This window comes from Oncorhynchus keta, chromosome 17 (genome assembly GCF_023373465.1).
Source record: "Oncorhynchus keta strain PuntledgeMale-10-30-2019 chromosome 17, Oket_V2, whole genome shotgun sequence".
NCBI classification, from domain to species: Eukaryota; Metazoa; Chordata; class Actinopteri; order Salmoniformes; family Salmonidae; genus Oncorhynchus; species Oncorhynchus keta.
Genome location: NC_068437.1, coordinates 37,630,381 through 38,207,096, shown reverse-complemented (window position 1 = coordinate 38,207,096; position 576,716 = coordinate 37,630,381). Strand labels below are relative to the sequence as shown.

Sequence of the window (576,716 nt, the reverse complement as noted above, 5' to 3'; positions counted from 1 at the left end):
GGCAGGCCAATGTCATCCAGCCACCCTATGGGAGGAGATGAGAGAGAGGGGGGATCTGTCAACCTGCCAGTCAATTTCCACATTAGAAATCAAATAATCAAAACGTACATCTCGAGAGCACTTGAATCAAATTCAGGACTTGTTAATTGGATTACAATTCATTTGAAACTCCCACCATATAATTGACAACATGAGATGTTAAGCATAGTAAAACCCCAGTATTAACCACGACTCCCATATACTGGCATTCATTTACTCACTAGTCACCCAGTTGTAGTCCAGTTTGCCCTTGTTGTCATCCTCCTCAGAGCCCAGGGCCTGCAGGGCCAGTTGGAGTTTCTTCCTGTGCAGCGGGTGTTTAATGCCCAGCTCCTAAACACACACACACACACACACACACACACACACACACACACACACACACACACAAACCACCCAGAGCCACACCCCCAGGACAGAACAGAGGATTAGTTCCATCCACTTTCTCCGGTCATAGAGTACAGTATTTTTGGCCAGATTATAAAGAGAGGCAGTGCCTAGGTTAACCATAAATGAAAATATTATTCATTCAGCACTTTATGTGTAAAGTTACCCTTAGTGACCCATCCCTTACAGGATTATTTGAACCCATCCCTTACAGGATTATTTGAACCCATCCCTTACAGGATTATTTGAACCCATCCCTTACAGGATTATTTGAACCCATCCCTTACAGGATTATTTGAACCCATCCCTTACAGGATTATTTGAACCCATCCCTTACAGGATTATTTGAACCCATCCCTTACAGGATTATTTGAACCCATCCCTTACAGGATTATTTGAACCCATCCCTTACAGGATTATTTGAACCCATCCCTTACAGGATTATTTGAACCCATCCCTTACAGTATTATTTGACACATATTTAAGGTCCTTAACATACAGTAGAGTGAATTCATCAACAAATGTTTTACACCTCGGTAGCGTCAACCACAACCCTAATGGGGCGAATTGCCTCATAGGGGATCAATACAAATGACATCTGGCTGTACTGCGGAGTCCAAGTGTTTTTATTCATACAGGTTAGTCTCATTGAGATACAATCTCTCCTGCTCAGTGCTCACCCTCTCTAGGTCCTGCTGTGAGCCCTGCAGCAGAGTCTGTCCAGAAGAGATCCACATGCGGGCCATGTTCAGGTAGAGCCCCAGTCCCTGCTCCTGCAGCCAGTCACACACCTGCTCCTTGGACCAGCGGGCAAACGGGGTGTCCAGGTCACTACGAGCGAAAGAATGAGGACATGCTGGCTTAACGTGGGCCACCCGTTCATAAAGGAAGACAGTATTGCCTTCTAACAATGACTTGACCGTGGTAGGACGCAAAACCGGACTAGTTTAGATTCAACTTCCTTTTTATCACATAGCCTGGTCCCAGATCTGGCTAGGCTCTCTGCCTGTAGGAGTTGGCAAGAAATCACCAACAAATCTGGGACCAGGCTACATGATTGGATAAGAGTAGTGTAAGAGAAAGTCATTTCTAGCATTGTTTTTCCTCTGTGTATTTCAGCACACAGAAAGCTAAAGGAAAGCCAAGTGACGCACATTATGTTTCTCAGTGCTCAACGGGAGTGCACTGAGCACAAAAACTTGTTTCTCATTAATTCAAGGTGAAATCACAGTGCACACTAACTTCTTGGGTAATCGCTGTAGGTCACGGGACCAGCCCAGTCTGGGACCTGCTGTGGCTCGGACTCCGCCTCTCTTGAACTCGACCGCCTCTGATAGGTTGTCATCCAGGTTGAATGTGGTGGACTGACTTCTCCTCAGCCTTAAATTTGTTTTTACAAAAAATTCAAATACATGATTTAAATTCAAGTCTGGTCATGGTTGAAAGTTAAGCACTTATGACTCCAAACGAATGTACCATGGTTGCGGTGGGGTTAGCATAGCTGAAAGCATTTTTAAAATGTTATTATAAAATAATACACAAAACATGTTTCTCTTCCTTATATTGCCAGCTTAGTTTTTTGATTAGTCAAGACTTAATTCAGAGTTTTAAATCAGATCAATATTAACCAGGGTTGTATTCATTAGGGCACACCGTAGCTAAATGTTTTGCAACAGAAAAAAAAAAAGTATTTTGTATTGAACAAGTTCAAGTACTCCCTCCCCGTTTCAGTCAGTTTCCTTCTGTTTTGGTGCCTAATGAAAATGACCCAGGCATCCAAAACTCAATTGATGTCTTTCAGGACAGTGTCATCAAGAGCTCTGTACCAAACAACTTTAACACTTACTTTCCAAAGAGCCCCTTGATTCCCTTGGACTTCTTCTTGCACTCAGGGGATGTAGTGGAGGTCACACTGGTCAGTGTGTTGGTGCTGTCGCTGTTGGCTGACCTCTGGGGTAGACCGGCCAGGTCCAGATGGTCAGTGCCCTCCTCTCGCTCTGTCTCAGCTGTAGAAACAGGACATCAGCAATGACAACAGGACATCAGCACCGCCATGTCACCATGGTAACAGTCATGGGGTGCATCCAAAATAGCATCCTTTTGGCTCTGGTCAAAAGTTGTGCAATATAAAATCAGGTGTAGGATCTTAAATTGATCTTCCTGTTGTAGGAAATGTTCTGCACAGCAGGAAATGCAAACTTGTAGGTTTAAAAAGGATTCTAAATGTGTAATTTTCACTTTAAAATGTAAGACTTGATTTGCCCCAAATAAAAATGTAATCGACCCCTACAAAAATATCCATTCATTATAATCCACATTTACTGTTGCTGCAGGATTACTTTCTTGCTGTGAAAAACCGGTCAAAGATTCCTCACCTGTAGGGAATAGGATGTCATTTCAGATGCAGCCATGAACAGATATCTGCATCTCAGGGCCAGAGGCTGTGGCCCAGAAACACCCTATAGCCAGCCACAACTCCCAGACAGAGAAATCATAGGGATGGTATAACACGAATACCCAGGCAATGCTACTCACTTTTTATTATCTATGCATAGTCACTTCACCCCCACCTACATGTACAAATGACCTCAACTAACCTGCACCCCCACACACTGACTCAGTACCGGTGTCCCCTGTATATAGCCTCATTATTGTTATTTTATTGTGTTACTTTAGTTTATTTGGTAAATATTTTCTTAACTATATCTTGAACTGCACTGGTGGTAAAGGTCTTGTAAGTAAGCATTTCACAGTAAGGTACTTGTTGTATTCAGCACGTGGCAAATAAAGTTGGATTTGAATCTGTTAATATCTGCATGCAATGGTGTGGAGACTCATGAAGCACTAAAGAGTTATTTTATTTTAGTTGCAGTCAAAGACTAGTTGTGCACTGGTGTATAGGCAAAACATGCATACAATTCAAATGTCAATATTATACTTGAAGAGATATTGGAGGCATCCTAAATCTTGAACAGTGTTTATTTATTGAACCTTTATTTAACTAGGCAAGTCAGTTAAGAACAAATTCTTATTTACAATGACGGCCACTCCCAGGTCAAACCCTCCCCTAACCCGGACGACGCTGGGTCAATTGTGCATCACAACCGATCAGGGCCGGTTGTGTATCACAACCGATCACGGCCAGTTGTGATACAGCCCAGAATCAAACCAGGGTCTGTACTGACGTCTCTATCACGGAGATGGAGTGCCTTAGACAGCTGCGCCACTCGGGAGCTAAAGAGTGTAATTCATGCACACACACATATTCCTAAATGAGACTCACTAGGCCTCTGGTTACAGCATGCATGACCGCTTCACTGAACTCAACTTGTACATGGGAGAGTGAGGTGGTCTAAGTTTGGAAACCACAACATAATCAGTATCTAACTGTGTTTAGTGGGTTTAAGAAAAAGGTTATTTGAATATTTGGAGTTGAATTTAGCTTTCAGGAATAGTGAACAGCATATCAACTGATAAGAGCCAAAACATCAGGAAGAACATAACATTCAAATAAAGAAATGTACTTCATGAAGACTATCAGGGAACATCACTGCAGATGACATCTGGTTATAAAACCGGGATATGGTTTGTTGCGAGGGGAGTTTGAACAGAAATAGAAATGAGCATATACAAGCAGTTTGCCGACACACAGAACAAAACATACAAAAAAGGCTCAGATCTTTGATGTTATCCAGCCATGTTGCAAAGCTGTTTGCCTCTGAACAATTGCTGGTAACATGGGTGTGGTTGCATGTGAGGATGTCTACTGTAGCTACTGTAGAATTATATACCAAAATAGCAGCAACGATAATGCCTTGTCATGGGCTAATGGTTGCCGGAGTGTAAGTAACCTCTTTTCAAATGTTTAGAGTGGAAATTCAAACCTATGTGAAAACTCCCAAGTTATATCTACATGAGCATGCTTCATTAAGTCTTGAAATAACAAGGTCACCACCAACACCTAGCATAAGACTTGGGTTAATCATGAATTATATATATATATATATATATATTCCTACCCTTACATCTCTATCAACACCAGCATGCTTAAAGAATATGTAGAAGTCACCTTCAACTTATATTCCATATAGAGCGATCACCCAACAAAGAAAGAAACTGTACATTTTTTTAACTAAGTCTGGGGAGAATCATGATTTATGAAATTAAATTACAAAAGACAGTTCAGCTCACATAACGTTTGTGAGTTAAGTGAAAGTAGATATTCAACAGTTGGTTGAGGAGTTGGTTGAGAAGGTTTGGGAAGGAAGGGGACGGAGGGAATGTTATGAGGTCAAGAGTCATATCCAGTAGTGGTAATTCCCCCAGCGAGGCCATACTGCTGCCCTGCCTTGCCCTGAGGACATGATGGCTCCATTATACTGTACCTAGCATAGGCGCACTCGCACTCCGGCTACGATCTTCACAATGTGTTACAGAAAGCAGACATGACATGAGAGGAACAAGACAGAGGTCAAAGGTTACCGAAGGGAAAAAACAACAGGGGATAGTCACAGTATAACGGTAGGAGGAGGAGACAGATAATATACATATATAACACAACTACAAAGCGCACACACTACCCCTCTAAGTTCCTTACTGTCTGAATTAAGTGGCAGAAACACCAAAAATATATATACACAAAAGTATGTGGACATCCCTTCAAAATAGTGGATTTGGCTTCACCCATTGATGACAGGTGTATCAAATCGAGCAAAGCCATAAAATCTCCAGAGACAACCATTGGCAGTAGAATGGCCTTACTGAGGAGCTCAATGACTTTCAATGTGGCACCGTCATAAGATGTCACTTTTCCAACAAGTCAGTTCGTCAAATGTCTGCCCTGCTACAGCTGCCCTGGTCAACTGGAAGTGCTGTTATTGTGAAGTGAAAATGTCTAGGAGCAACAACGGCTCAGCCGCTAAGTGGTAGGCCACACAAGCTTACAGAACAGGACCCCTGAAGCGCGTAAAAAACGTCTGTCCTTGGTTGCAACAATCACTACCGAGTTCCAAACTGCCTCTGGAAGCAACGTCAGCACAAGAACTGTTAGTCGGGAGATTCATGAAATGGGTTTCCATGGCCGAGCAGCCGCACACAAGCCTAAGATCACATGCGCAATGCCAAGCTTCGGCTGGAGTGGTGTAAAGCTCGCCGCCATTGGACTCAAGAGCAGTGGATAGATTTTCTCTGGAGTGATGACTCACGCTTCACCATCTGTCAGTCCAACAGACGAATCTGGACTTTGAGGATGCCAGGAGAACGCTACCTGCCCTAATGGATAGTGCCAACTGTAAAGTTTGGTGGAGGAGGAATAATGGTCTGGGGCTGTTTTTAATGGTTTTGGCTCCTTCGTTCCAGTGAAGGGTAATCTTAATGCTATAGCATACAATGACATTCTAAAGAAATCTGTGCTTCCAACTTTGTGGTAACAGTTTGGGGAAGTTTTCCTGTTTCAACATGGCAATGCCCCCGTGCACAAAATGGTCCATACAGAAATTGTTTGTCGAGATCGGTATGGAAGAACTTGACTGGCCTGCACAGAGCCCTGACCTCCACTCCATCGAACGCCGACTGAATTGGAACAAAGACTGAGCCAGGCCTACACGCCTAACATCAGTGCCCAACTTCACTAATGCTCTTGTGGCTGAATGGAAGCAAGTCCCCACAGCAATGTTCCAACATCTAGTGGAAAGCCCTATCAGAAGAGTGGAGGTTGTTATAGCAGCAAAGGGGGATCAACTCCATATTAATGCCCATGATTTTGGAATGAGATGTTCGAAGAGCAAGAACTTTTGAAAAAAAAGAAGACTACCATCTCACAAATCTAATCATACCCAACATGAAATGGTCAAAATTCACAAGATACCACATCATATAAGTGAAAAGAGCACAAAAGAAGCAGAGTTAGCAGGCAGAAACCAGTGAGTAGCAGTGTTATACAGTATCTGGGCCTAATTCATAAAGTATCTCAGAGTAGGAGTGCTAAACTAGGATCAGTTTGGCCTTTTAGATCTTAATGAATAAGATTATACGGGTGGGGAGGACCGGATCCTAGATCAGCACTCGTGGTCTGATACGCTTTGTGAATATGGGATCTGTTACCACAAAGCTTCCACCGGAGACCCAGAGCTCATCCACCCACACCAGGCCATCCATCTCTTACCCAGGTTAGGGGTGCTGGCTGTCCTCTTGCCTCCCTTGACCTTGAAGAAGCCCCGGCCAAAGGAGGAGCGAGCCTTCTTGTTACCGAAGCGGTCATCCTCCGTGGTCACTGGGTGAGACGAAGAGGGAGACTTGGGCGGGCGCTCGCTGATCTTACTGATCTCCTCCACAGCCTTATTCTGAACAGTAGCAGAAAAGAGCTGACAGATCAAATTTACATTTCAGTCATTTAGCAGACATTCTTATCCAGAGCAACTTACAATCAGTGCATTCAACTAAGGAAACAAACACATGACAATCATTGCAAGTCAAATTATTCTTCAAAATAGCCGCTATCTGCCAAATCAGTGCACACAACGCCAGAACCATGTCACATCAAACACGCAGTAACATATAAAACAATCTATGGGAAATTGGATTTGAAAATACCATACAGTGCAGAGTTGGCTTAAAGTGTAAAGTCATACATTTCAATTGAATGTGATAAAAGGCAATCAAACGCATGCAACGAAACCAAGGTGACACGCACACGGATGGGAATAAAACATTTTTTGCTGTTCGAGAGTACTCAGATTTGATTTCAAGTACTCAAATTAATAAATAAATATTTATTTATTTTATTTGTAACACGCAATGGAATTTCTCTTTGCGCATTTATGTATTTTTATTTAACTAGGCAAGTCTGTAAAGAACAAATTCTTATTTTCAATGACAGCCTAGGAACAGTGGGTTATCTGCCTTATTCAAGGGCAAAAAAAACCCAACAGATTTTTACCTTGTCAGCTCGGGGATTTGATCCTGCAACCTTTTGGTAACTGGTCCAACGCTCTAACCACTAGGCTACCTGCCGCCCCAACAGATCGGAACAGTGCCTAATTTATCATAACCATTACAGATAACACATCCTAATTGCCCCATATACTGTATGTTCAGTCAATAAAAAAGAAAGTGCCATTTAAGATGAATTTATTGAAAGCGTAATATCAACTGGTTATATAACATTGTGGAACACAATCTTCCAAAAGGCAGTAGCCTCAGTAGTGGAGATGAGCAGAGATGGGTGGGATGGGCTGAGGGAAGCTGAGGGTTGGGCTGAGGGAAGCTGAGGGTTGGGCTGAGGGAAGCTGAGGGTTGGGCTGAGGGAAGCTGAGGGTTGGGAGAGGAGTTGCTGGGCGGGGGATTGAATGATGGTCAAAGATAAAAGTATAAAAAAAAAAAAATCCAAATAAAACATAGTAAAAAAGTTTGAATGATACTGAAAGGCAGTGTTTTTACAGCTAATGCCAATTTGCCTGAGGCTGATGCCGTGCAGGTGTTTGTACACATGCATATACACACACACACACACACACACACATGTAAATAGTGCCAGACATGCACTCAAACATATACAGTTGACCTTGCTGTTATGATTTTAGTTGTCCTTTGTTTATTTGCATTGTTTTCTGTCTTGTCTTTTTCTCTCTTTAGTTCATTTTCTTGGTTGTTGGTGGATTGGGGGTGGGGAATGGAATTATTTGTATTTTTTTTCTTGGGGGGTGCCGACGACTGTGGGAGGGGTCTCAGATGGTTGAGGAGTGACTCTTGGGGAACTGTGGGGGAGGGGAAATATTGGCGGATTCGGGTCCCCGGTTTTGGCCTTGTGGGAGATCTGTCGACGTGCCCTTGAGCAGGGCATTGCTTCTGTGTGTCACTCTGAATGGGAGTCTGTTGGATGACTGGTATGATGTAGTCGTTGAGCAGCCTCACTACAAGTATATTGTATGTTTTGGATATTCAATAAAATAAAATGAAATAAATGAGGTAGTGGCGATAGCTTGTAGAAGCCTATGGCTGTACAATGGCATAGCCTTGTTTTGTTCATTTAGCAGACAAGACGCTCTTATTTCCAGTCAAGACACCCATTGTCTGTTTGGGGAGTATGCATATGCTTAATGATTCTGATGAAAATACGCTCTGCTTGAACAACCTACCGGTAATGTATTATTATTTTCTGTGTGGATCCTGTCCATGTTTAGGTGGGTTATAACCTAGGCCAGGGGTATTTAACATTATCCTACAAGGTCCAGAGCCTGCTGGTTTTCTGTTCTACCTGATAATTAATTGCAAGCACCTGGTGTCCCAGGTCTAAATCAGTCCCTGATTAGAGGGGAACAATAAAACAATGCAGTGAAACTGGCTTCGAGGTCCAGAATTGAGTTTGAGGGGCCTAGGCTAGCCAAATCTAAATATCACTAGCAGTTCGCAAAGTAGCTTAAGCAGAAAATAGACGGGAGAAAATTATTCCATAACTGCAGTTCGTTTTGGAACACATATTTCCTACTTCAATCAACCAGTCCATTTTGAATGTGTGATAAAACTGTCGTCATTTGGCAAGGAATGTAGCGTGTGTATCCCATCACTTAGATATATGTTTTTATAGGCATTTACACAGTATCCAAAACATTAGCAACACCTGCTCTTTCCATGACACACTGACCAGGTGAAAGCTATGATCCCTTATTGAGGTCAAATGTTAAATCCACTTCAATCAGTGTAGATGAAGGGGAGAAGACCGGTTAAAGAAGGATTTTTAAGCCTTGAGACATGGATTGTGTACGTGTGCCATTCAGAGGGTGAATGGGCAAGACAAGATTGAAGTGACTTTGAATGGGGTATGGCAGTTGGTGCCAGGTGCACCGGTTTGATTGTGTCAAGAACTGCAACGCTGCTGGGTTTTTCATGCTCAACATTTTCCTATGTGTATCAAGAAGGACATCCAGCCAACTTGACCCAACTGTGGGAAGCATTGGCTAGGGTCAAAGAAAATTTCACTTGCCACAAAGCACATTCCACCAAATAGTTTTACAGTATTTGAAAAAAATGTGAGCTCTCGTTAAAGATCAAGCTTTGTCGTCCATTCCAGTACCCATGTCCATCCCTACACACACACACACACACACACTCATAAACATTAGCCTTACTGAGGATGCTAACCTTCAGGGGGCTGTGCTTTGGCAAAGTGGGTGGGGTTATATCCTTCCTGTTTGGCCCTGTCCGGGGGTGTCCTCGGATGGGGCCACAGTGTCTCCTGACCCCTCCTGTCTCAGCCTCCAGTATTTATGCTGCAGTAGTTTATGTGTCGGGGGGCTAGGGTCAGTTTGTTATATCTGGAGTACTTCTCCTGTCCTATTCGGTGTCCTGTGTGAATCTAAGTGTGCGTTCTCTAATTCTCTCCTTCTCTCTTTCTTTCTCTCTCTCGGAGGACCTGAGCCCTAGGACCATGCCCCAGGACTACCTGACATGATGACTCCTTGCTGTCCCCAGTCCACCTGGCCATGCTGCTGCTCCAGTTTCAACTGGCCTGGGCCCTAGGACCATGCCCCAGGACTACCTGACATGATGACTCCTTGCTGTCCCCAGTCCAGGCCATGCTGCTGCTCCAGCCTGGCCTGGGCCCTAGGACCATGCCCCAGGACTACCTGACATGATGACTCCTTGCTGTCCCCAGTCCACCTGGCCATGCTGCTGCTCCAGTTTCAACTGTTCTGCCTTACTATTATTCAACCATGCTGGTCATTTATGAACATTTGAACATCTTGGCCACGTTCTGTTATAATCTCCACCCGGCACAGCCAGAAGAGGACTGGCCACCCCACATATGCTCTCTCTAATTCTCTCTTTCTTTCTCTCTCTCGGAGGACCTGAGCCCTAGGACCGTGCCCCAGGACTACCTGACATGATGGCTCCTTGCTGTCCCCAGTCCACCTGACTGTGCTGCTGCTCCAGTTTCAACTGTTCTGCCTTATTATTATTCGACCATGCTGGTCATTCATGAACATTTGAACATCTTGGTCATGTTCTGTTATAATCTCTACCCGGCACAGCCAGAAGAGGACTGGCCACCCCACATAGCCCGGTTCCTCTCTAGGTTTCTTCCTAGGTTTTGGCCTTTCTAGGGAGTTTTTCCTAGCCACCGTGCTTTTACACCTGCATTGTTTGCTGTTTGGGGTTTTAGGCTGGGTTTCTGTACAGCACTTTGAGATATCAGCTGATGTACGAAGGGCTATATAAATAAATTTGATTAGATTTGATTTGATTTCTAACAAGACGGAAGAGACAAAAATGAAGAGAATATAAAGAATGATAAAGAGAGGATGAGCAAAAAAGTGTGACTGAAATTTGGATAGAAGACCAGAGAAAAGACTCTGTTGGCTTTTCGTCCATCACCAATGTAATCTGCCACAGATGATGAGATGGAGTGTTAGTGGTGAAATTCACTGAGGACTTTAGAATTCATCAGAAATCTCTGGGCCTCCCGGGTGGCGCAGTGCCACCAGAGACTCTGGGTTTGCACCCAGGCTCTGTCGTAACCAGCTGCGACCGGGAGGTCAGTGGGGCGAGCGCCGTCCGGGTTAGGGAGGGATTGGCCGGTAGGGATATCCTTGTCTCATCGCCCACCAGCGACTCCTGTGGCGGGCCGGGCGCAATGCATGCTAACCAAGGTTGCCAGGTGCACAGTGTTTCCTCCGACACATTGGTGCGGCTGGCTTCCGGGTTGGATGCGCTCTGTGTTAAGAAGCAGTGCGGCTTGGTTGGGTTGTGTATCGGAGGATGCATGACTTTCAACCTTCGTCTCTCCCGAGCCCATATGGGAGTTGTAGCGATGAGACAAGATAGTAGCTACTAACAATTGGATAACACGAAATTGTGGAGAAAAAAGGGGGGTAAAATGTAAAAATCTATATATTAAAAATAATATAGAAATCTCTTTACCTTTTCGCTGTTGCTGACATACAAGTTGTCCTGACTCCCTGAATTGGGGCTATCTAGGGTCCTGAAATGACAAAGCTCATCACAGTGAACATTAACAACATCTGGCCAACATATGTACTGAACTGCTGACCTTTGGGAGGAAGGAATTCTGACAGAAGCTTGAAGCGTACATGACATGCAGCTTCACACCATAGACATACTCACTGTGGAGTATCACATGAAAGGGGGGCCTCCTGTGACTCTTCCTGGCCCCCTGCCTTGCTGCAGGGGATAAACAGACAAGTGTTGGGATGCTAACCCGATGCTAACATGGACAAGCTGCGAGCAGTCTGCTGCACGCTATACCATTTACTGGCTGTGGTCAAACCTGGGTGTGGAGGCTATAAATAGTTGTCCAAGGAAGCCTTATTACTCATTCAAGCGGATTTATACACCCTTATGAGACACATTGGACCTTGTGGTGTCGACACGTCATCAGTTATGCCGCATTTATCATGCTACGGGCGAGATGAAGCATGAAAGCTCTCCAAGATATGGACCTTTTCCAATGCCTGCCTCATTTCAGGAAGTAGGTCTACACCATAGCAAAAACAAAAGTTCACTAAAGTAAGAATTGGGTTAATTCAGGTAGTTCCGTTCCTGTTTGGTTCCTTGCGAAAACACCCCAGCGAAAACACCATGTTGTTCTGGAAGAAATTTGGAAATTGTCCCACAGGTTTAAACAAAGCCTGTTGTTTCAAGGATTATAGAACATTATTATCTCTAGTTCAGCTCACCTCTCTGGTTCAGGTTGGTCCAGCTCTGGCCCCCTTTTTGGATCGCATGCTGACTGGACTGAAGGGCTGGGTGTGGGCGAAGACACTTCAGTAGCTCCATAGTGCATCTCCAGCTTCACAATGAAGCAGAGGACCAAACGCGAAAGAACATTTAGTAAAGTACAACCGCCAAAAATGCCAGAGTTTACCTTTTTGTGTCAGTGTTGTCACAATTTAGTAGATTAAGGGTAACGAGCAGTAAAGATAGTGCTTGTCATAATTCAAAACAGACAACCATCAAAAGTGTCACTGCAAAGTGATGTTGAATGATAAACCTAATTTGACGAAGTGACAGTGACTCAACACCTCGTTCAAAAATGTGTAACTAGCTGTTTTATTGGTTGGAGGACATCTGAAGGCTTTGAGGTTTTCTGAGGACATTCATAGAAATATAATCCAATTTGTAAGTCGCTCTGGATAAGAGCGTCTGCTAAATGACTTAAATGTAATGTAAATGTAATCTGTTCTGTGATCAGAGGGCCTCGACCCGTTCTAGTCAATATATTTCTATGAATGAAGTTTCGTAGTTATGACAAGTCATCTTGTACCTCGTCTGGGCTTTTCCCTGCTACTTCCTCGTCTCCGGCTAGAGCGTGCCTCTCCGACTCCATGGCAACCAGGGTGGTTGTCATTGACATCACGGAGAGGGAGCTGTCGCTGTTACTCTCGTCACTCTCGCAGTCTTGGGTTTTCTCTGGAATGGAATATGAAAGTTATTTTTATCAGGCAGATAATTATGTAGCCCAGAGAGAGAGTTCAGAGTTGGCCATTCTATTATTGGAGCCCACTGCCAGATATGAGGCTTTGACGTTCAAATTTTTTAAATATTTACCTCAAGAAGATTTCTATCTGCTCTTACAAATCACTACTAACATTCACAAGGTCACTCAGCATTGTTTGTAGTGTTACTTCTTTGATCTTGAACAAACAAACTACAGTATGATAAGAGTGTTTCTCGCCTAAAAAAAGAACATGGTAATAGCACATTGTTTTAGAGAGAGAACATGGTTTCTCAAACCTTTCTTCCCTTGCATTGAACTCCTGTCCTGGACCTTCTTGTAGCGCAGCAGCGACTGCCTCAACTCCTCAATTTTACGATCCTACAGGGGCAGAGGGGTCACAAAGATCAAACTTGACAAAACTAACCATCTAAGAATCATGATGGAGGGCGGTGGGGTCAACTGTAGTTTACTGTACCTTCTCCTCATTGGCTGCCATCAGTGATTCCACTGCTTTTTTCATTCTCTGCACTTCCACATCTGAAGGGTAAAGAAATAGATTTTTGCTAGAGAATATACAGCTGGGTCAACTCCGGGTAAAGGTATGTCTGGGGTCCTCTGACTAACTCATCCATAGTGATCTATGGTACAACAGTACATTATTTAGAGAGCTGTCAATATACATTAGTATCCAACAGCACTACCTAAACAGTCAGGGAGACCTCCTGGGGGACATTTTGACTCCCTATCCATGTAGTCTAACTACTTCCTAGCCTCACAGTGAAATAAGTACCACATCTAACAGTTGAGGGAACCTTGAGGTGAAGGATTTGGACTTGGTGGGTAAAACTATGTCAATGCGCTTTTCTATAGCTGTCACATTAAAGACACAAAGATGACAAGGATGATGGACTGACGATGAGGGTTAGCAGACAGCACGCTGGGTGTTGATGGAGAGAGCAAGTTGTGAGAGGAGAGAAGAGTAAGGAAAGGGTGAGAAGGAGAGGTCTGTGGTTGAAGGAGGTGTTGGTTGAAGGAGAAAGCAGGAAGATGGGAGAACAGACTGAACAGTGAGCGAGCGGGCGGGCATCTATACCATAACAGATGAGAGGAAGGGATATTTTGACATGTAGACGGTCCATCATCGTATATATTTATAAATCTCTCGGGCAGTCTTAAAGGCACAATCAATAAATTTGATTGACATTGTAATCAATATGTTGTGTAGAGAGCTTTTGGGACCGTTGCAGTCACAATACCAAAGAAGAGCAGGTGAATAAATTTGAACAACATATTTCTTGTTGTGTATAGGTTGTGTTTTACAAGTTTACGTTTCAACTTCATCTAATTGCCATGGAGGACAGTGAACAGAATGCACCTTTAAGATATTTAAGTCAACTAACTTTACCATTCTTACAGTACATAAAGGCAAAAAACCTTTCTGCAATACAAACCACTGATATCTTTTCATTCACTTATTTGAGTTCTAAAATATCGGTGGCTGAACTGATAAGATGATTTCGCAGAGTATATACACAGTATTAAGTAGCTTTCCAATGGGTTATGGACAAGCAAAGTTCAGATGGGCCATTCATGCCCATACATGCAAACAGGGGACAGATGAGCAAGAGCAAATAATAATAAATACAAGAATTGACAAAACGCATAACCTTACGTTTCTCTTTCAGCCTCAATTTAAGAGTTTCATCTGGGTGAGAGACTAAACAGGACACAGAATTACTGGCTTCAGTTTCTGACGACTTCAGTTTCATCAAGACTGTATTCTTTTAAATCATGTTGATTGGTTACAAAGTATGACAAACTGCAATATCAGAGACATAATATATTATAAGCATAATAAGACAAATGCTCATACATGCTTATAACACGTTATAACGCATTATACCCGTCTGCTTTCAGTAAAGTGTAACCAAAATGTTATCTTTGCTTAATGGAACATGTGTCACAGATCTCCATTGGACAGACCTTTTAGTGTAGAGCTAGGCCTAATCTGTGTCCGGGAAACCAGCCCATTGAGTAAAGACACAGATAGAAAGTCAACTGCGGCCCATGATGTCACCTCTGTCTCCACTGTCCATTCCAACCGGTGTAATGCCTCTGAACCCAGTCTCGTCGTGTAACCTCCTCAGCTCTCCGTCCCTTCCCTCCAGATGCCTCCTCAGCATTGCCAGCTCATCCTGCTCAACACACAACAGTTAGTCAGCGACATCCTCACAAAAAACACTGGTTGCATTCCAGGCCAACTACATTGCAGACGTACTGCAGCATCGCATCAACAAATGGTTGTATGCCACGTCATCGACTGCGCAGTTGAGCAAGAGAATGGTCGTGTTCCCCTGCTTTGACGTTGCATTGCATCAACCAATGGTTGTGTGCCATGTCATCGACTGTGCCGTCAGTCACCAGATTGCTAGAGCATAGGTATTTTATATCAGCTAACCATATATCCAGGGCTTGTCAATTCTTGCATGCATCAGCAACACCTGGGCAGAGGAACGCACCCAATAACTATGGTGTGGTTAACCGATATGTTAACAACTTATCCAGGTGTTGTGAGATCTGGCAGGCTTCTGCAATGTAGTCAGCCAGGAACATGGCCACTGACTTAACGCCCCCTTTCCCACCTCCGTCCTTACCAAACACCCACCTTCACAAACAAACCACAACACAAAAATTCAGATGCTGACTTGACAGGCAGAGACAATGATACACACACACCCAGAACAGGTGTGACTAAGGGAGGAGGTGGGGATGTGGGGTTCAGTGCGGGGGTCTGGGGTGGTTGATGTTTCATCAAGTGTTGGAGGAGCCATTTTACATGGCAGCGTCATAATAGCCTGGTCGCAGGCCTGTTTGTGCTGTCTTGATAATCCATTGACCACAGGTGTTGGCAAAACAACATAAACAGATCTTGGACCAGCTTAGTGTCAAAATGTCATGGGACAGAACATCAAGCATGAATGATTTCAAAACAAAAACAGAGAAAGTACATTTCATCCATAAGCAAGAGGGAAAAAAATGAAAGAAATTGCAAAACAGACTTCCAAAAGAGGTCACAAAACACCAAAATGAAGACATACCTGTGGTTTACATTAAATATGCTATATGCTTAAATTAGGGTCTTGTGGATGTTGCCACATCCACAAGGATGTTTACATTTGTATGTATAAGTGCTTAGCTTTTTGCACATGCACCAGAAAAACACATCAATTTTACCATTTGGATCATTCAATTGTTTTTTATGATAAGTCAGTTGAGTTGGTCTTTTTCTGCTAACACACCTTTAATCTTGGCTAGAAATATGTAAAAACAAAAAAAAACTGAACACACATAACCCCATATCAGATGGCAACAAGCAGAAACCCTGGGAGAAGCCAACCTTCAGGGCCTGCAGTTTGTTTTCCTTCCTCTGTTTCTCATACTGCATCTGGCCCACTTTGATTTTCAGGCTAGAAAGCTTGGCCATTAATGACTAGTAGCGGTAGAGAAAGAGGTAAGCCAAGGAAAGAGAGAGAAAAGAGAGATGTTATAAAAGAAAGACAGAAAAAGGGGGAGGAGATTTGAAAAATATTCAAAGAAAGAAGAGAGGATATACAGTGCCTTGCGAAAGTATTCGGCCCCCTTGAACTTTGCGACCTTTTGCCACATTTCAGGCTTCAAACATAAAGATATAAAACTGTATTTTTTTGTGAAGAATCAACAACAAGTGGGACACAATCATGAAGTGGAACGACATTTATTGGATATTTCAAACTTTTTTAACAAATCAAAATCTGAAAAATTGGGCGTGCAAAATTATTCAGCCCCTTTACTTTCAGTGCAGCAAACTTTCTCCAGAAGTTCAGTGAGGATCTCTGAATGATCCAATGTTGACCTAAATGACTAATGATGATAAATACAATCCACCTGTGTGTAATCAAGTCTCTGTATAAATGCACCTGCACTGTGATAGTCTCAGAGGTCCGTTAAAAGTGCAGAGAGCATCATGAAGAACAAGGAACACACCAGGCAGGTCCGAGATACTGTTGTGAAGAAGTTTAAAGCCTGATTTGGATACAAAAAGATTTCCCAAGCTTTAAACATCCCAACGTGCACTGTGCAAGCGATAATATTGAAATGGAAGGAGTATCAGACCACTGCAAATCTACCAATGCCTGGCCGTCCCTCTAAACTTTCAGCACATACAAGGAGAAGACTGATCAGAGATGCAGCCAAGAGGCCCATGATCACTCTGGATGAACTGCAGAGATCTACAGCTGAGGTGGGAGACTCTGTCCATAGGACAACAATCAGTCGTATATTGCACAAATCTGGCCTTTATGGAAGAGTGGCAAGAAGAAAGCAATTTCTTAAAGATATCCATAAAAAGTGTCGTTTAAAGTTTGCCACAAGCCACCTGGGAGACACAAACATGTGGAAGAAGGTGCTCTGGTCAGATGAAACCAAAATGTAACCTTTTGGCAACAATGCAAAACGTTATGTTTGGCATAAAAGCAACACAGCTCATCACCCTGAACACACATCCCCACTGTCAAACATGGTGGTGTCAGCATCATGGTTTGGGCCTGATTTTCTTCAGCAGGGACAGGGAAGATGGTTAAAATTGATGGGAAGATGGATGGAGCCAAATACAGGACCATTCTAGAAGAAAACCTGATGGAGTCTGCAAAAGACCTGAGACTGGGACGGAGATTTGTCTTCCAACAAGACAATGATCCAAAACATAAAGCAAAATCTACAATGGAATGGTTCAAAAATAAACATATCCAGGTGTTAGAATGGCCAAGTCCAGACCTGAATCCAATCGAGAATCTGTGGAAAGAACTGAAAACTGCTGTTCACAAATGCTCTCCATCCAACCTCACTGAGCTCGAGCTGTTTTGCGAGGAGGAATGGGAAAAAAATGCAGTCTCTTGATGTGCAAAACTGATAGAGACATACCCCAAGCGACTTACAGCTGTAATCGCAGCAAAAGGTGGCGCTACAAAGTATTAACTTAAGGGGGCTGAATAATTTTGCACGGCCAATTTTTCAGTTTTTGATTTGTTAAAAGAGTTTGAAATATCCAATAAATGTCATTCCACTTCATGATTGTGTCCCACTTGTTGTTGATTCTTCACAAAAAAATACAGTTTTATATCTTTATGTTTGAAGCCTGAAATGTGGCAAAAGGTCGCAAAGTTCAAGGGGGCCGAATAATTTCGCAAGGCACTAAGTGTAAAGAAGAAATGGGCTATAGGGAAAAGTTTTCCTTCTGGAAGTAGATTTCTTTTAGCAGAATGAATCATTCATATCTTACATATTGCAGTGCAGGTAGGCCTACTCCACAGGACCACATGATAACTCACCTTAGTGGATTTCAGTTTCTTCTCATACTGTACTCTTTCACTCTCCATCTCAGTCACTCTGTACCTCAGTTCATTCATCTCCAGAACCATGTCCTGATAGGGGAGAGAAAGGGGAGAGAAAGACCGCATGGCCCACAGTGTACTGGGGAAGGAGGGAAGCTGCATACAACATGCTTGTTCAATCAGAGAATTTCTCAGAAGTAAAAGGAGTCCTAGAACAGTCACCCCGATGGCTTGATAAACCATATGGTAAGATTGCTTGTTCCTCATGCGCTACTTAAGATACGTCAAAACATGGCCATGGTTTTCATTTTATCAAAATAAATATTTTGAACCCTGAAGAAGGCAGCTTAGCTGTCGGGCTTATTAGACTTATCACATCGGAGCGATTCGAGTGAACAGCTTTGCTTTTTCTTATCAAAAGAAGCCTATACAGAGAATTTTCTCCCACATACTCCAAGGCCAACTACTGATCCCCACGGAGACCATATCATGTGATGAGGGACTAGTTTCCAGGCACAGTAGAAATCCCAGAGCTGTTCTGCTTTGCTCTGAACTGCCGTGTAAACAAGATATGAACAACCTTTTAGGTCTTTGTTGGCAACCATACAACCAGAGTTAAGCCAAATCTTCACATTTCCCCATTATCAAAACCCTAATGCCAGACATTTGAGTGAGAGCAACTCATGCATATCTTCAAACAAGGCACAGTGCCCCTGGCCATGGTAACTGGCATTCTCTTGGCAGTGAACAGTGTCTTTACTTGCCCCAACACACTGCGGCTTTGAACACATGATGATATAAGCCTCCCCTCCCCACACAGTTTTCAGGCAGCAAGAAAGTGTGTGTGTGTGTGTGTGTGTGAGAGGAAAAAGACTGCAAAAAGGATGAATCCTAAAGCAGAGGCCTCCCATTCCATACCTCATTGTCGCTAAAGTCAAAGTGCAGTCTGTCCTTCTCAAATGAGTTCAGCTTCAGGTTGGACACCTCGGCCATCAGGTCCTGTTTCTGAGTCTCTAGAGCCGTTCTGCACAGGAGTTCCTGCGAAACCACAAAACACAGACTAAATATAGACAACACACACACACACACTCACAGAGTTAGCCTTGCTTGGTTTTGCTGTTCAGCAGTGGTGACAATAATATAACTTCAGAGCCCCGTGTTCAGGGGCCGTCCTCCTCCAAACTGACCTGTTGCAGCATATCCTCAGTGGCGTTCAGTTTCTGCCGGTGCTCATCCAGACACATGTCCAAGTCCCTTATCTTCTCCCCCTGCGCCTCTACCTGGTCTGTCAACACACTCACCTGCACAGGAACACATGGGTAAGACTAAGTTGCTCTTATACCTGTGTAGTAAGACAGTAATTACAATATTAACAAACATTATTATGGTGCATAGTAATGGAATTGAGTTACTACACCAAGTGCATTAAAGCCTGGTCCCAGATGTGTATGTGCTTTATAGCCAATTCCTCAAATCAAATTTTATTGGTCACATAAACATGGTTAGCAGATGTTAATGTGAGTGTAGCGAAATGCTTGTGCATCTAGTTCCAACCATGCAGTAATATCTAACAAGTAATCTAACAATTTCAAAACAACTACCTTAAAACACACAAGTATAAAGGAATTAATAATTTTTTTTACATATAAATATATGGATGAGCGATGGCTGAACGGCATAGGCCAGATGCAGTAGATGGTATAGAATACAGTATATACATATGAGATGAGCAGTGTAGGGTATGTAAACATTATATAAAGTGGCTTTGTTTAATGTGACTAGTGATACATTTATTAAATCCAATTTCTAATTATTAAAGTGGCTAGAGATTTGAGTCAGTATGTTGGCAGCAGCCGCTCAATGTTAGTGATGACTGCTTAACAGTCTCTCGGTGCCAGCTTTGATGCACCTGTACTGACCACACCTTCTGGATGATAGCGGGGTGAACAGGCAGTAGCTCGGGTGGTTGTTATCCTTGATGATCTTTTTGGCCTTCCTGTGACATTGGATGCTGTAGGTGTCCTAGAGGGCAGGTAGTTTGCCCCCGGTGATGCGTTGTGCAGACCTCACTACCCTCTAGAGAGCGTTATGGTTGAGGGCGGTGCAGTTGCCGTACCAGGCTGTGATACAGCCCGACAGGATGCTCTCGATTGTGCATCTGTAAAAGTTTGTGAGTGTTTTTGGTGACAAGCAGAATTTCTTCAGCCTCATGCGGTTGAAGAGGCGCTGTTGCGCCTTCTTTACCACGCTGTCTGTGTTGGTGGACCAATTCAGTTTGTCTGTGATGTGTACGCCGAAGGAACTTAAAACTTACTACCCTCTCCACTACTGTCCCATCGATGTGGATAGGGGGGTGCTCCCTCTGCTGTTTCCTGAAGTACAAAATCATCTCCTTTGTTTTGTTGACGTTGAGTGTGAGGTTATTTTTCTGACACCACACTCCGAGGGCCCTCACCTTCTCCCTGTAGGCCGTCTCGTCGTTGTTGGTAATCAAGCCTACCACTGTAGTGTCGTCCGCAAACTTGATGATTGAGTTGGAGGCGTGCATGGCCACGCAGTCATGGGTGAACAGGGAGTACAGGAGAGGGCTCAGAACACACCCTTGTGGGGCCCCAGTGTTGAGGATCAGCGGGGTGGAGATGTTTCCTACCATCACCACCTGGGAGCATCCCGTCAGAAAGTCCATGTCTCAAGCTTAATGAAGAGTTTGGAGAGTGCTATGGTGTTAAATGCTGAGCTGTAATCGATGAACAGCATTCTTACATAGGTATTCCTCTAGTCCAGATGGGTTAGGGCAGTGTGATTGCGATTGCGTTGTATGTGGACCTATTCGGGCAGTAAGGAAATTGAAGTGGGTCTAGGGTGTCAGGTAGGGTGGAGGGGATATGATCCTTGACTAGTCTCTCAAAGCACTTCATGATGACGGAAGTGAGTGCTACAGGGCAATAGTCGTTGAGCTCAGTTACCTTAGATTTCTTGGGTACAGGAAAAATGGTGGCCCTCTTGAAGCATGTCGGAACAGCAGATTGGGATAGGGAGAGATTGAATGTGTCCGTAAACTCACCAGCCAGCTGGTCTGCGCATGCTCTGAGGACGCAACTAGGGATGCTGTCTGGGCTGGCAGCCTTGCGAGGGTTAACACGTTTAAATGTTTTACTCACATTGGTTGCGGTGAAGGAGAGCCCGCAGGTTTTGGTAGCAGGTTAGGAGGTTATGGTCATGCCAAACATTTTTGTAAGTTGGCTATTGTACGCGTAATCAGTTCTGGGACAAAGCTAAGTTCATTACAATAAAAAGGTAACTTGCTGTCAATTATATTTGTTGTAAAGCCCTTTAAATGAGCCATTTAGGCTACCGTGGTAAGATGGCAACTAGCTATGACATGTTGTTGTGTACTGGACACTACCTGAAGCACCAGGGATTCCTTGTCACCCTCCAGCCGAGACAGTCTCTCCTGGTAGAGGTCCCCACCCATGGAGATGTGGTGACCATTGGACTGCAGGCAGGCACAGAAGACAACATGAACAGTCAGTGAAAGAGTGGCACTTGGGATTGGTCTGTGAGTGTTAACATACATCCTCCAATAGTATTTTGTGATAAACCGTTAAACATAAATGTTCATCAAGTTATGAGTAGCTGGACAGCGTGGACACAAGAGGTGGTTTTGGGGTTCTGAGATGAAGCCTCTATTACACTGGTAAAGCTTTACGACATGCTCAGTGCTTAATGTGTCAAGATCAAGTCAGATCAAGCTAAAGATGGATGCTGTGGCACCTCTGGTACACTGGAATATGTCCTAGGGTGAACACGGCATATTGGAAGTGCCTTAAACATGGACAATTATCAGACAACAAATTGCACAAGAGTCTTTAGAGTGACAGCTTTGTGTGATTGATGTTGCATTTGCCCTTTCCTTTGCCTGCAAAACCTTAAATGGTCGAAGAGACTAGTGTACACACAGAGTGGGTTTCAGCAGAGAGTTACTAGTGTACACACAGAATGGGTTTCAGCAGAGAGTTACTAGTGTACACACAGAGTGGGTTTCAGCAGAGAGTTACTAGTGTACACACAGAATGGGTTTCAGCAGAGTTACTAGTGTACACACAGAATGGGTTTCAGCAGAGAGTTACTAGTGTACACACAGAGTGGGTTTCAGCAGAGAGTTACTAGTGTACACACAGAATGGGTTTCAGCAGAGTTACTAGTGTACACACAGAATGGGTTTCAGCAGAGAGTTACTAGTGTACACACAGAGTGGGTTTCAGCAGAGAGTTACTAGTGTACACACAGAGTGGGTTTCAGCAGAGAGTTACTAGTGTACACACAGAGTGGGTTTCAGCAGAGAGTTACTAGTGTACACACAGAATGGGTTTCAGCAGAGAGTTACTAGTGTACACACAGAGTGGGTTTCAGCAGAGAGTTACTAGTGTACACAGAGAGTGGGTTTCAGCAGAGAGTTACTAGTGTATACACAGAGTGGGTTTCAGCAGAGAGTTACTAGTGTACACACAGAGTGGGTTTCAGCAGAGAGTTACTAGTGTACACACAGAGTGGGTTTCAGCAGAGAGTTACTAGTGTACACACAGAGTGGGTTTCAGCAGAGAGTTACTAGTGTACACAGAGAGTGGGTTTCAGCAGAGTTACTAGTGTACACAGAGAGTGGGTTTCAGCAGAGAGTTACTAGTGTACACAGAGAGTGGGTTTCAGCAGAGTTACTAGTGTACACACAGAGTGGGTTTCAGCAGAGAGTTACTAGTGTACACACAGAGTGGGTTTCAGCAGAGAGTTACTAGTGTATACACAGAGTGGGTTTCAGCAGAGAGTTACTAGTGTACACAGAGAGTGGGTTTCAGCAGAGAGTTACTAGTGTACACAGAGAGTGGGTTTCAGCAGAGAGTTACTAGTGTACACAGAGAGTGGGTTTCAGCAGAGAGTTACTAGTGTACACACAGAGTGGGTTTCAGCAGAGAGTTACTAGTGTATACACAGAGTGGGTTTCAGCAGAGAGTTACTAGTGTACACAGAGAGTGGGTTTCAGCAGAGAGTTACTAGTGTACACACAGAGTGGGTTTCAGCAGAGAGTTACTAGTGTATACACAGAGTGGGTTTCAGAAGAGAGTTACTAGTGTATACACAATGGGTTTCAGCAGAGAGTTACTAGTGTATACATAGTGTAATGGGTTTCAGCAGAGAGTTACTAGTGTACACAGAGTGGGTTTCAGAGAGAGTTACTAGGTATACACAGAATTTCAGCAGAGAGTTACTAGTGTATACACAGAATGGGTTTCAGCAGAGAGTTACTAGTGTACACAGAGTTACTAGTTTCAGCAGAGAGTTACTAGTGTACACACAGAATGGGTTTCAGCAGAGAGTTACTAGTGTACACACAGAATGGGTTTCAGCAGAGTTACTAGTGTACACACAGAGTGGGTTTCAGCAGAGAGTTACTAGTGTACACACAGAATGGGTTTCAGCAGAGAGTTACTAGTGTACACAGAGTGGGTTTCAGCAGAGAGTTACTAGTGTACACACAGAGTGGGTTTCAGCAGAGAGTTACTAGTGTACACACAGAATGGGTTTCAGCAGAGTTACTAGTGTACACACAGAGTGGGTTTCAGCAGAGAGTTACTAGTGTACACACAGAATGGGTTTCAGCAGAGAGTTACTAGTGTACACAGAGTGGGTTTCAGCAGAGAGTTACTAGTGTACACACAGAGTGGGTTTCAGCAGAGAGTTACTAGTGTACACACAGAGTGGGTTTCAGCAGAGAGTTACTAGTGTACACAGAGAGTGGGTTTCAGCAGAGAGTTACTGGTGTACACACAGAATGGGTTTCAGCAGAGAGTTACTAGTGTACACACAGAATGGGTTTCAGCAGAGTTACTAGTGTACACACAGAGTGGGTTTCAGCAGAGTTACTGGTGTACACACAGAGTGGGTTTCAGCAGAGAGTTACTAGTGTACACACAGCCTCTGGCATTTCCCGTGGCCCAGATCCTAGATCCCAGTGGTCTCTGCAGCAAGCAGTTGGTTCAAACCACATCAGTGGGTTGTTTCTCACAGCGGTCTGTCACAAACCCTGGCTTTTATCTCATTGACTACAGCATACTCTAAGAGTTCAGGGAGATGTTTGCTTTGTCAACTCCGAGGACCTGTTCGTGGACATTGGAGAATCAAATTAGAGGTGTTCTTGTAACATTCAAAGCGAGGACAGGCTGAAGAACTGCGAACAAGATGACCAGATGGGCTTCACATAGTTAGTTTGAACTCAGTGTTCCAGAAACATTCCTGCTGTAAAACAGCTACAAAACAGAATGGAACGGAGCGCACACGCAGAGAGCAAAATATATAGGCTTAATCATTCATATACTATTAGTCGGCACAAAGAATCAACGTTAAAACCAGCTGACTTTGATATGGGTGTGCTGGCTGGTTGCTCTACAGCAAGATCCTCCAGCTGCCCAATGGAGCTTCAACCCCAACCAACATTTCCCCCCGTCAATATTTAGAGGGTTTATATATTACTACTCTGCTGCTAAAACTGACCAGGAAATGTCTGTGATAATGTATCCCCTCATACCATACTTCTCCTTTAACCCTCATACTGTCACGTTCGTTATAAAAATGAAACCAAGGCGCAGCATGAGTAGAGTTCCACATGTTTTAAATAAAACCGAAACTCAGCAAAACAAAATAAACAAGCACAAACGAAACGTGAAGCTTTACGAATAGTGCAGACAAGCAACTAAACATAGAACAAGATCCCACAAACACCAAAGGGAAATAGCTACCTAAATATGATCCCCAATCAGAGACAACAATAAACAGCTGTCTCTGGTTGCCAACATATATCAGGCCAACATAGAATTACAAAAACCCTAGACAATACAAAAACCCTAGACAATACAAAACTAGTGTACACACCCTAGTCACACCCTGACTTAACCAAAATATAAAAGAAAACATATCTCAGGTCAGGGCGTGACATATACCATACTTCTCCTTTAAACAGCAGTAGAGCTCTTCAACATACCATCCCAGATTCCCCACCAGATGAGTCTCAGACATGTTGTTTTTGTAGTGACACACGAGGGAATAACACGAGGGACACAACAACAGATGTCCCCTTTGTGGATCTAATCTTATCACACCGTAATTCACAACAACAACAGATGTCCCCTTTGTGGATCTAATCTTATCACACCGTAATTCACCACAACAACAGATGTCCCCTTTGTGGATCTAATCTTATCACACCGTAATTCACCACAACAACAGATGTCCCTTTTGTGGATCTAATCTTATCACACCGTAATTCACCACAACAACAGATGTCCCTTTTGTGGATCTAATCTTATCACACCGTAATTCACCACAACAACAGATGTCCCCTTTGTGGATCTAATCTTATCACACCGTAATTCACCACAACAACAGATGTCCCCTTTGTGGATCTAATCTTATCACACCGTAATTCACAACAACAACAGATGTCCCCTTTGTGGATCTAATCTTATCACACCGTAATTCACCACAACAACAGATGTCCCTTTTGTGGATCTAATCTTATCACACCGTAATTCACCACAACAACAGATGTCCCTTTTGTGGATCTAATCTTATCACACCGTAATTCACCACAACAACAGATGTCCCCTTTGTGGATCTAATCTTATCACACCGTAATTCACCACAACAACAGATGTCCCCTTTGTGGATCTAATCTTATCACACCGTAATTCACCACAACAACAGATGTCCCGTCCCCTTTGTGGATCTAATCTTATCACACCGTAATTCACCACAACAACAGATGTCCCTTTTGTGGATCTAATCTTATCACACCGTAATTCACCACAACAACAGATGTCCCTTTTGTGGATCTAATCTTATCACACCGTAATTCACAACAACAACAGATGTCCCCTTTGTGGATCTAATCTTATCACACCGTAATTCACCACAACAACAGATGTCCCCTTTGTGGATCTAATCTTATCACACCGTAATTCACCACAACAACAGATGTCCCCTTTGTGGATCTAATCTTATCACACCGTAATTCACAACAACAGATGTCCCCTTTGTGGATCTAATCTTATCACACCGTAATTCACCACAACAACAGATGTCCCCTAATCTTATCACACCGTAATTCACAACAACAACAGATCTCCCCTTTGTGGATCTAATCTTATCACACCGTAATTCACCACAACAGATGTCCCCTTTGTGGATCTAATCTTATCACACCGTAATTCACCACAACAACAGATGTCCCCTTTGTGGATCTAATCTTATCACACCGTAATTCACCACAACAACAGATGTCCCCTTTGTGGATCTAACCTTATCACACCGTCATTCACCACAACAACAGATGTCCCTTTTGTGGATCTAACCTTATCACACCGTTAATCACCACAGCAGGCCTATATTTACACATTCCGTGACATGTCTGGACAAACACCAGCCGTAACACGACACCGCTGTGGAGACTAATGTGATGAGGGATGTCATTGGAGCTGAACATGAACTTTAAATGAATGCAACAATTGTCTCCCATGTCGGTTTACAGTACGTCTGACATTCTCTTAGTCCTCTCATCACAGATTTGTGTCTCTCCCAAGTCACTAGATGTGACAAAGGATTTCATACACATGGCTTTGAGAAGGTTCGAGATAAAGTTAGTTTTAGCACCAGCGAAACCAGGAAGACTTTGCAGTCCCTACACTGTGATACAGCACATTCAACCACAGAGATGTATCATCAACATCATGGGTGGATGCATCTGAAACAGCACCCTATTCCTTATATAGTGCACTACTTTTGACTGGTCTCACCATCAGGTGTCCCTGCTGCAGCCAGTCCACCAGGCTGTCTGCGGTGGCGTCAGGGATCTGGCAGCGCAGGCCCTCCCTCTCCTCTGTGTCCATTAGCTCCAGCACGCCCTGGAGGTCCTCCAGCAGGTTCAGCGCCCGCAGGCTGCCCATGAAGGGAGAGGTGGGCGACTGGCAGTCAAACAGCCCGTTAGAGTAGTCCATAGCCTTGGAGCCTGGGGGGGGGGCACTCAATTAAACAGTTTCCATACTTTAAAGATGGAGAAAGATTCTCTATTTGCAGTTAGCCTCCCCATGAAAGAAGTTCAGTCATTTATAAGGTCTATTAAATGGTACAATTTCATCAAATGACTATGTTGTATTTTAGCCCAAGAAAGAGGACATTCTGTTTAATGTATAACAGGTTCACAAAAGCCCTGCATTTCTAGAGTAGAGTGAAAATAACTCTCGGTTATACCATTACGTCACTGCTCCTCATTACAGGAACTAGCCGACACGACAAGTGAGGAAATCTAGCTAATTTACACACGAGACTCTACAGGGAAACACAGCTACAGGCAGAGAAAGAGTGGGATAGCAAAAGAGAGACAGAAAGAGAGAACAAGAGAGAGCGAGAGAGAAAGAGCTTGAATGAGGACAGAAAGGCTAGAGTTACTTGGGAAACGTAGACATGTGATGGGACAGTTAACTGAAATGTCAGGCCTATAATTAACCCAATGCATAAAATAAGATTAGCCTTAAAGCTTGTCTATGCTGACTCTGTGCATTAACATTACTGTACTAATACAGCTATACTGAAGTACTGAGATGGGCTTCACATTTATCCCCATCAGCTACAGTACTACATTTAACTGCCACATGTTGAATTCCTCTATCAAACCACAATGGGAAATGTCCACTTCTTGAATATTTTTTTTTAAGTTCCTGCCTGAAAACATGATCATCAAAAACAGTTAACATTAGCGATAGCGACATGAGGGGATAGTACTTGCTCAAACTAGCCTGAGTGTGATCTGGTATTCACAGTTAATTAGCCAGTCTAAAAATGTTCTTCTGCCTCTTGAAATGTGTGTTGCAGAGCTACACTGGTTGGGCCAGGTATGACCATTAATCCTTCAGTGAGTATTGAGAAAGGCATATTGTCCTGGAAATTAATTTCTGTATGCATCAAGTGTCTCAGAGGCAGAGTGCTGCTCTAGGATCAGCTCTCCGTCCCCGTCCGTATAATCTTACTCATTATGATCCAAAAGGCAAAACTGATCCCGAATCAGCACTCCTACTCAGACTCTTTGTTAACACAGTCCCAGGTCTCACTATCCAACTCCGATAGTGTTGCGCCAGTGAATGTGATGCTGAGAGATCAGTCGTTGTTCTTCAGCATGCCAACGCAGCAGTGACAAAGATTCTTACCTGCTATTATCCCATCCATCTGCTCCAAGGCTGCTGCCAACATGTCACTGGCATCAGACATCATCTTCAACACTCAGTGGGCACCCTGGGAGAAAGAAACGGGACAATGAACCATTAAGCTATATGTAATTAAGGACTAGGTGTTTTTCCTGACCCACTAGAGGGTTAGGCAATACATGCCACTTATTATTGACTTCACAGGAGGTTGGTGGCACCTTAATTGGGGAGGAAGGGCTCATGGTAATGACTGGAGCGGAATCAGTGGAATGGAATCAAATACAACACATGTTTCCAGGTGTTTGAAGTAATTCCATTTGAGCCATTTCTTCCCTCAGCAGCCTCCACTGACTGACTTACTTTGCAGTGAGTGCATACATTCTTTGTATGTGATCCCTGTGGGATGGAACCCATGACCGTGGCATTGCTAGTGCCATGCTCTTGCCCACTGAGCCGTGGTCGGGAAAAACTGCTGGCCATAGGTATAGGCTTGTAGTTACTTAGGTGTAATCTCCACATCACTAAAGCAAGAGCTTTTATGAGATTTTGAAGTCCCCCCCAAAAAATACATATACATTTTAAAAACTAACTCTATGGAGTCTGAAAAGGTAGGAAGTGAGGGGAGGACATTTCTGCTAAGACATATGCAACACTTTATCGTCAGTCGGCTCAGTGTTTCACAGGAAAATATAATTACTGGGTTGCTGACACAAAAGCCACTCTAAGAGATTGCTAAGAACCAGAATGCGCAAAGGACATAAAAAAAACATGGCTAGGTTTTGACTATTTTTTATTGAACTAGGCAAGTCAGTTAAGAACAAATTCTTATTGACAATGATGGCCTACCAAAAGGACTCCTACAGGGATGGGGGCTGGGATAATTTTATATACACACACAATATATATATACACATATATATACACATATATATACACACACACATACATAGCTCAAAAAAATAAAGGGAACACTTAAAACAACACAATGTAACTCCAAGTCAATCACACTTCTGTGAAATCAAACTGTTCACTTAGGAAGCAACACTGATTCACAATAAATGTCACATGCTGTTGTGCAAATGGAATAGACAACAGGTGGAAATTATAGGCAATTAGCAAGACACCCCCAATAAAGGAGTGGTTCTGCAGGTGGTGACCACAGACCACTTCTCAGTTCCTATGCTTCCTGGCTGATGTTTTGGTCACTTTTGAATGCTGGCGGTGCTTTCACTCTAGTGGTAGCATGAGACGGAGTCTACAACCCACACAAGTGGCTCAGGTAGTGCAGCTCATCCAGGATGGAACATCAATGCGAGCTGTGGCAAGCAGGTTTGCTGTGTCTGTCAGCGTAGTGTCCAGAGCATGGAGGCGCTACCAGGAGACAGGCCAGTACATCAGCATACTTGGAGGAGGCAGTTGGAGGGCAACAACCCAGCAGCAGAACCGCTACCTCCGCCTTTGTGCAAGGAGGAGCACTGCAAAATGACCTCCAGCAGGCCACAAATGTGCATGTCTGCTCAAACGGTCAGAAACAGACTCTGTGAGGGTGGTATAAGGGCCCGACGTCCACAGGTGGGGGTTGTGCTTACAGCCCAACACCGTGCAGAACGTTTGGCATTTGCCAGAGAACACCAAGATTGGCAAATTCGCCACTGGCGCCCTGTGCTCTTCACAGATGAAAGCAGGTTCACACTAAGCACGTGACAGAGTCTGGAGATGCCGTGGAGAATGTTCTGCTGCCTGCAACATCCTCCAGCATGATCAGTTTGGCGGTGGGTCAGTCATGGTGTGGGGTGGCATTTCTTTGGGGGGCCGCACAGACCTCCATGTGCTCGCCAGAGGTAGCCTAACTGCCATTAGGAACAGAGATGAGATCCTCAGACCCCTTATGCTGGTGCGGTTGGCCCTGGGTTCCTCCTAATGCAAAACAATGCTAGACCTCATGTGGCTGGAGTGTGTCAGCAGTTCCTGCAAGAGGAAGGCATTGATGTTATGGACTGGCCCGCCCGTTCCCCAGACCTGAATCCAATTGAGCACATCCTTTGACATCACGTCTCGCTCCATCCACCAACGCCACGTTGCACCACAGACTGTCCAGGAGTTGGCGGATGCCAAGGCGTTGTAGAGAGGTCATACAGGCACGTGGAGGCCACACACACTACTGAGCCTAATTTTGACTTGTTTTAAGGACAATACATCAAAGTTGGATCAGCCTGTAGTGTGGTTTTCCAGTTTCATTTTGAGTGTGACTCCAAATCCAGACCTCCATGGGTTGATAGATTTGATTTCCATTGATAATTTGTGTGATTTTGTTGTCAGCACATTCAACTATGTAAAGAAAAAAGTATTTAATAAGAATATTTCATTCATTCAGATCTAGGATGTGTTATTTTAGTGTTCCCTTTGTTTTTTTGAGCAGTATATATATATTTTATATGTTCCCTTTGTTTTTTTATATAGTATATATATATATATATATATGTATAAAAAAAAAAAACAAAGGGAACACTAAAATATATATATATAGATCACAACAAGCGAGACACCACAACACTACATACAGAGCCTTAAGACAACATAGCATGGTAGCAACACCAAATGACAACATGGTAGCAACAAGAAGAATACCATTAGAACTTAAGATTCCTCTGACAACATAGCCGGTCATGAAAACACATGGTTGGGTAGAATAGTTTACACTAAGTAGACAATAACTGTTGAGACAAATATGCGAGTGTACACTTACAGTTAATAACGTCATGGAGGAGACGTGACAAATGGAGCATAATCATCTTAATGTAATTCATAGATCTGTATTTCACATGGACTCGTCTCCACAACACCGTAAATATCAGTCATCATAAATAAGCTACAGTACTAGTGGCACTGTGTGTATACAAGGGCGGCAAGACAAGGAACTGTAAATAATACAAGTATAAAGAAAATAAGTGCAGGGCATTCTGGAAAAGAACCATGTTGTAAAAATGATGTTGTGCATAGTTAATGTTTCTCTTTTGGAAAATACAAATAGCCAGACATCTTTTGGATTCAGTAGTATCAAACATTGGAACAACTTTTGAGCAGCCATGTCGTAAATCCAGAGCAGTCGTAAAACAAAGCCACAGCAGCAGCTCCCGACTGTACACCTCAATAAGGAGCTGTGTTGATAAGCTTGTCATTTCATAATCTATCCCCCAGAAATTATGCCCGGCCTGCTCAAAGGCAAGGGGAATGGAATCTCTGGTGCATGAAATGAGAAAACAGCCTCTCAAATAACACATTTTATTTTATTATACATTTAGTTGTTAAATCAGTTTGGCCAGAAAGAAAAGTGTAAGAAGTACTCTGGATTCAAATTGACTGCACATAATAACCATTAGTACTAGAGTGTTTGACAGGTGCGTAAGTTTAAGAATCATAACGCATCAAAAAAATAAAACATTAGCTAAACATGAAAGTGTCCTGAGGCAACATCAAAATGAACAACTTTACTCCCTACTCTGGCACCGTTTCTTTTTAAACATGCAAACATTTGAACCTGAACGTGTTTTTAATACATGTCAGCCGGTGGGGTTCAAATGACCATCCAAACGAGAAATATGATCTCCTTGTGCTTGATGTGAAATGTTGGCCAATCTTAAGCCCTTCCTGTGTTCCCTAGGTTACCCTGTCAGGCGTGGGTCATTGGACACACATTTAGAATAATAATTAAGCCATTTACCCCATTTATTGGCACAGTGAGTGAGCCACCGCTATGGACACTGGACACTTTGTTTTGGAGACCAGCGAGGAAACATCTTCTGGGCCCTAGTTTGGAGAAAAGGCCCAAAAAGCACAGCAAGGCCATTCTCTCAGTCTAGCTTCCTGATCAAAAGGATGCGCACACACACACACACACACACACACACACACACACACACACACACAGAGAGAGAGAGACTCTTCATCACTAACAATACAGGCCTTTTCTATGCCAAAACTACATTCTCTGTGAATTTATGTTTTGAGCTACAATGGTCTTGCATGAGTACGACACTGCTTTACAATTTGAGTCCATACGGTTTTGCCTGCTTCTCAGACAATCACGGTCGATTGAGGCAGCCCCCCACACCGCTCTGATTCAGAAGGGTGGGGTTAAATGCGGAAGACACATTTCAGTTGAATGCATTCAGTTGTAAAACTGACAAGGTATCTCCCTTTCCCTTCCCACTGACCCCCTCACACAGTGCAGTATGCTCCATGGTATGGGCCAAGGTAAACTCCACTCCAGAGAGCTTTCCTTCACTGGCTGCTGACTCACTTCCTGGGGGGAGGACCCCAATGTGTTAGGGTGTAACACTGTTCTACTTTTTATGGAAACCACCCAGCCACCTACCACTGTCATTTCAGCATTCCTGTGGTCAACATCTTCCTTCTGGAAAATACATGCAATGAATGCATCAGGATTTTCCCTGCTTACAGTGTTGAAAATGCTGTTGAAAATACCAACATCATACGTTGTTTTATCGTTAACAGATGATTGAGTCATTCATATCTTCTGCAAATTGTGGTGTGTAAATTGGAGATTTTGTTGAGATGATTTAGGCTACAGTAGCTAACAACCAAAAATCTCTGCCTTGGTTTTTGAGAGAAGGCCTGAAATTAACTTCACACTAACTTAGCGAGCTGTGTTAAGTAAATTAGTATTTAGCTGCTATTTTCAAAAGAGCACAAACATGTGTGCTCTGCTAACGCTGCCCCCCAAAAGGTCTCCATACATACTTTGGGGCTAATCAGCCATTTTAAAGTCATTAACAGGATTTCTGTTAAACACTTTCAAGAGTTGCCATTCTAACACCCTTTTATCTTTTCTCTCTCCCAGAGATGTAATTCCAGAGTTCCTGGCAAATCTTTATTTAGTAACTTTCAGAAGCAGTTGTTTTTCTAAATAGTTTGGATTTGTATCAGGCCATTGGTTGAAGTCATTTCAAAAGGTAAAAATATTCCCAAACTCATGACCAAAAATAGAACTAGCCTAATCATGTCACCAAGACAATGAACATCAGTGACACAAAACTTTCATAAAGCACGACAAAAGTAATTTGCTTTTCTTTCTAAAAGTGGCATCTTCACTGATGAAAGCTGAAAAACGTTCAAAGCTTTGAAGGTTACAGAGAGATTGGAGGTTACAGAGAGATTGGAGATTGAAACAGACGTGTCTCACGGCAAAAAACATCAGCTAAAAAAAAGTATTTGATTTAATCTTTTCACTCGTTAGACAGCCACAGTAGACTGCACTTGACTCAGCACAATACAAAAAACGACCATGAACTCTTCAAGGTCAAGGGAAATATGCTATTAGGCCCCATTCCCACTCGGAGATATGAAGGAGAGTGAGGAGCGGGGTGGTGAAAGAGAGATCTACTTTTCAGTTAACATTACATCCTTACGTTGTCTGGCAATGCGACATTCTTGGTCCGCATCTCAAATTTACCGTAAATATCAAAGTAACCAGTAAGCACAAACTATTCAAATATGACAACCCTTTCCTCTTAAACATATTACACGTAAGAAATAAGGCACATCGAAGGGCTGTTCTTAAGCACGTGCAATGCGGAGTGCCTGGACACAGCTCTTAGCCGAGGTATATTGGCAGCATACAGTACCAAAAACCCAAAGTGCCTTATTGCTATTACAAACTGGTTACCAACGTAACTAGAATAGTAAAAATAAAATGTTGTCATACCCATGGTATACGGTCTGATATACCACGGCATTCAGCCAATCAGCATTCAGGGCTCGAACCACCCAGTTTATAATTAAGCAATAAGGCACGGAGGGGTGTGGTATATGGCCAATATTTTATTTATTTTTTATTTCGCCTTTATTTAACCAGATAGGCAAGTTGAGAACAAGTTCTCATTTACAATTGCGACCTGGCCAAGATAAAGCAAAGCAGTTCGACAGATACAACGACACAGAGTTACACATGGAGTAAAACAAACAGTCAATAATACAGTATAAACAAGTCTATATACAATGTGAGCAAATGAGGTGAGAAGGGAGGTAAAGGCAAAAAAGGCCATGGTGGCAAAGTAAATACAATATAGCAAGTAAAACACTGGAATGGTAGTTTTGCAATGGAAGAATGTGCAAAGTAGAAAAAAAATAATGGGGTGCAAAGGAGCAAAAATAAATAAATGAATTAAATACAGTTGGGAAAGAGGTAGTTGTTTGGGCTAAATTATAGGTGGGCTATGTACAGGTGCAGTAATCTGTGAGCTGCTCTGACAGTTGGTGCTTAAAGCTAGTGAGGGAGATATGTGTTTCCAGTTTCAGAGATTTTTGTAGTTCGTTCCAGTCATTGGCAGCAGAGAACTGGAAGGAGAGGCGACCAAAGAAATAATTGGTTTTGGGGGTGACTAGAGAGATATACCTGCTGGAGCGTGTGCTACAGGTGGGAGATGCTATGGTGACCAGCGAGCTAAGATAAGGGGGGACTTTACCTAGCAGGGTCTTGTAGATGACATGGAGCCAGTGGGTTTGGCGACAAGTATGAAGCGAGGGCCAGCCAACGAGAGCATACAGGTCGCAATGGTGGGTAGTATATGGGGCTTTGGTGACAAAACGGATGGCACGGTGATAGACTGCATCCAAGAATTGAACCCTGTGGCACCCCCATAGAGACTGCCAGAGGTCCGGACAGCAGACCCTCCGATTTGACACACTGAACTCTATCAGAGAAGTAGTTGGTGAACCAGGCGAGGCAATCATTTGAGAAACCAAGGCTGTCGAGTCTGCCGATGAGGATGTGGTGATTGACAGAGTCGAAAAGCCTTGGCCAGATGAATGAATAAGGCTGCACAGTAATGTTTCTTATCGTTGGCGATTAAGATATCGTTTAGGACCTTGAGTGTGGCTGAGGTACACCCATGACCAGCTCTGAAACCAGATTGCATAGCAGAGAAGGTATGGTGAGATTCGAAATGGTCGGTAATCTGTTTGTTGACTTGGCTTTCGAAGACCTTAGAAAGGCAGGGTAGGATAGATATAGGTCTGTAGCAGTTTGGGTCAAGAGTGTCCCTCCCTTTGAAGAGGGGGGATGACCGCAGCTGCTTTCCAATCTTTGGGAATCTCAGACGACACGAGAGGTTGAACAGGCTAGTAATAGGGGTGGCAACAATTTCGGCAGATCATTTTAGAAAGAAAGGGTCCAGATTGTCTAGCCCGGCTGATTTGTAGGGGTCCAGATTTTTCAGCTCTTTCAGAACATCAGCTGAATGGATTTGGGAGAAGGAGAAATGGGGAAGGCTTGGGCGAGTTGCTGTTGGGGGTGCAGTGCTGTTGACCAGGGTAGGAGTAGCCAGGTGGAAAGCATGGTCAGCCGTAGAAAAATGCTTATTGAAATTCTCAATTATGGTGGATTTATCAGTGGTGACAGTGTTTCCTATATTCAGTGCAGTGGGCAGCTGGGAGGAGGTGTTCTTATTCTCCATGGACTTTAGTGTCCCAGAACTTTTTTGAGTTAGTGGAAGCAAATTTCTGCTTGAAAAAGCTAGCCTTGGCTTTTCTAACTGCCTGTGTATAACGGTTTCTAGCTTCCCTGAACAGCTGCATATCACGGGGGCTGTTCGATGCTAATGCAGAACGCCATAGGATATTTTTGTGTTGGTTAAGGGCAGTCAGGTCTGGGGAGAACCAAGGGCTATATCTATTCCTGGTTCTAAATTTCTTGAATGGGGCATGTTTATTTAAGATGGTTAGGAAGGCATTTAAAAAAAAATATCCAGGCATCCTCTGACGGGATGAGATCAATATCCTTCCAGGATACCCCGGCCAGGTCGATTAGAAAGGCCTGCTCGCTGAAGTGTTTCAGGGAGCGTTTTACAGTGATGAGTGGAGGTCGTTTGACCGCTGACCCATTACGGATGCAGGCAATGAGGCAGTGATCGCTGAGATCTTGGTTGAAGACAGCAGAGGTGTATTTAGAGGGGAAGTTGGTTAGGATGATATCTATGAGGGTGCCCATGTTTAAGGCTTTGGGGAGGTACCTGGTAGGTTCATTGATAATTTGTGTGAGATTGAGGGCATCAAGTTTAGATTGTAGGATGGCTGGGGTGTTAAGCATGTTCCAGTTTAGGTCGCCTAGCAGCACGAGCTCTGAAGATAGATGGGGGGCAATCAGTTCACATATGGTGTCCAGAGCACAGCTGGGGGCAGAGGGTGGTCTATAGCAGGCGGCAACGGTGAGAGACTTGTTTTTAGAGAGGTGGAGTTTTAAAAGTAGAAGTTCAAATTGTTTGGGTACAGACCTGGATAGTAGGACAGAACTCTGCAGGCTATCTTTGCAGTAGATTGCAACACCGCCCCCTTTGGCAGTTCTATCTTGTCTGAAAATGTTGTAGTTTGGAATTAAAAGCAAACACTAAACATATTTGAAAGATGTCAAATAGTATTTGAACCCAGGACTGCTGAAAACACATTGCGTCACAACATCTGTTGATTCACAAGGATAATCCCAAGTAGGTTTGGGCAATATCCAGATTTTCATAGCGTCATAATACAATTTCTGTACCATACCGGGGCATACGGTATTACCGAATGTGCACACAAAGTGTGCTACTTAAAAATATATACATGTAAAAGTCATATACACAGTGTACAAAACATGAAGAAATTATTCGTAATATTGAGTTGCGTTCTTCATTGACTACAGCTCAGTGTTAAACATTATTGTGCCCCCAAGCTCATCACTAAGCTTAACACGGAACCCAAACTGGCTGAGCGAGTGCGCCATCATGCATACATTTATTTTGTCCCCCTACACCAAACATGATCACGACACGCAGGTTAAAATATCAAAACAATGCTTGTGCTTCTAGTTCTAACAGCGCAGTAATATCTAACAAGTAATATAACAATTCCCCAACAACTACCTAATACACACAAATTTAAAGGGGTGAATGAGAATATGTACATATAAATATATGGATGAGCGATGGCCGAGTGGCATAGGCAAGGTACAGCAGATGGTATAAAATATAGTACATACATGTGATATGAGTAATGTAAGATATGTAATCATTATTAATGTGGCATTATTTAAAGTGGGATTGTTTAAAGTGACGAGTGATCCATTTATTAAAGTGTCCAGTGATTGGGTCTCAACGTAGGCAGCAACCTCTCTTGAGTTAGTGATTGCTGTTTAACAGTCTGATGGCCTTGAGATAGAAGCTGTTTTTCAGTCTCTCGGTCCCAGCTTTGATGCACCTGTACTGACCTCGCCTTCTGGATGATAGCGGTGTGAACAGGCAGTGGCTTGGGTGGTTGTTGTCCTTGCTAATCTTTTTGGCCTTCCTGTGATGTTGGGTGCTATAGGTGTCGGAGGGTAGGTAGTTTTGCCCCGGTGATGCGTTGTGCAGACCGCACCACCTTGCGGTTGAGGGCAGTGCAGTTGCCGTACCAGGCTGTGATACAGCCCGACAGGATGCTCTCGATTGTGCATCTGTAAGTTTGTCAGGGTTTTGGATGACATGCCAAATTTCTTCAGCCTCCTGAGGTTGAAGAGGCGCTGTTTCACCTTCTTCACCACGCTGTCTGTGTGGGTGGACCATTTCAGTGTCCGTGATGTGCACACAGAGGAACTGAAATAGTTCCACCTTCTCCACTACTATCCTGTCGATGTGAATAGGGGGGTGCTTTACTGAAATCCATGATCATCTCCTTTGTTTTGTTGACGTTGAGTGATGTTATTTTCCTGACACCACACTCCGAGTGGCCTCACCTCCTCCCTGTAGGCTGTCTCGTCATTGTTGGTGATCAAGTCCACTACTGTTGTGACGTCTGCAAACTTGATGAATGAGTTGAAGGCATGCATGGCCACGGAGTCGTGGGTGAACAGGGAGTACGAAGGAGAGGGCTGAGCACACACCCTTGTGTTTCCTACCTTCACCACCTGTGGACGGCCCATCAGAAAGTTCAGGACCCAGTTGCACAGGGAGGGGTTGAGACCCAGGGCCTCCAGCTTGAAGATGAGCTTGGGAGGGTACTATGATGTTGAATGCTGAGTTGTAGTCAATGAACAGCATTCTTACATAGGTATTATTTTTGTCCAGATGGGATAGGGCAGTATGATGGCGATTGCATCATCTGTGGACCTGTTGAGGCGGTATGCAAATTGGAGTGGGTCTAGGGTGGCTGGTAAGGTGGCGGTGGTATGATCCTTGACAAGCCTCTCAAAGCACTTCATGATGACACGGGGCGGTAGTCATTTAGTTCAGTTATCTTTGCCTTCTTGGGTACAGGAACAATGGTAGCCATCTTGAAGCATGTGAGGACAACAGACTGAGATAGGGAGCGATTAAATAGGTCTGGAAACACACCAGCTGGTCTGCACATGCTCCAAGGACGCGGCTAGGGATGCCGTCTGGGCCAGCAGCCTTGCAAGGGTTAACAAGTTTAAATGTTTTACTCGGCCACTGAGGAGAGGGGAGGCTGCAGTCTTTGTTAGCGATCCACAACGGTGCCACTGCATTATCCTCAAAGCGGGCAAAGAAGGTGTTTAGTGTCTGGAAGCGTGATGTCGATATCTGTGACGTGGCTGTTTTTGTATTCAGTGGTTTCCCGTAGACCCTGCCACATACGTCATGTGTCGGAGCCGTTGAATTGCGACTTCACCTTGTCCCTGTATCGGCATTTATCTTGTTTGATTGCCCTGCGGAGCGAATAACTACAATGTTTACACATTCAGCCATATCGCCAGACCTCTTTCCATGGTTAAATGTGGTGGATCACGCTTTCAATTTTATTTGACAAGTGAAATCAATAACGGATCATAGCTTGTGCATGTCATGGAAGGAGCTTTGTGTTTTGTACACTCAGTGTAGACAGTACCAGTCAAACGTTTGGACACGCCTACTCATTCAATAGTTTCTCTCATTATTTTCTACATTGTAGAATAATAGTGATGACATAAAAACTATGAAATAACACGTGGAATCATGTAGTAACCAAAAAAGTGTTAAATGAATCAAAATATATTTTGTATGTGAAATTATTTAAAGTAGCCACCCTTTGCCTTGGTGACAGCTTTGCACACGCTTGACATTCTCTCAACCAGTTTCATGAGGTAGTCACCTGTAGAGCATTTCAATTAACAGGTGTGCCTTGCTAAAAGTTAATTTGTGGAATTTCATTCCTTCTTAATGCGTTTTGAGCTAATCAGTTGTGTTGTGACAAGGTAGGGGTGGGTATACAGAAGATAACCCTATTTGGTAAAAGACCAAGTCCATATTATGGCAAGAACAGCTCAAATTAGCAAAGAGAAACAGTCCATCATTACCTTAAGACATGAAGGTCAGTGAATGTGTAACATTTCCAAAACTTTGAAAAGTTTCTTCAAGTGGAGTTCCAAATACCATCAAGCACAATGATAAAACTGGCTCTCATGAGGACCGCCACAGGAAAGGAAGACCCATAGTTACCTCTGCTGCAGAGGATAAGTTCATTAGAGTGACCAGCCTCAGAAATTGCAGCCCAAATAAATGCTTCAGAGTTCAAGTAACATACACATCAACTGTTCAGAGGAGACTACGTGAATCAAGCCTTCATGGTCAAATTGCTGCAAAGAAAACACTACTGAAAGGACATCAATAAGAAGAAGAGACTTGCTTGGGCCAAGAAACACGAGCAATGGACAGATGATCTCCACATGTGTGGTTCCCACTGTGAAGCATGGCGGAGGAAGTGCGATAAGGGCGTCTGCTAAATGACTTAAATGTAAATGTGTAGGGGTGCTTTGCTGGTGACACTGTCAATGATTTATTTAGAATTCAGGGCACACTTAACCACCATAGCTACCACAGCATTCTGCAGTGACACGCTACGCCATCACATCTGGGTTGCACTTACTGGGACGATCATTTGTTTTTCAACAGGACAATGACCCAAAACACACCTCCAGGCTGTGTAAGGGATATTTGCCCAAGAAGGAGAGTGACTGAGTGCTGCATCAGATGACCTGGCCTCCACAATCACCCGACCTAAACCCAATTGAGATGGTTTAGGATGAGTTGGACCACATAGTGAAGGAAACTCAGCTAACAAGTGCTCAGCATATGAGGGTGGCAACTTTAAAGAATTATTTCATAGTTGATGTTTTCACTATTATTCCACAAAGAAGAAAATAGTACAAATTAAGAAAAACCCTTGAATAGGTTTGTCCAAACTTTTGACAAGTACTGTCAAATGTTTGAAAATTTGAACATTTTGAAAATGAAGTTTTATTGGATGCTTCCCGGGCACGTTGTACTTTTTCCTAATGGATACCCTGCCACGCACATCAAGTCTCTGTGCGTTCCATAAGCGCCACTTCTACTAAGTGCAAGAAGACAATCAGCTATTGTTGACGCTGAAAGGGGTTCGAACTGACAAGCTTACAAAGACTTTAGGAAAGTGTGCAAAAAAAGAAATCACAATGACAATACCAAGCCACAACACACTGCACAGTAATGGCAGCTGTCTGACTGAATATGCTTTTCAGACCTACAGTACTCTGAGTAAAAACATTATTCAATAGTCACTCACAAATGCTCTTGTCCTCAAGAGGAAACTTCTGGCATGCAATCCACTGGGGCAGAGTAATGAGCTCAAGGGAAAGAAGGGAGAGAGACTCTCACTAATGGCTTTTCAGATCCATCAGCTTTGTGCTCTTCAGGCTAAGAAAGCATCACAACCCATCCTCTGCACAGAACAGAGCACTAAGCTATTGCCAGGTCATATTTAATCAGGCACCAAACAGAAGAAAATTGACTGAAACAGTGAGGGACAACTTGGACTTGTCCAATAAGAAATGCTCATTTTCATTTCAGTTGAGAAACATTTTAAAACATTTTCTGATGTGTGCCCTGATGAACACAACCCTGACATACAAAACCTTGTCCTATGCTGAACTCTGGTTTCTCTCTGTTAGGCAGGCAAGCAGGCAGGCAATCTCCTGGTACATGCTGCAGAAAAATACTGTCCTGAGGGCCACTTATCTGTGAAGAAAAGAAGCATTTATGGCAGCCATGCAACTCTGGGAGCTGGCTCTGACTTCCAAGAGATCGAGCTGAGACGCGTTGCGATGCATTGTTTCTCTGGCTGGAAAGTGCTCTGTATAGGAAAGAGGATTTTACGATGTTGGCACCAATTCCTATGTGTAGCATCAGACAGCCAGTGAGGGACAGTACATTTTTATCCAGTTGACAAAATAAATCAAAATCTAAAGATACTCATAAACATACAAAACATACAAATCTCTGATCTGGTGCACTTCACAAAATAGATGGCATCATGAGGACAGAAAATTATGTGGATATATTGAAGCAACATCTCAAGACATCTGTCAGGAAGTTGAATATTGGTCGCAAATGGGTCTTCCATACGGACCATGACACCAAGCACACTTCCTAAGTTGTGGCAAATGGCTCAAGTACAACAAAGTCAAGGTATTGGAGTGGCCATCACAAAGCCCTGACCTCAATCCCATAGAAAATGTGTGGGCAGAACTGAAAAAGCGTGTGCGAGCAAGGAGGCCTATAAGCCTGACTCTACAAACCTGACTCAGTTCCACCAGCTCTGACAGGAGGAATGGGCCAAAATTCACCCAACTTATTGTGGGAAGCTTGTGGGAGGCTACCTGAAACTTTTGACCCAAGTTAAACAATTTAAAGCCAATGCTTCCAAATACTAATTGACTGTATGTAAACTTCTGACCCACTGGGAATGTGATAAAAGAAATAAAAGCCGAAATAAATCACTCTGCTATTATTCTGACATTTCATATTCTTGGTGATCCTAACTGACCTAAGACAAGGAATATTTACTAGGATTAAAAGTCAGAAATGGTGAAAAACTGAGTTTAAATGTATTTAGCTAAGGTGTATGTAAACTTTCGACTTCAACTGTATGTATGTACATGCTTCGTTAACTGTGAAAATACTAAATTCTCCATGGCATTTTCATATGCACATGGTGCAAGACAGGTTGCCTGATGACTTGAACTGAATACTTCTGCTGATCTATGTTTGCTTCATACTTCAGTCTGACTGCCATTGAAGTCAATTGTGGTTATGTACAAAACAGTCATCAGCGATTGGATCATTTCTAATCAGAGTATCAAAGCCAACGACGAAGTGTCAAAACACATCTTTACCCACATGTGTTCTTGCTCTGGCCCGACCCATCGATTTCTGGGACCAATCAGAACAGTGAGAATGCGTTTGCTTTCTAGAAATCCGTGGGTAGATACTCAGATCCAGACTCATCGTGGAGAAGAAACTAACATCTGTAGCAGTGGCGTATCGTTTGGCCAGAGCAAAAGGACTGGGTAGTCAGGCAACAAGGCGGGAGCCACAAATACTAAATATAATGTATCCGACAAAATTAGAGGCTGCTGTGAGCTAAGATAAAAAGTTTGAATGTGATGACAAGCATCTGAATACATTTTTTTTAATGGAGTTGTTAAGTGTCTGTTTCACTACATGCATGCCTTGTTCAGTTGGTTGGAGCACTTAGGCTATTGCTATTCTTTCAGAAGGCATAAACCACACATTCTAACGTTACTCGGACTATACACCTGAGTGAACGTAAGAGAAGCAGTTATTCAGCTTTGGTGCTTAAGCATTCCAAAAGCACAAATATGAAGAAACATTTGCATTCCAATTTGGACCTCTCTAGAGCAGATCAGGCTCACTGCCCACTATTGACCTGTATGCTCTCGTTGGCTGGTTCTCGCTACATATTCGTCGCCAAACCCACTAGATCCAGGTCATCTTTAAGTCATTGCTTGGTAAAGCTCTGCCTTATCTCAACTCACTGGTCGTCATAACACCCACTCATAGCACTCGCAGGTATATTTCACTGGTCATCCCCAAAGCCACTTCTCTTTGGACGCCTTTCCTTCCAGTTCTCTGCTGCCAATGACTGGAACGAATTGCAAAAATCACTGAAGTTGGAGACTTATCTCCCTGACTAACTTCAAGCATCGGCTGTCAGAGCAGCTTACCGATCGCTGCAGCTGTACACAGCCCATCTGTAAATAGCCCACCTACCTCATCCCAATATTTGTATTTTTTCTGCTCTTTTGCACACCAGTATTTCTACTTGCACATCCTCATCTGCACATCTATCACTCCAGTGTTAATTGCTAAATTGTAATTACTTTGCCACTATGGCCTATTTTTTGCCTTACCTCCTTACTTATATATGCCATTTAGCTGACGCTTTTATCCAAAGCGACTTACAGTCATGTGTGCATACATTCTACGTATGGGTGATCCCGGGAATCGAACCCACTACCCTGGCGTTACAAGCGCCATGCTCTACCAACTGAGCCACAGAAGGACCTCATTTGCACACACTGTATATAGACTTTCTATTGTGTTATTGACTGTACGTTTGCTTATCTCATGTGTAACTCCGTTGTTTTTGTCGCATTGCTTTGCTTTATCTTGGCCAGGTGGCAGTTGTAAATGAGAACTTGTTCTCAACTAGCCTACCTGGTTAAATAAAGGTGAATTTTTAACTCAACTAAAGATATTAAACATATGCCTGATAAGGGAACATACCAATGATTCCATTGAACAGTCAAACTGATTTTACCATTCACATCTATTTCACTGAAAGATATTTGCTATTGGAAAAGTCTAAGTGAGATCCTTGCAATGGGGTGACGTCCAGCTCTGACGTCACCCCATTGAAGTTGACATTTGAAACAGTTAAGGTACGGATTAAAGTTGGGATGTCCCAAGGATCCCATTTAGCATATATTTGCTATTGTGCAGTGGAGAGGAGAGCAAGCTCTGACAAATGGGCTCAAGGGGTTCCCTGACATTTGAAACAGTGTAGCAGCACATCTGTGGAAAAGACAGAAGGAGAGCAGTGCTTTGAAAAAGGGGGCAAAATTATAATTGTCATCATCTTGAAGTCTATTTGGCCATTTGCTGCAGTAGCCTCCTTTTGAGAAGCATTCTCCATTGAAAAGCTCATGCAGAAATATAAACTAACAGAAGATGTTAGAGCAGGACTCGCCAACCCTGTTCCTGGAGAGCTACCCTCATGTAGGTTTTCAATCCAACCAGTTGGAACTAATCTCATTCAGCTAATCAACCAGCGAATTATTAGAATCAGGTGTGCTAGATTAGAGTTGGCGCTCCAGGAACAGGGTTGGAGAGCCCTGTGCTAGAGAAATAGAACTAAATAAATAAAATATACACACACACACACACACACACACACACACACACATTTTTAAAGTCATAACAGTTGACTCAACTAGTGTGGATCAAAATAAATTCTACCTTATAATCTTAGCGAAAACAATGAATCAACCTGAATCTAGGTGAAAACATGTGGCCATCTGTGAAAACGACTGTTTGCGAAAACGGTAACATATTGATGAACGGCAGCAAGTGTTTGAAAGCATCACAGCTGTCTGTAGATCAGGGGTATGCCCCATAGGGCCCGTGAGGTACTGCAGTTGGTCCGCTAAAATATGGATTGGTCCCCCCCCATGTTATGAATATCGCTAGCAACCGAACAAACAAACTTTGAATTACATACCTACAGTATTAAACAGAGGAGAGAATCTAATGTCAAATTATGTCAACTTTATTTTTCAAGTCCTAATATTGAGCAAATTACACTCATTGGCGCCAATTATACTCACTGGAGTATCTGACATAGGCTTTGAAAAAGCACCCATGTAAAGGCTTTCTAGACTTGGACATACATTCTGCCAACACATGGCTAACCTTTGTTAAACTAGCTAAACAGCTGCTCTTAGCGAAAATGTGGTTTGAAGTTACAGTACCTTTCTAACTAATAGGCTATAGAACAGGTTTCACCAATTGGCGGCCCACAGGCCGAATTTGGCCTGCAGGTTATTTTACTTGGCCACCCAAGTTCTTTGCTTGGCCTTACTGAAGAGCTCAGTGACACTTTCAACATGGCAATGTCATAGGATGCCACCTTTCCAACAAGTCAGTTTTCCACCGAGTGCTGAAGTGCGTAGCGAGTAAACAATAGTCTGTCTTCAGTTGCAATACTTACACCACTCCAGGCAAGCTTTACACCACTCCAGCGGACGCTTGGCAGTATGCATGGTAATCATTGGACTCTGGAGCAGTGGAAACGTGTTCTCTGGAGTGATGAATCACGTTTCCCATCTGGCAGTTCAAAGAACGAATCTGGGTTTGGCAAATACCAGGAGAACGCAACCTGCCCAAATGCATAGTGCCAACTGTAAAGTTTGGTGGAGGAGGAATAATGCTCTGGAGCTGTTTTTAATGGTTTAGGCTCCTTCGTTCCAGTGAAGGGAAATCTTAACACTACAGAATATAATGACATTCTAGACAAGTCTGTGCTTCCAACTTTGTGGCAACAGTTTGGGAAAGTCCCTTTCCTGTTTCAGCATGACAATGCCCCCATGCACAAAGCGAGGTCCATACAGAAATGGTTTGTCGAGATCGGCGTGGAAGAACTTGATTGGCCTGCACAGAGCCCTGACCTCAACCCCAGCGAACACCTTTGGGATGAATTGGAACGCGACTGCAAGCCAGGCTTAAATCCCCCAACATCAGTGTCTGATCTCACTAATGCTCATGGCTTAATGGAAGCAAGACCCTGCAGCAATGTGCCAACATCTAGTGGGAAACCTTCCTAGAAGAGTGGAGGCTGTTATAGCAGCAAAGGGGGTGACCAACTCCATATTAATGCCCTTGATTTTGGAATGAGATGTTCACATACTTTTGGTCATGTAACCATACCAAACGTAACATACACATAAGACATATGGTTATTTAAGGCAAAAACAAAAGTTGGGGTGGATGGGTGGGCATATAACGCAAACGTCCAGCTAGCTAATATTAGTCACGTAGAATTGTAACAAATCATACATTTTGCAAATTCACAAAATATAGTACATTTTTCAGATTTGTACCATATTGTACGTTTTGCTAATTCCTAACATATAATACAAATTGTAATTAGTAACATGTTTCAAAATAATAAATAACCCATATTTTACCAGGATGAATGAGCCAATTCTAGACTGGGGATGATTAGTTGACTGTGACGGTATGAGGGCCAGATTGGGAATTTAGCGAGGACACAGGGGTTAACACCCCTACTCTTGCGATAAGTAGGATCTTTAGTGACCACAGAGAGCCAGGACAGCCATTTTACATCCAATCCTAAATAAATATAAGTTTGATGACATCCACAAATTAATACATACCATACGAAAAGAAACAACATATTATACTAAATCGAGTGTCTCAGATTAACAGACAGAATGAGACCAGGTTGGGTCCCCTGACCATCGCTCAATAAATAAAAAAGTCCCGCAGCTATATCTAGTTGAAAATCCCTGCTATTGAGTTATACTTCCTGTTCCAACAACGTGGGGAGGTCAAAATTATCTAAAAAACTCACAATTATGTAATTAAAAAAAAATGTTGATTACTTCTCCTTGCCATTATCATTCACCTGACAGGACGCGACATTTTGTTTTGTTAACGTATGATTGGGGTCCCTGGGTCGCCGGTTTGCCTGGGAGGGGGTCCCTGGGCAAGAAAACGTTGCAAGACCCCTGCAGTAGATTAAAGTGAGAAGCCACGTTGTTGGCTACATGCTATCTGTTAGGGTGTAATTATTATAAAATTTCACTTTTTAAAGAACGAATTTGACGTACGTAAGCTACATTCATTCACTGGAACAAAATGAAAGCTGTCAATAATTTTCCTTGCAAAGAACTTAATGTGCAAAACTAACATTGCAACAGTATGTCATTAAAAGTGCTAATATTAGAATGAGTTAGATAAAAGTAACATTACGACTGTCAACATTGTCATTGTTGCCAAATCACAGCAGCCGCTACTTACTGTAACTGAATTAGATGGATACAGAACATCTGCATAAATGTCGCACTTACCGAAACTTTTCTTGAATCCTAGTTACAACTTCCAACGGTTTATATATCCTCTTACTGAAATCCCTGTACTTTATCAACTTTTCCGCTACAATACCAGCCCGCTGCGTTGTCTCTTCTCTACGCCATGTCGGAAATGGGACGATGGGAAGTTGGAAAGTGGAAACGTCATCGCAGGCAGGCACATCCCGCCCCGCTCCCGACTGGATTGGTTTGGCAAGAGGAAAGTCTCTGATCTTTTCAGAGTTTGGGACATGCCTGCCAATCAATTTTAAAAAGCAAGACGGCCCCAAGTGGTCTGTAGGGGGCACACACGTAACCTACGTGAAATAGTCTGGAAAATGTATTTCATAATTACTTTTCAAATTTCCAGTGTTCTATTGCCTTTCTTGTACAATAAGGGGTAAAAAAAAACATCTTAGACCTTGTTAATAGAATGGTATTTTGTTTAGGAATGGAAGTCGGCTACAGTATTGCTTTCAAGAACTGTAACACATAAAAACACTGATAGTCTTGTCCTTTGGAAACTTTGCACAGATTCCAGAGATTGTCTCAGCCCATATGTCCAGTTCAGTGCATCAGGTGACATCAAAGAGAGAATGAAATGAAGTTCTGGATCCCTCCACATCACCTCTCTGTCTGTCTTTACTCAAGTGCCATCCTTTCCACATTCAGTGTTGAGGTCACACTCCAGCATCTCCCTGATCCACTCATCATCCAGGGCCCCCACAATGAACTCCTCCAGGCTGATGGCTAAATAGAACTGAATGTTGTAGAATAAAATAGAATGATCAAAATTATATGTTTACAACCTTGTATTGGCTGCACACTCACAAGATGTAGTTACAATCACAAATACAAGAAAATACAGTTCAAGGCAGGGCTGGATAATTAGAATAGAGAGGAACTGCAGCAATAGCTGACCAGCTGACTGGGATACTGTAGGTTTTGTAACCTTAAATTAGGATTACCTGTGTTTTGAAATGGTTCCTGTGCGATCCTTACCATTGTTGTCTTTATCCAATCTTACAAATATTCTGTTGGTGTGCTCCTCAGCTGTAAATGGGTTTGGCTTAGTGAACAAGGCTGCCACACTCATCTTGTACACAGCCTGTGTAATCAGAGACTATATACTTTGTTAAATGTGACATTTAGCACCATCTAGTGAATAACAAGCTCAGTAACATCTGCAAGTGGCAATGGAATGCAGTGCCAGTAGGTTCCCAGCCTCCCATGGCACCCACACAAATTCCACTAATGATTAAATTATATCGAATTCCCCGGAGAAGTGATCTGATCTTGAGCAAAGACATTTGAGCAAGGCAAAGAACAGTAACATTGTTCTATTTTCATCCTCATAATGCATTGCACCTACAGTACCCCTTGGGATGACAATGAAATACAATGTATTATACTGTATCTCTACATACTCCCGTAAACCAACCACCCCACCCTGTGCATAACCACAGATCCTCAGTCTCTCACACAGTATTAAATATTCTGGTAACACTTTGCCTTAATTTGCCCTTCTCCCTGTGTGGTAATGCCTGTTCCCTATTCCACTTGTGTAAAAAAGGCTTAATTCTACTACTATGCAGTTACCTGTACTGACAATATATTAGTACAATTTTGTTAGATAATAGTTGGTGATACTACAACATTAGCAGAGTAACAAAATGTAAAGTATTGACAGCATTTTGTAAAAAATTATGCAAATAACATTGAAAAAAGTATTGAGAAGACTGAAAAGACAAAAGGGGAAAAAAGTTTGTTTAAAGATAAGAAACGTACGTTTTTGGTGCCTACCCTGTTATTATCCAAGGTGGTGAATATCTGCTCAGTGTAGCTGACTCATTGCCCCCAGTTCCATTACAGAAGTATCTCCGGAAATCATGCAGAGTGATCAGTCCACCGGGGAACACATTCAAACTTTATAGCACAAATAGACAACCAAACAAAAGAACACAGAGATAAATATTTTGAAATTAAAAGATTAGTTATAATTTTATAGTTTATCTAATCAATCAATAACGTAAAATGATATAGATTCAGCTGTATTTGTAACGGTTTTAAAACCACTTTACAGTGGTTGTTTCTTGTACGGTATGTCACAAAGACAGAGTTCCGTAGAATGATAGAAAATGGCAAAAACAATGGTAGCTAGACTAACAGAAGCTTATCTTTTCCCTGTCATACTCAGATTGGTTTTCCTACTTCTGTCCCAAAAAAGTTACATGGATTTCTTAAGAGGTTCAATGTGTAATACAGTAGATTGGTTCTCTTGCTTTTAAGTTGAATGTCCTTTATTTTTTATGGTCAATTTCTGATTGCTATCATTCGTGAACAAGAGACATATTATATTTAACTGAACAAAAAAAATATATATTTTGAAATGGCATAGCTAGAATTCTTACCTAAAGCACTTATAAACTTATAAAGCTCTGTAACATAGGTAGTCCCTCTCCTGCAGGGTAGAGATGCAGACTGTCACTTCAACTGAATGGACCCTCCACCGTGCCGACTTTATGTACACACCACAACCCATATTCACAAAGCGTCTTAGAGTAGGAGCGCTGACATAGAATCAGGTTTCCCCAGTCTTAATTATTATGATCTGAAAAGCAAAACTGATCCTGAAAGCATCTCAGAGTAGGAGTGCTGGTTATGAAAACAGAACTCTACACCAGCTTACCATGGGCACACTTAACCACACTTACCCAAGTGGTATCATATTTGTAAAATTATGGAAATGTAATTCTCCTAGCAGGGGGGCAAAATGGAGGAGAGGGCAGGGTTGATATAAATATAATTACCAAAAAGCAGCTGTAGTCATGAGTTCTCATTATGAGCTCTACAGGGAAAGTGTCACAGTAAGGCTATGGATTGAAAGAGGACATTTGTACAGACAGGAAACATTGATTTAATATGAAGTGCGCATGTGTGTGCGCGGAGACTGTACATGTGTGCATAACCGAAACACCACTGTGAAGTAAAAGGAAACTAATGTTTATTAAGAATAAACTTTTTTCACAAGACAGCTTAGACAGCTTCTCTGCCATAAACCAGACCTGTTGAAGCAGCAATAATGCCATGAATCTTTAAGTGTTTCTTAGGCCCACTATTAAAACAAATGAAACAGATACACTAACAGTTAGTAACAAATACAGTATATTTAAAAAAACAGACAGGTGATTTGAAGCTGTGAATGAGTCACTGACTAGCCTCCCCTGCTAACAAACAGCTCTTCTCTGAGCCCACAGGTAAAGAAGGGCCTTGCTTGTGTGTGGATAGGCTAAAAGGCAAGGCTAACTGTGGCCAACTGGGATCCCTGTGCCACAAGCACAATAAAACATTGGTTTGTGGTATATCTAGATTCTAGGGCATCCGCATCCATTGGGAAACAGCACTAGTCTGGGAAACAGTTTCTGAAGCCTCATCAGTCCACAGATAATGGTTTATGGTTACTCATTCACACGCCTACACACATACCGGTCTCTCATACCCTAGTTTGTCTTATAAGGTGAAAACAAAAAATGCATTAAAAAAAACACAAAAATCCCATGATCCAATAAACAGTTGAGAGGGGAAATGCCATACCATGTAATGTGTTGAGAGGTAAGGTGGGACTGATGTTTCGTAATATACTTCTCAGGTATCCATTAAGAAATGGCATGAGGCACTTCAGACACAGACAGGTAGTGGGGGTCCTAGTGGATTGGTGCCTCCCTCAGTATTGAAGCAAATGTGGAGCTCCAGAGACAGTGTTCTTCAGAACTCACAATACACCTCCATCCATCCCACCCATAGAACCGAATCAAAATCATTACTGGCACAAAATGTGAACAAACTTTAAAAAGTAACGACCATGGCGGGATGGGCTAAAACAGCAGTATGCACACAGGCATTGGAGTTTAAACAGCATCATTTTAAATATATTTTATGACTTTAGTTATTTAGTCTTAACTCACATAAGGCTGCCACAAAACCATTATTCATTCAAAGCATGGTGACCATAGACAAATCAGTGTGACCATAGATGGCAGATGATGGGCTTACTGACATGACCTCGAGCCACCACATTTAAAAAGCATGTTTATCCAGATTCGGCTGCTTATAGTTTGGTGGGGCAATGGTCAAATGGGCAACTACAAATAAAGTAGTTGGCTATTTTTGTCTTGTTACTTGTTTCTTTGTCCATGTGTACCTGTCCTACCAATAGAAAAACACATTTGATCACAAAAAAAAAAATACTGGTTAATTTATTATTTTACATTCAGGGCATTTTTTCCCCCAGTAACACCCCCCCAAAAAAAAAGTGCCTATGCTATGCCCTCACTGTCACTCAGAAACTTAATCCAGTGTCTGCCTGCCAGCTGAAAATGTTTGCCAGTGTGTGTAGGCTCCCTATCTCTCGTCCTCCAAAACATAGACAGGTAGTGGGGGTCGTATTCGAGTGTGTATATGGCATGTACTCTATTGAGTATGTAGGGTGTGGTGGCCTGCTGACATTGCAAGTGTGATTATTCCGAAATTAGAGAGATAGATTATTTTATTTGAGAAGAATTGATAAACGTACACAATACTAGTTAAGGATATTATACTTATCATGTTTCAAGTTGGCTTTATTAACTACAAAAAGGTCAAATGTGTTTTTATTTAAATTCTGGTGACGCTCTGCACACACACAAAGCTTCTGGTCCAAAGTTAAGCCAACTCTTGGAAGTTCAAAGACGTTCAAAGTTCCTTCATTGAATCTGCTCCTCCGCAAGTATAATGCTGTGATCCTAATTCAGATAATGCATGTAATAACAAAATGCCCAGCGCTTCAAGCCAAGCCTCCTCCACCCTCTATTGCTCGCTCCCTCCCCACCTGCAAAATTTCAGTCACATCTTGTGCCATACACATGTCTGTCCAATGCATGTAAACATCTATTACAACTTGCCTACTCCATAGCAAGCTGCTCTATCCACACTGATTGGTGAAGTAATTTAATGTTGAGCTAAAGAGGTTTAAAAAGGAAGAGAAAGGAATGATATAAACCATTATTTTTTAGGGGTTTTGAACCGCTTCAGAACTTTATTTAGTTGGGCGGAACATTGGAATGTAACAAAAATAATTATGGTTACAACCCCTGGTCTGAATAATAAGCGAGAGACAGAGATGTATATAGATGTTCTGGAATGTTCACTCTGCATAGTAGTCCCTTAAAGAATCCACACACCACAAACTACTCGGTTTACCTCTGAAGTAGCACCTCCTGAACGAGACTGTTGTCTATCAGTGCATTATGACACATGAAATTAAGTCAAAGCATGGGCGTCATAAAGCCGAAAAACGTTGTAAAAAGATAACAACAAATCACTTTACAACAATACCAACGTCTGTACTCCCACGTACTATAGGTGTGTGATATATAGCCTGAGAAATAAAGTACTGCTACAAGTGATAAAAAAAGTGTAAAAGATTGAATAAACATGAAATGGAGGAATGAGGGGTGGTTTCTGTTCTGTTGCTCCCTGAGTGATCCCTGATTCAGAGATCATTTATAAACTGTACATTTTGATATAAGGTATTTGATACATCTCTATTTTAATAATATAATTTAAGTCTATTCCCTTAAACCTCCATTTCTGTTTTTAAGAATCTGCCAAGATGGTGGGTGAATGTGGCATTTATCCATACCAGGTCTTCACACGTCGGTCCAAATGCTGTGTGCCAGAGAGTTGGTGGTTAGGCCGTGACACGCCCAGTTACTCTGATGGTGGGAAAATCTCTAAGTGGCACATTGATAGCAGACTGTCAGTGACTCAATGTCAATGTCAACCAGACCTGTGTATTTAAGTATTTTAAAATAATGTGGTGCCGAATCAACTACTTCTATTAGAAGTATTTTCAAATGATTTCCTATAAAATAGCCTACTATTTAAGCATAAGTATTTTCAAATAGTTACTTCCAAATATATTATTTAAAATAAACCTAGGACCAAACAGACCTGGGTTCAAAAGCATGGGAGTATTAAATATTTGTATAAATACTGGTTATTTTCAAATACATGCCAATACCTTCCAAGTGTATTGCCAAATGCATTCCAATATTCAAATACTTGTATATTCAAATAAAAATATTTGCGCAAACTCAAAACATATCGCGGAGCGTGTCGGGATAGCACTTCGCTCTAAAGAATGCAGCCTTGTTTGCTTGGCTGTCTAATTAGCCCCCACACCTATGACAATTTTCACTCCCTCTGCTTTGGGACACTTGTGCATATGGCGGAGGCAAGCGTGAAAGCTTAACTGGAGGGTCAAGGGGTGAAGGGAGTGATTTGGGATTCAGCCATAATCTTATAGGATGTGACACGTGGGGGCACAAAAAGGCTGCTGCTCAAATAGACCACGGCTCCTAAGGCCACTCCAGAGATGGGGAGAGACTGTGGGTGTGTTCCTCTGCCCAGGCGTAGCTGATGCATGCCAGATCTTACAACCCCTGGATAGGTATTTTACGTATCAGCTAACCACATATGTTATAGCAATCTGTCAGTCGATGACACAGTCAATGACTTGGCACACAATAATTGGTAGACATATGCAGGGGAACGTGATCTGTAGGTCTGAGGAAAGCAGATACGGACAATTAGCCGCCAAGAATAGTCTAAATGGCCACCTGAAAGGCTTTGTAGGCACAGCCTCAGACTCTTCTCTTCTCTTCCTCCCACTGAAAGTGGTGGAGAGCTGTTGTCCCTTATCGCCAATGGATCCCATTGTCTTAAAAAACAAAAATGTAAACATCCACCTGAAGATTACACAGCTTATGTGGAAAAAACTAAAACAACTAATAAATAAATAAAATATATGTTTTAAAAAGGGAGACGATACCTGGTGATAGAGAAAACTGTACTGAGGGAAATGCTGTGTTTGGGTCGAGTTATTGAGAGCTGTAGTGTGTTTCAGAGAGCCAGTGGGGGGGATTTCAGAGGCTTAGAATTTCAGTGAGCTGTGGCAAGTTTCAGAGAGATCAGTGCAGTCAATTTTAGTGAGACGTGGAGAGTTTCAGTAGAGATGAGACAAAGAGGGACCAGTTCAGAGGGACCAGTTGATCTCATCCATGACCACGGCCTCGCCCAGATCGGCGTCCGTCTCCAGCAGGTTCATAATCACTGCCATGGCCGCCTCGTCATTACTAAGGCCTCCCAGGCCAGGGTCCATCATATTCTCCATATCCAGCTGGGAAGTTTCCACTGGATGAGCAGAGAGAGGGAAGAGAGAGCGAAAGATGGTCAGAAAAAAAAAAAAGAGTCAGAAAGAGTGTGAGGCAGAGAAAGAGAGCAAGGAAGAGGGGGCATGAAAGAGGACTTACAAACCAGTCACAGAACCACATAATCTACGACTGAACAATGGATCTTCAGCAAGAAGAGTACCATCATCAAAAACTCTGTTCGGTATCACAAAGGACCAATCCTAAACTAGTCAAGACTGTAATGGGCTAAAGGGATGAGATTTGATGATGTACCCATAAGTGATTCTCCTGCAGGGAATTGTGGTCTTTCAAGTTCTTGTTGTTCTCCTTCCTCTGAACTGGACTTCCCTGGCATCTCTAGGTCTGCCACCTCTCCATTTGGCACCTCAACGAGACAGGGGGGAAAAAGTTACTAAAGTAATAAATACATGAACACACACACACACACACACACACACACACACACACACACACACAGAGACTTACGCTGCTGCTGGACAGTGTAAGTTGCCGAGGAGACTTGTCCTTCAACACAGTGAAGGGGCTGACATTACCGCTGGATGGGGACGAGTTCATCCTAAAACAGACAGATCAAACTGATCACAACAATCACACCTCAGGCAATTCTGAGCTTGTTTACTGCTTTGGTACAGTGACAACAAAGCCAAACAGAATATATCCAGTGAGGTACCAACAATATCATTGAGCACATTCAAGCATAGCTTGAACAGCATACCTAATTCATAGTGATATAAATTGGGGTGGCAGGGTAGCCTCGTGGTTAGAGCATTGGACTAGTAACTGGAAGGTTGCAAGTTCAAACCCCCGAGCTGACAAGGTACAAATCTGTCATTCTGCCCCTAGGCCGTCATTGAAAATAAGAATTTGTTCTTAACTGACTTGCCTAGTTAAAAGGTAAAATAATATATTTTGACATCTCCAGGCGCAGGTCCAAACATGTGCACCTTTCACACCTGCAACTTCTCAAGAGTGTTTTTGACAGCTTATTGCAGTTTGATAAGATTCACCAGGATCTCGTCAAGAGGGTGCCAAGCACTGAACGTTGCAGATAGAAATGTCTTAGCAGAGCTGCCTTGATTCCCCAAATGAGACTGGGAGTTTACACCCCCCACTGAATGAAACACACACACACACACACACACACCACCCCATTTCTCTGCCACATGTCCATCTTCACTGATAGGCTACCACACCCCATCACCCACCTGTTGTAGTCCAGCAGCTCATTAGCGATCTGGGTCCCGATGCTCCCTGCATAGATCATGGTACTGGAAGCACTGGAGATCCCCGGGATGATGGGAAGAGACTTATTGCCATCGTCTAGGAGGAAAACATTCATTAGCCGCAGGTTAGGTCTATTTAGCTATAGACCTCAATGCTTATATAACACCAATTGTCTGCTTTTTCAAGTTGACATCTCAACTAACCTTCTGAAGCCTTGGAATTACTTGACGGTTCTGCTTTGTCCCCAGATCTGTCTGTTGGACTGTGGTCACTGCTGGAGACGTGAGAGAATGTGGACACATGAGAGAACCGTTTTGGGAAAGAGTTTAGAGAAAAAAGGTTGAATTACACAGTGTCACAAAGCTACAACGAGAGTACAGAAAGATCAGTGACAATCCTGAGGAGGAAAAGGAAAAGGTTTGTACTTACGACATGACAGTATTGGTTGACACTATGTATTCTACTTCTTTGGTCCAGGGATTTATGAAACTAAACATCCGACTTTGTAGTGTGACAAAAGAGCCATGTTTCGTTTTGAATTTGTAGCAATGTGTCTCTATTTTCTCTTTACTCCGCAGCACTGAAAGGAAAAGGTGTGAAAGTTTAAGTTAGAGGAGATCGATATTCTTTATTCCATTTAACATCTAGGTATGGTTAGAACAAGAGTAATAAAAGCATGAAAGCTGCTTATGGCATGCAAGTAGGAATGTTTTTCTTTTTCATTTTTGATTACCATTTCAGGGATTTTTGGGGGGGAAATTCTGAAACTAGGAAAAAACATTGAAGTTGGGTAGCAACATGGCTCAAAAGTAGGACCGTTTCTCCCATGTAGTGGTTTGAGGCCCTACTGGTGGGTTGTGGCTAGCCTCTGGCTCTTTGCTCCTGGGTTATGATTTGATTCCACATTCTAGGAATTCTAGGGAAGACTTTGAATGTTTATTGTCTCTCAGGTTGGTAACAGGAAAGGCATGGTGCAAGCGACAGCATGAACTAGTTTGGCAACCAACCACTGGCTGAGCCAACGAGATCCTACCTTTCCGATGTCGTTCTGCTAAATGTGGCAAGTCATCTTGATGGAAGTATTCGTAGCATGACGTTCCAAGCAGCTCCTGGGGTAAGTATCCTAGGACAGTGGTGGCTCTGTAAGGAGTAGAGGTGTAGAATATATTGTTAGTAATCACATGATTTCAAGTCATTACTCCTTCAGAGGAGCCAATGTGGTTATGAAGAGGGCAGTCTGATATGCACAAATTTGTGCTGTTCTTCAATTAAAGGCAACTCGAGTCTGAGTGATATGAGTCAGTGACCCAGACTCTCTAGAGACACCACATCCACACTGTCATGGGATAATTACATTATCCAGTTTTCATTATACTTTATTTGCCACCCAGTGCTTGGAGACCAAGAGGATGAACTTTGAGCCCCTTCCCATTGAGTGTAATAAAAACCTAAACATTAAATCAAAAAGAGAGGAAAACAATCACCGTTGGTCGACAAAGGTGAACTTGCCATCCATGGCGTAGCGCGTGACGAACTCCGTTGCTTTGACCAGGACCTCGTTGGCCCCGTTGACAAGAGAGGCGGCGTGGAGGTGGACACGGCCCACGGCCACCAGGCAGCTGAAGTGGGAGCTGTCCTTGTCAGTCTCCCCCTCACCCCCCTCCTCCCCCAGCTGACTGGTGGGCCAGCTGCGAATGTAGCCTGTGCAGTGGACAGTGCAGTACTTCTCAGACTCTACATGGGGGGACAGCACGACAGGTAGACATTTTACATCTATTTGTTTTTCCATTACAGTTAAATCTTAATGAACACATTTACATTCATTGTTTAGCAGCTACTTGTCACACCTTGGTCATTGTATTTTGTGTTTTTGGTATATGTTTGGGTAGGCCAGGGTGTGACATGGGTTTATATGTTGTTTTTCGTATTGGGGTTTGTAGTATTTGGGATCGCGGCTAATTAGGGGTGTTGTATAGGCTTGGCTGCCTGAGGCGATTCTCAATTGGAGTCAGCTGCTTTTCGTTGTCTCTGATTGGGAACCGTATTTAGGTAGCCTGAGTTCACGTTGTATTTTGTGGGTGATTGTTCCTGTCTCTGTGTAGTGTTCACCAGATAGGCTGTAATAGGTTTCGTTCCGTTTGTTGTTTTCGTATTTCAGTTATTTCATGTACCGTTTACTTTCATTAAAGTCATGAGTAACCTACACGCTGCATTTCGGTCTGATTCAACAGACGAACGACGTTACACTACTCTAATCCAGAGAATACATTTAATTTTATGTTTTATTATGAAAGAAAAGGGCAGTCCTGCCTTATACAAACAAACTTTTAAGGAAAAGATGGGAAACTATTTTCCTTCACACCAATCCACATTAAGAGGGGAGAATATTCTCTCAATGTTAAACAGACAGGTTCCATATGTCCATTACATTTATGAAGACCATACTTTATATTTTGGGATAGATTTTTTTCCCCTACCTTTCTTTTTCGATGTGCTGGACTGGAATTCCTTGTCCTCCTGTTTGACTGAGATCTTGTGGTACTTCATGCGGCAGAAGAAGGAGCGTCGCGCGCCCGGACACAGCCGAGCTGCTCCGACCGGGAGGTCAGCCTGGACCTGCAGGCCCGCTGGGGAGAAGAAAGGCTGATTAGACAGAGGCATACACACAGTAGAGTGAGTAACACACAGGCATGCGGACGCACACACACTCAGACACACAGTGGAGATTCAGTCACACTCACACAATGCCAATGCAATTCCACTCACATTTACATTTGTACATTTTTTGTAATTTAGCAGATGCTCTTATCCAGAATGACATACAGTTAGCAGAACATAGTGTAGACACACACTTGATAGATCAGCTGAGACTACTCATCATTGCAAGTAACAATACAGGTATTTTCAAAACGATATTCTCAGAAATGGATGTTTTCCACTACAACTGTCAGGCCTGAGTACGACACTGCTTTACAATTTGAGTCCAAAAGGTCCTGCCCACTCCTCAGACAATTATCCCACTGACCCCCTCACACAGTGCAGTATGCTCCATGGTATGGGCAAAGTTAATCTCCACTCCTGAGAGCTTTCCTTCACTGGCTGCTGACTCACTTCCTGGGGGGAGGACCCCAATGTGTTAGGGTGCAACACTGCTCTACTTTTTTATGGAAACTGCCCAGCCTCCTACCACGGTGTCATTTCAGCATTGCTGTGGTCAACATTTTCCTTATGGAAAACACACACCTTACTTTTCACACCCTGTCCCCGCACACAGCTGAGAGTCACACATACTTACTTTTGGCATCTATTAGTCTCTCGCGGGGATATAACTCAGAAGCTGAGAGCTGCTCCTTTACTTTCTCCATGTCCTTTGGGTGAATGTAGTCAAAGAGACTCTGTCCAATCAGTTCCGTCTGTAAACAAAAACAACCAATCAACTCCACTTGCTGATAATAAGTAACGACTTACATTGACTACATCTCTATAACACATTCATTACATATCTTTAAGCATTTCATGAATGTGTTAACAGGCCCAAACCGCATTACCAGTCTAAGTGAATATGCCAAAAGGACAAACCACGTTCTGAAAATGATGCTGATATGTAGCCTGTACCAGCCCCATCTCCCCCACTGGCCGGTATAGGTCTGTGACTTACCTTCTTTCTCTCACTGAGGTCAATGGTGCATGAAGATCCCTACAGGGTTGAACCCTCAGGGTACATTTTACAGATGAAATAGTGTAGTTGAGGGTCATAACACTTTCGTACTTCATTGACAGCCCTCCTCCACATCACAATTAAGTTGGTCATACTGATCTATAAACACATACAAAGGATCTAAAGTTCATTTGGAAAGTATTCATACCCCTGGCCGTTTTCCACATTTTGTTACAGCCTTAATCTAAAATGGATTAAATAGTGTTTTCCCCCTCATCAATCTACACATAATGAATGACAAAGCAAAAACAGGTTTTTATTTTCAGGTCTCTTCAGAAATGTTTGATCAGGTTCAAGTCCAGGCTATGGCTGGGCCACTCAAGGACATTCAGTTTAGAATAAGGCTGTAACTTAACAAATCGTGGAAAAAGAATACTTTCCGAATGCACTGCATTTATGAATTCCATGCAGTCAATGTAAAGTCAAATCTATTTTCCCATTCATAAAGCGTTTAAAGTTCAGCACTTCATGGTAATTAACTGCGCAGTTTGCCACTCTGGTATGTCACAGGCCGATACCGGCTGGTGGGGGGAAATGGGGCTAGTTCAGACTGTATGTCATAATCATTCTCAAAACAGGGGTTTAACCTTTGGGCATATTCACCAACACTGGTATGATGAAATCACACTTTTGAGAACAGCCATAATGATGACAGTATGCTGTCATTGCAATGATGCATCTATTAAGATACATAAATATGACTTATTGCATTGCTTGACACGAATGTGCTATAGATATGCTATGGATATATTTCATGAACCTTTACTATACCCTGGCATTAGTGAATACTTGTTTCTGATTGATTCGAAGTGCATTCTAGAGCGTGCATCATTTCCTATAATGCACAGTATATTTGCACAGCAGAATTCAATGGCTATAGTTATTTTTTGACATGTTCCATGTTTGAGCTGCTTTTGAAAGCAAAAGTCAAAATTGTATTTTTTGGGGGCATTGTTGAATTTGATTCCCATAATGGCAAGCTACGACTGATGGCTTGGTTAGCTAAACTATCACGTCTGTTTGGTTACCACGGCACCTACTGTAGCTATCAAGCTACTTCAGTGGATGTTGAACACATGTCTACCAGCAAATGTGTTTATCACTTTTACACCATGGCTATAATGTAATCAACTCGGGGCTCTGTGTGTTCTCTGAAAAATAATGCAACTCCATGGAAGGTCAGTTCCACGCCAACATATCTTCCAGGTCGTTCATTGATTTTCCTTTACATAATGCGGTTGGGACCTGTTCTAACACATTAATGAAACGCTTATATAAGTAATACATGAATTAATAAAGTAATAAATGAATTATGGATATGTAGTCAAAGTAAATCCTAACCTAACGTTGTTCCAATGCAACCTAAAACTTGCTATCAAACAACATCAGAACTATTATTCTGTAACAGAAACTGTGTGAATCATTTAAAAATGTTAATAAAGTGTGTAGTGGTGAGATTTCTCACCTGGCTGTAATTCAGTGTCTTGTTGATGGACTCTGAGACAAAGACTATTTTTCCGCGATCACAACCCACTACGAACAGGAACCCGTCTGCAGCCTTGAGAATGAGGTGTTTGAGCTCGTCATCAGGGAGGAATGAAGGCTTATAATTGGCTTCAGCAAAGGAACAGGTGGAACCTGGGTAAGTATAACAGCAGTCAGAGAGGACGAGGATTTGTTGTTTCTGTCAAGTGGCATTGAAGCAATATATTAATGTGTGTGATATTTATGAGCCATTGCCAAAGAGGTAAAAAATATACTTGGGCTTTTCATCATAAAAATAATATCAGGTTTACAGTTAATACAATGTACAATATACTTAACAATTTGCGACTTAAAATTACCCAAAACCGTCTAAGACAAGGTGACAGTTGGTGGTTAAGCTATCACCATGTCTCCTAAGAAAGTATTAGTATAAATAAAGTATTACCTTGTATTAGTACAGTATTAACTCACATTACTTCAGTCTACCTCATATTTGTAAAGTATTACGTGGGTGAGCAGGCCAACCAACTGTACAGTAGGCTACCTTTGAGGGATTTGAGGTGCTGCACAGCCATCCTGAGCACGGTGAGTTTGTCCAACTTGCGGGACATGGGGTTACAGGTGGGAATCATGGCTGACAGCTCGTCGATCAGATTGTTCATCTTGTCCCGGCGCCGCTTCTCGATCTGGCTGTGAGGCTCCCTGGAGAGAGATGGACACTCAATGACACCAGATGCGGTGAACCCATTTTCTCTCATGACACCTCCCTATTTCTTGGTCTGGCTTTATGGGATTGTGTTCTCAAAATTCAACCTAACATTATCCACTTACATTATTCATACCCCTCGACTTATTCCACGTTTTGTTGTGTTACAGTCTGAATTGAAATGGGATTAAATAGATTTTTTTCTCACTCCCATCTACACACAATACCCCATAATGACAAGGTGAAAACATGTTCAGACATTTTTGCAAATGTATTGAAAATTAAATATCAGATTTTACATAAGTATTCACACCTGAGTAAATACTTTGTAGAAGCACCTTTGGCAGCGATTACAGCTGTGAGTCTATCTGGGGAAGTCTAAGATCTATCCCCACCTGCAACATTCTCCAATTATTCTTTCCAAAATTCTTCAAGTTCTGTCAAATTGGTTGTTGATCATTGCTAGACAACCATTTTCAGGTTTTGCCATATATTTTCAAGTAAATTTAAGTCAAAACTGTAACCTCGGCCACTCAGGAACATTCACCATCTTCCTAGTAAGCAACTTCTGTGTTTTACGTTATTGTGCTGCTGAAAGGTGACTTAATCTCCCAGTGCCTGATGGAAAGCAGACAAGCAGGTTTTCCTCTAGGATTGACTGTTTAGGCGCCATTCTGTTTGTTTTTTATCGTGAAAAACTCCCCAGTCCTTTATGATTACAAGCATACCCATAACATGATGCAGCCACCACTATGCTTGAAAATGTAGAGTGTGGTACTCCGTAATGTGAAGTATTTGCCTCAAACATAACGCTTTCTATTCAGGACAAAAAGTTAAATTGCTTTGCCTCATTATTTGCAGTATTACTTTAGTGCCTTGTTGCAAACAGGATTCATGTTTTGGAATATATTTATTCTGTACAGACTACCTTTTCACTCCGTCAATTAAGTTAATATTTTGGAGTAACTACAATGGGAAACCCAGAAGCGAGCTGCCCAGTGACGCGAGCCTACCAGATGAGCTAAAATGCCTTGTAGACAACCCCCTTGGGTTGTGCCATGGCGGAGATCTTTGTGGGCTATACTCAGCCTTGTCTCAGGATGGTAAGTTGGTGGTTGAAGATATCCCTCTCGTGGTGTGGGGGCTGTGCTTTGGCAAAGTGGGTGGGGTTATATCCTTCCTGTTTGGCCCTGTCCGTGGGGTGTCCTCGGATGGGGCCACAGTGTCCCCTGACCCCTCCTGTCTCAGCCTCCAGTATTTATGCTGCAGTAGTTTGTGTGTCGGGGGGCTAGGGTCAGTTTGTTATATCTGGAGTACTTCTCCTGTCCTATTCGGTGTCCTGTGTGAATCTAAGTGTGCGTTCTCTAATTCTCTCCTTCTCTCTTTCTTTCTCGGAGGAGGACCTGAGCCCTCGGACCATGCCCCAGGACTACCTGACATGACTCCTTGCTGTCCCCAGTCCAACTGGCCGTGCTGCTGCTCCAGTTTCAACTGTTCTGCCTTATTATTATTCGACCATGCTGGTCATTTATGAACATTTGAACATCTTGGCCATGTTCTGTTATAATCTCCACCCGGCACAGCCAGAAGAGGACTGGCCACCCCACATATGCCCTCTCTAATTCTCTCGGAGGACCTGAGCCCTAGGACCATGCCCCAGGACTACCTGACATGATGACTCCTTGCTGTCTCCAGTCCACCTGGCCGTGCTGCTGCTCCAGTTTCAACTGTTCTGCCTTAATAATAATAATAATAATAATATTATTATTCGACCATGCTGGTCATGTATGAACATTTTAACATCTTGGCCATGTTCTGTTATAATCTCCACCTGGCACAGCCAGAAGAGGATTGGCCACCCAACATAGCCTGGTTCCTCTCTAGGTTTCTTCCTAGGTTTTGGCCTTTCTAGGGAGTTTTTCCTAGCCACCGTGCTTCTACACCTGCATTGCTTGCTGTTTGGGGTTTTAGGCTGGGTTTCTGTACAGCACTTTGAGATATCAGCTGATGTATGAAGGGCTATATAAATAAATTTGATTTGATGCATGGGAGCACCAGCTGATCTGGACGACTGTGTGATAACGCTCTTGGCAGCCGATGTGAGCAAGACATTTAAACAGGTCAACATTCAAAGCCACGGGGCCAGATGGATTACCAGGACGTGTACTCAAAGCATGCACAGAACAACTGGCAAGTGTCTTCACTGACATTTTCAACCTCTCCCTGACCGAGTCTGTAATACCTACATATTCCAAGCAGACCACCATAGTCCCTGTGCCCAAGGAAGCGAAGGTAACCCGCCTAAATGATTACTGCCCCGTGGCACTCACGTCGGTTGCCATGAAGTGCTTTGTAAGGCTGGTCATGGCTCACATCAACAGCATCCTCCCAGATACCCTAGACCAACTCCAATTCGCATACCGTACCAACAGATCCACAGATGAAGCAATCTCTATTGCACTCCACACTGCCTTGTCCCACCTGGACAAAAGGAACACATATGTGAGAATGTTGTTCATTGACTACAGCTCAGCGTTTAACACCATAGTGCCCACGAAGCGCATCACTAATCTCAGGATCCTGGGACTAAACACCTCCCTCTGTAACTGGATCCATGGACATCCTGATGGGCTGCCCCAAGGTGGTAAGTGTAGTCAACAACACGTTTGCCACGCTGATCCTCAACACTGGGGCCCCTCAGGGGTGTATACTTAGTCCCCTCCTGTACTCCCTGTTCAACCACTACTGCATGGCCAAGCACGACTCCCAACACCATCATTAAGTTTGCTGATGACACAACAGTGGTAGGCCTGATCACTGACAACGATGAGACCGCCTATAGGGAGGCGGGTCAGAGACCTGGCAGTGTGGTTCCAGGACAACAACCTCTCCCTCAATGTGAGCAAGACAAAGGAGCTGATCGTAGACTACAGGAAAAGTTGGGCCGAACAGGTCCCCATTAACATCGACGGGCCTGTAGTTACTTTTTACTTTAGTTTATTTGGTCAATATTTTCTTAACTCCTTCTTGAACTGCACTGTTGGTTAAGGGCTTGTAAGTAAGCATTTCACTGTAAGGTCTACACTTGTATTCGGCGCATGTGACAAATAAAGTTTGATTTGAATGTTGATCCGTCCTCAGTTTTCTCCCATCACAGCCATTAAACTCAAACTGTCTTAAAGTCACTATTGGCCTCATGGTGAAATCCGGTGTCCTTCCTCTCAGATAACTGACTTATGAAGGAAGCCTGTATCTTTGTAGTGACTGGGTGTATTGATAAACCATCCAAAGTGTAGTTTTTTTTTATCTACCAAGGCACTGTATACATCAATGATGTCGCTCTTGCTGCTGGTGAGTCTCTGATCCACCTCTACGCAGACGACACCATTCTGTATACTTCTGGCCCTTCTTTGGACACGGTGTTAACAACCCCCCAGGTGAGCTTCAATGCCATACAACTCTCCTTCTGTGGCCTCCAATTGCTATTAAATACAAGTAAAACTAAATGCATGCTCTTCAACCGGTCGCTGCCGGCACCTGCCCGCCTGTCCAACATCACTACTCTGGAAGGCTCTGACTTAGAATATGTGGACAACTACAAATACCTAGGTGTCTGGTTAGACTGTAAACTCTCCTTCCAGACTCACATCAAACATCTCCAATCCAAAAGTAAAATCTAGAATTGGCTTCCTATTTCGCAACAAAGCATCCTTCACTCATGCTGTCAAACATACCCTAAAACTGACCATCCTACCAATCCTCGACTTCGGCGATGTCATTTACAAAATAGCCTCCAATACCCTATTCAATAAATTGTATGCAGTCTATCACAGTGCCAGCCCCACATACTACCCACCACTGCGACCTGTACGCTCTCGTTATCTCAGCTCGCTGGTCACCATAGCAGCACCCACCTGTAGCACGGTCTCCAGCAGGTATATCTCTCTGGTCACCCCCAAAACCAATTCTTCCTTTGGCCGAGTCTCCTTCCAGTTCTTTGCTGCCAATGACTGGAACGAACTACAAAAATCTCTGAAACTGGAAACACTTATCTCCCTCACTAGCTTTAAGCACCAGCTGTCAGAGCAGCTCACAGATTACTGCACCTGTACATAGCCCATCTATAATTTAGCCCAAACAACTACCTCTTTCCCTACTGTATTTATTTATTTTGCTCCTTTGCACCCCATTATTTCTCTCTACTTTGCACATTCTTCCACTGCAAATCAACCATTCCAGTGTTTTACTTGCTATTGTATTTACTTCGCCACCATGGCCTTTTTTTGATTTACCTCCCTTCTCACCTCACATTGTATATAGACTTATATTTCTACTGTATGTTTGTTTTACTCCATGTGTAACTATGTGTTGTTGTATGTGCCGAACTGCTTTGCTTTATCTTGGCCAGGTAGCAATTGTTAAATGAGAACTTGTTCTCGACTTGCCTACCTGGTTAAATGAAGGTGAAATAAGAAATAAATAAAAAAATAGGAAAACCTCCCTGGTCTTTGTGGTTGAATATGTGTTTGAAATTCACTGCTTGACCGAGGGACCTTACAGATAATCATACGCGTTGAGTCAACTCAAGAATGGGAAGCATAGAAATAGCGGACATAGAACAAATATAACGCTTCTTAGACTTTATTTCAATGAGAATGTAAGATCTATAACTCACATTTCTAATTAAATTTGGTCCCGTCACCCAAAAAGTTACATACTGCAGCTGTAAGCAAAGGGGTTGAATATTTACTGACTCAGCTTTACGCAAAGGGGTTGAATGCTCACTCACTCAAGACATTTCAGATTGAAATGTTTAATTAATTAGTAAAACAAATGTGAAAACATAGTTCCACTTTGACATTATGGAGTACTGTGTGTAGGCCAGTGACAACAAATCTCAATTTAATCCATTTTAAATTCAGGCAGTAAAATGTTGAAAAGTCAAGGGGTGAGAATCATTTCTGAAGGCACTGTAAACCTTAGTTGTAGGTCATAGTGGTTAGAGCGTTGGACTAGTAACCGGAAGGTTGAAAGTTCAAACCCCCGAGCTGACAAGGTACAAATCTGTCGTTCTGCCCCTGAACAGGCAGTTAACCCACTGTTCCCAGGCAGTCATTGAAAATAAGAATGTGTTCTTAACTGACTTGCCTGGTTAAATAAAGGTAAAATTAAAAATAAAATAAATAAATAAAAATCACCAAGTTTTTGGATATACTGTATTTCACCCATATAGTCATATTTTATTATCCATCCATAACTGCATGCATTTACTAGCCTATTACATGGTAATTACATAGAGGTTATATGTATAAGTTGAATATCCTATCTTACTTAAACTCACATAACACCAAAAAAGTTGCCAGTTTGTGGTCAATGAGTAACCCAGATACCTGAAACATTTGATTTTAGCCTGAGAGTCCTCCCCTTCAGATCTGTAAGAGAGAGATAGAGTATATTACAATTAAATCACATCTACAGTCTAGTGAATTAATAGTGTGTGTTGAATAAAGCGCTCAGAGCCTTGAGAGTTGTTGAACAGTACCGGTCTTCTTCATCTTTCATATCTGCAACCAGATTGGAGGCTGATTTGATTTCCCTGGGAACAAAGTGCATGCTTATATTTAAACTCAAAACCAATTACATCTGCTGTTTTAAAAAGCCAATTGCACTGCCTAGTTAGCCTGGCTGATACCAAACATAAGTCCTCCTGACTTCAGTCTAGACTCTGGAAATGCTGTTAAGATGTTGTTTGGACGATGCATCGATAATGAAGGGTGCTGTGCTTTTACTGGTTTGTCCTCATGTCTCTCACTCAAACACCCACATGCACAGACACACACACAGCCAATCCAAAACAGTGAGAGGTATCAAACCACCAGGGGGGGAAAAAAGGGACGCAAGCAGGCACATAATGCACAAACACCACACACTAACAAATTTCTACAATTTTGTCCTGTAATTGTATTTACTAAATGAAAATAGTGTCCAATAATCTTGTAAGAGATGGATGTGATAATGGCACAGATACATAGTTTTTAAAGTCACACACACTTACATGTCCATGCTTCCCTTGCGTTTCCGGGGCAGTTCCATTCCTGAGGTCATGCCAGCGGCTGAGGTGGGGGTCATCAAGCTGGGCAGAGAGACAGAATGGCTTTGGTTTTCCTCCACCAACACATCCCCTACAACCAACACGCACAACACACACACACACACACACACACACACACACACACACACACACACACACACACACACTATCCATTAACAATGGATTAAAGATCTGAGTAAACAATCCTAAGAACAGTAGGTGAACAACTGTGTTGGTCATCCAGGCTGGAAATGGACAATCCTACATTTTCGATCAAAACTAACCCCCAAAAAAAGTGCATTTGCCAACAAATATGGTATATCTTAGTAATAGCAGTATATTTTAATTTTATTTAGGCTTGTTGTAGCACATTTAAGAGGATGTTTGGCAACGGGCTATATAAAACACTCTGACGTGGGGGAAGAAACAGCTGTGCCTTTCTTGCGCTAACACTCCCATCTGCCTTTCCTCACTAGCACCGACTTTGCTGATAGTTGTTTTATTGAGGAACGGCTTTACTTACTATAACTGTGATATGTGGTTGGCTCACCTAGCTCCCTTAAGATAAATGTACCAACTCAATGTTGCTCTGGATAAGAGTCTGCTCAACGACAAATGTAAAAGACCGGACCCTAACCTGCTCACTGGGCGTGAGTGTGCACGTGTGTCTGGTCATGACAGGTCCAGGCAAGGGGAATATAACGCAGGATAGGCCAAGCGTAGCTCCTGTCCCCCATCTATTACACAGTGCCTGTTACACAGACCCAAATAACCCCATTACCAGATCTGATGTTTAATTCTGCTCTCGCCACTGACCATCTGTAGAGGGATTGCCGGCATTGGATAGGGGACAATGTTCAGGCAACACGCACCCCTCCATCGCGTTCATTCACTAACTCACGCTCGTCCTGAATCAGTTTCCTGCACTCACATAACCTACTGTCCAGGGCTCACTCACATGAGAAGTAGGTTATGATGTCACACAGGAGGAAGGACATTCAGTTGTAGGAGGGTGAGGGATTCATTGATGTCTTATGAATCTAAAAGCCTCTTTTGTAATAATCACTTTGCAGTTATTTTACATTCTAATTTAATGCTTATATTTGTAGGCACGTTTAAGCGTATACAAAACAGTATCTGTTCCAGGTGCGTAGGTATTACATTTGGAATACTGGAAGAGATGACATGTACACGGTCAAAAAAGAAAGAGGAATAAATCCAAAATGGATGCTTGAATGCAAAAACAGATGTTAATTTGGACAACAATGGCCAAAAGTTCATTGCGCAGAAAAATGCATGAATAAAAACGTGAGAAAGCAAAACACAAACGTTTCGGGGATCAAGCCATCATCCGTGTGAATGGTGCACACACACACACACACACACACACACACACGGCTTCTTTTTAATTGCATAGGTCAAAAGATCAAGTGAGCAAATCTATACATGCAAACAAGTACATAGTACAATGCATAATTAAACTGCAGAAGCAGACAGAACTACTTTTTTACATATACCAAGTGAACATTTCCTATGAAGAATGAAGAGGTGGGAACTAAAAGGGCTTGAAATACCACTAGACTGGCGCTCTACACCCCCTTCAAGTTACAACCACAAATGGTTACATAAGGCAAAAACGAAAGTAAGGTGGTTGGTCGGGGTGGGTGTATAACACGAATATCTAGCAACACAAAGGTTGCGATTTCAAATATCGCCACGGAAAACTTTAGCATTTATGCTAATTAGCATCTACTTACTTATTTTTAGATATTTTGCAACTAATGTACATAGCATGTTAGCTAACCCTAACCCTTTTAGCTAACCATTCCACTAACCTTGACATGAACTCCTAGCCAAGCTAACTTTAGCAAGCTAGCTAATGTTAGCCACTTATCTGAAATTCGTAACATATAGTACATTTGGAAATTTCATGACATATTGTACGTTTTTCAAATGCATAACATTTAATACTAATTGTAATTCATAACATATCATGGGTAATCTTAGATTTACATACAGAATAAGACTAAATTCTCTGAGACCAGGATGGGAATACCAAGGCGCTGTTACCTCAACAAAAAATACTAATACTGAGCTGTATTGTAGCCGCAAGAAAAGTATATTTTATGCTAATACAATTGCTCAGAGAAAGAAATTGTTTAATAAGTCAATTAAACAAAAAAGATGGGTCAAAATCATTGGATCAATAATCCAGCACCTTCCTCCTGCAAGGATAATGACAATCTAATTTTTTCACATCGGGAGGGATCTTAGAACATTCCTCTATACAAAATCTTTCCAGATGCATTTATTTTTATTTCACCTTTATTTATCTTTCCAGATCCTTGATATCCTTCCTGTGCTTATAGACTGTCCTCTTCTACTCAAACCACAGGTTTTCAATGAGGTTCAGGTCCGGAGACTGAGATTGTGGTCATTTAACCATTTTTGTGGATTTTGATGTGTGCTTGGGGTTCTTGTCTTGCTGGAAGATTCAATTGCGGCCCAGTTTTAGCTTCCTGGCAGAAGCAACCAGGTTTTTGGTTAAAATGTCCTGGTACTTGGTAAAGTTCATGATGCTGTTGACCTTAAATGCATCTGCATGCTTCCCAATATATGCATATATTATGACAACATTTTGTGATGTCTTTGAGGGCGAGGGATTTTCGGCTTTTGGACTTTGAGGTTTTTTGGGCTGTTCGGGCACACATTCTTTTCTGACGGCAAGCTGAAGTTCGGAGAAGAAATCTACACCCCTTTGTTGTGATTGGTCAACAGTAGGGATTCTTCAATAAAGTCTTTGTTGTCATTCAATGAGAGATGACTCATTTTCATGCACAGTTTTTAATTGAGAAATACTGCACCAAACGTCTTAGAGGTAAAATTGCGTGACTAAGAGCTCTTTGGCAAAACATCAAAATTGATGACAGATTTCTTGAGTTATCTTAGATGAATTATAACTACTTTGAGGAAGTGTATACAGGCTACAGCGTCTCAAAATAGACAAACTACTATTGCCGCTTTTTTCTTGTTTTTTGGGTAGCTGCCAGCCAAACTGAAGCATGCTCATCTTTATCAAGGGATGCACTAATCCCAGGCCCCACTGTATTCACTGTATCCATATTTTTTCCATAAAGAGTTTAATTTAAAAAGGGAAACTGAACACAAAAAAAACAACTTCTCTGTTAGAAAACAATCTATCGATATTAGTCAGAAACATTTATTCCATTGACAAAATTGACAAAAAAGTTGGATAATTCTGGTCATAAAGTCATCATATTCCAAAACAGAGTTGAGAGACAATCATGCCCACTAACACGGGATTGTAATGCTTCGGGAGAATTGTCAAACTGCTGCGGTGATTGCAGGTACAAACAAGCACACAAATATTGCGATATGTAACTGTATTGATTGCCACTCCAAATGTGTTCTCAAATCTCAAAACATTTTAGAAGTAAGGTCAATGTCATTATCCTCTTAAGGGGAGGGATGTGATTCAAACTTGCTACCTTTGGGTACGTAACCATACCGAACGTAACATTTCATACTAATTTCAGTAACCCGGATTTACATGTAATAAGTTACATCTAGTCTATGAGACCAGGCTGTTATTTTATGTAGCCCAACTGCTGAATGTGTGCCCTTTTGGGGCAGACTGCTAGTAGAAATGTCACGATATGCCCTTATATGGAGATTGATGAAAGATGATTAAAGTTTTTTGAATTAGGCATATCACAGGTAAAGTTATTTACGCAAAGTGGAAAAAGAGATGGTAGCAAGAGCAAGCTGGTGTTCGGTCCCGGCTGTATATTATACAGGAAATCAAGGGAAAAGGCTGTGGTCCAGCTAAGGCTAACTTGTGGCTTTGGTGGCAAGAGCGGCAGCGGCCATCTGAAGCTCAATTTGCCTAAATTCTTTGTCCGAATACTCAGGCTCAAATAAATACTAATGTGGAACATTGTCTTCACTTCTCCGCTGAACAAAACCTGCATTTGTGAATAAAGACATAATGTGCAGTCTATGCGGCAGGGATTCCCCCTATGAGTGCACATGCACAGTTGTTACCCATATGGCAGTCAGCTACATAAAATAATCACAAATGTTTTAGGTGGAAAAGTACACCTTTTCTGACTCAAAACGGATAGTACTTTTGACAAAAATAGTTCATTTGGCCATACACTTTCAATACAACAACTCATTTTTCCACACTTTGCAGATTTCTGAATCATGAATTTACTGGCAAGAGAGTAGAGGGAGGCCCGCATCCAGCAACGTCACGAGTCACGTGACTAATTTTTTCAGCCTTTTCAGTACAGCACTACATTGAGAGGACAAGGGGGAGTGAGCAAACTCCACTGAACTAGTTTCAATGTATGGAATCACTTGGAAGTTTCTGGATTTTGGGCCAGTAACCGAAAAGTCGCTGGTTCGGATCCATGAGCAGACTAGGGGAAAAATCTGTCGATGTGCCCTTGAGAACGACACTTAACCCTAATAGCTCCTGTAAGTCACTCTGGATAAGAGCATCTGCTAAATTACTAAAATGTTAAAAAGGTAATTTAACGCCTAGTGATGTCACCAGACAGGCCAAAATGCCTTACCACCAAAACAGTCTGAAAGCTACTCTTCCTGGGGTCTGGCAAAATGAAAAACATTACATCTCATAACAGATTTCACAACACACTAAGTGTGTGCCCTCAGGCCCCTACTCCACAACCACAACACAAAATCTGTGTGTATGCATGTTTGGGTTGCTTCAGTCCCTGCTGTTCAATAAGGTGCATTTTTGACTCATTTTTAAAATCTGATTCTACTGCTTGCGTCAGTCACCTAATGGAGAATAGAGTTCCATGTAGTCATGGCTCTATGTAGTACAGTGCACCTTCCATTGTCTGTTCCACACTTGGGGACTGTGAAGAGACCTCTGGTGGTATGTCTTGTGGGGTATGCATGTGTGTCTAAGCTATGTGCTAGTCATTTAAAATAGAGAGCTCGATGAATTCAACATGTCAATACCTCTCACAAATTCAAGTAGTGATGAAATCAAATCTCTCCTACAGTTTGAGCCAGGAGAGATTGACATGCATATTATTAATGTTAGCTCTCTGTGCACATCCAGCAGAGGGCCAGCCGTGAATGTCCCTCTTTGTGGCACCTGAGTACATGACTGACCAGTAGTCCAACTGGGGCCTGTAAGACCTGCCTTGTTGATAATGATAAAGCGCTGCTCTACCTTAACAGCACTAACAGACTTCTCCCAATTTCAGCTACTGTGGTATCAATATGTTTTGACCATGACCGTTTACAATCCAGGGTTACTCCAAGCAGTTTAGTCACCTTAATTTGCTCAATTTCCACATTATTTTTTAAAGATTTAGTTGAGGTTTAGTGAATGGTTTGTCTCAAATACAATGCTTTTAGTTTTAGAAATACTTAGGACAAATTATTCCTTGCCACCCATTCTAAAACTAAATGCAAATATTTGTTAAGTTTTGCAGTAATTTCTGTCGCTGTAGTAGCTGACGTGTATAGTGTTGAGTCATCCGCATACATAGCCATACTGGCTTTACTCAAGGCCAGTGGCATGTTGTTAGTAAAGATTTTAAAAAGTAAGGGGTCTAGACAGCTACCCTGAGGAATTCCTGGTTCTACTTGGATTATGTTGGAGTGCCTTCCATTAAAGAACACACTGTGGTCTGTTAGACAGGTAACTCTATCCACAATAAAGCAGGGCATGTAAAGCCATAACACACATTTTCCAGCATTCAACTATGATCGATAATGTAAAAAGCTGCACTATAGTCTAACAAAACAGCCCCCCAAAATCATAATTCTCTCTCATCCAATCAGCCATTTGGGTAAGTGCTGTGCTTGTTGAATGTCTTTATGTAGGCTGGCGACCTGCGTGATCAAGGAAGACACCACAAGCATATAATCCTTGTCATGCAAAGAATTGCCGCATTGGAACTCTGAGTGATCCATTTTGTCACGAAAAAAAAGTGTAGTAGATGCAGCTCCTGCAGCCCTGGAACCGTTCATTAACTTCTCCAGACAAAGAGGGCTACATTGTAAGGCTCATCTTGGACTAACTTTGTTAGCTTGATAGCTAGCAGCTTAGCGGCCCTGTCAAGCAGACCTCAACTGTAACGGCGTTCTTCGTTTGTCGAAAGGGAGTCGGACCGAAATGCAGCGTGGTGGTTACTCATGTCTTTAATAAAGAATAGCGATACATGAAAATAACTATAAATAATACAAAACAACAAACGGAACGTGATAACCTAATACAGCCTATCTGGTGAACACTACACAGAGACAGGAACAATCACCCACAAAATACACAGTGAAACCCAGGCTACCTAAATACGGTTCCCCATCAGAGACAACAAGAATCCCCTGACTGATTGAGAACCGCCTCAGGCAGCCAAGCCTAAACTAGACACACCCCTAATCAACCACAATCCCAATGCCTACAAAAACCCCAATACGACAACACAATAAACCCATATCACACCCTGGCCTGAACAAATATATAACGAAAACACAAAATACAATGACCAAGGCGTGACATCAACCTGTCAGTTAAGCGGGACTCCAGGACAAGAAATGGCGGTCTCAGCTGTTAAATGTTATCCACATCGCGGAATCCATGCAAAAAAAACATTTAATATTTATATTTAATGAAGATTTGTTATTTTTGATTAAAACAACCAACGAGAGTGCACAGCTGAGCACTATGCTGGAAACACTCAATGACGTCTCTGCGCATTGATAACACTAGGCTGAAATACACACAAACTACCAGTCAAAAGTTCAGACACACCTACTCATTCAAGGGTTTTTCTTTATTTGTACTATTTTCTACATTCTAGAATAATATGAAGACATCAAAACTATGAAATAACACATATGGAATCAGGAAGTAACCCCAAAAAAGTGTTAAACAAAACAAAATATATTTTATATTTGAGAATATTCGAAGTAGCCTTGATGACAGCTTTGCACACACTTGGCATTCTCTCAATTCTCTCATGAGGTAGTCACCTGGAATGGCGGAGATCTTTGTGGGCAATACTCGGCCTTATCTCAGGATGGTAAGTTGGTGTTGAAGATATCCGTCTAGTGGTGTGGGGGCTGTGCTTTGGCAAAGTGGGTGGGGTTATATCCTGCCTGTTTGGCCCTGTCCAGGGGGATCATCGGGTGGGGCCAGTGTCTCCTGATCCCTCCTGTCTCAGCCTCCAGTATTTATGCTGCAGTAGTTTGTGTCGGGGGGCTAGGGTCAGTCTGTTATATCTGGAGTATTTCTCCTGTCTTATCCGGTGTCCTGTGTGAATTTAAGTATGCTTTCTCTAATTCTCTCTCTCGGAGGACCTGAGCCCTAGGACCATGCCTCAGGACTACCTGGCACGATGACTCCTTCCTGTCCCCAGTCCACCTGGCCGTGCTGCTGCTCCAGTTTCAACTGTTCTGCCTGCGGCTATGGAACCCTGACCTGTTCACCGGACGTTGCTACCTGTCCCAGACCTGCTGTTTTCAGACTAGGGACAGCAGGAGCGGTAGAGATACTCTCAATGATCGGCTTTGAAAAGCCAACTGACATTTAGTCCTGAGGTGCTGACTTGTTGCACCCTCAACAACTACTGTGATTATTATTTGACCCTGCTGGTCATTTATGAACATTTAAACATCTTGGCCATGGTCTGTCATAATATCCACCCGGCACAGCCAGAAGAGAACTGGCCACACCTCATAGCCTGGTTCTTCTCTAGGTTTCTTCATAGGTTTTGGGTCTTTCTAGGGAGTTTTTCCTAGCCACCTTGCTTCTACGCCTGCATTACTTGCTGTTTGGGGTTTTAGGCTGGGTTTCTGTACAGCACTTTGATTTATTAGCTGATCTAAGAAGGGCTATATAAATAAATGTTATTTGATTGCATGAATCATGCCTTCATGGTCGAATTGCTACAAAGAAACCACTACTTAAAGGACATCAACAAGAAAGAGAGACTTGCTTCGGCCAAGAAACACGAGCAATGGACATTAGACCGGTGGAAATCTGTCCTTTGGTCTGATGAGTCCAAATTTGAGATTTTTTGTTCCAACCGAGTGTCTTTGTGAGATTCAGAGTAGGTGAACGGATGATCTCCGCATGTGTGGTTCCCATCGTGATGCATGGAGGAGGAGGTGTGATGGTGCTTAACCAGCATGGCTTTCACAGCATTCTGCAGTGATACGCCAACCCATTTGGTTTGCGCTTAGTGGGAATATCATTTGTTTTCAACAGGACAATGACTCAACACACCTCCAAGCTGTGTAAGGGCTATTTGACCAAGGAGGAGAGTGATGGAGTGCTGCATCAGATGACCTGGCCTCCACAATCCCCCGACCTCAACCCAATTAAGATGGTTTGGGATGAGTTGGACCAAAGAGTGAAGGAAAAGCAGCCAACAAGTGTTCAGCATAACTCATTCAAGACTGTTGGAAAAGCATTCCGCATGAAGCTGGTTGAGAGAATGCCAAGAGTGTGCCAAGCTGTCATCAAGGCAAAGAGTGGCTACTTTGAATAATCTCAAACATAAAATATATTTAGATTTGTTTAACACTTTTTTTGGCTACTATATGATTCCACATGTTATTTCATAGTTGTGATGTCTTCACTATTATTCTATGATGTAGAAATTAGTACAAATAAAGAAAAATCATTGAATGAGTAGATGTGTCCAATCCTTCAACTGGTACTGACCTCACTGGGACTTAAACTCAAGGCTAAGGTTCTTTCCCAGGGAAATAGCATTACTCCCATGTTACAGAACATTTGACCTTTCCACTGCTTTCTGTATTTAATTATTAGCCAGGATCCTAAGCAGCTAAAACACGTATATCCACTAAAATGGTGGTCAAAAAGAGTGCATCATCATCATCGGGGCGGCAGCGTAGCCTAGTGGTTAGAGTGTTGGACTAGTAAAGGTTGCAAGTTCAAATCCCCGAGCTGACAAGGTTGTTCTGCCCCTGAACAACACTGTTTCTAGGCCGTCATTGAAAATAAGAATTTGTTCTTCACTGACTTGCCTAGTTAAATAAATAAATCTACATGCAGGTAATGTGTTAATGCAAAAACAGTGTAGGCCTACAAGGGTGGTCTAATGAAGCAATAGGGCTGTTCATATGCACGACACAACACAGCCCGTAGCCGTTATATATGCCATATATCACAAACCCAAGGTGCCTTATTGCACTGGTTACCCGTTTAGAGCAGTACGGTCAAATATAGCACGGCTGTCAGCCAATCAGCATTCAGAGCTCGAATCACCCAGTTTATTTATTTATTTATATATATATATATGTATGTAAGTATGTTGACACCTCTTCAAATTAGTGGATTTGTCCATCTCTGCCACACCGGTTGCTGACAGGTGTATAAAGTTGAGCACACAGCCATGCAATCTCCATAGACAAACATTGACAGTAGAATGGCCTTACTGAAGAGCTCAGTGGCTTTCAACGTGGCACCGTCATAGGATGCCACCTTCCCAACACGGCATTGCTCGAGTTTCCCTGGTCAAATTTAAGTGCTGTTATTGTGAAGTGGAAAGGTTTAGGAGCAAAAACAGGCCCGCCGAGTGCTAAAGCGTGTAAAAATCGCCTGTCATCGGTTGCAACACTCACTACAGAGTTTCAAACTGCCTCTGGAAGCAACCTCAGCAACATAACTGTTCATCGAGAGCTTCACGAAATGGTTTTCCATTGCCTATCAGCCCGACATAAGCCAAAGATCAGCATACGCAATGCAAAGTGTCAGCTGGAGTGGTGTAAAGCTAACCATCCTTGGACTCTGGAGTAGTGGAAATGCGTTCTCTGGAATGATGAATTACGCGTCACCATCTGGCAGTTCAACGGACGAATCTGGGTTTGGCGGACGCCAGGAGAACAGTACCTGTCCAAATGTATAGAGCCAACTGTAAAGTTTGGTGGAGGAGGAATAATGGTCTGGGGCTGTTTTTAACGGTTTAGGCCCCTTAGCGTTAAGATCACCCTTCACTGGAACTAAAACATACATTGACATTTTAACCGATTCTGTGCTTTCCCAACAGTTTGGGGGAGGGCCCTTTCCTGTTTCAGCATGACAATGCCCCCGTGCACAAAGTGAGGTCCATACAAAAATGGTTTGTCGAGATCGGTGTGGAAGAACTTGACTGGTCTGCACAGAGCCCTGACCGCAACCCCATCGAACACCTTTGGGATGAACTGGAATGGCAACTGCGAGCGAGGCCTAATCGCCCAACATCAGTGCCCGACCTCACTAATGCTTGTAGCTGAATGGAAGCAAGTCCCTGCAGCAATGTTCCAACATCTAGTGGAAAGCCTTCTCAGAAGAGTGGAGGCTGTTATAGCAGCAAAGGGGCATCAACTCCATATTAACTGCCATGATTTTGGAATGAGATGTTGGACGAGCAGATGTCCACATACACTACATGACCAAAAGTATTTCAAAGCACTCAGACCATTTAAAACCCCTTTATTCATAGGCTACTTGCCTATAAATGGCCCAGATAAAAAGACAACTAACACAACTATGCAATGCTGCTAAACCAATCTTGATTAAGGGGAGGGTAGGATATGCTTAGTTTTTAATCAAATTAAACTAAATGGGGGAGAAACCAGCCGTTTAAAAAAAATGTTTATAAATACGAGATTCACCAGCACAAAAGGCACATCTCTCCTTCCATGGGCACTGAGAGTTATTGCTGGATCGGCTGCGCTTCCTCTCTTCTTCTGTGGATTTTATTTGCCGGTTAGCAACCAACTTTAAGGTGTATTACCGCCACCAACTGGACTGGAGTGAGGACCAGAGACGGTGAACGTTTAAATCCTACCTAATATTCTCATCTCTCTAAGCAAACAAAATACATAACTAAATACTACAGCCCCTGAAAAATTCCCCAGTCGTTCACTTATGCTTGGCTCTTCAACCCCATACTAGCCCTCGCTATCTCCCTACTTGCTATTCGGCCTGCTAACGGCTAGCTTGTCTAGCCCGGGCCTACGAACTGTTAGCTTGTTAGCACAGGCCTGCTAACCATCTGACTCACCTCATCCCAAACACTTCTGAACCCATTTACTTTCTCTCTCTTTGATTTTTATTTGTTTATACCTTCCGGAAACCTGCCTCACCCACTGTGATACGGATTCGCTATCACTTTTAATTTTGATTTATTTTTATGACACACTCAAGAACCTCCAGACGCTAACCAGCTAACTAGCTACAAGCTATTTAGTCATTGTTAGTTTAAAAAAAAAAAAAAAAAATAAACCTGGATAACACTCGCCAGCCCAGCTTCCCTGCCCATCCACCGCTGCCCCTGGACACTGATTTCTTGGCTACATAGCTGACGCACGCTGGACTGTCCATTAATCACGGTACCCCATTCTGCTTGTTTGTTTATCTGTCGGCCCAGTTGCCTAGTCAACGCCATTTTACCTGCTGTTTGTTGTGCTAGCTGATTAGCCTCGCCTACTGTTTTTAGCTAGCTTTCCCAATTCAACACCTGTGATTACTGTATGCCTCGCTGTATGTCTCTCCCAAATGTCAATATGCCTTGTATACTGTTGTTCAGGTTAGTTATCATTGTTTTAGTTCACAATGGAGCCCCTAGATCCACTCTGCATACCCCTGTTACCTCCTTTGTCCCACCCCCACACATGCGGTGACCTCACCCATTACAACCAGCATGTCCAGAGATACAACCTCTCTCATCATCACCCAGTGCCTGGGCTTACCTCCGCTGTACCCGCACCCCACCATACCCCTGTCTGCGCATTATGCCCTGAATATATTCTACCATGCCCAGAAACCTGCTCCTCTTATCCTCTGCCCCCAACGCTCTAGGCGACCAGTTTTGATAGCCTTTAGCCGCACCCTCATACTACTCCTTCTCTGTTCCGCGGGTGATGTGGAGGTAAACCCAGGCCCTGCATGCCCCAGGTACCCTCATTTGTTGACTTCTGTGATCGAAAAGTCTTGGTTTTATGCATGTCAACATCAGAAGCCTCCTCCCTAAGTTTGTTTTACTCACTGCTTTAGCACACTCTGCTAACCCTGATGTCCTTGCCGTGTCTGAATCCTGGCTCAGGAAGGCCACCAAAAATTCAGAGATTTCCATACCCAACTATAACATCTTCCGTCAAGATAGAACTGCCAAAGGGGGCGGAGTCGCAGTCTACTGCAGAGATAGCCTGCAAAGTAATGTCATACTTTCCAGGTCCATACCCAAACAGTTTGAACTACTAATTTTGAAAATTACTCTCTCCAGAAACAAGTCTATCACTGTTGCCGCCTGCTACCGACCCCCGTCAGCTCCCAGCTGCGCCCTGGACACCATTTGTGAATTGATCGCCCCTCATCTAGCTTCAGAGTTTGTTCTGTTAGGTGACCTAAACTGGGATATGCTTAACACCCCGGCAGTCCTACAATCTAAGCTAGATGCCCTCAATCTCACTCAAATCATCAAGGAACCCACCAGGTACAACCTAACTCTGTAAACAAGGGCACCCTCATAGACGTCATCCTGACCAACTGGCCCTCCAAATATACCTCCGCTGTCTTCAACCAGGATCTCAGCGATCACTGCCTCATCGCCTGTATCCGCCACGGAGCCGCAGTCAAACGACCACCCCTCATCACTGTCAAACGCTCCTAAAACACTTCTGTGAGCAGGCCTTTCTAATCGACCTGGCCCGTGTATCCTGGAAGGACATTGACCTCATCCCGTCAGTTGAGGATGCCTGGTCATTCTTTAAAAGTAACTTCCTCACCATTTTAGATAAGCATGCTCCGTTCAAAAATGCAGAACCAAGAACAGATACAGCCCTTGGTTCACTCCAGACCTGACTGCCCTCGACCAGCACAAAAACATCCTGTGGCGGACTGCAATAGCATCGAATAGCCCCGTGATATGCAACTGTTCAGGAAGTCAGGAACCAATACACGCAGTCAGTCAGGAAAGCTAAGGCCAGCTTCTTCAGGCAGAAGTTTGCATCCTGTAACTCCAACTCCAAAAGTTCTGGGACACTGTGAAGTCCATGGAGAACAAGAGCACCTCCTCCCAGCTGCCCACTGCACTGAGGCTAGGAAACACGGTCTCCACCGATAAATCCATGATTATCGAAAACTTCAATAAGCACTTCTCAACGGCTGGCCATGCCTTCCGCCTGGCTACTCCAACCTCGGCCAGCTCTCCGCCCCCCCGTAGTTCCTCACCCAAGCCTCTCCAGGTTCTCCTTTACCCAAATCCAGATAGCAGATGTTCTGAAAGAGCTGCAAAACCTGGACCCGTACAAATCAGCTGGGCTTGATAATCTGGACCCGCTATTTCTGAAACTATCTGCCGCCATTGTCGCAACCCCTATTACCAGCCTGTTCAACCTCTCTTTCATATCGTCTGAGATCCCCAAGGATTGGAAAGCTGCCGCAGTCATCCCCCTCTTCAAAGGGGAGACACCCTGGACCCAAACTGCTATAGACCTATATCCATCCTGCCCTGCCTATCTAAGGTCTTTGAAAGCCAAGTCAACAAACAGGTCACTGACCATCTCGAATCCCACCGTACCTTCTCCGCTGTGCAATCTGGTTTCCGAGCCGGTCACGGGTGCACCTCAGCCACACTCAAGGTACTAAATGATATCATAACCGCCATCGATAAAAGACAGTACTGTGCAGCCGTCTTCATCGACCTCGCCAAGGCTTTCGACTCTGTCAATCACCAAATTCTTATCGGCAGACTCAACAGCCTCGGTTTTTCGGATGACTGCCTTGCCTGGTTCACCAATTACTTTGCAGACAGAGTTCAGTGTGTCAAATCGGAGGGCATGCTGTCCGGTCCTCTGGCAGTCTCTATGGGGTGCCACAGGGTTCAATTCTCGGGCCGACTCTTTTCTCTGTATATATCAATGATGTTGCTCTTGCTGCGGGCGATTCCCTGATCCACCTCTACGCAGACGACACCATTCTATATACTTTCGGCCCGTCATTGGACACTGTGCTATCAACCTCAAACGAGCTTCAATGCCATACAGCACTCCTTCCGTGGCCTCCAACTGCTCTTAAACGCGAGTAAAACCAAATGCATGCTTTTCAACCGATCGCTGCCTGCACCCGCATGCCCGACTAGCATCACCACCCTGGATGGTTCCAACCTTGAATATGTGGACATCTATAAGTACCTAGGTGTCTGGCTAGACTGCAAACTCTCCTTCAGACTCATCAAACATCTCCAATCAAAAATCAAATCCAGAGTCGGCTTTCTATTCCGCAACAAAGCCTCCTTCACTCACGCTGCCAAGCTTACCTAGTAAAACTGACTATCCTACCGATCCTCGACTTCGGCGATGTCATCTACAAAATGGCTTCCAACACTCTACTCAGCAAACTGGATGCAGTCTATCCAGTGCCATCCGTTTTGTCACTAAAGCACCTTATACCACCCACCACTGCGACTTGTATGCTCTAGTCGGCTGGCCCTCACTACATATTCGTCGCCAGACCCACTGGCTCAGGTCATCTACAAGTCCATGCTAGGTAAAGCTCCGCCTTATCTCAGTTCACTGGTCACGATGGCAACACCCATCCGTAGCACGCGCTCCAGCAGGTGTATCTCACTGATCATCCCTAAAGCCAACACCTCATTTGGCCGCCTTTCGTTCCAGTACTCTGCTGCCTGTGACTGGAACAATTGCAAAAATCGCTGAAGTTGGAGACTTTTATCTCCCTCACCAACTTCAAACATCAGCTATCCGAGCAGCTAACCGATCGCTGCAGCTGTACATAGTCTATTGGTAAATAGCTCACCCTTTTCACCTACCTCATTCCCATACTGTTTTTATACTGTTTTTATTTATTTACTTTTCTGCTCTTTTGCACACCAATATCTCTACCTGTACATGCCCATCTGATCATTTATCACCAGTGTTAATCTGCAAAATTGTATTATTCGCCTACCTCCTCATGCCTTTTGCACACATTGTATATAGACTGCCCATTTTTTTCTACTGTGTTATTGACTTGCTAAATTGTTTACTCCATGTGTAACTCTGTGTTGTCTGTTCACACTGCTATGCTTTATCTTGGCCAGGTCGCAGTTGCAAATGAGAACTTGTTCTCAACTAGCCTACCTGGTTAAATAAAGTGAAATAAAACTTCCCTTACGCTCCCTGTTCCTCAACTCTCCCTGTTCCTCAACTCTCCCTGTTCCTCAACTCTCCCTGTTCCTCAACTCTCCCTGTTCCTCAACTCTCCCTGTTCCTCAACTCTCCCTGTTCCTCAACTCTCCCTGTTCCTCAACTCTTGCCACTTATTTTTAACCACTGTTCTTATTAACCCCTTGGCTTCTGCTTTACTGATTGACAATTCCATCTCAACATTAGGATGTTTAAGAGCCTGCTTGGCAATAATATCCACTTCCTCATTCCCCTCTACTCCCACATGAGCTGGTACCCAGAGGAACATCACAAATACCCCATCTGTTCACCCTATACAAACACTGCAAAACCTTATACAATATACCCCGTCTGCTCTGAGACACATGAATTTAAGCTCATCAGTGCTGCACAGGAGTCAGGGAAGATGACTTCTGTTTTTGGTCCCACCTCCTCCACAACCAAGAGTATTGCCAACAGCTCCATTGTGTAAACAATGATCCGTTGCTCTTTTCGTCATTGCCAAAATAAACTCAGGAACACTAAAAGCTCCTCCTATACTCCCTCTTTTATGGTTCTTAGATCCATCTGTGAATATATTCAAGAATTTCCCTCCCATACAACCCCAACTCTCACCTGACTAAATACTTTTTTGCCCCACTGTATGTGAAATGTCAACACTATCAGCCGATGGCTTGAAAGAGTAGTAGGATCTTTCCCAGGTTTCAGTATTGGCACCACTACCGCCTGCTTCCAACTTCCAGGCAGCTTCCCTTCCTGCCACACCTTATTGTAAAGGCCCAATACTTTCCGCATTGTTTTGTCACCGAGATGAACTATCATGATGTAACACATATCATCCTTCCCAGGAGATGTTACCCCAACTTTAGCTAATGCTCTCTTCATCTCAGCCAACGTAAAAGGGCCATTCACTGTACCCCCACCATCTCGCTCTGATCCAGCACCCCTGAATGTTCTCCTCTTACCCTCTCTCTCCCACGCTGCCCCACTTCTGTCAGATTGTTTGAGCTGTGCACCTTCACAAATGCCTGGGCTAACATCTGACTTCTCCATATCTCTCACTGCAATAAACTCCTCACTTTTCAGCACAGGGAGATCCCAATATCTTTTGATCCCACTCATCCCCCGTACCTCTCCCACGGGAGTGGTCCTGCCTATGTTTCCACAGAACCGGCACCAATACGCCCTCTTAGCTGTCCTAACGATCCTCCTTACTACTGCTTGTGCTTGTTTATTCTGAATCAGGTGCTGGTAATTATGGGACCGTTTCAACATTCTGAAAGCACTGTTCCTACTCTTCACTGCTTCTCTACACTCTTCACTCCACCAGGGTACTGCATTACTCTCTCTCCCCTGTACCTATAGGAATCACCTGCATTGCGGCCCCTACTATTGCTTCTGCTCTCAAAATCCATGCCATTATCAACTGCATTACCGTCGAGACCTTTTTATATAACTCCACATTAGATCGGCATGAAATTGTCACTTTTGCCCTTGTTTTTATGGACACACCTCAAATATTGTCACCCCTCCCGCCTCAGCGGAAGTGAGCTGATGTTAGATAGGTAAATTAGCGAACCTGGCATTAGGGCTGGAAAAAGCCAGTGACAGTTTTTAGATGACAACATTTCATACTAACTTGTGCTTGACACTTACCATAGGTCTCAAGGACTGTGTGTGTCTATAGCTGTTTGATAAAGCATATGCAGTGTGTGCAAGCATCCATTACGGTTCTGAGCCATTGTATGGAGGCAAAATGGCTCCATGTGTCTTGATATGATGTAGGCTACTCTGACAGGCAAGGCAGCAGATTTCTCTTCAACTAACATATTCACCCCACAACTTTGTCAACAAAACTACAGTTTAAGAGCATATGAATGTTGAGAATTGCAGCCTAATCAATGTTTTAGTTCTGTAAATAAATGCACGAGACCTACTGAGACTAGCTTGAGGGGAGAGAGCGCACAACATAGTCAGGCCTAGAAGAGTTGCTGTTTGACCTAGATAGGCCTATTGTATAACTGTCACACCTCAGCACTCAGCCTGCCCATAACACACAGACAAGGAACATCTTTATGAAATGATCGAACAGTGAATTTTTTCTAATATACAGATGACGAAAAACCATACAGTGTCAATACAATCCAAATACAGGCCATGCTATCATTATTTTCTCTAGTCCTTAAAAACTGTTTTGTTTTGGTGATTTCAAATCAAATCGTGTTTAGCAGATGTTATTGCGGGTGTAGCGAAATGCTTGTGCTTATAGTTCTGACAGTGCAGCAATATCTAACAAGTAATACCTAATAATTTCACAACAAATACCTAATACACACAAATCTAAGTCAAGGAATGGAATGGAATGAATAATAATAAATATATGGACGAGCAATGTCAGAGCGGCATAGATTAACATACAGTAGAATAGTATAGAATACAGTATATACATATATGAGTAATGCAAGATATGTAAACATTATTAAAGTGGCATTATTAAAAAAGTGACTAATATTCCATTTATTAAAGTGGCCAATGATCTCAAGTCTGTATGTAGGCAGCAGCCTCTGTGCTCGTGATGGCTATTTAACGATCTGATGGCCTTGAGATAGAAGCTGTTCAGTCTGTGTGTGTATATTCATAGCTATTAGGGGCTTAAACATGTGGAAAACTTTGCCTCATATTTATGTTTAGGCCTAATATAACAATATATTTGGCTAAATACATGTTTTTTTCAAAGTATTATCAACAAATAGCCTATAGTATAGGGCAATGTAGGCCACTAGTGCACTATGCTTGCACAACCACTAGGCTCTCTCTTAACCACAGTCATCAGGCATACAATAATGATTGAAAAAGTTGTTTTTCTGCAAAATAAATGTTACACTCGTTATTGGACTGTTTGTTAACGGTAACAAACGAAGTAGGCCATCTTGAATTAACACTTATCAATAATGGCAGTGATATAATCACACAATTTAGTGCAAGTAACAAACACAAAATGCAACCCAAAACTGTTGTATTTTCTACATTTGTAGCAATCAAAGACAAATAGTAGCCATACCATTTAGGCTACGGCCATGGCCTAAATATCAGGCTATTGTTTTTGGTATAGCCTTTCGTTGCAAAGATGAATAACATAGGCCTATGTAGGCCCATCAAATAAAAAGTATAACTTTTAGCTTATCAACCACATGCATTTCTTTCTCATTGCTGCAGCGTATCTTTAGAAAAATTACCCCAAATCATAAGCCTACATAATTTTTATCGCTTTGTCTGAATTGTAGCAGATTTCGGACCTAACGTTGACAAGAGGCCTATAGACTACTATGGAATAACATAGCATAACATAGCCCGACCCACGGTAGGCTATAGCGCACTATGCTAAGCTATTCAAGGAAACATGTATTATTAGACGTGTGTTCTCGCTACAGTTGCCGACAGTATTCATAAACCTCGACGGCGATACATAGTAGCTACCCAGCTACCTAATTTGGCTACATTGTCAACAGGAATACCGTAGTGTAAGATTGCTCGACTGATCTACTGACCTAGTTTTGGATAGGGCGCAGAGGAGCTTTGGCCAATCATTGAGACGTTTGCATAGTTCCCCATACCCCTCTGCGGCCACTTTAGAACGGGCATTCACTTGCGAGTCGACACAGACCGAAAAAATGAAACCAGTAGAAGCTACCAGATATAGTGGGTGTCCTGTAATGTAATGTACCTGTCTGTTCCCCTGTCGTTCTGTCACCGCCGCCAGCCGCTGCATTCCTTGCCGACATGGCTGGAGCCGGTACGCCGGGGCCCAAGACTCCAATGCATGTGGATAAGGCGGTAGTATAGGATAGTGTGGAGGGAAGAGAGGGCAGTGTGTTGTATAATTGACTGATTTATTCTTCCAAGGGTGGAGCGATCGGGGAGACAAAAACGTGAAAGGAAAGTACACGGTGTAATAGGGACACAACGTAACCTACAAATCCGTGAACTTGCGGAAGTGGAGAAACAGCGTCCATCCACCGTCTGGCCAAAGATGGTTTCGTATGTTTGGCATCACTGCACTCAAATCACCCATTAAAAAAGCACGGCTCTTCACGGATTTTCTTTCTAAGTCGGGGTGAGAGAGGACATAGAAAGAAATAGTAATGGCGCCTTTTTATAAGCGATAACTCTGCCATGGTTCGTTGGACCAAGCCTATAAGGAAAAGTAATGTAGTTTTGGGGGGAATAATCACCGAAACTAATGATTGTGGTAAACATAGGTTTAGGCGATACGTTTTGTGCTTTGACAATCTTTATGAGCTAATGTCGCTTTTTGTGAAATTTGAAGAATGTATGTAATAATACAAAAAACATAAAGGTCATGTTAACTGACGGTATAATGGCATAGAACAAAACGTATATACTATCCGAAACCTGTGTTAACCTCGGACCTTATTTTCAGCGTTTATTCCAAAACCCTATTCTTTCCGCATTCATTTTTTCCAAAGGGGAGGCTGAGCAAACCATAGGCGAGGTCTATAGTGAATATTACGAAATTTAGGTGACGTGATCATGAGCTACATTTCAGAATTAAAGTTTCCCTGGATTGTTTTTACTTAATTTACAGGAAATGTTTCTGATTAAAAAATCACAAAATCATAGTTTAAAGTGACTTAAGCATACATTTATTGAAGAAAAAAACAACATATTATTTAAATAAATAAACGAAGATTGCCCTTCATAGGTTCTTGCCTTCTGAGGAGCTTTTCTTAGCCACTGTGCTTCTGCATATGCATTGCTTGCTCTTTTGTTTTTTTTGGCCGAGTATCAGTAAAGCACTGTAAATAGTTTTTAAAAATAAATGTGATTGATTGATTAGTCTACACATGTTTGCTTCTGTACCATTTAAACTAAAGAAGGTCTACAGCTATTTGCTACTGTACTGTTAGTTCTATATACAATGCTATCGGAAAGTATTTAGACCCCTTGAATTTATCCACATTTTGTTACGTTACAGCCTTATTCTAAAACTGATTCAATTGTTTCCCCCCTCATCAATCTACACACAATACCCCATAATGACAAAGCAAAAACAGGTTTTTAGAATGTTTTGCAAATATCTAAAAATAAAAAACTGACATATCACAGAGGTATTCTGACCTCTTACTAAGTACTTTATTGAACCACCTTTGGCAGTGATTACAGCCTTGAGTCTTCTGGGGTATGATGCTACAAGCTTGCACATCTGTATTTGGGAAGTTGCTCCCATTCTTCTCTGCAGATCCTCTCAAGCTCTGTCAGGTTGGATGGGGAGCGTCGCTGCACAGCTATTTTCAGGTCTTTCCAGAGATGTTCGATTGGCTTCAAGTCCGGGCTCTGGCTAGGCCACTCAAGGACATTGAGACTTGTCCTGAAGCCACTCCTGCATTGTCTTGGCTGTGTGCTTAGGGTTGTTGTCCTGTTGGAAGGTGAACCTTCGTCCCAGTCTGAGGTCCTGAGCGCTCTGGAGCAGGTGTTCATCAAGGATCTCTCTGTACTTTGCTCCGTTCATCTTTCCATCAATCCTAACTAGTCTCCCAGTACCTGCCGCTGAAAAACATCCACACAGCAGGATGCTGCCACCAACATGCTTCACGGTGTCACGACTTCCGCTGTAGTTGGTGCCTCTCCTTGTTCGGGCGGCATTCGGTGGTCGTCGTCACAGGCTTTCTAGCTGCCACCAATCCAAGTGGGCTGTCATGTGCCTTTTACTGAGGAATCGCCATTATGAAGCTCAGTTGGGATTGGAGCACGAACTGGGATACGTTTCGAGGTGAATGGGAGGACTATGCGCTAGCAACGGGACGTCTGGAAAAGGACGATGAGGTAGTGGCTGCCACTTTGAGGACTATAATGGGAACTGAATGCCGACACGTATACAAACACAACCTGAACCTAACAGCAGCGCAGCAAGGTAACGCTACAGTTATTCTTGATGCTCTTGAAGATTCCTTTAAGCCAGCAAAGAACGTAATCTACGAGCGTTATGTTTTCGGTTGTTGCAAACAGGAGGACGGGGAGTCTATTGACAGCTTTGTCACTAGGTTAAGGGAAAAGGCAGCTAGCTACATGTGACTATGGTGCTGATCAACTGATCAGAGATAACATTGTGCTTGGCATAACTGATGAAGGCACCCGCAGACGTTTGCTGAAAGAACGTGACCTGACGCTGGTCTTGGCAGTGGAGACATGCCGTGCAGCAGAGCTTACTGATATACGGATAAGGTCCATGGAGCTAGAAAGGCAACATATGGACAATGTCAATGCTACATTCAGGCAGCCAGTAAAGAAATTCCCCTTTGCCACAGCTAATGCTAATACTACAGCCAACTCTGCAGTAGACAACACCAATACATGCCGATATTGTGGCATTTCTCATGGACGAGGAAAAGAACACTGCCTAGCCTATGGAAAAATATGCAAATCCTGTGGTACAGCTAATCACTTCGCAAGGGTCTGCATGAAAAGCAAGATAAAGGAGGGTAAAGTGCACTCTATGGAAACAAACACAGATGAAGGGAACGACAGCACAGAGGATGTATATGCTAGCAAGTGCATAGGGGCAGTGAGGGCAAAAGGACAAAAGTGGTTTGTCACTCTGCTACTTAATAATAAACCACAGCAATGCCAGCTAGATTCAGGGGCCACATGCAACGTTATGAGCCTTAAAGACAAAAGGTGGCTCGCGCCCAGAGACAAACTCACACAGAGTAGCACCAAGCTTAAACTGTATTCAGGCCAGTTCATGACCTCTTTAGGCCCGTTTGTGACAGAGTGTGTTTTACGTGGCCAGAAACACACCCTTGAGTTTGAAATAGTTGAGGCTAGTCAACAGCCATTACTGTCAGGTTCTACATGCGAGCGCCTTGGGCTTATTAACTTCACCATCCCAGCTGATCTTAACATTATAGACAAAGTCCAGGCTGGGCCCCTGAGCAAGGAGACACTCCTAAGCAAGTACCATGATGTCTTCAACGCACCGGTCGAGTCAGTTCCTGGGGAAGTCCACTTTGAGTTGGACGCAATAATCCAGCCTGTCCAGTGTGCACCCCGCAATGTACCAGTGGCCATGAAAGCAGCTCCGAAGGCTCAGCTTGACAAATACAAAGCAGATGGCCAACATCATATCCGTCACCGAGCCTACAGACTGGATAAGTAATATGGTTATCGTCAAGAAACCAGACAAGCTACAGATATGCATTGATCCTAAACACCTCAACCTGGCTCTGCGATGTTCACATTACATTATGCCCACATTGGAGGATGTTCTTTACAAGCTCCCAAGCTCTACGAGCCCAGCAGCTACATGACCACCTTTTAGACACAAAATATTCCGTTTGGTGGCTCCGTGGCTCCAGAGGTGTATCAGCAGAAACAGCATGAGCTGTTGATGGGACTCAGTGGCGTGGAACCCATAGTAGATGACATTCTCGTAGTGGGCTGTGGGGACAGTGATGAGGAGGCAGAATGTGACCATGATACCAAGCTGCTGGCCCTGATGGTCAGATGCAGACTGGTCAAGCTAAGGCTAAGCATAAAAAAGCTTCAGTTTAAAGTGCCAGAGGTCCGCTTTCATGGGCACATCTTGTCCTCCACAGGATTGAAGGCGGATCCTGATAAAGTGAAGGCTGTCTTGGTAATGCCCCACCCATCTGACGTGAAGGGAGTGCAGCGCTTTGTCGGATTCGTCACCTACCTGGCCAAATTCCTACCGCGGCTCTCTGAAGTGTGTGAACCACTGAGGAGGCTCATGGACAAGGACACCATCTGGCATTGGCTCCCAAAACATGACACAGCGGTGAGGGAAATAAAACAATTGGTCACCCAGACACCTGTACTGCGATACTACAATGTGTCAAAACCTGTCACGATTCAGAGTGACTCAAGCCAGGATGGACTTGGCTGTTGCCTCATGCAGGAGGGCCAGCCTGTGGCATTCGCCTCTCAGGCACTTACCCCAACAGAGCAGACCTATGCCCAGATAGAGAAGGAGTGCCTCAGCATTGTGTTTGCATGCCAACGCTTCCACCACTACCTGTACGGGTGCCACAATATTACCGCACAGTCAGATCACAAGCCCCTTATTGCTATATTCAGCAAGCCTCTTCTGAATGCCCCAAAACAACTGCAGAGCATGCTACTGGCCCTACAAAACTACAACCTCAAGGTGGTGTGTAAGCCAAGGCCAGAGACGTATGTGAGTGACACGCTCAGCAGGGCTACTGCATCAGGCACTCACAAACGCTCCATGCATGAACAACACGCAGTGTGCAGCTTACAAACAGAGCAAGTGGATGTTGAACACATCAACCAGGCTGACTACCTCAATGTTACGGACCAGCGCCTTATACAAATCAGACAGCACACAGACAGGGACGAGCAACTCCAGGCATTGAGGTCTGTGATTCTGATGGGCTGGCCCGACTGCAAGGAAGAAACTGCTTTAGCCGTCAGAGAATATTGGCCAGTCAAAGAGGAGCTCAGTGTTCATAACGGAGTAATATTCAAGTGTCAGAGAGTTGTTATTCCCCTGCGCCCTGAGATGTTGGCGCGCGTGCCCTCAAGTCACATAGGAGGTGAGGCCTGTTACAGACAAGCATGTGACACACTGTATTGGCCAGGGAATTCAGAGTGAAATCAAAGACTATGTCAGTAAATGCACAATATGCAATGAATATGCCATTGAGCAACAGAGAGAGACGATGATGTCCCACGAGCTACCGATGCGCCCCTGGCAGATAGTAAGTCTAGATCTGTTCCAGCAGAGTGGCAAAGACTTTCTGCTGGTAGTCGATCATTACTCAGACTTTTGGGAGATTGACCTCCTCTCCGACCTCTCAGCAGAGACAACGATCAAAAACGATCAAAAGATTTGCTGCATGATGGGAATTTGAGCACGTCACTTCATCACCACGACACCCAAAAGCTAATGGGAAGGTGTAGTCCGCAGGAAAAATCGCAAAGAACCTCTGCAAAAAGGCTCTGCGAGAGGGAAAAGATGCCTAGAAAGCAATCCTGCAGTGGCGCAATACCCAGACAGAAGGTATGGATAGCAGCTCTGCCAGTAGCCAGCACTCTTCTGGAGCCATGTGTGGTGACAGACGTGCTGGTGAAGCTACGTCACAGAAGACAGGTCTCCAAGTTCATCTACGACAAATCAGCAAAAGACTTACCTGAGCTCAGGGTGGGTGAAAAGGTGCAAATGAAGCCACTACCAGGGGACCGGATGGGCCTCTGGAGACTCGGATCGTGTGTACAGAAAGTGGCACCACGCTCCTACTTGGTCGAAGTGAATGGATCACTGTACCGTCGTAACAGGGTTGACCTTCGGATTGCTGAGCCAGCACCTACTCAGAACCCTGATGGTCAAAGGGGTCGCATGACAAAATACGGAACCCCAGCAAGTCACATGGGGCCTGAGGCACTGGGCGAAGAGCCAGGGGATCACAGGTCTGCCGCTCCTTCGCCCATCAATACTCTCCTTAGACAGTCAGGTGACACACCTGTGCGGGAACCCGCAGTCCTCACAGACAAGCCCCCTGTCTTTTCACGCTGCGGGCGTCTGTCCCAGCCACCAAAAATACTTAATCTGTAGGTTTCCCATCAGGGATTGTTGACAGACAGAGATAGATGCCTTCACTATGGTGAATCACTAAAACAATACAGAAATACACTACGGAAAAAGAAGGAACAGCATGTCAGAAATCAGCTCAATGCAATTGAAGAATCCATAGACTCTAACCACTTCTGGGAAAATTGGAAAACACTAAACAAACAACAACACGAAGAATTATCTATCCAAAATGGAGATGTATGGGTAAACCACTTCTCCAATCTTTTTGGCTCTATAACAAAGAATAAAGAGCAAAAACATATACATGATCAAATACAGATCTTAGAATCAACTATTAAAGACTACCAGAACCCACTGGATTCTCCAATTACATTGAATGAGTTACAGGACAAAATAAAAACCCTCCAACCCAAAAAGGCCTGTGGTGTTGATGGTATCCTCAATGAAATGATCAAATATACAGACATCAAATTACAATTGGCTATACTAAAACTCTTTAACATCATACTTAGCTCTGGCATCTTCCCCAATATTTGGAACCAAGGACTGATCACCCCAATCCACAAAAGTGGAGACAAATTTGACCCCAATAACTACCGTGGAATATGTGTCAACAGTAACCTTGGGAAAATCCTCTGCATTATTATTAACAGCAGACTCGTACATTTCCTCAATGAAAACAATGTACTGAGCAAATGTCAAATTAGCTTTTTACCAAATTACCGTACAACAGACCATGTATTCACCCTGCACACCTTAATTGACAACCAAACAAACCAAAACAAAGGCAAAGTCTTCTCATGCTTTGTTGATTTCAAAAAAGCCTTCGACTCAATCTGGCATGAGGGTCTGCTATACAAACTGATGGAAAGTGGTGTTGGGGGTAAAACATATGACATTATAAAATCCATGTACACAAACAACAAGTGTGCGGTTAAAATTGGCAAAAAACACACACATTTCTTCACACAGGGTCGTGGGGTTAGACAGGGATGCAGCTTAAGCCCCACCCTCTTCAACATATATATCAACGAATTGGCGCGGGCACTAGAAAAGTCTGCAGCACCCGGCCTCCCCCTGCTAGAATCCGAAGTCAAATGTCTGCTGTTTGCTGATGATCTGGTGCTTCTGTCACCAACCAAGGAGGGCCTACAGCAGCACCTAGATCTTATGCACAGATTCTGTCAGACCTGGGCCCTGACAGTAAATCTCAGTAAGACCAAAATAATGGTGTTCCAAAAAAGGTCCAGTCACCAGGACCACAAATACAAATTCCATCTAGACACTGTTGCCCTAGACCACACAAAAAACTATACATACCTTGGCCTAAACATCAGCGCCACAGGTAACTTCCACAAAGCTGTGAACAATCTGAGAGACAAGGCAAGAAGGGCATTCTATGCCATCAAAAGAAACATAAATTTCAACATACCAATTAGGATTTGGCTAAAAATACTTGAATCAGTCATAGAGCCCATTGCCCTTTATGGTTGTGAGGTCTGGGGTCCGCTCACCAACCAAGACTTCACAAAATGGGACAAACACCAAATTGAGACTGCACGCATAATTCTGCAAAAATATCCTCCGTGTACAACGTAAAACACCAAATAATGCATACAGAGCAGAATTAGGCCGATACCCACTAATTATCAAAATCCAGAAAAGAGCCGTTAAATTCTACAACCACCTAAAAGGAAGCGATTCACAAACCTTCCATAACAAAGCCATCACCTACAGAGAGATGAACCTGGAGAAGAGTCCCCTAAGCAAGCTGGTCCTGGGGCTCTGTTCACAAACACAAACACACACTACAGAGCCCCAGGACAACAGCACAATTAGAACCAACCAAATCATGAGAAAACAAAAAGATAATTACTTAACACATTGGAAAGAATTAACAAAAAAACAGAGCAAACTAGAATGCTATTTGGCCCTACACAGAGAGTACACAGCGGCAGAATACCTGACCACTGTGACTGACCCAAAATTAAGGAAAGCTTTGACTATGTACAGACTCAGTGAGCATAGCCTTGCTATTGAGAAAGGCCGCCGTAGGCAGACATGGCTCTCAAGAGAAGACAGGCTATGTACTCACTGCCCACAAAATGAGGTGGAAACTGAGCTGCACTTCCTAACTTCCTGCCCAATGTATGACTCCCATATCTACTGGGTGAAATTCCACAGTGTGCCTTCACAGCAGTTAGATTTGTGACCTGTTGCCACGAGAAAAGGGCAACCAGTGAAGAACAAACACCATTGTAAATACAACCCATATTTATGCTTATTTATTTTATCTTGTGTCCTTTAACCATCTGTACATAGTTAAAACACTGTATATATATATATATATATATATATATAATATGACATTTGTAATGTCTTTACTGTTTTGACACTTCTGTATGTGTAATGTTTACTGTCAATTTTTGTTGTTTTTCACTTTATATTTTCACTTTGTATGTTGTCTACCTCACTTGCTTTGGCAATGTTAACACATGTTTCCCATGCCAATAAAGCCCTTGAATTGAATTGAATTGAATTGATAGAAGTGAAGAGAATATCTAAATGTGTTGTTGTTACCTGAGAAAAAAAAAGGGAAAAAAATGTTGGAAATTATTAATAGGTTTGTTTTGTTCGTGAATTGACACCTCCTGTCCTATTTTATTAAAGGGAAGATGTTATGGGTGTTAAATGGCACAGTGATGCCATCTGTTGGTAAATGTTCATTACTGCAACTCATGTGTTTTCCCAGGTGTGCTTGAGATACCCGGATGTAATTGTGATGTACTGAACAAGACTGTACTCGCATCAATGCTTCTGTCTCGTCATTTAACATTCAAACACTACGATTTGTTATCTTGTGTTCAAGTACGCTGAGAACTTTTATTTTGAAGCTTTTTGCTCATTTAGACCCATTAATGTCGCTTAATGCCGCAGATTTCACGCAGCTGTGAGAGTCAACGTAGCCTACAGCAGTCGTCACTACCACAGCCACAAAGTCATAACCCCCGCATATTTCTTAAATTTATTTTCTTAAAATCTGATTTTAAACCTAACCCTAACCTTAACCACACTTCTAACCTTATGCCTAACCTTAAATTAAGTCCAAAAAGCTGATTTTTGTTTTAATAAATGTAATATAATACAGCCCATCCCTACTTTGTAGCTGTGGTAACTAGTGACAACTGCCTACAGCTTGTGATCTATTCTACTGTATACAGCTATGTACTCAACAGCAGGGGCGGTACCAGAAGGGGGGCCGTGGTGGCACCAGCCCCTCCTGAAAGATTATTCGAATATTACTAGAAACGCTCCTGTTCAACAGTGAGGCATTGTTCTAGCTATGGCTGTCCATGACCCACCATCGACAGCTCCAATGCCCTCCACATTCATCCGGCGCAGGTTTTGATGGATTTAAACTTAAGGTATCTTATATGGAGGGCTGAGGCTTTAACATGGAAATAGGCAGACATACTATCCAAATTAAATAGATAGACACACTATTTTCTCTCTGGAATTATTAACAAAGAAGAGGTTAAGCAATGTTTGCTTAGAGAACCACTTTAAATTATGCACCTTCTATAAAGGGGTTATAGACTTAGCAATCAGTTCGTTATAGATATGGTCTAGGCCTGTACCTCCTTCTAACCACTAGATGGTAGGCACGGCTTTTCCTGAAAGTGTAAAGAGAAGAACCCCAACGGAGTTGAATGTACACTCCGGACCCCATTGTCTCCGACAGGTGGCATCATTTTAAATGTGACGCATATCAAATGAACATTAATGCAAACATGAAGAGTCGTTGCTCTATCTGATGTGCGACAACACGGCAGGGTAGCCTAGTGGTTAGAGCATTGGACTAGTAACCAGAAGGTTGCAAGTTCAAACCCCTGATCTGACAAGGTACACATCTGTCGTTCTACCTCTGAACAGGCACTTAACCCACTGTTCCTAGGCTGTCATTGAAAATAAGAATTTGTTCTTAACTGACTTCCCTAGTTAAATAAAGGTTTAAAAAAAATATAAAAAAACACACCAGGCCCTAGTTTTATGGCCCTATCAATGACCCATCATATGAAACCACAATCAACATATATATCATCATGTCGTCCCAGATAACGCCATACTGAATTACACTCCTAGAGCATCATCTCCACCTCAAGGAAACAAAATCCAGAATTCCATCATTTCCTCTGAGACTAAATGTTCTTTCCACTGAATTGGAGGGTCTGCATAGTGGGTCCTTGCAGAAAAAGTGGGTGCAGGGCATTTTCACGACACACGCGTGCGCAGCACTGCCCCAAACCGTCACTCTGGTGCAACCCGTTAGTAAAACAGAGTCTAGAGCTCGGTGCACCACCGATACATTTTTAAATCTCAATATCCGCATGCATATTTAATGACCCGGCAAATACAGAGAGTCACACTGGAAAAAGGTGGGCTGGTGGGGCTTGCCCGTACCAGTTAAATAAGCATGAAGTTAGGGAAACCCCCATAAAGGTGTCATTTGGTGTGACTGAATAGATGCACATGCAGGTAAGTGTATACCTGCAGAGCAGTATGACACTGGCGATAGCTAGCTACAGTATCTCTGTCTGAATAGCTCACTGGCTAGCTCTGTTGCTGCTGACAGATAATCCAAATGATAGTCCTATGGAAAAGCTGCCAAAGAATGGGGAGTGGTGTACCGGGAACATGATTATAGTTGAGTCTTATGTTACACCACAGCAGCCACGGTACTCTTGTCTCTCTTTGAATGCAGCTTGTCAATATTTAATCATTCATCCACTAGGTTGGTATCAGATGAACATGGTTGGCTGAGGATGTGGGGCTAGAGGGCTGGGAGCTAATGAGGGAACGGGGTGTGGACTTTAGGAGGGGAGGCAGACAGGTACCCCAGCCCCTCCACGCAACATCTGGTGGAGCTATCAGAAGGCGAGGAAAGCAAAGGGGGCTGTTGAAGATACTGAGGTGGTGGATTGTACTCTTTCACTCTCTCTCTCTCCTTCCCTCCATGTATCTCTCTTCCCACTGAACCCCCTGAAGGTGACGTGACCCATTCCATGCTAGGAGTTTTATCTGGTGACTTGGACCTTGAGGTGTACATCTGCACACCCTTAGCCTCAACAAGAACACCCTCCACCTCCACCTAGTCATTCCTCACTGTGCCCATCATCCCCTTGTATCCCAGTCTGATCCCCTGGTCACGCCAGAGAGAGACAGACAGCACAAGCCCATCACACATCTGAGGAACGTCTGAGGGACCCGTGGCACCACACAAAGGCGGAGCCAGCCCCATGGTGCATAAGAACTCAGGAAAGATGAGCAACCACATCTAGCAGATCTTTTTTGTGTTTTTCAGAGCAAAGTGTGCAAGAAATAGGGGGAGAGACATACTCCTGTGAAATAAAGAGAGGGAACAGGACAGGGAGAAACAGAAGAGGATGCCTTTTGGGGGGTTTTCGGGGCTGAAGGAGCGGGTTCTGAAACCAGGGAAGGAGGAGGTGAAGAATACAGTAGGAGACGGTCTGGGGAACCTGCAGAGGTGAGTCTGGGAGTGTCTGGAAATTATGGGGGAACTGTGATTGTATAGGTAGGTGTGAATCCCTACTCTCTGACTGAGAGATGTGTGTGACTCAATGGGGTGAAAGCACGGCACAGTGCGGGTTTGATATCTACTTATAGCAATAGATCCGATAATTTCACATAAGTGAGTTGTAAGATAATATTTTGGAGTACTTGTAGGTATTGTATCTTAGTTATCTTGTTGTATTTTAGGATCTTCATATAAAAATTTGTATATACACTGTTAAACAATTGTGGTCCTATAATCCCAAACGTAGATAATTTGGTCAAAATTCTTAAATCTATGAACAAAGCCAGTGGTGGGGACAGGAGGGTTGAAGAACCTTAGAGGCAGAACATGAAGCTCACCATGTACTGTACCCAGAGATAACTAAATATTTGATTATTTTTCTTACCAGGCAATCCCAGTGATGTAATCAAAGGTTTTATTTTAAGACATTATGATACATATTTCATATCTGATACAAATTTCACAAGGGGAGGATGATGAATATGGAACTTCCATGTATGAGGTAGATTGTTGTCTTAAAATAGATAAACCAAGTAAGAGGGCAATTTCCTGTGAAAGGAAATTTTGCATGTTGAGAGCCAGAATGTTCACTGTGCAGTATGAAATAGATCAAGAGCAAGCCAAACAGTGTGAACAGTTGATTGATTATTTCAGAATCTACAATATAAAATTGTATAAAGAAGGTGAACTGGACATATTTATCCAACAAGCAGTTATCATGTACAGTATATAAGGATTGTAATATCAGAACACTGAAAATGTGTTTTCATTCCAATTGTATCTTTCTATTTCATGTCATACATTTACATCAGTTTAATTTGAAACACTTTACAAACACTGGAAAAATGCTGAATGAAGTGCTTTATTAAAGTCTACAAGGATCCATGCTGTGGGAAAATTATATTCTACCAAACTGCTAAAATCAATACTAGCAGATAAAACTAAAGAAATGTGAATCCAGAGAGACCAAGAGAGGAAAAGAGGAATTAAGCATGAGCCGAATTAATCATTAGGCTAAATCTCATTTTCAGATGAAACCTGTTTGTTTTTTCAAGAGGGTATTCCAGATTGCTCTGGGACAGACTGCATTATTTATTGAGTTATATATTATGGATCCAGTTAATCACTTTTTCAATTTTTCCTTATGAATCAATTATATCCTTACTATAAAGTGAGCATCTTGAAAATGATTCCATTCAATAATTAACTTAACACTTCATTTGACACAGTACAGAAATGACCAGGTATTTCCTACCAAACAACTGCGCTAAATTGTTAAAAAAAAAAGTTTTATACCAAAGCAAAATAATTTTCCCCATGAGTTTATTGTCTGAAATACAAAAATCACACGGAATGACATGGTTCTCTCAATAGGGTCTCTCTAGAATGTTGCAGTTGCTGACCAGTCTGTTAACTGACACTGTTTAAGCCCATTTGTAATAGCTTCTTTAAACATCAGCTGTCCTTGGTACAAAAAAAGGTTGTGAGATAATGACATTGAACAATAAAACACACAGCCTCTGTTCTGTATGACCTGAGTGACAACTCAACAGTCACAGAACTTCATAGAAACAGTGGTGTAAAGTAAGTAAAAGTATTACACTCTAAAAATAAATGATTCCTGGAGTATCCTTGAGGGGTTCTTCAAATTGAAACTGTGGGGGAACCACTATAACATATTTGAAAACCCCTTTAAAAGGGTTCTTCAAAGAACCCCTTTTGATGGTTACTCAAATAACCTTTTGAATGACATTTTTGTGGTTCATTTATTTAAACTACCCCCCCCCCTATTATTATTTAAAAAAAATATATGAATATGCATAACAATAACACAATATTTTAGTTGTCAGTGTTTATATTAACGGCAATGCAGAATTAAGAAATCAAAATATGAAGTAAACTCCCAGCAGAGCCCCAAGTCCAATGGGTATATCCTCTGGCATGTTGATGTTAATGTGTTGATGTTCTCCATATCCACAGCCATAATGATTTTGCAGTGCATGGTGATCGAACATGTTTCCTGTTATATTCATCAGAGGTTTAGGGAGGGCGAAGTCTGTGAATCCAAAAAATAGCCATTATACAGATGATTAACAAAACATGCGCACAACAGTATTCATTTCTTAATTTTTGTGGTGAACGTGAATTTAAAAAACTGTTTTGATACTGGATTTCATACACATACCTTGTCCATAATGTAGAGGCTTATGGGATATTCATTGAAGAGGTAAGAGAGGAAGATGGTAAATGTGATCTGCATAACATACTTACCAATTGACATACCTTTGTATGCCTCCTCGTCTGTATATCTGCAGACACAGACACAAAAGCAGTTCAGTTATCTTCACCCAATACAGCCAGCCTTCAACATATTCTTATAGCCTTCATATTCTTACCTATTTGATTGATATCCATTGAATTGTGTTCATTTACTTTTTTAGAAAGATTTGCACAAATATGAAAAGATTGATGTATCATCATGAAACAATATCAATTTAGATCATACAAGGGACAAACCTTACCTTAAATTGAGAAGATCTTTAAATATTTCAGTTAAGTGCCTGTGCCTGCGGTCCTTTCAAATCCAAATGTTTCAGTTGGGCAGTTAGGTTCCTGAAAGAACCTCCCACCAACTAAGAAGGTTCCTCGATGAACCCCACCTCCTATGGGGTTCTTGGAATAACCTTTTGTGACAATTTTCAGTGCGAAAAAAGGTTGAATGTACTTATCAAGAGAACACGTAGTCATCCCTACTGCCTCTAAACTGGCAGACTCACTAAACACAAATGCTTCATTTGTAAATGATGTCTGAGTGTTGGAGTGTGCTTCTGGCCATCTGTAAATTAAATGAAATTGTGCAGTCTGGTTTACCTAATATATTTAATTTTAAGGGATTTATTGCATTTACTTTTAGTTTTGATACTTAAGTATATTTAAAACCAGATATTTTTAGACTTTACCAAAGTAATATTTTACTGAGTGACTTTCACTTTTACTTGAGTCATTTTCTATTAAGGTATCTTTACTTTTACTCAAGTATGACAACTGGGAACCTTTTCCACCACTGGATAGACATAATGACATCATGGACCTCATGCAGACAGGATGATGTCACACTTAACTTTCATCTGACTGGAAAACAATAAATCATTTTGGATTTATCAAGACAATTATCAATTAAATGTTGTTCTTGTGATTTTACAGATCAATTTTAAACATGGATCCATACTCTTTGTCTTTTAAAGACAAGGAGATTGACAAGGAAAGCAACTTTGTTTATTATACCATCAGTTGACATGATATGTCAGTTGAATGTCAGAAAGTACAATATAGGTTACAGTTGGCCGTTTTTGATGTTGCCACTGTAGCTTTGACCAAAATGATGAAATTGAAAACAAGCTCTTGAGAAAGAGAGATTGTTTTCAATTCTCTGTTGAGGCATAATTATCTCCATGTTTTTTATCCACTCGGTAGATCAGAGATCAATTTGGTCTACTTAGAGGATAGAAACGACTTTATTAAAAAGGCACTAATACTATTTTATTAGTGTTGAGGCGAGCCAAGCATCATTTCCTCCTTCTGATAATGATCAACCATTCTCATAGCATTTGTCCAGTCTATTTTAGATAAAAGAGCGCACAATCTGTGAGCTGGGAAATAGGGATGGGGGATGGAGAAAGCAGGGGTCCCTTACGGAAACAATTGATGAATTTCACAAGATCTTTACATGTGACAACATGCAAAGCAACATGTGATAACATGAAACTACACATTTGAAAACGTGTTCACATGTAAAGTGTTCCAAAATAAATAATGTCATGTTCTGTAAGAGGTGAGTTGGGGAAGATGGATAGGGGCTGGGGATGACAGGAGTGAGTTGGGGAAGATGGATAGGGGCTGGGGATGACAGGAGTGAGTTGGGGAAGATGGATAGGGGCTGGGGATGACAGGGGTGAGTTGGGGAAGATGGATAGGGGCTGGGGATGACAGGGGTGAGTTGGGGAAAGACAAGGGTGGCTGTGGGAGGCAGGGATGAGTTAGATTCTGCTTGCTAATAGCTAATGGGAGAAAACAGGCTTTTGTTCATTTACGAATGTGGGCCTTTCAAGCAACTCCTCATAAAGGTGTTCTTGCACATGAAAGACTTGTAAATGAATAGAGGACTGGATAGTGTTCATACTATAGACCTCTAAAGAGTGCATGGGAGTAGGAATGGAGCCCAGCATCTTTGACAGCAGGGGACTAGAAAAAAAACTATATATATATATACAGTAGCAGTCAAAAGATTAAACACATCTACTCATTCAAGGGTTTTTCATTATTTGTATTATTGTCTACATTGTAGAATAATAGTGAATACATCAAAACTATGAAATAACACATATGGAATCAGGAAGTAACCAAAAAAGTGTTAAACAAATCTAAATATATTTTATGTTTGAGATTCATCACATTAGCCACCCTTTGCCTTGATGACAACTTTGCACACTCTTGGCGTTCTCTCAACCAGCTACATGAGGTAGTCACCTGGAATGCATTCAAATAAACAGGTGTGCATTCTTAAAAGTTAATTTGTGGAATTTCTTTCTTTCCTTCTTAATATGTTTGAGACAATCAGATGTGTTGTGACAAGGTAGGGGTGGTATACAGAAGATATCCCTATTTGATAAAAGACCAAGTCCATATTATGGCAAGAACAGCTCAAATAAGCAAAAAGAAACAACGGCCTATCATTACTTTAAGATATGAAGGTCAGTCAAAGAGGAAATGTTCAAGAACTTTGAATGCTTCTTCAAGTGCAGTCGCAAGAACCATCAAGGGCTATGATGAAACTGGCTCTCATGAGGAACTCCACAGGAAGGATAAGTTCATTAGAGTTAACTGCACCTCCAATTGCAGCCAAAATAAATGCTTCACAGAGTTCAAGTAACAGATACATCTCAACATCAACTGTTCAGAGGAGACTGTGTGAATCAGGCTTTCATGATCGATTGCTGCAAAGAAACCACTAATAAAGATCAGCAATAAGAAGAAGAGACTTGCTTCAGCCAAGAAATGCGAATAATGGACATCCGACTGGTGGAAGTCTGTCCTTTGGTCTGATGAGTCCAAATGTGAGATTTTATGTTTCAGCTGCTGTGTCTTTGTGAGGCGCAGAGTAGGTGAACGGATGACCTCTGCATGTCTGGTTCCCACTGTGAAGCATGGAGGAGAAGGTGTGATGGTGGTTCTGCTTTGCTGGTGACAATGTTTGTGATTTATTTAGAATTCAAGGCACACTGAACCAGCATTGTTACAACTGCATTTTGCAGCAATACGCCATCCCATCTGGTTTATGCTTAGTGGGACCGTCAACAGGACAATGACCCAACATGCCTTCAGGCTGTGTAATGGCTATTTGACCAAGAAGGAGAGCGATGGAGTGCTGCATCAGATGACATGGCTTCCACAATCACCCGACCTCAACCCAATTGAGATGGTAAGGGATGAGTTGGGCCGCACAATGTAGGAAAAGCAGCCAACAAGTTATCAGCATATGTGGGAACTCCTTCAAGAATATTGGAAAAGCATTCCAGTTGAAGCTGGTTGAGAGAATGCCAAGAGTGGGCAAAGCTGTCATCAAGGGAAAAGGTGGCTACTTTGAAGTGGCTACTACTTTCAGGCCAGGGTTTTAGAAATGTTTGCACAGGTCTAATAAAAAAAAAACAGAAATACCTTATTTACATAAGTATTCAGACCCTTTGCTATGAGACTCGAAAATTAGTTTCCATTGATGATCCTTAAGATGTTTCTACAACTTGATTGGAGTCCATCTGTGGTAAATTCAAGTAAGTGGACATGATTTGGAAAGGCACACACCTGTCTATATATATTTTATTTAACTAGGCAAGTCAGTTAAGAACAAATTATTATTTACAATGACAGGCAGTGGGTTAACTGCCTTGTTCAAGGACAGAATGTCAGCTCAGGGACTTGATCTAGCAACCTTTCGGTTACTGGCCCAACGCTCTAACCACAAGGCTACCTGCCGCAGTGCACTGTTCCATATGCACTGTCCCACAGTTGACAGTGCATTTTAGAGTGAAAAGCAAGCCATGAGGTTGAAGGAATTGTCCGTAGAGCTCCAAGACGGGATTGTGTCGAGGCACAGATCTGGGGAAAGGTACCAAATTATGTCTACAGCATTGAAGGTCCCCAAGAACACAATGGTCTCCATCATTCTTAAATGGAAGAAGTTTGGAACCACCAAGACTCATCCTAGAGCTTGCCGCACGGCCAAACTGAGCAATTGGTGGAGAAGGGCCTTGGTCAGGGAGGTGACCAAGAACCCAATGGTCACTCTGACAGAGTTCCAGAGTTCCTCTGTGGAGATGGGAGAACCTTCCAGAAGGACAACCATCTCTGCAGCCCCCCAACAATCAAGCCTTTATGGTACAGTGGCCAGACGGAAGCCACTCCCCAGTAAAAGGCACATGACAGCCCGTTTGGAGTTTGCGAAAAGGCACCCTCAGACAATGAGAAGCAATATTTTCTTGTCTGATGAAACCAAGATTGAACTCTTTGGCTTGAATGCCAAGCGTCACATCTGGAGAAAACCTGGCACAATTCCTACGGTGAAGCATGGTGGTGGCAGCATCATGCTGTGGTGATGTTTTTCAGTGGCAGGGACTGGGAGACTAGTCAAGATCGAGGGAAGGATGGACTGAGAAATGTACAGAGAGATCCTTCATGAAAACCTGCTCCACATTCACCTTCCCACAGGACAACGACCATAAGCACACGGCCAAGACAACGCAGGAGTGGCTTTGGGACAAATCTCTGAATGTTCTTGAGTGGCCCAGCCAGTGCCCGGAATTGAACCACAGTACTGAGTAAAGGGTCTGAATACTTATGTAAATGTATATTTCATTTTTGTATTTTTTTATCAATTTGCAAAAATGTCTAAACCTGTTATTGCTTTGTCATTATGGGGTATTGTGTGTAGATTGATGAGGGGGAGAAAACAATTGAATTAATTTTAGAATAAGGCTGTAACATAACAAAATGTGGAAAAAGTCACGGGGTCTGAATACTTTCAGAATGCACTGTATATTGCATTTGTGGTTGTTCTATGTTTTGCTACCGCTAATGCTTTGACTAGGGTTGCAAAGCTACTGGTAATTTACCAAAGTTAATGGAAGAATGATCATTAACAATCTATGGTAATCTATGGCAATCTATGTCAATTCTGGTAATTTATCATTGAAAAAGAAAATATTAATATATAGTATTCATTTTTTGTATCTGTGTCCAACTGTCCATATTGTCTATGAGTTTCTAGTATATAGACCATATGGTTCAATAGAAAATAGCCTAATTAATGAAAAAGCATCTTATCAACAATGGCATTATTTTCAGTTAACTCTGCAACTCTTCCAACTCTTGTCTTATTTCACAACTGCCACCAGTTTGGCCCCAAAACACTTAGAACAAAGACATTTTGACATAGTAAAATAAATAAAACAATAGAATGTGTTGAAATCCTCATATTAAACATTAAATACAGGTTTATTTTTTATTTATTTTAAAATCAGAAGGCCACACAGATTGCCAGAGATAATTACAGACACGTCTTATAAATTGAAGTACCCCAAAAAAGCCACTAGATGTCATCTGATCAAATTCTATATATTCCTTGAAAGTTAAAAAGCTTCTGGTAGTTTACCGGTAAACTTCAAAAGTTTCAGGTAATATACCCTTCCTTTACAAGCCTAGCTTTAACACTTTTAATGTTTTTAAGTGCACTTTACTGGTTCTGCAGCAAATAAAATTAGCGCTCTATACTCTCATGCGCTACTTCGGGAACCTGATTATGGTGCAAATTCTAAAATGGCTGACTCAGTCTGTCAATGGACACTATGGCTGAAGACAGTTGATAAGATGCTTCACTCACACATTTCAATGGGTTGGGTCAAAGGTAGTAAATAAAGCCTCAACAGCTTCTCTATAGGGCAGTTTCCTGGCCCTTAACATAACAATTGTAGCAAACAAGGGATTTTTTTCACGGTGTCTTAAAAGATTGGATACGAGTTTGCAAGACTCTCCTTTTTGCCCACTTCTCCATCAAACACTCTGTCTGTAAACTGCCTGGAGGTGTGTTGAGAATATCTATTACACTGTCATCCATTGGGTTTGTGCTGTGCAAATGAACTCCACACCAATGTAACACAAAGAGGCTGATACTGTTCACATTCAGTTTGTTTGTGATGGATGGGATGACGCTTCAAACACTGACCGTATTTGCCTGTGTATCACGACAGCTGTCCATATGAAGGGGATTGAAAACATATATATATATATACACTTAGGACATACCATTCAATAACAATGGCTGTATGTGCTAGGGAGACCAAATGCATGAAAAAACAAGACCCCCATATTAATTTCTTCCCAGATAGAGGTACTCAGGTGGAGATCTGAAGCGGCCAGATGAAAGCAATTCCTGCTCGCTGCGGGATGAGGGCAGAGAGAGACGCTGGGTAGTGGAACAGGTGTACAGAAGTGGGGAGGAGGGTGATGGGGAACCAAATATCAGATGCACAGGGACCTTTTCAGAATGGCATGCTGATTTCACCTCGTAACTCTCATGGGTAGTGGGCAGTCTCCACTCCTTCCTGTCTTTTAAAGACTGTTTTAAATATCATAGTAAATTTAATGTAAAGTGTCATTCAAGGGTATCAGGTATACAAATACTTTTTGTTTACACCATACTTGATTGTAGTAGGCCTGTGTAGTGTAGTATGACAATGTTATCCATTAAACACTTACCAATGTCATCCTGTGGAACTTTGTAGGAACGTTGATTGTTTTCTCAACTCCCATGTTTTGTGTTACAGAAAAATTGATGGGACCAATGTGGACGAGGATGACCAGATGGAGCTCACGGACGACGGGCAACCGGTGGCTCCTCGCCACAATGCCCCTTTGTTTGACTGCGGTTGCTGCGGCCTGCCCAAGCGCTACATCATCGCCATTCTCAGCGGACTGGGCTTCTGCATCTCCTTTGGCATCCGTTGCAACCTGGGGGTGGCCATTGTGGAGATGGTCAACAACAACACAGTCTACATCAATGGGACACCTGTACTCCAGGTGAGAGAGAAAGACGGAAATCACTGACATAAAATAAATAAATGATCCATAGGGGCCTCCCTAGTGGCGTAACTACAGACCCGGGTTTGATCCCAGGCTGTGTCATGATCGGGAGACCCAAGAGGCGGTGCACAATTGGCCCAGCGTCGTCCGGGTTATGGGAGGGTTTGGCCGGCCGGGATTACCTTGTCCCATCGCACTCTAGTGACTCCTTGTGGTGGACCGGTCATCTGCAAGCTGACCCCGGTCGCCAGTTGGATGGTGTTTCCTCCGACACATTGGTGTGGCTGGTTAAGCAAGCAGTGTCAAGAAGCAGTGTGGCTTGGCAGGGTTGTGTTTTGGAGAACACATGGCTCTTGACCTTCATCTCTCCTGAGTCCGTAGGAGAGTTGCAGTGATGGGACAAGACTGTAACTACAAATTGGGGAGTAAAAGGGGTAAATGTACCAAAAATGATTTTAAAAATAATCCATAGTGCATTATTTGTGCATTATGGGGTGTGTATCATAGGAACCTTGTAGGATAGCAGTTGTAAGGGCAATGAAGCAGCATAGGTTCATAGGTGGAGCTGTGGTTCCAAGGCCTATTTACGAAGTTCAAACTTCCATATTCAGAAGAAAATAACCTTAAGGCTTGAATGCAGCAACATATGACACCACTGCCTTTAAATGTAATTGGCATTTCACCAAACTCCGATATTCCAATCATACATGGCTGTCTTGTAAAGAATATTGAAACATACTTAAATATTTTGTCACTGAAAGGTCTGGACACAAGACAGATTGGTAGGCGAGCATCAAACATTTTGGGGAAATACAGACTCAAAAGAAAGGCACAGTTTCTTGAGCGAAATAAAACAACTTCTTCCTCATGAATGCAGTGAAAAACCGCAGCTCCGAGTATCAAACAGTAAATAAATGCAACAATATACAGTACTGCATATCTTTTTTATTGTCACATACACCAGATAGAAACAATGAAATGTTTTGTTTCATAGGGTCATCCATAGTAGTACAGCACCCCTGGAGCAACAACAACTTTTGCACCTCGTTGGCTCGGGTATTCAAACCAGCGACCTTTAGGTTTCTGGCCCAATGCTCTAACTGCTTGGCTATCTGCAGCCTCATAATGAAACAGATAGGAAACACACTAGTTGAATCAAAGTTGTTTCCACGTCATTTCAATGAAATTACGTTGAACCAATGTGGAATAGACGTTGAATTGACATCTGTGCTCAGTGGGTAGCTGTCTACAATGTTGCAAAAAAACAGTAATGGAATGAAGTAATGTAACGATAGCGATTATTGTAAGATTATATTGAATATAGATTTAAGAAATATGTTGTTTAACTTGAGAAAACATTTTCAATACAAAAACAATGCGTTCGATCAATTGGTGTGAATTTGGAGACCAGTGGAGAGACGAGCTTAGTGTGGCTTCGCCACAGAATGATATCAGTGCCAGTGAATGAATTTTGCAAACATACCTTTTTTATATCACTCCATAGTAGTGAATGGGCATGTGCAGTAGGCTTCTTAGAAGACAATAGTCAATAATCAATGATTAATCTAGCATCACCGGTTAGCCAGTCGTCAATGTAGGTCAGAATACCAAATTAGATTGCATATCAAAATCTTTGAGTTTAATCCTCTCATTAACTCCATTAATCATCCATTCCTGAAACAGGGGAACATGATAGGAGATGAACAAAGCCTTGAATGTTGTTTTATGTTTTATTATAGTAGCATTGTAATTCAACAGCTGATATTTGGATGGAAAAGTTCAAGCGTTGTTCTGAAGGACAGCAGAATCACCCAAACAGTCCTATGGCTCTATTTTCAATCTCTAACAACACAATAGCACCCGACACACACACACTCACACGCATGCGCGCACACACACTCACGCACCAACACACACAGACACACTTTTTTTTATGTGAAAGAACTCGTAACCAGTTAAATACCCTATATTATATTACTCTGTTCCCCAGCCAGCTCAATTCAACTGGGACCCAGAGACTGTGGGACTGATCCATGGCTCCTTCTTCTGGGGTTACATCGTCACACAGATCCCTGGAGGCTTCATCTCCAACAAGCTGGCCGCCAACAGGTTAGGCCTTCCCACTGCTAATGATCTCCTTCCTTGAGACTGAAATTAAAGGGAACTGGTTTGTGGGTGGACTACAGAGGGTTAAATAGGTGACTCGGGTGGGTTTGGAATGGATACTTATGCTGAGGGCAGGAACAGACAGATTGGGTGTCTGAAATAGGCAGTCAGTCAATGTGTGTGGTGAGGTTTAGAACAGAAAGATAGGATATTTGGAATTGTTAGTCAGTGTGTGGAGTCAGAGCTATAAGAGAAACGTTTTAGGAGCCTAAGTGAAAAAGGCATGTAGTGTTTGTGTGGGTGGTAAGGGTTAAACTGGTGTGTGTGCACGTGTGTGTGTGTGTGTGTTAGGTAAGGGTTAAAGCAGCCAGGGGTAAAGCCGTCTGGTGTGCGTGTGTGTGGTGAGCGTGCAGATCTGATGGGGCCGATAGCAGTCCTGTAATAAAAGTTTCACAGGAAAAGAGGACACGCCATTGACAGAGTTAATAATGAAAGATCCTGCCTCTGATTTCTCCCTGAGACGCCAGCCACTGGAATATTACAAGTGTCACTTACACCCGGTTTTGGAAAAGGGAGGGGTGGAGTGAGGAAAGATGGGACCAATGGTAATGAAGCATAATCGTATGGGATCTCTGTCTGTCCTTCAAAGGCAGATATATTAGATCTGTCATATTGTGTGATGTTGGATTGGTCATTTTAAGCTGGCACCTGCCAGAAGGGCAGGTTAGGGGAGAACTAGTCTTGTAGTGCCAGAGATCACACCGTATTCTCCTAGAACGGCTAGAGTCGAGGATAGGGGAGACCTGGGAGGGACTGACTAATTCAGGAACATTGATGATTGGTGTTGAGTTAATGGCGGTAGTCTTTGGTGCTCACATTTGTTCAACTGTGACTGTTTATAACATTTAAGTCTACAGCAGTACAAATCATGACAGTATGTGATGAGTTGTTGTTGACTTGGTTGCTGTATGTCGCAATTGGTTAATGTTCCATCAAGCTTTTATAATGCTCTAAGTAGCTGTTATGTTACATTCTCAGCTCATATGTAATGTGGTATGCATTATTGAAAGAATGTGCAATGCTACCCTTTTTTACGCCATTGTTGTCTACAACCTAGTCACACTATAATGTAATGTTTCCACAGAGTGTTTGGGGCGGCCATTTTTCTCACATCCATACTGAATATGTTCATCCCTTCAGCAGCCAGAAGGCACTACGGCTGTGTCATGTTAGTCCGCATCCTGCAAGGCTTGGTGGAGGTGAGTCGTCTTCAGTGTTGCCAGATTTCATTGACACTTTCAGGTCGAATCTAAGCCAAAATCTCACCAAATCTACTAAATAGCCCAATTGAAGGTGTCAACAGTCGCCGTCATAATGATCATTTGACCAAGCTCATATACAGTACATATCTAGACAGTACAGAGACACATGTTTATCTGTATCTCTTTACTCATGTTGATTTTTCAGAATAATGATGCCATATAATGTTTCTTGTACAGGGTGTTACCTACCCTGCATGCCATGGGATGTGGGCCAAATGGGCCCCTCCCCTGGAGAGAAGTCGACTGGCCACCACCTCATTCTGTGGTAAGTGATATGAAAATTGAAAAGCTTAATAAAGGTGCAATGTTTGAGTCAAATAAAGTTAATTGAATTTCTTTCCATTTAACTGTTTTTCTTCCAATCCAATTGAGCTTTATGAAATTGTGCTGATGATTTTCCACAATAGCAAAACTTTCATGTGAAAAGATGTGGTAGAAGACAGGAAAACATTTAATTCATTCAGTAAATCAAATGGATATTCAAAAATACCCTGCCTGCCTTTCTGTTGAACCCATAACCACAGTCAACCCTATTAGTTTAAAGGCCTAATGCATCCATTTTTATATCAATATCAAATCATTTCTGAGTAACAAGTATTTAGCTTGTGATGGTTTTCAATTAAAAAATGATAAAAAATATTTTTTTAAATAGATTTTTAGTAAAGAGCAATTCAAGCAAGAATTTTGCTCAGACTGTCTCGGAGTGGTCTGAGTGGGGAGGGAAAACTGAAAACTAGCGGTTAATGGCAGAGGTTTGGAACTCTCTTATTGGTCTATTAACAAAATTGCCGTCTGGTGATGTCCACAGGCAGGTCAAAACCTCCATCCCACCAAAACCAGCTTAAATTTCAGGCGGTCTTTTCCAGTGGTGTAAAGTACATAAGTAAAAATACTTTAAAGTACTACTTGAGTCGTTTTTTGGGGGTATCTGTACTTTCCTATTTATATTTTGGACAATTCTTACTTCACTACATCCCTAAAGAAAATAATGTACTTTTTACTCCATAAGTTTTCCCTGACACTCAAAAGTACTAGTTACATTTGAATGCCCAATTTGTCGGGGCGTTGACTCTACAAGGGGTGGTGGACCATTTAGCGTGAAAAACCCTGCAGCATTGAGGTTCTTAATACAAACCAGTGTGCCTGGCACCTACTACCATACCCCATTCAAAGGCACTTAAATATTTGTGCCTTGCCCATTCACCCTCTGAATGGCACACATACATAATCAATGTCTCAATTGTTTCAATACTTTAAAATCCTTATTTAATCTGTCTCCTCCCCTTCATCTACACCACAGGAGGTTGGTGGCATCTTAATTGGTTTCCATTTGTTCAATGCCATTCCAATTTCTCCGTTCCAGCCATTATTATGAGCCATCCTTCCTTCTGCAGCCTCCACTGATCTACACTGATATACTGTAAGTGGATTTAACAAGTGACATCAATAAGGGATCATAACTTAAGCCATGGAAAGAGCATGTTTTGTATACTCAGTGTATACAAAACACTGAAAACCACGATTTTGGCTGCAATGGGCCTTTAACTGAATCCATTGAATATATATATCATTGTTCTCTGTCTAGAGATGCTTAGCATTGTGGTAAAATGGCTGAAAATAGGGACTGGGAAGGTTGTTTTGTTTTGCAGATGTCGGCTGTTGTTCCCCATGAAAATGCATTAAAAAAGCCATCTTTCAGAATAAACTGGTGCCATGACAACCGGCGCTTCCAAACCCTCTTGACATCACCACTGAATGAAAGACTGCCCTCACGCGCTTCACCTGCTCACTCTGAAGGAGGTCCTCTCCCATTCAACCCAAATGAAGTGTCATATTGCCTACTGTCCAAAAGCACAATCATGCTCCCGGGTTTCTACAAATCGAGTGTTTATAAGGCCATCAGATAATAGAATATACATTAAAACATCCTCTCCCAAGGACAGTTTCAATGAGTCCTAATTTGATGAGTCCAATATGGTTGCTGTTGCATCTTTACGCTTACCAAGATGACCTATGAGACATGGAATACTTTTCTACACAGAAAAAAAGGTGCTATTTATAATCAAAAAGGGTTATTTGGCTGTCCTCATAGAAGGACACTTTGAAGAACCCCTTTTGGTTCTAGGTAGAACCCTTTGGGATTCCATGTAGAACCCTTTCCATAGAGGGTTCTACATGGAACCCAAAGGAGTTCTACTTGGAACCAAAAAGGGGTCTCCTATGGGGACAGCCACAGAACCCTTTTGGGACCCTTTTTCTAAGAGATGTTTTTCTAGTCCTGTGTTGAAGAAGAGTTGCTGAGAGGCTGCAGACTGATAATAATCTAATAGTCAAAGTGTTTTCACCTACCTCCGGATCATTGTGATACCTTGGCATCACTATTTAATAATTTTATTGGGGTTTCCTTTAGATGGAGTCCTATTACACACCAGACAGAACAGCACTACAACAGTGGCATGGTCATATTTCCCTTTCCTTGTTTCCAGGTTCCTATGCAGGTGCTGTGATTGCCATGCCTTTAGCAGGAGTCCTGGTTCAGTTTGTTGGATGGCCCTCGGTCTTCTATATCTATGGTAAGATCCAAAAACTCAATATAAAGGCAAATTGTTCAATTGAATAGCTGTGATTTACAATTATTTCATACAGGTATGCAGAACAAGAATTTCATATTGAGTTTTGGTAGGAACAATCTTTGAAATGCATTCACCTAAATTCAGATACTCCAGATGGCTGACATTACCAAAGATAGTAATCTTTGTAAGACAGGGAGATGTCTATGATCCAACTAGCGATAGGGGGAAAACTGTCAAATTACTTATAGTACATGACTTCAGCATTCACAAGACCAGGCCTAACTATGATAAAGTGGGTGGGTGATTCCCATTTGAGCAGCATTCCATGTATTACACTAAGTGTCACTTGTCAGTTTTACACCAGTCTCAGGTTGTTCTCTGTTTTGCTTCATCAGTTTTGTCCATTTGACCTAAACTGTTATTTGATTAAGATATATGCACAATCTCATAAGACTTTGTGCATGCTGCATTTCAATATCACTTCTGTAGCTCTGTTGTGATCTAATCATATGATTAATTGACTGAAATGAATGTTTTCCTGTCTGGGATTGCTACCTAATTAATCTTTCATTTTGTTTGAATAATAAAAAATCATTGAGGTCTAGAATAGGTCAAGGCCAGTTCTAATTAGTTTGCCATATTTTTTTATTTCACCTTTATTTAACCAGGTAGGCTAGTTGAGAACAAGTTCTCATTTGCAACTGCGACCTGGCCAAGATTAAGCGTAGTAATTAGACACATACAACAACACAGAGTTACACATGGAATAAACAAAACATACAGTCAATAATAGAGTAGATAAAAGAAAACAAAAAGTCTATATACAGTGAGTGCAAATGAGGTAAGATAAGGGAGTTAAGGCAATAAATAGGCCATGGTGGCGAAGTAATTGCAATATAGCATTAAAAACACTGGAATGGTAGATGTGCACAAGATGAAAGTACAAGTAGAGATACTGGGGTGCAAAGGAGCAAGATAAATAAATCAATGCAGTATGGGGATGAGGTAGATAGATGGGCTGTTTACAGATGGGCTATGTACAGGTGCAGTGATCTGTGAGCTGCTCTGACAGCTGGTGCTTAAAGCTAGTGAGGGAGATATGTGTCTCCAGCTTCAGTGATTTTTGCAGTTCGTTCCAGTCATTGGCAGCAGAGAACTGGAAGGAAAGACGACCAAAGTAGGAATTGGCTTTGGGGGTGACCAGTGAGATATACCTGCTGGAGCGCGTGCTACGAGTGGGTGCTGCTATGGTGACCAGTGAGCTGAGATAAGGCGGGGTTTTACCGAGCAGAGACTTGTAGATAACCTGTAGCCAGTGGGTTTGGCGATGAGTATGAAGCGAGGGCCAACCAACGAGAGCGTACAGGTCGCAATGGTGGGTAGTATATGGGGCTGTGGTGACAAAACGGATGGCACTGTGATAGACTGCATCCAATTTGTTGAGTAGAGTGTTGGAGGCTATTTTATAGATGACATCGCCGAAGTCGAGGATCGGTTAGATGGTCAGTTTTACGAGGGTATGTTTGGCAGCATGAGTGAAGGATGCTTTGTTGCGATATAGGAAGCCGGTTCTAGATTTAATTTTGGATTGGAGATGCTTAATGTGAGTCTGGAAGGAGAGTTCACAGACTAACCAGACACCTAGGTATTTGTAGTTGTCCACATATTCTAAGTCAGAGCCGTCCAGAGTAGTGATGCTGGAAGGGTGGGCAGTGATCGATTGAATAGCATGCATTTAGTTTTACTTGCATTTAAGATTAGTTAGAGGCCACAGAAGGAGAGTTGTATGGCATTGAAGCTCATCTGGAAGTTAGTTAACACAGTGTCCAAAGAGGGGCCAGAAGTTTACAGAATGGTGTCGTCTGCGTAGAGGTGGATCAGAGAATCACCAGTAGTTGGTAAACCAGGCGAGGCAATCATTTGAGAAACCAAGGCTGTTTCGTCTGCCGATAAGAATGTGGTGATTGACAGAGTCGAAAGCCTTGGCCAGGTCAATGAATACGGCTGCACAGTAATGTCTCTTATCGATGGCGGTTATGATATCGTTTAGGACCTTGAGCGTGGCTGAGGTGCACCCACGACCAGCTCTGAATCCTGATTGCATAGCGGAGAAGGTACGGTGGGATTCGAAATGGTCAGTAATCTGTTTGTTAACTTGGCTTTCAAAGACCTTAGAAAGAAAGGGTAGGATAGACATAGGTCTGTAGCAGTTTGGGTCTAGAGTGTCACCCCCTTTGAAGAGGGGGATGACTGTGGCAGCATTACAATCTTTGGGAATCTCAGAAGATACGAAAGAGAGGTTGAACAGGTTAGTAATAGGGGTTGCAAAAATTTCGGCAGATAATTTTAGAAAGAGAGGGTCCAGATTGTCTAACCCGGCTGATTTGTAGGGGTCCAGATTTTGCAGCTCTTTCAGAACATCAGCTATCGGGATTTGGGTGAAGGAAAATGGTGGGGGCTTGGGCAGGTTGCTGTGGAGGGTGCCGGGCAGTTGACCGGGGTAGGGGTAGCCAGGTGGAAAGCATGGCCAGCCATAGAGAAATGCTTATTGAAATTCTCAATTATATTGTATTTATCGGTGGTAACAGTGTTTCCTAGCCTCAGAGCAGTGGGCAGCTGGGAGGAGGTGCTCTTATTCTCCATGGACTTTACAGTGTCCCACAACTTTTTTGAGTTTGTACTACAGGATGCACATTTCTGTTTGAAAAAGCTAGCCTTAGCTTTCCTAACTGCTTTTGTATATTTATTCCTAACTCCCCTGAAAAGTTGCATATCACGGGGGCTATTCAATGCTAATGCAGAACGCCACAGGATGTTTTTGTGCTGGTCAAGGGCAGACAGGTCTGGAGTGAACCAAGGACTATATCTATTCTTAGTTCTACATTTTTTGAATGGGGAATGCTTATTTAAGATGGTGAAGAAGGCACTTTTAAAAGAATAACCAGGCATCCTCTACTGATGGTATGAGGTCAATGTCATTCCAGGATACCCCGGCCAGGTCGATTAGAAAGGCCTGCTCGCAGAAGTGTTTTAGGGAGCGTTTGACAGTGATGACGGGTGGTCGTTTGATTGCAGACCCATTTTGGATGCAGGCAATGAGGCAGTGATCGCTGAGATCTTGATTGAAAACAGCAGAGGTGTATTTGGAGGGCGAGTTAGTTAGGATGATATCTATGAGGGTGCCCATGTTACGGATTTGGTGTATCACTTAAATAGAGATGGATAGAGGGCGCACTTGTCACGAAACCTGTTTAGCATGGGCAACGCCACTGAAGGCTTTCGTCATTTTAAAGTTGTCAACTGTGTGGGACTTCCTATGGGTTAAAGGGATCATCCACACCAAACCACTAATTCCTATGATTAACAGTGTTAAATAACACTAATGTGTGAAAACAATATTTTGTGAACAAATGTTTCATTGTGTTGTTATAACAAGCTTGTGAAATATGTGAAAATTGTTTTTGGAAATCTGTTGCAGCTGGGTAGCTAGCTAGGTATAAAACAAAGCTACACACAATAATACAATAATACCAAAGTCATTATCAGCATGTGAAGTAGCTAGCGACCTGTAAAATCAGCACAAAAAATGCTAAATCAATTTAGGAGTCTATCTCAGTCTATCTCCAACTTGCAGGTCGTCTCTGACCAGAGCGAGAGCAGAGTACGTTTCTTTCCCGTAGAGATACTTTGAAGGAGATGGGAAACTACATTAGAATCGTATTTGCCAATTGTGTACATTGCCCATGCGTCGTCAATGGGCCGCGCAATGCATTCTGAGCGATTCTGGGACAAGGAAAGCTCTCCTTCAAGGAGTGAATGGGAATCAATTGGGTGCTACCTCAAAAACTGAACATTAGCATGTATTTCGTGAACAAGAAGTACAGCATTGCAAATATTTTCCATGAATTGAGATAATTAACTTGTTCTCTGTAATATCATACAGCTTTGGAATCGTGACATTAGGTACCTTCGAGGAAAATAGGCAGGTTTCTCGACTCATACCCTGACTTTTAGAAGGGATTGTGTGACGATTAGTTTAACAGCCGCGTGACGCAGCATGACAACATGAATGTGATGGGTCGACAGTCAGTACGGTGGGACGTTTCTCCATTCATTGTCCAATGGGATTCCCCTCTCCTTTCTGTAACATCTCTGTTTCCACACAGACATAGAGCGCAAAGCGACATATGGTACAGTACTTGAAGGAGAATGGGAGTTGAATAATTTGGTACACTGTTTAAATTGAGCACATCTATGCAATATAACGGATGGATGTGTTCTACACAAGTATGCCTATACCATATATTGGCTAATTTGGCGATATGGAGTGCAGGTAACTGTTTTAAAAGTGTTATGAAATGTATTATCCCTCATCTCCAGTGATGAAAATGATGTAGCTATGACATGTATCTACACAATTTCCAGTTTTTTACAGATAGACCACTTAGAAGTTAAATCATGGGGAATTTTTATATTTTACCCACTGATAGAACATAGGCTTTCACCAAATTTACAGGACTTTCAGGATTTCTATTTCTGGTGGGGTGGATAAGGAGAGATCATATAATTCCATTCATGTCAGCAGGAGAGATGAGCCAATGACTATGCTTTTTAGTCCAGGACTATGCTTTTCAGTCCAGGACTATGCTTTTTAGTCCAGGACTATGCTTTTTAGTCCAGGACTATGCTTTTTAGTCCCAGGACTATGCTTTTTAGTCCAGGACTATGCTTTTTAGTTCAGGACTATGCTTTTTAGTTCAGGACTATGATTAGACAGTGCCCAGGAAACCGCCCATAAATGCTTCACATTTACAATATGAAAAATCATCTGTAAATCTGTTGAAAACAGACTGTAGCTCCCTCCAGTAAACACGAGCACAACCGTTCCTTGATTTTAACTGCCGGCTTTATTCTGTAGTTTTAGTCACAATTATCACCTTCCGTGAGAACTATAAAGTAAATAAAAATACAGTTAAGCACACTCTTACAACCTTGTCTTACGAGTGACTTAGCTTGGTATAACTCTGAAGTGCTTACCAACATAAACAGTTTAGCGCTATAACTGTATCAAATTAAACACATGAATAAAGGAAAAATACCTAATTGGCTGCTTATTACAGAAGTGAGGAAATCAAAAGTTTCATACTTACTATTCCTGGCATGAATTCACTCTTCATCCTTAATTATTATAACGTTACCATCCTAACATACACACTTCAACCTTTACGAACTACACCCGAAGACATGACAATTTAGCTAACAAAGCACGGGATTGCCTTCACTCCAAAGGTGTGTTGCTACGATAATGATTCAAACAAAAAACAACGACATAGACTTACAGATTAATTGTCAGTTACACAGACTATTTTTTGTTAGATCCATTTCACGATATGAGAATTGATGATAACCTGTATTTTTTATTTATATGCATTCAGGTGTATTTGGGATCATATGGTACATCTTCTGGCTCCTGCTTGCCTATGGGAGCCCAGCCGCCCACCCCACTATAAGCGATGAGGAGAGGATCTACATAGAGACCACCATTGGCGTGGGTGTCAAAATATTGAGCGCCACTGAGGTATGCCTCTGCTCGATCTGGCTGCGGTCAGATGCATTAGTATAGTGTATCATACACTGAAAAATATGTTGTTCCTATGTTTCATGAGCTGAAATAAAAGATCCGCTAAATTTTCCAAATGCAAAAAAGCTCATTTATCTCAAATTCCGGCACATATTTGTTTACATTATTGTTATTGAGCATTTCTAATTTGCCAAGATAATCCATCCACCTGACAGGTGTGGCATACCTAGAAGCTGATTGAACAACATGATCAATACACAGGTGCACCTTGTGCTGGGGACAATAAAAGGCCACTCTGAAATGTGCAGTTTGTCACACAACACAATGTCACAGATGTCTCAAGTTGAGGAAGCATGCAATTGGCATGCTGACTGCAGGAAAGTCCACCAGAGCTGTTGCCAGATAATTGAATTTACATTTTTCTAAAAATAGAAAAATGTAAATTCATTTTAGCAGTACGTCCAACCGGCCTCATAACCGCAGATCACATGTATGACGTGATGTGTACGAGTGGTTTGCTGATGGCAATGTTGTGAACAGGGTGCCCCATGGTGGCAGTGGGGTTATGGTATGGGCAGACATAAGCTATGGACAACAGACATGATTGCATTTTAGCAATGGCAATTTGAATGCACAGAGATACGAGATCCCGTGATGAGATCCTGAGGCCCATTGTCGTGACATTCATCTGCCGCCATCACCTCATCTTTCAGCATGATAATGCAATGCCCCATGTTGCAAGGATCTGTACACAATTCCTGGAAGCTGAAAATGTCCCAGTTCCTCCAATGGCCTGCATATTCACCAGACATTTCACCCATTGATCATGTTTGGTATGCTCTAGATTGAGGTGTACATCAGCGTGTTCCAGTTTCCGCCAATATCCAGCAACTTCGCACAGCCATTGAAGAGTAGTGGGACAATATTCCACAGGCCACAATCAACAGCCTAAACAATTCTATGAGAAGGAGATGTGTTGCGCTGCATGAGGCAAATGGTGGTCACACCAGGTACTGACTGGTTTTCTGACCTACGCTCCTAGTTTTTTTTTTAAGGTATCTGTGACCAACAGATAATGTACAAATCTGTATTCCCAGTCATGTGAAATCCATAGAGTAGATCCTAATTAATTAATTTAAATTGATTGATATCCTTATATGAATTGTAACTCAGTAACGTCTTTGAAATTGTTGCATGTTGATATTTTTGTTCAGTATAGATATAAGATTTATATTTTTTCAAATATTCTGTTATTGTAAGTACTGTACTTAGAGAAGTTTTATGACACCCATATAAGATATTATCAAGCTTGACAAATGAAAACATAAATGGAGACATAAGCAGGTTTAACAACAGTAATGCACAGCCTACCCATTTGAGTGCAGTTGACCCTTGAAATTGGTGACAAATGAAAACATAACCCTATACATAACCCAGGTTGACCCCTGAAATTGACCCATGAAATTGAGCCATGAGTCAGTGAGATCAGGTCCCTCTTCTCTGGCCCACCACAGAAATTCAAGACTCCATGGCGCCGTTTCTTCACCTCCATGCCTGTCTATGCCATCATCGTGGCTAACTTCTGCCGTAGCTGGACCTTCTATCTGCTCCTCATCAGCCAGCCAGCCTACTTTGAGGAGGTGTTTGGCTTCTCCATCGGCAAGGTTGGTTTCACAGTCACTCTGTGTGGTAAAAATCGAAGTCTCTTGTTATCCATGAAAAATGAGACCACAATCAGGGGCGAATTGGACATAATGGCAATCCATGTGCCTGTTTTTTTGTTGCGTCTCTCTGTTAAAACCTGTTGAGTGTAGGGGCAGTATTTAGATTTTTGGATTTTTTATTTTTTTATTTTACCTTTATTTTACTAGGCAAGTCAGTCAAGAACAAATTCTTATTTTCAATGACGGCCTAGTGGGTTAACTGCCTGTTCAGGGGCAGAACGACAGATTTGTACCTTGTCAGCTCGGGGGTTTGAACTTGCAACCTTACTAGTCCAATGCCCACTAGGCTACGCTGCCGCCCCATGAAAAACGTACCCAAATTTAACTGCCTATTTCTCAGGCCCAGAATCTAGAATATGCATATAATTGCCAGATTATGATAGAAAACACTCTAAAGTTTCCAAAACTGTCAAAATATTGTCTGTGAGTATAACAGAACTGATATTGCAGGCGAAAACCTGAGGAAAATTCTACCAGGAAGGGGCCTCTATTTTGAAAGCTCCATGTTCCATTGAATGCCTTCCCTCCACTTAAAGGGATATCAACCAGATTAATTTTACTATGGCTTCCCCATGTTGTGAACAGTCTTTAGACATAGTTTCAGGCTTTTATTTTGAAAAATGAGCGAGAAAGATCACATCGCGTCAGTGATGTGGGTGTCCCCAGAGTTTTGCTTGCGCAACAACTTGGAGCAGCCATTGTCTCTCTCTCCTATTAAAGAAGCTAAAGTCCAAGTTGATATATTATCGATTATATATTGAAAAAACAACCTGAGGATTGATTATAAAAAACGTTTGACTTGTTTCTGTGAACATTACGGATACTATTTGGAATTTTCGTCTGCGATGTCGTGGACGCTCTAGCCTGTGGATTTCTGAACATACCGCACCAAACAAATGGAGGTATTTTGGATATAAAATAATCTTTATGGAACAAAAGGAACATTTATTGTGTAACTGGGAGTCTCGTGAGTGCAAACATCTGAAGATCATCAAAGGTAAGCGATTTAATTTATTGCTTTTCTGACTTTCGTGACCAATCTACTTGGCTGCTAGCTGTTTGTAATATGTTGTCTACTGAGAGAGATGTTCTTACATAAACGCTTGGTATTCTTTCGCCGAAAAGCTTTATTGAAATCTGACATGCCAGGCGGATTAACAACAAGCTAAACTGTGTTTTTCTATATTGCACTTGTGATTTCACGAAAATGAAATATTTTTAAGAATTTAATTTGAATTTGTCTCGCTGCAATTCAGCGAATGTTGACGTAACTGATCACGCTAACGGGATGGGTGCATCAAGAAGTTAAACTAATCTATTATGGATGGTTTTCTGACAGGCTGAGCTGAGGTCGTGCAAATTCACATTCAAAGTTAAACGCTTCATCAGCAAAGAGACATACTCCGACTCTGTCATTAGTTAGACAGCCAAGATCATGGATTGTAAAAAACGGTAAAGGTGCCTATAAACGTTGAAAGAGCTCAGCAAATGGGACAACACATTGTATACAGTACTTGTACAAGTGGAATCAATTATCATCAGACTCAAATGGATCATAATTTTCAACATCTAGATTATGTTTTACATGAAAGAAAGTACAGTATGTTAGAGAAATGTTTGGCATGACACTGAACATAATATTAATAAATCAAATCCATTTTTATTGGTCACATACACATGGTTAGCAGATGTTAATGCAAGTGTAGCAAAATGCTTCAAAATGCTTGTGCTTCTAGTTTCGACCATGCAGTAATATCTAACAAGTAATCTAACAATTTCACAACAACTACCTTATACACAAGTGTAAAGGCATGAATAAGAATATGTACATTTAAATATATGGATGAGCGATGGCCGAACGGCATAGGCAAGATGCAGTAGATGGTATAGAGTACAGTATATACATATGAGATGAGTAATGTAGGGTATGTAAACATTATATAAAGTGGAATTGTTTAAAGTGACTAGTGATTCATTTATTTCATCCAATTTCTAATTATTAAAGTGGCTAGAGATATGAGTCAATATGTTGGCAGCAGCCACTCAATGTTAGTGATGGCTGTTTAACAGTCTGATGGCCTTGAGATAGAAGCTGTTTTTCAGTCTCTCAGTCCCAGCTTTGATGCAGCTGTACTGGCCTCGCCTTCTGGATGATAGCGGGGTGAACAGGCAGTGGCTCGAGTGGTTGTTGTCCTTGATTATTTTTTGGCCTTCCTTTGACATTGGGTGCTTTAGTTTGGTAGTAGCAGGTAGTTTGCCCCCGTTGATGCGTTGTGCAGACTTCACTACCCACTGTAGAGCGTTACGGTTGTGGGCAGAGCAGTTGCCGTACCAGGCGGTGATACAGCCCAACAGGATGCTCTCGGTTGTGCATCTGTAAAAGTTTGTGAGTGTTTTTGGTGACAAGCCAAATTTCTTCAGCTTTCTTCACCACGCTGTCTGTGTGGGTGGACCATTTCAGTTTTTCCGTGATGTATACGCAGAGGAACTTAAAACTTTCCACCTTCTCCACTACTGTCCCGTCGATGTGGTTAGGGGGGTGCTCCCTGTGCTGTTTCCTGAAGTCCACGATCATCTCCTTTGTTTTGTTGAAGTTGAGTGTGAGGTTATTTTCCTGACACCACACTCTGAGGGCCCTCACCTCCTTCCTGTAGGCTGTCTCGTCGTTGTTGGTAATCAAGCCTACCACTGTAGGGTTGTCTGCAAACTTGATGATTGAGTTGGAGGCGTGCATGAACAGTCATGGGTGAACAGGGAGTACAGAAGAGGGCTGAGAACGCACCCTTGTGGGGCTCCAGTGTTGAGGATCAGCGGGGTGGAGATGTTGTTTCCTACCCTCACCACCAGGGGGCGTCCTGTCAGAAAGTTCAGGACCCAGTTGCACAGGGCGGGGTCTCGAGCTTAATGACGAGTTTGAAGGGTGCTATGGTGTTAAATGCTGAGCTGTAATCGATGAACAGCATTCTTACATATGTATTCCTCTTGTCCAGATGGGATAGGGCAGTGTGCAGTGTGATTGTGATTGTGTCGTCTGTGGACCGGTAAGCAAATTGGAGTGGGTCTAGGGTGTCATGTAGGGTGGAGGTGATATGATCCTTGACTAGTCTCTCAAAGCACTTCATAATGACAGAAGTGAGTGCTACGTGGCGATAGTCGTTTAACTCAGTTACCTTAGCTTTCTTGGGAACAGGAACAATGGTGGCCCTCTTGAAGCATGTGGGAACAGCAGCCTGGGATAGGGATTGATTGAATATGTCCATAAACACACCAGCCAGCTCGTCTGTGCATGCTCTGAGGACACGGTTAGGGATGCTGTCTGGGCCGGCGGCCTTGCGAGGGTTAACGCGTTTAAACGTTTTACTCACGTTGGCAGGCTGTGTCAGCGGCACTGTATTGTCCTCAAAACAAACAAAGAACTTGTTTCGTTTGTCTGGGAGCAAGACATCAGTGTCCGCGACGGGGCTGGTTTTCTTTTTGTTATCCGTGATTGACTGTAGACCCTGCCACATACGTCTCGTGTCTGAGCCGTTGAATTGCGACTCTACTTTGTCTCTTTACTGACGCTTAGCTTGTTTCTTTGCCTTGCGGAGGGAATAGCTACACTGTTTCTATTCGGTCATGTTTCCGGTCACCTTGCCATGATTAAAAGCAGTGGTTCACGGTTTCAGTTTTCGCGCGAATGCTGCCATCAATCCACTGTTTCTGGTTGGGGAAGGTTTTAATAATCACCGTGAGTACAACATCACCGATGCACTTACTAATAAACCTGCTCACCGAATCAGCGTGTACATCAATGTTGTTGTCCGATGCTATCCAGAACATATCCCAGCCACGTGATCGAAGCAATCTTGAAGCGTGGAATCAGATTGGTCAGACCAGCGTTGAACAGACCTGAGCACGGGCGTTTCCTGTTTTAGTTTCTGTCTATAGGCTGGGAGCAACAAAATGGAGTCGTGGTCAGATTTACCGAATATGAGGGTGAGGGAGGGCTTTGTATGCGTCGCAGAAGTTAGAGTAATAATGATCCAGAATGTTACCAGCCCGGGTCGCACATTCAATATGCTGATAAAATTTAGGGAGCCTTGTTTTCAGATTAGCCTTGTTAACCTCTTGATTCTAGCCATCCCGGATCCGGGATCGTGAATACAGCCTCAAGCTCATTACCATAACACAATGTTAACTATTCATGAAAATCGCAAATGAAATGAAATAAATATGCTAGTTCTCAAGCTTAGCCTTTTGTTAACAACACTGTCATCTCAGATGTTCAAAATATGCTTTTCAACCATAGCAAAACAAGCATTTGTGTAAGATTATTGATAGCTAGCGTAGCATTTAGCGTAGCATTCAGCATGTAACGTTTTCACAAAAACAAGAAAAGCATTCAAATAAAATCATTTACCTTTGAAGAACTTCAGATGTTTTCAATGAGGAGACTCTCAGTTAGATAGCAAATGTTCAGTTTTTACAAAAAGATTATTTGTGTAGACAAATCGCTCCATTTTGTTTGGCTACGAAAAAAACCTGTATCCAGGAGTGTAAATTCTCTAGGCAAGATCATTAGCATAACGCAACGTTAACTATTCATGAAAATCGCAAATGAAATGAAATAAATATATTTGCTCTCAAGCTTAGCCTTTTGTTAACTTCTTGCGTCGAGCCATCCCGGATCCGGGATCGTGACTACAGCCACAAGCCCATTACCATAACGCAACGTTAACTATTCATGAAAATTGCAAATGAAATGAAATCAATATGCTAGCTCTCAAGCTTAGCCTTTTGTTAACAACACTGTCATCTCAGATTTTCAAAATATGCTTCTCAACCATAGCAAAACAAGCATTTGTGTAACAGTATTGATAGCTAGCGTAGCATTTAGCGTTAGCATTCAGCAGGCAACATTTTCACAAAAACAAGAAAAGCATTCAAATAAAATAATTTACCTTTGAAGAACTTCGGATGTTTTCAATGAGGAGACTCTTAGTTAGATAGCAAATGTTCAGTTTTTCCTGACAGATTATTTGTTTAGGACAAATCGCTCCGTTTTCTGCGTCACGTTTAGCTACGAAAAAAACCTGTATCCAGGATTGTGTAAATCTATCCACAAGCTCATTAGCATAAGGCAATTAACTATTCATGAAAATCACAAATGAAATGAAATAAATCTATTTGCTCTCAAGCTTAGCCTTTTGTTAACAACACTGTCATCTCAGATTTTCAAAATATGCTTTTGAACCATAGCTAAACAAGCATTTGTGTAACAGTATTGATAGCCTAGCATAGGATTATGCCTGGCATTCAGCATGCAACATTTTCACAAAAACCAAAAAATCATTCAAATAAAATAATTTACCTTTGAAGAACTTCAGATGTTTTCAATGAGGAGACTCTCAGTTAGATAGCAAATGTTCAGTTTTTACAAAAAGATTATTTGTGTTGACAAATCGCTCCGTTTTCTTCATCACGTTTGGGTAAGAAAAGAAAGAAAAGAAAAAATTAAGTCATTAAAACGCAAACTTTTTCCCAAATTAACTCCATAATATTGACAGAAACATGGCAAACGATGTTTATAATCAATCCTCAAGGTGTTTTTCACATATCTATCGATGATAAATCCTTCGTGGCAGTTGACTTTCTCTTCTGAAGAAATGGAACGCGCATGGACCTAGAGATTACGCAATAATTTCGACACAGGACACCGGGCGGACACCTGGTAAATGTAGTCTCTTATGGTCAATCTTCCAAAGATATGCCTACAAATACATCACAATGCTGCAGACACCTTGGAGAAACGACAGAAAGGGCAGGCTCATTCCTGGCGCATTCAGAGCCATATAAGGAGACATTGGAACACAGCGCCTTCAGAATCTGGGGCATTTCCTGTATGAAACTTCATCTTGGTTTCGCCTGTAGCATTAGTTCTGGGGCACTCACAGATAATATCTTTGCAGTTTTGGAAACGTCAGAGTTTTTTCAAAATATTTTGTTTAAAACGGGAACGTTTTTTAGCCAAAAATTAAAAGAGCGCCCCCTATCTCGAAGAAGTTAAAATCCCTAGCTACAATAAATGCAACCTCAGGAGATGTGGTTTCCAGTTCACCTAGAGTCGAATGAAGTTCTTTCAGGGCCATCGAGGTGTCTGCTTGGGGGGGATATAAACGGCTGTGATAATAATCAAAGAGAATTATCTTGGTAGATAATGCACAAGGAGTGCACATTTAGTTTTTTGAGTTAGCATTACACGTAAAAATAATCAACTCATCCTCTAGCATGATGCTCTTACCATTATTTCTGGGTGTTGTCTTGTTCCTCCTCACAGGTGGGGCTCCTGTCTGCTGTGCCTCACATGGTGATGACCATCGTAGTGCCCATCGGTGGCCAGCTAGCCGACTTCCTACGCAGTCGTAAAATCATGTCAACTACAAACGTCCGGAAAATCATGAACTGCGGAGGTATAGTACCTAGGACAGAATGACTTAATTTCCCTTACATTGTACTTAGGTAGGGCATAAAACTAGCACTGATACAACGTGACTCCATACTTTTTTATAACAATTATAGTATTTCCTTCTCCTAATGTTGACATTTTGAAAGCTCCAGCTGAAAACAAAATTGAGACTTCCTTGGAATGTTAACTAACGCTATAGGAATATTCACTGTTTGCTGGATATGGTACTGTATCAGGTCTGATAAAGCTAGTAAAGCATTGCATCCCAATCAGAATTTGGTAAGGTGGCCTTTGACCTTGCCCTGTGACCCCTGCAGGTTTTGGAATGGAGGCGACTCTGCTGCTGGTGGTGGGGTTCAGTCACACACGTGGGGTTGCCATATCCTTCCTGGTGCTAGCTGTGGGCTTCAGTGGCTTTGCCATCTCAGGTATTAAGCTTCAGTTCAGCACCATTTAAATGTATTTATAATGTATGAACGTATTCAGTCAAATCAAGTTCCAATCATCGTTATTTGTGTGTTTCTGTTGTAAGTCCTGAATGGTTATTTATTAATTCAAATTGACATTTTTAAAACAAAATTTATAAGAGACAGCATCAATAGTGTATGGTATTCAATATCTAATAATAAATAATACATGGGATTCATGTAGCGCTTTTCCCAAATATGCTTCTACAGTCGGGTAAACAATTTATTCTAATATATTGTACTTGTTATGGCATCCTCAGGGTTCAATGTAAACCACCTGGACATTGCTCCTCGCTATGCCAGTATCCTAATGGGCATCTCCAATGGTGTTGGCACACTGTCTGGAATGGTGTGCCCCCTTATTGTTGGAGCACTGACTAAACACAAGGTATTGTAACATTCAACATTACAGATACATTCTAACAGCTGGCAATGAGATGAGCAAAATTTGCAAGGATAAGACTTCAGCATCCATATTAGGAAGTCCCTCAGTTGTCAGACAAAACTCCCCCTAAGGGACTTCCTAATATGGATATCGTATGTAAGTAACATGACTGGTGCACTAGACTATGACATACTTATTTTACAATGTTGTCACTCATATTAAATGTTACATCAAAAAGTTACAGTATGTGTGTGACAGTTTGGTCACTGACTCATGTCTGTCCCCTTCCTCGTAGACCCGTCTGGAGTGGCAGAACGTGTTTGTGATAGCCGCCATGGTGCACTACACAGGGGTCATCTTCTATGCTATCTTCGCCTCAGGCGACAAGCAGGAATGGGCAGAACAAGAGAGCACCAGTGAAGATAAGGTCGGTATTATCGATGAGGATGAGCTGGCTGAAGAGACAGAGCTCAACAGCGAGATTGCCATGGTACCCAAGAAAAGCTATGGAACCACAGAGAACTCATCGGGTCGCAAACAAGGCTGGAAGAAGAACAGAGGAGTCACCATGCAGGAGGATAAGGATGATGGGAACTCGCGCCACGGGAATGGGAACTACCAGGAGCAGTTTCAGTGATGCGCCCTAATAATCAGGGGCATTGGCTGTATAGATTCTCCAAATATTTCCTGGAGTGTGCACTTGCACACTTTCTCGCATAGAAAACCTGAGGAAACCAGAGGAGGCTTAATGGGAGGAGCTATAGGAGGATGGGCTCATTGTAATGGCTGGAATGCAATGAATGGTACGAAGTCAAACATGTGGTTTCCATATATTTCATGTGTTTGATACCTTTCCATTTATTCCATTCCAACTCCTACAATGAACCCGACCTCCTATAGCTCCACCCACATGTCTCCTCTGGTGGAAACTTCCTCCAGTCATTGCTTACACCAATCCTATGCTTTTATATCCATGCCATGGAGTGTGCAAATGCCCACTTCTGGAAAAGGTTATAGAACCAGGACACAAAAGTATCTCTATTGACCCCCTATTCACTGTGCACTACTACTACAGGGAATAGGGTGGCACAGTCACTTGAGCAGCACTGCAGGACTTCCCCTTCACGTCAACGTCCAGTGAAGGAAGAAGAGTCAAATTCACACAGCCCGGCAGAACTATCAGTGGTCATTCTTCTGAGAAGTTACAAAAGAATTTACAGCATATATCATTTACCACACACTGACCTTTTGTTGTTGTTTGGTCATTTGTGACGACCACCTCTATTCGGTCTTATGTTGCAAAATTTGAAATGGTGTTTTTTACATAGGTTAAAAGTGGAGCTACAAAATGGCACATCATACTCTGCCGTTGAGGAACAATGGGAAAGTAATTCTGCTTTGAAAGTCGAACAACTTCTAAACCCACTTTTGAGAAAATGGCCCTTTGTCTACACCTATTCAGCATTGTTTACACCCTCTTAAGCCCCACCCATCTCTTTAATGATTCACATGTGATGCCATGTGCTAAACAGAGTGAGTAAGGTAGTGTAGTAAACAACTAAAGATTTCAAGACTAAAAGTGGTGAAAGTAGTAGCCTACAATAAGGAAAAACACCAGGTAAAAATAGACTTTATCTAGTCCTTGGTCTATATCCTAATCTGACTTTGGTGCAGGTCATGTTGTTCTTCACATTACTGTCTATTGTGAACACAAACTATATCAAATCAAATCTAAGTTGATTTGTCACATGCACAGGATACAGAAGATGTAAATGGTTACTTGCGTATTTGCATAGTAGCAATATCAAAAATAAAAATTGTCCTGTCACTTTTGTCTAGACATGTACACATGTTCATGAAATCCAATAGATGGCTGTAATCACCCCCAGTCACACCTGGCTAACTTGATGGTTCATGTAATCATCTGGCAAATTGGAGTATTTTGTTTAGACATGTGAACCATAAACTAAACCCATAGTACTAGTAATACAAACGGATTGTCATAGCTACCTACCTACCATGCATGAAATACTGTAGTATGAATCTGCAGGTAGCCAAAGCTAACCAACTTGGTTAAATGTTAGCTAACTAGCTAACATTAGGCTATAACTAGCAATGCAAATGGTTTCTGAAATATTAATAATATTACTACACAGATCATACTGTAATGTTAGCTAGCAAGCCAGCGAGCTAACATTCGCTAGCTAGCTAACTGTAGGCTTTAACTTGCAATGAAAACAGCTTTGACAAAATTAGAAACCTATAATATGTAGCTAGACTCTTACCTGTATACATGGATGAATGCTTCACGGCAGACTGGAACCCTTTTAACTAAGTAAGACGTACTGTGTCGTTTCCGTTTTGTTTGTACAGCTTGTTTGGCCTGCTGTGTCAAGTCACTCCGGTTTACACTGACTGTGTACAGAAAGTAGTACATCACAACTTTTTTCCACTGATCTTTGTCAATAGGACCAGCTACATTCTGGGCAGCAATGCTGTTGAGAGCAGTAGCAAAACTTGTGCAGTTCTCCATGACTAATGTTATATATTTCAAAAACGTTGTGGTAGCAAGGACTATCTACACATACTGAGCAGCTCAAGTTAGCTAAAGACAGAAACATGCTACATGGCAGACCAATCTGAACTCATCTCTTGGCATGTCCAGCCCATCCATTATCTCAGCCAATCATGGCTAGCGGGAAGGTTCCTGTCTTGTTCCGTGGCTAAACCAACTCGGCTCGTAATTTAACAATTTTATTCGTATTTACAGATGGCATACAAGTTTGTTATTAAGGGAATTTCATGTGAAATTTCACGTGTTCCAGAAAGCATTTCTGTCCAAAAAACCTGATGTAATAATTCCGTTAAAATGCCTCTCCTGTGAAGTAGTGACGTGTGACTTACGCCTAGCTTCCTGAAACGGGTCACATTTCGTCCATTTGACGGTTTTACCTCATACCAAGAAATATTTTCATTATTATGTGGTCCCTGATGATGAGGTCACATTTTCAGTTACAAAGTATTGAGCCAGAGGCTGAGTAAGTGTTGTCGTATCAGAGACAAATTAGACACATTTGTCTGATAGGAACTCATTACAATATTTGATGTAAAAATATATATATTCAGCTACTTGAATGTATTCAATGTATTCAACTTGGGTATAATATATAATCTCATATTTCCCATTTGTAAAGTCGTAAAAAACGACATAATTGTGTTCAAGTTTTGAAGTCAGAACAATTATTAGACCAATAAGATTTTAGCTAGCTAGATGAGCGAAACTAACATTGATAATAATAAAGTAAGCTAGCTTACTAACATTTTCAACAATAATGTTAAACTAGCTACATTTTCCACATTGTCAAAGTTTAACTATGTGAAAAATGGCTTTGATTTATCATGGGGAAGGCCAGTGATTAAATGTCACAACTCATAAACTTGTGAATCAAAATGATCCCCACTTTCCCAATTATCCCCACTTTCCCACTTTGAGGATCGTTCAAGTGGTTATTTCCAACTCGGAACCTTGTAATTCCACATTTCCGACAGCACTTGAAGGCAGCATCAGACATGACAAATTTATACATTCATATTTTATGTCATTATAAATCAAATCAACATCAAATTTCTATTTATCAAGCACTCATTTATACAGTATTGGTCTGTACATAAAAAACGATTGATCAAATGCAAGATCAATCAAACATACAAATATTCATAAATGGATACCACATCAGAATTTCTACGACACATGGTTTTGATACACTAACATGTTTTTAACTCAATTTATCGGAATCTAAAGAAACACAACACTTCTGTCATACCTCTCTCTCTCTTCCTTACAACTGCTGACCAACTTCCTTTGCACCGTAAGTGCAGATGAAACCTACTGTAGTGTGGCTTACCTTTAATTTAATGTAAATAGCTTTGTTTGGTGTCAGCTATGCAACTAAGGGGTATGTGCATATCATGAATGTGACTGGTTTGCTTTCCAATAAGAAGACCACAATGTTAAAATGATCTGCCTTTTTTGTTGCTTGTACCGATTTGCTACTGTTCAGTGATGACACTCTACCACAGCATTCAGCCTGCTGTCCATGCCTTAGCAGGCCCTAATCCCACTGTTCCCCTTTAATGCACTATTTTCAGCATTGCTATATGTAATGTTGGTGCTGTAAGCTCTCAGTAAGACAAATGTACTGTGGAAGGTAAAACTGCACATATTCTCCAATTCAATATCTCATGGAATGGGTTGATGTCACATATCATCATGCAATCATCTACTGTTGATCTATTTGATATTCATGTTTATTCCCAAAAATGTTAAAACATTTTCTGAATGTAAATAAGAGGTAGATTGACTACTCCTCAAACTACTGCAATCTATTGATGCAATTACATTTTAGTCAACATTATATGGGATAAATATTATTGCTATTTTTGGGACTATAAAATCAGTGATACATGGATTGTTTAGTTTTTTGGAACAGTATATAATTATTTATCCTATTGTTTGTGGAATAGTTTATTTAATATATGGACTTTACTATTTTCAGATTTGCCAGCTTTTAACCTAATATGATCTATTCGAGGTTTATTGTTTAAAAAAGTAACCACACTGAACAAGTCTTAACTATGGATAATTGAGTAATGTAAACCAAGTTTGTTTTCATTCCACCACTGATTGTTCATTCCAAAGGTCTTTGTGGTAAATCCACCATCAAGTGCAATTCGTCAATTGTTTTATTTCAAAATAAATCGTACAGTTTGAAACACAATTTGTCCCATTGTAAATGGGGGCAAAGCTGCTTTCAGGATTGTGTGAACTTAATTATGTACACTCCAACTTGTACACCTCAATCTGACCTCACACACAAGGTGTGGTTTGAAGGTGAGTAATTGCCATGAGAAACAGAAAGAGGGAGAGAGAGTGATACAGAAAGAGAGAGAGGAGATATAAAGAGAGAGAAATAGAATGAGAGAGAGAAAGAGAGAAAAAGAGAGACAGAAAGAGAGAGAGAACGCATTGATAAAAACCACATTCACACTGGTTTCCTCCCATTGAAGTTGGACTGTCTTTATCTGTCACTATGACACAAAATGGCCACTCTACAAATTAGCTCTCTGAATCAATGTCACAACTACACAGACCACTCTGTTTCCCATCTCTCAGTCAACATCCTTCACCTTATCTGTTCTTGAACATCCATTCATTCTCACATTGATTGATAACTAGCAAATTAGTGGGACACTTTAGGTTTTTACCTTTATTTTACTAGGCAAGTCAGTTAAGAACAAATTCTTATTTTCAATGATGGCCTAGGAACAGTGGGTTAACTGCATGTTCAGGGGCAGAAAGACAGATTTGTACCTTGTCAGCTCGAGGATTCAAACTGGCAACCTTTCAGTTATAAGTCCAACGCTCTAACCACTAGGCTACCCTGCCACCCCGAGGTTACAGTAATTTGTGTAGGCAAACACTGTTAATTATTGTAATTCCTGATTTAAAATGGGCTACTATAAGTGGAATGCTCAAGCGGTAACTCAGGATGAATATAAGGAATTAAAAAGAATGAATTGAAGCGTGTAATTTCAAGATAGGCTATTACTTGTTCTTTCTATCCTGTATAAGACTAGTTGTAGAGATTTTCAGAGGGGAATGCTGTGTCAGCTTGCTATATTCTTGTTATCTGCTATTGTACAGTATGTTAACAAGTTGTTCTGACAGATAGACCTGAGAAGGGTTCAAGGTTACAGACCTTGTTATTGGTTCATATTCATTGGTATTTTTGCGACAGTCCTAGGAGGTGGTTCAAAATAGTAAACAGTCAGCTTTTCCATTCACAATCAATAACTAAACATGAGGTTAAAGGAGAAAGGGTGAACATGCATGAGGAGTGAAAAGAGATAGCATTATTGTACACTACAAAAATAAGGGTGATTTATTTTTTGAGGGCCATACTATACCGTATATGAAGCAAGCCATTCAACACTTGTCTGTGCTTTGCTGTGACACCCCAACAAATGCTGCATCTGTAGCACCATTACTTCTGGCAGTGTTTATTGGTTATGGCCACACTACAACATGTCCACCACGATAAACCAATGGAAATTGCACCCTATCGGTAACCATACCCTCACTCAAAAACACCACTGGAAAGCAATACAATCTATGTAATAGTGGAGAAAATACAGTAGCTTACTGTACACGTTACATGGTTCTCAGACCCACTACGTGTCCTTCTCATCAGGCTATCACAAACCAGTCACCTCCAAAGCCCTTGGACACAGAGCGGCTATTTAGTTCACAAACAGGCAGCAGTCAAACCCAAAGGTCCTGTTTATTTCAGATCGACTGTCTGTTCTGTTGACTCAGAAGGGCCTCTTTGGATGGAGCAACATACCCATTAATGATTAAACGCTTGTTTTTAAAACACATACATACACACATATATATTTAAAACACATACATACATACATACATACATACATACATACATACATACATACATACATACATACATACATACATACATACATACATATATATTCCCCTACGTATTTATTTGGACAATGAAGCTACAACTTTTAATTTGTCTCTATACTCCAGCATTTTGGATTTGAGATCAAATGTTTTATATGAAGTGACAATACAGAATGTCATCTTTTATTTGAGGGCATATTCATACATATTTGTTTTACCGTTTAGAAATGAATGCACACTATGTAGCTAGTCCTCCCATTTGAAGGTGTCATAAGTATTTGGACAAATTAACTTATAGTGTATTACATTTAGTTAAAAGTGTATTATTTGGAGACATTCCTAGCAAGCAATGACTAAACTCAGCAAAAGAATAATCGTCCTCTCACTGTCAACTGCGTTTATTTTCAGCAAACTTAAAATGTGTAAATACCCTGGGCATCTTTCTTTTGTTGTTTTTCAGTGAGTCAGTAGAAAGGCCACAGATGCATGTTCATTAATTGTTGGTGGTTCATTGAACAAGCATGGGAAATAGTGTTTAAACCCTTTACAATTAAGATTTGTGAAGATATTTGGATTTTTATTAATTATCTTTGAAAGACAGGATCCTGAAAAGGGGACGGTTATTTTTTTGCTGAGTTTACATCAAGATTGTGACTACAAACTTTTCACACAATAGCCCATAATGACAAAGTGAAAACATGTTTTTAATATTTTTTGCAAATGTATTCAACATTAAAATGTTATATCTCATTTACATAAGTATTCACACCCCTGAGTCAATACATGTTAGAATCACCTTTGCCAGCGATTACCGCTTTCTGGGTAAGTCTCTAAGAGCTTACCTCACTTGGATTGTACATTATTTGCACATTATTCTTTTAAAAGTTATTTAAGCTCTGTCAAGATGATTTTTGATCAGTGCGAGACAGACATTTTTTAAGTCTTACCTTAGATTTTCATGCCAATTTCACAAAAAAACGTAACTAGGCCACTCATGAACATTGAATGTAGCCTTGGTAAGCAACTCCAGTGTATATTTGGCCTTTAGTTTTAGGTTAATGCCCGGCTGAAAGGTGGATTTGTCTTCCAGTGTGTGTTGGAAAGCAGACTTGTATTTTTTCCTTTTTATTTAAAAAACTCCCTTGCAGATGACAAGCATACACATAACATGATGTAGCCACCACCATGCTTGAAAATATGAAGAGTGGTACTCAGTGATGTGTTGTGTTGGATTTTCTCCAAACATAACACTTTGTATTCAGGACATAAAGTTAATTTCTTTGCCACATTTTTAGCAGTTTTACATTAGTGCCTTATTACAAACAGGATTCATGCTTTGGAATATGTTTTATTCTGTACAGTGAGGGAAAAAAGTATTTGATCGCCTGCTAATTTTGTACGTTTGCCCACTGACAAAGAAATGATTGGTCTATAATTTTAATGGTAGGTTTATTTGAACAGTGAGAGACAGAATAATAACAAAAAAAATCCAGAAAAACGCATGTCAAAAATGTTATAAATTGATTTGCATTTTAATGAGGAAAATAAGTATTTGACCCCCTCTCAATCAGAAAGATTTCTGTCTCCCAGGTGTATTTTATACAGGTAAAAAGATGAGATTAGGAGCACACTCTTAAAGGGAGTGCTCCTAATCTCAGTTTGTTACCTGTATAAAAGACACCTGTCCACAGAAGCAATCAATCAATCCGATTCCAAACTCTCCACCATGGCCAATAGACCAAGGATGTCAGGGACAAGATTGTAGATCTACACAAGCCTGGAATGGGCTACAAGCCTGGAATGGGGCTCCATGCAAGATCTCACCTCGTGGAGTTGCAATGATCATGAGAACGGTGAGGAATCAGCCCAGAACTACACGGGAGGATCTTGTCAATGGTCTCAAGGCAGCTGGGACCATAGTCACGAAGAAAATTGGTAACACACTACGCCGTGAAGGACTGAAATCCTGCAGCGCCCGCAAGGTCCCCCTGCTCAAGAAAGCACATATACATGCCCATCTGAAGTTTGCCAATGAACATCTGAATGATTCAGAGGACAACTGAGTGAAAGTGTTGTGGTCAGATGAGACCAAAATGGAGCTCTTTGGCATCAACTCGCCGTGTTTGGAGGAGGAGGAATGCTGCCTATGACCCCAAGAACACCATTCCCACTGTCAAACATGGAGGTGGAAACATTATGCTTTGGGGTTGTTTTTCTGCTAAGGGGACAGGACAACTTCACCGCATCAAAGGGACGATGGACGGGGCCATGTACCGTCAAAATCTTGGGTGAGAACCTCCTTCCCTCAGCCAGGGCATACTGGGGTGCAGAGATACTGGGGTGCAAAAGAGCAAACAAATAAATAAATAACAATATGGGGATGAGGAAGTTGAGGGTGTGCTATTTACAGATGGGCTGTGTACAGGTACAGTGATCGGTAAGCTGCTCTGACAGCTGATACTTAAAGTTAGTGAGGGAGATATAAGACTCCAGCTGCAGTGATTTTTGCAGTTCATTCCAATCATTGGCAGCAGAGAACCGGAAGGAAAAGCGGTCAAAGCAGGTGTTGACTTTGGGGATGACCAGTGAAAAATACCTGCTGGAGCGCGTGCTATGCTTTCCACCTGGCTACTCCTACCCCGGTCAACAGCACTGCACCCCCAACAGCAACTCGCCCAAGCCTTCCCCATTTCTCCTTCTCCCAAATCCATTCAGCTGATGTTCTGAAAGAGCTGAAAAATCTGGAACCCTACAAATCAGCCGGGCTAGACAATCTGGACCCTTTCTTTCTAAAATGATCTGCCGAAATTGTTGCCACCCCTATTACTAGCCTGTTCAACCTCTCGTGTCGTCTGAGATTCCCAAAGAATGGAAAGCAGCTGCGGTCATCCCCCTCTTCAAAGGGGGGGGGGGCACTCTTGACCCAAACTGCTACAGACCTATATCTATCCTACCATGCCTTTCTAAGGTCTTCGAAAGCCAAGTCAACAAACAGATTACCGACCATTTAGAATCTCACCATACCTTCTCTGCTATGCAATCTGGTTTCAGAGCTGGTCATGGGTGCACCTCAGCCACGCTCAAGGTCCTAAACGATATCTTAACAGCCATCGATAAGAAACAATACTGTGCAGCCGTATTCATTGATCTGGCCAAGGCTTTTGACTCTGTCAACCACCACATCCTCATCGGCAGACTCGACAGCCTTGGTTTCTCAAATGATTGCCTCGCCTGGTTCACCAACTACTTCTCTGATAGAGTTCAGTGTGTCAAATTGGAGGGTCTGCTGTCCGGACCTCTGGCAGTTTCTATGGGGGTGCCACAGGGTTCAATTCTTGGACCGACTCTTCTCTGTATACATCAATGAGGTCGCTCTTGCTGCTGGTGAGTCCCTGATCCACCTCTATGCAGACGACACCATTCTGTATACTTCCGGCCCTTCTTTGGACACTGTTAACAACCCTCCAGGCAAGCTTCAATGCCATACAACTCTCCTTCCGTGGCCTCCAATTGCTCTTAAATACAAGTAAAACTAAATGCATGCTCTTCAACCGATCGCTACCTGCACCTACCCGCCTGTCCAACATCACTACTCTGGACGGCTCTGACTTAGAATACGTGGACAACTACAAATACTTAGGTGTCTGGTTAGACTGTAAACTCTCCTTCCAGACCCATATCAAACATCTCCAATCCAAAGTTAAATCTAGAATTGGCTTCCTATTTCACAACAAAGCATCCTTCACTCATGCTGCCAAACATACCCTTGTAAAACTGACCATCCTACCAATCCTCAACTTCGGCGATATCATTTACAAAATAGCCTCCAATACCCTACTCAACAAATTGGATGCAGTCTATCACAGTGCAATCCGTTTTGTCACCAAAGCCCCATATACTACCCACCATTGCGACTTGTACGCTCTCGTTGGCTGGCCCTCGCTTCATACTCATCGCCAAACCCACTGGCTCCATGTCATCTACAAGACCATGGTAGGTAAAGTCCCCCTTATCTCAGCTCGCTGGTCACCATAGCATCTCCCACCTGTAGCACACGCTCCAGCAGGTATATCTCTAGTCACCCCCAAAACCAATTATTTCTTTGGCCGCCTGTTACAAATCCCTTTTGGCCCGACGGTCTAGGGGGATGGTAATGAGACCCGTAACATAACTCATGCAAATTATTATTGTGACAAAGTAAAAGTGTGAACGAAATAACCACGACAACAGAAATCTACCGTCAAACTCTAGGTTTATTTATAAACACACGGTAATGGGGGAGCAGGAAAAGGGGCTGAGCTGGACCCAAGGAAAGAAACAATAAGTATACAAAAACACACCCCTAAGCTAGACTAGCCTACTTTAACAACAGCTAACTAACTAACCAAAAATACAGTGGGTGGTCCGCCCAGTTCTAACTAGTGTATTTAACAAAGTTCACCTACGGGTAGTGTATGCCCATGGGCGACTTGTCTTGGTTTCCCCCTTTTCCCACCAGCAACAAACAAACACCATAACCAAAAATAATACTCACAGGTGATGACAAAGTGCTATGAAGTGCTTTAAACAAAGAGAGGTTAAGACACAAAGCGAGAGTGAAACATAGAGACCTACAGATATGGCATTACAGAGAGATTGAGCTGAGCTGAGCTCCAGAACAAACAAATGATGGGGTTTTTAAACCATGGGGAAGGAACTGTGATAGGTCAGGAAATAGGAGGAGGTGTGTCTTCTGATTGATGATTGATTGGGGAGTGATGATTTTCACCTGTGAGGGGAGAAGGAGAGAAAAGAAACACACACACAGGATACACACAGACACAGGATAACTGTATCCGTAACACCGCCTAGTTCTCTGCTGCCAATGACTGGAACGAACTACAAAAATCTCTGAAACTGGAAACACATATCTCCCTCACTAGCTTTAAGCACCAACTGTCAGAGCATCTTACAGATTACTGCACCTGTACATAGCCCACCTATAATTTAGCCCAAACAACTACCTCTTCCCCAACTGTATTTAATTTATTTATTTATTTTGCTCCTTTGCACCCCATTATTTTTATTTCTACTTTGCACATTCTTCCATTGCAAAACTACCATTCCAGTGTTTTACTTGCTATATTGTATTTACTTTGCCACCATGGCCTTTTTTGCCTTTACCTCCCTTCTCACCTAATTTGCTCACATTGTATATAGACTTGTTTATACTGTATTATTGACTGTATGTTTGTTTTACTCCATGTGTAACTCTGTGTCGTTGTATCTGTCGAACTGCTTTGCTTTATCTTGGCCAGGTCGCAATTGTAAATGAGAACTTGTTCTCAACTTGCCTACCTGGTTAAATAAAGGTGAAATAAAAAAAACAAAATGGCCCCTACCTCCATGGGTTCAGGCTCTGACTCAGAGCGGTCAACGGAGGACGGAGAGAGGCGATGGGGGTGCCGACGCTCCCGAAGAAGGTCTTCCCCAAACTGTTGCCACAAAGTTGGAGGCACAGAATCATCTACAATGTCAGTGTATGCTGTAGCATTAAGATTTCCCTTCCCTGGAACTAAGGGGCCTAGTCTGAACCATGAAAAACAGCCCCAGACCATTATTCCTCCTCCACCAAACTTTACAGTTGGAACTATGCATTGGGGCAGGTAGCGTTCTCCTGGCATCCGCCAAGCCCAGATTCATCCGTCAGATTGCCAGATGGTGGAGCATGATTCATCACTCTGGAGAACGCGTTTTCACTGCTCCAGAGGCCAATGGCGGCAAGCTTTACACCACTTGAGTAAAAGTAAAGATACCTTAATAGAAAATTACTCAAGTAAAAGTAAAAGTCACCCAGTAAAATCCTACTGGAGTAAAAGTCTAAAAGTATTTGGATTTAAATATACTTAAGTATCAAAGGTAAATGTAGTTGCGAAAATATAAGTATCAAATGTAAAATTATAAATCATTTTTAAGTCCTTATATTAAGCAAACCATACAGCATATTTTTCTTGTTTATTGATTTACGGATAGTCAGGGGCACGCTCCAACACTCAGACATCATTTGTAAATGTGTTCAGTGAGTCCGCCAGATCAGAGGCAGTAGGGATGACCAGGGATATTCTCTTGATAAGTGTCTGAATTGGACCATTTTCCTGTCCTGCTAAGCATTCAAAATGTAACGAGTACTTTTGGGTGTCAGGGAAAATGTATGGAGTAAAAAGTACATCGTTTTTTCTGGAACATTGTGAAGTGAAAGTAAAAGTTGTTAAAAATATCAATAGTAAAGTAATATACATATACCCCAAAAATCTATTTCAGTAGTACGTTCAGATATTTTTACTTAAGTACTTTACACCACTGGAGATTACATGGCTCTGTGCTCGATTTTATACATCTGTCAGCAACGGGTGTGGCTGAAATAGCCGAATCCACTAATTTGAAGAGGCATCCACATACACTATATATACCAAAGTATCTACTTCAATTACCTCTCATTGTGTATTTATTGCTCGTATAATTATTTATATTTTCTTCTCTGCATTGTTGGGAAGGGTCCTTAAGTAACATTTAACTGTTAGTCTACACCTGTTGTTTACTAAGCATGTGACAAATAACATTTGACTTTATTTACTAGACTATGCTTCAGAAGGGGATGTGCAGGTAGCCTACACATGCACACACACTGGCAAATAGTTGCAGCTGGCAGGCAGACACTGGAATTAGTTTCTGAGTGATAGAGTGAGGGCTTTGCATAGGCGCTTTGTTGAATTTTTTTTGTGGAAAGTATAGGTCACTTGTTACCAGTTCTGATTCTGTTCCTCATAAAAAGGTATTTATTTTCTGTTTTTCTGTTCTCTGAACCGGTTCCAACCCATGGTGCACATGGTGATTTACCTCCTCTCTGTTCACTGCAGCCTGATGTCAGTTAACGCCACCATGGGTGCTGCTAGTCAATGATAGATTCAGGGAGTCCATGGAAAATATTGGGGAAAGGACTGTGTTTATTTTACTGTGATAGAGGAATAGAATCGCACCTGTGTTCTGCACAGGAACAGACCTCATTCAGAGGGGTTGGGTTAAATGCGGAAGACACATTTCGGTTGAAGGCATTCAGTTGTGCAATTGACTAGGTCTCCCCCTTTCCCAATACAGAATGTAACCTAAAGACAATAATTGAGTAGTGTTCAGTGTGGTTATGGTTACACCAAAAGGGAAACAAGACAAGGTCCTGAGGAAATTAAATTTTTAGTGGCTTTATGCAGCCAATCTTACCAAATGTAACCAGCGAAACACAAACTGAAATTAAATTATTTGACAATGCATGCTATTGTATTATACACAGCCTGTTATAGAAAGTAAATGTTGGCTTTCTCTACTTTTATGCACCACTATTTTCAGCAATTTATTATCAAGCACAGTAATTCAATAAGTATTGGATTATCCAATGAGGTGTTTTGAGGAATTAGAATACTATAATACTGGGAACCTCAATTTGCGGCTTTCGTTCGTTCCAGTAGCCAAGAGACTTGGAAGTCTGTCAACGCAAGACTACTGTATAGTAAACACTTTAAGTGGATGGCAAGTGTACTCCACCACAGAAGGCTACTTCACTGTTAATAAACCAATATAGCTTTGCCCAGCCCATTAGTGTTGTATGGTCCCTTCCAGAATTTCAATAAGCACCTATCTTACCCCTCTCTTTCACCTCCTACGGGGTACACCCAGGATGTCACCTCACCTTGGCTTGTATGGAAAGAGGACCTGTCAGGTGTGTTGGTATAAAGACTTAGTACCTGAGACTTAATTACTGTACATTGATAGGGGGCAGTCAGAGGGTAATACTGTCTTACCTGGTCAACGGCTATTGTAGCACTGGGGAGAGTTGCGAGGGAGGTCCCATATACTATAAACACAGAGGAGGGATGCATTCCATTTTTTTGCAGTAGGTGAGGAGTTTCTTTCTTTTAATAGGATGAATTAAGCCACATTACTTCATAAGAATTGTAGAGGTATGGCCATTGTTAAATTTGGATAAATCTGCAAATATCATAATTACCATAATGTAAAATAATGCATTGCCAATGTATACAGTGCCTTCAGAAAGTATTCATACCCCTTGACTTACTCAACATTTTGTTGTTACAACCTGAATTCAAAATGTATTAAAAATAATAATAATCTCACCCATCAACACACAATACTGTCACGGCTGTTGAAGGAGGAGGACCAAGGTGCAGCGTGGTATTCTTTATTTAAGATGACACCGACAAAAACAATAAACACTACAAACAAACCGTGAAGCTAAAGGCTGTGCCCTAAACAAAGTCAACTTCCCACAAAGAAAGGAGGGAAAACAGGCTACCTAAGTATGGTTCCAAATCATTAACAACGATAGACAGCTGTCCCCGATTGAGAACTATACCTGGCCAAAACATAGAAATACAAAAATCATAGATAACAAAACATAGAATGCCCACCCCAAATCACACCCTGACCAAACCAAATAGAGACATCAAAAGGCTCTAAGGTCAGGGCGTGACAGTACCCCCGTCCCTAAAGGTGCGGACTCCGGCCGCAAAACCTGAACCGATAGGGGAGGGTCTGGGTGGGCATCTATCCGCGGTGGCGACCCCGCTCCACATCTGGCTCACCCCGCTTTGGTGACGCCTCGCCGCTGCCCCCGGACTGGGCACCCTCATTGCAGGCCCCGGACTGGGGACCCTCGTTCACTGGAGGCTTCGTGCCATGGATCATCACTGGAGGCTTCGTGCCATGGAGCATCACTGGAGGCTTCGTGCCATGGAGCATCACTGGAGGCTTCGTGCCATGGATCATCACTGGAGGCTTCGTGCCATGGAGCATCACTGGAGGCTTCGTGCCATGGATCATCAATGGAGGCTTCGTGCCATGGATCACCACTGGAGGCTTCGTGCCATGGATCATCACTGGAGGCGTCGTGCCATGGATCATCACTGGAGGCGTCGTGCCATGGATCACCACTGGAGTGGAGAGACACAGGAGGCCTGGCTCTGGGAGCAGGCACAGGATTCAGGCCGGGGAGGCATACAGGAGGATTAGTTCTTGGCGCAGGCAAAGGACTCACCAGGCTGGGGAGATGTACAGGAGGTCTCGAGCTAAGAGCCTGCACAACCCGTCCTGGCTGGATGGTGACTTTGGCCCGGCACGTGCGTGGCGCAGGCAAAGGACGCACTGGGCTGTGCAGACTCACTGGAGACACAGTGCGCAGAGCCGGCTCAGGATATCCTGGGCCATAGAGACGTACTGCGGTCTGGAGAGCAGGGCTGGCACAATATGTCCTGGCTGGATGCTCACCCTAGCCCAGCAGATGCGGGGAGCTGGGATGTAGCGCACCGGGCTAAGAACGCGTACTGGAGACACCGTGCACTCCACCGCATAACATGGTGCCTGACCAGTATGACGCCCGCCACGGTAAGCACGGGGAGTTGGCTCAGGTCTCCAACCTGACTCTGCCACACTCCCCGTGTTACACCCCCCCCCCAAAAAAAAACATGTTTTTGGGGGGCTGCCTCTCGGGCTTCCTTGCCAGCAGTGTTCCCTCACAACGTTGCCGTTCCGCTCTGCTTCTACCTGCTCCCAGGGCAGGCTATCCTTCCCGGCCAGGATCTCCTCCCACGTCCAGGATCCCTTGCCATTTAAAATGTCCTTCCATGTCCAGTCCTCATTCTTCTTACCACGCTGCTTGGTCCTTTGGTGGTGGGAAATTCTGTCACGACTGTTGAAGGAGGAGGACCAAGGTGCAGCGTGGTGAGTGGACATATCCATTACTTAAGATGACGCCGGCAAACGCAATAAACACAACAAACAAACCGTGAAGCCAAAGGCTATGTGCCCTAAACAAAGTCAACTTCCCACAAAAAAAGAAGGGAAAAATCGCCTACCTAAGTATGGTCCCAATCAGAGACAACGATAAACAGCTGTCCCTGATTGAGAACCATACCCGGCCAAAACATAGAAATACAAAAATCATAGATAACAAAACATAGAATGCCCACCACAAATCACACCCTTACCAATCCAAATAGAGACATAAAAAGGCTCTTAGGTCAAGGCGTGACAAATACCCCATAATGACAAAGTAAAAATGTGTTTTTAGAAATGTTTGCAAATGAAATACAGAAATATCTTATTTACAAAAGTATTCACACATTGAGTCAGTACTTTGTAGAAGCACCTTTGGCAGTGATTTCGATTGGGAGTCTTTCTGGGTAAGTCTTTAAGAGCTTTCCACACCTGGATTGTGTGTGCAACATTAGCCCATTATTATTTTCAAATTTCTTTGATCTCTGTCAAATTTGTTTGTATATCCTTGCTAGACAACCATTTGTAGGTCTTGCCATAGATTTTCAAGTAAATTTAAGTCAACTGTTACTCGGCCACATGCACTGTCTTCTTGGTAAGTAACACCAATGTAGATTTGGCCTTGTGTTTTAGATTATTGTCCTGCTGAAAGATGAATTAATCTCCCAGTGTCTGGTGGAAAGCAGACTGAACCAGGTTTCCCTCTAGGATTTTGCCTGTGCTTAGCTCTATTCTGTTTATTTTTATCAGAAAACAACTCCGTAGTCTGTGCTGATGACAAGCATACCCATAGCATGATGCAGCCACCACCATGCTTGAAAATATGGAGAGTGGTACTCAGTAATATCTTGTATTGGATTTCCCCAAACATAACACTTTGTATTCAGGACAAAAAGTAAATTATGACTTTAGTGCCTTATTGCAAACAGGATACAGGTTTTGGAATATTTGTATTCTTTATAAGTTTCCTTCTTTTCACTCTGTCAGGTTAGTATTGTGGAGTAACTATAATGTTGTGTTCCATCCTCAGTTCTCTCCTATCAAAGCCAATAAACTCTGCGACTGTTTTAAAATCATCATTGGCCTCGTGGTGAAATCCCTGAGCGGTTTCCTTCCTCTCCGGCAACTGAGTTAGGAAGTACGTCTTTATCTTTGTAGTGACTGGGTGTACTGATACACCCTCCAAAGTGTAATTAATCATTGCCCCATGCTCAAAGGGATATTCAATCTCTGCTTTTTTTTACCCATCTACCAATGTGCATCAAAGCTGGGACCGAAAGAATGGACCGAAGAAACAGCTTCTATCTCAAGGCCATCAGACTGCTAAACAGCAATCACTAACTCAGAGGCTGCTGTTGACATTGAGACCCAATGACTGGACACTTTAAAAAAATTGATCACTAGTCACTTAAACAATGCCACTCTAAATAATGCCTCTTAATAATGTCTACATATCTTACATTACTCATATCACATGTATATACTGTATTTTATACCATCGACTGCACCTTGCCTATACCGCTCGGACATCGCTCATCCATATACTTATATGTACATATTCTCAGTCATCCCTTTAGATTTGTGTGTATTAGGTAGTTGTTGGGGAATTGTTAGATTACTTGCTAGATGTGTGTATTAGGTAGTTGTTTCGAATGGTTAGATTACTTAGATATTACTGCACTGTTGGAACTAGAAGCACATGCATTTCGCTACACTCGTATTAACATCTGCTAACCATGTGTATGTGACCAATAAAATTGGATTTGAATGGGTGCCCTTCTGCATTGGAAAACATCCCTGGTCTTTGTGGTTGAATCTGTGTTTGAAAAGCACTGCTCGACTGAAGGACCTTACAGATAATTGTATGTGTGGGGTACAGAGATGAAGTGGTCATTAAAAAATCATGTTAAACACCATTATTACACACAGAGAGAGTCCAAGCAACTTAGTATGTTACTTACATGTTTACTCTTAAACTTATTTAGGCTTGCCATAACCAAGGGGTTGAATACTTATTGACTGAAGACATTTCAGGTTTTCATTTGTAATTAACATAAAAACATTGGGGTATTGTATGTAGGCGAGTGAAAAAAAAATCTAATTTTAATCCATTTTAAATTCAGTATGTAACACAACAAATCGTGAAAAAAGTCAAGGGTTGTGAATACTTTCTGAAGGCTAAAGAGTTGTCCATGAGGTATTTAACACCAAGCAGCTTAACGAAATGTCAAAACGAACACTAACATTATGTCTGGGTGTATCTTAGTTTTCTTACAGGATTGGACAGGAAAGAACTTTCTTAATTCCCTCCTTGTGTCTTGGCCAATCACACCATCTTTACACTGAGCTGAGCTGAGGTTCTGAGCTGAGGTCCAACCAGATTTGTGAATGAATGAGTGGGTGGGCCACAACGTCAATGTGGTGGGACTACTACAGATCCCTCCCAACAATGGATTCCCACTGTCTGAGAGCTCACACTTCTTTGGTAAGCAACCTCCAATGACTAGCCTGGTCCCAGATCAGTACTGTATGTGCTTCATCCAACTCCTGACTATTTTTGTCATGCAATACATAATATGCAGTGTACCATATTTCTTTTAACAGTATATGCATATGGCATGCCAATGATATGAGAGTTGGCACATGCAGATCTAGGATCAGGCAATCGAGTTGACACCTATGACACACAATACCTCTCAGTCAGTTGCAACCAATCACAGGCCAGATGTGAAAGTGACTTTACACATTACCAAAACAACTACGTTATTGATAGGCAGAAATGTGAATGTCAAGTTAATAAGTAACCATGAAAACCTTTGCTCCCCTTTGTCATTCCTGAGTCAGTCCTCAAGCAAGCACAAAACTGTTCTGTTTTAGGACTATTGAACCAGCATTTTAATTGAGAATTTCCTTTTCCGAAGACAATAGAGGGAGTTATGCTGAAGTAGAAGAAGTAACGGTAAGAGTAGAGCCGCAGAGGGGGATTACTTTTCAGTTGGTCAGAGAAAGAAAGAGGGATAGAGAGGGAGGGAGAGAGACAGACAGACAGAGATGGAGAGAGAATGTTTTTTATTGTGGATGCTCTGAGAGACCCTGAGATAGCCATGGTCCAGATCAAACCTTAAGGAGGTCAGTGTCTCACGCCTGTCGATTGTGTTGCGTCAGTTTGGGTTGTGTGCGTTATCAGATGAGTTTAGATTAACTCAACACTATAAAACTGTATGGCTACATTCCAGCTGTTTTTTGTTGTTGCCCAGTATGTATTTTTACCTTAATGTATTTTAATGAATAAGTGAAATTAAGGTATCGCAATGGTTCACATGCTAGCTGACGTCTAACCAAGGGTTCACGCTTACAAAATAGTTATAGAATTACCGTATATTTTATGACAGTAGATAAACCTGATGATAAAGCATTTCTGAAATATGTATAATATATGTAGAAATATAAGTATAGATACAGTGGGGAGAACAAGTATTTGTTACACTGCAGAATTTGCAGGTTTTCCTACTTACAAAGCATGTAGAGGTCTGTAATTTATCATAGGTACACTTCAACTGTGAGAGACTGAAGCTAAAACAAAAATCCGGAAAATCACATTGTATGATTTTTAAGTCATTCATTTGAATTTTATTGCATGACATAAGTATTTGATACATCAGAAAAACAGAACTTAATATTTTGTTACAGAAACCTTTGTTTGCAATTACAGAGATCATACGTTTCCTGAAGTTCTTGACCAGGTTTGCACACACTGCAGCAGGGATTTTGGCCCACTCCTCCATACAGACCTTCTCCAGATCCTATAGGTTTCGGGGCTGTCACTGGGCAATACGGACTTTCAGCTCCCTCCAAAGATTTTCTATTGGGTTCAGGTCTGGAGACTGGCTAGCCCACTCCAGGACCTTGAGATGCTTCTTACGGAGCCACTCCTTAGTTGCCCTGGCTGTGTGTTTCGGGTCGTTGTCATGCTGGAAGACCCAGCCACGACCCATCTTCAATGCTCTTACTGAGGGAAGGAGGTTGTTGGCCAAGATCTCGCAAAACATGGCCCCATCCATCCTCCCCTCAATACGGTGCAGTTGTCCTGTCCCCTTTACAGAAAAGCATCCCCAAAGAATGATGTTTCCACCTCCATGCTTCACAGTTAGGATGGTGTTCTTGGGGTTGTACTCATCCTTCTTCTTCCTCCAAACACGGTGAGTGGAGTTTAGACCAAAAAGCTCTATTTTTGTCTCAGACCACATGACCTTCCATTCCTCCTCTGGATCATCCAGATGGTCATTGGCAAACTTCAGACGGGCCTGGACATGCAGGGGAACCTTACGTGCGCTGCAGGATTTTAATCCATGACGGCGTAGTGTGTTACAAACGGTTTTCTTTGAAACTTTGTCCCAGCTCTCTTCAGGTCATTGACCAGGTCCTGCCATGTAGTTCTGGGCTGATCCCTCACCTTCCTCATGATCATTGATGCCCCACGAGGTGAGATCTTCCATGGAGGCCCAGACTTCTTCCCATTTTTAAAAAAATAATTTCACAACAGTTATCTTCTCACCAAGCTGCTTACCTATTGCCCATCCCAGCCTTGTGCAGGCAGTGTCAAAGGGGAGGAGCTGTGTGTGGTGTGTGGGGGCAAGGCATCCGGGTATCACTATAATGCTCTCACCTGTGAGGGGTGTAAAGGTATCAAAACATGATACAAAAATTGTCACACGCTTTGTAAACAACAGATGTAGACTAACAGTGAAATGCTTACTTACAGGAACTTCCCAACAATGCAGAAAGACAGCAAATACAGAAATAGAAAAGTAATAACACAAACAAATAAGCGTAATATTAAATACACAATGAGTAATGTTAATTTTGCTATGTACACTGGGCACCAGTACCGAGTCGATGTGTAGGAATTTGAAGTTATTGAATTATATCTACGTTGTAGAATAACAGTGAAGACATCCAAACTATGAAATAACACATATGGAATCATGTACAGTTGAAGTCGGAAGTTTACATACACCTCAGCCAAATGCATTTAAACTCCGTTTGTAACGGTTCTCTTGTGGTGAAGGTGAAGGAGAGTCGGACCAAAATGCAGCGTGTCGATTGCGATCCATGTTTAATAAACAAACGTAAAACACGAATCAATACAAATACTACAAAACAAAGAACGTAACGAAAACCGAAACAGCCTATACTTGTGTAAACTAACACAGAGACAAGGACACTAAGGACAATCACCCACGAAACACACAAAGAATATGGCTGCCTAAATATGCTTCCCAATCAGAGACAACGCTTAAACACCTGCCTCTGATTGAGAACCACTTCAGACAGCCATAGACTTAACTAGAACACCCCACTAAGCTACAATCCCAATACCAACACACCACATACAAAAACCCCATGCCACACCCTGGCCTGACCAAATAAATGAAGATAAACACAAAATACCTCGACCAGGGCTTGACACCGTTTTTCATAATTCCTGACATTTAATCCTAGTAAAAATTCCCTGTCTTAAAAATTCCTTGTCCAGTTAGGTTCACCACTTTATTTTAAGAATGTGAAACGTCAGAATAATTGGAAAGAGAATGATGTATTTCAGTTTTTATTTCTTTCATCACATTCCCAGTTGGTCAGAAGTTTACATACACTCAGTTAGTATTTGGTAGCATTGCCATTAAATTGTTGAACTTGGGTCAAATGTTTTGGGTAGCCTTCCACAAGCTTCCCACAATAAATTGGGTGAATTTTGACCCATTCCTCCTGACAGAGCTGGTGTAACTGAGTCAGGTTTGTAGGCCTCCTTGCTCGCACACGCTTTTTCAGTTCTGCTCACAAATGTTCTATGGGATTGAGGTCAGGGCTTTGTGATGGCCACTCCAATACCTTGACTTTGTTGTCCTTAAGCCATTTTGCCACGATTTTGAAAGTATGCTTGGGGTCTATTTGGAAGACACATTTGTGACCCAGCTTTAACTTCCTGACAATTGTCTTGAGATGTTGCTTCAATATATCCACATAATTTCCCTGCCTCATGACGCCATCTATGTTGTGAAGTGCACCAGTCCCTCCTTCAGCAAAGCACCTCCACAACTGCCACCCCTGTGCTTCACGGTTGGGATGGTGTTCTTCGGTTTGCAAGCCTCCCCCTTTTTCCTCCAAACATAACAATGGTAAATATGGCCAAACAGTTATATTTTTGTTTCATCAAACCAGAAGGCATTTCTCCAAAAAGTAAGATTTTTTTCACAATGTGCATTTGCAAACCGTAGTCTGGCTTTTTATGATGGTTTTGGAGCAGAAGCTTCTTCCTTGTTGAGTGACCTTTCATGTTATGTCGATATTGGACTTTTACTGTGGATATAGATACTTTTGTACCTGTTTCCTCCAGCATCCTCACAAGGTCCTTTGCTGCTGTTCTGGGATTGATTTGCACTTTTCGCACCAAAGTATGTTCATCTCTAGGAGACAGAATGTGTCTCCTTCCTGAGCGGTAAGACGGCTGCGTGGTCCCATGGTGTTTATACTTGTGTACTATTGTTTGTACAGATGAACATGGTACCTTCAGGCATTTGGAAATTGCTCCCAAGGATGAACCAGACTTGTGGAGTTCTACAAAATAAATTCTGAGGTCTTGGCTAATTTATTTGGATTTTCCCATGATGTCAAGCAAAGAGGCACTGAGTTTGAAGGTAGGCCTTGAAATACATCCACAGGTACACCTCCAATTTACTCAAATGATGTCAATCAGCCTATCAGAAGCTTCTAAAGCCATGACATCGTTTTCTGGAATTTCCAAGCTGTTTAAAGGCACAGTCAACTTAGTGTGTGTTATCTTCAGACCCACTGGAATTGTGATACAGTGAATTATAAGTGAAATAATCTATCTGTAAACAATTGTTGTAAAAATGACTTGTGTCATGCACGAAGTAGATGTACCAACCGACTTGCGAAAACTATAGTTTGTTAACAAGAAATTTGTGGAGTGGTTGAAAAACGAATGACTCCAACCTAAGTGTATGTAAACTTGCGTAAAATTGCGTTAAACAAATGAAAATACATTTTATATTTTATTTTCTTCAAAGTAGCCATCCTTTGCCTTGATGACAGCTTTGGCATTCTGTCAACCAGCTTCATGAGGAATGCTTTTCCAACAGTCTTGAAGGAGTTCCCACATATGCTGAGCACTTGTTGGCTGTGTTGTGACTTAACTTTCATTAATCTGATGACTGTTTTTTTTATCTATTCAACTAACTATGTTTAGCGAATTGTTATACATTCCGATTGGTCCCGGGAATCGAACCCACTTAATCTCTACCAACTGAGCTTACAATTAACCCGATTAAGTTAATCAAGTTACAATTAACTCGTTATGAATTGGGGCACCACGAGAGCAGTTCTTTAAAGAGTTATCATCTCCCAAATTAAACTCTAAAGGTCTTTACCTATTATCTCCATAAACAGTCAACGTATTAATCATAACCTTGTATCATATCATCATTCTGAACAGTTGTAACCTCCTGCATCTGCAAAAACCCCAGCCTTACTTCTGATTCAGTACTACACAAATTGGTTTAATTATTTATTTACTAGCTAACTAAATGGTAACACAGGATAAACATACATACTTAATACATTTGAAACAGGTCCCTAGTTGACTGACACAATATGGCGGCTTGTTACAAAAGAGATGGAGAGGGAAGGGGGGCAGAGAGAGACAGAGACATAATAACTTGATACATTTAGAAACTACTCTCACAGTAATCATATACTTTGCACATGAACCGCCACCCGTTTGGAGTAAGAAATCATGAATGTATTTGTGTAAATGTCTTGGTTCTTCGTGAATTTCTGTCAGAGCCAGGACTTCTTGGAAAGGGTGTTGGGCCTTTTTTGCGGTGCGCTTGTAAGGCACTGATTGTCCAAATGTGGTCCCCACCCGTTTTCTACTGTTGCTCTCCTCTGCCGTCGCCCAGCATCAATTCATCAATCAATCAAATGTATTTATAAAGCCCTTCTTACATCAGCTGATGTCACAAAGTGCTATTCAGAAATCCAGCATAAACCCCCAAACAGCAAGCAATATAGGTGTAGAAGCATCGGCGACTCGTTGGCATCCGGCGACCCGTCATGTAGTCCTGAACAGAGATACAGAGCTCACTCTACTTTCACTCTCTCTGAAAGATGATTCTTTGAAGATCGATGGTGTGTCGATGGTTCTCAGTGGGGTGATGAGAGTAGCGTACTACGGTAATTAGAAAAGAGTAGTGGAATAGTCCCATTTAAATTAGCTTTTCGAGATACTTTACTTTGGACAGCTAATCAGACTCCTTACTTGTACAAAGTTATAGAAACAATTTCCTCTTATATTTTCTAAGATCACACCCCTCTCTTAACAAAACCACTTTCATCATGTTTCATATTTCATACAAAACATAGAAGATGGACACTTTGAAGTTACAGTATTTCCTTTATAACATTTTTAATGATGTCAAAAAATAACAACCAAACGACAAATATTGTTACAGTACTCGCTTTAGAACATGTCTTCACTATTATTCTACAATGTAGAAAATAGTCCAAATAAAGAAAAACCCTTCAATGTATAGGTGTGTCCAAACCTTTGACTGGTACTGTACATACAACTAGGAATAAAGTGACTAGGCAACAGGACAGATAATAAACAGTATCAGTAGAGTATGCGATGAATAAAAACAAATGCAGAGAGTCTGGGTAGCTATTTGCTTAACTATGTAACTAGCAGTCTTATGGCTTGGGGGTAGAAGATGGTCAGGGTCCTGTTGGTTTCATACTTGATGAATTGGTACCACTTGCAGTGCGATAGGAGACACAACAGTCTTTGACTTGGGTGGCTGGAGTCTTTGACATGTTTTAGGGCCTTCCTCTGACACCTTGCCTGACCACTCTGCCTGCCCCTGACCCTGAGCCTGCATGCCGTCCGGTACTGTTGCCCCACCTCTGGTTTACTGACCCCTGCCTCCCTTCACCTGTCTATCACCTGCCACTGTTGAAATATTAAACTATTGTTTACTCAACGTGGTCTGCCTTCTTACCTTCATACCTGATAACAGCTCAGCTTTAAATACCATAGTGCCCTACAAGCTCATCACTAAGCTAAGGACCTTGTGACTGAACACCTCCCTCTGTAACTGGATCATGGAATCCTTGGCCTCAACACGGGGGCCCCTCAGGGGTGTGTGCTTAGTCCCCTCCTGTACTATTTAATGAAGCTGCCAGTTGAGGACTTGTGAGGCGTCTGTTTCTCAAGCTAGACACTCTAATGTACTTATCCTCTTGCTCAGTTGTGCACCGAGGCCTCCCACTCCTCTTTCTATTCTGGTGAGGGCCAGTTTGCGCTATTCTGTGAAGGGAATAGCTGTACGAGATCTTCAGTTTCTTGGCAATTTCTCACATGGAATAGCCTTCATTTCTCAGAACAAGAATAGACTGACGAGTTTCACAAGAAAGTTCTTTGTTTCTGGCCGTTTTGAGCCTGTAATCAAATTCACAAATGCTGACGCTCTAGATACTCAACTAGTCAAAGAAGATCAGTTTTATTGCTTCTTTAATCAGAACAATAGTTTTGAGCTGTGCTAGCGTAATTGCAAAATGGTTTTCTAACGACCAATTAGCCCTTTAAAATTATAAACTTGGATTAGCTAACACAACGTGTCATTGGAACACAGGAGTGATGGTTGCTGATAATGAGCATCTGTACACTTAGGTCGATATTCCATAAAAAATCTGACATTTCCAGCTACAATAGTCATTTACAGCAGCGGGGCGGCAGCGTAGCCTAGTGGTTAGAGTGTTGGACTAGTAACCGGAAGGTTGTGAGTTCAAACCCCCGAGCTGACAAGGTACAAATCTGTCGTTCTGCCCCTGAACAGGCAGTTAACCCACTGTTCCCAGGCCGTCATTGAAAATAAGAATATGTTCCTAACTGACTTGCCTGGTTAAATAAAGGTAAGAAAATGACAACATTAACATTAACTATACTGTATTTCAAATCAAATTGATGTCATTTTAATGGACAAAAAATTTGCTTTTCTTTAAAAAATACAATGACATTTCTGAGTGAACTCAAACTTTTGAACGGTAGTGTAGGTGTTATTTTTGTCCAAGTGGGAGAGGACAGTGTGGAGTGCAATAGAGATTGCATCATCTGTGGATCTGTTGGGGTGGTATGCGAATTGGAGTGGGTCCAGGGTCTTTAGGATTATGGTGTTGATGTGAGCCATGACCAGCCTTTCAAAGCATTTCATAACTAAAGATGTTAGTGCTACGGGGATTGTCATTTAGATAGGTTACCTTGGCGTTCTTGGGCACAGGGACTATGGTGGTCTGCTTGAAACATGTAGAAATTACAGACTGGATCAGGTAGTGATTGAAAATGTCAGTGAAGACATTTGCCAGCTGGTCACCACATGCTCTGAGTATGTGTCCTGGTAATCCGTCTTGTGAATGTTAACCTGTTTAAAGGTCTTACTCACATCAGCTACGGAGAGCATGATCACACCGTCATCTGGAAAAGCTAGTGTTATCATGCATGGTTCAGTGTTGCTTGCCTTGAAGCGAGCATAGAAGGCATTTAGCTTGTCTGGTAGGCTTGTGTCACTGGGCAGCTCGAGGCTGGGTTTTCCTTTGCAATCTGTGAAAGTTTGTAAACCCTGCCACATTCAACGAGCGTCAGACCCAGGCGTAATAGGATTCGATCTTAGTCCTGTAGTCACGCTTTGCCTGTTTTATGGTTCGTCTGAGGGTGTAGCGGGATTTCTTATAAGTGTCCAGATTAGTGTCCCGCTCTTTGAAAGTGTCAGCTCTAGCATTTAGCTCAGTGTGGATGTTGCCTGCAATCCATTGCTTCTGGTTGGGATATGTACGTACAATCACCATGGGGAAGACGTTGTCAATGTACTTATTAATGAAGCCAGTGACTGATGTGGTAAACTCCTCAATGCCATCGGATGAATCTGAAACATATTCCAGTTTGTACTAGCTCAACAGTCATGTAGCTTAGCATCCGCTTCATCTGACCACTTCTGTCTTGGGCTCGTCACTGGTACTTCCTGTTTGAGTTTTTGCTTGTAAGCAGGAATCAGGGGTATAGAGTTATGGTCAGATTTGCCAAATGGAGGGCGAGGGAGAGCTTTTTATGCATTTTTGTGTGTGGAGTGAAGGTGATCTAGAGTTTTTAGCCTCGAGTTGCACAGATGTCAAATCAAATCAAATCTAATTGTATTTGTCACATACACATGGTTAGCAGATGTTAATGCGAGTGTAGCGAAATGCTTGTGCTTCTAGTTCCGACAATGCAGTGATAACCAACAAGTAATCTAACTAACAATTCCAAAACTACTGTCTTATACACAGTGTAAGGGGATAAAGAATATGTACATAAGGATATATGAATGAGTGATGGTACAGAGCAGCATACAGTAGATGGTATCGAGTACAGTATATACATATGAGATGAGTATGTAGACAAAGTAAACAAAGTGGCATAGTTAAAGTGGCTAGTGATACATGTATTACATAAGGATGCAGTCGATGATGTAGAGTACAGTATATACGTATGCATATGAGATGAATAATGTAGGGTAAGTAACATTATATAAGGTAGCATTGTTTAAAGTGGCTAGTGATATATTTACATAATTTCCCATCAATCCCATTATTAAAGTGGCTGGAGTTGGGTCAGTGTCAATGACAGTGTGGTTGGCAGCAGCCACTCAATGTTAGTGGTGGCTGTTTAACAGTCTGATGGCCTTGAGATAGAAGCTGTTTTTCAGTCTCTTGGTCCCAGCTTTGATGCACCTGTACTGACCTCGCCTTCTGGATGATAGCGGGGTGAACAGGCAGTGGTTCGGGTGGTTGATGTCCTTGATGATCTTTATGGCCTTCCTGTAACATCGGGTGGTGTAGGTGTCCTGGAGGGCAGGTAGTTTGCCCCCGGTGATGCGTTGTGCAGACCTCACTACCCTCTGGAGAGCCTTACGGTTGAGGGCAGAGCAGTTGCCGTACCAGGCGGTGATACAGCCCGCCAGGATGCTCTCGATTGTGCATATGTAGAAGTTTGTGAGTGCTTTTGGTGACGAGCCAAATTTCTTCAGCCTCCTGAGGTTGAAGAGGCGCTGCTGCGCCTTCTTCACGACGCTGTCAGTGTGAGTGGACCAATTCAGTTTGTCTGTGATGTGTATGCCGAGGAACTTAAAACTTGCTACCCTCTCCACTACTGTTCCATCGATGTGGATAGGGGGGTGTTCCCTCTGCTGTTTCCTGAAGTCCACAATCATCTCCTTAGTTTTGTTGACGTTGAGTGTGAGGTTATTTTCCTGACACCACACTCCGAGGGCCCTCACCTCCTCCCTGTAGGCCGTCTCGTCGTTGTTGGTAATCAAGCCTACCACTGTTGTGTCGTCCGCAAACTTGATGATTGAGTGGGAGGCGTGCGTGGCCACGCAGTCGTGGGTGAACAGGGAGTACAGGAGAGGGCTCAGAACGCACCCTTGTGGGGCCCCCGTGTTGAGGATCAGCGGGGAGGAGATGTTGTTGCCTACCCTCACCACCTGGGGGCGGCCCGTCAGGAAGTCCAGTACCCAGTTGCACAGGGCGGGGTCGAGAACCAGGGTCTCGAGCTTGGAGGGTACTATGGTGTTGAATGCCGAGCTGTAGTCGATGAACAGCATTCTCACATAGGTATTCCTCTTGTCCAGGTGGGTTAGGGCAGTGTGCAGTGTGGTTGAGATTGCATCGTCTGTGGACCTATTTGGGCAGTAAGCAAATTGGAGTGGGTCTAGGGTGTCAGGTAGGGTGGAGGTGATATGGTCCTTGACTAGTCTCTCAAAGCACTTCATGATGACGGAAGTGAGTGCTACGGGCGGTAGTCGTTTAGCTCAGTTACCTTAGCTTTCTTGGGAACAGGAACAATGGTGGCCCTCTTGAAGCATGTGGGAACAGCAGACTGGTATAGGGATTGATTGAATATGTCCGTAAACACACCGGCCAGCTGGTCTGCGCATGCTCTGAGGGCGCGGCTGGGGATGCCGTCTGGGCCTGCAGCCTTGCGAGGGTGAACACGTTTAAATGTCTTACTCACCTCGGCTGCAGTGAAGGAGAGACCGCATGTTTTCGTTGCAGGCCGTGTCAGTGGCACTGTATTGTCCTCAAAGCGGGCAAAAAAGTTATTTAGTCTGCCTGGGAGCAAGACATCCTGGTCCGTGACTGGGCTGGGTTTCTTCTTGTAGTCCGTGTTTGACTGTAGACCCTGCCACATGCCTCTTGTGTCTGAGCCATTGAATTGAGATTCCACTTTGTCTCTGTACTGACGCTTAGCTTGTTTAATAGCCTTGCGGAGGGAATAGCTGCATTGTTTATATTCAGACATGTTACCAGACACCTTGCCCTGATTAAAAGCAGTGGTTCGCGCTTTCAGTTTCACGCGAATGCTGCCATCAATCCACGGTTTCTGGTTAGGGAATGTTTTTATCGTTGCTATGGGAACGACATCTTCGACGCACGTTCTAATGAACTCGCACACCGAATCAGCGTATTCGTCAATATTTTTATCTGACGCAATACGAAACATGTCCCAGTCCACGTGATGGAAGCAGTCTTGGAGTGTGGAGTCAGCTTGGTCGGACCAGCGTTGGACAGACCTCAGCGTGGGAGCCTCTTGTTTTAGTTTCTGCCTGTAGGCAGGGATCAGCAAAATGGAGTCGTGGTCAGCTTTTCCGAAAGGGGGGCGGGGCAGGGCCTTATATGCGTCGCGGAAGTTAGAGTAACAATGATCCAAGGTTTTACCACCCCTGGTTGCGCAATCGACATGCTGATAAAATTTAGGGAGTCTTGTTTTCAGATTAGCTTTGTTAAAATCCCCAGCTGCAATGAATGCAGCCTCCGGATAAATGGTTTATAGTTTGCAAAGAGTTAAATAAAGTTTGTTCAGAGCCATCGATGTGTCTGCTTGGGGGGGGGTATATACGGCTGTGATTATAATCGAAGAGAATTCTCTTGGAAGATAATGCGGTCTACATTTGATTGTGAGGAATTCTAAATCAGGTGAACAGAAGGATTTGAGTTCCTGTATGTTTCCTTCATCACACCATGTCTCGTTAGTCATGAGGCATACGCCCCCGCCACTCTTCTTACCAGAAAGATGTTTGTTTCTGTCGGCGCGATGCGTGGAGAAAACCGTTGGCTGCACCGCATCGGATAGCGTCTTCCCAGTAAGCCATGTTTCCGTGAAGCAGAGAATGTTGCAGTCTCTGATGTCCCTCTGGATTTCGTCAACCTTGTTGTCAAGAGACTGGACATGATGGTAGGAGTGTGTTCACTAGGAGTGCGTCCACTAGGAGTGTGTTCACTAGGAGTGCGTCCACTAGGAGTTCGTCCACTAGGAGTGCGTCCACTAGGAGTGCGTTCACTAGGAGTGTGTTCATTAGGAGTGCGTCCACTAGGAGTGTGTTCACTAGGAGTGCGTCCACTAGGAGTGTGTTCACGAGGAATACGTTCACTAGGAGTGTGTTCACTAGGAGTGTGTTCACTAGGAATACGTTCACTAGGAGTGTGTTCACTAGGAGTGTGTTCACTAGGAGTGTGTTCACTAGGAATACGTTCACTAGGAGTGTGTTCACTAGGAGTGCGTCCACTAGGAGTGTGTTCACTAGGAGTGTGTTCATTAGGAGTGTGTTCACTAGGAGTGTGTTCATTAGGAGTGTGTTCATTAGGAGTGCGTTCACTCGATGAGCATGTTTTTGTTTGCGCCATCTTTTTCTCTTCCAAGTCTCGGGATTAGGACCTGGTCCGGGATGAGCAGTATGTCCTGCGCTGCCGACTCGTTGAAGTAGAAATCTTCCTCCAAATCGAGGTTAGTGAATGCTGTTCTGATGTCGAGAAGCTCTTTTCGGTCATAGGAAATGATGGCAGAAACATTAAGTGCAAAAAAAACACAAAATTGGTCAGGAGCCTGTAAAACTGCAGCTATCCAGCTATCCAGCACCATTATTTTTTGTAAGAACAGTGGTTCTTACAGCTAGATCATAGCTGTAGACATTGAAGTGCTATTGACTGCAAAGACAGCACCAAAGAACAGCATCTTCAACATTTGAGAAAGCCCTCTATGGATCGGCTCACATCTTCTAAAAGGCTGTCACTTCTGGTGAGGTGATTCTACATGCACATGTGTGAAATAAAGTTGTGTTAACAGCTGAACACTTGAAGCACTAAATTTCATTTCCAGTCCTAATTTGGCTCATTAAGCCTTCCGGCTTGATGGTTTAGTAATGATGTTCCACAGGGGAAATTCAATTATGAGGAGGGAGAGACGTTGATCCCACAAGTGACTCATAGGAAATGTGTTATTGAAAAGAACTTGTACTTGATAAGAATGTTGTTTTCGACTGGCGTTGCGTTCGTAGAGGACAAGAATGAAAATAGATGACATTAGGTGACCTGGTGGTGATGATGTTCTGTTAAACTTCAGTTCTTTTGAAGATTACTCCACTGCAGGGTCAAGTAAGGCGATACGGTCTGGTACTGGTGTCCCGGCAAAATAAATAGTGGGGGGTATGCCTTACCGGGAAACATGAGCCCATCATAATAATTCAAACAAAATGTCAAGAAACCTGTCAGTTATTACACCACTTTCTATCAAATGTCAGAGTTATGGAAAATCAGCGAATGGGCTTGAAAATGGGTGGTAAAACTATAGCCTATTCTCTAAAATGTAATGTGGTTAGACTAGATTACAGACATGGTGTTTTGTTTAACAGAGGTCTCTTTCCTTTCACCACTGTTTGATTCTACTTTCACCACTGCTCCACTGGTATGACAAACACTCAGAAGGTGATCAATATTATATTTCCTCATGACAAGGAAAAATGTATGTATTGTTATTGTAATAATGAAGAACAAAAAATGAGAAGTATACAGACTGTGAATGAAAACAAACCAATACTGCCTGATGACTGAGGCTACTGAGGGCTAAATAAAAGGAAGTTAATGAAGTCCAGGTGTGCGTAATGATGGGGAGCAGGTGTGCGTAATGATGGGAAGCAGGTGTGCGTAATGATGGTTGCCAGGATCGGTGGTTAGTAGACTGGCGACTTCGAGCGCTGGAGAGGGGGTAGGCGTGACAGACATTTAAATATCATGAAATCAACAAGGCTATATATGTTTAGATTAATACACTGAAAACAAACTTAAAGATACCAAAAACTATTTAGTCCAATCAATGCTGCTAAATATCATGTGGCTGTCAATGGTACTGATTTCTGTGTGCGTGGGCGTGCAAGTAAAACACTTATAGACTAGATGAACACCAATGCCACCCTCCTCTCTTTCATGTTGGCTAAACGGTCTATGACTCTGTCATACAGTATGCTTTTAGTTTTTGTTGTCATAGGCTACCTAGCTAAAATTCTTGCTAGCCTAAGATCCTCACATGGGCAACAATGAACCAGCTAAGTTAGCTAGCTACACTACATGACCAAAAGTATGTGGTCACCTGCGTGTCGAACATCTCATTCCAAAATCATGGGCATTTATATGTAGTTGGCACCCTCTTTGCTGCTATAACAGCCTCCCCTCTTCTGGGAAGGCTTTCGACTAGATGTTGGAACATTGCTGTGGGGACGTGCTTCCATTGAGCCACAAGAGCATTAGTGAGGTCTAGCACTGATGTTGGGTGATTAGGCCTGGCTCGCAGTCGGCGATCCAATTCAACCCAAGGTGTTCGATGGGGTTGAGGTCAGGGCTCTGTGCAGGCCAGTCAAGTTCTTCCACACTGATCTTGACAAAAAATTTCTGTATGGCCCTTGCTTTGTGCACGAGGGCATTGTCATGCTAAAACAGGAAAGGGCCTTCCCCAAACTGTTGCCACAAAGTTGGAAGCACAGAATCGTCTAGAATGTCATTGTATGCTGTAGCGTTAAGATTTCCCTTCACTGGAACAAAGGGGCCTAGCCCGAACCATAAAAAACAGCCCCAGACCATTATTCCTCCTCCACCAAACTTTACAGTTGGCACTATGCATTGGTGCAGATAGCGTTCTCCTTGCATGCGCCAAACCCAGATCCATCCGTCGGACTGCCAGATGGTGAAGCGTGATTAATCACTCCAGAGAACCATTTCCACTACTCCGGAGTCCAACTGTTGCGAGCTTTACACCACACCGGCCGAAGCTTGGCATTGTGCATGGTGATCTTTGGCTTGTGTGCGGCTGCTCGGCCATGGAAACCTATTTCATGAAGCTCCCGATGAGCAGTTCTTGTGCTGACATTGCTTCCAGAGGCAGCTGGAGCTCAATGCTGATTGGCTAATTATTTTATTAAAAATTATCAAGTGAGGCCAAATGCTTGCTGGCATCAATCAATCAAATGCTCCAGCTGCAACATATCATACTGTTTTGGTGCAGACAGCATCAGATACATGGGCTACACATACTGAAACAGAGGGGCACTGTTTCCCTCGCTCAGATTATTTCTCCGGTGGAATTCAGCTACTTGCAAATTGACGGAAAATTATAAAAACACAGAGACAGAGAGAGAGAGAGACGGAAGTTAAATTATTATTTAAAAGCCGGGCTTCCCTTGGCATCTGTGAATACATGCCACTGAGTTGCAGATGCATGGATATCCTACACTCTTAGAAAAAAAGATTACAGAAGGGTTCTTCGGCTGTCCCCATAGGATAACCCTTTTTGGATCCAGGTAGAACCCTTTTGGGGTTCTATGTAGAACCCTCTATGGAAAGGGTTTGATATGGAACCCAAAAGGCTTCTACCTGGAACCAAAAAGTGCTCTTCAAAGGGTTCTCCTATGGGGACAGCCGAATAACTCTTTGAAGTTGTAGATAGAAAACGATTTAAGAGTGTACCATATTGCTATTTCTTAAGTGCAACAGAATATATTGCTAACATCAGGAAATGAATTTGGTGATAACACCATTACTTTGATATACTACTATCTGCATTTATTACTTGAGAGACTATATTGTAGATTTTATTAACTCATGGTACTCGTTACTTGATGCACATACTATACGGTATTACCTAAGAGATATAGAGAGATATATGTCACATTAGCGCACAATAGCTCAACTGTCCCACGGGTGGGACACTGATCCTATAGAGAATATAGAGAGATATATGTGATCGTTTATGCAAATTTAAGGTTTGAAATTGTTATTATTTAGTAAAATATTATATCTCTTTGGGCTACTTGCGGTCCATTTGCAGTCTACTAATTATTTTGAATTATTTTTAATTATCTTGGATTTCATCAATATTATTGCATTTTACCATTAATATATCCATTTACTTTTTATCAGTTTAGGATCAACATGATTAAAACAGAGTTATCTCACTTTCAGTATTTGATTCTGATTGACATGTCTAGCTGCGATTGACATGTGTCTTGCTCTGATGGACGTGTCTAGCTGTGAGCCTGACCCCCAAACTATCTCTTCATAAGACTGTGTGATAGTATCATACTGTTCTTTCAATGCACTGGAGGCAGTCTCAGATCAAGCAGAGAGCTGTCTTTGTGGATTCTGACACGACTGCTTTGAATTCCACCAAGGGAAAGGTCTCACCATTGTTGCTCTTAAAGGAAAGACTGTGGAAAGGGAAAGGGAAGGGGGATACCTAGTCAGTTGTACAACTGAATGTCTTCAACTGAAATGTGTCTTCCACATTTAACCCAACCCCTCTGAATCAGAGAGGTGCGGGGGGCTACCTTAATTGATATCCACGTCTTCGGCGCCCGGGTTGAAAGGTTGAAAGATAGGAGGGAGGGAGGGAGGGAGAGAGAGGGAGGGAGAGAGGGAGGGAGGGAGGGAGAGAGAGGTGGGGGGAGTCAGGAGAGCAGGATGAAGGAGTTGGGCTCATGTTGCTCATAAATGTTGTAGGAAGTTGGGATGAATATTGCAGGTAGCAGGCATTCAACAGCCCTGTCTGTTGGCGCTACAGTGCTCCCTCCGATGACTCCCAAAGCTTTTTGTTAGGCAGGCCTGGATGGTTGTCATGGCCTGATCTCGCAGTCTCCTTTGGTCTCAATGTTAAAAGAGCCAATTCTGAAGGTCTTAATTCAAAGGAAACACTGATCATAGATTTTTCACTTGGTTTGTCAGAACTTTGCTGAAAGGAGTAACATTGACATACTCCCTACATTAAATACAGGGGTTGTATCATTTATAATAATATCACACTGATAGAATTTGTTATAAAGGAGAAATCCCCTGTCATCGAAAATAATTCCCCAATTATCTGAACTTTACATCTGTGCTAACCGCTTACCTTGGGTGAAAATCATTGTTCAAAACGTTCTCAGTAACCTTCTCAAACCCATAGCTATACTATGGAGCCACTTGAATAAAATATCAAACTACAGTGGCTACAGTGCATTCACAAAGATAATAATTATTGAAGAAGTAAGGGTGAAATTCTCTTTCAGCACTTTGTGTTTGAACCCGTCATCAACGCCCACAGGTCTGCTGACAGAGATCCAGTGTAAATCTAAAAGGCTGAGGAAAAACCCCAAGGTCTCACCAGGACAGTCCACCGGGGACGAGACAGAGGGGGGAGACAACGGAGACACCAAACAGGTCACCTCCACCACCAAACTGTCAAAGGTAAACTCTCCCCCTGTTACTCTTTAGAATGTTTTTTGGCTCTTCAAAATGGGAGATATGTCAGTGATTCCCAATTGAGGAATCTAAATACTATCAACAAAATTATTTTAGATGTTTATAGACTCAGCAAAACTAACTTTTTCCTGAAATACCTTTCTTTATAAGAAAAAATAAGTTATTATTCATTTTTTTCTTTGATTGCCTACTTCTCGTTATCTAAATATAAATGCCCTACACTGATGACTGCATATGGGAATTACATGAACATGAGGGGGGAAAAAGGTGCCTCAGCTGCAGTTGTCTGTGATCCCCAAAAGCCCTGTGTTTAAGTAAACCATGAATATTTAAACATGTCTAAAGCCCTTGCCACCAAGGGATTGTATTACTCACAGCTAAGACTGCCACTTTACAAAGTATGACCCATAAATAGCCCTAGTGTTACACCGAAGAGATTCAAAATGGAGAGCTAATGGTTTTATTTCAGGAGAATCTTGAACTCAGTCAAGAGCAGCAGGCTCTCTTGAGCTTCATTGTAGAAGCTTATCAGAAACATCGAATTCCTCAAGACATGGCCAAAAAACTAGTACGTGATATCTCCTACAATTCTAGCAAATTCTGTCCCGCTGGGCACAGATGTCAATCCAATGTCTATTCCATGTTGATTCAACGTAATATCAGTGAAATGATGTAGAAACAACGTTGTTTTTCACCAAGACATAGTGTATGCCTTTACAACTCAGACATATTCATAGTTAATGGAAGACAGTAAGATACCCTTATAACATATCCCAGAATAGATATGACTAACACCACATGCTCTCTATCCAAGTAGAGGTTTTTGTCCCTCAAGTCGTAGATGAAGTGACATAAAACTCCTTATCAGCCTGCAGTGTCACTCCACACACATTCTGTAATCATCTCCCGTTTGTGTGCCCTTGTTGTTTCTCCAGCTACAAGAGCAGTTCAATGCAGAAGAGAACTTCCTTCTTTTGACCGAGATGGCCACCAGTCATGTTCAAGTGCTGGTGGAGTTTACCAAAAACATACAACACTAAAATACACATTTTAAACAAAATATACATATATATAAAATATATATACATATACACATTAAAATACCAAAACACAGTCATGGGAAGCACAAATAAAACATCACAAATCACCCCGAAAAACAGTTACATTCCTCCACAAATAAGTCCCAAATCAATACTTTAAACTGCCTGAACGGCATCACAACATTAAGTTGAAATGTATTTAGAATGCTGTTCCATCAATACGGTGCATTAAATAAAAGCAGAGTTACCTAGCTCGGTGGAGACCCTGGGAACCTGAAGAGTTAACCAATCCTGTGAACGGGTTTACCTAGCTCGGTGGAGACCCTTTGGAACCTGAAGAGTTAACCAATCCTGTGAACGGGTTTACCTAGCTCGGTGGAGACCCTGGGAACCTGAAGAGTTAACCAATCCTGTGAACGGGTTTACCTAGCTCGGTGGAGACCCTTTGGAACCTGAAGAGTTAACCAATCCTGTGAACGGGTTTACCTAGCTCGGTGGAGACCCTGGGAACCTGAAGAGTTAACCAATCCTGTGAACGGGTTTACCTAGCTCGGTGGAGACCCTGGGAACCTGAAGAGTTAACCAATCCTGTGAACGGGTTTACCTAGCTCGGTGGAGACCCTGGGAACCTGAAGAGTTAACCAATCCTGTGAACGGGTTTACCTAGCTAGGTGGAGACCCTGGGAACCTGAAGAGTTAACCAATCCTGTGAACGGGTTTACCTAGCTCGGTGGAGACCCTCGGAACCTGAAGAGTTAACCAATCCTGTGAACGGGTTTACCTAGCTCGGTGGAGACCCTGGGAACCTGAAGAGTTAACCAATCCTGTGAACGGGTTTACCTAGCTCGGTGGAGACCCTGGGAACCTGAAGAGTTAACCAATCCTGTGAACGGGTTTACCTAGCTCGGTGGAGACCCTGGGAACCTGAAGAGTTAACCAATCCTGTGAACGGGTTTACCTAGCTAGGTGGAGACCCTGGGAACCTGAAGAGTTAACCAATCCTGTGAACGGGTTTACCTAGCTCGTTGGAGACCCTGGGAACCTGAAGAGTTAACCAATCCTGTGAACGGGTTTACCTAGCTCAGTGGAGACCCTGGGAACCTGAAGAGTTAACCAATCCTGTGAACGGGTTTACCTAGCTCGTTGGAGACCCTGGGAACCTGAAGAGTTAACCAATCCTGTGAACGGGTTTACCTAGCTAGGTGGAGACCCTGGGAACCTGAAGAGTTAACCAATCCTGTGAACGGGTTTACCTAGCTCAGTGGAGACCCTGGGAACCTGAAGAGTTAACCAATCCTGTGAACGGGTTTACCTAGCTAGGTGGAGACCCTGGGAACCTGAAGAGTTAACCAATCTTGTGAACGGGTTTACCTAGCTCGGTGGAGACCCTGGGAACCTGAAGAGTTAACCAATCCTGTGAACGGGTTTACCTAGCTCGGTGGAGACCCTGGGAACCTGAAGAGTTAACCAATCCTGTGAACGGGTTTACCTAGCTCGGTGGAGACCCTGGGAACATGAAGAGTTAACCAATCCTGTGAACGGGTTTACCTAGCTAGGTGGAGACCCTGGGAACCTGAAGAGTTAACCAATCCTGTGAACGGGTTTACCTAGCTCGGTGGAGACCCTCGGAACCTGAAGAGTTAACCAATCCTGTGAACGGGTTTACCTAGCTCGGTGGAGACCCTGGGAACCTGAAGAGTTAACCAATCCTGTGAACGGGTTTACCTAGCTCGGTGGAGACCCTGGGAACCTGAAGAGTTAACCAATCCTGTGAACGGGTTTACCTAGCTAGGTGGAGACCCTGGGAACCTGAAGAGTTAACCAATCCTGTGAACGGGTTTACCTAGCTCGGTGGAGACCCTGGAACCTGAAGAGTTAACCAATCCTGTGAACGGGTTTACCTAGCTCGGTGGAGACCCTGGGAACCTGAAGAGTTAACCAATCCTGTGAACGGGTTTACCTAGCTCGGTGGAGACCCTGGGAACCTGAAGAGTTAACCAATCCTGTGAACAGGTTTACCTAGCTAGGTGGAGACCCTGGGAACCTGAAGAGTTAACCAATCCTGTGAACGGTTTACCTAGCTAGGTGGAGACCCTGGGAACCTGAAGAGTTAACCAATCCTGTGAACGGGTTTACCTAGCTAGGTGGAGACCCTGGGAACCTGAAGAGTTAACTTAACCAACGGGTTTACCTGGTGAGACCCTGGGAACCTTTAACCAATCCTGTGAATGGGTTTACCTAGCTCGGTGGAGACCCTGGGAACCTGAAGAGTTAACCAATCCTGTGAACGGGTTTACCTAGCTAGGTGGAGACCCTGGGAACCTGAAGAGTTAACCAATCCTGTGAACGGGTTTACCTAGCTCGGTGGAGACCCTGGGAACCTGAAGAGTTAACCAATCCTGTGAACGGGTTTACCTAGCTCGGTGGAGACCCTGGGAACCTGAAGAGTTAACCAATCCTGTGAACGGGTTTACCTAGCTAGGTGGAGACCCTGGGAACCTGAAGAGTTAACCAATCCTGTGAACGGGTTTACCTAGCTCGGTGGAGACCCTCGGAACCTGAAGAGTTAACCAATCCTGTGAACGGGTTTACCTAGCTCGGTGGAGACCCTGGGAACCTGAAGAGTTAACCAATCCTGTGAACGGGTTTACCTAGCTCGGTGGAGACCCTGGGAACCTGAAGAGTTAACCAATCCTGTGAACAGGTTTACCTAGCTAGGTGGAGACCCTGGGAACCTGAAGAGTTAACCAATCCTGTGAACGGTTTACCTAGCTAGGTGGAGACCCTGGGAACCTGAAGAGTTAACCAATCCTGTGAACGGGTTTACCTAGCTAGGTGGAGACCCTGGGAACCTGAAGAGTTAACTAATCCTGTGAACGGGTTTACCTAGCTCGGTGGAGACCCTGGGAACCTGAAGAGTTAACCAATCCTGTGAACGGGTTTACCTAGCTAGGTGGAGACCCTGGGAACCTGAAGAGTTAACCAATCCTGTGAACGGGTTTACCTAGCTCGGTGGAGACCCTGGGAACCTGAAGAGTTAACCAATCCTGTGAACGGGTTTACCTAGCTCGGTGGAGACCCTGGGAACCTGAAGAGTTAACCAATCCTGTGAACGGGTTTACCTAGCTAGGTGGAGACCCTGGGAACCTGAAGAGTTAACCAATCCTGTGAACGGGTTTACCTAGCTTGGTGGAGACCCTGGGAACCTGAAGAGTTAACCAATCCTGTGAACGGGTTTACCTAGCTCGGTGGAGACCCTGGGAACCTGAAGAGTTAACCAATCCTGTGAACGGGTTTACCTAGCTCGGTGGAGACCCTGGGAACCTGAAGAGTTAACCAATCCTGTGAACAGGTTTACCTAGCTAGGTGGAGACCCTGGGAACCTGAAGAGTTAACCAATCCTGTGAACGGGTTACCTAGCTAGGTGGAGACCCTGGGAACCTGAAGAGTTAACCAATCTTGTGAACGGGTTTACCTAGCTCGGTGGAGACCCTGGGAACCTGAAGAGTTAACCAATCCTGTGAACGGGTTTACCTAGCTCGGTGGAGACCCTGGGAACCTGAAGAGTTAACCAATCCTGTGAACGGGTTTACCTAGCTCGGTGGAGACCCTGGGAACATGAAGAGTTAACCAATCCTGTGAACGGGTTTACCTAGCTAGGTGGAGACCCTGGGAACCTGAAGAGTTAACCAATCCTGTGAACGGGTTTACCTAGCTCGGTGGAGACCCTGGGAACCTGAAGAGTTAACCAATCCTGTGAACGGGTTTACCTAGCTCGGTGGAGACCCTGGGAACCTGAAGAGTTAACCAATCCTGTGAACGGGTTTACCTAGCTCGGTGGAGACCCTGGGAACCTGAAGAGTTAACCAATCCTGTGAACGGGTTTACCTAGCTAGGTGGAGACCCTGGGAACCTGAAGAGTTAACCAATCCTGTGAACGGGTTTACCTAGCTCGGTGGAGACCCTGGGAACCTGAAGAGTTAACCAATCCTGTGAACGGGTTTACCTAGCTCGGTGGAGACCCTGGGAACCTGAAGAGTTAACCAATCCTGTGAACGGGTTTACCTAGCTCGGTGGAGACCCTGGGAACCTGAAGAGTTAACCAATCCTGTGAACATGTTTACCTAGCTAGGTGGAGACCCTGGGAACCTGAAGAGTTAACCAATCCTGTGAACGGTTTACCTAGCTAGGTGGAGACCCTGGGAACCTGAAGAGTTAACCAATCCTGTGAACGGGTTTACCTAGCTAGGTGGAGACCCTGGGAACCTGAAGAGTTAACCAATCCTGTGAACGGGTTTACCTAGCTAGGTGGAGACCCTGGGAACCTGAAGAGTTAACCAATCCTGTGAATGGGTTTACCTAGCTCGGTGGAGACCCTCGGAACCTGAAGAGTTAACCAATCCTGTGAACGGGTTTACCTAGCTCGGTGGAGACCCTGGGAACCTGAAGAGTTAACCAATCCTGTGAACGGGTTTACCTAGCTCGGTGGAGACCCTGGGAACCTGAAGAGTTAACCAATCCTGTGAACGGGTTTACCTAGCTCGGTGGAGACCCTGGGAACCTGAAGAGTTAACCAATCCTGTGAACGGGTTTACCTAGCTAGGTGGAGACCCTGGGAACCTGAAGAGTTAACCAATCCTGTGAACGGGTTTACCTAGCTCGGTGGAGACCCTGGGAACCTGAAGAGTTAACCAATCCTGTGAACGGGTTTACCTAGCTCGGTGGAGACCCTGGGAACCTGAAGAGTTAACCAATCCTGTGAACGGGTTTACCTAGCTCGGTGGAGACCCTGGGAACCTGAAGAGTTAACCAATCCTGTGAACGGGTTTACCTAGCTAGGTGGAGACCCTGGGAACCTGAAGAGTTAACCAATCCTGTGAACGGGTTTACCTAGCTAGGTGGAGACCCTGGGAACCTGAAGAGTTAACCAATCCTGTGAACGGGTTTACCTAGCTCGGTGGAGACCCTGGGAACCTGAAGAGTTAACCAATCCTGTGAACGGGTTTACCTAGCTCAGTGGAGACCCTGGGAACCTGAAGAGTTAACCAATCCTGTGAACGGGTTTACCTAGCTCGTTGGAGACCCTGGGAACCTGAAGAGTTAACCAATCCTGTGAACGGGTTTACCTAGCTAGGTGGAGACCCTGGGAACCTGAAGAGTTAACCAATCCTGTGAACGGGTTTACCTAGCTCAGTGGAGACCCTGGGAACCTGAAGAGTTAACCAATCCTGTGAACGGGTTTACCTAGCTAGGTGGAGACCCTGGGAACCTGAAGAGTTAACCAATCCTGTGAACGGGTTTACCTAGCTCGGTGGAGACCCTGGGAACCTGAAGAGTTAACCAATCCTGTGAACGGGTTTACCTAGCTCGGTGGAGACCCTGGGAACCTGAAGAGTTAACCAATCCTGTGAACGGGTTTACCTAGCTCGGTGGAGACCCTGGGAACCTGAAGAGTTAACCAATCCTGTGAACGGGTTTACCTAGCTAGGTGGAGACCCTGGGAACCTGAAGAGTTAACCAATCCTGTGAACGGGTTTACCTAGCTAGGTGGAGACCCTGGGAACCTGAAGAGTTAACCAATCCTGTGAACGGGTTTACCTAGCGTGGTGGAGACCCTGGGAACCTGAAGAGTTAACCAATCCTGTGAACGGGTTTACCTAGCTAGGTGGAGACCCTGGGAACCTGAAGAGTTAACCAATCCTGTGAACGGGTTTACCTAGCTCGGTGGAGACCCTGGGAACCTGAAGAGTTAACCAATCCTGTGAACGGATTTACCTAGCTCGGTGGAGACCCTGGGAACCTGAAGAGTTAACCAATCCTGTGAATGGTTTACCTAGCTAGGTGGAGACCCTGGGAACCTGAAGAGTTAACCAATCCTGTGAACGGGTTTACCTAGCTAGGTGGAGACCCTGGGAACCTGAAGAGTTAACCAATCCTGTGAACGGGTTTACCTAGCTCGGTGGAGACCCTGGGAACCTGAAGAGTTAACCAATCCTGTGAACGGTTTACCTAGCTCGGTGGAGACCCTGGGAACCTGAAGAGTTAACCAATCCTGTGAACAGGTTTACCTAGCTAGGTGGAGACCCTGGGAACCTGAAGAGTTAACCAATCCTGTGAACGGTTTACCTAGCTAGGTGGAGACCCTGGGAACCTGAAGAGTTAACCAATCCTGTGAACGGGTTTACCTAGCTAGGTGGAGACCCTGGGAACCTGAAGAGTTAACCAATCCTGTGAACGGGTTTACCTAGCTCGGTGGAGACCCTGGGAACCTGAAGAGTTAACCAATCCTGTGAACGGGTTTACCTAGCTAGGTGGAGACCCTGGGAACCTGAAGAGTTAACCAATCCTGTGAACGGGTTTACCTAGCTCGGTGGAGACCCTGGGAACCTGAAGAGTTAACCAATCCTGTGAACGGGTTTACCTAGCTCGGTGGAGACCCTGGGAACCTGAAGAGTTAACCAATCCTGTGAACGGGTTTACCTAGCTCGGTGGAGACCCTGGGAACCTGAAGAGTTAACCAATCCTGTGAACGGGTTTACCTAGCTCGGTGGAGACCCTGGGAACCTGAAGAGTTAACCAATCCTGTGAACGGGTTTACCTAGCTAGGTGGAGACCCTGGGAACCTGAAGAGTTAACCAATCCTGTGAACAGGTTTACCTAGCTCGGTGGAGACCCTGGGAACCTGAAGAGTTAACCAATCCTGTGAACGGGTTTACCTAGCTAGGTGGAGACCCTGGGAACCTGAAGAGTTAACCAATCCTGTGAACGGGTTTACCTAGCTAGGTGGAGACCCTGGGAACCTGAAGAGTTAACCAATCCTGTGAACGGTTTACCTAGCTAGGTGGAGACCCTGGGAACCTGAAGAGTTAACCAATCCTGTGAACGGGTTTACCTAGCTCGGTGGAGACCCTGGGAACCTGAAGAGTTAACCAATCCTGTGAACGGGTTTACCTAGCTAGGTGGAGACCCTGGGAACCTGAAGAGTTAACCAATCCTGTGAACGGGTTTACCTAGCTAGGTGGAGACCCTGGGAACCTGAAGAGTTAACCAATCCTGTGAACGGGTTTACCTAGCTCGGTGGAGACCCTGGGAACCTGAAGAGTTAACCAATCCTGTGAACGGGTTTACCTAGCTAGGTGGAGACCCTGGGAACCTGAAGAGTTAACCAATCCTGTGAACGGGTTTACCTAGCTCGGTGGAGACCCTGGGAACCTGAAGAGTTAACCAATCCTGTGAACGGGTTTACCTAGCTCGGTGGAGACCCTGGGAACCTGAAGAGTTAACCAATCCTGTGAACGGGTTTACCTAGCTAGGTGGAGACCCTGGGAACCTGAAGAGTTAACCAATCCTGTGAACGGGTTTACCTAGCTAGGTGGAGACCCTGGGAACCTGAAGAGTCAACCAATCCTGTGAACGGATTTACCTAGCTAGGTGGAGACCCTGGGAACCTGAAGAGTTAACCAATCCTGTGAACGGGTTTACCTAGCTCGGTGGAGACCCTGGGAACCTGAAAAGTGAACCAATCCTGTGAACGGTTTACCTAGCTAGGTGGAGACCCTGGGAACCTGAAGAGTTAACCAATCCTGTGAACGGGTTTACCTAGCTCGGTGGAGACCCTGGGAACCTGAAGAGTTAACCAATCCTGTGAACGGGTTTACCTAGCTAGGTGGAGACCCTGGGAACCTGAAGAGTAAACCAATCCTGTGAACGGGTTTACCTAGCTCGGTGGAGACCCTGGGAACCTGAAGAGTTAACCAATCATGTGAACAGATTTACCTAGCTAGGTGGAGACCCTGGGAACGTGAAGAGTTAACCAATCCAGTGAACGGGTTTCCCTGCTAGGTGGAGACCCTGGGAACCTGAAGAGTTAACCAATCCTGTGAACGGGTTTACCTAGCTAGGTGGAGACCCTGGGAACCTGAAGAGTTAACCAATCCTGTGAACGGTTTACCTAGCGTGGTGGAGACCCTGGGAACCTGAAGAGTTAACCAATCCTGTGAACGGGTTTACCTAGCTAGGTGGAGACCCTGGGAACCTGAAGAGTTAACCAATCCTGGGAACGGTTTACCTAGCTCGGTGGAGACCCTTGGAACCTGAAGAGTTAACCAATCTTGTGAACGGATTTACCTAGCTCGGTGGAGACCCTGGGAACCTGAAGAGTTAACCAATCCTGTGAATGATTTACCTAGCTAGGTGGAGACCCTGGGAACCTGAAGAGTTAACCAATCCTGTGAACGGGTTTACCTAGCTAGGTGGAGACCCTGGGAACCTGAAGAGTTAACCAATCCTGTGAACGGGTTTACCTAGCTCGGTGGAGACCCTGGGAACCTGAAGAGTTAACCAATCCTGGGAACGGGTTTACCTAGCTCGGTGGAGACCCTTGGAACCTGAAGAGTTAACCAATCTTGTGAACGGATTTACCTAGCTCGGTGGAGACCCTGGGAACCTGAAGAGTTAACCAATCCTGTGAATGGTTTACCTAGCTAGGTGGAGACCCTGGGAACCTGAAGAGTTAACCAATCCTGTGAACGGGTTTACCTAGCTAGGTGGAGACCCTGGGAACCTGAAGAGTTAACCAATCCTGTGAACGGGTTTACCTAGCTCGTTGGAGACCCTGGGAACCTGAAGAGTTAACCAATCCCGTGAACGGTTTACCTAGCTCGGTGGAGACCCTGGGAACCTGAAGAGTTGACCAATCCTGTGAACAGGTTTACCTAGCTAGGTGGAGACTCTGGGAACCTGAAGAGTTAACCAATCCTGTGAACGGTTTACCTAGCTAGGTGGAGACCCTGGGAACCTGAAGAGTTAACCAATCCTGTGAACGGGTTTACCTAGCTAGGTGGAGACCCTGGGAACCTGAAGAGTTAACCAATCCTGTGAACGGGTTTACCTAGCTCGGTGGAGACCCTGGGAACCTGAAGAGTTAACCAATCCTGTGAACGGGTTTACCTAGCTAGGTGGAGACCCTGGGAACCTGAAGAGTTAACCAATCCTGTGAACGGGTTTACCTAGCTCGGTGGAGACCCTGGGAACCTGAAGAGTTAACCAATCCTGTGAACGGGTTTACCTAGAACTCGGTGGAGACCCTGGGAACCTGAAGAGTTAACCAATCCTGTGAACGGGTTTACCTAGCTAGGTGGAGACCCTGGGAACCTGAAGAGTTAACCAATCCTGTGAACAGGTTTACCTAGCTCGGTGGAGACCCTGGGAACCTGAAGAGTTAACCAATCCTGTGAACGGGTTTACCTAGCTAGGTGGAGACCCTGGGAACCTGAAGAGTTAACCAATCCTGTGAACGGGTTTACCTAGCTAGGTGGAGACCCTGGGAACCTGAAGAGTTAACCAATCCTGTGAACGGGTTTACCTAGCTAGGTGGAGACCCTGGGAACCTGAAGAGTTAACCAATCCTGTGAACAGGTTTACCTAGCTCGGTGGAGACCCTGGGAACCTGAAGAGTTAACCAATCCTGTGAACGGGTTTACCTAGCTAGGTGGAGACCCTGGGAAACTGAAGAGTTAACCAATCCTGTGAACGGGTTTACCTAGCTAGGTGGAGACCCTGGGAACCTGAAGAGTTAACCAATCCTGTGAACGGTTTACCTAGCTAGGTGGAGACCCTGGGAACCTGAAGAGTTAACCAATCCTGTGAACGGGTTTACCTAGCTCGGTGGAGACCCTGGGAACATGAAGAGTTAACCAATCCTGTGAACGGGTTTACCTAGCTAGGTGGAGACCCTGGGAACCTGAAGAGTTAACCAATCCTGTGAACGGGTTTACCTAGCTAGGTGGAGACCCTGGGAACCTGAAGAGTTAACCAATCCTGTGAACGGGTTTACCTAGCTCGGTGGAGACCCTGGGAACCTGAAGAGTTAACCAATCCTGTGAACGGGTTTACCTAGCTAGGTGGAGACCCTGGGAACCTGAAGAGTTAACCAATCCTGTGAACGGGTTTACCTAGCTCGGTGGAGACCCTGGGAACCTGAAGAGTTAACCAATCCTGTGAACGGGTTTACCTAGCTCGGTGGAGACCCTGGGAACCTGAAGAGTTAACCAATCCTGTGAACGGGTTTACCTAGCTAGGTGGAGACCCTGGGAACCTGAAGAGTTAACCAATCCTGTGAACGGGTTTACCTAGCTAGGTGGAGACCCTGGGAACCTGAAGAGTCAACCAATCCTGTGAACGGATTTACCTAGCTAGGTGGAGACCCTGGGAACCTGAAGAGTTAACCAATCCTGTGAACGGGTTTACCTAGCTCGGTGGAGACCCTGGGAACCTGAAAAGTGAACCAATCCTGTGAACGGTTTACCTAGCTAGGTGGAGACCCTGGGAACCTGAAGAGTTAACCAATCCTGTGAACGGGTTTACCTAGCTCGGTGGAGACCCTGGGAACCTGAAGAGTTAACCAATCCTGTGAACGGGTTTACCTAGCTCGGTGGAGACCCTGGGAACCTGAAGAGTTAACCAATCCTGTGAACGGGTTTACCTAGCTCGGTGGAGACCCTGGGAACCTGAAGAGTTAACCAATCATGTGAACAGATTTACCTAGCTAGGTGGAGACCCTGGGAACGTGAAGAGTTAACCAATCCAGTGAACGGGTTTACCTGCTAGGTGGAGACCCTGGGAACCTGAAGAGTTAACCAATCCTGTGAACGGGTTTACCTAGCTAGGTGGAGACCCTGGGAACCTGAAGAGTTAACCAATCCTGTGAACGGTTTACCTAGCGTGGTGGAGACCCTGGGAACCTGAAGAGTTAACCAATCCTGTGAACGGGTTTACCTAGCTAGGTGGAGACCCTGGGAACCTGAAGAGTTAACCAATCCTGTGAACGGTTTACCTAGCTCGGTGGAGACCCTTGGAACCTGAAGAGTTAACCAATCTTGTGAACGGATTTACCTAGCTCGGTGGAGACCCTGGGAACCTGAAGAGTTAACCAATCCTGTGAATGATTTACCTAGCTAGGTGGAGACCCTGGGAACCTGAAGAGTTAACCAATCCTGTGAACGGTTTACCTAGCGTGGTGGAGACCCTGGGAACCTGAAGAGTTAACCAATCCTGTGAACGGGTTTACCTAGCTAGGTGGAGACCCTGGGAACCTGAAGAGTTAACCAATCCTGGGAACGGTTTACCTAGCTCGGTGGAGACCCTTGGAACCTGAAGAGTTAACCAATCTTGTGAACGGATTTACCTAGCTCGGTGGAGACCCTGGGAACCTGAAGAGTTAACCAATCCTGTGAATGGTTTACCTAGCTAGGTGGAGACCCTGGGAACCTGAAGAGTTAACCAATCCTGTGAACGGGTTTACCTAGCTAGGTGGAGACCCTGGGAACCTGAAGAGTTAACCAATCCTGTGAACGGGTTTACCTAGCTCGGTGGAGACCCTGGGAACCTGAAGAGTTAACCAATCCCGTGAACGGTTTACCTAGCTCGGTGGAGACCCTGGGAACCTGAAGAGTTGACCAATCCTGTGAACAGGTTTACCTAGCTAGGTGGAGACTCTGGGAACCTGAAGAGTTAACCAATCCTGTGAACGGTTTACCTAGCTAGGTGGAGACCCTGGGAACCTGAAGAGTTAACCAATCCTGTGAACGGGTTTACCTAGCTAGGTGGAGACCCTGGGAACCCGAAGAGTTAACCAATCCTGTGAACGGGTTTACCTAGCTCGGTGGAGACCCTGGGAACCTGAAGAGTTAACCAATCCTGTGAACGGGTTTACCTAGCTAGGTGGAGACCCTGGGAACCTGAAGAGTTAACCAATCCTGTGAACGGGTTTACCTAGCTCGGTGGAGACCCTGGGAACCTGAAGAGTTAACCAATCCTGTGAACGGGTTTACCTAGCTCGGTGGAGACCCTGGAAACCTGAAGAGTTAACCAATCCTGTGAACGGGTTTACCTAGCTCGGTGGAGACCCTTTGGAACCTGAAGAGTTAACCAATCCTGTGAACGGGTTTACCTAGCTCGGTGGAGACCCTGGGAACCTGAAGAGTTAACCAATCCTGTGAACGGGTTTACCTAGCTAGGTGGAGACCCTGGGAACCTGAAGAGTTAACCAATCCTGTGAACAGGTTTACCTAGCTCGGTGGAGACCCTGGGAACCTGAAGAGTTAACCAATCCTGTGAACGGGTTTACCTAGCTAGGTGGAGACCCTGGGAAACTGAAGAGTTAACCAATCCTGTGAACGGGTTTACCTAGCTAGGTGGAGACCCTGGGAACCTGAAGAGTTAACCAATCCTGTGAACGGTTTACCTAGCTAGGTGGAGACCCTGGGAACCTGAAGAGTTAACCAATCCTGTGAACGGGTTTACCTAGCTCGGTGGAGACCCTGGGAACATGAAGAGTTAACCAATCCTGTGAACGGGTTTACCTAGCTAGGTGGAGACCCTGGGAACCTGAAGAGTTAACCAATCCTGTGAACGGGTTTACCTAGCTAGGTGGAGACCCTGGGAACCTGAAGAGTTAACCAATCCTGTGAACGGGTTTACCTAGCTCGGTGGAGACCCTGGGAACCTGAAGAGTTAACCAATCCTGTGAACGGGTTTACCTAGCTAGGTGGAGACCCTGGGAACCTGAAGAGTTAACCAATCCTGTGAACGGGTTTACCTAGCTCGGTGGAGACCCTGGGAACCTGAAGAGTTAACCAAACCTGTGAACGGGTTTACCTAGCTCGGTGGAGACCCTGGGAACCTGAAGAGTTAACCAATCCTGTGAACGGGTTTACCTAGCTAGGTGGAGACCCTGGGAACCTGAAGAGTTAACCAATCCTGTGAACGGGTTTACCTAGCTAGGTGGAGACCCTGGGAACCTGAAGAGTCAACCAATCCTGTGAACGGATTTCCCTAGCTAGGTGGAGACCCTGGGAACCTGAAGAGTTAACCAATCCTGTGAACGGGTTTACCTAGCTCGGTGGAGACCCTGGGAACCTGAAAAGTTAACCAATCCTGTGAACGGTTTACCTAGCTAGGTGGAGACCCTGGGAACCTGAAGAGTTAACCAATCCTGTGAACGGGTTTACCTAGCTCGGTGGAGACCCTGGGAACCTGAAGAGTTAACCAATCCTGTGAACGGATTTACCTAGCTAGGTGGAGACCCTGGGAACCTGAAGAGTAAACCAATCCTGTGAACGGGTTTACCTAGCTCGGTGGAGACCCTGGGAACCTGAAGAGTTAACCAATCATGTGAACAGATTTACCTAGCTAGGTGGAGACCCTGGGAACGTGAAGAGTTAACCAATCCAGTGAACGGGTTTACCTGCTAGGTGGAGACCCTGGGAACCTGAAGAGTTAACCAATCCTGTGAACGGGTTTACCTAGCTAGGTGGAGACCCTGGGAACCTGAAGAGTTAACCAATCCTGTGAACGGTTTACCTAGCGTGGTGGAGACCCTGGGAACCTGAAGAGTTAACCAATCCTGTGAACGGGTTTACCTAGCTAGGTGGAGACCCTGGGAACCTGAAGAGTTAACCAATCCTGGGAACGGTTTACCTAGCTCGGTGGAGACCCTTGGAACCTGAAGAGTTAACCAATCTTGTGAACGGATTTACCTAGCTCGGTGGAGACCCTGGGAACCTGAAGAGTTAACCAATCCTGTGAATGATTTACCTAGCTAGGTGGAGACCCTGGGAACCTGAAGAGTTAACCAATCCTGTGAACGGGTTTACCTAGCTAGGTGGAGACCCTGGGAACCTGAAGAGTTAACCAATCCTGTGAACGGGTTTACCTAGCTCGGTGGAGACCCTGGGAACCTGAAGAGTTAACCAATCCTGTGAACGGTTTACCTAGCTCGGTGGAGACCCTGGGAACCTGAAGAGTTAACCAATCCTGTGAACGGGTTTACCTAGCTCGGTGGAGACCCTGGGAACCTGAAGAGTTAACCAATCCTGTGAACGGGTTTACCTAGCTCGGTGGAGACCCTGGGAACCTGAAGAGTTAACCAATCCTGTGAACGGGTTTACCTAGCTAGGTGGAGACCCTGGGAACCTGAAGAGTTAACCAATCCTGTGAACGGGTTTACCTCGCTCGGTGGAGACCCTGGGAACCTGAAGAGTTAACCAATCCTGTGAACGGGTTTACCTAGCTAGGTGGAGACCCTGGGAACCTGAAGAGTTAACCAATCCTGTGAACGGTTTACCTAGCTCGGTGGAGACCCTGGGAACCTGAAGAGTTAACCAATCCTGTGAACGGGTTTACCTAGCTCGGTGGAGACCCTGGGAACCTGAAGAGTTAACCAATCCTGTGAACGGGTTTACCTAGCTCGGTGGAGACCCTGGGAACCTGAAGAGTTAACCAATCCTGTGAACGGGTTTACCTAGCTAGGTGGAGACCCTGGGAATCTGAAGAGTTAACCAATCCTGTGAACGGGTTTACCTAGCTAGGTGGAGACCCTGGGAACCTGAAGAGTTAACCAATCCTGTGAACGGGTTTACCTAGCTCGGTGGAGACCCTGGGAACCTGAAGAGTTAACCAATCCTGTGAACGGATTTACCTAGCTCGGTGGAGACCCTGGGAACCTGAAGAGTTAACCAATCCTGTGAACGGGTTTACCTAGCTAGGTGGAGACCCTGGGAACCTGAAGAGTTAACCAATCCTGTGAACGGGTTTACCTAGCTCGGTGGAGACCCTGGGAACCTGAAGAGTTAACCAATCCTGTGAACGGGTTTACCTAGCTCGGTGGAGACCCTGGGAACCTGAAGAGTTAACCAATCCTGTGAACGGGTTTACCTAGCTCGGTGGAGACCCTGGGAACCTGAAGAGTTAACCAATCCTGTGAACGGGTTTACCTAGCTAGGTGGAGACCCTGGGAACCTGAAGAGTTAACCAATCCTGTGAACGGGTTTACCTAGCTCGGTGGAGACCCTGGGAACCTGAAGAGTTAACCAATCCTGTGAATGGTTTACCTAGCTAGGTGGAGACCCTGGGAACCTGAAGAGTTAACCAATCCTGTGAACGGGTTTACCTAGCTAGGTGGAGACCCTGGGAACCTGAAGAGTTAACCAATCCTGTGAACGGTTTACCAAGCGTGGTGGAGACCCTGGGAACCTGAAGAGTTAACCAATCCTGTGAACGGGTTTACCTAGCTAGGTGGAGACCCTGGGAACCTGAAGAGTTAACCAATCCTGGGAACGGTTTACCTAGCTCGGTGGAGACCCTTGGAACCTGAAGAGTTAACCAATCTTGTGAACGGATTTACCTAGCTCGGTGGAGACCCTGGGAACCTGAAGAGTTAACCAATCCTGTGAATGATTTACCTAGCTAGGTGGAGACCCTGGGAACCTGAAGAGTTAACCAATCCTGTGAACGGGTTTACCTAGCTAGGTGGAGACCCTGGGAACCTGAAGAGTTAACCAATCCTGTGAACGGGTTTACCTAGCTCGGTGGAGACCCTGGGAACCTGAAGAGTTAACCAATCCTGTGAACGGATTTACCTAGCTCGGTGGAGACCCTGGGAACCTGAAGAGTTAACCAATCCTGTGAACGGGTTTACCTAGCTCGGTGGAGACCCTGGGAACCTGAAGAGTTAACCAATCCTGTGAACGGGTTTACCTAGCTCGGTGGAGACCCTGGGAACCTGAAGAGTTAACCAATCCTGTGAACCGGTTTACCTAGCTAGGTGGAGACCCTGGGAACCTGAAGAGTTAACCAATCCTGTGAACGGGTTTACCTCGCTCGGTGGAGACCCTGGGAACCTGAAGAGTTAACCAATCCTGTGAACGGGTTTACCTAGCTCGGTGGAGACCCTGGGAACCTGAAGAGTTAACCAATCCTGTGAACGGGTTTACCTAGCTCGGTGGAGACCCTGGGAACCTGAAGAGTTAACCAATCCTGTGAACGGGTTTACCTAGCTAGGTGGAGACCCTGGGAATCTGAAGAGTTAACCAATCCTGTGAACGGGTTTACCTAGCTAGGTGGAGACCCTGGGAACCTGAAGAGTTAACCAATCCTGTGAACGGGTTTACCTAGCTCGGTGGAGACCCTGGGAACCTGAAGAGTTAACCAATCCTGTGAACGGATTTACCTAGCTCGGTGGAGACCCTGGGAACCTGAAGAGTTAACCAATCCTGTGAACGGGTTTACCTAGCTAGGTGGAGACCCTGGGAACCTGAAGAGTTAACCAATCCTGTGAACGGGTTTACCTAGCTCGGTGGAGACCCTGGGAACCTGAAGAGTTAACCAATCCTGTGAACGGGTTTACCTAGCTCGGTGGAGACCCTGGGAACCTGAAGAGTTAACCAATCCTGTGAACGGGTTTACCTAGCTAGGTGGAGACCCTGGGAACCTGAAGAGTTAACCAATCCTGTGAACGGGTTTACCTAGCTCGGTGGAGACCCTGGGAACCTGAAGAGTTAACCAATCCTGTGAACGGGTTTACCTATCTCGGTGGAGACCCTGGGAACCTGAAGAGTTAACCAATCTTGTGAACGGGTTTACCTAGCTAGGTGGAGACCCTGGGAACCTGAAGAGTTAACCAATCCTGTGAACGGGTTTACCTAGCTCGGTGGAGACCCTGGGAACCTGAAGAGTTAACCAATCCTGTGAACGGGTTTACCTAGCTCGGTGGAGACCCTGGGAACCTGAAGAGTTAACCAATCCTGTGAACGGGTTTACCTAGCTCGGTGGAGACCCTGGGAACCTGAAGAGTTAACCAATCCTGTGAACGGGTTTACCTAGCTAGGTGGAGACCCTGGGAACCTGAAGAGTTAACCAATCCTGTGAACGGGTTTACCTCGCTCGGTGGAGACCCTGGGAACCTGAAGAGTTAACCAATCCTGTGAACGGGTTTACCTAGCTCGGTGGAGACCCTGGGAACCTGAAGAGTTAACCAATCCTGTGAACGGGTTTACCTAGCTCGGTGGAGACCCTGGGAACCTGGAAGAGTTAACCAATCCTGTGAACGGGTTTACCTAGCTAGGTGGAGACCCTGGGAATCTGAAGAGTTAACCAATCCTGTGAACGGGTTTACCTAGCTAGGTGGAGACCCTGGGAACCTGAAGAGTTAACCAATCCTGTGAACGGGTTTACCTAGCTCGGTGGAGACCCTGGGAACCTGAAGAGTTAACCAATCCTGTGAACGGATTTACCTAGCTCGGTGGAGACCCTGGGAACCTGAAGAGTTAACCAATCCTGTGAACGGGTTTACCTAGCTCGGTGGAGACCCTGGGAACCTGAAGAGTTAACCAATCCTGTGAACGGGTTTACCTAGCTAGGTGGAGACCCTGGGAACCTGAAGAGTTAACCAATCCTGTGAACGGGTTTACCTAGCTCGGTGGAGACCCGGGGAACCTGAAGAGTTAACCAATCCTGTGAACGGGTTTACCTATCTCGGTGGAGACCCTGGGAACCTGAAGAGTTAACCAATCTTGTGAACGGGTTTACCTAGCTAGGTGGAGACCCTGGGAACCTGAAGAGTTAACCAATCCTGTGAACGGGTTTACCTAGCTAGGTGGAGACCCTGGGAACCTGAAGAGTTAACCAATCCTGTGAACGGGTTTACCTAGCTAGGTGGAGACCCTGGGAACCTGAAGAGTCAACCAATCCTGTGAACGGGTTTACCTAGCTAGGTGGAGACCCTGGGAACCTGAAGAGTTAACCAATCCTGTGAACGGGTTTACCTAGCTAGGTGGAGACCCTGGGAACCTGAAGAGTCAACCAATCCTGTGAACGGGTTTACCTAGCTCGGTGGAGACCCTGGGAACCTGAAGAGTTAACCAATCCTGTGAACGGGTTTACCTAGCTAGGTGGAGACCCTGGGAACCTGAAGAGTTAACCAATCCTGTGAACGGGTTTACCTAGCTAGGTGGAGACCCTGGGAACCTGAAGAGTTAACCAATCCTGTGAACGGGTTTACCTAGCTAGGTGGAGACCCTGGGAACCTGAAGAGTCAACCAATCCTGTGAACGGGTTTACCTAGCTCGGTGGAGACCCTGGGAACCTGAAGAGTTAACCAATCCTGTGAACGGGTTTACCTAGCTAGGTGGAGACCCTGGGAACCTGAAGAGTTAACCAATCCTGTGAACGGGTTTACCTAGCTAGGTGGAGACCCTGGGAACCTGAAGAGTTAACCAATCCTGTGAACGGGTTAGGCAACTCAGGTGTCTATACTTCAACAGCAAAGTTAGATAAGACAGAAGTTTATGAAGTAGGGCCTTGTAAATGAAAAGGGAGTAATGTAGAGATTTCAGCCGTGGTTGGGAGTCCCATATGGCAGCGCACAAGTGTTGTCCCAGCGTTGTCAGTGGTTCCTGTAATAGTGCTGTGCCCAGGCCTAAACCCTGATTAGTTTACATTCAAAATACATTTCTCAGGTAAAAAAATAACAAAGTTGGACATTTACCAAGGACTCAATAATCTTAGCAAGACACGGAAGGTCTCAGGCAATGTAACTCATCACCAAAACACCTCTGTTATATTACATTGAAATGGGAAGGTCTTCCTTAACTAATCTCTTTCTGTTGTTGAGGCATCTACTGAGTGAGTTTATTTAGCATAGTTTTATTTACAAAGAGGATTTTTTACATTTAATTATTTTTTATTTCTCACAAACCATAGAGGAGGTCCATTCTTACCTTCCTCCCTGCAATAGCCTCCCCTGACTGTGTGTGTGTGTCTGTGTGCATTTGTGTGTGGGTGGGTGCATGTGTGCAGGTTTCTCAGCCCTGGACCATGAGGATCATGGCACTTGTCATCTCCCGTCTGGATTACTGCAACTCGCTGTTGGCTGGGCTCCCTGCCTGTGCCATTAAACCCCTACAACTCATCCAGAACGCCGCAGCCCGTCTGGTGTTCAACCTTCCCAAGTTCTCCCACGTCACCCCGCTCCTCCGCTCTCTCCACTGGCTTCCAGTTGAAGCTCGCATCCGCTACAAGACCATGGTGCTTGCCTACGGAGCTGTGAGGGGAACGGCACCTCAGTACCTCCAGGCTCTGATCAGGCCCTACACCCAAACAAGGGCACTGCGTTCATCCACCTCTGGCCTGCTCGCCTCCCTACCACTGAGGAAGTACAGTTCCCGCTCAGCCCAGTCAAAACTGTTCGCTGCTCTGGCCCCCCAATGGTGGAACAAACTCCCTCACGACGCCAGGACAGCGGAGTCAATCACCACCTTCCGGAGACACCTGAAACCCCACCTCTTTAAGGAATACCTAGGATAGGATAAGTAATCCTTCTCACCCCCCCCCCCTTTAAGATTTAGATGCACTATTGTAAAGTGACTGTTCCACTGGATGTTATAAGGTGAATGCACCAATTTGTAAGTCGCTCTGGATAAGAGCGTCTGCTAAATGACTTAAATGTAAATGTAAATGATCAGATCGCACTGTTGAAGGGCTCGGCAGTGGAGGCCATGTTCCTGCGCTCAGCACAGGTGTTTACCAGGAAGCTACCCCATGGACACACAGAGGTGTTGGAGGACAGGATACGCAAGAGTGGTGTGTTCATACTGGGAAACTGGCGCATACAAGTGAAAATGCTACAACAATACTTCAATATCCATCCACAAGTCTACTACTACTATTAGAACTAAATGGAGGTTATCATCATTATCATCAGTATCATGATCCTCGAAAACATCTTCAGCTCATTCATCAACATGAACATCACCTTAGCATGTCAAACAAACTTTTACCACAATTCATGGTTGGCATGAAACATTCATGACATTGATAGGCATCTGGCCTTTCATCCACCACACACACACACACACACACACACACACACACACACACACACACACACACACACACACACACACACACACACACACACACACACACACACACACACACACACACACACACACACACACACACACACACACACACACACACACACACAGAGAGACACAGGTCTGGTGTGAATAATGGATAGGACTGCTTTATCCGACGATCTAGTTGACGAGGAGACTGGTAGCCTAGCAGTGTACTGACCTGTTGATCCTTGGCCAGGTGTGGGTTACCCGTGTAAACGGACCCCTGCCTACCGGATAGCATTTCATTCCATTGTGAGCGTGTATGGGCAATGTGCCAGGTAGGGTGGTAAAAGAGGGCTGTCTTCAGGTGCTAGCTAGACTGGATCAGTTAGAACTATGCACATGATTTATCGTCCATAAATGCTGGTAGTGTTGGGTATCGGATGGCAGTGTGGTGTAAGGTGGCATGAATAATTCACTAAACATCCAATTAATTGTGCTGGTCATAACACATCAAACGAGAGGATCTGGCTTTGATATTCTGATTTGTGTGTACAGTACACAAGACAACACATTACCCCAGTGGGCAAAGCTGGTTGAAATGACATCATTGAAACCAGTTTTCTCACTGAAACCAGTTTGCTAACTGGGATATTACAATAATTACTTTTAATAGAGAAGCCTGTATTTGTGAATCGATGATTGGACCTTTTGTTGTTGTTAGGAAATCTTCATAGTAATCCCTAACTAAATTTATTTCTGCATCTTTATTTATGAAACTCACTTTCATATATTTTTGAAAGAGTGCAGCAGTCTGGCTGCCTTGATATCTAAAGCCTACTGTATTGCTGTAATATGCAGTCATATCTGAGCTGTCACTTTGATACCCCTGGTTGGACAGTTGAATATAGAGTGGAAGAGATGGCTGCTATGTCTGCGTCATTACATCCCTTGGTGCAGGTCCTGAGTGAATGGATTAGTTGAGAGACATTCAAGCTAAAGGCCAGTCTGAGGGAAAAGAGAGAGATGTCTAAAGAGGCTATTGTTCTTTATCTAAACATCCAGAGCTCTATTGTGCCCCTCTCTCCTTCTTTGTGCGCTCCTGGCATTTCTGAAGGATTATGGCTCTGTGATTTGACTGACTGGATTGGGTGGATTTCTAAAATGGTTTTGGTGGTAGTAGTGGTGGAGGTGGGGGTTGTCCTGCTCTCAGGATTTTTTAAATGGAAATCTGGGAAAATTCCAATGGTATCCTCAAATGGTATACTACCCCTAATTTTATATCACATATTTTGGTTCATTACAGTGGGACGTTATGGGAATTATACTAGATATCAGTATATATATATTGAACAATGTTTGAACCGATTCCCCTGTGATCTATACTGCATCTATGGACAACACTGCCATCCAGTGGTTGTATATTGATCATGCACCTCCACATGTTTTCCAGGCATATCAGAGGAGTTCATTACACCCATGTTCACCTTCTATAAAAGCATCGGGGAACTCCAGATGATGCAGGAAGAACACGCCCTCCTCACCGCCATTACCATCCTGTCACCAGGTGAGCTGCCACCTGGGCATGTGGCACAAGTTAAAAAGTCATGGTCAAATCAACAAAAATCAACTTGATTATTTGGTTTGACCTTACTGAAAGGTGATTGGTCTTTTTTTTAAATGTGTCAAATGCCCCCTATCACTCCTTCTTAGCTAGCGATGGCTAAAGTTATTTGAAGTTTGTAAACCGAACCATGAAATACAGTTTCTCCTTCTCCATAGACTACTTTCATACACTCAACCACCACCATGCTGAAATGCTCACCTCCTGGCGCATGAGCGACCACAAGTTCACACCCCTCCTCTGCGAGATCTTGGACGTACAGTAAATGGTACACAGAGGCTGCATGGATGGATGGATGGATGGATGGATGGATGGGTGGATGGATGGATGGATGGGTGGATGGATGGATGGATGGGTGGATGGATGAGGGAGAGGAGAGGAAAAACAAAACATTTCACCTTAGTGACTCCTTTAACCATTTCAGATGCTGCAGCCTTTTCAGAAGCTGACCCTTTTACCATTTCCGATGTTCTGACTTTGGACTTAACACTGCTTTGAGATGTTGTGAAGGAATGTTGTGTAGGCTATGCTCAGGTGTTCTGTGAGCTTTTGTGATGGGCTACTTGAATGTGACCATCTGTTGCCAAAGAAACTTGGAGACATTATTTAAAAAAAATATCTCCCAACGGGATAATGGACTTGTCACATTTGCTAGATTTTGGAGAAAGCAATGTGACAACATCCCTAGCATTGACAATTCATGTTTTAATCACTCATTAAACATATTTTGACTGATAGACTGTGTTTACCGTAGTCATGTTATTGTCCTTTAATTGTGTTTATAATCATTGGACAGGTTTCCCATAAGCACGCTGAGTGGAGAATATTCATTGACATTGCTTTTAAGTCCAGGCTTAATTTGGAAACCGCCCCATAATATTTCAGTTTGGGGAGTCAAAGCTCACCTCAACCTAGTTATGAACCACAGATGTTTACACTTGCTGAAATATTTCTCACAACATAACTAGATTGGAATATTCCCATAACATAGTTACTATTGTGGTGGTAAATATAATTCAAATTAGGATTTTAACCTCATGTGGAACCTATGGGGTCATATTTCAGACTTTCCCAATATGATTGCTTGTCGATAGCATGATATCATATCCCCTTATGTTCAGATACAATACATTAAAGAGAAACCATTCATGAACAATGCCATTGCTCAGATCGTTCATTGTTCAGACAGCACACATATGACATTCTTACGTTAAGGATACCGTTTATATTAAGAAAGATTAAGGAATGATTATAATTGTTTACAATCAGACTGACATGCAAATGGCACCTGCTTCCTGATATCTGCTTCCTGTGTAAGGGTTTTCTGGTGAAAGAGAGGCGGACCAAAATGCAGCGTGGTGGTTATTCATGTTTTTAATAAAGACGACTATACATGAACAGACTATACAAAACAAGAAAAGTGAAAACCTAAACAGTCTTATCTGGTGCAAACACAGAGACAGGAACAATCACCCACAAAACCCAACACAAAACAGGCTACCTAAATATGGTTCCCAATCAGAGACAATGACTAACACCTGCCTCTGATTGAGAACCATATCAGGCCAAACATAGAAATAGACAAACCAGACACACAACATAGAATGCCCACCCAGCTCACGTCCTGACCAACACTAAAACAAGGAAAACACATACGAACGATGGACAGAACGTGACAGAACCCCCCCAAGGTGCGGACTCCGAACGCACAACCTAAACCTATAGGGGAGGGTCTGGGTGGGCATCTGTCCGCGGTGGCGGCTCTGGCGCTGGACGTGGACCCCACTCCATAATTGTCTTAGTCCACCTCCTTAGTGTCCCTTGAGTGGCGACCCTCGCCGCTAACCTTGGCCTAGGAAACCTAACAACGGGCCCCACTGGACTGAGGTAGCTCAGGACTGAGGGGAAGCTCGGGACCGAGGGGAAGCTCGGGACCGAGGGGAAGCTCGGGACCGAGGGGAAGCTCGGGACCGAGAGGAAGCTCGGGACCGAGAGGAAGCTCGGGACCGAGAGGAAGGAGAGGAAGCTCAAGAGTGAGAGGAAGCTCAAGAGTGAGAGGAAGCTCAAGAGTGAGAGGAAGCTCAAGAGTGAGAGGAAGCTCAAGAGTGAGAGGAAGCTCAAGAGTGAGAGGAAGCTCAGGCAGGTTGATGGATCTACCAGATCCTGGCTGGCTGGTGGTTCCGGCAGATCCTGGCTGACTGGCAGATCCTGGCAAACTGGCGGATCCTGGCAGACTGGCGGATCCTGGCAGACTGGCGGATCCTGGCAGATCCTGGCGGATCCTGGCAGTTCTGGCAGATCCTGGCAGTTCTGGCAGATCCTGGCTGACTGGTGGATCCTGGCAGACTGGTGGATCCTGGCAGACTGGCGGATCCTGGCAGACTGGCGGATCTAATTGATCCTGGCTGACTGGCAGATCCTGGCGGATCCTGGCCGACTGGCAGATCCTGGCCGGCTGGCAGTTCTGGCGGATCCTGGCCGACTGGCGGATCCTGGCTGAATGGCGGATCTAACTGATCCTGGCTGACTGGCAGATCCTGGCCGACTGGCGGATCCTGGCTGACTGGCGGATCCTGGCCGACTGGCAGTTCTGGCAGATCCTGGCAGACTGGCGGATCCTGGCAGACCCTGGCAGACTGGCAGTTCTGGAGGATCCTGGCTGACTGGCGGATCCTGGCTGACTGGCGGATCCTGGCTGACTGGCGGATCCTGGCTGACTGGCGGATCGAACTGATCATGACAGACTGGCGGCGCTGGGCAGACTGGCGGCGCTGGGCAGACTGGCGGCGCTGGGCAGACTGGCGGCGCTGGGCAGACTGGCGGCATTGGGCAGACTGGCGGCACTGGCGGCACTGGGCAGACTGGCGGCGCTGGGCAGACTGGCGGCGCTGGGCAGACTGGCGGCGCTGGTGGCGCTGGGCAGACTGGCGGCACTGGCAGCGCTCGGTAGACTGGCGGCACTGGCGGCGCTGGGCAGACTGGCGGCACTGGCGGTGCTGGAGAGGAAGGCTCTGGCAGTGCTGGACAGAGGAACTCTGGCGCCTCTGGAATGAGGGGCGGGAGCTCTGGCAGCGCCGGACAGGCGGGAGACTCCGGCTGCGCTGGAGAGGAGGAAGGCTCTGGCCGCGCTGGACAGAGAAGCTCTGGCGCCTCTGGACTGAGGAGCGGGTGCTCTGGCAGCGCCGGACAGGCGGGAGACTCAGGCAGCGCCGGACAGGCGGGAGCACCTGTGTTGATGGGACGGAGAAACCGCCTGGTGCGGGGAGCCAGCACTGGTGGTACCGGGCCACGCACCTACGGGTGAGTGCAAGGAACAGGACACACCAGGTTGTGAAGGTGTACTGGAGACCTGGTGTGTATAGCCGGCATCAAATCCCCCGGAACTCCAACACACGTTTCAGGCTGAGTACGAGGAACTGACACGGGTGACATCGGACAGCTAACACGCTCCTCAGGGCGAATGCCGTGCATACTATGCCAAACCAACAGCTTTCTCTCTACTCTGTCCAATACATCCTCAACACTCTCAGACTCAGCTTCGCCAACAGCTCCAATTCCATCCATGGCTCCTTACGGTAAACAGGGGGAGTTGGCTCAGGTCTGACTCCTGACTCTGCCACACTCTCCCTGTGCCCCCCAAGACATTTTTGGGGCTGACTCTCGGGCTTCCGTCCACGCCGCCGTGCTTGCGTCGCCAACCTCATTCTCCTGTAACCTTCCGCACACTGCTCCATCGAATCCCAGGCGGGCTCCGGCAATCTCCCTGGGTCGACCGCCCACCTGTCTATCTCCTCCCAAGTTGTGTAGTCCAGATTCTGCTCCCATGTCCCGAAATCCTGACCTCGCTGTTGCTGTTCCTGCTGCCTATGTTCCTTCTCCTGCTGCTGCTTTTGCTGTTGCCCGTTACCACGCCGCTTGGTCCTGTTGTGGTGGGTGATTCTGTAAGGGTTTTCTTCTGGTGAAAGAGAGGCGGACCAAAATGCAGCGTGGTGGTTATTCATGTTTTTAATAAAGACGACTATACATGAACAGACTATACAAAACAAGAAAAGTGAAAAGCTAAACAGTCCTATCTGGTGCAAACACAGAGACAGGAACAATCACCCACAAAACCTAACACAAAACAGGCTACCTAAATATGGTTCCCAATCAGAGACAATGACTAACACCTGCCTCTGATTGAGAACCATATCAGGCCAAACATAGAAATAGACAAACCAGACACACAACATAGAATGCCCACCCAGCTCACGTCCTGACCAACACTAAAACAAGGAAAACACATACTAACGATGGACAGAACGTGACATCCTGGCACCTGCTTCCTGGTATCTGCTTCCTGTTATCTGCTTCCTGTTATCGTCCCTTCTGTATACCTGTGTCATGAATCTAACAATTTGACCCAAATATGTGAGTAAATACTCACATGTATTATCTAAAATAATCCCAATGACTTTCTTTTTATATACAATAGTTCTTTGCCATTGTGTATCACAGGTGATTTTGTTTTAAATCTGTCTTTAGTTTTCGTCCAATTCAAATGCAAAATACTCTCCATTGTACACTGTGATTTAATTTAAATTTAACACTGATTTAAATCTGAAATCCTTGGTTGCTACATACATTTTTGGACATATAAATGACTGATTCTTGAGGAAAATAACTTATAAATGCCTCATGAGTTTAGTTCAACTGTCGTACCCCATCAGAGCCCAAAATACAAGCTTGTTTTATGTTTGTAAACAAAGTAAATGTAAACAAAACATGATTGAAAATATAATTTGGATATCATGGATGGTCAGTGTTTGCATCCATAGCTCTGTCTATGAATTTGAGAGTGATACAATTTATGTTGTTTCAAAGGATTCTAGCTTTAATAGCATTAACTTTTAATCCCATTCCAAGTACAGTATGTCCCATTTTTCCATTCTAAAACAGCTATTACATTGTTGTACAATTTGTTTTATTTTATTATTATTTTATCTACCCTTGGATTCATTTTGTGGCATTTGTGGACACCGAATCCAAGACAATGAGAAGACTTGTGAAACACTCATAGCAGGATTCAGTCGATGAGAAGCAGGTAAATGTAATAAGTAAGTCAATCTTTTTTCGGATCATCTTGTTGACTTTGAAAAGTCATCAAAATCATTGTATAAATCATATCATAGCAATATCATCTTAGATATGTAGTTGTGTGTCTTTATACTCAAACTCTCAACGCTTCACAGATTATGCTCATAGAAGAGACAAACAGGGTCAGGTTTCTGTGCATTCAGAATCCGGTTGCATGGCTCAGTAGCAGTGACTGTGTGAGGTTTAAATGAGTGTCTGATATTGGAGAATCCACTGCTAGTTGGTGATGGATAATGGTGGCTGAGCTGGAAGCATTGGACCCCTCATAGGATAGGGTGCAAGCTGCAGCCAAAGATAGACTCCAGTGGCAGAAGATTTTTGCAGCCTCATGTCCACACTTGAGATGAGGAGGACAGAGTAAATACTGGTTGTTGAATTCAGAACAAACATTGCCTGCATGTTGTATGTCAAGCAAAGTTAGAAAGTGCTTTGCTAGAGTCTATGAGGCTTCAAGGAGTGCCTGTTCAAATTGAGCAAACTGCACATGAAGTCAACTACTCAGGATCAGCAATGTTACGCTCTTTTGAACACATATCTGAATGTGAAGTAAGCTATGTTAACTACCTACTACCTGTGGTACTTACTGTATTTATCTCTGAATTACTGTATTGACAATTGTTTATGTCATGCAGATGTGCTATTTACAAAATGGATAGCGATAACTCATGTGAATTCTTACATCAAATCTGAACAATGTTTTTGTTTGAGCTCAGGAAAGAAATCTCAGATAAACTTGAGAAAGGCTTGAGAATCGCTAACACTGGTAGAGAATGTTGAGTTCCTGATAATCTTGTAAATTGACCTTTAATCAATATTATTTCACTATGTATCCAGAATACATCAAACATTCATAACTACATCACATTCAGGTTATCTAACTCCATACAGTCAGTCAGGCAAACTATACAATATTTACACAGTAGTCTCGAGTGCAATCACTACAGAAGTTAAAGCATTAAAGGGTTTTATGAGTCGTTCTGAGACTTGCATAAACATCTGCTCAGTAAGGATATATAATTCTGTCACTACAAAAGTCTGTATATATAAAGATTACAAAGGAAATCTCTACTTATTATAACTCACAGCCTTTGGTGAATGAGAAAAAACAAGTCAATGAGATTCATGTGGTATCCAAGGAATCCTGATGGTCCAGCATCATCTATAACTTTGGTTTAACGCAGCCAAACACAAAACATAACATTTTCCATCGTTTTACAGAAAATGTGCTTATAATAAGAAACATTACATGATTATGTGTGATAATGTCATAAGCTTGTCGATGTATCAACAACAAAAAAATGACTCACAACACCATCTTGTGGAATGGTATATTACTTCAAAGAAAATTGCTATTTAATCAATAGAAGAACAAACAAATGTGTATCTGTGTATAAGATATGTACATCTTTGCCCTATTTTTCAGCGATAGCTGCTGCTGTTGTTCAATCCACACCCAGAAAGTGACTGCAGCGGTTCTACACAAAGCCTATAAAGCATTTACACTTTCTCAACTTTGGTTTTGTAACCATAGCACCATGTACATTTGAAGGAGGGTCCAGTGTGTTTTGAAGAACTCAGAGCCCTCAGACTTGAGTTCTGTCCTAGTCCTAGTCCTGGCTGGCTGTGGTGGTGGGCTCAGCGTCTGGGTAGACCAGGAAGCCTGAGAAGGTGGTGTAGCGTCCCTGGTTGCTGTAGACGGCATAGCGCTCATCCTGCTGGCTGTAGAGCCACACAGTGTCCCCTCTACGCAGTGGCAGCAGCAGACTCTGGCTCTGCATTTCCCTCCTTCTGGACATGTCCTCGTCGAACACCATGGCCTGCACCTCGCCATGGCCCGTCATCAGCTTGACTGACACTGCCCTGTGCGGATGCTTCCCCACCGTGAAGGCAAAGTAGTAAGCCCCAGGGTAGCGGCAGGTGAAGCGGCCCGACGTCTTGTTGAAGTGTGCTCCGATGTTGACGTACTCCACGTCGAAGGTCAGAGGCTCCTTCTCTTGGTGCCCGCCACCATTCTCCCCCAGGACCGGGGATGTCCTGGCCACGGAAAAGGCAGAGCGAGGCTCTTCAGGGGCCTTAGCACTACCGCTCAAACCATGCCTGTGGTCTCCAGGAGGAAGGCAGTTGGGGTTTGGGTAGGGGTAAAGCTGCCCTGGCAGGGATAGGTGGTTGTTGAGATAGCCAGGTGCGGGCATGTCAGGGTACACCAGGTAACCGGTGAATGTAATGTAAGGCCCAGCGGTGCTGTAGAGAGCATGCTGAGGACTGTCCTGCAGCATCAGCCACACTGTGTCCATGGCCCTCAGGCTGATCATGACACTTTGACTCTGGACCTTCCGCCCTTTCTTTTTGTAGTCATCGTAGGCCATAGCCTGCACCTCCTGCCCATTCTTCACCAGTATGACAGATAGCATCTTCTCGGGATATTTCCCCACTGTGAAAGAGAAGTAATAAGCCCCAGGGATTCTGCAGCGGAAGTGGCCGGTATCTGGGTTGAAGTCACTTCCTGCGTTGACCAGGAGCCTGTTGAAGGTCACAGCCTTCTGGGTGCCTCCTAGGATGCTATTGGTCCGTGTGGCCGAGAAGGAGGAGCGGAGGCCCATCGTCACAGGAGCCACATGGAGGGGTGTGACCGACCCCAGGAAGCTGAGTATGCCCAGTAAACAAGCCAGGTGCCAAGGACTGCTCCATGATGTCCGTTCAACTTGGAGAGATAAACAACAATGAGTAAAAATACTTCCTTTTCCTTCAAAAACAATTTACAACAGTTATACTGGCTATTCTATTCTAATTTTGCTTCAACCAGCTTCAACCAGTTTCATTGTAACAATGTAGCTTTTTTGTTATTGCTTGGAAACATCAAGCCACAGTTTTCTTCTTTGGCAGTCTACCTTATTAACTCCATACTTTCAAGTTTTTGAAAATATAGATTTTTTGTGGATTGTAAAATGTTGTACCTTATACAGTCAAATTGGGCAAAATAGTTTCATTCCTGCACAGCATTTCACAATGTAAACCTTTTTTATTTTATTATTCTGTTAAAAAAAGCAAGATTACAAGCTAAGAGTGCGATGTGTCAATGTGTGATGGGCCGGCTGAAATACTATATGAGTGGGTTAGGAAGTCTGGTTGAGCCCTGTCAGGATAGATCCTGCTCATCAAATCAGATGCCCTGTGGAAGCAACAGCTCCTCTAATTCAGCTGGTATTGTCTGTTCTCTCTGTGCACTGAGAAAACGGACTAGATTAGACCCTGGTTCATCTGTTCCTGTGTGTCTGGACAATGGAAAATTTGGGATGGGGAACAACGTGGGGCAGGGCACCAAGGGTAGTGTGGGTTAGGGACCATTTTTTTGTTGTATAAAGCCTTTTGACATGGTGGACAATTGGCGGACGAAAGATCACAGTGATACCATGGGAAGGATATGTTGTGGGTCAAATGTGGGAATGAGGTTGTTTTCAGGACAACAAGCCTCAATATTTTATCATTATGTTATACATTTATATATTTTTGAATCTTGATTAGATTCATTACCAAAAGTATGTGGTCACCTGCTTGTCGAACATCTCATTCCAAAATCATGGGCATTTATATGTAGTTGGCCCCCTCTTTGCTCCCCTCTTCTGGGAAGGCTTTCCACTAGATGTTGGAACATTGCTGTGGGGACTTGCTTCCATTCAGCCACAAGAACATTAGTGAGGTCTAGCACTGATGTTGGGTGATTAGGCCTGGCTCGCAGTCGGCGTTCCAATTCATCACAAAGGTGTTCGATGGGGTTGAGGTCAGGGCTGTATGGACCTTGCTTTGTGCACTGAGGCATTGGCATACTGAAACAGGAACGGGCCTCCCCCAAAACTGTTGCCACAAAGTTGGAAGCACAAAATCACCTAGAATGTCATTGTGTGCGTTAAGAATTCCCTTCACTGGACCTAAGGGGCCTAACTAAGACCGAATCATGAAAAACAGCCCAGACCATTATTCCTCCTTCACCAAACTTTACAGTTGGCACTATGCATTGGTGCAGGTCGCATTCTCCTGGCATCCGCTAAACCCAGATTTGTCCGTTGGACTGCCAGATGGTGAAGTGGGATTCATCACTCCAGAGAACGCTTTTTCACTGCTTCAGAGTTCAATGGCAGTGAGCTTTACACCACTCCAGCCAATGGTTAGCATTGTGCATTGTGATCTTAGGCTTCTGTGCGGCTGCCCGGCCATGGAAACCCATTTCATGAAGCCCCCGACGAACAGTTCTTGTGCTGACGTTGCTTCCAGAGGCAGTTTGGAACTCAGTAGTGAGTGTTGCAACAGCCCTACATGCTTCAGGCCTCGGCAGTCCCATTCTGTGAGGTTGTGTGGCCTACCACTTTGTGGCTGAACCATTGTTGCTTCAACACGTTTCCACAATAACAGCACTTACAGTTGACCAGGGCAGCTCTGGGAGGGCAGAAATTTGACAAACTGACTTGTTGGAAAGTTGTCATCCTATGATGGTGCCACGTTGAAAGTCACTGAGCTCTTCAGTAAGGCCATTCTATTGCCAATGTTTGTCTATGGAGATTGCATGACTGCATGCTCGATTTTATACACCTGTCTGCAACCGGTGTGGCTGAAATAGTCAAATGTACTAATTTCAAGGGATGTCCACATACTTTTGTACTTTTGTATATATAGTATATACATTGAAATCTGTGTGTTTAAATAAGTTGAACAGAACAGTTGACAAGAGAGGCCATTTTTATCAACTGCCAAAACTCGAACTGAAAATATAGATATTTATTTTTACTTCAAGAGAATATTCAAAAGACAAAACTTTGTTCTTCTATTTAGTGATGTGGAAACATTTCGCCCCAGAACATATTTTAAGATATGGCAATTACAAAGAAATCAGTGTCGAAATCAAATATCATTACAATTCAATCAAACTGTAAACTCTTTCAAATTATTTGAATGCGGTTAGATTTAGTTATGATTCTTACAGAAATATAGCAGCAACAATCCCATAGCTCTTACATCTCTCAAGCCATCTCACAAAATCACAACTTCTGTATTGGAACCTTTATATATACAGTCTATGTAATTGACATGATAACTAATGACAGAGAAATACAAACAATACAAGTGTGGGTCCTACCTGTTCTCGTGTGCTGGGACAGAGTGTGCATGTCTGTAGTCAGCCACGTCTGCATGTCTGTAGTCAGCTGGTTACCTTCTCTCTCGTCAGCCTTTCCCCAAAGTCCCTACCACAGTGCTGCTTAGCTAATGTCTACCCCCCAAGCCTCACCGTCAACCCATTGAGCAATGGTATATGTCCATTGGGATGAGTCAAGAGGTGGAGCTCCATGGGTGACATTTTACACTGCTGACCCCTGCATCCTGGTCTGGTAGTTTATCATTGAAGGAAGGAAATACATTGGTTTGTTTAGTCTAATACGGGAACAGAACATCTAGTCCACATTGTGTTGAGTTTATAATCCTTAAAAACAACCATGATGCTGGTTTTAAATTGTAGAGCACAATAAAGTGGTCATAGGCCTACCTTTTGTAAATAAAAAATAAAAGCATATAGTCCTTTCAATTGGCCCCTCAGCAAGAAATGACTTACACTTTGAAATTGATCCAAAAGGGACAGGGTGCCTGTGTGATGGAGACTAGGCCTACTGTGTCTATTTCACAACAACAGTAGGACTAACATGAAACAAAATTAATCACAGATGTTTTAACAAGCATCACTGACTTTATCTCATTCATGTCCATAATGGAAATGTATAATTTATGTTGGCACACATGTTCTCTGAGCTTACTGATGGACAAATGTTTTCAATCGGCCAAAGCACTTGTCTACAATGGGAGTTTTTGTTTTGATATTGTACTATATTTAGTCTTTGGACACATTGGGTTACTGTTTTTTATAATTTCATGTGAATATATGTTCAAATTGTCAGATCTTAAAAATGTTTGCTATGTAGATTGTCCAGACCAATATATATACACATGAAAACAATATCTAAAGAAATCCACACACACCTATAGCATATGCAGTATAAGCATATTCAATGGAGACAGTCATTTTACAGCTCTCTTTCTCTCTTACTCTCTTTCTCAGATCTTAATAATTGTCTGGACCAATATACAGTACCAGTCAAAAGTTTGGACACACCTACTCATTCAATGGTTTTTCTTTATTTGTACTATTTTCTACATTGTAGATGTAATGTGTACGCTGGGAGTCAAAAAGCAAGTGCATGGGGGCCTGACGAGCCGGCTGAGGCATGGGAGCCTGACGAGCCGGCTGAGGCATGGGGAGTCTGCCGAGCCAACCAAGGTTTGAGAACCTGTCGAGCCAGTTGAGGCATGGAAGCCTGACGAGCCGGCTGAGGCATGGGAAGTCTGCCGAGCCAACCGAGGTTTGAGAACCTATCCAGCCAGTTGAGGCATGGAAGCGTGATGAGCCAGCTGAGGCATCCCCGGTTGCTTCGGCAGCGGCAATCGGACCCGACGTAACCAAAATAATACAAAATATCCCTGTTGCTTCCCTTTGGTGAGGCGTTATTCTGTAACGTGTACGCTGGGAGTCGGAAAGCAAGCGCAGTTGGTGAGTTTAATACGTTTTATTTAATTGAACCTTTATTTAAACTTCTTATGGCTGGGGGGCAGTATTGAGTAGCTTGGAGTAAACGTAAAGTAAATGACATGCTCCTCAGTCTCAGTTGCTAATATATGCATATTATTATTAGTATTGGATAGAAAACACTCTGACGTTTTTAAAACTGTTTGAATGATGTCTCTGAGTATAACATAACTCATATGGCAGGCAAAAACCTGTGGAGAAATCGAAACCAGAAGTGAGAAATCTGAGGTTGGTATGTATTCAACACAGTTCCCATTGAAATCCCCTTGAGATATTAATGAGGTTGCACTTCCTAGGGCTTCCACTAGATGTCAACCGTCTATAGAAATTTGAACGAGGCTTCTACTGTGTTGTGGGACTGAATGACAGCAGAATGAATCAGGTGTCTGGCAGTCAGCCATTTCTTGGTCACGCGCATTTCACATGATAGCAACCTGCGTTCCATGGCTCCTCAAGACACAAAGGAATACTCCGGTTGTAACTTTATTGAAGATTAACCTGTTAGTCCACTAGGGGCATTATTTCATTTTTGGATAAAAAGACGTGCCCATTTTAAGCGCAATATTTTGTCACGAAAAGATGCTCGACTATGCTTGGAATTGATAGTTTTGGAAAGAAGACACTCTTACGTTTCCAGAACTGCAAAGATTTTCACTGTGAGTGCCTTATAACAAAAGCTTCAGGCAAAACCAAGATGTTTGAGCGAACAGGAAATGAACAGGATTTCTGAAGGTACGTTTTCCACGATCGCCTTATATGGCTGTGAATGCGACAGGAATGAACGGACACTTTCTAGCGTTTCCCCAAGGTGTCTGCAGCATTGTGACGTATTTGTAGGCATATCATTGGAAGATTGACCATAAGAGACTACAATTGCCAAGTGTCCCTCACGTTGTCTGCGTGGAAATTGGTGCGCAAAAGTCAGCTACCAGTATTTTTCCATCCGAATCAGAGAACAAAGAAGGCTTCTAGGACTGCCATTTCAATGAAGAGATATATGACAAAACACCTTGAGGATTGATTCAAACAACGTTTTCCATGTTTCAGTCGATATTATGGAGTTAATTCGGAAAAAAGTTTGACGTGTAGGTGACTGAATTTTCGGTTAGTTTCGGTAGCCAAATGCATAGTAACAAAACGGAACGATGTGTCCTACACAAGAATCTTTCAGGAAAAACTGGACATCTGCTATGTAACTGAGAGTCTCCTCATTGAAACATCTGAAGTTCTTCAAAGGTAAATTATTTTATTTGATCCTTTTGCTGGTTTTTGTGAATATGTTGCGTGCTAAATGCTAACGCTAAATGCTAAGCTAACTATCACCACTCTTACACAAATGATTGATTTTCTCTGGTTCTAAAGCATATTTTGAAAATCTGAGACGACAGGATTGTTAAGAAAAGGATAAGCTTGAGAGCAGGCATATTTATTTCATTTCATTTGCGATTTTTAGAAATCGCTAACATTGCGTTATGGTAATGAGCTTGAGGCTCTAGTAACGCGACCGCATGCGGGATGGGGCGGACTATGAGGTTAATGATAAAAACATCCTAATGATTGATTCTGTACTTAGTTTGAAATGTTTCTTCGACCTGTAATATAACATTTTGAAGTTTTTGTCCGAGGTAATGCTGACCAGAACGAGCATTTGGATATGTATACCAAACGCGCTAACAAAAGTAGCTAATTGGACATAAATAACGGACATTATCGAACAAATCAAGCTTATATTGTGGACCTGGGATTCCTAGGAGTGCATTCTGATGAAAATCATCAAAGGTAAGGGACTATTTAGCAGGTCATTTATGGTTTATGTTGACTACAACATGGCGGCTATCTTGACTTGATTGTTGTGAGCGCCGTCTCAGATTATTGCATGGTTTGCTTTTTCCGTCAAGTTATTTTGAAATATGACACAGCGGTTGCATTTTTTTTTTTTTAACCTTTATTTAACCAGGCAAGTCAGTTAAGAACATATTCTTATTTTCAATGACGGCCTGGGAACAGTGGGTTAACTGCCTGTTCAGGGGCAGAACGACAGATTTGTACCTTGTCAGCTCGGGGGTTTGAACTCGCAACCTTCCGGTTACTAGTCCAACGCTCTAACCACTAGGCTACGCTGCCGCCCCCCCATTAAGGACAGATACATCTATAATTCCATGTGTATAACTTGTATTATCATCTACATTTATGATGAGTATTTCTGTTGAATCGATGTGGCTATGCAAAATCACTGGATGTTTTTGGAACTAGTGGAACTAGTGAATGTAATTTATGAACTTTATCAAACAAAACATATATGTATTGTGTAACATGAAGTTCTATGAGTGTCATTTGATGAAGATCATCAAAGGTTAGTGATTCCTTTTATCTCTTTGTGCTTTTTGTGACTCCTCTCTTTGGCTCGGGAACACTGCGTTTTTCTGTGGCTTGGTGGTGACCTAACATAATCGTTTCTGCTTCTTTCGCCGTAAAGCCTATTTGAAATCGGACACTGTGGTGACATTAACAACAAAACTACATTTAAAATGGTATAAGATACATGTATGTTTGAGGAATTTTTATTTCATTTTTAAAAAATATTTTATTTTTGCATTTTCCAATTAAGAACATTGAAAACAAAAGTGAAAAGATATTAGACACTGATAGGACAAAGTGACAGTAACAGACGAGCATAACAAAAAATAATTATAATAATAATTATATAAACAAACATACAATAACAAAAATAATAATAACGAGACATTGGATCACCTGCCGTAGGCTACATATTATACATTACGTGTGAAACATTATGTGAGGATTATATATAGATTCAATCAATGAGATGTGGGGGGAGATTCTCCACATAGTCAATAAAAGGTTGCCAAATTCCTCAAGCAGTAAGTGATTTTCTCCAAAGGGATACAACTATTAACTTCCGATAGCCACATTGCAACTGGCAGGGAGGAATCCAATTTCCATTTCAAGGCAATACATTTCTTGGCAATCGCAAGCAATATTTCTGTTAGCTTTATAGTATGGCTTTGCCTAAGATTGGTGTTAGTAAAGTTACCCAGTAGACAGACCTCCGGGTCTAAAGGGAATGCAACCCCGTGAATTGAGGATATGGTATCGCATACCCCCTGCCAGAAACCGTGTAGTTTTGAACACTGCCAAGTGGAATGGAGGAATGTTCCTTCATCTGAGCCACATCTAAAACATAGGGAGGAGATATCTGGGTTGAACTTGTGCAGTCTAGATGGGGTGATATAGAGCTGATGGAGGAAATTAAACTGGATCAGTCTGTATCAGGAGTTCAATGTGGATGTAACACCATCCCTGCATAGTTCACTCCATAGATCCTCATCAAGATCAATACCCAGATCTTTTTCCCATCTAAGTCGGGGGTCTGAGGAATTTTAATTATGAGATTTCTGTTTTGAATTTGGCGCCCTGCACTTTCACTGGCTGTTGTCATATCATCCCGTTAACGGGATTGCAGCTTAACTGGTCTGTGTTACGTATAAATGGAACATTTAACAATATAACCAACACGAGTAAGGTATAGACATGAAACACATAACCAGAAACAATAATGCATGGGGAAAAAAACAAATGGAGTGACAGATATAGGGGAGGTAATCAGGAAGGGGATGGAGTCCAGGTGAGTGTCATGACGCGCAGGTGTGCATAACGATGGTGGCAGGTGTGTGTAATGATGAGACAACTGGGGCGTTGAGTGCGGGAGAGGGGAAGCGGAGTAAACGTGACAGTAGAAAAGTAGTGAAGACAAAACTATGAAATAACACATATGGAATCATGTAGTAACCAAAAAAGTGTCAAACAAATTAAAATATATTTTATATTGTTCAAAATAACTACCCTTTGCCTTGATGACACCTTTGCACACTCTTGGCATTCTCTCAACCAGCTTCATGAGGCATGCCTTTCCAACAGTCTTGAAGGAGTTCCCACATATGCTGAGCACTTGTTGGCTGCTTTCCTTCCCTTTGCGGTTCAACTCATCCCAAAACATCTCAACTGGGTTGAGGTTGGGTGATTGTGGAGGCCAGGTCATCTGATCCAACACTCCATCACTCTCCTTCTTGGTCAAATAGCCTTTACACAGCCTGGAGGTGTTGGGCCATTATCCTGTTGAAAAACAAATTATAGTCCCACCAAGCGCAAAACAGATGGTGTATCGCTGTAGAATGCTGTGGTAGCCATGCTGGTTCAGTGTGCCTTGAATTCTAAATAAATCACTGACAATGTCCAGCAAAGCACCCTAAAACTATCACACCTCCTCATCCATGCTTCACCATGGTAACCACACATGCAGAGATAATCCGTTCACCTACTCTGCGTCTCACAAAGACATGGCGGTTGGAACCAAAAATTCCAAATTTGAACTCATCAGACCAAATTTCAGATTTACACTGGCCTAATGTCCATTGCTTATGTTTCTTGGCCCAAGCAAGTCGCTTCTTCTTATTGGTGTCCTTTAGTAGTGGTTTCTTTGCAGCAATTCGTCCACAAAGGCCTGATTCACGCAGTCTCCTCTGAACAGTTGATGTTGAGATGTGTCTGTTACTTGAACTCTGTGAAGCATTTATTTGGGCTGCAATTTCTGAGGCTGGTAACTCTAATGAACCTATCCTCTGCCGCAGAGGCAACTGTCATGATGTTGGCCTGGGGGTAGGTTTATGACAGTCATAAATACCTCTCCCCCCTTTTTCCTCTCTCTACCCTACTGATGTTACATTTGAAAACCCCTTGGTTAATATAGAGATTCTGGGAACATCAGAAGGTGGGGGGAAATGAACTATATTCTGGTAATTCGACCAATTGAACATACTTGAACATACTTAATGAATATGATGTCAGTTCGGTTGTCATCTGAGACATTCTCTTCAATGATAAGATGACAAACTCTACAGTGTAAAGTCTACACATCAGAGTTATCGGATTCACATGGAATTGTTGTTCAATTTAAATGTTTGAATATGATATTATTCGTGAAATGTGATTTTAGCTTCTAAAATGTGAGAATCTGGTTTTCATGAGTGAATTAGGCCCGACTCAGTGGCCCGCCCACGTGAAGAGACATAGGTTGTAAACTATGAAACACATCCCTTTTCTTCCTCCACTATATAAGCCCTTGACATCCTCCTGTTCCGAGGATGTGAGGACGACGGTCCGATGTCAGAATGGTTCAGATAATAACTACAGAACGAAGCCAACATCAGCGTGAGCTTTATTTGTGAATGGTATGAACTTTGAACTCTTATTCACTACAGAAGTGATACCTCCTAGCCTTTGACTTAGCAACAGCAACTGCAAACGAGGGTTAGGAAGGAACAGACAGAGTATCCCGTCTATCACACGTTACTACGTATCCAATTGACCACCAGAGACATTCTTCAAAGGACAAAGGACTCGGTTTGGCAACACGACCTTCCGTCTATCACCAACCTACCGAAGCGCAGCTCAGAGTAAATATTTATTGCATTTTCCTTTTCCAAATGGGCGGTAATTTAGAGTGCATGAACTACTGTATTTACGATAGCACAGCTTCTTCCTTTGGTCCTCAGTCTTCCCTCTCTTTCACTCAAACCCAGCCCTTTTCTTTTGTGTAAGCAGCTGTCACCCGCTAGGGACGTTTTCCTTTATGACGTAATTTGTAATCAAGGTATGATTAATTCTGTGTATATGTAATTCTGTGTGATTAGTTAGGTATTTTGCACGCCCAATTTTTCAGTTTTTGATTTGTTAAAAAAGTTTGAAATATCCAATAAATGTCGTTCCACTTCATGATTGTGCCCCACTTGTTGTTGATTCTTCACAAAAAAATACAGTTTTATATCTTTATGTTTGAAGCCTGAAATGTGGCAAAAGGTCGCAAAGTTCAAGGGGGCCGAATACTTTCACAAGGCACTGTATACCAGGAACACAACAGGTGTACAAAAGTTAAAACACCCCAAATGTAATAAATCATCAAAATGTATTTTGTGTGTTCAGATGCCCTGTGTGGACAAAGGCATGGAACTTGTAAATTGGTCCAATTTGACTGGAACACAACAGGAGGGTTAAATAAGCAATTTTCCTCATAAATCTACACACACCTCAGACTGGAGTAAAGGTTCATCTTCAGCAGGACAATGACCCAAAGTACACAGCCAAGACAACACAGGAGTGACTTCGGGACAAGTCTCTGAATGACCTTGAGTGGCCCAGCCAGAGCCCGGACTTGAACCTGATCGAACATCTCTGGAGAGACCTGAAAATAGCCGTGCAGCGACGCTTCCAATCAAATCTAACAGAGCTTGAGAGGATCTGCAGAGAAGAATTGGAGAAACTCCCAAAATCAGGGTAGTGTCATACCCAAGAAGACTTAAGGATGTAATCACTACCAGCGGTGCTTCAACAAAGTACTGAGTAAAGGATCTGAATATTTATGTAAATGCTTTATTTATTTTTTAATACATTTTCTAAAATTCTATAAACCTGTTATTGCTTTGTCATTATGGTGTATTGTGTGTAAATTGATGAGGGAAAAAAATATTTAATCAATTTTAGAATAAGGCAGTAACGTAACAAAATGTGGAAAAAGTCAAGGGGTCTGAATACTTTCCGAATGCACTGTATTTGGCATATTGGGGCTTAGGACAGGTCATATAACAATACTATGTGTCACGCCTTGGTCTTAGTATTTTGTGTTTTCGTTAATTATTTGGTCAGGCCAGGGTGTGACATGGGTTTATTTTGTTGTATTTCGTATTGGGGTTTTGTAGTTATTGGGATTGCGGCTGAGTAGGGGTGTTGTATAGGCTTGGCTGCCTGAGGCGGTTCTCAATCAGAGTCAGGTGATTCTCGTTGTCTCTGATTGGGAACCGTATTTAGGTAGCCTGGGTTTCACTTTGTATTTCGTGGGTGATTGTTCCTGTCTCTGTGTAGTTTCACCAGATAGGCTGTAATTAGGTTTCACGTTCCGTTTGTTGTTTTGTATTTGTATAAGTTATTTCATGTATCGCGATCTCTTCATTAAAGACATGAGTAACTAACATTTTGGTCCGACTCTCTTTCGACAAACGAAGAACACTGTTACAGAATCACCCACCTCACACGGACCGAGTGGCATGGTAACAGGCAGCAGGAGCTGCGAAGGGAGGACGTTATGGACAGCAGAAGCATGGAGTATACGACGTGGGAAGAAATAGACAGGTGGGCGGTCGACCCAGAGAGAGTGCCGGAGCCCGCCTGGGATTCGCTGGAGCAGTGCGAAGAGGGCTATAGGAGAATGGAGGCGAAGAGAAAGACATGACGGCGCTGAAAGAAACCTGAATGTCACCCCCAAAAATGTATTGGGGGAGGGCTCAGGGAGAGAGTAGCAGAGTCAGGAGTCAGACCTGAGCCTACTCTCCCTGTTAATCGTGAGGAGCCGCGATCAAAGGACTTCTGGACTTGGGAAGAGATATTAGACGGAAAAGGACCCTGGGCTCAGCCTGGAGAATATCGCGGTCCCAAGGAAGAACTGGAGGCGGAAAAAGCGGAGAGGCACTGGTATGAGGAGGCAGCACGGCGACGCGGATGGAAGCCCGAAAAGCAGCCCAAAAAAAGTATTGGGGGGGGGGCTTACAGGGAGTATGGCTACGCCAGGTAGGAGACCTGCGCAAACTCCCTGTGCTTACCGGTGGGCTAGAGAGACCGGGCAGGCACTGTGTTATGCTATGGAGCGCACAGTGTTTCCAGTGCGGGTGCATAGCCCGGCGCGGTTCATACCAGCCCTTCGTATTGGCCGGGCTAGAGTGGTCATCGAGCCTGGTAAGGTTGGGCAGGCTCGGTGCTCAAGAGCTCCAGTGCGCCTGCACGGTCCGGTCCATCCAGAGCCACCTCCACACACCAGTCCTCCGGTAGCAGCTCCCCGCACCAGGCTTCCTGTGCGTGTCCTCGCTCCAGTATCACCAGTGCCAGCACCACGCATCAGGCCGACAGTGCGCCTCGCCTCTCCTGTGCTGTCGGAGTCTCCCGCCTGTTCAGCGCTATCAGAGCCTTCCTCCTCTACAGCGCTGCTGGAGTCTCCTGTCTGTTCAGCGCTATCAGAGCCTTCCTTCCCTCCTGCGCTGTCGGAGTCTCCCGCCTGTTCAGCGCTATCAGAGCCTTCCTCCTCTACAGCGCTGCTGGAGTCTCCTGTCTGTTCAGCGCTATCAGAACCTTTCTCCTCTCCTGCGCTGTCGGAGTCTCCCGCCTGTTCAGCGCTATCAGAGCCTTCATCCTCTACAGCGCTGCCGGAGCCTCCTGCCTGTTCGGAGCAGCCTGAGCTGTCAGTCTGCATGAAGCAGCCAGAGCTGTCAGTCTGTATGAAGCAGCCAGAGCTGTCAGTCTGCATGAAGCAGCCAGAGATGTCAGTCTGCAAAGTGCTGCCAGTCTGCAAGGAGCTGTCAGTCTGCAAGGAGCTGTCAGCCTGCATGGAGCAGCCAGATCTGTCAGTCTGCATAGAGCAGCTAGATCCGCCAGTCAGCCATGATCTTCTAGATCTGCCAGTCAACCAGATTCTTCCAGATGTGCCAGTCAACCAGTCTCTTCCAGATCTGCCAGTCAACCAGTCTCTTCCAGATCTGCTAGTCAACCAGAATCTTCCAGATCCGCCAGCCAGCCAGGATCTACCGGAGCCTACTACCTGCCTGAGCTTCATCTCAGTACTGGGCTTTCTCTCAGTACTGGGCTTTCTCTCAGTACTGGGCTTCCCCTCAGTTCCGGGCTGCCCCTCAGTCCCGGGCTGCCCCTCAGTTCCGGGCTGCCCCTCAGTCTCGAGCTGCCCCTCAGTCACGAACTGCCCCTCAGTCACGAGCTGCTCCTCAGTTCAGTGGGGTTCTGGGTGAGGACTATTAGGCCATGGTCGGCGGCGAGGGTGGATTATCCCAGGACCCGAAGGGGAGGAACTATGACTTTAATGGAGTGGGGTCCACGTCCCGAGCCGGAACTGCCACCATGGACAGACGCCCACCCGGACCCTCCCTATGGTTTTGAGGTGCGTCCGGGAGTCCGCACCTTAGGGGGGTTCTGTCACGCCTTGGTCTTAGTATTTTGTGTTTTCGTTAATTATTTGGTCAGGCCAGGGTGTGACATGGGTTAATTTTGTTGTATTTCGTATTGGGGTTTTGTAGTTATTGGGATTGCGGCTGAGTAGGGGTGTTGTATAGGCTTGGCTGCCTGAGGCGGTTCTCAATCAGAGTCAGGTGATTCTCGTTGTCTCTGATTGGGAACCGTATTTAGGTAGCCTGGGTTTCACTTTGTATTTCGTGGGTGATTGTTCCGGTCTCTGTGTAGTTTCACCAGATAGGCTGTAATTAGGTTTCACGTTCCGTTTGTTGCTTTGTATTTGTATAAGTTATTTCATGTATCGCGATCTCTTCATTAAAGACATGAGTAACCACCACGCTGCATTTCGGTCCGACTCTCTTTCAACAAACGAAGAACGCCGTTACACTATGCTTTTAAACAATTTAATTCTGAAATATTCCATTGTCAACTATGACACTGGAAGTGTAATAGATAATGACAATCTTAACATTTCAATGTGGCTTGTCTAGATACTTGTAACTAAATTGAAAAAATATATAAACACAACATGTAAAGTGTTGGTCCCATGTTTCATGAGCTGAAATAAAAGATCCCAGAAATGTTCCATTCGCACAAAAAGCTTATTTCTCTCAAATGTGTTTACAATCTGTAATATAGCCCTTTTGTGGGGACAAAAATAATTCTGATTGTACTAAATATAGTACAAGGATGTGAATGAGATGGGGATCTGTCCAATCAATCACTGTCACTTATCATACCCATTAACCATAATAAAACTAGATTTTCCATAATCTTAATGGTCTCATGATGCAGAACTGCAGAACACCAGAAGAAGTGTGTGTGCGCGCCTTTCGCTGTCAATGCAAACCAAAGAAAAGAAGCAAGAGAGCTACAGCAAAGATTTTTTATAACTAACCCAAGATAGACCACAGCCTTTCCAATCGGAACAATGAGTCATATTTGGCAGAACAAGCTGGGTGGTGGGCAGAGCCAAGGACAAGCTAGTGAGATCATATTGGCGCGTTCTCGTAAACGTTTGCGTGTTTCCGTTAGGGAACGTATACTATGTGAAGTGCGCGTGTGCAATACCTACATTTTCCTTTGCAGTCCTTCAAAACAACGCGATTTAAAAACAACTTTGGCAAAGAGTAAAATCTACAAAATGTAGTTCACTCTGTTCATAACATAATTTAGTTTTGAGAACAGAAAACTGTATTGAGATCAAATGTTTCATCGGCCAAAATCCATCTCGTTCAACTTCTCCCACTGGACTTCCTCTCACTGCCATATGTGGCAGTGAGTGGAAACGCCAAGCGGATGCTTCACATGTATACATCCGGTAATATATCTATCTCATTGTTCTATCTGTGGTTACAGCTAAACCCCGCAATAAAGACAAGATGGCAGGACTGCCCCGCAGGATTATTAAGGTAATTATTCAGTGATTTTGACTGAATATTGTTGTTGTGTGTGACAGATTCATAAAACGAGCTAATGCTGAAAAGGCTCTGTACTGTTGGCAAATGAGTTACATTGCATTTGCACTAGCTGCAAAGTTAACTACTTCCGTTTCGTCCCTGTTCCATAACCGAATAAGTATCTATGGGTGGGTTAAATACGTCCACGCTTGTTAAAAATGGCGGATAAATGTGGTGTTTGTTTATTCGTCAATACACTATACACCGTGAATGTAGCATATAGACAAAAAAGCGTTAGCAATCACTATAACTAGCTAGCTAAAACGTTAGCCAGCCACCCATTCCAAATAGGCTAGCTAACCGTAAATGTGTTGGAAGGAATACACAATCAATTAAACAGCCTATTCTCTTAATTGTGCCACAATATAAACGGCTAAAATATTTATTTTGGGCTAAATTCCCCATGAATAAAGAATATACTTTAACCTTTATTAAAGGGTCAATTTAGCAGGCTATTTACTAATAAAAACATGACCATTGTGGCAGATATTTTCCGCAAGGCCTGTGTTAGCTAACTAGCATAAGAAGTTATAGGCAGTGGGCAGGAGACGCGGGTAACTGCGTACATACTTGGGTGCCAGGGCATAAGCAGGATTTCAGTTTAATAGCTTAATTGAAATGGATAGTTCGATTCCACTTACCAGTCAACAATTTCTCTGATTAGAAAGCTAGGTAGTCATGACACCCATTTGATAGCAGTCAGGGCAATAGTCCAAGATTCAACAAATGTTTTTGTTTAGCTAGCTACACAAGGATTATAACTATATTTCAGACATCGACTATGCAGACATACATTTTGTATTTTGTCTGTTCCTAGGCCGTCATTGAAAATAAGAATTTGTTCTTAACTGACCTGCCTAGTTAAATAAAGGTAAAACATAAATAAAAATACGCTAAAGAAAGTGATGAGGCCTACATACACCAGTATACTAGTACAGTGCCTTCAGAAAGTATTCATATCCCTTGACTTATTGCACATTTTGTTGTTAGTCTGAATTTAAAATGGATTAAATACATTTTTGTTTCCGTCACCCCTCTACACTATTGCTGGGTCATATGGCCTAAAAATCTTATGTTGGTAAAATATTTGAAATATATATACATACACACAGTGTTTTACTTATTTTAATTTTACCTTTATTTAACTAGGCAAGTCAGTTAAGAACAAGTTCTTATTTACAATGACGGCCTAGGAACAGTGGGTTAACTGCCTTATTCGGGGGCAGAACAACAGATTTATACCTTGTTTGCTCGGGGATTCGATATAGCAACCTTTCGATTACTGACCCAACGCTCTAACCACTAGGCTACCTGCCGTACCAGTCGAAAGTTTGGACACCTACTCATTCCAGGGTTTTTCTTTATTTTGTACTATTTCCTACATTGTAGAATAATGAGTGACATCAAAACTATGAAATAACACATATGTAATCATGTAGTAACCAAAACGGTGTTAAACTAATCAAAATATATTTGAGATTCTTCAAAGTAGCCATGAAACAGACTTTCTTAGTCAAATTTGCAGGCTAAAAGTTGCTACTAGTTGGCCTATATCCTACGGTTCTTTTCAATATTTCAATCTTGATCCCCTCCCACAAAAACAATGTCCCCCCACACAGGGAATGTTGAGCTGTTCTTCCCTTTCCCAAGTTCATGTCCTGTGCCATTGCAAGTTGTCATTGAATCAGTGCTGTTGTGCTAACAGAGAGAAGGACAATCGCGCAGTGGTGGCGGGGGGTGTGTGAGTAAGGGAGGGAACACACATGATGGTTACATTGGTTGGATGTGGTGGGAAAAGGAGAAGTTCTGGGAACTGTTCCCAGTGAGCTTGGCCCCCTGAGCCCCTATTGGTGTGCGACTGATCCTGGAGCCACTCACTTGTCTGTGTTTGGACTGTGTGTTTTTGTCTGTGGGTTATCTGAAACATTTCAGGAATCTCGCTCCGAGTTGCATTTGGGGAAATAAAAAACAGCAGCAGGAACAGTGGCTGCTGCTAGGCAACTATTCCCCCCTCTATTAGTTGTCTGTCTGTCAAAGCTGCCTGTAGTATAGATCTAGGCTAACACAGTTGATTTATTAAGCTGCATTGCTCTGTTGACCTGGGATGTCATTCAGCCTGACCTGTAGCATCATCATCGTAGAGAGAGGCTATTCATTGTCTGAAGAGTTCTTGTTAGGATTATGCACTTATATTAAGTATAAACTCGTGAAATTAACATTTCTAAAGATTGGTATTGGTGTTTTAGGCTTCCATTTAGGCTGTTGGAAAAATAGATATAGGCAGGTGAAGGTGTAAAAGGTGTAAAAGTCCATTGTTATAGCTGCACCTGCAGTATTCCTTCAGTGGCTCCTTGTTGTACACCTCTCTGGCTCAGGTGTGTAACCCAGTCAGCCTCATGCATACCATAAGGATGTATCAGATTCCTTTTGCTCCATCACATTGAGATGGGTGTGAGTTTCTACAGGTCACAGCCCTGAGTCTGGGACACTTGGCTGCCACGATGAGCTAGTCAGCCTATAGTCTGATGACGTACTCTTGCTGCTGCAGTGGTTGATGGGAAAGTTAACCCTAGTTGTCACCTGGGTCATATTCCTTAGGGCACGCCACAGAACAATCTTTTGGAGCCTGGTTTTGTAACGGAAAACCCAAATAAGCATTTGGGGGGGGGGGGGAAATACAGGTCGTCATTCCCTGTTTCAGTCAGTTTTCTTCTGTATTGGTGCTTAATAATAATAATAAATGTGACTGTGTCACCTCCAAAAGCCCTTAGCACATTGCAGAGAATGAGAGAAATCTGACTCAGCTGCCTGATATTCTGCTTCAGGTGCTATTCCAGCCAGCTACAGAGTGTGTGTGTGTGTGTGTGTGTGTGTGTGTGTGTGTGTGTGTGTGTGTGTGTGTGTGTGTGTGTGTGTGTGTGTGTGTGTGTGTGTGTGTGTGTGTGTGTGTGTGTGTGTGTGTGTGTAGGCTTGATTGATATACTATATACCGGGGTATTTCCTGGGTGTGTGATAGGCCACAGAATAAGTTAAGTAGGACTAAAAGAAATCTAAGATGTCAAATAAATTATATCCATCTCCGTGCTCCTGCTACATGCACTTGGTTTGCTAAGTGGCTAGATTTCTAGATCTTGGTTACAGCAGAGACATTCAATCCCCTCCTGGATCAAGATCCCTGTTGCCTAAATGGTTTTGTGTAGAATAAAAAATGGTTTTGTGTAGAATAAAAAATGGTTTATTTTGTATATTTTTATAGTGGCCCTTGTGCACTACCGGTAATACCGGTATGGTATTGAAATGGTATGACAATTTGGATACCGCCCAACCCGTGTGTGTGAGAGAGAGAAAGGAGAAGACCACAATGCACCTCTTGGCAACAGGTCTCCTTTGTAAGCAACTAGGCTAAGCGTAGTGAGTCACTGGTTGCTGCCAAGTTGGAGGTGTGGCCCAGGACAGGGTGCTTGTGTTTTTCCCGTACATTTGATGGAGAATTGTTAGGCTAGATATTTTCGGCTGTAGGCGATGTCTTTGAAAGATTGATCAGGACTAACGCTGATAAAAAAAAGGGTAAATCTAAAATGTGCCATTTTTCTTCTATTGTTAGGGATGAACTAGCAAGGGAACATAAACTTGTCTGCTGAACCATGATTACCACCACTAGATTGATAGATTCCAAATGGGAAAGCACAGAATGAACATTGTGGCAGGTAGCCTACATGCTAAGACAACTACAGAACGCTTCCTGAAAAATGAAACCTTTGAAATATTGAAAGTAAGCAAAGGCTATGTGAAAGTGATGTATTTGTCACAGTTAACAGCATGCTTTTCAAGAGCTACTAGAGGGATCAGGGCAGGCTCTATCTAGGCCATGTGTCAGGAATGACATGGGACAATCTGTCCTTAGAGGACGTATAAAGGACAGTGGATGTCTCGTTCGTCAACTGATTGCTCAGCGCACTGTTGACGTCTGGCTGCCGACATTCTCATACGGCCGGCACTCTTCAGGGGTGCTAATTACTCTCGGCAGGCAAACACTATTGGTGTGTCCGAGCCTTTAGGCTGCTTTTCACATAGGCTAGGCCTAACTTAGGTTCTCTGTTCTAGTCTAGACAAATACTCCAAAATCACACAATGGCAAAGGTGCATGAAGATGGAAGAATTTAGATATGGGGTCATTGTTTTTAGCACTGCCCACAGTGTTCTTAAACTACGGTGCGCGATATGGTTCAATGTGCCAGTAAATTAACTTTTTCATTTTTGAAATTGCTACAGTCTTGGAGCTAGAATTTGGATCATGTATACTATGCTAATGCTTATAAACAAAACAGTAATGAAGAGTAGTGTACAAAAGGTGAACTTAGCAAACAAGGCATTTGTACCAAGAATATGGGGACCTCCGTCTTTAAGCATCTTTGCCATTGTCACTGGCTACGTCCCGATTCCCTACCCTTCTCCCTGTCATGGATTTCCAACCATTGGACTGGTATAAGAATAATAATATATGCCATTCCTCAGGTGCTTTTATCCTAAGCGATTTACAGTAGTGCATATATTTTGCATACGTGTAGTCCTGGGTGTCAAACTCACTATTCTGGTGTTGCAAGTTCCATGCTCTACCAACTGAGCTACAGAGGACATTGGCTGGGGGGAGTTTCCTCATTAGAAGGGAGTATGCAATTACAAACTTTGGGAGAAGGGTGGAGAATCAGCCACTGTATCGTTCCTCACTGTGATTTTGTGTCTGTATTTGCATCGAGGTATACCCTGTTTCTATGTCTGTTTTTTGTTTGTCAGGAGACGCAGCGCTTGATGGCTGAGCCTGTCCCAGGCATTAAGGCGGAGCCTGACGAAGGGAACGCCCGCTACTTCCATGTGGTCATCGCCGGGCCCCAGGACTCACCCTTCGAAGGTGGCACGTTTAAACTTGAACTCTTTCTCCCCGAGGAATACCCCATGGCAGCTCCAAAAGTACGCTTTATGACCAAAATATACCACCCCAACGTAGACAAGCTGGGAAGAATATGTCTAGACATCTTGAAAGGTAAGAAACGCTTGACTCTTTGTGTTGCACCAACATGGTAGCCCGGCATCCAAAGTAATTTTGCTACGTTTCACAGTTGTTTCAGTTCATGTTAAATTAGTTAATGGGGAGCATTTCAACATGGCAAGTTTTGAAAAAAATGATTTATTTGTCAGTACAACGTGGCTGCTTGAAAACAAAGATTTTGGCCTAGATTGTGAGCAATAATGGAGCAAATGATGTCAGTATTGAAAATGTTGAGTAGGTAGATGTTGCAGTTGCAGCTGATACAGGGTCAGATATTCCTTTCATACCCGTAATAGTTTTGGTTAGGTTTGGGAAGTGATTAGGGATGCAAATTTCTGTCAATTTTGCTGCAGACTAACTGACCCTCATTAACCGGTCAACAAACAGTAAAAAAAAAAATATATATATATATATATAACAGTAAAATGAGGTGGCCAACAGAAAATACTATCAGAGATCTGTATATAATGACGAGATGCTTATGTTTCCACCCTAACAATGAGAGTCGCCCCAAGGCGGAGAAGGCAGACAACAAATTTAGGCCCAAAATAATCCCGTAGAATTGCATTGGACTTATTTTAGACAGAGTTTGCGAGAGTGAAACCTCTCACTTCGACTCTATCTCTGATACTAACATTATTTATGCATACAAGGACCTGACATTTTTCAAGAAGAGTTTAATGGAAACATGCAGCGTTAGCAAGCCAATAATCTTACAGTCAAAAGGCTATAGCCTATTATTGAACATGCAACTCCTGTAATGAAGCAGCTAATAAAATGTAATTCTCAAACATTTGGCTAAATGTAATTTGCGGAAAACACAGTTCTAAACAGCGCACCTAATGTGAGCCGTTCCATATGTGACAGAGATGAACAGCTCTGTTATAAACTTAGAAAGAGGGGGACTCTAATAGCAACTACTATGATGGGTTGCAAATATGGCTAGGATTGTGCCTTTGGCTTCTGGACAATGAAAGAAAGTTGGTATGAAAACCAATATAACTGGAGAGAAGGGCTGATTAATGGCAGTCTTTATAAAATAATTAACTTCTATGGATGGATTTTGATAAGGCTACTTTGAAGCAAGGTAAGACATTATTTGAAGTGAAGTAAAACGTTCAGTGTTCCAAACAATTTTAATGCCTCAAGCTCACATTGCAAAGTGGTGGGTGATCCGCTGCTAGTAAATGGTAGGCAGGCAAAAGCATATGCATCTGAATGGGAGGCGTGCTTTACGAGTTGAGATTGAGAAATAAAAATGCCTCCTTTTTTAAAATGGTGGCAACCAACGTTATCTGATTCTAGGTCTGACATTTAGGGATGTCTACCTTTCTGGAAATATTATTTCCCTTCATAGCTTGTTCTCCATCTTCTTTTGAAATAGGGAGCCCATTTGTTTTCAGCACTTTTATTTCTATGACTGATCAAATGTGTTCTCATGGCTCCCCCTGCAGCAGACATCTGAAACATGGAACATCAGTTCCAAAGTATCATGATAATATCATATCCTGAGGTCCCTGGCAATTCCCAGCCCTAATATTTGACCTGTTTTATCATCAAAAGTATTTAGGTACAGTCCAGGTGACTGATAACAGATACTGGGGATATGAGACCGCATTAACTGTCTGTCACATTGCTGCAACTGCTCTGTTTCTCTGTCATACACGGCATTAAGTTCAGGCTTGTTAGTGGGACAGGCCTGGGCATTGTTTCCTGCCATATCCCCATTGCGTTAGAATCAAGAGCGAGCGCTATGAGGGAGCACTATGAGGGATTTGCCTTTTTAATCTCGCTCAAAAGATTCAAGAGCCTCTCCGATTACACTTTTGACCTCTCACTCAAGCCGCATCTCCCCATTGCTGTGACATGCCACTAACTGCCTATCCACTGCCACATCACTCAAAGTAGAAACATTGCTCAAACCTCTCTCCTGCCTCCCTCGCTCCCCCTTTTTCCTCCTTCCTTTCATCCCTCCTTTCATCCCTCAAATCTCTTCACAGATAAATGGTCTCCAGCCTTGCAGATCCGTACTGTCTTGCTATCAATCCAGGCATTACTAAGTGCTCCCAACCCTGATGATCCTCTAGCGAATGATGTTGCGGAGCAGTGGAAGTCCAATGAAGCTCAAGCCATAGAGACGGGTAAGTCTAGATGAAGCCCGGCTCTGAGGGGAGAGTCTATAAGGACACTCATGACCTGCAAAACAAGTAACTAAATTCTAAAGCTGACCCTTACCATAACCTAATTTTAACCAGTTCTGAAATTAAATATAGTTTTACAGGTGTATCCAGGTGTATTAAATATAGTTTTACAGGAGTATCCGTATAGCCTTTTCCGGCTCTGAGCAGTGCACTCCTACCCCCTCACCACCCCCACTTGCCTGGGTCGTGTTCGTTATGGCATGCAATTGAAACGTTCAAATGTTTCGCAACAGAAAGGGAAATTAACTATTCTTTTTAGACAAGTCCAGGTAATCTTCCCTGTTTCAGACGTTTTATTGTGTGGTGCCTAATGAACACAACCTTGTTAAAATTGTACTTCAGTCTCTAAATGTAGGCTACCATTCAGGCAGTACAAATGTGACAAAGTTAACTTGAAGCCTCAACAATTCTATTGGAAGACAAATAATGAACTAACTCTCACCAGTCACCAAAGCATGTTGTTTTTTAGAACAGACTATAATGGACCTAGTCTTGCTTTCTGACCTCATCTCTCTTCCTTATTTTGTGTTGCAGCCCGGACATGGACCAGGCTTTACGCTCAAAACAACATAGAAGTGTAGAAAACGTAAAACAAGCGGAAAGAAACTGAGCGGGAAGTCAGTGTGAGAACACACTCCTTATTTCTGCCAAGACCTCTTCTTCTTCCTACTTCATTTGCATTTAAAGGACACCGTCTTGGAGGGAAAAAAAGGTATTATTATAATAAAGTAAACATTTAAGGAATATATAAAAAAAAGAGGAAAAAGACAAGTAAATTGGTGATTTTAAATGCACATACGAGAGAAAAAAACGTAACTTGTCGTCTTTGTCCTAACTCACTACTGTTCAAATGCATGGGCAGCCAGGGTTGAGATCTAACTCACTACTGTTCAGATGCATGGGCAGCCAGGGTTGAGATCTAACTCACCACCTGGCTTTATTTTCCATTGATTTGGGAGGAAACTGCCAACCTCTGCTTTTAACTAGCTTCGTACAGAAAATGTTAAAAACGAAGTGTTTGTCTGTCCCATGTTTTATTCTGAGGGGATGGGTTGGAGGGAGACAGTCTGGGTTCTTGTCCAAGATGGCCAAACTTTAAAAAACTTTTCTTTTAACTTTGTTTTTTTCTTGTGATGCTGGTTGTTTATTGAAATCTGCTGATTAGCCCCATGTAGTAGACACACCCTTTGAGACAGGCTATTGTTGGACTCATTACCCTGTTGAAGGCCAAGCCGCAAAACAAAATCAACATAGCGCCTGCTAAACCACTTTAACATGAAATACAAAGTAATGATATAATGACTAAACAATGAATCTGAGCCTGCCACCATCATGTTTAACTGTTGCAACCGCTGTCCGTGTAGAGACCCTAAGATAGTCTTGTGGCGGAGGGAGGGCGGTATGGAGTGGGATAGGGGTGGCGGGACAGGAATTCCATTACTTCTGTATTAGGAATATATTGTTTTTCTCGTCTCCTTTTTATTTGATATGGATGTTTTCCTGACATCGGGCTACATGGCTCTTTTAGTTTCTTGTTCTTCCTGTTTGTCACAATCTAATGCTACAAGACACAACGGTTTACTTCCTTCCCATGGCATTCATTTCAGAAAAGTGTAATGAGTTGTAAGTTCTGCAGTGTGTGTGTGTGTGTGTGTGTGTGTTAGGGGTAATTTTACTCGAGGAGGTTGGGGGGAGGTAAGGGTAGGTGGTTAGGGGTAGGTAAGGGTAGGTGGTTAGGGGTAATGGGGGAATCGCAGGAACTAACTCGCAAGAGATCAATGAAGGCTTTTGTCTCAACTGTCAATATTGGTATTTGGTTTGAAAAGTCTGTATTCAATTCACTGTTTGTAAATTCATTATTTCTATTGAACTGGAGGGGTCGGGGGGGGCACGTTTTCCTGTTCTCCAAATGGTAGGAAAACAGTCCACCTGCATTTTTTTTCTGTAAATAAAATCTGTTGATTTAATAAGAAAATGTGTGCCTTTGTTTTTTGTGGAAGTAAGGATGGCAGGCTAGGACTTACAGTATATCCTCAATTATGTTGTTGAATTGAATACATTGAAGTCAACTGTCGAACATTGAAGTTGAATCATGACTGCCCTTGGGTGAGTTCATCCACCTCTGGCCTGCTCGCCTCCCTACCACTGAGGAAGTACAGTTCCCGCTCAGCCCAGTCAAAACTGTTCGCTGCTCTGGCCCCCCAATGGTGGAACAAACTCCCTCACGACACCAGGACAGCGGAGTCAATCACCACCTTCCGGAGACACCTGAAACCCCACCACTTTAAGGAATACCTAGGATAGGATAAGTAAATCTTCTCCCCCCCCCCTTTAAGATTTAGATGCACTATTGTAAAGTGATTATTCTACTGGATGTCATAAGGTGAATGCACCAATTTGTAAGTCGCTCTGGATAAGAGCGTCTGCTAAATGACTTAAATGTAAATGTAAGAGTAACCCTTGCTTATTGCCAGACGGTCTTAATCTTTACTCTGGTCCTAGATTTTTTGACAATTACTGAATGTATTAGTCTATTCCTCAATTGATAATGTCAAAGTCAGCCATCTCATGGTGATACAAATAACATTTTCTCACACCTTCAAAATATATTTATATTTTTCTGTGCATATTCCCTCATCCAAAACAGCAGGGACACTTTATACTCGTTATTCGGTTTACCACTAGAGGACAGCAATGTAACGTTAAGGTTGATACTAGTTTTTGTTAGTGTTTCAGATTTGATTGAGCTGGCTACAATGTAAAATGTGTTGATGGTGAACACTGCATTCTGTTTCGGCGCTTCGAGGGCAAGATAGCAGGGTGTTCTTATGGACCTCGAAATGGGGAAATTGACTTGCCCAAGAATAACCAGTTATGCCAGATTTTAAAGTAGACTTACAGTTAACCGTAGTTCCATTAACTTGAAAAGTAGACTGATAACTGAGTGTGTTTCATTTTAGCTTGAGATATGCCTAGTTATTGAAATGTACAATTCCATGGTAACAGTGATGCTGAGATGTAATTTTAAAATGTATTCTAGACAACCAAATATTGCACAGCTAAACAAACCATACAACTCTTTGCACAATAACGGCTTTGCAACCTTTGGTTTTTGTTTGCCATTTTAAAGGGACAAATATGAGTCATCACATTGTTAGATGGAATTAACCACATCTAATCGTAGCATGGCGCTGATAGGTGGACACGGCGCAGTACGGAGGTCAGCAGGTTGCGGTGCTCGCGGACCACAGTGGTTTGGCGTAGGGAATATGTGTGTTGACAACGGCAACCAGCATGTTCGGCAGACAACACTCCGGGATATGCGATGCTTGTATGCGAATAGATGAATAACGTTTAAATTGGATTGCCTGAAGATTTCTTTGGAGATATTGTGTGCGTGGTTTCTTGTTTCTCTCTTGGCCTAGTAAAGGCACTTGACTTGATCTGGTTAGATCCCCCATTCACACCACCTTTCGTATTTCCCTGGAGCACGGAGATTGCAGAATATATGATGAAGTTTAAACCCAACCAGACGAGGACTTATGATGGTGAAGGTTTCAAGAGACGAGCGGCATGTTTATGCTTCAAGAATGAAAAAGAGGACGAGGTATGGATTGGACTCACTAAAATCACGTCACTTCGAGACAGCTACGACTTTCCGTATCACTTTAGAACCTACGCGGCAGGTTAGAAAAATTAACGTAGCAGGATAGGAACATTAAATTACGGTTTGCGAAAATGCTCTCCAAACCTGCTACGAAAAGTCACTTGTATCTAAGTGGCGTAGCTTTAGGGAGTCCCAGGCTGAGAGTCGAGATGATTGGTTAGATATGGGATCGATATTCACGTTACTGACTCATCACAAGAACACGGCTTATTTAACCAAGTTCAAATGACAAGTTCCTTAAGATTTTTTCTACCTCTGTGACAAATTCCTAAATCAAATCAAATATTATTTGTCACATGCGCGGAATACAACAGGTGTAGACTACGGTGAAATGCTTACTTACGAACCGTTTTCCAACAAAAATGCAGGAAATAGTAACACAATAAAATAATAACGAGGCTATATGCAAGGAGTACCGGTACCGAGTCAATGTGCAGTAAGGAGGTAGTTTAGTGTTGAGATAATATGGGGGAAAGTAACTAGGCAATAAGGATAGATAATAAACAGTAGCAGCAGTATATATGGAGAGTGTGTGTGGGGGTAGAGTACTGTGAGTGGGCATAGAGTCAGTGCAGCAAAAAAAAAGGGGGTCAATGCAAATAGTCTGGGTAGCAATTTGATGAACTGTTAAGCAGACTTATGGCTTGGGGGTAGAAGCTGTACAGGAGCCTTTTGTTCCCAGACTTGGTGCCCTGGTACTGTTTGTCGTATGATAACAGAGAGAACAGGCTATGGCTTGGGTGGCTGGAATCTTTGACACTTTTTATGGCCTTTTGACATCTCCTGGTATAGAGGTCCTGGATGGCAGGGAGCTCGGCCCCAGTGATGTACTAGGTTGTACGCTCTGTAGCACCTTACGGTCGGATGCTAAGCAGTTGCCTTACCAAGTGGTGATGCCAGTCAATATGCTCTCAATGGTGCAGCTGTATACCTTTTTTGAAGATCTGTGGGCCCATGCCAAATTTTTTCAGCCTCCCGAGGAGGAAGAGATATTTTCGTGCCCTCTTTTCACGACTGTTGGAGTGTTTGGACCATGATAGGTCCTTAGTGATGTGAACACTGAGGAACTTGAAGCTTTCGACCTGCTCCTTCGATGTGAATGGGGGCGTGCTCAGCCCTGCGTTTCCAGTAGTCCGCGATCATCTCCTCTGTCTTGCTGACGTTGAGGGAGAGTTTGTCCTGGCACCACACTACCAGGTCTCTGACCACCTACCCATAGGCTGTCTCATCGTCGTAGGTATTACAGACTAGGTCAGGGAGAGGTTGAAAATGTCAGGTCAACACATGCTCTGAGTAAGCATACTGGAAATCCGTTTACAAACCTGTTTAAAAACCTTACTGACATTGGCTACAGAGAGAGTGATCACAGTCGTCAGGAACAGCTGGTGCTCTCATGCATTGTTCAGTGTTGCTTGCCTCGACGCAAGGCATTTATAGTGTCTTCAGAAATGATTCATACCCCTTGATTTATTCCACATTTTGTTTTACAGCCTGAATTCAAAATTGATTTTTAAAAAATCTACACCCATTTACACACAATACCACAATGGCAAGGTGAAAACATGTTTTTAGAGATTCTTGCAAATTTATTGAAAATTAAATACAGAAATATCTCATTTACATAAGTATTCACACCCCTGGGAGTATTCAATGTCTGCTTTTTAAAATTTTACCCATCTACCAATAGGTGCCCTTCTTTATAAGGCATTGGAAAACCTCCTTGATCTTTGTGTTTGAATCTGTGTTTGAAATGCACTGCTTAACTGAGGGACCATACAGAGAATTGTACGTGTAGGGTATAGAGATGAGGTAGTGATTCAAAACTCATGCTAAACACTATTACACACAGCGAGTCCATGCAACTTATTATGTGACTTGTTAAGCACATTTTTAGTCCTGAACTTATTTAGGCTTGCCATAAAAGGGTTGAATACTTATTGACAAATGTTTCATTAATTTGTAAAACATTTTGAAAAAAATAATTCCACTTTGACATTATGTGTGTAGACAAGTGACAAAAAAAATCTCAATTGAATCCATTTTAAATTCAGGCTGTAACACAACAAAAAGGGGTGTGAATACTGTAGGCACTGTAGCTCATCTGGTAGGCTCACGTCATTGGGCAGCTCGCAGCTAGGTTTCCCTTTGTAATCTGTGATAGTTTGCAAGTCCTGCCACATCCAACAAGCTTCAGAGCCAGTGTAGTAGTATTCGATCTCAGTCGTGTATTGACGCTTTGCCTGTTTGATGGTTTGTCAGAGGGTGTAGAGGGATTTATAATAAGGGTCCGGATTAGTGTCCCGCTCCTTGAAAGCAGCAGCTCTACCCTTTAGCTCAGTGTGGATGTTGCCTGTATGGCTTCTGGTTGGGACAAGTACGTATGGTCAATGTCGGGGTGACGTCATCGATGCACTTATTAATGAAGCCAGTGACTGATGTGTCTAAACTCCTCAATGCCATCAGATAAATCCCAGAACATATTCCAGTATGTGCTAGCAAAACAGTCCTGTAGCTTAGCATCCCTTTCATCGGACCACTTCCGTATTGAGTGTGTCACTGGTACTTCCTGTTTGAGTTTTTGCTTGTAAGCAGGAATCAGGAAGATAGAGTTATGGACAGATTTGACCAATGGAAGGCGAGGGAGAGCTTTGTATGCATCTCTGTGTGTGGAGTAAAGGTGAACCAGAGTTTCTTCACCTCCAGATAAACTCTCTTCCTTAATATTAGAGATTATGCACCAGCTGTTGTTAACAAAGAGAAACACACCATCCCCCGTGAGTGTACCCACCACTGCCGTTCTGTCCTGCTGATAGATAGAAAAACCAGCTAGATTTATATTTTCAAAGTCCTTGTTTCGCCATAACTCTGAGAAACATAGGATATTGCAGTTCTTCAGATCACTTTAATATGTTAGTCTCGAACGGCGCTCATCCAGTTTATTCCAATGTTCCCTAAACTCCTTTCTGGGGACCCCAAGCGGTGCACATTTTAGTTTTTGTCCTAGCACTACACAGCTTATTCAAATAATGAATTCATGATCATGCTTTGATTATTCGAATTAGCTGTTAGGTGCTAGGGCAAAAACCAAAACGTGTACCACTTGGGGTCCCCAGGACTGAGTTTGGGGAAACGGTGGATTACACGTTTGAAGATAGAGGCGGTTTATCCAGTCTCCGACGTAGTCTTGTCAGGTATATCTTCCAGTGTTGGGTATTTGGGCCTGGTCTGGGATGAGCAGTATGTCCTTTGCTGCCGGCTCATTGAAGTAGAAATCACATCCAAATCCAGGTTAATGATTGCGGTTCTGATGTCCAGAAGGAAACATTATGTACAAAAAAAGTTAAGATCAGCGCAAGAAAACACACAAAATAGCACAATTGGTCAGGACCCTGTAAAAACGGATTTCTTGGCTGAATGAAGGTTTTATGGGCCGCTAATACAGGAGTAGTAAAGGACCAGTGCATTACTTTTGTGAATATTTATTTTTCTACAATTTAATGTTTTAAATATTTATTTATTCCAATTTGTCTGGGGTGCTGCACCCCTACTTCCCGTGACTTTGCGTGGGGAAAACATCCTGCATCTCGTCATTGCCCCACAGCAAAATGTGCCTACATTTAGGCTATTGTATATACAGTGGGGCAAAAAAGTATTTAGTCAGCCACCAATTTTGCAAGTTCCCCCACTTAAAAATATGAGAGAGGCCTGTAATTTTGATCATAGGTACACTTAAACTATGACAGACAAAATGAGGGGGAAAAATCCAGAAAATCACATTGTAGGATTTTGATGAATTTATTTGCAAATTATGGTGGAAATAAGTATTTGGTCACCTACCTGTAAGAGGCTCCTCTGTCCTCCACTCGTTACCTGTATTAATGGCACCTGTTTGAACTTGTTATCGGTATAAAATACATCTGTCCACAACCTCAAACAGTCACACTCCAAACTCCACTATGGGCAAGAACAAAGAGCTGTCAAAGGACACCAGAAACAACATTTTAGACCTGCACCAGGCTGGGAAGACTGAATCTGCTCTGCAATAGGTAAGCAGCTTAGTTTGAAGAAATCAACTGTAGGAGCAATTATTCGGAAATGGAAGACATACAAGACCACTGATAATCTCCCTCGATCTCCCTCGATCTGGGGCTCCACGGGGGGACCAAGTGAATGACCTGCAGAGAGCTGGGACCAAAGTAACAAAGCCTACCATCAGCAAGGGCATTGAAGATTAAATGTGGCTGGGTCTTTCAGCATGACAATGATCCCAAACACACCACCCGGGCAGAGAAAGAGTGGCTTCGTAAGAAGCATTTCAAGGTCCTGGAGTGGCCTAGCCAGTCTCCAGATCTCAACCCCATAGAAAATCTTTGGAGGGAGTTGAAAGTCCGTGTTGCCCAGAAACAGCCCCAAAACATCACTGCTCTAGAGGAGATCTGCATGGAGGAATGGGCCAAAATACCAGCAACAGTGTGTGAAAATCTTGTGAAGACTTACAGAAAATGTTTGACCTCTTGTCATTGCCAACAAAGGGTATATAACAAAGTATTGAGATAAGCTTTAGTTATTGACCAAATACTTATTTTCCACCATAATTTGCAAATAAATTCATTAAAAATCCTACAATGTGATTTTCTGGATTTTTTTTCTCATTTTGTCTGTCATAGTTGAAGTGTACCTATGATGAACATTACAGGCCTCTCTCATCTTTTTAAGTGGGAGAACTTGCACAATTGGTGGCTGACTAAATACTTTTTTGCCCCACTGTATGTGTATTTCACACTATGTTGAGGTAAAAAAAAATGAGTATAATGCTTGTATGGATGCCAACCCATGTTAATATCATCATCGCCAATCCACTGCATTACAGTTAAAAACAACTTTGGCTACCACCACCGATCCCTCTATGCTAGCTATGTTACCAGCTTATATGAACAGGAGTTAGCATTTAGCAGTCGCAGCTTCTAAATCTGAAAAGGGACAACTTCTAAATGTTATGCAGTGAAAACAGCCAAATATATCCAAATCGGACTTTAGTAACCACATTGTGGGCCTGTTACAATCATGACAGATTCGACAAATATCCACTTTGTTAAATCAGATTTGTTGAATGTGCGCCAATCTGGCTTCCTCCTTCTGTACCCCATGGTCTGCGTTCCATTGGCCTCTTTACCACATGTATCAGAGTCATGTTATTTCCATTGATACAGAGAGGGAGAGAGAGGGAGTAATGCATGCTTTGATGCCATCTAGACTTATACATTTCTTTATAAACACAAGTTTCATTGACATGTGTAAGCTATGCTTACTCAGGGCATGGTTTTAATAAACAAAAACAGATGTGCCCATTTGGAAACAGGGTCAGACTTAGGTTATGTTATTTGGGCATATATTTTACCACCTTTTTAGACCATTGAGGAACAAATAAGCCTACCTAGTGTAATTGCATTCTGAAGCTGGTATGCAATTTGTCCTGTTTCATTGCATTGGTAATAAGCTATAATCACTTGCCTCCAAAATATTTAATGATAGCCTACCTCTGTCTATAAATACTGGCCCATTATGAAATAATGTATTTGCAGTCAGTCAGTCAGTCAGTCAGGGTGGTGTTGGCTATTTAATACTAGTCCCTCTAGGCTTCAGCTGTTTTGGTTATATTGTGCAGGTCGCTACCATGTGAGTGACACCACACGTGTTAATGTGATCTCTATGCTGAGGCACCACAAAACACAAAGGCAGCCTGTACTGTACTGTATGTACGCAGTACACACACACACACACACACACTGTTTAGGACTTAACATTGGACTGAAGTGGTAAGAAAGGGAGCATCTTGGATCATGACTACTCTGCCTGGGGACAAGACCCTGTCTTTCAGGACTGCATTTGATTGGGAGAGCCAGGGGGGCCAAGGGATGAGTGTTACACTGTGCTAAATACCCAGTAACCTGTCAGCTGCAATTTATAGAAACGCTGCGGCAGAGGCACTAGCTGTCCCCTGTCAGATTCCCTTACCCACCTCCTCTCTCTCGCTTTCTCTCTCTGATACACACACACACACACACACACACACACACACACACACACACACACACACACACACACACACACACACACACAACTCACCCAGTCATTACGCTAACACTTGTGTTGGCTCTTGAAACTACCTCTAACTTCCTTCATACTGGACACAGAGACATAAAAATGCTATCCACTAGTTCATCTGGGGAAGTAGATAAAGTGCCTCATTGCCAAAATCCCAAAGTATCACTTCAACTATAGGAGACCTTAGCTGCAACGTGTCTATAAATTGGCAGGGTGACAGAGTGTATACATGTATTACTCACATTAATACAATGAAGATGTGTGAACACAGGAAATTCCTCCTTTGTGGCATAGATCTCTATTCTCTGAGAACATGCATCTGAGGAGCCATTTTCATTCAGAGATGGGGGCATTAGATGTGTAGCCTCCCCCACAGAATGGATTTTACACTTCTTTAAAAAACAGAGACAGTTTTGTTGTAATCAAAGATGCATACCATTTGACTATCAGGAGGAAAAGCAAATGAAATCACTGTGCTTAATTGAGCTCTTTTACCATAAGTAGGTAGCTTGGTTAAGCCAGGCTGAATGCTGCACTCAGTATTGTTTCAGTTCAAGTGAAACAACTGTGAAACGTAACCTCTGAAACCTTATGACAGCAAGGCCTTCACACGGGTGTGGATTGGATCAGGACTGGTCATTCAGCTGCTCTGCTAAGCTGTTGTGGTTTTCATGCAGAAAGGCAACTGCTGATCCAGTACTTTTGCAGTGTGTTTGTGAGTGTGAGAGAGGGTGCTGCCGCCAATGTTCCAGCAAACACCTTAGGCTCTGGGTTTATACAGAGTTAGTGTGGTTGAAACCTCTGTTTCTGTGGCCAATTCTAAAAGGTAGTGTCACACATCCTGTTGCACGATAAGTATTTATTTCAATAATCCCGGCCTATAAACAGCAACTCCTTATGATCCTTTAGGTTGTAATTTTATAGTTTGCTAATTCACAATCATCTGTCCAAAATTCACTGGGTCTATTTTGGTCACCTGATAGCTTCTTGTAATTCGAATTGAGGGTTATTTTAAGGTTATCTAGGGATAGAAATTACGAGGTCATGTTAAACTGTGTAAAGTTATCAATAGCCAATTACTGGCCCAATACTGTTAACCGCTAGTATCATTTCTTTGTGTTTGACAAATAGTATGAAGCTGTGACTTGGACTTTTACTTCTCCATACTATGTCATGTATTCCCTGTGAATCTGGTTTACCACTAGATGCTGCTGGTCCAGCTATACTGTCACACTCATCATTTATTCTGGTCTCTTGTGTTTTATTAAATAGATCATAACATTTCCTTTGCAACTTTGGGTAGACAACCAATAGATTTGTCTTGTGATGAAAATACATTGTGTTGTCATCCTCACAGTTCAAGCCAGTCCTCCATGAAAGCAAATCAGTTTGTCCTTCTTTTACTCTTAATTTGTGTCTAGGACAAGGCACCTTTGTGTGTAGTTTATTCCCTTTAAAAAAGGTCTGGATTAGTAGTTACTGTTACACTCTTCCTGGTGAACAACCAAACTATTAGGCTACAGCAGTTCTCTAATGGTTTCAATGTTATTGTCTCTAATGGTCTTCAATGGTAAAAGTCCCAATCACACACTACAGTTTTGCAATTGTAATAGTATTGAGTTGTGTTGGGTAAGACTGCTGTGCAATTCATTATTTATTAGGATTGTCACAACATTTTTGTCCCTAGCCCATTTCTCTAACAAAGTTTTGGGCTTGTAAGAAAAGTATTGATATGGGAATTGCAGAGAGCAGCCACTTGGTGGACTATTCAAGGAGAGTTGGGCTGAAGCATTAGTTTGCAGAGAGAAGGACAAACTGAATTGCTTTCATGGAGGAGACTGGCTTGAACTGTGAGGATGACCACACAATGTATTTTATTAATGAGCCGAATTTATTGTTTTTCTACCCCAAGTTGCAAAGGAAATGTTGTGATCTATTTAATAAACACAAGAGACAAGCAAAATGGATCAAATAGTGTGGCTGTCTGTGGTTGGCTTTGATTCCCCATGTTTTTGGATTCCTCACATCTTACTCACTGGTAGGAAGAAATCAGATGTTGAGTACTATATTTATTTAATATTATTTGAATCCTATCAATTAAAATTGTCAATTTGGGTGCAATCAATGAACTTAATTTCTCAGAGATGAAATTATATTTCAACAAAATAACGTTTAAGGAATGCTAATCGTATCTGTTACTAACTACAGAAACAATTTCAGAACAATCTGAGATGGTGGGTGTCAAAATTCTCTTTCTTGTGCTTTTTGAGCTGGAACGACCTGGTGGGATCTGGGAGGCATCCACACGTGGCCCTCTTATGTGAGTCAGTGTGATGCCAGATGGGGTTGAAGGTCATGGGACTGAGGCACCAGAGGGGTACCCTGTCTCTCTCCCTTTGCTTGTCTCTGGTCAGTTTTTAAACATAGACTTGTTGGTATGTTTCCCTTAAAGGAATAATCCACTCAAACTATATTTTGGTATTTATTTCAAATGTTTTGCATGTCAAAGCAAATTGTAACTTTCCACATGATGATGATGATGCAAATTGCATCATATAATGCAAGACACATCATCATCATGATGTGGCAAGTTACAATTTGCTTTTTGAAAGTCCAAAATCTTGAAAAACGTAATTGCTGACATGCAAAATATTTTGGGACTGTATCAACAATGAACTGATGAATGGATTGTTCATTTAAGGTTATAAGTCTTTGTCACAATGCAGACATTGATTGTAAAGGCAGCCCCTTTTTTAACTTGATAACTGTCAACTCCTATTTTGTTGTAGGCTGAATTCTGTCTTTCTCATGTTTGTTCTGAGAGCTGAACGAGACTTGGAAGTATAGCAACACAAGACAAGTTGATACTTTACTAACTAACCTTGGGGATCGCTGAAAAGGACAAACATGCACAGAACACTTCCCTGATTATGTCTATGGTTTTACCGTCACCTCTCTGTCAAAATAGAAACCTGTTGAACAGGGTCCTCTGAGGATGCTTCTGCCACTGGTACCTCAGAGCCCAGGTACCTGGGCCATTTTGGTCATTTACTGAAAATCTATGTCAATATACCCTAACTTTGGTAATTTATACTTGAATAACTGAAGAAGAAAAAAATCATAAATAGAATTCACTGTCTATGACTTTCTAGTAGATAGACCAAATGGTTCAAGAGAAAATAGCTTAATGAATGAAAAAAGCATCTAATCAACAGTGGCATTATTTTCAATTAACTGTGCAACTCTTCCAACTATTGACTTTTTTCACAACTTCCACCAGTTTGACGCAATGCTGAAACCCTCAAATTAAACACCAATGGTATTCTCAAAATGTATTGCTTATATTTAGGATAATCTTTTACAGCTTTGTCATTCAGTTTTTATTTTAAAATCATTTTATTTTATTATTTCACATATTTTACATGTGAGAATCTGAAGTACCCAAAAGTGCCACTAAATGTGACAGATAACAACATAAAATCCTTGAAAGATGCCAACATTCTGATAGTTTACTGGTAAACTGAAAGTGTCCAGAAATATACCCTCCCTTTGCAAAATCTGGTTAAACGCCATGGGCCATTTCCATGTAAAAGGACACATGAGCACCAACATGTGAAATTCATAGGACCATATCAAATTTGGGGTCAAATTAAAGCTAAGAGTCTTTATTTTGGGGATATGAAGGGCATAGATGCATTTTTAACAATTTTCCATCTTAAAAATTAGGCATATGTAATGGATTTGATTTCTGGTCAAACAGATGGAAAATAGATCTTGGAAAATATCTACCAGAAAAAAGTCTCAAAAGGTATTAGGAATACATCAAAACACAATAATGTTGAAATAAAGAACCCTACCCACTAATATCAACATTATTATTTATTTTTTCTTTAGTTGCCTTCTTTAAATTTTAGAAACATTGCCTTGTAATTCCATTACGGAAACCTCACATCTTTAAGATATTTTCTAAGGTAGACCTACCAATTAGTTAGTATTTTTACTAATATACATTTTTGTTTATCAAATCAAATGTATTTATATAGCCCATCTTACATCAGCTGATATCTCAAAGTGCTGTACAGAAACCCAGCCTAAAACCCCAAACAGCAAGCAATGCAGGTGTAGAAGCACGGTGGCTAGGAAAAACTCCCTAGAAAGGCCAAAACCTAGGAAGAAACATAGAGAGGAACCAGGCTATGAGGGGTGGCCAGTCCTCTTCTGGCTGTGGCAGGTGGAAATTATAACAGAACATGGCCAAGATGTTCAAATGTTCATAAATTACCGGCATGGTCAAATAATAATAATCACACTGGTTGTCGAGGGTGTAACAGTTCAGCTTTTCATAGCCGATCATTCAGAAATTCTCTACCGCTCCTGCTGTCTCTAGAGAGTTGAAAACAGCAGGTCTGGGACAGGTAGCACGTCCGGTGAATAGGTCAGGGTTCCATAGCCGCAGGCTATGAATTATTTTTATGAATTATTAAGTGATTCAAATTCGCAATTCTGTTACCAAATCGGTATCAGATTGTTGATTATAATAGTATCCCAATGCCCCAAGGCAGTGATTGGGGACATTTTCCCAATCACTGCCTCCCTGTTTTTCGGAAAACGGGTGTCTTGACTCTCTGTGGTCACTAAAGATCCCATGGCACTCGAGTAAGAGTAGGGGTGTTAACCCTGGTGTCCTGGCTACATTTAGAAATCTGTCCCTTACGCCATCATGGCCACCTAATCATCCCCAGCTTCCAATTGGCTCATTCATCCCCCCTCCTCGCCCCTGTAACTATTCCCCAGTTTGTTGCTGTAATTGAGAATATGTTCTAGTATAAAATAAAATACAAAAATGTAATGGAATTACTGCAATTGAATAGGCTACAATGGGAAATTATAGTGGTCACATACCACAGCTGGGTCACATGCTAATGTCCTCCAATCCACTGGCATACATGTTATGTTCAGCTCATAACTGTTTTCTTTCTCTTTCTGTCTCTTTCTCTCTAGTTAATGTTACCTATATCTTACTAACACCTACCCATGAGCCCCATCTTTTTCCATTTACTGTAAACAGCATCCGCAACCACTGACCGACACCAGACACCCATGGACATTTAAAAAGTAGATTAAATATGGTCAGTCCATCCTTGCCTTGATTTTAACATCCACATAGGACATTTAAAAAGTAGATGAAATATGGTCAGTCCATCCTTGCCTTGATTTTAACATCCACAGAGGACATTTAAAAAGTAGATGAAATATGGTCAGTCCATCCTGGCCTTGATTTTAACATCCACAGAGGACATTTTTTGGGTCGGCCTTGATTTCAACATCCACGTCCACAGAGATTGAGTTTTGGTCCGTACTGGCCTTGATTTGGCCCAAACATAGACGTCCCTGATTGGTGACCGGACCAAATCTCAACCAATCACAGACGTATGTTTCACAAATTTGGACAGTAGAGTACAGTGAAGCACAGTAGAGTACATTACAGTACAGAAAAGTAAAGAAGAGTAGAGTATTGTTCAGTACAGTAAAATAGTTACTATATTGTACTCTACTGTGCTGTACTGTAATGTCCAAACTTGTGAAACATAGACATCTATGATTGGTTCAGATTTTGTCTAGTTTGGGGGCCGAGCTCATTAGAATAATAGCTATTGTGTAGAATAATACCCATATGCAAAGGATAATATTTATTTATTTCTACCTTGGTGTACCTATTCACGAAACATCTGAAGAGAAGGACATTCATATCCATAATTCGTCATTTCTGTGTAGTACAGATCAGGGACCCATGATGTAATTATGTTATGGGGTGTAAATCCACTTAATTTACTGTTGTTCAATAACTCAAATATATATTTTTCAAACTCAAGTTGTCATATCATAGCTGACACCCTATTATTTCTGCAGACATTTTTTTATCCTAATTCAGAGCAGATATTTAAGAGTTTTTGAAAATGTGGTCGCATAAAAAAGGGAGGGAGATTTTACATAAATCTCTTACCAAACTTTGCATCTGCATATATTCCAGTAAATGTATTCAAAGTAGACCTAGTGAATAGAGTTGGTTTGTTTTGATATCAATGGTTTTTGTTTTGCATACATTTTAAAGTGAAAAATCTGAGTAATAATTCCGTTACCGTGGAATTGCCCCATGTTTATAAACCTGACCTGGGTGACCATGTGATTGGCACAGAGATGAGCTGGGGGTTCTTCCAATGGCAGCTTTTCCTGTCACAGACCCACCTCACCCTGGCAGGTGCGGCTGCTGGTGTCAGACGTACAATATACTTTATGTCAATGGGCAGATACCCAGATGAAGGCTGTACTGCTGATCAATGTGTAGGTTAATATAGGATAATAAAGAAGCATTTTCTATCCAAATTTCACTGTACTCCTCAATTGAATATCCTGCTGAATATGTTTAAACTCCCCCACATCAAATGTATGCCTCAATTCATGCATCTTTTGTTGAACTGAGAGGTTGTGTAGTTAAGTATCTGCCTGGACAAGAAACTAGAGGCTTTCTTCCCACAAACCACTATTTGAGTATCATTGGTTTATTTTGACCCATTCCAGGTGTTGCTGGTGAGCAGCAGTCGGCACCCGGACCAGTGGATTGTACCAGGAGGAGGGATGGAGCCTGAGGAGGAGCCGTGTGGAGCAGCAGTCAGAGAGGTGTACGAAGAGGTGAGAACCCCCCCATAGAAATGTTATTATCCTAATCATCTATCTGTAATGCACCAAGTTAGAGAGACCGTTTCCTTAGTAGCACCTAAATTAGTAGCACTTATAGATTTGAAGTGGCGATATAGTTTCAAAATGTTCTAGATTGAGCATGATGTACACTGCACAGACATCCAGTTTAGCTAATGGTTTAGTGCAGGGTTCCACAGCTGGCACCTGTTCTTATTTACCCCTCCAAGTTTTCTCAGCAATTTTTGTAATTAAATATTATTAAATACCAGTCAAAAGTTTGCACACGTCTCCTCATTCAAGGGGTTTTCTTTATTTTTTACAAGAATATTAGTGAAGACATCAAAACTATGAAATAACACATATGGAATCATGTAGTAACCAAAAAAACATTAACCAAATCAAAATATATTTCAGATTCTTCAAAGAAGCCACCCTTTGCCTTAATTACAGCTTTGCACACTCTTGGCATTCTCTCAACCAGCTTTGTGAGGTAGTCACCTGTAATACATTTCAATTAACAGGTGTGCCTTGTTGTTAAAAGTTAATTTGTGGAATTTCTTTCCTCCAAAACTTCTTGACGCTACCCATTCCGGTATCGGGATAATTGTCATCAGCAACCGCTGAATAGCATAGCGCCACAGTCAAATAATATTACGAAAAAATATTCATATTCATGAAATCACAAGTGCAATATTGCAAAACACAGTTTAGTCATTTGTTAATCCACCTGTCGTTTCAGATTTTGAAATTATGCTTTACAGCGAAAGCAATCCAAGCGTTTGTGTACGTTTATAGATAACATTACATTATGTACACTAAGCTAGGTCACGAAAATCAGAAAAGCAATCAAAAAAATTGTTTACCTTTGATCTTCAGATGTTTTCACTCACGAGACTCCCAGTTACACAACAAATGTTCCTTTTGTTCCATAAAGATTATTTTTATACCCAAAATACCAACGTATGTTTGTCGCATTATGTTCAGAAATCCACAGGAAAGAGCGGTCACGACAACACAGACCTATATTCCAAATAATATCCATAATGTCCACAGAAACATGTCAAACGTTTTTTAGAATCAATCCTCAGGTTGTTTTTAAAATATATATTCGATAATATATCAACCGAGTGTGTAGCTTTTTCAATAACAGCGGGAGAAACATTGGCCGCTTTACTCAGTTGCGCAAAACTCGCTCTGAGAGCCCCCACCTATCAACTTACGCAATGTGATCCTTCACGCTAATTTTTCAAAATAAAAGCCTGAAACTATGTCTAAAGACTGTTGACACCGTAGGGAAGCCATAGAAAAAGGAGTCTGGTTGATATCCCTTTAAATGGAGGATAGGCATGCATAGGAACAGAAAGGTTTCAAAATAAGAGGCACTTCCTGATTGGATTTTCCTCAGGCTTTCTCCTGCAATATCAGTTCTGTTATACTCACAGACAATATTTGTACAGTTTTGGAAACTTTAGAGTGTTTTCTATCCAATCTGACAATTATATGCATATTCTATTTTCTGGGGCTGAGAAATAGGCAGTTTCAAATGGGTAAGGTTTTTAGCCAAATCGAAAATACTGCCCCCTACATGCAAAAGATTAATGCATTTGAGCCAATCAGTTGTGTTGTGACAAGGTAGGGGTGGTATACAGAAGATAGCCCTATTTGGTGAAAGACCAAGTCTATATTATGGCAAGAACAGCTCAAAAATGCAAAGCGCAATGACAGTCCATCATTACTTTAAGACGTGAAGGTCAGTCAATCCAGAACATTTCAAGAACTTTGACAGTTTTTTCAAGTGCCGTCGCAAAAACCATCAAGCTCTATGATGAAACTGGCTCTCATGAGGACCGCCACAGAAAAGGAAGACCCAGAGTTACCTCTACTGCAGAGGATAATTTCATTAGAGTTACCAGCCTCAGATTGCAGCCCAAATAAATGCTTGATAGAGTTCAAGTAACAGACACATCCAAACATCAACTGTTTAGATGGGACAGTGTGAATCAGGCCTCGAATTGCTGCAAAGAAACCACTACTAAAGGACACCAATAATAAGAAGAGACTTGCTTGAGCCAAGAAACACGAGCAATGGATATTAGACCGGTGGAAATCTGTCCTTTGGTCTGATGACTCCAAATAAAAAATAAAAAAGTCCAACCACCGTGTCTTTGTGAGACGAAGTAGGTGAACGGATGATCGCTGCATTTGTAGTTCCCACCGTGAAGCGTAGATGAGGAGGTGTGACTGTGTGGGGGTGCTTTGCTGTTGACACTGTCAGTGATTTATTTAGAATTCAAGGCACACTTAACCAGCATTCTGCAGCAATATGCCATCCCATCTGGTTTGGGCTTAGTGGTGCTATCATGTGATTTTCGACATGACAATGACCCAACATGCCTTCAGGCTGTGTAATGGCTATTTGACCAAGAAGGAGAGCGATGGAGTGCTGCATCAGATGACCTGGCCTTCACAATCACCCGACCTCAAACCAATTGAGATGGTTTGGGATGAGTTAGACCGCAGAGTGACGGAAAAGCATCCAACAAGTGCTCAGCATATGTGGGAACTCCTTCAAGACTGTTGGAAAAGCATTCCTCATGAAGCTGGTTGAGAGAATGCCAAGAGTGTGCAAAGCTGTCATCGAGGCAAAGGTTGGCTACTTTGAAGAATCTCAAATATAAACTCTATTTTAATTTGTTTGACACATTTTTGGGTTACTACATGATTCCGTATTTGTTATTTCATAGTTTTGATGTCTCCTATTATTTTACAATGTAGAAAATATTAAAAATAAAGAAAAACCCTTGAATGAGAAAGTGTGTCTTTTGACTGGTACTGTGTGTATATACAGTGGAGAGAACAATTATTTGATACACTGCCGATTTTGCAGGTTTTCCTACTTACAAGGCATGTAGGGGTCTGTAATTTTTTATCATAGGTACAGTTCAACTGTGAGAGACGGAATCTAAAACAAAAATCCAGAAAATCATATTGTATGATTTTTAAGTAATTAGAGTGAGTGCCTCTTCTGCCTTTTGCCTCTAGAAAGACAGAAAAAAAGGAGACATAATTCCATTCGTAAATACTGTTGCTTTAGGATTGGAATAGAGGACTCCTATACATTTACAAAAGTCAGGTCCAAAACCAGGGAGAAAAAAGAGAAAAGCCCACTCTACCCTATCAAATACCTTCTCAGCATCTAAAGAGACAGCAGTGGTAGGTACTATATTTGAGCGGTTTAACCACATGAGATGTAAGTGCTTCCTCATATTATCAGTTCAGGTCCTGTTCTTAAATCCTACTTGGTCACTATGTATAATATTAGGTAGTGCCTTCTCTAAGCGTATCGCAAGGGTCTTAGTAAGAATCTTGCAATCCACATTAAGGAGGCTGATAGCTCTAAAATTCCCTGGTTCTGTAGTATCTCTATCCTTCGTAGGAATCAGTGATATCAAAGCCTCATTAAAGGTGTCCGGAAGGGAGCCATTTTTAAATGCCTCTTGGTAAACCACTGTCAATACAGGTACAATAATGTCAATATACTTTTTATAGTATTCTACAAAAATTCCATTCAGACCAGGTGGTTTCCCTGCTTTCATAGGTACAGTGAGATGGTGACTCTAACCTCCTCTTCTGTTATAGTACAGTCCAGGTCCTGTACCTGGCTATCTGATAATCTAGGTAATTATATACCAGACAAAAAAGTATCCATATCTGTGGGGCTCGCTGAAAAAGAGGATATATATATATATACATCTTCATAAAAATGTGGACATAAGACTGTAAAAAAGTTTTCCAACTGTTCCCAAGTATTTTCATGCATAATCGGGACACATGATTGTATACAAATGTAAGCAAGGTTTGAAATTATTATGTTTTTTGTCACAAATTATATCTGTTTGGGCTTGCAATCAATTTGCAGTCTACAAATATTTGTTTATTATGTTCCGACTCCCCGACCATCCACTCAAGAAAAAATTGTCCTGTGGCTGAATCTAGTTGATGATCCCTGGTTTAAGGAAAGAAGTGACAACTTGTTCACTTTTAGTTTGGACTGGAGTGGATGTTCTGCCGTGTTCTGCCACAGGGAGTCGTGTTGACAGCTGTGAGGAGTTGAGCGGTGACATTTAGAGGCAGTGTCCAGTTACCCACGTCTTCCTCCTCCCTGAATAGGGTTAAATGAGTCGCTCCCCAACACAGGCTGTTAGAAGCTCATAACTCAAATGGTCATCCCACTGTAATACCCTTCTGTCAAGTTCAACACATCCCCTCCAAAGAACCACGTAATGGAAGTTTAATTGAGGTTTAATATGTGCATGAGTGTCAGATTATTTCGATTTTATCACATACATCAGTTTTATAATGTAAAAAAAAAACATATTGGGATTATCCCATCATAGAGCTGAAGTGTGTTGGTAGGGGCTTGTGTTTGTCATATGACCATGTGGTCCTGGTAACCTGGCCCCAGCCAGGCAGACCTAGGAGAGATGCAGGAACTTAAACCTGAAAGTCTCTCTCCCAGGATCATGTGAACAGAGCCGTGGGCTCCAGTCCTGGAATGTTGCAAGGCTCTCCCAATACAGTCAGCGGCCGGGTACAATAATCTTTTAATATTTTTTCTCATGCATATATCACAAACCTTTATATCCTAGTGCAGTGCTTCTCAAACTGTGGGGAAGGGGAGGGGGAACTCATTCAGGCTTTCAACCTACTCTTGGAAGTTGTAATAGGTGAATGCACAAATTGGGTAGTGCATCATCAGTTTTCCTCTTGTCATTGCAGACTTCAGATAATTATTTATAACTTGTCAGAAATGTCTAGATCATCTAACCCATGTCGGCTAATGTTTTTATTTGCCCATTGATTTTGTTTCCCAATAATGGAAGGGAGTCCCCGAGTGAAAGAGTTTGAGAACCACTGTCCTAGTGGTGTAGTGGCCAATCGGTTCAAATATGACACAACCAAGAACTTTGTGAATATCAATATAGACTTTTAATACACCAGTATCATAAGCCGGGGCGATCCGCGGAACACACACCCTCCAGAGCTCTCGCTCTTCCTTTTATATCCATGCATACATCATCAGTTCATCCCCCAATGCAAATACAGTTACATCCCAATCTGTGCATCCTGCTTGTTCAGCCCAGTAACGCCCACATCTGCTTTCGGCCAGATAATGATGACAAGACCCTTGTTTTGACCTAAAGATAATATACGTCCCTCTTCCTGTGGCCTGTGTTTTAGACCCTGTAATTAACTCCATGTGTCCCTCTGCATGTGTCTTTCATCTCCTCCAGCTTCAGTGTCCAGCTGCCCTGTGATTGATGTCTAATCCATCAGTTGGTCATTTGGCTGACCCCCTCCTTTTTCTATCCCTTTGATCTTTGTATGCCCAGCTGGTCTAGGAGTGTTTCTCAGCTATCCCATACCCCCACGGCCTCCATCCGCTTCCTGCCCCACACAACAGACAATGCACTTTACCAGAACAGGAAATGAACCCATATGTGTATCTTTCTCTTGTGTTACGAAATCATGTATATAATCTCTCCCACATAACCAATTTATCCCACATAACCAGAAGGGGACTAGGGTTCCAATTTTGGAACCCCCCCCCCCCCCTTTATCTTTATTTCTACGCACCCCTGCAGTCTCTAGTACCCAAATAGTATCACATTCTACAGTGGTGTTTCCTACATCAATACCTTCGGTGTTGTGGCTGTAAAAACATTATTATATTCCGTTAATCCCAGTACTTCTGTCTAATTGAGGTCCATTTAATTCAGTTTTAATGTTATAAGCAGCACAATCCTTGTCACCCAACCCAATGTTGTTCAACACAGTCCTGCCTCTAGTTCTCCCTCGAGCAATCCTACATTCTATGTCACACAAAGGAATGTAGTATTTTCTCTGAACATTGAACATTTTATATTTTACACATTTCTTCAAATGATGCAGGTTCAGGTACTGTCAAAAGATCAGACAAAGGTGATTTACTACACAATATACAAATGTCCATTCTGTGCCTGTTTGCCGTATACTTAGCCCATTAGTACCATTCGTTTTTCACCTCTTCTTCCTGTGTGGTGTCATTGAACGATTCTGAGTCTGATACATCTATATCTGTCATCTTGGCAATGTTCTTGTCATGAGGTGGATCATTTGAGTTTGAAAAAGAATTCCAAATCTCATTAAAGAATCCTTTTGGCTCTGATGTGTCAGGTGTCTTTGTGATTGCCGTGGTCTGCTTGGTAAGAGCAGTTAGTGTCATCTCAGTGGTAGTTGCTGTGATCGTTACAGCAGCCGCCACCATTGTTGTCATTACTTTGATTGTCACCAGCTGTTTTTGTTCAGGTGCTGGCATAGGACCCAATTGAACATATTCGTAACTGTTTCCTTCACTCAGTCCTGTTCTTGCTATTTCAATTTAAAATTATTCACTTTCTGCTGGTGTTGTCTTATTCATGATAAACTCCCAGCCTTCCACATATTTGGTTAGTGTTAGGTCATATCCTTTGGGGTCCGAAACAGCTTCTCCCTTTGTTATATGACGCGTCCATCCACAGAGTGACTCCTCCGGTACAGGTTTCTTCTTCCATACAGAACCTGTTCTCTGTTCCTCTGGTTCTGTTAGAAGTTGTGGGGGAACATGAAATTTAAACCTATCAACAGGTCCTGTATTTTTACCTCGTTCGACAGGTTCCTCTCCTCTCTTCCTGCTTTTATAATTTATCTTGATTGTGAGTGCGTGCATCATCTTCGTATTGTCCTCGGTTGCTCTTACTCTGTCATTGTCACTGTTCTTTCGTGGTCCTAATTCCAATGGTTCATTATGGAGATCAGGTAAGAGCTGAAAAGTCAATTGTGGGGAAATCCCATCTCTTTCATTCTGGTGAATTTCTGTTTTTCCTTGCACGATTTCTCCTTCTGCTATAATGTATAATGCTTCTCCTCCGCTTTCTTCACTTGTTGTTCCTGATAAGGTTTCTCCTCCACTCTCTTCGCCTGTTGTTCTCTCCTCAGGCCGAACTGGGCTTCCATCTGGGAATGCGTCAGGGAAGAGATGTTCCCATTCTTTAGGCGATACCTCGGGGTCCCACTGTAGAGGGCTTCTGTCAAAGAGGTCTGCCCCAACAGTATATCATCAGGACATTTACATTTACATTTAAGTCATTTAGCAGACACTCTTGTCCAGAGCGACTTACAAATTGGTGCATTCACCTTATGACATCCAGTGGAACAGCCACTTTACAATAGTGCATCTAAATCTTTTAGGGGGGTGAGAAGGATTACTTATCCTATCCTAGGTATTCCTTAAAGAGGTGGGGTTTCAGGTGTCTCCGGAAGGTGGTGATTGACTCCGCTGTCCTGGCGTCGTGAGGGAGTTTGTTCCACCATTGGGGGGCCAGAGCAAGACGTGGAGGAGTAGCAGACATGTTTGTCTCTTTACTTTTCAGTCTATTTTCCCCTGATGCTTCTTCTGAGTGTGTTAGCTGATGTACTCGTTGTATCTGGTCTGCCATTTTCTTGATTCCTCCCCTGCACTTTGATCGATTCCGCTGCTCCTGCTCCCTCCGGGGTCCTGCCTGGTGAATCAGCATCCTCTGTGTCCCCATCTCTGTATGGTTGTGTCCTTCTCTCCGTCGGGACTCGGGTGCAGTGGTTTAGATGATACCACGTCTTGCTTCCTTTCACTTGGACGGCCGTGATTGTGGCTGTTGCCACCTCGTAAGGTCCTTCCCTCCTCGGCTGATCCCACTTCCTTCGGAATACTCGAACGTAGACTGGATCTCCTGGTATCACTGGGAGAGGTCCTTCTGGTCCCCTTGGATTATCCGATGTGGAACCTCTCGTCCTGGTTCAGGTTTCTGCCTTCTTTCTGTGGGGCATTCATACTTAAAGACCTATGGCCTCTGTTCTACGATTACACCATACATTCTCTTACTTCCATCACTCATCACACAAACTGACATTCCAGCTGAAGCTGGCAAACCCTTCTCCATCTGGTTTCCTAAACAGAAGACTTGGAAAACAAAAGACAAAACATAACAGTATTGACAATGTTATGTGTTATGCATGACTATATTAGTAAATAATTAAATCTGAGACCATGACAATTCCCTCTCTCTCTTCCCTGACTCTATGCCTTCAGGATACTTTTCTGCTGGACTCCACAAAAATAGAGGCCCTAATTAGTTTCCTCGTGCTTTTATCCAGTCTTCCCCTTTCGGCCGCAGGTTCTGAGAGGTGTTCCCAAATCATGTCATTTTTTACTTAGTTCCCCATCTGCTCTATTTCAACTGATAAGCATGTGCATAACCTTAATCAGCATTATTTCTTCTTGAAGTAATTCAACACTGAATGGGCTTCCACATCGAGCCTTCAACATGTGGTTTAGAGTACAACTACCATAACATCTATCCTTATTCACATGATACATTATCAAATAAAACAAATAACCCCCAAACTCAACCCAGTATGTCTACAGTGGAATCTAGTCTCTCTCTCTCTTTCTCTTGTTTTGTTTCATGTCCTCTGTCATGGTGTTTTCAAGCTCACCCATTATTCAGCTGGACCTTACTTCTTGTGAAACATATGCACCCATCAAAGAGAGACATGACGATCTTTACCACTGCAGGTGCTGTAAGAAGTATATCCCCAGCCTGGTGTATCTTGACGTACACTCAGTCTCCAGAATTCAGCCCATGCCCTTCCATCTGGCGTCTTTATGTGCTGTTTTTTTCCTGGGGACATACACACTAACACATGGGTTATTTCCTGACAACAGACTTTCTTAAATAACAGTCCTATGTAAACATTCTGTCTCAAATACCTGGCCTCTTGCCACAAATATATTCATAATGATAGCCAAATTAAGGTCCCTACAGCAACTGCTGTAAGAATTGCATGTAATCAGTCAGGTGTTTTCTAGTTGGAAGAATATCCAATCCTAACCAAACTAAGTCCTAAGCTTCTTCAAAATGCCACTACTTATTACTTTTACCATAATCTAGGTATGTGTAATGTTCTATTTATTTTTAGAATTGTCCCTATACCCTTACAAGACCAACTGTCCTTCCTTTTCTGTGAATTATCTTGTCTATCAATATACATTGTTTCTAGAAATAACACCCCCCTTGTTATCATAAACTTCATATGAATCCCCAAAGTAGTTACAGTTTTTCTAACCCATAACACATAAGTCACTACTCCTAATTTCCTTTCATGGTTTGATACGTACTTAAACATTCTCAAATCATTTTTAGTCAATTTATATCAGTCTCCCCTCAGACTCTTATTTTCCTCAAAACAAAAATAAATTGACCAAACAAGAAAAATAGTAAAGTAAATAACTGCATATTTGCAATAAATTACCACTATTTGTAATGTCTTCTTCATCCTTGGGTGTTATCACACAACAGACTATACTTTTTATTCAATTACTTATGTCATTCCAATGTATCACTCCAATTACAATGATATTGTAAAATAAAATAATCTAATATTCTGCAAGTTATGTCAATCAACCTGTCTCAGGATTAGTTTCCAGAGTTTTCCTAGGCTTAGTAAATTTAAAACAGTCCTATATTCAAAACTAAATGTTGTTTATAAATGGTCCAATCCAATATTCAGGATAACAGTCCTTAGTGTTTACTTTAACTCAAATTGTACCTACTCAATTTAGTTCATCATCCCTTTAATAATTAACATTGTACTAAAAACTTTTAGTACCAGTAATATCTATTTTACCATGTGCCCTTTTGCCTCTGTTTTTCTGTCATGAGTAGCCTGGTAATAAAAGGTCATTACCCCAATCCCCTTTAGTCTTTCTTCTCCCAGACACATATCATTCCAGATACAGTTCACAGGTCATCAGACACAGTTGCCCTTCACTATTCAGCCAGTAGGGTGGGTTTGAGTTCCACACACACTTGTTGTGGTGATAATCACATTCCATGATAACTCCCTTATTCTACTGGCAATCTCTCAGATGAGCTACAGATTATGTAGTTATCAACATAACCCTTGCAGAAACCCCCACTCCAATAACCTATTTGGAGTAACTGTTATCCCTTGTTTACATATATTTCCATTTTATATGTAGAATGAACAAAGCACATTTTGTATTTACCCAAAGACCATAACCCCAGGGAACTGATATTTTCTCCTATAACCCCATGTTAAATATAAATAAACCTATTTGAATAACTAGTCAATTCAAGATTACAACTCTTCATCTTTTTCCCAAGGAAATAATGGAATTTCAAAGTGATAGTACACTTTGAATAGAGACTGGTGTTTCTCAATCATTTTATAATTAAATCCCACCTGTTCCAACAATTTCTAGTGAAGTTGATCAGTCTTCACGGGAAATTCTTAGGGTTCAGGGCATTTGACACCATTATAATGTTTTCACTCTTCTTTCTTTAGAAACAACTTAACCACAAACATTTCCATCCTTCTGCATACCCAATCCGAAACTGAATAGAAAAAACCATTGAAAATGTAACCCCTTTTCTCTGGAAAAGAAATGTACATTTCGTCAACATTCACCATGCCACCCTCTAAATCAGCAAGCCAACAGTACCACACATACTAACATCCCCTCACTTTTCCCAAGCATGCGACAGAAGCTCCACCAACTAAGAACGGCCATGCACCGAATGCACAATTCCTCACTGCTCGGCCATCTGTATGCTACCCTTAGAAATTGAAAACACCCATACACTACAATTTGCTCTTCCTCCAACCACCTTCACCACGTTCTGCAATCCTTCATATACGTTTATTCTCCGCATTTTAACGCCAATAACAACTTCTCCACGCATTCAATCACCATTGAAACCGCCATTTTAATACAAAACGACTCCAAGTGGGGCTATTTGCAAATTACATCGGTACCTTACTAGAAGTTAGGTAAAACGTGATCTAGTACGTATTTCATCACATATAAACTGTACTCTCTATGAACCACTTTTTGATCAATCAGAGACTATACACCGCTTGGTGAAAACTCCATGCGTACTAACCTTAGAACGATCAGTTGTTCTTTTGAAACGGGTGTAAATTCCTGTATATCGGCATTTCAGTGTCATCTTACACTAATTTTCCCCACACTAGTTAACCCTGCTCTACAACTTCTTACACTTCCCCCATCGTAATGCATTTCTGATGATAGAATGTTAATTAACATTAAAACGCTGGTAAGTTAAGCTTAATTAACGTTCGCGTCTTTCAGCGTCTCTATGGCTTTATCACATTTCGCTATCTCTATATTCCAGGGAGAAACAGTCCGTTTGTTTCCATGCCACTATTTATTTCCCCTAAACACTCCCATCGCATTATACACTTTATTGACTATTTTCCAAGGCAGATCTACCCTACTTTCTCAAATAATAATTTATTAGTCACATCACTTAATACCCCTAGTAAAACCTATTCTATAATGTCCACAACTGTATTACTGAATATTACAGAAGCCTTAATGTCTTATTCTAGTACAGCACCTCAAATATCACTGTGTTTTTATCTTTGCTTATACTATTATTTTAACTTTATTCAGTGTATTAAATCCTATTTCATATAATTGTCCTTCTAATTCAGCTTATTTATAATGTAATGCACTTTCTTATCTCTTTTTAACACCTATTGCAATTTTTACAATTGTCTTTTAACTCATTATCCAGTCAATGTTTTATGCTTATGTATAACTTATCTTGCCCAATATTTATCGATTTCGTTCCTCTTCCCAGTGAGAGTTAAATGCGCTCTCTTTCTCAAATTACACTTAGTTAACTGTCAGAGAGGCCTGCGCATTCCCAGTTGGTCACAGACACACAGCCTGTTCTTCCTCTTCTTTCTAATCTGCTCATTCATCACAAAGAATTATATTACAGCATTCATTCAATCATTTTTGTTTTTACCTAAAAACAAAACAGTTTATTACCTAACTTAATTCACTTCCTCAACATAAGCTGGTATTATCCTATAGGATTTTTCACACATACCCTTCGTTTTTACCTAAAAACGACCTATAGTTTATCCCCTAGCTTAATACACTTCCTCAACATAAGCTGGTATTATCCTATAGGATTTTTACGACATGACGAGACTACTGTCTAATCGGATCAGCTTGTCTTCATATCCTATTCATCCACCCCGTATTGATCTTTATTCTACATTAGAGCAATATCGTGGCGCGACCTACTGATTTATAAACCCCCGTTTAGCTAGACGGAGCGTTTTATATTCGCAGGATTTCCTTTTTCAGTTGAACGTGGCACAATCAGGCCAGCGTTCTTTCTGTGTTTTAAATATTCACCCGTACAGGCCTTCATTTCAAAGCGGTAGCCATGTGTATTTATTTTCTAAATAATCATCCGTACAGACCTTTTCCTTGAAGCGGTAGCCATGAATATTTTATCTATCTCACTACTTATTTATTTTCTAAACATATAAGCAGACGGCTGTAGCCCTGTGCCTGATTCCAACCACTCAGCCAGAGAGCGCTAAACACTCGCACCAGTCAGCTTACACAACAGTCCCCTGCGAATGACTCAGCAAGGGGGGCCGTCCGAATCACGCACCCGACACCAGCGAAGTTCACAGCCCCCACTTATTTATTCACTAAACATGCATGCACATTCATATTTGTTTATACAATTTCCAAGCCTACACACACACATGCAAATTCATTGAATTTCAAAAAGTTCTTTCGTTTCTATAGTGTTTTAGGAAATTTGAGAGAGAGAGACCTACTTGACGTTCCCCCTACTGGGACAGGATCTCCGAAACAATCTATGCAAACATTATAACTACAGCAAGTTCTTTGCTTACCTTGCTATAGTTAGTTGGCCACCCGTGTTTGCCAGATCCTTCAAAAGACCCCACCGTCAGCCAGAAACGCCCCGGTCTCTCGTCACTCCTGGAAAAATCTCGCCAAGTCTGTAGTGGCAAATCGGTTGAAATATGACACAACCAAGAACTTTGTGAAAGTCAATATAGACTTTTAATACAGCAGTATCATAAGCCGGAGCGCCCCGCGAGACCCACACCCTCCAGAGCTCTCGCTCTTCCTTTTATATCCATGCATACATCATCAGTTCATCCCCCAATGCAAATAGAGTTACATCCCAATCTGTGCGTCCTGCTTGTTCAGCCCAGTAACGCCCACATCTGCTTTCGGCCAGATAATGATGACAAGACCCTTGTTTTGACCTAAAGATAATATACGTCCCTCTTCCTGTGGCCTGTGTTTTAGACCCTGTAATTAACTCCATGTGTCCCTCTGCATGTGTCTTTCATCTCCTCCAGCTTCAGTGTCCAGCTGCCCTGTGATTGATGTCTAATCCATCAGTTGGTCATTTGGCTGACCCCCTCCTTTTTCTATCCCTTTGATCTTTGTATGCCCAGCTGGTCTAGGAGTGTTTCTCAGCTATCCCATACCCCCACGGCCTCCATCCGCTTCCTGCCCCACACAACAGACAATGCACTTTACCAGAACAGGAAATGAACCCATATGTGTATCTTTCTCTTGTGTTACCAAATCATGTATATAATCTCTCCCACATAACCAATTTCTCCCACAGTGGACAGTATGATATCCACATGAACAGTATGATGAGTTGTGAAATGGCTCCACGGCTTCCCAGCAGCCATTTCATGTTGCCTGCTTTTTACCACAAATGGTTTGACAAGCAACATTAGGCTTATATATTAGCCTGGTCACCAATCTGTTTGTGTTAGCTTGCCAATTCCATCCCTGGTGTGTCATTGTTTGGCATGATAAATGACAATGACAGAAGTGTATTTGGTAAGACAGCACAAACTGATCTGGAACCAGGCTAACATTTATAGCTATGATCATTAGCAGGAGTTCTTGGCCTTGTTTTTATATTGCTGACTAAACTGCTGAGCGCTTCAGTCGATGAGGCATGCTAGGATGGCATAGGTCCTCCTGGGGATCTTCTCTTGAGATGGGCCAAATCCCAATCAGTGGGTATACAGTGCATTCAGAAAGTATTCAGACCTTTTGACTTTTTCCACATTTTGTTACTTTAAGCCTTATTCTAAAATTGATAAAATAAAACATTTTCCTCATCAATCTACACACAATACCCCATAATGACAAAAAGAAAACAGGTTTTCAGAAATGTTTGCAAATTTATATTTTAAAAAACAAACATATATTTACTGAAGTATTCAGACCCTTTGCTATGAGACTCGAAATTGAGCTCAGGTGCATCCTGTTTCCATTGATCATCTTTGAGGTGTTTCTACAACTTTATTGCAGTCCATCTGTGGTAAATTCAATTGATTGTACATGATTTGGAAAGGCACACACCTGTCTACATATGGTCCCACAGTTGACCGTGCATGGCCTCCATCATTCTTAAACTAAAGAAGTTTGGAACCACTAAGACTCTTCCTAGAGCTGGCCGCACGGCCAAACTCAGCAATCGGGGGAGAAGGGCCTTGGTTAGGGAGGTGACCAAGAACCCGAGCTCCAGAGTTCCCCTGTGGAGATGGGAGAACCTTCCAGAAGGACAACCTTCTCTGCAGCACTCCGCCAATCAGGCCTTTATGGTAGAGTGGCCAGACAGAAGCCACTCCTCAGTAAAAGGCACATGACAGCCCACTTGGAGTTTGCCAAGAGGCACCTGAAAGGACTCTCAGACCATGAGAAACAAGACTCTCTGGTCTGATGAAACCAAGATTGAACTCTTTGGCCTGAATGCCAAGCGTCACGTCTGGAGGAAACCTGACACCATCCCAATGTGGTGGCAGCATCATGCTGTGGGGATGTTTTTCAGTGGCAGGGACTGGGAGACTAGTCAGGAGCGAGGGAAAGATAAATGAAGCAAAGTACAGAGTGCGCTCAGGACCTCAGAGTGTGGTGAAGGTTCACCTTCCAACAGGACAATGACCCTAAGCACACAGCCAAGACAATGCAGCCAGAGCCCGGACTTGGACCCATTCTAACATCTCTGGAGAGACCTGAAAATAGCTGTGCAGCGACGCTCCCCATCCAACCTGACAGAGCTTGAGAGGATCTGCGGAGAAGGGGAGAAATTCTCCAAAAACAGGTCTACCAAGCTTTTAGCATCACAACCAAGAAGACTCGAGGCTGTAATCGCTGCCAGAGGTGCTTCAACAAAGTACTGAGTAAAGGGTATGAATACTTATGTAAATGTAATATTTCAGTTTTTATTTTTAATACATTTGCAAACATTTAAAAACATCTAAAAAGCTGTTTTTGCTTTGTCATTATGGGGTATTGTGTGTAGATTGATGAGGAGAAAAAACAATTTAATTAATTTTAGAATAAGGCTGTAACATAACAAAATGTGGAAAAAGTCAAGGGGTCTGAACACTATTCCGAATACACTGTACATGCAGTCCTCATCATGGGCAATGCTGAGACTAAGTTTTATGGGAGCAGAGACATGGTATTCCCCTTTGGATAGTCTGCTGGAATTCTGTCTCGGCATGAAAATATCCCACAGTCAGTCGATGTTCCCATCTGGCTTTTGCAGCGGGTGAGGGTAGGGTACTGTCAAACCTGTTGCATTGTTTAAGGTAAAACATATCTGCCTTACCAAACAAGCACGTTATTTAAGAGCACATTCCTTGCTTGTGAATACCACAATACATGGATTCATTTTTAGTTGTTATAATCTGTGATGTGTTAGTTATCCTATCATCAATTAAATAAATGTAGGCTATTTGTTTATGTAAAACATGTCACGCCCCTTGCTTAGCGAGTACCACTTCCCCCTGATTCAGCTCATACCAAGGTTCGAACTCAGGACCTCTGCCTTGCAAACACACGTGACTTCCCTCCTGAAGTGTCTTACCAAGTCGTACTAGCTAGCTATCAAGCAGCGCAGGTGACTTCCCTCCTGAAGTGTCTTACCAAGTCGTACTAGCTAGCTATCAAGCAACGCACGTGACTTCCCTCCTGAAGTGTCTTACCAAGTCGTACTAGCTAGCTATCAAGCAGCGCACGTGACTTCCCTCCTGAAGTGTCTTACCAAGTCGTACTAGCTAGCTATCAAGCAGCGCACGTGACTTCCCTCCTGAAGTGTCTTACCAAGTCGTACTAGCTAGCTATCAAGCAACGCACGTGACTTCCCACCTGAAGTGTCTTACCAAGTCGTACTAGCTAGCTATCAAGCAGCGCACGTGGGGACACTTCAGGCTGAGGAATCAGTTTCACAGATCTCCATCTGCTACATTTACATTTAGTAGAATTTGATTCTGTTTTCTGAAAATAATTGTCTTGCTGATGTTGATTTAACAGAAGAGTAGAACTCTACATGATATTGGCTGCAACAACTTTTAAAAGTGATTCTGTCTTGTAATGTAGGATGTGGGAATGTATTGATTTTATACTGGTGTTTATACAGTAGCTTGACTGTCTTTTGTTCTAATCTGTCTATGTCACTGTCCAGGCTGGTGTAAAGGGGAAACTTGGCAGGCTACTGGGGGTTTTTGAGGTAAGCCTCACAAACTGTCAATCATCATGTCATAGCACACTGTAGCATAGCACTGTATATTACATATCATGCAACACATGTCAAAACATTTCTCTCATTACAACATTATTATTAAGCCCTACTTCCTCATACCTTAGACCAGTGATATTCAAAGTCATGGTCGCGACCCCACGTGGGAACTGCAGTGGGGTTGCCGCATAAATTATATTTAGGGAACAAACCATTAAGAGTACAGATTTAGAAAATGTATTTTATTGAGTAAATGTATTTATTTGTTACTTTTGATAAGAAAGACAAATTAAATGAATTCAAGGTTATTTGTTGATGTAAATTAACATTTACTGGTATGGGGTCGGTTTCAGCCGGGACCTCAAAAAATGGTGTCCCAGCTGAAATTACCACACAACACACCACAAAAATGTTACGCCCTGCATGCAATACAGAAACACTGTATAAAGGGTTTATTATGATATGAAGCTGTTTGTCTGTCCCTGTAGCACAACCAGGACAGGAAACACAGGACATACGTCTATGTCCTGACTGTGACAGAGGCCATGGAGGACTGGGAGGATTCTGTCAACATCGGTAGGCTTCCACTGTACATGAAGACATCTGGTTAGGGAACTTCTACTGTACATGAAGACATCTGGTTAGGGAACTTCTACTGTACATGAAGAAAACTGGTTAGGGAACTTCTACTGTACATGAAGACATCTGGTTAGGGAACTTCTACTGTACATGAAGACATCTGGTTAGGGAACACTATTTTCTCACATCTTTGTAGACCTTTATGCACGTCTTTTGTCGAAGCATTTCCTCTCTGACACAATTGGTGGGAAACTGGGAACTTCTGAGAAATTTAGACAAACAACCTTTTCTTAATACACCTACGCAACTACGTCTCTCTCACACCCCGGGCCCTTTTCACTCTCCGAGTCTGTGATGTTATAATAATAATAATAATGTTGACATCAAAACATTGGAACACACACAAACACATTTGTGCCTCATAAAACAAAAAGGTTTTGATCTCCTAAGCAGTCAGGGCCGTGAAATGAGGTACTTAACGAAAATCATCAGATGATATTTTCTAATTCCATTCATAGAGAGTGTATCAAAGTCAGGTTCATGTACGTTTCCCTTTGAAGAGAATTTGTATCATGAAAAGACAAAAGCACGAATACTGCTTGGAGTTTGTAAATTCAAGTGGCTCTTTGGGGGGGTTCATGCATAGTACTCATGTTGTATCAAAAAATGAATTCTTTAAATAAGTAAAATTAGAATGCATTTATGTAATTTGTCCAACGTTATTAATAGGGGAAAGAAATGTAACACTTTAATATTATGACTGTACAGTGCCTTCAGGCGGTGAATCTGACTGTTGTTCTAAGTCAATATACAGGTCAGGATATCTGTTTGTCAAAGATCAGTGTCTCAATGGCTCATTGACAGTTGACCCTCGCAAGGCCGGTAGTCCATCATGGACCAGACTTCTTGGGAGCAAGAATTTCACAGTGTCATCAATATTCATTTTCATTTCAAGCTGCTGAATCATGAATTTGATACATTCATTTTACGAGCTTTTTGCATAGGTCACATGTACATCACTGTTCTCTCCTGGGTGGATCTGTGGAACATCAAAGTGGAGCAGATGAGCCATGTTCCTAAAATGGCTACTGTACATACCAAATTATGTATGTGTCTTGGTTATCTTTTAATGTATTAAAAACAATTATCAGTGCCAAATAATCAGTGATTTTGTATCTACTGACTGTACTATTGACTGATGTTCCAATCAATCAAAAGTCTAAATTGTAAATCTCAGCATTAAAAGGAGTTAAAATGAACCTCTTAAATGTAAAGTCCCCATATTTAGGGACCCTATTAGATGTTTTATTCAATTCAGTCTGGTATGAGAATGGTAGCACTATCTGCAAAAGCAGGGTGTCTACGGAAATCTGAGTATCTTGGCTATTTATCCATGCCTTAAAATCTTTGGTGTGATTTATTACCATATATGGGCATATGAATGTATAAGGGCAGACTGAGCAGTTTACCTCATTTCAAGATCCCGAGGTGTTCGTGGTGATTGTATGGAGATTGTAACAGCCGGTTAATGGCGTCCCTTGAGAAAGCAAGAACAAGATGTATAGCAGGAGAAGTGCAGTATTATCATAAGGAGACATATACTTGAAATACGGAAGAGGAATGGAGGGGAAAAGAGAGGCAGAGGAGGTCTGAGAGGGGGAGGAAGAGGTTGCGATTGAGTCTGTTAAAAATGATGGAAAAAAGCTGAAATGGTTTGTTAGAGAAGAATGCTAGAAAGTGTAAGCAGAGTGAGCTGAGGACAGGAGGAGAAATGAAAGTGAATGAGGTCGAAGTATCGGAGGTGGTTGGTGTTGTGAAGTTCTCTGAGCCTTATGCTTGCACCGAGAGTCAGGATAAAGATGAGTCTGTGACAGTAGGAGTGAAGTTTTTGGAACAAGTGGACCCTTGCCTTTTGGCTGATCTATTTGTGGTTTCAGGGTGGGTGAAAACCGAGTTGGGTGCTGTGGAATCGGTGAGGGTAACCAGAAGTGGTCTTGTGATAATTGTTTGTGTTTCTGCTGGTCAGAGGGAACAGGCGCTCTGCGTTAAATGAATGGGGGCAAGACGTTAATTGTTTTGCTCTCAAGAAAAGGGTGCCATTGAAAGAAGTGATTTCTGGGGTAGCAGTAAAAGCTGACCAACTGAAGGGGAAGATTCCCGGTGGGGAAGCGTGAGTGGTGAAACAGAAGAGTCATTGTCTGGTTCTTTTTGTTTTAATGTTGAGTCTTCGTGTACAAACTTTTGTGCCGAATACATTAAGATGTTACAGGTGTCAAGCTTATGGGCATGTGGTAGCAGTGTGTAGGAGGGAGGTTCCTAGGTGGTAGCAGTGTGTAGGAGGGAGGTTCCTAGGTGGTAGCAGTGTGTAGGAGGGAGGTTCCTAGGTGGTAGCAGTGTGTAGGAGGGAGGTTCCTAGGTGGTAGCAGTGTGTAGGAGGGAGGTTCCTAGGTGGTAGCAGTGTGTAGGAGGGAGGTTCCTAGGTGGTAGCAGTGTGTAAGGAGGGAGGTTCCTAGGTGGTAGCAGTGTGTAGGAGGGAGGTTCCTAGGTGGTAGGTGTCCTAGGTGGTAGCAGTGTGGTTCCTAGGTGGTAGCAGTGTGTAGGAGGGAGGTTCCTAGGTGGTAGCAGTGTGTAGGAGGGAGGTTCCTAGGTGGTAGCAGTGTGTAGGAGGGAGGTTCCTAGGTGGTAGCAGTGTGTAGGAGGGAGGTTCCTAGGTGGTAGCAGTGTGTAGGAGGGAGGTTCCTAGGTGGTAGCAGTGTGTAGGAGGGAGGTTCCTAGGTGGTAGCAGTGTGTAGGAGGGAGGTTCCTAGGTGGTAGCAGTGTGTAGGAGGGAGGTTCCTAGGTGGTAGCAGTGTGTAGGAGGGAGGTTCCTAGGTGGTAGCAGTGTGTAGGAGGGAGGTTCCTAGGTGGTAGCAGTGTGTAGGAGGGAGGTTCCTAGGTGGTAGCAGTGTGTAGGAGGGAGGTTCCTAGGTGGTAGCAGTGTGTAGGAGGGAGGTTCCTAGGTGGTAGCAGTGTGGAGGGAGGTGGTGGTAGCAGTGTGTAGGAGGGAGGTTCCTAGGTGGTAGCAGTGTGTAGGAGGGAGGTTCCTAGGTGGTAGCAGTGTGTAGGAGGGAGGTTCCTAGGTGGTAGCAGTGTGTAGGAGGGAGGTTCCTAGGTGGTAGCAGTGTGTAGGAGGGAGGTTCCTAGGTGGTAGCAGTGTGTAGGAGGGAGGATCCTAGGTGGCAGCAGTGTGTAGGAGGGAGGTTCCTAGGTGGTAGCAGTGTGTAGGAGGGAGGTTCCTAGGTGGTAGCAGTGTGTAGGAGGGAGGTTCCTAGGTGGTAGCAGTGTGTAGGAGGGAGGATCCTAGGTGGTAGCAGTGTGTAGGAGGGAGGATCCTAGGTGGTAGCAGTGTGTAGGAGGGAGGATCCTAGGTGGCAGCAGTGTGTATGAGGGAGGATCCTAGGTGGCAGCAGTGTGTATGAGGGAGGATCCTAGGTGGCAGCAGTGTGTAGGAGGGAGGTTCCTAGGTGGTAGCAGTGTGTAGGAGGGAGGTTCCTAGGTGGCAGCAGTGTGTAGGAGGGAGGTTCCTAGGTGGTAGCAGTGTGTAGGAGGGAGGTTCCTAGGTGGTAGCAGTGTGTAGGAGGGAGGATCCTAGGTGGTAGCAGTGTGTAGGAGGGAGGTTCCTAGGTGGCAGCAGTGTGTAGGAGGGATGTTCCTAGGTGGCAGTGTGTAGGAGGGAGGTTCCTAGGTGGTAGCAGTGTGTAGGAGGGAGGATCCTAGGTGGCAGCAGTGTGTAGGTGGTGGCAGCAGTGTGTCCTAGGAGGGAGGATCCTAGGTGGTAGCAGTGTGTAGGAGGGAGGTTCCTAGGTGGTAGTGTGTAGGAGGGAGGTTCCTAGGTGGTAGCAGTGTGTAGGAGGGAGGTTCCTAGGTGGTAGCAGTGTGTAGGAGGGAGGTTCCTAGGTGGTAGCAGTGTGTAGGAGGGAGGTTCCTAGGTGGTAGCAGTGTGTAGGAGGGAGGTTCCTAGGTGGCAGCAGTGTGTAGGAGGGAGGTGGTGGTAGCAGTGTGTAGGAGGGAGGTTCCTAGGTGGCAGCAGTGTGTAGGAGGGAGGTTCCTAGGTGGTAGCAGTGTGTAGGAGGGAGGTTCCTAGGTGGTAGCAGTGTGTAGGAGGGAGGTTCCTAGGTGGTGGTAGCAGTGTGTAGGAGGGAGGTTCCTAGGTGGTAGCAGTGTGTAGGAGGGAGGTTCCTAGGTGGTAGCAGTGTGTAGGAGGGAGGTTCCTAGGTGGCAGCAGTGTGGAGGAGGGAGGGAGGTGTGTAGGAGGGAGGTTCCTAGGTGGAGGGAGGTTCCTAGGTGGTAGCAGTGGTGTGTGTAGGAGGGAGGTTCCTAGGTGGCAGCAGTGTGTAGGAGAGAGGTTCCTAGGTGGTAGCAGTGTGTAGGAGAGAGGTTCCTAGGTGGTAGCAGTGTGTAGGAGAGAGGTTCCTAGGTGGTAGCAGTGTGTAGGAGGGAGGTTCCTAGGTGGTAGCAGTGTGTAGGAGGGAGGTTCCTAGGTGGCAGCAGTGTGTAGGAGGGAGGTTCCTAGGTGGCAGCAGTGTGTAGGAGGGAGGTTCCTAGGTGGCAGCAGTGTGTAGGAGGAGGTTCCTAGGTGGTAGCAGTGTGTAGGAGGGAGGATCCTAGGTGGTAGCAGTGTGTAGGAGGGAGGTTCCTAGGTGGTAGCAGTGTGGAGGGAGGTTCCTAGGGCAGGGAGGGGAGGTTCCTAGGTGGTAGCAGTGTGTAGGAGGGAGGTTCCTAGGTGGCAGCAGTGTGTAGGAGGGAGGTTCCTGGCAGGTGGGAGGGAGGATCAGTGTGTAGGAGGGAGGTTCCTAGGTGGTAGCAGTGTGTAGGAGGGAGGATCCTAGGTGGCAGCAGTGTGTAGGAGGGAGGATCCTAGGTGGCAGCAGTGTGTAGGAGGGAGGATCCTAGGTGGTAGCAGTGTGTAGGAGGGATGATCCTAGGTGGCAGCAGTGTGTAGGAGGGATGTTCAGTGGTGCAGTAGGAGGGAGGTTCCTAGGTGGTAGCAGTGTGTAGGAGGGAGGATCCTAGGTGGCAGCAGTGTGTAGGAGGGAGGTTCCTAGGTGGGAGCAGTAGGAGGGAGGATCAGTGGCAGCAGTGTGTAGGAGGGAGGTTCCTAGGTGGCAGCAGTGTGTAGGAGGGAGGTCCTCAGCAGTGTGTAGGTTCCTAGGTGGTAGCAGTGTGTAGGAGGGAGGTTCCTAGGTGGCAGCAGTGTGTAGGAGGGAGGATCCTAGGAGGTGTGTAGGTTCCTAGGTGGTAGCAGTGTGTAGGAGGGAGGTTCCTAGGTGGCAGCAGTGTGTAGGAGGGAGGTTCCTAGGTGGCAGCAGTGTGTAGGAGGGAGGTTCCTAGGTGGCAGCAGTGTGTAGGAGGGAGGTTCCTAGGTGGTAGCAGTGTGTAGGAGGGAGGTTCCTAGGTGGTAGCAGTGTGTAGGAGGGAGGTTCCTAGGTGGTAGCAGTGTGTAGGAGGGAGGTTCCTAGGTGGCAGCAGTGTGTAGGAGGGAGGTTCCTAGGTGGTAGCAGTGTGTAGGAGGGAGGTTCCTAGGTGGCAGCAGTGTGTAGGAGGGAGGTTCCTAGGTGGTGGTAGCAGTGTGTAGGAGGGAGGATCCTAGGTGGTAGCAGTGTTTCTAGGTGGTAGCAGTGTGTAGGAGGGAGGATCCTAGGTGGCAGCAGTGTAGGAGGGAGGATCCTAGGTGGCAGCAGTGTGTAGGAGGGAGGATCCTAGGTGGTAGCAGTGTGTAGGAGGGATGATCAGGTGCAGTGTGTAGGAGGGATGTTCCTAGGTGGTAGCAGTGTGTAGGAGGGAGGTTCCTAGGTGGTAGCAGTGTGTAGGAGGGAGGATCCTAGGTGGCAGCAGTGTGTAGGAGGGAGGATCCTAGGTGGCAGCAGTGTGTAGGAGGGAGGATCCTAGGTGGTAGCAGTGTGTAGGAGGGAGGATCCTAGGTGGCAGCAGTGTGTAGGAGGGAGGTTCCTAGGTGGCAGCAGTGTGTAGGAGGGAGGTTCCTAGGTGGTAGCAGTGTGTAGGAGGGAGGTTCCTAGGTGGCAGCAGTGTGTAGGAGGGAGGTTCCTAGGTGGCAGCAGTGTGTAGGAGGGAGGTTCCTAGGTGGCAGCAGTGTGTAGGAGGGAGGTTCCTAGGTGGTAGCAGTGTGTAGGAGGGAGGTTCCTAGGTGGCAGCAGTGTGTAGGAGGGAGGTTCCTAGGTGGCAGCAGTGTGTAGGAGGGAGGTTCCTAGGTGGCAGCAGTGTGTAGGAGGGAGGTTCCTAGGTGGCAGCAGTGTGTAGGAGGGAGGTTCCTAGGTGGCAGCAGTGTGTAGGAGGCATTCAATAACAACAATGTCACAAGGAGAGCGAAAAGGGGGGGGTCTCCATTCCTGTTTCTGTGAAGGACTATAATGCCAGCATGGGGGGTGTCAACCTATCTGATGCTCTGATAAACTACTACCAGGTTCTCCACAAGACCAGGAAGTGGTATACGACTTTTATCTACCACTTTGTGGACATTGCTACAGTAAATGCTTTCATTCTCCACAAGCAGATGGCCAAAGCAAAAGGTCAAACCCCTCTCTCCCAGTTGGCCTTCTGAGAGCTGCTGGTGTTGGAAATGGTTGAATTGGGGGCCCAAAGCAACCTCACAATCACCACAAGCCCCCCCCACCACCACTATCCAACACACATGCCAAAAAAAACAAAAAGGAAGAACTGCAAGCATTGCACAAAACACAGGGGGGAAAAAGGGGGAAATGCCAGTTCGCTTTTTGTTTCCAGGCAGAGAGGGACTGCTTCAAAGACTATCACTACATGCACAAGCTACGGTGAAAGCGAAATCTAATCATCTACACCTGGGATTTAAAATGAACACGAATGCAATTTGTAAATATTTCAGCTTTTTATTTTTGCACCTTTTTTTAGTGAAGGACACGTGTGTTTGATAAGAAATGTTATATTTTTTTAATGTATATCTGTTGCTTCTATATTGTATTCTGAACTATGTAACTCCTATCTTCTGATTATTTCCTCATAATCTCCCAGACGTTGTCTTTCCAAATATACCAAGTTTTGGCATGTCAGAATCATGTAATTACACATGAATAGCAGTTACTTTTGGGTATGTATATTTAGGCGGAAATCTAAATTGTGCCATTACATTTAAGAGGTTAAAATGACTCGTATAGAGGCTGACCCCAGTTTAGTTGGCAGGAGACAGCTTGTAAAAACTGAGAGAGGAACAAGCAGACAGACTGACAGATGGTCTCTGTTGTCATTTGAGATACTGACCGAGGGACACGTCCATGTATACAGTAATACGTCCCTAGCCACCTGAACTCTGACCTACTGGATATATTGACTGAAAAAATGCTGTCAGTTGTTTTCACACCATCATCACCTCTATGTCAAACACCTGTTGATCTTCAGTAATGTCAGCATATTGCTGGATGTCTAAATTAAATGCTTGTATTTGAAGAATGGTTTGGAAAAACAGTATTCAATGTCCACTTGTGTTTTGATCCACACTTTTTTCTTTATGCAAACTAAGTGTCAAATTATGAGATGAAACTGGCCAAATTCTGTTTTGAATGAGTTACTTGTACATTTGTTTGTTTAATATTTACATGAAGACTTTTTCCATGTTCTGTAACTAAAATATGTGGTATCTGTGCAAATTAGTGTCAAGTAAACATTGTACGGTAGAAAACACCGAACTGTGTTAGCTAACTAGACACTTTCTACATGTTAAGACGTGGACTAGATCCCAGAAATTATCACCATAATTGGTTTAGGATGTGGTAGCAGGTGTTTAAAATATAACGTTTGACAAGGGACCCTGTAACTCAAAACGTGAACTATTTGTAGCCGGTCTGAAAAAAAGTGCTGATCTTTCGTTCCCTTCACCTATATAAATAGAATTCAGGCCTGTTCACAAGGTGCATGCATGTTTGCTGTGCACAGTTGTTTTCCATGCTTCGTCACTACCTGCACTGTCTCCCCCTCCCTCCCTCTGTCCTCTCTTGCCTTTTACAAGTCCCATGACTGTGCCTGGCCAGGCTCTACATTTGTGGGCTTGTCTTACAAGTGGAGTACCTCAGTAACCCCCCATACACAACACTACGCCCCCCTCAGTAACCCATTTTAATGTTAGAGGACACTTTTGAATGCCTTTTACAAAATACTTGAATGATAAAATATGGGTAGCATTTGGAAGCCAGGAGAAAGGGGTTTTGAAGAGATGTATAAATCATGTTAACTGACAGTTAACCAGACAATGTTTTTTATGGGAAATCTTTATACTGAGGCTTAGGTGGGAAGCTTCATCAACACCACAGGATAAAATACAGAAATGTCCAGTTGTACTATGGGTAAAGTTCTCAACATTCAGTGGTGTTACATTTTTCAGTATTTCAGCACTGGTTGGTGTGAAGGGGTGGGGAAAATGTGTAGCTGCTTACAGAGGTTTAGCCAGTGTTCATGTTGATATGCTAATTGGGAAGTCCAACAAAAGCAGAAAAGTAATAACACTTTCTGAATGTCACATGCATCTGTTAAAGTAACAAAGACCTACTTTAAGGAAAGTTTTGATTAGTTCCTAATACATTGTAATGTACATTCAGGCAGTCAGGGAAAAACAAACAGTAATCATTGTTGGCTTATTACAAAAACTGAGAATCGTTGTATACATCAGTTTTTAGATCCTATTACTCTGTTAACCTGCTAAACTCTGAGTGGTTGTTTTGGACCCGGTACAGGGTCCGGCGATGACATTTGAAAGCTGCAGTCCTTTTTGGAAATTTAACTCAAATCTTACTGCTGGCAATGTCATAAGAATATCCTTGTATACATCCTCCACATGCGTCATTGATCTAGCACATTGTTTACAATAGGAAAAGTGAATGGGAAAAGAGGTTTGAAGTTTCCTCACCTGTCTGTGTCTTATATTTAAAAAAAGAAGCAAACTCCATAACTTGAAAGCCCTGATTGCTAAGGTAATTTTAAGATGTCAGGCTTGAAAATCCGTTCAGCCATTTTGGCACAGTGACTCACGACCCAAACCAGACGCAACTGGTGGCCAAGAGATGTCATGTGATCTCATATTGCTATCTAGTGGATGAACTGGGAATCAGACAGGGGATATATTTACATCAATAGATAGAGACTTGAGCTTTTTCCTCATATGCCTTCAGAAAGTATTCACAACCCTTGACTATCCACATTTTGTTGTGCTAAAGCCTGAATATAAAAGTTATTCAATTGAGATGTTGCGTCACTGATCTAAACACAATGTGGAATTGTGTTTTTAGAAATGTTTACAAATGAATAAATTATAAGCGGAAATGTCTTGAGTCAATAAGTATTCAATCCTTTTGTTATGGCAAGTCTAAGCTCAGGAGTAAAAATGTGCTTAAGTGATTTGTTAACTTTTGCTCACTCTGTGCAAATCCAATTCAACACATCACTGAGTACCACTCTTCATATTTTCAAGCATGGTGGTGGCAGCATGATGTCATGGGTATGCTTGTCATCTTCAAGGACTCTGGAGTTTTTTTAGGAAGAAAATAAACGGAACAGAGCTAAGTAAAGGCTAAATCCTAGAGGAAAACTTGGTTCAATCTGCTTCCCAACAGACACTGGGTGACAAATTCACCTTTCAGCAGAACAATAACCTAAAACTCTAAGCCAAATATACACTGGAGTTGGTTACCAAGACTACCATGAGTGTTCCTGAGTGGCCAAGTTACAGTTTTGGCTTAAATGGGATGGATAAACTATGGCAAGACTTAAAAATGACTCTCTAGCAATGATCAACAACCAACTTGACAGAACTTGAATTTCTTTAAAAGAATATTTGGCAAATATTGTAAAATCCAGATGTACAAAGCTCTTAGACTTACCAAGGAAGACTCTCAGCTGTAATCACTGCCCAATGTGATTCGATCATGTATTGACTCGGGGTTGCATACTTATCTAAACAAGATATTTTCCATAAATAAAATGTCACATTTTGTGTAGATTGTTGACAGAAAATGACATACATTTGAATCCCACTTTCTAACACACAAAATGTGTTTAAAGTTTAGGGGTGTGATTACTTTCTGAAGGCGCTGATAATCATTCACGGAAAATTAAAGCATGGCACGTTGCACAAGCCCGGCGCTTTTAAAATGGCTGTCTTTATGGGTAAAATGCCATTTTTGTTTGTTTACCCCCCCCACACACACACAGAGCACTAAGCATGTATTTGTAGGTTGTTTTTTTATACTGACATGTACTTTGAGGGTAGTATACAATAATGTGTCGTTTAGAAAGTGCCACTAGGGGGTGGCAGTTTAAGAGGTTAATACAGCCCTCTGACCTTTTCTCTCTGCTGTACCTCTTTCAGGTAGGAAACGGAAGTGGTTCAATATCGACGAGGCTATCCGGGTGCTGCAAAGCCACAAGCCTGTCCACGCAGAGTACCTGCGCCGACTCACAGCCACTTGTAATCCCACATGCAGCTCCACCTGTTGCGGCCCCACCAATGGCAACACCTGGGTGTTCCCCATGACGGACGACAATGCCCCTGACTACGTCAACTCCACCACAGGGGACAGATAGAGGACCTCCCTCGGTCAACAGATAGGATAGCCGCCATCAGAGGAACCAGCATCATAAGAGGACCTAGCCTAGGTGCCAGTCGGTTTCTGCTGTCCTGCTAACTCCTTGTGGACTTGTCATGTTTGGCTTGACAATGACAGTAATGGAGTATGGCAAGAGCACAAACTGATCTGGGACCAAGCCAAGGAGGACCCAAGAGGACTCTAGAGTGGAAGTACCCAGAATAGACATTTTGCATGGATTCCTTTCTGTGTTGATTCTTAATTTGTACGCTATGAACTGTCTAAGTTAAAAGGAATTCATTATTTTATTAGGGGGCATGAAGAGTGTGAAAATGTGTCAAATGGATATTCAATATTTTTCTTTGTATATTGTTTTTATCAACTGTCATCAGCCAAATAAGGATATATATTATTAATAAAAACTGGATCTTAAAGCTAATCTCTGTTAATGAGATCCATTAGTCATCAGCTTTCTATCATTAGAATGACGTCAACCTCTGTGAAAAGGTCCTTTGTTTCAAGTTATTCTTACAAGTTCATCTTACATTTTGATTATGTAAGGTCAAAGACTACAGTCTATGGTCAGAGTGCAGCACTTTGGTGAACTGCTTTCTGCTTGAAGTAGCTCTGATAGGCCAATAGAGGGTAGTGTTACCTCTGGAAAGGCTTATTTCCTTGATGTCAAAACCCCAAATGCAGCTCAGTTTAGGGCAAAGGTAGGAAACCTTTGTCAGGGTGCCAGAACATAATTATTTAGTATTTATTTGGACCCCCACTTAGCTGCTGTTGAGGCAGTGGCTGCTCTTCCTGGGGTCCAAACGGGAAACAACTCAAATAAAATGCATAATATATACACAATACTTGCAGAAAGTATTCACACCCTCTCACTTTTTACACTTTTTTTGTTACACCCTGAATTTAAAAAGAATACAATAAAGGTTTTTGTCACTGGCCAACACACAATACCACATAATATCAAAGTGGAATTATTTTTACATATTAATAAAAAATGTAAAGCTGAATTGTCTTTAGATAACAAGTATTCAACCCCTTTGTTATGGCAATCCAAATAAGTTCAGAAGTAAAAATGAGCTTGAGTCACATAGGTTGCATGGACTCTGTGTGTAATAATAGTGTTTAACATGATTTTTGAATGACTACCTCGTTTCTGTACCCCACGCATACAATTATCTGTAAGGTACCTAGGCTACCTGGGGCGGCAGGTAGCCTAGTGGTTAGAGCGTTGGACTATTCATCGAAAGGTTTCTAGATCAAATTCCCAGGCTGACAAGGTAAACATCTGTTGTTCTACCCCTGAACAAGGCAGTTAACCCACTGTTCCTAGGTCGTCATTGAAAATAAGAATTTGTTCTTAACTGACTTGCCTAGTTAAATAAAGGAAAAATAAAAAGCAGTGAATTTCAAACACAGATTCAACCACAAAGACCAGAGAGGTTTTCCAATGCCTCATAAATAAGGTCACCTATTGTTAGATGGTAAAAACAGACATTGAATAGCCCTTTGAGCATGGTGAAGTTATTAATTACCCTTTTGATGGTGTATCAATGCACTCAGTCCCTACAAAGTTACAGGCACCCTTCCTAACTCAGTTGCCAGAGAGGAAGGAAACCGCTCATGGATTTCATCATGAGGCCAATGATGACTTTAAGCCTCTACAGAATAAAAATATTCCAAAACACGCAACAAGGCACTAAAGTAGTACTGCAAAGAAATGTGGCAAAGTGATCAAATTTGTCCGGAATACAAAGTGTTATGTTTGGGGCAAATCCAGTAAAATACGTCACAGAGTACCACTCCATATTTTCAAGCAAAGTGGGGTATGCTTGTAATCATTTAGTACTGGGGAGTTTTGAAGCTAAGCACAGGCAAAATCCTACAGGAAAACCTGGTTCAGTCTTCTTTCCACCAGACACTGGGAGATTAATTCACCTTTCAGTGGGACAGGGACAATGACCTAAAACACAAGGCCAAATCTACACTAGAGTTGCTTATACCAAGAAGACAGTGGCCTAGTTACAGTTTTGACTTGAGGCTACTTGAAAATCGATGGCAAGACATGAAAATGATTGTTTAGCAATGATCATCAACCAATTTGACAGAGCTTGAAGAATTTTGACAATTATGGGCAAATGTTGCACAATCCAGAGACTTACCCAGAAAGACTAATAGCCATAATCACTGCCAAAGGTACTTCAACAAAGTATTGACTCCTGGAAGTGAGTACTTGTCAATGAGGTATTTCTGTATTTAATTTTCAATATATTTGCAAATATTTCTGAAAACATTTTTTCACTTTGCCATTATGGGGTATTGTGTGTGGATGGGTGAGAAAAGTATCAATTTAATCAATTTTGAATTCAGGCTGTAACACGTTTTTGGGGGGAAAGAAGTCAAAGGGTTTTGATTACTTTTTGAAAACAAAGTAAATATACATAGCACTATATTTACATTACAATTTAGTCATTTGGCAGATGCTCCCATCCAGAGCTAGTGCATTCATCTCTAGATAGCCAGGCGAGAAAACCCCATAATTGCGTGGATGCTACCATCGATCCACGATTTCTGGTTAGGAAAGGTTTTAGTCACAGTGGATACGACATCTCCGATGCACTTGCTAATAAACTCACGAGTCAGCATATACATCAATGTTATAGTCTGAGGCTATCCGGAACATATCCCAGTCCACGTGATCGAAGCAATCTTGAAGCATGGAATCCAATTGGTCAGACCAGCATTGGATGGAGCATGGGCATTTCCTGTTTTAGTTTCTGTCTATAGGCGGAGAGCAACAAAACGGAGTCATGGTCAGATTTGCCGAAGGCAGGGCGGGGGAGGGCTTTGTCAGCATCACGGAAGTTAGAGGAGCAATGATCCAGAATGCTACCAGCTCGTGTCGCGCATTCGATATGCTGATAGAATTTAGGAAGTCTTGTTCTCAGGTTAGCTTTGTTAAAATCCCCAGCGACAATAAATGCAGCCTCAGGATGTATGGTTTCCAGTTTACATAGAGTCCAGTGAAGTTCTTTCAGAGGTATCTGCTTGGTTGGTGGAACTTGAGTTTCTGTATGTTGTTGTGATTACACCATGAGCCGTTAATCATAATCATACACCCCCGCCCTTCTTCTTACCAGAGAGATGTTTGTTTCTGTCGGCGCGATGCATGAAGAAACTGGGTGGCTGTACCGCCTCTGACAACATATCCCGAGTGAGCCATGTTTCTGTGAAACAGAGAGTGTTACAATATCTGATGTTTCTCTGGAAGGCAACTCGTGCCCTAATTTCGTACACCTTGTTATCTAATAATTGGACATTGGCGAGTAATATGCTCGGAAGCGGTGGATGGTGTGCTCGCCTTCTGAGTCTGACCAGTAGGCCGCTCCGTCTGCCTCCCCTGCGGTGATTGCTTTGTTTTGGGTCGGCCTCTGGGATAAGATCCCATGTCCAGGGTGGAGGTCCGAACAAAGGATCAGCTTCGGGAAAGACGTATTCCTGGTCGTAATGTTGGTAAGTTGACATCACTTCTTTATCCAATAGTTCTTCCTGGCTCTATGTAATAACACTTGAGATTTTCTAGGCTAACAATGTATGAAATAATACATGAAAAACAAATAACTGCATAGTTTCCTAAGGACCTGAAGGGTCCTCTCCACTTATTGGCACTAAACAGTCTCCATATATACTTCCATTAATTTTTTTAACTGGTAAGGGGGACCTTCAGACGAGTCTTGTGAGGCCTGTGGGCATCCTAGAGGAAAGCAATCGACATGCACGTGTTCGTGATATTCTCACCTTTCCACAGAGGGAAAGAATAGGCCCAAACTGTTCAGACGCTACAGACAGATCAGCTGTACCGGCAGATGTACAGGCAGATCAGCTGTACCGAGTTCAGACAAGTCCCAATATGCTTGTGGGGGTCGTAGAGCAAAACGGAGAACACCATTGTGTTCGTGAGAGTCACATCATTCCATAGAGCAGTATATTAATAGTTTGTAGGCCAAACCATTCGGACGATACAGACGATTTTGTGAGATGACTGACATTTTGGGATGTCTCATGGTCTGACAAACACTGCTCGAGCTCTGTCACCTTTCACTGCAGACGCGGAAGTGCGACATAGGCGGATGTGGGCGATTGAGACACATCCAATGCTAAAAAACAGATCTCTATCTTAAACTGACAGATTTTTAAGGGGATTTTTTATTATGCTAATTCGATTTCTGTGGGGTCACGGACATCAACCTTTAATACATGCAGTAACAGTAATTACTGTAACTAAATGATGGAGATTAAAGGTACATTTACTACTGGTGACATATGTAATGGGGAATTGATCAAAATAAACAATCAAAGGGGAAACAATTCACACAATGAAACAATAAATGTGCAAGAACTGACTGAAGACTGCTGAGCCATTCTGGAAAGAGACTAGCCTATATCTTTGACACACACCCTCCCCTTCTTATCTCAACATTTTAAATTATACTCAAGACACATTATCTTCACACATATTTTGATGCTTTTCACTGACATCCGCAAGTCAATAATCAGCTTGACCTATTGCCACTTGCGCTGCCCCAAATGACGTACTTCCCAAAATAGGCATAGGCCAACAAGTTTGTGATTTGAAACAATCCACAGCTCTTTTTTTTGGAAGCTATTGATCCTCGATTCCTATGTGGCTAAGACATGCTTTATGGTGTATTTTGTATAGACAAGAATAATTATATCATTTTGGAAAATGTATTTCAATTTACTATTGGACCCACCATGATGCAATTTCTTTAGATTCCCCCTCTTTCTAAGTTTTTAATGGAGATGTTCATCTCTGTCACATATGGAACCTCTCTCATCAGGTGCCCCCTTTTAGAATGGTGTTTTCCCTTGAATTGTGTTTTGGCAAATGTTTGAGAGTGACGTTTTATTAGCTGCTTCAGTAATAGGAGTTGCATGTTCTGTTAAGATTAATTACCATAATCTAAATGCAATTTCTATCATTCTGACCACTGTGGATGGACGCCCTAATGCATATGGGTCCGGGAAATTTCTGAAATTGCCGGGTAGGCCTATATTAAAATCTTTCGGGTCACGTTGTTTTGGGTCAGAGGCCACCTTGCTACATAAACTCAGTTAGTATTTTGTAGCATTGCCTTTAAATTGTTTAACTTGGTCAAAAGTTTTGGGTAGCATTCCACAAGCTTCCCACAATAAGTTGGATGCATTTTGGACCATTCCTCCTGACAGAGCTGGTGTAACTGAGTCAGTTTTGTAGGCCACCTTGCTTGCACACACTTTTTCAGTTCAGCCCACACATTTTCTATGGGATTGAGGTCAGGGCTTTGTGATGGCCACTCCAATACCTTTACTTTGGAAGTATGCTTGGGGTCATTGTCCATTTGGAAGACCCATTTGCGACCAAGCTTTAACTTCCTGGCTGATGTCTTGAGAAATTGCTTCTATATATCCACATAATTTTCTTTCCTCACGATGCCATCTATTTTGTGAAGTGCACCAGTCCCTCCTACAGCAAAGCACCCCCATAAAATGATGCTGCCCCCCCCATGCTTCACGGTTGGGATAGTGTTCTTCGGCATGCAAGCCTCCCTCTTTTTCCTCCAAACATAACAATGGTCAATATGGCCAAACAGTTCTATTTTTGTTTCATCAGACCAGAGGGCATTTCTCCAAAAGTATGTTCTTTGTCCCCATGTGCAGTTGCAAACTGTAGTCTGGCTTTTTTATGGTGGCTTCTTACTTGCTGAGCGGCCTTTCAGGTTATGTCGATATAGGACTCGTTTTACTGTAGATATAGATACTTTTGTACCTGTTTCCTCCAGCATCTTCACAAGGCCCTTTACTGTTGTTCTGGGATTGATTTTCACTTTTTTCACCAAAGTAAATTCCTCTCTAGGAGACACAATACGTCTCCTTCCTGAGCGGTATGACGGCTGCGTGGTCCCATGGTGTTTATACCTGCGTACTATTGTTTGTACAGATGAATGTGGTACCTTCAGGCATTTGGAAAATTGCTCCCAATGTTGAACCAGACTTGTGGAGGTCTTGGCTGATTTCTTTTGATTTTCTCATGATGTCAAGCAAAGTGGCACTGAGTTTGAAGGTAGGCCTTGAAATACATCCACAGGTATACCTCCAATTGACTCAAATGATGTCAATTAGCCTTTCAGAAGCTTCTAAAGCCATGACATAATTTTCTGGAATTTTCCAAGCTGTTTAAAGGCACAGTCAATTTAGTGTGTGTAAACTTCTGACCCACTGCTATTATTGTGCTTTTCTGGGTTACTTGATTGTTTTTGTTAATTTACTTGGAGGCTTATCAGAGGTAGACATGACAGTGGTGTTTATATTTGAGCGGATAGTGCAGCGTGAACTGCTCACAGTGGGCTTCCTACTACGTCAAACCTTATCAGTGCCCTTCAGTATAACGTTGGGTTATGTATGTAACCTTGGTTCTCTGAGTGGAGTATCAGTCACCAAATGCCTATGGGAACTCCTTCCCCTTCACTCGATGTGATTGAGATGCTTAATATCAAAGATGTTTACAGTCACGCCACAGCCTTAATGTACCCACATGACCTGTCATTATAAAAGGCGGTGTGGCGTGACATACTGTGTTTTACTTCAAATCGAACACAACGGAGGTGGAGGAACGATGTGAAATCTTGGCGATCCGTTTCTCTACTTAGAGAACCACGGTTACATCCGTAACCCAATGCTCTCTTTCGTTTTCATGATGGGTCGCCTACAACCTATGGTAGAGGCTGTACCAAAGAGTTAATTCGGACAACAGAGTGGGATTACTCACCATTTAACTTAGTCCAGATCAGTCCATGGGACGTCCTTTTATCCATCACAGGATGCAACAGAATGTAACGGCGTTCGTTCGTCGAAAGAGAGTCCGACCGAAATGCAGCGTAGTGGTTACTCATGTCTTTAATGAAAAAAAAACGATACATGAAATAACTATACAAATACAAAAACAACAAACGGAACGTGAAACCTAATTACAGCCTATTTTTTTAAATTTTTATAAAAAATAATTTATTATCTTCAATACCATTCATTCTTTACAACTCATAATTTACATACATACTCAAATAATGGTATTTTAATTTAACTAATTAAACTAAACATAAACCCCAAACAAAACCTCAGGGGAGCATCTTCCCTCCCCGTCACTCTACAAAATACCTTTCCCTATCTCCCCGTCCCTAATCTATCCTCTTACAAATCTAAATGACACCCAGCCCTAAACCCCCCTTCCACCTCTCCCGAGCAGCATGCTGCCCCCACTTCCTCTCCTCCCTCTTCATCCTCCCCCTCAAATCTCCTTCCACCCTCCTCACTATCCCTTCCACCCCCCAATCTCTCCCTGTCTTCACCATGTTCTGCCTTGCTTCCCACAGCCCCCGTTTAAAGAGACTCATGAGAAGCCAGAGCAGAAACCTGTCCCTATCCGTCCCTCTCGCTCTCTGATAGAGGAATTCTAAATTCCTTTATGTTTTAATTGCCAAAACCAATTTCGCACTCGTTTCTAATTCATTAATGATGTGTAAGTTCATTAATTATGCATGAAGTAGATCGAGACCAGTCTTAAAAGCCAGGTAAGAGCGTTTAATTCCAGAGAGTACTAACTACATACACAGATTTCCACAGGTTATAAACTCAAAATGACATCATCAGTTTCCCACGATAGCCCCGTTGTTTTTTGTTTAGGTCCGGAGATGCTTTCTACTCCCCTCATAAACCAGACATTACAACCTGTCTAAAATATATACTTTTCTCCTACCAATGGAACATAATCCAAACATTCTTATCTTGTCTGAAAAGCTTTTTCTCCCCCTTAACCTTCCCAAGAGGCACAGACAATCAATTAGTTCTGCTTACATTTTCAGTAACAGCTTAACCAATAACTTTTACTTTTCATATCATAACATAATAGTATTAGAATAAATGGTTCTAATCAATAATGTATACATAATTAATCATCTTAACTACAATTTCCTCTAACAATCCTCCCTTTGATCAAATATTATACATTCAAATCTACATCTAGTTTTATTTAATCATAAAAAATATAAGTATAAATGAATTTAACTAACCTTTTTATAGAGGTTTATCAGATTATCATATGAATAGACACACACATAATCAACAAATTAACATTATTATAAATGTTTATCCAACTCTCCAAATATCATTAATCAAATCTAACCTTAACTCCGACTGTTTTTAAACCTACATCAGAATCATAACTCTTCCTTCCGGATTTTCGTCACAACCTTCATTAAAAAACAGTTTAATCATGGAAACAAATTACAATCTAATTCCCCTTCATCTCAACACTAGCCTCATCAAACATAAATTCCCCACAAATGACAGATCCAGATTCGTCCACTTCCTCTGTAGACATGCCTTCAGTCCTCCACGGGTCGGAACCTGGAATCGGCCCATAACGCCCCCATCTGTAGTGTCATTGATCTCTCTATAGTCCTGGAAACAATAACTTTCATACATACACGCAATCAACCACGTACGTACAAGACTAACACAGTCACACAGGTTAAGGTGGCCCATAACACCACATTTTTCCATAAATACTGTCAACCCAATTTAGTTCAGAGAAGTATCCACCCCAGAGTTTCTGCCAACCCGTGAGCCAGGGTGGTCAAAACAGCTGAGGCTTCGGGCACTGATTCGTCCGGAGCTGTGTTACCTGGGATGTAAGACATGGTCCTGATCATCACGGCCACTTCCCCCTTGTGAGAGTAGAACCCCGGAAATGCTTAACTCTAATCCTGCTAGGATCCGATTTCTTGCCTTGACTCATCTGGCACCTCTCCTGGAACCCCAATGTTATCAATGTATACCTTGTCATCAAATGACCCAGATGGAGTGCCTCTCTGGCACCTCCTAGATAACTTCATGTCCTTTTGTCTGCACACATGACCCACACAACCACTAGGTGTCAACACCGGCCCATTTTATTTGATTGAAATCCCCAGAGTTCAACCAGCCCGTCAATTCAGACATGGTCTCGTCAGTAGTCATACTCTCCGTCCTATTGCAAGTACCAACTCGGCTCCTGGGGACATAAATAGGGCAAATCAATACAACTTTCATTATCTTTCATGAACAGCTTTACCATACCGACCCACACTCCTCTACCCAGAACCGTACTGGGGTCTCGACCAAGACCTGGTCATATCCATACCACAACATTTCTGTTTAAAGGGTTAAGCGTATCTTTATGCAATTACATCCCTCTCTCCTGATTACAATCAAAAACTCTCATCTTCACTCTACTCTACCTTCTTCCATACTGTGGTTAGAGACTCCATTTTGGTCTACATAAAACTCCATTGGGAGATCCTTCCCAACCTCTACTCTAACTTCCTGTCTACCCAAATCTAGGGATCTCTTATGCTTATTCTGGAACAAAATCCTCATCGTCTAAACCATGGGTCAAATTACCACTCTCCGCATACTCAAGTAGGACGTGCTGTATCAGGAATATGTCACCCACGATAAGACAGCTCAGACGAACAGCTTCCATTTGAAGCCCCACCCTTTCCCCAAGAACACATCACTTAGCAAGAGCCAGACACATCTTCACTCCTATGAACAAAAACAGGGGTGACAGGACAGGGAGGGTTACTTCATTCGAGAGATGGCCCCCGGAATTCTGTTAAATCCAGTTCTCCTCCCGAACACTGTTTATTGTTCCGACAGTGTCAACGTGTCTTACCCTCCCGCCGTGCGATATGAATCTGGGTAGCTCTTTCAGCTAGCTGTCACCAGGAGGCCTTGGTATGGGACTGGATTGATTGACTTCAACTGTAGTTCTCCTGTAGTGTATAAAATCTTGGACATACAGATTTGGTTAATAAAACAGTTTCTTATTCGTTCTGTTTATTAGCAAAACAATTTTTTTTTATTTTTTTTTATCCTATTCTAGAACACCCTTTACCCATCCCCCTTTTGTTACCTGGCTCTGCCCAGGTAACAACCTTGCCTGATTTTTAAACAATGACTTAGGTAATATTTAGTATATTATCCTGTCTGACATTATCATTTAGGAGTGTCCCTTTCATTTTCCACATGTCCAATTCTCGCTTTTGTCTCCATTCAGTAACTGTTATCTTATCTACACACTATGTTATCTTTACTCATCCTGTCTCTCCTTCTGAAATATATGCCATTTAGCAGACACTTTTATCCAAAGCGACTTACAGTCGTCATGTGTGCATACATTCTACGTATGGGTGGTCCCGGGAAACGAACCCACTACCCTGGCGTTACAAGCACCATGCTCTACCAACTGAGCTACAGAAGGACCACTGAAACTTCTCTGCTCTCCAACCTTCAAGGTCTCTGCAGTGCGGGGGAGGGCTCCTTTGTCTGCTTGTTCCCCTATCTGTCTATAGCTATGTTTCTCATGTTTTCAAAATTTGAACTACATGTCTCACTGTTTGGCTCTATCCAAACCCATGGACCCTCTTTTAGAAAAAAAAAAAACATGTCTATGAGCGGCTTTTCTCCAAATTCCCCACATTTCCTCAATCAATCTATATTAATCCTAACAATAATCCTAAATCATCACAGATGTCCTACATTCCTGCTAAATGCAACACCATTCAAAAACTCATAATAATCAATCAAGGTCTAATAAATGCCAACCATATTAAAAATCCTTCCTACACTAACAAGCCCTCTCCTTGGGGACCCTCAGTATTCTATCTGACAATAACATGGGTTTAATATGTGTTGCAAAGTGTGGAATAAAACTTTGGTCATGGAAAACAGAGTAAAGCAGAGCAAAGCATTCTATATAACCCATCTGGTCCTCTCAGCTATTCCTATCCTGCACCAGGTGGGCACCATGCCACCCTTCACGACAGGGAGAACAAACATCCATAGGTCATCCTCCCCTGAAAGCATGCTTCACCTCAGCCTCTCCAACTGGAGCATCAAGCAAAGGCATCATGCCTGAAGCCTTCACCACATCTGTAACAGACTTCTTAACACACCCATCATGTCTGTCCTCGTCCTTTGTAGTCCGAGGGTGTAAGTGCCTGCATCAGAGAGCTTAATAGTTTTGATGGTTAGTAGGATTTCATCACCTTTACAAAGTTCAACAGTGCTCCGAGGTTTTCCCCATATCATGGAAAACCTATCCACCTTTGTGGGATCCCCTATGCTATAAGGATATCCTCTTCTCCGAACTGTCCGAAGTCGGTTATCCTGTAATCTCTACTCTATTTATTCTCAATGATAAATATGACTTTCTCTCTGTTACAATACCAAATCCCTAATAGCCCATTCAAAAAACTTCACAGCTAATGTTATAAGACAGAATCCTGAACCACTTTCTCATTTGCGGTTCAAACAGTAATTCTAAACCCTCAACCAAAACTGCTTCATTTCTAATGAATTTACCTTAAAACTAGTAACTCAATATGACCCCATTCGTTATACAAATGACTCTCCCCTGAGGCTGATCAGACCTCAGAAGCCAGTCATGATAAGGTCAAAAGGCCATACCATATTAGACATAAAGATCCCTTTATCCTTACAATAGAAATAGTCACCTTTATAATTCAAACCCATAAAAAAACATCTCATAAGGTTCCATATGTGAGCGTGCCTCTTTAAAATCTCCTTGCACTAAAACAAATCGTTCTAACAGTTGTTTTATATATATATATAATTTGCAGACCTTTTTCAATTTGGTCGTTTAAAGCTGCTCTCTCCCCCACTCTCCCCAAAATTATAATCCCAGGAGGCTTCTAAAAGTGAGACACCACACCCCTAACTATCATTCACTAATGCTACCTCGAATCAGAAACTCAATAAGTGAACTATAACTAAAACCTAATGATAATTCCCCTTTGACTCAAATCATTAATCATAAGTTTTAAACATCCCTCCTCTCTACATTTTCCTCCTCTGTCTCTGCTGCTAAAGCCACTTTCTACCATTCTAAATTCCAAGCATCCGCCTCTAACCCTAGGAAGCTCTTTGCCACCTTCTCCTCCCTCCTGAATCCCCCCTCCCTCCTCCCTCTCTGCAGATGACTTCGTCAACCATTTTGAAAAGAAGGTCGATGACACCCGATCCTCGTTTGCTAAGTCAAACGACACCGCTGGTTCTGCTCACACTCCCTACCCTATGCTCTGACCTCTTTCTCCCTCTCTCTCCAGATGAAATCTCGCGTCTTGTGACGGCCGGCCGCCCAACAACCTGCCCGCTTGACCCTATCCCCTCCTCTCTTCTCCAGACCATTTCCGGAGACCTTCTCCCTTACCTCACCTCGCTCATCAACTCATCCCTGACCGCTGGCTACGTCCCTCCCGTCTTCAAGAGAGCGAGAGTTGCACCCCTTCTGAAAAACCTACACTCGATCCCTCCGATGTCAACAACTACAGACCAGTATCCCTTCTCTCTTTTCTCTCCAAAACTCTTGGGCGTGCCGTCCTTGGCCAGCTCTACCGCTATCTCTCTCAGAATGACCTTCTTGATCCAAATCAGTCAGGTTTCAAGACTAGTCATTCAACTGAGACTGCTCTTCTCTGTATCACGGAGGCGCTCCGCACTGCTAAAGCTAACTCTCTCCTCTGCTCTCATCCTTCTAGACCTATCGGCTGCCTTCGATACTGTGAACCATCAGATCCTCCTCTCCACCCTCTCCGAGTTGGGTATCTCCGGCGAGGCCCACGCTTGGATTGCGTCCTACCTGACAGGTCGCTCCTACCAGGTGGCGTGGCGAGAATCTGTCTCCTCACCACGCGCTCTCACCACTGGTGTCCCCCAGGGCTCTGTTCTAGGCCCTCTCTTATTCTCGCTATACACCAAGTCACTTGGCTCTGTCATAACCTCACATGGTCTCTCCTATCATTGCTATGCAGACGACACACAATTAATCTTCTCCTTTCCCCTTCTGATGACCAGGTGGCGAATCGCATCTCTGCATGTCTGGCAGACATATCAGTGTGGATGACGGATCACCACCTCAAGCTGAACCTCAGCAAGACGGAGCTCCTCTTCCTCCCGGGGAAGGACTGCCCGTTCCATGATCTCGCCATCACGGTTGACAACTCCATTGTGTCCTCCTCCCAGAGCGCTAAGAACCTTGGCGTGATCCTGGACAACACCCTGACGTTCTCAACTAACATCAAGGCGGTGTCCCGTTCCTGTAGGTTCATGCTCTACAACATCCGCAGAGTACGACCCTGCCTCACACAGGAAGCGGCGCAGGTCCTAATCCAGGCACTTGTCATCTCCCGTCTTGATTACTGCAACTCGCTGTTGGCTGGGCTCCCTGCCTGTGCCATTAAACCCCTACAACTCATCCAGAACGCCGCAGCCCGTCTGGTGTTCAACCTTCCCAAGTTCTCTCACGTCACCCCGCTCCTCCGCTCTCTCCACTGGCTTCCAGTTGAAGCTCGCATCCGCTACAAGACCATGGTGCTCGCCTACGGAGCTGTGAGGGGAACGGCACCTCAGTACCTCCAGGCTCTGATCAGGCCCTACACCCAAACAAGGGCACTGCGTTCATCCACCTCTGGCCTGCTCGCCTCCCTACCACTGAGGAAGTACAGTTCCCGCTCAGCCCAGTCAAAACTGTTCGCTGCTCTGGCCCCCCAATGGTGGAACAAACTCCCTCACGACGCCAGGACAGCGGAGTCAATCACCACCTTCCGGAGACACCTGAAACCCCACCTCTTCAAGGAATACCTAGGATAGGGTAAGTAAGGGTAAGTAATCCTTCTCACCCCCTTCTCCCCCCCCCCCCAACAAGATTTAGATGCAAGTGGCTGTTCCACTGGTTGTCATAAGGTGTATGCACCAATTTGTAAGTCGCTCTGGATAAGAGCGTCTGCTAAATGACTTAAATGTAAAATGTAATATGTTTACTTAAATGACCATGCTACCTTTAGATACAATTAACCCGATAACATTATTATCCAATGCATTACTTTTTCTCTCTGCCGCAAATGTCGTACATTTCACAGTGTAAGGAATCCGTAATTTAATCCCCGATATTTAATAAATATGCATTCGCATTCTCTCATGGCTACTTACTTTTGGGTAACTCTCATCCGTTCCGGAACAAAGAGTTCTATCTAAAACCGCCAGAACACACTGTTCAAGTTTAATCAACCCCTAAAATTGACCATAACCAGTAAAACAAATAACCAAAACATTTTTATATCAAATTCTTAAAAGTTACTCGAAACCCCGATACACACACTAACAGCCATAAATTTGCTCCGTTATCCCCAGTCCCTGGTGACAAAAGTGTCTCGCTAGTGACGTCATCATCAAGCGCTCAACCTGCCAATTCGTAGCGAATTCAAATGAATTGTAAATAATTCTTATTCGATTAACCAAACCTAATTTATCACATCTGTTCAAATCCTGAATTATAATTTACCACCCCACCCAACATCTCTAAATTCGCGAATTTTATAAAAGCTTTTCGATGGGCATAAATTATAATTGTCTCTTTGTTATCATTTAGAATCCATTTTGCTCTAAATACCTGTCTCGTCTTTGACTTAGCATTTTAATTACAACTCTATTCCCAATACGTTATTCACGTGTCTAATTACAAACTCAGACCAGCATTAGTGAGTGTACGCCTTAAAAATGCCTTGTCTCTGGGAACGTGGAAATCCCCTTAACCCAAACGTTTACTACAAAAACAAAACCTAATAATTATGATAATTCCCTCACATCGTTTGTTTTAAATCCCTTGAGGTATCATATAACTTATTTTTCTATCTTCGAATTGTCGTCCCACAATATTTTTCCCACTGTCATACACTCAAACCACTGTGATTACCGTGCACTGTCCCTTTAAGATAAGACTTTTCATTTGTTCCCCACAATGAGGACGGAAAACAGATCGTTTTTAGAATACGTTACTTTTTGTTCAAATTCACTGGCGTTACCTTAACCAAAAATCAATAATCAGAAAAACAATCACAACTTCTTACGATTAAACTATTCTTACCTAATTTATAGTCCAAAGCGTTGCACTATATAGCCCCATTGAGTGTCTAGCAATTCCGTTGCTGGCTATAGCCACAAATCTGCCCACCTTTGTAAAATATATATTCCCTATTCAGATTGAGTTCAGTTTTAAATTCTAATCATCAGAGTAAACCCAACCGAACTTCTCAACTTACTATACCCTAACATTTAAACGCCCCATGCTATAACGTCCAGATAGCCCGAAATTGTATCGTATCTCTCCGTTATTCCCTACATTTAAATTACAACCTGTTGACGATTTTTTCGTGGAGTGTTACACTCCCGGGCGAAATGTCCAATTTTGTTACAATTAAAACATCTTGTATTTTTCTTTTGACCCACCTTATTCATTTTTCTCGACTTTATTTCCTTCTCTAACTTCATTATACCTCTCTTAGTTTCCGCGGGATCCACATACTTGGGTGGTAATTTCACCGGTTGCTCCAGCACCCGTATTCTTATAATCACAAATTCGTCGACTGGATTATCTCTGCATTGTTGGTATAATCGAGGAAGATATAGTTTGTTACCCTCACGCCCACCCAATTGGTTAACTTCTCTATCTGCGGGAGCAGTGGGTAGTGTCTCTCGAACCTTGTTAGATTTAATCTCTTTTTCGGCGCGTCCCATTCTCTTTTTTGCTTCCGAAAGCCAAACTCCGGCTGTGTATAACCCCTGTTTATTCTGCTTTTTCACATTATTACCACATTCCTTATCTGTTTTATAAGGGATTCCAGCTTTTCTACATTTAGACGGCCATCAAAATCTTATTTCTTTTTCCATCTTAGACAGAAATCGATGTTTCTCTTGTCTTTCTGTGCCATGTAACGCCCGTCTCCCGTTAGTTCTGGGGCTTCTTTCGAGGCATTTCTCCCCATTCTTAATCCTTACCGTTACTAGTAGCAATGTCTTTAAACACTTATCTATGTCTTTCTATATCATTTTAAATTCTATGTGCGTGCAGTTCTATAAATTTGTAATTTACCGTTACTTAGTTACTTCTAGTTACTATTCTGTCTGCCTATGTGTGTGTTCCTTTAAAAATAATCAGTATGTATTTTCCATCCTGTGAACCGCGTCCATAGAAGACTTTTGATCGGACATAACATTTCACCCATAGGATATTCCTTTTGGGACTTTCAACGTAAAATGTCTCAAATCTCACTACTCTAGACTAAGTTGACCTCTCCTGTGAACCACGTCTATAGAAGACTTTTGATCGGACATTACATTTCACCCACAGGATATTCCTTTTGGGACTTTCAATTGTTAATATCTCGAATCTCACTAATCTAGACTAATCACTTATCATTTGATATTAATTTCTTTCAGCATTGTACAGGTTCATTTATTCTGTTCGCCTAGAATTACCCTGCCTTCTCACCAAGCCTAATTTATCCTCACCTGTTTTAACATATCTATCTGCTACTTTCCGCAGTCAGCTTCCCATATACAGATAGACTATTAGGTAAAAACTTTATTTAGGTATGTTTATTGAATTATTGGCCATCCTATTTGTACGGAACAAGCGTCCTAATTCTCCAATGCGTACTATATCACTCCTTAATAATCCTTGGCTTGCAAAACCAGGCTTTATTAAGCTCTAGTTTATTTGATGGTAGTGCACCTTACCTCAGGTCAATTTCGGACCTGCTTCCTTTTTATCGATATCCTGGTTAATACCCCCGGTAGAAACCCATTTTATTTGTTCGGAATATTCAAGCACCTATTATTGATCAAATTCAACTCCTTCATAACATTTTAATCAATAAATATCCTAAATAATCCCTCCCAAATTCGAGAATAAAGGCTACTTTACCTGCTGCCGACTGGGATAAGCATTGTTCGTTTGAATCTAGTCACCCTCTCTGTCCTCTGTGATAATACGCAGGCCTGTTTCAATTTTAACCTCAATTCAGAGGTCAGGTCTTTAGTAAAACGAGTCAAAAACGAGTCCGTGCACGATTTTCAGCGTATTACCTTCAGATAACAGGTAGAGTTATTTAGATCCGGCTTCGAAGGACCAAATTGATAGAGGAATTCTAAATTCCTTTATGTTTTAATTGCCAAAACCAATTTCGCACTCGTTTCTAATTCATTAATGATGTGTAAGTTCATTAATCATGCATGAAGTAGATCGAGACCAGTCTTAAAAGCCAGGTAAGAGCGTTTAATTCCAGAGAGTACTAACTACATACACAGATTTCCACAGGTTATAAACTCAAAATGACATCATCAGTTTCCCACGATAGCCCCGTTGTTTTTTGTTTAGGTCCGGAGATGCTTTCTACTCCCCTCATAAACCAGACATTACAACCTGTCTAAAAGATATACTTTTCTCCTACCAATGGAACATAATCCAAACATTCTTATCTTGTCTGAAAAGCTTTTTCTCCCCCTTAACCTTCCCAAGAGGCACAGACAATCAATTAGTTCTGCTTACATTTTCAGTAATAGCTTAACCAATAACTTTTACTTTTCATATCATAACATAATAGTATTAGAATAAATGGTTCTAATCAATAATGTATACATAATTAATCATCTTAACTACAATTTCCTCTAACACTCTCCCTACACCCCTCTCTAACCTGGCCCACGTCAATACAAAATCCCCCTTTACCAAACCGAACAACACCCGTGCCCTAGCCCATACTACTCCGGCAAAGGCACAGTCCCAAAAGACATGGCGCACAGTCTCCTCCCTGCCACAAGAGGATCTTGGACAGGTGGGGGATTGCACCAAACTATACCGGTACAAGATGGAACGTACCGTCAAACACTTATGAAGGCTCAACCAATTCAGGTCCTTGAGCCTGTTGTCCAGACCCCGCGCCTGCACTCCCTCCCAGACCACTTCCGAGATGCCCACTACAGGCGCCGGACTCCCTACCTTTCTGACCTCCTCGTACAGGTGCCTATGATCTAAACCTACTCGGGCAACTTCAACCTCAGGGTGCGCATGCAGCCACTTGGCCGCATGACCAAAGTGCCACGGCAGCTGTTCCGCCCGAGGACCCGTGTTAGACCACACCATTATGCTTCTCGCCTGATACGAGAAAAACACCCGCAAGAGGTAACCGGACGGGTGTATCACTGGCTGAGCAAGCTCCGTTAAACAAGAAAGAAACAAAAATTGTGTCCAGCTTGAGGGGGAAATGTGGTACCCCCCTACCTCCCTCCCCGATGGGACAGATCATGCGTGCCCTGGCGACCCACTCGCACCTGCCACTCCACATAAACTGAAACACAAGCCTCACTAGAAGCCTCCTCAGACAAGCCGGCAATGGGTAGATGTATGCCAAATACAAAAGAGACGGCAACACATCCACCTTTAGGACCAGGACTTTGCCCATAAAAGACAAATACCTAGCTTTCCACATTGCTAGCTTCCTCTGTACCACTGCGATACGCATGTTCCAGTTTAGCGTCGCTGAGCCGGAGGTCTCAAAATGGACCCCGAGAATCCTCAGGGCCCCCTCACAGAGAGATAACCCCCCAGGCACATCCGTTCTACCGCACCATCTCCCGAAAAACTTGACGGAAGACTTTGCATGGTTCAGAACTGCTCCCGACGCTCGGGTGAAATCCCCAAAGATGGCAAGGGACCTTGTCAAGCACGAGTCCTTGCACAACAGCAAGGAAGTGTCGTCGGCGTACTGCGTCATCTTAACACGCAGCCCACCAATTCCAGGGATCAGCAAACCTTCCACCCCTGTGTCTGCCCTAATGGCAGCCCCCAGAGGCTCCATGTACAGAACGAAGAGGAGAGCCGAGAGTGGGCACCCCTGCCTGACCCCAGACGAGAGGTCAAAAACGTCACCCAAGTGACAATTTACACAAATCCTAATCGACCTAACACTCTGAATAAAAAGGATCTATTCACGCGATCGAAGGCTTTCGCCTGATCTAGCGCTGCTACCATTAAAGGCAGTCCTCTATCTTCAACCCAAGCGATGGAGTCCCTGATTAACTGTAGGTTCCATCTAATAGAGCGGCCCTCTACCCCGCACGTCTGATCCTCATGAACGACGTAGGGAAGGGCTGTGCGCAACCGGTCTGATAAAACCTTTGCAAGTAGCTTGTAATCTACACACAGCATGGTCAACGGCCGCCAGTTGCCAAGGTCTGTTACTTCCCCCTTCTTATATAAAAGTGACAGCACACCAACAGCCATTGATCCCCCCGGGACCCCCGTCTCAAGGATGGCCTTCAAGACTTCGAGGACCACTGGTCCAAGTATACCCCAAAACTTGAGATAAAACTCAGCCGGCAGCCCATCCATCCCAGGCACCTTTCCCCTTTCCCATCCTCCTAAGAGCGCCCTCAACCTCTTCTAGTGAGATCTGGGCCTCCATCACTTCTCTAATGTCCTCCGGCAACCGCCTGGACAAGTGTTCTAAAAACACATTTCCCTGCTCTACATCTATTTCCCTTTCCTTAAATAAACCTTGGAAATGATCAGTTGTCACCCTGACCATATCCTCTGGTTCTCTAACTATACTACCATTTTCTTCCCGAACACCATGCATTACCTTCCTACTCTGTCTTGCCCTAACCAACTTAAAGAACATAGCAGAACAAGTCTCATTATGTTCTAGAAAGCCACTATGCGCACGCTCCAGGAAAGCTCGAGCCTTCCGCTCCTGCAACTCCCTGAACTGCGCCTTTAGGGTTGCGGATCTCTCCCAGTCAAATGACCCACCGAGGTTGCCTGCCTCGTATTCGAGTTCAATTAACCTTTGGATATGATCCACCTCCCTCCTCTCCTCCCTTTTTTCCCTCTTGCAATACCCTATTATAAAAGCCCTAATCCTCACCTTAACTAATTCCCACCACTCTAACACCCCCTCGCACATGGACCGGAGGCCCTCAAGCCTCCAAAAGAAACCATAAAACCCGTCAACAAAAGCCTGCTCCTCCAGCACATTCCGATCTAGCTTCCAGTACCCCCTACCAAAGAGGCAGACTGGCGACCCCACCTGCAGGAGCACCCCATCGTGATCCGAAAAGAAAACAGGCAACAGCCGCCCAGACAACTTACCCAAAGACCTGGGTACAAAAATATAGTCGAGCCTCCGCTCAACCCCCCCCTTGGAGTTGCGCCATGTAGGACCGTCCATTTTCGGAGTAGTGTGCAGACCACCATCTACCAGACCATGGCAAGCCATTAGCCTGGCAATGGCGCCCGCACTGCTATCCCCCCCTCTTCCTAAATCTGTATTAAAATCCCCCCCTATCATTAATTTCCTATTTGTGACACACAGGGGCGTCATACAGTCCACCATCTCCCTCCTGTCTGCCACCACCTGTGGCCCATACACCACCACTAATCTAAATTTACAATCCCTTATCGTGACATCCACCCCTATAACCCTCCCCTGCATTACCACAAAAGAATCCTCCACTTTTACCTCCCTGTGCCCACACAAAATCCCTACCCCCGATGAGTGCACCCCCCAACACCCCAAACCGACTCCCCCTTGTCCCACTCCCTCTTAAACCTACTAACATCCCCTCCATCCCTCAGGTGAACCTCCTGTAAAAAACAAAAATCAAACCCCACACCCTCCAAATAACTAAAAATCGCCCTCCTCTTAACAAAATCCCTTAAACCCCTTACATTTAAACTAACAAAAGTAAAATTAGACTCCATGAAAAAATAAAAACATGTAATACACTCAAATTCTAAACCCAGACAGAAAAAAAAAAAAACAGGAGACTCACCCGATGCTCCCCTGCTCCATATCTACCGGTGAGAACACCATCCGTAATCCCGACATCCCCCCCTCTTCCTCCATCACACCATCCCAGGATGCAGGAATAGTGTTTGGCTCCGGGGTGCCCTGCACCCTGGGTCTACCCCCACAATCCTCCCCCTCCCCAGTGTTGCAGCTGGTTTGGAAAAAAATTGGGGAGGCTGAGTCCCCAAACAAAAAACTCCCCACCTCCTACTGTACCCAGTCCTGAGTCTTGTTAGGTGTATCCCCACCCAACAGAAGTTGAGGGCCTGGGGAAACCAGCAGCAACCCAGAGGTTTCTCCCACCCCCATCACTCTCTTGGCCATCCCCTCCCCCTCACTGTCGGCCAATCGCACCCTCCTCTTCATTCTCTTCTTTGGTGATGGCGGCAGTGGAGAGATACCACCCTCCCCCCCGCCAGCTCCTCCACCATACCCCTCATCTCTTCCACCAGGGCACTTTCCCCCCAGTCCACTTGCTCTTCCACCGTCTCCTTCTCCACCACTCCTCCCTCGCTTTCTTCTCTCTCATGCTCCTCCACTCGGTTGCCTTCTTCCGCCGCTTTTCCTGGTTCTCCTACTCCCGTGCCTTCCGTTTCCTTCTCTCTTCCGTCCGCCGCTTCTTGCTCCTCCTCCTTCCTTGTGGCCTTCCCCTCTGGACCTGTACTCTGGTCATGAGGCGTGCTTCCTTCCCCTCCTCTTCTTCCCCCATCCCCTGCTCCTGCTCCCCCCCAACCGCAGACGCATATGACCTCTGACAGGCCGGGCACCCCCGCCACAGGTGTGCTGACGAGCCACACCCATGGCACGTCTTAGGCTTGTCACAATCCCTCGCCTCGTGATCCTCAGATGCACAAAAGCGCCTGCAAAATGGGGGCTGACGTGCATAAAACAACGTCCCCCTGTCAGCCCCTAGGGAGAACATAGCAGGAGGATGGAGGTAGCCACCATGTCCCTTTGGGTCCTCTCTGAGGAGGGCCTGGAAGCCTCTCCTCCCATTCCAAAACCCAAGGGAGTCTTTGAGGTGCCTTGCTGAGGAGACGTTATCCATGTATCTCCCCAGAAAAGCCCTCACCTCTTCGTCCTTAATGTAAGGGTTGTAAAATGTTGACAGTTACAACCCTGAAGTTATTCTTCGCCAGGCTTGTTATTTCGTAGTGGCACATCGGCCTCTCACCTCCCACTGCTCTTGCCCTTCTCAGGATATCATCGTATTTTTCCTCTGTATATACTGCCACGTCGTATGCTCCCTCCAACGAGTTGCCTTGGGTGAGAGTGACTTACACTCTTGGAAACAAAACACGTCCTTCACCGTCAGCTTTAGAATCCCCATCAATATTATCCTTCCAAAGGATTCCCGTCCTAAAGGCTCCAACTCCTTTTCCTTCCAAGCAAACCGAATCGTATTGGCCAGCCCAATCCCAGGGACCGACCGTGTTGGTGTATTTAGCACCATCTCCGCATGGAGAATGGCGCTCGTTCTCTTCTTCCAAAACAAGTAAAAAAGAAAAACCAAAGTGACCGAGCCTATCTGGTGAAACGACACAGAGACAGGAACAACCACCCACGAAATACACATTGAAACCCCGGCTACCTAAATATGGTTCCCAATCAGAGACAACGAGAATCACCTGACTCTGATTGAGAACCGCCTCAGGCAACCAACCTAAGCTACACCCCTACTCAGCCGCAATCCCAATACCTACAAAACCCCAATACGAAACACAACATATAAACCCATGTCACACCCTGGCCTGACCAAATATATAACGAAACACAAAACACTATGACCAAGGCGTGACACAGAATATAATTACCCAACAGGGTAACATAGAATTTTAACTGTGGTATACAACCTTATACACAAGCAAGCTGTAAGCTAGCACTTACAACATTCGGCTTCAATTGGCTGCAACAGCACCAAGAGTGGAAGACCTCTGTATAGAACATTCATTTCACTGATGGTTGATAAGTAAGTATCATGATGGTTGATGGTTGATAAGTACGCTCACTTATCTGGTTTGAGAGAGCCTGCCATGTCCAGAACCACAGACCCCGCTGATGGTGTGGACATAACATTGAGTCTGTAGAACCTTGTGAAAGTAATGGGTGTGCCCAACTTGAAGCAGCAGAGATAGAGTCCAGGGAGGCCCCTCTGAACAGGGCCCATGAAGTGGCCGTACCCCTGGTGGAGTGTGCTACCATGCTGTCTTGAGTTGGTTGGTAATCCAATGTGCCAGTCTCTGCTTTGAGACAGCACTCCCTTTAGTGTTCTCCCCATAATCCACAAAAAACTGTTGTTTGACGAACAGTTCTTGTTGCAGCAAGATAGGCACTCAATGCCCTAACCGGGCAAAGTGTATGCAACTCACACCTCTCCTGTGAGGAGTGGGGAGACGGGTGAATTTCTGCTTTTTATGGCTGGTTAGCATGTGATGATGAAAGCACCTTAGGTAAGAATGCTGGATTTGTCCGAAACACTACCTTAGATTGATCTTCTGCTAAAGTGAGGCATGAAGGAAAGGTAGAGAGTGCATGTAATTCTCCACATACTTGGCTGAAACAATAGCCAATAGAAAGTCAGTCTTGACTGAGAGCTCACATAGAAACTGTTTATCATGAAAAACCCAGCAGCGTTGCAGTTCTTGACACAAATCGGTGCGCCTGGCAATTCTACCATAACCTGTTCAAAGGCTCTTAAATATTTAGTCTTGCCCATACACCCTCTGAATTTTACTTTTAAACTGAGATGCTAGTTCTAGGTCCCAAGAAACAAAGAGATCTGCTGTTGGATCTGACAATTCATCTTGATGGTTGTACAGTCATCTCAATAAAACTGTGAAGGACCTCAGTGATACTTTGGACCCTGATCTCTCTTTTGGTGAACATACCAAGAATATTACAAGGACAGCTTTTTTCCATTTTTATAACATTGCAAAAATCTGAAATTTATCGTGAAAAAACCCCAACTAATCCATACTGAAAAACTAATCCATGCTTTTGTCACTTCTAGATTAGACTACTGCAATGCTCTACTCTCTGGCTTCCTGATAATGCACTAAATAAACTTCAGTTTAAATACGGCTGCTAGAATCTTGACTAGAACCAAAAAATTTGATCATATTACTCCAGTGCTAGCCTCTCTAAACTGGCTTCCTGTTAAAGCTAGGGCTGATTTTAAGGTTTTACTGCTAACCTACAAAACATTACATGGGCTTGCTCCTACCTATCTCTCCGATTTGGTCCTGCCGTACATACCTACACATACGCTAAGATCACAAGACGCAGGCCTCCTTATTGTCCCGAGAATTTCCCATCTACATTGAAAGTGTACACTAAGTGAACAAAACATTATGAATACCTGCTCTTTCCATGACCAGATGAAAGCTATGATCCCTTATTGATGTAACTTGTTAAATCCACTTCAATCAGTGTAGATGAATGGGAGGAGACAGGTTAAAGGCAGGTTAAATAAATCGCATTTATTTATTGAAAACAGAAGGTCTGGGACAGGTAGCATGTCCGGTGAATAGGTCAGGGTTCCATAGCCACAGGCAGAACAGTTGAAACTGGAGAAGCAGCACGACCAGGTGGACTGGGGACAGCAAGGAGTCATCAGGCCAGGAAGTCCTGAGGCATGGTCCTAGGGCTCAGGTCCTCCTCCGAGAGAGAGAGAGAGGGTGAGAGAAAGAAAGAAAGATAGAGAGAAAAATCGAGAGAGAATTAGAGAGAGCATACTTAAATTCACACAGGACACCGGAAAAGACAGGAGAAATACTCCAGATATAACAGACTGACCCTAGCCCCCCGACACATAAACTATTGCAGCATATACTGGAGGCTGAGACAGGAGGGGTTGGGAGACACTGTGGCCCCGTCCGACGATACCCCTGGACAGGGCCAAACAGGCAGGATATAACCACACCCACTTTGCCAAAGCACAGCACCCATACAATGGAAATTATTACATCACAATACCAGGCAGCCATTGAGAGTGTAACCATTAATTTAACTGTCAAATTTCCAAGGGTTAGAAGTCCCAAGCCCGTTCTATTCATTCTTATTTCTATGGTCTGAACTATGACGGAAAGAAGCAGGCTGAACAAGTGAAGCAAATGATTTGTCCATACAGAGGAAATGGCAAAAAACATTCTCATCTGCACTATGAAATGTAGCTAAGTGAGTGTATATGCTTGGTATGGCAGGAGTTCTGACATTTGCATCCTCCAATTGCATTTGAGCTCACATTAAGTCTTTGAAAACAGAATGAATGTTTGTCTTTGAAGAACTGAATTAATCAAACTTGGATGTGGGTGCCATGGCAGTAGGTACATGTTTCACATTGAGGTTCCTGCTTGCTCTCTCAATGATTTCAGATAAAGATATTTTCTGGCTGACCATCACTGCCAGGCCGGCAGGCTGGGACTGGACGATGCTAGAGCTGTAGTACATAGCATAATCGTCATCATCATAAAAATGCCAGACTCCTGTGGACAGTACGTTAGTGTCATCCAATTGAACAACGATGCTCAGTTCAGAGGTAGGGGTTGGGTTTGGTACCAGTGGGGCAAGCCTGGCCAGGATGTGCTCTGGATGGTTGGCATACGACTGTCCAGTGACATAATCTCCCTGCACATCTCAGTGCGTTGAGATTTGTGCCCAGGTGAGGATAGCGTTTATTGGGCAGTGAATCACAAGTGGAGTTAGACCCATCATTAGACCTGGAGCATTTGGAATGATCATTGATCTGTATGGCAGACTAATCTGATGACAATCTGGAGCCTCCGTCCCCAAAGCGTGCAAGTCGAGATTTCAATGCTCTTGGTTTGAATTTCTGACAGTGAGTGCATGTTCATCTCCCAAGCAAATAATGCAAAGTGTGTGCTCATCTGAGGCTCAGAGTTGTTTTTCACCCTGTTGACATGGGTGGAACAACACCCTGTGTACACCACAGAATCAGTGTGCAAATAACGGATTTTCACAGTGTGTCTCAGTGTATGCTTCAATTGCCTCAGTATCGGCTAAAAATGATTTGAGAGAAAGTTATTCTTAGCATTGGCTCTGACCCGTTGTGCTTCGGGATCGAGGCTCCCGCCTAAATATGTATCAAGTTCCGGGCTAAATATGAAGTTATCTGACTGGCACAGTCAAGTGTGGATTGTCAGTCTCTGTGTTGGTGAACTCGGTCAAGCGAGGATCGGTTGCCTACAGCACCGCTGAGCTCCATGATCACAGAAAAACATAAGCATCATAATCACATAGCGTGAAGGTGAAAGAGTTCTTATAGGCCGTTTGGCGACACATAACAAAAATGAAAGAGAGGCCTGAAATCATTGGCCACTTTTTGGAGTCTTTCAAAGCTAGAATCAGTTCTTTAAAATCCAGTTTCAGCAGTTCCGAGCTAGCCCTCCTAATGTTGTTTGACCCCACATGGACTACGACAGCGTCAGCTCCCGGCAGCTGTCGTAGAACGGTATGAAGCAGCCTAGTAATGTCCTGTACTCGTGTTCCAGGATAGCAGTTTTTTTGCTCCGGGAACTGAGATGTTTCTCACCATAGAGCTGCCGATGATAATGGCTGGTGACATGGCAGAGTGAAATGGCAGAGGAGGTCCGGCAGTTTTTGCGCCTCGAGCCAGCCGCCAAACCCATTGTGGCTGATGGAGGAGCCGGTGCCTCAGACAACCTCCTATAATTTGTACACTGCAAATTGACCACAACTAAGCCTAATATTGTTGTATAGTAATAAGTAGTATCATATTGTCTTTACTAGCTGTTTGCTAGTTTACATAGTGAGTTTGAAAGAGGAGCCTTGGCCTAGAAACATGATAATTCAATGAACCAAAGACGATGTTCACTTCTCTACAACCACACAGTATTACACAAGAACAAAGAGTTTGTACAAATGTATTTTTAGATATAACCTAAGGATATTTTTTTACGTGAGAAATGTTACAAGTTACATTTATATTTACCTGGGAGGGCTATGACATAACTTAAGCGTATTTAAGTTGTTGTTGCTGTGTGGGCCAACATGATTGATCAGTGAAAGCATAAAGGCCGATGACTTACACCTATTTTAAACGGAACACAGAATCAAGAACCATAATATGTGGATTAGTTATATCTAAAGCTAGGAATGTGGAGTCCTATCAAGTGCCTTTACAACCATAGTAACCTGTGTATTGTGTGTCATTCATAGGCTTTGCATGTGTACACTGGGAGGGAAAACAGATACTTTTAGCACAGATAATTTCGCTTGCCTGGTAGAACCAGCCTGATCACGTGATGGCTTACATTTTATTTCACTTGACAAGTGAAATTAAACTATACGTGAGCGGCAGTGGTCAGTCTGCTTAACTAGGCTATACATTTGCTGGAAGAGAAAAAGATTGTAATAAAAAGTTTTGAGAGGGCGGATCAAGGACACCATGATGGTTTTGAATAGTATTTAAATGTACTGTATGTGAAGATCGTTACACGGAGTGGAACATGGGAACCCAAGAGCAGACTCAGACGAGGGGACTGGGATGTATTAACCAAGGTATTTATTGAAACACAGGGGGAAGATGGAGTGCAGACCAGGGGAAGCTTGGGTGGGTTGCAGAAAACCAGGTGCGGAGGCTGAGGCTGGAGCGAGAGGGGTTAGGACAGGGTAAGCAGGTCCGGAAGGGAATCCAAGGGAGTAGTAGAGTGGGGAATCCAGGACAGAGTAGAGTGATGACGAGACGTGGAACTGGAGACAGGGACCAGGGTCAGAGGGAGCGGAACTATAGTGGAGAGGAAAACAGCGTCAGGCAAGGAAACCAGGCACAACAGGCTAACAGGATCTAATAGTAACAAACAGCTAGCCGCGTAGATTGACTGCTCTGACTGCAGCACACCTGACTCTGCCCACACAATCACACACAGAGAGAGAGAGTAAGAGAGAGAGAGAGAGAGAGGGGGGTGGGGTACTGGGGAATGGCGGCAGATCAAGGAGACACAAGATGAGCAATAGAGGGCTTTGCAGGAGCAGATGTGACAAAGATGCAATATATGGTTAGCAAATGTTTCCAAAACGACTTGGTTTGATTTTTAATATGTACAGTTTTATTGAAAACTATGATTGTCTTTTCAAGGGCACTCTTCCCTCCTAGATCATTAGAATTTGAAGAAATTAAATGGGACATAGCATAAACAAGAGCATAGTGACATGATCGACTCACCAAATGCAAAGGAGGCAGTCACCTATCAGCTCTGGCTTTGTCAGACAACTGAAAGCAACGACTCCCATGATATTACACAAAGCCAAGGAAAGACGTTAAAATAGCATTTTATAATTATTTTATCTTTCCAATCAAAGTGGTTGAGGGTTACACAATGTACTTACTGTATTGGTATGCACAAATTTGTTCTCTGCTCTTCACTCTCATGCTTAAATAAAGATACTGTATTTCAATATCAAAACGGGACTATTTTTATTTGTCTGTTATTTTACCAGGTAAGTTAACTGAGAACACATTCTCATTTGCAGCAACAATCTGGGGAATAGTTACAGGGGAGAGGAGGGGGATGAATGAGCCAATTGTAAACTGGGGATTATTAGGTGACCGTGATGATTTGAGGGCCAGATTGAGAATTTAGCCAGGACACCGGGGTTAACAAGCCTACTCTTACAATAAGTGCCATGGAATCTTTAATGACCTCAGAGAGTCAGGACACCTGTTTAACATCCCATCTGAAAGACAGCACCCTGCACAGGGCAGTGTCCCCAATCGCTGGCCTGTGGCATTGGGATATTTTTTAGACCAGAGGAAAGAGTGCCTCATACTGGACCTCCAACACCACTTCCAGCAGCATATGGTCTCCCATCCAGGAACTTACCAGAACCAACCCTGCTTAGCTTCAGAAGCAAGCCAGCAGTGGTATGCTGCTGGCAAACTATGTTTTTAATAATGATTGAGTTTCTCCAAGTAGATGATTACAGCTTATGTGTTATTAAATGTATTAGTTAAATGTGACATACCACAGTTTTCAAACATCCTTCAGATGCATTTCTCTCATTGTAAGTCACTCTCACCCTAAACTGTATAGACCAGGGGCTGGTCTGACTTGAATTTGCCTTCCTTACTAGCCCATAACATGTCTTGTGATCACTTTATTAATTTATTTGAGCTTTTCAGACAGCAAATAACAAGGATCCCTCTGGTACTAATATTACTACTACGGGACTCCCAATCACGGCCACTTGTGATACAGCTTGGAATCGAAACAGGGTCTGTAGTGACGCTTCTAACACTGAGATGCAGTGCCTTAGACCTGTGCACCACTCGGGAGCCCCACAACTCTTACCTCAGCAGATTCTTGAGAGGGTTAAATTCAAGAAAGCATATGGTCAATAAACAGGGGACTAACCATCCTAGTCCATGACAAACTTCCCCAAGGGAGTTAAATTGTAGTTACGTTTCCTTGGGGTTAAACATTCCCTATTGTTATCCTGACTCCCAATGTTTGCTACTGAAATTGAAAAAAAATATGCTTTGAAAATAAAGCCTGTGATCAATTGATTGAATCAGGTGTTAGAACATGGCTATAACAAAAGCATGCACACACTAGTATGTCACTGGAGCCCATACAGATGGAAAGAGGTCTCATCTTTGTATCTGTGCCATTATGGTGTCTGTGACAGCACCATTGAGGCTCCATTTTAAAGTAGTCAATTTTCTTCTTCTTTTGTGTTTGAAAAAAAGTGTAAAGCTAATATAGGTGATTTACAGTGCTGGAGTTGTGAACCAAATCTTGTGTGTCATTTATTCTGGCCACTATGGCAATGATATACTGTAGCTTAAAGACATTTACAAACCATAGCACCCAATTTGAAGAAGAAGACAATGATCTGATGATTGGCTGATCGCTCCCAACCCAAATAAATCCCCACCCAGTTGAATACTTTAAAATGGTGAAAGCCCTCAACTGCAATGTACTTGCTAAAATGGGTTATATCCAAGTTTAGTCCTCCAACTATCTCTATGATGGGGTTCTGTTGCCCTCTGAAATACAGTAAAGTCACCGGCTATCCAACGTTTGAAAACAATTAAATGTCTTGAATGTAGCCCTTACCTCACTCAGGCTGAGCTCTGCCCCGCCCCAAAAGCAGCGGGCTTGGTCAGGTGTTCCGAGAACCAACAACGGGCGTAAACTTTTCCCTTGGAACATTAATCGTATTTCATTTTACAGTCAAACATAAATCGATATCGAGCATGCTTAGACGGATACTTCAAATGGTAAGATTCCAGAATCAAAGCGGCAGGCGTACAGTTTATATGATACCAAGTCGCTTTCCTTGTGTTGCACAGGCCTGCGCTCTGTGTCTGTTGTCAGCCAGTCAGGCCGACACAACAAAACGGGCCTAGCTAGCATCAAATGTTCACGTATATAAACTACAGTCAGTTTGAACAGTAGTAGACAGCTAGTGTGTTGGTACCGTGGAGATAAATATATGGTTGGTACAATGTGCTTACTAGCTCAGTCTGGCTTATGGCTAATGTTAAAATGTAGCGATACGTTACGTAAACTGCCCGGCTAGTAGCTAACGTTACAGCTACCTAGCTAAGCTTTTTGGAAGATGCCCATGGGCATGGCGAGAACTTGTTCGCTCAAATGGTAACTTTAGAACAATTACCTATCCAACGACACCCATTAAGTAGACTGGAACTGTGACCTTTTGGTTAACGGTTTGAGGGAGACCTCTTAATTTGTCCACTATCTTTGGTTAGCCTTCTCGTTTTAAGTTACCGGTATGCAAGTAGCTAGTTAGCTTGCTAACAAACATGCAAGCAATGAATGGCTTATAACGTTACATGGCAATATCAGGCACTGCTGCTGAATCAGGGCCAAATTATGTGTCATAAGACATTGACAGTTTACGTACTCATTTCTTTCGCCAATTATTTGTCCTGTACATGCTTGCCACCAAAACATGAGATAGTTAGGTAAACTGGTGAAATCAAAGCAATTGAGTGTTGTAAAAGTTAGCCCCTTCCCAACACTTCCTGTTGCAGTGTTCGTGAACAGCTCGTTGTTCATGCTAAACCACAGATACACATTCATTCATTACATATATTTATATTTAGCCTACTTATTAGTCACCATAACAGTTTTGGCCGGTCATTTGCTAAATTCTGTCACATCCTGCATTTCACTTTCATTTCACATTCGGTCGATTTTCCCTTTCCCCTATGGAAATGGATAATTCCTCTTGAAACCAGGATACACATTTTTCAAGCTGCAATATGTACATTTTAGGGTGACCTGCCAACATTCTCATAGAAATGTGAGTTATAGAACTGTCATTATCATTGAAAGCAAGTCTAAGAAGTTGTAGATCTATGTGCTTCCTGTTTTCATATTTTACTTTCGTTTTTGTACACCACCTTCAAACAAATGAAAATACAATATTTTTGGTAATGGAAAATATATTTCAGATGTTTAGATGGTACAATGATCCTCTACGCGAGTGGTTCCCAAACTTTTTATAGTCCTGTATCCCTTCAAACTTTCAACCTCCAGCTGCACCAGGGTCAGCACAATCTCAAATGTTGTTTTTTTGCCATCATTGTAAGCCTGCAACACACACACACTATATAATACATTTATTGAACATAAGAATGACTGTGAGTTTTTGTCACAACCCGGCTCGTGGGAAGTGACAAAGAGCTCTTATAGGACCAGGGCACAAATAATAATAACAAGTTCTCATCTACAACTGCAACCTGGCCAAGAATTAAGTAAAGCAGTTTGACACATGGAATAAACATACATACAGTCAATAATACAGTAGAAACATTCTATATACCGTGTGTGCAAATGAGGTAAGATAAGGGAGTAAATAGGCCATGGTGGTGAAGTAATTTCAACATACCAATTAAACACTGGCGTGATTGATGTGCAGAAGGTAAATGTGCAAGTAGAGATACTGGGGTGCAAAGGAGCAAGATAAATAGATACAGTATGGGGATGATGTAGTTGGATTACTATTACAGATGGGCTATGTACAGGTGCAGTGATCTGTGAGTTGCTCTGACAGCTGGTGCTTAAAGCTAGTGAGGGAGATATGAGTCTCCAGCTTCATTGATTTTTGCAGTTCATTCCAGTCATTGGCAGCAGAGAACTGGAAGGAAAGGCGTGGCTGAGATAAGGCGAGGCTTTACCAAGCAGAGACTTGTAGATGACCTGGCGCCAGTGGGTTTGACGACGAGTATGAAGCGAGGGCCAGCCAACGAGAGCGTACAGGTCGCAATGGTGGGTAGTATATGAGACTTTGGTGACAAAACGGATGGCACTGTGATAGATTGCATCCAATTTATTGAGTAGGGTATTGAAGGCTATTTTGTAAATGACATCGCCGAAGTCAAGGATCGGTAGGGTGGTCAGTTTTACAAGGGTATCTTTGGCAGCATGATTGAAGGAGGCTTTGTTGCGAAATAGGAAGCCAATTCTAGATTTAATTTTGGATTGGAGATGCTTAATGTGAGTCTGGAAGGAGAGTTTACAGTCTAACCAGACACCTAGGTATTTGTAGTTGTCCACATATTCTAAGAGAGTAGTGATGCTGGACGGGCGGGCAGGTGTGGGCAGCGATCGGTTGAAGAGCATGCATTTAGTTTTACTTGCATTTAAAAGCAGTTGGAGGCAACGGAAGGATAGTTGTACGGCATTGAAGCTCGTCTGGAGGTTAGTTTGTCTGAAGAAGGGCCAGAAGTGTACAGAATGGAGTCATCTGCGTAGAGGTGGATCAGAGAATCACCAGCAGCAAGAGTGACATCATTGATGTATACAGAGAAGCGAGTCGTCCCAAGAATTTAACCCTGTGGCACCCCCATAGACTGCCAGAGGTCCAGACAACAGGCCCTTCAATTTGACACACTGAACTCTATCAGAGAAGTAGTTGGTGAACCAGGTGAAACCAAGGCTGTTTAGTCTGCCGATAAGAATGTGGTGAGGTGCACCCATGACCTGCTCTGAAACCAGATTGCATAGCGGAGAAGGTACGGTGGGATTTGAAATGGTCGATAATCTGTTTGTTAACTTGGATTTTGAAGACCTTAGAAAGGCAGGGTAGGATAGATATAGGTCTGTAGCAGTTTGGGTCTAGTGTCATCACCTTTGAAGAGGGGGATGATTGCGGCAGCTTTCCAATCTTTGGGGATCTCAGAAGATACGAAAGAGGTTGAACAGGCTAGTAATAGGGGTTGCAACAATTTCGGCAGATCATTTTAGAAAGAGAGGGTCCAGATTGTCTAGCCTGGGTGATTTGTAGGGGTCCCGATTTTGCAGCTCTTTCAGAACATCAGCCATCTGGATTTGGGTGAAAGAGAAATGGGGGAGGCTTGGGCGAGTTGCTGTGGGGGGTGCCGGGCAGTTGACCGGGGTAGGGGTAGCCAGGTGGAAAGCATGGCCAGCCGAGGACAAATGCTTATTGAAATTCTCTATTATAGTGTATTTATCGGTGGTAACAGTGTTTCCTAGCCTCAGTGCAGTGGGCAGCTGGGAGAAGGTGCGCTTATTCTCCATGGACTCTACTGTGTCCCAGAACTTTTTTGATTTTTGTGCTACAGGATGCAAATTTCTGTTTGAAAAAGCTAGGCTTAGCTTTCCTAACTGCCTGTGTATATTGGTTCCTAACTTCCCTGAAAAGTTGCATATCACGGGGGCTATTCGATGCTAATGCAGTACGCCACAGGATGTTTTTGTGCTGGTCGAGGGCAGTCACGTCTGGAGTGAACCAAGAGCTATATCTGTTCCTGGGTCTACATTTTTTGAATGGAGCATGCTTATTTATATTCAGGCATCCTCTACTGACGGGATGAGGTCAGTATCATTCCAGGATACCCCGGCCAGGTCGATTAGAAAGGCCTGCTCGCTGAACTGTTTTAGGGAGCGTTTGACAGTGATAAGGGGTGGTCGTTTGACCGCAGATCCATTAGGGATGCAGGCAATGAGGCAGTGATCGCTGAGATCTTGGTTGAAAACAGCAGAGGTGTATTTGAGGGCAGGTGTATCACATTTTTATTTGGTGTACCCCTGGCAGCATAGTGCATATCTACACTATACTTGCTTGTTTTATCTCACAAACTGAAATTAGGCGAACTATTAAAATATTAGCAACCAGGAAATGGTGGAGCGATTTTGGCATAGTGCATTTTTAATACCATGGTTTTCAGGACATGTATGTAATCCATTAAATGTTCCTTTGGAGGAAGGATTATTGACAAATGTTTTACATTTATATCTAAAAGCATATTTGAGAAATAATTAACAAAAAATTGCATATTATATACGTGCCATTTTTGCCTTACCCAGGCCTCCTTTAATTAAGATTAATTCCCTAATGTTTCATCTGTAGGTGCCTCAAAAAAAATGATGTCATATGAAGCTCTACAACTTGCTCTGGAATATGAGTAGTATTTTGTTTTCAATAACAATTGTCTTATATTTTTCAATATTCATAAATTAACATATAAACATGAATATTGAAAATATACTGTTTGCGATTTGGCAAATTGTTCTATATATTGTTGAACTTAATATACTCTACGGCATATCAAAGTTACAAAATGTGATCTCTGCTACTTTTATTAAAGTTATGGCCCACTTTTTAAACAGAGAAATTGGCATAGTAGGCAATGTAGCCTAATCAGTCAACACTCTCCCATTTACTTGTCATTGCACATCCTTCAAATCACCAGCAGAGGGTGACCATTTTGACAACAAATTTACATGCACTCTGTTCATTCTTACAAATTGGATCATAACTCTAAAAGTAGCAGATATCCCACTGGAACTTTGATATTCCTGTAGAGTATATTATGTCCAATAATTCGGTCACAGACTCTGCAGTGGCACTGTAGAGCTGCAGGAGATAGCACAAACCCACCCACCATAGCTAACCTAAATGGATATTTATTCAATATTATCTTTAAAAAATAAAAAATATTCCCTAAATTCCATACATAGTTGAAGATTACACTGCCTTCTTCTTTTGTCTAATCTTTATCATGTGAACTGAATTACTTCTCTACACTCAATGTTGACAATTAGTCAGTCAGACAGTAAGAAAGTAGCCCACATCTAGCCCAGTAGGCCTAGCCTACTGCTTTGAGTTGTGCTTTTGGACTCCTTAGATATAGACTAGATTCATTCATCTTTGTGTGTGAGGAGTAGCACTCCTGTTAAGGGGCGTTCTGTTTCAGCCCTCTGTCCTGAGGTGACACAAGTGGAAGTGCCAAGTGCAGGTAAAGCTTAGCTCTGTCGCTCTCTCGGTCTGACTCAGATACACTCCCTTGTGATGCAGCCCCACATAAATGAATTTATTAACAGTTAAAAAATGGAAGTCTCTCAGCCAGTTATGGGCGATGTGTCAAATGTATCTCACAGAGCTGTTCTTCAATACCCATTACATGCCAACGCTACTTGTTTGGGTAGATTTCAGCGAATGGATGGCTTAACAGGATGTCCACTGCTGTGACTCATTTTAATTTGACTATGTCACCTCCCTCCTTTGTCTTCTGTCCCTCCCACAGACTCCTGGGAAAGGAGGCTCCCAGAACTCTGAGTCAGACCAGCCCAGTGCAGACCTCAACAATGACCAGACCTCTGAGGTAACACGTGTCTCTTACTTGTGTAACTCACCCGATGGACTACTGTACTACTGTACCACTGAACGTTTTAGTTGTGGGGCCATGATCCCTATCCTGTATTCCGTAGTCTGATCATGTCTAGCCTATGTCTGTGTGCAGGGATTCATCTGTCCCCAGTGCATGAAGTCCCACAACTCTGCAGAGGAGCTGTTTAAGCACTATGAACTGTACCACGATTCAGGAGACCAGCCCCCCAGCATGGGCCCTGGCCGGTAAGACCACTGTCTTCCTGGCTTTACTGTAGCACACTATAAGGATACTTAGTTGTCCTGTCCTCTTGGTATTTTTGGTATTTATTAGGATCCGCATTAGCCGCTGCAAAAGCATAAAATCAGAACAAACTATTTGTCACATGCACCGAGTACTCACTTACAAGCCCTTAACCAACAGTTCAAGAAAGAGACAAATAATAAAAAGTAACACAATAAAATAACAATGGCGAGGCTTTATACAGGGGGTACTGGTACCGAGTCAATATGCGGGGGTACAGGTTAGTCGTGGTAGTTTGTTAATGTAGGTAGGGGTAAAGTGACTATGCATAGATAATAAACAGCGAGTAGCAGCAGTGTAAAAAACAATTGGGGTGTGTGGGATCAATGTAAAATAACCCGGGTGGCCATTTGATTTGATTGATTTTATGGCTTAGGGGTAGAAGCTTTTAAGAAGCCTTTTGGTCCTAGACTCTGGTACCGCTTGCTGTGCGGTAGCAGAGAGAACAGTCTCTGACTTGGGTGATTGGAGTCTTTGACTATTAAAAAAAAAATCTTTCCTCTGACACCGCCTAGTATATAGGTCCTGCATGGCAGGAAGCTTGGCACCAGTGATGTACTGGGCGTATGCACTACCCTCTGTAGCGCCTTATGGTCAGATGCCGAACAGTTGCCACACCAGGCGGTGATGCAATTTGGCAAGACATTTCACATTTCAGTTGCACTAAATGTATAACAAAAAGGCTGAATATGTGCTGTTTAGACTTAGAACCAGGTTTTATAAGGGAAGTGAGAAGATAGGCAGGCTACTAGCAAGACAACTAAAAATGCAGAACACTTCTAATGTAATTCCAGCAATTAAGAAGGGCAGTAAAATGGTGACAGTGTGTTTCAACATTTTTATGAAGATTTATATATATCCTCTTTTTCAGCGAGCCCCACAGATATGGATACTTTTTTGTCTGGTATATAATTACCTAGATTATCAGATAGCCAGGTACAGGACCTGGACTGTACTATAACAGAAGAGGAGGTTAGAGTCACCATCTCACTGTACCTATGAAAGCAGGGAAACCACCTGGTCTGAATGGAATTTTTGTAGAATACTATAAAAAGTATATTGACATTCTTGTACCTGTATTGACAGTGGTTTACCAAGAGGCATTTAAAAATGGCTCCCTTCCGGATACCTTTAATGAGGCTTTGATATCACTGATTCCTAAGAAGGATAGAGATACTACAGAACCAAAATTTCTGGATTTTTGTTTTAGATTCCGTCTCTCACATTTGAAGTGTACATATGATAAAAATTACAGACCTCTACATGCTTTGTAAGTAAGAAACACTGCCGATTTAGCAGGTTATCAAATACTTGTTCTTCCCACTGTATTTACAATTGAGAGAATGTTTTAACCGACCAAAAACAAAATCCAGGAAATAACCCAATAGCTAAGTATTTGGAATTACCCGAACATAAAGCAGCCATTTTTTGACTCAATATTTATTATCTGAAAAGTAAAGACTGTAAAAACCTCAGAACAATATGGCAAATTGACCTTAAGTATGAAATTGAGGATGATACCTGGTTGAAGAGCTTGTCCAGCTCAGGGAGGAAAAAAGGAAGCCAGAGGATAACTCAGGTTTTATTGGACCCCAACAAGGCTTCATAAGAAGACCAACAATTCTCTGTGTTGGAAATGACAAAAAGACACAGGGACATTTTTATACACGCAATGTACATTAGTGCTACCTTTCTGGAAGGATGTTTTGAAATATCTGGAGGATTGGTTCTCAGTTTCACAGAGAATATGGGAGTATCGTTGGCGAAAGAACAGAGTTACATCATGTAACAAATGTTATTTTCATATTTTTATTTTACCTTTATTTTACTAGGCAAGTTAGTTAAGAACAAATTCTTATTTTCAATGACGGCCTAGGAACAGTGGGTTAACTGCCTGTTCAGGGGCAGAACGACAGATTTGTACCTTGTCAGCTCGGGGGTTTAAACTTGCAACCTAGTCCAATGCTCGGTTACTAGTCCAATGCTCTAACCACTAGGCTACCCTGCCTAATGAGGAATTTGCACTGATCATTGTTGGTATCATTACAGCAGTTCCTACTCTGAAACAGTGGATATAATCAATCTTGGAGGTAGCATATTATGAACAAATGCTGGCTAGGCTACCTGGGGTTCCATGACTACGTGGCCAAGCACGCCTTCAACTCAATCATCAAGTTTGCAAACGACCCTACAGCGGTAGGCTTGATTACCAACAATGATGAGACGGCCTACAGGGAGGAGGTGAGGGCCCTCGGAGTGTGGTGTCAGGAAAATAACCTCCCACTCAACGTCAACAAAACAAAGGAGATGATCATGGACTTCAGGAAACAGCAGAGGGAGCACCCCCCTATCCACATTGACAGGACAGTAGTGGAGAAGGTGGAAAGGTTTAAGTTCCTCTGCATACACATCACGGACAAACTGAAATGGTCCACCCACACAGACAGTGTGGTGAAGAAGGCGCAACAGCTCCTCTTCAACCTCAGGAGGCTGAAGAAATTTGGCTTGTCACCTAAAACACTCACAAGCTTTTACAGATGCGCAATTGAGAGCATCCCGTCAGGCCATAAGGCTCTCCAGAGGGTAGTGAGATCTGCACAACGCATCACCGGGGGCAAACTACCTGCCCTCCAGGACACCTACACCACCTGATGTCACATGAAGGCCATAAAGATCATCAAGGACAACAACCACCCGAGCCACTGCCTGTTCACCCCGCAAGGCCAGTACAGTTGCATCAAAGCTGGGACCGAGAGAAGCTGTTTTTCAGGTCTTTTTCAGGTCTATCTCAAGGCCATCAGACTGTTAAACAGCCATCACTAACATTGAGTGGCTGCTGCCAACATACTGACTCAAATCTCTAGCCACTTTAATAATAAAAAATTGGATGTAATAAATGTATCACTTGTCACTTTAAACAATGCCACTTTATATCATGTTTACATACCCTACACTACTCATCTCATATGTATATACTGTACTCTATACCATCTACTGCATCTTACCTATGGGGTTTGGCCATCGCTCACCCCCACAACATGATGCTGCCACCCCCATGCTTCAAGGTTGAGATGGTGTTCTTCAGCTTGCAAGCCTCTCCCTTTTTCCTCCAAACATAACGATGGTCATTATGGCCAAACAGTTCTATTTTTGTTTCATCAGACCAGAGATCAGAGGACATTTCTCCAAAAAGTATGATCTTTCTCCCCATGTGCAGTTGCAAACCGTAGTCTGGCTTTTTTATGGTGGTTTTGGAGCAGTGGCTTCTTCCTTGCTGAGCGGCCTTTCTGGTTATGTAGATATAGGACTCGTTTTACTGTGGCTATAGGTACTTTTGTGCCTGTTTCCTCCAGCATCTTCACCAGGTCCTTTGCTGTTGTTCTGGGATTGATTTCTGGGATTGATTTTCACTTTTCGCACCAAAGTATGTTTATCTCTAGGAGACAGAACGTGTCTCCTTCCTGAGCGGTGTGCTGGCTGCGTGGACCCATGGTGGTTATACTTGCGTACTATTGTTTGTACAGATGAACGTGGTACCTTCAGGCGTTTGGAAAGGATGAACCAGACTTGTGGAGGTCTACAATTCTTTTTCTGAGGTCTTGGCTGATTTCTTTTGATTTTCCCATGATGTCAAGCAAAGAGGCACTGAGTTTGAAGGTAGGCCTTGAAACACATCCACAGGTACACCTCCAATTGACTCATGATGTCAATTAGCCTATCAGATGCCTCTAAAACCATGACATAATTTTCTGCAATTTTCCAAGCTGTTTAAAGGCACAGTCAACTTAGTGTATGTCAACTTCTGACCCACTGGAATTGTGACACAGTGAAATTATCTATCTGTAAACAATTGTTGTAAAAATGACTTGTGTCATGCAGAAAGAAGATGTCCTAACTGACTTACCAGAACTATTGTTTGTTAACAAGAAATTTGTGGAGTGGTTGAAAAACAAGTTTTAATGACTCCAACCTAAATGTATGTAAACTTCCGACTTCAACTGTAGCTCCTATCATAATCGTCATTATTGCCTTACTTTCTTCTTTTTGAACTTGTACTGTAATTACAAAATGTCCAGTATACATTCAGAATAATAATACACATTTCAGGTAAATGTCCTTCTCCTTTCCTCCTCCAGGGAAGACTTTATTCTTCTCCGGCAAGAGTTGCAAGAAATGCAGACCTCGCTCAAGGTACCATCATACATTTTTGGGGAGAGATTAGGCCAATAGAGAATTTTAGGTTTATTGCTCTTCACTGCGTAACGTATGTGTGCGCACGCGTGTGTATCTATCAGGAGGAGCGATGGTTCTCTGGTGAGCTGAAGAAGGAGCTGGACAAAGTGCAAGGACACCTGAAGCAAGTAATTCCTCTAAGATGTTTACTATCAAATGATATCTCATTACAGCCACTCCCGTAGAAATTCAACATTTGAATATTCATTTTTCATGGCTTCTCTCATCTTACCAGAATACCTGAGGGAGTTGACATGAAATAAGGGTTCTCCGGTAACAGCCAACCGATGATAGAATAGCAAACTACAATCAATTTAGACAATTAACCAGTTCTTCTGTGTGATACACTGCTTAGCTGGTATGGACATATCAGTGTTCCTCTCGTTTCAGGGTCAACATAATGACGGCCAGGCAGGCTCAGAGGATTCTGGTGAGTGATTTAGGATCATGTTCATTAAGCCACAAACAGAAGAAAACCTTCCCGAAACAGAGAAGTATGAAACTCAGCAAAAAAAGAAACCTCCATTTTTCAGCACCCTTGTCTTTTAAAGATAATTAGTAAAAATCAAAATAACTTCACAGATCTTCATTGTAAAGGGTTTAAACACTGTTTCTCATGGTTTAACAAGTAATGAACCATAAATAAGTAATGAACATGCACCTGTGGAATGGTCAATAAGACACTAACATCTTATAGACAGTAGGCAATTAAGGTTACAGTTATGAAAACTTAGGACACTAAAGAGGCTTTTCTACTGACTCTGAAAAACACCAAAAGAAAGATGCCCAGGGTCCCTGCTCCTCTGCTTGAATGTGCCTTAGGCATGCTGCAAGGAGGTATGAGGACTGCAGATGTGGCCAGGGCAATACATTGCAATGTCCGTACTGTGAGACGCCTAAGACAGTGCTACAGGGAGACAGGACGGACAGCTGATCGTCCTCGCAGTGGCAGACCACACATTTTAAGATTCCTGAAAATAAATGCAGTTGACAGTGAGCGGATGTTTCTTTTTTTGCTGAGTTTATATGTAATCTTCCAATAAGAAATGTTTGTTTTCATTTTCCCTTGCACAATGTTTTATGGTATGCTCAAATGATCATGACCCAGTTCTTGAATTCTTTTCTCGTTGTTGCTCATTCCTTTCCGTTACTCTGTGCAGCCCTGGCGGTTAAGCTGAACCAGGCGGAGACGGAGAAGTTCAACATCAAGCAGATGAAAGACCTGTTTGAGCAGAAGGCTGCCCAGCTGGCCACAGAGATAGTAGGTTAGTGTGTGGCAGCCTGGCAGCTATCTTTAAATCCAGAGTCTGTGTGACTGGGAGCACTGTGTGCTGCTGGCTGCTCTGTTAGAAACCATATTGGATATTATTCTCCACTCTTTGTATCTGGGTCATATTGTGAATATATTGTGTTGTGTTCAGTGGAGTCTGAGATATACAGTGAGCTCTAAAAGTATTGGGACAGTGACTCATTTTTTGTTGTTTTGGCGCTGTTCTCCAGCACTTTAGATTTGAAATGATACAATGACGAAGCGGTTAAAGTGCAGACGGTCACCTTTAATTTGAGGGTATTTTCATCCATATCGGGTGAACTGTTTAGAAAGTACAGCACTTTTAGTATATAGTGTAGTCCCCCCATTTTAGGGGACCAAAAGTATTGGGACCAGTTAACTTGTGTATTAACGTAGTCAAAAGTTTAGTATTTGGTCCCATTTTCCTATTATGCAATGATTACATCAAACTTGTGACTACAAAGTTGTTGGATGCATTTGCTGTTTGTTTTGGTTGTGTTTCAGATTTTGTGCCCTATTGAAATTCATGGTAAATAATGTAATTGTCACTTTTATTGTCAATAAGAATAGAATATATTTTATATGCATCTACGTTAATGTGGATGCTACCATGATTACGGATACAAAATGCTAACCTCCCTGTTATTGTAATGGTGAGAGGTTAGCAAGTCTTGGGTATGATATATATGTACGTATAACTTTCTCACTCATCATTATCAAATGACACAATACATTATTTACCATTTTAATTTCTATTGGGCACAAAATAATCTGAAACACAAACAAAACAAACAGAAAATGCATCCAACAAGTTTGTAGAGTCACAAACTTGATGTAACCATTAATACACATGTAAGTGAATTTGTCCCAATACTTTTGGTGCCCTAAAATGGGGGGGGGCTATGCACAAAAAGTACTGTCATTTCGAAATTATATGGATGAAAATACCCTAAAATTTAAAGCTGACAGTGCAGTATAGAGCCAAAATACCAAAACATGTCACTGTCCCAGTACTTTTGGAGCTTACTGTAGTTCATTTAGCTCATCTAAAGCAGCTTTGATTGAACAACCATTTTAATGTCACTATACACTGTGTAATGTTCCATGGGCAGGTATTGTACAGTGACTAGCTCAGAGGTTAGGGTTAGGATGGAAGATAAATGGTGATGTTATACTTTGTTCTGTGAAGGGATATTCAATATAACATGGGTATGTTGGTGACCCTGACAGACATCAAGTCTCGTTATGATGAGGAAAAGAGCCTGAGGGAGGCTGCAGACCAGAGGCTGGCCAACCTGATCCAGGAGCTGCAGAGCGAGAGGCAGGACAAGGACCGGCTACACACAGAACTGGTAACTAACAGAGACTGTATACACGCAGACAAGCATACACACACGCACAGTCATGCATATACGCATGCACACATACATGTAGGACACTTTCTATACATACTGTACAGCTATGGACATGTCACAGTGCACTAAAATATTAACACACTGTTGTACAATATTTGAGAATAAGTATACGTTCATTGATGAGCACTGATAATAATTTGCATGTAGCCTATATTTTACTCCCAGATAACTTTTTTGCGGGTTTTATTTTCACCACTTACTCATTACCTGTTGGTAAATAGGGATGTGACAAAATTATTTTTTTTCTTTAATGTTTGAAATGAAATGTATTGGTTTTCCATTAAAGCAATAAAGAAAAATTCATACAATTCCATGTGAATTCACAATGCAGCTGCACTCCTACCAGCAATGGTTTAGGTCTCACAGGGCATCCCTTTTCAGACGGTTTAGCATTTCACCTGTACTACCATTGCTGTAACTCAATTCCACCCTGCAAAGCATTAATTTCCTTCTCATTTCCCAAAGTATTGCCGTACAGGACTTCGCTGCTGACACTTGTCTTTCTCTGCCGTTTTTCCAACTGTTAACGACAATGACGTCTACCAACGAATAAATTCCTCGACTTCTTGCAGGTCAACTCTCATTTCTGAGTGTCAAGATTTAGATTCTGCTAGGAATCGGCTCCTAAGATTCAGTATCTTTGGAATGGAGGATACTGATTAGTTGCCGTACATCCGAGAACACAAACGCTTGCATCTTTCATAGCAAGTTAGCAAGGGACGGAGAAAGAGGGGAGGGGCACAGTATAGGCAGGTCGGCCACCAGGCAGACGGAGTCAACCTTGCATTAGGCCTGTCTATTGGCAATCAAAAGTGGTATCTCGCAATGGAATGCTATTTCTCGCAATTTCTTGGCGTGCAATGTCTTGCAACTTCAATGAATAGGCTAGGAAATTGAAATGAGCGAGATGCAACACTTTGCTCTCACACAGTCACACTCTGTATCTGTGTGTTTGCATGGGCTCGCTTCACGCTGTTCACAGCATGGTAGCCAGGGCAACAGAGCCTCATGCTTCAACACTCTTAGTTGTTGCTCTTAGAAATTGACCCAATATGCTGTTTACATTTAAATGACACAACTTTCCCCAGGCCTTTAAAGCCTATTGTTTAGTTAGGCTATAACATGGAAAAGGTTTTGTGATCACTGCACTGTAATTAAAACTTCTTTTTTTTCTGATCCCAATTTCATTTAACAGTTTTTACTTTTCGATGTTCACACTCCTGTTAGTTAACATATTGGATGTTGGGAGTTTCCGAGAACCATTTGTCAACAAAGAGAACAGTCATGGATAAGCTAATGAACTGAAATTAAGCAAATTTTGTTGTTGTCTGTTCGGATATCCTGGAGCCTTCATAGATGTTCACCCCTAATGGGGTCATTTCTTCACTTTCATGGATACATGGATAATAATAATTTTTTGAGAGCGGACTAGAGTTGTCTTAACAAAGTAAAGTATACAACCATGTATTTTATGATGAAGGAAGTGGAACTAGTCTTGAGGAAGGAACTATTCAGGACTGGGATTGCTGGGGTTACCATCTCTACCTAGATAAGTCATATCGTTTTAATTTATGTCATTAATTTCAATGTCAGAGGAGTGGGCAGAATGTAACCTTTATTTAACAAGGCCAGTCAGTTAAGAACAAATTCTTATTTAAGAAAAGGGCTCTTATGGCATTATAAACTCTATACTGCCATTAACACTTAAATTCCCCACTTTCCTTTTGCTATTTTCACCCCAAACCTACATCCTAATGTGGTCCAGTAACTCCTAACCCCTCTTTGATGCCCCAAATGTCTGCCCTTCTGCCCTAACCGCTGATCTCTCTGCTGCCCCCTAGCTGCAGCGTCCGGGAGTTGAGGACATGGAGGTACTGCAGAAGGAGCTGATCCAGGTGCAGACATTGATGGACAACATGACACGCGAGAGGGAGGAGGAGTCGGCACGCCTCAAGAGCCAATACGAGCAGCTGCAGGCTGACCACACCACCTCAGAGGTAAGGCTGCAGGGTAATGGCCCATCTTGGTTTAGTTTTATGTTACTGGTCCAGTATGTACTGCTAGTATCTTCACTATCCCTCAGTGCAAGGCAAGCCCAAAGGTTTAGGGCAGCTAGTCAACTAGTGATTAGATCCTCTTCTTGCACAAGGGAGACTGGTAAACATGCTTCTAATAATGTTTAAACACACACATACACACTGTCATACAGTCAGGAACCTCTGTGAATTAAAAAGGACATGTTTTATATGCCCTTTCACAATTGTGTATCACATTCTATACATCATAAAAGGGGTGTCCAAGTGGATATGAAGTTGTGATTTTGAACCATTTCTAAATAAAACAGATGGCCTTTACTCTCATTCTACAACCTTTGCCTGGTCGTAAACACTGATTATAAATTCCACTGGCTTTCCCTCTCCTAGCACCAACTGTATTGCCACTCCTATTCTCTTCAATCTGAGCCTACAGGAAAGTATGTGTCCTCAGGCCTGGAGGGAAGCAAAAGTCATTCAGCTACTCAAGAATAGCAAAGCATCATTTACTGGTTCAAACAGCTGACCAATCAGCTTACTACCGACCCTTAGTACATTTTTGGGAGAAATTGTATTTGAACAGATACAGTGCTATTTCATCATACTTGTATGATTTTGGGAGTTGTTTTGTTAGACTTCAGTGCAGCTTTTTGCATTATCAATCATAATCAGCTGCTGAAAAAAGCATGTGATGGCTTTATCGTCTGCCAAATCATGGATTGAGAGCTACCTATCTAACAGAACAGAGGGTTTTCTTTAATTGAAACCTATAATTTGTGGTATACTTCAAGGCAGATTTCTTGGTCCTTTACTGTGTTCTATTTTTACTAATGACCTACCACTAGCCTTAAAGCCTGACTCAGCATTATACACATCACTTACCACATTAAGTGAAATCACTGCAACCCTTAACAAAGAGCTGTAGTCAGTTTTAGAGTGGGTGGCTACTAATAAGCTAGTCCTTAATATATCAAAAGCCCTAAACCTTATCTAAATGTTGTAATGTATCAGTTGAGCAACTTGAGGAGACTAAAATGTACACGGATGGCTTATATCTAGTACATGCATGTCAATCTCTCTTCGCTTCAAGTAGAAGAGAGATTGAATGCATCTCTGTCTTTTGTGAGAAGTATTGATGTGTTGAAAGCACCGATCTGTGTGTTCAAACAGCTAAGACACAGCTCAGACACCCATACATAACCCACAAGACATGCCACCAGGGGACTCTTCACAGTCCCTAAGTCCAGAACAGAGGCTGGGAAATGAACATTAACACATAGAGCCTTGACCACATGGAACTCTTCCACATCAGGTAACTCAAGCTCTCGGGAAAATCTGCTGAAACAATATAGAACACCACACGGCACAACATGTACTGTGAAGAGAGACACATTTGTTTTACTATCCTTGTGGGGACCAAACAATTGCTTCCCATTCAAAATCCAATTTTCCCTTTGAACCTAATCCTAACTAAACCCTAACCATATTTCTCCTCCCTAATTGTAAACCTAAGCCTAAAATAGCCCTTTTCCTAAAATAGCCCTTTTCCCTTTCCTGCAAAAAGTCCCCACCTGTCTGAATTGGCCTTGTTTGACTATCATTGTGAGGACTTCTGGTCCCCACAAGGATAGTAAAACCAAAAACAAGACACACTTGACGCACACCCACGCATTTTTATATGGTATTTTTTCAGTAGTGTACATATTGTACATTTGGCAGAAGCTAATAGGGATCTTATTAAATACTAAATACTTAAGATGGTCCTTTTAACAAGCTCTCGATTGACTAAAATAACCTTCATATTCAATGTTTTTAATAAAGGGATGCTTGAACTCCTTTTCCCAATCCTGCGGTGTCTGTCTGCATAATTCAGCGATATTTCCTGCATTACTGAACCCATAAGGCTTTGGAAGGAGAAGATTAGGAGGGAGTTTTTCTTTGACTATGGCTCCCCCCTCCATCTCTTTCTGCCATTCCCCATCCGTCTCCTCTCTGGACTGTAATACAGACCTTTGGTTGATATATTTAACTGCACAATTGCACAACAATTTAACTGCATAACTGCAATGTAGTAGGGAGTTGTAGTTTCCAACAAGCCAATATTCTACACAGTTTAGTGCAGAAAACTTGGTAATTAACTACAATGACCATAATCCATTGCGCACCTACTTGTCTGATCTGTGTGGGGCAGTCATGGAGAGAAGAGACAGAAGAATGTGCGATCGAGAGGGATAGCGAGCGGTTGCTTTGAGTTATCTACCTGAATTTACATGATCTAAGTCATTGATAGTTGGTATTCAGCAGTCATAAAAGTATGTCTTATTTACTTTGAAGAACTACCAAAATAGGGATTTTTGTCAGACAGCATAGGAAGCAGCTCTATAGAGATGAGAGGATGATTTGGAATGAAATAATAAAATCATCAAATAAACCAAATGTAATATATGCAACAGCTGAAATATTTTATTCAATTCATGTGAATAAATGATTAAGTGATGAGCCGTAATCGGCAGTCACTGCCATCATGGGACTTTTATTAATTGTTTTATTCTGTGTTACAGCATTCAACCCACAAACATTAATTGCATTGTTTTTTTAGTAATTGAAAATGGATTATTCGTTAACCTGTTATGGCTGCAACCCTTTGTTCTCAATTTCCGCCTGAAGACATACCCATATTTAACTGCCTGTAGCTCAGCCCCAAGGCAAGGATATACATATTCTTGGTATCATTTGAATGGAAACATTCTGAAGTTTGTAGAAATGTTAATTGAATGTAGGAGAATATAACACAGTAGATCTGGTGGAAGAAAAGAGAAAGAAAGAGCATACGTTTTCTGTTTTTTATTGTTGTAGCATCATCTTTCACATGTACTAGAATAGCCACACAGTCAGATAGGATGCACAGGTAGAGCGGGCAGCTTGGCACCGGGGCCTCCCAGTCGGAGTCGCTTAAACACACACACACAGACTACTTTTAATTGGCTCTCCTGATAGATTACAACTTTCATCACTTCAGTTTATAAAAATCTGAAGTACTTTACATATGAATGCATTTTCTTAAAGGTCACTACTGTCATGGAATCACCTGGCCCTTAACTGAATAATGAATCGTGAACAAAGCTCCTAGGTTCATGGAGATCTTGCCCTGCTCATCCTGTAGTCCTACATGGGCTAGTAGACTACATTACCCATCCACCCCCGTTCCTACCTGGGCTAGACTGCACCACCCTGTGTCCATAACCTGTTTTACCTGCGATAGACTACACTATCATCCACCCCGGCTGTAGTAGATCCCTTCAATGAAATCCAGTTGGTTGAATGTTGAGATGATTGAAACAAATCACCTAATCTCTGAATGCTTGCTCAGATCAAACCTGGTGAGCAAACCGTTTGTCACTGCTCTGTCGGTCTCTGTGCTTTTCTAGGCTCATGTGTTGTTTGTCTACTAGTGCTTACCTCTTTGCTTTGTCTCTTTCCCTTCCCAACCTTTGCTTCCATTCCTCCTCACCCAATTTTCCCTTTCTTGAAGATCTGTAAACTGGAGGTAAAGCATTGCTCTTTTACTCGGGCACCCCAATCTCCTCTCTATTTTATGCATGAATGTTTCAGTGACTATTTAGTTATCAGAAATGGGGTTTATTTATTTTAGATGTCTCTGCTGCCTGTATGTTTGTGTATTTGACTGCCTATTAGTTGTTATGCCTTTGCTCGACTCTCTTCGTACTGTATGGATGCTCTGTAGGCTTGCTGGCTTGCCAAGTGAATGCTTTTAAAATAATGTTTAATGCAAGTATGATATTTGTACAATAAGGATTACAATTCTAATCCTGAATATTAAGGCTATGGCCACTTCATGTTACACACACACACTCATCCATGCAAATTGTCTGGGTTATTATTTACTTATGGCAGTAATTTTACAACCACTAATTATTGTAAATTTAGACTGAGAATAGTGTCTAGCTATGTTAAAGGGTGAAATAAGTATAGTCACAATTATAAGAACAGACAATCAGTCTTGATGTGGTTAAAAGAAAAGGAGTATAAAATATACTGTTTACAGATCTCACTCTACAACTTCAGATGAAGTTGCGTGGGGAAAGGAATGGGACGGCGAAATAAGTTTCTGTCATGGACAAAGGAACTCAAAAGGTGTGATGATACTAATTAACAAAAATGTTGATGCGAATTTACAAACAGTCAGGAATGATCCGCAAGTAAGGTGAATATGAAAGTGATGTAAAAACAGACGTGGCTCATTAAAACTTCTTCGGGATCGGTGTCCCTTCCACAGGACGGTTGAGATAATGTAGGCTAATGTTACTTACAACATCATGCTAATCACAAGGTTGAGGGGGAGGTATTTCGGGGGGTCTCAGATGGTTGAGGGCCAGCACTTGGAGGGGACGATCTTGGATGGTTGGTGGCCTGGCGGTTGGGAGCTTGGGCCAGTGGCCGATTGTACTTGGTGGGAGATCTGTCCATGTGTTATAGGGTGGGGCACTGTACCCTGGTTGCTCCTGTGGGTCACTCTGGATGGGGGTGTCTGCTAGATTACTGAATGTAATATAAATGTTGAGCAGCTTCACTGCAGGTAGATTGATTGTAGTTTTAAAAAGCATTCTTTATAAAATTCCCAAGACTGCTTAAAGCCCAGTCGCCAGTAGGTATGTGAAGTCCTCCTGACCACTCGACCAGAATCTAGCACATGGCATGTGAATGTTTTTTAATGTAAAAAAGGAAAGTGTCTCACATTGATTTTGTGTGTTCCAGATGACCATCTCTCAGCTGAAGGCAGAGCTAGAGAAGGGACCTCAGGAGGCAGCAGTGTACACTCAGCAGATCCACCAACTACAGAGCTCTCTGAACAACCTGCAGCAACAGAGCCAGGTCTCTCTCTCTCACACACACACACACACACACACACACACACACACACACACACACACACACACACACACACACACACACACACACACACACACACACACACACACACACACACACACACACACACACAATGAGTACTTCCCCTCCCATAGTTTAATCAATGCTCCACCAGTCCATGTCACCACCATCACAAATTCACCTCCCGTTAAGACACTTTGATCGTTTAACAGCTTACAATCGTAACAACAGATGAAATACAAACACTCACACTGTAGGATGTGCAACCTGAAATAGCAATAGACATGTAAAAATATGCCAGCTTTGCCAGGCCATTATTTTAGTCTCTTAATTAACCCAGCTTCCTCACGTACCACCTTCTCATTACAGTGCTCTACTGTCACCAGCCTGAGATGAGCTTTCATTGGCAACATCGACATGTTGACAAAACATACACACAGGCCTATAATTAAAACAGCAGTGGTTGATATCTGCCCTGGCAACCCGCCACTTTGGACTGAAATACGATCGCAGGTAACCGCAGCGATGCGCCAGTGTGTTTTTTTTGTTTTAAACTCTGGCAACCTAAACTATGGCCCTTAAAGCCCCCCCCCCCTCCCCCCTTGTCAAGCGTGTTGGTCGTGCTGCCAGCACAGCTGCTCTCCATCTCCCAAGTAGGTGTCTGGGAGACAGGGGTGATAAGAAAGGTAGTCCACCACAGACCTTCCACCCGGGCTCTCAGTTGAAAAAGTCACAATGTGACTTCCCTGGTTCTGAAAGTATAATTAAATGAAGTTTAAATCAGCTTGTCTGCATGGAGACTGGATGCACACATGCGCTACTAGGACCACCCACAACTAGGACATGAGATGGGATGGGATGTATTGTTTAAACAGAGAACAGAGAGTGGACAGTAAAAATAAAGAAGTAGATACTGGAGGGAGAGAGAGGTACGTTGTATATAAAGTGTGAAATCCAGAGAGAGGGGAGGGAAGTGTGGAGAAAGAAAATATGCATAAAGACAGTAGATGGGGAGAGACAGACAAAGGTTTAAACAAGGACATTGGAAGGAGAGGGATGGACAGAGGTGTTGAAAGAAGAGGCTCAGCTGCTGTGGGACAGGAGGAGGACCGGAGAGCAGAGGGGAAAAAGGATCTGTGTGTGGGTGTTTTATGTCCCTGTCACACCCCCCACTCAGCAGCACTGTCATTAACACCATTGTATTCTTTCATCGCCCTTGTGCCAAGTTTACTACACACACAAGAACCTGTTGTAAAAACATGTGCTCAGAAATCTAATTCCCCCTTGCTCTGCCTTGCATGCAGGTCTGTAAGGATGCAGTATTCTTTTCAGAGGTTGAACGAACCAACGTCACTATGACACGTGAGATGGCATCTGTGGCATCTGTATATTTTTTTGCCTAATGGGTACTGTTAATTAGCTGTTAATTAGACTCCTATTAAATTAATCCTCATATCCTCACTTTGGTAAACATCTCCCGATGGCAACTATTCTAAGGATGTGTATAATACTTTCCATTACACATGACCTCGAAATCTGAAGAGGGAAGGTTCATACGTCCTCTAGCAGATCGCCCCTTATGATAATCTGTTCGGCATATCTATTTCTGTCTTTCAAAACGTTCTGACACTCAAGTTCTCCACAACCTGTAGGCCATTTAGCAGACTCTTTTGTCCAAAGCAACTTGCATTTGTTATGATCCCTGCCCGGAATTGAACCCGTAATCTTGGCGTTGCTAGTACCACACTCTTACCAAGTGAGTTACACAGGACCATAATCACTAATCACTATTCCCCCTCTGGTTCCTTCCCCCAGATGCTTTCAGAAACACTTGGGCGCAGGGAGAATGAGTTCCAGGAGCTGGAGGACTGCCTGGGGGCTGAGCAGGCCTCCAGGAAGACAGCCCAGGACAGTCTGCACCAGACGGAGATGGAGGTGCAAGAGCTCCAGGCCCGGGTGGCAGGGGCTGAAGCCAGCCTGCAGAGAGCCCAAGCAGATCTGGGGGAGGAGGCTGGCAGGCTCCGGAGGGAGGTGGCTGAGCTGGAGGCCAAGCATGGGGAGGTGAAGGCGGAGAGGAAGCAGCTGCAGCAGCAGAGGGAGGAGAGGGAGAGCCAGGGCCTGGTGCAGCAGAGTGAGATCAACCAGGTTAGTAGTGACACGGGCAAGCACACGTCAGACACATCAGACACGCACAAACACACACCCACGTATTCAGGTCAAACACATGCACACACACAGGTCAACCACACACACACACATCCGCACACACAGGTCACACACATACCGGTGAGACACACATGATCATCTAACATACTCAGACACACAAGTCTTTGGTCAATTGTCAGCCTACCTCATCCACCTACTCCTCTTCCTCCTCCTCCTCCTGTGTTGTAGCTGCATGCTAAGCTCCTGGAGGCGGAGCGTCAGCTGGGGGAGGTGCAGGGCCGTTTGAAGGAGCAGAGGCAGCTCTCTGGGGAGAAACTGAAGGACCGTGAGCAGCAAACCGCCGACCTGCAGATCAAACTGTCCCGCTCAGAGGAACAGGTAGGTACCCCACATGAGTTTCATATAGGATGGGTATCCACATAAACATAGATTTACTAGAAACGACATTCAAATCAATGTCCTGCGATAGGTGGAGCATTGGTCATATTGGCCCTTCATTTTTATGGGAGCAGTAGAGTTGAACAGAGACCGATATTGTTTATAGGATGTATATGGATATATGAGGACTTGGGATTGTTGCACAAGCTCCTTTATAGATTGGCCTGTCTAGTAGAAGTGGGGGCTTTCAGAATAATGGCATAAACTGAGGTACTGTATTGGGACTGACCTCTATATGTGTGTCCTGCTGTAGTTGAAGGAGAACAGCAGTAAGATGTTGGATGTGCAGCACCAGCTGGAGAAAGCTAAGCAGCAACACCAGGAGCTTCAGGGCCTGCAGCAGAACACCAACACCAAGCTCAGAGAGGCACAGGTACTGCCAGACATGTCAACGTAGCACTTGTGTTTTGTGTCAGTACAACTCACCTCTTCCACTGTGTGTACAGTAGAACCTATGTGAAGGGATGTTCAGCACCAGAACACACATTATTACAGGGTTGTATTGAATATGACACACCTTATCGAAACAGAAAACAACTTTTTGTATTGGACAGGTCCATGTCGTCCCATCCTGTTTCAGTCTATTTGTTTTCTGTCGGATGCCTTATGAACACGACCCAGGACCAGGGCTCTAAATTTAAAATGCCATTGGTAGCACTGGTGCACCCAATAAAAAAAAAAGATAGGAGCAGAACATTAAAGGAGTACCAGAGACATTTCTATTTGTATTTTTATTAACCTTTATTTAACTAGGCAAGTCCAAACCCGGACGACGCTGGGCCAATTGTGTGCCGCCCTATGGGACTCCCAATCACGGCCGGATGTGATACAGCCTGGATTCGAACCAGGAACTGTATTGACGCCTCTTGCACTGAGATGAAGTGTCTTAGACCGCTGTGCCACTCAGGAGGGCAGATCTGAGTTCTACTTCAGAAGCACGTTGTGTCCTAGAAATGAATGTGGAACCCTGTCAATGTATTTATTATAAAAAGATAAAATGTTGATAGAAATACATGTCATTGAAATAGTAAATTGTGGAATATTAAGTTTCTACATTGTGGAAAATAACTAACTATTTTTCTATTGAGGCATTGCATTCAAAATTGTACACTGTTTCTTTAAGATCGTCAAGTTTGGGATGATGACATGCAAGACATTGCTATGATTATTGATCTTCTGAAGAAGCTATCCCATTTTTCTTTCTGTGCCCCCGAAATGTTTTGATATACTGGTTGTTAGTTAGCTAGCTCATGAGGTACCAAACATTACTTAACAAAATGTAAAACAAATCCGCCCGTGAGTAGTTTTAGAACAGCCCGCGACATGGTTTATGAATGCAAACCCCCCCCCCAATCCATGACGGGAAGAAAAAAACATTGCGTCTGTAAATGGGTCAATATCTTTTGAACTGTTTGGGTAAGAAACAAGCAGTTTTCGCTGTATTAATGGTGCAAGCATGACTAATGAATCTGATCTCGGGGAGACAATGCTTCAAGACAACATGTTTGTTTGACTCGTCTCCCTCTGCCTCTTCGTCCATGTCCTATTAGAATGACCTGGAGCAGGTGCTGCGTCAGATCGGGGACAAGGACCAGAAGATCCAGAACCTGGAGGCCCTGCTGCAGAAGACAAAGGACAGCATGAGCCAGCTGGAGGCTGAGAGGGAGGACCTGGTGGCCAAGATCCAGGCTGGGGAGGGAGAGACGGCCGTGCTCAACCAGCTGCAGGAGAAGAACCACACTCTACAGACGCAGGTAAAAGCACACACATATACATAATTAATACAGCATTCCGACGCCCGCACACATTGTGTTATTCAATTTGTGTGCTTAGGTGTTGTGTTAAAAAGAACACTACTGATGTGATACAATATAGCACTGTAAAAACATAAAATAGCATTATCATGATCGGAGGGATTTAACTCATTGTCTCTTCCTATTTTGGGGGCTATAGGTCACACACTTGACAGACAAGCTGAAGAACCAATCAGAGAGCCACAAGCAGGCTCAGGACAACCTCCACAAGCAGGTGCAGGAGCAGAAGAGCCTCCTCCGTGCGGCCCAGGACCGAGCCCAGACTGTGGAGACCTCTCTAGGGGAACTGAATGCCCAGCTGACAGAGAGTAGGGAGAAGGTGGCCCAACTGGACACACAGGTAGGGTGAATGGACTGATGGATGGATAAATATTATTCCTATCCCTTTACTATTGACTGGAGAGTGGGATAAACAAATAGGGGCACAGATAAACCCCCCACGACAGGGTTCTATGTCCCAGAGTTCAGAGCGTTAACCGCTGAACCAGATTCCGGCACTAAAAAAGTTTTGTTGTTTTGTTGCGTTATGTTTTTTCCCCAGTTGAAGTCTAAGACGGAGATGCTGCTGTCGGCTGAGGCAGCCAAGGCAACCCAGAGAGTAGACCTGGAGAACCACCTGGAGACAGCCCAGCATGCACTGCAGGACAAGCAGCAGGTAAGCCATTGGTTGTATGACAACAGCAGAATATACTCATGCTAGATGAATATAGTATCTACCAGAATACTAATTTAATGGAGACCCATCTCTTAACATAATAATGTATCACTTATTGTCTTATTTTCTCAAATTAACCTGCATCTGTGGGACAAAATGCCCAAGCTGAGTGCTAGGCCCCATTCCATTTTTTTTTATAGTGCATCAATCAAATGTATTTATAAAGCCCATCAGCTGATGTCACAAAGTGCTGTACAGAAACCCAGCCTAAAACCCCAAACCGCAATCAATTCAGGTGTAGAAGCACAGTGGCTAGGAAAAACCCCTTAGAAAGGCCAAAACCTAGGAAGAAACCTAGAGGAACCAGGCTGAGGGGTGGCCAGTCCTCTTCTGGCTGACCCGGTTGGAGATTATAACAGAACATGGCCAAGATGTTCAAAGATGACCAGCAGGGTCAAATAATAATCACAATGGTTGTCGAGGGTGCAACAGGCCAGCACCTCAGGAGTAAATGTCAGTTAGCTTTTCATAGGCGATCATTCAGAGTATCTCTACCGCTCTTGCTGTCTCTAGAGAGTTGAAAACAGAAGGGCCCAGGTAGCATGTCCGGTGAAGAGGTCAGGGTTCCATAGCCGCAGGCAGAACAGTTGAAACTGGAGCAGCAGCACGACCAGGTGGACTGGGGACAGCAAGGAGTCATCAGGCCAGGTAGTCCTGAGGCATGGTCCAAGTGCTAAGAGAGAGATTTCCACAAAATGAGGTGGAAACTGAGCTGCACTTTCTAACCTGCTACCCAATGTTTGACCATATTAAAGAGACATATTTACCTCAGATTACACAGATCCACAAAGAACTCGAAAACCCTCCGATTTTGATAAACTCCCATATCTACTGAGTGAAATACCAGTGTGCCATCACAGCAGCTAGATTTGTGTTGCCACAAGAACAGGGCAACCAGTGAAGAACAAACACCATTGTAAATGCCACCCATATTTATGCTTATTTATTTCCCTTTTGTACTTTAACCATTTGTACATCGTTACAACACTGTATATATACACTGCTCAAAAAAACAAAGAGAACACTAAAATAACACATCCTCGATCTGAATGAATGAAATATTCTTATTAAATACTTTTTTCTTTACATAGTTGAATGTGCTGACAACAAAATCACACAAAAATGATCAATGGAAATCAAATTGATCAACCCATGGAGGTCTGGATTTGGAGTCACACTCAAAATGAAAGTGGAAAACCACACTACAGGCTGATCCAACTTTGATGTAATGTCCTTAAAGCAAGTCAAAATGAGGCTCAGTAGTGTGTGTGGCCCCCACGTGCCTGTATGACCTCCCTACAATGCCTGGGCATGCTCCTGATGAGGTGGCGGATGGTCTCCTGAGGGATCTCCTCCCAGACCTGGACTAAAGCATCCGCGTTGGTGGATGGAGCGAGACATGATGTCCCAGATGTGCTCAATTGGATTCAGGTCTGGGGAACGGGCGGGACAGTCCATAGCATCAAATGCCTTCCTCTTGCAGGAACTGCTGACACACTCCAGCTACATTGTCTTGCATTAGGAGGAACCCAGGGCCAACCGCATCAGCATATGGTCTCACAAGGGGTCTGAGGATCTCATCTCGGTACCTAATGGCAGTCAGGCTACCTCTGGCAAGCACATGGCCCCCCCAAAGAAATGCCACCCCACACCATGACCGGTCATGCTGGAGGATGTTGCAGGCAGCAGAACGTTCTCCATGCCGTGTCCAGACTCTCACGTTTGTCACATGTGCTCAGTGTGAACCTGCTTTCATCTGTGAAGAGCACAGGGCGCCAGTGGCGAATTTTCCAATCTTGGTGTTCTCTGGCAAATGCCAAACGTCCTGCACGGTGTTGGGCTGTAAGCACAAACCCCACCCGTGGACGTCGGGCCTTCATACCACCCTCATGGAGTCTGTTTCTGACCGTTTGAGCAGACACATGCACATCTTTGGCCTGCTGGAGGTCATTTTGCAGGGCTCTGGCAGTGCTCCTCCTTGCACAACGGCGGAGGTAGCGGTCCTGCTGCTGGGTTGTTGCCCTCCTACGGCCTCCTCCACGTCTCCTGATGTACTGGCCTGTCTTCTGGTAGCGCCTCCATGCTCTGGACACTACGCTGACCTTCTTGCAAACCTTCTTGCTACAGCTCGCATTGATGTTCCATCCTGGATGAGCTGCACTACCTGAGCCACTTGTGTGGGTTGTAGACTCCGTCTCATGCTACCACTAGAGTGAAAGCACCGCCAGCATTCAAAAGTGACCAAAACATCAGCCAGGAAGCATAGGAGCTGAGAAGTGGTCTGTGGTACCACCTGCAGAACCACTCCTTTATTGGGGGTGTCTTGCCAATTGCCTATAAGTTCCACCTGTTGTCTAGTCCATTTGCACAACAGCATGTGAAATGTATTGTCAATCAGTGTTGCTTCCTAAGTGGACAGTTTTTAATTTCACAGAAGTGTGATTGACTTGGAGTTACATTGTGTTGTTTAAGTGTTCCCTTTATTTTTCTGAGCAGTGTGTGTATATATATATATATATATATATATAATTTGACATTTGTAATGTCTTTATTCTTTTGAACTTCTGTGAGTGTAGTGTTTACTGTTAATATACAAAAGTGAAATAAACAATCAAAATGATCTAATTCACTTGTTTTGGCAATGTTACTATATGTTTCCCATGCCAATAAAACCCCCTGAATTGAATTGAGAAAGAGAGAGAGAGAACTTAAATTCACACAGGACACCTGATAAGACAAGAGAAATACTCCAGATGTAACAGACTGACCCTAGCCCCCCCGACACAATTATTGCAGCATAAATACTGGAGGCTGAGACAGGAGGGGTCGGGAGACACTGTGGCTCCGTCTGACGATACCCCCGGACAGGGCCAAACAGGCAGGATATAACCCCACCCACTTTGCCAAAGCACAGCCCCCACGCCACTAGAGGGATATCTTCAACCACCAACTTAATATCCTGAGACAAGTCCAACTATAGCCCAAGAAGATCTTCTCCATGGCACGAACCCAAGGGGGTCGCCAACCCAGACAGGAAGATCACGTAGAGAGCACCTGTAAGCCAGTGACTCAGCCCCCGTAATATGTTTTGAGGCAGAGAATCCCAGTAGAGAGAGGGGAACCGGCCAGGCAGAGACAGTAAGGGCGGTTCATTGCTCCAGTGCTGTTCCGTTCACCTTCACACTCCTGGGCCAGACTACACTCAATCATAGGACCTACTGAAGAGATGAGTCTTCAAGAAAGACTTAAAGGTTGAGACCGAGTCTGCGTCTCTCACATGGATAGGCAGACCATTCCATAAAAATTGAGCTCTATAGGAGAATGCCCCACTTCTCTAGGCCTGCGTCTTGTGACCATGGCGTACGTGTAGGTATGTACAATGTTACTGTTACACACGCCTCTTGGAGGAGGGAACACAACACTCAACTCCCGTGGAGTGAAAGAGGTATGTGACTATAGGTGCGAGTAAGGATGACTGAGACAGAATATTACCGTTAACAGGGAATTTATTCCTTCGCATGGTAATTTGTGGAAAAGGGTCTGGACGGAACCAAAGCAAAGAAAGTTAAAGAGCCCCCTCTCCTACCTTACCTACCTACCCACAACTTACCTAACTAGCACCACCTGCCACACTAACCAAAATACAGGGAATGGTCCGCCCAGGTCTTACCTAGTGTGCATAGACAGAGTACATACTACGGGTATATGTATGCCCGCGGGCCTCTTGCCTAAGCACTCCCAAGGTGTCCCCCCTCGGGAACAAAAACAGAATAATTACAACCGTAAGTAAACAATTTCAATAATCAAAAACAGTCCTTTTGACATACACGTCTGCAGGACCGGCTACAAAATACTTTACAAAACCTGTCTCTGCGCAACAACCAACATAGGACATCCAAGAAGCTCTCTCTGAGCAACAACCAACATAGGACATCCAAGAAGCTCTCTCTGAGCAACAACCAACATAGGACATCCAAGAAGCTCTCTCTGCGCAACAACCAACATAGGACATCCAAGAAGCTCTCTCTGAGCAACAACCAACACAGGGCATACAAATAAGCTCTCTCCCTGAGCAAAGGAACACTGGCTTTTATACAGCTGGAGAAGGTGTCTGTAATGACAGATAGCTGTATTCTCTGACGAGAGGGCGAGGTCAGCTCCAATTAGCAATGGGGCCGACCAATTAGCTGCTTTGGGGAATTTCCTGAAGCCATTTCCTGAAATAAATACACATACAACAACACATACAAACCAACAACACAGAAACTGGGGAACGTAACAGTTACAGAGATGAAAAGATGCTGTCCTTGAAACAGTCTTGATATGTTCGTCAAAAGAGAGCTCAGGGTCCAGAGTATCGCCGATGTCCTTCACAGTTTTATTTGAGTCAACTGAACAACCATCAAGATGAATTGTCAGATTCAACAGAATATGTCTTTGTTTCTTGGGACCTAGAACTAACTAGCATCTCTGTTTTGTCCGGGTTTAAAAGTAGAGCATTTGAAAAAGGTAAAATATATAGTAAAAACAATAGTGGTCCTAAAAAGGAGCCTTGAGGAACACCGAAAATTGTCAGAGGACAGACCGATATCTTTCCGACAGATAAGATCGAAACCAGGCCAGAACTTGTCCGTGTAGACCAATTTGGGTTTCCAATCTCTCCAAAAGAATGTGGTGATTGATGGTATCAAAAGCAGCACTGTCTAGGAGCACGAGGACAGATGCTGAGCCTCAGTTTGACGCTGTTAAGTTACCACCTTCACAAGTGAAGTCTCAGTGCTATGATGGGGTCTAAAACCAGACTGAAGAATTTGGTGTACGTTGTTTGCCTTCAGGAAGGCAGTGAGCTGCTGCGCAACAGCCTTTTCTAACATTTTTGAGAGGCATGAGGGATTCAATAGGCCAATCATTTTTTAAAAACATTTTCTGGGTCAAGGTTTGGCTTTTTCAAGAGAGGCTTTATTGGTACACATCCGGGTGGATAGAGAGCCTTTTATTATGTTCAATATAGGAGGGCCAAGCACAGGAAGCAGCTCTTTTCAGTAGTTTAGTTGGAATAGTGTCTAGTATGCAGCTTGAAGGTTTAGAGGCCATGATTATTTTCATCATTGTGTCAAGAGATATAGTACTAAAACACTTGAGTGTCTCCCTTGATCCTAGGTCCTGGCAATGTTGTGCAGATTCAGGACAACTGAGCTTTGGAGAAATACGCAGATTTAAAGAGGAGTCCATAATTTGCTTTCTAATGATCATGATGTTTTCGTCAAAGAAGTTCATGAATTTATCACTGCTGAAGTGAAAGCTATCCTCTCTTGGGGAATGCTGCTTTTTAGTTAACTTTACGACCGTATCAAAAATACATTTTGGATTCTTCTTATTTTCCTCAATTAAGTTGGAAAAATAGAATGATCAAGCAGCAGTGAGGGCTCTTCGATACTACACGATACTGTCTTTTCAAGCTAGTCGGAAGACTTCCAGTTTGGTGTGGCGCCATTTCGTTCCAATTCTCTGGACATTTGCTTCAGAGCTTGGGTATTTTCTGTATACCAGGGAGCTAGTTTCTTATGATAAATGTTTTTAGGGGTGTGACTGCATCTAGGATATTTCGCAAGGTTGAATTGAGTTCCTCAGGTGGTTAACTGATTTTTGTACTCTGATGTCCTTGGGTACGTGGAGGTAGTCTGGAAGAGCTTCTAGGAATCTTTGGGTAGCACGGATTTTGATGATCCTTGGTTGGGGTCTGAGCAGATTATTTGTTGCGATTGCAAATGCAATAAATGCAATAAAATGGTTGTCCGATACTCCAGGATTATGAGGAAAAACATTGAGATCGACAACATTTATTCCACGGGACAAAACTAGGTCCAGAGTATGACTGTGGCAGTGAGTAGGTCCTTAGACATGTTGGACAAAACCCACTGAGTCGATGATGGCTCTGAAAGCCTTTTGGAGTGGGTCTGTGGACTTTTCCATGTGAATATTAAAGTCACCAAAAATTAGAATAACATCTGCTATGACTACAAGATCCGATAGGAATTCAGGGAACTCAGTGAGAAACGCTGTATATGGCCCAGGAGGCCTGTAAACAGTAGCTATAGAAAGTGATTGAGTAGGCTGCATAGATTTCATGACTAGAAGCTCAAAAGATGAAAATGTCTTCTTTTTTTTGTAAATTGAAATTTGCTATTGTAGATGTTAGCAACACCTCCGCCTTTGCGGGATGCACAGGGATATGGTCACTAGTGCAACCAGAAAGAGAGGCCTTGTTTAACACCAAATTAATCAGGCTTCAGCCATGTTCCAGTCAGGCCAATCACATTAAGATTATGACCAGTGATTTAGTTCATTGACTATAACTGCCTTGGAAGTGAGGGATCTAACATTAAGTAGCCCTATTTTGAGATGTGAGATATCACAATCTCTTTCAATAATGACAGGAATGGAGGTCTTTATTCCAGTGAGATTGCTAAGGCGAACACCGCCATGTTTAGTTTTGCCCAACCTAGATCGAGGCACAGACACGGTCTCAATGGGGATAGCTGAGCTGACTACACTGACTGTGCTAGTGGCAGACTCCACTATGCTGGCAGGCTGGCTAACAGCCTGCTGCCTGGCCTGCACCCTATTTAATTGTGGAGTTAGGAGAGTTAGAGCCCTGTCTATGTTCATAGATAAGATGAGAGCACCCCTCCAGCTAGGATGGAGTCTGTCTCTCCTCAGCAGGCCAGGCTTGGTCCTGTTTGTGGGTGAGTCCCAGAATTTGTAGATAATTGGCCCTCTATCTTTTGGGAGGGGCAGAAAACATTTTTCAACCAGCGATTGAGTTGTGAGACTCTGCTGTAGAGCTCATCACTCCCCCTAACTGGGAGGGCGCCAGAGACAATTACTCGATGCCGACACATCTTTCTAGCTGATTTACACGCTGAAGCTATGTTGCACTTGGTGACCTCTGACTGTTTCATTCTAACATCGTTGGTGCCGACATGGATAACAATATCCCTCCCTCGAAGTAATCACTGATTAGACATGACAGTACAGGGGAAAGTCATGAGATGAGCCCTTGTGTTCACATGTCCAATCATATCTAGTCAATGATTACGTCAAGGAAGGAAGTAAGGTTGGAAGGATGCACTTTTACAGAATTCCTAGTAATGCCTCATCTCTCCTGTCCTTATAGGAGCTGAATAAGAGCCAGGCATGTGTAGAGGAGCAGGGCCGGAGGCTGCAAGAGAGACATGAGCAGTGTGGCCAGCTGGAGGCCAGTTTGAAGGAGGCCAAAGACAAACTACTGACCTCAGAACAGTGCATAGAGCAACTGGGGGGACGGGCCAAGGTCAGTTACATGCACGCGCTTACACGCGCACACGTGGAGTTCCTTGCACTGTGTGTATTACCTTCACACATTTCATACATTTTTGCATGCAGATTTTTGTTTCTTACGATATGAACTGGGTTTTAGCTCATACACACATCTTGGTATCAGGTTTGCAGTAGAGACTGGGGGTCACTGTGATGTCTCTGAAATGTCAGTTTTGTGTGACAGAAAGCGGAGGCGGAGGGGGTGGAGCTGAGGGCGGCCCGGGAGCAGACTCAGCAGGAAGTGCAGAAGCTCCAGAAGCAGGGGTCAGAGGTCAAGGGAAAACTGAAAGAGCTGGGTCGCCTATTAGAGACTGAGAAGGCCGGGTAAGAACTAAGTAGAGCTTTTTGATGCTGTCGCAGTCAGCTTACCATTCCGGCAGACACAATGACAAGGTCAAAGTTCAACATACCATCTCTCGTCAACAAGGAAAATGACCATTGCAGCAACAGTCTATAGGCTGTTCACTTGAATATAAATTAAGTATGGTTCTGGCTACTGACAATAAACCAAGCTTATTTCCTTTTTGTTGGTCATTGATCCACATCCAGTACTCTTTGTGACTGGTCTCTGCTTCTCTCAGGGCTGCTGTGTTACAGGAAGAGCTGAAGAGAAAGACTGACTCCCTGAGCGACACGCGGCAGCAGCTGGAGCGCTGTGAGCAGGAGAAGACCTCCCTCCAGGCCAGCCTGGACAAGCTAGCCCAGGAGGGGCAGGTGCGGCAGGCCGAGCTGGACAGAAAAGCCCAGGGGTTGGCTGGAGACCTCCAGAAGGCCATGCAGGAGAAGGAGGCCCAGGTGAAAGAGCTGGCAGCAGCCAACAACGGTCTGGCTAAAGCCTCCAAGGCTCTGAAGGAGAGCCAGAGCCAATTGGACAAGGAGAGGAGGAGCAGCAAGATAGTCTTGGAGGAGAAGGTGGGTTTAGTGTGGTGTAGCGTGGTTGACCTCGATGTGGGAGGTACAGACTGCAACATAAAGGGTTCCGGTAGCTTCTTGGGTCCGTATTCATTAAGGGTCCCAGAGTGGGAATGCTCATCGAGGATCAGTTTTGCCTTTTAGATCAAAATGAATAAGATTGCATGGACAGGGGGGACCAGATCGAAGATCGGCACTCTTACTCTTAGATCCTTTATGAATAGGGGCCCTGTTTTTATCGAATTTGTGTTGGTGTCAGTATTATCACCAAAAGTATATTAGTCGAGACTAGGTCAAATCCAACAGTACATATGTGAAAATGTTTCAGGAGAAGTCCCATGAGATGGCCAGACAGGAGCTGCTCAATGCCACAAAGGCCACCACCAAGGAGATGGCAGAGGTCAAAGGGCAGCTGGAGAATATCAGAGAGGTAAGCAGCCCATAGACATGAATACAGGGTCCTATTCATTAGGAACAAAATGAAAGAAGAAAAAAACTGAATGAAACAAGGAGGGACTACTTGAATTAGTCCAATATGAAACACACTAAATATTTTGCTATGGTGTGCCCTAATGAACACGACACAGGCCTGATTGTACATGCTCTCACAAAAGGTTTCATTTTGTGTCTGACTGGCAGGCAGAGAAAGGGTTGAAGATGCAGCTGACTGTATTAACAGAGCAGCACACCGAGACCCAGGAGGCCCTGCAAGAGAAGGAGAAGGGGGTGCAGCAACTGCAGACACAGCTGAGGACAGCCCAGGGGTCCTTCAACCAGGAAAATAAGAAACTGGAGAGCCAAGTGAGCGAGCTGCAAGGAGCACATGCCAGGAAGGTAAGAAGACACACACACACACACTTAATTCCATGCATCTCCATGTTTTGGACTAAATGTGTGTATTCCAGGCTGAGGAGGAGGGTCGTCTGAAGGAGCAGGTGTCAGGCCTGGGCCAGGAGCTGAGTTCTGAGAGGACCAGAACAACTGAGCTGCAGAAGGCCCTAGAGCAGAGTCAGGAGGGTCTGGCCAAGATGCAGTCTGACTACTACGGCAAGGAGTCAGAGGTGTCATCTCTCAGACAGGACCTCGCGGTGAGTGGATGAACATGCAGGCATAGAAATGGAATTACTAGAATGGACATTCTCATCCAATTATATTTCTATGGATGCAGGACAGGGTCAATGGCAGTTGGACAATAATATTAATTTTATGAGGAGAGACATTTTGTGTGAGTGAAGAATATATGTGAGAAGACCAAGGTAGTTCAATGGAGAGACCATAATCAGACCGCATGGAAATATATATATATATTTTTTTACCTTTTTATTTAACTAGGCAAGTCAGTTAAGAACAAATTCTTATTTTCAATGACGGCCTAGGAACAGTGGGTTAACTGCCTGTTCAGGGGCAGAACGACAGCTCAGGGGTTTGAACTTGCAACCTTCCAGTTACTAGTCCAACTCCCTAACCACTAGGCTACACTGCCGCCCCAAATTGATCATCAACATCAGACACTAGTGTCTGCCTAACCAACTACCAGGACACCATAGGTGTAGGATCATGCAAAACATAGCATTTTAAACTTTTTACATAATGCTAGTCTAGTTTGCAAGTATGGAATGCACACACAAGTATGTGACCTGAGTCTGTTGGCTGTGTTTGTATGAACTGTGTGCTGTATGTGACCCAAGCCTGTGTGTACTCTGTCCAGGCGTCTGAGGAGAGGCTGACCCTGTCCCAGGAGGAGTTGGCTGCTAACCGGACCCAGCTGACTGGTCTGGAGGGGCAGGTCCAGGAAGTGGAGGCTGCCCGGACCTCCCTGAAGCAGGAGCTTGCCAAACGGGACCAGAGGCTGGGCCAACAGGAGACAGCCCTCAAAGAGCTGCAGAAAAATCAGGTCAGACCCAGGATCGTGTTCAAACAGCATCTGAGTTTCCTCTCCAGATAATCGGGTTCATTATGGTCTAAAAGGCCAAACTAATCCTTGATAAGAGCCAGGAGCGAAGACTCCGACTGTATGTCTGACTGGGGGGTGTCCCGATTGGATTTGTCTAATGAATCTCTTGTTATAGTTGTTGTAAATCTTGTTCCAACCCATAGTCAGAGTGTCATGATATTTGGGGACTTTGATGCATATCAGACCTGGTCTCCTTCCCAAATGGGACTTAGGGTGTGAGTTGTATGGTTGTTCTCCTCATGCTGTAACCCCCTCCCCTCCCCCACACAGGGTGTGACCCAGGAGGAGCTGCAGAAGGAGAGGCGCAGAGTGAAGGAGTTGAACCAGACTAAGGCTGCCCTAGAGAAGGGCACAACCAGACTGGGTTCTGAGCTGAAGGCACTCGGGGAGAGGAGTGAGAAGGTGAGACCCACCTTATCCAGAGATTTACGAGGGGTCCATTGAGTGGAAGATGGAGGGGTTGATTCGGAATTGAACCAACTGAATCCCATATCAACCCCTATCCCCTAGGTACTACTGTAGATCTGCAATGATTGGATGGGTGTCAGCAAAAGTTTGACAATTCCATCATATTGCTTACACCTATTCACCACACCCCTTCTCTTCTCCCCCCCAGGAGTTGAAGGAGCTTGGGGAGGCCAAGCAGTTGTTGATCCAGCAGAAGCTGGAGGTGCAGGGCCATGTGGAGGAGGTGCAGGCAGCCCTGGAGCAGGAGAAAACCCTGCACCAGGTCACCAGGGACAGTGTTACCCAGAGAGAGGAGAAGTCTCGGGTGGAGGTCCAGGAGGTCCAGGCCCAGCTGGTACGCTTAGTTGTTTACCTACCTACTAACATTCCAGAGGGCATCAACACTTATTAAAGCAGCTACATGTGATGTTTGACATTGAAGTGCTATTTGCTGGTGGAACACCTCCAGTGTTTTTAAATGCTGTGCTTTGTAGACACCATGCAGGCTCTTTTTGTAATTTGCTGTGGTGTCTTTTAGGTATCATCACTCTGATGATTTGTAAATCTCCTGTAGGTGTGGCTTTTCTCCTCTAAACTTCTAAATACCTTGTCATCTCTTTCCCGCTTCCTCCTCCCCATCCCCAGGCGTCAGAACGTAAAGTCCGGGAGGAACAGGCGAAGCGGGGAGAGGAGGCAGAGGCGCGGCTGGGCCTGCAGGTGACTGCGCTCAATGAGAATGTGGCCACGCTGAAGAGGGAGTGGCAGGGCAGCCAGCGGCGCTGTGGCGAACTGGAGAAGCAGACTGATGAACTGCGGGGTGAGATCGCTGTGCTCGAGGCCACCGTGCAGAACAACCAGGATGAGAGGCGTGCGCTTCTGGAGAGGTGAGGGTGTGAAGTTGTCTTCAGAATTGCTACAGCTAATGTCGTGGTTTTACCAGAAACTACTGTTACTAGGCGTACTAGTAACAGTAACAGACATTTTGGAATACTTAAAACATGTACTTAATAGTTTGTAATGCAGCAGATGATGCGTTGGAGGTGGTTAGTGCTTTTAGTTGTTTTCTCTCTTTCTTTTCCTGTACTAGCTTTCTCTCACTCTATCCCTTTTTTCTCTCTCCTCTTATGGTAGCTTTTAGCCTTTCTCCAGTGTGACTGTGTAATGGTTGTGTTTCAGGTGTGTGAAGGGTGAGGGGGAGATGGAGAAACTGCAGTCCAAAGTGGTGGAGATGCGTAGAAAACTGGATGATACAACCGCTGCCATGCAGGAGCTGGGCAGAGAAAACCAGTCACTACAGGTAACAATGCAGGACACATAACGCCATGTTAGACACGTGTATTATGACTTATGACAGTTGCATCGTTCTATGTGACCTGTAGCTGAACTAGACAATACAACACAGTACACATACACCAGTCTACATGTATTTTATTAGGATCCCCATTAGCTGTTGCCAAGGCAGCAGCTACTCTTCCTGGGGTCCAAATGTATTAGTCCCAACAGTCCACAGCCGTGGAGCCATTATAGTCTGACGACCCATTATTACATCATTTACTAATCTCATTTAATTGTTAAGCCGTGGACGTGTCAAAATCTCCTGCACAGCTCCGCTAGTTAGAACTCTATAGGACTTGTTTAATGGGTATTTAAAGTCAATAGAGCTGTGTGTGTTAGTGTGTACATGCCTGTTTGTATAGGTGCAGACGTGCAGTGGAGCTGGTTTTCCAGTGTGAATGTATATGGTTTAACCCCTCTCTCTCCCTGTCCCCATCTGTAGATAAAGCAGTCACAGTCTCTTACCAGGAAGTGGGCGGAGGACCACGAGGTACAGAACTGCATGGCCTGTGGGAAGGGCTTCTCACTCGCCATCAGGAAAGTGAGTTGTGTTGCATGTCGGTCTGTTCATCTGGGTTGTGTACATGCTCAGAAAACCTTTTCAAATGTTTTGCAATGGAAAATGTGTGTTATTTTCTAATGAACACGACCATGGTGAAGGAGGTGACGCAAAGGAGTTGTAAAAAGTGTTATATCATCATGATAGACTCTCTCTACTCTCTCTTCCCCCCACAGCACCACTGCAGACACTGTGGCAACATCTTCTGTGCAGAGTGCTCTGCCAAGAACGCTCTCACACCCTCCTCCAAGAAGCCTGTGCGGGTGTGTGAGACGTGCTTCGAAGATCTCCAGGGTTGACACCTCTCTCTCTCGGCCTCCTGGCCCCGCCAGTGACAGCATGTCTCATTGTTTCCTACGTGACCATTCTTACAAACGGACTCAGAAATCAACACCTGTCTCTCTGACTTCATGGACCATTGGAACCAATCAGACCTACTGTTCTGATTGGATGGGAGTGCAGAAGAAGGGGCCACCGTCACTGAATGGGCCAGTGGTCTTAGTAAGGGGGGTAGCTGGGGTCTCGGTGTCACACAAGATGGGAATATGATGGAAGAAGCACAGCAGACAAGCCAGAGCTATGGGATGGGATGGGCCAAATCTGTATAGTGCCTTTGACACTTATGAGGCTGGCTGGTTGGTCAGAGAGTGGTAACGGAGAGAGCTCAACAGCACTATCCATCTTTACTCTACATGTCTAGCTTGGATGGCGGCCATCTTGGTTTGGCATCATTAGCATCTTTTAACGTTTAGGAAGACGAGGGGGTTGACTGTAAGTATACGTTGGGTCTAGAAGGGTTGTGAAGGCAGGTGGAAGAAAGGGGTTAAATATCGAACAGGTTAAGTTGTTTTAACAAAAGGATATAGAGTTACGTTAAAGGGTTGAAAGCAGTGGTTCTGTTTGTTTTAGGGTAAGTATTTTGTTAATGACCAAAGAATGTCCATCTGGAGTAGTCCAAATGTCCTGAGATGGTAGGATATTAGGCAAAATGGAAAGCTTGGATTTTTCTTTACCTTAATTTAATCTCAATTACTTTTTAAATCTAGCTGAAAGCTTTGAGTTTTTTACTTTTAAAGTCCTACATTTTTATCATAAATTCAGACATGCTTGAACATGGCTGGCATTTATAATGTACATCAGATTTTTTTTGCAATGCTGCTCATTCTTTCTACTAAACGTAATGAAGACTTTGTTTTGCACCGTCGTTGATCTCTTGCAAACAACTGCTTGTGGTGGTGATTTTTGTCATTGATTGCAAACGTGATGTGATCCACGTGGTTGCGTGTGGTGGTTTCTGTCGCCTGCATCCCATTTAACATCATGACTACTTACTGCAGGAGCTGTGTATGCTCTGCTTTGAAGCAATAACTGTCTGCGTGGATCTTTGTGTGTGTGTGTGTGTGTGCGTGTGTGTTGTGTTTTAGGAATGATGTGTGTGTGTAGGGTGGCAGTGTTGTCTGTCTATATAGCACCTCTACAGTGGTTTAAACTTTGGTCCGTGGACCACCAGGGTACTGTGTTATTTCATTTTTATTCTATATTTCTTTCTATAATAATAGTTGGGAGTATTAAAGGGGGACTGAACCTCCTGATTTAGCCTCGGTTTCAGTTCTCCTCATAAGGAAATGCAACTGTGAATAAGATTTGTGTCTTGGAGGCGTGCTTTGATGTGTCTAGTGTGTGTGTGTGTGTGTGTGTGTGTGTGTGTGTGTGTGTGTGTGTGTCCGAACATGGGAAGCCTTTGTACTTTCACTATGCCTAAACCGTACACACTTATAGTCACTCACCCTTCTAGATGACTTGAAACAGTCAAACCAGGTCTTATGGCCTAGACTAGCTAGCAAGCCAGCCAACGTCTTAGCCAATTAGCTTCAGCCGGCCGGTGTGCTAACAAAGGAAAAGTTGGCTTGACTTTGGATGGACCGTCAATAAATTACACAATGTAAATGGGACAATATTTTCATGTTGCACATCTTTTAGTTGTCTCATTAAAAGCATTCAATATTTTTGTATATGAATTTCTAGAATTTTAAATTGGTTTTTAGGTTAATTGAAATGTAGAAATATTAACTTTTTATTTTATTTTTTACATTGTTCCATGTACATTGTGCAATTTACTGATTTGCGGATGGTGGGCCTCGAGCTTTTGGCGGTTATTTAGTGGTCCCCGAAATGGAGATGGTTGGGAACCGCTGCTCTATAGTATGCATGGTGGCTGTTAAAACCTTCGCTCTACAACACTTGGACGTGTCAATGTTGATTTACTCTAACTGCAAACTCTTTACCACCAGTCAAATAGAACTGATAACACTGTAAAAAATGTCATCCTCATTCAAGTATTCTTATTTTCTTTCTGACAAGCTCTTAATGCTGATTGAACTGCTCCTGCATTGTCTGGTCAATCCGCAGTATATGATTGTATTAACATTTTGTGAGTGACTTGTTTGTGTGGAGTGGTTAGCTGTCTGGGTTCTGGTTTGCTGTCCGGCTAGCAATCTGCCTGTGTCCGGCGAGCTGAACATCCTTTACTCTCTCTACAGTCCTTCCTCCAGAGAATATATATGCCATTTAGCAGACACTTTTCCAAAGCAACTTAACCATTTGTACACATATTTTACGTATATGGGTGGCCCTGGGAATCGAACACACTGCCCTGGCGTTACAAGCGACATGCTCTACTAACTGAGCTACAAAAGGACCACCCAGAAGGTCATCCTTAAACACATGGCTTTGTACCAGGTCACTTTGATCAAGTAGTCTCATGTGTTAGTCTCCATCTCTGCATTACATTGGTTTGGTATAGTCTACCTCAGATTGACACAGGCATATAAACAGTACTATGGTTAACCTGAAAGATCACAAAAGTATTAATTCTCTGCTGGCCTATCCATACAGATCAAGTTCCCCAGCTTGCGATGGGTGTCGTTACTAAGGCCAATAGTTTGGCGGTTTAGGCTTCACCGCTTTTATCCTACTCTGGGTTAAGAGCCCACACATCAGATAGTGTCTGAGTCCCAACCTCTCTCTCTCAGTGCCATGGTGTCACTCCGTGAGGAAGACACAAGTATTGCCACACTAACTATCACCCCATTCTACCCCTACAGTTGAGCGATAGTCACCAACCCTGGTTCTGGAGAGAGCTACAAGGTGTGCAGGCTTTTGTTCCAGCCCAGCACTAGCACCTGTTCATATCAATTTCTCATTAAGACATTAATTAGTTGAAACTGTTATTTCAGTGCTCGGCTGAAACAAATGCCCCCCCTGTAGGGTTTACCATCTTACTGTATGACATTATCACACACTAATACCTGGCTGTTGTATTATCTTTGTAAAATTGTAATTTTCTTATGGATGAAAATGAAGGAGAGAGAAATTGTTAAAAAACACTTGTAATGTAAAAAAAGAAAAATCCATAATTGTCTTACTGAATTCATTTTAGTGAATGGTACTACTACACTAATCTGTGTCTTGTTTCACGTGGATGTCGGTCATCGTCATGCATGATGTATCGATTGGCTTTATAGTGCACATTCTTCTTTCTCCACTTTGGAGGATACCATGGTCCTGTTCATATACTTTAGGAATGGCTTTACTCATTTCCTTCAGGTAAGCACAGAACTGTAAGTGGATGGATAGGTGAAAAGGGTTATGACCCTTTCACTTCCACCTATCCAACCAATTGAGATCTGTGACTACTTCAAGGAAGGTAGGAAGGATGCATTTCTGGAGTATTGTAACAGAGGCCCATATGTAGTGGTTGTGCCTTTATTCAACGTCTTGTTTGTCAGGCTCTCTGTCACAGTGACAGTCGGGAACCCTGTGTTCTCTAAGAACACTGCCACCACAGACTACAGTTGAGGTCGGAAGTTTACATTCACCTTAGCCAAATACATTTAAACTGAGTTTTTTTTTCACATTTCCTGACATTTAATCCTATTAACAATTCCTGTCTTAAGTCAGTTGGGATCATCACTTTATTTTAAGAATGTGAAATGTCAGAATAATAGTAGAGATTTATTTCAGCGTTTTATTTATTTCGTCACATTCTCAGTGGGTCAGAAGTTTACATACACTCAATTAGTATTTGGTAGCATTGCCTTTAAATTGTTTAACTTCGGTCAAACGTTTCAGGTAGCCTTCCACAAGCTTCCCACAATAAGTTGGGTGAATTTTGGCCCATTCCTCCTGACAAAGCTGGTATAACTGAGTCAGGTTTGTAGGCCTCCTTGCGCGCACACGCTTTTCCAATTCTACCCACAATTTTTAGACAGAATTGAGGTCATGGCTTTGTGATGGCCACTCCAATACCTTGACTTTGTTGTCCTTAAGCCATTTTGCCACAACTTTGGAAGTGTGCTTGGAGTCATTGTCCATTTGGAAGACCCATTTGTGACCAAGCTTTAACTTCCTGACTGATGTCGCTTCAATATATCCACATAATTTTCCTTCATCATGATGCCATCTATTTTGTGAAGTGCACCAGTCCCTCCTGCAGAAAAGCATCCCCACAACATGATGCTGCCACCCCTGTGCTTCACGATTGGGATGGTGTTCTTCGGCTTGCCAGCTTCCCCCTTTTTCCTCCAAACATAATGATGGTCATTATGGCCAAACAGTTCTATTTTTGTTTCATCAGACCAGAGGACATTACTCCAAAAAGTACGTGGTCCCCATGTGCAGTTGCAAACTGTAGTCTCGCTTTTTTATGGCGGGTTTGGAGCAGTGACTTCTTCCTTGCTGAACGGCCTTTCAGGTTATGTGGATATAGATACTTTTGTACCCGTTTCCTCCAGCATCTTTACAAGGTCCTTTGCTGTTCTGGGATTTATTTGCACTTTTCCCACCAAAGTACGTTAATTTAGGAGACAGAATACATCTCCTTCCTGAGAGGTATGATGGCTGCGTGGTCCCATGGTGTTTATACTTGCGTACTATTGTTCGTACAGATGAACGTGGTACCTTCAGGCGTTTGGAAATTGCTCCCAAGGATGAACCAGACTTGTGGATTTCTACAGGTTTTTTTTCTGAGCGTTTGGCTGATTTCTTTTGATTTTCCCATAATGTCAAGAAAAGAGGCACTGAGTTTGAAGGTAGGCCCTGAAATACATCCACAGGTACACCTCCAATTGACTCAAATTATGTCAATTAGCCTATCAGAAGCTTCTAAAGACATGACACCATTTTCTGGAATTTTCCAAGCTGTTTAAAGGCAGTGTCAACTTAGTGTATGTAAACTTCTGTCCCAGTGAATTATAAGTGAAATAATCTGTAAACAATTGTTGGGAAAAATGACTTGTCATGCACAAAGTAGATGTCCTAACCGACTTGCCAAAACTATAGTATGTTAACAAGAAATTTGTGGAGTGGTTAAAAAACAAGTTTTACTGACTCCAACCTAAGTGTATGTTAACTTCCGACTTGAACTGTACCCGACCTGGAAGGAGGAACATGTTGTGTGTGTGATGAAGGAAAGAAAGAATCATGATATTTTATGTCCAAGATGTACCATTTATTGTATAAAAAAAATCCATCATGATTAAGAGTAAATAAAACAAGTTGTTTCTATTTTCCTTGGTGGTCAGTGTCTGTTTATACCAGTGTGTTAAACCAGAGCATGTGTGATGTATCATGTTTTGATACACACTGGGGTGATGTTATGATTGTGTATGTTGCACTGTTTGCCACAGACACATTTCCACAGTTTAAGTGAATGTGTACATGTGTTCTGAGCACACATCAGCAATGCAGAACAGTCATCTTCTCATTTTCAAAATTGTATTGTAATCTATTATGGTACCGCAATACACTTTCAAAGCAAACATTAATTTTACAAAAGTTATTACAAGGGGTTGGCAGGGACCACAGTGCATGATACAGTTATAGTAATCCTCGTTTTAGCCAGAGTCTAGTGCAGTGTTCGGCAACTCTGGTACTGGAGAGATCCATCAAGTGTAGAGGTGTTTGTTCCAGCCCAGCACCAACTAATACACCTGCTTCAACTAATCAAGGGTCTCAACAACTAGCCAGTAGCTGGTTTAAAAGCTCAATTAAGTGTATTTGTGCTGGTCTGTACTAATAGCCTGCACACCCCTTTCACACTACTGAGCCAAGTTGTACTGGTCTGGCCTGGTCACGCATCCACCATCCACCTAGTTTCTGGAACTGTGCTGGAAAGGACAGTGTTAAAATACAATCAGAGCCACCTATGGTTCAGGCACCAGTAGCGGTGTTTGTGGTCGTCTGTTCTAGTAGCGAAAGTGGGACTGCTCAAATCTGGGAGGACTCTAGCCACAGTGAGGTGCTCTTCACCCGGGGAGGCTGCTGGGAATACAGTCTCAGCAGCGTCGCCACAGCACCCTCTATCTCTGACATCCACACCCTCTGAAAACACACACACATTTGTATTGTTATGGTTGATATTGTTGGTTTTTATCAGGGGCGCAAATTTGGTTTTAGAAGTGGGGGGGCAACTTCATTTTTTATCCGATAAACACTCCAAATAGCCTACCCGACCACTCGGAAGAGTCTGCATGGTCCTAAAGCACACTGTCGCATTGTTTTGTATCACATTCCAATGATAAAACGGTGGGTCAAAATGCAATTTCATAATGTAGGGGAGGGGGGGGTGGGGGGGCATGTCCCCAGTGAAAGTTGCTCCCCTGGTTTTATATTGTTATTGTTCCCCTTTCTCCCCCCCCCCTTCTTTCTACATTGTTTTGAACTTCCCTTTTAATCATGTAAAATGCACTTTAAATTAACTTAACTTGACACATTCAGGGTACCATGACAATACTCTGCTAACTCATGCCCAGTAATGAAGGAAATTCCACCTAACCTAGACGTATCAGAGAGCAAGGTGACTCTGAAAGTACTGGAATAAACGATCAGGACAGTGGAAAAAAGTTACTTATCTGCTAGTGTAGTCTAACGATGACCCAACACTAGCTGGAGTGTGTCACTTGATTTCTGGGGGGATAGCAATAAGTATGTTTGTTCATCCCAGACAGATATAGACTGTAAATAGCTGAACAATGAATATTATCATGAAACATGGTGATGAATGCTGTAACACAGGAATGTATATGCCAGTTATCAACCACCAACAAATCTAAAAATGTATAACCTTTGACTCTGCTATGAGAATATTGAGATGGGAGTTAACTGCTATTGATAGATCCATGCCTTACATAAGATACCACTGTTATGTGGTATATCATGTTATGTGATGCCCTGAGATGTTAAAGGCTATTGTTATGCCAACGGAATGTTGCCAGTCACCATGGTACAATTATAAGCACCCAGCTACACATGAACAAGAAAATGGTATGCAATCCAATTCTCACTGTAAAAACATTGCTGCCCGAAGTGTTTTTGTTTGTTCTGCAACACGCACAGTGTGTTTAATGTCAAGTCAGACTGCTCTTACTGTACCTTGACGGCCTCGGTTGGAGCTTGTAGGATGAAGGCAGCGATACACTGCTGGTAGCGGTTCTGGTGCATGATGATGAAGGATTGGGGTAGTCCTGAAGCTGAGAAGAGAAGGATAAAGCATTCTTTAGTTCACACCTTTTGAAAACGTAGCAACAAAAAAATTCTAACAGAAAATGAAAACAAGCATTTGTTGTTGGATAGGCTCAGTTGGTCCCTTCCTGTTTTAGCCCGTTTGCTTCCATTTTGTTCATAAACAAGAGAACTGGTTTGTATTCATTAATGACACAGTAGTACAAAAGAAAGTACTGAACAAACAACTCAGGACTGATACTGCAATCTGCTGTTTCGATTTGTATTTATTATGAATCCCCATCAGCTAAAATCCATGTGTACGTGTGTGTGTGTAGAGGTGCACATTTTGGGGAATATTCAGAGGTGGAAACTTTCCGTGGGAATATATGCAAATTAATACAATTTAAATGTAATGTTTTTTTGCATTGGATATATTTACCATATCATATGGAGACCGAAACAACATTTTACCATTTTACCCATTAGTAGACATACTTGCAATTGATTTAATCCTTCCAATAGAAAAAAAAATAGTTACAAATTGAACTTTAATTAAATGAGTTGACTCTTCACATGTGATGATTTCACTGAACATCAACAGAAAGGGAATATTGAATGATCTCCATTGATCCATCGCATCTCCCAAAAACGTTTTCAAAATACATCTGTAAAATTATAGTCTAGAAACTAAAACTTTGGTTGTCTTCCTCTCAGGCTTCCATGTCTTCTCCTTGGACCTCATCAATGTCCACCTCTTGAACATTAGAATCTGAGGCCTCATCTTCACTGTCACTTTCCAACCTTGTTGAGGATGGCTCATTGTCAGGCTAAAAAAAGCCTCAAATTTGCCCAGATGGCCACCAATTTTTCAACCCTTGTATTGGTCAGCCTGTTGCGTGCTTTGGTGTGTGTGTTTCCAAACAAGGGCCAGTTGCGCTCTGAGGCGGCTGATGTTGGTGGGATTTGGAGGATGATGGAGACAACAGAGGAAAGAGCCTCAGACCCACAAAGTCCCTTCCACCAGGTAGCTGATGAGATATATTGGCACGACTGCCATATTGCATCTCCATCCCAAAGCCCTTGCTTAGAAGTGTACTTTGCCAGACTGCAAAGAACCTTGCCCTCATCCAGGCCAAGGTGGCGAGACACGGTAGTGATGACACCATAGGCCTTGTTGATCTCTGCACCAGATAGGATGCTCTTGCCAGCATACTTGGGGTCCAACATGTACGCTGCGGCGTGTATGGGCTTCAGGCAGAAGTGAACGCTTTTTGATGTATTTCAGAACTGTAGTTTGCTCTGCTTGGAACAACGGTGAAGTGGGCAAGGCAGTTCGGATTTCTTCTCTTACATCTGCAAGCAAAGTCTGAACATCAGACAGGATGGCCAATCTGTGCAATGGCTACTGCTATAGGTTTCAGGCTGCTTACCACTCCCAAAATACATCATCCAGGAGGATCCTATTGATGGGGCTGTCCATATTAGCAGACTGTGATGTGGCCATTTCTTGGAGCGACTCCTTCCCCTCCAGGAGGCTGTCAAACATGATGACAACACCACCCCAATGAGTGTTGCTGGGCAGCTTCAATGTGGTGGTGCTCTTATTCTTCTCACTTTGCTTGGTGAGGTAGATTGCTGCTATAACTTGATGACTTTTCACATACCTAACTATTTATTTGGCTCTCTTGTAGAGTGTATCCATTGTTCAGTGGCATGATGTCCTTGAGGAGCAGATTCAATGGATGAGCAGCACAGCCAATGGGTGTGATGTGAGGGTTGGACTCCTCCACTTTAGACCAAGCAACCATCATGTTCGCAGCATTGTCTGTCACCAGTGCAAATACCTTCTGTGGTCCAAGGTCATTGATGACTGCCTTCAGCTCATCTGCAATGTAGAGACCGGTGTGTCTGTTGTCCCTTGTCTGTGCTCTTGTAGAATACTGGTTGGGGGTGGAGATGATGTAGTTAATTATTCCTTGCCCACAAACATTCAACCACCCATCAGAGATGATTGCAATACAGTCTGCTTTCTCTATGATTTGCTTGACCTTCACTTGAACTCTGTTGAACTCTACATCCAGCAAATGAGTGGATAAAGCATGTCTGGTTGGAGGGGTGTATGCTGGGCGAAGAACATTCAGAAATCTCTTCCAGTACACATTGCTGTGATCATCAGAGGTGAACGAGTTGCATACACAGCTCGAGCAAGACATTCATCAGCATTTCTCTGACTACGTTCCTCCATTGAGTCAAAAAAATACTTCTGGTTTCAGGAGGACCATGAGCTGTTGCTATCGATAAGGTGTCTGAATAATCCTTTTCGAATAGAAGTAGAAGGACTTTTGTCAGAGGTTGCTTGTTGTGAGTGCTGAGGGACCGTTATGCACTTGGCCAGATGATTCTGCATCTTTGTTGCATTCTTCACATTTGATTTGGCACAGTATTTGCAAATGTGCACAGCTTTTCCTTCTACATTAGCTGCAGTGAAATGTCTCCACACATCAGATAGTGCCCATGGCATTTTCCTGTAGAGATTAGAAAAAAATGAGTAAAAAAAACACAAATACAATTCCATGTACAGATAAATAGTTAAGCAGTTAGATTAAACAACTCCTTTGTAAGATAAATGTTTTAAAATGAAACATGTATGGAAACAGGTGAATTAACACTCCTCAGTTAGCAAGCTAAAACCAACATGGTAGCAAAAACTAACTAGCAGAAACTGTTAACAAGTTAGAAATGATTTAAACACTCTGCTGTTGGCTACTATTTACTAAATCATGTATGTCATGTAAAATATATTCAACCCACCCAGTATTTTAATCAAAACTTACCAGAAAGCATGTAGTAGTTGTGTGCCTTATGTGTATCCCACAAGAAAGGTTCAGTGTTATAAGATAACTTTTTGATGAATTTAAGTAAAATTGCCCCAAATTACAGGGCTTAACTTCCCATGGAAAATTTCAGGCTGTAGCCTGAAAAAAATGTAGAAAAACTCAAGGGGTCTGAATTCTTTCCGAAGACACAGTATCATTGAGGTGTTGATCCTTCCCCACCTGCTGCGTTCAGTTGGTCTATGTTCTTGAGCTGGAGGCGGTCCAGCGAGACGGGCTGATCCAGGACGGTGAAGGTACAGCCCTCCTTCAGCAACTGGTCCAACTCCTGGTTCTGAGGTGGACGGTGGGGACTCTGTTCAGGACCTGTGGACTTCTGGAGAGGGAGAAAGAGAGAATTTGGAAGTAAGTAAGGAAATAAGCAGTAGAAGTATATGCAACAAATCAGATATTGGTAGCACCTTTTTGTTCCTCTTGATCTTGGTGATGAGAAGGAACTCGTCAAACAGAAACAGGAACACATTCTGCAGCTTGCCATTCTCTAGAATCACATATAGAGATGACATGGCTAAAATATGCAAAAACATGTAGAACTACAGTACAAACTATTTGAATTAGTCTGGTCTAATTACTCTGTATGTCACTGACCTGTAAGCACTAGTTTTCCCTTGTGCAGCAGGCTCCGATGAGAGATGAGGTTTTCGAGGGAGGCAGACTTTAGGAGATGCTTCAGATTCTGTTTGTAGCCAAATGAAGGGCTGTGGTTATGTTGTGGGAAATTTGTTTGCGTTCTTATAAGTTCATACTGTATGTGGTGTCAGTGTATACAACGGTGGGTCTAATCCCGAATGCTGATTGGTTAAAAGCGCATTCCAGCCTGTATCTATTCCATAAGTTACCACCGGCTAAATCTATGACTTTAAAATGCCTATTTACTCTGTTCCATCTGAATGAGCAATCCACTGTCTCATCAGCCCAGCCAGGCAATTTATATACTTGACCTCCACTATATAAAAGCATCAAGACATTATCTCCCATTTCTTTGAGACTATCATGTAGTTTTCAACAGCAGAGATTTGTGTAAACCTTGCCGTCTGTGTCTCCGACATTTGCAACATTGTTTCAAGATTCAAATTTGATCTCCAGCTGTCCCATAGTAATGAACGTGTTGAGATGAGACAGATTTCAGTTTTTACAGCTTCAGTTTGAAGTGATTGTGTTAGCTATGTTGTTGGCTAGCTCCTCTGAACAACAGTGTATTGATGAGAGAGCACATGCCAGGCAAAATTGTGTCTCATTAGGTTATTGTTATGGATGTATCTAAATAAATCTCACTAGAAAACAGCTTAAACAAATGCAAATGCAGCTACTTTGCTGTTATTCTGGCTTTTTGACATGACTGTAAGTTAGCCGTAGTTGGCTCTCTAGAAAGCAAGGGATAAGAATGTTGCCAGCCAGTATGGCAATGGAACACTTAGAACAAACGACGTCCATAGATTCAGAACAAAAAGACTGAACGACTGGGTCGCCTCTCTGGCAACCAAACCAATAGAATGAACAAGCAGATGGCTTGGGTAGCAACCCTATATTTGTTTTGGGACTATATCTTGTGGAAGGATGAAATAGTATGAACAAATTCATCACAATAACGTTTTTAATGAAAATATGTCAATCATTATTTGAATATGTTGGTAACCTGTTGTATAAAAGTGATATTGCCCGAGAAGCCAGTTTTTGGAGGATATATTGGTATGATTTGCCGGCCCGAGACTTGGTCGTGGGCCTAACAACACCCATTTCAATACATCCTCCAAACACTGGCTTCTCAGGCATTTTCACTTAAATATCACACTGTAATATCTTATCTGTGTGTCTGTCTAGCTTTGCGGATGTTAGGTATCATTTGATCCTTGTCTGAAAACCCCCACTAAGAAGCTTTAGACAGCGTTCTCTTTCCTTTACATCAGTGCTATGATCTGAGATTTAAGATGCAGCTAAGTTATTGTAGTATCTGACGTGTGTAAGAAACGTTAACCATATGGTCTATTCTATTCAGATCTCAAGAAGATCCACTTGTCATGGCAAGAGGCAAACAAAGCAGCCTAAGACTGACAATAGTGAAACTTTAGTACAAGCCCTATGTTCCTCCAGGAACCAAGATCATTAAGTAAATTGAGTAAGTTCTATTCTATTCTGCATTTGTGAGATCCAAGTTTGGTATTCAAAGCTCAACTCTCCCAGTATAGTGAAAGCAGCCTTACCTCAGGGACGAAGGCCTGCTTGTCTCTCTCCCACACTGGCAGCCACACCAAGGAATCTCTTAGCTGTTTCACCTTCTGGTAGTTGTCCAGCCATTTCACCTTCCCCTCCAGATCACCTGCACACACACACACACAGAGGGGGAGGAGTGTGTGTGAATGACAAGGTCATCACCCTGGTCAAAAAGCATAGGAGATGTTTTGGCGGTGTTGGAGTGGTGTGAACTGACATATTGGTATGCGGCTGCTCGTGTTATTATCCCTACTGCGTAAGAAATTCAAAATAGAGGTAGAAAGTGTAGGCTCTATCGATCATAGGGATAATGACTCTCAAATGTTAATTTGGATGGGGGATTTATAGCCCATATCAATCTAATTCTAAGTTTAATGCGGCTGCATAGGATTGGTCGGATTATAGTCAGGTGTGGTTTCGTTGCATCCAATGGCAGGGTCTGTGATAAGGTAACACAGAGACCTTAGTGGATTTTATAGCTCTAATGCCGCGTGCACACAGGCTTCATCATTACATTGAAGTATGGTACATTTTACGTAATCATCGTAATCCATGGTTCCCATCGCAATAAAAAGAATTACGCACCTGCTTTTCTGATAATGCATGGCAAAGCAATGTACAAGTTGGAAAAACACAGCGGTGCGGAGTGCCTCCCATTGAAAATAATGGACTTCCACCGGAATGCATATAGTTTACCTCAGTTGATGTGCACGAAATTTAAAGCAGTTCCATCTCCGACATCGCCAAAACAAAACTATGGGGATGTCAATCTGATTGAATCTATCCCTCAAATGTTTGGTTGTGAGCAGTGCACAAACTAGTTAGGAACATCAATTCTGGCTGGTTTATATCTGGCTTTAGAACACACAGAAATCGATGACAAGGATGTCACTTCCTTGTCATCAGGTTCAATTAATATTATTTTGGTAACTTCGTATTAGTTTAATAAATTAGTTCTACTTTAACATTTTCAGCTGAATTTTTAATTGAACTATCAATTTGTCTGGTATTGGCAATGAAACAAATCAATTTGTCTGGTATTGGCAATGAAACAAATCAATTTGTCTGGTATTGGCAAAGAAACAAATCAATTTGTCTGGTATTGGCAATGAAACAAATCAATTTGTCTGGTATTGGCAAAGAAACAAATCAATTTGTCTGGTATTGGCAAAGAAACAAATCAATTTGTCTGGTATTGGCAATGAAACAAATCAATTTGTCTGGTATTGGCAATGAAACAAATCAATTTGTCTGGTATTGGCAATGAAACAAATCAATTTGTCTGGTATTGGCAATGCAACAAATCAATTTGTCTGGTATTGGCAATGAAACAAATCAATTTGTCTGGTATTGGCAATGAAACAAATCAATTTGTCTGGTATTGGCAATGCAACAAATCAATTTGTCTGGTATTGGCAATGAAACAAATCAATTTGTCTGGTATTGGCAATGAAACAAATCAATTTGTCTGGTATTGGCAATGAAACAAATCAATTTGAAATGGTATCTCTGATGTTGCATCTCAAAGTTCTTGATACAGATCTCATTAAACGATGACAACAGTTCCCTGTGTGTCGCAACATGGGTGTGATCTATAACGCTCCATTGTTGTGCACACCTTTTTCTCTAAACACACCCCACACCCTCAGAACCAACTTCTCTGCTTTTAAACAGTCTATATAGCATTGATATGAGTCAGAAACATTTGTTATAGTGTCAGAATTGGCTACAAAGTGTAAATAGGATAATTGGTAATGAAGTCAGTCTCGTCCAAAAGTTTTGTGAGTTTGTCACGACTTACTGGACAGTTGTCTATGGATACACAGTGCCCACTAACACACAGTGCCCACTAACACACAGTGCCCACTAACACACAGTGCCTACTAACACACAGTGCCCACTAACACACAGTGCCCACTAACACACAGTGCCCACTGTGCCTACTAACACACAGTGCCCACTAACACACAGTGCCCACTAACACACAGTGCCCACTAACACACAGTGCCCACTAACACACAGTGCCCACTAACACACAGTGCCTACTAACACACAGTGCCCACTAACACACAGTGCCCACTAACACACAGTGCCCACTAACACGGGAGAATCAGCTGTGCTGATTGTGCTCTATCAGCTGTGCGAGCTCTATCAAATCATAGCAGCCAGAACCTCCAGACAGTGAGACAGATCTGCCCATTACTCAGCACCTCAGACTTGTTTACATAAGATAACATGTTGCCAATTTTATGTTGGAATTACCCTTGAACCTAAGCCCTTAATGGAGTGGCCACACACTGATGTGTTTGATAGTGACAAACGCGCGTCTGCCACTTTTTTGGGCAAAATGAGAATTGAGACAATCAGAGCGCACTGGTATCCCAACTGCAACTTATCAATATTCCAAAACCCATTTGCGAGCATCTTGTGTCCCCCCACAACCTGTTTTGTAACATGATTCCCTATAAAACACTGATAGAAAGGTGCACACTGGTAATAAATAGTGAGAACGTTGTTTTTTTTTGGGGGGGGGGGCACAGAAGCACACACGTTGTCACTCGCCAGTGACTTGATAAGCTAATTTGGTCCTGGCTGCTCAATGTGCCTGCAAGCTACTTCTTGCTAGCTTTATTGACAAACAGAGTTGGAACCTATCTAGCTAGCTAGTGATTTTGGCCACTGGTAAACAGCGTTTAGCTTTTGCTTTATTTATGATAGTTTGACAGCTTGGAAGAGCTACGCTGACTCAGGAGAGACAAACAACACTACCTGCCAGGGCACGATATGCAAAAATAACACCCACATCAAACCACACCCCCAAGACAACTCTCATTTGGCTTCAGTAATGGCAGCTTGCATTTCTTCATGAGAAATCTTCAAAACGAGTCCAAATCAGGAAGTGCAGTCGCCCTTTAAGCCAGAAGATATGTGTAAGTGACTGTCAAAAGCACAGCACTGTCAGGAAAACCCCAAGAGTCCCGATGACCTGAGAACCTGAATGGCAGGTATGCTGTTTCCTACATAGAAAAATAGAACTGTTTGAGAGACGCAGAAGAGAACAAACCTGTATAAAAGCACAGCCCCCTTCATTACCGAGGCATGGTGTTGATAACATCAACGAGCCTCGCTAGATGCATCTGTTCAAGGCCAGGCAAATAGGAGATAGGATACAGCAGCCTGTGTAGTGATATCAGGTTCTACAATACAGTGTTCCAGTGAAGTGGGTGAAGGAAGGGGGATGCTCACATATGGAGGTGTCCACCTGCTCCACCACGCTCTGCATGGCGTTCTCCTCCTCCTCCGTCCGGCTCCTCTTCCCAACGTTCTTCAGCAGCAGGGGGTAGCGGGTCAGACGCTGCAAAGGCGCCACCAACAGGTCACGCAACTGCAGCCTCCGGCACTCCTGGTTCCTCTCACACCACTAGAGGAGAGAAAGAGAGAGAGAGCGTGAGAGAGTGATTGAGAGAGTGATAAACCACCTCCAATCTTTTTGGCCCTATATCAAAGAACAAATAGCAAAAACATATACATGATGAAATAAAAATCTTATAATCAACTATTAAAGACTACAGTCCCAGAACCCACTGGATTCTCCAATTACATTGAACGAACTACAGGACAAAATACAAATCCTCCAACCCAAAAAGGCCTGTGGTGTTGATGGTATCCTAAATGGAATGATAAAATATACAGACCAGAAATTCCAATTGGCTATACTTAAACTCTAACATCATTCTTGACTCTGGCATCTTCCACAATATTTGGAACCAAGGACTGATCACCCCAATCCACAAAAGTGGAAACAAATTTGACTCCAATAACTACCATGGGATATATTGTCAACAGCAGCCATGGGAAAATCCTCTGCTTTATCATTAACAGCAGACTCATACATTTCCTCAGTGAAAACAATGTACTGAGCAAATGTCAAATTGGCTTTTTACCAAATTACCGTATGACAGACCATGTATTCACCTCGCACAACCTAAATGGCAAACTAACAAACCAAAACAAAGGCAGTCTTCTCATACTTAGATGATTTCAAAAACACTTTTGACTCAATTTTGGCATGAGGGTCTGCTATAAAACATTTATGGAAAGTAGTGTTGAGGGAAAAACATATGGCATTATAAAATCCATGTACACAAACAACAAGTGTGTGGTTAAAATTGGCAACAAAAAAAACATTTATTTCCACAGGGCCATGGGGTGAGACAGGGATGCAAGCTTAAGCCCCACACTATTCAACCTATATATCAACAAATTGGTGAGGGCCCTAGAACAGTCTGCAGCAGTTGGCCTCAATCTATTAGAATCTGAAATCTGATGATCTGGTGCTTTTGTCCCCAACCAAGGAGGGCCTACAGTAGCACCTAGAACTTCTGCACAGATTCTGTCAAACCTGGGCCCAGACAGTAAATCTCAGTCAAAAGTCAAAAATAATGGTGTTCCAAAAAATTTCCTGTTGCCAGGACCACAAATTCAAATTCCATCTAGACACCGTTACCCTAGAGCAGTGTTTCCCAAACTCAGTCCTTGGGACCCCAAGATTTGCACATGTATTTTTTTGCCTTAACACCACACAGTTGATTTAAATGATCAAAGCTGGAATATTAATTGATTATTTGAATCAGCTGTGTAGTGCTAGGGCAAAAACCAAGAGGTGCACCCCTTGGGGTCCCGAGGACCGAGTTTTGTAAACCCTGCCCTAGAGGACACACTTCCACAAAGCTATGAACAATCTGCGAGACAAGGGAAGAAGAGCCTTCTATGCCATCAAAAGGAACATAAAATTTGACATACCAATTACGATCTGGCTAAAAAATACTTCAATCAGTTATAGAACCCATTGCCCTTCATTGTTGTGAAGTCTGGGGTCTGCTCACCAACCAAGAATTAACAAAAATCGGACAAACACTGCATGCAGAATTCTGCAAAAATATCCTCTGTGTACAACGTAAAACACCGATACCCATTAATTATCAAAATCCAGAAAAGAGACGTTCAATTCTACAAACACCTAAAAGGAAGTGATTCCCAAATCTTCCATAACAAAGCCATCACCTACAGAGAAATTAACCCCCTAAGCAAGCTGGTTCTGGGGCTCTGTTCACAAACACAAACAGAGCCCCAGGACAGCAACACAATGAGACCCAACCAAATCATGAGAGAACTAAAAGATAATTACTTGACACATTGTAAAGAATTTACAAAAAACAGAGCAAACTAGAAAGCTATTTGGCCCTACACAGAGTACACAGTGGCAAAATACCTGACAACTGTGACTGACCCGAACATAAGGAGAGCTTTGACTCTGTACCGACTCTGTACCGACTCAGTGAGAATAGCCTTGCTATTGAGAAAAGCCTCCGTATGCAGTCCTGGCTCTCAAGAGAAGACAGGCTATGGGCTCACTGCCTATAAAATGAGGTGGAAACTGAGCTGCACTTCCTAACCTCCTCCCAAATGTATGACCATAGAGACACATATTTCACTCAGATTACACAGACCCACAAAGAATTTGAAAACAAATCAAACTTTGATAAACTCCCATATCTATTGGGTGAAATACCAGTGTGCCATCACAGCAGCAAGATTTGTGACCTGTTGCTACAAGAAAAGGGCAACCAGTGAAGAGCAAAGACCAATGCAAATACAACCCATATTTATGTTGATTTATTTTCCATTTTGTACTTTAACTATTTGCACATTGTTACAACAATGTATATAGACATAATATGACATTTAAAATGTCTTTATTATTTTGGAATAGTGTAATGTTTACTGTTCAGAGAGAGAGAGTACTGTACTGTAAGTAGGTAGATAAGTGTGTGTGACAATATTGAGAAAAAAATATTGATATTGAGAGAAAAGGCAATTGAGCAAGAGTTTGGGGGGAAATAAGACATAGTTAGGGTGTAAGAGTGAAGTAGAGAGCATATTAGATAGAACAGTGGGTGGGGAGGAGGGAAAGTGAATTTGTCGAGGAAGAAAAATGATCTCAGTGGAGAGTAAAAAAAACAACAGAAGGGTTGTAAAAAATAAAGATAAATAGTCATAATAGCAGAAGTCAAATTGTTACGTTCCAAATTGTCAGCAAGCCCCAGCACAGGGCGACCTTGCCTCAACCAACCCTGATTTACATTTCAAAATAAGCAGCGCTCGGCGGCTCCGGCCAGCAGTACAGTAGAGTATACCTTAACATAGGAGCCAAAGTCCTCTCTGTTCTTCAGGCTGTCCAGATAAAATAGTGCAGCGGAATAGTTGAGGCAATACTTCTGCAGACAGTGGCATATGCTCTCCCGGAATGCCTGCCGACAGATAGAGAGACGTAGTGTTTATCTAGCTAGCATAGAGAGAGACACAGAAAGCTGGGCCACAGGAAAAACAACTGAGATATGCATTCATATTGTACATTTCATGGAGGGAGATAAAGAGATCTACATCTAGTATATCATGTTTGTGTGGGTCACATTTTCAAACAATGATGTGGCTTATATTGAGGCTTCTGATCACTTCTGTTCTAAATATTTAGTTATTTATTAAAATATTTAATCAAAAGTACGGATGAGAGGAGAAGGGGAGAGAGAGAGAGAGAGAGAGAGAGTAAGCGTGCGTGCATGTATCAGCTGTACCTACCTTAGTGAGAAGCTTCAGCAGGTTGGGACCACCTCCTGCCACAGGGATCTCCCAGGACTCCTTGATGACACGCAGCAGGCTGGTGAGGAAGCCAAAGCTCACCTGGGGAACAACACATCATATTACAGAGTCCACATGATGACTGTTGCTGTGTAGTCATATACAGTTATTATTTTGGCTCTTTTCTCTGGAAGTTTGGATTGAAAATCAAACAATGATGAAAGAGGTATTTTCATCCATATCGGGTGAATCGTTTAGAAATTACAGCACTTGTTGTACATAGTGCCCCCATTTTAGGGGAACAAGTATTGGGACTAATTAACTTATGTGTATTAAAGTAGTAAAAAGTTAAGTACACTGCTCAAAAAAATAAAGGGAACACTTAAACAACACAATGTAACTCCAAGTCAATCACTCTTCTGTGAAATCAAACTGTCCACTTAGGAAGCAACACTGATTCACAATAAATTTCACATGCTGTTGTGCAAATGGCATAGACAACAGATGGAAATTATAGGCAATTAGCAAGACACCCCCAATAAAGGAGTGTTTCTGCAGGTGGTGACCACAGACCACTTCTCAGTTCCTATGCTTCCTGGCTGATGTTTTGGTCACTTTTGAATGCTGGCGGAGCTTTCACTCTAGTGGTGGCATGAGACTACAACCCACACAAGTGGCTCAGGTAGTGCAGCTCATCCAGGATGGCACATCAATGCGAGATGTGGCAAGAAGGTTTGCTGTGTCTGTCAGCGTAGTGTCCAGAGCATGGAGGCGCTACCAGGAGACAGGTCAGGACATCAGGAGACGTGTAGGAGACCGTAGGAGGGCAACAACCCAGCAGCAGGACCGCTACCTCCGCCTTTGTGCAAGGAGGAGCAGGAGGAGCACTGCCAGAGCCCTGAAAAATGACCTCCAGCAGGCCACAAATATGCATGTTTCTGCTCAAACAGTCAGAAACAGAGTCCATGGAATGAGGGCCCGACGTCCACAGGTGGGGGTTGTGCTTACAGCCCAACACCATGCAGGACGTTTGGCATTTGCCAGAGAACACCAAGATTGGCAAATTTGTCACTGGCGCCCTGTGCTTTTCACAGATGAAAGCAGGTTCACACTGAGCGCGTGACAGAGTCTGGAGACGCCGTGGAGAACGTTCTGCTGCCTGCAACATCCTCCAGCATGACCGGTTTGGCGGTGGGTCAGTCATGGTGTGGGGTGGCATTTCTTTGGGGGGCCGCACAAACCCTCCATGTGCTCACCAAATGTAGTCTGACTGCCATTAGGTACCGAGATGAGATCCTCAGACCCCTTGTGAGACCATATGCTGGTGCGGTTGGCCCTGGGTTCCTCCTAATGCAAGACAATGCTAGACCTCATGTGGCTGGAGTGTGTCAGCAGTTCCTGCAAGAGGAAGGCATTAATGCTATGGACTGGCCCGCCCGTTCCCCAGACCTGAATCCAATTGAGCACATCTGGGACATCATGTCTCGCTCCATCCACCAAAGCCACGTTGCACCACAGACTGTCTAGGAGTTGGCGGATGCTTTAGTCCAGGTCTGGGAGGAGATCCCTCAGGAGACCATCCGCCACCTCATCAGGAGCATGCCCGGGCGTTGTAGGGAGGTCATACAGGAACGTGGAGGCCACACACACTACTGAGCCTTATTTGGACTTGTTTTAAGGACATTACATCAAAGTTGGATCAGCCTGTAGTGTGCTTTTCCACTTTCATTTTGAGTGTGACTCCAAATCCAGACCTCCATGGGTTGATACATTTTATCTCCATTGATAATTTTTGTGTGATTTTGTTGTCAGCACATTCAACTATGTAAAGAAAAAAGTATTTAATAAGAATATTTCATTCATTCAGATGTAGGATGTGTTATTTTAGTGTTCCCTTTATTTTTTTGAGCAGTGTATTTTGGTCCCATATTCATAGCACGCAAAGACTACATCAAATTTATTGGATGCATTTGCTGTTTGTTTTCATTGTATGTCAGATTATTTTGTGCCCAATAGAAATGAATGGTAAATAATGTATTGTGTAACTTTTGAGTCACTTTCATTGTCAATAAGAATATAATATGTTTCTGACACTTCTACATTAATGTGGATACTACTATGATTACGGATAATCCTGAATGAATCGTGAATAATAATGTGTGAGAAAGTTGTTCCCGAAATTGGGGGACTATATACAAAAGATTCTGTGAAAGCTGAAAATGAAAGCTGACAGTCTGCACTTTAACCTTAGTCTTTGATTGATTTAACAAAAGAAAAAATGCTTCACTGTCCCAATAATTACGGAGGGTATTGTAAATAGAGTATGATGGCAAGGACTGATAATCAAATCTCCAATGTCTTGCTTCAGTCACCTGCAGCTCTTTATTTTCTTCAGTAAAATAACCAGATGATCTGATATTATGAAAACTCAAACCTTTTAACATATAGCCTAGAGTAAGATGATGTTGAAGATTTGATGTTTTGTGATTTATTTTGGAATTTCATTTTGATATGTGGATAGCTTGTGGTAAACCACCTCCCATCCAAGATTCAGTACCAAAACAAGGCACATTCCCCTTTGACCCCTTCACTGTCATGGTCAGTTATCCCTCCGAGAGCTGGATAACTACTTTCCACACATTAGTGACTGCCTCACTGCCCCATGATAGCACGCCATGACCCTATCATCTTATCGTTCTGCATGGAAGACTCCACCCACTGCACCCGTACCGGACCAGTTCTAATCTGATCTGGGTGGTGTTAGAGGGTGACCAGTGTGTTGGCATGGCGCCAGCACTAAATAGAACACTAGCTATATTATAATAGGACACAATAAGGATATTTTGTGCTTTAATTATGTTGTAAACTCTTAACATGCCAAACAAATAAAGATATTTTAATCTAATCCAACCTATTGTAATATATGTATATATATGGTCATACCAGACACAGCTCATTGAGGTTGGCAAACAGCCTCCAGGAGTCCACGTCATGCAGGCTGTCCCTCATCTGCAGGTTGGTCAGCATGGCCAGAAACACCTGAGGAACACATTACAAACATAACCAAAAACACATTACAAACACATTACAAACACAACCAAAAACACATGAAACACAACCAAAAACACATTACAAACACAAACAAATACATTAGAAATACCAATACAAACATATTAGAAACACAAACAAATACATAAACAAATACACATTACAAACAAACAAAACACACACAAATATATTATACATAAAAAATAAATAAAAAACATTAGAAACACAAACGCCAGGGGTTAGATTTGTTTGTGCTGTATTCAATTGACTAGTAGAGAGGACAACGTAACATTTGATCACAATAAAGCTGAAGAAAGAGTTCCAACAAAGTATATTTTAAGAAGGGGCAGTTTGAAGTCAAAAGAACCGTCATGCAACCTTGGCGTTCACAAAGGCTCACAAAGCACAAGGTGTTGGGTGGCATTGTTGCGGAGCCATTCCTATTCAAATGTGTGTATGTGCGTGTGTGTGTCAGGGTTTCCGTTAGGAAAATGTGGCGCTGGACATTTGACTGGCAGTATTTTAATTTACTGGACATTTGAGAAATCTACCGTACTCATATGCATTGGAAACATAACCCGATTAGGGCGTCCACCCCTGGTGCTCAGACTGACAGTAATCACATTTAGATTATGATCATTAATATTAACAGAACATGCAACATGAGGATGCAGCGGCGTGCGTCCTTCTAAATTAAATCACATTTTATTTGTCGCATGCGCCGAATACAACAGGTGTAGACTTTACCGTGAAATGATTACTTACGAGCCCTTTCCCAACAATGCAGTTAAAAAGTAGAAAATGAACAAAATAAAAAGAAAGTAGTAACAAAAAAAACTGATGCGCACTTTGAAGATATTAAAATAAAAGTTAACATTTATTTTTCCCCATCCAACAAAACAAAATCACTAGCCTATTCAAAACAGACTGGGACAGTTGTGGGACTATAGATCCCAAATTCATACAATCTGGATACATAAAAAACAAGAGCCTGATGCAACAGATCAGAACCTTTAGCTTAAAATGTTAATAAACTATTAGTTATTCACATTATAAACACAGCAATGCTCACAACACAGTAGGCTACGTGCCAAATGTTCGTTCCATAATGCAATTAGCGGGAAAACTGTCACGTTTCGACCTTAGTTCCTTTGTTATGTCTTTGTTTTAGTATGGTCAGAGCGTGAGTTGGGGTGGGTAGTCTATGTTCTTTTTTCTATGTTGGGTTTATGTGTTTGGCCTGGTATGGTCGCAATCAGAGGCAGGTGTCGTCCATTGTCTCTGATTGAGAATCATACTCAGGTAGAATTTTTCAACCTGTGTGTTTGTGGTTGATTATTTTTCTGTGTCAGTGTTTGTTCCATACGGGACTGTGTCGGTTTTCATTTATTTCTCTTATTCCTTTTGTTTTCTGTGTCCAGTGATATTTCATTAAAATATATTATGGACACTTACCACGCTGCGTTTTGTTCCTCTTCTCCTTCACCGGACGAAAACCGTTACAAAACACCATTGTCAGAAGCGCACCGCACATGCAAGCAGTTTCATGTGACAGAGATGAACATATCCTAGAAATGGCGAAATTGCAGAGATCTAAAGATGCAAAAACTAGCATTGGTTGCTAATATGACTAGGATTGTGCCTTTGGCTTCTGGAAAATGAAAGAAAATTGATTTGAAAACCAAATGAACATGAGATACTGGTTTCAATTGCATATGGAAGTCTTTATAAAAGAATTGACTCCAAGTTGCTATGGTCGGATTTTGGCTAAGCTACTTTGAAGCAAGGTAAAACATGCCTCATAATATAAAGTAAAACTTTCAGGTTTCAAACAATTAAGTAAATGTTTTCAAAATGCATACTGCCTCCAGCTCATTGCAAAGTTTTGTGTGATCAGCTGAAGCCTGCCTACCATTGTTGCCAAATGGGAGGCATGCTTCAATTACCAGCTTAGAAAAACAAATATTAGCTCTTTTTAATTATGGCTATCAAAACTTTTTTAAACATGTGACTGCATTTAGAATTGTTGCGCAATGATTGGGTTTATAAAAGCACATGTTTAACTCAGCAACGAACAAGCTGTTTGAGGAGCTGTAGCAGCAGCTCTCGCACTGTGACAGATTTTCTGCTCAAACAAGGCTCTGTATCTGTATGTGTGTGTGTGACAAATAAGATATGACGACTAATGAAAATACACACGCGGCAATTTATTTCCACTAAATTTAGAAAATGTACCTATAGACCGATAAGCATGACCAGTTTGCATCAATTAATAGGCTAAAAAGCATTATTTTGCTATTTATATATTTTATATTTTTTGGCTATTAATTTTTTTTATTGGCCAAAAGCCGGCTATTACCGGCTAACGGAATCCCTGGTGTGTGATTTGATTTGATTATTAGGATCCCCATTAGCCGATGCCAATGGCGACAGCTAGTCTTACTGGGGTCCGACATATAAACGAAAAAGACATTACAGACAAAATACTTTACAATTTACATACATTTAAAAACATGAACATGTAGTGTGTGTTTGCATCTATCAGTTACACATACATGTCAGTACATATACACAACAAGTGTGTGTGTGTGTGTGTGTGTGTGTGTGTGTGTGTGTGTGTGTGTGTGTGTGTGTGTGTGTGTGTGTGTGTGTGTGTGTGTGTGTGTGTGTGTGTGTGAGGAGGCGGCGTATATCAAGTAAGTCACCTCTTTGAGCACCATGAGCTGATCCAGGAAGTAAACACACTCGCTGGTGAAGAGTTCCCAGATGGCTTCATGTCTCTTGTAGTCCTGAGGGTCACTATCAGACTTCAGCTGAGACGAATCACAGTCCCTTAGGAACTCCTCTAGAGAACAATCCTGGAGATGGAAGAATGACAGACAGAGGGATGGTTGGATAGATGTTATTTTGAACAATACACAAGGGGGTGATTAATTGTGGTTCTCTCACAGTTAGGCTAGTGAGGTCATAAGTACGAGGCGACTGCATTCTGTGGCGTGTCTTGTTACTATGCCCAATGCTGTAACTTAAGTCTATTATCATCTGCTGTCTAGTTAGAGTTTATAAGTGTACGGTTGTTATGTGCGTAGGCCAACAATAAAGTCTTGTTCCCGTCCATTGTGTCATGTATATGTTTCAGGGGCTTCATTGTTCCTTAAGTAATTCCTAGGAGCACTGACTCAATTATGACTGGATGCCAAGTTACAACGCAGATATTATAGTTTTCTATTATAGTTTCCTATTAGAGGAAAAGGGGCTTATTCAGCATGGATCATATGTTCATATAGCCTTTCTCACCTTGTACTTCTGGAAGTCTGTGTCCCTCCAGTCTTGAATCTGTTCCATTGAGAGATATTTCTCAATATCAGAGGCAGAGCATGTTCTCTTCCCTTTAGTCTGAGAGGAACAAATACAGGCTCAACATCAAATGTTCATTGGACAATCAATCAGGGTTTCCTATTATAGGTATTAGTGTCTGTTTGTCTAAGGGAAAATGTGAATGTGTGTATGTATACTGTAAGAGTGAGTGTGTACATGTGTGTTTGCGCACGCATGTGTGCACGGTCATGCACATATGGAAGTGAACAGTGGAACAGTGAACTACAGTATACACCAACAGTGTTTGTGCAAATATTTGCCCATCTATCTATCAGTCTAGCCAAACACATTTAACTAAATAATTGAGTTGGATTGAATAGGTTTGGCTCAGTGTTGTTGACTCATTATGAAATCTCAGGAGGCCATGAGAACAGAGGGGAGGAAAGCGTATTAATTAATGCTGTGATTAAAAATGGGTCAGAGAACAATGTCCTTAATTCCATTGCAGCTCGCCTGAGCACACTGGCAGCTTCACCGCCCTAGCGAACAAACCACAAACAACTAGACTGACCGGTGGCAGGCTAGCTAGGGTGAGCAGCAGGGGAAAAACAACAAACAGACAGTACACCTACCGTGCTACGTCTGGAGAAAGGCCACCTGGGTTTCTTGGTGTCTGTGGAAATTGACAAAGTGGTATTGTGATTATCTACAAAGACATGGCTCCATAGGTCTGCTGTTAAAATAAATGTTCACACTCCAACGTATATACAGTGGGGAGAACAAGTATTTGATACAAAGCATGTAGAGGTCTGTAATTTTTTATCATAGGCACACTTCAACTGTGAGAGACAGAATCTAAAACAAAAATCCAGAAAATCACATTGTATGATTTTTAAGTAATTAATTTGCATTTTATTCCATGACATAAGTATTTGATCACCTACCAACCAGTTAGAATTCCGGCTCTCACAGACCTGTTAGTTTTTCTTTAAGAATTTCTCCTGTTCTCCACTCATTACCTGTATTAACTGCACCTGTTTGAACTCGTTACCTGTATAAAAGACACCTGTCCACACACTCAATCAAACAGACTCCAACCTCTCCACAATGGCCAAGACCAGGGCGCTGTGTAAGGACATCAGGGGTAAAATTGTAGACCTGTACAAGGCTGGGATGGGATACAGGACAATATGCAAACAGCTTGGTGAGAAGGCAACAACTGTTGGCGCAATTATTAGAAAATGGAAGAAGTTCAAGATGACGGTCAATCACCCTCAGTCTGAGGCTCCATGCAAGATCTCACCTCGTGGGGCATCAATGATCATGAGGAAGGTGAGGGATCAGCCCAGAACTACACGGCAGGACCTGGTCAATGACCTGAAGAGACCTGGGACCACAGTCTCAAAGAAAACCATTAGTAACACACTACGCCGTCATGGATTAAAATCTTGCAGCGCACGCAAGGTCCCCCTGCTCAAGCCAGCGCATGTCCAGGCCCGTCTGAAGTTTGCCAATGACCATCTGGATGATCCAGAGGAGGAATGGAAGGTCATGTGGTCTGATGAGACAAAATAGAGCTTTTTGATCTAAACTCCACTCGCCGTGTTTGGAGGAAAAAGAAGGATGAGTACAACCCCAAGAACACCATCCCAACCGTGAAGCATGGAGGTGGAAACATCATTCTTTGGGATGATTTTCTGCAAAGGGGACAGGACGACTGCACTGTATTGAGAGGAGGATGTATCGCGAGATCTTGGCCAACAACCTCTTTCCCTCAGTAAGAGCATTGAAGATGGGTCGTGGCTGGGTCTTCCAGCATGACAACGACCCGAAATACACAGCCAGGGCAACTAAGGAGTGGCTCCGTAAGAAGCATCTCAAGGTCCTGTAGTGGCCTAGCCAGTCTCCAGACCTGAACCCAATAGAAAATCTTTGGAGGGAGCTGAAAGTCCATATTGCCCAGCGACAGCCCCGAAACCTGAAGGATCTGGAGGTCTGTATGGAGGAGTGGGCCAAAATCCCTGCTGCAGTGTGTGCAAACCTGGTCAAGAACTACAGGAAACATATGATCTCTGTAATTGCAAACAAAGGTTTCTGTACCAAATATTAAGTTCTGCCTTTCTGATGTATCAAATACTTATGTCATGCAATAAAATGCAAATTAATTACTTAAAAATCATACAATATGATTTTCTGGATTTTTGTTTTAGCTTCCGTCTCTCACAGTTGAAGTGTACCTATGATAAAAATTACAGACCTCTACATGCTTTGTAAGTAGGAAAACCTGCAAAATTGGCAGTGTATCAAATACTTGTTCTCCCCACTGTATGTAGACAGGTTTTTATTACAAAATCCCGCTGCAAGTGGTAATAATCTGAAAATAGTTGATGAATGTTGCTTATATTTGTGTAAGAAGTGAACTTCTGATGCAGTTACTAAAGTCATAGCAAGGTAACTGTAAAATAATAGCTATAAAAAAACAACACTGATCACTGTAGGCCTACAATCTGGTTTTAAAAGCAATCAACAAGCTGTGAACAAAAATGTAGCAATAAAGTGTAAAAAAGCAGCTTCAGTGTTAACCTGAAAAGTTGGAGAGATTCAGTAGGTCTGCCACCCCATTGGACACAAACAGGTCCCCCGGCGAAACATCCAATCCGGGCAGACTGACCACCACAGAACTCCGCCTCCTCTCCTGCAGTCTTGGGAATAGGGTATGAAGAGAGAGAGACAGTTTCTAGAACATTCTGACCAATAACAGCCCATTTCTAGACCATTCTGATCAATAAGAGCTGGTCTCTATACAAAACTGACCAATAAGGCCCCATAGTATTTATTTAAAAAAATGTAGGGGGTAGATCAGCTTTAATATTAAAGATAGATTGTGGCTTCTATCAGTGTAATTGTCTATTATTTGAAATATTAAAAAAATCAAATAATAATTAGCTTCTTTATTATTTTCCCCTAACCCTATCATCACCCCTCCCCTAATTGGAGTAAACTAATGTACAACAATACCTAGGCTTCTACATACTATATACATTTTATTTTACATGAGATCTATTTTGTTTGTCCAAGGCCTTTCTAACTAGTGTGACTAACTGTATTTTAAGTGTGAGGTATGCTGTATGTCAAAGTGACCTATATTTAAGTGATAATGCCCGAGAAGCCGCGGTTGGAAGACATATTGGCACGGGTGTTGTTAGTCCGAGACGAAGTCGAGGGTTGTCAGACCGTGCCAATATATCCTCCAAACACCAGCTTCTCGGGCATTGTCACTTTTATACAATGGGTTACCAACATATTCAAATAATGATTTACATATTTTCATTAATGTAAGAGGTGTGTGACTGGCTGCAGGGAAGTCAGGCGCAGGAGAGCAGAACTGGGTAATAACCGGAGCGGTTTAATGAGGCAGAACCGACAGCACCCAGAACAACAAAATATGGGTTGAAATAACCCGTCGCAGACCAGTCTATAACGCACATACACGTTACAACAAACAATTCCACACACAGACATGGGGGGAACAGAGGGCTATATACACGTAACGTAATGAGGGAATGTAAACCAGGTGTGTGGGAAAACAAGACAAAACAAATGGAAAATTAAAGGTGGATCGGTGATGGCTAGAAGACTGGTGACGTCGACCGCAGAACGCCGCCGGAACAAGGAGAGGAACTGACTGCGGCGGAAGTCTTGGCAATTAAAAAAGCTTTGATTCCAAGATGGCGGACTGAAAACAGCAGTGCAGATTGCCTCAAAATAAAAATGCAATATTCAATATCTGTAAATTAGACCACATTGAGGGAAGAAAGTATTTGATCCCCTGCTGATTTTGTACGTTTGCCCACTGACAAAGAAAGTATCAGTCTATAATTTTAATGGTAGGTTTATTTGAACAGTTGAGACAGAAAAACAACAACAAAATCCAGAAAAACGCATGTCAAAAATGTTATAAATGGATTTGCATTTTAATTAGGGATTTGACCCCTCTGCAAAATAGGACTTGGCAATCACAGAGGTCAGACGTTTCTCATAGTTGGCCACCAGGTTTGCACACATCTCAGGAGGGATTTTGTCCCACTCCTCTTTGCAGATCTTCTCCAAGTTATTAAGGTTTCGAGGCTGACATTTGGCAACTCGAACCTTCAGCTTCCTCCACAGATTTTCTATGGGATTAAGGTCTGGAGACTGGCTAGGCCACTCCAGGACCTTAATGTGCTTCTTCTTGAGCCACTCCTTTGTTGCCTTGGCTGTGTGTTTTGGGTCATTGTCAGGCTGGAATACCCAAGCACGACCCATTTTCAATGCCCTGGCTGAGGGAAGGAGGTTCTCACCCAAGATTTGACGGTACATGGCCCCGTCCATCGTCCCTTTGATGCATTGAAGTTGTCCTGTCCCCTTAGCAGAAACCCCCCCCCCCCAAAGCATAATGTTTCCACCTCCATGTTTGACGGTGGGGATGAGGTTCTTGGGGTCATAGGTAGCATTCCTCCTCCTCCAAACATGGCGCGTTGAGTTGATGCCGAAGAGCTCCATTTTGGTCTCACCTGACCACAACACTTTCACCCAGTTGTCCTCTGAATCATTCAGATGTTCATTGGAAAACTTCAGACGGGCATGTATATGTGTTTTCTTGAGCAGGGGGACCTTGCGGGCACTGCAGGATTTCACTTCACGGCATAGTGTGTTACCAACTGTTTTCTTGGTGACTCTGGTTCCAGCTGCCTTGAGATCATTGACAAGATCCTCCCGTGTAGTTCTGGACTGATTCCTCACCGTTCTCATGATCATTGCAACTCCATGCAACTGCATGGAGCCCCAGGCCGAGGGAGATTGACAGTTATTTTGTGTTTCTTCCATTTGCGAATAATCGCACCAACTATTGTCACCTTCTCACCAAGCTGCTTGGCGATGGTCTTGTAGCCCATTCCAGCCTTGTGTAGGTCTACAATCTTGTCCCTGACATCCTTGGAGAGCTCTTTGATCTTGGCCATGATGGAGAGTTTGGAATCTGATTGATTTATTTATTCTGTGGACAGGTGTATTTTATACAGGTAACAAGCTGAGATTAGAAGCACTCCCGTTACCTGTATAAAAGACACCTGGGAGCCAGAAATGATTCTGATTGAGAGGGGGTCAAATACTTATTTCCCTCATTAAAATGCAAATCAATTTTTAACATTTTTGACGTGTTTTTCTGGATTTTGTTGTTGTTATTCTGTCTCTCACTGTTCAAATAAACCTACCATTAAAATGATTGACTGATCATTTCTTTGTCAGTGGGCAAACATACAAAATCAGCAAGGGATCAAATACTTTTTCCCCTCACTGTATATATTAGCACTTCATATACTCGTGGGTAATAACATTCAATCTGGATAGCTACACAAAACAAATCATAAGACTTGAGAAATGTATTGACAAATATTACAAAAATAAGCAACACTCAAACATAACGGACAGTAAATAAGGAGAATCAAACTCCCAAATTCTTTCAACCAATAGAATGTTATATATATGGGGGATACAACCTTCCCAGCTCTGCAGAGTTTGCAGCGAAGAGAAAGAATCATTTGTTTTGGTATTGTCCATATGTAGCTTGTTTTTGGTCACAGTCCCAGGAATGGCTGAAGAATTGCAACATTTACAGTGGGGCAAAAAAGTATTTAGTCAGCCACCAATTGTGCAAGTTCTCCCACTTAAAAGATGAGAGAGGCCTATAATTTTCATCATAGGTACACTTCAACTATGACAGACAAAATGAGAAAAAAAATCCAGAAAATCACATTGTAGGATTTTTAATGAATTTATTTGCAAATTATGGTGGAAAATAAGTATTAGGTCATTAACAAAAGTTTATCTGAATACTTTGTTATATACCCTTTGTTGGCAATGACAGAGGTAAAACGTTTTGTGTAAGTCTTCACAAGGTTTTCACACACTGTTGCTGGTATTTTGGCCCATGCCTCCATGCAGATCTCTAGAGCAGTGATGGCTCTAGCAGTGAGGGCTGTTGCTGGGCAACACGGACTTTCAACTCCCTCCAAAGATTTTCTATGGGGTTGAGATCTGGAGACTAGCAAGGCCACTCCAGGACCTTGAAATGCTTCTTACGAAGCCACTCCTTCGTTGCCCGGGCGGTGTGTTTGGGATCATTGTCATGCTGAAAGACCCAGCCACGTTTAATCTTCAATGCCCTTGCTGATGGAAGGGGGTTTTCACTCAAAATCTCACGATACATGGCCCCATTCATTCTTTCCTTTACACGGATCAGTCGTCCTGGTCCCTTTGCAGAAAAACAGCCCCAAAGCATGATGTTTCCACCCCCATGCTTCACAGTAGGAATGGTGTTCTTTGGATGCAACTCAGCATTCTTTGTCCTCCAAACACAACGAGTTGAGTTTTTACCGAAAAGTTCTATTTTGGTTTCATCTGACCATATGACATTCTCCCAATATTCTTCTGGATCATCCAAATGCTCTCTAGCGAACTTCAGACGGGCCTGGACATATACTGGCTTAAAATGGCATATATATATATATATATATTAAGCAGGGGGACACGTCTGGCACTGCAGGATTTGAGTCCCTGGCGGCGTAGTGTGTTACTGATGGTAGGCTTTGTTACTTTGGTCCCAGCTCTCTGCAGGTCATTCAGTAGGTTCTGGGATTTTTGCTCACCGTTCTTGTGATCAATTTGACCCCACGGGGTGAGATCTTGCGTGGAGCCCCAGACCGAGGGAGATTATCAGTGGTCTTGTATGTCTTCCATTTCCTAATAATTGCTCCCACATGTGATTTCTTCAAACCAAGTTGCTTACCTGGGCCGGCACAGTAGCCTAGTTGTTAGAGCGTTGGACTAGTAACCAGAAGATTGCAAGTTCAAACCCCTGAGCACATAGTAATCAAAAAAGTATTAAACACATCAAAATATATTTATATTTGAGATTCTTTAAAGTAGCCAAAGAATGCTTTTCCAATAGTCTTGAAGGAGTTACCACACATGCTGAGCACTTGTTGGCTGCTTTTCCTTCACTCTGCAGTCCAACTCATCCCAAACCATCTCAATTGGGTTGAGGTCAAAGGCCAGGTCATCTGATGTAGCACTCCATTACGCTCCTTCTTGGTCAAATAGCCCTTACACATCCTGGGGGTTTATTGGGTCCTGTTGAAAAACAAATCATAGTCCCACTAAGCGCAAACCAGATGGGATGGCGTATAGATGCAGAATGCTGTGGTAGCCACACTGACAGTGTCACCAGCAAAGCACCCCCACACCATCACACCTCCTCCTGCATGCTTCACATTGGGAACCACACATGCAGAGATCATCCATTCACAGCAGTTGGAACCAAAAACCTTACATTTGGACTCATCAGGCCAAAGGACAGATTTCCACCGATCTAATGTCCATTGGTTGTGTTTCTTGGCCCAAGCAAGTCTCCTCTTATTATTGGTGTCCTTTAGTAGTGTTTTATTTGCAGCAATTCAACCATGAAGGCCTGATTCACTGAACAGTTGATGTTAAGATGTGTCTGTTACTTGAACTATGTGAATCATTTATTTGGTCTGCAATTTCTGAGGCTGGTCACTCTAATGAACTTATCCTCTGCAGCAGAGGTAACTATGGGTCTTCCTTTCCTGTGGCGGTCCTCATGAGAGCCAGTTTTATCATAGTGCTTGATGGTTTTTGCGACTGCACTTGAGGAAACTTTCAAAGTTCTTGAAATGTTCTTGATTGACTGACCTTCATGTCTTAAAGTAATGATGGACTGTTGTTTCTCTTTGCTTATTTGAGCTGTTCTTGCTATAATATGGACTTGGTATTTTACTAAATAGGGCTATCTTCTGTATACCACCCCTACCTTGTTACAACACAGCTGATTGGCTTAAATGCGTTAAGGAAATAAATTCCACAAATTAACTTTTAACAAGGAACACCTGTTAATTGAAATGCATTCCAGGTGACTATCTCATGAAGCTGGTTGAGAGAATGCCAAGAGTGTGCAAAGCTGTCATCAAGGTAAAGGTTGGCTACTTTGAAGAATCATTTGTTTAACACTTATTTGGTTACTACATGATTCCATATGCGTTATTTCATAGTTTTGATGTCTTCACCATTATTCTACAATGTAGAAAATAGTACAAATAAAGAAAAACCCTGGAATGAGTAGGTGTGTCCAAACTTTTGACTGGTACTGTATATACACTGCTCAAAACAATAAAGGGAACACTTAAACAACACAATGTAACTCCAAGTAAATCACACTTCTGTGAAAAAAAACTGTCCACTTAGGAAGCAACACTGATTCACAATACATTTCAAATGCTGTTGTGCAAATGGAATAGACAACAGTTGGAAATTATAGGCAATTAGCAAGACACCCCCAATAAAGGAATGGTTCTGCAGGTGATAACCACAGACCACTTCTCAGTTCCTATGCTTCCTGGCTGATGTTTTGGTCACTTTTGAATGCTGACGGTGCTTTCACTCTAGTGGTAGCATGAGACGGAGTCTACAACCCACACAAGTGGCTCAGGTAGTGCAGCTCATCCAAGATGGCACATCAATGCAAGTTGGGGCAAGCAGGTTTGCTGTGTCTGTCAGCGTAGTGTCCAGAGCATAGAGGCGCTACCAGGAGACAGGCCAGTACATCAGGAGACGTGGAGGAGGCCGTAGGAGGGCAACAACCCAGCAGCAGGACCGCTACCTCCACCTTTGTGCAAGGAGGAGCAGGAGGAGCACTGCCAGAGCCCTGCAAAATGACCTCCAGCAGGCCACAAATGTGCATGTGTCTGCTCAAACGGTCAGAAACAGACTCCATGAGGGTGGTATGAGGGCCCGACGTCCACAGGTGGGGGTTGTGCTTACAGCCCAACACCGTGCAGGACGTTTGGCATTTGCCAGAGAACACCAAGATTGGCAAATTCGCCACTGGCGCCCTGTGCTCTTCACAGATGAAAGCAGGTTCACACTGAGCACATGTGACAGACGTGACAGTCTGGAGACACCGTGGAGAATGTTCTGCTGCCTGCAACATCCTCCAGCATGACCGGTTTGGCGGTGGGTCAGTCATGGTGTGGGGTTGGATTGTCTTTGGGGGGCCATACAAACCCTCCATGTGCTCACCAAATGTAGTCTGACTGCCATTAGGTACCGAGATGAGATCCTCAGACCCCTTGTGAGACCATATGCTGGTGCAGTTGGCCCTGGGTTCCTCCTAATGCAAGACAATGCTAGACCTCATGTGGCTGGAGTGTGTCAGCAGTTCCTGCAAGAGGAAGGCATTGATGCTATGGACTGGCCCGCCCGTTCCCCAGACCTGAATCCAATTAAGCACATCTGGGACATCATGTCTCGCTCCATCCACCAACGCCACGTTGCACCACAGACTGTCCAGGAGTTGACGGATGCTTTAGTCCAGGTCTGGGAGGAGATCCCTCAGGAGACCATCCGCCACCTCATCAGGAGCATGCCCAGGCGTTGTAGAGAGGTCATACAGGCACGTGGAGGCCACACACACTACTGAGCCTCAGTTTGACTTGTTTTAAGGACATTACATCAAAGTTGGATCAGCCTGTAGTGTGATTTTCCACTTTAATTTTGAGCGTGACTCCAAATCCAGACCTCCATGGGTTGATAAATTTGATTTCCATTGATAATTTTTGTGTGATTTTGTTGTCAGCACATTCAACTATGTAAAGAAAAAAAGTATTTAATAAAAATATTTCATTCATTCAGATCTAGGATGTGTTATTTTAGTGTTCCCTTTATTTTTTTAGCAGTGTATATATATATATATACTAAAAGGAAGTGATGCAGACGATTACATTGATAGAAACTACAATCTATCTGTAATATTAAAGCTGATCTACCTCCTAAAAAAATGTAAAATAATATATATTTTTTTATAAAGAGAGATTTTGATGAATTTATGCATACTTTTTCATTCTTCCACAAGATTTAGTAGTCACGACACAAATCTAGGGTTGCTACCCAATCCGGCTGGTCGTTCATTCTATCCATTGAGGTTGCCAGGGATGTAACCCAGTCGTTCAGTCTTTTGTTCTGTATTTATGGACGCGACCCAGTTGTTCATTCTAATAGTTCCAACGCCATAGCTGGCAAATTTCTTATCCATTGCTTGCTAGCTAGCCAACTACGGCTAACTTACAGTAATATCACAAAGTGCAGCCAGAATAACAGAAAAGTAGCTGGATTTGCATTTGTTTAAGCTGTTTTCTAGTTGAGATTTATTTGGATTCATCCATAACAATGAGCTAATGAGACGCGATTTCGCCTGCCGTTCAAAATGTGCTCGCTCACATGTCAGGACACCGTTGTTCAGAGGAGCTAGCCAACAACACAGCAACATAATCATTCCAAACTGAAGCTGGAAATACTGCAAACTAGCTGCACTTTGTTTTGTTTGACCTTTTTTCAATGTACATTTTTTTGTTTAATATGATGCCAGCTGATTCATGATTTCAACTGGCTGAGAAACACTGCCTGTCTGTCTGTCTGTCTCGTCCCGACTCCCAACACGTTCATTACTATAGGACAGCAGGAGATCCAATTTGAACATTGAAACAATGTTGCAAATGTCAGAGACAGAGCAAGGTTTTACAAATCTCTGCGGTTGAAAACAAAATGTTAGTCTAAAAGAAATGTGAGATAATGTCTAGATGCTTTTTTATAGTGGAGATCAAGTATATACATTGCCTGGCTGGGCTGATGATACATGTGGATTGCGCATTCAGATGGAACAGAGTAAATAGGCATTTTAAAGTCATAGATTTAGCCGGTGGTAACTTGTGGAATGGACAACAGCTGGAATGCGGATTTAACCAATCAGCATTCAGGATTAGACCCACACATCATATAAAGGTATAACAACAATGCTTTATGACATAATAAGAGAAGGTGTAATACAAGGTGAGCAATACAGTATGTCAAAGGGAGGTACAGTATAAATAATACAGGTGTAATAACGAACACGAGTAATGGCGTAACAAATTAGTTACTGTATATTTACAAACATAATGGAACAGAATCCACAGACAGAATATTCTCACAGTATTTGCCAAGAAGACGGTTTAACAGGAAATATCAGAATTCCTTTTGGCATTTCTACATTGATGAAATACCATATGCACTCACTGCACTGTGAACTAGCAAGTGCATGAGGGTTTGTGGTAAACATTACCATAAAGCGCCTGCGCACATGTGTGAGCGTGTGTGTGTGCTTTTATAGTCCTCAGCTCTTCTGTCAGAGGAAGAAACTAAAGCATTGCCAGACCCAAGACGCCCTAGGCAGTGCTGGAACAGCCCCTGTTCTCAACTGTTTTCACGTCATCCCTTTGTGTTGTTGTTGAGGGTGAACTGCAGGTACACACAGAATATCCAAATGACAAATTCAAATCATGCAGAATTAATGGATTAGATTGGATTGCCAATAAATGAATTTATGTATTGACATCTTATGCATTCGTTATGTTGTTTGCTATGGTAAAACAAAGTGTGTACCTACTTGAATTGACTTCCCTACCACTGCATAAATACACTGAGTGTACAAAACATTAAGGACAACTTCCTAAAATGTAGTTGCACCCCCCCCCCTTTTTGCCCTCGGAACAGCATCAATTCGTTGGGGCCTGGACTCTACAAGATGTCAAAGCGTTCCACAGGGATGCTGGCCCATGTTGACTCCAATGCTTCCCATAGTTTTGTCAAGTTGGATGGATGTCCTTTGGGTGGTGGACCATTCTTGATACACACCGGAAACTGTTGAGCGTGAAAAACCCAGTAGCGTTGTAGTTCTTGACACAAACCTATTAACATACCCTGTTCGAGGGCACTTAAATATTTTGTCTTGCCCATTCACCCTCTGAATGGCACACATAGACAATTGAGACATGGATTGTGTGAAGGCTTAAAAATATTTCTTTAACCGAATAGCAGCACTGCACTGCACTGCAGAAACTATTACACTCAACGGAACGACTTGATTAGTGTAGTGTCAACAACGCAGCCACTGCCAGCTAGCCTACTTCAGCAGTACTGTATCATTTTAATCATTTTAGTCAATAAGATTCTTGCTACGTAAGCTTAACTTTCTGAACATTCGAGACGTGTAGTCCACTTGTCATTCCAATCTCCTTTGCATTAGCGTAGCCTCTTCTGTAGCCTGTCAACTATGTGTCTGTCTATCCCTGTTCTCTCCTCTCTGCACAGACCATACAAACGCTCCACACCGCGTGGCCGCGGCCACCCTAATCTGGTGGTCCCAGCGCGCACGACCCACGTGGAGATCCAGGTCTCCGGTAGCTTCTGGAACTGCCGATCTGCGGCCAACAAGGCAGAGTTCATCTCAGCCTATGCCTCCCTCCAGTCCCTCGACTTCTTGGCACTGACGGAAACATGGATCACCACAGACAACACTGCTACTCCTACTGCTCTCTCTTCGTCCGCCCACGTGTTCTCGCACACCCCGAGAGCTTCTGGTCAGCGGGGTGGTGGCACCGGGATCCTCATCTCTCCCAAGTGGTCATTCTCTCTTTCTCCCCTTACCCATCTGTCTATCGCCTCCTTTGAATTCCATGCTGTCACAGTTACCAGCCCTTTCAAGCTTAACATCCTTATCATTTATCGCCCTCCATGTTCCCTCGGAGAGTTCATCAATGAGCTTGATACCTTGATAAGCTCCTTTCCTGAGGACGGCTCACCTCTCACAGTGCTGGGCGACTTTAACCTCCCCACGTCTACCTTTGACTCATTCCTCTCTGCCTCCTTCTTTCCACTCCTCTCCTCTTGACCTCACCCTATCACCTTCCCCCTACTCACAAGGCAGGCAATACGCTCGACCTCATCTTTACTAGATGCTGTTCTTCCACTAACCTCATTGCAACTCCCTCCAAGTCTCCGACCACTACCTTGTATCCTTTTCCCTCTCGCTCTCATCTAACACCTCCCACACTGCCCCTACTCGGATGGTATCGCGCCGTCCCAACCTTCGCTCTCTCTCCCCGCTACTCTCTCCTCTTCCATCCTATCATCTCTTCCCTCTGCTCAAACCTTCTCCAACCTATCTCCTGATTCTGCCTCCTCAACCCTCCTCTCCTCCCTTTCTGCATCCTTTGACTCTCTATGTCCCCTATCCTCCAGGCCGGCTCGGTCCTCCCCTCCCGCCCCGTGGCTCGACGACTCATTGCGAGCTCACAGAACAGGGCTCCGGGCAGCCGAGCGGAAATGGAGGAAAACTCGCCTCCCTGCGGACCTGGCATCCTTTCACTCCCTCCTCTCTACATTTTCCTCCTCTGTCTCTGCTGCTAAAAGCCATTTTCTACCACTCTAAATTCCAAGCATCTGCCTCTAACCCTAGGAAGCTCTTTGCCACCTTCTCCTCCCTCCTGAATCCTCCTCTCCCCCCCCCCCTCCTCCCTCTCTGCAGATGACTTCGTCAACCACTTTGAAAAGAAGGTCGACGACATCCGATCCTCGTTTGCTAAGTCAAACGGCACCGCTGGTTCTGCTCACACTGCCCTACCCTGTGCTCTGACCTCTTTCTCCCCTCTCTCTCCAGATGAAATCTCGCGTCTTGTGACGGCCGACCGCCCAACAACCTGCCCGCTTGACCCTATCCCCTCCTCTCTTCTCCAGACCATTTCCGGAGACCTTCTCCCTTACCTCACCTCGCTCATCAACTCATCCCTGACCGCTGGCTACGTCCCTTCCGTCTTCAAGAGAGCGAGAGTTGCACCCCTTCTGAAAAAACCTACACTCGATCCCTCCGATGTCAACAACTACAGACCAGTATCCCTTCTTTCTTTTCTCTCCAAAACTCTTGAACGTGCCGTCCTTGGCCAGCTCTCCCGCTATCTCTCTCTGAATGACCTTCTCGATCCAAATCAGTCAGGTTTCAAGACTAGTCATTCAACTGAGACTGCTCTTTTCTGTATCACGGAGGCGCTCCGCACCGCTAAAGCTAACTCTCTCTCCTCTGCTCTCATCCTTCTAGACCTATCAGCTGCCTTCGATACTGTGAACCATCAGATCCTCCTCTCCACCCTCTCAGAGTTGGGCATCTCCGGCGCGGCCCACGCTTGGATTGCGTCCTACCTGACAGGTCGCTCCTACCAGGTGGCGTGGCGAGAATCTGTCTCCTCACCACGCGCTCTCACCACTGGTGTCCCCCAGGGCTCTGTTCTAGGCCCTCTCCTATTCTCGCTATACACCAAGTCACTTGGCTCTGTCATAACCTCACATGGTCTCTCCTATCATTGCTATGCAGACGACACACAATTAATCTTCTCCTTTCCCCCTTCTGATGACCAGGTGGCGAATCGCATCTCTGCATGTCTGGCAGACATATCAGTGTGGATGACGGATCACCACCTCAAGCTGAACCTCGGCAAGACGGAGCTGCTCTTCCTCCCGGGGAAGGACTGCCCGTTCCATGATCTCGCCATCACGGTTGACAACTCCATTGTGTCCTCCTCCCAGAGCGCTAAGAACCTTGGCGTGATCCTGGACAACACCCTGTCGTTCTCAACTAACATCAAGGCGGTGGCCCGTTCCTGTAGGTTCATGCTCTACAACATCCGCAGAGTTCGACCCTGCCTCACACAGGAAGCGGCGCAGGTCCTAATCCAGGCACTTGTCATCTCCCGTCTGGATTACTGCAACTCGCTGTTGGCTGGGCTCCCTGCCTGTGCCATTAAACCCCTACAACTCATCCAGAACGCCGCAGCCCGTCTGGTGTTCAACCTTCCCAAGTTCTCTCACGTCACCCCGCTCCTCCGCTCTCTCTACTGGCTTCCAGTTGAAGCTCGCATCCGCTACAAGACCATGGTGCTTGCCTACGGAGCTGTGAGGGGAACGGCACCTCAGTACCTCCAGGCTCTGATCAGGCCCTACACCCAAACAAGGGCACTGCGTTCATCCACCTCTGGCCTGCTCGCCTCCCTACCACTGAGGAAGTACAGTTCCCGCTCAGCCCAGTCAAAACTGTTCGCTGCTCTGGCCCCCAATGGTGGAACAAACTCCCTCACGACGCCAGGACAGCGGAGTCAATCACCACCTTCCGGAGACACCTGAAACCCCACCTCTTTAAGGAATACCTAGGATAGGATAAGTAATCCTTCTCACCCCCCCCCCCTTTAAGATTTAGATGCACTATTGTAAAGTGACTGTTCTACTGGATGTCATAAGGTGAATGCACCAATTTGTAAGTCGCTCTGGATAAGAGCGTCTGCTAAATGACTTAAATGTAAATGTTAACCTGTCTCCTCACCTTCATCTACACTGATTGAAGTGGCTTTAACAAGTAACATCAATAAGGGATCATAGCTTCCACCTGGTCATTCTATATCATGGAAAGAGCAGGTGTCCTTAATGTTTTGTACACTCAGTGTATGTACACACTCTATAAAACCAACCACAGTAGCTACCTCTGAGTTTACAAGATAGATTTCAGTTGTCTTTCCGGGGAATAGTGAGGGTAGTTAATGATGACCCAAATAACAACCTGATAGGCTGGTCTTTAGTCATTCAGTTTAACATTCACTACCAGTGCTGTGACTAGAGTAGACTACTCACTGGCTTTATAGCTTTCATAGTGAGGTCTTGATTAACTCTCTCCAGTTGCTCTATTTAACTAAAAGCTCATGGGTTTAGTTAACGTACCCATGATTCCAGACTTTTTTCCATTTTTTATTCCTTCCTAATAGCTGAGTAATGAATGACAATTTAGAGTATAGTAACGTTAGACTAGGGTTACGTGAGACACAATCCAGTGTTTGTTTGATTGAAGATTTTGATTTTCAGAATGTGAATGGTGTTATAATTATGTTATCATGTATACTGCACCATAAGTTAGACTTGGAGTACAGACTTTCGCTGTGCTTGGTGAAAGGTTATCTAGAAATGACCACACCATAAGGAAGACAAACAGCTGAAAATCCATGGCTGTTTATGATGGCGTATACAGAACCCACAAACAGGAACAGTTATACAACTACAGGGAACGGAAGTATGTTGGTTCTTGATTTTATTTTATGGTCTGTTACCAAAATGTCTCACCCTATCCAAAAAGTCTACCCATTGTCATTTTCCTTGGATTGTATGGATGTCCTCAGGAAACTGCTGTGTATCTGTAATGGTATGCTTATATAACCAGCTGTACTCATCTTATGTAAACCACCAACAGAAGACTGACTGACTTGAGTGTAGACGAGGTGCAGCAAGCCAATGTGTACACTTCAGCAGTGTCCTTCTGTAAGTGTACAATGAGACCCGAGTAATGTGGTATGTTAGTTCTCCCCTGGCCATGTCTGTTAACGCCTCAGCACAGATAATACCTCTGAGAGCAACTACTGTTCTTTGTCCTCTCTAGGACTATCTTCTCTTTAGTAAACTAATATCAGTCATGGTAGTGTGGACCCTGGCGCATCTTATGGCCCTTATATGTATAGGCACACAAAGGGTGCTGAGTTAACAATACAAAGCTCAGTTGGTGCTTGTTACACCAGGGTAGTGGGTTCTTTTCCCAGGACCACCCATACGTAAAATGCATGCAACCATAACTGTAAGTTGCTTTGGATAAAAGCATGGCATATATTATAGTTAACCAGCACCTTGAGCAGGCTATAAGTCTTACAGTAAATGCAAGTGATGTTGGTGGTGGTGGAAGAGTACTGCATGCGGATCTGTCAGCACTAATTGCAGTTTATTTCCAAGCAGGTCACAAAGACATCATGTCTCATTGTGGCCGGTCAGAATGCCCTCTGTGCGTTGGCCCCTCTGCCACTGAGTCGAGCCCCTGCAAAGAGGGGCACTTCGTCCCCCAAACCACCCCCTGCAGCAAAATAACGATGCCCCCAAAAAAAGCGTTCTGACAAATGGTCTTCTGATCCCTGCCACCATGTGGGGGGAAATGAGGGGGATGGTGCCAGGGTGTAACTATAATAATTACAAGGACAATAGCTGCCTAATTATCCAGAAGAAGAGTCCTGCCCGGGCGGCCCATTAGGAGGGGTGGTGGTGGAACTGCTGGCAGTCCAGGAAAAACAGCATTAATGAGGCCTTGTCTCGTCCACACGATGGATGCTAATTTGATCACCCTGTTGCATGAACACTTTGTGTTTTTGAAGTTTGTAATTTCCACTTTGAATTGTTTCCTTTATGAAAAATGTATTATATTAATTATAATCCACATTTCCTGTTGCTGTATGATTATCTTCTTGCTGCTCCAAACTGGCTCAAATGAAGATCTTATAGCTGTAACCATGGGACTCTCATAACTATACCCACTGAGCTTATAATGCTCTGCAAACAGTTTCACTAACAAACCCAAAGCACAACGAATATACAATGGAGCTCCCTCTACTCTGGGTCCAATCTTATTTAGCCGTTGAGCGCCAAATGTCCAATGAGCGGATGTAATTCAGGCAACAAGGCCCAGCTTGGGGACATTTTTCCCTCAAGATGTTTCCATACAAACAAAAACTCCCAGGATCACTGGAACGGTGAACAAATTAGATGCAATCATGCAAATGAGAACGTTTGGCTCAAAAATGGTTTGTTCACTGAATGGAGAGAAAGTGGAATCGTCTCTGTTTTGGTCCCTTTTGTGCTGGGTTATATTCATTAGGGCACACCATAGCAAAACATTTTGCAACGGGAAACAGTCAGTTTTGTTCTGTTTGGAGCCTAATGAATACAACCCTGGTTTCCTAACTGCGTGCCATAGTTCAGAGTTAGTTGGTTATAGGCAAATTCCCCTCCTGCCATGCAAATAATGTCCAGGTAGTATATGATAATTGCAGGCCACAGTGTAGGTATTTTGCCTAAACCAAGTGGGGACACAGATAACACTCAAATCACTCTGTGGGACTTGCGGGTGGCAGACCTACCTATTATGGCAAGCCTCCTTGTCCTGTAAAAACAGACAGAGGCAGCTTGGTTAGGATAATTATGTTGAAAATGGCTTGTTATAAAGCAGATACTAATGTGAAAGGGCAAACACATAGACAGTGAAAAATAGGACAGGATATCTACTGGATCTAAACATTAGGGGCTGGTTTCTCTGGCACAGTTTAACCTTACTCTTGGCCTAAGAAGTACTTTCAACAGAGAATCTCCTTTGAACATGCTTTTTAGTGCAGGCTAAGATTAATCTGGGTCCGGTTAACCAGCCCTAGAAGGTCAATGATGATTTAAGAGCCTTGAGTGTGATGGGCTAGAGAAAACAAAGGCCCTGGCTGATTTGAAAGGTGTAGGAACTCTTGCAGAATACATAACACTAAATCAACATTACACAGGCCTCCTGCTCCTACATAACATGGATATATCACTTTCAAACAAACAAAACATTTCAATCTCTTGAAAAAATATTATCTAGAGAAATGTCAAGTGTTTTCATATGGTCGTTAGAATTTGAATAGCCCGATTAGCCCTTTACTATCTACAGAGAATGTTGGGGCTCTATTGAGAATGGCCTAGGCAAAATGCTGGGAGCCCAATGAATAGATCCCCCCCATTAATTTATCCTAATGCCTACTAACCTCTCTATCACTGCTGACATTGGTGAATAGGAGGCCTGTGGAGGAGCCTTGCTGCCTTCCTAGGGCCCTCTGATCAGTGTGTGTGTGTGTGTGTGTGGTGGGGCTGTGCTGAGCTGTCAGTGCATTTACTGCTGATTAATTTGCTGTCAAAAGCTGACATTGTGAGCAGCCACCACAATAAGCCAGGGAGAATGAGGTGGAGAGGACTGGTACCCAGGGAGAATGAGGTGGAGAGGGCTGGTAACCAGGGAGAATGTGCTGGAGAGGGCTGGTAACCAGGGAGAATGTGCTGGAGAGGGCTGGTAACCAGGGAGAATGTGGTGGAGAGGGCTGGTACCCAGGGAGAATGTGGTGGAGAGGGCTGGTACCCAGGAAGAATGTGGTGGAGAGGACTGGTACCCAGGAAGAATGAGGGGGAGAGGACTGGTACCCAGGAAGAATGAGGGGGAGAGGACTGGTACCCAGGGAGAATGAGGGGGAGAGGACTGGTACCCAGGGAGAATGAGGGGGAGGACTGGTACCCAGGGAGAATGAGGGGGAGGACTGGTACCCAGGGAGAATGAGGGGGAGGACTGGTACCCAGGGAGAATGAGGGGGAGGACTGGTACCCAGAAGGAATGTATTGGGGGAGAGGACTGGTACCCAGAAGGAATGTATTGGAGAGGACTGGTACCCAGGGAGAATGAGGGGGAGAGGACTGGTACCCAGGGAGAATGAGGGGGAGAGGACTGGTACCCAGAAGGAATGTATTGGAGAGGACTGGTACCCAGGGAGAATGAGGGGGAGAGGACTGGTACCCAGGGAGAATGAGGGGGAGAAGACTGGTACCCAGGGAGAATGAGGGGGAGAAGACTGGTACCCAGGAGAATGAGGGGGAGAAGACTGGTACCCAGGGAGAATGAGGGGGAGAAGACTGGTACCCAGGGAGAATGAGGGGGAGAAGACTGGTATCCAGGGGGAATGTGGTGGAGAGGACTGGTACACAGGAGGAATGTGGTGGTGAGGGCTGGTACCCAGGAAGAATGTGGTGGAGAGGACTGGTACCCAGGAGGAATGTGGTGGAGAGGACTGATACCCAGGGTGAATGAGGAGAAGAGGACTGGTACCCAGGAGGAATGTGGTGGAGAGGACTGGTACCCAGGAGGAATGTGGTGGAGAGGGCTGGTACCCAGGAGGAATGAGGGGGAGAGGACTGGTACCCAGGGAGAATGAGGGGGAGATGACTGGTACCCAGGGAGAATGAGGGGCAGAGGACTGGTACCCAGGAGGAATGAGGGGAGAGGACTGGTACCCAGGGAGAATGAGGGGGAGGACTGGTACCCAGGGAGAATGAGGGGAGGACTGGTACCCAGGGAGAATGAGGGGGAGGACTGGTACCCAGGGAGAATGAGGGGGAGGACTGGTACCCAGGGAGAATGAGGGGGAGGACTGGTACCCAGGGAGAATGAGGGGGAGAGGACTGGTACCCAGAAGGAATGTATTGGAGAGGACTGGTACCCAGGGAGAATGAGGGGGAGAGGACTGGTACCCAGAAGGAATGTATTGGAGAGGACTGGTACCCAGGGAGAATGAGGGGGAGAGGACTGGTACCCAGGGAGAATGAGGGGGAGAGGACTGGTACCCAGGGAGAATGAGGGGGAGAAGACTGGTACCCAGGGAGAATGAGGGGGAGAAGACTGGTACCCAGGGAGAATGAGGGGGAGAAGACTGGTACCCAGGGAGAATGAGGGGGAGAAGACTGGTACCCAGGGGGAATGTGGTGGAGAGGACTGGTACACAGGAGGAATGTGGTGGTGAGGGCTGGTACCCAGGAAGAATGTGGTGGAGAGGACTGGTACCCAGGAGGAATGTGGTGGAGAGGACTGATACCCAGGGTGAATGAGGAGAAGAGGACTGGTACCCAGGAGGAATGTGGTGGAGAGGACTGGTACCCAGGAGGAATGTGGTGGAGAGGGCTGGTACCCAGGAGGAATGAGGGGGAGAGGACTGGTACCCAGGGAGAATGAGGGGGAGATGACTGGTACCCAGGGAGAATGAGGGGCAGAGGACTGGTACCCAGGAGGAATGTGGTGGAGAGGACTGGTACCCAGGGAGAATGAGGGGGAGAGGACTGGTACCCAGGAGGAATGTATTGGAGAGGACTGGTACCCAGGGAGAATGAGGGGGAGAGGACTGGTACCCAGGGAGAATGAGGGGGAGAAGACTGGTACCCAGGGAGAATGAGGGGGAGAAGACTGGTACCCAGGGAGAATGAGGGGGAGAAGACTGGTACCAGGGAGAATGAGGAGAAGAGGACTGGTACCCAGGAGGAATGTGGTGGAGAGGACTGGTACCCAGGAGGAATGTGGTGGTGAGGGCTGGTACCCAGGAGGAATGTGGTGGTGAGGGCTGGTACACAGGAGGAATGTAGTGGAGAGGACTGGTACCCAGGAGGAATGTGGTGGAGAGGACTGATACCCAGGGAGAATGAGGAGAAGAGGACTGGTACCCAGGAGGAATGTGGTGGAGAGGGCTGGTACCCAGGGAGAATCAGGGGGAGAGGACTGGTACCCAGGGAGAATGAGGGGGAGAAGACTGGTACCCAGGGAGAATGAGGGGGCGAGGACTGGTACCCAGGGAGAATGAGGGGGCGAGGACTGGTACCCAGGGAGAATGTGGTGGAGAGGGCTAGTACCCAGGGAGAATGTGGTGGAGAGGGCTGGTACTCAGGGAGAATGAGGGGGAGGACTGGTACCCAGGTAGAATGAGGGGAAGAGGACTGGTACCCAGGGAGAATGGGGGGGAGGACTGGTACCCAGGTAGAATGAGGGTTAGAGGACTGGTACCCAGGGAGAATGAGGGGGCGAGGACTGGTACCCAGAAGGAATGTGGTGGAGAGGGCTAGTACCCAGGGAGAATGTGGTGGAGAGGACTGGTACCCAGGGAGAATGAGGGGGAGGACTGGTACCCAGGGAGAATGAGGGGGAGAGGACTGGTACCCAGGGAGAATGAGGGGAAGAGGACTGGTACCCAGGGAGAATGAGGGGGAGAAGACTGGTACCCAGGGAGAATGAGGGGGAGAAGACTGGTACCCAGAAGGAATGTGGGGGAGAGGACTGGTACCCAGGTAGAATGAGGGGGCGAGGACTGGTACCCAGGTAGAATGAGGGGGCGAGGACTGGTACCCAGGGAGAATGTGGTGGAGAGGGCTGGTACCCAGGGAGAATGTGGTGGAGAGGGCTAGTACCCAGGGAGAATGTGGTGGAGAGGGCTGGTACTCAGGGAGAATGAGGGGGAGGACTGGTCCCCAGGGAGAATGAGGGGGAGAGGACTGGTACCCAGGGGGAATGAGGGGGAGAGGACTGGTACCCAGGAGGAATGTGGTGGAGAGGGCTGGTACCCAGGGAGAATGAGGGGGAGAGGACTGGTACCCAGGAGGAATGTGTTGGAGAGGACTGTTACCCAGGGAGAATGAGGGGGAGAGGACTGGTACCCAGGGAGAATGAGGGGGAGAGGACTGGTACTCAGGGAGAATGAGGGGGAGAGGGCTGGTACCCAGAACGAATGTGGTGGAGAGGGCTGGTACCCAGGGAGAATGAGGGGGAGAAGACTGGTACCCAGGTAGAATGAGGGGGAGAAGACTGGTACCCAGGGAGAATGAGGGGGTGAGGACTGGTACCCAGGGAGAATGTGGTGGAGAGGGCTGGTACCCAGGGAGAATGTGGTGGAGAGGGCTAGTACCCAGGGAGAATGTGGTGGAGAGGGCTGGTACTCTGGGAGAATGAGGGGGAGAGGACTGGTACCCAGGGAGAATGAGGGGGAGGACTGGTACCCAGGAGGAATGTGGTGGAGAGGGCTGGTACCCAGGGAGAATGAGGGGGAGAGGACTGGTACCCAGGGAGAATGAGGGGGAGAAGACTGGTACCCAGGGAGAATGAGGGGGAGAAGACTGGTACCCAGGGAGAATGAGGGGGAGAAGACTGGTACCCAGGGAGAATGTGGGGGTGAGGGCTGGTACCCAGGGAGAATGTGGTGGAGAGGGCTGGTACCCAGGGAGAATGTGGTGGAGAGGGCTAGTACCCAGGGAGAATGAGGGGGAGAGGACTGGTACCCAGGGAGAATGAGGGGGAGAGGACTGGTACCCAGGGAGAATGAGGGGGAGAGGACTGGTACCCAGGGAGAATGAGGGGGAGAAGACTGGTACCCAGGGAGAATGAGGGGGAGAAGACTGGTACTCAGGGAGAATGAGGGGGAGAGGACTGGTACCCAGAACAAATGTGGTGGAGAGGGCTGGTACCCAGGGAGAATGAGGGGGAGAGGGCTGGTACCCAGGGAGAATGAGGGGGAGAGGACTGGTACCCAGGGAGAATGAGCGGGAGAGGGCTGGTACCCAGGGAGAATGAGCGGGAGAGGGCTGGTACCCAGGGAGAATGAGGGGGAGAGGACTGGTACCCAGGGAGAATGAGGGGGAGAGGACTGGTACCCAGGAGGAATGTGGTGGAGAGGGCTGGTACCCAGGAGGAATGTGGTGGAGAGGGCTGGTACCCAGGAGGAATGTGGTGGAGAGGGCTGGTACCCAGGAGGAATGTGGTGGAGAGGGCTGGTACCCAGGAGGAATGTGGTGGAGAGGGCTGGTACCCAGGAGGAATGTGGTGGAGAGGGCTGGTACCCAGGAGGAATGTGGTGGAGAGGACTGGTACCCAGGGAGAATGAGGGGGAGGACTGGTACCCAGGGAGAATGAGGGGATGAGGACTGGTACCCAGGGAGAAGGAGGGGGAGAGGACTGGTACCCAGGAGGAATGTGGTGGAGAGGGCTGGTACCCAGGGAGAAGGAGGGGGAGAGGACTGGTACCCAGGAGGAATGTGGTGGAGAGGGCTGGTACCCAGGAGGAATGTGGTGGAGAGGACTGGTACCCAGGGAGAATGAGGGGGAGGACTGGTACGCAGGGAGAATGAGGGGATGAGGACTGGTACCCAGGGAGAATGAGGGGATGAGGACTGGTACCCAGGAGGAATGTGGTGGAGAGGGCTGGTACCCAGGGAGAATGAGGGGGAGCACTGGTACCCAGGAGGAATGAGGGGGAGCACTGGTACCCAGGAGGAATGAGGGGGAGAGGACTGGTACCCAGGAGGAATGAGGGGGAGGACTGGTACCCAGGGAGAATGAGGGGGAGGACTGGTACCCAGGGAGAATGAGGGGATGAGGACTGGTACCCAGGGAGAGGACTGGTACCCAGGGAGAATGAGGGGGAGGACTGGTACCCAGGAAGAATGAGGGGGAGGACTGGTACCCAGGGAGAATGAGGGGATGAGGACTGGTACCCAGGAAGAATGAGGGGATGAGGACTGGTACCCAGGGAGAATGAGGGGGAGAGGACTGGTACCCAGGAGGAATGTGGTGGAGAGGACTGGTACCCAGGAGGAATGTGGTGGAGCTACTGGCGATCTGCTTTATAAGTCTCAGATATAAAAAATATATTATAAAGTCACAGTGTGGCATATGGCCACCATTCATGCTCAACTGAAAGTTCACCATTTGTGATCATAACATTAACTCACCTGATCATCGCTATCATCAGGAAATGCAAAGTCTTTACTAACACTTTGCACACTCCGTGCATCCAGAGATCCTTGTCTTGTGCAAGTGATACCATTGTCAAAAGTCTTTGATCTATGCCGTCTGCTTTTCCCCCAGCCTGCGGATGAATTGGGTAGATTATCGAGATGGTTTCCTTCAACGGGAGGGGGGCTGGCCGCCAGCGGAGACATGTGCCTTTGTACTGGGGAGAGGGGACTCAACGGGGACGGTGTATCTTCCATACCCGACTCCTCCTGTGTGCTGTCCATCCTCACAGGGTCCCGGAAGTCCACCTGCGGACGTCGCGTGCTCCTCATCCTCCTCAAGGTCGGGGAGGTGGAGATGCGAGCCGGAGCCTGTCGGTCAAACTGGGTGAGCAAGCCGTCTGCCTCGACCAAAGACTTGTGTTTCAGTTTGGTGTGCGTTCTGGCCAAATCTATATGCATGATAAAGGGGTTACTGGTCTGCGTCTCCTTTTCCTCTGTGGGTTTTGAGACAGTTTGCGTCTCGACATTGGTCACAACCGTCACTTCCTTGTTCTTGTTCTCTAGCCACTCCATGTAACTCCAGTCCAAGCCTTTCTCTGCGTCCTGACCATTCTCGCGCACTATAACCTGTTTCAGCATAGACATCTTGCGCAAAACGGCATTGTAGGCCTAATTATGTCAGGAAAATAGTGGTATTTTGGTCCTTTTTTCCCCAGGTGTGTTGGGGTCAGATCATCCACTGGCAGTTTAGCAGTTTAGCAGCAAGCAACGACATTTCAGTGATGTTTCTGTGGAATAAAAATGCATCTGCATTGGGTCTAATACAATAAATAGCCTACAAAATACAAAGCAGTCTAGGCTAGCGTTTAGTCCACTCACGTTGTGAAACAGTGAAGTTGTGGATTTGAAAGCTGCTTCTTTTGCCGGGCAGAGGGTGGGGGTAGGGGAAGTTCCCACTCAGCACTGACCTACACATTACCACGGGAATGTGTTTGGGTGTGGGGGTGAAGTAGAATGTATTTGTTGTGCCTGCGTTGTAGATGGTTATATCGGTCCGCTAATACAAGACTAGCAAAGGACCACTGCACTACTTTTGTGAGAATGTAAAAATATATATATGTTTTTTTTTTTTTTTTTTGGGTCCTACTTCCCGTGGCTATCGACCGACGCCAACTCTTTTTTTGGTCCTGTCCAGACCTTTTTTTCCTTTGCTTTTTTAGTTGTGGTCTGGACTGGCCTTAAATTCAATGTCAATTGACGCTGATTTTTCTGAAGAATCTAAAATATACAATATATTTTGATTTGTTTAACTGCTTTTTGGGATACTACATGATTCCATATGTGTTATTTCATAATGTTGATGTCTTCACTATTATTCTACAATGTAGAAAAAAAATACTTTAATGAGTAACGTTTGACCGGTAGTGTATTTTAGACATCTTTTCAATGTAGTTTTGCTTACTGAGTTATCTTACAGTTGGTGTTCATAATATACTATAGATACAATCTCTAACAAGTTTCAAGACTACAGTTGCCTGTAAAAAAACCAAACCTGTAGTTTTACCTTCCTCATTGTCAATAGCTATGGGGTTTAAAAGCCTACTTATAACAACCCAAAGATTTTATTGTTGAATACAGCGCAACAGTATAACTGTGACGCTGCACTACACTGCATTGTTCAGTGTCACGCCTTGGCAGTTTTAGCTTGGGAAAATGACTGCACAAGAGCCCCGTGCACCTGATCCAACTTTCCCATACTAGTGATTATGGGAACAAATGTAGACTTTTACAATGGGCCTCTCCAGGCCATGTTAAGTGCTATTTAATCATCTCAGGTAGGATTATTTCATTAGAATTCCCAACAGTAAAATTATTTAGTGACTGATTAGCTCTTGTTGTTGTCGCGGTGTGCCAGCTGTAGAAGAGAACCTGCACGCACACCCACGAGGTGAATACCGTGTGGGAAACATAAACTAGGATTAGATGATCTAGACTACAATTATTATTAATCAACGATAGGCTAAATAATAACAAAATATTCACATGACAAAAGTTCAAAAGGAGTCGAATGAAGAAGAGCAAAGCCCTGTGTTTACTCACGGCCGTGTGTCCTGTCTCCGCAATGGATCATCCGCTGCGCTTGTGCTGTAGCGACGATTTCTGAGTGCTGCGCTCGGAGTTGCTCTGTCACGTCAATGTGACCGCCCTGGGAAACAAAGTGGAGCCAACTCCTGGCACTAGTCTCGGCCGCTGTTCTGTATGTGCCCTTTTAAAGGACAAAGCTCAAAGAGATTTATTTGTGGAATGCCTGGGAAAGATTTTGTGCATGCGTGTCCAATTGTTTCCTACCCGAAATGTAAATGTGGTATGAGTCAATTAGAAAGCTTAGTTCCGACTGTCATGTTCTTTATAAGAATCGGACCAAGGCGCAGAGTGGTATGCCTGCATTCTTATTTATTAAAATAATTATACACTAAACAACAAACCGAAACGAGTGCTGACAGGCAACCACGCAGACAAGATCCCACAAACACCAAAGGGAAATGGCTACCTAAATATGATCCCCAAAGGTGCGGACTCCGGCCGCAAACCTGAACCTATAGGGGAGGGTCCGGCTCCGGTTCTGGACGCAGCCCCCCCCTCTTTACGCTGTTCCCTCCACCTTTGTAGAACCGGACCGTGTATCATCGCCGGAGGCCCCGGACTGGGGACCGTCGGTGGAGGTTCCGGACTGGGGACCGTCGGTGGAGGTTCCGGACTGGGGACCGTCGGTAGAGGTTCCGGACTGTGGCCCGTCGTTGGAGGTTCCGGACTGTGGCCCTTTGTTGGAGGTTCCGGACTGTGGCCCGTCGTTGGAGGTTCCGGACGGTGAAACGTCGCCGGAAGCTCTGGACTGGGAACTGTCTCCGGAAGCTCTGGACTGGGAACTGTCGCCGGAAGCTCTGGACTGGGAACTGTCGCCGGAAGCTCTGGACTGTGGAGGCGCACTGGAGACCTGATGCATGGTGCTGGTACTGGTGGTACCGGGCTGAAGACACGCATCTCAGGGCGAGTGCGGGGAGCAGGCATAGGACGTACTGGACTGTGGAGGCGCACTGGAGGCCTGGTGCGTGGGACCGGTACAGGTGGCACCGGGCTGAAGACACGCACCCCAGGGCGAGTGCTGGGAGGAGGCACAGGACGTACTGTACTGTGGAGGCGCACTGGAGGTCTGGTGCGTGGTGCCGGCACTGGTGGTACCGGGCTGGTGACACGCACCTCAGAGAGAGTGCGGGGAGCAGGCACAGGACATACTGGACTGTGGAGGTGCACTGGAGATCTGGAGCGTAGAGCTGGCACAATGAGTCATGGCTGGATGCTCACTTGAGCCCGGCAAGTGCAGGGAGCTGGCACAGGACGCACTGGGCTGTGCAGACGCACCGGAGACACAGTACGCAGAGCCGGCGCAGGATATCCTGGTCCAAGGAGGTGTACTGGAGACCAGGAGCGCTGAGCCGGCACCATCCGTCCTGGCTGGATGCCCATTCTAGCCCGGCAAATGCAAGGAGCTGGAATAGAGCGCACCGGGCTATGAATGCGAACTGGAGACACCTTGCGCATCACTGCGTAACACAGTGTCTGACCAGTCACATGCTCCCCACGGTAAGAACGGGGAGTTGGCTCAGGTCTAACCCCTGACTCTGCCAATCTCCCCGTGTGCCACCCCCCATTTTTTTATTTGGAGCTGCCTCTCGGGTTAGCCATGTCCCCTCGTATCGTCGCCGTTCCTCCTGCGTTATCTCCACCTGCTTCCATGGCAGGGTCCCCTGCCATTACCTCCTCCCAGGTCCAGGATGTCCTACACTCATCTTTCTCCCGAGCCCAGGATGTCCATCCACTCCTCTTGAACACGCTGCTTGGTCTTTTTGTGGTGGGATCTTCTGTCACGTTCGTTATAAGAATCGAACCAAGGCGCAGCATGGTATGCGTACCTTCTTATTTATTAAAAAAATGAAACACAAACTAAAAAAATGAACCATGAAGCTATACAAATGAGTGCTGACAGGCAATTACACATAGACAAGATCCCACAAACACCAAAGGGAAATGGCTACATAAATATGATCCCCAATCAGAGATAACGATAAACAGCTGCCTCTGATTGGGAACCATATCAGGCCACCATAGACATACAAATCACCTAGACCTACAAAAACCCTAGACATACAAAAAAAACTAGACATTACAAAACTAGCGTACCCACCCTAGTCACACCCTGACCTAACCAAAATATAAAGAAAACAGAGATATCTCAGGTCAGGGCGTGACACAGACAATGAATAGGGCCGCGATGTTATTGTGGCAACCAATATAATTAGTGGATGGGACTGGACTAAAAGAGGGTTAAAATGTATTTTTATCCAGCATCCATGAGGTGAAGCAAAGGTGTGTGAGTGTGTGTGTGTTTGTGTGCGCGTGTGTGTGTGTGAACAAAGAATGCCATAGTCCAGAAATCCTGTAGGATTAGTTGTTTATTTTCAGAATCCTATTGGACTACTTTTTCCCAATTAGAAATCAAAAGTAATCCTAGTGGATCCTATAGGTTTTGTAGGTTTTTGTCACCCCAGTCAGAATCTTATTAGAACATCTTATGCACCCATTCAATTATAGTTTGTTGTACTTTGTTCCAGTACAATATAACAACATTGATTACAACATTTTCATTGATTTGAAAAAACTGTTCTATATTCATTTTGGTTTTATTCACCAGTTAATTTGCCGTATGACCACTAGTACAGCACACCTTTTTAAAAATGTGATTCTTATTCATGCAACCTCTTGTCTTTCAGTTAGACATCACAATATGCCATACAATACTCTATACAATGTTACAATAGCAAGATTTTGGGGGGTTGTCCTCTTAGAATGGACAGCATCTTTACATTGCTTATACACAAATAAAAAGTAGAGGGAAAATAAATGTTTTGGTAGAGTAAGATATGAGCATTTCTTTCTTTTCATATACTGTATGTATAATAGTCAGCTATGCACAATTTTTATTTTATTTTATCCTCTTTATGTTGGGATAGGGACAGGAAAATAAATATCTAAAGATAGAGACCCCCCCCAAATCATTCCCTCCCAGGGTTGTACAACCCCCTCTCCCTCCCTACCTGCCTCCCTCCCTTCCGTCCTTCCCTTCCTTCCTACCAGGGTTGTAGCCCCTCTCCCACCTTCCTCCCTCCCCCAAGAGCTGTCCCTCCCACCCTCCCCATCAATAGAAGGTGCTCCCTCACCATCCTCCCTATCTCCCTCCTGGATGGAACTACCAGTGCCCACCTAGTGACCTCTTGGCACACCTGATCCAGGTTTTATAAAACATCTAAATAGAAATATGATGAACTGTGTCACATTAAGTTGAAATCAAATTGTTAACGCCAATATCCCAGAATCCCTAGACCCACTCCAATTTACATACTGCCCCAACCGATCCACAGAGGACACTATCTCTATTGCACTCCACACTGCCCTTTCCCACCTGGACAAAAGAAACACCTATGTGAGAATGCTATTCATTGACTACAGCTCAGTATTCAACACCATGGTGTCCTCAAAGCTCATCACTAAGCTAAGGACCCTGGGACTAAACACCTCCCTCTGCAACTGGATCCTGGACTTCCTGACGGGCCGCCCCCAGGTGGTAAGAGTAGGGAACAACACATCCGTTGCGCTGATCCTCAACATGGGGGCCCTTCAGGGGTGCTTGCTCAGTCCCCTCATGTACTCCCTGTTCACTCATGACTGCATGGCCAGGCATGACTCCAACACCATCATCAAGTTTGCAGATGACAACACCGACAATGATGAGACAGTCTATAGGGAGGAGGTCAGAGACCTGGTTGTGTGGTGCCAGAATAACAACCTATCCCTCAACGTGATCAAGACAAAGGAGATGATTGTGGATTACAGGAAAAGGAGGACCGAGCACGCCCCCATTCTCATCGACGGGGCTGTAGTGGAACAGGTTGAGAGCTTCAAGTTCCTTGGTGTCCACATCACCAACAAACTATCATGGTCCAAACACACCAAGACAGTCGTGAAGAGGACATGACAAAGCCTATTCCCCCTCAGGAAACTGGAAAGATTTGGCATTGGTCCTCAGATCCTCAAAAGGTTCTACAGCTGCACCATCGAGAGCATCCTGACTGGTTGCATCACTGCCTGGTATGGACACTGCTCGGCCTCGGAATGCAAGGCAATAAAGAGGGTAGTGTGTACGGCCCAGTACATCACTGGGGCAAGGCTTCCTGCCATCCAGGACCTCTATATCAGGCGGTGTCAGAGGAGGGCCCTAAAAATTGTCAAAGACTCCAGCCACCGTAGACATAGACTGTTCTCTCTGCTACCACACACCACCGGTACCAGAGCGCCAAGTCAGGGTCCAAAACGCTTCTAAACAGCTTCTACCCCCAAGCCATTTACGCTGCTGCTACTCTCTGTTTATTTTCTATGCATAGTCACTTTAACTCTACCTACATGTACATATTACCTCAATTACCTCAACTAACCAGTACCCCTTGTATTGTTATTTTACTGCTGTTGTTGAATTATTTGTTACTTTTATTTTCTATTTTTTACTTATCCTTTCTTTTTTTTTACCTAACACTTATTTTTATTTTACATCTTAACTTCTTAAAGCATTTGTTGGTTAAGGGCTTGAAAGTAAGCATTTCACTGTAAGGTTGTATTTGGCGCATGTGACAAATACAATTTGATTTGATTTGATATGCTTTTTGACTCTAATGCCACATAGAGTCAAAAAGTTATAATCTCCACCCGGCACAGCCAGAAGAGGACTAGCCAGAAGAGGACTGGCCACCCCACATAGCCTGGTTCCTCTCTAGGTTTCTCCCTAGGTTTTGGCCTTTCTAGGGAGTTTTTCCTAGCTACCGTGCTTCTACACCTGCATTGCTTGCTGTTTGGGGTTTTAGGCTGGGTTTCTGTACAGCACTTTGAGATATCAGCTGATGTTCGAAGGGCTATATAAATAAATTTGATTTGATAGCACACCTTTTTTACAGAAATGTAAACAACATTGCAGACAATCTCAGTAGGTTTCACAGCTATTGTTGTTGCCTTTGGAACAATAACTTTAATTTGTGATGCAGATGCACCAGAAGCAAATGTTTATTCACGTTGTGTCCCTTGGACCTTTACGGGGATGGGGTTGCATGAGATAGCTACTGGGTAGAGGGTACATTGCCGGCGGTTCCCACCTATAGGGTCATCATCTCAAGTGGCAAGGGTTGCAGTTCAATAGTGGTTGCTTATGCTGGTATTATACCTCACGTGTCCACTGTCCATCTTCATAGACAATTACCTGAGAGGTTTGGAGGTTGGTGCTCCATATTTTAAGCAGCCAAGTTAACAATAGTGTATTGGCAAGTCTAAGGATAAATCCTTTAGAATGTAATTTAAATACCTATACAATTCCCATCGACAAAATTCATAGAAATCCTATAGGAGTTTAAGCCACGGCTCGGCCGACTGTCTGTGCCCTTAACCACTTTCTGTACCCCTAATGTATATCTGTAGGCTACTTACATCTGTCCTGTAATTTATTTTTATAACTGATCTCCAAACATTAAAAACATGTTTTACCCTAGTCGAAAAATCCTATAAGATTCCAATGAGAAAATCCATCCTACTCAATGCATCGTCAATGAGCGCTGATGCAAATTTCCTCAAAAGTACTTTACAGTGGCTTAGAAATACAATGCCATTCAAAATGAGGCAAATAATTAGTAGGAAAACCTTTGTCCTCATTTTGAAGTCGACAGATTTACTTTAGATTGCAGTACAACCACAGATAGAACAATGAGACAGATGTTTCACGGGATGTTTAAATGTGAAGCATTTCACTGACTACCAAATATTGTAGTGAGAGGAAGCCCACTGGTGAGCAGTGGGTGAAGATGTAACGAGATGGATTTTGGCCGATATTCTGAAAATATTCTCATCGATTAATCATTTACTCTCAATACAATTTTCTGTTCCCAAAACTAGAATCTGCTACGAACAGAGTGGACTAAGTTTTATTGACTTTAACCTTCGCAAAAGTTTTACTAAATTGCGCTATGTTGATGGAGTGCAAAGGCGAATTGAGGGATTGCACACGCGCACTTCACAGAGTAGGCGTTCCCTAATGAAAATATGCAGATGTTTGCTACAACGCGCCAATGGGATCTCGCTAGCACTTGTTTGGCTCTGCCCAGCTCTTTGCTGTTTCTGCCCACTATGACTCAATTGTTCCCATTTGAAACGATAACAGTGGTTTGTCATGGTTTAGTTATAAATCTTTGGTATAACGTTCGCAAATTTATTAAGATTAAGGGGAGGTCACCGGATTTTAGCTAGCTAACGTTATCATTGCTAGCTATTTTTGACGAACTTGATTACTTTAGCAATGTCATCGTATTTCCAGGTAATTTAGACTAAACAGTCGTTAGCCTCCGTCCAAAATAACTGGGGTTATCACGACTTTAGCGCACCATTATTGCGCCGCCGGTAGAGGGCGGCTTGAGAACGTTTATGACAATGGCATGACGCGACCGTGTGACAGAGTTTCTGTTCTTTCTGTACTATAACATACAATCCTATATCGGGATATATTGTATAAAAATACCTCTATGTTTTTAGAATATTGGTTCAGAAACAATATCCTATTGGTGAGCCAACTGGTAAATGCAGAGGGTATTTTACTCAGTTATAAAGAATTCACTTTACAAGGTCCCTGTAACACCTAAAGATTTTGCAATTGTTTTAGATGCCATTCCCTCAGGTGTTGCTATGTTATTCAGGAACATGTCAAGACCTGACCCTCAGAACCTACCTTCTATTGACCCTGTTGGCTCATCAGTAGGAAAGATTTGTTTCTCTCTTTTTCTTCCCCAAGCCATAAGAGTTCTGAACATCTAATCAAATGGCTACCCCCCCCCCCTCCCCCCTTACACCACGGCTACTCTCTGTTGTTATCATCTATGCATATGTAACAGATGTGAAACGGCTAGCTTAGTTAGCGGTGCGCGCTAAATAGTGTTTCAATCGGTTACGTCACTTGCTCTGAGACCTTGAAGTAGTAGTTCCCCTTGCTCTGCAAGAGAGTCCCTGGTTCGCGCCCGGGTATGGGCGAGGGGACGGACGTAAAGTTATTCTGTTACATTGATTCTGTTGACCCGGATTACTGGTTGCTGCGGAAAAAGGAGGAAGGTCAAAAGGGGGGTGAGTGTAACGGATGTGAAACGGCTAGCTTAGTTAGCGGTGCGCGCTAAATAGCGTTTCAATCGGTTACATCACTTGCTCTGAGACCTTGAAGTAGTAGTTCCCCTTGCTCTGCAAGGGCCGTGGCTTTTGTGGAGCGATGGGTAAACGATGCTTCGAGGGTGACTGTTGTCGATGTGTGCAGAGGGTCCCTGGTTCGCGCCCGGGTATGGGCGAGGGGACAGACGTAAAGTTATTCTGTTACACATAGTCACTTTAATATCTACCTACATGTACACATTACCTCAATTACCTCAACAAACCGGGGCCCCGCACATTGACTCTGTAACAGTACCCCCTGTATATAGTCTTGCTTTTGTTATTTTACTGCTGCTTTAATTACTTGTTATTTTTATTTCTTATTCTTATTCAAAATTATTTTACTTTTAACTTTTAACTCCGTTGTTGGTTAGGGACTCGTAAATAAGCATTCCACTGTGAGGTCTTCACCTGTTGTTGTATTCGACGCATGTGACTAATACAATTTGATTTGCTTTGGTTTATGGTGCTTTCACGACAACTGTGAACTTGGAAAAATACGAGGTCAAATCATGACGTCAGTGATCTTCAGGTCGGAAAGTCGGAAATCTACAAAGAGGCCCGAGTTCCCTGTCGGAACTTGTTTTATTCCCAGTTGTCTTGAACGGACTGAAGTTGGAGATTTCCGAGTTCCCAGTTGTTTTGAACGCGGCAACACACACACACATACCCACGCACAAGCACACTCACACCATTGCATAACCCGGAACTCCAGGCCATTGATGTCCACTAATTGATCTCATTACAGAGCAATTTTGCAAGAAATAGCCAGGAAATGTTCTATTATAGAATTTATTGGTGTCTACTCATGTACGCACTTACATAGCAGAATTGTACATCCATTGCTTCTCAAAGCATTTGGATATGAGTGGGCCTACTTTAGACTGGATAGGCTGACTGGTTCTCTATCTGTGCCTCCAACAGAACCAGTCTCCTCCCCTAAAGTTGATGTGAAAGAGAGAACATTATGCTGTCTGAACACGGGAAGAAGTTGGGTTCACAAACTAAATCGGCAGTTTGTTTACAGTAACTCCAAGTTTTTCCTTTGTCGTATTTTTGTAATTTTGACTGGTAACGTGAAAACATGTCTCGTTTCGGGGCGGTGTTGTTCGCAATTTGACGAGTGATACGCAGGATTGTTGCCAAGATACATTGTAACGTGTCAGAGTAATAACTTAATCAAACCGAGACTGGAAAGACGACTTTTGGACAGAATTAAGCGAAAATGTCAGACAACAGATCAAGTTTTCTTCATATTGGAGACATTGTGTCGCTGTACGCAGAAGGCACTGTCAATGGCTTCATCAGTACATTGGGGTATGTTCCCTCTAATCTAATGAAATATTAAGTGTATCTAAAACCATGTTTGATGAAAATCTGTGACAAACAGGTACAGGCTCGTTTGGCGTCTGATGTATGAAATGGGTCAATGTAACATGCAGTGTGAGATTGGTGTCTGTGGATCTGGGGTTGAGAAGTCGGAAGTTGAAAAGGCCTAATCACAAGCAATTGTTTCAAGGAGGAAATGAAGATGAGTAACATTGCACGTTATGCAAGTATAATAGGAATGCAAACTTTGTGCATGTACCTCGCTAGTGTAACCAATGCGTGCGCAATGTCCTGTACACATGCAGCCACTTTATTCCTCTCTGGGCGTCAAATGCCAAATGGTTTACTGGGAAAGGATTATGTACTGTAATCCATGACCTAATCAAAATAGTATGAAGTGTTTTGTGAGAGGTCGTGGCCCTTTTTGCAGTAGTAGCACGTGCTGCGAGACAGCTGAAGAATTGTACTTGAATGCTCACACCTGTTTGATCAAGAAGAGCTGTAAATGTGTGTAATGTGTATGATATATTCACCAGGGTGTCCTCCAATGCAGCATGAATAATTGTTGGGCTGTTGAATTCACCCTTATGAAAAAAAAGTGCAGTACAGTGTAGTATAACATCAGTTTGAGTGCAGTATGATTATCCAAAATACCACAGTTGTCTGCAGTTACTGTAAAGGTGCTATTGTGTGTGGCCAATACTTTCATCTGCTGAAAGTTATGATAGAAAACCTTCACTAACCTTTCCACTTTAAAAACATGTAAATGTAACATGTAACATGTAAACATGTAAATGTTTAACTTTTGGGTAATGAAAACCTTTCCCAAATGCACAGAATCTGAATGAGGTTTACGGTCTGTTTTTTGACAACAGTGAAGGGAGGCCAAAGTAAGGTACGCATATAGGTGCACTGTAGTCTGGGGGCAGGGGGACCACTGGTTGAGCACAAAAGGTCACAGTGAGTAACCTGTACTCAGAGTTTTGGGGTACTGGTTGCTGAATGGATTCTTCCCAGAGTATGTCTAACAAGTACTCTTAAATGGTGTAGTATTATACAATGGGTGGGTCTAATGCTGATTGGTTAAAACCGCCGGTGTCTATTCCACAAGTTCCCACCGGCTAAATCTAGGATGTTAAAATGCCTATTTAGTCTGTTTCATCTGACTGCTCTCATCAGCCCAGCCAGGCAATTTATAAACTTGATCTCTGCTATAAAAAGCATCTAGATTTCTTTAAGACTAACATTTTGTTTTCATCAGCGATTTGTATAATCAATTTTTATGGATATATATAATGTAACTTGAAAAAAGGTCAAATGAAACAAAGTGCAGCTAGTTTGCAGTCTTTCCAGCTTCAGTTTGAAGTGATTGTGTTAGCTGTGTTGTTGGCTAGCTCCTCTGAACAGCAGTGACGAGTGAGCACATTTTCTATGCCAATTCGCCCCTCAATGTTATGGATGTATCCCAATGTCGCTAGAAAACCGCTTAAACAAATGCAAATGCAGCTGCTTTGCTGTTATTCTGACTGCACTTTTTTGATGTGAATGTAAGTTAGCCGTTGGCTAGCTAGCAAGCAGGGGATAAGAACGTTTCCTGCCAGTATGGCAACGGAATGTTTAGAATGAACAACTGGGTCGCGTCTCTGGCAACAGAACCAATCGAACGAACGACCAGCCGGCTTGGGTAGCAACCCTAGATTTGTGTCAGGACTATATTTTGTGGTAGGATGAAATAGTATGAAAAATTCATCAAAATAATATTTTTTTAATGAAAATATGTCAATCATAATTTGAATATGGTGGTAACCCATTGTATGAAAGTGATAATGCCCTCGAAGCTGGTGTTTGGTTGATATTTTGGCCCTCGACAAACTAAACTCATGCCATGGCATTATCACTTAATTGTACTGTTTTTTTTCAAGGAATGGAAGTTTATTATAATAAATAACAGTTCATTCCAAGGACCATCTGATAATTTCTACAAATATTAACTCAGAAGAGAATTGACTAATGCACCAAATAGACAAGCTGAGTTATTATAGTGACTACAAGAAGAAAGTTCAAATGCGGCTCCAGCACTTGAGTTAATTTCTCAGCTCTGCACTCTGCCCTCTAGGCCAGGAACAGGCTTGAATTGACAGACTGCCTCTGTGGCTTGAATATGCCCCACCCGCTTCCCGCTCTTTCTCACATTCTCTCCCTCGCTTTCATTCTCTCAATCTACTTTCTCTTTCTGTGCTTTCAAACACCCACTCTCCAAAAGCATAGCAGGCATGAGCAGAGGATCCCTCCTGAATTCCACCTATCTATTATGGTCACTCAGAACCCCAGTGTGTTCACGAGGCACACAAGCCATATTTTAATACCTTCAATGTGTCCTTGATGTAATCACTGATCTGTAAAATTAGTGGATAGGTGAAATCCCATTGCTTTCAGCAATCACACTGTATCAGATCAGCAATTTCAAGCAGGAAGGAAGGGAAATGGGAACAATGTTTATATAGGGACAGACTGGCTTGTAACCTGGGCAGATGAAGCCTATAAAGGCCGCAGATGGACCTATGCCAACGATATGAATCATATGACCTACTTTATGTTACTGAAAAGTAACTGGTCAAAGACAATCTCAATGCAAATGTCAAGGCCATAAAATGTCTGAATGCAAAGTGCATAGTAGAGGGCTCAGCTGTTTTTAAAGCAAAGGTATGAAGTCTATCAGTGATTCATTAACTGATGCAGTCTGACAGCCAGGTCTGTGTGGTGTACTTTATCAACATTACACACTCCTAAAAAAATAACCCTCATTCAAGGCCCAGGAAGTCAGTGGCAGAGCTCCTGCCTGACTACATTGCAGGTGCATGCTCGATCTTACGACGCCTGTTTAGGTATGTAACATATCAGCTAACCCTGCGTTGCCCAAGCTCGGTCCTGGGGACCCCAAGGGGTGCACGTTTTGGTTTTTAATTCAAATAATCAAAGCTTTATTAGTTGATTATTTGAATCATCCTTGTAGTGCTAGGGCAAAATCCAAAACGTGCACCCCTTGGGGTCCTGAGGACCAAGCTTGGGAAACACTGAGCTAACCACATGTAGGGCTGTGCTTTTACTGGTATTTTCAGCATTATTCACGTGTTGTTCAAGTGTTGCTGCATGTAGAAATCCTAGGAAATGTTCTGTAATTGACACGTGTCCAATCAAATTTATTTATGAAGCCCTTTTTACATGAGCCGATGTCAAAGTGCTATACAGAAACCCAGACTAAAACCCCAAACAGCAAGCAATGCAGATGTAGAAGCACGGGGGCTAGGAAAAACTCACTAGAAAGGTAGGAACCTTGGAAGAAACCTAGAGAGGAACCAGGCTCTGAAGGGTGGCCAGTCCTCTTCTGGCTGTGCCGGGTGGAGATTATAACAGTACAGGGCCAAGGTTCAAACGTTCATAGATGACCAGCAGGGTCAAATAATAGTAATAATCACAGTGGTTGTAGAGAGTGCAACAGGTCAGCACCTCAGGAGTAAATGTCATTTGGCTTTTCATAGACGATCATTCAGAGTTAGACAGTAGGTGCGCTAGAGAGTCGAAAACAGCAGGTCCAAGACAAGGTAGCACTTCCGGTGAATAGGTCAGGGTTCCATAGCTGCGGGCAGAACATTTGAAACTGGAGCAATAGCACAACCAGCTGAACTGGGGACAGCATGGCCAGGTAGTCCTGAGGCATGGTCCTCGAGCTCAGGTGCCCTGAGAGAGAGTTAGAGGGAGCATACTTAAATTCACATAGGACACCGGATAAGAAAGGAAAAATACTCCAGCTATAACAGACTGATCCTATGCGCCCCATGGAGCATAAATACTGGAGGCTGAGACAGGAGGGGTTGGGAGACACTGTCCCCGTCCGATTATAACCTCGGACAGGGCCAACCAGGCAGGATATAACCCCACCCACTTTGCCAAAGCACAGCCCCCACACCACTAGAGGGATATCTTCAAACCACCAACTTCCTACCCTGAGACAAGGCTGTGTATAGCCCACGAAGACCTCCCCCATGGCATGAACCCAACCTGGACAGGAAGATCACGTCAGTGACCCCTCCTAGGGACGGTATGGAAGAGCACCAGTAAGCCAGTGACTCAGCCCCCGTAATAGGGTTAGGGTTAGAGGCAGAGAATCCAGGTGGAGAGAGGAGAACTGGCCAAAGCAGAGACAGCAAGGGCTGTTCGCTCCAGTGCCTTTCCGTTCACCTTCACACTCCTGGGACAGACTACACTCAATCACAGGACCTACTGAAGAGATTAATCCAATCACTCAATCAATCAATCAATGCCTGGTTGTGCGTGTTTGGTAGGGGGATCGCCTGAGCCAGGGGAGACGTAGCTCTGAAAATCTTTATAACACTAAACCTATTATTTGGTAAGGAATACTATTTCTAGATTAGTGATTCTACACCTCACTTCTCAAGTTGAAATTCTCCAGTGGACTCGAAGTTGTAGCTGAAAATGAGTCAAATAGGGGCTGTTAAAACCTCTTAAGGATTAGGCCCTTTAAAAATGTTTTGCTTAAAATGTCATACCCAAATCTGCCTGAAGCTCAGGCCCTGAAGCAAGGATATGCCTGTTCGTGGTACCATTTGAAAGGACACACTTTGACGTTTCTGGAAATATGAAAGGAATGTAGTAGAATATAACACAATAGATATGGTAAAAGATAATACAAATAAAATAATTAACGTTATTTTGTATTTTTTTACCATCTTTGAAATGCAAGAGAGAGGCCATAATGTATTATTCCTGCCCAGGTGCAGTTTAGATTTTGGCCACTAGATGGCATTAGTGTGAAGTTTTCGACTGATTTAATGAACCATTGCATTTCTGTTAATTCTTGTATCAAGACTGCCCAAATGTGACTAATTTGTTTATTAATAACTTTTCATGTTCAAAATTGTGCACTCTCTTCAAACAATAGCATGGTATTCTTTCACTGCAATAGCTACTGTAAATTGGACAGTGCAGTTAACTTAAATTCTTCTTAGACATATCTGATATTGGCAGAAAGATTATGTCCTGGGAAATGTTCCTGTTACATACAACTACATGTGAATCGCATTAGCCCAGGTTAGCTCAACCATCCTGTGGAAGGGACACCAATCTCAAAGAAGTTTAAAGGGTCACATCAATGGTTGTGTCCAAATACCCATACTTGCGTCCTAAATAGGCAGTTTAATGTGACATTTCGAAAAACCAGTGTACTTTAAATGCCTGGATGTAATACTAATTTTGGCTTTCACAACAGCTGATCAATTAGTTATGGGGATGCTCTACCGAAATCAACGAATAGCGGGAAACCACTCAATCACGCATGGCGCATTTTCAGTATGCGAATAGTAGAATTATATGCACCCTTTTCCACGATGTATTGGAAGAGGTGGTCTGCGAGTGATGGGCCCTAGTTCTCTTCAAGTAGTCAAACAACAAAACTAGGGAACTTAATTTCGAAGATGCCAGAAGTAGAGGTCGGCCGACTATGTTTTTTTCAACACCGAGACCGATTTATTGGCGGACCAAAAAAAGCCAATAGCGATTAATCAGCTGATTTTATTTTATTTAAAAAATATATTTAATTTATTTGTAATAATGACAATTATAACAATACTGAATGAACACTTATTTAAACTTAATATAATACATCAATAAAATCAATTTAGCCTCAAATAAATAATGAAACATGTTCAATTTGGTTTAAATAATGCAAAAACAAAGTGTTGGAGAATAAAGTAAAAGTGCAATATGTGCCATGTAAAAAAGCTAACGTTTAAGTTCCTTGCTCAGAACATGAGAACATATGAAAGCTGGTGGTTCCTTTTAACACGAGTCTTCAATATTCCCAGGTAAGAAGTTTTAGGTTGTAGTTATTATAGGACTATTTCTCTCTACCATTTGTATTTCATATACCTTTGACTATTGGATGTTCTTATAGGCACTTTAGTATTGCCAGTGTAACAGTATAGCTTCCGTCCCTCTCCTCAATCCTCCCTGGGCTCGAATCAGGAACACATCGACAACAGCCACCCTCAAAGCAGCATTACCCATGCAGAGCAAGGGGAACAACTACTCCAAGTCTCAGAGCGAGTGACGTTTGAAACGCTATAAGCGCGCACCCCGCTAACTAGCTAGCTATTTCACATCACATTGTTACACCAGCCTAATCTCGGGAGCTGATAGGCTTGAAGTCATAAACAGCTCAATGCTTGAAGCAATTGCGAAGAGCTGCTGGCAAAACCAATTTGTAAGTCGCTCTGGATAAGAGCGTCTGCTAAATGACTTAAATGTAAATGTAAAACGCAGTAAAGTGCTGTTTGAATGAATGCTTACGAGCCGGCTGCTGCCTACCATCGCTCAGTCAGACTGCTATATCAAATCATAGACTTAATTATAACATAATAACACACAGAAATGGGAGCCTTTGGTCATTAATATGGTCGAATCTGGAAACTATCATTTAGAAAACAAAACATTTATTATTTCAAATCAAATTTATTTATATAGCCCTTCTTACATCAGCTGATATATTCTGTAAGTGCTGTACAGAAACTCAGTGAACACAAGAGGTGACACAATTTCACCTGGTTAATATTGCCTGCTAACCTGGATTTCTTTTTGCTAACTATGCAGGTTTAAAAATATATACATCTGTGTATTGATTTTAAGAAAGGCATTTGTTTATGGTTAGGTACAGTCGTGCAACGATTGGCTTCTACTGCATTCGCGTAACAGGCAGGCTCCTCGTGGAGTACAATGAGAGGCAGGTGGTTAGTGCGTTGGACTAGTTAACTGTAAGGTTGCAAGATTAAATCCCGGAGCAGACAAGGTAAAAATGTGTCGTTCTGCCCCTGAACAAGGCAGTTAACCCACCGTTCCTAGGCCGTCATTGAAAATAAGAATGTGTTCTTAACTGACTTGCCTGCTTCTGCGATGGTGTTCAAATGTAGGCTATGTAGTTTTTGTTCTCTTTAAGATGATCACGAGTATTGATTGCATCGTAGGCTACATATTTTTACCCAAAGTGGATTTCTGTTTCCTCAGTGTTTCTTGTTCTCTCGCCCTGAATGTGTCGGCACCGGGATTCAGGATGTCATGTTTATCAGGCCTTTTAATTTGAACATGTGGAGTGTTTTAGTTTTGTAAGTTAGGCTACCTATTTAATTATTTAATTGATGGGTCAAGCCTTAAGTCATTCTGATCCTGTTCCCAATGATCAGTGCCTTAGTATGTTGTTGTCCTGTCCAGTGGTTCTGAATTTGCAATGCACCCAACTGTCCTTATTTTTTCTGTACAATAGCCTTTTGATTTGAACATTTTAAAAGTTTTGGTGTGTGTACTAGGCTATTTCATTTATATATGCTACAGCACTTTGATTACACTAATAAATATGTTGAAATGGAACCAAACTGTTGTCATCAGTCCATTTTAAATCTGATAGATGGGCTATAGGGTCTATCACCAGCCTGAGTAGGCCTATAATGCCATTCCTATTCTATTCAGATTTGAGAGAAATTAATCAATTTGGAAATGAGCTAATATCAGGCTAGTTTATGCCGATGCATTTCTGTTGAATTTGGAAAAATTCACCTGCACTCGGCCCTGCCCCACCTACTCATCCAATCAAAAGCTTCTACTGCGTTGTGGCATACTGCATACTTTTTACTAAATGGTACGTACTAAATAGTATGCGGTTTAATTATGTAGTACATTATTGTGGGTAATCGGACATGGCCACTGATACCAACCAATGTAGCTAATTTGGGAGGTAGCTCCAACTGGGATTCTAACCTGGGTCTAGAGACTGAGCACGCTAGGTATTGGATTAAGGTCGCTACATTACTCCAAACCGTCGGGAGAGCGTATCTCCACTCCCCATGCTTGTCTATACCGAGTTCGTCCCGTGTACATGCCTCTCGGATGGCGCCCTCGCACTTCTATCACCAATGTAGCGAATTTGGGGTGACGTCCTGACCAGGACTCGAGCCCGAATCCAGCGACTGTCAAGTGAGTCCCGGTCAGGGCTACCCCCGAATTCAATACAATATACTTTGATGGTTGGTTTAATTGTACCTAATTTACCCATTTTTAGCTACAACTTCCGAGTCCGTTGGAGAGGATCAGCTTGAGCAAAGTGAGGTGTAGAATCACTGATCTACAAATTGTAGTCCCTGCCAAATAATACGTTTTGATGACGTGGCATGCAACCATTGGTTGACGCAATGTAATGCCTGAGCATCTATTTTGGCAGGAACTCAACTACTGTGCATCCTTAATGGCACCCTGTTGCCTATAGTGCACTATTTAGTCCTTGCTTCCTTCATCCTCATTCCTCCAATTCCTCACCTCCCCCTCAAGGCACATTGCAGGAGAGTATCCAAGTTCCTTTCCCTCGACATCCTCCTTCAATTAGATTTGAGTATCATAGAAGACAAGGAATTAAGGAAACAAGGTTCGTATAAGCAATGATTTGACGGCTAGTAATGTTTTCAGACCCAGCCATGGTATCATGAATGTTGGCTGGAGTCGCCATTACTGTACTCATCACATGCAACCTCGCTTCGGCAGGCTTTGATGACTCTATAAATCCATATTGACGTATGGTAGTAGCCTATATGATAGTAAGTATAAGCTCTTAAATAAGTTCCTCAGGTCACACCTCATTTACAAAAGCTCAATTCCCCTGAGGCTGATCCTCTCCCTGGGTCCAATCCTCTTTTTCTGTTGTGCTTATCTATCTTTCAAGCAAACAGACAAGTCAACACATTTCAGGTTAGTAGTCACTTGCTACTTTATACAACCATAAGGTAGCCTGAATTGTGTATGAACTGTTCATAGACCTGTCATTTAGCTACACAGGGTAAATGACTGCATTTAATCTCATCCTCGGGCCTACTTTTAATCTCATTGAAAGCATTTACGGTGAAAAAAAGTTTACAATTTATTTATATATATACACACATACATACATGACACACACTACCATTCAAAAGTTTGATGTCACTTAGAAATGTCCTTGTTTTTGAAAGAAAAGCACATTGTTTTTGTCCATTAAAATCCAATTGATCAGAAATACAGTGCAGACATTGTTAATGTTGTAAATTACTATTGTAGCTGGAAACGGCTGATATAGAAAAAAATGGAATATCTACATAGGTGTACAGAGGCCCATTATCAGCAACCATCACTCCTGTGTTCCAATGACATGTTGTGTTAGCTAATCCAAGTGTATCATTTTAAAAGGCTAATTGATCATTTGAAAACCCTTTTGCAGTTATGTTAGCACAGCTGAACACTTTGTGCTGATTTAATGAAGCAATAAACAGGCCTTCTTTAGACTAGTTGAGTATCTGGAGCATCAGCATTTGTGGGTTCGATGGCAACGAAACGAATAACTTTCTTCTGAAACTCGTCAGTTCTATTCTTGTTCTGAGCAATTAAGGCTATTCCATTAGAGAAATTGCCAAGAAACTGAAGATCTCGTACAATGCTGTGTACTACTCCCTTCACAGAACAGTGCAAACGGGTTCTAACCAGAATAGAAAGAGGAGTGGGGAGGCCCAGGTGCACAACTGGGCAAGTACATTAGTGTTTAGTTTGAGAAACCGACGCCTCACAAGTCCTCAATTGACAGCTTCATTAAATAGTTACCGCAAAACACCAGTCTCAACGTCAACAGTGAAGAGGCGACTCCGGGATGCTGGCCTTCTAGTCAGAGTTGCAAAGAAAAAGCCATATCTCAGACTGGCCAATAAAAATAAAAGATTAAGATTGGTATAAGAAGACAAACTGAACAAAGGAACTCATCCCGGAGTTGTCTCTGCACTGTGCTTGAAACATTTTTTTTTTTCAAAAACAAGGATATTTCTAGGTGACTCCAACCTTTTGAACGGTAGTGTGTACATACATACATACATACATACATACATACATAAAGTTGAAGTCGGAAGTTTACATACGCTTAGGTTGGAGTCATTAACTTGTTTTTCAACCACTCCACAAATTTCTTGTTAAACTACAGTTTTGACAAGTCTGTTAGAACATCTACTTTGTGCATGACACAGGCACATTTTCCAACAATTGTTTACAGATAGTGAATTATAAGTTAAATAATATTTTACAATTCCAGTAGGTCAGAAGTTTACATACACTAAGTTGACTGTGCCTTGAAACAGCTTGGAAAATTACAGAAAATTATGTCATGGCTTTAGAAGCTTCTGATAGGCTAATTGACATCATTTGAGTCAATTGGAGGTGTACCTGTGGATGTATTTCAAGGTCTACCTTTCAAACTCAGTGCCTCTTTGCTTGACATCATGGGAAAATCAAAAGAAATCAGCCAAAAAATTGTAGACCTCCACAAGTCTGGTTCATCCTTGGGAGCAATTTCCAAACCCCTGAAGGTACCACGTTCATCTGTACAAACAATAGTACGCAAGTACAAACATCATGGGACCACGCAGCCGTCATACCGCTCAGGAAGGAGACCCTTTCTGTCTCCTAGAGATGAATGTACTTTGGTGCAAAAAGTGCAAATCAATCCCAGAACAACAGCAAAGGACCTTGTGAAGATGCTGGAGGAAACGGGTACAAAAGTATTGATATCCACAGTAAATGGAGTCCTATATTGACATAACCTGAAGGTCAGCAAGGAAGAAGCCTCTGCTCCAAAACCGCCATTAAAAAGCCAGACTACCGTTTGCACATGGGGACAAAGATCGTACTTTTGGGAGAAATGTCCTCTGGTCGGATGAAACGATATAACTGTTTGGCCATAATAACCATTGTTATGTTTGGAGGAAAAAGGGGGAGGCTTGCAAGCTGAAGAACACCATCCCAACCGTGAAGCACGGTGGTGGCAGCATCATGTTGTGGGGGTGCTTTGCTGCAGGAGGGACTGGTGCACTTCACAAAATAGATAGCGTCATGAGGCATGAAAATGATGTGAATATGATGTGAATATATTGAAGCAACATCTCAAGACATCAGTCTTAAAGTTAAAGCTTGGTCGCAAATGGGCAATGACCCCAAGCATACTTCCAAAATTGTGTCAAAATGGCTTAAGGACAACAAAGTCAAGGTATTGCAGTGGCCATCACAAAGCCATGACCCCAATCCCATAAAAAAAAGTTGTGGGAAGAACTGAAAAAGCGTGTGCGAGCAAGGAGGCCTACAAACCTGACTCAGTTACACCAGCTCTGTCAGGAGGAATAGGCCAAAATTCACCCAACTGAGTTAAAATGTACTTGGCTAAGGTGTATGTAAACTTCAGTTTTGAACTGTACATACAGTACCAATCAAAAGTTTGGATACACCTAGTCATTCCAGGGTTGTTCTTTTTACTATTTTCTACATTGTATAATAATAGTAACTACATCAAAACTATGAAATAACACATATGGAATCATGTCGTAACCAAAAAAGTGTTGAACAAATGAAAATGTGTTACATTTGAGATTCTTCAAATAGCCAACCTTTGCCTTGATGATAACTTTGCCCATTCTCTCAATCAGCTTCATGAGGTAGTCACCTGAAATGCATTTGAATTAACAGGTGTGCCTTGTTCAAAGTTAATTTGTGGAATGTCTTTCCTTAATGCGTTTGAGCCAATCAGTTATGTTGTAACAAGGTTTTGGGATTGTACAGAAGATAGCCCTATTTAGTAAAATACCAAGTCCATATTATAGCAAGAACAGCTCAAATAAGCAAAGAGAAACAACAGTCCATCATTACTTTAAGACATGGTCAGTCAATCCAGAACATTTCAAGAACTTTGATAGGTTCTTCAAGTGCAGTCATAAAAACCATCAAGTGTTTTGATGAAACTGGCTCTCATGAGGACCACCACAGGAAAGGGAGACCCAGAGTTACAGTGCCTTGCCAAAGTATTCGGCCCCCTTGAACTTTGCGACCTTTTGCCACATTTCAGGCTTCAAACATAAAGATATAAAACTGTATTTTTTTGTGAAGAATCAACAACAAGTGGGACACAATCATGAAGTGGAACGACATTTATTGGATATTTCAAACTTTTTTTTAAACAAATCAACAACTGAAAAATTGGGCGTGCAAAATTTATTCAGGCCCCTTAAGTTAATACTTTGTAGCGCCACCTTTTGCTGCGATTACAGCTGTAAGTCTCATGTCGCTATCAGTTTTGCACATCGAGAGACTGAAATTTTTTCCCATTCCTCCTTGCAAAACAGCTCGAGCTCAGTGAGGTTGGATGGAGAGCATTTGTGAACAGCAGTTTTCAGTTCTTTCCACAGATTCTCGATTGGATTCAGGTCTGGACTTTGACTTGGCCATTCTAACACCTGGATATGTTTATTTTTGAACCATTCCATTGTAGATTTTGCTTTATGTTTTGGATCATTGTCTTGTTGGAAGACAAATCTCTGTCCCAGTCTCAGGTCTTTTGCAGACTCCATCAGGTTTTCTTCCAGAATGGTCCTGTATTTGGCTCCATCCATCTTCCCATCAATTTTAACCGTCTTCCCTGTCCCTGCTGAAGAAAAGCAGGCCCAACCATGATGCTGACACCACCATGTTTGACAGTGGGGATGGTGTGTTCAGGGTGATGAGCTGTGTTGCTTTTACGCCAAACATAACGTTTTGCATTGTTGCCAAAAAGTTACATTTTGGTTTCATCTGACCAGAGCACCTTCTTCCACATGTTTGGTGTGTCTCCCAGGTGGCTTGTGGCAAACTTTAAACAACACTTTTTATGGATATCTTTAAGAAATGGCTTTCTTCTTGCCACTCTTCCATAAAGGCCAGATTTGTGCAATATACGACTGATTGTAGTCCTATGGACAGAGTCTCCCACCTCAGCTGTAGATCTCTGCAGTTCATCCAGATTGATCATGGGCCTCTTGGCTGCATCTCTGATCAGTCTTCTCCTTGTATGAGCTGAAAGTTTAGAGGGACGGCCAGGTCTTGGTAGATTTGCAGTGGTCTGATACTCCTTCCATTTCAATATTATCGCTTGCACAGTGCTCCTTGGGATGTTTAAAGCTTGGGAAATCATTTTTTATCCAAATCCGGCTTTAAACTTCTTCACAACAGTATCTCGGACCTGCCTGGTGTGTTCCTTGTTCTTCATGATGCTCTCTGCGCTTTTAACGGACCTCTGAGACTATCACAGTGCAGGTGCATTTATACGGATACTTGATTACACACAGGTGGATTGTATTTATCATCATTAGTCATTTAGGTCAACATTGGATCATTCAGAGATCCTCACTGAACTTCTGGAGAGAGTTTGCTGCACTGAAAGTAAAGGGGCTGAATACTTTTGCACGCCCAATTTCAGTTTTTGATTTGTTAAAAAAGTTTGAAATATCCAATAAATGTCGTTCCACTTCATGATTGTGTCCCACTTGTTGTTGATTCTTCACAAAAAAATACAGTTTTATATCTTTATGTTTGAAGCCTGAAATGTGGCAAAAGGTCGCAAAGTTCAAGGGGGCCGAATACTTTCGCAAGGCACTGTACCTCTGCTGCAGAGGACAAGTTCATTAGAGTTCAGTGCACCTCAGTTTGCAGCCCAATAAATACTTCAGTTCAAGTTGACACGTCAACATCCCCTGTTCAGAGGAGACTGCATGAAGCAGGCCTTCATGGTCGAATTGCTGCAACGAAACCACTACTAAAGGAGACTAAGAAGAAGAAGAGACTTGCTCGTTCCAAGAAACACAAACAATGGACATTAGACTGGTCGAAATCTGTCCTTTTGATCTGATAAATCCACATTTTTGGTTCCACCGCCATGTCTTTGTGAGATGCAGAGTAGGTCAACGGATCATCTTTGAATCTGTAGTTCCCACTGTGAAGCATGAAGGAGGAGGTGTGGGGGTGCTTTGCTATTGATTCTGTCAGTGATTTATGTAGAATTTATGGATTCTATCAAAATGTAACATGTTTCAAGTTAAACTGTCGTTTGCATCCTGATTACTGTGTGTATTAATGGAGTTTAGGCCATGAAACGGTTGACCTTATCAGATAAGAGGAAATTGCCTCGGATCAGAGAGCAGGCTCAGGCCCAGAACGGAAGATGGACATGGTGTGATTCTGACATATGGCTAAACAAAGAGAGAACCATGGACGTTCCACAGGGGAAATGAGGGAACCTCATTGGGGTCATAAAATGTATAGCTGGGGAGGTGATGCCTACAAGAGAAGAGTATAAAATGTGTTGTGAGATTTCTAAATGTATGCACTCTGCTGTTTGTGTCCTTGGTATTAAAGACTTAACTTTTCTTGAGTGTTTGGTCTCAATTCCTTATTGCAAAGAGGTTTTAAAATCATTTTTCTTTCTAACAGAATTCAAGAATTCCGAATTCAATATATTTAGATTTTTAACGCTTTCTGGTTACTACTTTATTCCATATGTGTTATTTCATAGTTTTGATGTCTTCACCATTATTCTACAATGTAGAAAATAGTCAAATTAAAGAAACTCTTGAATGAGTAGGTGTGTCCACACTTTTGACTGGTACTGTGTGTGTGTGTGTGTGTGTGTGTGTATATATATATTTTTTATAATAAAGCATTCAAGCTCCATTGGTGACATTAAGCTAGCTGTGGTGTGTGTGTGTGCGTGTGTGTGTGCTTACCCAACCTTCTCTCCATTGGTGACATTAAGCTAGCTGTGGTGTGTGTGTGTGTGCTTACCCAACCTTCTCTCCATTGGTGACATTAAGCTAGCTGTGGTGTGTGTGTGCTTACCCAACCTTCTCTCCATTGGTGACATTAAGCTAGCTGTGGTGTGTGTGTGCTTACCCAACCTTCTCTCCATTGGTGACATTAAGCTAGCTGTGGTGTGTGTGTGTGTGCTTACCCAAACTTCTCTCCATTGGTGACATTAAGCTAGCTGTGGTGTGTGTGTGTGCTTACCCAACCTTCTCTCCATTGGTAACATTAAGCTAGCTGTGGTGTGTGTGTGTGCTTACCCAACCTTCTCTCCATTGGTGACATTAAGCTAGCTGTGGTGTGTGTGTGTGTGTGTGTGTGTGTGTGTGTGTGTGTGTGTGCTTACCCAACCTTCTCTCCATTGGTGACATTAAGCTAGCTGTGGTGTGTGTGTGTGTGTGCTTACCCAACCTTCTCTCCATTGGTGACATTAAGCTAGCTGTGTGTGTGTGTGCTTACCCAACCTTCTCTCCATTGGTGACATTAAGCTAGCTGTGTGTGTGTGTGTGTGTGTGTGTGTGTGTGCTTACCCAACCTTCTCTCCATTGGTGACATTAAGCTAGCTGTGGTGTGTGTGTGCTTACCCAACCTTCTCTCCATTGCCTTTATCAAATTGAAGCATGCCCTTATGGCAGTTCTGCTTTTTATTTAAAAACTTCTCTTTTATGTAAAGCTAACATTCTACTCTTATACAATGAGTGTACAAAACATTAAGGACACCTGCTCTTCCCATGACAGACTGACCAGGTGAATTCTGTAATTCCTTATTGATGTCACTTGTTATATAAACTTCAATCAGTATAGATGAAGGGGATGAGACGGGCTTAAAAATCCTTCCTTAACCTATGGGTGTCATTCAGAGATTGAATTGGCAAGACAAAATAATGAAGTGCCTTTGAACGGGGTATGGTAGTAGGCAATGTTCCCTCTAAGCAGCACGCATGTGCAGCATCGCACCGAGACAGCTCCCCTGGACTGCTGGGCAGAGCAGAGAAAACTATCAGCACATGGAGAGAAGCAGGAAAATTAACCTCCCTCAACTTTCTAGAGTTTTCACTGTTAACACTCAACGTTTCCCTTTACTGGGGCAATTGTGATCAAATCAACGCCATATTAGCCACTTTCAGTGCAACATACTGAAACAAAACTAACTAGAGATTTTGTTGTAGAGTAGGATTCTATTTCATTGGTGTAGGAATTTATTGCTCAAGACTTGTACTCTACACAGCCTGTACTCTACACAGCCCGTACTCTACACAGCCCGTACTCTACACAGCCCGTACTCTACACAGTCCTGTGCGGCATAACCAATCAGAACTACAGTAGGCCTATATGCAAATGGCCCATTGCTTCCTACAAGAGCTCAAAACGTGTACATTCTAGACATTCTTTTGAAAAGCAAGTCAGGTAAAGAACTTTTTGTTGTTGTATTAAAGTGCCAGTGTTGTATTTTGAGGCAGGCTACATTTTATTTTGTAAAGTGGTTTCTTGCATCAAACAACACAATCTTTTCAGTCACCACCTTGTCTGTGGATAAACAGGTTAATGTCAAGCCCTGCATGTTTTTCTTAAGTCTCATGGAATGAAGACTTACATTAGAACATAGCACATTGGCTGCTATTGTAGACTGAATGATATAGCACCTATTTCCATGTAATGTTATGGGATGCATTTTCTCCATTGTTTTTGATGGTAGGCCTGCATTATGATTATGACCTCAGTAGCCTGCTTGGCCATTGTTAATACTAACTTAAAGCAGGTACAGCCACAGTGTTCACAGTAAACGCGAGCTGGAAATTGCACAGAACGTTCAGGTTTGCGCTCAGCAGACCTGAAATTTGCTCGGTGCCACATTTTTCTTGAGAGGGAACATTGGTAGTAGGTACCAGGCTGTGAAGGCTTCTGAGGGGAGGATGGCTCATAATAATCCCTGGAATGGAGCAACTGCAATGGCATCAATCCATTTGTTTGACATTTTTGATTCCATTCTGCTCCAGCCATTACCACGAGCCCATCCCGATTAAGGTGTCACCAACCTTCTATGGTGCCAGGTGCACGGTTTGTGTCAAGAACTGCAACACTGCTGGGTTTTTCATGCTCAACGGTTTCCCATGTGTTCAAGAGTGGTCCACCAACCAAAGGACATCCAGCTAACTTGACAAAACTATGGGAAGCATTGGAATCAACATGGGCCAGCATCCCTGTGGAAACCTTGTAGAGTCCATGCCTTGACAAATTGAGGCTGTTCTGAGGGCAAAAGGGAGGGGGGTGCGTGCAACTCAATATTAGGAAGGTGTTCTTAATATTTGATATACTGTCTTCTGTATCATGCTTCATCTGAGCACTAAGTTGGCCATTCTACTGTATTCTTATATCAGAAGATCTGTGTGGTCACACGTTTATTTTGGTCACCACGGCCTGTGGTCTTTTGCTTTGTCATAATGTATAATTCATTTGGAAAGTATTCAGACCCTGTGACTTTTTTGTTGTTTTTTCAAAACTTTTTTGTCACACAATACCCCATAATGACAAAGCAAAAACAGGTTAATAGTTTTTCTGCAAAATTTTGTAAACTGAAATATCACATTTACATAAGTATTCAGACCCTTTACTCTGTACTTTGTTGAAGCACCTTTGGCAGAGATTACAGCCTCAAGTCTTCTTGGGTATGACGCTACAAGCTTGACACAGCTGTATTTGGGGTGTTTCTCCCATTCTTCTCTGCAGATCTTCTCAAACTGTGTGTGGTTTGTTGGAGCGTCACTACACAACTATTTTCAGGTCTCTCCAGAGATGTTCGATCGGGCTCTGGCTGAGCCACTCAAGGACATTCAGAGACTGAAAAACATCCCCACAGCATGATGCTGCCACCACTATGCTTCACCGTAGGGATAGTGGCAGGTTTCCTTCAGACGTGACGCTTGGCATTCAGGCCAAAGAGTTCAATCTTGATTTCATCAGACCAGAGAATCTTGTCTTATGGTCTGAGAGTATTTAGGTGCCTTTTGGCAAAATCCAAGCGGGCTGTCATGTGCCTTTTACTGAGGAATGTCTTCCATCTGGTCAGTCTACCATAAAGGCCTGATTGGTGGAGTGCGGCAGAGATGTGGAAGGTTCTCCCATCTCCACAGAGGAACTCTAGAACTCTGTCAGAGTGACCATTGGGTTCTTGGTCACCTCCCTGACTAAGGACCTTCTCCCCTGGTTGCTCAGTTTGGCCGGGTGGCCAGCTCTAGGAAGTCTTGGTGATTCCAAACTTCTTCCATTTAAGAATGATGGAGGTCACTGTGTTCTTGGGGACCTTCAATGCTGCCGACATCTTTTGGTACTCTTCCCCTTTTTTGTGCCTCACTACATTCCTGTCTTGGAACTCTACGGACAATTCCTTCAACCTCATGGCTTGGTTTTTGCTCTGACATGCACTGTCAACTGTGGGACCTTATATAGACGGTGTGTGCCTTTCCAAATCTTGTCAAATCAATTGACTTTACTACAGGTGGACTCCAATCAAGTTGTTGAAACATCTCAAGGATGATCAATGGAAACAGGATGAACCTGAGCTCAGTTTCAAGTCTCATAGCAAAGGGTCTGAATACTTATGTAAATAGGGTATTTTCTGTTTTACATTTGCAAAAAATTCTAATAACCTGTGTTTGCTTTGTTGTTATGGGGTATTGTGTGTAGATTGAGGATTTAAAAAAAAATGTAATCCATTTTAGAATATGGTTTAGCGAAACAAAATGTGTAAAGTCGAGTGGTCTGGATACATTTTGAATGCACTGTAATGAGCTTGCCCGGATGTACCGTTGTTTCATGTTCAACTTTTACTTCCAGGACCAGGGTCGCATTAACTAAGTCATGCAATGGGACGCATTTTAAAATGAGCGTTTGTTATTGTACAAGTAGTCCCTCCCTGTTTTGGTCAGTTTCTTTTCCTCTATTTGATTCCTAATGAATAGGGACCTAGCTCTTTGAACTGAGCAGAGTCATGAGCCTATTCATTAGGGGACACTAGCAAAGCCTTTTGCAATGGAAAAAATGAAAACGTGGGTTTCGTATTGGACAAGCTTCAGGCAGTCCCTCCTTGTTGGTCACTTTTTCTTTCGTTTGGTGCCTAATGAATGCGGGCCTGGGCTCCCGTGAACTTAAGGTTACTCATGTGTGAGCTAGAGTAATGAGTAGAATGCATCCTGTTTTGTTGTGTAGCACTTGATTTGAAATCCTATTGGACCCTGTTGTCTCTAGTTTAGATGGGACTTTGATATGGGAGCTGAGGAACAGGACATATGCACAACCACAGCCAGACAGTTGGAACTGAATGATCAACAGCTATGGCAGCAAAATAAAATACCCGGCTGACTCACTGTAGTTGGACTGCCAGCTTTGTCTAAACCAGAGGGACTGTGCCTTGCATCTTAGTAGGGTAGATGAATGTGTACTTCTGTGTATTCCAGTGAAGACTTGTTTATGATGAATGTGATTATGACAGGCTAGTGCATGAAGACGCCAGGGGCCTGTTCAGGAGGGTGCAGAATGTTCAGATGGAAATAGATTGCGTAGAACAATCCTGTCATTGTCTATCTAATCATTATAAGCTCTATGCTATCTGCATTGCAACGTTCTGAATGTTCTACATCACTGAATACACCCCTACTGTTTGAGTCAGAGGCTGAGCTTAGCTCTATGGATGTGTTTAAAATCTGGAGTCAGATGAGGATATGAATATCACAGAAGAAGAGCGATACAAAAGTTAGTGTGCTAGAAGTAATGTGTAGAAAGACCCCAGGCATTTGCTAGGTGACTAAGCTATTTGTAAATCTTGTTCAGTTGTAAGTCAAGCGCATGGAACTGCATTGGATACAATAATCTGCTGGTTATTTCTTTAGCAATGCAGACGAGCAGAGAACACACACACTAAGGATGAAACCGACCACAAGGATAAGCTCCAGCCAACACAATAAGAGGACGCCTCACACTGGGCTTCCTTCCCCATATCGGGTGGAACTTTACACATCGTCACAGTTTTGTTTTTGTCTCAGACTGGCATCAGCTATCCTGGTCTTAGCCTGGTGCCAGATCTGTTTGTGCTGTCATGCCAAATCCTATGTTCATTGGTGTGTCAATGACCACCATAGGAGTTAGCAAGAAAGCAGAAACAGATCTGGGTCCAGGCTAGCATAAACTGAAATGTGATGATATAACATATACTTGTTTCACATGATGCAGCTCGGTCACATAAAAGTTAGAAGTGAAGAATAGAGGCACATTCTCTACCGAGTGCCAACAGAATCATGTAGAGTTTCTAGTTTCTCAAAGCTCCTGTGAGAATGTAGGAACACTGACATGTTATCACGCTGCATTGGTGTGTTAGTTCAGTGTGGATAGACAGTATGTTGTGTGAAGTTCACCAGTCTTCTGGACAATTCTCTAAAGATATTGTAGTTTTATTGTAGCTATAAAACTTTAAGAAAAATAATTGCTGTTGCAGGCTGGTTGACTATACAATGACAATGACATTGGCTATAAAATCCAGGCATGCAGTGTGGAGACAAGGCGGTTAGATGTCAACCTATCAGCATTTAGGACTAATCAGCCACACACAGAAGCTAAGAGCATTTCCTGTGGCCCCACCAAGCCCTTTACAGAATTCCCTGTTTCCATTTCAACTAAACCAGGGCCTATATTCACTAAGGGCAATTCCACGGAAACGGAATGATGAGATTTTTCACTTTAACATGTATGTCAAACAAAAAACAATGATTGCAAACTTAAACAAACCATACGACTCTATGCACAAGGACTACTTTTAACAATTTCACCTGAAAAGTTCACATTGTTTTACTTGAACAGTGCAGATGCAAATGCAATTTTGTAAAATATTAATTGAAAATTGTAAAGTTGACCTTGTGCATAGAATTGTATGGTTTGTTTGACTTTGCCATACTTGGTTTATGTTTGGAACATATTATAAAGTAAAATATGTGTTTCAGCATCATTCTGTTGCCGTGGAATTGCCCCTAAGAATCTCAGTATTAGCGCTGATATTAGTTTAGTTTTTTAGATGATAATAATAATAATAATAATGTTACATGGATAGGTGTCAACCTGATACAAGATCACTACACATACTTTGAAAAGCTTTTTGAATACTGGCCCTGTTATCATTGTAAAACATACAGTAAACACTAACCATCACAATCAGCGATTATATCTACACACTAATGAAATCTGGCAATGCTCTGAAACATCCAATGAGAATGATCACATACAATGCTTGCTGATCTGATTTCTTCCTTCTTACATGCTATGTTGGTAGTCTGGTTCTAGACTAGGTTGAAGATGACCAGGTTAGGACAAGCTAATCATTGCATTATGAAGCTAGTGAAAATAAACAAACGCATGGGACCAGCGCCGTTGCTAACTAGCATCGCTGGTCCCATTCTTAGAATTATTCCTCATTTATGCAAAGAGTTATATGATATTGTAATCCTCTTGTCTTCAACCTGGGTTCGAGACATCATCAACAACCCTGTCTGCCATGGAGTACCACCGTCTATTCTGGGAGATTAAGGTGTATTGGATCATAGGAAACTGCAGAACATGCCTGCCATGGAGCTCTGTCATGGAGTTAGGAAAGATGTGTGTTATGTTCTCTCCCATATGAACTGCATCAATGGTGTGTATATGATGTTGGGATGTTTTCTCCCCAGGCTTGTTGATGACAGGTGTGTGGTGCAGCCCGATGCAGGAGACCTGGCCAATCCACCCAAAAAGTTCAGAGGTGAGTGGGAGGAGTCTGACCAGCTGCACAATCACATAGGTCACCAAGACTCAAGTGACAGTTAAATTGACACGCTGCCATTCAAATTAGTATGTATTAGTAAGCTTTTTGTGAATTAACACTTGCACTTCACTTTTCTTTCCCCCTTACAAGTTCTGACTTTGCTGATAGTGACTTTATTGAGGAAAATGTACTTACTAGGACGGAGCTATATGATTCCCTCACCTAGCTGTTGTAAGATTAATACACTAACTGTAAGTCGCTCTGCATAGGATTGTCTGCTAAATTACTAACATAAAAAACACGTATGTTTGATTCATGTATGTATTCCTCTCACCCTCTAACACTCCTCCCTCCCTGTTTCTATTTCTTTATATCTTTCTACATTTTTCCCCAAAATGTCTTTCTTCCTCTCCATATCTTGCGTCTCTCTCCAGACTGCCTGTTCAAGGTGTGTCCGATGAACAGGTACTCAGCTCAGAAGCAGTTCTGGAAGGCCAAACAGGGCAAACAAGGCAACAACAACACAGAAGAAGACCTATTCAAGAAGTTACAGGTATAAACTGTCTGCAAGTCCGAGTCTTCTTCATTCACAGTCCTGGGCAAGGCAACCACAGGGTGTGTAGGATTTTGATCCATCCTGGCACTAACACAACCGATTCACCAAATCAAGGGCATAATCATCACTATAGTGAATTAGTCAAATCAAGTATTAGTGCTGGTCTGGAACAACAGTCTGCATGCCCTGTAGGTCCCCAGGACCTGGACTGAAGAGCACTGCTTTAAAGGGCCAATGAGCAATTGAAACAATATCAAGGTGTTCTTCCAGCCACTGTTTGGGTAAAACACTGAGGGATGGGGCTGGAGATGGGTAACCACTCTCAAATTCATAGACCGAGCTATGGATGCTAGGACTGATCCTACATGATATCAAAATTATCATTTTAGCAATGTTTTGAGGCTATACAGTGCTTGTTTACATTTACTTTGTACAATAAACGTATATTTTGGGTTCTGATTGGGTACGTCAGTTAAACTATGGCATTGAGGCATTTATAAGTTAACATTCAATGGGTACACCCAAAAATGGATGTAGAAACTGCTGATTTCCCCTTTAAAAAAAAAGTCAACCAAGATCAGTTTGAGCAAAACGAGGCACAGAATCACTTATCTTGATCACATAAGTAGTCATTTGAAATGCAATGTGTTTAGATCAGTGACTGCACAATATGACTGCAATGTAATCAGTCCCAAACATGTTTTTGTTCATGTCCCAGCATGCAGCAGAACTGGAACAGAAGCAGAATGAGACGGAGAATAAGAAGCTGCTGGGAGAGGTGGTAAAGTACAGTAACGTCATCCAGGTAAAAGCCAACGACAGACAACTGTATCTGAGGCTATATCTCTGTTTGCGTTGTGCCAGGAACCTTGTGTTTGTTTTCACTTGGTCACCAAGGCTGCCTTTCTATTTGTAGTCTGGCCTCTAGTGCCTCACATTGCCATTGAGGCAATTTGTCAGCCTAAATGATGAATGGCACAGAGTAATTTAAGCTTGTATCATTTTCAATATTCAATTTAGTGCAGGTTTGTTCTGTGTGGTTTCCCAAGGTTTGTGGCCTCTGGTTTAACAGCCGTATTAAAATAAGTGTTTTGGTCAGGTCCAGTCTTTTGCTGTTAAAAGATCCAGCTTTTTTTCAATCTGTGTGCTTCTTTCATGCTAAAGCCAATATTTAAATTACCTGTCTTGAAATGGGCAACTTTTTGAATGATTTTGAATTGGTGGAATGAAATGATGAACTTTGCCCTACATCTTACTTTAATAAAAAAAAGAGTACCGATTTCTTTCGGTAACTGTTTCCTAGCAATAAAGAAATGTGATTGGTTAAGATTGGAGTTAGGTGTTGGGGATGGGATTCGAACCATGGACCTTGTGTAAGATGTGTCCTTGTGAATCGGACCCCTTTATTTTCCCCTCAGCTTCTGCATATAAAGAGTAACAAGTACTTGACGGTGAACAAGCGTCTGCCGGCGCTGTTGGAGAAGAACGCCATGCGTGTGTCTCTGGACCCAGCTGGCAATGAGGGCTCCTGGTTCTACATCCAGCCCTTCTGGAAGCTCCGCAGCGAGGGGGATAACGTAGGTACCCCTTTTTAGTGCTGATCTTGGTTCAAGGCCCCCCTATCTATATAATCCTATTCATTATTATCTGAAAGGCAAAACTGATCCTAGATCAGCACTTTTACTGAGCTGCTTTATGAAAAGGGACCCTGACCTGACTCGCTACAGGCCAGTGCTTTGAATGTACCCTGTAAATAGGGCCAGGAGTTTTTCCCGAACATGTGACCCGGCGATGAAAACTCCTAGCCCTATTTACCATAGATATGTTATGGTAAACCAAACCTCATGATGAACCTCAGTATTGTTCATAATTATTTAAAGTTTTTAGGGGCCGTCTTAGTATTGAACATTCCCTATTTTAATTAGATTGGTATTATGTTCAAGTAATGTCTAATCCTTCTGAAATAACTTGATTGGTGTTCTCCTTTCCTTTTGCTTTAGCATCCTATGGTGGAAGGTATTCTTCTTGTTTGTAGTGCATGGTGTGTGTGTGTTAGGCCATGAGACTTGCTGTGAAAGCATGTTAGCACTAGCCTTGCATGTAGTCATTGAGCATTGAAAACCGTAAGTACGTGAGTGCATTTCCACTAGTCTTCTACAATTTGCCATTTTTTTCCCTTAAAGGGCCATTACATCACTTTTCAACCTCATATTCATAATCTCCGGTACCAAACCAGTGTCTACATATGTGAAAACGGCACTTTTCTATGATCTGTGGTTAAAAAGATGACATCAGAGTGATTTTTCTAAACCTGCAACTGGTTTCTAGCCCAAGGGAGGGGATTTTCTTGTTCCCCACGTCACCGGGAATATCATAGTGTATTTTAACTTTTAACTTTTTAATTTTTTTCTACAAAACATAGAAATGTGCAGTTTTCCATGACATTCTTATTGTGCTGGAGATAATGAAAATTAGGTTGAAAAGTGGTGGAGTTGCCCTTTAACTGTTATTGACTAACATTATCTGGAAGTTTTAGATTACAGCAATGCTATAGATAGATTGATACATTACATGACTAAAAGTATGTGGACACCTGCTCGTAGAACATCTCATTCCAAATTCATGGGCGTTAATATGGAGTTGGTCCCCCCGTTTCTGCTATAGCAGCCTCCACTCCTCTAGGAATGCTTTCCACTAGTTGTTGGAACATTGCTGCAGGGAGTTGCTTCCATTCAGCCACAAGAGCATTAGTGAGGTCAGGCACGGATGTTGGGTGATTAGGCCTGGCTCACAGTCGGCGTTCCAATTCATCCCAATGAATAGGGGTTGAGAGGAAAAGGAAAAGTTGGAGGAACAGAATCATCTAGAATGTCATTGTATGCTTTAATGTTAAGATCACTGGAACTAATGGGCCTAGTCCGAACCATGGAAAAGCAGCCCCAGGGCCTCCCGGGTGGCGCAGCTGCAGCGCTAGCTGTGCCACCAGAGACTCTGGGTTCGCGCCCAGGCTCTGTCACAGCCGGCCGCGACCGGGAAGTCCGTGGGGCGACTCACAATTGGCCGAGCGTCGTTCGGGTTAGGGAGGGTTTGGCCGGTAGGGATATCCTTGTCTCATCGCGCACTAGCGACTCCTGTGGCGGGCCGGGCGCAGTGCACGCTAACCAGGCCGCCAGGTGCACAGTCTTTCCTCCGACACATTGGTGCGGCTGGCTTCCAGGTTGGATGCGCGCTGTGTTAAGAAGCAGTGCGGCTTGGTTTAGTTTGTGTATCGGAGGACGCATGACTTTCAACCTTCGTCTCTCCCGAGCCGTACGGGAGTTGTAGCGATGAGATAAGATAGTAATTACTAATAATTGGATACCATGAAATTGGGGGTAAAAAACCAACAACAAAAAACATCCCCAGACCATTATTCTCCCTCCACCAAACTTGACAGTTGATGCTATGTATTTGGGCAGGTAGTGTTCTCCTGGCATCCTCCAAACATTGATTTGTCTGGCAGATGGTGAAACATGATTCATCGCTCCAGACAATGCGTTTCCACTGCTCCAGAGTCCAATGGCATCAAGCTTTACACCACTCCAGCTGTTGCGCATGTGTGCTGATGCTCAGCCATGGAAACCCATTTTATTAAGCTCCAGAGTAGCAGTTATTATGCTGACGTTGCTTCAAGAGGCGGTTTGGAGCTCGGGAGTGAGTGTTGCAACCAAGGACAGGCCATTTTTATGCGCTATGTGCTTCATCACTGGGTGGTCCCGTTCTGTAAGCTTGTGTGGCCTACAACTTTTAGGCCGAGCCGTTGTTGCTCCTAGACGTTTCCACTTCACAAAAACAGCACTTCCATTTGACCGGGGCAGCTCTAGCAGGGCAGAAATGTGATAAACTGACTTGTTTGAGCTCTTCAATAAGGCCATTCTACTTCCAATGTTTGTCTATTGAGATTGCATGGCTGTGCTAAATTTGTATACAGCTGTCAGCAACGGGTGTGGTTGAAATAGCCGAATCCACAAATTTGAAGGGGTGTCAACATACTTTTGTATGTAACGTGTACGTCATTATTGGAAAAGGTGCCTTGAAGTACAATTCTTCTCCTGTCCATTTTTGTCAATTTACATTCTGTTTATTGAGATGCGTGTTTTGAATGTAGATTATAGTTTGAGACTTTGGTGCACACAGGACAGTACACTGCATTCAGCGTTTCACACTACCACACACATGGCTGTATGAGTGAATGAATGTCTATACACTATAAACCCTCTCGACATGCTTCACTTCCTTAATTTGACCATGGTTTGTGATCATCTACTATTGAAAATGATACACAGAATAAGCCCACTCACTCTATTTGCATTGTTGTGGGGAATGCTTGTTTCTTGATGGATAGTTGCCCTTTGCATGGGACAAGTTGTGACTGTGGACCTTTGCTGTTTGAAGTGTCTCATACCTCTGTCCCATTGTCCTGTGATAGGTCCCATAGGCATCTGCCTCATTTGTATTTCTTTTCTACTCTCACTCTACTCTACTTGTAATCATGTGTGTGCTAGTGTCTGACCTGCTGTGGTTGGTCCCTAGGTGGTGGTGGGAGACAAAGTGGTCCTGATGCCCGTGAACGCAGGGCAGCCTCTCCACGCCAGCAACATTGAGCTGCTAGACAACCCTGGCTGCAAGGAGGTAAGATCCATGAAACAATTTGATTGGAGCTACAGTATAGCGCTTATGATATTAAAATGGAAAACCTCTTGGAAAACCAGTGCAGGATGATGATGGCCATGTTGTCTGTCCCAGCCTGCTATCTCCAACAATTCCTGCATTTTTATTTTTAATTGGAAATATTTTTATCCCTTCCTCCCCAATTTTGTGGTATCCAATTGGTAGTTAGTCTTGTCTCATCACTGCAACTCCCGTGCGGACTTGGGAGAGGTGAAGGTCGCGAGCCGTGCGTCTTCCGAAACCCACTCAAGCCACACTGCTTCTTGACACAATGCCCACTTAACCCAGAAGCCAGCCGCACCAATGTGTTGGAGGAAACACCGAACACCTGGCGACCGTGTCAGCGTGCACTGCGCCCGGCCCACCACAGGAGTTGCTAGTGCGTGATGCGACAAGGACATCCCTGCCGGCCAAACCCTCCCCTAACCCGGACCCTAACCCATTGGTCTCCCGGTCGCAGGCCGACTGTGACAGAGCCTGGACTCGAACCCAGAATCTCTAGTGGCACAGCTAACATTGCAATGCAGTGCCTTAGACCACTGTGCCACTCGGTTTGTCTTTTTAAGTGCATGAGATGCGAGTGGCAGTGGTTCGAATCCAGGCATGTTTTTGTTTAGGCATGTTTTTGTTTAGGCATGTCTTTATTTTCTATCCTTATCCTAACCCTTACCTTACCTACTTGCTAGTATGCCTGAACCTACTGTAAACTTACCCTAACCACTCGCTAGCATGCCATAGCCTAACCTTATCCTATCCTTTAACCATAACGACTTGCTAACGCACCCATATCATAACATGCGTTTGGAAACCTACCAGGTTGCAGTAGGTATTCAGATCCTTAAGAATCTTGTCTAGTGGTAGTGCGACAGACTACAGTCCATACATACCCCCTGGCGATGGGGTTACAAATGCCACCTCTGACCTGTCTTTCTCTATCGGTCTTCCTCTCTACCTTCCGACTATTGCTGTCCATAAAAATCGTCCCTTCATGGTTGCAGAACTGACATTGTTGCAGGAATGGTTAACCATCTTAGGCTCTGAAAAGACGTGTATAATTCAGGTATAGTCATGAGTCTGTTGGTCTTCTCTGCTCCTCTCCTTGGTTTTTCTGTAGGTGAACGCTGTGAACTGCAACACCAGCTGGAAGGTCACTCTGTTCATGAAGTTCAGTGACTACAGAGAGGACGTCCTCAAAGGAGTCAGTGTTTTATCTTACCTCTTCTACATGCTGTCCGCCTAATGTCCTTCAGTGCAGACAGAGGGTTGTATGGAAATGTTGTTGATGGGGGGGCTCTCCGTCGTAGGTGAAATAATTAATGCTGTCACATCCACATTTTAAAGTACAATTTTTTTTAATGATTCACAAATAGTTATGGCATCATGATTATAATAATTAAATTATATGAATTTATGCTCAGTTGATAACTCAAATCAAGTGTTACTTTAAAGGATTTATTTAGTTTCTTAGCCCAAACAGCTAAACCATGTTGTCGTCTCTCAGGGTGATGTGGTGCGTCTGTTCCACGCTGAACAAGAGAAGTTCTTGACATGTGACCAATACAGGACTCAGCAGCACATCTTCCTCAGGACCACCCTGAGACAGTCTGCCACCTCTGCCACCAGCTCTAAAGCACTCTGGGAAATAGAGGTACCTACTGCACTATTTGCCTACTGCAATGGTTCCGTCCCAGTTCTCCCAGTTTTCACCCGTGCACTCCTCCCCACACATGTATTGGTGTGGGTTAGTTTCCACCATATTTCTTACACCAGTCCTTTACCTTTTAATTTGAACAAAGTCAAGTGAACAAGTGTATAGTTAGAACTGAGGATTGGGACGGAGCTAGAAGCACTTTCTCTGCTCAGATTTTAGCTCCTGATTTTGTAGAACTAGTGGAAAAACCTGTTTTGATTAGGAAATTCCCCAGAGGGAGATTAAACAAGTGTCTTCCTCGTAAACAAATACATTACCTCATACTATGATGTTATTAATGGAGCTGAGTGATGTTGAGATCTCTTTCTTCGTTGATCAGTGTGTTTTTAAATGTGTTTCTCTCTGTCAGGTTGTGCACTACGACCCCTGCAGAGGGGGTGCCGGCCAATGGAACAGCCTGTTTCGCTTCAAACACCTGGCCACTGGAAACTACCTGGCTGCAGAGGTAGGCTGTTACCTTCTCCCCTCTTCTCTCTCTTTGACTGTGTGTCAAACGGTTGTCGTGGTTATCGGTTGTCTTTTCATTGTGTTTTGACTCTGCTGCTCAATTTGAATACCGTTCATTTAAATACTCTATCCATGAATTACTAATCTTGTACAGTAATACAGGATGTTGTTCACTTTCATAGCTTTTTTCATTTGCAAAAACCCACAATATAATTACATTCCATGTAAGATAATACTTATCACATGATGGAACATTTTTTTACTAAAATGTGCACTTACCAACTCATGTTTGAGTGTTTTCTGACTGATTGCCAATGTGTGGGTGTTTTCTGACTGATTGCCAATGTGTGGGTGTTTTCTGACTGATTGCCAATGTGTGGGTGTTTTCTGACTGATTGCCAATGTGTGGGTGTTTTCTGACTGATTGCCAATGTGTGGGTGTTTTCTGACTGATTGCCAATGTGTGGGTGTTTTCTGACTGATTGCCAATGTGTGGGTGTTTTCCACTCCAATCGGTTAACATCCTGTAACTGTTGGTTAATCCCTACTTTACATAAAACTGAGAGAAATGCCAACAGACCACAATGCAGCTTTCTGTGTAGACTACTGTCTCTGTACTCTCTCTGTTGTCTCTTATGTCAGTCCTCTCTCTGTGGTCAGGCTGTAAGGGTGCTGGTCTAGAATCAGGTCTTCCCTGTCCATATAATCCTATTAATTATGATCTAAAAGTAAACACTGATCCTATATCAGCTCTGAGATTCTTTGAATACTGTGTGCTTTAGCTAACCCTACTGATTACTCATGTATGGCATGAAAACTATAGTCCTAGGAGTTGGGATTTGGCCAGGCCTCTAGCTACAGACTGTTTCTGTGCATTATACATCTACGATCAGGCTTGTAGTGAGCAGATGTTGATGTTCCAGACGTGCTGCAGATGGCAGTGTTCCCATATTTATGGCCTAGTGATGGGTGTTCCGAGTCTTTATGGTGAACCGGATAGTTTGGCTACGTTCACCTAAAATGAGCCGTTGATTTGGTTCTGACTGACTTTCTTTCTTGTCTGACTTTCTTGTCTTTCTATAGATTAACCCTGATTTCCGGGATGAAAGTGTGGCATCTAAAGCAGAGGTGAATCAGGTTAGTGAAACACTGGTTTTAGTCTGGACCTCATACCATGTGGTTGAAATCAGTGGAAATATCTATGAGTATTCTGGTGTGTGGGGTGTTTAACAATGCATGACCAATCTCTTAGATGAGATTTTACTAACAGTACTGCGTAAAGGGTTGATCAAAAGCTTAGGGAACTGTGCATCCTCTGTTTCTGCTAAGAGAGCAACTTTGGGTGTGTTTCTATGCATTCATAGAGGGAGTGTACCTGTCAAACCCCGGGCCTCCTGCTAGGCCCTCTGTTCTCTCACATCACCTCAAACTCCTATTACGCAATACCTTTTCCTCTCTTACACTCACTAGCAAGAACAGACTCATCCGCTCACATGCAAACTCTTTCTTCCCTTCTTTCCTCTCTCTTTTTATCTTTCTCACATGCACGCGCACACATACTCACAATCAGGGGTTGGAACCAAAATAATTTTCCAATCTTTTCGTTCTGAACAGAACCCCCTTTTTTTTGTTCCGTTCTACAGTTCCGAGCAGAAAAAAAAAGTATTGGTTAATATCATTCCTTTTTTAGCCTTTTTTTTGCTCATTAAATGACTTCACCAAATCAGTGTGGATAGAGCAGGCAAGCTAGTTGTTTACAGGCGTGATAGGCTACACTTGCCTGTCCATGGCACAAGATGCTACTGAAATTTTGCAAGTGGTGAGAGAGCCAGAGAGGGTTGAAGAGGATGCTTGAAGCGCTGGACATCTTGTTATGATATGCATTTTATAATTATGTCCACATAATTATACCTAGGAGGAGTGGCTTCTATGGAGGAACTTTTACATTTCCTTTGAGCAAGCTATTTTTGTAGTTAATAAGTGAAACTTGATAACTAGGCCTATAGTATCCTTAACTAGCATTGAAGAAATGTATCCATTCTTCTCTATCTAATAAAAAGGATTCTCCCGATCTTCTGAATTAGGCTTGTAACGTCAGTACAGTAGCCTATGATTCGAAGGGGAGAAGGGGCAGGTTGCCTAAACATGTGTTCACACACTGGCAAAGATCTTTAAAGATCTTTAACTTGCAGGCAGACACTGGAATATGTTTCTGAGTGACAGAGTGAGGACTTTGCATAAGCTTTGTTATTGTTTTTGTGGGACTAGAAAATAATGCCTGGAACGTTATTAACCGGTACCCACACTTTTAAAATAACTGTCCTGTTCTGGTATAGTATGGATCACATTAATTCCAGGTTCCATTTCGGTTCCTTAAAAATGTTATTTTCCGTATTTCTGTTCTTTTCCAACCCCTGTACCCAATGTAGACAATACAGACTTTCCTCCTATTACTGACCTTCTGCATTGGTATTCTGCCTCCGCTCACACAAGAACACCAACTCGTCTCAGACACTCAGTGGGCCCCTTATATAACGTCTGAGTGTGGGGGTGCTCTTTGAGAGAGCGAGATAGAGGAGGGGAGACAGACGTGCTGTCTGCTCTGCTGTTATGTACTGCTGGATGGTGTGAGTCACCCAGAGGAGAGGAGGTGATAAGGCACAGGGGTGGCTCAGAGGAGCTCTTTCCCATTGACATGCATAGAGCACAGCGGTTAACCCTCCCAGGACTGGCCTGTTATCTGTCTGCAGCATCCACACAGTGCAATCCAAACCTCATCCACTATCTCATAGTAATAATGTAAGCTGCCAATTTATTCGATTTTCTTTTTTACAGCGCTTTGAATCTGTGGCACAGATTGACATAAGCATTGAGAATGCTTTAGGTGCAAGAACGTTGGTATCCATCTTTGTGTGTCTGCTGTCTGTCTGCAGACGGAGACAGATACAGCGTACTCCAAGAGGAAGCGTCAGGCTGCAGAGAAGATAGCCTGCACCCTGGTGTCTGTGCCCCATGGCAACGACATCGCCTCTCTGTTTGAGCTGGATGCCACCACGCTGCAGATGGCAGACTGTCTGGTGCCCAGGTCAGTCAATGGCCCCTAAAACATATTTAAAAATATCTAAAACACTGTATACATTTAAAGGACTCTTGGAAGAGATCTCGAAAACATCCTAAGAAACAATATACACACTCAACTAGTGCAAAGAGATGTGTTTTTTGAGGTGGGTTAGAACTAGGTTGAATATTTTCCTATTGAAAACTACATCTCCGTACAACGTCCCATAGTTCGTTCTTGATTTGATGTTTCTCATGCTTGATAGTATTTCTCTCTAGAGAAACGGAGCATTGAGCTCACACAAAAAAAAACGTAATTGACCCTACGAAATGTCAGTTAATCGCTCAGCACTACTCAAAACACACCTCAAACACACTGTGCCTTCCCTCAGGAACTCGTACGTACGGCTGAGACACCTATGTACCAACACCTGGGTGAGCAGCACCAACTTCCCCATCGACGCTGAGGAGGAGCGTCCCGTCATGCTCAAGGTCCAATACTACACCCCTGCTGTTTAAGTTCCACTTATGATATTGTGCTTATCACAATGTAGTCAACCTTTTCCCCAAAAACTTTTCAACATTGTAATTTACTATTAGACATAGGTTTGATTCTGGTGTTTGGAGGGATTGAGTCTATAAGCCTACAGTACATGAGTTGTTAATTTCATACTGAATTCCCTCTACCCACAGATTGGCACGTGCCCTACGAAGGAGGACAAGGAGGCATTTGCTATTGTCTCTGTACCCCTGTTTGAGGTCCGAGACCTGGACTTTGCCAACGATGCCAACAAGGTCCTGGAGTCGACCGTGAAGAAGCTGCAGTATGGAAACATTGCTCAGAACGAGAGGAGGTACAGCACAGTCCTGCTGACACAATCAAGACATCCTGGCTGTGTCTGGAAATGTCGCTTGCCAGCAAATCCTTGCTTCCTCCTTACTTGGTTTTTAAAATTCCTTGCTCCTCTCAAAGTGCATTTGAGGAGGTGGTCGAGGGAGCCAATTATTTTATTTTACCTTTTATTTAACTAGGCAAGTCAGTCAAATGGAGGAAACCAGGACTAAGAAAGCAAGGATTTGACGGCCAGTAACGTTGTTAGACAGTGCAGTGCAATTGAAAAGTAAAATACGTGATAGTCTGTATCGGAGCTACATTATGTCCCCTAGTGACACAGCCAACAGGGTTACACTGTTTATTTGGTCAATACTATGTAATTCAATCTGTTTTCAATTAGTATTTTTATTGCATGTATTAAGTTCCTCATTCTCTGTGGAATCTCTGTGTCTGCAATAACTGTCTCAGACAGATAATGTGTTCTGTGTAATTAACTCATGTTCTTTCACGGGCCCGTGTTTCCCAGGTTTGTGACCAAGCTGTTGGAGGACCTGATCTTCTTTGTGTGCGAGGTCCCCAACAACGGTCAGGACGTGCTGTCTGTGGTCATCTCCAACCCCAACAGGGAAAGGCAGAAACTAATGAGGGAACAGAACATTCTAGCCCAGGTCAGCTCACTCATACACACACTCTCCCAGAATATCACCTAAAGGAGTATCCTCTAGCTTTAGTCTTGAGTCTGATTCTGCTTTGGCTGGTTTCTGTGCTGTCTGTCATTGTCATAACAAACATGTTGGGTAATGATGACAGAGAAGCTTTTTGTATCTTACAAACACTTAAATTGAGCAGATTTATTTTGACTTAATAGACGTATTGGCTAACGCAGAAGCAGACTGGCACCCAAGCTAGAAGGTGAATTCCACTGTGACTTATTGGAGTGCAGAGAGCAGGCTCCTTCTGAACACAGTAATTGAAGGGATTAATAATTCAAGTAAATTCTGCCTAAGGCTGTGCTAATAGCATTGTCATAGCATTGTTAGTAGTAATGATGCTGGCAGTGGTAGTTACTGTGATTAGGGATGATATGGACAACAAAAGAATCAGAATCATCAACAAGTAATTTTGTCTGTCTCTGATCTCTTCTGCTGTCTGCTTTCTCCAGATTTTTGGTATTCTGAAGGCTCCATTCACAGACCAGGGGGAGGGTCCCATGCTGAAGCTGGAGGACTTGGGGGACCAGCGCTATGCTCCCTTTAAGTACATGCTGCAGCTGTGCTACCGGGTGCTGCGCCACTCCCAACAGGACTACCGCAAGAACCAGGCTAGTAGCACTGAGCTTTGTCCAACTCGCAACCCTGACTCTATCTTGGTCAATAACTGTATGTTATATAATTAAGCAATTTGGCCGGAGGGGGTGTGGTATATATGGCCAATATATCACAGCTGTGTCCAGGCACTGCGTCGTGCCTAAGAACAGCCTTTAGCTGTGGTATACCATAACCCCCCCGAGGTGCCTTAATTGCTATCATAAACTGGTTACCATCATTAGAGCAGCAAAAATAAATATTTTGTCATACCCGTGGTATACGGTCTGATATACCACGACTGTCAGCCAATCAGCATTCAGGGCTCGAACCACCCAGTTTATAATTTAAGCTTAAATGTAGGCAGTCGTGTTTGGGAATGATGAAGATCCATTGTATGCTGGTTGAAGTATCTCAAGTTCATATACATAACCCAGATGTATTCCTATAATGGTATCCATTTCGACTAACTGGTCTCCTTCTGCCCTCCAGGAGTACATAGCCAAGAAGTTCTCCATCATGCAGTCTCAGATCGGTTATGAGATCCTGGCGGAGGACACAATTACAGCTCTGCTCCACAACAACCGCAAGCTGCTGGAGAAACACATCACAGCCAAGGAGATCGAGACCTTCGTCAAACTGCTGCGACGCAACCGAGAGCCCAGGTCAGGACAGAGCAGAGCAGGGAGGAGGAATGAATACTATACCAAACACACATTATAAACTGGATGGTTCAAGCCCTGAAAGCCGTGGTATATCAGACGACAAAATATATATTTGTACTGTTCTGATTATGTTGGTAACCAGTTTATAATAGTAATAAGGCACCTCGGGGGTATATGGCCAATATACCACAGCTAAGGGCTGTATCCAGGCACTCTGCGTTTCGTCGTGCTAAGAACAGTCCTTACATTTACATTTTACATTTAAGTTATTTAGCAGACGCTCTTATCCAGAGCGACTTACATATATTGGCCATATACCATAATTATAATTCTAACAAGCAGATGACACACCCCCACACACATTTGATCCACAAATAGATATGCACACGGGCTATAAAGCACAATGTGCCACACAAACAAAAAACTTGTGTATATGTTACGAATCCCTTTTGGCCCGACGGTCTAGGGGGGATGGTAATGAGACCCGTAACATAACTCATGCAAATTATTATTGTGACAAAGTAAAAGTGTGAACGAAATAACCACGACAACGGAAATCTACCGTCAAACTCCAGGTTTATTTATAAACACACGGTAATGGGGGGAGCAGGAAAAGGGGCTGAGCTGGACCCAAGGAAAGAAACAATAAGTATTCAAAAACACCCCTAAGCTAGACTAGCCTACTTTAACAACAGCTAACTAACCAAAAATACAGTGGGTGGTCCGCCCAGTTCTAACTAGTGTATTTAACAAAGTTCACCTACGGGTAGTGTATGCCCATGGGCGATTTGTCTTGGTTTCCCCCTTTTCCCACCAGCAACAAACAAACACCATAACCAAAAACAATACTCACAGGTGATGACAAAGTGCTATGAGGTGCTTAAACAAAAGAGAGGTTAAGACACAAAGCGAGAGTGAAACACAGAGACTTACAGACATGGCATTTACAGAGAGATTGAGCTCTAGAACAAACAAATGATGGGGTTTTTAAACCATGGGGAAGGAACTGTGATAGGTTAGGAAATAGGAGGAGGTGTGTCTTCTGATTGATGATTGATTGTTGACTGATTGGAGAGTGATGATTTTCACCTGTGAGGGGAGAAGGAGAGAAAAGAAACACACACAGGATAACTGTATCCGTAACAGTATATTACAGTATATTTGTGTTGCCTATGATTGTTAGGTATTGGTAAGCCACTCTACTGGGTTCAACGTCTTTGAGCATATTTAGTCCAATACGTTTGGTTGTCCTTTTCTGTCCAATCAGGTTCCTGGACTATCTGTCAGACCTTTGTGTGTCCAATAAGACGGCCATTCCAGTGACACAGGAGCTTATCTGTAAATTCATGTTGAACTCCGCCAATGCTGACATCCTCATCCAGACCAAGTGAGTCTCACGCATATATATGTGGCCAGGTTTTCAGATTGGGGACTGATGTTTGACCTGGCTGTGCTATACACTAGAAGTTCACAATCACATAAGCTGGTATATCTGTGTAAGAGGGCACCGCATGGGTGAATGTCATTAAGCTGGTGTATGCAGATGTGCAAAGAGAAGTAGCAGATCTTGTGTGTGGTAGTGTATACGTGGGTGTGTGGTTGAGCTCCAGAGTGAAGAATGAATGCTTCCATTTCCTTCTCTCCTTCTCCTCCTCCTTTTCCTCCCACCCAGGCTAATCCCCAACACAGAGACATCCCTGGAGTCATCCTTGCTGCTGGAGGACACAGAGGAGGAGGAGGTGTGGCTCTACTGGATCGACAGCCACAAGGAGCCGCACGGCAAGTCCATCCGCCACCTGGCCCAGGACGCCAAGGGCAACCACAAGCTGGACAGTGACATCATCACCTACTACAGGTACTAGACAGCTGCTGCAGGAAGGTGTTCTGGGGGACTTTATTGGACTCTATGGCGAAACATTGGTTCGCCAATTTATTGATGTATCGAGTGTCCAACTTAGTTTTGGGTCCGTTAGGCAACAGTCCACCTTGTGTCTTCAGCTCAACTACCAAACATTTCACGTCATATTTCTATGACACCTATCTTCCGTGTATTTTCTCTCCCCCTTCCCCATTCACCCTCCAGATACCAGCTCAACCTTTTTGCCAAGATGTGTCTGGACCGCCAGTACCTGGCCATCAACCGGTTGTCCAGCCAGCTGCCTGTGGAACTGATCCTGCGCTGCATGTTTGACGACTGTCTGCCCTACAACCTGCGCGCCTCTTTCTGCCGCCTCATGCTGCACATGCACGTGGACCGCGAGCCCCAGGAGGCCGTGGTGGCTGTGCGCTACGCCCGCCTCTGGACCGAGATCCCCTCCAAGATCACCATCCATGAGTGAGTGGTGGTGGTGGCGGGGGGTGTTGTTTATGTGGCTTTGGGATCTGTGGATGTGACAATAGCATACTGTATCTGTAACTGGCACACCACATGAAAGGAAACAGCCTCTGGTTAGAGATTTATCACAGATGAATTGCATCTTCAGTTTGCTGCATGTTTCATGCATCTAGGTAGCGAGAACACTTTATTTTCTCTAGAGAAACATTGCAGTCAGATTTTCTAGGCTGAAGGTCTATTTCACAGCTTTAAACAACTGATTGAATTGCTTTGTTAATTAGTTCCTCATGGAGAGATTGCATAGTTGCTGTGCTATATAATAACGGTCTCCATAGGTATGAGTATGAGTTCAGAGACACCTCCAGAGAGGAGATGAAGAGGAAGTTTGCCCCCACCATGGAGTTTGTAGAGGAATACCTCAAAGACGTGGTCAGCCAGCCCTTTCCCTTCGGAGACAAAGAGAAGAATGAATTGACTCTGGAGGTAAAAACACACAACTATTTATAATTGGTTGTTATCCATTCCAAACTATGGATATAGATGTCAGGGAAATTCTTACACAGTGAAGTCAATCTTAAATGAATCATTGTTTGTCAGTGCGCTGGAGAGGTTCCAACCAACTCAGTGCACCATAGTACACATGTCAGTCAGAAGCTCTGCCTGGGCAGTACACGGACAAGTTATATTTGCATGATTTAGCATAATTAATTAATCATTGATGTTTCATTCATGTGACTGACCAATACTGGTTCATAACATGTGACAGACCAATAACTCACAAGGCTTCTTCTCTCTAAGCTGAGACCTTGAAACTGAGATATTTTATTCTTACAACAAGGTCTGGGCGTACTGCCAAATTGCAGATACTGATAATTGAGGATTCGTTAAATCCGTCACTTGCATGAACACAGAAATTGGTTATTAGAACAGCACATGAGTAGAACACACAATTTTTACTACAATTTTCACAAGACATACAATATAACATCACAAACACAATAATACAACCTTACAACAATCATTCTCCCATCTCACCCAGTGGTTACCCCCACGCCCAACACAAAGACACTTTCTGATGTTGAAGTTGCATCTAACTCTAGCCTGTGGGGAAATCCTTCTCTCTTCTCTGGTCTTGTAGGTGGTACATCTGGCCCGTAACCTGGTCTACTTTGGCTTCTACAGCTTCAGTGAGCTGCTGCGTCTCACACGTACCCTCCTGGCCATACTGGACTTTGTCCAGCACCCACTCACCTACATGGACAAGCTCAGCAAGAGTCCCGAGGCAGGTGAGTCACACAGAGAATGAATGAATTAACTGATTCAAACATTTTGTTAAATCACAAAACAATGTATTTGTTTACTAAGTTTATTAAGCATACACAGTGCATATAGGCTAATTGATAGATGAGTTTCCAGATCTGAAACTTCAAGAGACGTGGGTTCTGTTCCTCATCTCTTTATTATACTTACTGAAGTCAAAAGTGTTTTTATGTTCTGTGTAGTGTTAATTAGGACACACAGCGTAAAATGTTTTCAAATGTTTTGCAACAGAATATTAGCGTTCCTTATTGGACAAAGCCAGGTAGTCCCTCTCTGTTTCAGTCCATTTCCTTATGTTTGGTTCCTAATGAATACCTCCATGGTCTCCCTGTCCTCCAGGAAACAACGTGTTGCGTACCATCCACGGCGTGGGGGAGATGATGACACAGATGGTGCTGAGTAGAGGGTACGTCCTGCCTCACCACCTCCCCGACATGCCCCCGTCCCTCCAGCACGGAATACAGCCCTTCCTTCTGCCTGACAACGAGGACGTCATGGTCATGGATACCAAGCTCAAAATCATTGAGATCCTACAGGTGAGTGGAACGCCACCATGTGGTCTGGAGGGCCAGTTACCTGTAACTGTTCTAAAGTAGTGGCTTGAGGCTGGCTGTGGTCTGATTCTCTACACCGGTCTCCAATGCTTTTAAATGCTTAAGGGGAAGTGATTGTGTGTATACTTCTGGGTCAAGGGTAGAGAAATGGAACGCAACCGCTTGTTCTTGAAATCATGAATTGCGTCATAAAATGAGATCCTTGCTAAACTTTTTTTGTGGGGTTGATTACAAGCGATCTCTAAACATAGTTTGGTAACCACTGTTTTAAGGTCTCTGATTTATCACTTTTAGCTTGAATATGGATTTGAGGTATTCGACATTGTGACCCTTTATTTATCGCCTTCTATCTTGTTCTCCCATCAGTTCATCCTGAGTGTGCGGCTGGACTACAGGATCACCTACTTGCTATCCATCTATAAGAAAGAATTTGGGGACAGGAATCTACCAGACAGCTCTATGTCGGTGTCTGAATTCCCTTCCATGTCAGGTAAAACTCTACCGTCACATATGGACATCTTGGCCTGTTCTCAGATCTGTTGTACTGTCTTGCCAACTCCTATTTTTTATTATTTTTATTTCACCTTTATTTAACCAGGTAGGCCAGTTGAGAACAGGTTCTCATTTGCAACTGCGACCTGGCCAAGATAAAGCAAAGCAGTTGAACACATACAACAACACAGTTACACATGGAATAAACAAACATACAGTAGAAAAATCTATATACAGCATGTGCAAATGAGGTAGGATAAGAGAGGCAAGGCAATAAATAGGCCATGGTGGCGAAGTTATTACAATATAGGAATTAAACACTGGAATGGTAGAATGTGCAGAAGATTAATGTGCAAGTAGAGATACTGGGGTGCAAAGGCGTAAGATAAATAAATACAGTATGGGGATGAGGTAGATTGGATGGGCTATTTACAGATGAGCTACAGTGGGGGGGGAGTATTTAGTCATCCACCAATTGTGCATGTTCTCCCACTTAAAAAGATGAGGCCTGTAATTTTCATCAAAGGTACACTTGAACTATGACAGATAAAATTTGAAAAACAAATCCAGAAAATCACATTGTAGGTTTTTTTTAATGAATTTATTTGCAAATCTCCAGCTTTAGTGATTTGTGCAGTTCGATCCAGTCATTGGCAGCAGAGAACTGGAAGGAGAGGCGGGCAAAGGAAGCATTGATTTTGGGAGTGACCAGTGAGATACACCTGCTGGAGCGCGTGCTGCTATGGTGACCAATGAGCTGAGATAAGGCGGGGCTTTACCTAGCAGAGACTTGTAGGTGACTTGGAGCCACTGGGTTTGGTGACAAGTATGAAGCGAGGGCCAGCCAACGAGAGCATACAGGTCGCAGTGATGGGTACTATATGGGGCTTTGGTGTCAAAACGGATGGCACTGTGATAGACTGCGTCCAATTTGTTGAGTAGAGTGCTGGAGGCTATTTTGTAAATGACATCGCCAAATTTGAGGATCGGTAGGATGGTCAGTTTTACGAGGGTATGTTTGGCAGCATGAGTGAACGATGCTTTGATGCGAAATAGGAAGCCGTTTCTAGATTTAATTTTGGATTGGAGATGTTTAATGTGAGTCTGGAAGGAGAGTTTACAGTCTAACCAGACACTTAGGTATTTATAGTTGTCCACATATTCTAAGTCTGAACCGTCCAGAGTAATGATGTTGGACGGGCGGGCAGGAGCGTGCAGAGATCGGTTGAAAAGCATGCATTTAGTTTTACTTGCATTTAAGAGCAGTTGGAGGCCACGGAAGGAGAGTTGTATGGCATTGAAGCTCATCTGGAGGTTAGTTAACACAGTGTCCAAAGAAGGGCCAGAAGTATACAGAATGGTGTCTTCTGCGTAGAGGTGGATCAAAGAATCGCCAGCAGCAAGAGAGACATAATTGATGTATACAGAGAAGAGAGTCGGCCTGAGAATTGAACCCTGTGGCACCCCCATAGAAGACTGCCAGAGGTCCGCACAACAGGCACTCCGATATCACATACTGAACTCTGAGTAGTAGTTGGTGAATCAGGCGAGGCAGTCATCTGAGAAACCAAGACTGTTGACTCTGCCAATAAGAATGTTGTGATTGACAGAGTCGAAAGCCTTGGCCAGGTCGATGAATACAGCTGCACAGTAATGTCTCTTATCGATGGCGGTTATGATATCGTTTAGGACCTTGAGTGTGGCTGAGGTGGACCCATGACCAGCTCAGAAACCATATTGCATAGCGGAGAAGGTACGGTGTGATTCGAAATGGTTGGTAATCTGTTAACTTGGCTTTCGAAGACCTTAGAAAGGCAGGGTAGAATAGATATAGGTCTGTAGCAGTTTGGGTCTAGAGTGTCTCCCCCTTTGAAGAGGCGGATGACCGCGGCAGCTTTCTAATCTATGGTAATCTCAGACGAAAGAGAGGTTGATCAGGCTAGTAATAGGGGTTGCAACAATTTTGGCAGATCATATTAGAAAGAGAGGGCCCAGATTGTCTAGCCCGGCTGATTTGTAGGGGTCCAGATTTTGCAGCTCTTTCAGAACATCAGCTATCTGGTTTTGGGTGGAGAAGTGGGGGAGGTATGGGCGAGTTGCTGTGGGGAGCGCAGGGCTATTGACGAGGGTAGGGGTAGCCAGGTGGAAAGCATGGCCAGCTGTAGAAAAATGCTTATTTAAATTCTCAATTATAGTGGATTTTATTTGTTGTAACAGTGTTTCCTAGCCTCAGTGCGGGGGGCAGCTGGGAGGTTTCTTGCTCTTATTCTCCATGGACTTTAGTGTCCCAGAACTTTTTTGAGTTTGTGCTACAGGTTGCAAATTCTGTTTGAAAATGCTAGCCTTCACTTTCCTAACTGCCTGTGTATATTTGTTCCTATCTTCCCTGAAAAGTTGCATATCACGGGGCTGTTCGATGCTAATGCAGAATGCTACAGGATGTTTTTGTGCTAGTCAAGGGCAGTCAGGCCTAGAGAGAACCAAGGGCTATATCTGTTCCTGGTTCTAATTATTTTTGAATCGGGCATGCTTATTTAAGATGGTGAGGAAGGCACTTTAAAGAATAACCAGGCATCCTCTACTGACGGGATGAGGTCAATATCCTTCCATGATACCCGGTCCAGGTTGATACCCAGTCCAGGCCTGCTCGCTGAAGTGTTTTAGGAAGCGTTTGACAGTGATGATGGGTGGTTGTTTGACCGCAGACCCATTACGGATGCAGGCAATGAGGCAGTGATCGCTAAGATCTATTTGGTTAGGATGATACCTATGAGGGTGCCCATGTGTACGGATTTGGGTTTGTATCTGGTGGGTTCATTGATCATTTGTGTGAGATTGAGGGCATCCATCTTAGACTATAGGATGGCCGGGGTGTTAAGCATGTCACAGTTTAGGTCACCAAGCAGCACGAGCTCTTTATGATAGATGGGGGGCATAGAATTCACATATGGTGTCCATGGCACAGCTGGGGGCTGAAGGTGGTCTATAGCAAGTGGTAACAGTGAGAGACTTGTTTCTGGAAAGATGGGTTTTTAAAAGTAGAAGTTTGAATTGTTTGTGTACAAACCTGGATAGTAAGACAGAACTCTGCAGGCTATCTCTGCAGTAGATTGCAACACCGCCCCCTTTGGCAGTTCTATCTTGCCGAAAAATGTTATAGTTAGGGATGAAAATTTCAGGGTTTTTGGTGGACTTCCTATGCCAGGTTTCAGACACGGCTAGGACATCCGGGTTGCCAGAGTGTGCTAAAGCAGTGAATAAAACAAACTTAGGGAGGAGGCTTCTAATGTTAACATGCATGAAACCAAGGCTTTTACGGTTACAGAAGTAAACAAATGAGAGCACCTGAGGAGTAGGAGTGGAGCTAGGCACTGCAGGGCCTGGATTAACCTCTACATCAACAGAGTAGGAGTAGGATGAGGGTATGGCTAAAGACTATCAGGACTGGTCATTTAGTGCGTTCAGAGCAGAGAGTAAAAGGAGCAGGTTTCTGGGTGTGAGAGAATAGATTCAAGGCATAATGTACAGACAGAGGTATGGTAGGATGTGAGTACATTTGAGGTAAACCTAGGCATTGAGTAATGATGAAAGATTGTCTCTAGAGACGTTTAAACCATGTGATGTCACCGCATATGTGGGAGGTGGAACTAAATGGTAGGTTAAGGCATATTGAGAGGCTAGAGGATCTACAGTGAAATAAGACGGTAATCACTACCCAGGACCGTAATGGACAAGGCATATTGATATTAGGGAGAGGCATGCATAGCCGGGTGATCAATAGGGGTCCAGTGAGTGGTTGGGCTGGCTGAAGACACGGCGATTCAGACAGCTAGCAGGCCAGGGTTAGCAAGCTAGCATACCGGGGCTAGCAAGCTAGCAGAAGGGCCTTAGAGGGACGTCTCGATGGAGTTTGTTTTGTCCTCCACGTGCGGTGACATCGATAGACCAGTCGAGATGGATTAGTTGGGTTCCTAGGAGCAGAGGGGTTAAGTCCAATTGGCAAAATAGGTATAGTGGCCCAAGAAATTGGCCGATGGATTTATACAGCTTACAATCCAATATGCTCTAGACAGCTAGCGGGCTGCGGCTATCGGATGGGCATTCAGGGGTGGTCACGATGTAGAGGCCTGGTTGCAATGGGACCAGGCTAGGAGAATCTAGCGTGTGTCAGTCAATGCCTTAGGGAATCCTGCTGGTTTGTTGATTACTGTTGTAATCAGTTGTTTGAGCTGTGCTGTCACAGGCACTAATTACTTTCTGGACGTGGCTTATTTGGGCTTTCTATAATTGGGTTCAGTGATTCACATTATTTTGTTCAATTTCAGATCCAGACATAGATGAGATTGCAGCCAAAGCAGAGACCATGTTTGCTGGAAGGTAAGTAAACTGTGTGTTGTGTTTACGTATGCATGCATGTGTGTGATGAATGGGGCGCACTGGGGTTTTTAGATCAGAGAAAAGTGCTGTATGTATGCCTATATGTCTGTGTGTGCCATATGGTTGGATGGGCACGGTTAATTGAATATCTGAACTGACGTTACTATTCGATTACTTGCGAGACTATTCATTCAAAATATATAAATAATTATAGGCCTATTTTCACAATGAAAAGGATTTGTCTGAATTAAATAAAGTTTTCATGTGACATTGCTACATACAAGTACAGAACCAGTCAAAGGTTTGGACACCTACTCATTCCAAGGTTTGTCTTTATTTTTTATATTTTCTAGATTGTAGAATAATAGTGAATACCTCAAAACTATGAAATAACACATGACAATTGCTGTTCTTAATTTAATAAAACCAGGAACTCTTGGGCCTCCCAAGTGGCGTAGCGGTCTAAGGCACTGCATCGAAGTGTTGCGGTGTCACTACAGCCTCGGGTTCGATCCCAGGCTGTGTCACAACCGGCCGTGACCGGGAGTCCCATATGGTGGACAAGCGTCGCCCGGGTTAGGGGAGGGTTTGGCCAGGGGGGCTTTACTTGGCACATCGCGCTCTAGCGACTCCTTGTGGCAGGCCGGGCACCTGCATTCTGACTTTTGTCGTCAGTTGAATGCTTGGCGGGTCATGTTTTGGAGGATGCATGCCTCTCCCGAGCACATTGGGGACTTGCAGAGTTGGGACAAGATCGTAGTCACGAAATTGGGTCGAAAAATAAATAAACTCTTGGATGTAGTTTTTACGATGTGCGTCCCATAAAGTTATACTGGTAGCCTGCACACATTTCACATATGTAACTTGTTATTGTTGGGCAATCAAAGCTGCACTACGGTCAGTGGCTCTATATGTTGCCTAGCAGGTGAAGTGGGATATTTCTAATCAATGCAAAAAGGAATAAAAAAATATAGCTGTGAGTCACAATTAATGGAGTTCACAGGATGAAAGGCCACAAGATCAGTTGGATAAAAAATCAGTGGTTTTAAATGGACACAGTCTCAGTAACTCAGCCATGTTTTGACCAATCCGTTAGTTTGATAAAAACCTAAGTTAAGACGTACCATGGGCCGACATTCCGAACACATTTGGTGTGATTTGGTCCTATGGTTCATGAGATGATTTTAGAAGTATTTTTAGCTCATTAGCGTATGTGAAAATATGCATCTACTGGTATAGTGTAGCCATCTTTGAATGTATCAACACTTAAAGGACGGTTTCATAATTTTCACAATTTCACTGTATTATTCCAACCTCGTAGTGTGAAAATATACACTCAGTGGCCAGTTTATTAGGTACACTCATCTAGTACCGGGTCAAACCCCCTTTGCCTTCAGAACAGCCTTAATTCTTCGGGGCATGGGATTCTACAAGGTGACGGAAACGTTCCACAGGGATGTTGGTTCCATGCTGCAGATGGGACTGCGGTACATTCTGCGAACAGCCCATTCTATCTCATCCCATAATGCTCTATTGGGTTTGGTCAGCAAGCATGTTCAGATACGCTATGGCGTTCAATCGCTGTACAATTGGTATATAAGGGACCTAACGTGAGTCATGAAAACATTCCCCACACCAGGACACCACCACCAGCAGCCTGTACCGTTGACACCAGGCAGGATGGGTCCATGGACTCATGCTGCTTATGCAAAATACTGACTGTCATCAGCATGATGCAACAGAAACCGGGATTTGTCGGACCTGGCAAGGTTTTCCAATCCTCAATTGTTGATCACATGCCACTGGAGACACTTTTTGTTTTGTTTTTAGCTAATAGGAGTAGAACCCAGTGTGATCAACTCCTGCAACAGCCCATCCGTGACCAGGGCCGACGAGTTGTGCTTTCTGAAATATCATTCTGCATCTGAGCTGTTTTCGCCCACAGGACTGCTGCTGACTGGATGTTTTTTGTTTGTTACACAATTCTCTGTAAACATTGCCGTACGTGAAGCCCAGGAGGACGGCAGTTTCTGAGATACTGGATCTGGCAAGCCTGTCACTGATGATCATACCACGCTCAGTCACTTAGGTCACAAGGTTTTCCCATTCTAATGTTCAATCTAAGAGTAAGTGGATGCCTGTCTGCCTACTTTATATAGCAAGCCACTGCCATGTAGCAATTTTCATTAAAGGGGTGGTGTACCTAAATAAACTGGCCACTGAGTGTGTATATAAAACACAGACAATTCAAGTTTTTGACTGCACTGGGCCTTTAAGCATTAGTGTTACAAAGTCAGAATAGTGATCTGTTTATAGTTTCCTTTTTTAAGATATCAATGCCAAACATTACACAGTTCATTGTGGTAATGACTTGGACTCTAAAAGGTTTCAAGTTGATAGGCCATTGTGGAGTGGATTTTCAACGGACTTATATGGACATGTAAAATATGATTTCCTGATTTTGCAAGAGCCTAGCCATCTCTTAACCAATTTGGTATTATTTGGACATGGTTAATAAGAATATGTTTTTCAAAGGTTTTCCTAAATGTCCAAGATCTATCCTGATGGACGTTATGGGTCCTTAAGGCAACTTTGTTCACCATGTGGAAAGATGCCTATATACATTTCAAGTCCCTCGGTCAAACAGGGTTTAAGTGAGACTGTTTACAACAGCGCCACCTATAGGCCAATCAGGACTATTATTTTTGTCTGTGACTCATAGCCTCTTATGCCAAATTAGAGAGAGAGTTAACAATCTTCCCCTGTACAGCAGCAGCAGTAGCAAATGACTGTCTCTATAGATTTGTGCAGCAAACAACTGTTCTTTAAAAAAAAAAGTTTTACAAAAGTTTTACAAAAGTTTGTCATGATATTATTTGAATAGGGAAAGTACTTCAAATGCCCATCTCTAGTGTGCCGGTGTTTGTCAAAACACTGTGTATGCCTCCAATGTCTCTTTCTAACCCTGCGTCTGGTGCTTCCAGTTCAGAGTGTAGTGCTGTGGAGCTGGATGACGAAGGGGGTAGGACCTTCCTGAGGGTGCTGATCCACCTCATCATGCAGGACTACCCCCCACTGGTCTCAGGCTCACTGCAGCTCATGTTCAAACACTTCAGCCAGAGAGCAGAGGTCCTACAGGCCTTCAAACAGGTAACAGCACTGTGTGTGTGTGTGTGTGTGTGTGTGTGTGTGTGTGTGTGTGTGTGTGTTTGATCTCACTGTGTGTGTTTCTGTGGACCCTTGCAGGTCCAGTTGCTGGTGTCGGAGCAGGATGTAGAGAACTACAAGCAGATCAAGACAGACCTGGACCAGCTAAGGCTGACAGTGGAGAAGTCTGAACTGTGGGTGGAGAAAAGTGGAGCCTACGGCAGTGAGGACATAGGAGAGAGTCAGGGCAAGGAGCAGACCATGGAGGTACAGCATACTACAGTACAGTATAGTATGCCCCCTACAGGCCACAGTTGCCACACATCATAGAGGGCTAATGGCTGAGCGAGGGCTGAATCCTTACTCGATATCCAAGTAATTTCTTCAAATCTAAATGTATTTTTGTGTGATTGACAGGAGGCTGGAATCCTGAGCCCAGTACAGGGCGGGGATGTGAAGCCACAGATAGACAGCAACAAAGCCAACAACTACAACATTGTCAAAGAGGTGGGCTGCTATTCTGTCTCTTTGAACTGTGTGTGTGTGTGGTATAGGGTTGCAAAGTTATGGGTAATTTACCTTCTCTAATCTTGGTAATGAAGAGGTAATCTATTTGGTAATGAACAGGTACATTTTTTTATGTCTGTCCATATTGACCACAAGTTTCTAGTGGATATACCATATGGTTCAAGAGAAAATAGCCAAATTAATGAAATAAGCACCTACAACAAAAACATATTTAATTAACTCTGCATCTCTTCCAAATAATAACTTTTTTTCACAACTGCCACCAGTTTGGTACCAAAATATTTACAATGATATGTTGACATAACAAAATAATATATATACTGTAATTGCTGGACTATTAAGCGCACCTGAATATAAACCGCACCCACTGAATTATTAAAAAATATGTATTTTGTACATAAATAAGCCGCACATGTCTATAAGCCGCAGGTGCCTACCGGTACATTGAAACAAATGAACTTTACACAGCCTTTAAACGAAACACGGCTTGTAACAAAAATAAATAGGCTTTAACGAAACACGGCTTGTAACAAAAATTTAAACGGTAGCCTACCAAGAAAGTCATTGGTCACTATCTTCCTCCTCCTGTGCACTGAAACCACTGAAGTCATCTCCTTCGGTGTCGGAAATGAATAGCCTCAGAATTGCTTCATCCGATGTTGGATCGTTTTCATTATCGCTCTCGTCACTTTCATCCGGAGGCAAATACCCCGCTGAGCTCATGCTGCCCCTTCAACACGCAGCAGTCCAGCCTTTCGAAACCCGTTGATTTTTTGACAATGCTCCACGCTGTCAGGACCCACTGGCAGACTTGACCATAAGATGCTCTTCGCCTGCGGCCCGTTTTAGTGAAGGATTTCTCCCCACTTGTCATCCAAGCCTCCCACTGAACAAGGAGCGCCACCTTAAATGCACGATTTACACTGATGTCGAGTGGCTGCAAATACTTTGGGCCATCTGCTTTTCTTCCTTCGGAAAGCTTTTGTCTTTTTGCACTGAGTCAGTTCCTCACGCTGCTGTTTCCAACGTCTTGTCGACTCATTAAGGCCAAGCTCCCATGCAGCAGCTCCATTTCCTTTTCCAACAGCCAGATCGATCGCCTTCAACTTGAAAGCTGCATCATATGCATTTCTCCGTGTCTTTGCCATGATGAGGGTGACAAAATGACTACCGTAATCAGAATGATGGGAAGTTTGAGCGCGCTCGATTTACGTCACATTATGTGACGGTGCTCAGTTTTTTTTGGCGGCATGAATCTTGTGAAAGCGGGAAAAATCCATAAATTAGCCGCATCATTGTATAAACCGCAAGGTTCAACGCGTGGGAAAAAAGTAACTGCTTATAGTCCGGAAATTACGGTATTACAGCTGCTATATGTAACTTTTTGGGTCACCTGACCAAATTCACAAAGAAATGTGAGTTATAGATATGTCATTCTCATTGAAAGCAAGTCTAAAAAGCGCCAGATGTGTTATATTCTATGTGCACCATTTCTATGCTTCCCGTTCTTAAGTTTAATTTTTGCGTCTTTTACTTTTGTACACCAGCTTCAAACAGCTGAAAATAAATTTCACAGCAGTTCAGATGGTTCAATGATTATCTAAACTCTTGTTTTGTCACACAAACTGCAATTGGGCTAACTATTTGAAGTTTAGGAACCAGGAATTGGCAGAGAGATTTCAGCATATTGCATCTTTAAACACCAATGCTATTCACAATGTTGATGGTTTATATTTAGGATAATGTTTACAGCTTTAAAAATATATATATTTTTAAATAATCTTATTGGATTATTTTATATATTTTACATGTGAGGCCACACAGGCTGCGTTTAGACAGGCAGATTCATTCTCATCTTCTTTTCACCAATTAGACTTGGAACGTTTCTGGTAATATACCCTCACTTTGCAACCCTAGTGTGGTATAAGCAGCATTATCAATTACAGTCAATGCAGTCTTTGAAAACACACCATGACGCTGGGATTATTGATTGTCCACTAATAATTTACAGACCGTACGTCGCTGGCCAATGTAGCCATGTTTAATGTGGGCCTGACTTGTAACCTGACTTGCATTTCTTCATTTCTCCTAGGGGATAAATAAAGTTATATTTAATTGAATGTGCTCCAGTAACACTAAATTATAGCAGCTGAAAATGCAAGTGTTTTTAGACTGATTGCTATTGCTGTGTAATGCATGTATTAGTGTCTGATCTGTGTGTGTGTGTGTGGTCAGTAGATCCTGCTGCGGCTCAGTAAGCAGTGTTACCCCGGTAAAAAGAGTCGTGTGCAGCAGCAGAGGTTACTGAAGAACATGGGCGCTCACACTGTGGTGCTGGACCTGCTCCAGATACCTTATGAGAAGGTGAGCACGTCACATTTAGAGATGTTTTACTCACAAGTGGAAGTAGGTGTCAAACACACCGGAACTACCGTCCTGTAGGTTTTAACTCCAACCCTAATCTAGCTCACCTAAATCTAATAATTAGCAAGTTGATATGCTGAATCTGGTTAGATACGACTGGGGTTGAAGCGAAACCCTACAGGATGGTAGCACTCCAGGAACATGGTTGGAGAGTCCACTGCCTTGGTAGCTTTATTTGACCATCTTTATGGATTGATTTTGTGGTGACGCAGTTGTACAACTGTGCTGTCTGTCGGTCTGTGTGTCGGTTTGTCCCCAGAATGATAAGAAGATGAATGAGATCATGACACTGGCCCACGTGTTCCTGCAGAACTTCTGTAAAGGGAACAGCCAGAATCAGGTTCTGCTCCACAAACACCTCAACCTGTTCCTCACACCAGGGGTATGCTCACATATAAACACACTCACACAAGCATGCACATTTCGCTTCGAACACACCGACAGCGTCATTGCATTTTGTTATACCAGAATGACATTCATTTCCAATGAAAAGTTGCGTTTGCCTTGCATTGCATTGCAGAGGCAGTTTCAGTGCTTTTGGTGTGGTACGTACGTTGGATTTATCGAACGTATGTGTCAAACTGTATGTGTAGACGGCTTGACAAAAATAGTAGCAGAAGCTGAATGTTGAACTTTTGTTGCACGCATCCTGGTGATGCTGCGTACTATTTTGCGCAGGTGTTACACATGCATGCACGCATGCATTCACGCCACACTGCGCACACGCATACACACAATGTATACATGCGTGTATAGTTGCACACTCTACTCAAATACACAAACACACAGCCGCACACGTTTGTCCACGTTTTAACTATTATTCAACAAAATAAATGCATTTTATTACAAAATATCCTTTTCCCTCTCCAGCTCTTGGAGGCTGAGACCATGCGCCACATCTTCATGAACAACTTCTATCTGTGCAACGATATCAGTGACCGTGTGGTTCACCATTTTGTTCACTGCATCGAGACGCACGGCAGACACGTCCAGTACCTCAAGTTCCTCCAGACCATCGTCAAGGCCGACGGGAAGTATGTCAAGAAGTGCCAGGACAAGGTCATGACCGAGGTGAGAGAGGGATGATGCAATCTTTGGATGGCTGTGGAGACAACACAATAGCATGGTTTCGACTACCACTATCTCTTAAAATGTGACTATAAAAAAATTATAAAAAGGATAAGTACTGTTATTTTATAGTTCCATAGCTAATCTGTCCTCGCCTGATGACTCAAACTGATTTATTCTGCTGCTCTATGTTCGCTACATACTTCAGTCAGAGACCGCCATCATTGAAGACATTTGTGGTGAGGTCAAAATGAGGGGTGTTGTACAAAACAAAGTCCTCATCTTTAACCAATCAGAGTATCAAAGCCATTGTGGAGAAGAAACTAACGTCTGTGGGCGTGGTGTAGCGTTTGGCCGGAGCAAGGAGTTTGGGTAGCCATGCAAGATCTATCCATTCCCAAAATAAATAAAACGGGACTACTTTCTGACAATACCTTGTGGAGGAATTTGCGTCCCGTTGACAGTGGTCAGAATCTTGGTAGAGGGCATTACAGGAAGTCATTGCATGTTGCGTCTCAGTTTAGGTTAACAGGAAGCGTAAACCAATATCATGGTATGTCCTGCTCATCAGTATCAAACTATACTGAACAAAAATAAACGCAACATGTAAAGTGTTGGTCCCATGTTTCATGAGCTGCAATAAAAGATCTCAGAAATGTTCCCATGGTGGGGTTACGGTATGGGAAGACATAAGCTACGGACAGCAAACACAATTGCATTTTATCGATGACAATTTGAATGCACAGAGATGCAGTGACGAGATCCTGAGGCCAATTGTCGTGCCATTTATCCGCAGCCATCACCTCATGTTTCAGCATGCTAATACACGGCCCCATGTCGCAAGGATCTGTACACAATTCATGGAAGCTGAAAATGTCCCAGTTCTTCAATGACCTGCGTACTCACTAGACATGTTATTCATTGAGCATCTCTGGGATGCTCTGGATCGATGCGTACGACAGTGTTCCAGTTCCAGCCAATATCCAGCAACTTGCACAGCCATTGAAGATGAGTGGGACAACATTCCACAGGTCACAAACAGCCTGATCAATTCTATGCCAAGGAGATGTCTCACTGCATGAGGCAAATGGTGGACACCACGCCGCTAGCTTTTTAAAAGTATTTCTTTCCTTTCTTCTCAGTCATGTGAAATCCAGAGATCCGGGCCTCATTAATTTATTTCAATTGACAGATTTCCTTATATGTAACTAACAAAGTAAAATCTTTTAAATTGTTGCGTTTTTATATTTTTGTTCAGTGTGTATCAGTATGATACAGTATTCCCTATCTAACCTCTACTCGTCTGTCTCCCTTTCTGTCCTTCCCACCCCCAGCTGGTGAACGGTGGCGAGGACGTGCTGGTGTTCTACAACGACCGCTCCTCCTTCCCGGTGCTGTTCCAGATGATGTGCTGCGAGCGGGAGCGTGGGGATGAGGGCGGAGCCCTGGCCTACCACAACACCCTGGTAGAGCTCCTCGCTGCCTGCACCGAGGGCAAAAACGTCTACACCGAGCTGAAATGTAACTCCCTGCTGCCCCTGGACGACATCGTCAAGGTGGTCACCCACGATGACTGCATTGCTGAGGTACGGCGTCACCTTGAGAGGCTGTTTGTCATTGGATGCTGAGGAGCCTTTCAGCAGACTAATGTGATTTCATATCCTTTTATTCAACTTCATCTGTACTGATCTGAGGATACAGAGTAAAGCAGGATTGTACTCTATTATAGATCATTGACATGCACCTATTTTGTTTGCATACAGAGAGTGGTCAGAGGTTTGCTTACCTAGATTCATACCAATGCCTACAAATTGTGATTCCAGAACAGCCAGCCTTGATATAGCCTAGCATTCATTCACTTCAGTGGAATCACTCACACCTGTCATTCATCTGGATGCATGGTTTCTATTGGCCCTCCCTCCCCAGGTGAAGACGGCCTACGTGAACTTTGTTAACCACTGCTACGTGGACACGGAGGTGGAGATGAAGGAGATCTACACCAGCCACCACATCTGGAAGCTCTTTGAGAACTTTTTGGTGGACATGGCACGGGTAATGTCCTCACTAAGGTCCTCCTCAAAGGGATGTGTCTCAATAGTCCAAAACAGGTTATTTTTCCTCTGTTTCGTTGTGTCCTCTTCCTCATCTGCACTGATCTGAACACAAAAAAACAACATGGTGGGTCCCTTAAGGGAATGTGCTTTTCCCCAGTCCAGTTCATTGTAGATGAGGGAAAGGAGAAGAGAAGTCCATTTGACTATTGAGATATACCCCAGGTAAGTCTCTGCCCCCTCACTCCTGAGTGACAGACATACTTTACATCCCCCTTTCCTTTTCTGTTTTTAGGTGTGCAACAGCACCACGGACCGTAACCATGCCGACGTTCCCCTGGAAATGTATGTGATTGAGACCGTAATGGCCATCGTCAAGGGCTTCTTCAGCTCCCAGTTCCCTGTCAACAACTCCAACCTGCAGGTATGGCTGGGAGAGAGGTTAACCTTATACATGGGCATTTAAATACCTTCCACAGGTCACTTCCAAATGTTGGAAGGACAGTGGACCAGATTTGGTTCAGGTACTTCCGGCAAGTGCTGATCCATCTTGTAGTTGGCACAACATTTTGAGTGTTATTGAAGTGTCCGTTTTATCTTCTCCTATTATCCCTCGCTCTTTCCTCTCTACCATGTCAGACTCACCAGCCCATCTTCATCAAGCTGCTCCAGTCTTCCTTCAGGATCTATAACTGCACCTGGATCAGCTCAGCCCAGAAGAACAACATTGAGGGCTGCATCAAAACACTGGCTGACGTGGGTGAGTCTCACAGCCCAATAATTGCACTTTGACAGGCCTTGACCAAGGTTGATAAACTGGAAACGTTGGCGATTGCTATAATGACAGGTAGACATTGCAAGTCTTTTGAGTCTCATCCAATAAACCCTGTTATTCTGCCACCACTGTTATTCTGCCACCACTGTTATTCTGCCACCACTGTTATTCTGCCACCACTGTGTATTCAGACAATATTTGCAGGAAGTAGTTCTCTGTTGGTTGATTGGGTGTCATGTCAGTTTATGTTAGTATCTGTGTCTGGAAGAAATCTGGGCCAGTGTTCATAAAGTGTCTGAGTATTCAATATGCCCTGCAAGGCTAAACTGATCCTGTATCAGCACTCCTACGTTGATGCTCCATCAGTTCCTAGTTATAAAGTAGTGGTTTAGTAGTTGGACAAAAAGAGTCGTAACTGATATGGGTAATTTTCTGGATACAATTATGATCTGAATATTTTTTGTAATTATCCGTGATCGGGAAAAAAGTTATTTTCGGGTGCCGGCAAGCATCTTTCTCATGTCAGTCAATCACAAAGTTTCTGTACTGTCTTTGAGTCAGTAATGTTTGTGGTCTAAATAGCTAAATATGTAAAGAGAAGGGCCGGCTGTACGTTGATCCTGCTGCTCTGATTGGATAGAGTGAAGCTGTGTTTCTCTGTCCACTTCATCTGATCACTTTTCCGCACAGGTTTTCATTTATTTATGTTACTATGATAAATCACATGGTGAGGATGTTTCCTATCAAGCTATCGTTGTGCATAATATCTAACAAGTGTGGCAAGGGTAGGGAAAGAATATGAAACGCTAATGCGCATTCTGATCGAGTGACAGCAAACTTGGCTGCCCGCTGCAAGTTGGAGACACACACACCCACTTCTCTGCTCGCTGCTCCTAATCTGCAGCTTTTTCTGCAGTGAGAACGTGCAGGGAGGTTTTTTTGCCAACATCTATTTAGGCATAATAAAACACATTAGTTTTTTCAGATCACAAGTATCATCTGATCCAACTATCAACTTATGGATACAATTACGAATACGGCCATGTTTTAAAGTCTTCCTCGTCTCCTGTCCAGCCAAGGCGCGTGCCATAGCCATACCAGTGGATCTGGACAGCCAGGTGAACACTCTGTCTCTGAAGGCCCACACCAATGTGGTGCATCGTGCCGCCAAGGACTGGAGGATCTCAGCACGCACCCGGCCCCGAAAGGAGACCCTAGGAGGGCCCGACTACAAGAGCATCATTGAGAAGCTGCAGGTGACACACACACACACACACACACACACACACACACACACACACACACACACACACACACACACACACACTATACTGCAGAGAGCATTATACTGTGTTGTGTCCAGGGTGTGGTGGCGTGTCTAGAGGAGCAGTTCAGTCCTAAGGTGCAGGCCGAGTTCTCTGTGTTGGTGGATGTACTACACAGCCCTGAGCTGTTGTTCCCAGAGGCTGCCAGACTGCGCTGTGAGAGTGGAGCCTTCATGTCCAAGTGAGTGATGCAGATGCAGACACTGATCACAGATACACTATCTATGTGCTGCATTTACAGAGCATTTAGACCAGTGCAAAGTTAGCATTTGACCTACCATTGTTCTGGTTTGTGATTTACTTTAGACTATCTAACTGTGACTTCTCCTAAATGTTTCTGAAAAGATATGTTCTAATGTATGATTGTGTTATTCATAATCCTCCAGTCATAGGTCACATGTCTGTTGGTGTGTTTAGATGACTTGAAGCCATGATACTCATCTTCCACCTGTACCCTTCCCCTTGTCATTCAGACTGATCAAACACACCAAGAAGCTGATGGACAAAGAGGAAAAACTGTGTATTAAGATCCTGCAGACACTTAGAGAAATGCTGGATAAGAAGGAGGCCTTCGATGAGCCTGTGAGTACTGATCCAGACATGGTGAGACAAGAGTTTGTTTATATACAAGGTATTTTTGGTATAGGGATGTGCAGAACATCAATATGATACTGTATCAATACCCAAGGCTACGATACAAAAGAATGTATACTGTTGGTTGTCATCAACCACACTAGCATGCCCCATTCAAAGAATGTAGAACTAAGAACAGATAACCATTGGTTCACCCCAGACTTGACTGCTCTTGACCAGCACAAAAACATCCTGTGCGTTCTGCATTAGCATCGAATAGCCCCCTCAATATGCAACTTTTCAGGGAAGTCCGAAACCAATATACTCAGTCAGTTAGGAAAGCTAAGGCTAGCTTCTTCAAACAGAAATTTGCATCCTGTAGCACTAATTCCAAAATGTTTTGGGACACGGAGAATAAGAGCACCCACCTCCCAGCTGCCCACTGCACTGAGGATAGGAAACACCGTCACCACCGATAAATCTATGATAATTGATAATTTCAAAAAGCATTTGTCTACGACTGGCCATGCTTTCCACCTGGCTACCCCAGCCAACATCTCAGCAGCCCCTGTAGCAACTTGCCAAAGCCCCCCCGCTTCTCCCTCACCCAAATCCAGACAGCTGATGTTCTGAAAGGGCAAAAAAATCTGGATCCCTACAAATCAGCTGGGCGAGACAATCTGGACCTTCTCTTTTTAAAATTATCCACCGAAATTGTTGCAACCCCTATTACTAACCTGTTCAATCTCTCTTTCAAATCGTCTGAGATCCCCAAAGATTGGAAAGCTGCCGCGGTCATCCCCATCTTCAAAGGGGGAGACACTCTAGACCCAAACTGTTATAGGCCAATATCCATCCTGCCCTGCCTTTCTAAAATCTTCAAACTTCAAGTTAACTAACAGATCAGTCACCATTTCGAATCCCACTCTACCTTCTCCACTATGCAATCTGGTTTCCGAGCTGGTCATGGGTGCCTGGTTCACCAACTACTTCTGATAGAGTTCAGTGTGTCAAATCTGAGGGCCGGTTGTCCGGACCTCTGGCAGACTCTTTTCTCTGTATACATCAATGATGTTGCTCTTGCTGCTGGTGATTCTCTGATCCACTTCTACGCAGATGAAACCATTCTGTATACATCTGGCCCTTCCTTAAACACTGTGCTAACAAACCTCCAAACAAGCTTCAATGTCATACAACACTCGTTCCGAGGCTTCCAACTGCTTTTAAATGCTAGTAAAACTAAGTGCATGCTCTTCAACCGATTGCTGCCCGCACCCTCCCGCCCGACTAGCATCACTACTCTGGACAGTTCTGACTTAGAATATGTAGACAACTACAAATACCTTGGTGTCTGGTTAGACTGTTAACTCTTCTTCCAGACTCACATTAAGGATCTCCCATCCAAAATTAAATCTACAATTGGCTTACTATTTCGTAACAAAGCATCCTTCACTCGTGCTGTCAAATATACCCTCGTAAAAGACTATCCTACTGATCCTTGACTTCAGCGAAGTAATTTACAAAATAGCCTCAAACACTCTACTCAGTAAACTGGGTGCAGTCTATTACAGTGCCATCCATTTTGTAACCAAAGCCCCATATACCACCTACCACTGCGACCTGTATGTTCTCATTGGCTGGCCCTCGCTACATATTCGTCGCCAGACCCACTGGCTCGAGGTCATCTATAGGTCTATTCTAGGTAATGGTGGGGGCCTTATCTCAGCTCACTGGTCACCATAGCAACACCCACCCTTAGCACACGCTCCAGCAGGTATATTTCACTGGTCATCCCCAAAGCCAACACTTACTTTGGTCGCCTTTCCCTCCAGTTCTCTGCTGCCAATGACTGGAAGAATTGCAAAAATCACTGAAGCTGGAGTCTTATATCTCCCTCACTAACTTTAAACCTCAGCCGTCAGAGCAGTTTACCGATCACTCTACCTGTACACAGCCAATCTGTAAATAATACACCCAACTACCTCACCCCCATATTATTACTGACCCTCTTGCTCTTTTGCACCCCAGTATCTCTACCTGCACATCATCATCTGCAATCCATCACTCCAGTGTTAATGCTAAATTGTAAATAATCCGCATCTATGACCTATTTATTGCCTACCTCCCTACTCTTCTACATTTGCACACACTGTACATAGATTTTGTTTCTAATGTGTTATTCACTGTACCTTTGTTTATGTGTAACTCTGTGTTTGATTTTGTCGCACTGCTTTGCTTTATCTTGACCAGGTCACAGTTGTAAATGAGAACTTGTTCTCAACTAGCCTACCTGGTTAAATAAATGTGCAATAAAACCTGTCTACCTGGTTAAATAAAGGTGAAATAAAAAAATACAATTTGGCTTCAGTTACAGGTGAAGGCAAATTGAAGGGAGGCTGAACTCACTTAATTCGTCTTTCTTTCTGCCTCATTAAAGAAATGCTAGAAGCCGTGACTGAGGCAAACGAGAGTTGTCTTGGTTTGTTCAATGGGCGTGTTATGTTCGCTGTAGCCTACCATTTTGTGTTCCTCTTCACTCACCGTAGTTGAAATATCCCAAATAGCCACCATACTTTGGCTTAACTTCTTGCATCGAGCAATCCCGTATCCGGGAGCGTAATCATAGCCTCAAGCTCATTACCATAACGCAACGTTAACTATTCATGAAAATGGCAAATGAAATTAAATAAATATATTGGCTCACAAGCTTAGCCTTTTGTTAACAACACTGTCATCTCAGATTTTCAAAGTATGCTTTTCAACCATAGCTACACAAGCATTTGTGTAAGAGTATTGATAGCTAGCATAGCATTAAGCCTAGCATTCAGCAGGCAACATTTTAACAAAAACAAGAAAAGCATTCAAATAAAATAATTTACCTTTGAAGACCTTCTGATGTTTTCAAGGAGACTCTCAGTTAGATAGCAAATGTTCCGTTTTTCCAAAAAGCTTATTTGTGTAGGAGAAATCGCTCCGTTTTGTTCATCACGTTTTGCTAAGAAAAAACCCAGAAAATTCAGTCATTACAACGGCAAACTTTTTTCCAATTTAACTCCATAATATCGACAGAAACATGGCAAACTTTGTTTAGAATCAATCCTCAATGTGTTTTTCACACATCTATTCGATGATAAGTCATTCGTGGTAGTTGGGTTTCTCCTCTGACGCAAATGGAAAAATACACGCAGCTGGAGATTACGCAATAATTGCAACGGAGGACACCAAGCGAGCACCTGGTAAATGTAGTCTATGGTCAATCTTCCAATGATATGCCTACATATACGTCACAATGCTGCAGACACCTTGGGGAAATGACAGAAAGTGTAGGCTCATTCCTTGCGCATTCACAGCCATATAAGGAGACGTTGGAACACAGCGCCTTCAAAATCTGGGGCATTTCCTGTTTGAAATTTCATCTTGGTTTCGCCTGTAGCATCAGTTCTGTGGCACTCACAGATAATATCTTTCCAGTTTTGGAAACAGCAGAGTTTTCTTTCCAAAGCTGTCAATTATATGCATAGTTGAACATCTTTTCGTGACACAATATCTTGTTTAAAACGGGAACTTTTTTTATCCATAAATTAAAAGAGCGCCCCCTATATCCAAGAAGTTAAGGAATGACCCTTGTGATTGTGATGCTAACTAGGGCTGTGACGGTTTTGAATGACGGTTGTTTGTCAGTCAAATGACCACGATCAACATTATAATAATTTGAATAACACACCGTCTCAGTATGCCCTATTTTTGGGTGCATGTATCTAATGATACTAATTTGCTACAAAACCTCGCTGAAACAAGGACCAACAAAGTTTCATCACTTTGTAAAGAGTCCATGTTACCACGGAAAGGGACTGAACTGCATGTCGGCTGCAGCTGTCTTCAGTGAGCTGCTTCTTCCATTCTGAATTCCATCAACATCTGCATCAACAATGTCACCACCCATCAACTAATAAAGACCTTCCCAAACCAGAAGCCTTGGATGAACAGAGAGGTCCAACTTCTACTAAAGGCACGCAACGCTGCTTTCAGTTCCGGCGATGGGGAAGCCTACAGCTCATCCAGGGCCACCTGAAAAAGAACATCAAGATGGCGAAACATGACCACAAACTGTGGATTGAGGAGCACTTCAACAACAACTCCGACCCTCGACGCATGTGGTAGGGCATCCAAGCCATCACAGACTACCGGCCAAAAAACCTACCCCCACAGCCAGCGACGTCTCCACTGCTGACAAGTTAAACAGGTTCCATGCTCGCTTCGACAGGGACAACAAAGATCCAGCCATCAAAGCTGAGCTCCCCCCAGACAACCTCCATTTCAGACTATCCATTGCAGATGTGTTGTCTGCACTGAGCAGGATGAATGCACGCAAGGATGCTGGTCCTGATGGTGTCCCCGGTCGTGTGCTCAGTGCATGTACTGGGCAGCTGGACAAGGTCTTCAATGCCATTTTCAACCTGTCACTGGCCCAGGCTGTTGTCCATACATGCTTTAAGACCTCAACCATTGTGCCAGTGCCAAACCTGAATTACCTCCGACCTGTTGCACTCACCCCCATGATCATGAAGTGCTTCGAAAGACTGGTTTTGGCCTACCTTAAGTCCTGCCTCCCTCCAACACTGGATCCCCACCAGTTTGCCTACCGACCGAACAAGTCTACAGAGGACGCCATCTCCACAGCTTTACACTCTGCCTTGACCCATCTGGACAAAACCAACACCTATGTGAGAACGCTGTTCATAGACTTTAGCTCCGCATTCAATACAGTCATTCCTTCTAGGCTGGTCACCAAACTCCATGACCTAGGGATCAGCCCCTCTCTCTGTAACTGGACTTTTGACTTCCTAACCAACAGACCCCAGTCTGTCAGGTTAGACTTCCGGCGCATGCAGTTTTTTGGGGGGGTTTTCGTGTGGCCAACACACCTGAACACACGTAACAAAATACGTCCTGCGCCGACAGAGATGGCCGCCTCGCTTCGCGTTCCTAGGAAACTATGCAGTATTTAGTTTTTTTTTACCTGTTATTTCTTACATTGGTACCCCAGGTTATCTTAGGTTTCATTACATACAGTCGAGAAGAACTACTGAACATAAGAGCAGCGTCAACTCACTATCAGTACAACCAAGAATATGACTTTCGCGAAGCGGATCCTGTGTTCTGCCTTTCACCCAGGACTGGATCCCAGCCGGCGACCCCAAAAAATGACTTCGAAAAAGGGGAAAACGAAGCGGTCTTCTGGTCAGACTCCGGAGACGGGCACATCGTGCACCACTCCCTAGCATTCTCCTCGCCAATGTCCAGTCTCTTGACAACAAGGTTGATGAAATCCGAGCAAGGGTAGCATTCCAGAGGGACATCACAGACTAACGTTCTTTGCTTCACGGAAACATGGCTCACTGGAGAGACTCTATCGGAGACGGTGCAGTCAGCTGGTTTCTCCACGCATCGCGCCGACAGAAACAAACATCTTTCTGGTAAGAAGAGGGGCGGGGGCGTATGCTTATTGGTTAACGTGACGTGGTGTGGCCACAACATACAGGAACTCAAGTCCTTCTGTTCACCTGATTTAGAATTCCTCACAATCAAATGTAGACCAGCGTAGCCTAGTGGTTAGAGCGTTGGACTAGTAACCGGAAGGTTGCGAGTTCAAACCCCCGAGCTGACAAGGTACAAATCTGTCGTTCTGCCCCTGAACAGGCAGTTAACCCACTGTTCCCAGGCCGTCATTGAAAATAAGAATATGTTCTTAACTGACTTGCCTGGTTAAATAAAGGTAAAATTAAAAAATCTACCAAGGGACTTCTCTTTGATTATAATCACAGCCGTATATATTCCCCCCCAAGCAGACACATCGATGGCTCTGAACTTTATTTGACTCTTTGCAAACTGGAATCCATATATCCGGAGGCTGCATTCATTGTAGCTGGGGATTTTAACAAGGCTAATCTGAAAACAAAATTTTATCAGCATATCGATTGCGCAACCAGGGCTGGAAAAACCTTGGATCATTGCTATTCCAACTTCCCCGCCCTCCTTTCGGAAAAGCTGACCACGACTCCATTTTGTTGATCCCTGCCTACAGACAGAAACTAAAACAAGAAGCTCCCGCGCTGAGGTCTGTTCAACGCTGGTCCGACCAATCTGATTCCACACTCCAAGACTGCTTCCATCACGTGGACTGGGATATGTTCCGTATTGCGTCAGAAAACAACATTGACGAATACGCTGATTCGGTGTGCGAGTTCATTAGAACGTGCGTTGAAGATGTCGTTCCCATAGCAACGATTAAAACATTCCCAAACCAGAAACCGTGGATTGATGGCAGCATTCGCGTGAAACTGAAAGCGCGAACCACTGCTTTTAATCAGGGCAAGGTGACTGGAAACATGACCGAATACAAACAGTGTAACTATTCCCTCCGCAAGGCAATCAAACAAGCTAAGCGTCAGTATAGAGACAAAGTAGAATCTCAATTCAACGACTCAGACACAAGAGGTAGGTGGCAGGGTCTACAGTCAATCACGGATTACAAAAAGAAAACCAGCATCGTCACGGACCAGGATGTCTTGCTCCCAGGCAGACTAAATAACTTTTTTGCCCGCTTTGAGGACAATACAGTGCCACTGACACTGCCCGCAACTAAAACATGCGGACTCTCCTTCACTGCAGCCGACGTGAGGAAAACATTTAAACGTGTCAACCCTCGCAAGGCTGCAGGCCCAGACGGCATCCCCAGCCGCGCCCTCAGAGCATGCGCAGACCAGCTGGCTGGTGTGTTTAAGGACATATTCAATCAATCCCTATCCCAGTCTGTTGTTCCCACATGCTTCAAGAGGGCCACCATTGTTCCTGTTCCCAAGAAAGCTAAGGTAACTGAGCTAAACGACTAACTGTAGCACTCACTTCCGTCATCATGAAGTGCTTTGAGAGACTAGTCAAGGACCATATCACCTCCACCCTACCTGACACCCTAGACCCACTCCAATTTGCTTACCGCCCAAATAGGTCCACAGACAATGCAATCTCAACCACACTGCACACTGCCCTAACCCATCTGGACAAGAGGAATACCTATGTGAGAATGCTGTTCATCGACTACAGCTTGGCATTTAACACCATAGTACCCTCCAAGCTCGTCATCAAGCTCGAGACCCTGGGTCTCGACCCCGCCCTGTGCAACTGGGTACTGGACTTCCTTACGGGCCGCCCCCAGGTGGTGAGGGTAGGCAACAACATCTCCACCCCGCTGATCCTCAACACTGGGGCCCCACAAGGGTGTGTTCTGAGCCCTCTCCTGTACTCCCTGTTCACCCACGACTGCGTGGCCACGCACGCCTCCAACTCAATCATCAAGTTTGCGGACGACACAACAGTGGTAGGCTTGATTACCAATAACGACGAGACGGCCTACAGGGAGGAGGTGAGGGCCCTCGGAGTGTGGTGTCAGGAAAATAACCTCTCACTCAACGTCAACAAAACTAAGGAGATGATTGTGGACTTCAGGAAACAGCAGAGGGAACACCCCCCCTATCCACATCGATGGAACAGTAGTGGAGAGGGTAGTAAGTTTTAAGTTCCTCGGCGTACACATCACAGACAAACTGAATTGGTCCACCCACACAGACAGCATCGTGAAGAAGGCGCAGCAGCGCCTCTTAAACCTCAGGAGGCTGAAGAAATTTGGGCTTGTCACCAAAAGCACTCACAAACTTCTACAGATGCACAATCGAGAGCATCCTGTCGGGCTGTATCACCGCCTGGTACGGCAACTGCTCCGCCCACAACCGTAAGGTTCTCCAGAGGGTAGTGAGGTCTGCACAACGCATCACCGGGGGCAAACTACCTGCCCTCCAGGACACCTACACCACCCGATGTTACAGGAAGGCCATAAAGATCATCAAGGACAACCACCCGAGCCACTGCCTGTTCACCCCGCTATCATCCAGAAGGCGAGGTCAGTACAGGTGCATCAAAGCTGGGACCGAGAGACTGAAAAACAGCTTCTATCTCAAGGCCATCAGACTGTTAAACAGCCACCACTAACATTGAGTGGCTGCTGCCAACACACGGACACTGACACTGACTCAACTCCAGCCACTTTAATAATGGGAATTGATGGGAAATGATGTAAAATATATCACTAGCCACTTTAAACAATGCTACCTAATATAATGTTTACATACCCTACATTATTCATCTCATATGTATACGTATATACTGTACTCTATCATCTACTGCATCTTTATGTAATACATGTATCAATAGCCACTTTAACTATGCCACTTTGTTTACATACTCATCTTATATGTATATACTGCACTCAATACCATCTACTGTATCTTGTCTATGCCGCTCTGTACCATCACTCATTCATATATCTTTATGTACATATTCTTTATCCCCTTACCCTTGTGTCTATAAGGTAGTAGTTTTGGAATTGTTAGCTAGATTACTTGTTGGTTATTACTGCATTGTCGGAACTAGAAGCACAAGCATTTCGCTACACTCGCACTAACATCTGCTAACCATGTGTATGTGACAAATACAATTTGATATGATTTGATTTGATAAAATAACTGGCCTTCCTTAGACTAATTGAGTATCTGGAGCGTCGGCATTTGTGGGTTCGAATACAGGTGCAAAATGGCCAGAAACAAAGACCTTTCTTCTGCAACTCGTCTATTCTTGCAGATATCCCATTTAAAACTATTTTAAAAATCAGCCCGTTTCTAGCTACAATAGTCATTTTCAACATTAATGTCTACACTGTATTTCTGATCAATTTGATATTTTAATGGACAAAAAAAGTGCTTTTCTTTCAAAAACAAGGACATTTCTAAGTGACTCCAAACTTTTGAACGGTAGTGTTAGTATTCAGACCCTTTGGTACGTAGAGCTCAGAGAAAGGATTTGACAACTTCACCTACTCAACCCTGAACCTGAACACTGGTGTGCCACAGGGCCGCGTGCTGAGCCCCCTCCCGTACTCCCTCTTCACCTACGACTGCGTTCCTGTAAACGGTTCCAACACCGTCGTCAAGTTAGCAGGCGACACCACAGTGGTAGTGTAGGCATGATCAGTGACAATGACAAGTCAGCCTACAGGGAGGAGGTCAAGAACATGGCTGCATGGTGCGCTGACAACAACCTGGCCCTCAATGCAAAGAAAACCAAGGAGCTCATTGTGGATTACAGGAAGTCTAAAAGCTGCAGCCACGCCCCAGTTCTCATTGATGGCACTGAGGTGGAGCGTGTGCCCAGCTTCAAATTCCTGGGTGTCTACATCTCCGAGGACCTCTCCTGGACCCTCACCTCCTCAACCTTGGTCAAAAAGGTGCCGCAGCGCCTGTACTTTTTGAGGAGGCTGAAGAAGGCCCACTTGTCTCCCAAGATCCTGGTGAACTTTTACCGCTGCACGGTCGAGAGCATTCTGACTAACTGCACCACAGTGTGGTTTGCGGATGCTCTATGGCCGATCGGAAAAGCCCTGCAACGGGTGGTGAAAACTGCCAGCACATCACTGGCTCCCTGCCACCACAGACCTCCAGCGCAAGCGGTGTCTACGTAGGGTGCGGTATCATCAGGGACCTTTCACAACCATGCCACAAACTGTTTTTCCTCCTACCATCAGGCAGGCGGTACAGGTCTCTACGTTCCTGCACTAACAGGCTCAATAACAGTTTCTTTCCAGCTACTGTAACCCTGCTGAACTCTGACACTCTGGCACTAGCCATATCCACCTGCCCACTGCTTAGTACTGCCTCTCAGGGACCTTATTGCATTACTCTCTTTGCACTCTTCACGGTACTACTGGACTCTGACATTGCTTTGCGAAGTCTGATTAAGGATATTATTCAGTTGTACATGCCTACCTTGATAACCTCATTGCTGCTATCCCTGCATTTCAGTTGGATGCCTCCTTGCACTTTCAATTTGCATTCATTGCACATTTAGACTTGCCATTTGTACTTGCCCTTTGCCTTCATTGCACATTTAGACTTGCCATTTGTACTTGCCCTTTGCCTTCATTGCACATTTAGACTTGCCATTTGTACTTGCCCTTTGCCTTCATTGCACATTTAGACTTGCCATTTGTACTTGCCCTTTGCCTTCTTTGCACATTTATACATCCCACTTAATAACACTTGTACTTAATTTGTTTCACTTGTACATTTTTTGCACTCTTTTATTTGCCCTGCTGGTCAGATGCTAACTGCATTTTGTTGTACTGTACTTGTTCAATGACAAAAAAGTTTAATCGTGTGTGTGTTGTGTGTGTGTGTCCATCTATCTATCATCTAGCTATATATAGTACCAGTCAAAAGTTTGGACAACTACTCATTCAAGGGTACTATTTTTTTTTTTAAATAATAAAGAATATAAAATATACATTGCTCAAAAAAATTAAGGGAACACTAAAATAACACATCCTAGATCTGAATGAATGAAATATTCTTATTAAATACTTTTTTCTTTGCATTGTTGAATGTGCTGACAACAATCACACAAATTATCAATGGAAATCAAATTGATCAACCCATGGAGGTCTGGATTTGGAGTCACTTCACACTCAAAATTAAAGTGGAAAACCACACTACAGGCTGATCCAACTTTGATGTAATGCCCTTAAAACAAGTCAAAATGAGGCTCAGTAGTGTGTGTGGCCTCCACGTGCCTGTATGACCTCCCTACAATGCCTGGGCATGCTCCTGATGAGGTGGCAGATGGTCTCCTGAGGGATCTCCTCCCAGACCTGGACTAAAGCATCCGCCAACTCCTGGACAGTCTGTGGCACAACGTGGCACCGCCAGCATTCAAAAGTGACCAAAACATCAGCCAGGAAGCATAGGCACTGAGAAGTGGTTTGTGGTCACCACCTGCAGAACCACTCCTTTATTGGGGGTGTCTTGCTAATTGCCTATAATTTCCACCTGTTGTCTATTCCATTTGCACAACAGCATGTGAAATGTATTGTTAATCAGTGTTGCTTCCTAAGTGGACAGTTTGATTTCACAGAAGTGTGATTGACTTGGAGTTACATTGTGTTGTTTAGTGTTCCCTTTATTTTTTGGAGCAGTGTATACACCTGTTCTGAAAGAACAGAGCAGTGTATTTTGATTTAACTATTTTATTTTTGTTGGTTACGACTTGGAGTCAATATGTTATTTCATAGTTTTGATGTCTTCTATTATTTTACAATGTAGAAAATACAAAAGAATAAAGAAAAACCCTTGAATTAGTAGGTGACTCAACTTTTGATTGGTACTCTATATACATTTTTAAAAATGTAACTCAATATCCAATGATTTATGTACATCGTTAATTTCCTAAATCTCACATCTTAATAGCTAGCAAATTTCAGCTGTTAACAGCCAATGGCTATCAGTTTCTTACTGGCTGTTAAAAATGGATGATTGCCATCATTTTTTCAAGTCATTACTGAATTATTTAATGTAACAAATCAAACATTAAACCTTGTAAACAATTTATGGTAACCTCGTAAACAATTCATTTAGACCTTTATTTGAAACAGGCGTTTATTTGCTGAAATGTGTCATTTCCCTCGGCTATTAAAAGGGACAGACAGCTATTTGAGGCTCAGCATTCCATTTTGCTGAAGTATTTGCAATTTATAGTCAATTTTGGCACTAAAATTGATGTTTAAGACCACTATTGATGCCACAGAGGTTGATTAACCAGAACATTTGTTTTTTAAAATTCCTCTTTTAAGATGAAGCATGATGCTTGGTTGGTTCATATTGCACTGCCATGATGGAGCGGGTGGGCTGCACTCCGATCAGGTCTTGCAGTAGCCCACAGTGCTCTAGCCTCCGTCTGTCTTTCTCGGTGTGTGAGTGGGTCCTGAGCCCAGACTTCTCATCGGTATTCTGTGGGCCTCTCCATGCTGTTATATAAGGCAGGCACTCGAGGACAAGCTCACACTGTGAGGGAGAAAGTGATGAATTAAGGGAGGGAGGGAGGGAGGAGGGATGGAGGTGGTAAAACTCTGAACAAACAAATCAATACTGCAGTGAGTGGGGGTGCAGGAGTGCTCCTCTCTCTCTCTCTCTCTCTCTCTCCAACATGGGCCTGTGAAGTAGGGAGAGGGTGTTGGGAGAAAGTTATTCCTGGGTTGGTGGTCACCTCTGGAGGGTAAAGTGAAGCCGGTCTGCTGCTAGTTGCAGTAGAGGATGATCAGGAGATGAGACATAGTTTACACACAGTAAAAGTAGTGCTGTCTTGATATGCCATTGCCTTTTGGAGAATAGCACTGGTAATTGTATTGAGATCATGTTGCTAAATGTTATTCATAATCCTACTCAAATACACAGGTGACTAAGCCAGAGCTTGTACTCTGATATATCATTCACAGAGTAAATTATGCAGTCAAAAGCACTGTGACATTTACAAGTGCAAAAACATATTGGTATGTTTTAAAAAGACTAAGAATGTCTGTGTGTTCCGAGTGCTTATTTGTGGCATTGTGTGTGTGTGTGTGTGTGTGTGTGTGTGTGTGTGTGTGTGTGTGTGTGTGTGTGATAGTTAGTTTTATTTCTTATTCATATTTTTTTTAAACTGCATTGTTTGGGGCTCATAAGTAAGCAATTTCACTGTAAGGTCTACTACACCTGTTGTACCCGGCGCATGTGACTAACATTTGATTTTAATATCCCCGTTGCCCTGAGTGTGGCGCTGCTGTCTCACTCCACAGGAGCGTGCAAGGAAAAGAGAAAGAGAAAAGCGACAGCAGAGGTTGGTGGATCCCTGGGGCGCAGTGAGTGGGTGGAGGAGAGGGAGCACTCGAGTGAGTGGAAGAGAGAGGGAGGGAGAAAGAGAGAGCAAGGAAGGTAGCATGTGAAGAGCCATGTGAGCGGAGGGAAAAAAGCGGGCCGCGGCTGCGGGGCGAGGGATTGGAGGAGAGCGGCGTCTGCTCAGTCCATGAGGAGACGGGGCAGGGGGTGCACTTACGTAACCGCCTGCAGTGTCTGAGCCAGCGTCACGCGGACCATCACGTTCCCTCCTCTTTTTCTCTCTCACTAGAGCGAGTGTGAGCCTCTTTCTCATTCCCTCTCTCTTTCTATCGCTCTGCCTCGATTCTCTGTCTCTCTCTCGCACTCTCTCTCTCGCACTCTCTCTCTCGCACTCTCTCTCTCTCTCTCTCGCACTCTCTCTCTCTCTCTCTCTCTCGCACTCTCTCTCTCTCTCTCTCTCACTCTCTCTCTCTCTCTCTCGCACTCTCTCTCTCTCTCTCTCTCGCACTCTCTCTCTCTCTCTCTCTCGCTCTCTCTCTCTCTCTCGCACTCTCTCTCTCTCTCGCACTCTCTCTCTCTCTCGCACTCTCTCTCTCTCTCTCGCACTCTCTCTCTCTCTCTCGCACTCTCTCTCTCTCTCGCACTCTCTCTCTCTCGCACTCTCTCGCACTCTCTCGCACTCTCTCGCACTCTCTCGCACTCTCTCGCACTCTCTCGCGCTCTCTCGCACTCTCTCGCACTCTCTCGCACTCTGGGTCGTGGCAGGGGCAGACAGTGAACTGACTGATGGATCTGCAGTAGGCTGAGAAGGATTTCTAGTTTGGCCCTCTAGAGTGTAGTGTAATGTGTTTGGATTAGGAATAAGGACAGTGTTCATGTTTAGAGCTCTACCTGTCCCATGTGTCTGGTCTGAGGAAGGCACCGCATGGGGCAGGTATGAGTTTGGGATGAGCTTTGTGTACAGGGATGAGTAGGCGCGATGACAATGCTCTGTGTAGTTAAACCATTGCATTTATAAATAATTTAGAGCCTGTCAATCAATTTTGATTTGTAGGCAGGTGAAATTGACAAATGGGATTTAGAAGATTTGTGTACTGCAGTGCAGGAACATAACTATATGATAGTACCAGTGTCTTTATGAAAATCTCACTAGGTTTTCTTTGGATGTAGTTTGAAAAGGAACAGTATCTAATCAGGGAAAACACCTGTCTGCTGTGCAATCTGGTCATTGGCAATAAATGTGAGAAGACTGCTTTTAGGTTATCTCAACCAGGACACGTAAGGAGTGAATTATTTCATTTTGCCCTGTGTCTGTGTGCATTCACACGTGTGCATGTGTGCCCTGTGTCTGTGTGCATTCACACGTGTGCATGTGTGCCCTGTGTCTGTGTGCAGTCACACGTGTGCATGTGTGCCCTGTGTATGCGTAAACATGGCTCCCGTTTTTGTTAACAAAGGAAAAAGCGTCACACACTTTTTCTATCTTTCTGTCTCTCTCTCTCTCTATCTTTCTGTCTCTCTCTCTCTCTCTCTCGCTCTACTCCTTTCTTTCTCTCTCTCGCTCGTTCGCTCTACTCCTTTCTCTCTCGCTCGCTCTACTCCTTTCTCTCTCTGTAACTCTTGCCAAGTTTCACACCAGCCGCCCTAGACAAAGCAGCTTGACGGATAACCAAACAACTTCACCAGTCAGCTAGTCACACACACACATACAGTGCCGTGCAAAGGTATTCTGACCCTTTGGATTTCTTCACATTTTGTGTGGGTGCATGGAGTTTCCTCTGACACATTGGTGCGGCTGGCTTCCGGGTTAAGCGGTTATGTGTCAAGAAGCTGTGAGAGGTTTGGATACATTTTGCCTGGGTGGGTGAGAGAGGGCAAGGATGGGAGGTGGTGATAAGCTTTGCTTTGGTAGATATGGGAGGGAGGGTGGGACAAGTTTGAGTGAGCAAGGGTGAGCAAAGATGGGAGGTTGGTATAATGTTGGCTTGGGTGGGGTGAAGGGGGGGGCTGGATCGGGGTGGTGGAGAGGAATGGATTTGCTTTGGGAGAGAGGGAAGGAGGGATTTGGAGAGAGAAGCTTCATCCAGGGGTTTGAGATGGGGTGACTGGAAGGGCATTAGACACTTCTCTAAGGTGTGCGTGGGGCCTCTACTCATCCAATTTCAGTCTCTCTGTGGACCCACTCTCCCCAAGTAGCCCCCCACCTACCACTATACCTTAATTTATAAGGTAATACATACAGACCGCAGTACTTAAGTGGCAGTCTTTCTCCAATATATGTACAATGACATAATCCACTTTTTTTGGTACATTAGAAGACGGGTTGGAGCTTAAAATCCCTAAAAAGGCATACAATTTTTTTTCATTTTTATGTCTGCTCAGCTTACTTTCTGACATGCTCTATATATGTAATGTATACAATAACGATGTATTTATACTATGATCATCCCATTCTGTAGAATGTTCACCGCCCCCTCATATGTCATGTCTGATAAAAAAATATATATTTGTTCTTCAATGATAGATGGAAAAGAAGGCTAAATTTGATTTTATACAAGTAAAGACCAACTCATCACTTGATGGGGAAGGGAACATATGGTTCTTGAACACTTCAAGCGATTGTCAGAAGATGTGGTTTTCTTTGCAAGAGTTATAGATTTTTTTAATGGAGAAATGCAATATTTAATTAAAGAGGTGCTGGGTTGGAGAGGTCTGTGCTGCCACTGTCCTGACTGCCCTTGACCAGCACAAAAACATCCTGTGGCGGACTGCAGTAGCATCGAATGGTCCCCGTGATATGCAACTTTTCAGGGAAGTCACAAACCAATACATGCAGTCAGTCAGGGAAAGCAAAAGCAAGCTTTTTCAAACAGAAATTTGCATCCTGTCGCTCTAACTCCAAAAAGTTTTGGGACACTGTTAAGTCCATGGAGAATAGATGCCTGGCCATTTAGAAAACCACCAAACTTTCTCCGCTGTGCAATCCGGTTTCTGAGCTGGTCACGGATGCACCTCAGCCACGCTCAAGGTCCTAAACGATATCATAACCGCCATCGATAAAAGACATTACTGTGCAGCCGTCTTCATCGGCCTGGCCAAGGCTTTTGACTCTGTCAATCACCATATTCTGTTCGGCAGACTCAATAGCTTTGGATTCTCAAATGACTGCCTCGTCTGGTTCACTCTTCTCAGATAGAGTTCAGTGTGTAAAATCAGAGGGCCTGTTGTCCGGGCCTCTGGCAGTCTCTATTGGGGTACCATAGGTTTCAATTCTTGGGCCGACTCTTTTCTCTGTATATATCAACGATGTCGCTCTTAATGCTGGTGATTCCCCGATCCACCTCTATGCAGATGACACCATTCTGAATACATCTGGCCCTTCTTTGGACACTGTGTTCACTAACCTCCAGACGAGATTCAATGCCATACAACTCTCCTTCCGTGGCCTCCAACTGCTCTTAAATACAAGTAAAACTAAATGCATGCTCTTCAACCGATCGCTGCCCGCACCTGCCCGCCCGTCTAGCATCACTACTCTGGACTGTTCGGACTTAGAATATGTGGACAACGACAAATACCTAGGTGTTTGGCTAGACTATATACTCTCCTTCCAGGCTCATATTAAACATCTCCAATCCAAAATCAAATCTAGAATCGTCTTTCTATTTCGCAACAACACTGCCAAACTTACCCTCTTAAAACTGACTATCCTACCGATCCTCGACTTCGGCGACGTCATCTGTAAAATAGCTTCCAATACTCTACTCGGCAAACTGGATGCAGTCTATCACAGTGCCATCCGGTTTGTTACCAAAGCCCCTTATACCACCCACCACTGCGACCTGTATATCTAGTCGGCTGGCCTTCGCGACATCTTCGTCGCCAGACCCACTGGCTCCAGGTCATCTATAAATCTTTGCTAGGTAAAGCTCCGTCTTATCTCAGCTCACTGGTCACCATAGCAGCACCCACCAGCACGTATATTTCACTGGTCATCCCCACAAAGCCAATTCCTGCCTTTGGCCGCCTTTCCTTCCAGTTCTCTGCTGCCAATGACTGGAACGAATTGCTGAATTCGCTGAAGCTGCAGACTTATATTTCCCTCACTAACTTTAAACATCAGCAAACCGATCACTGCAGCTGTACATAGCCCATATGTAAATAGCCCACCCAATCTACCTACCCCATCCCAATATTATTTTTATATATTTTTCTGCTCTTTTGCACATCAGTATTTCTACTTGCATCATCATCTGCTCATCTATCACTCCAGTGTTAATTTGCTAAACTGTAATTACTTCACTACTATGGCCTATTTATTGCCTTACCTCCTCACACCATTTGTACACACTTTATATAGGCTTTCTTTTTTTTCTATTGTGTTATTGACTGTACATTTGTTTATTCCATGTGTTACTCTGTGGTGTTGTTTGTGTCGCACTGCTTTGCTTTATCTTGACCAGGTCGCAATTGTAAATGAGAACTTGTCCTCAACGAGCTTACCTGGTTAAATAAAGGTGAAATAAAACTAAAATATTGTAGTACCGTCAGCGGTGTAGGCATCCTGATGAATAAGGACACACCCTTTTTCCTTTATTACCAGCACATGGACCAAGAAGGCAGTGTTCTAATGTTGAATTGTACCTTACATGGTGACACACACATTGATTTCGTTGATTATCTCACCAGGTGTAAATCTGATGTTTTTAGATAAAATCAAACAATATATGATCAGATCGAGACAGGAACTATTATTTTAGCAGGTGACCTAAATCATACTTTTGATAAGATTAACAGATGTAGTAATAGAAAATGCACATTTAGGGAGCTTCCAAAGAGGCTGAAAATGTTTAATCTTAAAGGACACCTGGAAATTACGATTCCCAACTACAAATGACTATTCCTTTGTTTCTCAAGGTAAGAAAAGCTATTCAAGAATTGACTACATTTTTTTTATTTAAAAAATCCACTCAACAATTTACTGGATTAAAAATAATCATGATATAGTGATATCGGATTATTCTCTGGTATCATGCTAAATTGCACCAATAGAAAATACACTTGGCAATATAATTCGGGAGAATGGACAGAGCTCATCTTCTGTATCTGAAATGTCTTAAATACGAAACAAAAAAAATCAACCTTTACCATTACAAATGTAGACAGAAGACAGAGAAAAGCCAACCCCTAATGTCATTTGGGATGCCTTTAAGATGTACAGTGCCTTGTGAAAGTATTCGGCCCCCTTGAACTTTGCGACCTTTTGCCACATTTCAGGCTTGAAACATAAATATATAAAACTGTATTTTTTGTGAAGAATCAACAACAAGTGGGACACAATCATGAAGTGGAACGACATTTATTGGATATTTCAAACTTTTTTAACAAATCAAAAACTGAAAAATTGGTCGTGCAAAATTAAACATAAAATAAAATAAAACATGTCTGGGCTTTGACTAGGCCAGTCCAGTTTTGGCAAACACCAAACATGTTTGCTTATTTTTTTCTTTAAGCAGTGGCTTTTTTTCTGGACACTCTTCTGTAAAGCCCAGCTCTGTGGAGTGTATGGCTTAAAGTGGTCTTATGGACAGATAATCCAGTCTCCGCTGTGGACCTTTGCAGCTCCTTCAGGGTTATCTTGGGTCTCTTTGTTGCCTCTCTGATTAATGCCCTTCTTGCCTGGTCCGTGAGTTTTGGTGGGCGGCCCTCTCTTGGCTGGTTTGTTGTGGTGCCATATTCTTTCCATTTTTTAATAATGGATTTAATGGTGCTCCGTGGGATGTTCATAGTTTCTGATATTTTTTTATAACCCAACCCTGACACCCCCAATAAAGGAGTGGTTCTGCAGGTGGTGACCACAGACCACTTCTCAGTTCCTATGCTCCCTGGCTGATGTTTTGGTCACTTTTGAATGCTGGCGGTGCTTTCACTCTAGTGGTAGCATGAGACGGAGTCTACAACCCACACAAGTGGCTCAGGTAGTGCAGCTCATCCAGGATTGCACATCAATGCGAGCTGTGGCAAGAAGGTTTGCTGTGTCTGTCAGCGTAGTGTCCAGAGCATGGAGGCGCTACCAGGAGACAGGCCAGTACATCAGGAGACGTGGAGAAGGCCGTAGGAGGGCAACAACCCAGCAGCAGGACCACTACCTCCGCCGTTGTGCAAGGAGGAGCAGGAGGAGCACTGCCAGAGCCCTGCAAAATGACCTCCAGCAGGCCACAAATGTGCATGTGTCTGCTCAAACGGTCAGAAACAGACTCCATGAGGGTGGTATGAAGGCCCGACGTCCACAGGTGGGGTTTGTGCTTACAGCCCAACACCGTGCAGGACGTTTGGCATTTGCCAGAGAACACCAAGATTGGCAAATTCGCCACTGGCGCCCTGTGCTCTTCACAAATGAAAGCAGGTTCACATTGAGCACATGTGACAGATGTGACAGAGTCTAGAGACGCCGTGGAGAACGTTCTGCTGCCTGCAACATCCTCCAGCATGACCGGTTTGGCGGTGTGTCAGTCATAATGTGCGGTGGCATTTCTTTGGGGGGCCGCACAGCCCTCCATGTGCTCGCCAGAGGTAGCCTGACTGCCATTTATGTACTGAGATGAGATCCTCAGACCCCTTGTGAGACCATATGCTGGTGCGGTTGGCCCTGGGTTCCTCCTAATACAAGACAATGCTAGACCTCGTGGCTGGAGTGTCTCAGCAGTTCCTGCAAGAGGAAGGCATTGATGCTATGGACTGGCCCGCCCGTTCCCCAGACCTGAATCCAATTGAGCACATCTGGGACATCATGTCTCGCTCCATCCACCAACGCCACGTTGCACCACAGACGGTCCAGGAGTTGGCGGATGCTTTTGTCCAGGTCTGGGAGGAGATCCCTCAGGAGACCATCCGCCACCTCATCAGGAGCATGCCCAGGCGTTGTAGAGAGGTCATACAGGCACGTGGAGGCCACACACACACTACTGAGCCTCATTTTGACTTGTTTTAAGGGCATTACATCAAAGTTGGATCAGCCTGTAGTGTGTTTTCCACTTTAATTTTGAGTGTGACTCCAAATCCAGACCTCCATGGGTTGATCAATTTGATTTCCATTGATAATTTGTATGTGATTTGGTTGTCAGCACATTCAACTACGTAAAGAAAAAAGTATTTAATAAGAATATTTCATTCATTCATTTTTTTGAGCAGTGTATATACTGGGATCATGTGACACTTAGATTGCACACAGGTGGACTTTATTTAACTAATTATGTAACTTCTGATGGCAATTGGTTGCACCAGATCTTATTTGGGGACTTCATAGCAAAGGGGGTGAATAAATATCCACACCACTTTTCCATTTTTTATTTTCTGATGTTTAAAAAAATAAGTTATTTATGTCACTTCACCAATTTGGACTATTTTGTTTATGTCCATTACATAAAATCCCAATAAAATGCAAGAAAATAGGAAAAACACCAAGGGGGATGAATCGTTTTGCAAGGCACTGTACATAGTACCAGTCAAAAGTTTGGACACACCTACTCATTCAAGGGTTTTTCTTTGTTTTAAAATGTTCTACATTTACATTTACATTTAAGTCATTTAGCAGACGCTCTTATCCAGAGCGACTTACAAATTGGTGCATACACCTTATGACATCCAGTGGAACAGCCACTTTACAATAGTGCATCTAAATCTTTTTAGGGGGGGTGAGAAGGATTTACTTACCCTATCCTAGGTATTCCTTGAAGAGGTGGGGTTTCAGGTGTCTCCGGAAGGTGGTGATTGACTCCGCTGTTATTCTACATTGTAGAATAATAGCGAAGACATCAAAACTATGAAATAACACATATTGGAATCATGTAGTAACCAAAGAAGAGTTAAACATATCAAAATATATTTTATATACTTCAAAGTAGCCACCCTTTGCCTTGATGAAAGCTTTGCACACTATTGGCATTCTCTCAGTTTCACCTCAAAGGCTTTTTAAACAGCTCCCGCATATGCTGAGCACTTGTTGGCTGCTTTTCCTTCACTCTGCGGTCCACAACTCATCCCAAACCATCTTAATTAGGTTGAGTTCGGGTGATTGTGGAGGCCAGGTCATCTGATGCCCCACTCGATTGCTCTCCTTCTTGGTCAAATAACCCTTTCACAGCCTGGAGGTGTTGGGTCATTGTCCCATTGAAAAACAAATGATAGTCCACTGAGAGCAAATCAGATAGGTTCAAATGTTATTTGTCACATGCGGCGATTACAACAGGTGTAGACCGTACAGTGAAATGCTTACTTAAACAACAGTGCAGTTTTCAGAAAAAGTGTAAAGGATTTGCTTAAATAGACTGAAGTATAAAATAGAGGTAATATGTACAGTTATATTACAGTTGAAGTCAGAAGTTTACATACACCTTAGCCAAATATATTTAAACTCAGTTTTTCACAATTCCTGACATTTAATCATAGTAAAAAATACCCTGTCTTAGGTCCGTTAGGATCACCACTTTATTTTAAGAATGTAGTAGAAAAAAATAGAAAAATAGTAGTGATTTATTTCAGCTTTTATTTCTTTCATCACATTCCCAGTGGGTCAAAAGTTTAAATACACTCAATTAGTATTTGGTAGCATTGCCTTTAAATTGTTTAACTTGGGTCAAACCTTTCAGGTCGCCTTCCACGAGCTTCCCACAATAAGTTGGGTGAATTTTGGCCTATTCCTCCTGACAGAGCTGGTGTAACTGAGTCAGGTTTGTAGGCTTCTTTTCTCGCACACGCTTTTTCAGTTCTGCCCACACATTTTCTATAGGGTTGAGGGCAGGGCTTTGTGATGGCAACTCCAATATTTTGACTTGGTACCGAGACTCGTAACATAACTCATGCAAAGTGTAATAGTGACAAAGTAACGGTGAGAACCAAATAACCACAGACAACTAATATCTACCGTCAAACACTCAGGGTTTATTTGCAAAGACATGGTACTACTAGCCTACTTCAATATAGCTAACCAAAAATACAGTGGGTGGTCTGCCCAGTTCTACCTAGTGTTCTTAGACAAAGTAGGTCTACGGGTAGTGTATACCCACCCATACTCACAGGTTGGGACAAAGTGACATGTAGGTGCAAAAACCAAAAGAGAGCTCAATAACGAGTGAGAGACACAGAGAGATGGAATGACAAAGAGATTGAGCTTCAGAGGAAACAACTGAATCAAAAACTGAAAAATTGGGCGTGCAAAATTATTCAGCCCCCTTAAGTTAATACTTTGTAGCGCCACCTTTTGCTGCGATTACAGCTGTAAGTCGCTTGGGGTATGTCTCTATCAGTTTTGCACATCGAGAGACTGACATTTTTTCCCATTCCTCCTTGCAAAACAGCTCGAGCTCAGTGAGGTTGGATGGAGAGCATTTGTGAACAGCAGTTTTCAGTTCTTTCCACAGATTCTCGATTGGATTCAGGTCTGGAATTTGACTTGCCCATTCTAACACCTGGATATGTTTATTTTTGAACCATTCCATTGTAGATTTTGCTTTATGTTTTGGATCATTGTCTTGTTGGAAGACAAATCTCCGTCCCAGTCTCAGGTCTTTTGCAGACTCCATCAGGTTTTCTTCCAGAATGGTCCTGTATTTGGCTCCATCCATCTTCCCATCAATTTTGTCCATCTTCCCTGTCCCTGCTGAAGAAAAGCAGGCCCAAACCATGATGCTGCCACCACCATGTTTGACAGTGTGGATGGTGTGTTCAGGGTGATGAGCTGTGCTGCTTTTACGCCAAACATAACGTTTTGCATTGTTGCCAAAAAGTTAAATTCTGGTTTCATCTGACCAGAGCACCTTCTTCCACATGTTTGGTGTGTCTCTCAGGTGGGTTGTGGCAAACTTTAAACAACACTTTTTATGGATATCTTTAAGAAATGGCTTTCTTCTTGCCACTCTTCCATAAAGGCCAGATTTGTGCAATATACGACTGATTGTTGTCCTATGGACAGAGTCTCCCACCTCAGCTGTAGATCTCTGCAGTTCATCCAGAGTGATCATGGGCCTCTTGGCTGCATCTCTGATCAGTCTTCTCCTTGTATGAGCTGAAAGTTTAGAGGGACGGCCAGGTCTTGGTAGAATTGCAGTGGTCTGATACTCCTTCCATTTCAATATTATCGCTTGCACAGTGCTCCTTGGGATGTTTAAAGCTTGGGAAATCTTTTTGTATCCAAATCCGGCTTTAAACTTCTTCACAACAGTATCTCGGACCTGCCTGGTGTGTTTCTTGTTCTTCATGATGCTCTCTGCGCTTTTAACGGACCTCTGAGACTATCACAGTGCAAGTGCATTTATACGGAGACTTGATTACACACAGGTGGATTGTATTTATCATCATTAGTCATTTAGGTCAACATTGGATCATTCAGAGATCCTCACTGAACTTCTGGAGAGAGTTTGCTGCACTGAAAGTAAAGGGGCTGAATAATTTTGCACTCCCAATTTTTCAGTTTTTGATTTGTTAAAGTTTGAAATATCCAATAAATGTCGTTCCACTTCATGATTGTGTCCCACTTGTTGTTGATTCTTCACAAAAAAATACAGTTTTATATCTTTATGTTTGAAGCCTGAAATGTGGCAAAAGGTCGCAAAGTTCAAGGGGGCCGAATACTTTCGCAAGGCACTGTATTAGCATTGCCTTGGTTTTCTTTGTATTTAGGACTCATTTGTTTTGGGTGATCCAATTTGAAGTACTTATCATGTCAGCTTAAAGAGCCTCTTTTAGCTGCCCTACAGAATTGATTGTTACATACTCTGTGGTATCATCAGCAAACATGGTTGCCATAGGATTAGAGAGCACCCGAGGGAGATCATTTGAATACAGCAAGTACATAAGAGGTCCTAGGCAACTGCCTTATGGGACACCACAGCATACAGATTGAGGTTCCGCATAGGCATCATTTATGAATTTAAACTATTTATTTTAATTTTATTTATTTAACCTTTATTCAACCAGGAAGGCCTCATTGAGATTTGAAATCTTTTTTCAAGAGCGTCCTGGCCAAGATCGGCAGCACCAAGTCTATACACAATTACAGACAGACAACATGAAAAACTACAAGTAATCTAGAAAAACCATAGAATTCACAAAGAGTATAACAAAATCATAAAACAGTAAATTAAAAACATTGACAGGTCAGGGAATCAGTCTCAAAATCCTTCATCAGTGATTTAAAAACACCAATAACCATCTTAGTGAGGTGTTATGAAATCCTTAGACACGATTTCATCAACAGAATATTATGATCAACAAGGTGAAAAGCAGCACTGAAATCAAGTGGATTATGTATTAAACCACCCAGACACATGCAAAGCATTGTGTTTGAGGCAAATCCAACATAACACATCACTGAGTAACTGCCTCATTTTAAGCATTGTTGTGGTTGCATCATGGTATGGGTATGCTTGACATAGGCAAATACTGGTGAGTCTTTCAGGATAAAAATAAACGAGATGGAGCTAAGCACTGGCGAAAACCCGCTTTAGTCTGATTTACAGCAGAGATTGGGAGAGGAATTCACCTCTCAGCAGGACAAAAACCAACAACGCAAAGCTAAATATACACTGTTTTTGCTTACCTAGAAGACTGAATGTTCCAAGGTACAGTTTTTACTTAATTCTGCTTGAAAATCTATGGCAAGACTTGAACATTTCTGTCTAGCCATGATTGCCAACATCTTGACAAAGCTTGAAGAATTTTTAAAAGAGTAATGGGTACATATTGCACAATCCAGGTGTGCAAAGCTCTTAGAGACATGGCCAGACAGATGCCAAAGATGTTTCTATTCACTCATGGAGCTGAACACTTATGCAAAGACTATTTTAGCTATTGTATTTTTCTTCCACTTTGACAGAGTATTGTGTTTAGATTGTTGACAAAAAAAATGAAATGTTGCATCCCACTTTAACACAATAAAATGTGAAGAAATCGAAGGGGTCTAAATACTTTTGCAAGGTGTTGTACACACAGGCACAAGCACGATGCGTCTCGCAGTGTAAAATGGCTTAGCCTCATCCCTCCACTCATCTGCTCATTCACATGCAGCCAGCCAGGGCAGCGTTGGCTCAGTCACTGATACCAGAAAGGCCTTAACCCCTGACTGGCCCTAACCTAGACTCTCCCTGACACTTAGTCTGACACTAAGTGTTCTGTCTTTGTGAGGAGAAAATGTCACCCTTTTAAGGGGCTTCAGAGATGGGTGTTTAAGTGTGTGTGCTTTTTTGGCATTTGATTTTGTCTGTTTTTCTAGTGTGTGTGTTTCTTTTGGCTGGGGTTTCCCCCTCAATTCTCGATCATTCTCTGACTTGAGGTCTGTGGTCTCCATGGTGATGGACCAGCACATGTTTACCTGCCTCGCCCAGGACTCAGCAGGCACAGGGGGTCTCCTGTAGAGCAGGTATTCTTAAACTGTTAAGCTCGAGCCCTTAATGAGAAATGGACTGTCCTCCCATGACCTAAATGGTCTTCCAAGTTATGAAATAGTGCATGATTATATATGTATTCTCATAACTCGCGACCCACCTCTCACCCAGGGCCAACTTTGGGTCCTGACCCATACTTCAAGAAACCATGCTGTAGAGATGCCTTTGAATTGCCTCTCAGGCTACCTGAACACACTTCATATTCCAAGTATTCTGAAATCTATGGAGGAGAAGTTGTACATGTGAATGATGGATAAGTGGCTTGAGTTCTGCAGGGACCGTATTCAAAGTAAGGGTGCTGAGCTTGGATCAGGTCCCCCTTGACCATGTAATCTCATTCATTAAGATCTAAAAGTTGAAACTGATCCCAAATCAGCACTCCTACTATGAGATGCTTGAATACAGACTCGGGCTTCCATCTTTGAAGAAAGGGAACTCATCATTCTCAACATCATTTAGATGCAGTTTACTGTGCCTTTAATTGGAGCTGAACTTTAAAATAAGAACATTCAGAATGTGCGTGCAACGATAGGGGTGTTTGTGCTTGGTGCCCTACCATATAACCGCTGGTCATCACACAGTCCTACTGACAAAAACAAACCCTATGCCGTGAACCTATCTAACAATGTTAGCGAATCACATGCGCCACTTCCGAAATGAACTTGCTGGCAAAGGGTCAGCCATTGGAGGAATGCTTTGTTTATGCACTCATTCTGCTATTTGTCTAAAAATCACAAATCTCACCAATTGCTCTCACATGAAGCTGTTAAGTTGTTTTGCTGCCTGACCTCTTTGTGGAAGAAAGAATTTAAAACGGTAGCAAGGAGTATGACAATGAGCTTTGAGACAATATAAGGAAAAGTGTGGGTGGATGGGCGGGTGGGTGGAGAGGCATGCTAACCTTGAGTTCCAGGTCCATTGGATTCTTCCCCTAAGGGGTTGATGGAGTTGACTATCAGAGCTATGAGGATGTTTATGCCGTTGAACTCGTGCTTGGCTATACAGGACTGGGACAACAATAGGTTGAGCGGAAAACACTTTAAAATTAGAAAATGTTTCCATTTTTGGTATAATAGTGAAGAACGGGCGAGTCGTCTGGCACGTGAAAGGAGGCGGAGTTCTGCAGGACTATAGCTAGAGAGTGGGGTGCAGGCAGTGTCCGCTGACAAAGAAGGTAGAGAGAGAGACAGAAAAGATAAGAAGGTAGAGAGATGGATGAAGACTAAGATGATGTAAGAGTTTGCATAGAGTGAAGAGAGACAAGTCACTCTCGGGTCCTCTTGTCCAGGGAGCAACGGCAGCACTTATCCCTGACTGCTCCCATCATCGTGTTTTAGACTCCCTCACAGCCGCTCTGATGGCTGTAATGTTGGTGTAACGTTGCTGCTGTGTTGCTATAGAGTTACCAGTGTTGCTATAGCATTGCTGTAGTGTTGCAATGATACAGTATACCAGAGGGCCAGTTACACAGACTGTATTCCCTCCAATCATACTTACTGTAAGTTGATCCACCCTGCTTCCTGTCTCTGCTCCTGCTCAGCCATGTGGAAACACCTCAACCGGAGCCACACACACACATTCTAGTGTAACACTAGACCAGTGTTTCCCCTCTGCTATCAATAGACACCTGTGTCTGTATTCACAAAGCATCTCAGACTAGGAGTGCTGATCTAGGATCAGATTCACCCCCTACCCATACAATCTTATTCATTCTGATGTAATCTGCTAAACTGATTCTAATTGAGTTGGCCCATATTCATACAATGAGTAGGATTGCTTATGTAGGATTAGGTCCCACATCGAATTAATTAGATCCTAGATCAGTCAGCCTCTGAGACACTTTATGAATAAGAGCCATGGCCTGTGAGACCCTGGCCTGTGTCTGTTGTGGTGAGACTTTCACACTTTCCACAAGCAAGAACTCAGATTGGAAAATCTTCAGCCAACTTTTTCATAGAGAAGTTGCAAACTTTCCCTTCCCTGGCTGGCCCCGGTAGGACCACCTATAATTTTCCGTAGTCTGACTCCAAGAGCGTGCTCTGTTGCTGGGCTCTGCTTTCACTAGCTTCCGCTGAGAGCCTCGAGCTTTGTCTGTCTTGGGCTGAGGCTCTATTCCCAGCCTCCTGCCTGAGACGTGAGACCTCCTGAACAAGCATGGAGGAGAGGTGAGCTCAGCCTGCATTCTCTCTCTCCTTCCCTCTCTTCTGCTGCCCAGCCAGAGTTGGAGACATCTCCAGACGAGGTGGAGGTATGGAGAGGAGAGGGAGGGAAGGGTGGTTGAGTTGGGGGGCAGATAGAGGATTTGGCGAACTGCTCATCTCCACCCAGAGCCGCAGTGTGGCGTGCCGGCGCACATTTTAAAAACCCATTAGGCTTGATCTTCTTTCCCTCCCTCACTCTCTCTCCATGCAGCAGCAGACAGATGAGTCAGGCTGGCACGACTCTCCCGCCTCTATCTCTCGCTCTCTCTCTCTATCCGGCTCTTTTATCCACCTCCCTCTGCAGAGCTGGCCAGCAGACTGCATCACCTGAGGGGTACATTTACATTTAAGTCATTTAGCAGACGCTCTTATCCAGAGCGACTTACAAATTGGTGCATTCACCGGTAAGCATCTATGCAGGGAGGGAGGCAGGGAGAGAGACTGGGGAGCCCCACACCTCAAACCCCATGCCTGCTGCACTCTACCTCTCTTTTAGGCTGTGTGAAAGAATGGCGCAAGACAGACGTCTCCTTTAATAAATGTTAATGTCAAACACGATTCCATCTGCAATCAATCAAAAGGAAACGTATTGCTGTTGCCTTAAGACAGCTCAGTGTTGGTTTGCGCTCTGTGTACATGTCTATGTCTGATTTGATTGGGAATGAGCCGAGTTGGCTCACTGATATTATCACCTGCAATCAATGAAGGGTCTATGTATTTGTGTTTGTTTCTGTGTGCAACCCTGTGTGGAGACGCCGCTCTCAGCCAGACAGTGCAGGCAGTCGGCCGTCAGTGCTGACTGCAGATGAGTTGGTGTTTACTGAGATGGGGAATATCAGCTGCACGTGCTCTCTCTCTACCAGTACACTGCTCCTTTCCTCAGAACACTTAGTTGAAGGGCTTCAGCTGAACTTCACTTTTCTCTGGACTGAACCTTTGATCAACTTCACTTTTACCTTTCAGTTTTTTCCTCCTCTGTGGTATCCCATGCGAGAAAGGGTGGTCGTTTGTCATGACACGGCTCTCTGGTACTTACCATGGAAACGGGCTGACCCCTGTGTCCATCCCTCTCTCCATCCATCTCTCATTTGCTGTGCTCTTAAATAATACATCTTGGTAGTAAAAAAGAGTGAGTCTCTTGAGCATACATGTTTTCGATATGCCAGACAAGTTTTAACAGTCAGTCACACATGCATATTATGCAATCATAGAGAGTGGGTGATTATTTCAGTGTCTCTCTAGAGAGCAAAGGTCACAAGTGGGGGAGTCTACCCAGAGGCACAAACTAAAAGAGAGAGAAAAACCCCGCTCTCCCTGTCCGTCTTCCCTCGTGATTTCCCAGCCAGCCACCACCAGGTGTTATGTAACACACACACTCACAGTCTTCCTTGTGTGTTCTCTCATGGAAAGCACAGGATCTGTTCCTAGCACACCGCTCAGCTGAGTTTCCTTCTTCCCCTTTCTTTCTCTCTCACAGGAAGAAGTCGCTTCATACTAGAATACAATTTGAATGATTACCTCTATGTTGCTTATGTAACGATCTCAGTCGTGATGTCATTTTATGTGAAACCAATAGTGGAGAATTGGCACCGTATGGCCACAGTGTACAGCATGTGTGTAGGATGTACCACAGATGTAAAAGCCATAGAAAACTATTTCCTACAATGGCCAAGGCCCCTCATGAACACACTCAATTTGGCCGGCATAGTATTGTCATTCTGTATCAATGGCAAAAGCTGTCTTCTATGAATAAACTCTGATACATAGAAAGATAAAGAATATGTCTGTGTTCCAAGTGGCACCATATTCCCTATGAGTTCTGGTCAACAGTAGCACACCATATAATGGTTACAGGAGCCATCTGGGATGCAACCTTTGTCATGATTGATTTAAGCATTGAAAATATGTTTTTCTTTGTTGTCTGATTTGTTGATGGGAAGCACAAACAATGAGCGTGTGTGTGTGTGTGTGTGTGTGTGTGTGTGTGTGTGTGTGTGTGTGTGCGCTAGAGGTCGACCGATTGATTTTTCAACGCCAATACCGATTATTGAAGGGCCAAAAAAAAGCCGCTACCGATTAATCGGCCGATTTATTAAAATGTATTACAACAATACTGAATGAATGCTTATTTTAACTTAATATAATACATCAATTTAGCCTCCAATAAAAAATGAAACGTGTTCAATTTGGTTTAAATAATGCAAAAACAAAGTGTTGGAGAAGAAAGTAAAAGTGCAATATGTGCAATGTAAGAAAGCTAACGTTTAGGTTCCTTACTCAGAACATATGAAAGCTGGTGGTTTCTTTTAACATGAGTCTTCAATATTCCCAGGTAAGAAGTTTTAGGTTGTAGTTATTATAGGACTATTTCCCTCTACACCATTTGTATTTCATTAACCTTTGACTATTTGATGTTCTTATAGGCGCTTTAGTATTTCCAGTGTAACAGTATAGCTTCCTTCCCTCTCCTCGATCCTCCCTGGGCTCGAACCAGGAACACAACGACAACAGCCACCCTCAAAGCAGCATTACCCATGCAGAGCTAGGAAAACAACCACCCCATGGCTCAGAGCGAGTGACGTTTGAAACGCTATTAGCGCGCGCTAACTAGCCAGCAATTTCACTTCGGTTACACCAGCCTCATCTCGGGAGTTGATAGGCTTGAAGTCATAAACAGCGCAATCAATGCTTGACGCACAACGAAGAGCTGCTGGCAAAACGCACTAAAGTGCTGTTTGAATGAATGTTTACTCGCAAAACGCACTAAAGTGCTGTTTGAATGAATGTTTACTCGCCTGCTTCTGCCTACCACCGCTCAGTCAGATACTTAGATACTTGTATGCTCAGTCAGATTATACGCAACACAGGACACTAGATAATATCTAGTAATATCATCAACCATGTGTAGTTAACTGGTAATTATGATTGATTAGATTGTTTTTATAAGAAGTTTACTGCTAGCTAGCAACTTACCTTGGCTTACTGCATTTGCGTAACAGGCAGTCTCCTTGTGGAGTGCAACGGTCATTATTACGTTGGACTATTTAACTGTAAGGTTACAAGATTGAATCCCCCGAGCTGACAAGGTGAAAATCTGTCGTTCTGGGCAGAACGAGGCAGTTAACCCACCGTTCCTAGGCCGTCATTGAAAATAAGAATGTGTTCTTAACCGACTTGCCTAGTTAAATAAAGATTAAATAACGGTGGGATTTTTTATTTATTTTTATGGTAAAATCGGTGTCCAAAAATACCGATTTCCGATTGTTATGAAAACTTGAAATCGGCCCTAATTAATCGGCCATTCCGATTAATCGGTCGACCTCTAGTGTGTGTGTGCGCCTGCCTGCCTGTGTTCATGTTTCTGTCTGGCATAAAACAGACACATTCTGGTGTGGATTTAATCTTTTCAATTTCTCTCCTCCTGCAGGGAAATGTGTTAAGGCATATTCTCCTCACTCGCTACTTTGGAAATCAAAGGATTCTCTCCAAATCAGAGTTTGGGAGCGGGAACAACTCGCCTGGAGGCTTTGGAGGTACTAAATACAACCCTGAATAACCCCAACTATACCTTAACAATACTCCCCGTTACTTGTGGGGAGTGAGCAGATAACCTGCATTATTGTTTACTGGTAGCCTGCCTCCATTATTATTTCCTCAGGCTGTAATCATAGGTTATTATTTCCTCTTAGGTTAATATTTCCTCTTGGGCTGTAATCACAGGTTATTATTTCCTCTCAGGCTGTAATCACAGGTTATTATTTCCTCTCAGGCTGTAATCACATGTTATTATTTCCTCTCAGGCTGTAATCACAGGTTATTATTTCCTCTTAGGTTATTATTTCCTCTTGGGCAGTAATCACAGGTTATTATTTCCTCTCAGGCTGTAATCACAGGTTATTATTTCCTCTCAGGCTGTAATCATAGGTTATTATTTCCTCTTAGGTTAATATTTCCTCTTGGGCTGTAATCACAGGTTATTATTTCCTCTCAGGCTGTAATCACATGTTATTATTTCCTCTCAGGCTGTAATCACAGGTTATTATTTCCTCTTAGGTTATTATTTCCTCTTGGGCAGTAATCACAGGTTATTATTTCCTCTCAGGCTGTAATCACAGGTTATTATTTCCTCTCAGGCTGTAATCACAGGTTATTATTTCCTCTCAGGCTGTAATCACAGGTTATTATTTCCTCTCAGGCTGTAATCACAGGTTATTATTTCCTCTCAGGCTGTAATCACAGGTTATTATTTCCTCTCAGGCTGTAATCACAGGTTATTATTTCCTCTCAGGCTGTAATCACAGGTTATTATTTCCTCTCAGGCTGTAATCACAGGTTATTATTTCCTCTCAGGCTGTAATCACAGGTTATTATTTCCTCTCAGGCTGTAATCACAGGTTATTATTTCCTCTTAGGCTGTAATCACAGGTTATTATTTCCTCTCAGGCTGTAATCTATAATCAAACAGCACAGGAATTAAATTATCGGCATCTATTGATCACTTCTTTACTAATGCTGCCGAAATTTGCTTTAAAGCAGTATTCAAATCCATTGGATGTAGTGATCCCAATATAGTAGTCATATCTAGGAAAACCAAAGTTCCAAAGGCTGGGCTTAATATAGTGTATAAGAGGTCATACAATAAGTTTTGTAGTGATTCCTATGTTATTGATGTAAAGAATATTTGTTGGTCTCTGGTGTGTAATGAGGAGCAACCAGACACTGCACTTGACACATTTATGAAATTTCTATCCCAGTTACTAATCAGCATGCACCCATCAAGAAAATGACTGTGGATTGATGAGGAATTGAAAAATTGTATGGTTGAGACAGATGAGGCAAAAGGAATGGCAACTAAGTCTGGCTGCACAACCGATTGGCAAACATATGGCAAATTGACTTAACTGAATAAGAAGAATCAAAGATGAATGATAGTAAAAAGATTTGGAGCGCCTTACATTTTGGGCAAAAAGGCAAACTCGGCTCCATCATTCATTGAATTAAATGGCTCATCACAAAACCCACTGATATTGCGAACTACTTTAATGATTTTTTTCATTGGCAAGATTAGCAAATGTAGGCATAACATTTCAGCAACAAATGCTGAACCTACACATCCAAGTATAACTGATCCAATTATGGAATACCAGCATTGTAGTTTTGAATTCTATAAAGTGAGTGTGGAAGAAGTGAAACAATTGTTGAAAGACAATGACAAGCCACCAAGGTCTGACAACTTGGTTGGAAAATTACTGAGGATAATAGTTCACGATATTGCCACTCCTATTTGCCATATATTCAATCTAAGCCTACTAGAAAGTGTGCCCCCTCAGGCCTGGAAGGAAGCAAAAGTAATGTTGTTTCTCAAGAATAGTAAAACTCCCTTTAATGGCTCAAATAGCTGACCAATAAGCCTGTTACCAACCCTTAGTAAACTTTTTGAAACAATTGTGTTTGACCAGATACAATGCTATTTTACTGTAAACAAATTGACAACAGAATTACAGCATGCTTAAAGGGAAGGACATTCAACAAACAGTTACACAAATGACTGATTGGCTGAGATTGATGGAGCTGTTTTGTTAGACTTCAGTACAGCTTTTGACATTATCGATCAGTCTGCTGATGGAAAAACGTACAGTACCAGTCTAAAGTTGACACCTACTCTATATTTGTACTATTTTCCACATTGTAGAATAATAGTGTAGACATGAACTATGAAATAACACATGGAATCTCATAGCACCAAAAAAGTGTTTTTAAAAAATCCAAAGATGTTTTATATTTGCGATTCTTGAAAGTAGCCACCCTTTACCTTGATGACAGCTGTGCACACTCTTGGGCATTCCCTCAACCAGCTTCAAGAGGAATGCTTTTCGAATAGTCTGGAAGGGGGTCTGGTGATTTGTGGAGACCAGGTCATCTGATGCAACAGTCCATCACTCTCCCTTTTGGTCAAATAGCCCTAACACAGCCTGGAGGTGTGTTTTGGGTCATTGTCCTGTTGAAAAACAAATGATAGTCCCACCAGATGGGATGGCAAATCGCTGTGGTTGCCATGCTGGTTATTTGTGCCTTGAATTCTAAATAAATCACAGACTGTGTCATCAGCAAAGCACCATCACACCTCCTACTCCATGCTTCATGGTGGGAACCACACATGCAGAGATCGTCCGTTCACCTACTCTGCGTCACAATCTCAAATCGGACTAAAGGACAGATTTCCACCGGTCTAATTGCTCGTGTTTCTTGGCCCAAGCAAGTCTCTCCTTCTTCTTGGTGTCCTTTAGTAGTGGTTTCTTTGTAGCAATTCGACCATGAAGGTCTGATTCACGCAGTCTCCTCTGAACAGATGATGTTGAGATGTGTCTGTTAAACTCTGAAGCATTTATTTGAGCTGCAATCTGAGGCTGGTAACTAATGTACTTATCCTTTTGCAAGGAGTTAACTCTGGGTCTTCCTTTGCTGTGGTGGTCCTCATGAGAGCCAGTTTCATCATAGCGCTTTGTAGTTTTTGCGACTGCACTTTGACTGACCTTCATGTCTTAAAGTAATGACGGTCTGTCATTTCTCTTTGCTCATTTGAGCTGTTCTTGCCGTAATATGGACTTGGTGTTTCACCAAATAGGGCTATCTTCTGTGTACCAACCCTACCTTGTCACAACACAACTGATTGGCTCAAATGCATTAAGAAGGAAAGAAATTCCACAAATGAGCTTTTAACAAGACACACCTGTTAATTGAAATGCATTCCAAGTGACTACCTCATGAAGATGGTTGAGAGAATGCCAAGATTGTGTAAAGCTGTCATCAAGGCAAAGGGTGGCTATATTTTGATTTCTTTAAAAATGTTTTGGGTTACTACATGATTCCATATGTGTTATTTCATAGTTTTGATGTCTTCACTATTATTCTATAATATCGAAAAAATTGTTAAAATAAAGAAAAACCCTTGAATGAGTATGTGTGTCCAACGTTTTGACTGGTGCTGTATATGTTATGGCTTTACACCCCCTACTATATTGTGGATAATGAGTTACCTGTCTAACAGAACACAGAGGGTGTTCTTTAATGGAAGCCTCTACAACATAATTCAGACTGAATCAGGAATTCCTCAGGGCAGCTCTCTTAGGACCCTTACTTTTTTCAATCTTTAGTAATGACATGCTACTGGCCTTGAGTAAAGCCAATGTGGCTATGTATGCGGATGACTCAACACTATACATGTCAGCTCCTACAGCGAGTTAAATCCCTACAGCACTTAACAAAGAGCTGCGGTTAGTTTCAGAATGGATGGCAAGGACTCAGTTGGTCCTAAATATTTCTAAAACTAAAAGCACTGTATTTGGGATAAATCCTTCACCACACCATAAACCTCAACTAAATATTGTAATATATAATGTGGAAATTGAGCAAGTTGAGGAGGCTTAACTGCTTGGAGTAACCCTGGGTTGTAAATTGTCATAGTCAAAACATATTGATACAACAGTAGCTAAGATGGGTAGAAGTCTGTCCATAATAAAGCACTGCTCTGCCTTTTTTTAAAACATGTATTTATTTAACCTTTTATTTAACTAGGCAAGTCAGTTAAGAACAAATTCTTATTTACAATGACCGCCTACCCCGGCCAAAACCGGCCAACGCTCAGCCAATTGTGCGCCGCCCTATGGGACTCCCAATCACGGCCAGATGTGATACAGCCTGGATTCAAACCAGGGACTATAGTGACACCTCTTGCACTGAGATGCAGTGCTTTCGACCGGTGTGCCACTCGGGAGCTTTTTTAACAACACTATCAATGAGGCAGGTCCTACAGGCTCTAGTTTTGTCACACCTGGACTACTGTTCAGTTGTGTTGTTAGGTTCCATAAAGAGGGACCTTGGAAAATTACAATTGGCTCAGAACAGGGCAGCATGGCTCGCCCTTAAATGTACATGCAGAGCTAACGTTAAAATATGCGTATAACACTCTCATGGCTCTAAGTGGACATCAGTTAACTCTATTCCACATCAGTTAACTGATGCAAGCAGTAGAATCTGTTTTAAATAACTGAAAATGAAATACTTTATGGAACAGTGGGGACTGTGAAGAGACACATGGGCACATGCACATGATAACATGCAATCTACACATGTGCAAATGGGTTTTGTATTGTAAATATGGGGTGGTGGAGTGGTGGCCTGAGGGAACACACTGAATATGTTGGGTGTAAGGTCTTATGACATGTAGTATTTTTAACTGTATATAACTGTCTTTTTTTGCTCGACTCCAGGAAGAGTAGCTGCTGCCATGACAGGAACTAATAGGGATCCATAATAAATACAAATCATAGGTTATTTCTTCATAGGCTGTAATCATAGGCTATTATTTATTATTGACAGTTATAATACAAACCCTCGGTTCCAAATCAGACATGGGTTCAAATGCTATTTGATATCATTCAATTACTTTTAGCCTTTGCTTGAGACTACCTGGTTTGCCAGGTGGGTGGGGTATCCACGTTTGCTACTATTCCATTTGTCCATTAAGCCAGACAAGCACAATAGAACCCAGGTCTGTTCCAAATCATGTTCTCCCATTCCAATCGATGTGTTTATTAATCTATCTATCTGCAGGTGGCTCTCTGGTCCAGGACTCTGACAAGCCGAGCAGCAGCATGGTGGACATCCAGTGTCTGCTTGACAGTGAGGGAGCCTCAGAGCTGGTCATAGACCTCATCGTCAGTACCAAGAACGATCGCGTGTTCCAGGAGAGCATCCTGCTAGGCAACGCCCTGCTGCGGGGGGGAAACACTCAGATACAGGTGGGTGAGGAGGGGGTAGGCTCACTCAGATACAGGTGGGTGAGGAAGGGGTAGGCTCACTCAGATACAGGTGGGTGAGGAGGGGGTAGGCTCACTCAGATACAGGTGGGTGAGGAGGGGGTAGGCTCACTCAGATACGTAAATGTGCACAGATAGAGAGATTCAGGTTGGACACACACTCCGATACAAGTGCTTATCAACTATCTGGTGGGTCGTTTACATTTCTACCCTAACACCCCCCTCAGAACTCATTCTACCACCAGCTGCACAAGCAGAAGAAGTCGGAGCGCTTCTTCAAGGTGTTCTACGACCGCATGCGTCTGGCCCAGCAAGAGATTCGGGCCACTGTGTCCGTCAACATGTTCGAGGTCAGCACCTGCAGGAAGAGAGAGGAGGACGTCGACGTCAGTCACAGTGGCATCCGGCTCAGGAAAACAGGTATGTTCTTTGTCTCCATAGAAATAGAATGACTTGAACATTCCCATTCAAGTCAATCTTGCATGATGGGTGGGACGGCAGCCATATTGAGGGTCCTCATGAGTGTACTGTCAAATTGCTGAGGTCTGAGGGGCTTTGGCCATTCTAGTCATTCTGTTTCTATGATCCTCTCCTCCATACCTCGTATTTGGTTCCATCAGGCATCTGTATTTATGTCTCTATGTTCTGATGTACAGTCAGGTGCTGGAGTATTGAAAACAGGGGTGCCAATCATTTTGACCCCTATCTTTTTAGATTAAAACAAATCTTACTTATACTAAATATATTTCTCTGAGCAATTGTATTAGTATAAAATATATTTGCACATTTTTTTGCATACAATATAGCTTAGTATTTGTATTTATTTTATACAGACTTTTTTGCTAATCTTTATCAAGGGTGCCAATAAATTTGGACTGGACTGTATACTGTTAGTGGGGGAAATCTAAATAAATTTAGTTTGATTCATATACCTATTCATTCAGTTCTGGAGCTGCAGTCTTTCCCCTCCTTACTGGCCTTCCCCTTGTTTCATGGGAGAACAAGTCCAGACCATGTCTGTGATGTAGCAGATATTGTAAAATCTACATAGACTCCACAGACTGAATGAAGTGTGGTGTGGAAGGTAGAGACAGTTAAATAGTGAGGGGGAAATGTGGGAGGATGAGAGGTGAAGAGGGATTTAAGTTCTAAAGCTGCTGAGTCATAATGGCCATGAGGGGTCAGCTCTGAACATGAGCATACAGGTCGCCATGGAGATGATGGGAAACGGGCTCTTAATACAGACATACAGATAATAGGCCTATAATGTACATTTGCTGTTATTCAAATACACATTTTGTAGTGCATCTGTAATATACAGTAATACAGTGTAGTATATGCATCTTCATTCAAAGGTTTAAAACCCCATCCTTTGTATACAGAGGTATAGTGACTCATAAGGTGAAAGGTCGCTCACATTTCTCTCTCTGCTGACATCATTATACCTTAGGCCCCAGTCGATCTCTCTGGGCTGAGGTCATTAACCCATTTAACAAGCAATGTGACTACAGTAAAAACAGTGTAAATCTGTGTGGTTTCCCCTGTAGTTTCACTGACCTCTGAACACTGTGGAGTGATTCTGTGGTTCTCTGTTCCTGTTTTGCCCCCATGCCTGCAGTCACATGTCAGGGGCCATGTGAGGGGCCACAGCACTAAGTCTATCAAAGGACCATTGTACCCAGACGTGTTGTTTTGATACACCAGAAACGCTTACTACACAGTTAACCCGTTGTCAGAGGGGTCACAGTCATTTAGGAATTATTACAGAAATGTGGTTGTTTCGAATAATAAGATTTCATATCAGTTTTGCTATCAATTTGACTGAGGGGGAAACATTGTTTTTCAATCATGGGAATGGATTGGCTCACAGTGAATAGCAGGGTTGGGGTCCATTTAATTTTAATACAGTAATATCAGGAAAGGAATTGAAATTCAAGTGGTTACATGATCGAAAAAATAATGCAACATTTTCATATCATGAATTTTAATTCCACTGTGAAATTGTCTGACTTGAAAGTAAATCACCCTCCAACCCTAGTCAGCATAAATTCACAGGTTTTCCAGAAATTCTGAGGATGTTTAGGATTGTTTCCAGAATTGTGCAACCCTTCAGTGACCCACCCCTTCCTCTTCTCCTCCTCAAGTGAAAGACTCTTCCCTTCACATGAAAGACAACATGCGTGGCCAGTTGAAGGAGGCGTCCTCAGCCACCTCCAAGGCCTTTGTCTCCTTCCGAAAGGATCTGGACACAGACCTGGAGGTGCTGGACGGCCAGGCCGGTGATGGGCCCGGGGGAGGGGGCGAGGAGAGAGAGGAAGAGACCCAGATGAGCCCGGCCATCACCATCATGAAGCCTATCCTGCGATACCTCCAGCTGCTCTGTGAGAACCACAACAGGAACCTGCAGGTATTGAATTAAATGGAATAAACCTCTTCTTGATCCTCAGCATATGGGCACTGTATTGGGAGATCACAGTTCCTCTAACCACAAGCTGAACTTCATGGTGTTTATCATGTTCACATGATAAGTAAATCATGAATCATAAGTGAATCATCTCAACAAGGATTAGCAGGTGGGCCTAAAATCATTTGAGGAAACAGATTAGATTCTGAGACTAAATCATTGTCATTTTCAACAACCGGGTATTATTGTCAATATCTGTCTCACGGTTTTATTCTGAAAAGCATGACCTTTATTTTGACACACCCTCCTATAAACCCAGATCAGTTGTGCTCACACTCAGATAGCATGTCATACTATTATTCTATGAATATTAACCACCATTCTTCCCCTCCTGGTTCCTCCCTGAATCCAGAACTTCCTGCGGAACCAGAACAACAAGACCAACTACAACCTAGTGTGTGAGACTCTGCAGTTCCTGGACATCATGTGTGGCAGCACCACGGGAGGCCTGGGCCTGCTGGGCCTCTACATCAATGAGGGCAACGTGGACCTTGTCCGGCAGACCCTGGAGACAATCACCGAGTACTGCCAGGGGCCTTGCCATGAGAACCAGGTAGGGGACCACCACTACCTACCAGGTCACCCCATTACTGTGCCAGTGTAGCGGAGGTGGAGTCACGTTCTCGTGATGAGGTATCCCTGCCTGAGACTAGGAAACCCAAATTATACGATATGTCACAGTCACCCACCGATTAAACCAGAAAACTATAATGTTGTTGTGCTTACTTTACCATCAAAGATGCATTTGAGTTTGTGGTTCAAGATTCGCCATGAAAACCATTGACAGCAAATATGTGGGGTTGTTCAGTAAGATGTGAATCATGTCAATTTATAAAGTGGTTGGGACATTACACCTACAATACTGCTAGACTGACAACAGTTGTCTAATTGATTCTATAACATCTTAATTAAAGGGATAGTTCACTTTTCTTGAAGTTTTAGCTTATTGTCGAGGGTGTTGGGTGTTGTCATTAGAACTACCTATTTAAATATTGCCAATTTTAGTTCCACTATTATATCTCCAATGGAAAGTTGTTTTCATTTTAAAGTGTTTTCCGCTCACTAACTAACCTCTTGTTGTCCCAGTCCTGTATAGCCAAGCACGAGTCCAACGGAATCGACATCATCATAGCTCTGATAGTCAACTCCATCAACCCCTTGGGGAAGAATCGAATGGACCTGGTGCTAGAACTCAAGGTTCGCATATCTCTCCATACACATTCACCCCCCTACGAGAGCCCTATATCAACAGCTGGATAAGCTGCAGAGAATAGTTCATTATACCTAGATGAATACTGTATAGGTTATCCCATCTAGCCCTATATTAGTGGGCCATTCATACTACACACACGATGTTATCATGGCAATCATTTCAGAATCAGTTTCTTGTTAAAAGACCCATTTGTCCTTGTGTTATGGCCTTACAAGGTGATATCTGCTGAGATGTGAGGGATGAATGGACTGAACTTCTTTCCTCCTTTCTTTCATAGGTAACAAATCTTTCCTCAGTGCAGTGGTGATTTTAGCATGTATATTTTGGTGGGGCACTCCACCCCCAAAATGTTGATAAATGCCAGAAAAGCCACTAAACAATACATTAATTGCGCTATAATGGTGCCCACAAACTGTTAGAGCCTACATAAAGCTGTCCCAACAGCAGAGTCCGAACAGCAGTCCCAAAACCTTACTACTGCTACACCTGGCTATCAGCGGAGCAGTGTCTGGCAATCTCATTTACTGCCTTTTAAAAAGACAGCTGATATGGCTGACTTGCTTAAACAAATGTGGTTTTACTGACAATGGAGATGTTCAAACTATATGACATAAGGGGACGACGAGCGGATAAGAGGTAATCTGTCATTTCGATTTAAGACATTACTGAGCAAGCTAGGACAGACGTAGTCAATATAATTACTACTTTTGAAATGTACAGAGACAGAATTCAGAACATGGGCCATTCTTACAGTATTCTCCCTGTACACGAAGTCAGAACTGTAGGATAAATGAAGGGGGCATATAAGCAGAATATGAAAGCTCTTACCATATTCGATGAGGACATTTCTCTCAAACACCACTAAGTCAGAACAGTAGGCTAAGTTATGAGGGGGAAAGGTACCAAATTATTACGGTGAGGCACATGGGTTACTAACAGCTTTTTATACAACATACACTTAGTATTACTTTCTTAGCTACGGTATACATATCTCCCTGGCATATTACATCATTCATGCAGCAGCATACAAGACATTTTTGGACTCACCTTGTGCTGTGCGGCAGTCCTTCGTGGGCAGATTCTGTCAACTAGCTTTGACTTCTGGCATTCTCTAGATTTATGGCGCTTTCAAGACAATTGGGAACTCGGGGGGACAAGGTAGAATTATGAACTCGGTTATCTTCAGGTCATAGCTCTAGAAAGAGGACAGAGTTCCCCGACTTGGAATTCCTTATTGGATGACCAATCAAAATGTATTTTACCAGTCAGAGCTAGTTTTTTTCCCAGTTGTCTTGAACTCTCTGAAGTCTGAGATTTCCGAGTTTCCAGTTGTTTTGAATGAGGCAGAAGTCATGCTGGATTGACAGCGTGGCCAATGTTGAATTTTTATCCTTTTAAACTTGGAAAAGAGACCCTTATACCCAGACTTTGACCACACATCCACTACACTGAATAGCAGGCTAGTGATTTTGGTATTTGGTATTTTATTAGGATCCCCATTAGCTACTCTTCCTGGGGTCCACACAAAACATGAAACAAGAACAGCTCAAGGACAGGACTACATAAACATTTTTAAAAGGCACATGTAGTCTACATATCAGTGCATACACACAAACTATCTAGGTCAAATAAGGGAGAGTCGTTGTGCCACGAGGTGTTGCTTTATCAGTTTTTTTAAAAACCAGGTATGCTGTTTATTTTAGCAATATGAGATGGAAGGAAGTTCCATGCAATAAGGGCTCTATATAATACTGTACGCTTTCTTGATCTGGATGTGGGGCTTGTGAGAAGACCCCTGTTGGCATGTCTGGTGGGATAAGTGCGTGTGTCGGAGCTGTGTGTAAGTTGACTATGCAAAGACTTTGGGATTTTCAACACATTAATAAAAAGTGATGTAGTCAGTCTCTCCTCAACTCTTAACCAAGAGAGACTGGCATGCAGAGTCTTTATATCAGCCCTCTGATTACAATTAAGATCAAAACGTTCCGCTCTGTTCTGGGCCAGCTGCAGCTTAACTAGGTCTTTCCTTGCAGCACTGGACCACATGACTGGACAATAATACAGATTAGACAGAACTAGAGCCTGCAGAACTTGCTTTTTGGAGTGTGGTGTCAAAAAAGTAGAGCATCTCTTTATTACGGCTAGACCTCTCCACATCTTTACAACCATTGAATCTATATGTTTTGACCATGACAGTTTACAATCTAAGGTAACGTCAGGTAATTTAGTCCCCTCAACTTGTTCAACAGCCACACCATTCATAACCAGATTCAGCTGAGGTCTAGCACTTAAGGAATGATTTGTACCAAATACACTGCTCTTAGTTTTAGATGTTCAGGACCTGTTTATTACTGTCCACCTATTCCAAAACAGACTGCAACTCTATAAGGGTTTCAGTGACTTCATTAGCTGTGGTTGCTGATGTGTATATGGTTGAATCATCAGCATACATGGACACCCCTGCTTTGTTTAATTCCAGTCGCAGGTCTTTGGTAAAAATAGAAAAGAGTAGAGGGCCTAGAGAGCTGCCCTGCAGTACACCAGATTTTACATGTTTGACATTAGAAAAGCTTCCATTAAAGAAAACTCTTTGGGTTCTATTAGATAACTCTGAATCCACATTATAGCAGAGGTTGAAAAGCACATAAGTAGCACATATGTTTTTTTTTTCAACAACAGGTTATGGTCAATAATATCAAGGCTTCACTGAAATCTAACAGTACAGCTCCCACAATATTCTTATTATCGGTAACTTTCAACCAATCATCAGTCATTTGTGTTAATGCAGTACGTGTTGATTGCCCTTCTCTATAAGCATGCTGAAAGTCTGTTGTTCATTTGTTTACAGAGAAATAGCATTGTATTTGGTCAAATACGATATTTTCCAACAGTTTGCTAAGAGCTGTCGGCAAGCTTATAAGTCTACTGTTAGAACCAGTAAAGGCCGCTTTACCACTCTTGGGTAGCGGAATTACTTTGGCTTCCCTCCAGGCCTGAGGACAAAGACTTTCCTCTTGGCTCAGATTAAAAATATGACAGATAGGAGTGGCTATAGAGTCAGCTACCGTCCTAGTAGCTTTCCATTGTCAATGCCAGGAGGTTTGACATTATTGATCGATAACAATACTTTTTCCACCTCTCCCACAACTATACAAAATTAAAACTTGCAATGCTTTTCTTTCATTATTTGTTTTTTTTATGCATGAATACAATACAACTGTTCGTTGTTGGCATTTCCTGCCAAAGTTTGCCCACTTTGCCAACAAAATAATAAATAAAATAATTGGCAACATCAAATGGTTTTGTGATTAATAAGCCATCTGATTCGATGAAAGATTGAGGTGAATTTATCTTTCTGCCCACAATTTAATTTAAAGTACTCCAAAGTGTTTTTCTATCATTCTTTATATCATTGATCTTGGCTTCATAATAAAGTTTCTTCTTTTTTTTGACGAGTTTAGTCACATCATTTCTAAATTTGCAGTAAATAAGCCAGTCAGATGTGCAGCCAGACTTATTAGCCACTCCCTTTGCCACATCTCTTTCAACCATACAGTTTTTTCAGTTCCTTGTCAATCCATGGGGCCTTAACAGTTCTAACAGTCAGTTTCTTAATTAACAGGTGCATGTTTATCAATAATTGGAATAAGCAATTTCATAAATTCATCAAGTGCAGCGTTAATCACATCAGACCAACAAATATTTTTAACATCATCCACATAAGAGTCACAGCAAAATATGTTGTATGATCTCTTATATACTATTTTAGGCCCATGTGTTGGAACTTTAACTTTCCTAGATTTTGCCACTATATTGTGATCACTGCACCCAATGGGTACAGACACAGCTTTAGAACAAAGTTCTACAGTATTAGTAAAAATGTGATCAATACGTGTGGATGATCTTGTTCCTGTAGTGTTTTTAAACACCCTTGTAGGTTGACTAATAACCTGAACCAGATTACAGGCACTGGTTACAGTAAAAAGCTTCCTCTTAAGCGGACAGCTTGATGAAAACCATTCTATTCATGTCCCCATGAAAGTAGACCTCTCTGTTTACATCACAAAGACTATCAAGCATTTCACACATATTATTTAGATACTGACGGTTAGCACTTGTTGGCTTATAGCAACATCCCAAAAGAAAAGGCGCTAGATGTGCCAAGTGAACCTGCAACCACAACACTTCAATAACACTTGACATAGGATCTTCTCTAAGCATTACATGGATATGGCTCTGAATATATACAGCAACACCTCCCCCATAAGCATTTGTCTCTTCTATAGATGTTATATCACTGTATTGCTACTGATGTATCATCAAATGAATTATCTAAGTGAGTCTCAGAAATGGCTAATATATGAAAGTTATCTGTTATCTTCTAAGGCTACATACAGTGCCTTGCGAAAGTATTCGGCCCCCTTGAACTTTGCGACCTTTTGCCACATTTCAGGCTTCAAACATAAAGATATAAAACGGTCTTTTTTTGTGAAGAATCAACAACAAGTGGGACACAATCATGAAGTGGAACGACATTTATTGGATATTTCAAACTTTTTTAACAAATCAAAAACGGAAAAATTGGGCGTGCAAAATTATTCAGCCCCTTTACTTTCAGTGCAGCAAACTCTCTCCAGAAGTTCAGCGAGGATCTCTGAATGATCCAATGTTGACCTAAATGACTACTGATGATAAATACAATCCACCTGTGTGTAATCAAGTCTCCGTATAAATGCACCTGCACTGTGATAGTCTCAGAGGTCCGTTAAAAGCGCAGAGAGCATCATGAAGAACAAGGAACACACCAGGCAAGTCCGAGATACTGTTGTGAAGAAGTTTAAAGCCGGATTTGGATACAAAAAGATTTCCCAAGCTTTAAACATCCCAAGGAGCACTGTGCAAGCGATACTATTGAAATGCAAGCAGTATCAGACCACTGCAAATCTACTAAGACCTGGCCATCCCTCTAAACTTTCAGCTCATACAAGGAGAAGACTGATCAGAGATGCAGCTAAGAGGCCCATGATCACGCTGGATGAACTGCAGAGATCTACAGCTGAGGTGGGAGACTCTGTCCATAGGACAACAATCAGTCGTATATTGCACAAATCTGGCCTTTATGGAAGAGTGGCAAGAAGAAAGCCATTTCTTAAAGATATCCATAAAAAGTGTTGTTTAAAGTTTGCCACAAGCCACCTGGGAGACACACCAAACATGTGGAAGAAGGTGCTCTGGTCAGATGAAACCAAAATTGAACTTTTTGGCAACAATGCAAAATGTTATGTTTGGCGTAAAAGCAACACCCTGAACACACCATCCCCACTGTCAAACATGGTGGTGGCAGCATCATGGTTTGGGCCTGCTTTTCTTCAGCAGGGACAGGGAAGATGGTTAAAATTGATGGGAAGATGGATGGAGCCAAATACAGGACCATTCGGTAAGAACCTGATGGAGTCTGCAAAAGACCTGAGACTGGGATGAAGATTTGTCTTCCAACAAGACAATGATCCAAAACATAAAGCAAAATCTACAATGGAATGGTTCAAAAATAAACATATCCAGGTGTTAGAAAGGCCAAGTCAAAGTCCAGACCTGAATCCAATCGAGAATCTGTGGAAAGAACTGAAAACTGCTGTTCACAAATGCTCTCCATCCAACCTCACTGAGCTCTAGCTGTTTTGCAAGGAGGAATGGGAAAAATGTCAGTCTCTCGATGTGCAAAACTGATAGACATACCCCAAGCGACTTACAGCTGTAATCGCAGCAAAGGGGGCTGAATAATTTTGCACGCCCAATTTTTCAGTTTTTGATTTGTTAAAAAAGTTTGATATCCAATAAATGTCGTTCCACTTCATGATTGTGTCCCACTTGTTGTTGATTCTTCACAAAAAAATACAGTTTTATATCTTTATGTTTGAAGCCTGAAATGTGGCAAAAGGTCGCAAAGTTCAAGGGGGCCGAATACTTTCGCAAGGGACTGTATATTCATTTGGGATATTTTCATCCCTTTCCTGGGTACCTTATCAGAGATCGACATAATACTGAAAAGAGCAAGAAGAGCAAACAAAGCAATGTAAAACAATATACATTCAGCAGTTTATTAATCAATTGGCGTGTGTGTGCTGCGGGGTTGAAGCTACGAACCCATAGGCTTGGCTCTTCTGGGAGGGAGGGTGGACAATGAGCCTGTCATAGCAGATGTAAGTGATGTCCCCACATGCTCTGGCAGCTTTTATGGCTGGGATCAGTTCTTTCCTCTTCTGGTGGACAGCTTCAGGATAGTCCTCGTTGAGGAAGATACGTTCCTCTCAAGTTCTTGGCTCTTTAGTTAGCAGATTTTTTTGGATTAGCTGACACAACGTGCCATTGGGACACAGGAGTGATGGATGCTGATAATGGGCCTCTGTAGCCCTATGTAGATATTCCATTTAAAAAATCAGCTGTTTCTAGCTACAATAGTCATTTACAACATTAACAATGTCTACACTGTTTTTCTGATCAATTTTATGTTATTTTAATGGACAAAAAAATACAAAATCTTGGACCTCTCTAGGGTATGTGGGACGCTAGTGTCCCATCTGGCCAGCATCCAATGAGATTGCAGAGCACCAAATTCAAATACAGAAATACTCATTATAAAAATTCAGAAAACAAAACATATTTTACATAGGTTTAAAGATGAACTTCTTGTGAATCCAACCACGGTGTCAGATTTTTAAAATGCTTTACGGCAAAAGCATACCTTACGATTATTTGAGAACATAGCCCAGCAGACAAATCATTGCAAAGAGTAACCAGCCAAGCAGAAGAGTTACACAACTCAGAAATAGAGATAAAATGAATCCCTATACTTTGATGATCTTCATATGGTTGCACTCCGAAGATATTAATTTACTCAATAAATGTTTTGTTCAATAGTCTCTTTATATCCAAAAACCTTCAGTAATCCACAGGCTCAAACGCAGTCAAAACAGGCAGACAAAAAAAATCAAAATTGTATCCGTAAAGTTCATAGAAACATGTCAAACGATGTTTAAATTCAATCCTCAGGTTGTTTTTAGCCTAAATGATCTATAATATTTCAACCGGACAATAACGTTGTCAATATATAAAAGGTAAACAAGAAAGGCACTCTCGGGATTGCGCATGAAAATGCTCTGTGACACTTCAGGGTCCACTCATTCAGACTGGTCGTACTCCCTCATTTATCAGAATACAAGCCTGAAACCATTTCTAAAGACTGTTGACATCTAGTGGAAGGCATAGGGACTGTTATTTGAGTCCTAAGTCAATGGATACTGTAATGGCATTGAATAGAAAACTACAAAAACAAAAATCCATTCAGGAAGTAATTTTTTTTCTCAGGTTGTTGCCTGCCAAATCAGTTCTGTTATACTCAGACACTATTTTAACAGTTCTGGAAACTTTAGAGTGTTTTCTATCCAAATCTACCAGTTATATGCATATCATATCTTCTGGGCCTGAGTGGCAGGCTGTTTAATTTGGGCCTGCTTTTCATCCAAAATTTCGAATGCTTCCCCCTACCCTAGAGAAGTTAAAAAAACAAGGACATTTCAAGTGACCCCAAACTTTTTAATGGTAGTGCATGTTTAACAGGTGGGGCTCAACACGGTTGGTCTCTGCCTTCGTATAGTACTGATTTTGAAGTCAGTTTCCGCCCGGTAACAGATTGTGGAGTGGGTTAGGATGTGATGGTCATGTGTCGTGGTCTCTCTGTGCTAGAACAACGCCTCCAAGCTGCTGCTGGCAATCATGGAGAGTCGCCATGACAGCGAGAACGCCGAGAAGATCCTTTACAAGATGAGGCCCATGGAGCTGGTGAGTGAATCCACACACACACTAACACACACAAATACACACTTTACTGACAAAGTGTGTTCCAGGTGGATGTGATGAAGGAGGCATATGCCCAGGGCCTGGAGAGTGAAGCTGAGGAGAACTCTATAGGAGACCAGATCAAACCAAAAGACGTAGGACACAACATCTACATCCTGGCCCACCAGGTAACCCCATGACGTGTGTTATAACAAGCATGATTGAGTGTGTGTGTGGGGGATAATTTGTGCACCTGCGTATTAATACTTTAAGGACCCAATGACAAAGGCAAAGTCAGTGGCACAGAAAACGACGGTAATTCACATACTGTATCATTCGCCTGTGTCACACTCTTACTCCACCGCCAGGTGAGTCTAATGATTCATGTCTGTAGGTGTGTTCATATAGGCTTGTTTTGTGTGATTTCAGCAGGTGATAATGGATGTAACTTTCAGTGGAAGAAATGGTTCCTGTGTTGAGTCAGACGGAACAGGTCTAGCGGGTTTTCACTTCTGTCTTTCACCCAAAATAGATTGTCAGACAGGGTATTTCTGTCCCACCAACCGACTGGTTTCATCATGACCACCGAGCTCTCTGGGGCTGGCTGTTTGCACTTCCAAAATAACACCAAACACACATGAGCACATACAGAAGTTTGCACACACACGCTCAACCCCTTTATGTAACCCCACATGTGCAAATTTACAAACATTACATACCACACACCTGCCTCAAGCATTCATATACACACACATAACACACATAACCCAAGCATTCCCTTTTAGCTATTGCTCCTGTTTATCAGTAAAAGTCACCACACTTCTGAGCATCTGCCCAGCAAACCAAAATAGGTTAGGTGAATGTTCCCACAATGTAAAAAAAAAAAGTACTTTCCAAATGCGCTGTTTGTGTATAGTATTCAGACGCCTTGGCTTTTTCCACATTTTTGGTTCTTTATAAACTTATTCTAAAATGGATGAAATTGTCTTTTTCCACCAGTGTGTACAGTTGAAGTCAGAAGTTTACATACATACACCTTAGCCAAATGCATTTAAACTCAGTTTTCACAATCCCTGACATTTAATCCTAATACAAATTCCCTGTCTTAGGTCAGTTAGGATCACCACTTTATTTTAAGAATTTGAAATGTCAGAATAATAGTAGAGAGAATGATTTATTTCAACTTTTATTTCTTTCATCACATTCCCAGTGGGTCAGAAGTTTGCATACAGTCAATTAGTATTTGGTAGCATTGCCTTTAAATTATTTAACTTGGGTCAAATGTTTCAGGTAGCCTTCCACAAGGTTCCCACAATAAATTTAATTTTGGCCCATTTCTCCTGGCAGAGATGGTGTAACTGAGTCAGGTTTGTAGGCCTCCTTGCTCACACACGCTTTTTCAGTTATGCCCACAAATTGTCTCTAGGATTGAGGTCAGGGCTTTGTGATGGCCACTCCAATACATTGACTTTGTTGTCCTTTAGCCATTTTGCTACAACTTTGGAAGTATGCTTGGGGTCATTGTCCATTTGCGACCAAGCTTTAACTTCCTGAATGATGTCTTGAGATGTTGCTTCAATATATCCAAATAATTTTCAATCCTCATGATGCCATCTATTTTGTGAAGTGCACCAGTCCCTCCTGCAGCAAAGCACCCCAATAACATGATGCTGCCACCCCCGTGCTTCACAGTTGGGATGGTGTTCTTCGGCTTGCAAGCCTCCCCCTTTTTCCTCCAAACATAATGATGGTCATTATGGCCAAACAGTTCTGTTTTTGTTTTATCAGACCAGAGGACGTTTCTCCAAAAAGTACGATCTTTGTCCCCATGTGCAGTTGCAAACTGTAGTCTGGCTTTTTTATGGCAGTTTTGGAGCAGTGGCTTCTTCCTTGCTGAGCGGCCTTTCAGGTTATGTCGATATAGGACTCGTTTTACTGTGGATATAGATACTTTTGAACCTGTTTCCTTCAGCATCTTCACAAGGTCCTTTGCTGCTGTTCTGGGATTGATTTGCACTTTTCGCACCAAGGTACATTCATCTCTAGGAGACAGATCGCGTCTCCTTCCTGGGAGGTATGACGGTTGCGTGGTTCCATGGTGTTTATCCTTGCGTACTATTGTTTGTACAGATGAATGTGGTACCTTCAGGCATTTGGAAATTGCTCCCAAGGATGAACCAGACTTGTGGTGGTCTACAATTTATTTTCTGAGGTCTTGTCTGATTTCTTTAGATTTTTCCATGAATTCAAGCAAAGAGGCACTGAGTTTGAAGGTAGGCCTTGAAATACATCAACAGGTACACCTCCAATTGACTCAAATTATGTCAATTAGCCAATCAGAAGCGTCTAAAGCCATGAGATCAATTTCTGGAATTTCCCAAGCTGTTTAAAGGCACAGTCAACTTAGTGTATGTAAACTTCTGACCCACTGGAATTGTGACACAGTGAATTATAAGTGAAATAATCTGTCTGTAAACAATTGTTGGAATAAGGACTTGTGTCATGCACAAAGTAGATGTCCTAACCGACATGCCAAAACTATAGTTGTTAACAAGAAATGTGTGGAGTGGTATAAAAACGAGTTTTAATCACTCCAACCTAAGTGTATGTAAACTTCCAACTTCAACTGTATGTATGTATGTATGTACAGTACCATTCAAAGATTTGGACACATCTACCTCGTTCAAGGGTTTTTCTTTATTTTTACTATTTTGTACATTGTAGAATAGTAGTGAATACATTAAAACTATGAAATAGCACATGGAATCATGTGGTAACCAAAAAAGTAAATATATTTTATATTTGAGATTATTCAAAGTAGCCACACTTTGCCTTGATGTCAGCTTTGCACACACTTAGCATTCTCTCAACCACTGGTACTGTACCTACATAGATAAACAAATACAGTGCATTCGGAAAGTATTCAGACCCATTAACTTTTTCTACATTTTGTTATGTTACAGCCTTATTCTAAAATGGATGAAAAATAAAATGTCCTCATCAAGCTACGCACATTACACTATAATGACAAAGCAAAAACAGGTTTTTGAAATGTTAGAAAATGTAGAAAAAAGCAAAAATATTACATTTACGTAAGTATTCTGTACTTTGTTGAAGCATATTCGGAAGCGATTACAGCCTTGAGTCTTCTTGGGGCGGCAGGTAGCTTAGTTGTTAGAGCGCTGGGCAAGTAACCGAAAGGTTGCTGGATCGAATACCCGAGCTGACAAGGTAAAAATCTGTCCTTCTGCCCCTGAACAGAGCAGTTAACCCACTGTTCCCCGGTAGGCCATCATTGTAAATAAGAATTTGTTCTTAACTGACCTGCCTCGTTAAATGAAGGTAAAATACAATAAAAATATTGGGTAAGATATTATTGCGTAAGAGGCTGTATTTGTGGAGTTTCTCCCATACTTCTCTGTAGATCCTCTCAAGCTCTGTCAAGTTGGATGGGGAGCATCGCTGCACACCTATTTTCAAGACTCTCCAGAGATGTTCAATTGGCTTCAAGTCCTGGCTCTGGCTGGGCCTCTCGAGGACATTCAGAGACTTGTCCCGAAGTCACTCCTGCGCTGTTTTGGCTGTGTGCTTAGCGTCGTTGTCCTGTGGGGAGGTGAATCTTCACCCCAATCTGAGGTCCTGAGCGCTCTGGAGCAGGTTTTCATCAACGATCCTTTAAGGTGCCTTTTTAGCAAACACCAAGCGGCCTGTCATGTGCCTTTTATTGAGGATTGGCTTCCGTCTGGCCACTGTACCATAAAGGCCTTACTAGTGGAGTACTGCACAGATGGTTGTCCTTCTGGAAGTTTCTCACATCTCTAGAGAGGAGCTCTGGAGCTCTGCCAGAGTGACCATTGGGTTCTTGGTCACCTCCGTGACCAAGTCCCTTTTCCCCCATTTGCTCTGATTGGCTGTGCGGGCCAGCTCTTGGAAGAGTCTTGGTGGTTCCAAACTTCTTCCATTTAAGAGTGGAGGCCACTGTGTTATTGGGGACCTTCAATGCTGCAGAAATGGTTTCGTACCCTTCCCCAGATCTGTGCCTCGACACAATACTGTCTCGGAGCTCTACGAACAATTCCTTTAACCTCATGGCTTGGTTTTTGCTCTGACATGCGCTGTCAACTGTGGGACCTTATATAGACAGGTGCCTTTCCAAGTTATGTCCAGTCAATTGAATTTCCCCACAGGTCGACTCCAATCAAGTTGTAGAAACATCTCAAGGATGATCAATGGAAACAGGATGCACCTGAGGTCCAATTTCTCATTGCAAAGGGTCTGAATACTTTTGTAAATAAGGTATTCTTCTTCTTTTTGTAACACATTTGCAAACATGTCTAAACCTGTTTTCGCTTTGTCATTTTGGGGTATTGTGTGTAGATTGAGGAGGAAATACATTTTATTCATTCCATTTTAGAGTAAGGCTGTAACAAAATGTGGAAAAAGCGAAGGGGTCTGAATTATTTCTGATTGCACTTTTACATATTTGTGTGTTTTCAAGATATCATCCTAATGTTAGATAGGGTTTTATGTATAACTTAATGGGGCTCTTAGCTTATGTTCTGGGAATGTTCCCAGTTTGCTGTGTGCTGTCTGAAATAGTCAGCTGAGAATCACCCCCATCTCACCTGATGGAAGAAAGAGTCCGCCGACAAGTGTATAATGTTTATCACCACAGAAAGAGGAATAGGCAGGCAGACATTCATCACTGGATAGAGAGGAAAAGTAGTACATTGTCAACAACAGACTTGGTATTGAGCAGATGGTTTAGGGGATGATGTCTCTGCTTGGTGATTGACATCAGAATGCCTCACTGAATGGCAATGATCTCTCACTGCTCTGTTTCATTGTAAGGACTCTCTCTCTACACCTCTACGGGAGGGCAGTTTAACGCTCAGCCCAGTCAAAGCTACGGGAGGGCAGCTTAACGCTCAGCCCAGTCAGAGCTCTTTTCTGTTGTGTAACAAGCTCCTGCCCATCATCGAAAAACATCTGAAACCCTACCTCTTCAAATAGTATCTTAAATAATCCCACAGCACCCCCCCCCCTCTCGCACCTCCTCCTCAGCATCTGCTAAATGACTCAAATGTGAATGTTTATAAGTTACAAACAAATTAGGTGTTGAAATTAGAGGTCAACCGATTGTGATTTTTCAACGCCGATACCTATTATTGGAGAACCAAAAAAGCCGATACTGATTAAAAATATATATATATATAATAGTAATAAATACATTTAAAAAATATATATATAATAGTAATAAATACATTTAAAAAAATGTGTTTGTTATAATGACAATTACAACAATACTGAATTAACACTTATTTTAACTTAATATAATATATCAATAAAATCAATTTAGCCTCAAGTAGATAATGAAACATGTTAAATTTGGTTTAAATAATGCAAAAAGAAAGTGTTGGAGTAGAAAGTAAAAGTGCAATATGTGCTACATAAGAAAGCTAACGTTTCAGTTCCTTGCTCAGAACATGAGAACATATGAAAGCTGGTGGTTCCTTTTAACATGAGTCTTCAATATTCCCAGGTAAGAAGTTTTAGGTTATAGTTATTATAGGACTATTTCCCTCTATACCATTTGTATTTCATTAACCTTTGACTATTGGATGGTCCTATAGGCACTTTAGTATTGCCAGTGTAACAGTATAGCCTCCATCCCTCTCCTCGCTCCTCCCTGGGCTCGAACCAGCAATAAAATGACAACAGCCACCATATCGAAGCAGCGTTACCCATGCAGAGCAAGGGAAACAACCACCTCAAGGCTCAGAGAACGAGTGAAGTTTGAAATGCTATTAGCGCGCGCTAACTAGCCAGCCATTTCACTTCGGTCAAGGTTTGAAGTCCTTAACAGCGCAATGCTTGACGCACAATGAAGAGCTGCTGGCAAAATGCACGAAAGTGCTGTTTGAGTTAATGTTTAAGCGCCTGCTTCTGCCTACCACCGCTCAGTCAGATACTTAGATGCTTGTATGCTCAGTCAGATTATATGCAACACAGGACACGCTAGATAATATCTAGTAATATCATCAACCATGTGTAGTTAACTAGTGATTATGATTGATTGTTTTTTATAAGATAAGTTTAATGCTAGCTAGCAACTTACCTTGGCTTACTGCATTTGCGTAACAGGCAATCTCCTTGTGGAGTGCAACGAGAGAGAGGCAGGTCGTTATTGCGTTGGACTAGTTAACTGTAAGGTTGCAATCCCCCGAGCTGACAAGGTGAAAATCTGTCTTTCTGCCCCTGAACGAGGCAGTTAACCCTAGGCTGTCATTGAAAATAAGAATGTGTTCTTAACTGACTTGCCTCGTTAAATAAAGATTAAATAAAGGTGTAAAAATTAAATTAAATTAAAATTAAAATGCCAAATCGGCGCCCAAAAATACAGATTTCTGATTGTTATGAAAACTTGAAATCGGCCCTAATTAATCGGCCGACCTCTAGTTGAAATGGATTGGGTTACAAACCCATTCCACATTTTACTATCGATGACAGATCTGTAATAGTGGAAGTACCTAGTGTTGACTGATTGGCTGTACTTTGTGTGTTCCAGCTAGCCAGACACAGCAAGTTCCTGCAGCAGAGCTTGAGGCCGCTAGCAGCGGGGCTGCTGCTGAACGTTGACACGGAGGGAGGCGACGCCCTTGGTTACTATGCCAACCACACCGCTCAGATAGAGGTAGACCTCACCCAGACAGTCTTCATCTAATCACATCATCCTATTATCTCAACCCAGTGGCAAAAACTGGTTAAAATTACGTCATGATTTTTATTTCAACCCGTTTTTGGTTGTAATGACACCAAATCATCAAATTTTGCTCGCTATTTTATTTTGCTGGGGGGTTTGTGGTATATGGCCACGGGCTGTATCCAGGCAAACTGCATTGCACCGTGAATAAGAGCAGTCCTTAGCCGTGGTATATTTGGCCATATTCCATACCTCCTCTGGCCTTATTGTTTAAATATACAGTACCAGTCAAAAGTTTGGACACAGCTACTCTCAAGGGTTTTTCTTTATTTTTACTATTTTCTTCAATGTAGAATATTAGTGAAGACATCGAAAATGTGAAATAACACATAGAATCACGTAGTTTCTTCACTAGGCTATTCTGGGGCGGCAGGGTAGCCTAGTGGTTAGAGCGTTGGACTAGTAACCGAAAGGTTGCAAGTTCGAATCCCCGAGCTGAAAGGGTACAAATCTGTCGTTCTGCCCCTGAACAGGCAGTTAACCCACATCATTGAAAATAAGAATGTGTTCTTAACTGACTTGCCTAGTTAAATGAAGGTAAAATTAAATTTGATGTCTTGATAACAGCTTTGCATACTCTTGGCATTCTCTATACCAGCTTCATAGTCACCTGGAATGCATTTCTATTAGATATACCCCTGAATAATATATAATAATAATAATATATGCCATTTAGCAGACGCTTTTATCCAAAGCGACTTACAGTCATGTGTGCATACATTCTACGTATGGGTGGTCCCGGGGATCGAACCCACTACCCTGGCGTTACAAGCACCATGCTCTACCAACTGAGCTACAAGACCACCCTGAAAGTACAGCTACTTTTGTTCTTGGTCTTTGGGGTATCATATCATGTTCTTTCGTCAGATTGTGCGTCACGACCGCACCATGGAGCAGATAGTGTTTCCAGTGCCCAACATCTGTGAGTACCTCACAGAGGAGTCCAAGATGCGCGTGTTCACTACAACCGAGAGGGATGACCAGGGCAGCAAGGTCAACGACTTCTTCACGCAGTTTGACGACCTCTATAATGAGATGCGCTGGCAGAAGAAGATACGCAGTAAGATAAAAGGTTTTACACTGATGAACAATTCTGGTGGTGAAATAATGGCTACATTGTGATACAGGGACATTAACCAGTTGTCCCGTGTCACTATAGATAACCTGGCTCTGTTCTGGTTCTCTCGGCACATCTCTCTCTGGGGAAGCATCTCTTTCTACCTAGCCGTTCTAGTCAACGTGGCCGTGGCTCTCTTCTACCCCTTTGGAGATGACGGAGATGAAGGTGAGATGTCCTACAGCAAGTTCTTATTCATTAGAGACAGTTTGAGACAGTTATATAATGTCCTCATCTGCTTGCATGTGCCTCGCCTTTCAAGGTATTTTTGTACTTCCCTTATGCACTATGCTTTTCTGCACGCTTACTATATCACTGGTCAATATAATCTACCATTCGACTGTCTATCCTGCCCTTTATCCATAGTGACAATAGTGGTAGTTTGATTGTGTTTCTAGACCTGTAATTGGTTAATCATACCAAACATAAAATAATTCAATTGTGACCGACCGGCTCGATTCATTCGGTCTTTATGTAGCAAAATTGGAAATTGTGTTTTTTACATTGGATAAACAAGACTCGGAGCTATAAAATTGTATATCATACACTACAGTTGAGGAACAATGGGAAAGTAATTCTGCTTTGAGACTTAATAAACTTGTAACCTCACTTTTGAAAAAATAGCCCTTGAATGTTTCGGTACTACTACTGGAGAGCCCTTCTTTGTCTGCAACCATTCAGCATCGTTCACACCCTTTTAAGCTTTAGCCCCACCCATCTCTTTAAGGATTCACATGTGAGGCTATGTACTAAACAACCAAAGTTTTTCAAGACTAAAGGCTGGTTTATACTACGGATGTTTGTAAATTTAATCTGGAGTGTCTGAGTGTGCTCTGGGTGTTCGAAAGCTCAGAGCGTTGCCAGATTGGCCATTCGAAAAATTCAGAGCGTTTTGTTCTCGGAGCGTTCAGAGCGCACACTGAACGCTCTGGCTGAAAAGTAGGATTGATCCGAGCATTCTGACCGAACAGCAGCAGTCAAGCACCCAAGCTAACTGGCTAATGTTGGCTAGCTTGCTAGCTACTTCCAGACACAAATGAGAGAACAGCTCACTCTGACCATTTTACTCGCTCTAACACAGTTGGTTAGGCTGTTTTTATGTTATCCAGAATGTTGGTGACTGCAACTGTGCTGCTGGCAATAATGTAATTATACTTTTTTTGCCAAATTTATCTGACACCAACCATATTCAACGTGTGTTGAGCGTTCGTAAATTTGTCAGTTATTCTGAGCGAATTTACCAGCTATGTCTATCGAAAGTTGTTGAAGTGACAACATAAACATTCTATTGAAATAGTTACTTGCATGGTGCAGTCTTTTGTTTAGACATGTATCTAGCTAGCTAAACAATGACCCATAATCCCAACTCATAACGTTACTAACTTGCATGAATCTGAAGGTAGCTAACCAAACAGGTTCAATGTTAGCTAGCTAACATTAGGCTTAAACTAGAAATCCAAATGGCTCTGATGAATATGAATAATATTACTACACAGATCATACACACAATGTTAGCTAGCTAGCCAGCCTATTAACTTTAGCTAGTTAGTTAACAGTACACTTTAACTTGAAATGAAAATTACTTTCTGACAAAATTAGTCATGTGAAATATCTAAAAATGTAGACTCTCTTACCCGTATACATGAATGGACGCTTCTCCTTCTCTGTCACGAATGTCATGGTTGCCCATAGTTTGAAAATGTGATCCGGATCTGCATATTTGCAGTCAAACACCAGAATTCTCTCCATCTCCTTAGCTATCATACTCGAATTCCACAATTTCAAAACTCAGTCCTTCAGAAAGAGGAGAGCAACACTTTATGCAGTTCTACTACGTGAGTTCTTTAAAAATAAAAGCTGTTTTAGAAAGTATTACATTTATTACAACACATATTAGCTCATATTATAAACCGAAGCGTGCTACATGGCAGACCAATCCAAACTCCTCTATCGGCATGTCCAGCCCACTCATTATCTTAGCCAGTCATGGCTTGCAGGAAGATTTCGGTATTTTTTTCCATGGCTAAACCAACTAGGCTCGTAATTTAACAATTTTACAGATGGCATACAAGTTTGTTATTAAGGCACATTAAAGTTCACAAGGCAATTCTGCCACAAAAAAACACATTTTAATAAAATAAAAAAAGGTTTTGTTCAAATGACTGTCCTGTGAAGTAGTGAAGCACGACTTACGCATAGTTTCCTGAAACAAGTCACAATTTTCTATATAAATCTACAAGATAGAGGAATAACTGATAGGCAGTGGAGGCCAGGTGCTTCATTGTATGAAAGAACAGACACGCAGCTCAAAAAGCTCCCCTATTGATCTTGTTTTAGGGACAATAAAAGGATCCTACCTAGACTAGCCTACACAATCCAAACCACAATCCAATGAATAATTGCATAATTTTTTTCTCGTGATAATATATAATATAATAATAATATAATATAATATAATATATAATAATATATGCCATTTAGCAGATGCTTTTATCCAAAGCGACTTACAGTCATGTGTGCATACATTCTACGTATGGGTGGCCCCGGGAATCGAACCCACTACCCTGGCGTTACAAGCGCCATGCTCTACCAACTGAGCTACAGAAGGACCACGTGATCACAATTCTACTCTAGGTTGTAAACTGCAGTGAAAATGTCATTTGAATAATGGCGCAAAAGCACTGTTATTTGAATGTTTGATTCCATTCATTCCATTTGGAATAGTAGTGGGTTTACTCTCAACAGTTTACAGAAAGGCACAGTAGCAGGCCAGTCTGGCTGAATTTTGACTTCTGATACTGGAGCGCTGTCTGTTGCCGATCATCATTATCCCAAGTCATCCTGGCCACAGGCCTATGCTCCCAGCAGGCCCAGTTATTCAGGAAAGCTTAACACGAGCAGCCATTCCTCAACCTAGACCTTAACGCTTCAATATAGCCTAAATATTTGTCATTTAACTTTTTAAATGTATTACATTTTGTGTGTGGCATTAACACAACTAGTCACAATATTTTAATCTGATTAGCCTACAGGAGACTTTAAGTAGTATATCTGTGCATGTTCATCCACTCCACTCTACTATAATTCCAACATCCAAACTGTGCAACTGCCATTCGATTAATGGAAAGAGAAACACCAAAAATAGTAATGACATTTGGAGATTGTCAAACCAAACAATCGATGCTGAGTAGGGAGGGATGCATTTTGATTTTTTTAAAGATTTCGATTCGCTACTTGATTGTGTTGAAAACGCAAACCATTATGATAAGCGCTCGAAGTCTGTAATCGGTATGCAGTTGTGTTGATTATTGGTTGTGGGTGGTGCATTGCCACAGAAACCTGTTGGTGGAAAATTTGTTGCATATATAATTATAAACTGGGTGGTTCGAACCCTGAATGCTTATTTGGCTAACAGCCGTGGTATATCAGACCACGGGTATGACAAAATATTTATTTTGGTTGGTAACCATTTTATAATAACAATAAGGCACCTCTGCGGTTTGTGGTATATGGTGAATATACCACGGCTAAGTGCTCCTCGTGCCTTTTTGCTTAATATTGCATCAAATTGTGAAAATCAGATTTCCCCCCAGCTGATCATTGTCTGCAGCTGGCTCTGATTGTAGTGTAATGAAACAGGCAGGGAGAGTGAGCTCGTCCATGGTGGTCAGCAAATCCTCAAACTTCTGGTCTGTTAGCCCTGCATTGCAAAGACTAAAGCCTGGATTGTGGCTGGAAACGTGACTTCTCATTTCATGATAGTAATAGAGAAATCTAAAGGTAGATCATGATCAAAAAGTTAAGCACAGAAGGAAAGTCCCAATCTTGTATGGTGAATTCTGAATGATCATGTGCATGATAATCACAGTAAATGTTGGTTCATGTGCTAAGGCAACAGTGTTTATGAGATGCACGAGGTCAGTGGTTTGGATATCACCAGTCTTCCCTTTGGGCCATTGTTTGACATTCCCCACTGTTGCCTGTTGTGACTGGCTCTCGAGAGGCAGAGAACCTAGAGTGTTGTGCCAAGTGCTAGACTGGTCCCAGATCTGTTTGTGCAGTCTTGCCAGTTGGCAGTTGCCACTTAGCTATAGGCTTGTCCCCAACTGGCAATACAGCACAAACAGATCTGGGACCAGGCTATAATGAAGCACTCTGCTCTGTTGCTAAATACATGAACCCAAAGGCTTCAAATACCAAATCTCTGAACAGTGTGAATGTCTTCATCTGTATTTGTTGTTTGTTTGTTTACTCCGTCCCCAGGCATCCTGCCCCCCTTTGTGTCCATCCTGCTTTGGGTGGCGTTGGTGGTGTGCACAGCCATGCTCTTCATCCTGCCCAAACCAGGGAGTGTCCGGCCCTTCCTGGTCTCTGTCATACTGCGCTCTATTTACACACTGGGCCTGGGCCCGACCCTGCTGCTACTGGGGGCCGCCAATGTAAGTACAGCAAAGTCAAATACAGACAAAATAGTTTTAAGTAACTGTACAGTGTAATACTAACTCCTGTTTTGTAATTTCAGCATCATCTTCTATTGAAGCCCTCTTTCAGTCCTCTTTCCTCTCCTCTCTCCAGCTCCTAAATAAGATAGTGTTCCTGGTGAGCTTCGTGGGCAACCAGGGGACATTCACGCGGGGCTACAAGGCAGTGGTCATGGACATGCCCTTCCTCTACCACGTGGGCTACATCATCGTCTGTATGCTGGGCCTCTTTGTCCATGAGTTCTTCTACAGCTTCCTGGTTAGTGAAAACAATCTCTGCAACACTTCACCATTTAACTTTAGAAAATACAATAACTTTATATTATTATTGCTTATTTATCATTTTAAATATCCATTCAATTCAATGAACTGGATTAATTTAACTTGAAAGTACTTGGTTATCATTTGTAAAACATAAAATGGACGTTTAACAGTGATGTTGATTAAGTCTGGACCTTTCTTTGTGCCATGTGATTCCGGCAGGTGGTTATAGTGTGGTTCCATCATTTAGCTCCATGGTCTCCTTGTTCCCCCACTTGAACCAGGTTTTTCAGACACAGCTGCATTTGCAGAAAGCCACATCATCTCCTTCTTTTGCTGTTGCTGTTCGGAAGCTATGTGATGTCGGGTGCCTTTACAGCTCTCCTAAAGCTGTTTGTGTCCATGTGTGTCCCTGTGTCTGCATTTGTCTGACTGTGTGTCTGTCCCCCTCAGCTTTTTGATCTGCTGAACCGTGAGGAGACCCTGCTGAACGTGATTAAGAGTGTGACCCGTAATGGGCGCTCCATCGTCCTCACGGCTGTGCTGGCCCTCATTCTGGTATACCTCTTCTCCATCGTGGGCTTCCTCTTCCTCAAGGACGACTTCCTCATGGACGTGCAACGTCTGCCAGGTCAGTACCCATAGACGTCCCCTTGTCTTCAGCCCAGAACCCTGTACTCTATCCTAGGTGTCTGCACTATAAACCACAGTCACCCCCTACTCACTACCTTTGCCCCTATACCCTACCCTAGGTCTCTGCACTTTTACCCCAGTTCAATTAGTACTAGTACCCTTAGGTCTCTGCCCATTTACTCTGCTCTGTCACCCCCCTGCTCCCCCACATTACCCCACCCTCCTCAGCCTGTCCTGCTGATCGCTGATATGGTCACTGTTCAGTATAAGATACATGATCTCTGATGTTGCTCCCGAACACCTCTTACACTGGATTGTGGCCACATAGTCTCCCCATTAGTCCTACCACCCACCCACCCACACCTAACCGTTGCCCTTCATTACCCACACCTGACTGGCCAATTCTATGGCCCTCGATTGTAAGACCTCATACAGCCAGTATACAATCTGACCACTATCTAATAATGATATCATTGCAATTCATTTTGCAAACTGGGTAGTAGGGCTGTGTGATTTTTGCACATTAATCCAAATGTCTATCGCGGAATCAAGGTTTTTTTTGTATTTTTCATTTTTATGAGCGTTTATGTCCTCTTGTTATCTTTTTGGGCTCGTCTCATTTGCTCCTTCTGTGCTGTGTGCACCTTCCCATTTACACCAGATATATGTATATAATGACGAGATGCTCATGTCTCTGCACTAACAATAGGAGTTGTTGTCCCAAAGGCGGGAAGGCAGGTGACAAGCCTGTGCCCAAAGGCAGGTGACAAGCCTGCCTTCCCTCCTAAATAAGCACATATAAAAGCATTGGGCTTATTTTGGACAGATTTTTTGGCAAGAGTGAAACCTTTTTGCTTCTCATCTTTCTCTGGTTTACATACACACCCAAGCCTACTCTGACAAATGGTTTTGCCATTTGCATTTGAGGTTTGGTCCAACAAAATCAGTCATATGGACACCGAAACACATGGAGACATTATTTTACTGTAATAATAGAGAAGTTAACCTTTCGAACCATACCCTGTTTATGTTTCAACTCCTCAAATTCTGAGCGGCGCAGACACTACTAAAATGGATGTGTTAATGAACATTCATTCTGGAAAAATAATGGCCGATTTGTTGCGCACGTATCACTAGCAGCATTTTAGTCAAGTAAAGATTGTTATACTGGCTGTTTAGTCTGTGTTTTATAAATGTGCAATAAGCATAAAACAATTATATAAGGCATTGCCAACTCGTTCTCATTCTGATAAAAAGGTAGGCTTGATTTCAACCTCTGAACAAAGTGGACAGGCTAACATGCTGTTCAAACAGTTGGAGAAGGACAGAATGGTGTGTTCATAACAATTAAACTCTTTTACCTTGTTAGCTAGCAAATAGATCCAAGTTGCCTAAACTTGAAATATAAATATTAGAGATGGCTACTCACTAGCACGTGGGCTTGTGTTTGAGAGATCGTTTATGAGATCGGTGTTAATTTTCTTTAATACATGCTACTTTATTAGTGAATGTGCATTATGCATGGTTCTGGTCAAATTTGTAACAAAAATTGTATTTTTATAGACAGACCTGAAAGCCAGATCTGTGATTATTGCAAAAACATTAAAAAAGGTACAACTATTTAACCTAGCAGTTAAGAGAGTTGGGCCAGTAAGAGCTGACTAGATAAAACAAATCTGTTGATGTTCCCTGAGCAAAGCACTTAACCCGAATTACTCCTGTAAGTTGCTCTGGATAAGAGCATCTGCTAAATGACTAAAATGTGAATGTCTTATGGTTGTGGAAGACATATATTCAGCCGAGGTACAGTAACTTCACAAGCCCTGAATTCATTTGATTATTGCTGACTGTTTTACATGTAGTGTTATTTGACCTTCAATTGTACAACAAAACTTATTTAGGGTAAACTTTAAACATTTATTAGATCTACACTGCATGACCAAAAGTATGAGGACACCTGCTCGTCGAACATCTCATTCCAAAATCATGGGCATTAATATGGAGTTGGTTCCCCCCTTGCTGCTATAATAGCCTCCACTCTTCTGGGAAGGCTTTCTACTAGATGTTGGGTCATTACTGCAGAGACTTGCTTCCATTCAGCCAAAAGAGCATTAGTGAGGTCGGGGACTGATGTTGGGCGATTAGGCCTGACTTGCAGTCGGCGTTCCAATTCAATCTCAAAGGTGTTTGATGTTGAGGTCAGTGCTCTGTTCTCTGTGCAGGCCAGTTCAGTTCTCCCACACAGATCTCGACAAACCATTTCTGTATGGACCTTGCTTTGTGCACTGGGGCGTTGTCATCCTGAAACAGGAAAGGGCCTTCCCCAAACTGTTGCCACAAAGTTAGAAGCACAGAATCGCCTAGAATGCCATTGTATGCTGCAGCATTAAGATTTCCCTTCAGTGGAACTATGGGGCCTAGACCGAACCATGAAAAACAGCCCCAGACCATTATTCCTCCTCCACCAAAATGTACAGTTGGCACTATGCATTCGGGAAGGTAGCGTTCTCCTGACATCCTCCAAGTCCAGATTCGTCCGTCTGACTTCCAGATGGTGAAGCGTGATTCATCACTCCAGAGAACGCAATTCCACTGAGTCCAATGGTGGTGAGCTTTACACCACTCCGGCAGTTTGAAACTCGGTAGTGAGTATTGCAACTGAGGGCAGACCATTTTTACACGTTACGCACTTCAGCGGTCCCGTTCTGTGAGCTTCTGTGAGCGTGTGTGGACTATCACTTTGTGGTTGAGCTGTTGTTTCTCCTAGATGTTTCCACTAAACAATAACAGCACTTACAGTTGACCGGCCAACTCTAGCAGGGCAGAAATTTAACAAATTGACTTCTTGGAAAGGTGGCTGAGCTCTTCAGTACGGGCCATTCTACTGCAAGTGTTTGTCTATAGAGATTGCGTGGCTGTGTGCTCAATTTTATACTCATGTCAGCAACGGGTGTGACTGAAATAGTCAAATCCACTCATTTGAATGGGTGTCCACATACTGTTGGTTGTGTTGTGTATATCGTGATTCGCCCATAATTTTGAAGAAATCGAGAAATGATTTTTTGCCCATATTGCCCAGCCCTACTGGTTATCATAGTTATCACCAGACAGTATTTCATGAGACAGATGGCTCCTTTATCATTACATGCTGCTCTCTCTTCACAGACGCTCTGCAAATTATGAGAGGAAAGGGGTTGGAGAGTAAAGAGCATCGATTTTAGTAATATAATAATAATAATATATGCCATTTAGCTGACGCTTTTATCCAAAGCGACTTACAGTCTGTGCATACATTCTACGTATGGGTGGTCCCGGGAATCGAACCCACTACCCTGGCGTTACAAGCGCCATGCTCTACCAACTGAGCTACATTATTTATTTACCAAATACCTAAATAATCACACAGAATTACATAAACAAAGAATGGATCATACATTGATTACTAATTATGTCCTACAAGAAAACATATGACGGCTGGTTACACAAAGAGAGGGGGTTGGGCTTGAATGAAAGTGAGGGAGGACTGAAGAACAAAGGGAGAAGCTATGCAATCGTAAATACAGAATCTTATGTATTCTAAATAACCGCCCATTTGGAAAAGGAAAATGCAATAAATATTTACTCTGAGCTGCGCTTCAATAGGTTGGTTATATATGGAAGACTGTGTTGCCCAAAAGAGATCTTCCTTGTCCTTTGAATAGTGTCTCTGCTGGTGAACTGAATACGTTGTAGTATTGTCGTTTTTTGGTAGACTGGATACGTCATCCGTCCTTTCCTAGCCCACGTTTACAGCGGCCGCTGCTAACTCAATGGCTAGGAGGTATCACTTCTGGAGTGAATAAGAGTTCAACGTTCATACCAAGTTGCAATACATTTAGCTCATGCTATATTCTTGCTGGTATAGTCAAAATACATCCTTTCGGTGTGTTGATGGTCATCTTCACGTTGAGATTCAATGCTAATTTCCCTAGGTTATTATCTGAGCCCTTTCAACGTGGGGACCGTCGTCCTCGGAACACAAAGTTACGTTTTCGTCAAGGGCTTTATATAGGAGGGGAGAGAAGGGCGTGTTCCATAGTTTACAACCATTGTCTGTTCACATGGGCAGGGCCACTGAGTTGAGCATATTTTACTCTGACAAACCGTTCTCTCATTAAGAAGCTAAATTACATTTATTCTTTTCACAAATAGTTTCATATTTAAACATTTAAATTGCACAACAATTCCATGTGAATCTGATAACTATAATGTGTAGACTTTCCAAGATACAGTTTGTCGTCCTAACATCAGTAATAATGTCTGACTTCAACTGATCTGGCATCATTTTCATTTAGTACCAACGCATATTTTCAGCTGGTTGGATTACCGAAATATGGTTCCTTTCCCCCCACCTTTTGATGTTCCCAGACTCTTTATGCATAACAAAGGCTTTTCAAGAGTCCTACTGTAGAGTCAAGAGAGAGCAAAGGGAGAAAGATATTTTTGGGGGTGTCATAAACCTCACCCACAGGCCAAAGTCATGACAACACCATTGTAGTTAATCGACAATACTAACCTAAATGACAGAGTGAAAAGAAGGAAGCTCTATACAGAAAAAAAATATTTCAAAACATACTGTCGTGGCCAAAAGTTTTGACAATGACACAAATATACATTTTCACAGGTCTGCTGCCTCTGTGTCTTTAGATATTTTTGTCAGATGTTACTATGGAATACTGAAGTATAATTACAAGCATTCCATGAGTGTCAAAGGCTTTTATTGACAATTAAATGAAGTTGATGCAAAGAGCCAATCTTTGCAGTGTTGACCCTTCTTTTTCAAGAGCTCTGCAATCCACCCTGACATACTGTCAATTAACTTCTGGACCACATTCTGACTGATGGCAGCCCAATCTTGCATAATCAATGCTTGGAGTTTGTCAGAATTTGTGGGTTTTGTTTTGTCCACCCGCCTCTTGAGGATTAACCACAAGTTCAAATCAAAATCAAATCTAATCAAATCACATTTTATTTGTCACATACACATGGTTAGCAGATGTTAATGCGAGTGTAGCGAAATGCTTGTGCTTCTAGTTCCGACAATGCAGTGATAACCAACAAGTAATCTAACTAACAATTCCAAAACTACTGTCTTATACACAGTGTAAGGCGATAAAGAATATGTACATAAGGATATATGAATGAGTGATGGTACAGGGCAGCATACAGTAGATGGTATCGAGTACAGTATATACATATGAGATGAGTATGTAGACAAAGTAAACAAAGTGGCATAGTTAAAGTGGCTAGTGATACATGTATTACATAAGGATGATATAGAGTACAGTATATACGTATGCATATGAGATTAATAATGTAGGGTAAGTAACATTATATAAGGTAGCATTGTTTAAAGTGGCTAGTGATATATTTACATCATTTCCCATCAATTCCCATTATTAAAGTGGCTGGAGTTGGGTCAGTGTCAATGACAGTGTGTTGGCAGCAGCCACTCAATGTTAGTGGTGGCTGTTTAACAGTCTGATGGCCTTGAGATAGAAGCTGTTTTTCAGTCTCTCGGTCCCAGCTTTGATGCACCTGTACTGACCTCGCCTTCTGGATGATTGCGGGGTGAACAGGCAGTGGCTCGGTGGTTGTTGTCCTTGATGATCTTTATGGCCTTCCTGTAACATCGGGTGGTGTAGGTGTCCTGGAGGGCAGGTAGTTTGCCCCCGGTGATGCGTTGTGCAGACCTCACTACCCTCTGGAGAGCCTTACGGTTGAGGGCGGAGCAGTTGCCGTACCAGGCGGTGATACAGCCCGCCAGGATGCTCTCGATTGTGCATCTGTAGAAGTTTGTGAGTGCTTTTGGTGACAAGCCGAATTTCTTCAGCCTCCTGAGGTTGAAGAGGCGCTGCTGCGCCTTCTTCACGACGCTGTCAGTGTGAGTGGACCAATTCAGTTTGTCTGTGATGTGTATGCCGAGGAACTTAAAACTTGCTACCCTCTCCACTACTGTTCCATCGATGTGGATAGGGAGTGTTCCCTCTGCTGTTTCCTGAAGTCCACAATCATCTCCTTAGTTTTGTTGACGTTGAGTGTGAGGTTATTTTCCTGACACCACACTCCGAGGGCCCTCACCTCCCTGTAGGCCGTCTCGTCGTTGTTGGTAATCAAGCCTACCACTGTTGTGTCGTCCGCAAACTTGATGATTGAGTTGGAGGCGTGCGTGGCCACGCAGTCGTGGGTTAACAGGGAGTACAGGAGAGGGCTCAGAACGCACCCTTGTGGGGCCCAGCGGGGAGATCAGCGGGGAGGAGATGTTGTTGCCTACCCTCACCACCTGGGGGCGGCCTGTCAGTAAGTCCAGTACCCAGTTGCACAGGGCGGGGTCGAGACCCAGGGTCTCGAGCTTGATGACGAGCTTGGAGGGTACTATGGTGTTGAAGTTCTCAATGGGATTAAGATCTGGGGAGTTTCCTGGCCATGGACCCAAAATATTGATGTTTCGTTCCCCGAGCCACTTAGTTATCACACTTGCCTTATGGCAAGGTGCTCCATCATACTGGAAAAGGCATTGTTCGTCACCAAACTGTTCCTGGTTGGTTGGGAGAAGTTGCTCTCGGAGGATGTGTTGGTACCATTCTTTATTCATGGCTGTGTTCTTAGGCAAAATTGTGAGTGAGCCCACTCCCTTGGCTGAGAAGCAACCCCACCACATGAATGTTCTCAGGATGCTTTACTGTTGGCATGACACAGGACTGATGGAAGCACTCACCTTGTCTTCTCCGGACAAGCTTTTTTCCGGATGCCCCAAACAATCGTAAAGGGGATTCATCAGAGAAAATGACTTTACCCCAGTCCTCAGCAGTCCAATCCCTGTACCCTTTGCAGAATATCAGTCTGTCCCTGATGTCTTTCCTGGAGAGAAGTGGCTTCTTTGCTGCCCTTCTTGACACCAAGCCATCCTCCAAAAGTCTTCGCCTCAATGTGCATGCAGATGCACTCACACCTGATTGCTGCCATTCCTGAGCAAGCTCTGTACTGGTGGTGCCCTGATCCCGCAGCTGAATCAACTTTAGGAGACGGTCTTGGCGCTTGCTGGACTTTCTTGGGCGCCCTGGAACCTTCTTCCCAACAATTGATCCACTCTCCTTGAAGTTCTTGGTGATCTGATAAATGGTTGATTTAGGTGCAATCATACTAGCAGCAATATCCTTGCCTGTGAAGCCCTTTTTGTGCAAAGCAATGATGATGGCACGTGTTTCCTTGCAGGTAACCATGGTTGACAGAGGAAGAACAATGATTCCAAGCACCACCCTCCTTTTGAAGCTTCCAGTCTGTTATTTGAACTCAATCAGTATGACAGAATGATCTCCAGCCTTGTCCACGAGAGAATCACTGACATGATGTCAGCTGGTCCTTTTGTGGCAGGGCTGAAATGCAGTGGAAATGTTTTTGGGGGATTCAGTTCATTTGCATGGCAAAGAGGGACTTTGCAATTAATTGCAATTCATCTGATCACTGATCACATCAAAATGTACATCCTGTTTTCAATAAGGCACTAAAGTAAAACTGCAAATAATGTGCCAAGAAATTAACTTTGTTTTATTTTATATTTCACCTTTATTTAACCAGTTGAGAACAAGTTCTCATTTACAACTGTGACCTGGCCACGATAAAGCAAAGCAGTGCGACACATACAACAACACAGAGTTACACATGGAATAAACAAATATACAGTCAATAACACAATAGAAAAGTCTATATGCAGTGTTTGCAAATTAATGTAGTAAGATTAGGGAGGTAAGGCAATAAATAGGCCAGAGTGGCAAAATCAGATTTTCAAAATATGCTTTTTAACCAAAGCTACACAAGCATTTGTGTAAGAGTATTGATAGCTAGCATAGCATTAAGCCTAGCATTCAGCAGGCAACATTTTCACAAAAACAAGAAAAGCATTCAAATAAAATCATTTACCTTTGAAGAACTTTGGATGTTTTCAATGACGAGACTCTGTTAGATAGCAAATGTTAATTTTTTCCAAAAATATTATTTGTGTAGATGAAAAAAGCTCCGTTTTGTTCATCACGTTTGGCTAAGAAAAATACCGTAAAATGCAGTCACTTACAACGCCAAACCTTTTTCCAAATTAGCTCCATAATATCGACAGAAACATGGCAAACGTTGTTTAGAATCAATCTTCAAGGTGTTTTTCACATATCTATTCGATAATCTATCAGTGGTGGCAGTTGGCTTCTCATCAGAATCAAACAGAAAAATACTGCAGCTGGAGATTACGCAATAATTGCGACGGAGGACACCAAGCGACCACCTGGTAGATGTAGTCTCTTATGGTCAATCATCCAATGACATGCCTACAAATACGTCACAATGCTGCAGACACCTTGTGGAAAACGTGAGCTGACTCCTAGCTCCTTCACAGCCATATAAGGAGTCATTGGCATGAGGCGCTTTCAAAAAATGCGGCACTTCCTGATTGTATTTTTATCTGGGTTTTTTCTGTAACATCAGTTCTGTGGCACTCACAGACAATATCTTTGCAGTTTTGGAAACGCCAGTGTCTTCTTTCCAAAGCTTTCAATTATATGCATAGTCAAGCATCTTTTCGTGACAAAATATCTTGTTTAAAACGGGAATGTTTTTCATCCAAAAATTAAAATAGCGCCCCCTATATCCAAGAAGTTAAACACTGGAGTGATTGATGTGCAGAAGATGAATGTGCAAGTAGAATTACTGGGGTACAATAGAGAAAAAAAGAAGAATATGGGGATGAGGTACGATGGTTCAATGATCTATAAGCTGCTCTGACAGCTGATGCTTAAAGTTAGTGAGGGAGATATAACTCTCCAGCTTCAGTGATTTTTGCAATTAATTCAGGTCATTGGTAGCAGAGAATTGAAAGGAAAGGCGGCCAAAAGAGGAATTGGATTTGGGGGTGACCAGTAAAATATACCTGCTGGAGCACGTGCTACGGTTGGGTGGTGCTATGGTGACCAGTGAGCTGAGATAAGGCGGTGCTTTACCTAGCAAAGACTTATAGATGACCTAGAGCCAGTGGGTTTGGTGACGAATATGTTGCGAGTGCCAGCCAACGAGAGCATACAGGTCGCAGTGGTGGGTTGTATATGGGGCTTTGGTGACACACCGGATGGGGCTGTGATTGACTGACTGCATCCAATTTGTTGAGTAGAGTGTTGGAGGCTTGGTCGGATAGTTCGTTTTATGAAAGTATGTTTGGCAGCATGAGTGAAGGAGGCTTTGTTGCGAAATAGGAAGCCAATTCTATATTTAATTTTGGATTGGAGATGCTTAATGTGAGTCTGGAAGGAGAGTTTACAGTCTAACCAGACACCTAGGTATTTGTAGTTGTTCACATATTCTAAATCAGAACCGTCCAGAGTAGTGATGCTAGACAGGTGGGCAGGTGTGTGCAGCGATTGGTTGAAGAGCATGCATTTAATTTTACTTGCATTTAAGAACAGTTGGAGGCCATGGAAGGAGAGTTGTATGGCATTGAAGCTCTTCTGGAGGTTTTATTTATTTGACCTTTATTTAACTAGGCAAGTCAGTTAAGAACAAATTTGTATTTTCAATGACAGCCTAGGAACAGTGGGTTAACTGCCTTGTTCAGGGGCAGAATGACAGATTTTATCAGCTCGGGATTCATTCTTGCAACCTTTCGGTTGCAAGAATGGCCCCCCAATTGTGCTCTGGCCCCCCAATGGTGGAACAAACTCCCTCACGACGCCAGGACAGCGGAGTCAATCACCACCTTCCGGAGACACCTGAAACCCCACCTCTTTAAGGAATACCTAGGATAGGATAAGTAATCCTTCTCACCCCCCTTTTAAGATTTAGATGCACTATTGTAAAGTGACTGTTCCACTGGATGTCATAAGGTGAATGCACCAATTTGTAAGTCGCTCTGGATAAGAGCGTCTGCTAAATGACTTAAATGTACTTGTCCAACTCTCTAACCACTAGGCTACCTGCTGCCCCAGGTTAGTTAACACAGTGTCCAAAGAAGGGCCAGAAGTATACAGAATAGTGTCGTCTGCGTAGAGGTGGATGAGAGGATCACCAGCTGCAAGAGCAACATCATTGATGTATACAGAGAAAAGAGTCATCCCGAGAATTGAACCCTGTGGCACCCCCAGAGACTGCCAGAGGTCCGGACAACCGGCCCTTCAATTTGACACACTGAACTCTGTCTGAGAAGTAGTTGGTGAACCAGGTGAGGCAGTCATTTGAGAAACCAAGGCTGTTGAGTCTGCCAATAAGAATGTGGTGATTGACAGAGCCGAAAGCCTTGGCCAGGTTGATGACTATGGTTGTGCAGTATTGTCTCTTATCGATGGCGGTTATGATATCATTTAGGACCTTGAGCGTGGCTGAGTTGCACCCATTACTAGCTCAGAAACCTGATTGCATAGCGGAGAAGTTACGGTGGGATTTGAAATGGTCGGTGATCTGTTTAACTTGGCCTTCGAAGACCTTAGAAAGGCAGGGTAGAATAGATTTAAGTTTGTAACAGTTTGGGTCTAGAGTGTCTCCCCCTTTGAAGAGGGGGATGACCGCGGCAGCTTTCCAATCTTTGGGGATCTCGGATGATACGAAAGAGAGGTTGAATAGGTGTTGCAACAATTGCAGCAGATACTTTTAGAGAGGGTCCAGATTGTCTAGCCCAGCTAATTTGTAGGGGTCCAGATTTTGCAGCTCTTTCAGAACATCAGCTATCTGTATTTGGGTGAAGGAGAAATGGTGGAGAATTGGGCAAGTTGCTGTCTAGCAATGATCAACAACCAACTTGAGAGATTGAAGAATATATAATGTGCAAATATTGTGCTATCCAGGTGTGCAAAGCTCTTACCCAGAAAGACTTACAGCTGTAATCATTGCCAGAGGTGATATTGACTCGGGTATGAATACTTTAAAGTATTTTTACTTAAGTAGTTTTAAGGGAGATCTTTACTTTACTATTTGTATTTTTGACAACTTTTACTTTTTACTACACTACATTCCTAAAGAAAATCATATACTTTTTACTCCATACATTTTCCCTGACACCCAAAATTACTCGTTACATTTTGAATGCTTAGCAGGACTTGTATAATTCACACACTTATCAAGAGAACATCCCTTCTGCATCTGATCTGGCACACTCACTAAACTCAAACGCTTCATTTGGGTTATTTTTCCACCACTGTATTTCATTTTTTTGGAGGGGGGGGGCTAAATTTAAAAAGAATAATAATAGTCAGTCTTTAACAGAAAGAAATGTGGAGTAGATCAAGGGGTAAGAATACTTTCTGAAGGCGCTGTATGTAAATACATATTTGCATGCAGAATGAATAGCCTATGCCTTTTCAGTTCCCAATTTGGCTATGTGTGTGTGAGAGCTTTCCAGAGCATGAGTGCATGCATGCGAGAGTGTGTCTGTGGGCGTGTGTACGTGCTCTTGCTCTTGCACAGCGCTCGGGCAGTCTTAGGGAGAGAACCTGCCAGCACATGTGCACCTGTTGCATAATCTGGAGCAGTGGCTGTGCAGCGCAGCACTCTCTTATGTAACCGGCTGGGCTGGGGGGTGGGGGTGTGTCTGTGTCTCTGTCTGTGGGCTGAGCTGTCTGAGGGCACTGCAATTCTTAGTGCAACTTTTGACAAATGAAAAAGACCCAGCTAAAAGACAGTCAACATGGCTCTTTAAATTGCAATTCATTTTCTCAAATCGTGTTTGTCCGTTTATCAAGGGTTATAATGCATATTACCTCTTTATGTGAGTGTTATACCACACAGTCCATTTGCCATAGGTGAAGCTTGGGTCAAACTGTATGATGGAGAAATTATTTGGGTTTAATGAAATGTGCCTGAAAAGAAAATATATGTTTGGGACAATCTGAAGCAAATGAAGAGAGAGGGTTATGAGATGGGCATATACAGTGCCTTGCGAAAGTATTCGGCCCAATTTTTCCGTTTTTGATTTGTTAAAAAAGTTTGAAATATCCAATAAATGTCGTTCCACTTCATGATTGTGTCCCACTTGATGTTGATTCTTCACAAAAAAATATGGAAATGTGGCAAAAGGTCGCAAAGTTCAAGGGGGGTGAATACTTTCGCAAGGCACTGTACTAGAATCTCTTACGAGAAAACGAGCTCCAGGCATGGTCCCTATTAAACAGAATTGGTTGTCACAAAGTTGTCTCCAAGTCACTATATGTGACCAATCAATTTGAGACGTTCTCACAAGTGGCTACGTATACATGCACACCAATATCCCATTATTATTCGGTATACTCAATTATCGAGTTGACGCATATAAACATCATATCCCGTTCAGTCACCTGAAAACGTTTGTAATCTGGTTATGAGAAACCTGCATAAAATGTAAAATCTCACGATACATGGCCCCATTCATTCTTTCCTTTACACGCATCAGTCGTCCTGGTCCCTTTGCAGAAAAACAGCCCCAAAGCACAATGTTTCCACCCCCATGCTTCACAGTAGGTATGGTGTTCTTTGAATGCAACTCAGCATTCTTTGTCCTCCAAACACAACGAGTTGAGTTTTAACCAAAAAGTTATATTTTGGTTTCAACTGACCATATGACATTCTCCCAATCTTCTTCAGGATCATCCAAATTCTCTCCAGCAAACTGCAGGATTTGAGTCCCTGGCGGCGTAGTGTGTTGCTGATGGTAGACTTTGTTACTTTGGTCCCAGCTCTCTGCAGGTCATTCACTAGGTCCCCCCGTGTGGTTCTGGGAATTTTGCTCACCGTTCTTGTGATCATTTTGACCCCACGGGGTGAGATCTTGCGTGGAGCCCCAGATCGAGGGAGATTATCAGTGGTCTTGTATGTCTTCCATTTCGTAATAATTTCTCCCACAGTTGATTTCTTCAAACCAAGCTCTCTCGTCTTTTTAAGTGGGAGAACTTGCACAATTGGTGGCTGACTAAATACTTTTTTGTCCCACTGTATGTGGTTGAAATACTGTCTGCTTACATAACAATGTCAAAGATAACACTTTACACGTGCATTCACATTTTCTCGATGTTCAATGAAATAAATAATATTTCTCCACTCCTGTTCCCAAGACAAAATGTAATATTTGTTGTATAATTGCACTGCAAGAAATGCATAATTCTGCAGGAGTTAATATTATTTTACATGTTAGAGGTTTTAGGCCCACGGTCAGTGTCCACATTTCAGTTACTATTCCATTTAACCCATATGAACTTCAATTAGGAATATTCTGTTCATTTCTGGAGACAGAGACACTCGTGAGCAGGATATCAAAGGTGCATGTAAACAGTTTATCCCAAACAAGACCATTAATTGGGTTATGAGCTACTATCCAGACTACTTTGACCACGTTTACATGCGCAATGTCATAACCGGCCTTCTCACAACCTATTTATAATGTTGTGACAGCGTTATGTTTTAGTAGTGAAGAGGAGGGGGGAGCACCCTGCCTCATCTCCCCAGGTTCCCTACTCCCTGTTATGGTCTCAAGTGTCCCTGGTCGTGACTCTCCAGCCCAGGTGTGGACCTCTTGACTCTGCATGTCTCTCATTATCACAGTCGAGCACCGTTGAAAAGGATATGAAGGGCCTGTTGAAATGTCAGTATTTTAAAACACACATAGCCACCGGCCTGCATCTGCTGTTATGTGCTGGATACGCAACTACTGCTAATGTGATTCATGTTGAGTCTATCATGACAGGTTATGAATAGATAACAGCTCTATCCTCCATGACAAAAGGGGCATGTCTGCTCCTTGTTTTTCTGCGACCTTTTTAATAACGTTTATAGATTATGAAATATTGATGAGAACCTTCAAGCGTCTTTTCTATAGTAACCTACGACAAAATTATTTCTGTATACTGTCCTGTTATTTTGTTTTCAGTTGGACTTGCTTATTTTCCTGCTTTTAGGGAAACTGGAAACACTAAAAGATGGCCAGGCTCCCTCCGACAAGTGTTTGAAAGACGGCTGCCCAGACTACTTACCCACGTCTGTCACCAGTAAGTTATTATCACCACCTAAGTCTCTACAATGACCCCCTTAAAAGGTTTTCTGCCTTTGTTTCATTAGCATTTTCCTCTGTGTACAATTGACAATGCAGCAGGCTTTAGAACTTTCCATGTCCATTTTTTTAAACCTTTATTTAACTAGGCAAGTCAGTTAAGAACAAATTCTTATTTTCAATGACGGCCTAGTGGGGTAACTGCCTGTTTAGGGGCAGAATGACAGATTTGTACCTTATCAGCTCGGGATTTGAACTTGCAACCTTTTTGTTACTAGTCCAACGCTCTAACCACTAGACTACACTGTGTGTGTGGTCTGGGCAGGTCTTAGTGGTCTATAGCCGCTGCCTCTGGAGCATATGTACAATGTAGCGAACATGGGTTTGAATCCGGTCCTCTGCTCTTTCAGCACTTTCTATCCTACCTATCACCTCTATCACTCTTTTTTTTGAGGCCATGTGATATGAACTGCCAACCACTTGTCCTTATCATGAATGTTTTATCTAACAGCATTTTGCACATGGATCCCCAAACTCAATGTGCTGTAACAGGGGTTCTTAATCATAACATGGCTAGTTCAGTCAGTTCTCAGTCCTTCATGTTCAGTAGCCCTCTAGGTGTGTTCCTGTTCAGGGAGCTGTGTAAATGTGTGTTGGCTACTCTCTCTAGTCAGTTAGCCTCTGGAAGGTTCCACGCTGAGGAAGGGTGTCGAGACAGGGTGTTAGAGGCAAGATGTTAAAGCAGCATCCTGGAGAGGGAGAAGCAGAGGGGATGACTCATCGTACTCATCTTTGTTCTCCAGCCCAGTGTGTGTCCATGGATCACAAGCACTTCAGGGGCCTCTACACCTGTTCTAACCCTCACTTCTCTCTATGCTATTTCTATCCCTCCATCTCTGGCTATGTTTCACCCTCTCATTTATTTCTGTCACGTAGAGGGGTCACATCATCCCATGCGTTTAAACCCTTTCATCCTGTGTTGAAGTCCTACATCTACTATTGTGAAGGGATTTCAACCTGTGCAAGTTTTAGAATTTTGTCAGAATGTTTTTGAATTATAAACGTGTCACTCATTGTCAGGAAGATCTAGGACACTACTACCGTTGTGTACATTTATCATTAGTTTCGTACACTATTTTTGTGTCCAGTGATGGTGGAGGAGGACGATGGGACGGAGCGTGTGTGTGACACTCTGCTGATGTGTATCGTGACGGTGCTGAACCAGGGCCTGAGGAACGGAGGGGGAGTAGGAGACGTGCTGAGGAAGCCTTCCAAAGACGTGAGTAACCTGGTACAATCAATCAGTTGATCAATGAACCAGTCAGCCAGTAATTGATGGATGGGAGGATGGATTTACTGTCTGTTTTTAAAAAAAATATAGAAAACAAAAGGCCAAATCTTTTTCATGATGATGTTTATGATAATGGTATTCATTGGGATGCTGATGATGACTATGCTGAATATGATGACGTGTATAGTGATACAACTTTTCATGAGGATGCTGATGAATATTCCACTGGTCCTCTCGTTACCCAGGATCCTCTGTTTGCGGCCCGTGTGGTGTATGACCTACTGTTCTTCTTTATTGTCATCATCATCGTCCTCAACCTCATCTTCGGCGTCATCATCGATACGTTCGCCGACCTGAGGAGCGAGAAGCAGAGGAAAGAGGAGATACTGAAGACCACCTGCTTCATCTGTGGTGGGTACACAGCCCTACAAAGCACTTCATAACTCCACATAGCACTACATAACACTATGTAGCACTACGTAGAACTACATGGCACTATACAGCACTAGAGCACCACATAACAGTACATAGCACTACATAACTGTACAAAGCACTACATAACTGTACAAAGCACTACATAACTGTACATAGCACTACATAACTGTACAAAGCACTACATAACTGTACAAAGCACTACAAAACTGTACAAACTGTACAAAGCACTACACAAATGTACATAGCACTACATAACTGTACATAGCAGATAAATACAAATAGTACAGTTCTGTTGCTTTATTTGTTACCCCTCTGCGTGAAACTGTGGGGGGTTTTGTATCATCATGATGAAAATTCAGTAAATAGTGTCATTCTACAGTAAATTTCTTGCATCTTGCAACTTTGGTAGCAATACCCATTCCACTGTCTTGGAATGTTAGAAAGAAATCGAACTAGCTATATTGTGCTTGTAGATATTAGACATTAATATTAGCTGTAGATATACAGTAAGACAGGATGGAGGCTCTAAAATATGGTTAAGAACACCAAAGAAAGACAGAAGTTAATTGTTGTTATCAGAGTGTATAAGTAATGTTTCACCTCTCAGGGTTGGAGAGGGATAAGTTTGACAACAAGACCGTGTCATTTGAGGAGCACATCAGGTCGGAACACAACATGTGGCACTACCTGTACTTCCTGGTTCTGGTGAGGGTGAAGGACCCCACGGAGTACACTGGCCCCGAGAGCTACGTGGCCCAGATGATCAAGGTGGGTAGTTAATTCGCTACCTCCATGCTCTACACATGTCTTGTGTGTTTTATCACCAAGGTACTGGTGATGCAATGATAAGTCAGGATTTTATATTTGAGCCCCTACGCTAAATGTGAAAACCGTGTTGGAATGTTAAATTCACACTCCTTGCACACACAAACACTAAGTTTGTCCTGACAGTGTATGTGTATGCAGTAGCCATAGCGTCTCAAAGTGTGTGTTCCTCCTCCACATCTTTGTCCTCAGCAGCCAGACACGGTGTGCTAGTGTGACTGTGAACCCCCAGCCTCTGCAGCAGACTCAGCCAAAAAAAGAGAAAAAAAAAACACCCAAAACGTGACTGAGCCTCACCCCCCCCTTCCCCCTGCCCAGCATCAGTCTCCCTTTCTTCTCTCTTCCTCTCCTTTTAATTATCTTCTCAGACTTGGTTATAAAGCTACTGTGCAGTACTTCTCTCAGGTTTCACAGAAACTAGTGACTGTTACTATTATACTCAGACCTTCACCCATTTAGGGTTGTAGTACTGTGATACTCGAACTTTCACCCATTTAGGGTTGTAGTACTGTGATACTCGAACCTTCTCCCCTCAACGGTTGTAGTACTTTGATACTCGTACCTTCTCCCCTCTAGGGTTGTAGTACTGTGATACTCAGACCTTCTCCCCTCTAGGATTGTAGTACTGTGATACTTGGACCTTCTCCCCTCAAGGGTTGTAGTACTGTGATACTCAAACCTTCACCCATTTAGGGTTATAGTACTTTGATACTCGTACCTTCACCCATTCAGGGTTGTAGTACTGTGATACTCGTACCTTCTCCCCTCTAGGGTTGTAGTACTGTGATACTCGGACCTTCTCCCCTCTAGGATTGTAAGTACTGTGATACTCGAACCTTCTCCCCTCAACGGTTGTAGTACTGTGATACTCGGACCTTCACCCATTTAGGGTTGTAGTACTGTGATACTCGAACCTTCACCCATTTAGGGTTGTAGTACTGTGATACTCGTACCTTCTCCCCTCTAGGGTTGTAGTACTGTGATACTCGGACCTTCTCCCCTCTAGGGTTGTAGTACTGTGATACTCGGACCTTCTCCCCTCTAGGGTTGTAGTACTGTGATACTCGGACCTTCTCCCCTCTAGGGTTGTAGTACTGTGATACTCGGACCTTCTCCCCTCTAGGGTTGTAGTACTGTGATACTCAGACCTTCTCCCCTCTAGGGTTGTAGTACTGTGATACTCGAACCTTCTCCCCTCTAGGGTTGTAGTACTGTGATACTCGGACCTTCTCCCCTCTAGGGTTGTAGTACTGTGATACTCGGACCTTCTCCCATTTAGGGTTGTAGTACTGTGATACTCGGACCTTCACCCATTTAGGGTTGTAGTACTGTGATACTCGGACCTTCTCCCCTCTAGGGTTGTAGTACTGTGATACTCGGACCTTCTCCCCTCTAGGGTTGTAGTACTGTGATACTCGGACCTTCACCCATTTAGGGTTGTAGTACTGTGATACTCGGACCTTCTCCCCTCTAGGGTTGTAGTACTGTGATACTCGGACCTTCACCCATTTAGGGTTGTAGTACTGTGATACTCGGACCTTCTCCCCTCTAGGGTTGTAGTACTGTGATACTCGGACCTTCTCCCCTCTAGGGTTGTAGTACTGTGATACTCGGACCTTCTCCCCTCTAGGGTTGTAGTACTGTGATACTCTGACCTTCTCCCCTCTAGGGTTGTAGTACTGTGATACTCAGACCTTCTCCCCTCCAGGGTTGTTGTAGTGTGATACAGTAATATAAAGGGTGGAGGCATCAGCTCACTGTAATGAGTGCTACAACCTGTCTGGAAAAGAAGCCGCACAGAGGAGCTTTTATGTATTGGGTAGGTATTATGATGCATCGTTAGGCTTGTCATGAGCATGAATATCCCCCTCATAATTCCTTATAATCATCTCATAATGATTCTGACTACTACCAGCGATTTTGAATCTGTTCAAACGTTGAAACAAAGACATACTTAACATATGATATGCCTTGTTATAAAACATAAAAGCTCATACATGATTATAAGATGTTATAAAGCATTATAGCTGGATGCTTTAAGTAACGGTTTACCAAAAGGTGTTTTAGATGGTTGCCAAGAGGTTCATGGATTTAAACATCATTGTGGTGATTTACATTACGACATAATGGGAGATCAGGGATAATTGTATAACAATGCAGATTTCCATAACATAATTGACAACTGAATCTATTTTAACGTGTTTTATACAAGTGATGCGCCCTCTTCTGACGGCCAGTCAGTCCAAGGTACTAGTGCATGGTGACTTCATGGTGAATCTTTTTATGTAGGGCATATAAGCACTGTGATTGGCAGAATCCTGTTGTGTGTGTGTGTGTGTGTGTGTGTGTGTGTGTGTGTGTGTGTGTGTGTGTGTGTGTGTGTGTGTGTGTGTGTGTGTGTGTGTGTGTGTGTGTGTGTGTGTGTGTGTGTGTGTGTGTGTGTGTGTGTGTGTGTGTGTGTTGCATGCTTACAGTGCATTCGGAAGGTATTCAGACCCTTTGACTTTTTCCACATTTTGTTACATTACAGCCTTATTCTAAAATGTATTACATTTTTTTTTAATCCTCATCAATATACACACAATACCCCATAATGACAAAAAACGAAAATGGGTTCCTTAACTTCTTAAGGTATAGGGGGAAGTATTTTCACTTTTAGATATATAGCGTGCCCAATTTCAACTTCCTGCTACTCATGCCAAGAATATAAGATATGCATATTATTAGTAGATTTGGATAGAAAACAGTTTCTAAAACTGTTTGAATCATGTCTGAGTATAACAGAACTTATGTAGCAGGCAAAATCCCGAGGACTAACCGTTCAGACTTCTTTTTTTTAGGTCTGTGTCTGTTCACTGAGTTCTGATTGGCAAACAATATTTCTTAGGAACTTGTTTTCAGTTCCTACCGCTTCCACTGGATGTCACCAGTCTTTGGAATTTGGTTGAGGTTATTCATTTGTGCAATGAAGAAGTAGGGCCGTCCTGGAAAAGGGTAACGCTGTTGAGAGTTGGCCAAGACTTGAAAAGTAGAGCTAGTTTCCGCTAGTCCTCTATTGAAAACAGATAGACCCGTCTTCAATTTGATCGATTATTAGCGTTTAAAAATACCTAAAATTGTATTACAAAAGTAGTTTGAAATATTTTGGCATATTTTGGCAAAGTTTATAGGCAACTTTTGAAATATTTTGTAGTGACGTTGTGCATTTTGGAAGCTTTTTTTATGGATCAAACGCGTCAAATAAATGGACATTTTGGATATACTGTATATGGATGGAATTAATAGAACAAAAGGACCAATTGTGATGTTTATGGGACATATTGGAGCGCCAACAAAAGAAGCTCGTCAAAGGTAAGGCGTGTTTTATATTTTATTTCTGTGTTTTGTGTAGCGCCTGCAGGGTTGAAATATGCTACCCTCTTTGTTTACTGTTGTGCTATCATCAGATAATAGCTTCTTATGCTTTCGCCGAAAAGCTTTTTAAAATTTGACATGTTGGTTGGATTCACAACGAGCGTAGCTTTAATTGAGTATCTTACATGTGTGATTTAATGAAAGTTAGATTTTTATATAAATTTATTTGAATTTGCCTCGCTGCATTTTCCCTGGTATTTGGCCAAGTGGGACGCTACCGTCCCCTATACCATAAGAAGTTAAATGGGTTCTTGGGAGGTGACCAAGAACCCGATGGTCACTCTGACAGAGCTCCAGAGTTCTGTAGAAATGGGAGAACCTTCCAGAAGGACAACCATCTCTGCAGCACTCCACCAATCAGTAATTTATGGTAGTGTGGCCAGACAGAAGCCACTCCTCAGTAAAAGGCACATGACAACCTGCTTGGAGTTTACCAAAAGGCACCTAAAGGACTCTCAGACCATGAGAAACCAGATTCTCTGGTCTGATGAAACCAAGATTGAACTCTTTGGTCTGAATGCCAACCGTCACGTCTGGAGGAAACCTGGTAACATCCCTAGGGTGAAGCATGGTGGTGGCAGCATCATGCTGTGGGAATGTTTTTCAGTGGCAGGGACTGGGAGACTAGTCAGGGTTGAGGGAAAGGTGAATGGAGCAAAGTACAGAGATCCTTGATGAAAACCTGCTACAGAGTGCTTAGATTCACCTTCCAACAGGACAACGCCCCTACGCACACAGCCAAGACAATGCAGGATTGGCTTCGGGACAAATCTCTGAATGTCCTTGAGTGGCCCAGCCAGAGCCCAGACTTGAACCAGATCGAACGTTTCTGGAGAGACCTGAAAATAGCTGTGCAGCAACACTCCCCATCCAAACTGACAGAGCTTGAGAGGATCTGCAGAGAAGATTGGGAGAAACTCCACAAATACAGGTGTGCCAAGCTTGTAGCATCATACCCAAGAAGACTCGAGGCTGTAATCGCTGCCAAAGGTGCTTCAACAAAGTACTGAGTAAAGGGTCTGAAAATGTATGTAAATGTGATATTTCAGTTTTATTTTGTGCAAAAAAAATTAAAAACCTATTAGGGGGTATTGTGTGTAGATTGATAAGAGGGAAAAAAACGTTTTTAATTCATTTTAGAATAAGGCCATAACGTAACAAAATGTGGAAAAGGTGAAGGGGTCTAAATACTTTCTGAATTGTGTGTGTGGTGTGTGTGTGTGAGACATTTATCACAGTGAGCACAGAACCAGCAGGTGTACTGCAGCCACAGCTGTGTTACATAACGCATCTCAAGTGGCCTGCTAATGGATCAGCCTTGCATGGCACGTGCTCTCCCGTCCCTTTCTCCCACAAACACTCTCGCACACAGACACACACTCCTTAGCAACGTGTCCGTCGATTGCAACAGGATAGAGGAAGACGAGAGGGGCCTCTGAACTCATGATCTATAGAAGCCAAAGGTCAGCGTGTCCCTGTGTGGGGAGCCCATACATCACACACGCATAGTCTCTCTCACTCACTCACACAGACACACATGCGCGCGCGCACACACACACTCCTCTGAGTCGGTCAGTTTTTACCTAGGTGAGTCAAGTGAAAGGAAGCACATTTAGTACAGTCTCCAGCAGGGATGGGTGAATTGAACAACCATGGCTCTTTCTCAAGACAGTGATTAACACAATCATGTGCTGCTTGCTTTTCTTAATTTGATAGCAGTGTAGTGGACTATAGGCCACTAGGGTTGATTATGGAAGTGGATTGGTCAAAAAAAGAATGCTTCCTCAGGTGAGGTGTGAGCGGTTAACCTTATGGTTGGTGCTATGTCAGTGACTAGCCAAATAAACAAAGGAAAAGTCAAAACGGTATCCTTGGGATGTCCCAACTTTGATGTCACCCCATTGAAGTTGAAATGTAAAAGGTTAAAAGGTAGGGACGTCCCAAAGATTCCAAATAGCACTAACCAATAAACAAAGGCCCTACAGAGGGCACCTGTACCTGACTATACTCAAAACATACTCTGGAGTTTTTTTTATTTATTTTACCTTTATTTTACTAGGCAAGTCAGTTAAGAACAAATTCTTATTTTCAATGACTGCCTAGGAACAGTGGGTTAACTGCCTGTTCAGGGGCAGAACAACAGATTTGTACCTTATCAGCTCGGGATTTGAACTTGCAACCTTTTTGTTACTAGTCCAACGCTCTAACCACTAGGCTACCCCGCGCTCCCCTGAGTTTAATCATGGTTCATTAATTAGTCATCCCTCTGAGCAGGTTAAGAGTGTGTCAGTGTGTGTCCCTATAACTCCCCTTTATCGGTCTGTTCTCTCTGATTCTCTTTCTCTCTCTCTTTCACACACTCTCTTTCTCTCTCTGTTGGAGGGTCGATTCCTCCACTAGAGACTCAGTGCTGCTGGCGGGAGAAGCCATACACAACTCCTCTTAAGCCTAAAATGATTGTTCCCCTAGTCACTATCATGCTGAGTTGTGTGCTTTGTCCACGTTCTGTTGTGTGCCTGGTGGAAAAGCTTCACAGCAATATGGCGAGAGCCAACCACTGGAGTGCCACTGCGAGTGGTGTTGTCTGTAGTGTGAGACAAAGTGAGGTGTCAGAATGGTTCAGTGAAGCAGTCCTGAACCCCTGACTCACCCTCATATACTGTACACTGTTATTATTTTGCCAGGGGATTGTGCCCAAGTAAATGTTTACACTGTGGTGTTATTTTGGGTAAGACTTATGTCAGAGGTAGGCTGGGATTGTTTATATTAGCCCATACACACAGCTCAAAGGTTAGTCTGTGGACTGTACACTTTTAGTAAAAGCACTCTCAGCGCCTTTTTAAACTGTGTTTTTCAGCCAAACTGGCAACAAGAGTTTACATAACATCAGCTGATTGCAATCTTTCTGTCTCACTGAACGTCATCTTATCTCACACACACAGATACAAATCCGCACATGCGCACATCAGAGCATAAGCAAGAATATAATCAACACACATCCGCGCAAAACACACACACACACACACACACACACACACACACACACACACACACACACACACACACACACACACACACACACACACACACACACACACACACACACACACACACAGACAAACCGACACACAGATATTGGCACAGACACACGCACACAACTTAAGCCTTTTATATAATGCTGCTGTTATATAATGGGCCCCGTTCTCCTTTTCAAATCCTTGATTACTGTTGATCTGTATCTGCAATTACAACAGTGCTATATTCCTACTCATTTTATTCACTGCTTCACTTGAAACACAATGGTTATGTGTTTGAGCTTGTGGAGGCTTATCTGGAGTCAGTTTCTTTGAGGAGACTGTACAGTTTACTGCAGTACCCAGCCATCTGATCTGGAGTCAATTTGTCTGAGCAGCTCTCTCTACAGATTACTGCAGTGGCTGACTGTGAGACAGCAGGCCTGTCTCTCAGCACACACTCCTCTTAAGTGAGGAACTTGGACAAGTTCCCACCAATGATTTATGTATTCACTAGATGACTGACAGGGGGCACTGATTTGACACCACGGCGCCTCCATCTTGGCACTTCCGCACCATTATATTTTTTATTTAGGAAGCTATAGAAATGCGAGAGCATGCGTGTACCGATAGGATGCTTGAGGAATGAGTAGGTCAAATTTTTACATACAAAACTGTGATTAAATGTAGAAGCCAGACAACAGTTTAAATTAAGCCTCTAAAATTGATAGATCAATATATCCCCAATCAACTGTGAGAGAGCGAGCGGTTCAGTTATGAACAACAGCGAACCAATCAGTTGGTAAAGCAGCGCAGCGACACGAATCCAACAAGCAATGACTTCCCTCAGAGGAAAAGACAAGGAGCAACATGGAGATGCAAACGAGAGTAAAGAACAGCTAAGCGTTATCTAGGAAAACATACTTTTGTGTATATATAGTGTATGTGGACAGCCCTTCAAATTAGTGAATTCGGCTATTTCGGCCACACCCGTTGCTTACCAGTGTATAAAATTGAGCATACAGCCAAACAATCTCCATAGACAAACATTGGCAGCAGAATGGCCTTAATGAAGAGTTCAGTGACGTTCAATGTGGCACCGTCATAGGATGCCATTTTTCCAACAAGTCAGTTTGTCAAATTTCTGCAGTGCTAGAGCTGCCCGGTTAACAGCAAGTGCTGTTATTGTGAAGTGGAAACGTCTACAACGGCTCAGCCACAAAGTGGTAGGCCACACAAGTTCATAGAATGGGAGCGTTGACTGCTGAAGCACGTACCGTGCAAAAATCGTCTGTCCTCGGTTGCAACACTCACTACCGAGTTCCAAACTGCCTCTGGAAACAACGTCAGCCCAAGAACTGTTCGCCGGGAGCTTCCATGGCCAAGCAGCCGCACACAAGCCTAAGATCACCATGCGCAATGCCAAGCCTTAGCTAGAGTGGTGTAAAGTTCACAGGCATTGGACTCTGGAGCATTGGTAATGCTCTGGAGAGATTAATCACGCTTCACCATCTGTCAATCCGGACGAATCTGTGTTTGGTGGATGCCAGGAGAACGCTACCTGCCCGAATGCATAGTGCCCACTGTAAAGTTTGGTGGAGGAGAAATAATGTTCTGGGGCTGTTTTTCATGGTTCCGGCTAGGCCCTTTAGTTCCAGTGAAGGGTAATCTTAGCACTACAAAATACGATGACATTCTAGACGATTTTGTGCTTCTAACTTTGGCAGCAGTTTTGGGAAGGCCCTTCCCTGTCTCAGCATGACAATGTCCCTGTGCAACAAAAAAAAGATCCGTACAGAAATGGTTTGTTGAGATTGGTGTGGGAGAACTTGACTGGCATGCACAGAGCCCTGACTTCAACCCCATCGAACACCTTTGAGATTGAATTGGAACGCGGACTGCAAGCCAGGCCTAATCGGCCAACATCAGTCCCCGTCCTCACTAATGCTTTTGTGGCTTAATGGAAGCAAGTCTCTGCAGTAATGTTCCAACCTTTAGTGGAAAGCCTTCCCATAAGAGTGGAGGCTGTTATAGCAGTGAAGGGGGACCAACTCCCATGCCCATGATTTTGGAATGAGATGTTCGACAAGCAGGTGTCCACATACCGCTGGTCGCGTAATGTAGCTAAAATGCTGTCAATGCACACCAAAACAAAATGCTACAATTTGTTGTTAAAAAAGTAGATTAGCTCACAAAGAAAGTAGTGTCTGACATGTCAGACATGCACATACAAGTCATGCGCATGAACGAACAAGACAACAAAATGATCCTTCTGGAAACAATGTTTAGAAGATGAATTTGACCAGCAGCAAAACTGAATGAGACGAAACAACATGAGAAGATTGTCCTTACTGGAAGATGAGGAAAAAGGGGACCTTTCCAACTACGTGCTCAAGCTGATATCGGATGAGCTTGACGTGGATATATCACTAAACGATGCCATAGAATCACCGTGAAACAGAAGAACACTAAATACCATCGCACTGTAATCTTCAAGCTGTGGAACTATTAGACCAAAGTCAACATTCTGAAGGAATAGAGACCAAATCCACAGCCAGTCCATTCAATTGATCCAGGACCAGTTGACTAGGCTGAGAAAAAAACCCAAGCAATGCATTCCGATCAGACAAGAATCAAATCTCAACTCTGCCTCCGGTTATAGAATCTGACCACAATACTTAAATGGCAGTCTATCTCCAATGTATGTAGGAAGACATACTCCACAGGCTTTTGGTACATCAGGAGAGAAGTTGGAGTTTAAAAGCCCTAAAAGGCGTAGCAATTTGATTTATGTTTTTTGTGTATTCTCTCTTAAATGTCTGTTCAGCCCACATGCTCTCACACACACTATATATACAGTACCAGTCAAAGGTTTGTACACCTACTCATTTCAGGATTTTTCTTTATTTTTATTATTTTCTACAATGTAGAATAATAGTTAAGACATCAAAACTTTGAAATAACACATATGGAATCAAGTAATAACCAAAAAAGTGTTAAACACATCCAAATGTATATTTACATATTTTGACCCAACACTCCTGGAGGGTGTGTTGAGTCATTGTCCTGTTGAAAAACAAATGATAGTCCCACTAAGTGCAAACCAGATGGGATGGCGTATCGCTGCAGAATGCTGTGGTAGCCATGCTGGTTAAGTGTGCCTTGAATTCGAAATAAATCACAACAGTGTCACCAGCAAAATATGTCACTTTCACACATTAACAAGTCCAATACAGCAAATGAAAGAAACTTCTTGTTAATCTACCCATCGTGTCCGATTTCAAAAATGCTTTACAGCTAAAGCACAACATATGATTATGTTAGGTCATAGCCAAGTCGAAAAAACACACAGCCATTTTTTTCAGCCAAAGATAGGAGTCACAAAAAGCAGAAATATAGATAAAATTAATCACTAACCTTTGATCTTCATCAGATGACACTCATAGGACATCATGTTACACAATGTGCATATTTATATACAAAAATGTCAGTTTACATTGGTGCCTTACGTGCAGTAATGTTTTGATTCCAAAACATCCAGTGATTTTGCAGAAATACTCCTAATAAACATTGATAAAAGATACGAGTGTTATTCACAGAATTAAAGATAGACTTCTCCTTAATGCAACCGCTGTGTCAGATTTTTTTTGAACTTCACGGAATAAGCATAATCTGAGAACGGTGCTCAGAACCCAAAACAGCCAGAGAAATATCCGCCATTTTGGAATCAACAAAGATAGAAACAACACCATAAATATTCACTTACCTTTTGATGATCTTCATCAGAAGGCACTCCCAGGAATCCCAGTGCGACAATAAATGACTGATTTGTTCCATAAAGTTCCATCATTTATGTCCAAATAGCCACTTGTTGTTAGCGTGTTCAGCCCAGTAATCCATCTTCATGAAGCACAGGCACTTCATCCAGACAAAAACTCAAAGTTCTGTTTACAGTCCTTTAGAAACATGTCTATCGATGTATGGAATCAATCTTTAGGATTTTTAACATAAAACATCAATAATGTTCCAACCGGAGAATTCCTTTGTTTTCAGAAAAGCACTGGAACGAGAGGTAACTCTGTCGGGAGTGCGCGTCATGAGACCAAGGCTCTCTGCCAGACCACTGACTCAGAGCTCTTATGAGCCCCTCCTTCTTCATAGTAGAATCCTCAAACCAGTTTCTATAGACGGTTGACATCTAGTGGAAGCCGTAGGAAGTGCAACTTTATCCACATCTCAATGTGTATTCGGTAGGCCAAGCTTTGAAAAACTACACCTCAGATGTCCCACTTCCTGGTTGGATTTTTCTCAGGTTTTCGCCTGCCATATGAGTTCTGTTATACTCACAGACGTCATTCAAACAGTTTTAGAAACTTCAGAATGTTTTCTATCCAATACTAATAATTATTATTATGCATATATTAGCATCTGGGACAGAGTAGCAGGCAGTTCACTCTGGGCATGCTATTCATCCAAAAGTGAAAATGCTGCCCCCTATCCCAAAAAGGTTAAGGTAATGATGGACTGTCATTTCTCTTTTCTTATTTGAGCTGCTCTTGCCATAATATGGACTTAGCCATATTTGGTAAAAGACCATCTTCTGTATATCCCCATTACCTTGTCACAACACAACTGATTGGCTCAAACGCAATAAGAAAGAAAGACATTCCACAAATGAACTTTTAACAAGGCACACCTGTTAATTGAAATCCATTCCAGGTGACTAGTACATGAAGCTGGTTGAGAGAATGCCAAGAGTGAGTAAATCTGTCAAGGCAAAGGGTGGCTACTTTGAAGAATCTGAAATATAAGATATATTGTGATTTGTTTAACACTTTGTTGGTTATTACATGATTCCATGTGTGTTATTTCATAGTTGTGATGTTGTCTTCACCATTATTCTACAACTTGAAAATAGTAAAAATAAAGAAATACCTTTGAATGAGTAGGTGTGTCCAAACTTTTGACTGATACTTTATGTAACGCATACAATAACTGTGTTTATACTATGACTATCTAATTTCATGAAATGCCCACCACCCTCATACAACTGTCTGCTAAAATGTTTTATCTGGTTTCTTCAATGACAGAACAGACAATGTTAAACTTATTACATGGAATGTACACATTCTCTATGATGGGAGGGGGGGCATATGGTTCTTGAACACTTAGAGATTGTCAGCAGATGTAGTTTTCTTGCAAGAGGCAGGGGGGGGTGTTGTGGATGTTTGTGTGTATCAGTATGTTGTCGTATGTTTTGTATTTAAAAAAAAATCTTATATATTTTATAGTACATTTGTTTTGCCACGATTATTATATTACAGACACCGTAATGTTGGTTTTTAAATTATATATGAGCTAAACATTACACAAAAATGAAGAAATATATAAAAACATTTCCTTAATGTTACTGTCCCCACTATGTAATTTTTGCCATTGAAACATTTAATTGAAATACTGTAGAATTTCATTGATCGCTATAGAGCAGATATTCCCTAACTGGGGTACAGGCAATGCCGTTGGGGGTAAGCCACATAAAAATGTGATTCATATTTTTATTTTTTATGTGAGTTTCATGTGAATTCTTCACATATTCAAACAGTCCATTTAAACTCAGCAAAAAAAAGAAAGTTCCTCTCACTGTCAACTGCGTGTATTTTCATGTGTAAATATTTGTATGAACATAAGATTCAACAACTGAGACGTAAACTGAACAAGTTCCACGGACATGTGACTAATAGAAACAGAATGTGTCCCTGAACAAAATCAAATGTAACGATCAGTATCTGGTGTGGCCACCAGCTGCATTAAGTACTGCAGTGCATCTCCTCCTCATGGACTGCACCAGATTTGCCAGTTCTTGCTGTGAGATATTACCCCACTCTTCCACCAAGGCACCTGCAAGTTCCGGGACATTTCTGGGGGAAATGGCCCTAGCCCTCACCCTGTGATCCAACAGTTCCCAGATGTGCTCAATGGGATTGAGATCCGGGCTCTTCGCTGGCCATGGCAGAACACTGGCATTCCTGTCTTGCAGGAACTCATGCAAAGAATGAGCAGTATGGCTGGTGGAATTGTCATGCTGGAGGGTCATGTCAGGATGAGCCTGCAGGGAGGGTACAACATGAGGGAGGAGGATGTCTTCCCTGTAACGCACAGTGTTGAGATTGCCTGCAATGACAAAAAGCTCAGTCCGATGATGCTGTGACACACCACCCCAGGCAATGACGGACCCTCCACCTCAAAATCGATCCCACTCCAGAGTACAGGCCTCTGTGTAACGCTCATTCCTTCGACAATAAACACGAATCCAACCAGCACCCCTGGTGAGACAATATCGTGACTCATCGGAGAAGAGCACTTTTTGCTAGTCCTGTCTGGTTCAGCGACGGTGGTTTTGTGCCCATAGGAGACATTGTTGCCGGTGATGTCTGGTGAGGACCTGCCTTACAACAGGCCTACAAGCCCTCAGTCCAGCCTCTCTCAGCCTATTGTGGACAGTCTGAGCACTGATGGAGGGATTGTGCGTTCCTGGTGTAACTCGGGCAGTTGTTGTTGCCATCCTGTACCTGTCCCGCTGGTGTGATGTTTGGATGTAATGATCCTGTGCAGGTGTTACACGTAATCTGCCGCTGGGAGGACGATCAGCTGTCCGTCCTGTCTCCCTTTAGTACTCTCTTAGGCATCTCACAGTACGGACATTGTAATTTATTGCCCTGGCCACATCTGCAGTCCTCATGCCTCCTTGTACCATGCCTAAGGCACATTCACGCTGATGAGCAGGGACCCTGGGCATCTTTCTTTTGGTGTTTTTCCAGAGTCAGTAGAAAGGCCTCTTTTTGCCTACCGTCTGTAAGCTGTTAGTGTCTTAGTGACTGTTACACGGGTGCATGTTCATTAATTGTTTATGGTTCATTGAACAAGCATGGGAAACAGTGTTTAAACCCTTTACAACGAAGATCTGAAGTTATTTGGATATTTACGAATTATCTTTAAAAGACCGGGTCCTGAAAAAGAAATTTCTTTTTTTGCTGAGTTTATATTTTCCAACGGGGCTATACATTTGGGTGAGGTTTTTTTCTTTCCTGAGTAGTCTCTTTTCATTGCCTAAAATAAAATCTGAATCTAGGGTTCAGCTAAATAACAACACGATGTTGTGTGAATTCCAACAGTTCGAATGTAGCCAGACGTAGCTGCTGCTCATTCCTTTTGCTCGAAAATTGATAAATGGTATAAAAAAAAAAAAATGTAAGGCCCGCGTCCATAGAGACACATACCAGCTCTACTGTTAGTACTACTGCTACCAGCAGTACTACACCTGCACCTGTCGACGACACAAGTTGTTCTGCTTCCACGAGCACATCCACGAGCACATCCAATGCTATATATATTATATATATTTTTTTTATTTATCATCAGTAATTCTACATTTGTTGTTAGCCCAGCTAGCATGGACACTGACACTGAATCTGATGCAGCCAAAAATCTACTGCCCCGTAAAAAAGCACCGAACATAAGGCAGGGACATTGAACCATCAAAAAGGCACACAACTACATTGATTTGGGGTTCACTTATATTGGGAGTAGTGCCTTTCCTCAGCCATAGTGTGTTATATGTGCAAAATTACTATCTCACAACTCGATGAAACCTTCACTCTTGTGCGGACATTTAGAAACAAACCATGCCAATTTGAAAAATAAGCCACAGGAGTTTTTTGAGCGAGAATAAAGACTTTCGAGTAGTAAGACATGTATAAAAGCAACAGATACCATTATTAAGAAGGTGCTAGAAGCGTCTTATATGGTGAGTGTCGTGTCTGGACTATCATTAAATGCGAAGACTTATTTATATCAAATCAGTTCTCTAGGTTTAATAATTTTGTGATTAAACTAATCATGTAAACATTCATTAACTAGGAAGTCGGGGCACCACGGGAAAATGTTCAGTTATAATTTCCTGAATATAACTCTTCAGATATTTTAATATCTTATCAATTAGTCTTCAATTAATGATTATGAATCTTTACCTTAGTCAGTCTCATCCTAAACGTCGTAAAATTCTTGGTTATCGGCACGAATGCTAGTCTCCATAATGAATCAGCAATATACAAATTTACTAACTAACTAACTAGAATTACATAACAAACAATATAATTATTGGTTACTAACACAATGCATTTATAAGTCCCTATTGGGCTAAACCAGTATGATGGCTTGGTAGACAATGGAAAGGGGGTGGGGGCAGATATAGAGTGGGAAAGACTAAATGTATTCACTGCACACAGTTGATAATTATATTAATTGAAATGCTAATCCTTTGCACATGAACGGCTGCTCATTTGAAAATGATTGCAATGTATATATTTACACCCGTATGTCATTGTCTTCTCTGTTGGAAACGCCGGTCCATCTACTGGAGAGTGAGTTCATCAGATAGTCTCTGGTTAACTTCCCCAGGAGTCACAATGTATTTCGTGGTTGTTGCTTTCTCAGCGGCTCTGGATATTGTCTGTTGTAATGGTTATGTCAGGCGTACAGATGGTCCTTGCATAGAATAGATGCTTCTACATTTGTCGGTATTCTCGTACTAGATTTATGTGATTTACAGCTGTAGACTAGTAATTCTACGTCTAGGATTTGCTCTTATTCTGTGGTGATCGATAGTCTGAGTTGAAACATTTCCAGCCGTGTAGCCAACACTACACGCTGTCTGGTTTCCTGGGCCTATAGAGTGGTAACCATTTCAACGTGGGGACTTCGTCCCAGCGTTCTCTGACTTAATGTACATTTTGTAGGAAGTGGGTTTTATACTCTGTGGAAGAAGGGGCAGTTCTATGACGCCTAACGTGTTGTCTGGGCTCATGGGGGCGTGGCCACTGACAAGTTACACTTTATATGACAATCCATGCTCTCATTTAGAAGGCAAACATCACATTTAATCTTTTCACAAATAGTTTCATATGTAATCACATTTGTTTCACAACATTTAGATGTAAACCTGATAATTGATTAGTGTACACAAACAGAGATACAGTAATGTGTGTTTCCTGTCCTTCATGAGATCACCAAATGAAACACACTCGACATGACTGTCCCTTAAGTGTCCACGGCCACTCTCACATTCTCAAAAATATTAATATTGTTTAATAATTCAAACTTTTGATGTCCAAGGGTTTCTCTGTGTTCCACAGTTTTACATTCCAATCTCAGACCCACGGTGACCTGATCCTTCAGATCATCACAGGACACGATGCCTTCATCAAACAAAACTGTTTCATGACGCATCAGTGACATGGCAGGAGATGTTTTGAAACAATTACTGCTTCGCATACAAGCCAGTGAATTCTGGCTTGTTACAGCAATATGAGCCAACAGACTTGGCGGGTCTGGCACAGCTCCAGGTATATGTCCATTATGTTTAAAGGGGGTCAATTAAGGAAGACATCCTCTTCTGCAAACCACTGGAAACCAGGACAACAGGAAAGGATTTTTTAAAAATGAGAGCCAAGTTTAAAGTTTTCTTTAGTGACCATAAGTTTCACTTGTCTGACCGCTTGCATGATGATGAGTTTCTCACACGACTGGCCTATCTTGGTTATGTTTTTCTTGCCTGAATGATCTGAATCTAGGATCACAGGGATTCTTCGCAACTATATTCAATGTGCGGGACAAAATTGAGGCTATGATTAAGAAGTTGGAGCGCCTCTCTGTCTGCATTAACAAGGACAACACACATGATTTTTTTGTGTGCAAATGAACTGAAGCTTACGGACAATGTCAAATGTGATATAGCGAATCACCTGAGTGAGTCGGGTGTGCAATTACGCAGGTACTTTCCCGAAATGAATGACACAAATAACTGGATTCGTTATCCCTTTCATGCCCTGGCTCCAGTCCACTTACCGATATCTGAACAAGAGAGCCTCATCGAAATTGCAACAAGCGGTTCTGTGAAAATTTAATTTAATCAGAAGCCACTGACAGATTTCTGGATTGGGCTGCTCTGAGTATCCTGCCTTGGCAAATCACGCTGTTAAGACACTGATGCCCTTTGCAACCACGTACCTATGTGAGAGTGGATTCTCAGCGCTCACTAGCATGAAAACTAAATACAGGCACAGACTGTGTGGAAAATGATTTAAGATGGAGAGAGTCTCAAATACAACTCAACATTGCATCCTTTCAAGCACACCCTTCTCATTAATCTGTGGTGAAGAATTCACCATTTTCAATGAACAAATAAGGTTTTATATGTAAAATGGTTCAATAAAGAGCAAAATGATTGATTATTATTATTTGTGCCCTGGTCCTAAGCGCTCTTTGTCACTTCCCACGAGCCGGGTTAAGACGAAAAACTTACTCATTCTTATGTTTAATAAATGTATCGTATAGTGTGTGTGTGGCAGGCTTACAATGATGGCAAGAAAACAACATTTGAGTGTGTGCTGACCCTGGTGCTATAGAGGGGGTACGCAGCTGGAGGTTGAATGTTTGAAGGGGTTTCTGGAAAGTGCCAATATGGCCAACCGGTGGCTTCAAGCCCTCATTGGCCAATAAATAGCATCAGCAATCCAGAGTTTATATCCAACATTGGTTCCCACGGATGTACTGCTCCCTATCCAGCCTTCCTCTCTTTCACATTCTTTTCCTGGCTCCCTCTGTCTGTCTGTCAGCCTGCCTCTATCTTTGTACAGTGCCTTTGGAAAGTATTTAGACCCCTAGACTTTTTAAACATTTTGTTACGTTACAGCCTTATTCTAAAATAGATCAAATAAATGTTTCATCCATCTACACACTATACCCAATAATGACAAAGTGAAAACAGGTTTTCGGAAATTTTTGCTAATTTATAAAAAATTAAAAACACAAATACCTCAGTTACATAAGTATTCAGACCCTTTGCTATGAGACTCAATTGAGGTCAGGTGCATCCTGTTTCCAATGATCATCCTTGATGTTTCTACAACTTGATTGGAGTCCACCTGTGGTAAATTCAATTGATTGAGCATGATTTATAAAGGAACACACCTGTCTATATAAGGTCCCACAGTTGACAGTTCACGTCAGAGCAAAAACCAAGCAATGAGGTCGAAGGAATTATCTGTAGAGCTCCGACACATGATTGTGTCGAGGCACAGATTTGGGGAAGGGTACCAAAACATTTCTGCAGCATTGAAGGTCCCGAAGAACACAGTGGCCTCCATTCTTAAATGGAAGAAGTTTGGAACCACCAAGACTCTTCCAAGGTAACCTCCCGGCCAAACTGAGCAATTGGGGGAGAAGGGCCATGGTCAGGGAGGTGACCAAGAACCCAGTGGCCACTCTGGCAGAGCTCCAGAGTTCCTCTATGGAGATGGGAGAACCTTCCAAGACTGGGAGACTAGTCAGGATAAATGGAAAGATGAATGGTGAAGTACAGAGAGATCCTTGATGAAAATCTGCTCCAGAGTGCTCAGGTTCACCTTCCAACAGGACAACAACCCTAAAATCACAGCCAAGACAATGCAGGAGTGGCTTTGGGACAAGTCTCTGAATGTCCTTGAGTGGTCCAGCCAGAACCCGGACTTGAAGCAAATCGAACATCTGGAGAGCCCTGAAAATAGCTGTGCAGCGACGCTCCCCATCCAACATGACAGAGCTTGAGAGGATCTGCAAAGAATAATGGGAGAAACTTTCCAAATACAGATGTGCCAAGTTTGTAACGTCATACCCAAGCAGACTCGAGGCTGTAATCTCTGCCAAAGGTGCTTCAACAAAGTACTGAGTAAACGGTCTGAATACTTATGTAAATGTGATTTCAGCTTTTGCTTTATAATTATGGTATATTGTGTGTAGATTGATGAGGGGGAAAATAACAACCTAACGTTACAAAAAGGCTTTATCGTAACAAAATGTGGAAAAGGTGAAGGTGTCTGAATACTTTCTGAATGCACTGTATAGCCTTCACACTTTTCCTCTCCTCTTTTGGTTTTCCCCCTTTTTTGTAACCATTTCTTACCCTCTCTCTCCCTCTGGTTTTAACTTTGAATCTGCTATGTAAATACATGAATCTACCCTCTTTCTCCCTCCCCCTCTCTCTATCTCCAGGAGAAGAACCTGGACTGGTTCCCCCGGATGCGGGCCATGTCCCTGGTGAGCAGCGAGGGGGACGGCGAGCAGAACGAGATGCGCTCCCTGCAGGAGAAACTGGACAGCACCGTCACACTGGTGTCCCTGCTGTCCTCCCAGCTGTCTGAGCTAAAGGATCAGGTACGTTACTGTCGTTGAACAAGGCATTCATTTAGACACTGAACAGGGCCGCACAACTCGGTGTCATGTTCATTGTGGCACGTAATGTTTGAGCGCTTCCTATTGGATAAGTACAAATAGGCTTTCCCCGTTTCAGTCCATGTTTGAGTGCTTGGTGCCTTATGAAGACTGGTCAGTATTGGAGAGCCACCGTCCTGTTGATTTTGTGGGTGTCCCTAGCACATAACTGATCAATGGATTTCATTGATTGTTCAGAGTTTTTTTTCCACACGCTACGGACTTTCTTCATTTGTATCACTTTAACAGTTCAGAAGCATCCACTGTGGCCCTTGAGGACCAGATCTATGCATTCAGCCTTCCATTATCTTTAACTCAGTGTAATATCCAAAGTTACATTTGATTCCAGTACATATCTTTTTAACCAGGGATTGAAATCAGCAACCCTGTGTTTCAATGCTCAACCATACAGCCATCTCTCTCTCCTCTCTGACCAAGAGGCTCTCAACTCCTTCATGACATCCCAAGGCACAGACCACCACGGGACTACTCACTCACATCACAATGGCCTATCATTCCTGCACGTTCACATGCACTTGTCATTTTCTCTGAGGTTATCATGCCTTTATGTACAAGGCAATTTCCCTACCTGACCTTGGGCTAACTAGTTGTGTAAGTAGTGTGACAGATCTCATCACTCCCCATCACCCGATCATCACGACACCATCATCACAACCACATCACCTGCCTCTCCTGCATGTGATCTCAAGGCAGTCACATGCCTCTCCTTGTGTGTTCCTGTTCTGCTGCCGTGAGTGAGTGAGTGAGTGAGTGAGTGAGTGAGTGAGTGAGTGAGTGAGTGAGTGAGTGAGTGAGTGAGTGAGTGAGTGAGTGACAAACTTCAGATAGAGAAAATAACAACCTTAGTAAAAAGTGAGCTGGAACTCATGGATGTGGTTTGTGAACACAGCCCTTTTATACTCAGGAAGAGAAGTTCACGGTAAAAACAGAGCTAGAACAGAGGACATGAGTCATGTGTTGATGTGGTTCCGATTCCTCATATGTGTGCAGAACAATCAAAGTGCTAGTGTTCATGTCGTCACAGACATTACTGTGTTTACCTAGGAGAGTTGTTAAGGACTCAAGTCAGAAAATTGTTTCTGAAATATTACATAGAGGAGGGTGAAATATGGAAGACAGGAAATCGAGGCTAATTGGCCCTTTACACTCGTACCTGTATACAGAATGAAAACAACAGATTTGGGCACTGATAAGTCCCTAAAGTGGAGCGCAGTGGCTCTACAGTAACATGCTATACATGACGTCAGAGCTCAGGCTTTGCACTTCACATTTCTGTATGGGTTTTGACTGACAGAAGATCTGAGCTTGAGCACCTCACGCGACAAGAAGTTGCCCCACTCCCTCCTGCTAATTGGGCAACTTTTTCAAATGTTTTGTCTGTGTGAGGAAAATGCTGTGAATTAAGAGGACTCTTATGTAAACTCAGCAGAAAGAGAAACGTCCTCTCACTCTCAACTGTGATTATTTTCAGCAAACTTAACATGTGTAAATATTTGTATGAACATAAGATTCAACAACTGAGAGAGAAACTGAACAAGTTCCAAAGACATGTTACTAACAGAAATTGAATAATGTGTCCCTGAACAAAGGGGTGTGTCAAAATCAAAAGTAACAGTCAGTATCTGGTGTGGCCACCAGCTGCATTAAGTACTGCAGTGCATCTCCTCCTCATGGACTGCACCAGATTTGCCCGTTCTTGCTGTGAGATGTTTACCCCACTCTTCTACCAAGGCACCTGCAAGTTCCCAAACATTTCTGGGGAGATGTAGTACAGGCCTCGGTATAACGCTCATTCCTTCGACGATAAACGCGAATCCGACCATCACCCCTGGTGAGACAAAACCGCGACTCGTCAGTGAAAAGCACTTTTTGCCAGTCCCTTCTGGTCCAGCGACGGTGGGTTTGTGCCCATAGGCGACGTTGTTGCTAGTGATGTCTGGTGAGGACCTGCCTTACAACAGGCCTACAAGCCCTCAATCCAGCCTCTCTCAGCCTATTGCAGACAGTCTGAGCACTGATGGAGGGATTGTGCGTTCCTGGTGTAACTCGGGCAGTTGTTGTTGCCATCCTGTACCTGTCCTGCGGGTGTGATGTTCGGATGTACCGATCCTGTGCAGGTGTTGTTACACGTGGTCTGCCACTGCGAGGACGATCAGCTGTCCAGCCTGTCTCCCTGTAGCGCTGTCTTAGGTGTCTCACAGTACAGACATTGCAAAATCACATTTGTTTGATGTACAGAACATACCTTGGGTTGTTCTGAACAGAATGAGTTTGTCTATTGTGTTTGTGTTGTCTAATGTGTTTGTCTATTGTGAAGAAGATTTGCTGCGGAACACACACCTGAATGCACTCCATCACTTCTTTCTATGCTCATCAAAATGACCATCTGTTTCTCTGAATAGGCTTTCACAAGGCAGTTCAAACACTGTAAGATCATATTTTACAACTTAGCTACCGTAGTCATGTTGGCAATAGAACAAGATGCCGACCTGACCTAGATTGAACATGAAGCCCACCTAACCCATATTGTTATTTATAATGGGACGTTTTTTTGGATTGCGTAAACAAAAGCAGTAATTGTGTAATGGCGGGGATGCAGGATTGTGCCAAACAAAACAACTATTTTGTATTGTGCACACTTTGAAGAGGTGTGTGGCCACTTGGAGAGACCAGTTAGTCCTCTAACTCAAACCCTTTTTTTTTGTCTTATGTTGCACGGTGCACCTACCCCACATTTTTCATGAATATTCATATCATGTTACTGAATGTATCCAGAGTATTTTCAGATTTCATTATCAACAAATCAGGCGAAAAGTACAGTAAATGTAAAATGCACCTAAAATCAACAGGGTAATGTTTGGATTGTCTTGTCAGGTTAATTGTTGTCCTCAACTTTGGTTTAATAATTTCCCTATCATCTCCAAACTGTTCCCTTTCAATTGCTACCATGCATATGCTTTTAATATTTATTCTGTAAGAAACATTTCAATCTAGCCCTCCCTATCCCTATAGTCAAATTCCCACATTGTTCAGGGTTAAGAACAGAGGCTTTGTCCAGACGTGTGAAAGCTGAGCGCTGAGCCAGGTCTTCAGTACCAGAGATTACAGATACCGGTATATGGTGTTTATTCTCACCAATGATGAATATCAAGATGTTATGTCCTGTAAACTAAAGACAGTGAAAGGTTATCCTCTAAAAATGGAAACCATCTCAAATGGACTCCTTTGCACAATAGTTCCTAAATTGAAATGTAGGCAAACTATCGAAGCCAAGATTTGGTTCTCGGTTCCAAGATTACTGTAGGTGTAACTGGGCTGACTGTCTAAACTCAATGTTGCCAGATTGAATTGAAAACTGCCCAAACTGGCAACACTGTGTGTAGTTTATATTGAATAAGTTATTTCCTTCTCTTCTCCCCAGATGACAGAGCAGAGGAAGAATAAACAGATGATGGGCTTCCTGGGGCCTGCTGGGGTCAACAACCACCACATCCCAGCACACTGAGGGGTCTGGGTCCCCCTTGCTAACAGAGAAAACTGCTGGAGGTACACAAAGGGGCCACACACACAATGTGCATACAGTACACACGCACCCACACAATAGTATCCGATTTATGGGGCCAGCAGCCACTGGCCTACAAGCATAATTTACTCAAACAGTGCTTTGTATTCAAAGCAAACAGTGCCTTGTTCTTAGACAGTGTACTGACTCCTCACCCAGCATTATCTTCTCACATAGAACAGTACAGTGATGTCTGCCTTTAGGACAACACAAGCTGCCCAGTCATTCTGATCATCCCATGTCAGTCCTGCTGCTCTATGAGTGAGCCTCTGACTGAGATGCCAGCCATGCCACACATTGGCCAATGTCACTATTGCAGTCTCCTGCAGACTGGAGGTCAAGGGAAAGGGTTAAAGGTTAAGTACAGTGGTCCTGTGGGCAGCCACGCTCTTCCTTCTGTACTCTGTGTACTGTGTCTGAGACTAAGATGAAGACAGACTGGGCTATACGCAGGTCAGGTACATTGGGTTGGTTGGTGTTGTTCAGTTCTCTTTGGACTTGAAAGGGGCTGCTCCTTGTATTACTGATAGGCCCTCTTTGGAAAGGGTGTACGTGTAACTTTAAGGTGAAGTATTTTCTTCCTAGCCTGGTCTCAGATCTGTTTGTGTGGTCTTGCCAACTCCTACGACAATGATAATAGGAGTTGGCAATAGCACACAAACAGATGTGGGACCAGGTTATTCTCTTTGGATATGTTTTAATATGACCTGTTAACTTGTGAACGTAACTGGAGTATTACATTTTTTATACATTGGAATTAGAAATGGAACATTGATCAACTTACCGCCTGGCTGCCTTGGTCAGTAACGTTGATCAACTTACCGCCTGGCTGCCTTGGGCAGTAACGTTGATCAACTTACCGCCTGGCTACCTTGGGCAGTAACGTTGATCAACTTACCGCCTGGCTGCCTTGGGCTGTAACGTTGATCAACTTACCGCCTGGCTGCCTTGGGCTGTAACGTTGATCAACTTACCGCCTGGCTGCCTTGGGCTGTAACGTTGATCAACTTACCGTCTGGCTGCCTTGGGGGGTAACGTTGATCAACTTACCGCCTGGCTGCCTTGGGCTGTAACGTTGATCAACTTACCGCCTGGCTGCCTTGGGCTGTAACGTTGATCAACTTACCGCCTGGCTGCCTTGGGCTGTAACGTTGATCAACTTACCGCCTGGCTGCCTTGGGCAGTAACGTTGATCAACTTACCGCCTGGCTGCCTTGGGGTTTAAACATTGATCACCTTACCGCCTGGCTGCCTTGGGGGGTAACATTGATCACCTTACTGCCTGGCTGCCTTGGGGGGTAACATTGATCACCTTACCTCCTGGCTGCCTTGGGGGTAACATTGATCACCTTACCGCCTGGCTGCCTTGGGGTTTAACATTGATCACCTTACCACCTGGCTGCCTTGGGGTTTAACATTGATCACCTTACCGCCTGGCTGCCTTGGGGGTAACATTGATCACCTTACCACCTGGCTGCCTTGGGGGTAACATTGATCACCTTACCGCCTGGCTGCCTTAGGGGGGTAACATTGATCACCTTACCGCCTGGCTGCCTTGGGGGGTAACATTGCTTTGTCATCTCAATCATTATGACTGTGATAGTCAATGTTCTCAATATCCTGCACTTTTAAAAAATGTTAACGTACAACTGGAGAAACGGATTTGCATATGACGTTACTTTGCCTTTTGTTTTACACTTTACTTGAACTCGCTGCCATATTGCCTCATACCAGTTTCGTTAACATGTCATAAAGCTTCATAGCATGTGTTAGGTCTCCAGGATATACTATGCCAATGTTATGACACATATATATTTACATGTATTGTGGTATTTAGCCTTATGCTATGAAGCTTCACGGCATGTTTACGACGAGTTCAAGTAAAGTGTTGTCTCCTTTTCTCTCAGAGAAGTGTCCTCCGTGATAATGCAATCCCTGAACAGCATTATGACTTTCTTTTCATATTGTACATAGTCTATAAATAACCGAATGAAAAGAAAATGTATATGACGATGATCTGATTATCTGTACGGAATTTACTTGAAATGCCTTGAGTCTTAAATCCTATATTGGTACAGAATGTAGTCAGGAGGACTGATTTGAAAATCATGTGCTTGTGTCCAATACAGTAGATAGTCTTAGTAACTCACTCATGTTGATAGAGATGTTTGATCATACTGTAATCGTGGTATGGCACCCTGTTTCCTATGTAGTGCCTTACTTTTGACCAGGGCCCAGAGGGCTCAAGTAGGTGCTTCTGGGCCATGGTCAAAAGTAGGGCAATAGATGGAGAATAGATTGGCATCAACTCATCTCATACTGTAATGGTCATTCTCTATGGTTTGTTAGGGGTTCAAGCAGTGAAGCTGTGAGAAGCCCTATTGTATTTGTTGGCGTTCATTATTATACATCTTCTTCCGCCAAGGAAAATGAATACGCACATTCCTGTACGGCCTAAGAGGGTGAAATTTGGCCCACACATGGGCCCAACACCCTCTCAAGCAATGCCATGTCAATTGGCCTCATGGTGGCGTTATAACAAGCGATTGAAGATGCAAACTTTGAAAGGTCATGTCCCTTACCTCGTTTGAGCTAGAGTCATGAAATGTGGTACATAGGTGCCTCTCCTCACAAGGAACACATTTGCTTCAATGACGCATAAGGTTTTCCATTATGGATTTTCCACCATTTCCAATTCTTTGATAAACATTTAAAACACTACTCATTTGGCATCAAATGACCGATCTGCATGAAACTTGATACATGGTATCTATGTACCAAGTTCTCTCAAAGCAATATTTTCCAGGATAGCAACTCAAACAACATGGCAGCTACTGACCAATAAACATTTAAGTGGGTGTGACCTGGCACATAAATGCATATAAATCAGACACAGATATGTGTATTGTACCAACTTCATACACATGTTCCAAACACTGTCAAAACTCAACATATGCAAGCACATTTAGATCAACCACAAAGTGGCACTGTCAGGGGCACTTGATTATACCTCTTGATCTGTTTGGCTCAGTGATGAAATTTGGCACACGCTCAGGGATCTGGGTGTAACTAACTTGTAGAGTATGGTTAGGTTTCCTGTAAAAACAATAGTGGCCATGTTGTTTGAGCTAGAGTCTTGGAAAATATTGTGTTTAAAGACGTTCATAGTTGCTATATACCAAATTTGTTGCCAATTGGTCAAGCGATTTTCTGTTGTCGTTTTTAACTCTTGTAACTCAGTCACATGGAATTAAATGTAATATCTGTGTATAAAATGTGTATGTCTGTAAAAGTTTTTATCTTCCACAATCACATGACAGTATGAGAGTATGTGTGCACTTCAGAGGGGAATGCCCTTTGACATTTTTTACTGTCAACAGATAGTGTGTTTTATGTTGATCAGATGCTATATTGTAATAAATCTATGATAAGATGAGACTGGATGTTTCTGCCTTGAGTTGATCACTGTCTCTGTGTATTTAGTCAGCCGTCTTGGGGTTGAATAATTGTTGTTTTGGGGTTGAAGTTCATGTTTGTCCTACTGTTGTGGGCCACCTACACACCCACACACACACGGATCATGACCCCAGAATGGGACCTTTAGCCCCCCTAACAGCACCACTGGCTCAGTGGCATTACAGTGTCACGATCCACCTCATGGTCAGATCCTGCGGTTATCTGCAATTGATCAACGCTCACAGTAAACATCATGCTTTAATTAGCCCTGATCACACTGCAACTGTTCTGCTTCTTCCGTCTAATTAACTGGATAAGAACAGCTAGTTAACACACATTAGATACCTGATGTTGACTTTGGGTCAGCAGGAATACAGTCAAGTTATAACAAAATAAAAATGTCCAAAATAATCTGTAAAATAAATAATACACTTACTGAGCTATATTGTATGCTAAAAAAAACAGGACAGGGATCACGTTCAGAAAGGCCCGGTTATGTTTTGTTTGTGTTGACTCTGGCGGGGCTGTGTTGGCTCATGCCGCCTCTGTGAGACAGCTGTTAAAATGATCTGCACGTGGTGTCATAATAACCCACAGCTGTCACTGAGCAAGGCAGGAAGGGGAAAGTCCAGCATATCTGAAATGCTCCGACTATGAGGTGAGGGGAAGGAGGGAAGGGAAGGCTAGGAGGGAGTGATGGGGCTTGCCACCCCTGAATCTGTCTACTGTATGACACAGTCATAAACATCCACTGCTTTGTTTTTTATTTTATTTCAATGATGTGAGCAACTGGGGACAATTTCAGTCATATATTCTCAAAAATATTGCTCATACAATTCTAATGGTAGGGCAGATACCACCATAGTTAATGTACTGTTTTGTACCTGCTTCTGTTGGGCATGTCCTGCCAGTGGACTGCTGTATTGTACAGTAGCTAGAAGGTGCGGCTCCGGTCTTCCCACTGTCTAGTGCTGCTCATAGTCTGAGAACATACTGATGGAATGTTATGAGTAACCACTTCCAGGTCTCTTACTGTACACTTGTGATTCTGAGGAACTGGCTGGAATGACTCTTAGAATTCTTAGTCTCTCATATGACTATGACTGGGTTCACCAGTAGTGGATTGGGCGAGGTACACTGTATTTCTGTTGTCCGTTCTACAGTGAACATTCTACGTGTTTTGTGCATGAGAACAACACGATGTGTGCACGTGAGCTTAGACACAATTGGACACCGGCCATCTTTGAGTCTCTTGACACCGGCAGTCCCCGCCCAAAGTCACGTGTTGTTCTGTCAGGGTGAACTCAAACCCACCCAACATTAGTAGGACAATAAACAGGACATTATGCCATAAACCCCTCTGGGACTCAGCCACACTGTTTGGATGTTGGGTTTATTGAATGGTCGTTGGAAGCATATGTTTTAGATGTTGCAGTGTGACAAAAGAAAAACAAGTATTTTCAAATAATGTTGACGCGTTCTTTTGACAGTTTCAGTTATGCCAGGTGCATGTGGCCATTACTGAAGTGAAGTGTCTCAATAACAGAAGTGTATCACACATTGGTGATTTAGCTTGTTTTCATTTAATTTTAGAGTTACTTGAAAGTGTTCTGCTCCCACTGTAAGTGAAGGTTGATCCGATAAAGTAATTGATCACCTCATTGATCTCCTACAGTCATTTTCCCTCTCAGGGCTCTGAAGATATTCACAGGACACCAGATCAGATGTGTTTTAACCCTTCACAGAACCATGACCATTTCAAGCAGGTGTTTGTGTTTTCATTTAATTTTGTGGGAGGGAAAGGACTCTTTACTGCCAGTTGTATAAATACACTTCCCTCGTGATGGGCTGCATGTTGCTTCCTGTGTCATGCTGTGGGGATGATGAGGCGGTATGGTCACATGGTAGATCATACACCCTCAGGCCAATCAGAAACACCACAAACATCAGGGCTGTTTTCATTAGGGCACATCCCTTGTTGTCCCTCCCAGTTGAAGTATTTTCTTCATCTGTTTGGTGTCTAATGAACAAGGCCCAGGCCTTCTAATGCCATTTAACTTTCTCACTTAATCTGATAACATGCTGCTGAAGTGTATTTTTGCAGTTCAACATGTCTGGTGGTGTCATGCTTTTCCCTTGGAGGGGTATGGTGAGAGACACAGATCCCTTGTCCCTTCCAGGAATGGAATGAAAAGACTCCAGCTCAGATAGTTATTATGCTTCCCTCGAAAGCTGTCTGTTGTCTTCAGTGATAGCTAGGTGGGATACTGTAGCTCTAAGGCAAACCGCATTCATTCATATATTTTTAATCAACAGTATTTCAGAATTGGATTAAACAGTAGAAGTAGGATTGCATGTGACATACATAATAAAACTGATTCAAGGACTTAAGTCAACACCATTTATTCAAAGTAAATGTGAATATAAGCTAAAAAGCATAGAAAATGGACATTGGCAGTCGTTTTTTCCTTAATGTACATGTACATTACTTAAAAGATCACCACTTATCCCCAGTAATAAGGTATCTATTGAAGATGAAACAGATTTCTCAGTTTTCAAACCCTTCTCTTCATGTAGTATGTACAAAGAGTTGACCATAGTATCTGCATTGTACAGTAAATACCATATTACAACCCACCACTAGTTAACGCTAATGCATCATGTTTCTCTTTCTCATTCTGCTCTTGTCTCCGGTTGTGTCGTGTGATTTATGAATCACAAAAGTTGATCTTTACATAAGGCAAATCTCTCTCAACTTGAGACAACTCATTTTGCATACTGTCTTCACTATTGAAGGGAGTGAGACACTCTCCTGCTGAATTAGCCAATGAGAAATGTAAACATAATTTTCCTCTTCGGATAGCACGGTCCAGCTGTCCATCCAAGTACCCCTTTGGTGTCTTTTCATCTATTAGAAATATCTCATGTAGCATTGGCAACTACGAGTACAAAGTTATCCACACAGTATATAAAGGTTGTTCAAAAAGCCGTTATAGAAAACGTCAACGACCCCAACATGTTGATATGATTGAGAACAACCTAAACACACACTTATGCACACACCAAAAGGTTTTGTGTAATACATCTGTCCATTCGAGAAGAATGAGTGAAGATTCTGATTGGCTGATCTCTCAATACCCTCAATAGTGGCATCATCATGGGCTAACTCTTCATCATGACATCATCATGGGCCTCTTCTTCCTACAACTCCCATCAGACCTTCTACCAGTGCTGGAAGATAGGCGAGCCCATCTGCAGCTCCACAAAGAACACTTGATGGTGGTGCTTCCACATGACGAAGGCCCCCAAGGCACATACTACAGCTTCAGGGTGTCAGTGACCTCTCCGCAGTTGCTGACCTCAGCGTAGGGGAAGGTCCTGGGAATAGGGTCGTGGGGGTTCAGGGTGCACACGCAGTCGTCGCCCACCTCCAGGCAGCTGAAGCCGTTGGTCTGGGCGTAGTGGTGGCCAGGGATGAGAGGACCAGGCCCATGGCACACAGGATAAAGTACAGCAGCTGGAGGGGGAGAGGAGAAGAGGTGAGCTAGTTTAATATAGCATAGAAATCTAAGCATAGTGGGGATTCCAGGACCGGGGATACATTTTTAGAGGGAGGTCATTATTAATCCTGAAGGACAAAAGCAGGGTCATGTTCTGCAGGCATGCAATGAAATTACTTGAAATAGAGGACAGACTACGAATGACAACACTGTTTCAAAGCATTTTCCGTGTTGGAGCCTATTAAACATGACTCAAGTTGTCTATACTAGTGAAGATGAACTGGAGTTGTATGTCTTTATGCTACTTACTGTAATACATTTAAATGACTGAATGACAGCAAAAAAATCTAATGGAATCTGATCTTTTTACTTCTGATTTATGTGGAATTCAAAAGTCAAAAGATTAGATACCATGTGTGTTTTTTTTTTACTGTTTACACATTAGGGAAAATATTAGATGGGTATCAGATATGCAAATAATTGGCAAAATATCTGAATTGGGCTGCCTGTGTAAAAGTCACACCAATCAGTAATTGAATGTGTTACAGTAAGCTGAGTAAAGACATACAACTCCAGTTGTCTTTTCCCTTATGTGTAAACAGCAGAAAAACACATGGAATATGTTCTTTTGACTTTCGATTTATACCACCTCTATATGTGGATCTGAATCCTGAAACAAACCTGATGATTCATATGAGATGCTCTGATCATTATTTTGCTTTGCTCATGACCTACCGTTTCCATGACAACCACCCCAATATTTACAGGAACCGTAACTAAAAATGAGCATTCCATCCGTGTGCTACTTCAGATGCTACATCCGTGTGAATGCGCAAATTTGATGTGGGTCACATGTAAAAGTGTAGACCGAAAAGAAATTGGGATATGGAGAACAACATCTGATTTTGATTTTTAGGGTGGCTGTGTAAACACAGCCTTAGTGAACAAGGTATGCCCACTCTCTCGCCATATCCAAATAGGTTTGTCTGCTAACAATTATCTCCTCGCACAGCGGCCAATAAATCCCTGCAGGTCTTGGCTGTCGGCCAGAGGTAGAACCTGACCCTGAGAGACGTAGCAGGGCTGTCTTAAAGTGGCACTTCACCACTTTATAACCTTGTTCATTATGTCCAGCAGAACCATACCAGTGTGTATATATTTTAAAACTGTCAATATTTTACATGTCAAAAAGATACAAAGAAAATGACCCCCTTTGATGTTGTTGGGAGTTATTTTCAAAATAATTGCGTTATTTTCACACAAAACGTTCCAGTTGGAAGTATCCCTTTAATGGAGGACTGACTGCTGAAAGTAGTGTCCATGTGAGAATCCCCTGCAGCTCCCATCCACTGTAGCTTTATCCACATGTTGTGTGGGTATGTACACATTATGTAAATGATGTCTAAAAATACAGCTTGATCATGTGTGAGAGGGGCTTTGCGTGGTTTATGTAATTGGAGTGTACAATCCCAATAACACTAGCCCTTCATCTAAATCCACAGGTTACGTAACACAGCCCTTATTCGCTCAGTATTTGTTTTCCGGTACACGCCACTTATAGCATTATGTCATGTTTGATGCTTGCTTAATTTGAAATGGTGTTTATGTTTATTTAAAACAACTGTGAAATATGGAGAATGAAAGTACATCATGAGATGTATTGTACTGTGCTGAACCAAAGCGTGCTAGAAGCACTTCACAAAGCCTTTTCTATAGCTGTACTGACGTGTTATGTTAGGCTAGGAACTTTAGGAAGACATGAAGAAGGCAAAAATGGCGACAATCTTTTGTTGCATACATTTACACCAAGGAATGTAGATTGTATTACTTTTTGAATGTATTGTTCAGTTTCTACACGTTATAGGACTACTTCTACATACATTTTGAGTGGAGGAAGTCCATCTGTGAAAATGTTATATCTGGACGATGCTCCCCATTCTGGCATCTCTGCACTGCCTCCCAGTCTCACTCAGAATTGAATTCAAAACCCTCCTGCTCTTCCAGTCCATCCATGGCAATGCCCCGCTATAAGAAGTGTTGACATGCTGCATGCACTGAGGTGTCTGTATAAACTACTAGCACACAGCTATGCATACCCATGCATACCCCACAAGACATGCCACCAAAGGTCTCTTCACAATCCCCAAATTAAGAACAGACTATGGGAGGGTACAGTACTACATAGAGCCATGGCTACATGGAACTTTATTCCACATCAGGTAACTGATGCAATTTTTTTAAAACATAAAAATACACCTTATGGAACAGCAGGGACTGTGAAGTGACACATAAACAGGATAATACATGCACTCTACACACACATACACATGTATGTTGTATTGTAGATATGTGATAGTAGAGTAGTGGCCTGAGGGAACACAATGTCTTGTGAAAAGTTTTATGAAATAAAATGTTTAATTGTTTAGAACTGCCTTAATAATGTTGCTAGACCCCAGAAAGAGTAGCTGCTGCCTTGGCAGGAACTAATGGGGATCCTTAATAATTACAAATACCTCAAATAACTGCTGCTATCCCATAATCTCACCGCAGCCTTAGATTGCATGATAGCCTACTCCTCCACATCTCCAGGAACAAGCTCTGCTCCATGGGGACATTGGGCTTTCTGCTCGACTGCCCCCGCGCCTCTGAAATGCTCTCCTGGACCACGTGAAGGCACCATAGACTCTGGGCTCCTATAAAATGTGCATAAAAACCCTCCTCTTTAGGAAGGCATTCAGTTAGTTCTAGCTGTTTTCTTGTCTTTGTAGCGTCAGCTGTGATCTCTGTACCAGTGGCCCTGTCTAGTTGGCCTTTTTTGTCCCCGTCTCTTGTTTTTAGTGAACTCACTGAACTCACGGTGTCACTTTGAGAGTTTTTCGCATTATATATTCAATGTATTATTAATTGGTTGGAAAATCCAATAGCCTACATTGTATGGCCAATTAACTGAAACGATCAAGTCATGTCCAATAACTGTGCTCATCTACCCATAGGCTTCCTACAGAGCCTTGCCAATAGACATGTTGTGTTCTGTATTTCTCTGTATGGCCCTATACATACAGTATCACCTTCATGGTTCAACCATACAAACCTACGATCAGACATGGATTCAAATCATATTTGAAATAAATTCAAATACTTTATCTGAGCTTCATTGAGCTTGCCTGTTGCAATGGAACTAAAAGAACAGTTGCAAAAGTGCAAACCCTGTCCATATGGCACTCTAGCCAGGCTAAAGCAAGTATTCAAAAGATTATAAATAGTATTTGAAACCAGGTCTTCGTACAGTATGTCAAAGTGACAATCAATGTTCTCTGTGCTGTAGTATATTGGCCCTACACATTACTTTAAATCAGATCCAACTGACTAAGTACAACCTTTGTATGGTTGATTTGAATGGGGGGTGCATTTAGTAATGAATGGTATTCTGGTCTATAAATAGTACTAATCATCCCACTAGAGTGACCAGTTTATCTTGGTCTCCGCTCAGTTGGACAGGAAATTGTCAGAGGGCATGTGGTATTGCTGTGGGAAGTAGGGGTGCTGATAAATAGGAAAAATATATACAGTACCAGTCGAAGGTTTGGACACACCTACTCATTCAATGTTTTTTCTTTATTTTTACTATTTTGTACATTGTAAAATATTTTAGATTTAGATTTTATATTTCAGACTCCTCAAATTAGCCACCCTTTGCTTTGATGACAGCTTTGCACACTCTTAGCATTTTCTCAACCAGCTTCACGAGGAATGCTTTTCCAACAGTCTTGAAGAAGTTCCCAGATATGCTGAGCCCTTGTTGGCTGCTTTTCCTTCATTCTGCGGTCCAACTCATCCCAAACCATCTCAGTTGGGTTGAGGTCGGGTGATTGTGGAGGCCAGGTCATCTGATGCAGCACTCCATCACTCTCCTTCTTGGTCAAACAGCCCTTACACAGCCTGGAGGTTTGTTGGGTCATTGTCCTGTTGAAAAACAAATGCTAGTCCCACCAAGCGCAAACCAGATGGGATGGGATGGAGTACTTCTCCTGTCCTATTCGGTGTCCTTTCTTTCTCTCTCTCGGAGGACCTGAGCCCTAGGACCATGCCCCAGGACTACCTGACATGATGACTCCTTGCTGTCCCCAGTCCAGCTGGCCGTGCTGCTGCTCCAGTTTCAACTGTTCTGCCTTATTATTATTTGACCATGCTGGTCATTTATGAACATTTGAACATCTTGGCCATGTTCTGTTATAATCTCCACCCGGCACAGCCAGAAGAGGACTGGCCACCCCACATAGCCTGGTTCCTCTCTAGGTTTCTTCCTAGGTTTTGGCCTTTCTAGGGAGATTTTCCTAGCCACCGTGCTTCTACACCTGCATTGCTTGCTGTTTGTGGTTTTAGGCTGGATTTCTGTACAGCACTTTGAGATATCAGCTGATGTACGAAGGGTTATATAAATACATTTGATTTGATTTTGATTTGATCAGTTCACCTACTATGCGTCTCACAAAGACACAGCGATTGGAACCAAAAATCTCAAATTTGGACTCATCAGACCAATGGACAGATTTCCACCAGTCTAATATCCATTGCTCGTGTTTCTTGGCCCAAGCAACTCTCTTCTTATTATTGGTGTCCTTTAGTAGTAGTTTCTTTGCAGCAAATCGACCATGAAGGCCTGATTCACGCTGTGAAGCATGGAGGAGGTGGTGTGATGGTGTGGGTTTGCTTTAATGGTGATGCTGTCAGTAATTATTATTTTTTTGGTTACTACATGATTCCACGTGTGTTAATGTATAGTTTTGATGTCTTCACTATTATTCTACAATGCAGAGAATAGTAAACATAAAGAAAAACCCTTGAATGAGTAGGTGTGTCCAAACTTTTGACAGGTATTGTATATCGACAGCACCCCCACCCCAAATGATCTTCCCGCAGCCATGGCATGTGGGTCTCACCTTGGCGATGAGTTGCATGGACGTACTCTCATCTGATAGGTATGTAATGGAGTAGAGGAGGAAGCGCAGCAATGAGGCCACACAAAACTAGAATAACATAGAACACAGCGGAAAATGTATTTAGTGAGGGTCATTCTCTAAATGATATGCTTTGCAAAATATACTTGTATACTTTAAGTTAATCACTCTTTAATGTTTGCTTTAAAAATACAAAGACTGCTTTAAGGGAAGGGAAAGGGAAAGGGGGAAATCGAGTCAGTTGTACAACTGAATGCATTCAACTGAAATGTGTTTTCTGCATTTAACCCCACCCCTCAATCAGAGAGGTGCGGAGGGCTGCCTTAAACAACATCCACGTCTTCGGCGCCCGGGGAACAGTGGGTTAACAGCCTTACTCAGTGGCAAGACATAAGGGGTCATGCATGCTCATGAAAGTCTTACATTGCATTATTCTTGCATGCTTTAAGTAAATAGTTACCAGTACATGATCACTGCTTTTTTATTTTCTGAATGGCATTTGTGTTATTGGGAAACTGAATTTTATTCGGATCTGATCAACACCAAGTGTTGCCATGGTGCTCTAAGCCACACACACGCAAACCTCTTATCTTATTTGCTGCTGAGAGGGGCCTCTTCAACCCTCTTCAAGCTGTTCATCCCAAGTTCACTCTTAATATTCTGCACTTTCAGCATCAGCTTGTCAGCTGATGACATTCTTACTGCTATGGCAAAACAGTTTTCCTCCTCTCTTGCAATGACACACACCCTCTCTCAGAGCATATTAGAGTCTTGTGACTAACATGCAGCATCTAATTTAATTATTTTAAGAGGTGAGGAATCAGAATTCTCTTGAAGGATCTTGGTGAACTCAGTGTTTTTCACCGGGCCGTAAATCTCAGAATGGATGTTCCCTGTGTGTACTAAGACTTCCGATTGCACACATCTGTACACACTGTAATTAGGATATATGGGAAGCTGAGAGAAAACAACATGTTTTTCTCTTGTACAGAGATGCAACTGTGTAGTATCTCACGTGGACAACATGATTTTGTTAAAGAAATGCCAATGTTCACCACTAGAAAGTCAATGCTATAGATAGTAGAGAAAAACACATAGACCCCTGTGTTATCATTAGTAGGCCTCTATAGCCTTGGGGCTGAAAGCGTTCATTATTGTAGTTTCTATAGAGTAAAATATTATTTGTTGTAGCATGAGAATATTCCAAATTCAATATAGAAATGCTGTATCTTATGTAACTTGTATTACTCCTAAGCAGAACTTCAGTGGAAATCCTGACGACATGTTGATACAATGTTGCAACATAAGGTAAAGTGTTACCGTCTATTGTTTTCAGTATTATTTGCTTTATTTATCTGAAGACATTAGCTAACTGTAGGATTGAGGTAAGAGGCTAAGAGCCATAACGCTGACTGCCATTCTAGACTTGTTGTTTTCTCTGCAAGCCAAGTACTTTTACTTTTACAAGGCCAAAGTCTTGCCATGATTACAGTTGGGGGAAAGTTTGAAACTTGTTACAGCCCTTTAAGCCAGTATACTGCTTCTACGAGATCTAATCAACAGTCAGCGAGTGAGGGAGCAAATGTGAAGCTAATTGCTAGTAATCAAAATGTTTACATTTAGAATGTCACCCAATGTGTTTAATGAGACTGAGGGGAACTTTCCCCTTTAAACACTGAGATTCTAACAGCTATAGAAAAGGCAGTAAAGCATGATAACCCTCATTTTGACTTTAGATGGAGATCATGTAAGGTGACGTGTGAATAGAGAGACTCGACTCGACTGATAAGGAGGTGTACACTGTATGTGTACCTGCAGTCGGGGCAAGGTGGAAATACAACAGGGACAAAGTGACAAGTCTATGCAGAAGGACATACGGCGTACAAACTGAAGAGGTAGCAATTATTAATGTACAAGAGGGCCATGCAAATGTGTTGAGACAAATGAGGAGATATGTACATATGTCTGTGTGCTAGAGTCATACAGATGTGTTTATATACATCATTAGGCCATGCATGCAGTGAAGGTAGAAGATAAGTCAATTTGGCTTCATTCCAGGGGATGAGGCGGTACAACCAGTGTCCTCAAAATGTTCTACAGCTGCACAATTGAGAGCATATTGACTGGCTGCATCACCTCTTGGTATGGCAACTGCTTGGCACCCGACCGAACACAAGGCATTACAGAGGGTAATGTTGACGGCCCAGTACATCACTGAGGTCGAGCTCCCTGCCATCCAGAACTTCTACACCGGGCGGTGTCAGAGGACAGCCCTAAAAATGTTCAGTCTATACCTGCTGTTTACGAAGCTTGTGGCAAATTAAATTTGATTTGATTTGTTAGACAATGAGGATCCATGCAGTCATGTAGTGAGGTCAGATGGACATGGGGACCAGAGAACGATAAGGCATAGGCCCATGCAGCTACAATAATGGCACTATGCCATATTAAGTGAACATGCATACAGACGGACGAGGCAGGTCCATGCTTACAAGGATGCCAGCCAAGTGTGGGGTCTCCCTGGCCAGGAGCGAGGGGCTGATTGTGACCATGGGGAAGGCCACGGCTGTGATGGCCACACTCAGCAGCAACTGCAGCTGAGTAGGGGGAAGTGACAGCCACAGCACTTGTGGGAGTTATCGGGCGCTGGGCCTCCATCCTCGGCCTTCACCTCTTTCTTCTCCTCTGATGGGGGGTGCTCCTCTGCTCTTCTCTCTTCCTCCGGATCCCTTCTTCCCTTCTCCCATTCTTCACCTTCTGTCAGGGAGATGCGACAAGCACTTCTTCTTCAGCTTCACGGGAGATGGTTTTCTCTCTCTTTCCTTTCCCGTTCATTTGTTTGTCAGTCTCTTAACGTCGTGCTGTCTGTTGGGTGTGCTGCCTGCCGCGCCCCGCGTTCCCTTCGTCTTCCTGCTCAGGGTTCCTCTCAGCATAAGCCCAGCTCTGCTGCTAGGCTATGTGGAACCAGAAGACTCTGAACTAACATTTTGAGCAGATTCCTGGAGCTGCTCTGGCACCACTTAGCAAAGCAGCAGCACATTGAAGGAAAATAAGAGGAGGGGGGGGGACAAAGGGGGACTCCAACACATGACCAGAAGCACTGATGTGATCAGACATCAGTTACATAGAAAATAAAACTAAATCATGTTTGCTGTAATCGGAAATAGAAAGCAATTAGCAGTTAGGGGTTAAAGAAAGATTTGCACAGAAAAGTCAGCCACGTCATTCTCCAATGAGAGCGATTGGATCACTGTTGTCAACACCGTTACACGCACAGTTGGGCCAAGTGGTGGAAGCCAAAGTCACATGATTTACTGGAAGAAGTAATGTGATCAGGAGACATGTGAGGGCATTACTGTAGCTCTGATTCTCTGTTAAAATGATCAAAACTTGGATTAATTAGTCCAATTACAGTTCAGTCTCAAGGGTATAAGGAATTTTGGGGTGTTTTATTCCAAATAAATAGCAATGCCAAAGTAATGGAATTAGTCATTACATTATTATATGGATTCAGTGCAACATTTAAAATACAAGTAAATAATTAAATGCACAACCTCTAAATTGTCAGATCTTTCATAACCTTACTTATGAATAGATTTTACAAGTCTGTCTTGAAACAAGCATTTTTTGGAACATTTAGTTTATTCAATTTAATTTATATTGACAGAGGGGCACAAAAAAAACAAGGAAGTCATATTAACCCTCTGTCCTCCCCCCGTACACACTCAGTCATGAAATTAAACAAACAAAAGAGAAAGGAGCAGGATGCTAATCCTTTACCATTATTCCCTCCCTCTCTACCTCCCTCAGACCGTGCCCCTCCCCCCCCACACACACAAATTCAATAAGGTACAGAAGAACCGCAAGAGAGTTCAGTAGCCCCTCCCACCCCTCCCCCACAGGACCACTAAACCCAGAGGCCCCTCCCACAAAACATCCACTGAATTTTTCAAATAGTTTTTGCTGAGGCCTATTTTTTTCCATTAATCGCAGCCCAATATATTATTTTATATTCATCCAATGTCTGCCGTGTTTTTGGATGGTGTGATGACATTGCTGCTCCCTGTGCACACTGACTGCTAGTGTGCATGTGAAGTTGGGCCGTGTAAACCAGATGCAACCCGGATATAGGCGGCCCATTTTATACCTCAATGCTTGCCACGTGGCTCTGTTTATTACGATTCTGAGACATTCAAAATATCGACTTTGATACTGTTAGACGATGTTGTATGCATGATTGAAGAAATAAAATGATATTTTAGTATTAAGCATCTTGTTGTCCTGAGGTATAATAATAATATAATATAATATAATATAATAAGTGTAATGAGGTGTAATGGATCATGATGAATGGATATGAAAACTGTCAAGCAAATCGATGTTCAGTGACTATACCAATAATGTCTGCTAATGTGGGTTGTCTGCTAATGTGGGTTGTCTACTAATGTGGGTTGTCTACTAATGTGGGTTGTCTGCTAATGTGGGTTGTCTGCTAATGTGGGTTGTCTACTAATGTGGGTTGTCTGCTAATGTGGGTTGTCTGCTAATGTGGGTTGTCTGCTAATGTGGGTTGTCTGCTAATGTGGGTTGTCTACTAATGTGGGTTGTCTACTAATGTGGGTTGTCTGCTAATGTGGGTTGTCTGCTAATGTGGGTTGTCTGCTAATGTGGGTTGTCTACTAATGTGGGTTGTCTACTAATGTGGGTTGTCTGCTAATGTGGGTTGTCTGCTAATGTGGGTTGTCTGCTAATGTGGGTTGTCTGCTAATGTGGGTTGTCTACTAATGTGGGTTGTCTACTAATGTGGGTTGTCTGCTAATGTGGGTTGTCTGCTAATGTGGGTTGTCTGCTAATGTGGGTTGTCTGCTAATGTGGGTTGTCTGCTAAAATGGCAAATGGTCAAATGCATAAAACATTGTTAATATTAAGACACGATCACTGAAAGTAAATAATTAGAAAGATTAAGTAAACGTAATGTTTAATAAGAGTTTGGAATCAATATAATTGAATTGGATCTAAGCCATGTTTTTATGTCGGACTTAATATATTAGTGTTTGTGAAACACAAAAAGTTAATTATATTATGCATAAAAATACCTCATGCTGGAAATATTCAAAAGTTTATATTTGCCTAATCTGTTAAAAGTAGAACTAGCACAATATTTTATTTTCAGTGAATATGCTCTCAGATGTTGAGCAGCAAGCAACCCTGCAGGACTCCTCTGCTCTCTCCAGCGGTTCCTAGTGTTGGTACACTGGTTCTACACTAGTCGAACAGGGAGGTTGGCAAGTGGTGTGGTGTGAGACTGACAGTCCCCTGCATGCCGGTCACCATATTGCTTTTGGCCACCTGAGTGTAGCATATGGCTTCATCTGTCACAACAACAACTCTGCAGCATGATCTGTAGTTCTGGTAATGAGAACCAATATTATTAGGGCCAGACATCATGTGACAGGGCCAGGAAAAACTCTCGGCCCTAAAGCCTATTACTGGAGTCCTCTATTTTTATCTGGAAATATAATATAGGAAATATCCTATGGCCCTCAGTATTATCACAGCAAACAATTTCAATCTGCTTTGACTGACCTTCATGTCTTAAAGTAATGATGGACTGTTGTTTCTCTTTACTTATTTGAGCTGGTCTTACTATAATATGGACTTGGTCTTTTACCAAATAGGGCTATCTTCTGTATACCACACCTACCTTGTCACAACACAACTGATTGGCTCAAACGCATAAAGATGGAAAGAAATTCCACAAATGAACTTTTAACAAGGCACACCTGTTAATTGAAATGCATTCCAGGTGACTACCTCATGAAGCTGGTTGAGAGAATGCCAAGAGTGTGCAAAACTGTCATAAAGGCAAACGGTGGCTACTTTGAAGAATCTAAAATGTAAAATATATTTGGATTTGTTTTACACTTTGTTGGTTACTACAGGATTCCATATGTGTTATTTCATAGTTTGATATCTTCACTACTATCCTACAATGTAGAAAATAGTCAAATAAAGAAAAACCCTTGAATGAGGTAGATGTGTCCAAATGTTTGACTGGTACTGTACATACATACATACATACATACATACATACATACATACATACATACATACATACATACATACATACATACATACATACATACATACATACATACATACATACAGTTGAAGTCGGAAGTTTACAAACACTTAGGTTGGAGTCATTAACACTAGTTTTTCAACCACTCCACACATTTCTTGTTAACAAACTATAGTTTTGGCAAGTCAGTTAGGACATCTACTTTGTGCATGACACAAGTCATTTTTCCAACAATTGTTTACAGGCAGATTATTTCACTTATAATTCACTGTGTCACAATTCCAGTGGGTCAGGAGTTCACATACACTAAGTTGACTGTGCCTTTAAACAGCTTGGGAAATCCAGAAATTGATGTCATGGCTTTAGAAGCATCTGATAGGCTAAGTGATTTGAGTCAATTGAGTCAATTGATTTGAGTCAATTGGAGGTGTACCTGTCGATGTATTTCAAGGCCTACCTTCAAACTCAATGCCTCTTTGCTTAACATCAAAATAAATCAGACAAATCAGACTTTTGACTGGTACTGTAAGTATTCACACCCATGAGTCAATACTTTGTAGAAGCACCTTTGGTGGCAATAACAGCTCTGAGTAGTCTTGGGTATGTCTGTATGAGCTTTGCACATCTGGATTTGGGGCTTTTCTCTTATTCTGCCTTGCAGATTTTCTCAAGCTCTGTTAAATTAGATGGGGAACAGCAATCTTCAAGTCTTTCCACAGATTTTCAATGGGATTCAAGACTGTGTTTTTGGCTGGGCCACTCAAGGACATTCTTGTTCTGAAGCTATTCCAGTGTTGCCTTTGCAATATGTTTGGGATTAGTGTCCTGTTGGAATGTAAATCTTCGCACCAGTCGAAGGTTGTTTGCACTCGGAAGCAGGTTCTCATCAATGATTTGCCTGTATTTGGCTCCATTCATTGTTCCCTCTTCGCTTACCAGTCTCCCAGTCCCTGCCACTGAAAAGCATTCTCATAGCATGATGCTGTTACCACCATTCTTCACGGTAGGGATGGTTTTATACGAGTGATGAGCTATGCCTGACATTCTCCAGACATAGTGCTTTGCATTCAGGCCAGAGAGCTCAATTTGATCTAATCTGATCACAGAATCTTTTGCCTTAGGCTCTGAGTCTTTCTCAGTTATCATTATTCAGAGCTTTCTCAGTCATCATTATTTTGGATTCATTCATGATTATACATAATCATGGTAGCATCCACATTAATGAAGAAGTGTTCAGAAACATCTTCTATTCTTATTTACAATAAAAGTGACTCCAAAATAGCACAATACATTATTCACCATTCAGTTCCTATTGGGCAAACAAAATTATGAAACACAACCAAATAAAACTGCAAATGCATCCAACAAGTTTGTAGAGTCACAAGCTTGATATAGTCATTGCATGCTAGGAATATAGGATCAAATACTAAACTTTTGACTACTTGAATACACATACTGTATAAGTGAATTTGTCCAAATACTTGACACCTTCAAATGAGGGGACTAGATACGTAGTGCATTCATTTGCATTTGCATTCATTTCTAAGCAGTATACAGATATGTATGAAAATACTGTGAGCGGTAATTTAGCAAGTTGACTTTGAAAAGGTTAAAAGAGGAGACTTGACTTCCAGGATCCAGTCGAAGTTGTAATACAGAGCTTTGGGGTACTTTATTTTACCTTTATTTAACTAGGCAGTTAAGAAGAAATTTATATTTTCAATGACGGCCTAGGAACAGTGGGACAACTGTCTTGTTTAGGGGCAGAACAACAGATTTTTATGTTGTCAGCTCGGGGATTCAATCTTGCAACTTTTCGGTTACAAGTCCAAGTCCACTAGGCTACCTGCCGCTCCAAGTGGTCATGTGAAAATACAAAAGATTATAGCATCAGAAGAGAAGAAAGGCAAGGCCAATGGTATGGTGGTGTAGCGTGGCTAAAAAGGCATGTCTCAAAGGCACAAAGGGCATATTATTCCTCAACATTATATAGTCATTTTGAATTATGTATACATGAATCGTTACAGACATTGGTTGATATGAACCTGATCAAATTTAACTGAACAGTGAGACATCTGCTACTTTGGGTACAGAGCGTGAAATTCAGCAGTTAAGCAAGTTCAAGATTGTATTTTTAGTTCCTGGGACCTACATAGATAAATAGAAAACACTGGACTTCAGACCTTTTTAAGTTATGTGTAAGCAAGAGCAGGCTAATTAATCATATTATGATTATAAGCAAAAATATAGAGAATTTATTTAAAAAACACTACATCCACCAATGTTTTACTTTCGTGTCATGTCATAAGAAATGATAGCTTATGGGTTCCTTCATGTGGTGTAAAATATTACTGTTCTCAGATTTTATATTCACAGATTTTTAGATGTGTATAAAAATGTTTTTTTTTTTTTGCATAACGCTATACAGTGGGGGGGGGTATTTAGTCAGCCACCAATTGTGCAAGTTCTCCCACTTAAAAGATGAGAGAAGCCTGTAATCATAGGTACACTTCAAATATGACAGACAAAATTAGAAAAAAAATCCAGAAAATCACATTGTAGGATTTTTAATGAATTTATTTGCAAATTATGGTGGAAAATAAGTATTTGGTCACCTACAAACAAGCAAGATTGCTGGCTCTCACAGTCCTGTAACTTCTTCTTTAAGAGGCTACTCTGTCCTCCACTCGTTACCTGTATTAATGTCACCTGTTTGAACTTGTTATCAGTATAAAGGACACCTGTCCACAACCTCAAACAGTCACATTCCAAACTCCACTATGGCCAAGACCAAAGAGCTGTCAAAGGACACCAGAAACAAAATTGTAAACCTACACCAGGCTGGGAAGACTGAATCTGCAAAAGGGTATATAACAAAGTATTGAGATAAACTTTTGTTATTGACCAAATACTTATTTTCCACCATCATTTGCAAATAAATTCATAAAAAATCCTACAATGTGATTTTCTGGATTTTTTTCAAATTGTCTGTCATAGTTGAAGTGTACCTATGATGAAAATTACAGGCCACTCTCATCTTTAAGTGGGAGAACTTGCACAATTGGTGGCTGACTAAATACTTTTTTGCCCCACTGTATATCCCTTGTTTAGCTGGAATGGAATGTTCGTATCCTGTATATTTGACTGTGGTACAGTACTTTCGGAAAGTATTCAGACCCCTTGACTTTTTCCACATTTTGTGTGCCTTTTCTAATAGTTTTTTCCCCCTCGTAAATATACACACAATACCTCATAATGACAAAGCAAAAACAGGTTTTTAGAAATGTTTTCAAATTTATTTTAAACTACTGAAATATCACATTTATATAAGTATTTAGAGCCGTTACTCAGTACTTTGTTGAAGCACCTTTCACAGCGATTACAGCCTCGAATCTTCTTGGGTATGACACTACAAGCTTGGCACACCTGTATTTGGGAGTTTCTCCCATTCTTCTCTGCAAATCCTCTCAAGCTCTGTCAGGTTGGATGGGGAGCGTCTCTCCAGAGATGTTCGATCGGGCTCTGGCTGGACCACTCAATGACATTCAGAGACTTGTCCCTGAAGCCACACATGCGTTTTCTTGGCTGTGTGATTAGGGTCGTTGTGTTGTTGGAAGGTGAACCTTCGCCCCAATCTGAGGTCCTGGGCGCTCTAGAGCAAGTTTTCATCAAGGATCTCTGTACTTTGCTCCATTCATCTTTCCCTCGATCTTGACTAGGCTCTCAGTCCTAGTGCGACACAAACAACAACACAGAGTTACACATGGAACAAACAAACACAGTCAAAAATACAGTAGAAAAAATCTATATACAGTGTGTGCAAATGAGGTAGGATAAAGGGAGGTAAGTCAATAAATAGGCCATGGTGGTGAAATTATTACAATATAGCAATTAAACACTGGAATGGTAGATGTGCAGAAGATGAATGTGCAAGTAGAGATACTGGGGTGCAAAGGAGCAAGATACATAAAAACAGTATGGGGATGAGGTAGTTGGATGGGCTATGTACCGGTGCAGTGATATGTGAGCTGCTCTGACAGCTGGTGCTTAAAGCTAGTGAGGGAGATATGTGTCTCCAGCTTCAGTGATTTTTGCAGTTCGTTCCAGTCATTGGCAGCAGAGAACTGGAAGGGTAGGTGGCCAAAGGAGGAATTGCCTTTAGGGGTGACCAGTGAGATTTACCTGCTGGAGCGTGTGCTACGGGTGGGTGCTGCTCTGGTGACCAGTGAGCTGAGATAAGGCAGAGCTTTACCTAGCAAAGACTTGTAAATGACCCAGAGCCAGTGGGTTTGGCGACGAGTATGGATGGTGCCAGGTTTACGCCCGACATGATGCTTGGCATTCAGGCCATGGTCTGATAATCCTTTAGGTGCCTTTTGGCAAACTCCAAACGGACTGTCATGTGCCTTTTACTGAGGAGTGGCTTCCGTCTGGCCACTCTACCATAAAGGCCTGATTAGTGGAGTGCTGCAGAGATGGTTGTCCTTCTGGAAGGAACTATGGAGCTCTGCCAGAGTAACCATCGGTCACCTCCCTGACCAAGGCCCTTCTCCCCCATGCGGCCAGCTCTAGGAAGAGTTTTGGTGGTTCCAAACTTCCATTTAAGAATGATGGAGGCCACTGTGTTCTTGGTGACCTACAATTCTGCAGACATTTTTTGGTACTCTTCCCCAGATCTGTGCCTCGACACAATCCTGTCTCGGAGCTCTATGGACAATTCCTTTGACCTCATGGCTTGGTTTTTGCTCTGACATGCACTGTCAACTGTGGGATCTTATATAGACGGTGTGTGTCTTTTCAAATCATGTCAAATCAATTGAATTCAAGTTGTAGAAACATCTCAAGGATGATCAATGGAAACAGGATGCACCTGAACTCAATTTAGAGTCTCATAGCAAAGGGTCTGAATTCTTATGTAAATAAGGTATTTCAGTTTTTTTGTAATACATTTGCTAAATTTTCTATACACCTGCTTTTGCTTTGTCATTATGGGGTATTATGTGTAATTTGATGAGGAAAAACATTTATATAATCAATTTTAGAATAAGGCTTTAACGCTACAAAATGTGGAAAAAGTCTGCATCGCAGTGCTAGCTGTGCCACCAGAGTCTCTGTTTTCGTGCCCAGGCTCTGTCGCAGCCGGCCGCGACCGGGAGCTCCGTGGGGCGACGCACAATTGGCCTAGCGTTGTCCGGGTTAGGGAGGCGACTCCTGTGACGGGCCGGGCGCAGTGCACGCTAACCAAGGTGTTTCCTCCGACACATTGGTGCGGCTGGCTTCCAGGTTGGATGCGCGCTGTGTTAAGAAGCAGTGCGGCTTGGTTGGGTTGTGTTTCGGAGGACGCGTGGCTTTCCAACCTTCGTCTCTCCCGAGCTTGTATGGGAGTTGTAGCGATGAGACAAGATAGTAATTACTAACAATTGGATACCACACAATTGGGGAGAAAAGTGGGTAAAATTTGTAATTGAACAACCCCATGCCATGATTAGATAGTGAGAAAACATAACAATATCTTGAAGAATTTCTTTAATAGATTAAACGTAATTTACCAACATTTCTGAAAATGAATATATAGCATTTTGAAATGAAACTCTTCATGTGAGGATGTGGTCATTGATCTTTGTTGTCAGGCATCCGGCTGGCCACCGAAATACCCTCAAATAAATAAAACATTCTGTACAGTTGCCTCATAAAACATTTGTTCACCAATCCAAAATGGTGGAGTAAAGAGCCAAATTGAAAAGTTTTAACTTCACTGTCAAAATAAATACGTTCAGAAGTGTAGGCCTACGTTATATGTGTTAACTTATGCATGTATCGCTATTGTCACCAGTGGCATATGACGCTCCCCCAAAACTGCAATATTTTCTCTCAGCCTCCTTGGCAAAATGTGTTGAATAGCATGATATTAAATATAAAACTGCACTTTTTTTCTCTGCCCCAAGGCAAAATGTGTAGAATTGCAGGAAATTAGCTTTAAAACAGCAAGATTTTCTGTTTGCAAGAATTGCAAGAAGTTCTGTTTTCCTAAACAACAACAAAAATGTATCCAAAAGAAGAAAAAAAAAGTAACTTCGGGGCTGAGGGAGTGCATCCTATGCCACTGGTTTCAATAGCCATGCACGCATAAGTTAACACACATATATATATATATATATTGAACAGAAATATTAAAGCAACATACAAAATAAAAGTTACAGATAATTCATTAGTCCCTAATCTATGGATGTCACATGACTGGGAATACAGATATGCATATGTTGGTCACAGATGCACAATATATACAAAAGTATGTGGACAACCCTTCAAATGAGTGGATTTGGCTATTTCAGCCACACCCGTTGCTGACTGGTGTATAAAATCGAGCACACAGCCATGTAATCTAGACGAACATTGGCAGCAGAATGGCCTTAGTGAAGAGCTCAGTGACGTTCAATGTGGCACCGTCATAGGATGCCATTTTTCCAACAAGTCAGTTTGTCAAATGTCTGTCCTGCTAGAGCTGCCACAGTCAAATATAAATGCTGTTAATGTGAAGTGGAAACGTCTAGAAGCAACAACAGCTCAGTCACGAAGTGGTAGGCCACACAAGCTTACAGAACGGGAGCGTTGAGTGCTGAAGCGTGTAGTGCGTAAAAATGATCTGTCCTCGGTTGTAACACTGACTATCGAGTTCCAAACTGCCTCGAAGCAAAGGTCAGCACAATAACTATTCTTCGGAAGCTTCATGAAATGGGTTTCCATGGCCAAGCAGCTGCACACAAGCCTAAGATCACCAGGAGCAATGCCTAGTGTCGGCTGGACTGGTGTAAAGCTGGCCTCCATTGGACTCTGGAGCAGTGAAAACATTCTCTGGAGTGATGAATCACGCTTCACCATCTGGCAGTCTGACGAACTTATCTGGGTTTGGCGGATGCCAGGAGAACGCTACCTGCCCCACTGCATAATGCCATCTGTACAGTTTGGTGGAGGAGGAATAATGGTCTGGGGCTGTTTTTCATGGTTCAGGCTAGGTCCCTTAGTTCCAGTGAAGGGAAATCTTTACGCTATAGCATACAATGACATTTTTGACAATTCTGTGGTTCCAACTTTGTGGCAACAGTTTGTGGAAGGCCCTTTCCTGTTTCAGCATGACAATGCCCCCGTGCACAAATCAGTCCATACAGAAATGTTTTTGTTGAGATCGGTGTGGAATAACTTGACTGGCCTGCACAGTGCCCTGACCTCAACCCCATCGACCACCTTTGGGATGAATTGAAGCGCCGACTGTGAGCCAGGCCTAATCCCTGCAACAATGTTCCAACATCTAGAGGACAGCTTTCCCAGAAGAGTGGAGGCTGTTATAGCAGCAAGGGGGGACCATCTCCATATTAATACCCATGATTTTGAAATTAGATGTACGACGAGCAGGTGTCCACATACTTTAAGTCATGTAGTGTACCTTAATATAAAAGTAGGGGTGTGGATCAGAAAACCAGTTAGTATCTGGTGTGACCAACATTTGCCTCATGCAGCACGACACATGTCCTTCGCATAGAGCTGATCAGGCCTGTGGAATGTTGTTCCACTCCTCAATGGCTGTGCAAAGTTGTTGGATATTGGCAGGAACTGGAACACGCTGTTGTACACGTCAATCCTGGCCATCCCAAACATGCTCAATGGGTGACATGCATGGTGAGTGCAGGCCATGGAAGAATTGTGTTCAGATCCTTGCCGTGCATTATCATGCTGAAACATGAGGTGATGACGGCGGATGAATGGTACGACAATGGGTCTCAGGATCTCTTCACTGTATCCTGTGCATTCAAATTGCCATTGATAAAATGAATTTGTCTTCGTTGTCCGTAGCTTATGCCTACCCATAACATAACCCCACAACCACTGTGGGGCACTCTGTTCACAATGTTCACATCAGCAACTGCTTGCCCACACAACGCCATATATGTGGTCTGCGGGTATGAAGCCGGTTAGACATAAAGCCAAATTCACTAAAACAACGTTGGAGGTGGCTTATGGTAGAGAAATTAACATTACACTTTCTGGCAACAGCTCTGGTGGACATTCTTGCAGTCAGCATGCCAAACCACACTTCCTCAAACTTGAGACATCTGTGGCATTGTGTTGTGTGACAACTACATATTTTAGGATGGCATTTTATTGTATTATGAGATATTTTATTTCGCCTCTTGAAACATGGGACCAACACTTTACATGTTGCATTTATATTTTTGTTCATAGTAATTGTTTCTCTTCTCAAATGGGCCATGTTCATTATTCTATTTATATTGTTGTCAACTTGACAGGGGGCTGGTATAAGGATCTGCAGCGCACGTGTTTGAGCACACAGCCAGAGCCATTGTTACTGAAAACGCACCTCAGGGCAGCTGGAGGTTGAGTGACTACTGGTGCGAGAACGAGAAGGGATGAGTACCTCGCCCGCAGGATGTTTGTGTGTGTGTGTGCGCGCGCTCCTTGCGCACCCTCTCCTTACACACCCGCTCCTTCCACGCACGCATACATACGCTCAACGCATACTTTCCCGTGTGCTTATGTGCATGCCGCATTTGCTTCACATTCACCTTGATGTGGTCAGTGGGAATGAGCATATTCACCGGCGCATAAAATAATCAACTCTTATTTCAGTTTCTTCACAATATAAATGTTAAATCCAATATAATAACGAGAATTAGATACGGTCCAAGTTTGCATTGCCATGGAAACGGGCTGTCGCGTAGGTCTACTAGACCAGGAATAGCAAAGGTCTTAATTACCGGACTTCGTGCTGGTGCAGTTTACACGTGAGTTGGAGCTGTTGCGACCGGAGTCGCGCGTGCGCTGTGCGCTCTCGTACAAACGACTCGCAAAGTGGCAGTTCAGGAAACTAGACATCATTCTAAAGTGCAGCACTATTCAGAACACTCGCCGTGCAACATCTTCCCCAAAGCTTCTCTGCCTGCTGGTTTTGGAATAAGATACATTGTAAAGACAAAGAGGAATACCAACAAGAGACAAGTTATGGATGAAAAAATCTCGCGTCTGCAGGACAGGCAATTTATGGATCATGCTGATTTCTTAGGGTAATCTAATGATTTCATTTTTAGAACGGTATGGGCCTATGCCCATGGTATGGTGCTATGCCCATTAACTATTAGATGTACACCGCTTGTACGTTTAACTATGCAACTAACCTGCCCTTTTCATTTTGTCAGGGTGGAATACTCCTCACTCTACATGTGTAAATCGAAAAGAGGGCTGAAGCGCGAAGATGGCAAGGTATGCGCGCGTTTTATCTTGTTTGTAGATCAATAAATGTCTGATAGGTTAAACGTCCTTGTAGGATGTGTCTTGACTGTGTTGTACTTGTTGTAGATTTGATCTAATGCTATCATTTGTTTCTGTGGTCGTAATCAAATGTATATTTTCATTCCCAGGACGCGTACAAGTTACCACACCGATTGATAGAGAAGAAGAGGAGAGACAGAATCAATGAGTGTATCGGACAGTTAAAGGATTTGTTACCCGAACATCTCAAACTGACAGTAAGCTTTTACGATTAAGAAGTGATTTGCATATGAAATGTAATTGTTTTTTTTATTGGTTTGATGAATGATTGTTGAGTTATCTGATCTCGTGTTTTCCACTCAGACGCTCGGGCATTTGGAGAAAGCAGTTGTTCTTGAGTTAACTTTGAAGCATTTAAACGCTTTGACTGCAGTCACTGAGCAGCAGCACCAGGAGATTCTGGCTTTTCAGAATGGTAAGTTGTTGTTGCATAACCTCCAATGACTATTCAGTTTCATGATAGGCTAGAGTTTATGAATTCTCTATTTTGGCTTCTTTGGTTTTGGATAGGCTATGCGTAAAAGTTATTGTAGCCATCAAATTTGGTATGGTTGCATTCTCACAATTAGGTACAATTTAATTCAGTCAATGAAGTTGTCATTTCTAACTTTTAAATGCATGTTTTCCAGGGGATCTATCGATGAAAGTGCCCATTCACGCTGATTTGGATGCGTTCCACTCGGGGTTCCAAGAGTGTGCCAAAGAGGTCCTGCAGTACCTGAACAAGTTGGAGAACTGGAATGCATGTGAGCAGCGGTGCGCGCAACTAATCAGCCACTTGCACAAAGTATCGGCGCAGTTTCAGCCTGGTACGCCACTGCTCCATCCCCAGCTACCTGCCAGAGACGCGCTCGACCGCGATGGCCAAAAACCAGACAGCCATGCCGGACATGACCGCGTATCAGTCATACAGAGGAGCCATGGAGAGCTTACCGAGAATGACACAGACACAGACAGTGGATACGGGGGTGAGGCGGAAAAGAATGATGGGAAGAAAGGATGTGACCGGAGCAAACTGCAGGGGCCCAAGGCAGTAAAGATAAAGCAGGAGTTCGAGGATGACCGCGCTGCCAAAAAAACAAAGATGAACTGGGCTGGAAACTGCACGACAAGCGCAGACATGACCACCAGACCTGATCTGGTCTTTATGAATTCGTTGATGGGAATAACTGGCGTGGGACAGCAGACTCCCTTTTGCATGCCCTTTTACTTCATAAACCCCTCGGCGGCAGCGTCCTACATGCCTCTATTTGACAAAAGTAACCTAGAGAAGTTTGTGTACCCAGCTGCGGCAGCGGCCACGATCTCATCTCAGTTTCACTGGTTATACCCCAGCCTCAACTCACATGCGTCGGCAGCTGCGGCCGCAACAGCCGGTGTTTTTTCCCGCATGTCGACAGAGAAGATATCTGGATTCGGTTCCGATTCCAAGGACTCTCCCTCCGACGACAGTGACATGTCAAACGTGGCGGAGCCGGGCTCACCTGATGAGAGGGAGGACAATCTTGAGAACGATGAAGATGATGATTATGATGATAAGGAATTAGGGGATGAGTCCCCAGACAATGAAAATGACAGTACATAATTAAGATTACATTTTGAGATTTTGTTTTCTTTCTTGTAAAAACTGGCTAATTGAACTGTGTATGTGTTAGGCTTAAAATGCACATAAATTTATGTTGTTTACGATTCTCCGACAGCTGTCTGTTTTTACCTTATTTTCGTATTTTCGATAGATTTGTATTGATATAGGAGTTTCGAGACCAATTTCACAGTTAAAATGCTCCTGTATCTTGGCCAAGCAGGGGGAAGTTGTGACAGTGTGTGCCTTTTGCACTTAATGCAAGAATAATCTGAATGTTAATCGACAATGATTGACACTAACAACATGTACACATCTGTTATTACTAAAATCATAGGTTGTATTGAGCTGGGGTTTTTCCATTAACACAGCCTTTTAAACTGTGAATATCAGTGCCAAAACATCAAGACAAACAATCTGCTTATAAGCAATATTGCCCTCTGATCCCCAATCAGCTAGTGACTTTGGATGTAGGATGTTGCAACTGACCTACGCCAAGGTCAACAATGCAGGTCAACATTGCAGGTCAACATTTCTGACTCTGACTGTACAGTATGACTAATTGTGATAGGTGTGATTTGATCCATTTCCTTGTTTATGCACTAAATTGGCCTCTGTATAAAGTGCTTGAGAAAGTTACTTAGGTACTTCAAACCGAGATGTCCACCTTGGATCACAGATAAGCCCTAACTGGACAAATGATTTACTTCATATTATGTAACTCCCTCTCCATGCCAACACATTTGGATTAGTTTATTTAGTCTTTTGGAATTTGCAGTAACCCCCTCCGATACATTTCACTGACTGCTGATATTTCGCATAATATTGAAAGGAAGCACGTCATTGGAAGATGCTTTTTTATGACAATTGACAATTATATCCCTGATTGGTTGGCATCTCTGCACACATAATGAGACACCCCATAATAATGAGACAACCAGTCAGCTAAACTTCCAGCAAAATTATTCTAGGCATGAACTTTGATATTGAATGTAACTACCTTTGTTTTTCTTAGCTCTGGAAGTTTCAGAGATAAAGTGCACTTGTTTCTGCCTTTGAAAAACCTCCCCGTTCCTTCCCAACACTCACTTTCCAACTATTGTAGTGCATCACTGTATGTATTTTTTAAAAATACATTGTTCTTGAAGAAAATCACTAAACTAGAGGGCAGAAACTTAACTCCAGACTGTATAGACTGTGTATGTGTTTGAAGAACAAGATACTAGGCTACTACAGATCATGAGGCTTTTTAGTGTTTTTGAATAAACGTAAACCACTAATCATAATTCATTTTGGGATATACATCTTAATGTAATTATAAAGCTACATGAAACAACTTATACTCCAACTCCGAATGAAGAAGAAGCTCTAGTATCACATTCTAATACATACACAAACCATTCAGATTAGGTGTATGTAGTTGGAGATAACTTTGGTCCGGTGACCAAAAGTTCTGATAAATATCCTTTTAAAATGTACAATCCTTTTTTTCCTGCAATTGTGGTGTTTATCATGTTTGAGTTTCTTGTGTGAGTGACTAGATTTGATTTGCATATCCAATTTAGTTTATTTTTTGCTTCTGTTCAGCAGCTCTTGCCTCAAATTGATTATGTTTTCAACTGTCATTAAAGGGGGCATGTGTGTGTAAATAGTTTTGTGAATATACTATGTGGACTATATGTCCGATGTCAATGTTGTAGAAGAAAGGTAGAACCAACAACAACAAAAATATTTAACTGAGAAACCGTTCCACATTTGGTCAATGCTTTACACATATGCTGTTGTAAATTATTGCTGACAAGTTGTCAAATAAATATCAGACCAAAAACTATCCGGATGCCTCATTGTTTAGTTTTTTTGCTGACAACTTGATTGTTCCTTCTTAGACATAGCTATATCAAATGATTTAATAGGAGGCTATAGATCAGAGGTGTCAAACTCATTCCATGGAGGGCCTACTGTCTGCAGGTTTTTGAAAACCTGCAGACACTCAGCCCTCCGTGGAATGACTTTGACACCTGTGCTAAAGATGATCACAAATATTACAATGATTGTCTCTGTAGTTCAAACACGTTACAGTACAAAATATTAGCTTCAACTTCAGAGGAATGAACTATCCCTTTAAGGTACTGACGAGGTCTCCCTACCCATTTAGTTGACCATGTCCATTATTGGACTTATCGGCTCTGGGTGATAAAAATCACCTACCGTTAAGTTAATTAAGTCTCCAAAAACAAGTGGTGTGAATAGGAAGTGATACTGTACACCTGGATACTGTAAGTCCTCAGGCTGATATGTACTGCTACTGTGGAATGTAGGGGAGAGAGGGGTAAGTTTAACCATTTCTTTACATTCAGCATCACTCTGTCAAGGAAAATATACAGTTCAAGTCGGAAGTTTACATGTTAGCCAAATACATTTAAACTCCATTTTTCACAATTCCTGACAATTAATCCTAGTAAAAATTCCCTGTCTTAGGTCAGTTAGTTCACCACTTTATTTTAAGAATGTGAAATGTCAGAATAATAGTAGAGAGAATTATTTATTTCAGCTTTTAATTCTTTCATCACATTCCCAGTGGGTCAGAAGTTTACATACACTCAATTAGTATTTGGTAGCATTGCCTTTAAATTGTTTAACTTGGGTCAAACGTTTCGGGTAGCCTTCCACAAGATTCCCACAATAAATTGGGTGAATTTTGGCCCATTCCTCCTGACAGAGCTGTTGTAACTGAGTCAGGTTTGTAGGCCTCCTTGCTCGCATACGCCTTTTCAGTTATGCCCACAAATTTTCTATGGGATTGAGGTCAGGGCTTTGTTATGGCCACTCCAATACCTTGACTTTGTTGTCCTTAAGCCATTTTGCCACAACTTTGGAAGTTTGCTCGGGGTAATTGTCCAGTTGGAAGACAAATTTGTGACCAAGCTTTAACTTCCTGACTGAAGTCTTGAGATGTTGTTTCAATATATCCAAATAATTTTCCTGCCTTGTGATGCCATCTATTTTGTGAAGTGCACCAGTCCCTACTGCAGCAAAGCACCCCCACAACATGATGCTGCCACCCCTGTGCTTCACGGTTGGGATGGTGTTCTTCGGCTTGCAAGCCTCCCCCTTTTTACTCCAAACAAAACGATGGTCATTATGGCCAAACAGTTCTATTTTTGTTTCATCAGACCAGAGGACATTTATCCAAAAAGTACGATCTTTGTTCCCATGTGCAGTTGCAAACCGTAGTCTGGCTTTTTTATGGCGGTTTTGGAGCAGTGGCTTCTTACTTGCTGAGCGGCCTTTCAGGTTATGTCGATATAGGACTCGTTTTTACTGTGGATATAGATGCTTTTGAACCTGTTTCCTCCAGCATCTTCACAAGGTCCTTTGCTGTTGTTCTGGGATTGATTCGCACTTTTCGCACCAAAGTACGTTAATCGTTTTCTGAGGTCTTGTCTGATTTCTTTTGATTTTCCCATGATGTCGAGCAAAGAGGCACTAAGTTTGAAGGTAGGCCTTGAAATACATCCACAGGTACACCTCCAATTGACTCAAATTATGTCAATTAGCCTATCAGAAGCTTCTAATGCCAAGACATCATTTTCTGGAATTTCCCAAGCTGTTTAAAGGCACAGTCAACTTAGTGTATGTAAACTTCTGACCCATTTGAATTGTGATAGAGTGAATTGTAAGTGAAATAATCTGTCTGTAAACAATTGTTGGAATAATGACTTGTGTCATGTGTCAAGTAGATGTCCTAACTGACTTGTCCTAACAACTATAGTTTGTTAACAAGAAATTTGTGGAGTGGTTGAAAAACAAGTTTTAATGACTCCAACCTAAGTTTATGTAAACTTCTAACTTCAACTGTAATATTCTTTCTCACAAAAATATCTACATATATTTCAGGTAGTTGTGTATTCCTGGAAATAGTCAGAATTCATATCAACATTATTTTTGAAAACTTAGCGTGTCCAAAAAAGGTGGTCTCTTGGCACAACTTACACAAGGTATAGGGTAGGTTGAGCCGCAGGACAGGGTAAGTTAAGCCACCTACACATTTCTGTACTGAATTCAATTTTACCACTACCTTTGTTTATCATGTCTATCTTTATTTCCCAAACATAATTCAACACAATCACTTTTTTTTGTCTTTTAATATTTTTTAGTATATTTTAATAAGCATCATACAAGCATCATGATAACTCTAACACAATAAATTCATTTGACTTGGTGAAAATATTTTTTTTCAACCTAACTTGCTTACCACTTTTCCCATGTGGTTTCTTCTATGACAGAATTCATGATACTATTTTCCTAAATATTTTATTTGGACAAA

General features: G+C 43.1%; 11 protein-coding genes and 3 long non-coding RNA genes across 32 annotated transcripts in view; 8 read left to right on the top strand and 6 right to left on the bottom strand.

Annotated features, from left to right (window-relative positions):
* ppfibp1b (PPFIA binding protein 1b) overlaps nucleotides 1-47,654 on the bottom strand; it is a 52,249-nt gene extending 4,595 nt beyond the window's left edge. Inside the window, exons 1-22 of one of the 8 annotated variants that reach the window (XM_035789740.2) lie at nucleotides 47,449-47,654; nucleotides 28,500-28,584; nucleotides 27,093-27,304; nucleotides 21,656-21,745; nucleotides 19,437-19,550; nucleotides 19,168-19,287; nucleotides 18,247-18,339; nucleotides 16,278-16,370; nucleotides 14,958-15,075; nucleotides 14,553-14,597; nucleotides 13,356-13,417; nucleotides 13,177-13,258; nucleotides 12,707-12,852; nucleotides 12,120-12,232; nucleotides 11,548-11,604; nucleotides 11,344-11,404; nucleotides 6,590-6,788; nucleotides 2,273-2,432; nucleotides 1,669-1,806; nucleotides 1,107-1,257; nucleotides 261-372; nucleotides 1-25 (exon numbers count right to left, since the gene is read on the bottom strand). The exon at nucleotides 1-25 is cut by the window's left edge and continues 64 nt beyond it. In XM_035789740.2, the coding sequence (XP_035645633.2) occupies nucleotides 1-25; nucleotides 261-372; nucleotides 1,107-1,257; nucleotides 1,669-1,806; nucleotides 2,273-2,432; nucleotides 6,590-6,788; nucleotides 11,344-11,404; nucleotides 11,548-11,604; nucleotides 12,120-12,232; nucleotides 12,707-12,852; nucleotides 13,177-13,258; nucleotides 13,356-13,417; nucleotides 14,553-14,597; nucleotides 14,958-15,075; nucleotides 16,278-16,370; nucleotides 18,247-18,339; nucleotides 19,168-19,287; nucleotides 19,437-19,550; nucleotides 21,656-21,745; nucleotides 27,093-27,304; nucleotides 28,500-28,563 (2,255 nt within the window). In that variant the 5' untranslated portion in view covers nucleotides 28,564-28,584; nucleotides 47,449-47,654. Of the gene's footprint in view, nucleotides 26-260; nucleotides 373-1,106; nucleotides 1,258-1,668; nucleotides 1,807-2,272; nucleotides 2,433-6,589; nucleotides 6,789-11,343; nucleotides 11,405-11,547; nucleotides 11,605-12,119; nucleotides 12,233-12,706; nucleotides 12,853-13,176; nucleotides 13,259-13,355; nucleotides 13,418-14,552; nucleotides 14,598-14,957; nucleotides 15,076-16,277; nucleotides 16,371-18,246; nucleotides 18,340-19,167; nucleotides 19,310-19,436; nucleotides 19,551-21,655; nucleotides 21,746-27,092; nucleotides 27,305-28,499; nucleotides 28,585-47,448 lie in introns of those variants that run through there. The other 7 variants (XM_035789742.2, XM_035789744.2, XM_035789745.2 and 4 more) reach the window with 7 other exon arrangements.
* Nucleotides 47,655-51,976: 4,322 nt separating this feature from the next.
* Nucleotides 51,977-87,612, bottom strand: bmal2 (basic helix-loop-helix ARNT like 2). Of its 3 annotated transcripts, none has more exons than XM_035789749.2 (16): nucleotides 86,857-87,612; nucleotides 67,890-68,016; nucleotides 67,377-67,430; nucleotides 67,225-67,266; nucleotides 61,673-61,830; nucleotides 61,109-61,281; nucleotides 59,221-59,338; nucleotides 58,403-58,552; nucleotides 57,410-57,626; nucleotides 56,959-57,065; nucleotides 56,355-56,505; nucleotides 56,129-56,199; nucleotides 55,907-56,021; nucleotides 55,167-55,257; nucleotides 54,954-55,065; nucleotides 51,977-54,681 (listed from the first exon to the last, which is right to left on the bottom strand). In XM_035789749.2, exons 1-16 carry the CDS (start codon nucleotides 86,912-86,914, stop codon nucleotides 54,524-54,526), a joined length of 1,902 nt encoding a protein of 633 aa, XP_035645642.1. In that variant the 5' UTR covers nucleotides 86,915-87,612; the 3' UTR covers nucleotides 51,977-54,523. The 3 variants fall into 3 exon arrangements, with proteins under 3 accessions (XP_035645642.1, XP_035645641.1, XP_035645643.1); XM_035789748.2 differs by having other exon boundaries at nucleotides 57,410-57,659; nucleotides 86,857-87,611; XM_035789750.2 differs by having other exon boundaries at nucleotides 57,410-57,659; nucleotides 67,890-67,967; nucleotides 86,857-87,611.
* Nucleotides 87,613-98,074: 10,462 nt separating this feature from the next.
* On the top strand, nucleotides 98,075-132,828 carry slc17a8 (solute carrier family 17 member 8). The gene is made up of 12 exons (XM_035790280.2): nucleotides 98,075-98,269; nucleotides 107,197-107,449; nucleotides 109,443-109,561; nucleotides 110,703-110,817; nucleotides 111,058-111,145; nucleotides 113,367-113,453; nucleotides 118,889-119,031; nucleotides 120,549-120,698; nucleotides 127,078-127,210; nucleotides 127,524-127,634; nucleotides 127,934-128,061; nucleotides 128,354-132,828. Exons 1-12 carry the CDS (start codon nucleotides 98,169-98,171, stop codon nucleotides 128,693-128,695), a joined length of 1,770 nt encoding a protein of 589 aa, XP_035646173.1. The 5' UTR covers nucleotides 98,075-98,168; the 3' UTR covers nucleotides 128,696-132,828.
* Nucleotides 132,829-146,752: 13,924 nt separating this feature from the next.
* LOC118396032 (bile acid receptor-like) lies at nucleotides 146,753-187,519 on the top strand. Its single transcript, XM_052467010.1, has 9 exons — nucleotides 146,753-146,849; nucleotides 148,958-149,047; nucleotides 163,878-164,020; nucleotides 164,505-164,603; nucleotides 164,971-165,067; nucleotides 183,709-183,734; nucleotides 184,371-184,494; nucleotides 186,208-186,321; nucleotides 186,537-187,519. Exons 1-9 carry the CDS (start codon nucleotides 146,753-146,755, stop codon nucleotides 186,641-186,643), a joined length of 897 nt encoding a protein of 298 aa, XP_052322970.1. The 3' UTR covers nucleotides 186,644-187,519.
* Nucleotides 187,520-192,301: 4,782 nt separating this feature from the next.
* Nucleotides 192,302-196,864, bottom strand: LOC118380947 (complement C1q tumor necrosis factor-related protein 4-like). Its single transcript, XM_035767905.2, has 2 exons — nucleotides 196,643-196,864; nucleotides 192,302-194,215 (listed from the first exon to the last, which is right to left on the bottom strand). Exons 1-2 carry the CDS (start codon nucleotides 196,695-196,697, stop codon nucleotides 193,122-193,124), a joined length of 1,149 nt encoding a protein of 382 aa, XP_035623798.1. The 5' UTR covers nucleotides 196,698-196,864; the 3' UTR covers nucleotides 192,302-193,121.
* An 11,609-nt stretch (nucleotides 196,865-208,473) lies between these two features.
* On the top strand, nucleotides 208,474-217,901 carry LOC118380945 (ubiquitin-conjugating enzyme E2 N). The gene is made up of 4 exons (XM_035767903.2): nucleotides 208,474-208,632; nucleotides 213,475-213,721; nucleotides 215,728-215,868; nucleotides 216,463-217,901. The coding sequence occupies exons 1-4, from the start codon at nucleotides 208,603-208,605 to the stop codon at nucleotides 216,507-216,509; spliced, it is 465 nt and encodes a 154-aa protein (XP_035623796.1). The 5' UTR covers nucleotides 208,474-208,602; the 3' UTR covers nucleotides 216,510-217,901.
* Nucleotides 217,902-219,126: 1,225 nt separating this feature from the next.
* On the top strand, nucleotides 219,127-260,523 carry LOC118380946 (diphosphoinositol polyphosphate phosphohydrolase 3-beta-like). The gene is made up of 5 exons (XM_052465996.1): nucleotides 219,127-219,535; nucleotides 232,280-232,390; nucleotides 248,848-248,892; nucleotides 249,390-249,477; nucleotides 259,868-260,523. The coding sequence occupies exons 1-5, from the start codon at nucleotides 219,437-219,439 to the stop codon at nucleotides 260,080-260,082; spliced, it is 558 nt and encodes a 185-aa protein (XP_052321956.1). The 5' UTR covers nucleotides 219,127-219,436; the 3' UTR covers nucleotides 260,083-260,523.
* On the top strand, nucleotides 252,620-255,690 carry LOC127908279 (uncharacterized). Of its 3 annotated transcripts, XR_008066559.1 has the most exons (4): nucleotides 252,620-252,695; nucleotides 252,792-252,983; nucleotides 255,345-255,376; nucleotides 255,473-255,690. It is a non-coding gene; the product is annotated as an uncharacterized LOC127908279 (long non-coding RNA). The 3 variants fall into 3 exon arrangements; XR_008066558.1 differs by having other exon boundaries at nucleotides 252,651-252,983; nucleotides 255,601-255,690; XR_008066560.1 differs by lacking the exons at nucleotides 255,345-255,376; nucleotides 255,473-255,690 and adding exons at nucleotides 254,349-254,380; nucleotides 254,979-255,068 and having other exon boundaries at nucleotides 252,651-252,983.
* Nucleotides 260,524-286,789: 26,266 nt separating the features above from the next.
* LOC127908278 (uncharacterized) lies at nucleotides 286,790-290,859 on the bottom strand. The gene is made up of 3 exons (XR_008066556.1): nucleotides 290,564-290,859; nucleotides 290,002-290,087; nucleotides 286,790-287,669 (listed from the first exon to the last, which is right to left on the bottom strand). It is a non-coding gene; the product is annotated as an uncharacterized LOC127908278 (long non-coding RNA).
* On the top strand, nucleotides 290,022-333,002 carry LOC118395802 (early endosome antigen 1-like). Of its 3 annotated transcripts, none has more exons than XM_035789738.2 (30): nucleotides 290,022-290,165; nucleotides 295,464-295,541; nucleotides 295,680-295,792; nucleotides 299,987-300,041; nucleotides 300,146-300,211; nucleotides 300,474-300,513; nucleotides 301,244-301,348; nucleotides 302,605-302,726; nucleotides 304,631-304,786; nucleotides 308,355-308,369; nucleotides 309,599-309,715; nucleotides 311,549-311,878; nucleotides 312,128-312,277; nucleotides 312,591-312,710; nucleotides 313,888-314,091; nucleotides 314,291-314,491; nucleotides 314,693-314,806; nucleotides 322,044-322,199; nucleotides 322,410-322,549; nucleotides 322,807-323,137; nucleotides 323,466-323,567; nucleotides 323,777-323,971; nucleotides 324,043-324,225; nucleotides 324,846-325,031; nucleotides 325,362-325,493; nucleotides 325,708-325,893; nucleotides 326,184-326,422; nucleotides 326,715-326,835; nucleotides 327,316-327,414; nucleotides 327,609-333,002. In XM_035789738.2, the coding sequence occupies exons 1-30, from the start codon at nucleotides 290,142-290,144 to the stop codon at nucleotides 327,729-327,731; spliced, it is 4,203 nt and encodes a 1,400-aa protein (XP_035645631.1). In that variant the 5' UTR covers nucleotides 290,022-290,141; the 3' UTR covers nucleotides 327,732-333,002. The 3 variants fall into 3 exon arrangements, with proteins under 3 accessions (XP_035645631.1, XP_035645632.1, XP_052321955.1); XM_052465995.1 differs by lacking the exon at nucleotides 290,022-290,165 and adding an exon at nucleotides 299,375-299,507 and having other exon boundaries at nucleotides 295,505-295,541; XM_035789739.2 differs by lacking the exon at nucleotides 308,355-308,369.
* Nucleotides 333,003-333,136: 134 nt separating this feature from the next.
* LOC118395800 (pleckstrin homology domain-containing family G member 7-like) lies at nucleotides 333,137-379,413 on the bottom strand. 2 transcript variants are annotated; one of them, XM_035789736.2, is made up of 17 exons: nucleotides 379,260-379,413; nucleotides 377,154-377,947; nucleotides 370,964-370,986; nucleotides 355,629-355,747; nucleotides 353,678-353,718; nucleotides 353,025-353,123; nucleotides 352,433-352,585; nucleotides 349,623-349,718; nucleotides 346,680-346,781; nucleotides 346,238-346,351; nucleotides 343,287-343,461; nucleotides 340,031-340,146; nucleotides 338,418-338,505; nucleotides 338,231-338,310; nucleotides 337,992-338,145; nucleotides 334,864-334,961; nucleotides 333,137-333,813 (listed from the first exon to the last, which is right to left on the bottom strand). In XM_035789736.2, exons 2-17 carry the CDS (start codon nucleotides 377,802-377,804, stop codon nucleotides 333,700-333,702), a joined length of 2,223 nt encoding a protein of 740 aa, XP_035645629.1. In that variant the 5' UTR covers nucleotides 377,805-377,947; nucleotides 379,260-379,413; the 3' UTR covers nucleotides 333,137-333,699. The 2 variants fall into 2 exon arrangements, with proteins under 2 accessions (XP_035645629.1, XP_035645630.1); XM_035789737.2 differs by lacking the exons at nucleotides 337,992-338,145; nucleotides 338,231-338,310; nucleotides 338,418-338,505.
* A 7,991-nt stretch (nucleotides 379,414-387,404) lies between these two features.
* Nucleotides 387,405-546,907, top strand: LOC118395799 (inositol 1,4,5-trisphosphate receptor type 2-like). 3 transcript variants are annotated; one of them, XM_035789733.2, is made up of 57 exons: nucleotides 387,405-387,815; nucleotides 409,265-409,335; nucleotides 409,773-409,891; nucleotides 410,613-410,699; nucleotides 411,313-411,471; nucleotides 414,467-414,565; nucleotides 415,719-415,802; nucleotides 416,106-416,252; nucleotides 416,665-416,760; nucleotides 417,846-417,899; nucleotides 419,696-419,847; nucleotides 420,212-420,311; nucleotides 420,513-420,673; nucleotides 421,181-421,322; nucleotides 421,817-421,975; nucleotides 422,451-422,623; nucleotides 423,891-424,010; nucleotides 424,296-424,478; nucleotides 424,707-424,958; nucleotides 425,294-425,441; nucleotides 426,097-426,244; nucleotides 426,618-426,814; nucleotides 427,199-427,322; nucleotides 431,650-431,701; nucleotides 434,686-434,851; nucleotides 434,948-435,115; nucleotides 435,266-435,355; nucleotides 437,615-437,740; nucleotides 438,060-438,182; nucleotides 438,671-438,871; nucleotides 440,203-440,454; nucleotides 440,795-440,920; nucleotides 441,215-441,343; nucleotides 441,559-441,679; nucleotides 442,769-442,950; nucleotides 443,058-443,200; nucleotides 443,493-443,622; nucleotides 474,416-474,521; nucleotides 479,602-479,789; nucleotides 480,035-480,227; nucleotides 481,952-482,214; nucleotides 482,624-482,824; nucleotides 483,358-483,468; nucleotides 491,228-491,323; nucleotides 491,389-491,508; nucleotides 497,889-498,014; nucleotides 498,951-499,155; nucleotides 499,243-499,368; nucleotides 503,464-503,639; nucleotides 503,776-503,940; nucleotides 504,396-504,573; nucleotides 518,510-518,599; nucleotides 519,750-519,880; nucleotides 520,138-520,303; nucleotides 520,935-521,095; nucleotides 539,668-539,829; nucleotides 543,329-546,907. In XM_035789733.2, the coding sequence occupies exons 1-57, from the start codon at nucleotides 387,724-387,726 to the stop codon at nucleotides 543,410-543,412; spliced, it is 8,124 nt and encodes a 2,707-aa protein (XP_035645626.1). In that variant the 5' UTR covers nucleotides 387,405-387,723; the 3' UTR covers nucleotides 543,413-546,907. The 3 variants fall into 3 exon arrangements, with proteins under 3 accessions (XP_035645626.1, XP_035645628.1, XP_035645627.1); XM_035789735.2 differs by having other exon boundaries at nucleotides 387,406-387,815; nucleotides 443,493-443,601; XM_035789734.2 differs by having other exon boundaries at nucleotides 387,406-387,815; nucleotides 498,951-499,143.
* LOC127908277 (uncharacterized) lies at nucleotides 521,862-523,094 on the bottom strand. 3 transcript variants are annotated; one of them, XR_008066553.1, is made up of 3 exons: nucleotides 522,808-523,094; nucleotides 522,457-522,768; nucleotides 521,862-522,300 (listed from the first exon to the last, which is right to left on the bottom strand). It is a non-coding gene; the product is annotated as an uncharacterized LOC127908277 (long non-coding RNA). The 3 variants fall into 3 exon arrangements; XR_008066555.1 differs by having other exon boundaries at nucleotides 522,574-522,768; XR_008066554.1 differs by having other exon boundaries at nucleotides 522,652-522,768.
* Nucleotides 546,908-569,943: 23,036 nt separating the features above from the next.
* On the top strand, nucleotides 569,944-574,222 carry LOC118395798 (class E basic helix-loop-helix protein 41-like). The gene is made up of 5 exons (XM_035789732.2): nucleotides 569,944-570,542; nucleotides 570,675-570,738; nucleotides 570,897-571,004; nucleotides 571,111-571,222; nucleotides 571,437-574,222. The coding sequence occupies exons 1-5, from the start codon at nucleotides 570,481-570,483 to the stop codon at nucleotides 572,390-572,392; spliced, it is 1,302 nt and encodes a 433-aa protein (XP_035645625.1). The 5' UTR covers nucleotides 569,944-570,480; the 3' UTR covers nucleotides 572,393-574,222.
* The last annotated feature ends 2,494 nt before the right edge of the window (nucleotides 574,223-576,716 follow it).

Bases quoted from the DNA above. Each gene is read 5' to 3' on its own strand.
- bmal2 (XM_035789748.2), bottom strand. From the start codon at position 86,914: ATGTCGGCAAGGAATGCAGCGGCTGGCGGCGGTGACAGAACGACAGGG. The intron at 61,831-67,224 runs GTATCTGGGTTA...ATCTCTCTCCAG, and splicing joins GCTAAAATCAAATGTTTCAG to GGAGCCTCACAGCCAGATCG. The intron at 55,258-55,906 runs GTGGGTGATGGG...TGTCTGTTTTAG, and splicing joins GAGCTGCTGGACTACAACAG to GATGAACTCGTCCCCATCCA.
- slc17a8 (XM_035790280.2), top strand. From the start codon at position 98,169: ATGCCTTTTGGGGGGTTTTCGGGGCTGAAGGAGCGGGTTCTGAAACCA. The intron at 107,450-109,442 runs GTGAGAGAGAAA...TCTGTTCCCCAG, and splicing joins ATGGGACACCTGTACTCCAG to CCAGCTCAATTCAACTGGGA. The intron at 111,146-113,366 runs GTAAGTGATATG...CCTTGTTTCCAG, and splicing joins GGCCACCACCTCATTCTGTG to GTTCCTATGCAGGTGCTGTG.
- LOC118396032 (XM_052467010.1), top strand. From the start codon at position 146,753: ATGAATGAGTGGGTGGGCCACAACGTCAATGTGGTGGGACTACTACAG. The intron at 146,850-148,957 runs GTAAGCAACCTC...AGCCTTGTGCAG, and splicing joins TGAGAGCTCACACTTCTTTG to GCAGTGTCAAAGGGGAGGAG. The intron at 164,604-164,970 runs GTACGTGATATC...TTGTTTCTCCAG, and splicing joins AAGACATGGCCAAAAAACTA to CTACAAGAGCAGTTCAATGC.
- LOC118380947 (XM_035767905.2), bottom strand. From the start codon at position 196,697: ATGCAGACGTGGCTGACTACAGACATGCACACTCTGTCCCAGCACACG. The intron at 194,216-196,642 runs GTAGGACCCACA...TATCTCTCCAAG, and splicing joins GTCCCAGCACACGAGAACAG to TTGAACGGACATCATGGAGC.
- LOC118380945 (XM_035767903.2), top strand. From the start codon at position 208,603: ATGGCAGGACTGCCCCGCAGGATTATTAAG. The intron at 208,633-213,474 runs GTAATTATTCAG...TTTGTTTGTCAG, and splicing joins TGCCCCGCAGGATTATTAAG to GAGACGCAGCGCTTGATGGC. The intron at 215,869-216,462 runs GTAAGTCTAGAT...TTTGTGTTGCAG, and splicing joins AGCTCAAGCCATAGAGACGG to CCCGGACATGGACCAGGCTT.
- LOC118380946 (XM_052465996.1), top strand. From the start codon at position 219,437: ATGATGAAGTTTAAACCCAACCAGACGAGGACTTATGATGGTGAAGGT. The intron at 219,536-232,279 runs GTATGGATTGGA...GACCCATTCCAG, and splicing joins AGAATGAAAAAGAGGACGAG to GTGTTGCTGGTGAGCAGCAG. The intron at 232,391-248,847 runs GTGAGAACCCCC...GTCACTGTCCAG, and splicing joins TCAGAGAGGTGTACGAAGAG to GCTGGTGTAAAGGGGAAACT.
- LOC118395802 (XM_035789738.2), top strand. From the start codon at position 290,142: ATGCTTAGACGGATACTTCAAATG. The intron at 295,793-299,986 runs GTAAGACCACTG...TTCCTCCTCCAG, and splicing joins CCCAGCATGGGCCCTGGCCG to GGAAGACTTTATTCTTCTCC. The intron at 325,894-326,183 runs GTACGCTTAGTT...CCCCATCCCCAG, and splicing joins AGGAGGTCCAGGCCCAGCTG to GCGTCAGAACGTAAAGTCCG.
- LOC118395800 (XM_035789736.2), bottom strand. From the start codon at position 377,804: ATGTCTATGCTGAAACAGGTTATAGTGCGCGAGAATGGTCAGGACGCA. The intron at 346,352-346,679 runs GTAGGTACAGCT...ATCTGTCGGCAG, and splicing joins TGCTGAAGCTTCTCACTAAG to GCATTCCGGGAGAGCATATG. The intron at 338,506-340,030 runs GTAAGGCTGCTT...GGCTACAAACAG, and splicing joins AGCAGGCCTTCGTCCCTGAG to AATCTGAAGCATCTCCTAAA.
- LOC118395799 (XM_035789733.2), top strand. From the start codon at position 387,724: ATGTCAGACAACAGATCAAGTTTTCTTCATATTGGAGACATTGTGTCG. The intron at 409,892-410,612 runs GTATAAACTGTC...TTCATGTCCCAG, and splicing joins ACCTATTCAAGAAGTTACAG to CATGCAGCAGAACTGGAACA. The intron at 440,455-440,794 runs GTACGGCGTCAC...CTCCCTCCCCAG, and splicing joins ACGATGACTGCATTGCTGAG to GTGAAGACGGCCTACGTGAA.
- LOC118395798 (XM_035789732.2), top strand. From the start codon at position 570,481: ATGGATGAAAAAATCTCGCGTCTGCAGGACAGGCAATTTATGGATCAT. The intron at 570,739-570,896 runs GTATGCGCGCGT...TTTCATTCCCAG, and splicing joins TGAAGCGCGAAGATGGCAAG to GACGCGTACAAGTTACCACA. The intron at 571,005-571,110 runs GTAAGCTTTTAC...TTTTCCACTCAG, and splicing joins CCGAACATCTCAAACTGACA to ACGCTCGGGCATTTGGAGAA.